This window comes from Bos mutus, chromosome 13 (genome assembly GCF_027580195.1).
Source record: "Bos mutus isolate GX-2022 chromosome 13, NWIPB_WYAK_1.1, whole genome shotgun sequence".
Lineage (NCBI taxonomy): Eukaryota > Metazoa > Chordata > Mammalia > Artiodactyla > Bovidae > Bos > Bos mutus.
The window spans coordinates 61,250,732-61,816,272 of NC_091629.1; the positions used below are offsets into that span (position 1 = coordinate 61,250,732).

General features: G+C 45.4%; 1 protein-coding gene, 2 long non-coding RNA genes and 1 pseudogene across 18 annotated transcripts; 3 read left to right on the forward strand and 1 right to left on the reverse strand.

Moving 5' to 3' along the window:
• Positions 1-142,841: 142,841 nt before the first annotated feature.
• Positions 142,842-149,944, forward strand: LOC138990467 (uncharacterized). 2 transcript variants are annotated; one of them, XR_011466614.1, is made up of 3 exons: positions 142,842-145,101; positions 148,054-148,132; positions 149,034-149,944. It is a non-coding gene; the product is annotated as an uncharacterized lncRNA (long non-coding RNA). The 2 variants fall into 2 exon arrangements; XR_011466615.1 differs by having other exon boundaries at positions 142,842-143,662.
• Positions 149,945-165,052: 15,108 nt separating this feature from the next.
• LOC138990469 (uncharacterized) lies at positions 165,053-188,605 on the reverse strand. The gene is made up of 3 exons (XR_011466616.1): positions 188,501-188,605; positions 182,115-182,272; positions 165,053-165,159 (listed from the first exon to the last, which is right to left on the reverse strand). It is a non-coding gene; the product is annotated as an uncharacterized lncRNA (long non-coding RNA).
• SVIL (supervillin) lies at positions 187,751-443,739 on the forward strand. 15 transcript variants are annotated; one of them, XM_070381838.1, is made up of 43 exons: positions 187,751-187,880; positions 188,205-188,356; positions 227,938-228,036; positions 253,574-253,674; positions 333,403-333,460; positions 340,421-340,512; positions 350,461-350,518; positions 350,633-350,784; positions 353,862-354,537; positions 367,164-367,244; positions 369,330-370,199; positions 370,573-370,731; positions 371,422-371,456; positions 372,120-372,181; positions 372,423-372,562; positions 373,824-373,919; positions 376,064-376,307; positions 376,747-377,323; positions 378,280-378,505; positions 391,429-391,558; positions 395,381-395,428; positions 396,192-396,269; positions 405,717-405,864; positions 410,169-410,258; positions 410,344-410,430; positions 411,703-411,880; positions 414,485-414,657; positions 416,693-416,848; positions 418,055-418,191; positions 419,258-419,405; positions 419,527-419,672; positions 421,764-421,939; positions 424,421-424,565; positions 424,875-425,151; positions 430,949-431,100; positions 433,364-433,469; positions 434,047-434,254; positions 434,984-435,117; positions 437,966-438,121; positions 439,591-439,734; positions 441,072-441,196; positions 442,505-442,660; positions 442,761-443,739. In XM_070381838.1, the coding sequence occupies exons 7-43, from the start codon at positions 350,511-350,513 to the stop codon at positions 442,845-442,847; spliced, it is 6,711 nt and encodes a 2,236-aa protein (XP_070237939.1). In that variant the 5' UTR covers positions 187,751-187,880; positions 188,205-188,356; positions 227,938-228,036; positions 253,574-253,674; positions 333,403-333,460; positions 340,421-340,512; positions 350,461-350,510; the 3' UTR covers positions 442,848-443,739. The 15 variants fall into 15 exon arrangements, with proteins under 15 accessions (XP_070237939.1, XP_070237937.1, XP_070237941.1 ...); XM_070381836.1 differs by lacking the exon at positions 187,751-187,880 and having other exon boundaries at positions 188,063-188,356; XM_070381839.1 differs by lacking the exons at positions 187,751-187,880; positions 188,205-188,356 and adding an exon at positions 189,242-189,290.
• A 42,944-nt stretch (positions 443,740-486,683) lies between these two features.
• Positions 486,684-486,768, forward strand: LOC138990564 (U2 spliceosomal RNA; annotated as a pseudogene).
• Positions 486,769-565,541: the final 78,773 nt, after the last annotated feature.

Genomic DNA, 565,541 nt, shown 5'->3' on the forward strand with positions numbered 1-565,541 from the left:
GTAGTTCCATATTTTTATATTACACATCGAAATACTATTTTACTGGGTTAAATATAACACATTACTAAATTTCATCTCTTCTCCTTTTTGAAAGTGCTATTGGGGAATTGGAAGTCACTGACAAATTCTCAGGTGGTTCAGTGGTAAAGAATCCACCTGCTGATGCAGGAGATGCGGGTTCCATCCCTCGGTCCGGAAGATCCCCTGGAGAAGGAAACGATAACCCGCTCCGGTGTTCTTGCCTGGGAAATCTCACGGACAGAGGAGCCAGGCGGGCTACATCCATAGGCTGCATCCGGGCTGGGTGCCTCCGACGCCTTTGCAATGCTGCCCCCTGCTGGCCAGTTCGTGGAAATGCCCAGCCAGGTCTCAAGCGCTGAGATGCCTGGTTTTGTCGTCAGAACGTGTTACTGCTGTGTACATCGTGTGCATGTGTATGGGTGATGGTGCGTGTGCACAAACCAGCGCTTGTTTTAATACTTCTCAGCTGACAGTGGTCCTCAGCGTCGCTCTCCTCCCATTTTCCGAGCAGCAGTTGTTGGGTCCAAATATTCTTGAACAGTAAGGAAATAGTTCCTGTTTACAAACTGGGGGTCCCCACGCACCACAGGAGCCTTGTGCAGCGCTGATCTCTGGCCAACACAAAATTATTCCTGAATAGCGGTACTCTGCGGGCCACCGGAAGTCTTAAGTAGGAAATTCTCCTTCAAGTCTATTGTAGTCCACATGTTCCCTGCTATGGCAAGGAACGGGAGAGGGGAGCAGGGCGCCCCGTTGGATCCTCCACTGGAGAGACAAACAAGAACACTGATAATTCACTAGTTGGATTTTCAAATAAAATGGTAGAAGCATTTTTTATAAAAAGGGAGAAGGGACTTCCCTGGTGGTTCAGTGGTTAAGACTGTGCTTCCAATGCAGGGAGCGTGGGTTCCCTCCGTGGTGGGGGAATTAAGATCCTGTATGCTGCCTGGTGTGGCCAAAAAAATATATTACTTAATGAATTAAAATAATTTTTTAAGAAAAGAAAAAATAAGGCATGATGTCTGATGGCTGAGATTCCTGAGTTTTGATCCCCAAAACATGTGGTACAAATGTTCATGTGTTGGGAACACATGTAAACAGGTGACTGAGTGTCCTTACCACCCTGAATGTAGGCTCATCTGAGCATGCCACATGGAGAGCACAGTGGGGCTCCAGTCACTGAGAGGCTTAAAATCCCTCCCTTCTTATTAAATCCCATTTTTTTCAGGTCTCAGCTCTGTGCCAGGTGGTGGCCAGCTAACCTGATAAGCTGGTGGATTGATGCTTTGCTCCTTTCTGTGTTCCAGTTCTGCAGTTCCACTTGGCCTTCTGGATGGATACGGTGATCTACCTGTTCACTCATTCAACACATACCTCCTGCCAAATACATAGTCAGTCAGTCCCCAGGCCAGAGATTCTCAGTGTCTTCTGAGATGAAGAGACAGAGATGGAGAGACAGAGACAGGGGCAGACAGAGAATTTCAGTGCACTGAGCAGTTTCTAAGTAGAAGAGTAGTGAAAGTGAAAATCAGTCAGTCTTGTCCGACTCTTTGCGACCCCATGGACTACACAGTCCATGGAATTCTCCAGGCCAGAATACTGGAGTGGGTAGCCTTTCCCTTCTCTAGGGGATCTTCCCAACCCAGGGATTGAATCCAGGTCTCCTGCTTTGCAGGTGAATTCTTTACCAGCTGAGCCACAAGGGAAGAAGAGAAGAGATATCTCTAAATAAATGGATTTGGAATCAGGGAAGATAACACAATTCATTGCTTGACTAGGCCTATGGAGACTTCCCAGAGGAGGAAAGAGTTTGGGATGCATTTTGAACAGTGAACAAGTGATCTCTAGGGGCAGCAGTGGGGAAAGAACCTCACACAGGAGGGTATAGTGTACAGCAAAGCACCCAGCATGCGAGGTATTGCCTCATAGCCGGGTGGGAATTTCAGGTCCCCCAAAGTGAAGCAGGACATCTGGCATTCTTCAACTCTGGACTTTTCTAGAAGACTTCTTCCAACTCTTGCCACCTCGGTGATGCATGTCCCTCCCACTGCAATTGCCTCGGGATCCGTGTGGGGTCAGTTTGTGAGAGATGTAGACTTTTATGAGTTACGTGCTTGAAGTTGTCCCAGATGGGGACAGTTGTCCCTGAACAGATTCACCTGGTCAGTCCAGATGTGAGTAAGACACCTGAGAGGTCTGCCTTGGCCGGTTCTTTATTAATAAGCATAGATGCACAAAGGAAAATGACAAGACCCATTTTGGGGGGATCCCGTGAGGGATGGGAAGGGATTCGTCTCTCTCGGTTCCTTTCGGTTCCTGATTTAAGGTGAATAACGTGTTAATCACCCCCTTGCTGCCTCACTAGCGCATAAGAATGAAATATTCCCCCAGCACGCAGTTCTTCCTACACAAATGCTGGCCAGGGCTTTCTCTCCCCCTGGATAGCTATTTGCTGCCTTACACATGTGCAGCTGAACTTTCCTTCTCCCTTTCCATTCTGCTTAGTAAGCAGACTCTAAATAACGACACCTGCATCCTATTCAGTCTGCAACGTGAGCCAAAGGGGAGAGAAGCTGGTGTGTGAGGGTCCGAGGGCAGCGAGGGCTGGGGCAGCAGGGCCTCACTTCCTCTGTTTCCTATCAAAGAAGGCAATGGGGAGGTTTCGGAGTCAGGATCGCAGGTCGATAGATGGTGATGCTTCTTGTTTATTGATCATCACGCACATATTCAACCCACAGCCCACGGATGGTCAGCCTGTTGGTGGTCCCTGTTTCCCTGCCACTTCCCTTTTATTGGAACAAAAATTTAACTCTTTGCTAAGACCCTAATAAGGCGGACATTGGAACAAACACTGTTTTTGTCCCCAGTGATTTAGCACTTTGAACATTTCCATCCTGAAAGCATTTATACACACTTAGGAAGAAGTCAGCTCTTCTGAAATCAACACAGTACTAATTTGAAAATAGAATCATCAACACAGACACCAAATACTTCTGCCATCATCTTTAGTGGACACAGGCTCCTTGTGTGCATACAAACATTGGCCAGATACCACGGCGGCCTCATTTCTGGTATTTCAGAGTGCTGCTGTTGGGAGCTTCTTGACAGAAGAGTTGATGTCACCATCCACATTACCCTGATCGTATTTGTTTCTCTATGAATGGACATTTAGGTCACATTTTCCGTCCGCGTCTCCTGCCGGCTGTGAGCAGTGACATCTCAGACGCACTTGCCTGCTGACTCACCGCCTGGGGTCATGACACCCATCTGGCTGTGCCTAGTGTTTTCCACACACCTCATTTATTTTCCACCTTTCCAGGTGGTTAGCACATAGAAGCCTGGAAGTCAAAATACTATCCATCGGTAGATGAATGGATAAGCGAAATGTGATATAGACATACGATGGAATATTTTTCAGCCTTCAAAAGAAAGGAATTCTGACACATGCTATAACCTGGATGAACTTGAAGACATTATGCTAAGTGAAATAAGGTGGTCACAAAAGACACACATTGCTTGATTTCTTTGATATGATGTACCTAAGTATTCTAGTCAAATTCATGGTCAAGGCAGAACGGTGGTTGCCGGCGGGTGGGGGAGAGTGTGTTGAGCAGGTGCAGATTTCAGTTGGAGATGATGAAAAAGTTCTGAAGGTGGATGGTAGCAATGGTTGCATGATAATGTGAATGTACTTAATGCCAGAGTACTGTACGCTTAGGGATGGTTAAAATGGCACTTCCCTGGCAGTCCAGTGGTTACAAATCTGCCTGCTAATGCAGGGGACACAGGTTTGATCCCTGGTCCAGGAAGATTCCATGGGCTGCAGAGGAGCTGAGTCTGTGCCCCACAACGACTGAACCTGCACTCTAGAGTCTGTGAGCTGCAACTCCCGAAGCCCAAGAGCCTAGAGCCTGCGCTCTGCAACAAATCAGCACAATGAGAAGCCTGCACACCACGGTGAGGAGTAGCCCCACTTTCCACAACTAGAGAAAGGCTGCACCCAGCAATGAAGACCCAGTGCAACCAAAAATAAACTGATACATTTAAAAATGGTAAATTCTATAATATTTATATTGTCACAATAGAAAAGTACTGTCATGGGAGAAATCGATGTTACAGATAGACTATCCTATCACTTTGAAAATTTCTATGTTAAAATTCCTTTTTTTTTTTAATACCCCACTGTATCTGTAGATTTACAGATCTGTAATTTTACCTGTAAATTTATCTGTAGATTTACCACTCTGTTTTTTAATGGTGAGAGTGGCTCTCTCTGAACCCTCTGTGTAATCTTTTCCCTTGAGTGTTCTAAGAAGCAAGCTTCTCTCTTCTATGCACCATTGTATATTTAACTTGCCTGTAAGGTGATGGGGTAGCTTTCCTAAGCCCTCCTGGCTGTTTCTCTCTTGAGTTTATTACCACTCCCTCCTCAGGAACTCTGAAGAAAAGCGTTCCAACCTGTCTGGCCCGAAGCAACCTGGCCTGGCGCCCACCCCCGCTGGGCCTGTGCGTCTGAAGCTGTGGAATCCGGTTCACTCAGGGGCTGTTGAACAACTTGAGCAGCCCTGCTGAGGGTGAGTGATGGGTTTTATTGTGATGTGGGTATTTACAGTATGGTCTTAGATGGGAGGCACCTCTTGGATGTTTTCTCTGATGAAGACCGCTCCTGGAATAGAATGTCATAGTCACTGCCGGAAGTGACTGGATTTTGTTGTTTGTTTGTTTAAAGTTTTCTGCTTTGTATTGGTAATAATTGTTATTTTCTAAATTGGAGAATAGTTGATTTACATTATATTAGTTTCAGGTATACAGCAGAGTGATTGTTTATACATATTTTTCAGATTCTTTTCCATTATAGGTTATTAGAAGGTACTGAATATAGTTCCCTGTGTTGTACAGTAGGTCCTTGCTGCTTGTCTACTTTATATGTAAGTGTGTATACGTTAATCCTGAACTCCTAATTTGTTCCACCCCCACTTTCCGTTCCCTTCTGGTACCATAAGTTTATTTTCTGTGTTTGGAGTCTATTTCTGTTTTTTAAATAGATTCATCATATTTTGATTCCACATGTAAGTGATTTCATAAACATTTATCTTTGTCTTTCTCAGGATAATAATCTCTGGGTCCATCCATGTGGCTGCAAATGGTGTTAGTTCATTCTTTTTTTATGGTTGAGTAATAGTCCATTGTGAGGAGGGCATGGCAACCCACTCCAGTATTTTTGCCTGGAGAATCCCATGGACAGGAGAGTTTGGTGGGCTACAGTCCATGGGGTCGCAAAGAGACAAACATGACTGAAGCGACTTAGACAAGCACAATAGTCCATTGTATATATGTCCCACATCTTCTTTATGGTAATAATTTGTTGATGTCCTTAGCATTCCCTCATAGTTTAGTTGGTAAAGAATCTGCCTGCAATGCAGGAGACCTGGGTTCAATCCCTGGGTTGGGAAGATCCCCTGGAAAAGGGAAAGATTACCCACTCCAGTATTCTGGCCTGAAGAATTCCATGGACTATGGAGTCCATGGGGTCGCAAAGAGTCGGACACGAAGGAGCGACTCTCACTTAGCATTATTAGGTGCTTTGATTAGCTTACTCGATTCTCATAACTTAAATAGGCGGACTGGGACAAGTAACTTTCTCTTGGTGGGAGATGAGGGAAATAGAGCCAGAGGGGTCAAGTGATGTGCTTGAAGGCCGTGTTCTCACGTGTGAGCAAATTTCAGGAAGGCTTGTTAAGACAGTTTTCTGGATCCCTTCCTGAAGCTTCTGATCCAATAGGTCAGTGGTGGGGCCTGAGAACTGGCATGCTCACAGGCTCCCGTGGGGATGGTGATGCTGCTGGGCCCACCCATCAGGCTCACACTTTGAGAAGCACCAGCCTGAGGTCACAGAGCCGCAGAACCAAGCCTCCTGGGCAGAACGACGCTCCGTGTCCTTCTGCTCCCGGTCCTGTCTACCAGCCTATGACACTGTGCATAGCAGGGGTGGGGTCGAGCCATAGAACTGACCGCACAAATCCTTCCCCAAACAGTGTCATTATTTCACAACCAGTTACCCTACCAGTTATCGACCAACCTAGCAGCCCCTGGAAGGCAGGAGTCACGTCGTCCATCCCTCTTCCTGGAATCTCCCAGGACACCAAACCACACCTGGCTATTATGAACGTGTAACAAACGAGTAATGGACATGACTATCCTGATAGGACTAACCCACCTCAACCTCTCCTGATTCCTGAGGTCCACTGATTGATGCCCGGGAAGAGCGACTAGCCAGGCCTTTCTTCCACCCCTTCACCTGCTGGACTGTCCTCTATCAGTGACCCAGCTTGCACGTGAGGCATCAGGCTTTCTCCTGCCTGCAACACAGAAGACTCCGTACCTAGAAACAGAATCTAGAGCAAAGTGCTAGACACCCACCACCCTCCTTCTAGTGAACCAGATCCAGGATGTTCCATATATCAGCATCCCTGTGGGATCGCTCCCTGTCACTGGGCAGCGGGGCAGCCACTGGGCCATGGCCCTGAGCCCCACATCTGTGCGGCCATAGCCACCGGACGACGTGGACGGGCGTGCAGTGCTCCCAGGCACACACACACACACACACACACACAACTTACTTGTTCAGTCTTCTGCTCCTATACATACCCTTGACATGACACAAATCATTTTGCCTTCTGTTGTTTTAACTCCCTGAAAGAGTCAATGTCAGTTTTCTGGCAAACACAGATGCATGTGTATACATACATCTGTGTGTGTCTGAGTATCTGTATGTGAGTGTCTCTATGTGAATGTGAGTGTGTGTGTGAGGCTGTGTGTGTCTTGTGTGTGAGTGTGAGTGTGTGTGAGGGTGTATGAAAGTGTGTGAGTATATGAGGGTGTGTGTCTTGTGTGTGAGTGTGTGTGTGTCTTATGTGTGAGTGTGTGTGAGTGTGTGAGGGTATGGGATCGTGTGAGTGTATGTGAAGTGTGTATGAGTGTGAGCATATGTGAGAGTGTGTGTGTGTGTGTTGTGTGTGAGTGTATGAGTGGGTGTGTGCATGTGTGCCTGTGTCTGTGAGAGTGAGTGAGCATGTATTACAGATGAGGAATACCCCCGGGAATCCCAGGGATCTGACTGAAGGAGGCTCTTCTTCGGTCTCAAGTCTGGGTTCTTTCCATCCAGGCTGTGAGGTCTGCGGGTTCCCCCCAGCCTGGCCCGCAGGCCTCTGAGGCTGCGTTTCTAGATTGATGGGGTGCCGTTTAAACTTTCCTAGGCCCTGCCAATAACAGTTGGACGCTCTCTGGTTTACGGTTCTGGCAAATGTCGACAAAACAAAACACAGCGGAACTCCATTCCCGAGGCCTCCAAAGAGAGGCGATGAGGGGGTTTCTGAACGTTCGCTCAGCCGTCCGAGTTGTGTCTAAAGGTCACACTTCAGAGAAAAGTGAGGACTCGGGCTGGTGCCCAGCACAGGGATGCGCGTGCCCTAGAGTAGAGCAATGCACTTGGACGTGTGGGTGCGAGTCTGTGCAGCTCCCGCCAAGCCATCTAGGACTCTGAGGCAAAAGGAAAATTCAGCAATGATGATTCTGTCTTTATGTAAAATTTTGGTCATTTGTTCACCGTGGATTCTTTCTCTAGTTTTTATTTTGATGATGCCGCATTAGTTGGAGTGTTTTGTTGTCGCCTTAAAGTTTGCGCCTGAGATGGTTGCCTCACTCCCTCACCCAATGCTGGCTTTGAGTTTGTGTTCGATTCTAAGACAGCCACAAGCCTGGAAGCTTGGGTCACTACAGAGCTCTGGGAGATGATGGGTGATAATGTGGTGGGTAGATAATCCCTCATGTCTGTACCAGCTTCATTTATGCTGCGCTTTGTCCCCGCAGGGCCCTACTGATGCCTCTTCTCACTCTATAAGCTCCTGGAGCGTGGATGTTATCTGATTTACTCACTGTCTTCTCCAGAACAAGGATGGTCCCTAGTACCCTGTAGCTATTCAATAAATACTTGTTGAAACAACCTCTGAGGTTAGTGCTGTCGTTATCCTCATTTTACAATGGAGAAACTAAAGGTTTTTTTTTAATTTGTTTTATTTTTCAGTCATGCCACACAGAATATGAGATCTTAGTTCCCCAACCAGGGATCCAATTTGTGTCCCTTGCATTGGAAGTGTGGGGTCTTAATCACTGGACCACCAGGGAAGTCCCTGGGGCCAATGTCTTAACTATATTTTTATTTATTCTGTAAAATGAGAAGACATAGAATTTTAACTAGAGTATGCACCTACCTGCTTGCTCAGTCATTTCTCTTTGTGACAGTTTGGACTGTAGCCCACCAGGCTCCTCTGTCCATGGGTTTCTCCAGGCAAGAATACTGGAGTGGGTTGTCATTCCATCCTCTAGGAGATCTTTCTGACCTAGGGATCGAAGCCACGTCTCCCACGTCCCCTGCAGGATTCTTTATCTACTGAGCCATCAGAGAAGCTCATGACTTAACCTTAGCCATCAGGTCTCCTTGTACCCAGGAAGACTGGCGATTGCCTTCACCTCAAGGGCAGAAGTGAGAGAGGAGCCCGAAGCTCTCAGAACTGGCAGAGCCAGAGAGAAAGGGTTAAGAAGTGTAGCTTTCATCAACAGGAAGCATAAAGATCTGAACAGAGGTAGGCAAACTTTTCTGTAAATCAGGGAGTATTTTAAGCTGTGCTGGACATGTGGTCTCTGTTAGAGTTAGTCAACTTGCCAGGCAAAAGCAGCCATAAACAATATGGAAACAAGTGGGCGTGGCCGTGGGCCAATAAAACCTTATTTACAAAAGTAGCAGAGGGCCGGTCTTGGCCCACAGATGGACTGGTTTGCCAGCTCTTGATCTGGAATGCCGTTTCCCTTAATGAGGTTATGTTAATTTATCTATGTATTTCCAAACCAAATATACAGACCGATAACAGTCATGATGATGTTTGACAGCTAAAAAACATTTATAATTGATGGAGAACATATGCAAAAGCTCTCTGTGGGGCCTGTGGAACTGACATCCATCCAGTCCCCGCCATCTCGTCCAACACCCCCTTACCAAGCCCATCCTCTCTCACTGAATGGCCATGGGGAGTCCTACTTGGACATCGCTCCCTCCACCCTGGCTCTGTGCCACAGAAGCCAGGGTCACCTTTAAAAATCAGGAGGAGGAAGATACAACCCTCCTCCTTGAAACCTTTGGACGGGGACTTCCCTGGCAGTCCAGTGGTCAAGACTCCATGCTGCCAATGAAGAGGGTACAGGTTTGATTCCTAGTCGGAGAGTTAAGGTCCCACATGCCACATGGTGTGGCCAAAATAAAAGAAAAAAAAAGTATATGTCTCCACTAATGTAAGTACGGGGCTTTCCAGATAATGCTAGTGATAAAGAACCCGTGTACCAATGCAGGAGACCTCTGACATGAGGGTTCCATCCTTGGGTCAGGAAGATCCCCTGGAGTAGGAAATGGCAACCCATTCCAGTATGTTCTTGCCTGGGAAATCTCGTGGACAGAGAAGGCTGGTGGGCCACAGTTCACAGGATTGCAAAGAGCTGGACATAGCTGAGGTGACTTTGTACAACGTAAGTACAGTCATTGTCATAAATGGTTGATGGATGGATACATTTTAAAAAAGGTAATGGATGGACTTCCCTGGTGATCCAGTGGTTAAGAATCCATGCTTCCATTGCGGGAGCACAGGTTCAATCTCTGGTAAAGGAACAAAGATCCTGCATGCCAAAACAAAACGCTTTGATGACTTGTCACTGCTTTGGGGATTAAAACCCAAGCCTGCCCCAAGACTCCCAAAACACTGCAAGCCTTGGTCCAGCCTCTCTTCCCTCTCCACTGCCTCCTCGCTCCTGGGATTCTAGCCACACTGTCCTTTTCAAAAGTCCCCTGGCTCACTGGCTTCCGCCGAGGAACCAGTGTCTCTTCTTGGAATTTCCCCCCATGCCACCTCTCTTTTCTCTGTTGATTTCCCAGCATCTACCTCAAACATTGTCTTAGTAGAGCCTTTCCTGACTCCCAGATGAGGTCAAGACTTCCTGCTCATTCAGTTCCCTAGAGTTTTCATCCACAAGTATGCATTTCATCCATACATTAGTGCTCATTCCTGGGTCGAATGCTTTCTCCTCTTAGACCAGAAACTTCATGAGGGCCATGACAACACTGTCTTATTCAAGCCATGGCCCCGGCACCCAGCAGAGAACCCGGTCCAGAGTGGGTACTCAGGAAATACTTCATTAAGACACGTGGAAGCAAATCCAGGCATGATGTACCCAATGTGTGTGTATATATATATTTACAGGTTTATATAGATATATGTATTTATATATATTTACAGGTTCACACACTATATCAATATTTAAAATAGATAACCAACAAGGACTTACTGTATAGCATAGGAAACTCTGCTCAATATTCTGTAATAACCAAAACTGAAAAAGAATTTGAAAACAAATAGACTTATGTACACGTATAACTGAATAATTTTGCTGAACACCTGAAACGGTGAACCTGTCAATCCCAAACTCCCTAACTATCCCTCACCCCTCCCACACACAGAACCACTATTATGACCTTGGATTCAGACTGTGGGGCCACCTTGGCCCAAAGGGACTGGAGAGAGGTAGAGACCATGGCACGAGCTGAAATGTCTCCCCTCTTTTGAGTGTGAGGTGGACATTGGGACCCTTGTGGGGAATGTATCGGCTGGCCTTCACTGGTTCTAGGACCATGACCACACAAGGCTGGAGGAGTGGGATTTGATGAAAAAAAAAGCCCAACTTTCTTTCTGCCACTGAATTGTCAGCTTCCACTGTCCAGAAGAAACCAGCCCCCCAGGGTAGAATTGCAGGCTTCCTTTTAGGTTCCAGGGGGACACTTAACAAAGCCTAGTGGGTGGAGGGCTGTCTCTTTGATCTCTGTCCCATCCATTCTTCTTAAAATCACATACCCAGAACCTCCCGCCAATTTCTGATCTTTTGTTCCAACTCAACTAGTGAACAGTCATAAATTGCTTGAAGATAAAAGCGCCACATCAGTGCACCATGATACCATTATTATTTTAACAAGTGGGGTCTGCACATGTCTCCTTGACATATGAGCTGTTCAAAATATTTGTCTTGTTTTTCAATTCAGCTGCATGGGAAAAGGACTTGCATCATCCCTTGTGTATACTCCCACATCTACCCTACGTGGAGTGAGCATTGTTTTCATAAAAATGTTTGCCTTTTCCCCAACAAAAGAAATTGATGCTTCTCACGGGGACACCACTCCGTTAGTCAAAACTCCAGTAATTATTTTCAGAGGCACATACTTTTAAAATGTCTAATTTATTGCAATGCTTACAAATGCCAATAAAATGTATAAGACTATGACATTCATAAGGCAAATGAAGTTCAGGTCACACTGAAAAAAGTTTGGTGCACAGTGAGAAGAAATACATATGTGAACGTAATAATGGGCTCATAAACGAACATCAGGATGGATTCCACTCAGAGAGGAGAAACAGAATAAAGCGTTTTATGCTCTAGATCTCTCTTTTTTTTTTGGCTGTGCTGAGTCTTTGTTGCTACACTTAGGCTTCAGTAGTTGTGGTACATGGAAGTAGTTGCTCCACGGTACGTGGAGTCTTTCCAGACCAAGAATTGAACCTGTGTCCCCCGCATTGGCAGGTGGATTCCTATCCACTGTACCACCAGGAAAGTCCCTCTAGATTCACTATTTTTTAAAAAAATGTTGGCTGCACTGGGTCTTTGTTGCTTTTGCGTAAGTTTTCTCCAGCTGTGGCCAGCAGCGCTGCTCTTCTCTGCGGCGCACAGGCTCTCATTACGGTGGTTTCTCTTGTTGTGGAGTACAGTCTCTAGGGCACAAGGGCTATAGTAGTTGCAGCATATAGGCTCCGTAGCTGCAGCTCTCGGCTCTAGAGCACAGGCTCGGTAGTTGTGGTACACGGACTTAGCTGCACTGAGGCATATGCGATCTTCCCAGACCAGGGATTGAATCTGTGTCCCCTGAATTGGCGGGCAAACTCTCATTCACTGTGTCACTAGGGAAGTCCTCTAGATCCACTCTTAATGGCTATTTTCTACCCAGGCTCCAAAGATCTTTCTCAAGGAATTTCTCTGGAAGCATATCTGACTATGTCATGGCACATTGCTTTGGCCACCTTTGCTAACGCCTTTGCAAGCCTCATCAATATCTAATCTTTCCATTTGCTCAGCCACACTGGCAGATCACCTATCAGGCACTAGGACTGGCCTGTGGGCTAACAGCTAGGACTGAGCAGAAAATGAGGAGGGCTGTTCAAGAGGGTTGAAGAAGGGCCACTGGATGGGGCTTGGAAACAAAGAGTCAGTTCACAAAATGTAGACCTTATAACAGATACCTGGGAGCATTTGTCACACCTGCCACAGGTTATAGGCTTTGTCACCTGGTCTCCACTCCAAGCCTGAGCATGAAATTCTGTCCAGCCCGGTTTCTCTCTCAGCTGTGATGGAGGGGTCCACAGTGTGGTCTGACGGCCATACCTCAGGGAACTTATACTCTGCGGAGGGAACAGATCCATCCTATGGGAAGAATCAGACCCTTACCAGCAGCCAGAACTTCTCCTGCCTTGGGCTGAAATCCTGAAGTTTCTGGCTGGAACCATTTTCCTGATTCCTGCTTCTTTCAAAGGTGTCCTCAAAAGTGAGTCTGACTTTCCACAAACCTGGCTCTCTGCAGTTAGTCAGGGGCCCTGATCCGACTCTATCAACTGCCCTTGAACCCCAGAAATCCCACTGATACTAACCCCGCCACAGCCCTCCTCTGGGCTCCACAGGCACCACTGCCTGCCCCCTCCCTGGGATCTGCCCACTGCCTTGTAGCATCTTTGGCATTGCTTGGTCTGTATTGTAAATAAACTTTCCACCAATGCCTTGTTTTCTTGTTTAATTAGTACAGAGCAGGGAAGGAGCAGTCCAATTAGATTGACCTCTAGGAGTTCCTATCCCAGGATGTCTGCGAGGGACAGCCCAGCACTCCCAGTCAGCCAGCACCCCACTGGGCTCGGTTTCTCTGCCATATGGCAGACCAGACACATTCTGGAAGAGTTTACCACCCCCAGGAGACAAGAATATGTTCCAGAACTCTCCCTCCCATACCCTCTCGGGGAGATCGGCTCCACTCATAGCAAAATAAATGAAAGCACTCAAAGGTCTTTGATGTCTCGAAAGAGCAAGGAGTCCCTGGCTGTCACAAGGGTGTCCTGTCCCTCCCCACATCCCTCATGTGCAACATGGGCTGAAAACTGGGGTCCTTATTTCAGGACGGGGGCATCTGTGTTCACCATTTGAGTTGTGACATTCCCAGGGCCAGGGAGCAATCAGAAACTTCCCGCCCCAGGACCAAAGGAGCGCTTTGCTTTATTGATGAGTTCCAGAAAGTGCCAACCTCGCCCTGGGCATGACTTCACCTTCAACGTGCCCCCCATTATTCAGCCCACAGGTGGATTCCCCCAGGCCTGTGACTCTGGACTGTCTGCTGCGGACGGCATTCGCAGCTGTGGCACCACCAATATTGCCTTCTGTATTCATCCTTCCAGAATCTGTTTGGTTATCGCTGTGACTTTGCTGGCAGTTTTGAACACAGGATGGGAAATCTATAACAGCCTCAGGCTGAGTCAAGCAATCAGCAAACAGCTGAGTACCACCCTCCTCCCACCCCTGCTGAGTTCCTTTCCCAGGAAGGAGCCACACACACAGACCTCCATCCATCTCTAATTGATGACACAATAAAAGCTGCTCTTCTGTAGAAATAGAATAGGGCATAAATCATCCTGCTGGGACAAAAATGAAATAGAGATCCAGAATTTAAAAATAGCAACTGCACGTTTGCACATTCAGTCATCATCTGATAAGGGGTTCTTCCCACCCCGCAGCATCTCTGAAAGCATCCCCTTGTGCCCAGGGAGGGGTTGTTGGAGAACCCAGAAGGTGGAAGGAAGTCACTGTTGGTGGGATCCCTAGGGTGAGCCGGACACACAACCCTTGAGGTCTCCATGCTTGATCTTCCCACAAGCGGACTAGGAGACGGTCCTAATGTGACAAACTGGGAAACTGAGGTCAAGAGAAATCAGAACTTGGCCCAAGGTCACATGACAGACAAGTGATGCACGTGGAATTCTAACTGGAATCGAACTTGGGGTTCCCTTCCCCCATCACAAGGCAGAAGTGAGACAGGGAGGCTGTGGGAGATGCAGCAAGAGCAGAGAGGGGCTGAGAGGGGAGCAGAGAAGAATGGGCAGGACCAGCAGGGTCTGACGGGGCGGTGGGAGCTCCAGCAACAGGATCTGCGACCCTTATACTTTCTGTTTATTTGCATTTAATATTTTTAACTGTGTAATATACACATAACATAAAATTTACCGCTTAGGTCCTTTTAAGTTCTGTTTCCTTAAGTACACTGACATTGTTGTGTGACCATCACTCTCATCCATCTCCAGAAAGTTTTTCTCTTGCAAAACTGAAACCCTATATCAATTAAGGGCTTCCTGGGTGGCGCTAGTGGTGAAGAACACGCCTGCCAATGCAGGAGACATAAAAGACACGGGTTTGATCCCTGGGTCAGGAAGATCCCCTGGAGAAAGAGATGGCAACTCACTCCAGTATTCTTGCCTGGAAATTCTCATGGACAGAGGAGGCTGGCGGGCTACAGTCCATGGGGTCGCAAAGAGTCGGACATGACTGAAGTGACTTAGCATACATACTAATTAAACAATAACTCCTCATTCCTTTTTGCTCTCAGTCCCTGTGATCAACCATGCTACTTTTTGTCTGTATGACCACTCTAAGGGGATCCTTATATTTATTGAGGAAAATGTAAGTTCAGTTCAGTTCAGTTCAGTTGCTCAGTCATGTCCGACTCTTTGAGACCCCATGGACTGCAGCATGCCAGGCCTCCCTATCCATCACCAGCTCCCGGAGCTTGTTCAAACTCATGTCCATTGAGTCAGTGATGCCATCCAACCATCTCATCCTCTGTCATCCCCTTCTCCTCCTGCCTTCAATCTTTCCCAGCATCAGGGTCTTTTCCAATGAGTCAGTTCTTTGCATCAGTTGACCAAAGTATTGGCGTTTCAGCTTTAGCATCAGTCCTTCCAATGAATATTCAGGACTGATCTCCTTTAGGATGGACTTGTTGGATCTCCTTGTTGTCCAAGAGACTCTCAAGAGTCCTCTCCAACACCACAGCTCAAAAGCATCAATTCTTCAGTGCTCAGCTTTCTTTATAGTCCAACTCTCACATCCATACATGACTACTGAAAAAACCATAGCTTTGACTAGACGGACATTTGTTGGCAAAGTAATGTCTCTGCTTTTTAATATGCTGTTAGGTTGGTGATAACTTTTCTTCCAAGAAGCAAGGGTCTTTTAATTTCATGGCTGCAGTCACCATCTGCAGTGACTTTGGAGCCCCCCAAAATAAAGTCTGTCACTGTTTCCATTGTTTCCCCATCTATTTGCCATGGAGTGATGGAACCAGATGCCATGATCTTAGTTTTCTAAATGTTGTTTCAAGCCAATTTTTTCACTCTCCTCTTTCACTTTCATCAAGTTCTTTGCTTTCTGCCATAAGGGTGGTGTCATCTGCATATCTGAGGTTATTGATATTTCTTTTGGCAATCTTGATTCTAGCTTGTGCTTCATCCAGTCCAGCATTTCTCATGATATACTCTGTATATAAGTCTGTAAATGCACCCCCAAATTTGGAAGCATCCTCTCTGCTATGGCAACATGCGAATTACGATGCACAGAGATGGACTTTATATCCCTTCTCCTCCCATGGTGCCTAATAGACGCCTTTGCATACAGCAGATACTTAAGAAATATTTGTGAATGTCTTTGTTGGGTTCAGGATAACCAGCACTCTTTCCTTTGCCTCCCATGTCACTGCACCCCCACCGCATTATCAGTGTGCTCACTATGCTACAGCTGTGTCCAAATTTCCTGCTCATTTTACACCAGTAACATCTGGGAAGAAAACGTCCCTTGGAACAAGCTTCTGGAACCTTCTCTGAGGGTGCTATTTCTGAGAAGCGTCTCCAGGGTGCTTCCAGCAAGGACTCTAGAGCCCTCCAGAAGGAGTGCATTGCTCACAATCAGATCATTCATTCTTCTGCTGTCTTTTCTCTCTTTCAAAGGTTTTCCTTACCTAGACTGTTCACCTCCTATAAGATCTACCGCAGGGACACTCACAAGAAAGAGTCAAGCAAACACAAAGTGAGAAAGGATGGTCTTTTTGGCAAGGATGAAGACAAGAGGCATCCCCCTGGGGTCAGATTTGGGTCCCTGATGGGCTGCAGCCCTGGCCTGCTTAGAGGGCGCAGTGTCAGCCCTGGGATAGGAGGATTCCAGAGAAGCGTCTTAGTGCCGGAGAGAGGGGCAGAGCGGCCACACTGTGGAGCGGATGAAAAGAAATAAAGCCACTAGATGTAACTGGTGGGATCGTGCCAGAAGTCCCAAGGTTTCCAAAGAAACATTTCCAGTTGGAACCGAGTTTTCCTCTCCCCAGCCATGCCCGGGGATTACGCCTAAGCACCTGTTCATCTCCAGACTTAGCTGGAAAGGCTAGCAGGGGAGGTTACAGCCCCCCACCCCACCCCCACCCCGACCCCACTTTGTGCCTGGAGATTTCTCTGAAGCCCCATCCTGGAAGCTGGAGGAAGGGAGGGCTGAGGGGAGGGGAGGAAGGAAACTTAAAGGAAAGAAACTGGATGAAAGAGGAAGGGGAGCTCTTGTCTTCCAGATGCGCGACTTATAGTATGCAGCCTGCTTTCCACGGGTGGGAGCAACGGAGGAGCCGGGGGAGCGCCCAGCAGTGGAACCCCAATCTAGGGCCTGCCAGAATCTGAGCGACTTCTAAGGCCAGGCCTGTGTAAGATGCTGGAAGGGGGCCCAGATGAAAAGCTACTTAAAGTGTTATAACTATGGGGTTTGTGGGGTTTTGTTAGTTTGTTTTCTATTTTATTTTTTCAGTTTAAGATGTGATTCCAGCTCCAAAGGAGCGTCGTTGAAGTCTGTTGAGGAGGACAACACGGATGAGGAAGAAGCTGGAGTGAAGCATCTGAACCGGGTGTGACCAGGTTCTGCGGCTGCGGTGCACAGCGTGTGAATCAGGGGGTCATGGTGGGGCAAGCGGTGTGATCACCCGAAGGGCTCATCGGAGGATTCCCCACCTCTCCGACTAAGGTATCAGTATTCTCTCCGCAGCAGGTGATTGATAGGTCCCTGTCCAATTGGAATTTGAGTTTTGCTAGATAACGTGAAGGAGGGCGGACTCCAGCAGGCAGAGGCTGGACGGGAGCAGAGTCCGAGTGCTCCGAGGGGTGGGGGTTGGGCATTGAGGCTGGTCACTTTTCCGCGTCGGAGGAGGCATCTCAGTGCAGAATTCAGAAGGCTCACGTGGTACAACCAACTGGGCCAACCAACAACCTCAAGACTCAGAGCTTTCCCAAGAGGTAGGAGGACCCCAGACGTAAGGGACTGTTTCCAGATTCTCACGGAGGCAGCAAAATGTGCTGCCTCCAAAATATCCCTTTGGCATATGGATTACTTTGAGCTGAAACCAGTCAAGGCCCAGAAGACTCAGGAAGACCTTTGTCCCCCTTAGCCTCCTAAAGACTGTAGACAGAGGCCCTGATCCAGGAGGGAAGCATCAATCACCAGAAGTAATCACAGCTGGATCCAGGTGTGTAGCTGGGAGGAGCCCACCGAAGTCTGTTCTTAAATTCCTCCCTGTGTCCCGTTGTATCTACCTGGCTCAGCAAACATTTATTTACCAAACATTTGCTTTTATGTCTGCCTGTCAGTTGCCCCCTCTCCCTTGGTATCCATATATTTTGTATATGGATACAATACAATAATTTACCCATATTATTGTCCATAATAATACAAGCAAGACGCCTTTTAATGAACGCACGACGACACACCTAACCATCTGATACTTTTCCAAAAATGTTTACTTCTTATATTTAATAATTATTTTAATCAAAGCTTATAACAATGTGTTAATATTTGTTTTGATCACATGTGGATTATTATTAAGATGATAACTAAACCCAGAGGAAATAATTTTTAAATTTCCACTTTTGTTCATATTTCTGTAACCAAGTATGATGGGCAGTCAATGAAAGATTTTCAATCACAAAAATATCTTTTCTTGGCATAAAATCCTGTGTGGAAGAGGAATGGAAATACAATTTAAAGATAATAAATTTCCAATACCCAAAGAAGGGAATTTGTTGTATTTTTTAAATGGATGATGGGCTTCCCTTGTGGTTCAGCTGGTAAAGAATTCGCCTGCAATGCAGGAGACCTAGGATCGATCCCTGGGTTGGGACGATCCCCTGGAGAAGAGAAAGGCTACCCACTCCAGTGTTCTGGCCTGGAGAATTCCATGGACTGTATAGTCCATGCGATCTCAAAGAGTCAGACGTGACTGAGCAACTTTTGCATTAAATGATGATAGTGGACATAAGACAACTATAGTGTTTCCCTTCTGTTAGATACATTTTAAAGGGGGATGAACCGCTTTATTTTAAAATGCTGATATTTGCATTATGTGGGAAATTCTACCTCACATATTTAAACTTAATGAAGAGAGAAATTCAGCTGTCAACTTAAAAATGTGGATGGAAGAACATAGGTTTTTGGAAAAATTTTAGAGTATAGGTTAGCAAAAAGATTGGAAGACAAAAAAATTTAGGGTTATGGGGACTGAGGTGCCATTGAGCGGAATGGTATTAAGAAAAATTCCCAGGATTTTAATGTTAACTTAATATCTATTTCTGCACACTGCACATGCTCTCCCAAAACAAGATGAGCCCCTCACTTCTGTTTATTTTTCCCAACTTTTTGTTCTCTTCATATTCTTTGGTGTTCAGGCTGGGGTGGAGATGAGGACATTAACTGGGCTCTGATAAATTCAACAATGATTGAGTATAAATATATGTATACATTTACATATTCATACCATATGCTATGACTATAACATATGCATATTATAATATAAATTTCTAAATTTATATTTAGAAATTATTTATAATACTTATGTATTATAATTATAAAATATAACTTTAATCATTTAATTTATTATAACAATTATAATGATAATTTATTATGATTATATATTTATTATTACTATTATCTTTTTGTAATTTATTCTAATTATAAATATATAATTATAATTATCATATGAAAAACAAGTTTTTGGCTGTCTCCTCTAGAAATATATTTTCTAATCTTGACTATCCTGAAAGAAATTGTGGCATATATTCTACCATTGCCTGGTGTTTCAGGAATTTGTTGGGTTGGCGACACTCACTGAGTGGAGTGTAATATGAGACCGGGGCTGGATGGCCTGCCCATACCCTGCTTGTGTGTTAAAGAAAGTGGACAAAGACTTGTAAATCTGGAGGTTCTGGTGTCTCCTTGGCCACCACACACCATCCCTAGGATGCCAGGAAAGGGAAGAGACAGGGAGGCCTGAGGGACACAGCCCGAGGCCCATGCAGCCTGCTAGCCCTGCAGCAGTGCCCTATTTGTCACGGGAGAGCGGCCACAGCTGCTGGCCCAGGACTTGTCTGCACCCATTGAGGGCAGGAGATACAGCCATGGTCTACACTGGGCTCTGATTGCCCCCAACACACAGTCACAGCCTGATTAACTCATTAACTCATTGACCACGGGATTTTTGCAGAAACTAACGCTCTTGGCTGGCAGTTTTTCTTTTGGCCAGCCAAAAATTAATTCTATTATTTTGCTAACACTTTGTGGATTATGACATTCAATAGGCAACACCTGACACACCTGTATAGTCTTCTAATTTTCGTGAAATATTTATTATCAGTTTATTCTTCTGTAGAAACAAAGGAGCGTCCTCCAGCACTGTGAGTTTCATGTTCACTTTCCGAATCAGCATGGATCACTAAGGTTTTTTGTCTTTTTGTTGGTCCGATATTCACATCATCTAAATCAGAATTATATTCTGAAGAACTATCTTCTGCTGCTGCTGCTGCTAAGTCGCTTCAGTCGTGTCCAACTCTGTGCGACCCCATAGACGGCAGCCCACCAGGCTCCCCTATCCCTGGGATTCTCCAGGCAAGAACACTGGAGTGGGTTGCCATTTCCTTCTCCAATGCATGAAAGTGGAAAGTGAAAGTGAAGTCGCTCAGTTGTGTCCAACTCTTAGTGACCCCATGTACCGCAGCCTACCAGGCTCCTCCATCCTTGGGATTTTCCAGGCAAGAGTGCTGGAGTGGGGTGCCAATGCCTTCTCCGAACTATCTTCTGAGATCCTTCTATATCTTCTGAGACCCTTCTATATATATCACTCAGACACTTAGAGAAAGTATCTGCATAAAATTCACGGAAAAATTCTTCTTCAATCAAAATTTTGCAGTGTGTCATTTTTGAAAATTTTAGTTTTATAATATACACAAGGTGGAAACAAAAACCTAATGGAGCAAAGTGTGAAGATAACAAAAATCATTAAGCTGTATAATGAACCCTTGATCAATTTTAAGCTCTTAATAGCTTCCCACAGTGATGCTAATTGTTATCACTCTCTAAAAATGTATTGATAGGTCTCCAGTCAATAATGTCCAGGTCACAAAAGACGTATTAATACAACTCTGGTCAATAATTAATAACCCTGGAAACCAAGGGCTATGGAGGCAAGGCTTTGTCCCTGCACAGCAAACACGCTGAAAATCAGGGATCAGAAATTCCCACATAGTTACAAACAAGGACCCACAGTATAGCACAGGGAACTCTGCTCAAAGTTTTGTGGCCACCTAGATGGGAGGGGAGTTTGGGGGACGATGGATACATGCATATGGATGGCCGAGTCCCTTTGCTGTCCACCTGAAACTATCACAACGTTGTTAATTGGTCATACTCCAATATACAATAAGATTTTTTTTTTTTTCTAAAAAAAAAAGAAGCTCCCACACTCTCATCTTTTCACATTTTATAGGCTCATGTTTTTACTGTACTGCTGGGCTGGCAGCCAACTTACTTTGTACTCATCACCTTTCAATATATTCATCTGTGAACAGAACTCAGTAACAGATAGCATCAGGCCCACGTTTCTAAGAGAAAGAAGGGAAAGAAAAGGAAATCATGTTACATACCAAGCAGGGCAAATTGCTGACAGAATTTCAAAAGCAGAGACATTACTTTGCGAACAAAGTTCCGTCTAGTCAAGTCTATGGTTTTTCCTGTGGTCATGTATGGATGTGAGAGTTGGACTGTGAAGAAGGCTGAGCACCAAAGAATTGATGCTTTTAAACTGTGGTGTTGGAGAAGACTCTTGAGAGTCCCTTGGACTGCAAGGAGATCCAACCAGTCCATTCTGAAGGAGATCAGCCCTGGGATTTCTTTGGAAGGAATGATGCTAAAGCTGAAACTCCAGTACTTTGGCCACCTCATGCGAAGAGTTGACTCATTGGCAAAGACTCTGATGCTGGGAGGGATTGGGGGCAGGAGGAGAAGGGGACGACAGAAGATAAGATGGCTGGATGGCATCACTGACTCGATGGACGTGAGTCTGAGTGAACTCCGGGAGTTGGTGATGGACAGGGAGGCCTGGCATGCTGCAATTCATGGGGTCACAAAGAGTCGGACACAACTGAGCGACTGAACTGAACTGAAACCTAAGAGAATAGAGTTCTGTGCTCCAGAAGACGAACCAACAAAACCCGTAGAACCTTGGCTTACTTATCTCTACAATGGAAAGAATATTCCTCCTTAAGCCCTCAGGGGTGAAATATGTAACACATTCATAGCTTGGGGAGTTTTCCTGATGGCTCAGATGATAAAGAATCCACCTGCCAATGCAGGAGATGCAGATTTGATCACTGGGTCAGGAAAATCCCCTGGAGAAGGAAATGGCAACCCACTCCAGTAATCTTGCCTGGAGAATCCCATCGACAGAGGAGCCTAGCAGGCTACAGTCCATGGAGTCACAAAGAGTCAGACACGACTTAGAGAATGATCAACAACAAGGGGAAGGATGTTGCTCCCTAATCCTGGATAAAATCTGTAACAATTTTATAGCTTGGGGATGAATTAGAAAGAAATTTGGAGAGTTTAGAAGTAGTATTAAGATATAGTGAAGTATTTCCACTAAAATCAATCTTGCACAGAGCTTTCAAATATCTTGAGCTATGGTGACTCTATTTCATGTTAAAAGTGGGTAACAACCCCTCTCAAATTCTTCTCCCACCTATTCTAACTCCTCCCCCCTTATTGTTGCTCTATATCTGAGAGAATAATTCTGGGAATTTACCCACCAAAAATATGTTTAAATTCCCCCTCTTTCCCTTCACTCAGCTTCCTAAGACAGTAGGTGTCTAGTACTGCCTCCTACCCAAGTGAATCTAATTTTTTATTCTTCTGGCAACTGAAAACACAAAAGAACGCATGACCTAAAAGTTGAGAATTACGCTTTGTTTGGGGACCTTACTGAGGACTAAAGCCCAGGAAGGCAGCCTCTGAGATCGCTCTGAGGGACTTGTTCCAAAGAGGTTTAAGGGGAGAATCTGGTTCTATAGGAGTTTTTGCTGAAATAAAAAAGGTAGTTGAACATCAAAAGATCACTGCTAATCACACATACACACACACACACACACACACACACACACACACACACACAATAGACTTCTTAAGTTGATTTCAATGCTTTTCTGTGTATGGAAAGAGGCAAGAGTCTGGGCTCACTGAGATTATTCCTTTAATAAGCATCTTAACTATCAGGGCCAGTATCTTATTCTTCTCCATCCTGAATCCCCCTCCATCCTGAATCCCCTGCACCTTCAGAGCAGCTGTGGTGGCTGATGGCTTTTGGGCTGCAGCATCCTTTGTTTACTGACATGGCAGGTGACCCTCTCTGTCCACACTTCCTAGAAGGGTCCTGATCTTTATAAAGCCCTGGGCCAGAGGAGAGCATTGCTGACCACCTTTACTGGCCAGGATTTCTGCATATCACAGGGAGCTCTCCTGGCCTTTCCCACATAGGGTTAAGGTGACCTCCCAGGCATACTCTCGTTTTCCTGGTGAAGAGTCACGGAGCTTCATGGGCTTCCATTGGACAGAAGCCTGGTCTATATTTGGACTGAGTAGTTTTCATCCTGGGGGCGCTGGTGGGGGTTATAGGAGTTTGTCTCATCATGTTATAGGCAGTCCCCAAACCACCAGGAGGGTGGAATATCAAACCCCAAAACTGATCCCGGCTTGGCTCAGTTGCTCTGCAGAATTGAGAAGGTCCTGTCACTGAAATTTCACAAGAAAAGGAACCATAGATCAGATTGAGTGTATCATCTTGGGCACATTTATCTTAAACTGGACACAAACCCAATACCTCAGCCAAGTTTTTCTGTGCAATCACGATGTTTCACAGGAAGAAAAAAATAAAAATACATTTTGTGAGTGGGGCAAAGGCCTAATAGTATGGTTTCTGATAAAGGTCAAAGGTCTGGGACACATTTTGGTGAAATCAGCTGAAGTGCTTAGCTTGAACCCAGAGCTAGCTGAGGTTTCAGATTTCACAAAGAAGCTTTTGTTACAAGCTGTTCAGAAGTTGGTCTTCATAGCCCAAGGGCTGTGTCTTGAAAATGCTTAAAACCACAGGGAACATTTTCCACATGAATCATCATCTGTCTGGGAAGTAAGAGGACTCAGGCAAATGCACCTCCATTTTTCTTTGGGTCACTTGGACAATTCAGATAACAATGCACAGTGATCACAGTCCACATTTTTTCAGATCTAAAGATGAATTTGTCATTTGAATGGGCTTGAGACTGGAAGTGAATTTTGTGAAGGTATGTGAAAAGGGGGCTGATGGGCGCTAACAGACCTGGGACACATTTTCTAAGTGATTTTTCCAAGATTCTCTCATCACATATTCAAATTCTACTTGGATAAGAGATATTGAATTCCTCTCCCTGTTGGTTCCTGGAGGGTTGATCCCTGGGTCAGGAAGATCCCCTGGAGAAGGGATGGGCTACCCACTCCAGTATTCTTGGGCTTCCTTTGTGGCTCAGATGGTAAAGAACCCGCCTGAAATGCGGGAGACCTGGGTTCAACCCCTGGGTTAGGAAGATCCCCTGGAGGAGGGCATAGCCACCCACTCCAGTATTCTTGCCTGGAGAATCCCATGGACTGAGGTGCCTAGTGGGCTATAGTCCATGGGGTCACAAAGAGTTGTACACAACTGAGCAACTTTCACTTTCACTTTGGTACCTGGATTCGTTCTGCAAGAACCAAAGGGAGAAGCTCATTTGCCCAGGAGAACCTCTCAGACTGAGAATCAGAACAGTCAGGGGCAAAGAATTGTAAACAGACACTGTGACTGGAAGGCCCACTCTTTTTCAAAGTATTTGTTTTATTTTTGACTGCACTGGATCTTTGTTGCTGCGCTCAGCTTTCTTTAATTGCCTCAAGCTGGGGCTACTCTTTGTTGCCGTGCAGGCTTCTCTGTGGTGGCTTCTCTCGTGGTGGAACACAGGCTCTAGGAACCATGGGCTTCAGTAGCTGTGGGGCACGGGCTTTACTGCTCTGCGACATGTGGGATCTTGCTTTGGGACCAACCCGTGTCCCCTGCATCGAAAGGTGATTTCTTAACCACTCAGTTCAGTTTAGTTCAGTCGCTCAGTCGTGTCCGACTCTTTGCGACCCCTTGAACCACAGCACGCCAGGCCTCCCTGTCCATCACCAACTCCCGCGGTCCACCCAAACCCATGTCCATTGAGGTGGTGATGCCATCCAACCATCTATCTCATCCTCTGTCGTCCCCTTCTCCTCCTGCCCTCAATCTTTCCCGGCATCAGGGTAACCACTCAACCACCAGGGAAGTCCGGAAGGCCCATTCTTGAAGCCATATTGTGGCTGGTGGAATTATGTTCCTCACACCTCATCAAAGTCAGACCAACCCCAGTGGCCACCCAGATCCAGCCTGGTGTTCACAGAGCTCACCTGGGATGGTTTCCATTTGGCCCAACCCAAGAAACCTAAAACAGTAGTTCTGTACTTGGAATTCCCCATGTGGAGACAGCTGCTGTCTTCCAAATGGAGAGGAATCCGCACACAGAAACCCCACTAGTAACAGCCTGGGGTAACAGCTGGACTCAATTCACCTTTCTGCTAGGACAAAACGAATTCCCAGGCATGTCCAGAATATGAGCACCGTTGGAGGACTAGGTATCCTTTCTTTTTTTACATTATATTTTATCTATTTTTATTAAGATCTGATTGATACATAACATTATATTAGTTTCAGGCATAGAACATAATGACTCCATATTTGTATATATTGTGATGATCACTATAATAAATCTATTTAGCATCTCTCTTCACACACAGTTACAAATCTTTTTTTATTTTCTTGTGGTGAGAGCTTTTAAGAACCATTCCCTTAGCAACTTCCAAATATAGAAAACAGTATGATTAACTGCAGTCATCCCACAGTACATTGCATCCCCTGGACTTACTTATTTTATAACTGGAAGTTTGTACCTTTTTATTCCCTTCACCCATTTTGCCCCCATAGCTCCCCCACCCCTGCCTCTGGCAACCACCAATCTGTTCCATGTATCTATGAGCTTGTTTTTATGCTTTTTATTATTATTTATTATTATCATTATTACTGCTTTTGTTGTTACTTAGATTCCATGTGTAAGTGAGATCATATGGAATTTGTCTTTCTCTGTCTGACTTATCTCACTTAGCACAATGCCCTCAAGGTCCATCCATGTTGCAAAAGTCAGGGTTTCCTTTTTCATGACTGAGTAATATTCCATAATATATATTTTATATATATATATATATGCTTCATTTTTTCCATTCATTTGTACATCACTGAACATTTAGGATCTTTTATAAGCTCAGACATTTTTGAAAATAGCTCTATATGTAGCAACAGACACTTTAAAATGTGATTTTTTTTTCCCATATGCCCAATAAAATGGATTTTTTTTATAACTGTGCCTCTCAGCCAGGGCTGGGGAATTTAAAGAAGTGCCAGGAGCAGCTAGGAAAGACCTCCTGCTAGAGGTCTGAGAGAAGCCTAATGATTTGGAGGTCTTTCAAAAAGAATTTAAAATGGTTACAAAGCTGCAGACCATCAAACAGAAGGGTGGACATGGTACAATAAGTAGTAAAATAAGGCGAATGGAAACCAAAACCCAACGGTTGCAGGAGAAAGATTATCGCACTGAAGGCATCAATTGATCCTCTATGTATCTGTTAGGGAGAGACCACTGGGCAGACGCCAAGATTTCTCACAACCGGTGCAAAGAGGAACCTACTATCAGTTCCATTAAGGCACTAGGCCTACAAGTGAGGCTTGGCTCATCATCTGAGGACGAGCACGATTATTTGGGCAGGAAGAGAGGGTGGCGGGGGGAGAGCAACATGCAGCCCCAGGGGCTTGGAGGGAGGGAGACCCATTACCCCCATTTGCCCAGGAGCCAGGGGTTTCCCAAGATAAGGTTTTTCAATGCGAAAGCCAGGAAAGCTTGGGCAAACCCAGAGGGGTTGGTCCCCACTCCACCATAGCAGGAAGCACTCTGCCTAACCTTAACCAGAACCGGAACCAGAACTGCCTCTGGTCCTCACGTTTATTCCCAGACCACAGCCGCAGGTGGGAGCAGCTTCCATAGCCTCTGACCTTGGGGTTCTGGCAAGTCATTGTCCTGGTGTTTGTAAAACACAGTTGAAACCAGAGGATGCGGGAGACGGGAAGGACAGCAGAGGACAGGGGAATGCTCTCTTGGGGAACCCCAGCAGCGGTTGCAGACTTGACTTTTCTTAGCCTGAAGCTGCAGGAGAAGGAAGCAGTGAGGGCAAGCTGTCCCTCAAGAGTCCCAGGAATCCCGGGCACAGGTCACCTCCTTCAAATAGGCCTGGTGAGTCATGCCGGATGCCTCCTGGGCACGGATGAGGTGGCAACAGCTGGCATCCCAACTCTGCAGGCAGCCTGCAGGGCAGGAGCCAGCCTCCTGTCTCTGGCCAGCTTGTCTTGCCTCCACCAGCCTTGGAGATTCCTGGTCATAGGAAAATTCCTTAGAATGCTGGTTAGCAGGGAAAACTCAGGCTGTGGAACCCCAGACTCAGTAAGGCAGCTTCCGTGGTGGCCTTTGACCTAGTGTTGCAGGTAATGAGCTTTTCCCCATAGAAGAGGACTGCCCCCCACCCCACCCCCACCCCCCCATTTCATAACCAGTGCTTTGACATAACTATCCCTGTGCTGGAACATTCTGTCCTGTGCCAACAGACTCCCTCATCTCAGCACGGTGACTTTCGCTTCACAGAGGAACTTTGCTGCCCTATTCTAGGACTACGACATAATTCTACCCACTCCTACAGAGTCATCCTTCTTGGAAGGTTGACAGTCACTAAGGCTTCCCCAGCAAAACAATGCTGCATCTGGGTTTGCCCAAATTTTCATGCTTTTAGCACAGAAAAATGTTTTTTTTTAATTTTTTTTTAGGTTGTGCTGGGTTTTTCTTGCTGCACATGGGCTTTTTCTAGTTTTGGTGAGAGGCTTCTCATCTTGTTGCAGAGTACACGCTCTAGGGCATGCCAGCTTCAGTAGTAGTGGCACACAGGATTAGTTGCCCCAAGATGTGTGGGGTCTTCTGGGGCCAGGGATTGAACCCATGTCCCCTGCATGGCCAGGCAGATTCTTAACCACTGGACCACCAGGGAAGTCCAAGATTTTTCTATTTCTGACCCTCAAAGGGGTCCCCAGTCTTCCTTCCCCGACACTGATAAGGAGGCTAGAGGATCATGCTCCACCTTTCCTGGTTCGTTTCTTCCTGCATCTATCCAATGAAGAGGAACTAAAGAGCCTCTTGATGAAGGTGAAAGAGGAGAGTGAAAAAACTGGCCTAAAACTCAACATTCAAAAAACAAAGATCATGGCATCCGATCCCATCACTTGGTGGCAAATAGATGGGGCAAAAATGGAAATGGTGATGAACTTTATTTTCTTGGCTCCAAAATCCCCGCCGATGGTGACTGCAGCCGTGCAATTAAAAGACGCTTGCTCCTTAGAAGAAAAGATATGACAAACCTAGACAATGTATTAAAAAGCAGAGACATTACTTTGCCGACAAAGGTCCACCTAGTCAAGGCTATGCTTTTTCTAAATGTACAGATGTGAGAAAGTGATAGTCACTCAGTCGTGTCTATAGAAGGCTGAGCACTGAAGAATTGATGCTTTTGAACTGTGGTACTGGAGAAGACTCTTGAGAGTCCCTTGAACTGCAAGGACATCAAACCAGTCAATCCTAAAGGAAATCAACCCTGAATATTCATTGGAAGGACTGATGCTGAAGCTGAAGCTCCAATACTTTGGCCACCTGATGTGAAGAGCTGACTCTCTTGAAAAAGACCCTGATGCTGGGAAAGATTGAAGGCAGGAGGAGAAAGGGATGACAGAGGATGAACTGACTGGATGGCATCACCAAGTCAATGGACATGAGTTTGAGCAAATTCTGGGAGATAGTGAAGGACAGGAAAGCTTGGCATGCTGCAGTCCATGGGATCTCAAAGATTCAGACATGACTGAGCAACTGAACAACAACAAATCCATCAAAGAGAATTTGCTGGACGTCCTTAGAGAAGGTGAGGGCTTCCCTAGTAGCTCAGCTGGTAAAGAATCTGCCAACAATGCAGGAGACCTGGGTTCAATCTCTAGGTCGGAAAGATCCTCTACAGAAGGGAGAGGCTAGCCACTCCAGTATTCTGGCCTGGAGAATTCCATGGACAGAGAAGCCTGGCAGGCTCCTCCATGGGGTTGCAAAGAGCTGGATTCGACCGAGCAACTTTCACTTTCACTTTTAGAGGTGAAAGACTTCCCAGCACTGTGGCACACACCTGAGGCTGTGAGATAGACTGCAGTGAATCTGTTTTTAAAAATAGTTCTGGGGGCTTTTGATATATAAGTTCTTTATTTTGGAGGGAAGTAAACGATAGTTAATTTACAGTACATAAGCTCTTTAAAAACAAAAATTTAGACTTAACAGTTTTCTCAAAATAAACCACTTGCCAAATTAAGAAATATGTATTTTGGGGTTGTCTTCAAATATCTGATTGTGTCCCATATCAACATCTCCATGCATTTTTCTTCATAAGAGCTTTAATCTGAGTATTTTCCACAATGTGCCCTTGACACAAGAGATAATTCACCATCTCTTAGGAGAGAAAGAAAAGCAGTCACAGCGGCTGTGATGGGCACTATGACAGACAGCTGGCTGGGGACTCAGAGCGTGGCACAGTCCTGGCTGAGCACAGAGGGGCATAGATGGGAGGCTCCTCAGAAAATGAAAACATATCATATTTTAATGCATATATATGGGATCTAGAAAAATAGTATTGATGAATCTATTTGCAGGGAAGGAATGGAGATGCTGACATAGAGAACAGACTTGTGCACACATTGGGGAAGGAGACAGTGGGCCAAGGGGAGACAGTAGCGTAGCCATGTACATACTATCATGGGTAAAATAAAGATGGCCAGTGAGATGTTGCTGTATAACAGGGAGCCCAGCCAGGCGCTCTGCGATGACCAGAGGGGTGGGTTGGGAAGAGCGGAGACAGGCTCAACAGGGAGGGGATATATGTATACTTATGGCTGATTTGTGTATTGTATGACAGAAACCATCAACTCATTGTAAAGCAATTTTCTTCCAATTAAAAAATAAAACAAACAAAGAAAATGAAGGCTGGAAACCATCTCAGAGGATGAGTGAAGTTGATTACTATCAGGGTGGGGAGACCTGTTGAAACAGGTGGTTTGTGCTTCAGACACACGATTGCAGAGATAATACAAGGCTAGATCTTACAGGGCCTCATGTGCCAGGTTGAGGAACTCTGGCTTCATCTTGTGTGCTTTGGGGATTTGTTGTAAAGGATTTCAAATAGGAAAGTGACATGATCGAATTTGTATCTGGAGTCTCTTAAACAAAGGGCTGGAGAGAGGAGTCTAGAGGCAAAGAGATCAGCTAAGAGCCTTGGCAGTGGTCCAGACGAGAGGTGAAGAGGGATGGGAGTAAGGGGAGTCGTGGGAGTGGAGAGAAGACAGCAAAATTCTCTCTACTTAGGAGGTGAAACTACCAGGATTTCATGAATATTGGATATTGGAGGTGCCAAGGCACGAACATCAAGAGAAACATCCTGCTAAGAAAAGGCAGCCTACCTGAAGCACGTGTCAGACTCTGTCGGGCAGTAACTCCTGGGAAAAGATATACTTTCTAAGAAATTAAAGGTAATTTGTCAAGTGTCTGGAGGGGAAGAGTGCTTCGTGAGGTTGGAGGGGGAGGGGTGGAGGGGACCTGACAGGTAGGTGGGGGCAGGGTTGGGAACAGAGGGCTTCCGTGTTCAGACGGAAATGTTGTTGGGGGTTCTTTGCGTATGGGATGAAGAGGCCCTACGGGGGTTCAGAACACACTCAAGTTCAAACGCAAACCAAGATAATCCTGGGCCACCTCTCCACCGAGCACTGACCGGCATAGTTTGCTGGAGAAGCAAACTATACTAGAGTCACTCCAGAAAATTCTGTCCCGACCCTGTGGGTTTCCTTCCAAGGAGAGAAGGTAGGAGGTGGGATCTAGCAAGTCCAGGGATAAAAGGAGCACACAGAAGTGTGCTGGTCACAGCTTGGGCGTCACCAAGGCAATGTCACCAACCTACCTATGGGCAAGGAGAGTGGTTCTCTCGGACCAACATCCCCGGCTCACTGGAAAACTTGCTTCATGGAAACGGTTCCATGATAGCCTGATGTGCCACTGGAGTGGTTTAGCAAAAAAAGCACCTATAGCTGTGTGTCTGCTGCTTGTATGGACGCTGGGTCAGAAACACCCTCCACCTCCCACTGTCTTTTTCCACTACTCTCTTTTTTATTATTCTTTTTAAACTTTAGAAAAAATTTTCACTGTACCTCATGGCTTGCGGAATCTGAGTTCCCTGACCAGGAATCAAATCTGGGCCCACAGCCCTGAAAGCACTGAGTTTTAACTACTGGACCCCCAAGGAATTCCCTTCATTACTTCTTTTATAGCCAGGTTTGGCACCATGATAGAAGCCCTCTTAACCGGGCTCCCCCTAAAACTGCTAGATAAGCCGTAATCTCCCCTTTTCAGGAAAACACACTGACTAAAGTTCCTCATCCATGAGGCCTACAGGCTGGTTTGCCTTGGGGTTCTCAGGCTAACTCCAGGCCTGGCCCAGGTAGGCGGATCCAGGAAGGAGAGGGTATCCACCCACCAAGGGATCAGAGAGACAGGACAAGCTGGAGCCCTCTTGTGTGGGAGCCAATTAAACACAGCAGACATTATCGCAGCCTGTGAGACACTGGCCAGTGCCTGGCCAGACTCTGAAGACTTACAGGTGTGAGACCATGCCTGCCTTGTAGAGGCTGAACCCAAGGCTTACAATCCAGACTCTTCTAGAGGCTGAGCAGGGATTGAGCCAAGCTGAGAGGGCAAGTATGGTGGTGGATGCTGGGGGACCCCTGCTCTGATCAAGTGTCCCTAAGTGGCCGGGCTGTCTCACAGGCCAGCAGTACAAGAGCCCAGGGCCCTGTGCTCAGAAGGGCCCACATTTGGGTTTTAAGGCTCTTCCTAGAATGATTTTGATTATGAAATTTTAGCTTGGAATTTGTGTTTTGTAAATGAAGCCGGATGGGACACAGGAGTAGAGGTTCCGGGAGGCCTCAGCCCATGGGGGGCTGTTGGTCACTGGCTCCCCAGCCATCCCTCGGCTCCCCAGGACCAACCAGGTGCCCCCTCAGGGCCCCTGCCAGGCCACTTCTGCTGGTGCTCATCCTGGGGGGGAACCAAGGCACATCGGCAGGGGAGTGGCATCCAGCGTTCTTCCACCTTCACTGGCCACCTGTGGGGTCCTGAGTGTGGGCACCAGGAGGGGGGGTGTCTCCCAGAGGACTCAGCCTCGATCTTATCTGCCCTGAGTTGGCAGTGCCATAGCACAGATGAGACTAAAAGCTCCTCCCTAAATTAAAATAGTTTCAATAAGAGTGGTCCTATACATATTTTTCAGTGTGTCTGGAAATTATCTAGTAAATGAGCACGTGAAATTGACAGGATGTTCTGGGTGTCTTCTTCCCATTGAGGCCAAGTTCCTATTTAGAAGTTTCTCAATGATAACTTCCTGAAGCTTTGACATCGATGCTATTTTGAGGACTTCTCCACTCTGTCTCACCCAGAAGACTGGCCCCGGACACCTCACCCTGCTGCTTCTCTTTCAAAAAAGGATCTCTGTCCCAGCAACCAAATCAGAAACATTTAGTCCACTGACAGAGGAATGGATAAAGAAGATATGGTACATGTATACAGTGGAATCTGCCTGCAATGTAGGAGACCCTGGTTCAATCCCTGGATCTGGAAGATCCCCTGGAGAAGGAAATGGCAACCCACTCCAGTATTCTTGCCTGGAGAATTCCATAGACAGAGGAACCTGGTGGGCCACAGTCCATGGGGTCACAAAGAGTAGGACACAACTGAGCGACTAAGCATGCATGCATGCATGTACTGATGACTATAGTTCAGCAGTGCTTTATTTAAAACAAGAAAGTTTGGTGGGTAGATACACAGTTGGACAGATATGGCTTAAAGCAAGTACGGGAAAACATTCATTGTATTGATAGAATCAAGGTGGTAGGTGTCCATTAAAAGATCCTTTCTCTCTTGCAGTATGTTTGGACATTTCCATAGTTAAATATTAGTGGGACAAGCCATGTTTGAGCAAAGCAGAAACAAACAGGCATCCTCATCATTCAGAACCCTTTGGACATTGGAGAGTGGCAAAGACGCAGGGCTGGCATCGGGGCATCCCATGGACCATGTTATGATACCCAGGGAAATTTCTATAGCAACGACAGACAGAAAGACTGCTAGAAACAAAAGACAATTTCCTGTGCCAGCTTTGGGGGAGACAAAACAAACACCTGAAAAAAAAAGGCAGTGAGAAAAGCACAAACGTACCCCCCACCCCACATGTGATTAGCCCACGTTATCAGCGGAGACAAGCCATGTTAAAGAAAGATAGACGCCAGGCCAGCTCTGCAGGCTAATCTCTCAGAGAATTAAAGCTTCATTAACTTGTTTTTGGCATTTCTCAGGAAGAATCCACAAGTTCTGAACTGTGACCGTTTGTATATTATTTCTTCTTATCGAAAAAAAAAAAAAAAAACAACACACAGTTTGCCCACACCGACAGTGATTGGTGGATAGTGAAGACCTAATGCTGTTTGGAATTTATCACTTATTGGCAATTTCCTGCCTTTTTCACTCCCTCAAGTCCATCCCTACAGGCACTTAGGCTAGAAACCCCCTTTTCTTACCCCACTCCCACCCACGATGCTCCCTTTTTCTCCTCTTCCCTTGCTTTTTGAAGGGATCAGTGGCGAAAGGAGGGGTTGCTAGGAAGCACCTACTTTCTCCTCTCCAATTCTCCTGCTTGGGCTTGTTGCTTCCCAGGAATAGGGAGATGACTACTACATCCTGAGGTGGGACTGTTCTGGGTGTCATACTTGATGATGGAATCTCAGGAAGGGAAGGAGAGGACAGAGGATCCTCAGGAGCCTCAGAGCCTTTCCCAGAGCGAAAGCAAATTTCCTGTACTACGTGTGTGATGTTCTGGGGAGGACTGAAGACAGATAAGGACCCAGAGGGCCAGAAACTTCGGGCACTTGCCGCTTCCCTAGCGCTTCCCTTGGGCAAAGGCCCTCTGCCCAGAATCCTAACACTGTGGTCTAGTTTGTAATTTTGGGAAACCACCCCTTTCCAACATTCATCCTCAAGCCTCAGAAAATTCCCTACAATTCCAGTGTACAGATTGAAAACAGCATGGAATTCAGAGCTGGAAAAACCTAGACTCCAGTCTCCATGCTCCCTTCTGTCTGGGTGTTAAGACCTTAGGAAGGGACTGTTTCTGGAGGCACTGTGTCTAGCGCCCCAGGCCCCATGGACAGGATCACTGTGAGGCTCCAGAAGGCCTGTGGTGTGAAAACTCCTGACATATCGCTGTGCACACTGAATGTCTGGAGTCTGAGAGTGGGGATGATGGTGCAAAGGGGAGGAGATGAAGGCATTTCCCATTCAGAAGCAGGTGTCCGGGGACAAAGCTCTGCTCAGTCACCCAGCACTGGCAAGGCCGCTGTGTGATCAAGCAGGCTGGGGCTGCATGAGGGGCGGGGGTTAAACTCAGCATCTGTGCAGACAGTGGTTAGAAGAACACGCATTTCATCTCACAGGGTCTGTGGGTCAGAAGTCCAGACACGGCAAATCTGGGACCTCCTCTTGTGGTGTGCCCAAGCTGAAACTGAGGGTTCCACAGGGGCCATGAACTCTTCCGGGGCTCAGGGTCACCTTCTCGGGTCACTGGTTGTCAGCAGAATCATTCCTTATAGGAGGAGGAGGAGGTCCTGTTTTCTTTTTACTTATTTATATATTTTTACTGAAGAAGAGTGGATCTGCAATGTTGTGTTAGTTTCAAACATGCAGCAAAGTGATTCAGTTATACATGTATATTATCTTTCAGAATGTTTTCCCTTATAGATTATTAAAAGATATCGAGTAGAGTTCCTTGTGGTATACAATAGGTCATTATTTTTTATCTATTTTTCATATAATAGTGTGTATCTGTTAATTCCAAACTCATAATTTATCATTCCCCTCTTTCCCCTTTGGTAAAGTTTGCTTTCTGTGTCTGTGGGTCTATTTCTGTTTTGTAAATAAATTCACATTTTTAAAGATTTTACATATGTGTCTATTTCTGAGACATGTGGCATCATCAGATACAGAGGAATCAAAAACTGGATGCAAGTATTGTGCCAGCTGACAGAAAAGTTCTTCTTTGAAGACCTCCTTAGCAAGAGATTAGCACTGACACACATATACCCTACTATATTTAAAATGCTTCCCTGGTGGCTCAGTTGGAAGAGAATCCGCCTGCAGTGAAGGAGACCTGGGTTCGATCTCTGGGTCAGGAACATCCCTGAAGGAGGAAATGGCTACCCACTCCTGTACTGTTACCTGGAGAATCCCACGGACAGAGGACCCTGGCAGGTCCATGGGGTCGTAAGAGTCAGACATGACTTAGTGTCTAAACCACCACCACCACCATGTATAAAATAGATAACCAACAAGAGCCTACTGTATAGCACAGGGAACTCTGCTCAATACTCTCTAATGATCTATATGGGAAAAGAATCCAAAACAAGAGTGGATACATGTTATATATAACTGAGTCACTTTGCTGTACACCTGCAGCTAACACAACACTGTAAATCAACTACACTCCAATAAAAATTAAAAAAAAAAAAGAGAGACAGACAGACTCCTGCTACCCTGAGGCCCTATTACATGAATTGGTACTTATAGCCGGCAGGACAGACTCTGTTTCACCAAAAGCTTCCAGCTGGAGCGTTGTCTTTTTGTAACCTCAGTGATGTCAGGGAAAATGATTCATGGGTTCACAGATAAGAGAGGAAGAGACAAAGCCAGACAGTGAACTGTTCATGCCTCTTCCTAAAGCCGAGAAAACCTCAGTCTGGGGTTGGACGTCTCCAAAGACCAAGGTACAAATCAGGCTGGTTCTCCCAGTGCCAGGGGACAACAGAGGCAGGGAGCAGAAGTCCAGGCTGGTGGTGAGGTTGCCAGGTACGTGCTCATTCCTTCTGAACACCAGTGCTTTCCTGCCCTTGGGGATCTTTGCAATGTCACGTTGGGCTGTTCAAAGTCCTTTCTGGTCCACTTTCTGGTAGGGTTACTTGGAGCAAAACCACTCCCTGGCAGCTATTTGTTGCATGCTGGGCTCTGGGGGAACTCAGGCATAAACCTGTGAAAAATGAAACAGCACGACCCAATGCCAGGAAGACAAAGGAAGACATAGCATTGTTCACCATGATTAATTGCCAGATGGTCAAAATAAAAACCTCCCTGGAGTTCAGAAGCAGCAGCAATTGCCTCACACTCGGTGCTGAGTCAGAGGTTGACTTGATGAAAATTTTTAGCCTGGATTCAATCCAAACTTTTTTTTTTTTTTTCTTCTTCTCTCACTACCTTCCATTTCCCCTCCCCTCCAGAACTTCTGGGTGTTTGGAAGTAAAGGTGTTTTCTAAGCAAAGTGTTAAGAAGAAGTGTCAGTCTAAACAGGCTTCCAAAGAACAGCAAGAAAGCACCACAAGGTAGCAGTGTCCTAGAGCAATCCAGGGTTTTCACTTGATGGAGTGACTTAGTTTCAGCATGAGAAATACAGAAAAGTCATAGAGTGTGCCTTTCCTCTCATGAGTAACTTCTGTGCAGGTAGAAACAAAATGCTCCATCAACCCCTGTTTGATGGGAGCAAAGCTTGAATCCAGCAAAGTTGCTAGGTTTGACCTAAACTAAGACTCAGAAAAACTCCTTTCAAAAGTATTTACTGATCCTCTATGTAAAACAAGGCAGACGTGAACTTACCTTCCAAGAATTTACAGTTTATCTGCAAACAGAGAAATAACAGCACAGTGTGTTTGGGTTACCTATTGCTGTGTCAAATACCATCATAAAACTCTTTGGCTAAAAATTTAAAAAGCAAAAATGATGCTTTGTTTCTCAAAAGTCTGTGGGTGGATTGGGCTCAGCTGGCAGTTCTTCTGCTTCATATCCTGAAACAGTTGCATTCAGCTGGAAGCCTGGCAGGGAGAGAGGTGGAAGGTCCAAGGTGGCCATCATCCCACCAGGGTCTCACATGTTTCAGTAGCCAAGCCTGGATTTCTTGAAGGTGTGGTGACTGGCTTCCAAGGAGAAGGGTTCTAAGGAAACAAGCCCCAGGATACAGGTCCTAGCAATTATCTGTATCACTGATTAATGTCCTGGTAGTTGAAGCAAGTCACACGATCACTCCCACAGTCGGTGTGGGAGGGGTCATGTAAATTAACGCAAATAGGAGGTATGTTTCCTCTGGGGGTCACCAATGCAGTCATCCTCCATGTAGTCTAGTAAATAGTAGGAAAGCAGTAAGGAGAACACCAGAGGGGCAACAAACCTCAGAGTTAAAGGTCAAGGTGGCTTCCTGGAGGAAGAGACCTTAACTGAAAGGAGAAGGATCAGGAGGCATGCCAAAGACATCTATTGTTTTATCCTTATTTCTCAGAAACCTACTCATAAGGTTTGTGTTAAGTATACTATGCATATAGTCATTTGTTTTTATTTTGCAAGAATGAATCAAGTGTCAGGAGACATAGGCATAGCACACTTTTCACAGGGCCACAGCTGCCAGCAAGACCAACTCAATTTCCATCACGTCTCTCCTATTCACTCTGGGCCCATTTCCCAGCGATTTGACCCTGTCTTTGGATTCTATTGTAAGAATCTCTCAGAAGTAAGCTCTCACAGAAAAACCCAAATGAGCTTTTTACCCAATGTCAGCATTTCCTGCTCTCACTTTCCACTCGGTAGCAGTGGATGCCTCCAGAGCAGAAATGTTCCTATGTTGATTGTTAAGCCTTAATTCTTTTAAGATTATTATTTCCTGATTCCTCGGCTGCTTTTTCTTGGAACTCTGAACATTTTCCCAAGAATGGTGGAGAAGGCATTCTTGCCCAGGGGAACACTTGAATTGTGGCTGAAACAAAGAGCATGAACGGGAGAGGCAGGCAGAGTGGAGCAGAAGGGGAGAAGTCGTGCAAGCAGGGTCTCATCTCATGAGCCCTTCTGAATTAGAGCTTTATCCTAAAGGAAATAGGAAATCACTGAAAAGTCTGAAGAAGGGGAATGACACAATCAGAATTTCATTTTGGAAAGATCTCCAAGGCAGAGGTGTGGACAATGGACTGGAGGCAGGGAAGTCTACTAGAAAGCTGAAGAAATGGTGCCAGAGGTTGACAAGAATGTTGTGAACTTGGTAGGGGTCACAGGGATGGGACAGGAAGGAACCAGGAATCCGGAAAGACCAGTCTTCATGATTGACTGGATGTGGGACGTGGGGGTCACCTAAAGTTTGTAGTCAGCCTCTGGTCTCATGCCTGATGATCTGTCCAGGAAGATACCCCAGACTCTGAATGTATATGGACAGCAGAGATAAACAGTTTCTTCTTATAGCCCGCCAAACACCTCCCCCAGTTATTTCCTTTTGTAGAGGCTCACCTTCTTGCCTTACACAGTGTCTGTCTTAACCTTGGAGTTTCCTAAACAAAAGTCATCTTTAAAATTATTATTTTCCACCACAATCCTTAAGCATCTCCCAGAAACAACTCTGTTCCATCATTGCTATGTCAGGTTCAAATGGTGCTTTTATCTCATTTTCCAGACAGGAGCAAGCCAAGAGAAATTTCAGAATGAAAATCCAGGATACAGAAAGCAATAAAGAAGGTGCTTTTTCCATAGAACCACTGCTGGTCTGTATGCCTGTTCGGTGTTTCTGAAAATGGCACCAACTCTGCTTGGCTGATGCAGCCCCGTGGCTTCCGTTCTGTGGCTTAGAGCATGGTGGCTGGTGTGATGGGCTGGGACAGTGATGAACACATTCATGAACTCTGCCCTCTGCAGGGAGACGGTTCTCCATGGTCCCTCACATCTCTGTACCTCTTGCCAGCACAGGCACTATTCTTTTCAAGGATGTTTGTATGGAAAATAGCTTGGGAAAAAAGAGATAGGATCTCCTTTTTGAGAAAAAGGAAGTTTGTACTATGTCATGTAATAAAGATGACTCCCTCCAAGGCCAAGGTCAGGTTTGCTGGCAGCCCATGATAAATGATCGGGGTTGCTTAAGCACAGAATTCCTGAGCTGTGATGCCAGCCCTGTGTGTGCAGCGTCAACCTGAACTTGACAGACGAGGGGAGCTGATGGAGGAGCCTGAAGCTCACACTGCCCCCTGAGCTGCTTCATCGCGTGTTCTGACCCAGGAGTCTCATGTCTTCTGCCAGCATCCATGCAGTTGCGACAGGTGAGCCAGTGAGCTTGTGAGAAGGGTAAAAAAACACTCCAATCCTTCAGTTTCTGAAACTCCCACAGAGCTGACATTCTGATGGAAGAAGAAAAAAACATGTAAACAAGCAAAGCAATCATGATTCTCAGAATGACCAGAGAGAAACAGATCAGAGACTAAAACAGACAACACAGTTCATGGTGAGGGTACCACAGTAGGGATGGCCTCTTGGGAGTGGGACCATTCCAAGCATCTAAGGGAGAACTTAGGCAAAACTCATCATGAGGCAGGAGCCCAAGGACCCCAGGCAGTGGAAATTGCACATACACCCTGAGGCCTGTTTGAGGAACAGGAAAAAGACCGATGGGGCTGCGGGATGGTAAATGAGGGAAACCAGTACCCTGAGACGCAGGGAGAAGGGAGCACAGCAAGAGCAGCACGAATTCTAGCATGTTATAGGTTTTGGACATTTCTTAAGACTTTCAAGCAGGGAGTGAACTGGACTGCTTTTTTTTAATTCAACAATGTTTATACATCTACTAGCTGCAAGTCTGGGCCCTGGAGATGCTGCAAGGAACCAACCATATATGGAGTTAATATTCTAATTGGGGGTGGGGGGTGGGGAGGACATGATAAGTAAAATGCAGAGGCGTTAGGTGGTGGGGAGTGCTACGGAGGGGCTGGGGGTGGGGGAGCCTAGGTGAGAGCTCAGACAGGTGGCTCGGGGCCCCACTGAGAGGGAGACATTTGAACCTGACCTGAGGAGGGGGCGGAAGGCAGCCGTGGGGGTATCTGTGGGGGGCCTCCAGGTGGGCGGGGACACAGCGAGCAAGCGCACAGATCCTGGGGTGCGGCACATCCGACGTTTGAGGGTCTAGAATGGGGTGAGGGCTTCCAGGTGGCTCAGTGGTAAAGAACCCGCCTGCCAATGAAGGAGACATGGCTTCGATCCCTGGGTTGGGAAGATCCCCTGGAGAAGGAAATGGCGACCCACTCCAGTACTCTTGATTGGAGAATCCCCATGGACAGAGGAGCCTGGTGGGTCGAAAAGAGTCAGACATGACTTAGCAACAAAACAACAAAAGAATGGCGTGGGCCAGGGGGCTCCCTGTGGATATGCTCAGAGAAGCCCCAGGGCAATGTTTTGTGGCCGATATGAGGACTTGGGCATTGACTCTGAAGGACAAGAGCCCTGTTAGGACTCCATCTTTGAAAATGAAAAAGGTAGAAACTGGGAGAAAACAAGAACAATTAGGGAACATCACCGTCAGCGGCATTCTGAGATTCTTAGAGAGTTAAGGAGAATTTAAGACAGAGTCTGTTCCTGTTTCAATGTTCTGCAATACTTCACCATTTTCCCTTCAAGAGTGATGGTATAAAGACCAGAAAAATCCCTGTCTGTCGGCGCTCAGGCAAACGGGAACCGCCCCCTGCTGGCCGATGGCGGTAACGCAGGCCAGGCATTTCTCTTGAGGAAGGTACCCCGCTCAGTAGGGGCTTCCCTCATAGCTCAGTACCTAAAGAATTTGCCTGCAATGCAGGAGATCAGGGTTCAATCTTTGGGTCGGGAAGAACCCCTGGAGAAGGAAATGGCAACCCACTCCAGTGTTCTTGCCTGGAGAATCCCCATGGACAGAGGAACCTGGCGGGCTACAGTCCACGGGGTCACAAGAGTTGGACAAGACTTAGCGACCAAACCACCAGTGCCTGGGAGGCGGAGGGATTCTATTCCTCTCCATCTGATTCCTACCCCAGAGACCATCAGATCTACAGGGCAAGTCCAGACAATCGTCTTGGACAATAGACTCTAGGCAGCACCTCTCACTGGTTTCCCTACAGATTAACTGGGGATCCGGGGTTGATCCCTAGATGCCCCTCCTGCAAGGAGGGCACGAGGGAGTCTTCCCAGGGCAGCTCTGGCACCGGAAGCCCTAGTGGGGAGCCCAGACCTGAAGCCCAGGAGAGTACCCCCTTCCCTCAGGGTTTCAGTCATCCATTCAGGACAGGGTCCTCAGGAGGAGGAAGGGACCATGTCCAGGCTGGATGACCTGACTCTGATACTTCTTGTCCCTGCTCCAATTAGCCCAGGAATATCTGCTCACTGACTGTTCTCCCCAACTCCCGCATTGCCATTCTGGGTTCGGTTAAAGGGCAAAGGTCTCCTTTCCTGGGCTTTGCCCAGAGTTGGAGTCACTGGACATCTTACAACATGTGTCCCCACTGGCCAGCTCAGCTTGTGTCACTGTGGGCCATGTCCCTGGGCCCACGTGGCTCTGCCCTGGCCTGCTGTGGCCTGCATGGGCACACACCCAGGGAGGGATGTCATCTGTGTGTCATCTGTGGTTGTGCTGTGTCCATATGTGAGTTCAGGAACACCCGTGCCAGGGCTGGGGCATGTTCCCGCCAAATCCACATGTTGAAACTCTGATCTCTATTGTGACTGTGTAAGGAGACATGACCTTTAAGGCAGTGATGAAGACTGAATGAGGTCATAACGGTGGGTGGGGCCGTAACCCAGTAAGGCTGGTGTTCTCTTAGAGGCAAGGTGGAAAGGGGAGGTAGCTACACAGGGAAAAGTTTGTGAGAGAACAGCGAGGAGGAGGCTGTCTGCAAGCCCAGTAGGGAGCCAGCTGCAGACACCAGACCAACAGACACCAAACCTGCCAACACCTTGATCTTGGATGTCCAGCCTGCAGAAACTGAGCAAAGAAATGTCTGTGGTTCAAGTCTCCAGACTCCAAAAGACTCTGGCGTCTTTTGTTACGGCAGATGGAGCAGACTTAACACAGTCACGTGTGTGTCAGGATGTCGAACTATGGGAAGCAAGGGAGACAGTCTGTTATGAGACATTCTCACTCAGAGTGGGGCAGAGAGGCTGGGATGGAAGGAGAAGCAGGAAACAGGACAGGAACAAAGACTGTCCGATGTCAGGGCCCCCAGTACCTCCATCCTATGGGTTGCATCCTGCTTCCTTTTTGTAATTGTCATCAGGGGCGTGCAGCAGGGCCCAGTGACCCTCTGTGGCCTGCCGTTTACCAAGAGAACACTCCTCCAGGTCGGAGCTTTCACAGTTCACTCGCCTGCAGTTGGAGGTCTTCCCTACCCCCCCGGCCCTGGGTAAGCTTTTATGGTGGAGCACATGCTTTCCTGATGGAGTTGAACATGATGGCATCCTGGGCAGGCCTGTCTTAAGCCAGTACTAGGCATAAATATCTCCCTGCATTGTTTAGCCATTGCACAGATACAAGTGCCCCTTAAAAACAGCAGTGCTGTGCTTGAAATTTTCAAGAGAAGACATGTTGGTGTGTGTGTGTGTCTACCACGCCCCCTTCTATCTTTCCAAGATACATAATTAGAGCTTTCCGAAGGGAAAGGGAGAGGAAAATGGCTAACACAGACCCATGCCCACACGTGCCCCCTCACCTCTTCGGAGTGATGCCCCCCCCAACCCCAGCCCAGAGACAGCACTTTAGCAAGAATACACCTTCTCTAAGCCACTGATGTTGAAGCTGAAACTCCAATATTTTGGCCACCTGATGAGAAGAGCTGACTCATTGGAAAAGACCCTGATGCTGGGAAAGATTGAAGGCAGGAGGAGAAGGGGATGACAGAGGATGAGATGGTTGGATGGCATCACCGACTCAATGGACATGAGTTTGAGTAAACTCCGGGGAGTTGGTGATGGACAGGGAGGCCTGGCGTGCTGCAGTCCATGGGATCGCAAAGAGTCAGACACGACTGAGCGACTGAACTGAACTGAAGCCACAAGGATGCAGCCATAGAGGAATTTGTCTGCAAATAAATGTGTAGACTTAAAACTCAGCCTTCCTGATTGAAATTGGTTGCAAAAAGTTACACTGGGTCAGAGAGAGGAAGTGGAAGAGATTTCACTAACGACCAGAAATGCTTTTCAAAGGCAAACTCTCTCCCCTCAAAGCCATGCAGCCCTACCTTCTTGGAAGTGAACAGTGCTGGAAGCTGGAGGAGGGTCGACATCCCATACCCCAACATCACACACACACACACACACACACACACACACACTGCACCACAGGCCTGATTCAGTGTGTAGCCAGCACCACCACAAGGGTGCGGCCTCAATACGAAAGAGGCCCCCCAGCACTCTGACCCTTGTTATCAAAAATAGTGGTTCTTGGATGCGACAGCTGGGATGGTTGGAATTGTTACAAGAAATTCCTAGCAGGCCGGGCACTTCTAGGGGAGCCTGTGAGTTGAGATGGGGACAGATGGAGGGCAAGAAAAATGTTTAAAGAACGCTGTTACTCCCAGCTATCAGCTCCAAGTTCTAAACTGAGAAAACTGCTGCTTGCCTCAGAGAAAAGAGAAGGCCATCCGTGAACCCCATGTCCAGAAGGGGGTTGGCATCTCCCCTGCGAGGACCTTGAGACCTTTGTACAAATCCAGCTCCCTCATTTCCAGAGCCGTCAGTGGTGAGGCCCCTGCTCTCAGATGCAGTTTTGTTGATACCACCAGTGGTGCCAAAGCCAGCTGTTTCTGTCTGCATCCGTCATGCAAACATTGTACCTAAGGGTCAAGGTCAAGGTCAATTCCTGTACCTTTTCTGCTGAGGTTTTTGCCTTTTCCTCTCCCTCCTCGTTACTTCTCACTGCCTCCTGTCTCTTTGTCCCTTCTGTTTCCTAAGCCAAGAGTCAGTTACTGGGCACTTCCGGGGTTAAGTGTACAGACACTGTCATCCGATCATCACAACCACCCTGAAGAAGGAAAGAGAAAGAAAATAATGTGGGTACAGAGAAGTGCCTACCTGGACCGAGGCTGCACAGCTAATGTATGTCAAGGTCGAGAATGGAGCCCTGTGAAGGCTGGCCTTATGTCCCTTGCTCCTCTAAGCCTGCACGGCTCCACACAGCATTTCCAGGCTGGCCGGGGGCACCAGGACAGAGCAGGGATGGCTCTGGTAGAGTGTCCTATAGAGCCCGTGAGTCCCAGGCAGGGCTGTGCTGCCCAATTGCCAAACCTCACCTCGTGGACTCCAAGCCACTCCTGCCGCCCGGGCCCGGCACGGGGATTCCCGGTGTGGGAATCCACTGCAGGACCCTGCTTTCCTAGGGACTTAATGCTCAAAACCACTGTTAAGGGGAAAGTCAGTTCACACTGACTGAAACCGCCCACCCTGGCCAGGCACCATAGTCATCATTCGTGTGAGTTATTTGACAACAGAAAGTCCTGGTAAAGAACACGGAACCAGTGAGCCACCACCAACCAAAAGAGTTTAGTAAAGGTCGAAAGGAGATGCCATGGGGCCCACTACCTCCCAGAATCCTGGTTGGAATCCATCTTGGCTGAGCAATGAGTCCATCACCAGAAAGAACCCTGAGTCAGAGTGATTGGCCACAGGCAATTTGAAAACTAATCCCATCACCATAAGACCCAAGACCGAGATCCATGTAGCAGAGCAGTCCTCACCCTCCTGCTCTTGGCCCGGTGGCCCCTTCCCAAAGAAGCCTCTTGCTTTGTCAACGCATGTGTCTCCTTGGACAATACATTTCCGAGTGTTAGACAAGAGTCCCCCTTTCAAGCCCTGGAATGGGTCTCCCTTGCTGCAACACCACCATCAACTTCAAGGTTTTGGTGAAATGAACCATAATTACTCCTACAGAAAGAGCAGGGACCCAAACCCAGTCACAAAGGTGAAAGCGGCCCCAGAGAGAAGGAAATGGTGACTTCTAACAAGATCAGACAGAAAGCCGACTCTGCATGTTTTATAAAAAGCTCAGCAGAAACCGCCCGCTCTCAGATGGGAAGAAAGGCCTGGAGCCAGCCCACGTTTGGGACACACCAGTCACCTCCTCCCCGTTCCCTCCCTCTACACCCTGGTCCCTCCCGCTGCTGGAGGGTCACAGTCCCTGCTCACAGAGGCCAGCAGCTGCCCTGGCCAGCGAGGGCCCGTCACTGAGGATTAGCCAAGATGGCGCTCCTGTGACACTGGTCAGAGCCCAGGGCCACATGGGAGATGGAATCCAGGTCAAGGCTGAGGCCTGAGCAGAGTTGACGGTTGAATCTTTGTATTGAGCACTGATTCTCAAATGTACCCAAATTCTTGAGCGTTCAGCTCCCAAAGCACACAGTCTCCCCAGACCAACTCTGATGCGTAGACTTCTTTCATCCTCAGTTTACTCCCTAATCTTGCCCACCATCTTCTAAGTCAGTGGAAAATGATTTGGGAAACTTCCCTAAGTAGCTCAGAGAGGAACCACCCCGAGGAGGAAAGTCCAGTGAATTGTGAGGTTCGGGTCACCAGCAGGTCCAACAGGAGACACAGGGATTTTCTCTGATCAGGCTGTAGTTTAGTTTAGTGTGGAGCTCTATACCAAGCTCACGGAACAAAACTGTCCAGACTTAACCAAGCCCCATAGCAACTCTTGCTATGAGCTCCTGATCTAAACCAACTAGCTCCCTGACCCCATATCAGGTAAAATACCCACCCTATTGGGCTTCCCTGGTGGCTCAGACTGTAAAGAATCTGCTTGCGATGCAGGACACCTGGGTTTGATCCTTGGGTTGGGAAGAGCTCCTGGAGAAGGTAATGGCAACCCACTCCAGTATTCTTGCCTGGGAAATCCCATGGACAGAGGAGCCTGGCAGGCCACGCTCTGTAGGTCAGATGCAACTTAGTGACTGCTGCTGCTGCTGCTGCTGCTGCTGCTGCTAAGTCGCTTCAGTTGTGTCAGACTCTGTACGACCCCATAGACAGCAGCCCACCAGGCTCCCCCATCCCTGGGATTCTCCAGGCAAGAACACTGGAGTGGGTAGCCATTTCCTTCTCCAATGCATGAAAGTGAAAAGTGAAAGTGAAGTCGCTCAGTCGTATCCGACTTTTAGTGACCCCATGGACTGCAGCCCACCAGGCTCCTCCATCTGTGGGATTTTCCAGGCAAGAGTACTGGAGTGGGGTGCCATTGCCTTCTAAACAACAACAAAACCACCCTATTACCCACCCTGTAGTGTCCTAACTAATCACTTAACGCCACCCTTCCAGTAGGAATTTTCTCTGTCTTGAGGCTATAAAAATTGGCTTCTTCTTGTTCAGTCTCTAAGTCATGTCTCTTTGTGACACCATGAACTGTAGCACACCAGGCTTCCTTGTCCTTCACTATCCATCTCCTGGAATTTGCTCAGACTCATATCCACTGAGTCAGTGATGCCATCCATCCATCTCATCCTCTGTCACCCGCTTCTCCTCCTGCCCTCAATCTTTCCCAGAATCAGGGTCTTTTCCAGTGAGTCCGCTTGTCCCATCTACTAGCCTGCAAAAGACGTTGGCTCTCCCTTGAGCCCGCCCACGGTTCTAACAGTGTCTCTCACTCTAACTCTGTTCTCCTCTCATTCTGCCTCAGGTCTTGAAATTCTTTTCCAACCTAGGCACAGACCACTACAGTTAAGACTTGGTGTGGCTACAGCTCAGAAAGTTAAAGATTCAAACCAAAAGCCGTGCATGGACCAAAACAGGTCTCTCATCTCCTAGCCGGTCAAGCTTGGAAAAGATAATGGTAACTGAAAGATCCAGAGCTGGCAGCCTCAAGGTTCTGGAGGAGGAAAGGGAAGAGAGAGACTTGTGTGTGAGGCTGGGAGGGAGGCAGAGGGTGTAACAGGGAGAAGCCAGTTGTGACTCCATGTTGAATCTGCTTCTTTGACTTTACCCTTGCTTTATGTTGCTTTTACTATTATAATCATACATAGTGGCCTGCCTCAGGGAACCTTGCCCCTCTTATTGTTGTTCTGTCACCAAGTTGCGAGGGACTCTTTATGAGCCTATGCACACCAGGCTTCCCTGTCCTTCACTATCTCCCGGGGTTTGCTCAAACTCAAGTCCATTGACTCAGTGATGCCATCCAACCACCGTCTCATCCTCTGTCACCCCCTTCTCCTCTTGCCCTCCATTTTTTCCAACATCAGAACCTTTTCCAATGAGTCGGCTCACTCTTCTGAGTGTTAAACCAAAGTGGCTTTGTTCAGTTCTTAGGGGACAATCTTGACCCTGCCCACCTGTGAACGGCTGCAGAAAAAAAGAAACGAACACATTCCCTCCTATTTTGCAAGACCAGTGGTCTTATTTACGTTACTTCCTCATCTCCTCTCTCTCTCTGTGCTATAAAAGAACCCGGCATCCAGACCCCGATAAGACAGATTTTTTGGAGACACTAGTCTGCCATCTTCCTGGCCTGCCAGCTTTCTGAATTGAGTCATATTTCTGGCCTCCACACCTCGTCTCTTGGTTTACTGGCCTGTCATGTGGTGAGCAGAGTGAGGTTGCTCTCAGTAACAGGGGCAGGAAGGGTGGGGAGCAGAGAGGAGGGGAGGAGAAAGAGAAGGGAGAGGAAGAGGAAGGAAGAGGAGGAAGAAGAAGGGGGAGGAGAGATGGGAGGAAGGGAGAGGAGGAGGAGGAAAGAGGGGAGGAGGGATAGGAGAGGAAGCAGAGGCTGATTTGTGCCCTTGAACCCAGGGCTTCCATGTTCCAATAGGAGTGCATTCCCAGGCCAGCAAAAGGCCTGAAGCTCTGAGGCAGGTGGGGACCGTTTGCAGGATCAGAACCTGGATGCTGTTTGCGCAGGTGACCCGCTCCCTCCCTAGCCCACCGCCAGGCCAATGTGCTCATCAGCTGGCTGGAGGAGTCACTCTGTGGAAAGGGGCAGCTTGTCCTTTTGGGGTTTTGCTCGGATTTCTTGGGCAGGGAATCTAGATGTCAAATTTAATGAGCGTCTTTCTGGCTCACCAAGAATGAAAAACATGATTGTGGGTGAGGAGGAAGCTAATCAAAGCAAATAAACCCATTGCTTTAGGAAAAGTCTCAGCTGTGGGACGGTCCACTCTACAGGTGAGGACAAGCTGGCTTACTGAACATGCACACTGAGGTCCAATCAGATGTGGTGGGGTCCCCGTGGCTGTGGCTGATTCAGACGCTTTACAATGACCTGGCACAGCTGGTTTGCTGCAATGTGGTGACCTGGCTTGAGCAGCACCAGGACTGGCTTTCCTGGGGCCTCCAATAGTGCTATTGACACTTCACATGCAGTTTGGAATACGTGATAGGAATGTAAAGCTTTCTGAAAATGGAAAGTTACTCGCTCAGTCATGTCTACTCTTCCTGACCCCATGGACTGTAGCCTGCCAGGCTCCTCTATCCATGGAATTCTCCAGGTGAGAATATTGGAGTGGGTTACCATTCCCTTCTCCAGGGGATCTTCCCGAACCCAGGAATTGAACCTGGGTCTCCTGCATTGCAGGTAGATTCTTTACCGTTTGAGCCACTGGGGAAGCCCCATCGCTGACTTCAATGGACATGAGTTTGAACAAACTCCTGGAGATAATGAAGGACAAGGAAGCCTGGCTTGCTTCAGTCCATGGGGGTCTCAAAGAGTTGGACAGGACTTAGCGAGTGAATAACAACAACACAAAGTTCTCTGGGTAATGAAAGAAAGCCTTAAGAACAATTACTGTAAAACAGTGATGTGAAGGTTGATATCACAAAGTTATTATGGAAAAAATAATCAAAAACTTCACTGCTTCCTTTCCAAGGCTTTAACTAAGACCAGAAATGAAACAGACTCCCTGTGACTTCAGCCTCCAGAGGGTAAACTTGGCCAACCTGTTGAGCAAATGGCACGCGGTTGCTGTGTGCCTTTGGCTGGTGTGACTGGGCAAGTGTCAGAGAAATACGATACTTGTTCCCGCGATGCAAGGACTTCGGCACTTGAATCAGGACAGATCTGGGCGAACCAGGATGGTGCATCACTCTGGGTCTATTACACCTCCAGGCTCAAGCCAGGCCATCTAATGAACTCCTGCTGGCTTGTCAAGGCTAGGATCTGCCCCCCCACCGAGAAGCTCCACGGTGCTCTGATCTGTCAAAGTGCCATCCTGGTTTGTAGCACTCCAGGCACGCTGACCTCTTGCGATCAGCTCTTCTGGGGACATCCATGAACTACAGCAACAGTGTCACCTGGGAGCTTATTAGAAATGAAGGATCCCAGCCTCAGCCCTTAAATCTGTGCCTTAACAAGGTCCCCAGGGGGTTGGTACCAAGTTTGAGATTCTGTCCCAATTCTCCAGTTGGTTTGAGAGGCGGACTTATACCAACCAGGGTACAAACAGTCCCGCAGAATGAGGGTCTTCTGGCCACACCAGGCACAGTGCGGGCACTCGGAGGCCTTAGCTGCTGGGACTGAATGGGAGTCCCCAGAATGGGTGTGGGGGTCACCTCGGCCTCTCCTTCACATCCTGTTTCCAGTTGCTCCAGAAGGAGTGCATAGACCAAAGAACACAGACAACAATGCAGTGAGTGCTGCATATCTGGTTAAGAAGTGTGAACATTATCACGCTTCTTGGTGACTTTGCATCTAAGCTCCTCCCTCTGTAAGGCGAGGTCCCCTACCTGAGTCTTGGTGGGAGATAGGTGATGCAAAATTCACACTTTCCTTCATGGCTCAAACTGTGAGTAGTGAGGCCCCCCGAGAATGGCACGTCCTCAGGTGTCAACTAAGAGTGTGGGCCTGTGACCTTGGCCTCACCCTTCAGATACTCTCCAAGCTGGACCAGCCAACCACCATAGCTGGAAGCAGAGGTCCATGAAGAAGATTCCAGGGGCAGAGAAGGAGTGACTACAATTCTAGCCAGGAGGACAGAAGCCTAAATCCTAGACCAGCAGGAGAGATGGTGGGTCTCGCCCTGGGCTGGTCCATGATGAGCTGATTCTGGAGGGCAGTGAGATCTCTGAATCTGATTCTCAGATTTCCTGATTCTTACAGCTTCTCAGTGTACTTTTGGTGAATCCCATTTCTGCTCTCATGGTTCCTTTTAAGAGCACTGACTTAGAAAAGATAGACGTTAATTTGTGAAGGTCAGAACCTCACTGTCCAGATAAAGAGGGCAGCTGGTATCCAGGAGGCAGAAGAAACCAGGGGATTCATGGTGACTCATTAGCACCCGAGTGTGACATCAAAAAATTCTGTTTTCTGCTTTTCCACTGCATCCTCTGAGTGTGGACCAATCGGGGGTTTGATTACACTGGAAGACATTCAGGCCAGTCCCAGCGACCCACGGAATGCTGTACACATTGTACTTTTTAACACAGGAAAAGAGAGAGCCATCGGTATTTCTTTTCACTTTGGAAACGCCTGGATCTGGCACCCAGAATGCAGTCAATCCATCACAAATATGTACCGAACACCAGCCATATGGAGACTTGGCTAAAACTTTACCCAGTCTGCTTGGCGGAGAAGATGTGAGCCTAGACTCACATCGGCCCACAACTGGAATCAGTTAGGCTGATTTGTAGTCTGCTTTAGAAAATTCTGAAAAATTCAATGTCTTCGTAAACCTTCCGTTCACCCTGCAGGGCTTTTTACCCACTTCTTTTTGGGAGACATGAGAAAGAAAAGGAAATAACTAGTGTCCTCTAAAGGGCTTATTCATTGCGACCAGAGCTTCATTGTTAAAAACAAAACAAAAAAAAAAAAAAAAATGATCCCCTATGGTCCAGGAATCAGTTATGATGAACTTTTCTGGTGGAAACCTGCATCTCATTGGCTAGAGGTGTCTTATTTGTAAAATCCACAGCAGGGAACTCCCTCCGGGAGCACTGAACGGTGTTGTTTCTGAGCTTGGCCTGTAGGCAATAATGGTATAGTGACCAGGGTGACAGGTTTCTCACCTGAGGATCTTACAGAGTGATTAGAGTGACAGAGAACAGAGACACTTCAGGGGACTAAGGTACGGGCAGGAGGAATCAGGAAAGGCTCCATTTGAAAAATTATGTCTGAGGGAGGTGCTAAGGGAGGCACAGGTTTTGACTGGTGATGGGAAGCATGGGGAAAAGCATTTTAAGATCCCCTGGAGGAGGCCATGGCAACCTACTCCAGTATTCTTGCCTGGAGAATTCCATGGACAGAGAAGCCTGGTGGTCTATCATCCATAGGATCGCAAAGACATGGAGACATGACTGAAGTGACTTAGCACCCACGCATAATGTGGGAGTAGAGGGAAGAGTGTGGAGTCTTGGGGAGCAGAAACTGGTCCAGCTCAGTTGAGATAGAGACTGTGTAAAAGGACAGCTCAGGAGAGCAAGTAGAAGGGTAGATTTGCATCAAAGGTCCTTCAATGCTGTGTCAAAGGGCTTGGAAGAGATTCTCAGTATAATGGGGAGCCTTGAAGCCTTTGGGGAGGGATGCATCAGTCAAGATGGGCTCAGTTCTGAGCAACTACTAAACCCCAATGGCTTAAGACCACGCTGGACTCGCCATATACCACTAAACCCTGATGATGGAAGACTACAAGCTGGATTTGCCATGTATGTTAGTTACATTCATGGGGCAGCTACAGGCTGCACTGCACACTGTCCTTACACTGCCCTTACCCCAGGACTCAGGCTGATGGTGTTGCCACTGTCTGGGGCACACTGGTCACTGTGCGAGAAGGAAGAGAAAAGCTCTGGAGGGTCTCTCATCCCAGCAATGGAGGGCTCCTCCCGGAAGTGACCCTGCCCCTTCCAACAATGCTTCCAACAAGTATGCCTTCTCCCTGCTGCTGAGAAGCGGAGGCTGTAAGTGCTTTAGGGGAGGTACTCATGATCAGGTTGTGGGCAAGTCCCAGCCAGATTCTCGGATGACCGTTTTCATGTGGGGTGTAGAATGGGATGGATTTAAAGGATAGCTGCCTTCTTGAAGGTACTGCAACCTCAGGGTGAAAAAGAATTACCTGCTTAAGTAGGACTCAAGAGATGGGCACAAATGGACAAAATGTTACAGAAAAGTGCTTGTAGACTGGCCCATCATCTGGATGCAGGGATGAGGGGCAGAGAAGACTTGAAGACATCCCCCAATCTCCAGTCTGGAAGGCTCAGGATGGCAGTGCCATGAGTTGGAACAGGGAATATTGGGATAGGAGGATTCATCCTTTGGGATGAAGTTGAGGCACCAATGAAGGAAAAAATGGTGGTTTTACCTGTTTCATTGTGCACAGCAAAAGCAAAATAGAACCCATTCAATCGGCAAACAACCTGTGAGCACCAGCTTCTCACCTCAGCAGATTTGACGATTCATTATCAAACATTCCTGGAAAATAAGTCATCTACAGCTTCCTTGGCAAGTAAAATTTTTTTTTCAGATGACTGAAACATTTGCTCATTTTGACTGTTTTGAATGGAAAATGTCCTCGCCATGTGAGAGACTGCCTGGTTTGTTACCAGCTCCATTTAAAACAACTGTCGTGTTTGCCCTCTATCATCCCCACATAAGTCCTGATGCTTTGGTAATGGAAGGTACTTGGACTGAAGGAAGGAATTGAGCCTTTCATTCCAACTCGATGATGCTGTTATGACACCCACTATGTCCTCCTGATGCTTTAAGACGTAGCCAAACAAGCACAGTGCAGACATGCAATCTGCATTGCTGGTCCCGCCCTCTGCTGCCCGCCTGGGTGATCGTGTATGTTTCCAGGAGACTCTCCCTGTGATAACACCCCTGCCCATCTCATTTGAATACAGACAGTAGATTGAGAACAGAAGAACTTGTCTTTTGAGAAAAGCCATGAGCTTCAGTGCCAGGAGGTAGTGAGAGCAGCTGGCAGCTTCACCGAGCAGGTAGACAGACTGAGTGCCCCCTGCTTGAGTTCACTCACAAGAGGCTTTAAGACTATCTCCATTTGGTCCCCACCCTCAGGGTGGGTGAGACTGTGATACCAACTTGCACAGGCAGAAATGGAGCTTCGTGAAGTCCCATGGGACCTTAGTGAGGTCCCACTTAGGATTAATAAGTGACAGGATCAGGATTCAAGCCTAGGCGTGAACTCCTAAACCCGTCCTTTGCAATACGTTTTAGTGATTCCTGGAGATCTTTCTGTTTTCCCTTTTCTCTCTCTTCTTCTTCCTCCTCCTTTATCTTTTTCTTTCTTACTTATTCTCTCTTCTTCTCTTTTGTTTTCAGTTATTTTGACATTCAAGGTTTTATTCCAGAGACACAAACTTTTCAGAAGCCTGACCTTCAGATATATTGTTTCTGTGTAATTTTATAGTTTAAAACTTGCTTCAAGACTTGGGGCATGAGATACACTGTAAGAACCAGAGAAGAGAATTGCTAACTCAGTGATCAATCACGTGTAATAAAATGTTCACGGCTCTTTCATTCCCAGCACCATCTGTGCATTCTCATTGCCCATCACATTAGCCTTTGGAGCCCTGTATCCTGTCTCGATTGGTTTCTAGGATTGTACCATTTGTGCTGTTCCTGGAATGCCCTGCCCTCACAACCTCACCATCAGAAATTCTATTTAGTCTTCAGGACACAATTCTAGTGACAGCTTCTTCAACATGTCTTCCTAAGCTCTAGCTACAACGAGCAGCATCCTTGTGCCCCCTCTGCTCCCTGACTGGATCTCCCCAATGGGTCTTTTCTTTGTTCTTCTTCTAGGAGCTTGTGGCCGTGTGTTTTTACCCCTCTAAATCATGCCTGAGAGTCAAAAGCAAAATCCCAAACCTTTCCTGCTTCTAGAAGGGTGTTAGTCCCCCTGAAGTCTTCCTATGGGAAGAGACTATGTCTTTTAGCAAAATCATGCATAAAATCCAACACAAACAATGAGGAATTTTATTCACTCTTGCTCTCTGGTGCCACTGCCAGTAGGAAACACTGCTAACAACATATGCCTGCATGTGCTCAGTTGCTTCAGTCGTGTCCAACTCTTTGTGACCCCATGGACTGTAGCCCACCAGGCTCCTCTGTCCATGGAATTTTCCAGGCAAGGATACTGGAGTGGGTTGCCATGTCTTAATCCAGTAACACAAGCCTTGGGATGTGCTAAATGAAGCTGCATGTCTGCATCCTGTTCATGCTACAGCAGGCAAACGTGGCATGACATTTTGATTCTTCTCAGTAAGCTTCAAGATGTTTTCTAGGTCAAATTAATAAGCCTTCAAAATGCATTTCACTGGGACTTTATGAGGCTTGCTTTAATCTAATACAATAGTCAACGCAAGTGACTTTTTAGTGTATTTGCTCGAGACTATGACCTACACCAGAAATTACAGGAAAGGTCAGCAAATTAAATTGGTGGCTGTACTTAAAGGTTTGTGGGATGTTGCCTGAGAAATCTCATAGTAATGGTGCCAGTGTTTTCATGGCTCCCAGTGAGTATGGGAAAGGTCAGCTAGCAGACCTTGTGAAAGTAATCTTCACTTTTCCTTTTCACGAATGACCTATTCAACAATATGGAATAAAACTTTAAATAAAACTCAATAAAACTTTCCACAGTTAGTTGTGTGTTATTTACTTAATGAATTCAAATATTTATAGAATGCTTACTATGCACCAGATAGCTCTAGGCACTTGGGACATAGTAGTCGCTAGAGTCGGACACAACTGAGCGACTTCACTTTCACTTCTCACTTTCGTGCATTGGAGAAGGAAATGGCAACCCACTCCAGTGTTCTTGCCTGGAGAATCCCAGGGACGGGGGAGCCTGGTGGGCTGCCGTCTATGGGTCACACAGAGTCGGACACGACTGAAGCGACTTAGCAGCAGCAGCAGCATATAAATTACACAAACCCCCTGCTTTGTGGAGCTCTTTTGAAAGGATCCAGCTTGCCTGCTGGCTCAAACAGTAGACAATCTGCCTGCAATATGGGAGACTCCAGGTTCAATCCCTGGGTTGGAAAGATCCCCTGGAGAAGGGATTGGCAGCTCACTCCAGTATTCTTGCCTGGAGAATTCCATGGACAGAGAAGCCTGGCAGGCTACAGTCCATGGTGTCACAAAGAGTCAGACATGACTGAGCAACTAACACTTTCACTTTGGAAAGATCAACTAAGCACTGGTGGGCCTGTTCATATTTCCGGATTTGGATTTTACGGTGCTCATTTTATTGAGGATAGACTGAAGCTCCAGCAGAATAGAAAGCTGAATAAAGATCAAATAGTCAGACACTCCATGCTCCCAATGCAGGGGGCCTGTGCAGGAGGCCCGGGTTCAATCACTGGTTAGGGAACCTGATCCCCCATGCCGCAACTAAAGATCCATTATGCCAAATATACAAATGTGTTTTTTTTTAAAGATCAAATAGCCAATCAGCAGACAAGTCTGAATGTACATCAGTTATTTTGGTTGCAATTCTTGCTTCTGCTAGATTTACATTTCCCAAGTGGTGTTCTTGACTGCCATCCTGGTGGTAAGTGTTTCCTAAAAATTAAAATTTGGTACTCCAATGTGTTTGGGAAATTCTTTTTTGATCACAGGTTGGGTTCTCCTAGAAGGAGCTGCTGAGATGCTCTTTTGCATGGAAGCCAGTTCTGAAGGCATGCATTTAGGATCGACACTTGAGAAAGAGAAGGGCTGTGCTGGAAGCAGGATCAGACAGAGAGAGGAGAGCTGACTAAGGGGCGGCCTCAGCTGGGGTGGCAGGGATTCTGAAGATGAAATGAGCCTGTAAATCTGTCTTGGGGTTGGGGGGGTGGGAGATAGCCAGGCATTTACATCCCTAGGCCAATCAGTGTTTGGCTGTGGTCTATTCCCGGAAGGAAGCATGACCTTGGATAAGGTAGCTAAACTCAGTGGAGCCAATCGCCTAGGGTGGCCAACAGCTGAGGGGTGGCCCCCACGGGCACTATCAGCAGCTGGAATGAGTCCTCTTCCAAAGGGGCATTAGGGAGGCACAGCACAGCATCCACCACCAGACTATGGTATCTGTAAGCACAAGACGAGCCAAAGCACAGCGGTTTCTTCTGCTGCTGCTGACGTTAAGCCTCTAATGAGCAAATCTACACTGTGAATCTTCAAGAGGGAAATATACTCTGCAAACTTTTCTAAGCTTATCTAAGTTCAAAGTCCTCTTGGGGATCCATATTTATTCACGTCCTCTAAAAAATATACCTCAGATGTTTGTGTACCAGAAATCATAGCGCAACTGGACAAGAACAGAGAGAGAGAGAGAGGCAAGAAGTAACAGGATACAAAATTGACTCAAAATGGATCATAGATCTAAAGCTGTAAACTCTCACAAGAAAGCATTCTAAGTGTAAATTTTTGGGTTCTTGGCTTAGGCCATGGTTTTTTTGTTTTTGTTTTTGTTTTTTAGATATAATACCATAAGCACATGTGACAAAAGGAAAATAAATAAATTGGACTTCATTAACATTTTTTGTTTTTGTCCTTCATGGAACACAATAAGGAAAGTAAAACAGCAACCTTCAGAATGAGAGAACATATTTATTTGCAAATCCTATAGGTAATAGACTTATAACCAGAATGTATGAGGAACTATTACAACCCAACAATAAAACAGCAAATCACTCAACCTTTAAACATTTTTCCAAAAAAAGTTTACAAGTGGCCAATAAGCACATGAAATATTCCCCCACGGAAACGTAAATCAAAACCACAATTAGGTACCACTTCATTCCCACTTGGATGACAAAGTAAAAAAGACAGATAATAAGAAGTGTAGTGAGGATGTGGAAAAATTTGAACCCTCATACATTTTTGGTGGGAATATAAAATGATGCATCTATTTTGGAAAATAACTTGGCAGTTCCTCAAAAGTTTAAACATAGAGTTACCACATGACTCAGCAATTTCACCCCTCGATGGATACCCAAGAGAACCAAAACATATGTCCACACAAGAACATCTACACAAACATAGCAGCATTTTAATAGTAGCCTCAAAGTGGAAATACTCCAAATGTCTATGAACTGATAAATAGATAACCAAAATGGGTACTATTATTTGGCTATAAAAAAGAATGATGTAATGACACATGCTATAATATGGATAAACTTTGAAAACATCATGCTTAATGAAAGATATCAGACACAAAAGCCATATACTGTAGGATCCCATTTGCACAAAATGTCCAGAACAGGAAAATCCATAGAGACATAGAGTAGATTTAGTTCAGTTCACTTCAGTCGCTCAGTCGTGTCCGACTCTTTGTGACCCCATGAATTGCAGCACGCCAGGCCTCCCTGTCCATCACCAACTCCCAGAGTTCACTCAGACTCACGTCCATCGAGTCAGCGATGCCATCCAGCCATCTTATCCTCTGTCGTCCCCTTCTCCTCCTGCCCCCAATCCCTCCCAGCATCAGAGTCTTTGCCAATGAGTCAACTCTTCACATAAGGTGGCCAAAGTACTGGAGTTTCAGCTTTAGCATCATTCCTTCCAAAGAAATCCCAGGGCTGATCTCCTTCAGAATGGACTGGTTGGATCTCCTTGCAGTCCAAGGGACTCTCAAGAGTCTTCTCCAACACCACAGTTCAAAAGCATCAATTCTTCTGCGCTCAGCCTTCTTCACAGTCCAACTCTCACATCCATACATGACCACAGGAACAACCATAGCCTTGACTAGACGGATCTTTGTTGGCAAAGTAATGTCTCTGCTGTTGAATATGCTATCTAGGTTGGTCATAACTTTCCTTCCAAGGAGTAAGCGTCTTTTAATTTCATGGCTGCAGTCACCATCTGAAGTGATTTTGGAGCCTGCAAAATAAAGTCTGACACTGTTTCCACTGTTTCCCCATCTATTTCCCATGAAGTGATGGGACCAGATGCCATGATCTTCGTTTTCTGAATGTTGAGCTTTAAGCCAATTTTTTTTCACTCTCCACTTTCACTTTCATCAAGAGGCTTTTGAGTTCCTCTTCACTTTCTGCCATAAGGGTGGTGTCATCTGCATATCTGAGGTTATTGATATTTCTCCCGGCAATCTTGATTCCAGCTTGTGTTAGTGATTACCAAAGGAAGTAGTGACAAATGACTAATACTTGTGGGATTGCGTTTGGGGACAATGAAAATATTCTAAAATTAGATGATGGTGGTAGTTGTACAGTTCTGTGAATGTACAAAAAAGTTCACTGAATGGTACTTAAAATGGTGAAGGGCATGGTGTATGATGATATATGATATGATGATATATGTAGGGGCATATAAAGGAGGGCCATGGGCTTTGTCTGTGGACACCAAGGAACCTTGTCAGAGCTCTTTTGCAAGTGAAAAACATCTCAAACTATATTAAGAAAAATTTTAAAGGGGGGAAGGAGACGTGTTTTGACCAGCATAACTTGGAAACTGAGAGCTGGTGTTTGCTTCAGTCTCACATCTGAGAAGACAAAATGGTACCCCGCAACCACAGACTCTCCCCAGGTGGTGCTTAGCAGGCCTGGCAGAGAGATAGATGCTCTTTTCCAAAATCCTTACAGCCATCAGAAGGAAGAATTTGATTGGTGCTGCTTGGGACACTGATTACTCCTGAACCAATCACTGGATGCAAGAGGGCTAGGGTATTCTAATTGGCTGTCCTAGGTCATATGCCTATCCCTGCGGGGTGAGTGTATGGGGCGGGGGAGCCTTAGAGATTTACAGGCTCCCAGTGGAGCTAGATGTAAAGGAAGAATGAATTTGCAGATGAAACATATATAGAATAAATGCAAAGGAAGAGATTTAGTAGAAGGATTAGTCTGATGCCTTTTTTCTTTTACCTGTACTTTTTAGTGTCATTTCCACTTCCAATTAGATAGGATTAATAACATAGAACTAACAGTAATCTAATGGTGCTACAAGAATTTTATCTTCTCCAGTGAAAGTTAAGCAATCATATTTTAATGGACAATTATTGGTATAAAGAATTACTACAGACTCCAGTTCAAGACTTAAGCCTTACTCAGAATTTCCTCCCTTCTAGGTATTTTGGTCTAAATATGGATTCCATGATCCTTTCACTGCCTTTCTTGCATAATCCCCTCCTTGACCATCAAAGAAATTAGGCACCTTTCCCCCACATATCTGCTCTTTTGCATCTCAGTGGATAGAATTACAGTTCTCCCAGTTGCCCAAGGCAGAAACTTGAAATCATCTTTAACTCCTTCCTTGACATCCTGTCATCAATTACTGGAGAAATTGCCTCTTAACTGCCTTAAACTTTGTCTTTCCCTTCTGTTTCCAAAGGCAATGCAATGATTTACCTCTTTATGGTTTCCCACCTGGTTGACTGTAATAACCCCTCCTGGGTCTCCAACCTCTGCCTTTTCATTCCACTCTTCAGACTGTGGCCACAGTGAACTTCCAAAAATGCAAATATGCCCACACCTGCCCTCAAGATATAACCCAGTATCAATTACCTTGGATGTATATTCCCAAGTTTTCTGTACTAGTAATGTCACCCTGACCTCTGGTTTGTAGATTAAAATGTTTCCAGCCCCCGTCTCGCAGCTACGGAAACTCAGTGACCCCATTTCTCTTTATCTTAGAAAGTTGGCTCGGGCCTGGATCCAACCTCACTTTGATGTATCTGTTTCTTGTTTGGTCTGAATGCCTTCAATCTAATTGTAGAGTATATGAAATTGGAAGTTTGCTTTTTATTGCTTGTTTTTTATTTTATGTATGTGTTTTTTTTGAAATTAGAAGTTTTTACTGACTCACCAAGTTATAGTAAATAGCAGTTTCCAAGTGAGAACTTACAGAAAGAATTAACCAGTGACCAGTGTGCATGGGTAGGTGTGTCTGACTCTGTGACCCCATGTACTGTAGCCTGCCAGGCTCCTCTGTCCATGGAATTTTCCAGGCAAGAATATTGGAGGGGGTTGCCGTTTCCTTTTCCAGGGGATCTTCCCAGCCTAGGGATCAAAACTGCATCTCTTGCATTGGCAAGTAAATTCTTTACAACTGCGCCACCTGGAGAATTAACCAAAAAACTGGTCAAACTCTCAAGTTCCAGCTCTCATTTCGAGGCTATAAAATAAGTCAAAAGTAGATTCAGGGAAGCCCTTCTTTACCATCTGAGCCACCAGGAAAACCCAAAATTTTGAGGCAACCAACTAAGTCAAAAGTAGATTCAAAGAAGGATTTGTCAAAACAATTTCTTTGGAGACAACTGTGCTAGAAGACCTCCCTGCAAAGCATGATAGGTAGGGGATGAGCCCCCATCACCTGCAGAGAACAGGTGGCTCCCCAGAGATTTCAACAGTGTCCCTGGATTTGGGGGTGGAGGGCACAGTAGACTAGGCTGATGTCTGACTGTCTATTGAGAATCTAGACAAGAGAGAAGACAGACTGGCTAGCTTTTGACGGCAAGTCAGAACAGAGGCGGAGGCTCTGGGATCAGCCTGCGTGTCTGGAGTTTGTGGGGACAGATAGAATGAGAGGCTCTCTTTGGACTTGATGTGGGCAAGACCAGAAGAAACTCAGTGACGTCAGCTTAGGACAAGTTGCCAAACTCTCATTTTCATGGCTGCAGAAGGAGTAAATGATCCAGTGAACCAGAGGAACATCCACCCAGGTGTGAGATTTCTGGAGTGGGCACAGCGGGATGAGAAACAGGGTCTCCAAACAACCCTCACAAGGACCCCATAGGATAAAGAGCTTTCAACAGCTGCCAACCTTCAGGAAGCCCCAAACCATGTCATGACAGTGTCAGTTACATAAAATCCCCTTACTCCCATGACCTGTCCTCTGCACTCCTACCCCTGAGTCTGCACCAGTCCCAGAAAGACAAAAGCTAGGGCAGAAAGACCAAAGAATCCTTTTTCTAAGAGGCTGGAAAGGAATTGCAACTTGGCATGAAATTGGAAGTTTCTAATGTTATATGGGTTTGGCGATTGAGAAGGGGGACTGTATTTTACAACTTAAAATGACTGGAGGAATTTTATTATTTAAGAAGAATTTTTTTAAAAGTCACAAGACCAGCTCAAATTTTAATCCAACAACAAGAAAATAACTTACCCTACTGAATACACCTTAAAATTGTGTTGTGGCTATATACCAAAATCCTACTTGGTTAATGTATGGGTTTATATAGTATGCCAGTTATATAATCCTTCTCACTGGACTCTGCCCTTAGACCAGAAGTTGGCAGCCTTTCCTCTGTGGAAGATCGACTAAGATATACCTTAGACTTTTTGAGCCCTGAAATCTCTGATACAACTACTAAACTGCTGTTAAGACTGCAAAAGCAGCCACAGACAATCCTTCAGTGAACAGTATGGCTGTTTCTAACAAAATTTTATTTACAAAAGCAAATGGTTGAGTTTATGGGTCAGAGCTTGGGAATCCCTGCCCCATACTGTAGGCATTTTGAGGGCAGGAGCTCTGTTGGGCTATTATTGTTTCTGAAATGCTCTGTACACTGTAGATAATAGTGACCAGATGAACAAAATAGACTTAGCGTCTCTGTTACTCATAAGGCAGATCTGATTCAACTCAACAAACCCCTTTAGTTATCTTTTCATAAAATCCCAAGAGAAAAGAGCTGGTGGCATCCTTAGGGAGAAGAAGCAGAACTCAAAGACATTCGATTGCAGTCAAAAGAAACTTTTTATGAAGGTGACCCCATAGTACCTCGGAGCAGCTCGGAGCAGGTAATCTTATATAGGTTACAAAGAAGGCATAGGCTAGTGCATTGAATTCTCTGCATGGTCTTGTAACTCAGTCCCTAAGAGCTTCCCATTGGACATGCCTTATCTTCTTTATTTAAGACTGACCTGGACTTCTCTGGTGGTCCAGTGGTTAAGAATCTGTCTGCCAATGCAGGGGACACAGGTTTGATTCCTGGTCCGGGAAGATTTCACATGCTGGTGCAGGGTGGGCAACTAAGCTCGTGGGCCACAACTCCTGAAGACCACGTGCCCTAAAGCCCATGCTCTGCAACAAGAGAAGCCACCACAATAAGAAGCCTGCACATCGCAACTAGAGAGTAGCCGCCTCTCGCTGCAACTAGAGAAAGTTCAAGCAGCAATGAAGACCCAGCACAGCCATAAATTAATTAGTTATTTAATTATTTAAAAAAGATTGGCCTGGCATGGTATCCTGTACATAGGGGACAGCAATAAATGGAACATAAATAAAGTAAGGGCAACTCTTTATAAACAGCCAAAGTGATACACAGAAATGCATATATGATCAAAGACAGCTCTTTACTGAGAAGATGCTGCTCATTAGAAGGTGTGATAGAGGAAGAACTTGGGGTCCAGTGAATGGAAAAGAGCCTCACCTGGTGCCCCAGAGATAGTTTCATCATTTGAAGGCTTATTGTGAATTTATTTTAGTCCAGCTGTGAAAGTATGGCATTTTGTTAATGATGTATATTTTTATTAAGATATTTTTCATTGACTATGTTCATTGCACAGACAGTATTGATATTGAGCTGCTGAGGTCTCTGGGCTGTATAGAAATGCTAGGTCTGTGCTTGAACTGCTGCTGCTGCTGCTGCTAAGTCACTTCAGTCATGTCTGACTCTGTGCGACCCCATAGACAGCAGCCCACCAGGCTCCCCTGTCCCTGGGATTCTCCAGGCAAGAACACTGGAGTGGGTTGCCATTTCCTTCTCCAATGCATGAAAGTGAAAAGTGAAAGGGAAGTCACTCAGTCGTGTCCGACTCTTCGCGACCCCATGGACTGCAGCCTACCAGGCTTCTCCGTCCATGGGATTTTCCAGGCAAGAGTACTGGAGTGGGGTGCCATCACCTTCTCCAGTGCTTGAACTGGTCAGATCCAATTAAATTAATTGAATACTCATTATATTCGAGACATTATACTAGATACAGCCACATGTGGCATCTGGGTAGGGAATATGGCACAGTGTCTGGGTACACAGTCACTTACTAGCTGTGAGACCCTGAGTGAACTACTTGACCTCTCTGTGCCTCAGTCTTAGAGACAGGGATTTGTAAATGAAGAAAAATAGTTTCTGCATTAGAGGGCGTTGTGAGGATTAAATGACAGAATAGGTGTTAAGTCCTTAACTTACTTTGAGTTAAATCCTTACATAGGTGCCAGGCACATAGTGGTTTGGTTTTAGTTGCTAAGTCGTGTCTGACTCTTGCGACGCCATGGACTGTAGCCCATCAGGCTCCTCTGTCCATGGAATTCTCCAGGCAAGAATACTGGAGTGTGTTGCCATTTCCTCCTCCAGGGGATCTTCCTGACCCAGGAATCGAACCCAGGTCTCCTGCACTACAGGCAGATGATTTACTCACTGAGCTATGAGGGAAGCCCCAGGCACATAGTAAGTTATCATTAACTATTCTTGTCATCTTATTGAACTGATCCTTTCAGCATTGCGTGATATGAGTGATGACCTCATCTTACCAAAGAGGAAGCTGAAATTCAAACAGTGACTTTCCCTTGGTGACAAGGAGCCCAGGTGTGAAAGACAACTGGGTTAAGTTCGTTACACAAGGAAACCTCAAGGAGGACGGGATCAAATACGTAATACCTGCATCACTAGCTTTGGTTCCAAATTTGCTTTAGAAAGAAATCTATTCCCTACACTGAACCACTCCCATCTACTATAAAGTTAAAATTATGTTTACAAGAGCCTCCAAATAGAAGTCCCATAGAAGTGTTAGATTTTTCTCAATAACAAAAGAATCTATTTTTCAAAAATAGCATTGCTTTGTTAGGAAGTATAATAATAAAAGTTGTCTTTTGGGGTTGTGTCCCTGGCTGCTATTCAAAGTCAAGCTCACTATCCTTTCATTGTTGTTTTCATTAGGTCAGGAAAGACCTGAAATTTGGCTCAGAAAATTTCCTTAATTTGTAAGAAGAAATAATTCCCTGGAAGTCCAGTTGTTAAGACCAAAGAGGAAAAACAAAGCTCTAACAAGAAATGACCAGCCTTGAAACCACGGGGTTTTCAGAATTAAATTTATGTCACATCCTTTCTTGGTCATTCTCTGGCTGTATCTGCCAAAAGTAACAAAATTTTTTGCTCCAGGCAAAAATCATTCTAGGTAGTGACACTGATAATACTTCCCCATGCAGAGCCTCATAGAGGCATCTGGACTGAGCTCAAAGGCAAGGATGTGCTGAATCAATCCTCCAGGGAGGGAGGGTTCTTAAAAGACTTTCAGACAGAGGAACAGTCACTCTCTGACCTCTGAACAGCTTTTTCTGGTAATTTCCAGAACATGTGCTTCCAGAAACATGCTTTCCCTTTGTTTCATCCTTATCAAAAAGCACTTATCCAACACCCATTCACCTCTGGGAAAGCAGCAAAGATGCAGGGAGAGAAATCGTACATATAGAACTTAGTCTAAGATGAAAACATATGGAGAAAAGATACATGGACAGGAAGAAATATTATGTCAATACACAGCCAGACATAAATTACAGTATGTCCACCATATTTATCTAAACTCTCTTTCTTTAAGCTTCAGTTTCTCTTTATAATCAAGGGAGTCAGGGCTTCCACTGATCTCTAACATTCTGTGAGTTAAGAATGAGTGAGTTCAGACATCGATGCAAGCTACATAAATCCCAGTATATTCAGTCCTGGCAGATAAGGGAAATCTATAACCTTCATAGCTTATGGAAAAGGCAAGGCTGCCTAAACTGTCAGAATGATGGGGAAAGAGATGGCTTCAGAACCTAAAGGAAGAGGCAATCCACCCAAGTGTTGATGAACAGCTGAATGGATAAACAAAGCATGGCCATATATGGAATATTACTCAGAGAGGAAGTAAATTCTGACACATGCTAGAGCATGAATAAACCTTGAGGACATTATGCCCAGTGAAATAAGCCTATCACAAAGGGACAAATATTGTATGATGCCACTTATATGAGGCACCTGGTCTAGCCAAATTCAGAAACACAGAAAGTAGGGTGGTGGGCACGAGGGACTGGGGTGGTGGGTAGGAAGAGCTGTTGTTTAACGAGTACAGAATTCCTGTTTGGAATGAAGAAAAAGCTCTGAAGATGGATGGCAATGATGGTTGCATCATATTGTGAATGCACTTGATACCATGGAATTATGCACTTAAAGTGGTTAATGTGGTAATTTTTTATGTGACGTATATTTTACCACAGAAAAGAAGAGTTTCCCCAGAGAGCCATTAAATGATGAAACATTTAAGAACAATATCAATAATCCTTTTTTAAAAAACTCACACAATTAAATTTCCTTCATCTGTTCATTCAGTTCTCTTAACTAATTCTTGTTCCACTGGCTCATGAGTCAGGAAACTGCTTTTGCAGTTATTTGCTTTTGGAAGGGAGAGAGCTGGGAAACCTGACTTTTGGTCTGATACAAGTAATCAGAGTGGTCTAAGAGATGCCATCTTTATAAAACTCCCAAATCTGTACACATGAGTGTATCTGTCAAGTATCAATAGTTTAGGGTAACTGCTGTAAGCCTTTCCATTTAGGCTTTGAGACTATCCTTTATTAAAGATCCAGTTGCTAACCTGGATATTATAGAAAATTCCAGCAAATATGAGGAGAAAGCAAAAACCACCTGCTGAGAAAAGTCTCTGAATAGTGATGGTTCATTTATTACACTTCAGTTCAGTTCAGTCCCTCAGTCGTGTCTGACCCCATGGACTGCAGCACACCAGGCCTCCCTGTTCATCACCAACTCCCAGAGTTTACTCAAACTCATGCCCATTGAGTCAGTGATGCCATCCAATCATCTCATCCTCTGTCATCCCCTTCTCCTTCCGCCTTCAATCTCTCCCAGCATCAGAGTCTTTTCAAATAAGTCAGCTCTTCACATCAGGTGGCCAAAGTATTGGAGTTTCAACTTCAACATCAGTCCTTCCAATGAACACTCAGGACTGATCTCCTTTATGATGGACTGGTTGTATATCTTTGCAGGCCAAGGGACTCTCAAGAGCCTTCTCCAACATCACAGTTCAAAAGCATCAATTCTTTGGCGCTCAGCTTTCTTCATAGTCCAACTTTCATATCCATATATGACTACTATAAAAACTATAGCCTTAACTAGACAGAACTTTGTTGGCAAAGTAACGTCTCTGCTTTTTAATATGTTGTCTAGGTTGATCATAACTTTCCTTTCAAGGAGCAAGTGTCTTAATTTCATGGCTGCAGTCACCATCTGAAGTGATTTTGGAGCCCCCTAAAAAATAAAGTCTGACACTGTTTCCACTGTTTCCCCATCTATTTCCCATGAAGTGATGGGACCAGATGCCATGATCTTAGTTTTCTGAATGTTGAGCTTTAAGCCAACTTTTTCACTCCTCTCTTTCACTTTCATCAAGAGGCTTTTCAGTTCTTCTTCGCTTTCCATCATAAGGGTGGTGTCATCTGCATATCTGAGGTTATTGATATTTCTCCCGGCAATCTTGATTCCAGCTTATGGTTCTTCCAGCCCAGCGTTTCTCATGATGTACTCTACATATAAGCTAAATAAGCAGGGTGACAATATACAGCCTTGACATACTCTTTTTCCTATTTGGAACCAGTCTGTTGTTCCATGTCCAGTTCTAACTGTTGCTTCCTGACCTGCATACAGGTTTCTCAAGAGGCAGGTCAGGTGGTCTGGTATTCCCATCTCTTTGAGAATTTTCCACAGTTTATTGTGATCCACAGTCAAAGGCTTTAGCATAGTTAATAAAGCAGAAATAGATGTTTTTCTGGATTTCTCTTGCTTTTTCGATGATCCAGTGGATGTTGGCAATTTGATCTCTGGTTCCTCTGCCTTTTCTAAAACCAGCTTGAATATCTGGAAGTTCACGGTTCATGTATTGCTGAAGCCTGGCTTGGAGAATTTTGAGCATTACTTTACTAGCATGTGAGATGAGTGTGATTATGCAGTAGTTTGCGCATTCTTTGGCATTGCCTTTCTTTGGGACTGGCATGAAAACTGACCTTTTCCAGTCCTGTGGCCACTGCTGAGTTTTCCAAATTTGCTGGCATATTGAGTGCAGCACTTTCACAGCATTCTTTCATCTCTTATTACCCTTACTAATTATAGTAACCTCATTGGTCCACAGAGCTTTGGTTGGTGGTTACCTTTAAGGGAAGAATATGTTACAGACAGTGAGGGCACCGGCAGACCTGCAGGAGTTCCTTCAAACATAAAATCTCTGAAATATATTTGTATTAATAACATACTACCTCTAGAAAATTAACAGGACCTCCCTGGCCATCCAGTGGTTAAGATACTGTACTTCTACTGCAAGGGGCACATGTTCCATCCCTGGCACAGGAACAAAGATCCTGCATGCTGCATTGTGATGCTAAAAAATAGCGGGGGGGGAAGTAAAGATCTCAAATCAACAATCTAACTTTCCACCTTAAGAAACTAGAAGAAGAAAGTAATCCTAAAATAAGTAGGAGAAAGGAAATAAAGAACTAAATCAATAAGATGGAAAAAAATAGAGAAATGTGAATGAAACAAAAATTGGTTTACTTTTGTAGTCAGATGATCGCAGAAAAGAAAGAAAAAATTTCTTAAAAATTAACTTGGGAAACCAGAGTTCTCTTTTAATTTGACAGTATTCCTGTGTTGCTCTTGCTATCGTGCTGACCTATTTAAGAAATAGCGTACAGACAAACCCAATTATTTCTATCATCCCTCTTTACATAAGATGAAAGGAGAGTGCTAGTGCTAAGTCATGTTTAGTGTGTCTAACTCTTTGCAACCTCACGGACTGTAGCTCGTCAGGCTCCTCTGTCCATGCGATTCTCCAGGCAAGAATACTGGAGTGGGTTGCCATTTCCTTCTCCAAGGGATCTTCTCAACCCAGGGACTGAACTCACATCTCTTACATCTCCTGCATTGGCAGGCTGGTTTTACCACTACAGCTACCTGGGAAGCTAAGATGAAAGATGCTAAGAAGTTAAGATGAAGGCTAAGATGGAAGATGAAAGAATAAACCTTTGTCATTGCCCAAGGACCTTCAGGGAAATAGCATACATAATTTAGAGGTTTATTAAACACCTAAATTTAAAATCTATCTTGAAAAGGAAAAAAATATTAAATAGTTGATTGAGGTGGACAAAATTTAATTTTTAATTTATGTTTTAAAGTTACTTGAGATTTTGAAAGGCTCATAACTACCTACAATGTGATGTCTTGAATATTTATAAGTTGAAATGACAATATGAGATTTTAAAATATATTGAGAAGATAACACAACTGTTAGGAACCTTAGTTTTTTCAGATATGAGGAACTTTTAAATTGTAGAAATAATCAAGACATAAAAATTTAGCACAAAGCACCAAAGTTATTTCTAACATATGGCATCTCTGTTGCCTGGGAAAATGATTATAAAGGTAAGAAAAATATTTTGCTACTGCTTACAATGAGCAGATGAAATATTCTAAGGCCTACATTCTTATTTTAACAGAAGAGAAGCCATATTCTAGTTTTACATGGATCTCTTGCCAGAAAAGGAATCACCAAACTTTAAAATTATTTTATGGATAAATTCATCAGAACCAAGGAAAGCTGGGCAGATTTTAACAGTAACACACTACTTTTCTTTTCTTGTTTTTAGATTTGTCATTTCAAGGTCTTGTAACCCAAGGCACATGACCCAGGGCAGGGGTGGGCTTTAACTGTGGACCCCTCCTTCACCCTGGGTCCACCTACATCTCAGGAATCAACTTGTCCCCTTGGGGTCTCAGAATCCCAGAGCACCCTACACGAACCTCAAGACATCTTGAAAATGGATCCAGATTTATTCAATCTGCCTTTCTGATTTGGGGGAAAGCCTGAGATATAATTAGGGGCAATGTTTGTGTCTTTCTTTCAAAGTCTGAAAAACCTAGAGTCCAGAGGGCTCTTCATTGCTTGTTCTGGCTTAGCAGGGAGCACAGAGGTAAGTGTAAGGGAAAGAGACTCCTTTCTGGCCTCCCCGCCTGGCACCCCCAGCTTCTAAGGGCGATGTTCACCAGCTCCCACCATTTCTGCACCTTCAGTTCTGGGCAGCATGGCAGGTCAAGCGCTAATGACCCAGGCAGCCAAACGAATCCAGGGGCCCTGGCCCTCCCTTGCTAGTCATCCCTCCAGGAGGGGCAGCCAGAGAGCCATAGAGCTGCTGGCTCCTCCCAAAGAAAGGACCTGAAAGGACCAGGGCTTGAGTCTTGGCTCCAGCATCTCCTGCTTAAGGGAATGTCAGCTACTTACTCAACTTACTTCCTCCAGAGGATGAGTAACATTAGGGCACATCATATAGTTCATGGAGTTTTCCCGTGGAACCAAGGAGATTTACATAACCTTGTAAACAGTAAAACATCAGCTAAACAATAGCTTGTTACCACATGTGGTAATAATACAGTGTGTGTGTGCTAAGTCGCTTCAGTCGTGTCCGACTCTTTGCAACCCCATGGACTGCAGCCCACCAGGCTCCTCTGTCCATGAAATTCTCCAGGCAAGAACACTGGAGTGGGTTGCCATGCCCTTCTCCAGGGGATATAGTAAATAGTCGTAGTCATATGTTAGGCATATCGTTAATATACATCACCCTAATAACACCTGTCCTGGGAACACCTGTCATCCTAACATATTTTTCAGCCAGTCCCCAGTCTCCCCAAGGGCTGCCTTATTTTAACCTCATTGAGTTGGATCCTATTCTCCCATATCTCTTGCCCAAGCAAGACATGCTTTATTCTCGAGGGTTTCTAACCCTCTCTGTTACACCTTTTCCCAAAGATTCCCCCACAGACCGCTGCCTTCAACTGCAGCATCCTGACCATTGAGGTAGATATTCTTACTTACCCCACCTTGTCTCTCCCCCGCCCTGCAGCCAGGGCCACACGGAGCCTCTGTGGGGGCCTCCACCCCCACGCCTGGGCTCCTCCCCATCATCCCAATTTCTACCAGAATCTACCAGAATTCTACCCAAAATCTGACCCTGCACAAGATTTCTTTCCATGCACTGGCTGCTGGCTTGAAGCCCTCTCAGCTCCCAGGCTGAGGCAGAGACCTTCATCTTTCCGCTGCCCACAGTGGAAAGCACTTGGTCCAGGCACCTCGCAAAGACAAGCATGGAGAGACCTCCTTGTCCAAAACTCAGCAGAAGAGCCAAGGGGGACCGGCTGGAGCTGAAGGACTCAAGCTGGATCAAGTCTACAAGTCTCTCCAGCATCAGCTTCTTTGGAGAGAAAAATCGCCATCTGCCAAGAAGTTCAGGCCCAGGGGCTCCTTGGTGGCCCTGGACACCGCCCAGAATAGCCCCTCTCCTTGATAAACAGGGTGAGGTTAATCATCCCACTATAGGCAAAGGAAGAACATGCATGTCTCATTGGCATAGGAAGGGAAATCCCCCTCACCTCTGAGCCCAGTTTGGGAATTTCACTCTCACCTGGGGACCTGGGTTTTTTTCCTTCAATTTAATTCTTCACCTCAGCAGCCAACCATGTGCTGGCTCTGTGCTAGACACTCTGCTAGGTCCCAGGAGAGGCAAGGATGCAAGAAAATTGCCCCCTGGAGGGCACATGCCTTCTCAGTTTTGTGCTCTGTAACAGAGATTCTGGGAGCTGTCTTGGTTGTTGGGGGGAAACCAAAGCCAATTCAGACCACCAACGGCCATTGTCCCCACATGCTGTGACCTCATGACCAAAGGGTAAGTTTGCAATGAGTAGCGGTCTGCTGATAACCATGGGAGGGGACAGAGATGATTCACTGTGAAGTTACAAGAGCTTAACCCGCAGAGTCTCTGCCGTGTACAAGTCCCTTTTTAGGCCCAGCCCCATGGATGCTATGGGACTATGGTCCTTATTTCTGAATTAAATAAGCGTTGGCCCCACAAATCCTGGATCTACCCTTCGGTGGTGGTAGGGGATGGGGATGTTGAGAGGCACACGCCTCTCCATTTAGGTCCCACTCCTCGAAAGCTTGCTGGACCAGAAGATGCTCCTGAACATAGAAAGAAGCTAGTCCTGAGCTTGATGTAACATGGTAGACTCGCTATGTCCAGCTCTAGGCCTGGTCCGTTTGCAGAGAATACGGTTTCCTGGCATGTGCTGGAGTTCCCAGATCTGAACCTCTTAAGATGCCCCAGGGCAGCCACATGCACTGTAGGACAACTGAAAACTCTGCTGCTCGATGATGCCCAGGTCCCACCTGGCCAGTAGGCCCAGCCAGGGGACGGGCCAACCTCATCTTCAGGAAAACTCTAGTGAACAGTATGAGTTCCTCTGGCCTTCCCAGATGGTTATTCTATGTGTATATCCCCTCCCTCAACTTTTTTTCGTGACATCAAATGTCACTTATCATGGGGCCTCCACATCAAGGCAAGTGAGAGATAGACATAAGGAATGAGCCATCTTCCCTGGGTTTGTGTCCTGCAGCTTCAAAGTTGAAATGCTTCCTTGTCTCAGGAATGTCAGAACGCTCTAGAATTCCCTTTAAATGTCTCAAAAACCCCCATTCCCCTCCTTACTGCTTCTGAGATAAAATGCAGTCCCTGCCCAGCACATTGGATAAGAAAATCCCACGGAAGGCTTCGTGGCTGTAATTCACTTGTGCTTCTTCCCATCCCCTTGGGAATAAAAATGAAAAGGAGCATCTGTTAGAGTTTGACAGAACCACCTCACTGGGAGCATGGTATGAGTCCCGTGGATGGAGGAACGGGGCCAGGGTGGAACGGCTGCCCTATTTTATAACAGGAGGAAGCCCCAGTAAAAAGACAGCCTTTGAAAAAGGACCCCCGGGGCCAGACCGGTTCGGTGGGAAACAGATGTGCCTGTGACCCAAGGAGGGGCTCTGTGTCTTTCCCCGCCTCCGCCCCTTCCAGCTGCACAGCCCCAGGCTGGCCGTGGTCACGGCCAGCCCAGCGTGGAGCCGGAGCCTCAGGCTTGCTTGGGAATAGAGTTGCATTTTCAGCTTTCAGATATGGCTGGGCGATCAGAAGTCCCCCGTACTCACAACACTAATAAGTGTTCCCAATTAAAACATCAAGTTTAAACAGGGAGAGCAGGAGGGACCTTAGATCCAGTCCTTGAGGGAACAGTTGGGAGAAAGTCTTTAAACTGTGTCGTCTTCGGCCTCGGAGAAAAGGAACTGATTATTACTTTCTCTCTTTATCATTGAAGTCCTCTCGCTACAGAAGAGTGAAAATCTTTCACACGGGACTTCTCCCCACACCCATCTGCCTCCCGGTCCCTACTTAACTGGACAGAGGGTCACACTGGGCCCTCGCCCACCCTCCCCTGAGGACACTGAGAGGTGCTGGCTTCCTCCCAAGCCCGTTCTCTCGCACCGTGTGCCCAGAGGTCACCATACAGGCCGGCCAACGCTGGTCCCTCCTGGCAGCTGCGTCCACATCGGAAAGTCTTCCTCCTCTGGTTCATGTTGTCTTTATGACAGACTGTGTTTTGGTAGGAATGTTGACACTCTCCTAATTTTTGAGATGGATCCCAAGTCCCCATTCTGTCGCAAATCCCTTAGACCACCTTTGTGCTGATTCAGTTCGCACCTGACTCACTGTAGGTCTGGTTGATGGAGGCCGACCAGCTGGTTTAATGCTCACAGCCGACCTCCATCAGAGGGGGAGGTGATCTGAGCCCCTAAAGGGGCTGATGTCTCAGCCAGGTCTGTCCCGCTCCAGAGGCAGAGCTCTAACCACTGCCCTACACTCCGCCTGCTCAGCGATCCTCACCTCCCAGCCCCTCAGAAGGAACAGAATGGTTGGGAGATGATCGTAAAACGTGAATGCTGGCCATGACCTCTGTGCTCTCAGACCAGCGCCATCCTCATTACACAATGAGAAAGAGTGAGCACCAAACAGTTTTGTTCAAGGTCAGCCAACTTATTAATGGAAGACAGAAAGATCCTGTGGAAATCAGACAACTTTGTCCTCTTTGTGATGGCCCTGGGCAACGATTTTATGAGGAAGATGTTGGAAACTAGGACTGAATGTGGGGCTGAGATTTGTACGTGGATTGAATTTCTCCATTCTCCTCAATTCGCCCATGTGGTGGAAACCCAGGGAGCTGTGTCTAAGCTCCTTCTACAAATAAGGGATCCTGCACCAAAGGCGAGGAAGGTGGGACACGGCTCTCATTTACCCTGGTGGCTCTTCACGTATTGTCTCCTATAACCCTGCTTTACCTGTCCCACCTGGGGTGGCTCCTAACTGGAGATTCAGATGGTAATTCACAATGTCTGGCCTCATCATTGATGTCTGGGTTACCCCAGAGCACAGGGAAACGTAGCCAGAAATCAAAGCCGTGTGGTGTGACCAGCAAAAGCCTGGACCTTCCCGCGTCCCCATTCCACCATCCTCTGATGGAGCTTGTCTTCTGCAAAGCTGACACCTCACAGCAGGGCTGCTCAGAGGAGAAGTGCATTGGGTCTACAAGCAGTTTGAGTCACCTCCCTAACCTCGATACGGTGTCTGGGGGAGAATCCAGACTTGTCTCTTTCCACTGCTGGTCTCAGGCGGTTCATGCCTGAAGGTCAAACCCAAATCCATCCTACCCTGATCCCTGGACCCTCTGCTGGGGATACATCCATGGTGTGGGTCCCCTTCCTCCTCCTGCCATTCTCTCTGAATTGCTCTGGCCTTCAGCCCGAGCTAGCTGAAAACTTTATTTTGTTTATTTGTTTATTCATTTATCTTTATTTTCTGTTGGTTCTTTTCTTTTTGGCAGCTCCCATCACCCCTCCTAATATGGAACTCTTTGAGGACCAGCGCCTGGCACAGCTCACACCTGGCATGTCTCCCCCCCAGCACAGCCCAGAGAGGTCTTCAGGGCCATCCATCGAAGACAACAAAGCCATCTGTGCCATGGCTCCTGGGTCTTGAAAGAGGAAGCCGGTGACACAGGTTTTTAATGAGGCTGTCTGTCACTAGAACATTGGCACTTTCAGGGCAAAGAATGCTTTTTATAGATGAAGAGGTGCTGCTTGGGGGCTGAGGAATGGGGGCCCGGGCAACCGCAGATTAGGAAATGCTTCTTCTCTACCTCAACCCCATGTCCTGAATTTGTTCTTGTTGTTACTGCCCGTGTGGAGGGGCAGAGCCTTTACTGTCTGAGCAGAAGCTTCTCCCAGTGGCTTCTGACTGCAACACACAGATGGAGTGGGCCTGTCGGGCAAGGCTTCTGGTTCCTCTGATGAGCAGTGTGAAAGTGAAAGTGTTAGTCGTTTAGTCATGTCCAACTCTCTGCGACCCCATGGACTGTAGTCCCCGGCTCCTCTGTCCATGGGATTCTCCAGGCAAGAATATTGGAATGGGTTGCCATTTTCTTCTCCAGGGAATCTTTCCAACCCAGGTATCAAACCCAAGTCTCTTTTGTCCCTGCATTGGCAGGAGGTTCTTTACCACTAGTGCCTAGGAAGCATGTTTCTCTAGAAGACATTTCATAAAAAGTCCTCTTTGGAACAAGCCATTTCCAAAAACACAGGCAGCTGCACAAAATTGCTGAGTGTTTCTGTCCTGAGACCCAAGGGGATGTCAGGCTGGGGGTGGGTGTGCTGAGAGAAGGGGTCAGGGCAGGAGGTAGCCTCAGGCAGAGAAGGAAGGAAGGAACTGGGGATGCTCCCCATTCAGTAGACAAAGCCACTGTGGCTTGTGGTGTGCAGTGAGCCCGGCATGATGTTAGGCCACACTGGAACTACCGATGCCTGCAGAATGAGTAAGAAGCAGGGCTTCTTTAAGAATTCATATGGGGAGAGACACTTATGACCGAGCATGGTCAAGGTTGGGAGAACTTGTGTAATGTCTACAAGGATAGAAAACTAAGTACAAGGGGGGGTGTGTGTGTGTCTGTGTCTGTGTGTGTGTGCATGAGTCTGTGTGGGTGTTTGGGGCTGCATCCCAGGATCAGAAGATGGCATGAAATGTACAAGAAAAAATAAATGCCCTGTGTTTGGAGGTATAGGTGCTGTTAGAACGTTTAATCAGCTGGGGACAGAGGTGTAACTAATAGCAGCTACTGCTTAGTCCCTCAGTCATGTCCGATTCTGCAACCCCATGGACTATAGCCCGCCAGGCTCCTCTGTCCATAGGATTCTCCAAGCAAAAAATACTGGAGTGGGTTGCCATTTCATTCTCCAGACGAGTAGGCAGTAGCAGAGAGGACTCAAAAGACAGAATGTTTTACATTGTGGGGCCTTGATTGCTGAGCAAGGGAGTTTGGTTTTTCTCCAAAAATCAAGGGAGAACCACAGGGGGGTTTGGCACATGGATGGAATGACAGGATAGGTGTTCTGGAGAGCTGACCCAGATGGAGAGGCCAGGGTCTGAAGACAGAGGGTTAGGGGGCGGCTGTCATGATTCAGGTGGGACTCTGGGAGCACCCTGCACTGCTGGTCAGAAGAACACCCAGCAGGGGACAAGGCAGGTATTTTGGAGGGAGGATCAGTCTCAGAGAGGCACTTCCTAACCTGGACCACGTGTTCATTACCCTGCCTAGCTGAGTGCACCACCCCCACCGGATGAACTGTAAAAAACTTTTGACAAAGTGTTGCTACTCTTCCATCCAAATCCTGCCAGCTTCCCCAGGGCCGGGCATAGAAAGCTCAAACTCTTTGACTCGCCTTCAAGACCTGTACCAGTGATTTTCTCAATTTTTATACAAAGCAGCAGGACTCTTTCTTTAAAGGCGATATTATGAAACCAAGAGGTAAAACAAACAAAACTCAGTTAGAATCTGTACAGGCTTAGCACATTCCCCCACGGCAGTCAGCCCAGCCCTTATGTGTTTTAGTCCCTGATCCTTCAGTCACCCTGCCCTGTCCCTATCCTCCCCACCCCTACGGAGTCTCTGAGATCCTCCAAGAAACCCTAGGGCCTCGAGGAGCACAGCTGGAGCGCACTTCCCTAACTGCGTCTGTTTCTGTCTGCCTTTTCTCCAGCTGTTCATTGTGTCCATCAGAGGTCCTGACCTTCTGCCCTAAATGTACCTGGGACCTTGGGAAGCTGCTGCTGCTGCTTATCTCACTCTAACATGAGGTCCTTCCTTCATAGTCTTTCACTTGTTTCCAAACTTCACCAGGCCCAGCGTATGCCTATCCTCTGCCACCATCATCACCACCATCACCACCGCCTTCATCACCATCATTATCACCACCATCTTCATCATTACCAACAGCATCAGCACCACCATCTTCATCATTACCAACAGCATCAGCACCATTATCATCACCGCCACCTTTGTCATCACCGTCATCACCATCTTCACCATCACCATCATCACTATCACCATCACTACATCATCACCATCATCATCCCATCGTCCAAAAAGCTTACTGAACACTTACTATATCTGTCTAATAAACATATCCTCTCACTTCATCCTCATATCAACATACACAGGTAGGTATTATTATTTCCCTCTCTTTGCAAACCAAAACTAAAGTATAACAGACATAGAAAATGAACTTCTGATTGCCAAAGGGGAAAGAGGGAGGGGGAGGAATAAATCATGGATTTGAGATGAACAGATACACAGTTCAGTTCAGTCGCTCAGTCGTGTCTGACTCCTCGCGACCCCATGAATTGCAGCACGCCAGGCCTCCCTGTCCATCACCAACTCCCAGAGTTCACTCAAACTCACGTCCATCGAGTCAGCGATGCCATCCAGCCATCTTATCCTCTGTCGTCCCCTTCTCCTCCTGCCCTCAATCCCTCCCAGCATCAGAGTCTTTTCCAATGAGTCTACTCTTCGCATGAGGAGGCCAAAGTACTGGAGTTTCAGCTTTCGCATCATTCCTTCCAAAGAACACCCAGGACTGACCTCGTTTAGAATGGACTGGTTAGATCTCCTTGCAGTCCAAGGGACTCTCAAGAGCTTTCTGCAACACCACAATTCAAAAGCATCAATTCTTTGGCCCTCAGCTTTCTTCACAGTCCAACTCTCACATCCATACATGACTGCTGGAAAAACCATAGCCTTGACTAGTGTTGGCAAAGTAATGTCTCTGCTTTTGAATATGCTATATAGGTTGGTCATAACTTTCCTTCCAAGGAGTAAGCGTCTTTTAATTTCATTGCTGCAATCACCATCTACAGTGATTTTGGAGCCCCCCAAAATAAAGTCTGACACTGTTTCCACTGTTTCCCAATCTATTTTCCATGAAGTGATGGAACCAGATGCCATGATCTTCGTTTTCTGAATGTTGAGCTTTAAGCCAACTTTTTCACTCTCCTCTTTCACTTTCTTCAAGAGGCTTTTTAGTTCCTCTTCACTTCCTGCCATAAGGGTGGTGTCATCTGCATATCTGAGGTTATTGATATTTCTTCCGGCAATCTTGATTCCAGCTTGTGCTTCTTCCAGCCCAGTGTTTCTCATGATGTACTCTGCATATAAGTTAAATAAGCAGGGTGACAATATACAGCCTTGATGGACTCCTTTTCCTATTTGGAACCAGTCTGTTGTACCATGTCCAGTTCTAACTGTTGCTGCCTGATCTGCATATAGGTTTCTCAAGAGGCAGGTCAGATGGTCTGGTATTCCCACCTCTTTCAGAATTTTCCACAGTTTATTGTGATCCACACAGTCAAAGGCTTTGGCATAGTCAATAAAGCAGAAATAGATGTTTTTCTGGAACTCTCTTGCTTTTTCCATGATCCAGCAGATGTTGGCAATTTGATCTCTGGTTCCTCTGCCTTTTCTAAAACCAGCTTGAACATCTGGAAGTTCACAGTTCACATATTGCTGAAGCCTGGCTTGGAGAATTTTGAGCATTACTTTACTAGCGTGTGAGATGAGTGCAATTGTGCAGTAGTTTGAGCATTCTTTGGCATTGCCTTTCTTTGGGATTGGAATGAAAACTGACCTTTTCCAGTCCTGTGGCCACTCCTGAATTTTCCAAATTTGCTGGCTTATTGAGTGCAGCAATTTCACAGCATCATCTTTCAGGATTTGAAGTAGCTCAACTGGAATTCCATCACCTCCACTAGCTTTGTTCATAGTGATGCTTTCTAAGGCCCACTTGACTTCACATTCCAAGATGTCTGGCTCTAGGTCAGTGATCACACCATCGTGATTATCTGGGTCGTGAAGATATTTTTTGTACAGTTATTCTGTGTGTTCTTGCCACCTCTTCTTAATATCTTCTGCTTCTGTTAGGTCCATACCATTTCTGTCCTTTATCGAGCCCATCTTTGCATGAAATGTTCCCTTGGTATCTCTAATTTTCTTGAAGAGATCTCTAGTCTTTCCCATTCTGTTGTTTTCCTCTATTTCTTTGCATCGATCTCTGAGGAAGGCTTTCTTATCTCTTCTTGCTATTCTTTGGAACTCTGCATTCAGATGTTTATATCTTTCCTTTTCTCCTTTGCTTTTCGCTTCTCTTCTTTTCACAGCTATTTGTAAGGCCTCCCCAGACAGACATTTTGCTTTTTTGCAAACAGATACACACCGCTATGTAAAAAAACAGATAAACAACAAGGACCTACTGTATAACACAGGAAACTATACTGGCACAAGGAACTAATAACCTATAATAGAAAAGAATCTGAAGAAGAATATATATATAATATATATAACCAAGTAACTTTGCTATCGCTATATACCTAAAACAATAAAAATCAACTATACTTCAATTTTTAAAATGGGAACATTGTCACCTGCCCAAACCCTGCTAAAGTATAAAGAGATTAAGTAACATGCTCAAGGTCACCCAGCTAGAAAGCAGCTGAGGCAAGACTGAAACCTGACTATCCAACACAAAAGCTCCCATTCTCAACAGGTACTATCTACAACCTCCCCAAACACATGCATGCAGATTGTTTGATGGGTTAATTCACTGAGTACAAGTGATGAAAGAGAAAAATCATTCAATCATTCAGCAAATGTATACTGAGTTCCTACTATGTGCCTAGCACTGTGCCAGACTCCTGGGAGGTGATGGTGAAAAAGATGGGAATGACCTCTGCTCCGCTTGGAGCTCAAAGTCTGGAAAGGAGTTAACAACGACCATTGATTCAGAGATGAAATGATGGTGCCCCTGGGAGAGAATTCAGGAGACGTTAACTTGGAAGATGATCTTGGCAGGTGGTCTGCTGAGTTTCAGGTGCCAGAGTAAAGCAAATGAACAAATGAAATTGTTCAGAAGGTGATGGAGCTGCTGGCTGGGAGCTCAGAGATGCAGTGTGGGAGGTGCGGACCTAGCAATGACATAAATAACATTGACAGTTCAAGATAGGAGCCTCAGCCAAGATTAACATAGAGAAAATGAAGTCTAGAGATGGGTGCCAAGCTGTGGAGGATGATCCAGAATGGATGGACACCCTCCTGAGAAGGAATGATCACAGTGTATCAAAGAGGCCAGAGACTGAGGCAGCTTGAAGGGGAAGGTGGTGCCAGGTAACAAAGCCGAAGGGCTCAGGCAGAATGGCAAACAAGAGCTCAAAGTTCTTTCCATTTGATCTAAAGGAAGGTTTTTTTTTTCTTTGCTGATTTCTAAGAGCACAGCTTCCATAGAGGGGTGAGGGTAAATGACAACTTATAGGGGACTCAAGGAGGAAAATGATGATGAGAAAAAGGTAATAGCCACTTGCTGAATACATCCCAGGTTTCCAGGTGGCTCAGATGGAAAGAATCTGAGTGTCAGTGCAGGAGATGCGGGTTTGATCCCTGAGGTGGAAAGATCCCCTGGGGAAGAAAATGGTGACCCACTCCAGTTTTCTTGCCTAGGAAATCCCATGGACAGAGGAGCCTGGGGGGCTACAGTCCATGGGGTCACAAAGAGTCAGACATGACTCACAAAGAGTGACTAAAACAACAACAAAATTCACCCCACATTGAAAAGTTGGCATGGAAATCAGGTAGTACAGGCAGTTCAAGGAATAAAATGCTGAACAAAATCAGTTTTACTCATTATGTGACCTGACCCAATTATGAATATGTTTGAAGAGGACTGTCATTGGATTTAAAATAGAACTGTTTAAAACCATGCCAAGTTAAATGGGACCCCCAGAGTTGTCCAACCCAAATGAATGGTGGTCTCTGCTCTCTAGTTTCTGTTTCAGATCAGGTCCAGACTTCGTTTAGTTCAGCAGATTCTTTTTCCTTTTATAACTAAAATTTTAAAAATAAAAGAAACCATCTAGTTAATCCACCCCTCCCCCTCAATGTATTTTTCCTTGGGGAAACATTTACATTCTTATGACCCCAAATGCTAAGCCAATAAAAGCAGAGGCAGAAACCATTCTTCATTGTTATCAGCCAAAAAAAAAGCAGAAGAAAATGAAAGGCTCAAAAGAATTGTGGCATTTCGGGGGGAGAAAAATGACTTTTTGGTCTTTGTATTTTTATCTTCTCTGCCATCATAATTTAGATAGACAAAGAACAGCCTGGCAATAGGCCTCATCCATAAGCCAAATAGCTCGTTCCCCAGAAGATTTGGAAAAGTGTTGGGGCATCTTCATAAAAGCTCTGCAGGCTCAGGCTGGGACCGTGGGAGACCCTGGGAGTGAGCTGTTCCTGTCGAAAGACATTGTTAGATCCAACACCAGTATTTGCCTATTTGGGAGTCATAAAGATGCAATCTTCCTAGAATGCTCATCATATACTGATCTTTGTTGCAATTCAGGCTCAGACACCAAAGGATTGAGTGCAGCAGAAAGAACCAAGGAGTGACAGCCTAGCCTCAGGTCACGGGCACTCTGTGGAGAGGTTGAGGCAACCAAGGTCATTTTGGCTTGTAAAAGAGGAAACGGAGAAAAGATACGGGTCACGTGAGTCCAGTCGCTGTTAGCTCTTTCTGTTAAGAACAAAACAAGAAGGCGTGGTTTAAACTCCCACACAAAGGCTGCAGTTGGAGATTAGGAAAGAATTTCTGACCAATTGGTTCGTAAACATTGCTCAGGGCTGTGGAGATGACTTGGTTCAGATTCAGCAGCCTCCTCTGTGACCCTGAGCAACTTTCTTACCCTCTCTGTGCCCCAGTTTCCTCCCAAGTGGCAACTAAGTAGCAAGTAACTGTTGTAAGTTGTTCATGGGTTAATCCAGGTAAAAATTCATCATAAACACTCCACAGGTGTCAGCTCTCACAGTCTTTGCTTGGTCATCATTCTTTTACCCGAGCGACACTCATCTCAATCCACAAGGTCAGATGTGAAAGAAGCATAACTTTACATTTTTTAAATTTTGTTTATTTTTAATTTCGGATCCACTAGGTCTTTGTCGTGGCATACAGGCTTCCTCTAGTTGCAGAGTACAGGCTCTGGAGCGTGCAGGTTCAGTAGTTGTGGTATGCGGGCTTAGTTGCCCTGTGGCTTGTGGGATTTCAGTTTCTTGATCAAGGATTGAATCCGCATCCCCTGCATTGGAAGGTGGATTCTTTACCACTGTACCACCAGGGAAGTCCCAACACTATTTTTCTCAAATAAGGGGATGACAGAAGATGAGATGGTTGGATGGCATCACTGATTCAGTGGACATGGGTTCGAACAAACTCTGGGAGAAGGAGAGGGAAGCCTGGCGTGCTGCAGTCCATGGGGTTGCAAAGAGTCGGACACAACTGAGCAACTGAACTAAGCTGAAATTCACCATCTATTTCAAGCCTCCATTTGGAAGAAGATGCATCTGGGGTGATTCAGCATCGCCTCCTTTCCTTGGGGGCAGGGCTGACTTCCACGCGGCCGAGGTGCTTGGGGGACGGGCTGGTGCACATTCCCTGGAGATTCAGGTGTGGTCTGAGGTCTCAGTTTACACAGGTAGCTGTCACACCCTCAGGCCCAGATCTCTTCCAGCTTCTACCACAGTGTGTGTGGGGACAGACGTCTGTAGGGAGGCTCTCGTATGGCTCCTTTCTGCTTAGTAAGCTCATTCTCTCCCCAGAGTTGGGCCCAAGAAAGGTGAGACCCAGGACCACCGCCCCCCTGCTCCCTCCACTGCTGACTGACTCCCCCAGACCTGTTCTCTCTCTTCCTCAGGCCTTGAGAGGGCAGAGTATGAGACCCACCTTGCCTGTGACCTAAACCTTCATGTACATGACTTACTCCCTGACTCGCTGCTCTCCTCTGAGGACAGACAGGGACTGAGGCTTCGGTTAGTTCACAGTATTATCCCACCGGGCTTCCCTGGTAGCTCAGCTGGTAAAGAATCTGCCTGCAATGCAGGAGACCTGAGTTCGATCCCTGGGTTGGGAAGATCTCCTGGAGAAGGGAAAGGCTACCCACCCCGGTATTCTGGCCTGGAGAACTCCATGGACTGTATAGTCCATAGGGTCACAAAGAGTCAGACACAACTGAGCAACTTTCACTTTCACTTCACTTTCACTTCTCATTATCCCACCGCTGCCTGTAGACTTTAGTCTCTCTATCCCCAACGGAAGACTCCTGGTGTGGGCTTCTCGACACTTCTCTTACATAACGGCCATCTGTCTGTACAGAGTCACTGAAAGACCCTCCTGTGAAAACTTGTGGCCCCTCTCAGAGCCCTTCTCCAAGGGTCAGCACCTACCATCACCATCCCAAGAGGGCACCTCATGGCACTGACCACGGGCAGACACAGTAACACGTCACTTTCTGTATGGCACATGGCGTAAGGTGGGCTGAAAGCTCAGTTAATTTCATTCCATTTCTAGATCTAAATATAGAAAATAATGCAGTAAAAGACAAAAATAAAGGGTAAAACTGTTGCAAAAAGAAAATAAGATGAATGAGGAATAAGTCACCCCAACTGGTTGTGGGACAGCCACTGGAGAAGACCCACTTTTCCAGAAACCAGGATCCCAGGGTCTGCCCAGTCCTGAAACTCCCCCCAGGGTCCTCAGGAGGAAAACACAGCATAACACGGAGAATTAGGCCTCGGTGATACCCGTGTGTGCATGAGTGTGTGCTCAGTTGTGTCTGACTCTTTGCAACCCCATGGACCGGAGCCCCCCGGTCTCCTCTGTCTTTGGGATTATCCCAGCAAGAATACTGGAGTGGGTTGCGGTTTCCTCCTCCAGGGGATCTTTTCCACCCAGGGATCGGACCCTACATCTCCTGCAGCTCCTGCATTGGCAGGACGGTTCTTTACCTTCGTGCTACCTGGGAAGCCCTCAATGATACCTGTACAGGAAATCATACATGTTTCCCAGGGCTCCTCATACCTCCTGGCTGTGGACCCAGAACATCTTGACAAAGGAAATCTCCATGAAAATATTAATAATTCTATAGGGGCCAGGACTATGCAGTACACACACACACCTCTACTGTTTAAATAAACAATAAGCAGGCTAAATAAACCTAATTAAAGTTTAGTAGGTTTAAGAGAGGTGAACACACTGTATATCACTTGGACTGTCCTTACTGCATTGTTCTTACTGGTTACCAGGAAGTTCAGGTTAGGGCAACCCACCAGTCCATTTCCTGGGACTGAGGGCTTTCAGTGTGAAAACTAATACAGTCAGGGAAGACGGGCAGTTGGCCATTCTGCTCCAGAAGAACCCTTCCTGCCTGGTGCTTTAACTATAGCCATCCTGCCTTGCTGTTTAAGTGCAAACTTTTAAAAGTTGATGATCATAGGTGGGGCTGACACCTTCTGAGTAAACCTAAGGAACTAGCAGGAAGTAGAGAGTGGCCAGACCTCTCCCAAGGGACTGATGGTTGGATGATGGATGGTGGATGGATGAATGGATGGATGCATGGGTAGAAGGATGGATGCATGGGTAGAAGGATGGACGATGGATGGTGGAGGGATGGATGCTGGATGGTGGCTGGGTGAATGAGTGGGTGGTGGATGGTCAAATGAAGTCATTAAGCCTAGTAACTGATCAGACACCTCTTTTAAGTAAATATGGCATCAATATTCAAAATTTACATTCTTAACATGAGTTGTGGGTCTTAACATTCTTCTGTTTCAAAATGAAGTGGAGGAGGATCCATTAGGAGGATAACAGTCTCTGAGCTGAGTAAGAACTCAGCCTCTAGTGTATTACACTTTCCTTGGAAAAGGAACATCCCCCATCAGAACTCATTTAAATCTCTGTGGAATGGAAATAAATAAGTATGTGTCTCCAAAATGAATTCATCTCAGAAGAGTTCCTTGAGAATCTTGGATGCAAACTGCTCCTTCAGAGCCAAGATTAACACATAACTTACATAAAAGTGAAAAGAATATTTCCAGTTACCCCTGAAGAAACAGATTACTATATTGAGTCAACAAGCAGTTATCTTAAAACCTCCAAAGAATTAGAGGAGTTCTCCTTAAGTTTTACTCTTTATTTGAGAGACCAGTTTGAGGGCTTCCCTGGTGGCTTAGATGGTAAAGAATCTGCTTGTAATGCAGGAGACCTGGGTTTGATCCCTGGGTCAGGAAGATGCCCTGGAGAAGGGAATGGCAACCCACTCCAGTATTCTTGCTTGGAAAATTCCATGGACAGGGGAGCCTGGTAGGCTACAGTCCATGGGATAGCAAAGAGTTGGACATGACTGAGCGACTAACATTTTCTTTGAAGGTAGCCAGATCTGTGGCTTTGGTGGAGCAATCACCAAACCTCAGTGACAGCCCTGTTTTCTATCTCTGGAATATTCTTTTGACCACCAAACATTTTCTTTAATTAAAGCAGTTTGTGTGCCTAACTCTTGTTTCTAACTCTTTGTGACCCTATAGACCAGGCCCCTCTGTCCATGGGATTCTACAGGCAAGAATACTGGAGTGGGTTGCCATTTCCTTCTCCAGGGGATCTTCCCAGACCAGGGACTGAACCCACGTCTCTTGCATCTCCTGCATTGACACGCCAGTTCTTTACCAATAGCGCCACCTGGGAAGCCCGCCTTACTCTTAGCAGACTCCAATAAAGACTTCCCAGACACAGAAGGAAAATTTGATGTGTCTAGGTCTCCCTCATATCTCAGTTGGTAAAGAATCTGTCTGCAATGCGGGAGACCCCAGTTTGATTTCTAGGTTGGGAAGATCTGCTGGAGAAGGGATAGGCTACCCACTCCAGTATTCTTGGGCTTCCCTTGTGGCTCAGCTGATAAAGAATCCACCTGCAATGAGGGAGACCTGAGTTCAATCCCTGGGTTGGGAAGATCCCCTGGAGAAGGGAAAGGCTACCCACTCCAGTATACTGGCCTGGAGAATTCCATGGACTATATAGTCCGTGGGGTCACAAGGAGTTGGACACGACTGAGTGACTTTAAAAAAAAAGAGAGAATCAAGGGTGACCAAGTACTTACTCTGCCCAAAACTAGCTCACATGCCCCAGAAGACCATTCTCTTTAAAAACTTACCCTTGGTGAGATTTTCAAAGAGAACTTGCTTTTAACTGATTTTGTTTTGGAGATAACGATCAAGTTTTGTTTTCTTTTTAATAATTGTGCAAAGTATAGGTTCATGGATGTTGCTAGTATTTTCCACTGGTTTGGAATAGAAATGTGCCTCTGTGTGTTTAATTCTTTCACCTCCGTTTTAGTTAGCTCGTGTTCTGGAGAATACTGCAAGGGGAATAGCACTGGGAAGAAGACTGGGTTATTATTTGAGGTCTATTATCTAGAGTCACAAAGGCCTGTGCCCATCACTGAATGTTTCTCAGCCTCAGCCTGCCTGACCTGCAAAACAGAGCTAGTGCTATCACCCTCCCATCACAGACCTTGTCATCGTCACCGGAACTAGTAGCAAGCTATAGCCACAATTAGCATAGTTAAGTAACAAACAGGAAGCGTCATTCTTTTAAGTGGAAGAAATCAGGACAAAAGCAAACTTGCATTATATCAACGTGGCTTTGAACCTACATGTTAGATTGTAACCTAGCTTCACATACTTACCCAAGATAAAATCATCTGATAATATCAGTGAAGCAAACAACAAAATAATTTGCCATGATGTAAATACAAAAAAATGAATTTCTATTACCGGGACTGGATTAGCTTACATGCCCTATACTTAGGTCTTTTGGTTTTATCACTAAAAAGCTACCTTAAAAAATTAAGCCTTGGGGACTTCCCTGGGAGTCCAGTGTTAGGACTCTGAGCTCCCATTGCAGTGGGCCTGGGTTTGATTCCTGATCAGGGAGCTAGATCCTGTAAGCCGCAATTAAGAATTTACATGCTGCAACTAAAGATCCCTCATGCCATAACAAAGACTGAAAATCCTACATGTCGCAACTAAAACCTGGTGCAGCCAAATAAATATATTTTAAAACAAAGAATGGACTTCCCTGCTGGCCCAGTGGTTAAGAATCTGTCTGGCAATGCAGGGGACACAGGTTCAACCCCTGGTCCAGGAAGATTCCACATGCCTTGGACCAACAAAGCCTGTGCACCGCAACTACTGAAGCCCATGCAGCCTAGAGCAACGAGAGAAGTCACCGCAATCAGAAACCCTAGCAGTGCAACTGGAGAGTAGCCTCCATTCACCACAAGTAGAGAAAGCCCTCATACAGCAATAAAGACCTAGCACAGCCAAAAATAAATAAAAATATAAATGCATTAAAAAGTTTTAAAAATGAAGCCCTTACTCACTCAGAGAATCTGTAGAAGGAGTAGGTTGGCATCACAGTGTTGTTAGGGGAAGCACACTGATTGAAACTGCCCACCCTGGCCAGGTACCATAGCAACCATTTGCATTAGTTGTTTTACGACAGGAGATCCTGATAAGGAACACGGAACTAATAAGCCACCAGCAACCGGAAGAGTTCGGGAAAGGTCTAAAGGAGACACCGCGTGTCCGTCCACTTCCCAGAATCCCCCTCGCTAGCATCCATCTTGGCTGAGTGATGCGTGCACCACCAGGAAAGACTCGGAATTAGAATGATTGGCCAAAGACCACCCGGAAACTAATCCCATCACCATAAAACCCGAGACTGCAAGCCACGTGGCAGAGCAGTTCTCCTGGGTTTCCTTACCCTACTGCTCTCCACCCGGGTGCCCTTTCCCAATAAAATCTCTTGCTTTGTCAGCACATGTGTCTCTCGGACAATTCATTTCCGAGTGTTAGACAAGAGCCCAGTTTCGGGCCCTGGAAGGGGTCCGTCTTCCTGCAACAGTGTCACTGGGTAGAGGGGGCATTTTTAAGGTGTCATGGACACCCTTTTCTCAATTTCAGTTCTTTACAAAACACAGGGAAAACATTTATGAGGGTGGAGGGACTGGGGCTTATGGCAGTTGCCATTTCCAAGACTCTTTAAGCTTTAACTCCATCCATCCTCTTCCTCCTGTAAATATAATTCTGCCCAGAGATGGCTGTGTAAACTGCTAGGAGCAAGGATGCTCTGAGAACCGTTAGATTTACTTCCCTGGTTCTAGTATATCAGACTCTGCAGCCTGGCCTTTTAAAAAGTATTCTGAGTGTCCTAAGCATTATTTAGAGGCTCAGACACCAGCCAGATGAGCCCTGACCTCTGTCCTCATTTTCACGGCTGGAGAGGCAGCCCCCAGCGCCTTCTTCAACTGCCTCTTGTCACTCAAGGGTGCATTTTTAAAAGTTCTTCCCAGGGAGCCTCGAAGCAGTTCAGCCCATTCATTTCCAATTTCTCTTGTTCCAGCTAAGAGGGGAGGGTTTAGGAATCAAAACACTTAAGAGGATCACAAAGAGCTGGACACGACTTAGCAACAACACAAGAGGAGTCTGCAGAAGTGAGAAAAGAAAGTCTTAGAGGGGACGAGATCTCTGAGTTTAGACACTAAGGGCACTGAATTCCTCTGGGAAAGGAATTAGATGTATTTGGCATGACATCAGAGAGCAGAGCTGGGACCACTGGGCTGAATCATGTGGAAGCAGATTTCAGCTCAGTATGGTGAAGAACAACTTTCAGAACCAGCATGGGCTGCCTCGTGAGGGAGAGAGTTCCCCAGCACTGAAGGTATGCCAACTGAGATGCTCTGATCCCTTATCAAGAGGGGATTTGCTTGGTTTAAGGGCTGAACCTAAGGGCCTCTGAGGTCCTTTCAGTTGGAGATACCAGGATTCCAAGTTGATCCATGAGTTTTCTCAGACCTGGGCATTCCCCCACGTTTCTGGGCCCTACCTCCCCCTTCAGACTTTGCAGAAAGCCTGGAGGAAGAACATTTCACATTCCCCAGTAACATTCGCCCCACCCAGGTGAAAAGGTGAGGGTGTCAGACACGCACCTGTGAGATGAGGCTCTTGCTACTGTCGCTCGGGGCAGAAGTAGGAAGGCAATAAACTTTGTGATTAGCATTCCCTCGTTCTCCCCTGAAGCCCACTGCTCTTACAAAACCGTCTTCCGCTTTTTTTTTTTTTCTCTTAAAACAAAGGGGTTGTTGAGTTCATCACATCCTTCCCAAGAGTAATAAAGACTAAAACAGCCTGGGACACAGAAGGTGCCTAATACATCTTTTTTAAAAGAATAGATGAATACAATTTTTTTTAATTGGAGGATAATTGTTCTACAATGTTGTTTGGTTTCTGCCATACAACAAAGTGAATCAGTCATAATTATATATATCTTTCCCCTCTCTGTTGAGCCTCCCTCCACCCTCCCATCTCACCTCTCTAAGTCGTTACAGAGTGCCAGGCTGGGCTCCCTGTGTTATATATAATAGCAGCTTCCCACTAGCCATCTATTTTACATATGGTAGTGCATATATGTCGATGCTACTGTCTCAATTCATCCTACCCTCTCCTTCCACCACTGTGTCCACAAGTTCATTCTCTGCATTTGAAAAGCAAGAGTGTATACAATAGTTGACACAAAAGCGCGTGTGCTCAGATGCCCGATTCTCTTACATCTCCTACATTGTCAGGCAGGTTCTTTACCACTAGGGCCACCTAGGAAGCCCCAAGCATTATATATTCTTCTTATTCATTCAACAAATGTGTTGTTTATCCAGAGCCGGATTCAATGCAATCTTCTGCATTTTCTTTACAGCTGCCCCTGCCCTGGGAATCTAGCTGCCACTCTCCTCATGACTCATCTGACCTTAGCTGTGGGCTCTAGTCAAGGGCGGGGGGCGGGGGGGCGGTCTGCGGAGTTAACAAAACAGAGAACTATCCAATCTGTCCTGAAAACAGCTGAATTTAACAACAAAGGAGAATATTCTTTTCTGAAGGCAGTTAAGCAACTGTTCCAGCAAATACCAATTAGTAAGGAAGGTCCACGTGCAGGTCCACATACATTTCTAGATTATCCTGGCTGTACTCCTAGTTCAAATAGGTGGGTTATAAGACCATTTTTGCTGCTTCTCAGGGGCGTGACCTGGGCTTCCCAGATGGTGCTAGTGGTAAAGAGCCCACCTGCCAATGCAGGAAACATAAAGAGACATGGGTTCGATCCCTGGGTCGGGAAGATCCCCTCGAGGATGGCATGGCAACTCACTCCAGAATTCTTGCCTGGAGAATCCCATGGACAGAGGAGCCTGGTAGGCCATAGGGTTGCAAAGAGTCGGACATGACTGAAGCAACTTAGCACACACACAGGGGCATGACCTGGTCCAAGTCACAACTTTGAAAAAGCCCTATGTCCTCATGCAAACATCTCAAGTCCTCTCCCCACTTCAACAATCTTTGAAGGAGATCCTTCCCCTTGCTTGGAATGTTTGATATTAAATTCAGTGCACCATACAAGAAACTTCCATGGTATGATTTAAAAAAAAACAAGCTGTAATTTATGGAGTGCCTCTCATTCCAATTTGGAATAATATTCCACAGTACTTTATAGCATTTACTGTTCCCCAAAAGCACGGGAGATAGATCTTCTTATCCTCATTCATGGGGAAGGGAATAGATTCAAAGAAAAATATCGAGTCTATGATGACATGGTCGGCACTTGGCACAGCTGACTTGAACTCGACCTGATTTCAAGTCCTTGTTCCCAAAGTGCCTCATTCCGAAGTGCTGCTGGTTGTTGAAACAGGACTGATTCTTCAAGGACAAACTATTCATTCAGACTTTTTCATATTTCTCCTCTTTCTTATTCTCCTACTTATATTTATTTAGTTGGGCAGCTATTTGCTATGTCCGGTCTTAGTTGCCGCATGTGAGATGTTTCATTCGTTTTGACGTGTGGACTCTCTAGTTGTGGCACACAGGTTCTGGAACCCAAGGGCTCAGTAGTCGTGGCACCCTCGCTCAGTTACTCTGCCACATGTGGGATCTAGCTCCCAGACCAGGGATCAAACCTGCATCTCCTGCTTTGTAAGGCAGATTCTTAACCACTGGACCACCTGGGAAGTCCCTTCTCCTTCTTAACAACAGTTTTTACCTCAACCCCTCCACCAGAGGTTTCGTGGGGATGGGAAAAACCATACACTATTAGTAATTTTCTAGAGTCCTTACAGTAAACCACATCATCCTGTGCTACTAAGGTCAAAATAAATGTATCCCCAACTCATCTTTCTTTAGCTGGTTCCCCCAAATGTCCCAGACTGCCCCAACCTTAGTCAAGAGGAGAGAAAGTGTGGATGAAAGGAGATGGCAGTTTTACCAGATTACAGCTGAAAGACTGCACTTTTTAAAGTTTATAAAATATATGAAGATGTAAACATGTTGCAAAGTCCCCTCCCAGGGCTTTGGAAGGGCCACTGAAATGAGGGGCACCTAAACTGTACCTTCAACAGCTGCAGATAAATGCACCTCCAGCCCCACGTTGCTCAGTAGTATTTTCAAATGAGATTTAGGCTCATTTACATCTGGCTACAGGTGCATTCATCTTTTAAATGGAAATAATGACTGTGATTAAATATGGCCATATTTTTCTATTATTATTATCATACATGATGGATTTCCATTCTTACCTTAAAACAGAGTTCTTTGAGTCTAATTATTTCCATCCATCATGCAAACACAGAACTTCAGAGCTGGAAAGACACAGAACTCCTTTAATCTACAAGCCTGGATTTTCAGAGACGAGAAAACTGACACCCAGGCAAATCTAGAAAGACAGGTGCTTGTCTGTAGTAGAGTCATGAGAACGGACTTGGCCAGACTTGCGAGTGTTTACTCTGCCCTGGGGAGGGAGAAGGACAAGCATGTTTGCCATTCCCAGCAAACTGTGCTCTAACTGGGGAATCTGTATGTACTTAATGCAAGATCGTATCTTATAAGAGTGAAATTGTCAGAGGTAAGAAGTGTGATCAGAGGTAAGAAGTGTGATCCCAGCATATTCAACACCAAAGTTTAAAACGAAAAGTTCCTAACAACCTTACTTACCAATATGAGGCTCCCACCAGCCAACCTATCCTGAACCAAGGACCTCTTAGTTCTGCGGAGAAGCCCACTGGGGGCTGAGAATTATACGGTTTGAAGAAACTTCCAAAGGCCCTCCCTTTTTATCCCAAGATTATTGTTTTGGGCCAGACGCCCTATAAAACTTTACTGCAACAGGCAGGGATGGTGTGTTCTATAAAATACATATGTGTGTATGTATGCATGTGTGATATAAGTGGGACAGAGTAACTTGTTTCTGAGAATAGAAATACAAAATAGTTGAGTTAATCCTAGGAGGAAAATGATCAACCCAATATAGTTACTTTTCAAATTAACTGCATCATCTAAAATAAAATTTTAGTTCCAGTGTTTGAAGAAATCTTCATAAAGTCAGTAACTCTAGATGATACTCCATGTCAATATCCAAGTGCAAGTGATTTACTGTTCTGCTCATGGTCTTAGGTGAGGAGTCATGTACAGACGACCTCTAGGAGACTATGGAGGGGGACAAAGGAGAGCCGGGGTAGGGACCCTCCCTTCAGACTCCAGGTTTTCAGACTTTTCTTCTTTTGAAAGCCATCGACCTTTCTCTAAATGAAGTGGTACAATAAACTCAATAGGTAACATGAAGAGGGAAGCTGTTGTAGTTCAAGCCAGGATGAAGGCTCTGTCCCCATCTCCCCCTATAAACCCTATAAACATGGACATACAGACACCCCCCACCCCAACCTCCCCATGTTCTGGACTGTATGACACCTCTGAATCCCAGGAACCCTTGAAGCAAGGATTTTTTAAACCTAGTTGCTGAGCACTGCAGATAAATACAAGTGATGGAGCTGAAGGAATCCGATAGCCTCTACTGGAAATCACAGCCATGGCCACAGAGGGGAGTAAGATTTTTGCAAAAGCTTAGACTGGGAAATATCAAACAGGCTGGAGCAGTGCTGTCTAATGGAACATTTACAAATGTCAATAGAACATTTTGGAAATGTTCTGTGTCCATTAACCACAAGCCATGTTTGGCTACTGAGCCTTTGCTGTATGGCTGGAGGACTGGGAACTTTATTTTTTTATATTATGTAGATTTAATTAACTGAAATGTAAATTTATCAAGCCACATGTGGCTGGTGGCTACCGTTAATATATTGGACAATGCAGTTCTACAGCATTCCTCTTCTGCTGGTAAAAATACATGCACAGACTCTGCAACAACACAGGCGTCTATACTTCCTGTGGAAACATCTAAGGGAGCAGATCCTCCATTCTTCTGCTTTTTTCTTTATTCCACACAAAGGAAGTCTCAGATGAGAACATTTTCCTGCTAGATTTCTACTGTTGCTGAAACAAATAACTACTGGCAGAGTGGCTTCCAACAACGCGAGTGAATTCTCTTCCATTTCTAGAGGCCGGAAGTCCACAAGGAATCTCCCTGGGCTTAAATCAAAGTGTTGGCAGGATTGCGTTTTTCTGGAGGCTCTAGGCAAGAATCTGTTTTCTTGACTTTTCCAAGTTCTAGAGGTCGCCCACAGTCCTTGGCTTGTGGCCACAGTCCTTGACTATCTCTCTGTCTTCAAAGTCAGCAGTGGACCATCTTCAAATATCTCGCTGACTCTGCTGCCATCAGCACGTCCCATCTCTGATTCTCTCTGACTCTCTCTCTCCTTCCTCCTACTTGTGAGGATCCTTGTAATTACTTGGTCCCATCTGGACAAGCTGAGATAATCTCCTGCCTCAAGAGTCTTAATTTAATCACAACCACAAACTCCTTCTTGCCGTGTTAAGTGACATGTTCACAGGCTCCTAGGATGTGGGCATCTCTGGGTAGGGGGCATTATCCTGACTATTGCATCTTTCTTGTGGATTATGTTGAAGTAAGGCCAGGACCTTTGTGTCAAATTCATGAAAGCCCAGGTTCTAGAAAGTAGCCCTGGTGGATAATGCTTCAGCCCAGACACCCACAAGTGAGCTGAGGTTTTCTCAGCGTTCTTTGGTCTACTCTGGTGGCTCTCCAACTTTTGCCAGCTTCACCATCATCCAGAGAGCTTGTTGAAATAGATTGTTGAACTTGGACCCCAGAGACACAGCAGATTTGGGCAGTACAAGAATTTGCATTTCTCAGTCACATAAAATATTTTTTTAATTTGTATTTATTTGTGTATTTTTGGCTGCCCTGGGTGTTTGTTGCAGCAGGTGCACTCAGTAGCTGTGGCACGCAGGCTTAGTTGCCCTGTGGCATGGGGGATCTTCCCAGACCAGGGATCAAACCAGCGTCCCCTGCACTGGCAAGCAGATTCCTAAACACTGTCCACTAGGAAAGCCCTCAGATAAGATATTTTAACATATACCCACAAATTCTTTGACACTCCTCCCTGCAAATGGTAGACTGGATTTAGTGACTTGCTTCTAACTGTATTTGATGGACATAATGGTGTGTGATTTTAAGACGAGATATTAGAAGGCACAGTTCTATTTTCGAATAGAACGGTCTTCTTTCTGTTTCTGTGTCTGTCTCTGTGTGTTTCAGTTCATACGCACTGGGGAGACCAACCTCCATGTCTTGAGGACATTCCAGCAGCAGCCTAGGGAGGAGACAAAACCTGCCACCAACACCCAGCCCTGGGAGTCGGCCACCTTGGAAGGTTTGCTCCAGCCCCAGTCAAGCCTTCAGATGACTGTAGCTCTGGGTAACACCTTGTCTACATCCTCATGAGAGCTCCTAAGCCAAGATCTCTGAGATGTCACTCCTACATCCTGAGCCACAGAAACTGTACAAAATAATATTTGTTGGTGTTTAAAGCCCCCAAATTGGGGGCAAGTTGTTATGTACCACAGATAACTAATACATCAGAAGATGTTGATGCCTCTGATCTGAAGATCACCTTTTGGGAACCACTGGTCCAGACCGGATGTTGTGGAAGGCACAGGCTTTCTCCTGCCTGCACCAATAGGTACACAGATCTAGGCGATTGTCACACTCTCAGGTTTATACAGACTGCTTATTCACTTTCTCTTGTCTGCAGACACTTCCAGTCTCCACCAGTCGCTCTTTCATGGAAGTATTTTTACCAGGAAGAATAACACCAACACATCAGAGGGTAGCTGGACTCCAGAAGTTCATTTCTGTCTCCTCAGCCATAAAATTTCGTCTTCACGTGGGTGAAGAACCAGACAGGTTTAGGGAGAAGAGGAGATGATTCCAAGACTAGACCATCATTCTTTCTCACGCTCTTTTCAGTCTGGAGGTGAATAAGATCAAGAAAAAGAACCATCCCCCACCCCGCCAAAAAAAAAAAAAAAATCAGAGCTCTTGACAAGAGAGGGAAAACTAGCCCTGGGAGCCTGGAGAGCAAGGGGCTTCCAACCGTTAAATAATGAGAAACTGAAAGTTCCCTGACTCTGTCAGGGGCCAACGCCTGAGCCAGCTGTGGAGGAAACGGCGAGTTTACATTATCTGGGATGTCAGTGAGAGCCAAGTGGACACACACTTCCTGTCTGCCTCTCCCTGAAGATTAGCAAACCCTTCAGCAAAGATGCTTCTCCAGGGGTTGCATGGGCTATTTAGTTTCCCAATGGGCAGATGTGGGCCAAGAAAGGAAATAACAGCTCCAAGAGCAAGGGAGGAGAAGTGGTCGTGAAGACAGACAGGCACATGGAAAGGATGTGGAGACCAGGAATGGACTGATGCTGGTCGGCTAGGTGGGCTGTCTCTGGTCCAGGCACTGCCGGGCAAGCCAGCCAAGGAGACTCGCGTCCATGGTCCCTGCTCCATTTGATGGGGTTTCTCTGGCTTTCCCATTTATTTTATAGGCACTTAAAATATGACATATGATTCCATTTATATGAAACTTTGGGAAAGGCAAAACTAATAGAGAATGACAGGAAGCGGAAAAGTGGTTGCCTCAGGCCAGCCTTGTGGGGAGAGAGGACTACAAAGGGCCATGTGGGGCTTTGGAAGGAGACCGAAATGTTCAGCATTTTTATTGTAATAGTGGTTACAGGGGTGTATACGTTTGTCAAAATTTATTGAAATGTATGCTCAGAATGGGTACATTTTATTGTATATAAGTTATGTCTCAATAATGTTGATCTTTAAAAACAAAAGTGCAACATATGGGGTGTCCTCTAATGGGGTTGTCCATGGCTGGTTTGTCAAAACAAGAGCTATTAACATCTGGTAAGAGAGGAGGGATTCAACCATTTAGATTAGACTAGGCTCAAAGGATGGGATTGTAACAAATGTATACAAATTGTAGGAAGCAGATCTCTACTCAATGTATTCACATCCGTCCTTTGTTTAACACAGTTTTATTGAAACCACTGTGTGACAAGGTTTTGACCCTCAGATATGCATGAATGACTTAGCTTCTCTATTGCTCAAATTGATTTTTGTTCAAAAAGTCAATTTTGCAGAGAATGGAGGGAGTATCAATCAATTTGAGGTTTCCTCATTTCCCCCGCACATTGGTGTCTGTGTTCTAGTAGGTTCTGTCAGTGCCAAGGCACTGAGGGGACATCTAGATTTCAAGCTGGGCATCTCTTGCAATAGAGATGCCCACAATAGAGATGTCCTCCTCCTTCCCACTCTTGACCCTTGGTCATGACCCCTCCCACAGGGCTGCAGAACTGGTCCTCACTGCAGTCCTCGTGACCTCCGTGGCCCCCTGCGCCACCCCTGAGCCACATTGATGGGCAACATCGTGGCCCCTCTGCTACTTCTGTGCTGCGGTGGGGCTGGGGGAGACCACACAGAGGTCTCTCTGTCAGTCTGTCCCTGGCCCATCTGCCTGAACACAGGACAAAGGCACACTGTGTACAGTGGGGCTGCCTCCAGGAGTCTACCTGGTAGACCACAGGTCCCCTCCACTCTTGGGTCCCCAACCCAGCCTGAAATTAGCACTTCAGCGTTAGCATAGTGGTAAAGTACTGCTCAAAATTCCCCAAGCCAGGCTTCAGCAATACGTGAACAGTGAACTTCCAGATGTTCAAGCTGGTTTTAGAAAAGGCAGAGGAACCAGAGATCAAATTGCCAACATCCGCTGGATCATGGAAAAAGCAAGAGAGTTCCAGAAAAACATCTATTTCTGCTTTATTAACTATGCCAAAGCCTTTGACTGCATGGATCACAATAAACTGTGGAAAATTCTGAAAGAGATAGGAATACCAGACCACCTGACTTGCCTCTTGAGAAACCTATATGCAGGTCAGGCAACAACAGTTAGAACTGGACATGGTACAACAGACTGGTTCCAAATAGGAAAAGGAGTATGTCAAGGCTGTATATTGTCACCCTGCTTATTTAACTTATATGCAGAGTACATCATGAGAAATGCTGGGCTGGATGAAGCACAAGCTGGAATCAAGATTGCCGGGAGAAATATCAATAACCTCAGATATGCAGATTGACACCACCCTTATGGCAGAAAGTGAAGAGGAACTAAAAAGAACTAAGATCATGGCATCTGGTCCTGTCGCTTCATGGGAAATAGATGGGGAAACAGTGGAAACAGTGTCAGACTTTATTTTTTGGGGCTCCAAAATCACTGCAGATGATGATTGCAGCCATGAAATTTAAAGACGCTACTCCTTGGAGGAAAAGTTATGACCAACCTAGATAGCATATTGAAACGCAGAGACATTATTTTGCCAACAAAGGTCTGTCTAGTCAAGGCTATGGTTTTTCCAGTGGTCATGTATGGATGTGAGAGTTGGACTGTGAAGAAAGCTGAGCGCCAAAGAATAGATGCTTTTAAACTCTGGTGTTGGAGAAGACTCTTTTTTTTAAACTTTATTGATCTTTATTGAAATTTTAAGTTCTTATACACAATACAATTGTTACAAATGATAACATAAAAATCATTTTATTATAAGTAACATAATTGCTGTATCAATTTATATAAAAACAAATCAAAACCACTACAATATTGTAAAGTAACTAGCCTCCAGTTAAAATAAATAAATTAAAAAGAAAAAGAAATTACAAAGCCTCAACAGCTAGGGAGAAATCTATAGTAGTAGAAGACTACAATAGTAGAATAGTAATATAATAAAAAGATTGTAATTGTGATCCATTCTGAGAAACAGTGCATGAAAAAAGAAAGTAAAAAGAAAATTACAATCTCATACAGAATGCATGTGTCTTCAACAAAATGTGCTTGTTGAAATTCAATTTATATAATATATGTTTCCATATACAATGCAGGTCAAATATTACCAGTGTGGTACCACTGTGTATGTGAAAGTGAAGTTGCTCAGTCGTGTCCGACTCTTTGCGACCCCATGAAGCCCTACCAGGGTCCCTGACTGCAAGGAGATCCAACCAGTCCATTCTAAAGGAGATCAGTCCTGGGTGTTCTTTGGAAGGAATGATGCTAAAGCTGAAACTCCAGTACTTTGGCCACCTCATGCGAAGAGCTGACTCATTGGAAAAGACTCTGATGCTGGGAGGGATTGGGGGCAGGAGGAGAAGGGGACGACAGAGGATGAGACGGCTGGATGGCATCACTGACTCGATGGACGTGAGTTTGAGTGAACTCTGGGAGTTGGTAATGGACAAGGAGGCCTGGTGTGCTGCGATTCATGGGGTCGCAAAGAGTCGGACACGACTGAGCGACTGAACTGAACTGAACTGAACTCTGGATATAGACTCCCTGGGCTCAAAACCTCACTCTGCCAGTTGCTAGCTGCACAACCTGGGCAGATGTTGTTAACAGATTCACTGCTGATAAAGTTAGTGGTAGTGATTGGATTACAATTCAGGTCTTCTTAGTCCTAGTCAGGTTCTTTCTCCAAAAAAAGCACATAGTTCTGTCTTGATGAAATCAAAGAAAACTCGTTTTTGTGTTTTTTGTGGGTTTTTTTGGCCAAAAATGATGGGATGGTTTATTTTATGTATCAATGTGGCATGGTTTATTGAGGATCTTATTTTATCAACAGCCTGTGTGCCACCATGCAAACATTTCCTTCAGCTGTATCAGCAGAAGAGACATTGAGATCTATCAGCTTTAAAACAACAAAACAAGTGGGAGCCAAGGAAACATCAGGGAGAGGAGATGGGTTTCCTCTTTGGCCCACAGAAGTGGACTCGTTAAATCCTAGAAGCACCTGTGGATGCTGTTCGCTCATTAGCCTCAGCATCCATCTGCATCATTTTACTCTGTCTATATCACGTTACTCTTCTGTGCCCAGATTAATCTGGGACCTCTTGTTACACGGTTGATTCTAACCAGATTCTCACTGAAAATGGGGAATGTAGGATTACAGTAATTAGCCTGGTCCTTCAGGAAGGCTATTTCCTGCATGACATATCAATGTCTTCATTTTATTACTCAATCAGGGGAAGTGGGAGCCTTGGATACATGATCCCAAGAAGCTTTAACTCTCCACTGGCTTTTATAACCAGCTCTCCTGCCAGGTGTTGGCAAAGAAACCTCATTAGTTCTTAATTCCAAGATTTGAGAAGCACAGGTGAGCTACTCATGTTATCAGTAGTTCTTGAGCATCTAGGCAGCCCTGAGAGGCAGGCGAGGGCAGGACAGGTGGGCTGGGGAGCACGTCCACACGCTGTGGAGGCCAGCCTGTGGGATGATTGGGAGGGAGACCTTCCAGACAGCCTGGATGGTGGTACAAGCCGTTCGTGCTCCACCAAGAACCTCCTCCGAGCTGAAAGCTGCCCCACCTTGGCTGCCTAGCAGTGCTACTGAGAGCCCAAGAGAGTCACGCCCTGAGGACTACATTTCAAACCCATTCCTGGCAGGATAGCTCCTGGCGGAAAGCAGCTCTAAATTTAGATCTCCGAGTGACAGTTTCAGAAACAATGTCCTTACTTGACACAAAATAAGCAGAGCATCAGGAGAGAGGAGCCAGCTCTCTCCTGCTGTCTGTCTGTACCCACCTGGGACGTCTGTCCCACATGTCTGTGCAGCTGGCGCTCATTGTAGGCTCGGCTCTTTGGAAGAGGAAGGGGAGGCTCAAAGAGGGAGACAGTTGGTCCCGCTTTAAGAAACTCTCAGTCCAATGGCAGTGGGTACTTTTCACGCTCCCAATCTGGCTTCACGATCACAGAGGTGGCCAAATGTGCTGAAAGGCTGCACCGTGGGGCAGGGTGGAAGGTAACACTGAGGGAGGGAGAGTGGACCAGATCAGACGTGCGTAGGGGGCAAAGAGTGCGCAGGACAGAAGCTTGATGGGGGCGATGAGCATCGTCCATGGGGGTCACAGAGTCAGACATGACCAAGCAACGGGAACGACAACCACGTGAGCACTGCACCTACAGTTCTATGGTCCTTCGTCTTCTTGTCTCACCTGACAATGCCCCTGACAGCTGTGAGTGTTATCTCCCTTCTCCCCATGAGCACACTGAGACCAGTGAGGTTAAGTGGGTGGTTCCAGGTCACACAGCCAGTTCGGGGCAGCACTGGGCTGGGTCATAGAAGTCAGGAGAGCAGAGAGCCCACTACAGGGAGGCTAGGAGGAAGAGTGTGGTCTGCTCCCCCAGAACAGGCGGCCTGCTGGGTCCAAGAAGCAAGAGTGCTCAGAGTGGGTGAAGGCAGCCCTCTGGGCATCAGCCCAGGGGAGGTGGGCACCGTGGCTGCTGACTTAGGGACAGCCAGCCACTTTCTTCCCAGACAGGAGGGCCTGCTGGCCCGATGGGCAGCATAGGTCACACCCACACCTGACGGTGTCACGTCCGGCGGAGGCGCTCCACGGATGGACACAGCACCCCTGGCAACCACACAGAGGGTCAAGGGCACAATCCCTAAGGCCACGAGGGATGAACGCAGGCAGATAAATGCCCGCAGAGGGCCGTCCTCCTTGCGGAGCGCTGGCCACGCTGCAGACATCACCCCAACCACTACCGGTGGATCATCTGGCGAATCCTCAGAGCATCCCTTACCACCCCCTTTAACAGATGAGGAGGGGTGCTCTGTGAGGACCTAGGGGGTGGAATGGGGGGAGCAGGAGGGAGGCTCAAGAGGGAGGGCATTCAGTTCAGCTCAGTTCAGTCACTTAGTCGTGTCTGAGTATTTGCAACCCCATGAACCGCAGCACGCCAGGCCTCTGTGTCCATCACCAACTCTCAGAGTTTACCCAAACTCATGTCCATTGAGTCGGTGATGCCATCTAACCATCTCATCTTCTGTCATCCCCTTCTCCTCCTGGGTCTTTTCCATCAGGGTCTTTTCCAATGAGTCAGCTCTTCGCATCAGTTGGCCAAAGTACTGGAGTTTCAGCTTCAACATCAGTTCTTCCAATGAACACCCAGGACTGATTTCCTTTAGGATGGACTGGTTGGATCTCCTTCCAGTCCAAGGAACTCTCAAGAGTCTTCAACACCACAGTTCAAAAGCATCAATTCTTCTGCGCTCAGCCTTTTTATAGTCCAACTCTCACATCCATACATGACCACTGGAAAAACCATAGCCTTGACTAGACGGACCTTTGTTGACAACAAAACTAATACAATTATGTAAAGTTTAAAAAAAAAAATAATGTCTCTGCTTTTTAATATGCTGTCTAGGTTGGTCATAACTTTCCTTCCGAGGAGTAAGCATCTTTTAATTTCATGGCTGCAGTCACCATCTGCAGTGCTTTTGGAGCCCAGAAAAATAAAGTCAGCTACTGTTTCCACTGTTTCTCCATCAATTTGCCATGAAGTGACGGGACCAGATGCCATGAACTTAGTTTTCTGAATGTTGAGCTTTAAGCCAACTTTTTCGCTCTCCTCTTTCACTTTCATCAAGAGGCTCTTTAGTTCTTCACTTTCTGCCATAAGGGTGGTGTCATCTGCATATCTGAGGTTATTGATATATATAGCTGATTCATGCTGTTGTACAGCAGAAGCTAACACAACATTGTCAAGTAATTATCCTCCAATTTAAAAAATCCTGTGATAAACCAGTATGGAAAAGAATATTTTTTTTAAAAAGAATATGTGTGTGTGTGTGTATATATATATATATATACACACAACTGAATTACTTTGCTGTACAGCAGAAATAACATTGTAAATCAAATATGCATGTGTTGTCTCTTCAGTTGTGTCCAACTCTTTGTGACCCCATGGATCATAACCTGCCAGGCTCCTCTGTCCATGGGATTCTCCAGGCATGAATACTGGGATAGGTTGCCATTTTCCCCTCCAGGGGAATCTTCCCGACCCAGGGATCAAACCCGGGTCTCATGTCTCCTGCATTGGCAGGTAGGTTCTTTACCACTAGCACCACCTGAGAAGCCCCCCCAAAAACTATACTTCAGTAAAAATTTAAAGATAAATAACCAAAACAATACAAAACAAAAGCAGACAAGGAAACGGCTGTGCCCTTGAACCTGTCTAAAGAGAGAACTGAGCCAGCAGAGAGGTAAAGGGTCTGGACCCAGGTGTCTGAGACCAACACCCAGGCTCTGATCTCTGCACCCTAAATCCCACCCTGTCTCCTGTGGGTAACACATCCCTGCGGAGAGCTTGATACCTGTGAATGAGCATCAGAAGGGAAGATCCCCGAGGGCAAGAATTGGTGTCTGTTTTGCTCACAGACGTAGCCCATCTTTTCCAACAGCTCTGAGCTCGTGGTAGACGTTTAAGAAACATTTGTTGAGTGAAGTAAAGAGCCAGAAAACTGCCCTGAGATGTGAAGGCTGACTTGGCCCAGAGACTCGCTCCCAGGCGTGGGTCTTACCGCTTGAGATTCGGGTTTTTTCCTTAATGAGACCAACTAGGAAAGTCCCTCGTGGATGCGACTTTACACACAGGTGACCGCCACAGCTCACCCTCAGCTTGTCCCTCCCTCGTACCAGAAGAAGCTGGGGAGGTGGGTGGCGACTGATTGGCCCCTGGAAGCTGCTAACCCGAGGCGGGCGTTTCAGGTGCCCCCATCACCTTCGGTCACTTCACTCAACCTCCAATCACTTCACTCAACCTCCAATAATACAATCTCTCCTTTCACAAGACCAAGGACTCACCACGTGTCAGAGATCTCACATCTCCTTGTGAACAGTAAGAATGTCAGTGCTGCGTCCCCAGGTCATAAAAGTCCCACACTCTCCAGGGTGGGCTTGGGACACCACCCCTTTCTTGCTCAGGCACGTCCCAGGGACAGCAAGTGTCCAGCTGGCTGGAAATCACAGAGAGGCAGCGAGCGCTTCTCCCACGCTGGCGCTTCCCCAGCACCACACAGTCCGTCAAGTGAGTTTGTTTTGCTCTCCAGATAAATGAGGAGCCAAAGGGTGTTTTTCTAACTGCGAATTCTTGGCATTTTTTCAGACTCCTAAATAACCAGAGTGAACGCTGCCAGTCTTCTCTGGCGCTGCTCAGGACTGTTTAATGAGCAATAGAATCACGGATTGAGGGGCCTCTGTAGTCACTTCCGAAGTCACCTGATGCATGGGGTACTCCAAGTTTTCTAGGGAACGAAATCCTTCTTTCAAGTACAGACTTGCCTTGAAGTCCAGCATGGTAATATTCTATTCTATTGTGTTATGTTATATACATATCATAAACATAAACACATTATAACATATCACATGCTACGTGACATGAAAAAAAACTAGCAGGGCTATGGATAAAGTCAGGTGGCAGCTGGCCCCCACGCCTCAAGCCCTCTTTTACTTTCCAACCAGCATAGTTCCAGAAACGTAAGTCTCCTTTAGCCCCTCTCTGCAATGATGGCAAAGGGCCTGAGAAGGGAAGTTGTGGTGGTTGTTATTATTCTTGTTCAGTTGCTATGTCGCATCCAACTCTTTGCAACCCTATGGACCTCAGCACACCAGGCTCCTCTGTCCTTCACTCTCTCCTAGAATTTGCTCAAATTCATGTCCATTGAGTCAGTGATCCTATCTAATCATCTCATCCTCTGCTGTCCCCTTCTTTTGCCTTCAATCTTTCCCAGCATCAAGGTCCTTTCCAAAGAGTTGGCTCTTTGCATCAAGTGGCCAAAGTATTCAGCATCACTATTTCCAATGAAATCAGGATTGACTTCCTTCAGGATTGACTGGTTTGATCTCCTTGCAGTTCAAGGGACACTCAAGGGTCTTCTCCAGGACCACAATTGGAAAGCATCAATTTCTTCGGCACTCAGCCTTCTTTATGATCCAACTCTCACCTCCGTACATGACTAATGGAAAAACCATAGCTTTGACTCAGCCAAAGTCCCACAGCAACGAGCTAGTGACTTGCTGAGGCTGCTCCCGGCTCAGGATTCAGCATCTCTCCATAGACCAGTGCCAGCCCACACTTGCTTCCTCACCAGTCAGGAAGGAAGGACTTGCAAGCCCAGGACAAGTCTGCAGAGAGAAGGCCATGCCTGGTCTCTAAGGCCCTGGGCAGGTTGTGGACAATTCCCCTGGGTGACTTATTCAGTGTGCAGCTGATGATAAAGGTGATAAAGTTCAGTTTAACATAAAACCTGAACTCAGGCCTGGTCAACCCTCCATCCTCCTTGAGACAGGAGACATCTAGCTCTCGCTGGCCTGAACCTCCTGCCTCAAAATGTGCCCTTTACTGGCAAGAGAACAGGCAAACACCAACCAAACGTCCCTTACATGCTTTTATTTACGGAAGCAGGCCAGAGACAGGCCTGGCAGGAATGACATGCTGGTGGGCGTGGCCTCAGATGGACAGTATTCCCTTTTGGGGGCTCACCGAGGCCCCAGGATGTGACTCCATGGCTATGATCTCGAAGCTTCCTCCAGCTCCAGCATGTGAACAGCCTGGAAGAAACAGGAGATCACGCTTCCCCTCACCAGATGTCAGAGTCCTTTCCTGAATTACCTCCCACAAGACAAGGAAAGGCCTGTGACCGCGGCCGCAGCCGGGCCATCGAGGCACCGGTGAGAAGAAACGCTCTAACACCCGCGCGGCAGAGATGCCTCCCAGCCCCAGACACCCTGCTTCAAGAGTCCTTTATTCTCTCTCCCTTCTCAGTTACCTTTCTCTGCAGCTCCGAATGCTTTAGAAAAGCTTCTGTGTACAACTGGAGCCCTGGCATTTTTTTCTTATCTCTCTTCCCCGTCTGCCCGGTCTCAAGGGAGAAGTTGGTGCCAGAGGCTGAAATGGGACGCTCCTCACCCTGACCCTCCCCCTCCCCCCAGGCACTCTCTCCCTCCCTCCCACATCCTCCTCCTCCCCTTCCTCCTGCATCCTCCCGTCCCTCCTGCACCCCTCTGCCTCCCAAACCCTTCACCCCAACTCAGGGGACTGTCACATGGAAAGCCCTTGGCTGGAACACTCCTTGGTGCTCAGAAATCCTAAACACTGTGGCCTGCGCAGAGCCTGCCAGAGAGAACAGGGAGTCCTCTGGCCAGACTGTGAGCAGGCAAGATGGAAGAGGCCTTATTAGGTCATCCAGCCCACGAACAGGGTGCGCTGCCTGGAGCCTTCTGCTACCCAGCCCCCGAGAATGGAGCTTCTGACCTGGACATCTGCATCCTTCTGCCCCCAGCCCCCACCCCCCAACCCCCTACTCCTCGGAGGAATGTGCCCCCCTCCTTCAAAGACCAACCAGCCTTTCTCGGGCTGCACCCATTCCCTCTAAACCTGGGTAGGAAGCCGGGCAACGACCTCTTCCCCAGACCTGGTGGTGTTGGTTCCTTGCTACTACCCCTTCACCCCTTTCTTTACCCACACACTTGGCACCTCTTACCACTCCATGTCACTTCCTTATTTGTTCTCGTTGCTTGTCAGCTGCTTCCTTGTACTAAAATGTGAGCTCCTTGAGGAAGGGATGGGCTCCTGGCTCAGGCATTAGCACAAGTGCAATTATCATACATATTCACTGAACGTGTTCCTTACCCACAAAGATAAGCCTCAAGCATATATGCCCCATTTCTTTCCCTCAACCATCTCTACCAATAAAGCCACTTTCTGTTCATGTGCCGAGAAGGAGGAAGTCATCCCATGCCTGTCACTTCCCTGACTGTTCTGATTGGAGGATCACAGTCCCTGCGTGACAAGAAAATGTCAGCAACCTGAGGGCGTGACTTCCAGCCTGGCCTGGCCTCCCACCCTGACCCAGGTGCCCTGAACCACCACCTCTCAGACTGCCCCCAAGAAAGAATCTTACCAACTCTGCTTCATAAGACTTGACATTAATATTTTGTCTCCTAGAGCTGTTTGTTGTCAAAGGGATAGACATCTGCTGGTAAAATGCTAACACCTATAAGAGGCCGGCATTTGGACAACTGGGCAGCCTGAATATTCAGTCCTGGAGCTCCACAAACCTCTAGCATGGGGCCTATTCTTTAAATGTGTGTTTTCTGATTATAGAAACAATACATGTTTATAAAAAAAACTTTGTTATAAAACTATGTTTTTTTTAAAAATTGAAAGAATCTGCCAGCTCACTATTCACACACTGTACATACATTTTAACAATTTTCTTCCTCTCCCTTTAGCCCAACAATTTTTCTAATTTTCTCCTTTAGAAAAAGAAATTTTTTTCAGTCCATCTTTCCCATTTATACAACTAACAGCTAATTCCTGATTTCCCAAAGAATCACAAAAGAACTTATTTTGGCTGAGTAGTATGACAGATGGACCAAGTTCCTCTGTGGCGTAGAATCGGCATGAAATCCATTTTTTCTTTTTTTTGGACTGAACACACTTTGGGGCCAGGCTCCCATTAAAATGTGGAACTCAGGCAACTACATGTAATTTCAAGGATGACAGACGACGTCCTTCTCAAATGAGAATTCCTTCACTACCCATTGGCTAATATCTACATTTCCATTTTGAGAACCATATCCTTGAACCCCAAACTCTATCTACAGCTGATAGAACTGAAATCCCAGAAAAATGAAGTGGCTTTAAAGGCTTTGCATATATATCCAGGGAAGGGAGAAGATACTCACCAATCACCATGAGTGTGAAAGGGTCTTTCCTAAACACCAAAGGATAGAAGGAAGGCGAGGAAATTCAAGGACATAGAAACCTAAAAGGATGGGCGGGAATGAGAACACAACCAAAAAAGTGAATATGGAAGAGTGGAAAGACTGGAAACACCAAAAATCAACTCTGTTTTTCCCCTTCTGGATTATTTATTATATATTATATAATATTATTATATATATATTATTTATTATAATATTATTATTTATTTATATTTAAAGAGAACATACCAGATAATCTACCTCCAGTGCAGGTGCTAGTTAATTGTGTGATGACAGTATGTAAGATGAAGGGATTAGACCAGGATCAATTGGGTTTTTTGGTCTTAATATACATCAAATTATCTAGTGGTTAGATAATACAGATGCCTTGGCCCTATCATTAGAAAGTCTTATTCAAGTGGTTTACAGCACAGGCATTGGTAGTGTTGCCAGAAAAAATGTCACCTGCCACCTCTGAAAACAAAGGAAAACGTGTCCATCAAGCCAGCAACCACTGTAGCCCTTCCTGCAAACTGTGCACCCTGAGGAGATTCAGGATGGGAAAGAACAGGCTACTGGCTCTAGTTAAGACACTTATCAAAGGAGTGATTTCAATGAGCCCAGATTCTCGCATCTTTCCACACAAAGAAAAATGCTTAATTTCTTAACCAGTGACGTCTGGTTTTTTTCTATTAACAGTCATCTTTTGATGTTCCAACTACTGGTCCTTGTTACAAACCTCTTACACATTCTGGTTCCTCCCCTACCTCTTCTGTTGGTCTCTCTTCCTGAGAGGCAGTATCCCAGGCAGGCTTAAGTTCTCGGAAAGTCCGCCAAATAAAACATAATTCTCAACTTTCAGGTTGTGTTTTTTTCTTTTTTTTCCAGTCAACAATAGGTTTAGGGCTTCCCTGGTAGCTAAGCTGGTAAAGAATCCACCTGCAATGCAGGAGACCCCAGTTCGATTCTGGGGTCCAGAAGATTCCCTGGGGAAGGGATAGGTTACCCACTCCAGTATTCTTGGGCTTTGCTGGTGGCCTAGATGGTGAAGAATCTGCCCGCAACGCAGAAGATATGGGTTCAATCCCTGGGTCAGGAAGAGCTCCTGGAGAAGGAAATGGCAACCCACTCCAGTATTCTTGCCTGAAGAATCCCATGGACAAAGGAGCCTGGCAGGCTCCAGTCTATGGGGTCCCAAAGAGTCGGACACAACTGAGTGTCTTCACTTTCATAGGTAGTTTGTGGTTTTCTTTTCAAAGCTCCACAGCAGATCCTACTATGCAACAAAGTTATTTCTTAAGACCCTTTTCTGATACAAATTCATACTCTGTACATGTGGAAGCCAAGGGTCCTTGCATTTCCACCACCAGGAGAGTTTCCCCGTCTGCACACAGACCCTCTGGCTCCCACATACCCACCCGCACACGGAGGATCTTCACGCACACGGCATACAGGCTGCCTCGGGGCCACACCACAAGACAACTTCCAATAATAACACACGCTATCATCATCCTCTCTTCTTTCACCCAAGGGTTTCATTAAGAAGGTGGAGCAAGGGCTCCCCTCCAGTCATGGGGCAAATTCTTAACTGGCCTTTTGAAAAGCTTTTTAGTGCATGTCCCAGTGGGTACTTATCAAAATGGTGCCCATCAGGTAAAACATTCCATATTCATCTCTGAAGTTGTTTCTTTTCTCAGACTGTTAGAAATTCTTAAAATATTAAAAAGTCATTTTATTTTTTACTATTTTCTTTTTTCTTTCAGCCTCACCATGTGGCATGCAGGATCTTAGTTTCCAGACTAGGGATCTAACCAATGCCCCTTGTAGAGGAAGTGCAGAGTCTTAACCAATGGACCCCCAATATAAGTCCTTATATATATATCTTTTAAGATTTATTTCTTTGTTTATTTTGTTTATTTTCTTCTTGGCTATCCTGGGTCTTCACTGCTGTGCAAGGGCTTTCTCTAGTTGCAGTGAGTGGGCGGTGTGGGGGGCTCCTCTTCATGGTGGTATGCCGGCTTCTCACTGCAGTGGGTTCTCTTGTTGCAGAGCACAGGCTCCAGGGCTCGGAGACCTCAGCAGTTGTGGCACGCGGGGTCAGCAATTGTAACGCACCCGCTTAGCTGCTCTGCAGCATGTGGAATCTTTCCAGACCGGGGATCAAACCCATATCCCCCGCACCGGCAGGCAGATTATTAACCACTTGACCACCAAGTCATTTTTAAATGCAAAAAAAAAAAAAAAAAACAGAAAAACAGTGTGGAGGGGAAAGTCAATGCAATCCTAACTGACTGTGTTGCCAAGCATCATACACCCACTTGGATGTGCTAACATCAGGTAATGAAGATGAGAGGTCATCTTCCTCTCAGGCTGGAAACAGAGATGGCAGCAAGAATGAAATCTACTGATTTGCTGATAAACTCTGAGAATTTTCTGTAGCTTGTATCTACCAGAGCCATCATGACACACATATATGTACACACACATTAAGGAAAATGATTCGTGTACTCAGCAAAGTCAGCCTCATCAGTATTGGGGAAACTTTTTCTCCATCTCTACAGGCTCAGAAATACCCAAGAGCTTTCTTAAGTTTATGTAAATTTATATAGCCTCCTGTTGTCTCAGAAGGTGTCCATTTCACCATCATTAGTGTCTCAGCCTGAGGACACACACTCATTTGTGTTGTTGTTGTTTTTCTTCCCATCACTTAAGCACAACTCCACTGGCAGACTCCCACTAATGACCTAAACCCCATCTGACTTTCATCAGATGTGCTCTTTGCAGGACAAAGAAAACCAAGTTGAACTTTTAGAAGGTCAGCACAGATATATCTTTGCAGGTGTCCCTTGGTGGACATGAAAAATAATAGACGTGCAATTTCCAGAAAATAGCATACTTTTATAGCTGCTGTGAGTTTTCTAGAGGAACGAATGTAAGGAGTCAACCCCCAGACCACCTCAGTGTCTCACCAGCTATAAATAGGAGACCTTAAACAGTGCAGATGAATATGAAAGAATCACAATCCAGGAAAAATGAATCAGGACTCGGGGCTTTCTGCACACCTGACCATATGGAAAGTGAGTTAATTTTACTCAAATTGCATTCCAGTCAAATGAGAGATTGTTGTTGCCAATGTGAAAAGCCAGAACTTCAGTCTGGCTACAACAAAGCTATTGATTTATTACCAACCTTCAAAACTAAGGGGAAAAGTAATCTGATTCTAGGACCAGAGCCATCCTCTGGTTACTGTAGGGGCAGGAGACAGCTGCTTTCATGGTCCAAATTGATGAGCATTGCAGCTGCCACAGTGCTTGGAATTTCCACCATGAAGGATCCCACATTTTCTTCAGATATTGTATCTCCCTGGATTCCAAAAGTCTTCTCTGTAATATCCCTAGGTGGGTATTTCCAGGGCTGGGAGTTAACTATGATATTAGACGTTCATTTTGGAAAAGTCTTCCATGTGTTGAGTCGAAGCTCTTCCTGTACCTTTCATTCATTAATTTTAATCTTGCCCCTCTGGAGTATCATAGAATAAATCTATTACTCCTTTCCCATGATGGCCCTCCATATATTAGAGGACAGCTAGCAAGTCTCCTATAAGCCTTCTTGTTTCACACTCAAACCCTTGAGCTTCTTCAACCGGTTCTTGATGATGGGATTTCCAGAGTCATCATCACTTGAACCACTTCTCTCTGGACCTGATCATTAAAACAGGAAGCCCAAACACTGGGGAGGTACAGTCCTCAAGTGCCTCATTGATGTATATGCTTTCTTACTCTCAATGCATTCTAAGGTCTGGTTAATATTTGAGGGTAACTCTATTGTGGCTTCATAAAGGGTTCTCAATAACTAAAAGCCTATCCTGTTTCTTCACATGAATTCTTATTAAGCCAGATCTCTCAGACCTAAACTTAGGGGTATATAACATGTATATCATAGACAACATTTATTTCCATTAAACTTTGTTCCTTTGTTGTTACGTTCTGCTGAGATCCTCTTGAGTCCTGATTCTTCTGTTCTGATGTCAGTGATCCCCTCTGGCTTCATGTCATGGGTTAAGTTATAAGAGCACCTTTGGCCTCCTGATCAGTTGTTGTTCAGTTACGAAGTCATGTCTGACTCTTTGACCCCCATGGACTGCAGCACACTAGACTTCCCTGTCCTTCACTATCCTGGAGTTTACTCAAACTCATGTCCATTTAGTCAGTGATGCCATCCAACCATCTCATCCTCTGTTACCCGCTTCTCCTTCTGCCCTCAGTCTTTCCCAGCATCAGGGTCTTTTCCAATGAGTCAGCTGTTCACATCGGGTGGCCAAAGTATTAGAGCTTCAGCTTTAGCATCAGTCCTTCCAAAATCCTGATCAGAGTTGACAGTGAAAATGAGGAACACAAACAGAGGGATTGGAGGTGACTTCAGGTGAGGAGTTATCATTCACCTTCAGGCACAGGAATCTGGAGCCGGGTGTGACTGTACCTGCGGTCACCTGATCCCTTCTCCGTATCTCACTCACATGAGGTACCAGGAGGGAGTTTTACAGATTCCCAGCTGAATACAAGCATAGCAAGTCCCCACATACAAACTTCAAGTTTCAAACTTTCAAGGATGCGAATGTGCCCCTGTAATTCAGCTGTTGTCCCATCCTACTGTACTTTTCAAGGAACTGTACTTAAGATTAAAGCACTTTAAAGATGTTTTATTGTTTGTTTTTAATGTATTATTTGTGTAAAAAGTATTATAAGCATATTACAGTACAGTATTATAGCCAATTGCGTGGTTGGGTTTCTAGGCTAACATTATTGGACTTATGAATGAATTGGACTTAGGAACATGCTCTTGAAATGGAACTTATTTGCATGTTCAGTTCAGTTCAGTTGCTCAGTCGTGTCCGACTCTTTGCAGTCCCATGGACTGCAGCACGCCAGGCCTCCCTGTCCATGGCCAACTGCCAGAGTTTACTCAAACTCATGTCCATTGAGTCAGTGATGCCATCCAACCATCTCATCCTCTGTCATCCCCTTCTCTTCCCACCTTCAGTCTTTCCCAGCATCAGGGTCTTTTCCAATGAGTCAGCTGTTCACATTAGGTGGCCAAAGTATTGGAGTTTCAGCTTCAGCATCATTCCTTCCAATGAATATTCAGGACTGATTTCCTTTAGGATGGACTGATTGGATCTCCTTGCAGTCCAAGGGACTCTCAAGAGTCTTCTGCAACACCACAGTTCAAAAGCATCAATTCTTCGGCATTCAGCTTTCTTTACAGTCCAACTCTCACATCCATGCATGTTAGGGGACTTACTATTTAAGAAGCAATGTTTTTGCTTCCCTCATCAGCTTTTCCCTGTCGCTGGCTTTGATTTTCTCAGAGCTTTCTTGCTTTTCACATTGGACAAGTAAATAAGATTTTATGCACTGCCACTTCTGGAGAAGGATCGGCCTCGCTGCCCCCAGTGCCCAGAGCTGGTGGTCCTATGCATGCCATTGCAAAGTGGCTGGAAGGGCCATCCTGCATGGCAATTTTCCTGAACCCTCAGCTCCATCTAGGCCTTCCTGATGTCACCCCTGCCAGGCTCTGCCACCCTGGGCTGCTCTTCTTGGTTCTGGAATCTCTTTCATTCCCTTGTTCTCTTTTTTAAAAAAAAAAAAATCATTTACTTATTTATTGGCTGTGCTGGGTCTTTGCTGCTACGGGGCCTTTTCTCTAGTTGCAGCCAGTGGGAGCTATTCTCTAGTTGCGGTGTGCTGCTTTCTCATTACTATGACTTCTCCTGTTGTGGAGTTTGGGCTCTAGAGTGTGTAGGCTGAGAAGTTGTGGCACATGAACGTGCTTAGTCACTCCACAGCATGCAGGGTCTTCCCTGACCGGGGATCGAACCATGTCTCCTGCAGTGGCAGCCAGATTCTTATACACTAGACCAAAAGAAAAGTCCCCTGTTCCCTTTTGAGCCTTGGGATCCTCAGAGAATTCACCATGCAGCAACACTGCTTCTTTGACTGTGCCGCTCACCTCGGATTATGTCACCTCCTGGAGAGCCTTTCTGATCAAAATCACCGCTGACCCAGGTGAAGAATCAGCCTCACTCAGAGTGAGGTCAGGCTTCCCAGGTGACTTAGTGGTAAAAGAATCCGCCTGCCAACGCACGAGCTGTGGGAGATGCAGTTTCCATCCCTGGGTCAGGAAGATTCTCCTGGAGAGGAAATAGCAACCCACTCTAGTATTCTTGCCTGGAGAATTCCAGGGACAGAGGAGCCTGGCATGTTACAGTCCATGGGGTCGCAGAGAGTAGGGCGGGACTGAGCAGGAGCAGGAGAGTGAGGTCTGGCTTTTGCCCTGGCTAATGGGTGGGGGGAAGAGGGGGAGGGGTGGTATGTCTGAGTCTCTGGAATGTCCTGCCTAAAAAGAGAATCTGCTTTTGCCTGGAGGTTAAAAGGCACTGCCAAGAAGGACAATATGATTTACACTGGAGACTTGGGACACACTAAATCAGTTCCAACCCCCAGAGATGTTAGCCCCAGACTCCAAGAGGGGCTGGAGACTAGAGATCAGCCATGTTGGTAATACCGATGGAAACTTAATCAAAACCATGCAGCTGAAGGCTTCCCTAGTTGGCAGTGCCCTGTGCCTACCCCCACAGCCAGAGCCAGGTAATGCTGACCAAGACCCTGACGCCCTGGCAAGAGGCAGGAAACAGAATAAAGTCCAGGGTCATGGCCACCATATTCCAGCCTCCAATTCCAAAGGGGAGAGAATTCTGAATTTGAACCTTGGCCTTCGAGATGGTTATGAGGGTTTTTTTTTTTTTCAAATCAGTCAGACAGAATGTACTTTCTTGAATTTCAGTTCAGTTCAGTCGCTCAGTCGTGTCTGACTCTTTGCGACCCCATGAATAGCAGCACGCCAGGCCTCCCTGTCCATCACCAACTCCCGGAGTTTACTCAAACTCATGTCCATCGAGTCAGTGATGCTATCCAGCCATCTCATCCTCTGTTGTCCCCTTTTCCTCCTGCCCTCAATCCCTTCCAGCATCAGAGTTTTTTCCAATGAGTCAACTCTTCACATCAAGTGGCCAAAGTACTGGAGTTTCAGCTTTAGCATCAGTCCTTCCAAAGAACACCCAGGGCTGATCTCCTTTAGAATGGACTGGTTGGATCTCCTTGCAGTCCAAGGGACTCTCTAGAGTCTTCTCAACACCACAGTTCAACAGCATCAATTCTTCAGCGCTCAGCTTTCTTCACAATCCAACTCTCACATCCATACATGACCACTGGAAAAACCATAGCCTTGACTAGACGGACCTTTGTTGGCAAAGTAATGTCTCTGCTTTTGAATATGCTATCTAGGTTGGTCATAACTTTCCTTTCAAGGAGTAGCGTCTTTTAATTTCATGGCTGCAATCACCATCTGCAGTGATCTTGGAGCCCCCAAAAATAAAGTCTGACACTTTTCCCACTGCTTCTCCATCTATTTCCCATGAAGTGATGGGACCAGATGCCATGATCTTAGTTTTCTGAATGTTGAGCTTTAAGCCAACTTTTTCACTCTCCACTTTCACTTTCATCAAGAGGCTTTTTAGTTCTTCTTCACTTTCTGCCATAAGGGTGGTGTCATCCGTATTTCTCGAATTTAATAGTTTGTTAATCGGGTGTATTGGTGTATTGCCTTTGTGTAGAGACAGATGGTATGCGTCTCTGCACTCTTGCCCCGGGCTCTGCAATGTGAGAAGCCGTAGATCGTCGATGGTCAAAACTTCGCTTCTCCAGACTCCTTCCTGATGAACGCATCTAAGAGATGATGCTCAAGGGTAACCAAGCCTCACGTCGGCCACCAGCTCCAAGACGGAACCAAGCAGCAGAGGTCTTCCCACTGCCCCAGCGGACCCTGTGCCCTTGCTCCCCGGCCAGATCGGGCCGGATCAGGCCGGATTGACCCGGTTCTGCAGCCGCTGAGTAGTTTTCTTGTCCCCTGATTTATGTCTGTCTGCGCTTGCCGCCCCTCGCCGTCCCAGCTCCCCCGCCCAACCCCACTCCGGCCCTAGCGCACCCAGTCATCCTACAGCCAGACTCTGAGGTGGGGGGACCTGCACCCTCACGTGACCGAGGTGATGCTTCAGGAGAAGTTCAGCCCTTCTGGGCCCATCCTCTCCATCCGGGTCTGCGGACTCCCTGTGTGTTACCTTCCAGCAGCCACAAGGTGAGAGCTGGGCCTGCTGGTGGGGCTGGGAGGAAGCGAGAAGGCGGGTCACCCCGTCCCCACCCCTACCCGCACCTTTCCCCTCCCCTACCCACACCCTTCTCCTCCCCTCCCCACACCCTTCCCCTCCCCTCCCCACTTGTCGACCTCCTTCCCCCTTTCCGTGTCCCCACCCCTCTTCACTCCCTCCCGCCACCTTACCACCCCCTCATCTCCCCACCCCCGTACCCTGGCCCAGCGCTGCCAGCAGCCTCAGCACACACACCCCCTACACCCCGCCGCCACACACCTCCGCTTTCCCGGTTGCAACCGGTTCTCAAACTTTAGAGTGATGACGCACGGGGAGTAGGGTGAGAGTGGGTTCTCCCAGGCCCTCCCGCCAGTAGCAGTGGGATTCTGGGGCGTGGAGCCCAGGTATCAGGTGGAGATGCTCCCACAGCCCCCGGGTTGGGGTGGAGGGGTGGTCTTGCGGGCACCCCATGAAGCGTGGGGAGAAAGTGCGTTACTGTGCTCGGAGCATAGCCCCCCCCACAACCTTGTAACCTCAGGGGCTTGAGCCTCTTCCTGCTACTGGCCCGCTTGCCAGGGGGAAAGCCACGGGGACTTAACATAAAATTAATATGCATCACCGAGTCAATGGACGAGTTTGAGTAAACTCCGGGAGTTGGCGATGGACAGGGAGGCCTGGCGTGCTGCAGTCCATGGGATTGCAAAGAGTCAGATAGGACTGAGTGATTGAACTGAAGTGAACTGAGTATGGTGAAAAAACAGAAGGAAAAAAACCAGTCCATTACGTCTACATTCTCTCTGAAAGTCTTGAAATGTATGTAGCAGGATGTTAAAATGCAATTCGTCTCATTTCTGCGGAGGCGCCCAAAGGCTGAGGATGAAACCATAATTACAGAGCGTCCCAACATCGCGGAGTGAGGGGTGAGCCTCCGATAGGTGCCCACGGTGGCCTAACCTGGACCAAAAAAACCCAGAGGAATAAAATGACTGTTTTATTTTACCCCCCAATTGTCGGTCAGGGCCCCAGCTGGGATCCCCAAACTGTCAGGGAAGGGGCAGGGAGGGGCCGAGATGGCTTGACAGTCGCTGTGTGACTGGGGCCTGGGTTTTCCTGGAGGTTTGGCTCCTCAGCACTGCTGCGTGGCCTCTCCCACGGCTAGCTTGAGTTTCCTCATAGCATGGTAGGCGGAGAGTGGGCCTTCTTACCAGTCTGCTGAACTCCCGCCCCACCTCAAGATGCCAGGCCTAAAGGCAAGGCTCAGCACTGGGACAGCATCCCTTCTGCCACGTTCAGTGGGCCAAGGTGCATCGCAGGACAAGGCAGGCTGGAGGGGGCAGGGCAGGAAGAGATTCCACTTTCCTGATGAGTTTGAGCAGGATGCATGTACCGGGAGCAAAGGAAGTGGTGGTGATGATTTGCAACATCTACAGGTGCCGGACTTGCAAAGAAGGGGTCCGAAGACATTTTGCAGCCCTGAACTCTGTACCCAGCCAAGGATTTACATTGTTTGAGGTTAGATATTAGAGAGTGTCTTTGGAGAGAGTTGTTGGATGGCCGAGGCACTTTTCTTACCCTCTCTCCTTCACCTTAAGCCTAGTGAGAAAGGCTTCAGGGAAACATTCTGGTCTGATTTATTTTCCCAGCACTGCTTTCAGCACTCCCCTAAAGTACAAGTCCTGGTGTTCACCCACCAGCTGCAGACACCTTAGTTAAGAAGCACCAGCCTTTGGTATACCATATACTTCGCAGCAATAGTCACAACAGCCAAAGGTAGAAACAACCCAAATGTCCACTGATGGACGAATGGATAAACAAAATGTGAAATATACACACAGTGGAGTATTACTCAGCCCTAAAAAGGAAATCAATTCTGACACATGCTGCAGCATGGATGAACCCAGAAGACATTAGGCTGAGTGAAATAAGGCAGAAATGGAAGGACACGTATGATGATTCCACTGATAATGAGGTACCCACAACAGTCAGATTCCCAGAAACAGACAAAGAGCGGTGATTTCCAAGGGCTGAGGTGATGAGGGGAGGAGGGTGATGGAGAGTTAATGTTTAGTGGAAACAGACTTTCAGTTGGGGAAGATGAAAAGTTCTGGAGATGGACGGTGGTGTGGTGATGGTGACTGTGAATATACTTCATGCCACAGAACTATACACTTAAAGATGGCTAAAATGGTAAATGTTATGGTCATATATTTTATCACAGTTTAAAGAAGCAGCACTGGCCCTTGCTGGGAGGGATATCTGTACTCTCTGCCCATCACTGCTGCTGCTGCTGCTAAGTCGCTTCAGTCGTGTCTGACTCTGTGCGACCCCATAGACGGCAGCCCATCAGGCTCCCCCGTCCCTGGGATTCTCCAGGCAAGAACACTGGAGTGGGTTGCCATTTCCTTCTCCAATGCATGAAAGTGAAAGTGAAGTCGCTCAGTCGTGTCCGACTCTTAGGGACCCCATGAACTGCAGCCTACCAGACTCCTCCATCCATGGGATTTTCCAGGCAAGAGTACTGGGGTGGGGTGCCATTGCCTTCTCCGCTGCCCATCACTAGGACATTTCTAATCAAGGGAGAAGGATGGTAAACAGTGTCTTCGTTCTGAATCAGTTTTGTGATCTGTGTTGTAGAACCACTGGCCTCATTTATCATGAGCTACATAGCCTGGTGTCAAGGGGATTGAGGTCCTCCATCAGCTCACTGAGTGGGAGGAGTTGAGGAAGGGAGACTGAGGTCACTGAGTGGGAGGGAGTTGAGGAGGGGAGACTGAGGAAGGTGCTGACCTGGCTGATGTAAGGGGCTGGTCATGGGAGAAGAGGTCATCAACTGAAGTCACAGAATCAGAAAGAACAAAACCAGCTACGAGGCAGGTCTTGCCCCCAAGGGGGTCTGTATTGGTCAGCTTTTGCACAGAACGTGCTGTATCACAAACAGTCCCCAAATTCAATGCTTAGAAGCATTTCCTTTTCCTGTTTCTGGGTCTGCAGTTTGGCTGGGTTTAGGTCAGTTTCTTGTGTATTTCATTCTGGAGCCAGAGTACAAGAGAGCAAGCCAAGCCCCAGACACATCACATTCCCCCGCCCCTACCCCTGCCTCACATCCTACCAGCCAAACAAGTCAGATGCTCAAACCCAATATAATGGGATGGGGACGACTGGTATGCCGACTTCATGAACGTACTGTAAATGCACGTGGTGAGAGAATGGAGCAGTGGTTAAGTGAGACAGAGACAGTGAAGATACAGGACCATCCAAGCAACCATAGGCCACAAACTGCAAGACAGACAAGACCTAACAACAAGACCTTTAAGGCTGAGCCAGTTAAAGATGTGAGAGCATGAGCTCATGGTATGAAGGGCTAAAAGGGTTTCACAGCTTGAGTGGACCATGCTAGGATCCACAGATGAGCTGCACCAGCCGCAGAGCTAAGTCGGATCCAAGGGCTGCTGAGAATGAAGACTCAGACAATGTACCTTGTTTATTACTAGCAAAGTAGGAAACAGGTATGCAGCCTGCATGGTGTGAGACGGGGTCTCAGCAGCCTATGTGGAGAGCTGCCCACAGATCAGAGGAGCCCAGAGCTTGTGCTTGACCTTGGAGGTTATTGAGGTTGGGCACTGGGGAGCTAGGCCCAGCCCACAAAGCCTTATTTGTGCAATATAAATTTCCCACTGGGCCTCAGCTCTATGCTGTGCTTTCATTTCTTGGTACACACTGGGGCCATGGGTCCAACTCATGTTATGAGGGGAGTTGCAAAGAGCCAAGGGGACACTCACGCCCATTGCCCACAGGAGTGACTGCACACTGTGCTTCCTGGAAGGGAGAGAAGCCTGAGAGGGAAAAGGCCAGGGCCCTGGATCCATCTGGATCGAGTGGGCACTGACCTGTGTGCCTCCATGTTCTGTGCCGGGTTCTTACATGACACTGACACTCCCTTGCCTTGTATCCCCACCAGCCTGCTGGAATCTCACTCCTTGGTGCAGAGATGTTTATTTATTTATTTTTTAAGCTCCAATTGCAACATCATTCTACCCCTTCCATTCCCAGTTACCCCTTTCTTCCTTCCTTTTCCAGTGCTAGGTGAACTTGCTGAGCCCATCAGGTGGCAGGTGGGTGGAAGCACCATCCTGCATGTGAGGTGCTGGGCTGGCAGGTCCCACACAGACAGGAGTGGCCACCCAGGTCTGCTGGATGCAGGCCCTCCCAGACCCTTGTACCCCCAGCCCATCAGCATGTGAGCTCTCGGATCCCAGGGCCGAAAGGAGGGAAGAAACTCAGGCTCTGCAGAGTTGGCTCCAGGGACTGCAGGTTCTGGGGGCTGGAGACTCAGCAGGTGGATGGAGACCATGGAGTCCCAAGTTTGGAGCTGCGTGTCGTGAAGTCAGGTCAGACCCCCTTTGTGAGGGAGGGGGACAAAGGAGAGAAAGGACCACCCTCACCCAGGCCCAGTCACCCCATCGCTCCCTACCTGCCTCCCAACCCTGGGGATGTGGAAGGCCCCTTCTTGAGTGCTGTGCTGCCCTAGTACTCCAGTCCTCAGACCAGACACTTTACCCTGGAGGCTGACGGGCAGCAGAGAGTGTTCTGAGAGCTGTATCTGGAGCCCAGAGGAAGGAGCAGGGTGCGACGCTAGCTTCTCCGGAGCACTGACCCTCACCGTCACCCTTTCCGGACAGCCTCTCTCCAGCCAGTGGTGGCTTTAAACATGGCTCCTGATTCATTGACGCCCTCCCATTGAACCTGGGCCACTGGTGCTGCCTCTACCCACAGTGCCCAGCGGGAGTGAGGCCAGGAAGCTGCCTGAGGACATAAGGCAGGCAGTGCCATCCACCTCCCAGGGCTCCTCCACTGGGCTGCAGTCCCACTGAACTCGGCCCTCCAGCCATCCCTACCCTGTGCCAGACATGAGTGACCATGACCAAGCCATCTCAGAAGACATCCCCCTGCCCCCACTGGCCAGCCCCCAGCCTGTCAAATCAGCCCCTGCCGCCCCAGGCCCTGTGGAGCAGGGACTCGCCAGCCCTGCTGGGCCTGCCTGGGTCCTCCTGTCTGTCTGACAGCTTCAGTAACCAAAACACCATCTCGGAGTCTGCGGATTAACAGAGAGCTTTGCTGATTGAGTGAGTGTTCAGCAACAAGAACAGTACTGCGTAGTGACTAGCCAAGTGTCCTGCTCGGGCCCTCGGCAGGACACGACTCCCAGGTGGGCCAAGCCCAGTTCCCAGCCAGCTTCGCTTGTGTGTTCTGGGTTTTCCTTTCACGAGAGTATTCATTTCTTGGGTCCTTCCAGGCTTCTGTGAAGGCAGCCAGCCCTGGAACAGAGGTGCTGTGCTTAGTCACTCAGTTGTGTCTGACTCTTTGTGACCCCATGGACTGTAGCCCGCCAGGCTCCTCTGTCCATGGGGATTCTCCAGGCAAGAACACTGGAGTGGGTTGTCATTTCCTCCTCTAGGGGATCTTCCCCACCCAGGGATCGAACCCATGTCTCCTACATTGCAGGCGGATTCTTTACTTTCAGAGCCACCAGGGAAGCCCTTGGGGGTGGGGAGTGGAGGCCAATTCCTCTTTGTCACTGTCACTTCCTAGAGCTGCCAGGAGATGAGGGGACAGGCAGCGCTTCCTGCCCCTGGGAAATGAATCGCTGCCGACGTCAGTTTTTAAAGGTGTGGGGAGAGGGGGACGGAAAACGGCAACCACGGGGAAATTTACAGGACAACTCCTGGATTCACCTCGAAATTCAAGTCCTTTATGGAACCAGGAACAATGTTACTGCTGGTTGTTCTTTCCTATAGGAGGGGGGATATAGCCAGCCTCAGGAGTGATGGTGCCTGTAGGCATTTGGTTTGCAGCTTGAATTGATTATCTGTACAACACACAGCCTCGAGCGCCTCAGAGTGTGTGTGAAGGAGCCTGAACGCCTTCTACTGGGCTCTCCCTGTCAGGGACACCCCATTTGCCAGATGTGTGACTCCTCAGGACAGACTGTATTTTCCTCTTGAGTTGGGGTGTCCACACAGTTATAGCGCAGCTCAGGGCTTGGGCTTTGAGTCTTTGATTACAAGCAATAGAGACTCCAGCTTGCATGCTAAGTCACTCAGTCTTGTCCAACTCTCTGCAACCCTATGGGCTGTAGCCCGCCAGGCTCCTCTGTCCGTGGGATTCTCCAGGCAAGAATACTGAAGTGGGTTGCCATTTTTTCCTCCAGGGGATCTTCCCCACCCAGGGATGGAAAGACTCCAGCTTAGTTAACAATAAAGGGAATTCACAGGGAGGAATGGAACCTAGAACTTGGGGCCAGTCTAACCCGTTAAAGATAATTAGAAATGACGATGTAGGTAACATGCAAACTCTGCTCAACACCTCATAATACAAGTGGTCCCTGTTTCCAAGGAAGGATCCAGGGACCTGCAAAATGGGGCAGAAGTCTGGACCTTTTTTATAGGATAAGGATTAGTTTCCATTGGCTGTCATGGCACCCAGGGCAGGAGTGACTCCATCTTGGGACTAGAAATGTATTTCAATCAACTGAAGTACAGTTGGCTCTCAGTCAGTGCCAGTTCTGCATTTGCAAATTCAATCAACTGTGGATTGAAAATATTTGGGGGAGAAATTCCAGAAAGTTCCAGACAGCAAAACTTGAATTTGCTGCACTCAGGCAACTGTTTACACAGCACTGACATTGTATTAGGTTTTGTAAGTCATCTAGAGAAGATTTAAAGTTTACGGGAAGCTGTGCATAGGTTATGTGTAAATGCTGCACCATTTTATGTGAGGGACTTGAGCATCCTCAGAGTTTGGTATCCATGGGGGTCCTAGAACCAGTGCCTGGGGGATACCAAGGCTGACTGCAGTGCCGCTCAAAGAAGTGAACTCCAGTGGCTTCTGCCTTTTCACCTCTGCCCCTCCCTTCTCCCTCCTCTGCACAAGGGAAGATTGTGATTCAAATTCCAGAGGTGCTCCTGGGTTCTGAGGAGTTTGGTCTAGCTTGTGTCAAATGCCTGTCTCTTAACTGGAGGAGGGCATAGCGCCACGAATAACAATTTCCCCTGATCCACCTCGCAGGAGAGGAGTAATTCCATTCTCCCTCCACAAAACTGGGATGGTGTTACTGAAGAAGATGAATGGGTGCTGGCTTTCCTGCTCCTGCAAGGGTCTGTAGCCCTGGAAGATGCTACTCTGACCTCCTTGAGAAATGCTCCCACTAAGGGGGACGGATGCCCAAGAGAACAGACGGGGGGCTTCTCGCTGGGCCACGGGTGGTCCAGCTGGAAGAAAACTTCGAGCACAGGGAAGGCTGGAATTGCATTCTATTTATTATTTTCTGGGCTCGTCTTCATAAGGCATTTTTGCCTGAGCCACAGGCTTCATAGCAAAGGCAATAAAAGTGGGGCAAATGCTGATGTAATGTAACAATGTTGGGATGATGATGTCATCTGCGGTAAACAAGAATAGCTATTGAGTCATAAATAATCTTTTTATGGCGATCTTGAATAGGTCTGATACCAGATGCACAGTACATAACACTCACTTTATGGAAATACCTTTCCTTTGAAAAGAAGGGAAAACGGTCAGTAATATATAAAGGTCCTTGTGTGCTGCTCACATGGGCTTTATTTTGTGCTTTCTGTGTGATTTGTTTAATGATTCTTCAGTCACCTAAATAGAACAGGCCCCGCTATGCACTCCCTGGTTTTGTGTTAGTGAAAACGTGGGCCGGATGCCCAAATCTGAACTGAGTCTGAGTCACCTAGTCTCTGAATGAAGTGTGTCGCCTCCAAAATCCAGTTTCCTTTCTTAGACCTGTGATGTTGAAGAGAGCTAGAATTTTCTGTCACTGCACATCTTGGGCTTTTTGTCTTTTAGATTTTGAAGGCAGAATCTAACCAACTTTGGTTCACGCCACTGTCTAAGCAGGCTAAGACCTCCACAGTCCCCTCCAGAAGTGAGTCCTCCTCACCCTGTTCCTCGATGTCCCCATGCAAGGTAGCCACCCTCCCCAAGTCTGTTCATGAGGCCCTTGCTTTCCCTGTTTACACATTGTTACATCATTGATACATATTCTAGGAAAATATGCTTTATTTGTTGTTTTTAACTCTATACAATTAAACTGGTTGGGAGCTAGGGCAACATTCATTATAGTATTCTTTATTCCTTTTTGAATGTCTTCAATATTTGATACATCTTAAGATGGAAAACAAAATTTGCAGATTCTTTTTAAATTGTTTTTTAAAATGTGTCTGTGATCCATGAAAGAGAAATGTCAGCTTTGAAAGTTAATGTTCACGAATATCTGGGGACAAACTTTTTTTTTTTTTTTAAGATGGCATCATGTGGGGAAAATTTGGCTCATTGTAAAATCAGGATTTCTTAGAAAATCTGTATAAACTCTAATGGCCAGTGTAGGAAGAGCCCCCTATAAAAAAAGCAGGTTTGTCTTCCACAAAATAAATGATCTGGCAATAGAGAACCCACATCACTGTTTTGTTACCTGAGTGTTTCTCCCATTTCTGCTTTTTCCCCTCTTCTCATCCCTCCCCCATCACCATTCCCTCCCCTCCCCAATTCAGTCCTCCTCTGAAGCCAAGTTCTTCTGGGGGAAGCGCACACCCAAGATGCGCATTTATGCTGCAGTGGGGGGGACTCAGCCTGCTTCTCCTCCAAGGAACTCTTGCACTTTGACAAAGAACTACTGCTGGGAACTTCATGCACGTGGCCATGATTTTCAAGGACCTGAATGTGAAGGCAGGAGGGGAGGACCTCTGAATACCTGGGAGTTAGGGAGTTAGGGGGATAGAGGTATTTAGGTTTAAAAAAAATCATCATGATACCCCCAGTCCTCTCCCACATCTCCACCAAGAATTCTGGTGCCAATAAAGAGAACGAATATTTACTGGCACCGGCAATGGGGCAAGGCACAGAAGTAGGTGCTCTGTGGATCTTTCCTCATTTAACCAACAGACTTTTGTAGCAGGCATTGCTCTTTCCATATTACTACTGAAGAAGTTGAGACTTAAAAAGGACAACTCAGTTGCCCAGTCTCACCACTTGTCAGCAAGGGGCGGCACCTGCCGCATCCTCCCAGCACACCTGCCTCCTCACCTGCAGCCACTCCCACCCAGAGGCCACGTGGAACGCACCTTGCAAGTGCAGACGGAGAGACTGCCTCTTGCTTCTGATGGGAATCACATTCTCAGCAGCTGAGGCATTGCCAGGGGGCAATAGCATCTCTGCTTTGCTCTCCAGAGAACTCTTACATTCAGTTTTTACCAGTTATCAAGATGCTCCCGGCAGATGAGTGAGGGAGAGAAGAGTAACAAGCTACGTTTTTAGCAGCTGAAGTTGATAGCTGCCCGGCCCACGAATCTATATTGGCCGGACCTGGAGCCATGGACTAATTCTGTGAGGAAGTAGCTAGAAGAACTTGCTTCAGGAACGTTTCCTCTGTTTCAATAGTATTTTAGTTCTTTATCAAATTCCAACTTTATCCGATGGCCTTGGCCATGGTGAAAATGGGATTATGTTTATCTCTGCTATTTCAGACGGACTGGCAGGAGTCCCTTCAATAAAATCAAGATGGCAGAGAGGCTGTCTTTTTGGACTCTTCATCCTGACCCGAAGTCAAGTAGAGGCCAGCTCAGCTCACTCCTGCCTGCTCCCAATAAAGATAGTGAGAAAGACAGGAGGTAGGGCCGGGGTGGTGATGGAGGGATGGAACAGGGGAGGGAGGAGGAGGAAAAGGGGGAGGAGGAGGGAAAAGGGGAGGGGGAGAAGCCAGCTGCTTCCTAGCTCTTCAATTGATGGACCAAGTGAAGCCCCTTCCTCCCTGTGGAGAGTGGGAATCGCTCCCCGCCCTGTGCCCCCACAGTGGACAGCAGCTGGGCCTTGCTCCGGAAGCTGGACTGGCTCTGGCCAAGGGCAGCCTGCATCAGCACTCTTCTGGAAAGCAGCAAGGGGCTCACAACCCGGACTCGGGCTTGGAATTGGGACTTGTTTTCCACTCCTCCCTGCCAGGGCCCCTCCATCATAATCCTGGACACCCCTGCAGAGTCCACCCGCCTGTCTGTGAAGAGCTGGCTGGCGGAGGCCGATTTCATGGGGCTCTGAGAGCGTGGGCCAGCAGAAAGCAGGGCAAGAGCTGCAGCCGTCCTTGTTGCTGGCAGCTGAGCTGGGCTCTGAACTGCTTCCCAGATGGAAAACACGCCACTGCCGGGCAGCTTCATAAGACCACCAGCTTGGCTTCAGGTGCAGGCTGTGGAGGGTAAACAGCCAGCTCGCTTCACTCACCCCAAGAGGAGGCCTTCTTGCTGTAATCCTGACCATCCCAGGAGGAGGGGCGGGGGGCTGGAACCAGCACAGCTAAAGCGGAAATAGAGGAGCAGCCACATCATGGGAACACAGATATTTTATCCTTGATTTTTAAAAAGTTGCTCTGCAAACTCTCCTCTTGCTGGCAAAAGTTTGCACTTATGCAAAGCTACCTCTTCTAGTCTGTGCTCCAGCAAAATCTCTAAAGTCTTATAATTAAGTACCAGAGAGGTAGAGAACATTAAACCAAGAGATTTAAAAACCAGCAACCAAATGCTTTCCCTGTGAAGCAGGCAAATTGCTGGGGATCATGTCCAAATGCACATCTGTTTCAGCAGGTCTTGGGGGTGCCCAAGATGATGCTGCATCCCTAATGAGCTCCCAGGTGGGGTGATGCTACCTCAGCTCACACCTTGAGCAAGAGTCTCACGTATGATGGTTTTGAACATAGATTATTTTAGGAGTCACAAATGGTAAGATACTTGTACACCAATATCCTTTTATTCCTTCAACATTAAGTTTTATTGAGATAAAATTGATGTACAGCCATGTATTCATTTCAGGTGGCCCGCATAGTGATTTGACTTCCATATATTATGAAATGATGATCACAATAAGTTTATTGAACATCCATCATCTCACATAGACACAGAAAATAAAAAGGGAAATAGTTTTTTTCTTGTGACGAGAAACTTTGGAACAACTTGCAAGAATACCATGTGACAGTGTTAACTATAGCCATCACAGCCAGTGTTCACAGAGTGTATGCGATGTGGCTTCTGTGCTAAGCACAGGGCAAATCGCTGACCTGAATGTAGACCTCAAGGCATCCAAAGTTCTCTGTGAACCCTACAACAAATTGACCTTGACTGTTTGGTGTAATAAGCTCTCCGTTCACAGTGGGTCCAGCAGGTGGTGTTAGCCTCGCTGCTCCAGCAAAACAGTAGAAAGAACCTGTGTTATCATCATTGAATCCATGGCTCAACAGGAAGTGCTGACTGAGGCTGCCTGAATTTGGAGGGGTGCTGGGCACTGTACCAGGTACAGAATACCCGTCAGGTGGGGTCCCACCGTCCACAGGTGATACAGCTGTAATCTGTGCAAAGTGGCACTCAGCTATGCAACTGTGGTAGTAGGGAGTCAGTAGAAAGAGAGCAGAAAGAGGAGGGGGGCGGAGAGGGAAAATGGTAAAGACTGACGAAGACAAAAAACAGGAACTGTTGAGTTCCCAAGGAGCTGTCTTCATTATATAACATTTTGCTTCTTTTTATATGACTATAAAAATAATACATATTTAGTGTAAGGTAACTCAAAAAATGAAATACAGAAAATAAAGGTGAACACGTGCCCAAATCCCACACCCCACAGAAGAAGACTGTGTGTGCTGCTCTGTACCTTTTATCTTCACAAATCAGTACTCGTGAGGCTAAATAGAATCATCGTTTATGCCTTGTGCTCCCACTCACCTCCTGCTTTTCTTTCTCCCCCTTTATCAGAACTCCTCTAAAGGGTTGCCTGTCTCCTGTCTGCCCTGCCCACTGCAGTCAGGCTCGGCCCCATTTCCTGCACTCTGCATCCTGAGTCGCCATCTGACCAGATACTCCACCTCACTGCTCATCTTGCTCAGCCTCATCTGACAGAACCCATCTCTGCCTCTTCACATCCTCTCTTCATTTGCCATGTGGGTCATCACTTTCCACATTGTTCACCTGTCTCACCAGCAGCTCTTTCTGGGTCTCTCTGCTGAATCTCGGAGAAGGCAATGGCACCCCACTCCGGTACTCTTGCCTGGAAAATCCCATGGACGGAGGAACCTGATGGGCTGTAGTCCACGGGGTCACTAAGGGTCGGACACGACTGAGCGACTTCCCTTTCACTTTTCACTTTCATGAATTGGAGAAGGAAATGGCAACCCACTCCAGTGTTCTTGCCTGGAGAATCCCAGGGACGGGGAGCCTGGTGGGCTGCCGTCTATGGGGTCGCATAGAGTTGGACACGACTGGAGCGACTTAGCAGCAGCTGCTGCATCTTCCTCCTCTCTCCTAACTGCTGCATCGTGGAGTGGCGCAGGCTTCCTTCCTAGCCCACGTTGCTTCCTCTCCATGTTCATAGCCTTAATCCCCTGATTTTAAAAACTGTGTTATTATGCCTCCTAAATTCACTTCTCTAGTCCCAATTTCTCCCTGAAATTCAGACCTACAATAGTCATTTAACTATCCTCTCTATTCAGATGCCTAACAGATATCTCAGATGTTGTATGGGCCAGATTAGGGTCACCATGGATTGTTGTTCAGCTTGAGCACCGCCAAAGGCAGCCAGCCAAGAAACCCCATTGGGCATCCAGCCCATGTCTGGTCTCCGAAGCTCTGAGCACCAGTGTGGGCTCCAGCTGCTCTGCAGAGGAGTTACCTTCCATGGGAGTGCCTGTCTGATTCTCTGAGCTGCCGTATAGGTTCGCTAACGTTGTGGCCAAAATATATCTTTTGATTTCTCCCCACCTCTAACCTGCTACTTTTAATATATGTCATCATTCAATTGGAAAAAGGTGGAGGAGGTTGCTGAAGAGGGAAGGGAAGGAAAGGAAAAGAAACCCAGCCTGCTGATCTCTTTGCCATATCCAGTTGAATTCCCAAATGTATCCTGAATCTGACCTCTTGTCCCCCCTCTTCTGCTCCAGTAAAGGTCTGAGCCCCTATAATCTCTGGGCTACAGCAAAGCCTCCCAGCTGACTTCCTGGCCACTACCCCTGTCCTCTGCACAGACAGAAGCTAAGACAAGAGTATTCTGTTAGCACTTACCTGCTTAAATAGCACCATCATCATGACTCCACCAGAATCAAACCAAACCCTGTGCTGCGGATGACAGTTCTCCCACTTACTCCCCCACCCGGGCACCCAGGGTTTCCCTGAGCTGAGGCCGCACTGGTCTCCTCCCGACTCGCGGATGCCAGCTCCCTGCTGCCTCGGGGCTTTTGCGCTTGCCATTCCTTCTTCCAACTCATCACACAGCCACCTCTTTTTCAGTATTCAAGTCCAGAGTATATGTTACCTTCTCAGAAAGTTCCTTCCTTAACCAAAATGGCTAAAAGAGTGCTCCCTTCCTCTCCGTCACTTTCTGTCACACTTCTCTAATCTGTCTTCTTTACTGCGTCTCTCAGCTCCTGAGATTACCACATCCACCTCTCAGCTTCCTTGTTGCCCACCTATCCCCCTGTCTCCCATCAAGTCCATTTTAGAAGTCCAGGGCCTCTCAGCCTTGCACCTGCACCTCCCCTCCCCGGGGCTGAGCACAGGCTGGCTTGCAGCAGGCTCTTGGCGAGTTGACTGACTACATGGACTGATGTGAGAGAAAGATGTTGCAAGCTGAAAAGATCACAGGTAGACAGGAAAGGGGAAAAAAAGAGCGAGAACTAAGAGACGAAGGGAAGGAGGAAGATGGAAGATGGACTATAGACTGAGAGGAAAATCTGCCCGTGTATAGCAGGACCAGGAGAGAAAAAGCATGGGCAGAGAAAACGGGGTTGATCTTTGGCATCAGAGTAAAATGCTGCGTAGCTGGTGCCGACCCCCCTGCGGAGGCCTTGTGTACAGGGCTAGGGCTCCCAAGCGCCCCCTGCAGGAGGCAGTCTCACGTACACGCGGGAAACAAGCATTAGCAGGGATACGCGGCCACTAGTGCTTAAATTCGGAGAAGGCAATGGCAACCCACTCCAATACTCTTGCCTGGAAAATCCCATGGATGGAGGAGCTAGGTAGGCTGCAGTTCGTGGGGTCGCTACGAGTCAGACACGACTGAGCGACTTCACTTTCACTTTTCACTTTTATGCATTGGAGAAGGAAATGGCAACCCACTCCAGTGTTCTTGCCTGGAGAATCCCAGGGACAGGGGAGCCTGGTGGGCTGCCATCTATGGGGTTGCACAGAGTCGGACACGACTGAAGCAACTTTAGCAGCAGCAGCAGCAGTGCTTAAATTCTGCCCCCAGCCAGGTGAGGACCCAAAACGAGCTCAGTGGGGGAAAAAAGCAAGGCTGTTAAGAGCTTAGTTTATGTTGGGCCTCACACGCTTACCCCACTGACATTCCAAGGGAGTTTGAAACAAGCCTCTGTTTCTGCTTCCTTCCACATTACCCCCAGGGTCCCTGAATTGTGTGGAAGCTTTGTGAATAGAACTGGGTTGCAGTCTTGCTTGAAGAAAAAGAAAGGTCCAGAAGTCCAGCCATGAAATCAGCATTCCAGCAGTTTTCTCAGCTTCTTTTTTAGAATTTACTTATTTTTTAATTGAAGGGTAATTGCTTTACAAAATTGTGTTGGTTTCTGCCAAACATCAGCATGAATCAGCCATAGGTATATTTATGGCCCCTCTCTCTTGAACCTCCCTCCCCATCCCACCCCTCTTGGTTATTACAGAGCCTTGGTTTGAGTTCCCTGAGTCATACAGCAAATTCCCATTGGCTATTTATAAGTTTCCCTGTTGCTCTCTCCATACATCCCACCCTCTCATTCCTTCTCATCACCTCCATGTTTGTTTGTCTGTATCTCCACTGCTTCTTACCATGTCTTCTCATAAGTTGAGGAGTGGAGGCTTCCACCAGCTGAATGTGTATCTTCAGTTCAGTTCAGTTCAGTCGCTCAGTCTCAGTCGTGTCCGACTCTTTGTGACCCCATCAATTGCAGCATGCCAGGCCTCCCTGTCCATCACCAACTCCCAGAGTTCACCCAAACTCATGTCCATCGAGTCAGTGATGCCATCCAGCCATCTCATCCTCTCTCGTCCCCTTCTCCTCCTGCCCCCAATCCCTCCCAGCATCAGGGTCTTTTCCAATGAGTCAACTCTTCGCATGAGGTGGCCAAAGTACTGGAGTTTCAGCTTCAGCATTGCTAGTGTTAGTAATTCACTATTAACCTACTCAGGAGAAGAAGGGGACAACAGAGGATGAGATAGTTGGATGGCATCGCTGATGCTATGGACATGAGTTTGAGCAAGCTCTGGGAGTTGGTGATGGACAGGGAAGCCTGGCATGCTGCAGTCCATGGGGTCGCAAAGAGTTGGACACGACTGAGTGACTGAACTGAACTGAACCTACTCATCGTGGCCACTGCTCAACATGTGGGTTGTTTTGGTGGTGGTGGGGATCTTAAAAGGGATGGAGAGGATGACGAGTCCAAGTAGTAGAAACAGATCCTGGACCAAGTGCTCAAAATCTGCTCTACTCCTTTCCCCACTGAGAGCTTTCAGGGTGCTGCTTCTCCCTGGACTTGGGGGGCCCCAGTGGCATCAGGATCACAAGTCAGCACACCCCCAGACTTATCTCAGAGCCTCCTCAGACTTGTTTCTGGGCCCTCAGGAGACAGACTGGCACGGCAGGCAGAAAATGACATCAACAAGCGAGTCATTCAGGGGGCACCCTGCCAACTTCCTGTCTGTTTAAAATATCGGAGCTTTGTCTGAACATGGGATTTTGCAAAGCCCACCTGGACAAACTCTCAGAGATTCCCCCTACCAGTCTCGTCCACGTGTCAGCCATGAGTTTTATTTCCCCACATTTCTTCTGGGAACACCAGGATGCTGGGTTCCTTTGAGTCGGATGTGAAATCGTGCAGGACCCAGTTAGCTGAATGTTGAAACGAAGTAGACACAAGCCCTAACCTTGTATGGTCTTAAGCGAGAGAAATGACTTGCAGAACACTGAGCAGCGACGGCCCATATAAAACTTATTTTGATGGCAGAGACTCAAGCAGGCTGCGCAGGAGGCCACACAGTTTACAAAGGAGAGGTCTGCTAATTGCACAGCGGGGCTCAGCAGATGGCACGCAGCCCAGAGCATAAATTTAGCTGGGTTCCCCCTGCTCTGTCTCCACGAGTTCCAGACGCAGAGTGGAAGATTCTTTCCACCCCTACGCAAAGTCAAGGAGAAGAGATCGATGTTGCATTTCTCTGAAAGATAACCCGCTGTTCCAAGGGAGGGCCTGGTGGTTAAACAAGACATTTCTCTCTCCTTACCCACCTAGAGTGACCATGCCATGTCTCTGAAGGGCTCTGCTATGGATTCCTAGTTGCCAGTATTTCAGGAACTCAATTGGCAATTCATTTATTGATGTTTATAATTTGTACAAAGTTTTCCTTGCTCAAGTTCAAGGGAATTTGGCATGGACGTTCCCTTGTTCATTCATCGAATCAGCTCATTTGTCTTTCTAAAGGGCAGTGTCCTCCTTCTCTTCCATCACAGGGTCCTGGCGGATGTGGGCCTGACTAGATCTGTCTCTGGCACCTGTCCCTGCCCCCATTCTCCACTGATGGTTTGGTATATTCAGCTGATCTCAGTCAGGGATCCCCTTCCTCCCTCTCGGCTCCCCAGGAGTCCTGCTGGAAGCTGTGCTCCCTCTTTGCAAGAGGGTGATGCTCCCAGAGAAAGGGGGCAGTCCCCCAGGGATATATGTTCAGGCAAGAGCTGGTGCCACCTCGTGTCTTGGTCCCTTCCCCCTGGTCTCACCAGTCCATTGATCTCCAGGGTCCCCTTCGCTGGTAACTCCAAATCTCTCCCTGGTTAGATTATGTGTTGGTTTACATCTCACTGTGTCTGTCACTTCTCAGACTCACAGCTGCATCAGGAAAAACTAAGAAAAAAATTATTTACTCATTTGAAATGCAGTGAGGCTTTCTGAGGGGCCCACAGAAGTGCCATCTATTCCAGACCTTTGGAATGAAGTTGAGTTGTGTGTGGGAGGCTTTGGGGAGTGGTGGTGTAGGAAGAGATGACATCTGTCATGCCCAGGCTCGTGGACATAAGAGACCTGCATTTTGTGTTGTAGAATATAATCAGTAGATCCATTAGGAAGCAGCAGGGCTCTTTGGGGGAGGGACTACTTCCAAGTCTAGGCAGGAAATAGACAAGAGGAGCCAAGATGTGTTGTAACGAAGGAAGCAGAGACGATGATGGGTCGTGTGAAAGGATGTAGGAGCCAAAGTGAACCATCTCCCTGTGACTAAAGATGGAGAAATGAAAGAATAAAGAGAATTAGTAAATGCAATTGATTGAAACACATGAAGCTCATAAAAAGTCATGAATCCATTATCATCATCATCATCACTTAAGAGAGAGACTCTTATCCCCACCAAAAAAAAACAAGCAACCAAACGAACAAATAAACACAACCTTCGGACACCACTGTAATTAAGTAGGGCACCAAATCCTTACTCTGAAAATGAACCTTAAGAAAAGAAAGAATTAAGCTTCTATCCAGCCCTTTTTTATGAACTATATTTGAGGGTAAAAATAGTCCCCACTGATGAGGGGAAATCACCTTCTGGAAAGAATCCAAGGAATGGGAAAAAGTCATGAATTTGTAAAAACAGTCTTTTGCAGCCTCTAATGAAATGATTGATGAAGCCACACTTGCCAATGAATGATCCGCTCATGGAGGGCTGGGGAGGGATCTGACAAAGGACCACTCAGGCTGTCAGCCCGACCCTGCTTCTTGGTTAAGCATCCCACTCTGCAACAGGGGCAACAGGACCCCGTGCACTTGCAGACGGACGCACCATGGAGAGAACTAGGGGACACAACCATCTGATTTGTCATAACTTTTAATGGAGTATAATCTGTAAAAGCAGGGAATTACCATGCTGTACCTGAAACTAACATTGTAAATCAGCTATGCTGTGTATGTGCTCAGTTGCTTCAATCACGTCCAACTGTTTGCGACCCCATAGACTATAACCTACTAGGCTCCTCTGTCCATGGGATTCTCCAGGCGAGACTACTGGAGTGGGGTTGCCATACCCTTCTCCAGGGGATCTTCCCAACCCAGGGATCAAACCCAGGTCTTCTTTATTGCAGGCAAATTCTTTACCATCTGAGCCACCAGGAAAGCCCAAATCAACTATACTTCAGTTAAAAAAACATACAGTACTATCCCACAAACAAAATGAAAACAGCTCACAAATAATACAATTATGGCTGACCAAGCAATTTATGGAGAAGTAAGTTCAGATGATAGGACGTATGTTGTATGATAAACGACATCATTAGTAATCCAAGAAACAAAATAAATAAATCAGCAAAAGTCTTTATAAAAATAATAACCAATAGCTATTTGTAGACCTAATTTGGATATACTTATAACAAGTCAGCTTGAAATACAGATTTTTGACAGTTGAGCGAATGTAATCACAGAATGGGAATAAGAGGGTAATGGGCTGTAATCATGTTTTGTTTTTGTTTTTTTAAAGGTTCATATTTTTTAGAGCTACATCCAGATGGCAGTGGGGAAATGATACCAAGTCTTTGTATAGGGAGTCCATTCCATTATGATCTCTGCTTTTGAGTATGTTTGACATTTTCATGATGTAAAAAATTTAAAAATGAGGTTTTCAGTGAATCTAAACCTTACCATGAGAGCCTTTCATGAACGCCTCTCCTGGGCTTCTCTCCTGGGTCTGAATTTGTTGTTCCTGCAGGAGTTTCCCAGCCTGAGTATCTCAGAGTGGACACGGGCAGCAAAGGGAGGGCTCATGAAAGGGGTGTGCCCACAGGGGTCCCTGGGGGAGGGCATTCCAGAGATAGCAGCACCCATGCAACCCAAGAACTCCTGCCCTTCCTGACCCTTTCTGAGAGCCCCAAAACATTTCTTTCAGCATTATGTTCAATTTGGGGTCAGATTTGAGAGGCCCAAAAAAACAGAGTATACATTTTGCTTTAAATATTAAATGAGAGGTGGTTGGTGTCTAGTTCTCAGCCTTTCTTCTATGAATTCTAGTGCTGAAGACCACCTAGTCATCAAAATTATAGCGAAGAGCCAGAATTCTAGAATATCACCATGATGGTGCTTACTGGACAGGTTTAGAGAGCCCTTTTTATGACTTTGCAGGCATCAGTTCAGTTCAGATCAGTTGCTCAGTCGTGTCCGACTCTGAATCACAGCACGCCAGGCCTCCCTGTCCCTCACCAACTCCCGGAGTTCACTCAGACTCACATCCATCGAGTCAGTGATGCCATCCAGCCATCTCATCCTCTGTCGTCCCCTTTTCCTCCTGCCCTCAGTTCCTCCCAGCATCAGAGTCTTTTCCAATGAGTCAACTCTTCGCATGAGGTGGCCAAAGTACTGGAGTTTCAGCTTTAGCATCATTCCTTCCAAAGAACACCCAGGGCTGATCTCCTTCAGAATGGACTGGTTGGATCTCCTTGCAGTCCAAGGGACTCTCAAGAGTCTTCTCCAACACCACAGTTCAAAAGCATCAATTCTTCGGTGCTCAGCTTTCTTCACAGTCCAACTCTCACATCCATACATGACCACTGGAAAAACCACAGCCTTGACTAGACGGACCTTTGTTGGCAAAGTAATATCTCTGCTTTTGAATATGCTATATAGGTTGGTCATAACTTTCCTTCCAAGGAGTAGGCGTCTTTTAATTTCAGTAAGTGTTAAAAAAAAATATTCTTACAGAGCCACACCAGTGCTGGGAGGACAGGAAACTGGGAGAGTCTGAAGGGATGCCCTGTAGAGCTGGAGCCCCCTGTCTCAGGGCATCCTCACCTCTCATTCTCCTGCTGAGCTGCGACATTGCCTGTGGGGCCCTGGGGCTGGATGTGAGACCTACTTACTGTCCAGCATCTACTCCAGCCACGGTGGGGGTGGGGTTCACTTCCGACTTCCCAGGAGTTCCCCACGGTCAGGGCTTGTTCTGGCTGGTGAATGTGAGCAGAGAAGACATGTGTCACCTCTGGGGAGAAGCATTTAAGAGGTGGTGCCAGGCTCTCCAGGTCCACTTTCCTCTGGTACAAATGCAGCCACCAGAGAGGACACCACCCACCCAATGGCATCGTGGACGAGGGAGAAACCCCAGCCCACCCCCATCTCTCTCTCTCACAAGCTGCTAAGGTTTGGAGGGTTTTGTTACTGCAGTGTGACTTACCTGACACTTCATCTAATACAGAGTACGGAAATGGGGTGGACACTGGTCTTTTCAAAACATCCTATGTTTGTTTACTTTGCATGTTATGTTTTATTACCATAATAATTAGGATAAATTAGGTAGGGTTTACTATGCTAAGTATACCTATTACTTAGGTTACCTATTATCCTATTTCTGTCTCGCCTATTCCAGTCTCACCACAAGCTATGTGTAAGGTCTACCATTATTACTGAGGAGCTTACAGGCAGTGTAGTGGTAAAGAATCCACCTGCCAATGCAGGAGACCTAAGAGATGGAAGTTTGATCCCTGGGTCAGGAAGATCCCCTGGAGGAGGAAATAACAACGCGCCCCAGTATTCTTCACTGGAGAATCCCATGGACAGAGGAGCCTGGGGGCTACAGTCCATGGGGTCACAAAGAGTCTGACACAACTGAGTGACTGAACACATCGTTATCATCTCCATTTCGTATCTGAGACAGGCAGAGGCCCGGAGAAGTTAGGAAGTTTGCCCGAGGACGCACAGCAGGTCTAAGGCAAAGCCAGGACTAAACCTAGGCAGCTCAGTTAGAGGACAGCTCTTAACTAGAACCCTATCTTTTCACTGGGTGAGCGTCCCATCTCTACATTTGCAGGAGTTCTATTCCTGCTCACACTGGTTTATTAAGTACTCTTGTTTTTTGTTTTTGTAAAAAAAACTATTTCAGAGAGTAGTTCAATAAAACAATAACCTTGAGGCCAAGGCCTTGAGGTTTACAAACTGCTTCCCTGTAGGGTGTATAACAACAGTACTTTTGTCCAAGAACAAAAACTCCTCACAAATTGCTCTGTTTATTAGAGGAAAACTTGCCTCAGAGATCACTTCTCACTGGATAAACAGTCACGCTGAAGCCTCCGCAGGTTTCCCAGAGGTTTCTGTCAGCGGCAGGCTCTGGAGGTAGCTCTCCCCCAAGAAGCGGACTCTGCATGGGAAAAACTAGCCTCAGCTCAACCCCAGATCCACACGGTCCTTCCTGCTTCCCGTCGTCTTGGGGCTACGTCTTCTGAGCCTCTGTGTGTCTGGTACTTCTCTGAGTGATTCACACGTGTTGATCCTGACAGGAACCCTGTGAGGTAGGCACTGTTATTAGTCGGTACTCCACCGACGGGGAAACTGAGGCACAGAGCAGTTAAGTTTCTTTCCCAAGGCCACACAGCAGGACCAAGGAATGACCAAGCAGCCTGGTCCAGATCCAGGGCTCCACATCATGACAGCATCACACCTCATCCCTGGCTTATGTCCAGGGACTGCCCCTCAACTTGAGGCTGCCTGGAATAAATTGTTGGGCAGCACACACGCCGCTTCAGAAACTCCCCCCAACCCTCTTCCTTCCCAAGTTCTCCCCTGGGCTTTCTCTCCTGGGTCTGAATCTGTTGTTCCTGCCGGAGTGTCCCAGCCTGAGTATCTCAGAGTGGACACGGGCAGCAAAGGGAGGGCTCATGAATGGGGTGTGCCCACATGGGCCCCTGGGGGAGGGCATTCCCTGGAGAGAGCAGCACCCATGAATCCCTGCCCTTCCTGACCCTTTCTGAGAGCCCCAAAATGTTTCTTTCAGCATTATGAAATTTGGGGTCAGATTTGAGAGGCCCAAAGGACCAGAGTATAAACAACTTCTCCGAACGTCATGGGATGGCCATGGCCCAAGGAAATTTGCAGGAAAGTGATTTTTTTCCCCCTTGCCTCTCATATATTGGTGCACTGCTGAACTCAGATTAAACTTAGTAGCACGGACCTGCGTGTGTGCTCAGTCGCTCAGTCGTTCTGATTCTTTGCAACACCATGGACTGTAGCCCACCAGGCTCCTCTATCCATGGGATTATCCCAGCAAGAATACTGGAATGGGTTGCCATTTCCTACTCCAGGAGACCTTCCCGACCCAGAGATCAAACCCATGGCTCCTGCATTGGCACTGGGCCAGCCCCAACCTGTGACAGGTAGGATACGGGAAATAGGTATACACGCCAAGGTCATGCTTGCTACAATGACAGTCAGCTGAGCCTGGCATGGAGGCCTCACCTGTCAAAGCAAAGGTTGCTCTGGACAACTGCCCAGCCATGCTGGACCATCCTGGTGGTGGTCCTCCCATCCTTGCCTGGGAGAAAGTAGCAAGAAGCTTAACAAGGGTAAATTTCCTTCATTCCAGCATCCTTTCTGGCTCCAGCTCTGACAGCCGAGCTGCTTCAGTCACAGCTGCCTTTGGGTCATTCTTGCTTTAGTGCCCCCTGGACTGGGTCGTTCTGCCCCCTGAGTCCTGGAATCTAAACAGGACTGCTAGTTTGCAGAATGTACTAGGGGTGGCGTTGAGGGTGTTTGAGGAGGGTGCTGTGTGTCTCAAATGAAGCTGTCTGCTTCCTATATCTTTGACTTCCAAGTATTTACTGACTTATTACATACCTGTGGGGTTATGCTGGACCTTGGAACCTTCAGGAGAGAAGCTCTGGAGCACAGACCATTGCTGGAGCTGGAATCACTAGGGTCTTTATATAATTTGATGTGCTCAGATGCTCAGTCTTGTCTGTGTCTGTCGTTAAAGAGGTTCTTCTGTGAGACACAATCCGCCGGTCACAGGTCATGAGAAGATATGAGTGTCCTTCACTCACTGATGCCCACGTCATCATTGTTCATGGTCAAGGGTCAAATTCCTACCAAGTGTCTGGTAATCTCTCCAGACAGACCCCAGGAAGCCGCTAATGAAGAGATGCTCTGAGAGTCTGAATCTGTCACCACATCCAGGCAACACACATAAATGGACAAGTCCTGAGGCTCCTTCCAGGAAGAACCTCCTCAGTCAGCCCACTGTCCCCTCCTCCCTTTCCTTCCTGCCCCCCATCCTGACCTCTTCTTTATCTCCTTCTCTCATCTTTCCATTCTACCAGAAGGAAGACCGGTCAAAGACTGGTTCATTTGTTTACGCACAGTCTTGTTCTAGAAAGGCTCCTTGAAAGAGTGCAGAAAACACAGCAAGGTGGTATCTGTGTCAAGTAGGACAGCGAGAGAAGGAAAAGCAGTGGCTGTCAAAACCTGAGGCCCGGAGACGAGACAGAGAGACTTGCTCAAGCCCAGCGGAGCTGCGCGGCCCTTGGTTCCGCCCCCACATGTCGGTGTTCTCTCTGCAGATCCGGCCCTCCCCTCCCTGACTGTGTCATCTGCCAGTGTCACAACTGTCAATCCCATTCGTGAGCAGATGAGTCTACAGCAGAGGCTCTTCCCGTTATCTGGAAGCCCAGTGAGGGATGTCATTAAGGGCAGCGATGCACCCGTGAAAAGGTTACACTCCTCGCATCCCCCTGCAGCCATGGTGTTAAGCTCCAGAGAATGAGATGGACAGAAGACCATGTAGCCTCACCTTCCCCTACTCTTCCTGTTCTCAGACTGTGGAATTCATGAGGAGAGCGCCCTGGTTCATGCTGGACCATGACATGGCCTTGGGGACAGCAACCACATGCTGGGGACAATAAAGAAAAGACAGAAAGACAGGTGTCGGGTCCTTGATGAGGAGCGCATTCCCTGTATCAGCCCTGAGGGGCCTACCTCCAGATTACCACCAGCTGGGCAAGGAATACGCCTCTTCTGTTGAAGCTACTGATATTCAGGATTTCTGGTCTGTGTGCTCAGTTGTGTCTCATTCTTTGCAACCCCATGGACAACAGCGCACCAGACTCCTGTGTCCATGGGATTTCCCAGGCAAGGATACTGAAGTGTGTTGTCATTTCCTCCTCCGGGGAGTCTTCCTGACCCAGGGATCGAATTCACATCTCTTGTGTCTCCTGCATTAGCAGGCAGAGTCTTTACCACTGAGCTACCTGGGAAACATTCTGTTATAGGAAGCCATGCCGATTTCTTTTTTTTTTTTTTTTGGCTATGCTACATGGCTTGCAGGATCTTAGTTCCTGACCAAGGATTGAACCCAGACCATAGCAGTGAAACCACAGAGTGCTAACCACTGGACCACCAGGGCAGTCCTGCCATATCTAATTCTAAGTCTGTCTCTCAAATCTTTGTGTCTAGCTATGCTCATTTCATCTGCATATCTGACATTTCTTCTTGAATGGTAAATAAGCATCTCAAACTGAAAAAGACCCAAACAGAACTCTTGACGTTTTTCTCATCTGTTTTTCATGCTCGAGGGCCTTGCAGAGACTTCTTGATCTGAAGTTAGTACCACCAAAGGCTCACTGACTTAGGATGAAAACCAGGGAGTCATCCTCAATTCCTGTTTACTTCCCTCTCCCACATCAGCAAAATTTACGGGCTCTACCTCCGAAGTAGACCCTGGGTCCCACCACTGCTCACCACTTGCCCAGCTCTCACCATCATAGACACTGACATCTTTTCTGTGGAATCTCATAAAAGTATCTCACCCACTGATTCCACTCCTCCTCCAACAGTGCTTCCTCCAGAACAGCCGGAAAACATACATCAGATCACATCACTCATCTGCTCAAAGCTTCTTGTTCCCACTGCAGTCACCCCACTCATCATGAGCTGGACTCCTTGACATCCTTGCCTTTTCCACCCTAACATCCTCAACCCACCAATAAATAGGCTGGGAACACTCCTCAGTAATCTTCCCAGGCTACCCCTACCTGAACTTATCCTCTCAAAAGCTTGCAGGGCAGGGTGGCCATGCTGGGGGTGGGGACATGCATATACAGAAGTCATAGTACACACATAAGTTTTCTTGTATTTTATTGTAAAATTTCAAGGAGATTTTGCAGTCAGTGCTATAATACATTGAACCACTGGGCAGATGGGTGACCAGCAAGAAGCTATGCTTTCTCTCAGCTCGGGGAACCTGGAGCCTGGCCACCTGTGAGGTCACATTGCACATCACCTGGGGACCCTCTCCTGCCTTTGTTCTGACTTTGGGCTAGTTTATCAAAGTTCACCGCTCTCCCTGCACCTGAAGTATGCAGAGATCGCTTTGGGGGTCAACCCCCTCAGAATTGTTGCTTGGCCTGGGAAGGTCAGATGCTCCCACAGATCAGCAGGAGAATACAGATATGTTTATGAATGTTAAAAACATGATGAGTGGTCAAAAGTCAATGAAATTAGCTAAGTACGGCCAAATTTGCAAGCTCTGCAGCAGGATGAAACAGCAAATCTTTCACTGATAGAGGGTTGTCATTAAAGCAAGGAACTGAAGCCCATGGAGAAGTGATTTGCTTGCCACCACCCCCTGCTCCACGAACGTGTTCTCCACGCCACCCCCGGCAGACACCTCAGTCCCCCCAGCTCCTCCTGAAGCTGGTCCCACCCGCAGCACTGTGTCCTCCCTCTTATAGGCCTTCTACCCAAAAGCCGGTCTGGGGCTCTAATGAGAGGGGAAGGGACCAATCAGTCTCTTTTTCAAAAAAAAATTTTAACTGAAAAACATATATGAATGAGTACAATAACGGCAGGGGGGAATCTAACTGTTAAACAGGATGCGCAATGAAAAGTAAATTTCAGAGTGGAATCATTCAGAGCATAGATTTCAGGCAAACTGCCTCGGTTCAAACCCAACTCCTCCCCTGCCAGTCTGGTTGACTGTAGGCAAGTAACAGAAACTGTGTGCCTCAGTTTCCTTGTCTATAAAATGGGAACCCTAATATCTGTCTAGAGAACTGTTGTGAGGATGGTTGTTGTTGTTGTTCAGCCTCTTAAGTCATGTCTGACTCATTGCAACTCCATGGACTGCAGTATGCCAGGCTTCCTGTCCTACACTATTTCCCAGAGTTTGCTCAAATTAATGTCCATTGAGTCGATGATGCCATCCAACCATCTCATCCTCTGTCGCCCCCTTCTTCTATTATCATGCTCAATCTTTCCCATCATCAGGGTCTTTTCCAGTGAGTTCTGACTCTTCACATTAAGTGGCCAAAGTATTGGAGCTTCAGGTTTGGTATCCGTCCTTCCAGTGAATATTCAGGGTTGATTTCCTTTAGGATCGACTGGTTTGATCTCCTTGCAGTCCAAGGGACTCTCTGTGAGGATTAAGTTTGTTAATTCATGTAAAGTGCATAGGTAGGTGCCAGCATACATAAGCCCTGTCTAGAGAGAGGTGATATTATTGTTGTGATTGTTTCAATTTCCTTAGACTTTGAGGGAACCAAAGGTGACAGCTTTTCATGTATCTTTCTGGGCATTGTTTATGCGGACATAAGTACATTTCCTTTTTACATGGAAAGTAACAGGCTAACACACTCTTTTACAAAGAAGCTCATATGTGTTTCTGCCTCGTTCCTTTCATACAAATATTCCTTATGTGACCAGTTCCTACTGATGGACATTTAGGTTATTCTTCTGTTACGTAGTCACAAAGACTAAGGTAATACAACCTTTTACATGACTTAATGTGTATTTGTGAGTGTATCTAGAGAATAAATCCCTTACAGTTGAATTGCTGGAACCCAGGCTATACACATTTTATACTTTGAAAGGTATAGCTGAATTGTCCTGTAGTCCAGCAGTCCCCAATCTTTTTTGGCATCAGGGACCAATTTCATGGAAGACAATTTTTCCATGAACCCACATCTGGTGGGTGGGGCTCCTTCCCACATCTGGAGTGGTTGGATGGTTTCAGGTGGTTCTCAAAAGTAACATGCAACCTAGATCCCTGCCATGAGCAGTTCACAGTGGGGTCCATGCTCCTATGAGAATCGAATGAAGCCACTGATCTGACAGGAGGCGGAGCTTAGGTGGTAATGCAAAGGATGGGGAGTGGCTGTAAATACAGATGAAGCTTCACTTGTTCACCCACCAGTCTGTGGCCCAAGGGTTGGGGCCACTGCTCTAGTCCATTCTCCAGAGGGATCCTGACAGCATGCTTCCCACACCTGGTGGGCGGGGCTTCTCTCCCTGTCTTACCTGGAGCAGGTATCTCACTTCTTCTGCCCTTTTGTACAATATTCACTTCCAACCCTTTCGTGGTGTTAAGCTTCCAGTATTCGGGTCTAGTATGAAAATTCCTTATCTCTCTTGCATCATTCCCTTGTGATTTAATGGTGTGTTTTTTTGGCTATTTTCTATGATTTCTAAAGCTCAGAGAGTACATCATCTTTTTTTACAGATGGGTCCTTAGTCCTTTTAGGGGAGGGAGGAGCATCATTTGAGTTAGGGTTCCAAACTAACTATAAAAGTCATTTTTTTAAAAATCCAGGTGCTCTCCTGTTACCGGCCTTACTTCCAGACTCCCTACTGTCCATTTCCTGCCACTGAGCAGCTCACACACTTATACATTAGATTCATTGTCTGGCATCTTCTTTATCAGAGAATGCTCCCCAGCGTTGGAATTTTCCTGACCAGCGGTTTCCTTCAGAGTCATGGTCACCAAGAGGACTTTCTGGGTCTTTAGGACCAGGCATCTGGAAGCCTGGACCAAGGGCCCCACTCAGCCAGCATCTGAGATCTCCTTCAGGTCCTTAAGAAGCCTCAGTTTCCCCATCTGAAAAAGTAGGGCAAGACCATCAGTCCCAGCCAGGACCAAAACTCTGTGATTTTCGTATGCTCTTCCAGATGGCTTCTATCTGCCAGTAATGTTTGTAACTGTTCTTCCTCCAAAAATGTCCTTCTTTCCAGAAAGACATACAGAAACAATTAACAGAATATTTTAAATACACATTAGATTTGATCATTTATTCCCCTCAAGGACTTTATCTTTTGAAGTAAATAGGAGGTAAATCGAAGGGCCAGAGAGGTAGCTTCTACCTGAAAACAGTGATGACGAATTCCGACCTAAATTATAAGGCCACCTGTGAGGGTGGAGTGCTTCCAGGGAGTGATGAGCTCAAGCTGGGGTCTACAAGGCAATTTTACTCTGGAGCCTCCTTTTACATGACTTGAAGTGGTAAAATTAGAATTGCTGAAAAGAAATTTAAATCCTTTAAAAAAAAAAAAAAAAAAAGAAAGGAACCCGTCATTGTTTAAACATTTCTTCTGTGGTTTAGTATAAGTTTCCAAGATTTGTATCTGTAGATTGTGGAAAACGCCTTTCTCATGCTCAGAAATCTCCTTACCTCGTACCCTGTAGACCTATAAAGCATTTTCAACTAATTGGACAAAGAGAAAACAAAGACATAATAAAGAAAATGAGTTTGTGTTCATGGACTGGTGGAAGCAACTTTTTTCTTGGTACTCAGTGGAAAGAATCATCAGTGATACTAATACATTAGAGTAGTTTTGTTTAATGCAAACTGTACCACCTCAAGAGGGAAATAACATTTGGAGATGGATTTCCCATGGAACAAAATATCATTTAATGTTATATTAACAAGTCTCTTTTCCTAGAAAAGAGACTTGAATATGAAAAGCTATGAATATGTTCCCGGCTTGACCTTTTACTTGCTTTATGTTCCTGAAGTAATTTCTTTATTTCTCACTGTCTACCATTTTCAGCCTCATTGTTTACTTCTGTGGATAAGATCCAGAAAATTGGGTGTATCTCCTGATAGCTGGATAGAGATCTCCCTTTTACTCATTTCATGTTAAAGCTTTCCCTGAAAGTAGTTGTTCGTTTATTCAGTTACCTAATAAATACTTAAGTATGTTAGCACCAGCAAAGCCCTCAGCACTGAGGAATGTTTTCGAGGGAAGGAACTGTCCTTACCTTCCAAGGATTTATGATCTAAATTTTGCCCTGGGAAGACATATGAATCCAAAGTTACCAAGTCATGTAATTCAATCCCGCAAATATTTATTGAAAGTCCACCATGTGCTAGACACTGGGAATACAAAAATAAATAAGATGCAGTGGAAGTCCCAGTTCACTGGAGAAACAGACCAGGGCAAGCAGGCAGTTGTGCTTCAGGAGCTCAGATCTGCAGCATAGAGATGTGCACATTGTGGAGACGAAGTGGAGAAACGTAGAAGAGGAATGTGGATTCATCTGCCTGGAGAGACCGGAAAAGTCTTCCTAGAAGGGGTCACCCTGTTCAAGATCAAGTCTGATCAGGAATTTGCCAGATAGACTTGGTGATGGATTGGTTACCGGGCAAAAGAAGTGGGGCAGGGAGGGAGCGTGGTCCATTGGGAGAAGGCGCGAGTAACTCCTCACGTGTGGAGCTTGGATGCAGGTGGATGGCACAGTATGGTGAGTCCCGGCAGGGTGGCCAGGGCAGCTTACGCCAGGCCAGGTGCTTCTCGCCAAAGGGATTGATTTTATCTCATAGTCTAGGTGATTGGAGCCACTGAAGAATGTAAGCAGAGTTGTTATATGATAAGATCATTAAAAGAGATGTCTCTGAGTGGACAGCCTGGACAGCCATTGCCTGTTGGAGTTCAAGTTGAAGCCCCACAGCCTGCCGGCTGTGTGTCCTGACGGAAGTGACCCAAGCTTCTTGGGCCTAGGTTTCCTCGCCTGTAAACATGAAGACAAAAGGTGTAAAGGGGATGCAGCAGTGAAGACAGGAAGTGCTTGGGGAGGGGTCCAGCATGCAGTCGGTGTTCCTTAGGTGCCTCCCACTGTCATCATCATGGTTTCTGTTGTCTGTCATTTTAGACTTTTATCACAAAGCAAGTGTCATTTGAGCTGGATCTCCCCCCAGAGAAGAAGAACCCGTCTTTTCTCTTCAGGCTTTTGATGAAACAGTCACTGCCAGGGCCAGGGGTGAGTCTAGCCCTCCTACAGCATCCACTGTGTTCTGCGAACCAGTGCTGTCAGCAGGGAAATGTGGTTCTCAAGTGGGGTTCCTGGAGGAACATCACCTCCTGTTTGCCACGCTGAGTCTTCACCAAAACCAGAGTCGTGAAGGGTGGATCCAAGAAGAACCCTGTACAACTCACAGGCTCCTTCCTGTGGTCCCACTGCTGCTGCTGCTGCTGCTAAGTCGCTCCAGTCGTGTCCAACTCTGTGCGACCCCATAGACGGCAGCCCAACAGGCTCCCCCGTCCCTGGGATTCTCCAGGCAAGAACACTGGAGTGGGTTGCCATTTCCTTCTCCAGTGCATGAAAGTGAAAAGTGAAAATGAAGTCGCTCAGTCGTGTCAGACTCCTAGCGACCCCATGGACTGCAGCCCACCAGGCTCCTCTGTGCATGGGATTTTCCAGGCAAGAGTACTGGAGTGGGGTGCCATTGCCTTCTCTGGTGGTCCCACTAGCAAGTGCTTAATCTCAAAACTGTAGCTGGAACGCAGGGGTTCTTGGTGCCTGGATCAGCTTTCCCTGTCACTCCATGATAGCAGGATCTCAGAGGCCCTAGCCTCACAGGGCAGATTCTTAACCACTGGACCACCAGGGAAGCCCCAGCTGTCTCTTTTAAAGAAAGGAAAAAACAAGCATCTTTCACCTAGAATCTTCAGATCCAGAGTCTCCCGCAAATCCTCCCAGTAGCCCCTCTGCAGACTTCCCTGTAGCACTGCTCTCAGGGGCTTTTCTCTCTCTTTGTCCTCAGCCACTCCTCATCTCTTCTGCTGCAGGCCTTCCCCCTGAGAGTTGTCCCTGGAGAGTTCCTCCAGCCCCGTCACAAAGCCCCAGCCCCAACCAGGGGACGCAGGTCTGGACATCTATCTCCTCCCACGTTCCCTGTGTAAGGCAGGAGGGGAAGGGGTGAATTTACAGCCTAGAACCTCCCCTGGTTTTCACATGTCTCAACAGTGACACTGGCTTTTTCCTTCTCCTCCAGAAAGACTTTTGACAATAGCGCTCCCATATATTAGCAGCAGACCTGGCCCTGGTTTTATTGTCGATCTGAGTTCTGTTTGTACTGGGGCAAATTCCATTCTCCATTTAGTCTGGGACAAACCAGAGATGGAGTGCACCCTAAGCATAACAAGAAGCCGCTCTCAGGAGGCAAGAGACCGAGTTCCAGGCCTCTGGCCAAATGAAATTCAATCTTTGCTACCACCACCTCCAGACTATGCCTCACTCATTAACTAGTTATTCTATTCAGCTTCAAAATGGTAAAAAAAAAAAAAAAAAAAGAAGAAGAAGGCAGAGTTGGAAGCCAAGCCCTAACTTGAGGCAGCTTTGTGATGACAGTCAAGCCCCCCCATGTTTGGCCAGGAATGATGCAGTCAGGGCCATGCCCAAGAGCACTGCATTTTTTGGTAAGATGTAGAAATGATTGAATAATAGATCAACATCATTATCACAAAGCATATAAATAGATGTTTTGCTTGCTGTCTGACTTTGCATGCATTGAGAACTTGAACTACACTGCGTGGCTAATTCTGTCTGAGAGTGTGGACGGCCTTATTAGGAAAAGGTGGTGCTTTGTTGTGAAGGGCCGTTTCAAAGGAACACAGACATCTCCCTCCCTCCCTCCCTCCCTCCTGGGAGAACTGTGTTAAGTGAAAAGGACTTTCTGTAGTGAGTAGATTCTAACAATCCAGCGCAAGAGTAGAGAGTAGAGACACCACGTATTTTGTGGTCTCAGAACCAGGCCCTGGTTTGAAATAATTAATACGATCTATATGACATTTCCTTTTATCAGCCCAGGCTGATAATTCCAGCAGCCTTGGGTGTTCTTTACATTTTGTTGGCTTAATTTCAAAGCTGACCTCATCCTTTGAAGATGGTGCATTAAGCCTAGAGCAGTGTCTACAGCTACCTGTGAGAAAGATACTTTAACAAAGAAGACTTTTTTCTAGGATAGTCAAACCCAGTAAAAACAAACACACACACACACACACACACACACAAAATCCTATTTCTATCTCTCGAATACGCAAGGCTTACTTTAAAAAAACATCTATGTGAGTGTATTTCAGATTTTGAAACAATCACCCACCTAAAGAAAGTTAACAAGTAGAATACAAATAATTTGTTCCCCTTAGATTATTTGAGAGTAAGTTTCTAATCTGACGCCCTGTCCCCCATGAATAGAAACAAGGACGTTTTCCTCCATAACCATTGTACAACTGTGCAACCAGGAAATTTACAGTAGTGTGCCACTGCTACCCAGTCCTCAGACCTATTGAAGTTTCACACTTATCCTAATTTTTTTTTTAATAGCAAAGAAGCCAGTTTGCAATCACATGTTACTTTCTGTCATCATGTCTCTTTGGTCTCCTTCCATCTGGAACATTCCCTAGGCTTTCCTTGAGTCTCATGACTTGACATCTTTGAAGATGACAGGCCAGATAGTTTATAGAATGGCTCTCAGTCTGTTTTGCCTGATGTTCTCTCATGATGAAATTCGGGTTCTGTGTATTTGGCAAGAGCATCACCAAAGTGATGCTGTGTCTTTCTCAATGCCTCCGATCAGTGGTCGATTTCAGTTTGTCTTGTTACTGGAGACCTTCACTTTGATCCCTTGATGAGGTGATGTCTTTCAGGCCCTTTTTTTCTTCTTTGCAGTCAGTAAGTATTTTAAGGGGACTGACTTCAAAACTGAGGACATATTTTTATATTTAACAAAGAGTCAGTATTTTAACTCAGCTAACATTTGGAGACAAAATCTGATAGAAAAAAGGCAAAACAACTCTCCCAAAGTAGGGTCCCACTGGAGAGGACCCTGGAAGAAGGACACAGGGGTGTTTGCCAAGAAACTCCTGAAAGTGGTCAACTGTAAAATCCCTGGAGGTGAATAGCACAGAGGTTTTTGCAGAGGGATGAATTGTTGGAAAACTTCCATGTCATTTTCTCATTTTTAGTTTCCACTTGGACTAGTGGTGCAAGACAAGGCACTTCGCTTTGATAGTGTAGTATGACTTTTTGCTTAGATTTATCCGGTTCTTAATTCACAATGGCCTTCCAGGAGTCAGGAATTAGACTTGAAGCACATTCAGAGGATGCCTGAATTCACAGGGCCACAGAATTGATGAATTTTCTAGCCAAGAATAACACTATTGAGTTCTTTGTGGGACATATTTTTACTAGGAAGCCGCTAGACATTGAATAAAATGGAGCAGCCTGGACGTGGTAGCTAGTGGGACAATTTTAATGCCCTGTCCCATAGAGTATCCTAGATAAAAGTAATGCTAACATTATTTTCAATTCAAAAAATAAGGTGAATGGGTGTTGAGGGACTAGCGCTTCAGCCCTACAGCCAATTCCTGAAGCCACATTTCCTGACACCCAGCCCTTGGGGAAGAGCATGCCCGCAGAAGTCAGAGACTGGAGACCCTCCCTCTCAACACCAGCGTGAGATGATATTATTAAGGAATGATTATTAATGTAACAGTATACACACACACACACACAAAGCTTATGGTCAAAATCATATCATACCTAGAATTTGCTTTAAAATACTTTTAACAATAATAACAAAAGAAGATGGAGAGGGCAAAAGATACAATAAGATTGGGGGAAATATTGATAATTATTGAGCCCAGTGGGTATAAGGGAGTTTGCTACATGTTTCTCTTTACCTCTGTGTATTTTTGAAATTCAACTTTAAAATTATCTTAAAGATACTGATACTTGGGACTGTATCACTGCAGACTAAATAGATTAGAATCCTGGTTGAGGAAGGAGGATAAACCCCCTAAGGGTCAAAGTTTTTCACCTGTCCCCTGCCCTCCCCCGCACCCCGCATGGTTCTAACATTGCTGCCATGGTTGAGAACCACTAGGTTATTAGGCAACACCTTTAATTCTATGCTGGTGGCTCAGTGGTAAAGAATCTGCCTGCAATGCAGGAGATGTGGGAGATGCGGGTTTGATCTCTGGGTCAGAAAGATCCCCTGGAAGAGAAAATGGCAACCCACTCCAGTATCCTGGAAAAATCCCATGTACAGAGGAGTCTGGCAGGCTACAGTCTATGGGGTTGCAAAGAGTCGGACAAAACTGAGTGACTCAGCACATTAATTCTACCAGAATGGTTAATCCCTGATGGCTAATGATGTTGAATATCTTTCCATGTATTTATTTTCCATCCGTGTATGCTCTTTGGTAAAATATCTCTTTGTATTTTTTGCCCATTTTCTAATTCAGTTTTTTGTTTGAAACTGCTAAGTTTTGAGAGTTCTCTCTGTATGTTCTAGATATGAGGCCTTTGTTGGATATGTGGTCTGCAAATATTTTTTCCACAGAGCTTGTTTTTTCTTCCTCTTGCAGTGTCTCAAAGAACAAAAGAATCTATTGTTAAAGTCTAGCTCATCCACTTTCTTATCTTTTGTGGATCATGCTTTGACTGGTAAGTCTGTGGACTCTTTGCCCCGCCCTAGATCCCAAAGATTTCTCCTATGTTTTTGAAAAGATTTTAAAATTCCCATGTTTAATAAAATTCAGTTTTATGCTTTACACTTAAGTCCATTATCTTTCTGGAGTCGATTTTTTTTTTTTTTTTAAGCTCAAGACTTAGGTTGAGGTTCATCTTTTTTACTTCCAGATGCCCCATGTTTCTAGCACGATTCGTCAAAAAGTTTATCTTTCCCCTATTGACCACTAGTTGTTGCATCTTTATAAAAAATCAACTGGAGAACTTCCCTGTCGGTCCAGTGGTGAAGACGCCGCCCTTCCAGTACAAGGATGCAGGAGGCTCGGATTTAATCCCTGGTTAGGGAACTAAGATCCCACATGCTGCGTGGCAGCATAAATTCTATTTATTTATTTATAAATAAATACAAACAAACACATACACACATATACATACATTACACAAAATAAATATATAAGCAATATTAAGAAAAAACCAGCTGGGCATATTTCTGTGAGCCTATCTCTGGGCTTTCTGCTCTATTCCACTGATCTATGTGTTTATACTGACACCACTGCCTTGATTACTGACCCTACACAGTAAGTCTTGAAACCACATATACTGATTCCTTTTACTTTATTCTTCTTTTTCGAAATTACTTTTAGCTATTCTATTCTCTTTGCCTTTCCATATAAATTTTAGAATAATCTTGTTTATATCTACAAAAAAATCTTTCTGGGCTTTTGATAGGAAAAAAGCAAGGCTTTTTTGGCACTCTGCAACGTCCTTTGGTTCCAGGACCTGCTGAGGATGGAATCTTGGCCCCATGACCCAGTTCCCATTTCGCCGTTGGTTGTTGTTGTTGTTATTTGAAAATGTCCTTTTCTCTGTTCTAAAGCTTCCTGCCTCCCAGACACATGTCAACATCAGGAGTGACACCGCCGTGCAGCTGGGAAGCCCATGAAGCTGATGACTCAGGATGATGGAAATAAACACACTTTGTAGCGGCCGGTGTCCCCAGTCACAGGCGGCGCTCACCCCCCCACCCGCGCCCACTGCCCCGCCTTCACCCTGTCCTATGCCTTCTTCCTTTCGTGCTTCTCCAGGATCCTTTCCTATCCTCTCGTGCAGCCTGATGTATCCGTCACTCTGGCTTCTGTCTGTATTAATGAATATCAGCTGTCTGGGAGAAGCTTTCCAACAGTTGTCTTGTTCAAAAAGAACCAGAGGAGGCATACAAGGAACACAATATACAGACAGATCTGGGGACCCTGACCCGGAGACAGGATCTGGGGTCACTGAAGCATCACCTGGGAGGCTTCCAGCTTGGCCGTCCTTCCTGTCCAAGGGGAGGTTAGTAGGAATGTTATCTCCCATCCCTCTTCTGGATGCTCTTCTCAGATCCAGAGAACACAGGGAGCCCCTCCCAGCTCCAACAGGCAACGTGAGCCTCCACGAGCCCCCGCAGGCAGATGGCTGCAGAGAGGCCGTGCAGTGGGGGTTGTGTGTTCTGTCTCCAGCACAACATTTGGGTTGATTCTGGGAAAAGATCTAAACAAGTCTCCCAAAGAACAAAGACTTGCAGCTGCAGTGTCTTACCTACTGAGAGGCACACCAGCTGGATCTTGCCTCTGAGCCTGTGTGACTGCTTCCCACTTGCGTTTCTCGGGCTTGGGAGCTCTGGTGGGGAGTGCGTTGGGCTGTGAGGTCAGAGGAACCCATCTATGGTGCCCTTCCATATGGCCATGTGACCTTGGGCCAATCACTTTTGTCTTTGTGAGTAAAATAAATGGGGTACCTATTCTACAATTGTTTATTAAATGATATGAAAGAATTATTTAAAATTTTGGGGGATGTGATCATGGCATCATGAAAATAATGTTATCTGGGAGCTGATTTAGAATACTCTAATACAAAAGAAACAGGAAGGGAGTAAAGACAAATGAAACAGGATTGGCAAAGTGTTGATAGTTGTTGAAGGAGGGGTCTGGGTTTGAGGTGGCTGTTACAGTCTACTTTCTGCTTTTGTGTTTGAAATTTTCTATAATCAAAAATTAAGAGTCATGGCATTTCACATTCTAGTAGCACCAACAAGATGGTGGCTAGAAATACCCTTTGGAAATGGAGTCTTGCTATGGAAGAGCTTATCTCCACACTGCTTTTCTCTGACAGGATAATTGGGTGAGGGCACTCCTCTCTCACTGGTTGAACTTGGCTGTAAGAACTGCTACACGTCTAGGCAGTGAACCAATAAAGAAACCCACGCTCACCACCCCCGCCACCAGCTCTCCAAGTGGAAGGAAGGTCAGCAGCCTCTTAAAGGGCAGAAGTTGGACTTCGTGGTCCTTCTCAGGCTGGTTCCCGTGGCCTCTCTCTGTCATGTGTGGTGGTTGTCCACCACAGGTTCATGGCTGCCTGTCACTTCCTCTTGGATCTTGTGCCTCCTGGCCTTGGGGGAGACTTTCCAGTTTCCTCCTCTCCTGTGTTCTGCTTGCTCTGGTCCTCAGATTCAAGAGAGGTTGAGGAGACTGACAAGGAAGATACTCGGACGCAGAGAGTTGAGTCAGGTCAATGGCAGGGGTCAAGGCCAGGTCACCTGCGTGGGGCAGTGGTCCCCAGACTGCCATCAGGCAATGAGCAGGTTGGCCCGTGTCACTGGTCCTGAGCTCTGGACCTGCTGGGTGCTATTTCAACAAAGATGACAGAGGTGAATCCTCTGTTCCAAGGAACTCGTGTCTGGTAATGGAGAAAGTTAGAAAAACAGATGGTTACAGAACAAATTACATTCCAGGCATAGACATTTGGAGACAGAATAAACAGGGTTTTAGACAAGATGCTCCAATGTGGCATCTGGGTGTTTGGATGGTGGGCAGGGGTGGGAGTAGCTGTGTAGCGACCAGGGCAGCTTACCAGAAACATTGACTCCTGAACTCATTGTTGAAAGGTCAGCAAGTGGTGGGAAGAAGGAATTACATCAAACATGCGTCACAGCTCAGATATGAGGGGCGCCTCGACAGAGAGACACAGTTCCTCCTCCCACCTTTCTGCAGCCCTCCTTGTTGAAGAGTTCTGCAACCAAACCCCAGATCCCCACTTCTGACAACAAGAGCCCTAACTCATGTGCTTCATACATGAGACTTATAACAAGAGGTTGTTAGCAAGTGACTGGTGGTTGCAGAACCACAAAAGGGCTCAGGTAGGTTTCCAGAAAGAACCAGTGATTTTTTTTTCATGCTGGTCAGGACAGAACTAGGTGGCCCTTGGACCATACCATCCATCCAGGCTGAAGGCTATTTTTAGACATTGTAGGCTCTTTGTGTTACTCTCTTGCACTAACAGGAAACCCTGTTTGTGTTCTGGATCCAAGTTAGTGCCCGTCACTCCTATTTCCTGTGTTTATTTTGGATGATGGACACTTGTTATAATTATCTTTCTTTTAGTGTAGAGTCTATTAACTTATCCACATTAGTAATGTTTGTTCATTATTGATAAGCTTGGTAAAAGACAAATAGAACAGAATTATTAAAAATATCAGCAGTTAATACCAAAGGATAGTCCTTCTCTAAAGAGCCACAAGCATTTTGAACTTGCTTGTGGTCAAGCTTGGAGACACAGCATGCTCTCATGTAGATATCTCTACTTCCTGTTCCCGAGAGCTCTATCCTTGGATTTCCTTTCTTTCTATCTATGCCCAACCAGAGTGGTCTCTAGATGAGACCTCTAGATGAGACCTCTTCCACCTTCGTCTCTGGCAGTGTCTCCCAGTGCTAGGTCCTTAGCTTTCCCCTTGCTCCTGAGTTCCATACCTGTCTGTCCAACCCATATTGGACATCACTCAAATGTTCCATGGGTGCCCTAAATGTGTATGTACCACTTCAAACTTGTCCCATCTCTTATGCTGTCCAGTACCAGCTACTCGGCCCCAGTGGTAGAACCCTGGGAATCATGCTAGGCCGCTCCCAGCTGCAGCTGACTCCCCTCTCCACCACCTTCCATTTCTTCTGCTGTCCACACACTTCAGAAAGGGGCAACTTCCCCCCAGGCCATTGGTATCTCTTATATCCACTTTCTGCCACTCTTCTCTCATCTCTTGATCCAGCATGGCCACTGCTTCCAAGCAATTCCTTAAAAACAATCTCTGTCACCCCTTTGCTTTAAATAAACCCATTGGCTTTCCACTGCTTCAGGACACAGCCAAATTCTTGATCCAGGTGCAAGGGCTTTCACACTCAGGCCCCAGTCCATCTTTCTGTCCTTACCTTGACCTCTTGTCCATGAGACGAACAGCTCTGCTCTTTCTGACCCTCTATTCCTTTATTGATTCCTCTCCCCAAGTCCTCTTAGTTTTCCTCTCAGTTTTATCATTATAAGAAAAAATTACATTAGACAATTCCCAGGGCTCCTGCCTATTTCATCCTTTCATGTGTTCTTAAGTTCAACAGATATTTCCTGAGCATCTCCTGGGTGGCAGGCATAGTTCTAGGCAGCAGGGATACAGCAGATACCAGGAATGAAAACCCCTGCCCTGTGGAGCTCAGGGCAAAGACAAAAAACAAGCAGAAAGAGCAGCAAGCAATGGACTGTGATGAGCTCTGTGTAGATAGATGAAGCAAAGGAGACAGAGAGAGAATGAAGGAGATGAGGAGACATGGTTATTTCTCCCCCTTTCACGGTGCAGGGACAGGTGGGATTTTCCTGTCTGTATTAGTTTCCTGGGTTAAGGGAGAAGAGGAACAAGAAACAGCTGGTGGAGCATTGGCACGGGGCTCTGGTGAGGCTCTGTGTGTTTTGCCTCCTTCAGATTGGCCGCCATCTGTTACACCATCAGCCCCTTTGGGAGGCAGTTAGGAAAGAGGGTTTGTGGTGGTCAGAAGCTGATTTATTATTTTTTTTACGTGTGTCCACGCCATGTGACACATAGGATCTCAGCTCTGAGACCAGGGATCAAACCCACACCCCAAGCAGTGGAAGCCTGGAACTCCCAGAGAAATCCCAGAAGTTGACTTTTTAATCGCGTCAATTTGTACTCCAAACAGGGGTAAAATGTCTTACGTAACCATGGCTAATTGAGACCAATAATTTATTGAGCCTAGCGCTGTGTTGTATATATATGATCTTTTTTAATCTTCACAACAGACTTACAAGATAGGTCTTATTATTCCCAGTAATAGACGAGAAAAAACCCCTGAGGCTCAGGTAAGAGTCCATGCTATCACTCCCAACAATGAATGTACAAGCATCAAGGAATCGCCATGACTGTTAGTATACAGACGGGCTACACGTGTAGAGTGAGTCTTCAAAGGAAGCACTTACAGTTCTAAGCATCTGTTGATTTTATATTCTTAAAATGAAATTGAGATGTTTCTACAACACTTATTTCCAGCTTAAAACAGTTCAAAGAAGTGTTTATAAGAACCCTGCTTTTTTTCTGGATTCTTATTTAATTGGTGACTTTCCCACTTTTTTGAAGTATTTGTTTGCTTAAAGATTTTAAAGTTTTTTTTAAAATTTCTAATGTAAACATGGTTAAACAAAGTGTAAGACTCTGAAGAACTGTTAACACTAATGAAATAGGAGAGGCGCTCTAAGACAGAGCCCCAAAACAGCAGAGGACACTGAAGAATGAGAAGAAGCATCAGGAATAGGCAAGAAAAAATGGGGTAGGGCTCATCACAGACGCGTTCCAGGTGTAAACATCCTAGGCAATGTATCTAGATTGAATTATGGTACAAGACAGTTATAGGTGGGGATGAAGCTTGTATATCATGCATTATCATGTGTAGGTATGAAATGATTTAATATCCTCTAAAAAAAATCACCTGCCAGGAAAAGCCCTGGCATGGGGAATATGGGTTTTAAATGTGAGTCCGCAGCATGAAACCTTAAGAACAGAGATGAACAAGTTGCAAACATTACCTCGAAGTCGTTGTGATGGGACGGTTTTACCCAAGCCTGCTTTGGGAACACCCACAAGAGGGCTTTATACACCAAGAAACAAAAGCTACAACAATCATAATATAGCCAATATTTTATTAATATTGTAATCCTCAATGGAGTCTAGCCTTTAAAAAGGGAATCCCTATGTTGTACACCTGTAACTTATACAATATTGTATATCAACTATACACAATAAAAGAAAACAAAAATGAGAAATCATGCTCAAGTTCCCAGCACTGGCTTCGTATCAAAGACATCATTATGGTCCTTGGATTTATTCTCTTTTTTTCTTTGTCAATTTTTATGTTGTATTGGAGTATAGTTGATTTACAATGTTGTGTTAGTTTCAGAGGTACAGCTAAGTGATTCAGTTATATATATATATATGTATTTTTCAGATTCTTTTCCCATATAGGTTATTATAGATTATTGTGTAGTGTTCTCTCTGCTGTACAATAGGTCCTTTTTGTTTATCTATTTAATATATAGTTGTATGTGTATGTTAATCTCAAACCTCTAATTGATCCCTCCCCACAACACACACACACGTCTTTCCCCTTTGGTAACCATAGGTTTGTTTTCTAAGTCTATGAGTCTGCTTCTGTTTTGTAAAGAAGTATCCTTGTATCATTTTTTAGGCATATAAGTGATATCATATGATATTTGTCTGTCTTTGTCTAACATACTTCACTTAATATGATAATCTGTAGGGCTATCAATGTTACTGCAAATGGCATTATTTCTTTATTTTTATGGCTGAGTAATATTCTATTGTATACATGTACCACATCTTCTTTACCTTCCTCTGTCAGGGGACATTTAGGTTGCTTCCATAACTTGGCTATTGTAAATACTGCTGGTCGCAAAGAGTCAGACACGACTGAGTGACTGATCTGATCTGATGAAGATTAGGATGCATGTATCTTTTCAAAGTATGCTTTTCTCTGGATATATGCTCAGGAGTAGGATTGCAAGATCAGATGGTAACTCTATTTTTAGTTTTTTAGGGAACCTCCATACTGCTCTCCATAGTGGCTGAACCAAATTCCATTCCTGCCAACAGTGTAGGAAGATGCCTTTTTTTCCACATTCTCTCCAGCATTTGTTATTTGTGGACTTTCTGATGATGGCCACTCTGTTGTGAGGTGGTACCTTATCATATTTTTGGTTTGCACTTTGACTGTGTGGATCACAATAAACTGTGGAAAATTCTGAAAGAGATGGGAATACCAGACCACCTGACCTGCCTCTTGAGAAACCTATATATAGGTCAGGAAGCAACAGTTAGAACTGCACGTGGAACAACAGACTGGTTCCAAATAGGAAAAGGAGTATGTCAAGGCTGTATATTGTCACCCAGCTTATTTAACTTATATGCAGAGTACATCATGAGAAACGCTGGCCTGGAAGAAGCACAAGCTGGAATCAAGATTGCTGGGAGAAATATCAATAACCTCAGATATGCAGATGACACCACCCTTATGGCAGAAAGTGAAGAGGAACTAAAAAGCCTCTTGATGAAAGTGAAAGTGGAGAGTGAAAAAGTTGGCTTAAAGCTCAACATTCGGAAAACGAAGATCATGGCATCTGGTCCTATCACTTCATGGGAAATAGATGGGGAAACAGTGGAAACAGTGTCAGACTTTATTTTTCAGGGCTCCAAAATCACTGCAGATGGTGACTGCAGCCATGAAATTAAAAGACGCTTACTCCTTGGAAGAAAAGTTATGACCAAACTAGATAGCATACTCAACAGCAGAGACATTACTTTGCCAACAAAGGTCTGTCTAGTCAAGGCTATGGTTTTTCCTGTGGTCATGTATGGATGTGAGAGTTGGACTGTGAAGAAAGCTGAGCACTGAAGAATTGATGTTTTTGTACTGTGGTGTTGGAGAAGACTCTTGAGAATCCCTTGGACTGCAAGGAGATCCAACCAGTCCATTCTGAAGGAGATCAGCCCTGGGATTTCTTTGGAAGGAATGATGCTAAAGCTGAAACTCCAGTACTTTGGCCACCTCATGCGAAGAGTTGACTCATTGGAAAAGACTCTGATGCTGGGAGGGATTGGGGGCAGGAGGAGAAGGGGACAATAGAGGATGAGATGGCTGGATGGCATCACCGACTCGATGGACGTGAGTCTGAGTGAACTTTGGGAGTTGGTGATGGACAGGGAGGCCTGGTGTGCTGCGATTCATGGGGTCACAAAGAGTCGGATTCGACTGAGCGACTGAACTGAACTGAATAATTAATGATTTTGAGTATCTTTTTGTGTGTGTGTTGGCCATCTGTATGTATGTTCTTTCAATATTTCATCAGAGAAAAGGTGACTTTATTGTGCTTGTGTGCTCAGTCACTTCAGTCGTGTCCAACTCTTTGCAATCCCATGAACTGCAGCCCATCAGGTTCCTCTGTCCATGGAATTTTTCAGGCAAGAATACTGGAGTGGGTTGCCATGCCCTCCTCCAGGGGATCTTCCTGAGGAATGGAACCCACATCTACATTTCCTGTATTGCAGGCAGATTCTTTAACCACCGAGCCACTGTGGAAGCCCTGCAGTGAAATACATGAATGTAAATTAGGAGCATTAACACTTCATCAATACCTGCTTGTCCACCCTCCACTCATGTAGAGTCACCAGAATTTTCTGTCTTCCTTTGACCAGGATGCCTTGAATGTTGGGGTGACATCTGTGGGACTGAAGTCAGGAGTCCTCTGCTACTGAGTCTATTTTCAGTGTGTCTGCTGTGTCCCTTCCTAGTTAAATTTAGTCATCCTAATTGAATCGTCTCTCACCTCCACAATTCAGATAACTGGCAAGATCAGTTCACTTCTAAACGTTTTTAAGTGTTTTTTTTTTTTTGGTAGGAATATTCCTGTTACAGGAAAAAAAAAAACAGATTATCCAACCTCTAAGCTTTCTCATTTTCACTACCTACACAGTCATTTTTTTTTTAAGTTTAATTTTGCAAAGAAGAAAGCATTCTAGATGAAAGCATTCAAAGTGATTTAAAATAAAGCATTAACTTCACAGAGAAAGGGATCTTGTGTTAGCACTATTAAACATTTTTTTAAAACCTGAAAGCACCATAATACCTGGAGGTGTTTGCTGAGTCGTCTCAGCCTGAGGGCTGACAAGGTGGCACAAGTGACCCATAGCCCATCTTGTGGGTGCCCTGGTTACACCTCCCTTGTAGTATAAATGCTCCGCCTCCACTTGTCAGCATCTGTATCTCTGCCTGAGAGTTTATCCAACAGCTGGAGACCATTCTGTCCTCCCACAAAGCAGGCTGGGAATTCTGGAAACATAAGAACCCTGGGAGCCTCTCTCAACAGAACACTGACAGAAGCTGGTGTACAAATATCCCAGCTCCCTTGCCCCTTGGAAGCAATATAATATATATAAGCTTCCCAGGTGGTGTAGTGGTAAAGAATCTGCCTGCAATGCAGGAGACGCAAGAGACATGGGTTCAATTGCTGGGTTGGGAAGATTCCCTGAAGTAGGAAATGGCAACGCACTCCAGTATTCGTGCCTGGAAAATTCCATGGACAGAGGAGCCTGGGGGGTTATAGTCCATGGGATCGCAAAGAGTGGGACATGACTTAGCACTGAGAATGCACAACTGTAGTTAGAAAGTACGTGAAGCACTTTAAAGAAAATTTACAGCAATTCTGATTTTTAAAAGTCTGGATTGCGTTGGTCGGTTGTCACCCAAAGGTTCAGATCCAGTCCAGTTTGTCAGTTGACTGTTGACAGATGTTAGGATGTTTGCTGATTCAACAGGGATTCATTTGGGAGCTTTGGTTTCTGATGGAAAGTGAGACACGGGATGATGAAATTTATGGTGAGAACCTCATTCCTGTCATGAGGTTTTAATCAAATAGCATTTTAAAAATATAAAATGAAGGCTTCCCTGTTGGTCCGGTGGTTAAGAGTCCACCTTGCAATGCAAGAGACATGAGTTCAATCCCTGGTCTGGGAGGATCCTATATGCCGTGGAGCAACTACAGGCTCATGCACCACAACTGCTAAGCCCGTGAGTCCTGGAGCCCACACTCCATGACAAGAGAAGCCACTACAATAAAAAGTCAGCATACCACAACTCAAGAGTAGCCCCCACTCACCACAACAAGAGAAAGCCGAAGTGTAACCTTGAAGACCCTGCACGGCAAAAAATAAGTAAATAAAAATATTTTAATTAAAAAAAATATAAAATGATTTACATATACATCATCATCATGAAATATGTGACACAGTTGTTTTCTGATGCAGAGTAAATCTTTTAAATTTTATTATAAAGTATCAGCAACATAAGAAGGTATCAGAAATGTAGGGCGAGGAACATATTTGATCATGATCATCCCTCTTCTGATCTTTTAGACACTATTTTACCTTTTGTTTTTTTGACATCATTCTGATTGAAGGTGCTAACACCTTAACGCCCTTCATCTATCTGGTTATTCTGTGCATCAAGGCCCTTCTGCCCAGGCATCTTCATTATCCAATCATGTCCTTCCTGTTTGGAATTAAAGTGCATTTCATTTCATGAAATTGTGTTAGTAGCAGATGCTAGGTTTTTTATTAATATTTGTTCCTTTAATGAAAACTAAAAGTTGCCATTCTTTTACACGTTGTTGTTATTGTTCAGTCACTAAGTCGTGACTGACTCTTTGAGACCCCATGGACTGCAGCACACCAGATTTCCCTGTCCTTCACTATCTCCCAGAGTTTGCTCAGATTCATGTCCTTTGACATGGTGGTGCTATCTTACCATTTCATCCCCTGCCTCCCTCTTCTCTTCCTGCCCTCAATCTTTCCCAGCGTCAGTCTTTTCCAATGAGCTGGCTCTTCCCATCAGGTGGCCAAAGTACTAGAACTTCAGCATCAGTCCTTCCGGTGAATATTCAGAGTTGATTTCCTTTAGGATTGACTGGTTTGATCTCCTTGCAGTCCAAGGGACTCTGAAGAGTCTTCTCCAGCACTACAATTCAAAACCATCAATTCTTAGGCACTCAGGCTTCCTTATGGTCTGACTCTCACATCTGTACATGACTACTGGGAAAAACATACCTTTGACTATATGGGTCTTTGTTGGAAAGGTGATATATCTCTGCTTTTTAACATGTTGTCTAGGTTTGTCATTCTTTCCTTCCAAGGAACAAGCATCTTTTCATTTCATGGCTGCAGTCACCGACCACAGTGATTTTGGAGCCCAGGAAAATAAAGTCTGTCACTGTTTCCACTTTCCCCCTTCTATTTGCCATTCTGTTCCATACTCTGTTCTTCTACTTGTAAATGTCCAGTTTTCCCAGCACCACTTATTAAGGAGACTGTCGTTTCTCCACTGTATATTCTTGCCTCCTTTGTTGTAGGTTAATTGACCATAGATGTGTGGGTTTATTTCTGGGCTTTCTCTACGGTTCCATTAATCTATGAGTCTATTTTTGTGCCAGTTTCATACTCTAGCTTTGTAGTATTATATGAAGTCAGGGAGCCTGATTCCTCCAGCTCTGTTTTGTTTTGTTTTTTCCCTCAAGATTGCTGTGGCCAATCCTCTCATGTCTTTCTTTATTTTTTAACAAATATCTTATTGGATGTTAACATCTAGGCATCATAGTTTTGGCTTTCTTCTTCAACTAGTGTCTTGGATGTTGGTTTTCACTGCTGTCAACCTGTTTGGCTGTCCATATCCAGCTAAGTTTCATTAGTTTTGTGATAAGCAAGCTTCCTACAGCTGGTTAAAGATTTATCTGCTGGTGAGAGACAAGGTGTGCATTCCTGTCACTCAGAATGATGTGCCACTCGTCAAGGAAGATATCTACCTTCAAGGTTCAATGATTTGAATGATTCTGCTAAAAGGCCTTCTTACCCTAAAGCTTGCTCTACTGCCTATGCCCACCAGAAGAGCTATTAGAGAGTTCTTTCCTTGGGTTAAATTATTCTGGCTTGTGGAGTCCAAGCATAAGATACAAGAGCAACATAGTGTTCAATTATATCTTAAAAATTTGATATTACCTTGTACTCTGAGCAGTCCCATGCTCTGAATAAATAGCACCTGCTGTCTAACTCTTACACAATCCTATCTTCTGCATGGTGATGTAGAAAGCTAGCCTTGTTGTCCAATCCACTGAGGGTGGATGGAGAGTGTGTTCTGTAAAGGGAAACATGTCTCCTTCATAGGATGGTGGCCTTCAGAGCCCTGGGGCCTGGAGAGGCTACTGACTCCTCAGAGGTGTCCTCTTGGTCTGGCCTTCAGGGCTGGGCTGCCCACAGTGAGATAGCTCTCTACTGAAGAACAGAAGCTGTGGTACATATATGCAATGAAATACTACTCAGCCATAAAAAAGAATACATTTCAATCAGTTCTAATGAGGTAGATGAACCTAGAGCCTATTGCACAGAGTCAAGTAAGTCAGAAAGAGAAAAACAAATGTCATATATTAACACATGTATATGGAATTCTAGAAGGTACTGATGAATCTGTTTGCAGAGCAGCAGTGGAGACACAGACATAGGGAACAAATTTATGGACAAGGTGGGTGAGAAGAGGCAAAGGGTGTGGGATGTATAGAGACAGTAACATGGAAACATATACATTGCTGCTGCTGCTGCTAAGTCACTTCAGTCGTGTCCAACTCTGTGCGACCCCATAGACAGCAGCCCACCAGGCTCCTCTGTCCCTGGGATTCTCCAGGCAAGAATACTAGAGTGGATTGCCATTTCCTTCATATACATTACCATACATGAAATAGTTAGCCAATGGGAATTTGTTGTGTGACTCTGGGAACTCAAACCAGGGCTCTGTAATAACCTAGACGGGTGAGAGGTGGGGGGAAGATTCAAGAGGGAGGGGACATATGTACACCTATAGCTAATTCATGTTGACGTATGACAGAAATCAAACCAATATTGTAAACCAATCATCAATCAATTAAAAATAACTAAATATACATGTAAAAAAAAGAACAGACATGGTATCAAGGGCCTCCTCTCTTCCCAAAGGAAGATGCTTGCCCGGGCTTTGGCTGAGTCATTCTACAAAAGCTGCCCAAAATAGCTGCCAGCCCCTAGATCCACAAATTCTCCTTTCCCCCTCTACTTCTCATTTTGTAAGTTTTCAAACCTAGAGAAAATTTGGGGAAAAGTAGTACAATGAACATCCATGCTCCCTCCTCCTAGATTCAACTTGGAGGAACTTTCCTGGGACCACCCTCATCTAGATTTAGTGTGTGTATTAGTTGCTAAATCGTGTCCAGCTTTTTGCAACCCCATGGATTGTAGCCCGCCAGGCTCCTCTGATCATGGAATTCTCCAGGCAAGAATACTGAAGTGGGCTGCCATTCCCTTCTCCAGGGGATCATCCCAACCCAGGGATCAAACCTGGGTTTTTGCATGCAGGCAGATTCTTTACCAGCTGAGCCACCTGGGAATTTAATAATTCCCTTATTTGCCATGTTTACTCTCTCAGTCTTTTATTTTATTTTTTTTAGTATGTTTAGACTTGTTGCTTTATTCTCAAATTTGGTTATCAGCTGTAAATTATTGCCATCATTAGCCTTCTCCCTAAAAGCATGTGCTTTATATGTACCTTGATGTCTCCGTCTTTTTTTTTTTCTGGCCCTGACATGCAACATGCAGAATCTTAGTTCCCTGACAAGGAATTGAACCTGTGCCCCCTGCGGTGGAAGCATAGAGTCTCAACCACTGGACCACCAGGGAAGTCCCTCTCTCACTGAGTTTCCTAACTGGGAAATTATCTGTGTGCATCATAATGCTTTACTCCTTATTATTCATAATTTGCAGACATCCCTGAGAATAAGAACATTCTCCTGGTAACCACAAAGCCATTTTCATGCCCAGAAAAATCATCAATAATTCTATAGTGCCACCTGAGAACCAGCCCAATACTTCATTATCTCCAATTGTCTCTAAATGTCTTTTATGATTGTTCTCCTTTACTTTTCTGAACAAGGATCTAATTAAGGTTGCACCTTGCTTTGGGGTTCTGTGTCTCTTTTCTTCTAAGCCAGTCTCTCATTTTTTCCCCTGTAATGTTGATTTTGAAGATTCCAGGCCAGTTTTCCTGCAGCATGTTTCATCTTCAGAAAAGAACCAGTGTGTTCAACTCAGAGTAGTTTAACTTCATTGTACCCTCTGTTTCCTGTGAACTGTAAATTAGGTCTAAGGCATCAGCACTCCTTAACCTTCAATGGTATTGAACCTGTTCTCTCTGTAAAAATAGCCTCCCTCAGTCATGTTCCCAGATTTGCGTAACTCTTTTGAATTTATGATTTGTTATTTAACCAGCACACGCCTGGTAGTTATCTCTTTGTCAATCACTGCCTCTGGGAGCGGGTTAACTCTGCACCAGATGGAAGGTATTCCAGCAGAAATAACCAGCCTTGAGGCTGAGGGACACACAGATTGCTGTTTAGCATCCTTGATCTTTGCCTGCCCCTCACCTCGCCCCCCCCTTGGCATGAATGCAATTAACGTCTGGGGTATGAAAGCAAAGAGAAAGAGTAGATCTTAGAGAAAGTTCTTTCCAACTCTTAATCTCTTTCAACCTGGTCCTGACTGTGAGCAGGGCGTTTTCCCCCTACTCAGTTCCCACATCTGGACACTGTCTCCTCTCAGCCCCTGCAGGAGCATAGCTGTCCTGAGTCCACAACCACACTTGCTGGGAGACTTAGGGGAAACGGCAGCTGTGTGCAAAGTGCAGAACTCTGCGACACTGCCCAGCTGAGCCTGACAGCCCTCCCTCATGATCCTGCTGCTGACAGTTTGAGTCTTAACATGAAGAGTAGGCAAGGCAATAAACCAGAGAAAGTGGGTCCAGAAAGGACAGAGAAGAGAAATGATTTCTGATGAATCCTGGACTTACTAGTTCTCTGCTACTCAAATCTGAAAACGGAATATAGGCTTTTCATTTCAGGAGAGTCTGGGTCTCACAGGCTAGTTGCAATAACAACAGCCAGCAATTATGGAAGTGGTACTTTAGGCCAAGTACTCTTCTCGTTAAAAGCCCATGAGTTAAGTATGATGAGCTTCTGTAAATAAATCTGAGGCACCGAGAAGTTAAGTAACTTCCTCGAGGCCCCACAGTAATTAGTGGGAGGAGTTAAGATCCAAACCCCAGCACATGGGATTCATGACCTAGCACTGTGTGCCCGGCGACTTTTCCATGTGGCCCAAGAAAAGCATCTGGAAGGAAGAGGCGGCCCCTCGGCTGCTCTGGGTCCAGAATCTGCCCAGGAGTGAGGACGCACCCATTCTCTACCTGACCTGATGGGCCACGTTCAAACTGTCCAGCTACAGCTGGAAGCATGTGGGCGAGCAAGTTGGTTGTGCAGCAATCCTTGTCACAAAGGCAGAAGGCGTGGCCTCCAAAGATGACCAGGGGAGGTGGGGAGCAGCTGGGGATCTGTGTGCAGATGGACAGACGCCCTTCCTGGATCTGCTCTTCCCATACCTGCAGTGACACCCAATAGGGTCACTACGGGGCAGGTGCGGTGAGATCAAGAAGACCAGCCGAGGTAATCCGTGCCTGACATGTGAAACTCTATAAACAGCTGCCCCACCGCCAGCTCCCCAAAAGTGAAAACAAAGGGCTGCTTTAGGAGTGAGTTCATCCGACGAGCCTGGTCTGCTCAGGTGCCCAGACAGGTCAGTGCCAGACTGCAGAGCAGTCCGGCCATCAGCAACAGTGTGATCAGCGGCCTTGCAGGTAGGCTGGAAAACTACAGAGTTGGAATCATGTCTGGACGTCAGCATCAGTGTTTCATCAACACACTCATTTATAAATAAACCATCTCCAACTGTACCTTTGTTGGATTTTCTCAAAAGCTACCTGCTTCTTGAAAATATCTGGAAAGCAGACATCATTAGGCCAAGGGACACTAAACACGGCTGGCCCGAAGTCGCTCTTTCTGCAGTTGTAAATCACTCAGCACATCATTTGCCATCTTTTTGCTAAATGATTGAAATGGAGACACTTACGGGAGAACTGCAAATTGAAACCAAAAAAGACACTTTTTTTTGTTGTTGTTCCATATGTGTTGGCAAAGATTCAAAAGTTTTATAAAACCTAGGATAGGTGAGGGTTAGGGAAGTTCCCTTCATTGATTGATGGTCAAATATAAAGATCTCTAAGGAGGCTATGGTAATATCTATAAAAATATTTTATGTACAAACCCTTGAATTGGCAAGTCTACTTTTAGGAATTTACCCTACAGACATATTGGGGCAGGTGTACAAAAATATATGAATAAATATTCATTGCAATATTGTAATATTTTTAAAAATCTGAAAATAATAATAACAAATATCCATGAATAGGCGACTGGTATATGAAGCACATCTACAGAAAGAATGCTATTGTTGTTGTTTAGTCGCTGTTGTGTCTGACTCTTTTGCAACCCCATGGACTGGAGCCTGCCAAGTTCCTCTATCCATGGGAACAAGTTCCTCTTGTCCAGGCAAGAATACTGGAGTGGGTTACTGTTTCCTTCTCCAGGGGATCTTCCCAACCCAGGGATCAAATTTGCAGCTCCTGCATTGGCAGGTGGGTTCTTTACCACCGAGTCACCAGGGAAGCACATAGAAAGAATACTGTGTAGCTACTGAAAATAATAAAGTAAATCTGTATGTGTTGAAATAAGCATGCCAATATGTATTAAATATATAATCAATAATCTTTCAAAAAGCATGTCATAATATTGTATACAAATATTAAAATGTGTTTTTTCAATGTGTATGAATGGAAAACTCTGGAAGAATATATAAGAAATTGTTCATAATGTTTATCTTTAGACATAAGAGGAAAACTTTTATTTTCATCTTTTAAATCCTTCTTATCTATTTGAAGTTTTTTAATGAGCATGTGCTGCATTTATCTTTTTTTTTTCTTTTTAATTCATATGTAATTGTTACAACTTTTTAAAGAAGAAGGTGACTGGAGCACCATTTATTGTTTTTACAAACCGGCTTCTGTTTTTTAGAACTAGTGACGCTGAAAATTCCTGGATCATTTGGAATTTTCGTGCTTCTCTTTTCTACAGAGCATGCAAATCACAAATGCTTCCCAAGGCTGAAAAAAAAAAAAAAAGGAAAGAAACATAAACCATGTTATCCAAAAGGACCTGCTTTCCTATCATCCCTTTCTTATAATTTTCATGGAATTTCCACGTGTTGAGTGAATCTGAGTCAGTGGAGGTGGAGGCCTGGGCTGGGAGGTCTCCCTGTTCCCTTCCTCTGACTGAGACTCAGACGAGAGGCCTCACTCATTCCCTAAGGGTCAGCCGTGCCTCCTGGGGACCTGCACGCTGCCAGCCTGAAGAAGAACAGGTTCACAGCTGACTTGGTCTGATATAGCAGAGGCTGGGGGTTCTCCCGCTTTCCCTTTGTGAGTCAGCATTTGCCCTCTGGTGTGGCCTGGATCCACAGGACTCAGTATGGAATGTGACAGTGTGGTTCTGACACACTGGAGAAGTTTGTGCTACGGTTTCTTCAGCAACAACTTTGTCAGGAGAAAACATCTTTGTAGTAAACTTTGCATTTCAAAAATTGTTCTCCACAAACTACTATACATAAAATAGATAAACAAGGTCCCACTGTGTCGTGCAGGGAACTATATTCAATATCCTGTAATAAACCATAATGAAAAATAATGTGGAAAAGAATATATACATATATGGGTATATATAACTGAATCACACACACAAAAATGTTCCCTGGTTAACTAGTGTCTATGTCAGTGTGATAACAATCATTTTGCCATATATACGGATATTAAACCATTATGTTGTACACCTGAGCTAGTATATGTCAGTTATATCTTTTTATCAGCATTGAATTTTATTCAAAGTATTTATGACCAATTCTTTTCTTTTCTTTTTTAAACTTTTTATTTTGTATTAGAGTATAGCCAATTAACAGTGTTGTGGTAGTTTCAGGTGGATAGCAAATGGACTTGAAGAAGGCGATGGCACCCCACTCCAGTACTCTTGCCTGGAAAATCCCATGCACGGAGGAGCCTGATAGGCCGCACTCCATGGGATCGCGAAGAGTCGGACACAACTGAGCAAATTCCCTTTTACTTTTCATTTTCATGCATTGGAGAAGGAAATGGCAACCCACTCCAGTGTTCTTGCCTGGAGAATCCCAGGGACGGGGGAGCCTGGTGGGCTGCCGTCTATGGGGTCGCACAGAGTTAGACACGACTGAAGCGACTTAGAAGCAGCAGCAGCAGCAGCAAATGGACTCAGCCATACATATACATGTATCCATTCTCCCCCAAGCTCCTCTTCCACCCTGGCTGCCACATAACATTGAGTGGAATTCCATGTGCTATACAGTAGGTCCTTATTGATTATTCATTTTGAATAGAGCAGTGTGTACATACCCATCAAACTCCCTAACTATCCCTTCCCCCATCGTTCTTCCAGCAACCATAAATTCATTCTCTAAGTCTGTGAGTCTCTGTTTTGTAAGTAACTTCATTTGTGTATCATTTCTTTTTGGATTCCACATTAAAGGAAAAAATAAAATGAAACAAAAGTGTCCTCTGGTTACCACTGAAAGTATTTTATTTCTGAGATGGTGGAAAAAGAATGTTGTCTTTTCAGAGGATTTAAAATAGTAGTAATAAGTGGTAAGTGTTCTATAGTACTTACATAAATAATATTTCCCAGGTGATTTTCCAATTCAAGAGCAGAGCCATTTGGTAAAGTGAGATGGTGTTGCCAGTGACTCCCAGCCAGGAAGGGGCTTGCGTGCCTTTGGAAAAGCTCCTCTTCTGGTTCCAGCAACTTTCTTATTCACTTTCCACTCTGTCCACCTCCACTCCCACCCCACTCCCACCCCCAGCTGTGGAGTGAATGCTGGGGAATCAGAATTGACATGGGCTTGGGGAAAGTGAGTCCCCCATCTTGGAATTCCTTCCCCTCCATGACCCTCCAGTCTCATGTGAAAACCACTGACAGAATAACCCACTGTAGGTCTTGGTGTCCTGTCCTGACTCCCCCCACCCCCGCCAACCCCTCATTCAATATCAAAGAATGTTTCTTTCCCTAGACACAGAGAGTCCATACTACATTTCTAAGCTCACAGAGCTCTTCTTGACCCGTCTGCCAACAGTAATTGAATCTTTTTTGTCCTGTTGGCCCAATAGGTGGGATGTGGATCTCAAATACCCCATCTGAAAGTCTGCTTTCTTAGACCATTTCTGGTGCCAGTCCACAGAGGCAGGTTCCCTGGGGAGCTGACTCAGAGATGGACGTCAGCAGGTCAGCATGCAGAATGTTTATCAGGGAGTGATCTCAGATTCTCACTGAGGGTGGAGGGATAAAGCAGTTTTGAGCTTCTAAGGCATGGGTAGTGTTCAATTTTTTAAGTTGAGTGATAGGTATTTGGGGGTTCATTTTATTAATATTCTTTATACATTCATTTTACATATGCTATTTCAAATGAATGTTATATTTTACAATTTTAAAGCTTTTTTTTGTTGTTGTTCTTAAGAGTGATGGACCACACAGCCTGATAAAATGCTCTAACACTTGAATTCCTGGCATTTCTGAAATATTCCCTTAGGCCACCATTTATTCTCAGAACACTTTGACATCTTTATGTATCAAACGGTAACTGTTATAACATTTACTTCATATGTTCATGGTAAGGATTAAAGGATTATGCCTGTAAAGTGGATTAAATAGTGTCTGTCTACAATTCACATTCACCTGGAACCTCAGCATGTTAACTTATTTGGAAATTCAACCTTGGCAGATGTGCTCAATGACAATGATGTCATATTAGGGTAGGGTGGGCCCTCAATCCATCTCCTCTTCCTTATAAGAGAAGGAGAGAACATACAGATATACACACTCAAGCAAGGAAGAAGGCCACGCGTCAGAGGCAGAAACTGGACTGAAGCAACCACAAGCCAAGGAACGCCAAGGACTGCCAGCAAGTGTCAGAAGCTCAACAGGCGAAGCAGAGTTCTCCCCTAGAGCCCTCAGAAGGAGCACGGCCCTGCCAATACCTTGATATTGGACTTCCGACCTCCTGAACCAAAAGAGAATATATTTCTGTGGTTCCAGCCACCCCTTTTCTGGCGCTTTGTTCAGGTAGCCACAGGAGACCGATCCATTATGCAAATGCTTAGCTGGGGACTTCCCTGGTGGTCCAGTGGTTAAGAATCTGCCTGCCAATGCAGAGGACGCGAGTTCTGTCCCTGGTCTGGGAGGATTCTACATGCCAGGGAGCAACTAAGCCCATGCAGCACGACCACTGAGCCTGTGCTCCACAACAAGAGAAGCCACCGCAGTGAGAAGCCCACTCGCATCAACTGGAGAAAAGCCCTCACTTGCTGCAACTAGAGAAAGCCCATGCACAGCAATGACGACCAAAATAAACAAATTTTTTAAATTGCTTAGCTGGTCCTTGGCACAGAGAAACCACTCACTGAAAATTAGCCATTAGGTACATTCAAACATCTGTGCCAGTGGTTTGACTTGAAACCTTCTCCTTGGCTGCATCGGCCTGCGGGGCGCTTCACGAAGCACTTACACGCAGTCTACTTTTGTATTACTCTTGTGCGAGCGACTCTATTATTTCTGGGCTGCAAGCTCCAGGAGACGGAAACTAAGCCTTATGCAGCTTTTGTGTCTCTTACAGCACCAAGCACCATGATAGTAAAGATTTGAGTGCTTTCTATGGGTTGGAAGCAGTGCTAGGTGTGGGAGTCATAGAAGGCTAGCTGCCCTCTTGGATGTTTTTGTGGTGAGTGGGTCAGACAGTGGAGTCCCCATGGGACTCTGCGATAATTGCCCCAGCAGAGACAGGTGAAGACGGGAGCGAGGAGGGATCACACTCACTTTTCAGCTGAGGCTGAAGTGTTACAAGGTAAGGCGGGTTTGGGGGTGAAGCTAGGGCTGGGTTCCCAGGAATCTGCAAAGACCACTTTGTGATGGCTTGGCAGGCAAAGCCAAGGAGTGTGAGTTCTATCCTTGGAGACAAGGGGCAATCATGTGGCAGCCTGAATGGAAGGGGGCTTTGCGGGAGAACGGATACATGTATATGTGTATCTGAGTCCTTCTGCTGTTCACCTGAAACCATCACAACACTGTTTGTTAATTGGCTATACTCCAATACAAAATTAAAAGTTAAAAAAAGATTAAGCAGCAATCAAAACTGTATTCATTTTCAGGTTCTTTTCCATTTAGCTTATTGCAGAAATACAAATGGTCATAAGAGACTACTAGGAGCAACTATATAGCAATAAAATGGACAACTTGGAAGAAATGGACAGATTCTTAGAAAAGTATAACTTCCTTAAACTGAACCAGGAAGAAATAGAAAATTTGAACAGACCAATCACAAGCATGGAAATTGGAACTGGAATAAAAAATCTTCCAACAAACAAAAGCCCAGGACCAGATGGTTTCACAGCTTATAACAAAATTAAGCAGAGTTCCCTGTGCAATACAGTAGGTTCTTGTTGGTTATCTGTTTTATATAAGTGCACACAGCTGAAGCTAGCACAACATTGTTAATCAACTCTACTCCAATATAAAGCAAAAATTAAGGGAAATAAATAAGAGGAAGAAAAGTGTATTCTCCTTTCAATAGGCTGGTTGTTGGGCAAATGATCAACTGCCATTCCCTGGAGGAAGCCTTCACTGAAGTCTCAATATGACAGGTGTTGTGCCGGTGGTTGGTGGCTGCCGGCTCATTGGGGGCCATCGCATCCTTTCCTGGGTCCTTGAGGTCCTCTGAAATCAGAAGGGAAGTCCTGAACCTCCTCATGCACCACAACACCGTGATGTTGAATTACAGAATCAGTGAAAGCAAAGGGGGTCATGTGGTCCATTTCTGTGAACTTTGAGAAGACTCGGGCCTTGCGTGAAAAGTTGGGTGGCTGAGTGTGAGCTGCTCCACATGATGGGAGTCCTGGAAAGGTGCAGGAGGGAAATATGGAGCTGATGGAATAGGGCAGCAGAGCTGGGAAGAGGAGGCGAGGTCCTCCAACGAGGGCTGGAACAGAACTCCCAGCTCCTCCTGTGACTCAGCACGTACAAAGGGTCTCCAGGGGGCCACAAGCACCAGCCAGGTTGCACTCGAAGCCTGTGAGCAGCTCTGAGGATTAGCGTCTTCCAGAAGGTGAGTGCATTTTGCAGACTGGGGTTTCCGGGGAATTCTGACTCTGTCTGTCTATATATAGCCTTCTTCCAACTTGATATTTGGGTAGCATAGTATCTTCTATTCTCTAAATGTTTTTTCTTTCAAATCAACTTGCTTTTGCTTTTAATTCAGTAAAACACACCTACTTCAAAATTTGCATTTTGATGGGTTCTGACAAGTTTGTACACCCAGGTAACAACCAGTAAGATACAGTCAAGATAGAGATCATGGGCTTTATCCCAGAAAATTCCCTTGTACTGCTTCTCACTCAATCCTTCCAGCTCCAGGCAACCGCTGATCTGCTTTCTGTCACTATAGATTAGATCTGTCTTTTCTGGAATTTTATATAAATGAAATCATACAGGACATATTCTTTGCTGTGTCAGGCTGTTTTTTCTCAGCATAATGTTTCCAAGAACCGTCCATGGCACTGTGTAGAGTGTGCTCTTCTGCGTGTATGGTTGACTAGCGTTTTATTGTGTGACTAGACTGCCATTTGTTGATCTGTTCACCTATGGATGAAATTAGCGTTGTTTGCACTTTGGGGCTGTTATGAATTAGACTTCTCTGAACAGTTGTCTACACATCTTTCTGTGGACATATGTTTTCATTTCTCTTGGGTAAATATTAGGAGTAGGATTTCTGGGTGGACCCTTTAAAGTGTGTCTTTAGAAGAAACTGCCAACGTGCTTTCCGCAGTGGTTGCAGAGTTTTGTTTTCCCACTGGCAATGTATGAGTTCCATGGCTCTATGTCTTTGCCAACACTGGCTGTGGACTTGCTGTGTTTCTTTAATTTTAGACATTCTAGTGCGTGTGGTGTGGTTTCTTGTGTGCTCTTCATTTGCATTTCTCTGTCAATACTGACATTTAGCATCTTCTCATGCAATAATCCGGAGAAGGCAATGGCACCCCACTCCAGTACTCTTGCCTGGAAAATCCCATGGATGGAGGAGCCTAGAAGGCTGCAGGCCATGGGGTCGCTGAGGGTTGGACACGACTGAGTGACTTCACTTTCACTTTTCACTTTCATGCATTGGAGAAGGAAATGGCAACCCACTCCAGTGTTCTTGCCTGGAGAATCCCAGGGACAGGGGAGCCTGGTGGGCTGCCGTCTATGGGGTCGCACAGAGTCGGACACGACTGAAGTGACTTAGCAGCAGTAGCATGCAATAATCGGCCATTCTTGTATTAAATTGCTCTTCAAATTTTTTTTTATCTTTTTTTATTGAATTGTTTATTATTAAGTTCTAAGAGTTCTTAAATATTTTGATACAAAGATTTTATTGTTTGTTCTGTAAATACATGTCTATGACTATATGACCAGCACACTGAAAACACTATCATTTCCCCATTAAATTGCCTTTGCATCTTTGTCCAAAATTAATTGTGTATGTGTGGGTCTATTTATGGGGATTCTACTCTGTTTCTTCCATCTGTGTGTCTTTTCACACACCAATACTACATTATCTTGATTTCTATAGCTTTATGGTAAGTCTTGAAATTAGGTAGTGCTGTCAGTTCTCTGTATCCCCCAATTTTACGAAATGCAGATTGAAAATATTCCTTAAAAAATAAATAAATTAACAACTCCAGAATGCTCCAAAAAGCAAAACTTGAATTTGCTGGGCATAGGTAATTATTTACAAAAGGCTTTCTTGGTGGCTCAGTTGGTAAAGAATTGGCCTGCAATGCAAGAAACTTCCTGCAATGCAGGGGACATGGATTTGATCCCTGGGTCAGGAAGATCCCCTGGAGAAGGAAATGGCAACCCACTCCAGTATTCTTGCCAGGGAAACCCCATGCACAGAGGAGCCTGGCAGGCTACAGTGCATGGGGTTGCAAAGAGTTGGACATGACTTAGCAACTAAACCACCACCACCACCACCATCAAGTAATTATTTACATAGCATTTACATCGTATTAGATATTGTAAGTAGCATGTGCATGCATGCTAAGTTGCTTTAGTCGTGTCTGACCCTTTGCGACCTTATGGACTATAGCCCGCCAGGCTCCTTTGACCATGGGATTTTCCAGGCATGAATAATGAAGTGGGTTGCCATGCCCTTCTCCAGGGGATCTTCCTGACCCAGGGATTGAACTGGGCTCCTGGCTTCTGTGGCTCCTGCATTGCAGGCAGATTCTTTACTGCTGAACATAGAGATGAGTTAAGGTATATGGGAGGATGTGCATAGATTATATGCATTACATGCATAGATTACACCACTTTATAGAAGGGACTTGAGCCTTCATGGATTTTGATATCCTTGGGGCATCCTGGAACCAAGGACCCCTGAGAGACAACTGTTTAGGTCCTCAAACTTTGCTCTTTTTTTTCGAAACTGTTTTAGCTACTTTTAGAGATCTTTTTCACCTCTATATAAATTTTAGAATCAGTTTGTCAATTTACATATTTTTAAAAGCAGCTGGAATTTTTACTGAGAGTGCAACCAATTCTGTAGATCGGTTTGGAAAGAACCAGCATGAAAACAATAGCTTTCAATGCAGGAACATAACATGTTGCTCCATTTAGGTCTCCTTCATTTCTCTCCGAAACACTGTGTAATTTTCATTTTTCAGGTGTTGTGCCTATTTTGTTAAGTTTGTCCCTAAGTATTTCATGGTTTTTGATGCTCCTCTAAGTGGTACTAATTATACCACTAGATGCTAGTTTAATAAATACTTTAATGTGACTTTCTGCTAAAATTATCCTTTTTTTTAAAGTTATTAATGAAAGCACTGGGCAAAGGGTGAATGCTCTCTGGAAGAACTTGGTAAACTGCTGGAAGAAATTAATGAAAAATGTGTATAATTTTGAAATACTGCCTAAGAAACAGTTCTTTTCCTAAGAACAAAGGCTCAGACAGAAGCTAGCTAAGATCATGGAGGACCAGCAAGGTATTTTAGTCAACTGAGAGATCCAAATTCAGTTAGTCTGAGTCTGGAAAGAGGAATTCAGGGATTTTGAACCATGGTCCACAAAACTAGGGGAAGAGGGAAGAAAGAAATTCTTCCTTTAAGCAACTTGCACTTCCCTGGGCAGTTTCTCTGAATCACTGTACATTCTGATTAGCAATCATGAGATGGATAGCCTCCCTCTGAATTCCCTCTCATTACCAGGTTAACTTGGACCGGGTTATTGATGGACGACAGTGTACCTCTCTGTATAGGGAAAACAGTTCTAATGATATAGGATCATTTGGAATATGACTGCTTCCTGTGGGGCCCTTTGGAACCGATACTTCTGCCACAGTGCTATTGTTTCACAATTTACAACTGGTTCTAATGCAAATCTTCAATTCATCATTAAAATGGAGATGCCCCTAAGTCAGTCTTTACCCAGCAGTTTACAGAAGAACCAACAAGTAATTTTTTGAAAGAACCGTCAGAAATAGACTGTACCTTAGGGTTTGGGGACTTTTGATAGGAGGGGCACTTCAGAAAGCTTCGCAGGAGGTTCAGTGGTAAAGAATCCACCTGTCAGTGGAAGAGACATAGGAGACATGGGTTTGATCCCTGGGTCGGGAAGATCCCCTGGAGTAGGGCATGGCAACCGACTCCAGTAGTCTGGCCTAAAAAATCCCATGGACAGAGGAGCCTGGTGGGCTACAGTCCATGGGATCACAGAGTCAGACACAACTGAGCAACTGAGTATGCACGTATTGCAGAAAAGGAGAAGGAGGAGAACTCTGTAGCATTCATGCACTATGGGTAAAGTTCAGAATATAGCCCAATTAGGGAAAAGAGCAAAGAAAGTCCAGTTGGAGAACTGAAAGCACAGTGCCTCCTCCGCACTTGCAGAGCCCAGGTAGTTGACTAGCAGCCACTTCCTGTTAGCTGGACCTGTGGGGCTGGCTGTGTCTACCAGTTAAAGAAACAGAGGAATATTCATGCAGATTGTGCAAAGATTCCTCTGCACCAGCCTGTGTGCTCCCTCTGGTGAACAGCTTCTCTGTTCCTTTAGTCAGGCAAGCCAGACGTGGATACTCATTCTGGACACCCACGTCCTGGTCCTTTTCCACGCCACGTCACTCTATGATTTTATTTCCTAAATGTCTCAAGAATCTCATCATGTTCATCCATTCAGGCTGTCATCACCCTGGACCAAGCTTGCAGCATCATCTCTCCTGCTCTCTTGCAATGTCCTGTTTCTGATCTCCCCACATGTTCCAGCCTGCCTCGAACTCATTTTCCTCACGGCAGCCAGGCTGATGGCTGGAAAATGCCAATCTGATTCCTCTTTATGGGGCTTTCAACCACTCAATGTTTTCCTTTCCTCTTGGAGTGAAGACTGAAATCTCCAACACTGCCTACAAATCCCTGTGCTGGCTCAAGCTGCCACCTCGCCAGCCTCTTGTCACTTTCTATGTTTCAGCTGACTCATTTTTTTTTCCTTTAACTCATTATTTCTTTAGCTGCTCATTTTGAAATAATTTCAGACATGCAAAACGTTGCAAAACTAGTGCAAAGATTTTTCATATGTGCTTCACTCAGCTTCCCTAAATGTGAACAACTTACGTAACCAGAGTATAATGATCAAAACCAGAAAATTAACATTAATGTTGTTGGCTGAATAAAATACACAACCTAAAAGTTGAGAATTATGTTTTATTAGGTGGACTTATGGAGGACTTAAGTGTGGGATACAGCCTCTCAGATACTCTGAAGGACTGTTCCAGGGAGACCAGGGAGGAGTCAGGGCATATAGGAGGTTTTGCTGCAAAACCCAGGTAATTGAACATCAAAATATTACTGCTGATTAAAGAAAAACAGACATCTTAAATGAATGAAGTTAGTGCTTTTCTATGTATGGGAAGATACAAGAGTCTGAGCTTATGGAAATGATTCCTTTCATCTGAGTCGTAACTGTCTAGGGCACTATCCCCTTTCTCGCCATCCCGAGTGCCCTCAGGGTACCCCGTGAAGGGAGGCTGCAGTGGCTGCTGGCTCGGTGGCTGCAACATCCTTTCTTTACTGATACAGCAAGAGACACTTTTGTCCACAACAAGCAAAGCTACTAACTAATCTACAGACCTTACTTGAATTTCAACAGTAGGTTCAGGATTGGGTAATCACTGCTCACTGCCTAGGGGTACCACATCTTCTTGGTCTCCAGTCTGAAGCTGTTCCTCATTCTTCCTGTGTGGTTCATGACCTTGACAATCTTGAAGAACACAGCCCAGTTATCTAGTAGCTTGAGTCTCAGTTTGGGTTTGTCTGCTTTTCTCTCACATTTAAACCCAGGTTACACATAATTTGGGAAGAATATCACAGAAGAGATGTTGTGTCCCTTCTCAGTGTATTGCATCAGGAGGTACACAATACTCATGTCTCATCATGGGGATGTTAACTTTGAGTCCTTGGTTAAAATGGTGTCTGCATCATAAAGTTACTCTTTACTGGAGGGATGGGGAGAAGAGAGATTTTGAATCTATATAAGTATGAGGTTTCTCATCATAGTTTTATCTGCCAATTTTATCACCAATTGATGATTCAGGCATGCAGTGATTATTACTGTTGTGTTCTTCAAATGGTGATTTTCTATGTCCATTATCCTTTTACATTTATTAATTGGAATCCTATTGTAAAAAATAGCTTTTCTTCTCATTTACTTATTTATTAACTTGTTGATTATCACTAGCCTGGTGGATACTTGTTTTATTCTATGATATAATCTATTGCTGTCATTATATATTTCATTGTTCGAATGGTCCCAGATTTGGGACTTGCCCTTTTCAATGCCCTAAAAGTAGCAAGGATCCATCTGGCACCAGACCTTTGGACATTCTTCTCTCTCAGCCTGGAATAATCTTCTAAGCTTCCCTTGCCACCCCTGTTTCATCCCCAACTTCTTTGTATAGTTGCTGCTGCTAAGTCACTTCAGTCATGTCCGACTCTGTGCGACCCAATAGATGGCAGCCCACCAGGCTCCCCCATCCCTGGGATTCTACAGGCAAGAACACTGGAGTGGGTTGCCATTTCCTTCTCCAATGCACGAAAGTGAAAAGTGAAAGTGAAGTCGCTCAGTCATGTCCGACTCTTAGCGACCCCATGGACTGCAGCCCACCAGGCTCCTCTGTGCATGGGATTTTCCAGGCAAGAGTACTGGAGTGGGGTGCCATCGCCTTCTAAATCCCTTTAAATAAAGCCTTGAGGTTTCAGCTCCAATGTCGCATCTTCAGGGAAGTCTTTCTTGAGCCTCCCAAAATTGGGTAAGGCTCCTATTATAAGCTTTCACAACACTATTTACTATTTCTTCACAACACTTAACATATTTCAAAGTCAAACCATTCCTGAGTGAACATTTCTAAGGGCAGGGACTGTATCTGTTCTAGCTTAACATATTAGTAACTATTTGGGAAATTATTCAGGTTGAATTAATGAATAAATGAACTTAATACCAGAAAATAAATGGATTGAGGTCTTGCAGAAATACCATAGTGATAATTCATTTTTACTCTTAGGAGGTTCCCCCCAGCACATCTCACAGGTTCAGGTAATCTATGATGGACAGACAGATTGACACAATGGAGACTCATTTATAAAATTAACCATTGAAGTCTGACTCAGTCATTTGGATGGAACTAAAAATTATTTTCTGGATGGTCTCAATTCTATGCAGTTGTCTTATTTTGTCCTTTGTTTTTTGCAATGATAAACATACATTTGCACCCTTATCTCTGACATGTTATAACTCCATAGTGTCTATAAGGAATTACTTAGACTTTTGACACTGAATCGTGGGGAGAAATGTGTAGCTGGGAGTAAAGAATTCTGCAAAATCCATTGTTCTTTGAACCCTGGTTGTCTGTAATAAGTTTTCATCATTTGGGACATAGCAGGTGACATATAAGTCAGATGTTAAACTTATACCAAACCCTTAGAATCAATTCCACACTCTGTTCAAATCAAATTCTCACTGAGCGATTTCACTTTCAATTTGGAACTTGGAATGCCAAGGTTTTCTGATATTTGAAGACAGAACGCAGGGGCTCTAAGAGCAGATCTTCCATCAGACAGTTTGAGAATGATATTCCTGGGTAGCATTCTGGTTTATTTTCACAAACTGGTTGCTTATATTCTCAGGTGGATGTGAAGATTCTAGAGAACATTCTCCTAATAGAGAAGAGCAACATGAGCACGTCTGTAACCCAGCCTGAGGGCTGTACCTGATCTTGGGATTTTTAATCATCCAAGTTTACCCTGTTTAAGAAAGGATTATAAGGGATATTACTAGGAAAAAGATCAATTTCTCTGAGAGAATTCCTGAGATAAGAAAGGTTTCCCTTTAACTTCTCTCCATATGCTTAATTTGGAATGTTACTTATCCATAAATGACCACATGTGTCAGGAATTATGAAGAATTTGAGATTTACACTACTGGCAAGCTAGAAAGTTAGCCTGCCACAGTCTTATAAGTGCTGCCAGGAGACATGAGACTCCTGGGCCAGAGACAAAGACTGCCTGTGTTACCCATAGCAATAGCAGTAACTGGCATATCAGAATTTTTTGCATCAATGTATCAATTCCCATAAATGATGATAGCTACACACGCAGTACATTGCATTACAGGAGAGGAACCCTGTACTTAAGGAGCCCAACTCTTTTATAATGGCATTAAGCATGGCTGCTTTGCTGTGGAGGAAGATGTTTTCTTTGTTTTATTGGAAAGGAAGTATAATTGCCTTTGCTTCAGAGAAAGACACTACCTCTACTTTTCAAGGGGGTAGGCAAAGTTGCTCTTTGCTCTGGGGGAGGCATTATCTCTAGCCTCCAAACTGTTTGCTACACAAACGTCCTTGACAAGGTATTTGGAACAAAAAGTGCTCAGTACATTGATCACAAGATGTGCAGAAGTACAAGAGAACCATGGAGAATTTTATTCCAGGGGCCTATTTTCCCCTTTCTCCTCTTACTGAAGTCCCAGTATTCATGGGACCTGGGTATACACCTGAGTGTTCCTGATCTCTTTCTGAAGACTCCTGTTCACAGGCGCTGGTACTCACTCATTCTCTACTCCACATTTGTCTGTTGGGTAGACAAGCAACCCATGCATAGATACATCCTTAGACAAGTGCCAATTGGTACAAATGCCTAGGAGTGAAGACATCTTGGGGGCTTGGGTAGATGGACAGAGACCCCACCACCCCTGATTCTTCCTATCCATTGAAGTTAGCGACACTGTGTTATCACATGCCTGGGAGGCAGGAAACACTCAGTAAATATAAGCTATTATGTAATGAATAGGAGAAACACACCAGGTTTTGGCTTGACTAACAAATTCTCTCCAAGTATTGAACTGTGTTGGTTTTTTTTTTCCTTTATCTTGACACTTGTCCTTTGCAGGGGCCTGAAGGCTCTGCTCCTCTGCACTATCCTCACTCCCGGATAAGGTTGATGGGGCAGCCATTGTCTGGACCATTCCTGGTTCTGGGGGGCAGCAGAAAGGACTGCCTGGAGAAACTAGAGCAGGCAGTAACATGCTCTGGCCCAGACGACACACACACACACTTCAGTTCACAGCTCACTGGCCAGATCTGGTGTCACAGGCGGTCAAGAAGGTCAACAGTGTCGTGTGCCAGAAGGCAGAGAGACAGCATACTGAGAGAAAGCATAATGATTACCACAGCTTTATTATTTAAAATTATAATAAATACATACCCTATGGCAGAGGACACCGTAACCATCTGCTCAGCAGCCTTCCCATCCCTTTTTTTGGTTTTGTCCAGGTCTCTCCCCTCCCCCCATAGTCATGGGGCCTCAAGGGGAATGTGACTGATGTCCTCCACACCAGGGTGGCCTGATTGGTCAAGGGGGGCTCTGCATCTCTTGCTGGTGACTGATTTATGAAAGAGCACATGTAATTGGGGCCAATGGCATACAAACTAAGGCTTCGAGTATCTGGGGGCTCAGGGGAAAGTCATTTCTCCGTCTTCTTCAAGAGCTTCCAGGAGTGACTTTTGCTTTCTTCTCATGGATACTGTCAAGCACAGACATGAGGTCTGCAAACAGCTGCAGCATCTTGTTGCCCCCAGCCTGAGGATGAAGCATGCAAAAAGAGCCCACAGGGAAACAGATTTAAAGCCCCCAAACTGAGCGAATCCTAAAACACTCTGCATATCCCACAATGGAGTGTCATTCTTTAAACTAACAGGAAAAGAACTGTCTATTACTTTTAGCTGAAAGCAGCCTAACCAATACTCTCTGACTATTAACTAGAGAAATGAAGGGTGGTGGTGGGTAGGGGAGGGGAGAGTCTAGATAACTGGCACCATGGATGGGTGGGGTGGCAAGAACCCAGTAGCAGCAGCAATCAGAAGGTGAGCATGATGCCTAAGGTCCACCACCCAGCCTGGCCATGACCCCCCCACCAAAACCCAGCCATGGGCCCTGGCAAAACAGACAGGTCCCTGGCCAGCTCTGCAGCTGTTGCCTTAATCTCTTAGGAAGATCTATTACACTGTCTGGAAGAAAACACTATTCTTAAGACCAGTGATTAACCCCAGATTTTGATCTTCGGCACAGATTTCCTGCTGGTTCTCTTTGAGCCCCCTTGAGGGATGTGCCCCTGGGATTTAACCACAATTTCCAGGACCGGGTCATAAGACAGTCGTGTCACTTGACCGTGAGCCCTCTGGTTGTGCCCGCCGAGCACAAGACTGTGTCCAAGCCTGGTAGGCAAGGCCCTATGATCTCCATCAGGTCGGGTGACCCGCTTGCATGGATCCGTTGCACTTTCTGTCCCAGCTGAGCAAGCCTCTTGGCTTGCATCTTCTGGAGTTGGGTTTCTTTAAGCTTTTTCTTACATCATCTTCTCCAAAGCAGATCAGGTTAGAGTCTGGGGCACATCTCAGATTTACATCCTCACCAGGAAAGGGCTCTGCAGGCCTCTGACTGCGTGGCTAGTCTTTTATTTCCTGTGTTGTTCTAGTTCAAGGCAAAGGGGAGGATTACTTATTTTTCATCCTGTCATATGAAATAAAGCCCTGGTTTAGAGTTCTGCAAGATTTGATAAGGAGCATCAAAGGCCTGTTTTTAATAAACTGGGGGGAGGGGTGATTAAAAAAAAAATGTCTGCTCTCTGCAGTGGCTCCGTGATACAACAAAGGCATGAAGATCCCAACTCCTGGAAGGAAGGAGTCTTATCTCCATCACCAGCAACATGAGGCTGTTTCCTGCCTCGCCAGGAATATAACTGGAGGGAAAGGGCTTAAATTAAGGCATATGGGCTCGGGGTGAGATTGAATTTATAAGGAGTTCAGGATAAAGCAGCACAGATGGGTGTTGGGGAGTGGTAGGTCCATCGCTATTGGACAAGCACCAGTGTGGGGGGTGGACGAGCTCAGGGTTCGTTGTGAAGCAATCAGCTCTCATCGCCCAGTGGAAGCAGGACCCATTGCTAGACCCATGATACAGGAGGGGGGATGGTATTTGCAAGGCCACCGAGGTGGTTTTGTGCTGGTAGAAGAATGAAGCTAATAATTCATGTGTGATACTCTTGACATGCTAATAGAATGTTTCCCTGGGGTATTCTTTGTTTCTTCACCGGGTAATTTCTATGCATCTGTCATGACTTAACCCCTTGTGGGTCCCCCCTCCGGCAGCTCTGTCTTTATGTCTTGTGTCTCTGCTTGGATCCAAGCACCAAGGCACCATTCCTGAGCTTAGCCCCTCGTGTGTCTAGAAGTCAGAGGTTGTAGAGATCAGCTTTGAGAGGCACACTGAGGGTCTCAGCAGATGACAGGGCACAAAGTGTCATCAAACAACCCTAGGGATCTTGGGTGTTACTCCAGAAAGGAAACCCAGGGTAAAGTAAATTTCCATCTAGTCAGGGCAGTAGAATCAGCCCTCAAGGGGTACCACCTATTGGGAAAGGCAATATATAAATATAATTTGAGGGACTTTCCTGGTGGTCCAGTGGTTAATAATCCACCTACCAATGCAGGGGACACAGGTTTGAACTCTGGTCTGGGAAGATTCCACATGCCATGGGGTAACTGAGCCCATGCACTGCACCTACTGAGCCCGTGCTCCACACCAAGAGAAGCCCCTGAAATGAGAAGCCCACACACTGCAACCAGAGAAAACCCTCGCACAGCAGTGAAGACTCGGTGTTTTTAAATTAAACAAACAAACAAACAAACAAACAAACAAACTCAGGCATCGTCAGACTCTACCTGTTGGTGATGACAAATAGTAACTGTTTCCTTTGTTACTGCAAGTACAGAGATGCTGGCCTTATGATTTCTCCTGAGGTCCTGCACAGGGCCTGAGGAGCTGAAACATTTGTTGCAACAAACAAGTGAAATGCTTGAGATGATGCCTAGATGGGGCCATCCTAGCATCCAGACTACTGACAACATTGACAAGACCCAAAGTGGTTCTCGGGCAAAGAAGTGATGAACTAAGAGAAGGGTGAAGTTTTCATGTATAATAACTAAGAAAAATAGTCACCGTTTATTAACAACTTACCATCCTGGAGGGATTATCCTAAATTTTATTTTTCTCATTTAAATTTCTGGGTCACATAATATGTGCATTTAAAAAAACCCGAGGTATAGTTCATTTAAAATAGTATGTTAGTTTCAGGTGTGCAGCAAAGTGATTCAGTTATATATTTTTTCAGATTATTTTCCCTTATAGGTTATTTGAAGTTGTTGAATATAATTCCCTATTGCTTATCTACTTTATGTACAGTAGTTTGTCTCTATAATCCCATACGCTTAATTTACCCCATTTGATAACCATATGGTTGTTTTCTATGTCTGTGAGTCTGTTTCTGTTTTGTATATAGATTCATTTGTATTTTTTTTTTTAGATTTTACATATAAATGATTTCATATAGTATTTGCTTTTGTCTGACTTACCTCACTCGGTATGATAATCTCCTGGTCCATCCATGTTGCTGACCATGTCATCATTTCATTCTTTTATGGGCTTCCCAGGTGGTACCTTGGTAAAGAATCTGCCTGCCAGCGCAGGAGACACAACAGACGTGGGTTCAATCCCTGGGTCAGAAGATCCCCTGGAGTAGGAAATGGAAACCCACTCCAGTATTCTTGCCTGGAAAACTCCACGAATAGAGGAGCCTGGCAGGCTATATAGTCCATGGGGTCACAAAGAGTTGGACATGACTGAGCGGCTGAGAACACATATATACAATATCTTCTTTATCCATTTATCTGCTGATGGACTCTTATGTTGACATATCTTGACTATTGTCAGTAGTGCTACTATGAACATTGGGTGTATGTATCTTTTCAAATTAGAGATTTTGTCTTTTCTGAATATAAACCCAGGAGTGGGGTTGCAGGATCATATGGTAACTTTATGTTTAGTTTTTTAAGGAACCTCCATACTGTTCGCCATAAGGCTGTACCAATTTACATTTCCACCAACAGTGTAGGAGGGTTCCCTTTTCTCCACACCCTCTCCAGCATTTGTTGCTTTTAGACATTTTGATGATAGCCATTCTGACCAGTGTGAGGTGATAACTTATTGTGGTTTTGATTTGCATTTTTCTGATAACTAGTGATGCTGAGCATCTTTTGTGTGCCTGTTGGCTATCTGTACATCTTCCTTGGAGAGATGTCTATTTAGGTCTTCTGCCTATGTTTTTATCGGGTTATTTAGTTTTTTTTAATTTTTATATTGAGTTGTGTAAGCTGTTTGTATATTTTGGATATTAACCCCTTATCAATCACACTGTCTAAATTTTTTATAAAAGTTTTCAGAAGGGAGTATTCTTGTTACCCACAACTTATAGCTAAGGAAACTGAGGAACAGAGAGGTTAAAAGTAATTCAAAGGTAACACAGCTTTGAATCCAAGCAGGTTGGCTCTGCAACTCTCAGAGGATGGAGAAGCAGGTAAATACAGTGATGAACTAGAAAATGGACTATTTTGAAGGAAATTAGCAACTTCTGTTAAACTAGTTCTGCCCCATCTATATTTTCAGTTTTTATTAGTAATTTTAGTTATCAATAACTAAACAACATTTTATTTTAGTTACCAATACTCCTATTGGCACCCAAACCACCAGTAATTTTCAAGAAATTAAAGAAGAGTTTATTACTTATAAAATTACACAGAATAAGGAGTGGAGGGTGATATGTGAACAAAGAATCTTCTCTGTATTTAGGGGAAAAGTTCAACTAACACCCATCTAGTTAGTGTAGATGGTTGAGACTTGGCCAGTGTTATAAATAATATCAAAGAATATTTCAGTCCCCAGGAATTTTTTGAAACCACATTTTTTTCCAACACATCCTGGGGTGTGTGTGTGTTTTAAAAAGCTGAAAGAAGAATCTGGAACCCATTTTAAAGTTTTGTTAAAACTCATGCTTGCTACAGTGTGATTTCTTTCAGATTTTGTCCATCTTTCAAATCTAAAATATAATTCTATAATATTTGTGGCTAACTGTATTTCTATTGAGAAGCAAGAGAATAGAGATTGTCCTCTAGAATTTCTTTTTCATTACAGTTTTGGCTATCTCTGGTCCAGTCTATTTGTTTCTCTTTTTAAAAATCTTATCTCACTACCATATGATTTCACTCATATATGGAATATAAAAAAACAAACAAAACAAGTAGACAAATCAAACAAAAACAAACATGTAGATACAGACAACAGAGAGGAAGGGGTAAGAGGGATCAGCTGTACGATGATTGATGGAAACTAAATTTTTGGTGGTGAGCATGCAGATCAGTTCAGTTCAGTTCAGTAGCTCAGTCGTGTCCTACTCTTTGCGACCCCATGAATCGCAGGGTAGATCAAAACAGAAACAGAAAGTTGTGCACATAAAACATACAATGTTATAAACTAAGGTTACCTCAATCAGAAATCTAAAAAAAATTTTAAGATTAACAACCTTCCCCAAATCTTGTCTACATCCTGCTGGCCCAAGTATTTATTCTTTTCATCTGTTCAGATCAGAATGACTTAAGCAATGAAAAAACATAGAAGCAATAATGTGTATTCTTTATTTACACAGCAACCTTCTTTTACAGATTCTAAACTTTAGGGAGTGAGAACACTGTCTTCTAAATGTTTGTGGGCTGGATCTAGGTTCCTCAGTAAAAGGCATTTAATATGGATGGAAATATTTGGCAGAACTCTCAAGGTTATAGTTTTATCAGGGCCACTTGTTACTTCTCCCTGTTACATAATCCTATCGCATTTTGGCCCTTCTCTCCATGGACTTTCCAGACGAGTCAGCTACCAGAGATGAGAAAAATTCGACTTTTCATCTGAATTCATTGCTTTGAGCACTTACATCTCCCATTCTAACCCAGGGAAATTGGTATTTTTATTTCAGCAAAGGTTAACTTCATAACATTTGATCTTGGAACATTTGTGATGAAAACCAGGTTAAGAAATCCCATGTCACAGCACCTCCTGCTCATGTCTGGAAACCTCGGGGCCAGGTCTGGCCACAACCCAGGCCTCTCTCCTCTGCTCCGAGTCACTGATCTCATTTCTCATGACTCCTTGACAGAGTCCAGCCAAGAGAACTTCCCACACATATCTCCACACACAGACCAGTCAATCATAGCATTAATGTGGCACCTAATGTGTGCAGAAAGAGCCCTATGTTTTACTTTCCACTGGCCAATTGCTGGATTAAAAACCTGGCTCAGAATTTCCTTCCAGAAAATGTCCTTTGCTTTATGACTCCCCTTTCCATTGTCTCTATAAATATGTGTCGTCCGGTGAGCCCAACTCCAGCCCTGCTAAGATAATTAGCATTTAACTAAGACCTACAGGGAGGGATAAATTGGATGACACAATAACCCTGTACACACACACACACACACACACAACTCACAATTATAGTTAACAAAAATTTCATGAAAACAATACTAACTCTTACTAGACAGGATACGCTCAAGTATTTTTAAATTCGAATTCTGTTTCATTTTTTAAAAATTCTCATCTTTATGCACAAAATTGATTTCGAGACCAGCAGCTTGAAAATCCCTGAGGTACCCTGGGTATTTAGCATAGAAGTTAATTAGAGATTCTAGAGAATGAACCTATAATTCAAGCAGGAAGTTCACAAATATTGTCAGAGAAAGTGAAGCTTTCTCCAAATAAAATACTTGCTAACAGATGCCAAGTTTGACTAAATCCTCTGAATTTCTAAGAATTAATTCATTCCTGAAGGCAAACTTTTATTTTTGAGCATCCAGTCCAGTCTAGACTTAAGCGTACAAAAATGGATAGATAGGGTTCTTGCCGTCCAGAACCTCATGGTTTAACAGAGGATGCAGAAGACCCAGGACTCTTGGTCAGTGTCCTAAGTTCTGTGATGTGCCCTGGGGTGCTCCCTAATTCAGGACGGAGTGGGTGCACTTCCTAGACCTGGTGACTCTCTAGCGGAGGCTAAAGGAGGAGTGACACTGTCCCCGTAGACTGAGAGAGTCATAGGTGCTTGTGTTTCTAGAGTAGGGGCCCTCTCGAGTCTGCAGGCATTGTGAGCGAGTGGTCCCTATGACTCCAGTGAAGGGCACTGATAAGGAGATGGTCAGAGATGAGCCTTCAGAAGGAAGTGAACAAAGATGCTTGAATTTTCTCCTGAAACCTAAAGGTAACCCACTAACAGGATAAAGAGGTTTCTGGTTTTGAAAGATCCCTAAAAGAGCAGTGTGGATGATGCTGGCCAAGAAGCAGGTTGGGGCAGCCGGTCTAGTAAGGGGGTGAGTGCAGAAACCCAGAGAAGAGAGCGTAGAAAGGATCCTACTGGGCTGATAGTGGTGGGAATGGAAAAGCAGGGAGCCCTCTGTGAGGCATCAAGGACACAGTGGCCAGTGGCTTAAAGCAGGTCCAGTCTCGGATGGGCATCTGTGCTAACCACTTGGCAGGAGGATGTGGGTGGGGAGACAAAGTTTTGGGAAGGGAGTTCAGTGCTGGATATGCCCAGTTTGGAGTGCCCAGACTGATTTTAATAGCCACTTGCATATGGTGATTAGGGAGCAGTCTAGCCTGGTGTTAGATGAAGCCTCAGGCAAAGATCAAACCAGCAGAAGATTGGAAATAAGGCTCAGAGAAGGCCCCAGATTCAGGGTTATTACTGATTTGCTAGAGATCAGCTGGCTCTGGTGAGCCTGGGATCTGCACAAGTTGCCTTGTCTTTGCTCTTCCAGTTTTTCCTAGCTTAAATGCCACCAGAGAGCTGGAGAAGTGGAGAGTCTTTATTGTATTTATCCAACACAGTCCCTCCTTCAGGAGACTTCTGGAGATGGCACAGGTGCCAGGCAGAGGGTATAGCTCCAACAATGGCAGAATGAAGAAGGTAAGGGTGATTCTCTACTCAGTCATTAACAAACTATAAAGGGCTGGTTCTGAAATGCCTGGTGGGCAGGGGGTTCCAAATTGCTCATAGATTCTGCTATATCCCTTTGACACACTGGAGTGTTGTACTGATTGTATTTCTGAGGACCCTGAGCTAAGAGGGCTATTTCATTATTGGGCCTTGAGTCCTTCCAGCTTTGAATGACTGCACTTGAGTCCACATGCACATCAGCTCCAGGGGAGGGCAGAGGGATGAGGAGGGAGGAGGGGAGGCTGAAGCTCAAGCTCTGTTCTAGGGTGTTAGGGGCAGTGAAGCTCACTGTTGTTATGGACTGAGTTGTGGTCCCCCACCCCTTGCCAAATTCATCTGCTGAAGTGCTAACTCCCAGCATTTCAGCGTGTGACTGTGTTTGCAGGCAGGGTCTATAAAGAGGTAACTTACTTAAAATGAGGTCTCATGGGTGGACTGTCAGCTACTATGACTGGTGTCTTTAACAGAGATTAGGACACAGACAGACACAGGTAGAAAAAAGACCATGCCAAGCACAGAGAAGACCGCTACCCTCAAACCGAGTAGAGAGCCCTCAGGAGAAACCAATCTTCCTGACACCTGATCTTGGATTTCCAGCCTCCAGATCTGTGAAAAGATTAGTTTCTGTGGTCCAGGCCACATGGCCTGTGGTAGTTACTAGGCAGCCCTAGAAAACTATCAATAACACACTCACCTTTCATTCTCCTGATGGGGGCTGCTGTGCATAACTTGGTGTTATGGTGTTCCTCCTACTCAAGAGGGAAAGAGTCTAACACTCAGAGGAAAAGCAGCAGGGGCTGGATGGAAATCACATGCCAACGCAAGCTAGTGAAACAGACGAATAGCAAGTGTGGATTTCACAAACCTAAATTTACCTACTGCTTTACAGATTACCAACTACTCCACGAACTTTATTAACTCGTTTAATCTTCGCAACTGCCTCAGCATCACCTGGGAACTTGTTAGAAAAGCCAAGTTCTCCGCCCTGGCAGATGTAAAGCATCGGAAAATGGGGCGGGGCTTCGCGACAAGTGTTTCAACAAATCTCAGGTGGAGGTGGGCGGAGGATTCTGAGCAGCGAAAGTTAAGTATGAGAACCACTTGGGTTGGCGGGCGGAGAAAGGAAAGGTCTTTCGTCTAGACCCGCAGGTCGGAGGGTGAAGTGACTTTCACAGTTGTGACTGGAGGGGCCAGAACGGTCTCCTTGACAGCCGGCCCGGAGCGCCTGTGACTACAAGGTTCGCACACCTTGTTGGGTTTTATCCCTGGATCGACTGGACACTCGGAGTTCCAGTTCCTGGTCTCTAAGGTCAGTGACGCCCCTCCGGCCTCAGAGAGGCAGCAGGTCTGGAGCCCCGGGAGCGCGGCTAGCCCTGGGGCCCGGAGCCGCCGGACGCGTGCGCGCGCGCGCGTTCCCCGGCAGGAGCGGGTGCGCGCCAAGGGGGTGGGTCGCCCAGGCCCGGCTGGCCTGGCGCGCGGTCCGAGCCACTCAGAGCGCCCGGCGGCCGACACCCGGGGGCCCTACAATTAATACCCGGCGCCCGCCCGCCGCTCCGGGACTCGCGCGCCCGCTCTCGGGGAAGGAGGCGCTCGCTGGGCCCTGACCCTCTTCGCAACTCGTCTGCTCTTGCAGCTGTGGCGACGGAGCTCCGGACAGACCCTCTTGAGCCCCTCGCCGAGAGCCAGCTCGCGCAAGGACCAGTGTTCCACGCCCCCGCCACCCTCGTCACCGCGGGGAACTCTGCGCCGGCGGCCGGCAGGCAGGTGGGCGAGCGCGCCGGCTAGGTGAGTGCGGGAAGTCCGGGCGCGCGGGTGAACCCGCTGGGCAGGGGACGCGGACCCTCGCGCGTGGGTGCCCTCTCGGCTCCTCCTGGCCCCTCTCCAAAGTTGTACCCAGTATCTGGGGTAGGGGGGGACGGATAGGCTCACCTGCTGGAAGTGTTTACTCGGGCGAAAGAGCGAGTCATTGGCCAGGCCACTCCCCCCTGGCTGGACACGCCGGCCGACCTCGGGGTCCCCCGGGACTGCGACTGTCCCTGAAGCTGCCCCAAGCGTCTTCCGAGTCCTAGAACTCAGGGATGTGCTAAGGCCACTACCCTCTCCTCCGACCCTTTTAATTCGGGCAGAAGAGGGCTACTGAGAATCAAGACCCAAACTTTGTTTGACACAGTAAAACTGACTTTCCAGGGCTTTTTAAAACTCGTCTTGCGCACGCGGTTAATGGTGGGTTCCTGAGGACGCCTCCGGGGAGCAGGGCTGGACCGGCCGGGCCGCGAGTGGGGCGCGCAGTGGCCCCGGGGCACAGGGACAGCCCTGGTCCTCTTGGGCCGGGGTCGGGCCCAGCTCGCGCATAACGGCCCGGGACAGTCCGGGCGCGCTGGCTCCTACTCTCGTGGGTGGCCGCGGTGGGAGGCGCGGGAGTCCCTGCGCTCGGCCGGGCTCCATGTTCCCGACCCGCTCCGGCCCGGGGAAGCTCTGGCCGGTGGCCCGGCAGAGGGCGCCCGCTCTCGATCGCCGCGCCGGCCGAAGGAGGGAGGGCACTCGAGTGAGGCTCCAGGTGAGGAGCTGTGAATCATCCCGGGAGGGGGACCCGGTCCTCGTTCTGGGAAAGCAGCCAGGGAGTGGCCGCGGCGCTGTCGAGAGTCCGGGCTGCCCAGCGGCTGTTGGGCCGGGAGCGGCAGCTGTGCCCCGGGAAGTCTGGGGGAAGCTCGGAAAGAAGGTGAGGAGCGTCCCTCTGCGCGGTGGCCGAGGGCAGGGATCAGCCGCGCAGAGCTCCGGCGGGCAGACACTAGGACGCGCCGTGGCGCGCCCTCCCCCGGGGGCTGGAGGTGAGGTTAGTTAGATTTGGGCTTGGGGCGGTGCTGCAGGGGGAGGCCGATCCCCGGACCGCCGCGATGGGGCGCTCCCGGGAGCGGGGGCCCGCGGGGTCCCGGAGCAACAACAAAGGCGCGGCGCGGCAGCCTCTCCCACCCACTTCCGTCCCCGGCGCGCCCGGGCGCGCGCCGCCCCGCGGCACCGGCCGGCTCAGGCTTCCCCTCCGCGGAGTTTCTGGAAGTTAGCGAGGCGGCCCGTTAGGCGGGGAGGAGGGGAGAGGAAGGGGCGGCCCGGGGAGGGACAAGCGTGTGCCCAGAACTGCGACACTGCTGGCCTCCCTGTCTCACCGCCTGGGCGGAGGGCGAGGGCAGCAGCTGTCCCCGGGCGCCTTCCTCGGGGTCCCTGGGTCGCGCCCCAGCGGTGGGAAGTGCCGGCGCCGCGCGCCCTGCCAGCCCGCCGGGCCACGCCCCTCCGCGCAGGCTCCCGGAAGGGAGGGGTTTAGTCCTGGGGTGACAGCGGCCGCCTCCCGGTACCCTGAGGGGAGCTCCAGAAGGCGGTAATTGCATTACTGTGAGGCAGCGACCCGGCGGCTCCAGTTCAGGCGGCAATCTGGGTCAGGTGCGAGGTTAAGCGCTTCTGGCGTCGGCATTACAGCTCCGGTGCAGTCCTGACGGTTTGTTGTAATTGGAAGTTCCGCCGAGGGGAGAGGACGGCGGTGAGAAAGAGGAGAGCTCCTGTCCTCCTCCGAGGTTGTGGTCACTGCGTGCAAACCCCAGACTTAGGCACAAGCCTGTCCTTGGGATGGCAGGGGCAGCATCTATCTCCCTGTGCGACAGACGCTTCCCGAGAGTAGGACGCCAGAGGAGGTGCTGCCCAGGAGAAACCCGGGGCGCTCCGCTCTGGTGTGAAACCGAATCCCGCCGTAATCTATGGATAGATTTCATGTTTTCTTATCTGCCGCCACTCCCTTCTGAAGTAGGGAAAGGCCTTCTGTACGAGACTCTTATGTCCACTTAGGAAGGATCGTCACCGTTCACTTTTAAGCCTCCCGCAGAAAGATGACTTCTACCGTAAAGATAGGGAAACGGGTTCAAAGAGGTCTCCAGCACCGAGAGTCTGTCTCGCTCCAAAGAGTACCGTTCGTTTCCTAGTCATAGTTCCTACGCCAAAGGCTGCCCCTCGAGAGGCGTGGATCGGTGATTGCAGAGTCAGTGGTACAAGCTCTAAGCCTGGGTTCGGTTTGATGGTGTTAGTTATTAGGATTAGATTGACTTCACCTGTGGCTGACTTTTGTGTGGCTCAGGGCCTCCCCTAAACCAAGTTTATTTATTTAGGCCACGGAGAGCAACTTGCAGGATCTCAGTTCCCCAACCAGGGATTTAACCCAGGCCCATGGGTTCTGGCAGTGAAAGCCAGAACCCTAACCATTAGGCTACCAGGGAACTCCCCCAACTCTTAGTTTAAAGCTTAAGGTATATGAAGACAACTAAACTGCTTAGAGTCATCTGACAGCACCAGAGAGAGGCAGAAACAGCTGCGGTTTGCCTCTGCAGGCGTCTTTTTAGGCAGGTGGGCCTAGGCTTAGGAGTTCTGTCTAGGAAGCTCGCAGCTCCGTTGGCCTTCCTGCAGGAAAAGGGCTGCATTTCCTACCCCATCTAAGCTCTTGACATTGCTGCCATGTGTGTTTAAAATGAAGTCTGCCTTGGAAATGCACCAACCTTCATTAATTAAAGTCATAACTAGTAGGTTATGACTTTGAAATTCCTGTTAGGCATCTGAGATCATCACATCTTTAAGCCTTATTGAACTCCAGTTTATGATATGAGACGGTGGTGTTGTCTTGAGTGTACTGAAAGTGTGTTGTCTTAGAGAAAAATGTTGTTTGAAACCCTGGAATGACATTCCTGACTCAGAATATCCTAGGGCACTGCCAGTTGTGCAGACAGCGAGGCATGATGATTAAGGGCCGGCTACCTCTGCTGCCTCCACGTCTATTGGTGTGTAATGCTGGGGCTTCCCAGGTGGCACAAGGGTAAAGAATCCACCTGCCCAAGCAGGAGACGTGGGTTTGATCCCTGGGTTTGGAAGATCTCCTGGAGAAGGAAATAGCAACCCACTCCAGTATTCTTGGCTGGGAAATCCCATGAGCAGAGGAGCCTCAAGGGCCACAGTCAAGAGAGTCCGGCTCTACTTCGCAACTAAACACCACCACAATCATAGCATTGCCTGGTTTCAAGCTGCAAGGGTTAAATGTGATCATTTGTATAAGGCACTTAGTAGCACAGATCCTAACACATAGTAGCCGCTCAACAAGTGTTAACTAATAATGAGGTTTGAGAACAGAATCTTCTCTTCCCTTGTGTGGAGAGGTACAATAGTTGAGAGTTAACTTGATCTTCTTCATTCATACAGCAAGGTAATGCACTTAGATATTCTTTTTTGTCAGCAAGTGTTACGTGTGTGTCTGTCTTGGGGGTGGGGGTGGTAATGATGGAAAACTTTGTCTAGTCGCCCAAAGAATTTACAAGGAGCTCTGGAACCGCCTGGTTTTCCTCCTCGTGTTACCACTGTGTAATTTTGTGGCCAATGTTCCAGCTATTCCTCTTTCTTTTTAAATTCAAAGCCAGTATCCCGTGGCCAAGAGGACAGGACTTAAAAAAAAAAAAAAAAAGCCCTCAAAACCACCAAACAAGCTGGAGAAAAGGAAGCAGGTCTTCTCTTTGTGCCTTCACTAGCCATTGACAACGCTAAAGAAAATTTCTATGTCTGTGAAAATTGTGCTGGCCTGATCCGAGCAAGCGGGAAAATAGAATACTTTCTGGAATATACTTGGAAAATTGAACATTTTCTGGAGTCTGTTTAAAGATGAGCCACAGAATTGATCAGGGAGGGAGGAGAGTTTTAAACATTTTAAAACTGTTTGCTCAAATATGGTCAACTGTATATGATGCCCAAATTGCCAAACTAACATTTGGAAGGTGGCAGAGAGGGATCTGGTTACGTCCAGTTAAGCTACACAATGAGTGAACATCCAGGATAACTATTTCATATGGTAAAAAAAAAACCCCAAAACTTGGAAGATTTTCGATTTAGCCAAGTGGAGAAATAGTTATTTTTAAGTGTACTATGTCAAGTTGTTGATGAAAGCCTCCTGAACATTGCTGCTTCCTAGTTCTTGATTTTTGCATTTATCTTTTAAATAAGCATCCTGGGTGAAGGACTGGAGACCTTATAACATTATTAAATGCCACCCAATAGTGAAAGTTGTTACCAAGAAGGGCATGGAGTGGAGTCCAGGGTGGGATTGCCCTTGAAAGCCGTACATGGATTTTTCCATTTGGGTGTGAATGAGCTGCGTGTCTATAACCAGGGGATGGCGTGCAAAGGGTTAGCAGCAAGGTTTCTCCCCTTTTGTGCATCTCGCTTCATTTGTAGCTACTTGTTGAGTTTCCAGGGCGGAAGAAAGAAGCAGCTGCGGGGCATGCGCCAGACCTGCGCTGGGCTGTCGCTTCCATTGTGGGGAAGATGAACAGGCAGCCTTATTTTGGATCACATAGCAGCTTGTTCAAAAGCATCTTGCATTCCCCAGCTGCTCCACAACTTCTTCGCGTATGGGAGAGAACTTGCCAGCTGCTGGGGCAACTGTGCTTACATTTGCTGCTTTTGTGCAGAAACCCAGGAAGGTAAAAATCCATAGACGCCTTTGTTAAACTGTAGCCATTGTAAAGAGTCTTGTTTGTTTCTGTTATGTCAATGTTATTCCAGATAGAGGGTCTCAGGGGAGAAAAGGAAATGTCAGAATTAACATTCCCCCCTCCCCATACCTTTTTTTTTTTGAGGATGACCACCATGTATATAGATTTTCCCTCCTGAAAACCTAGGCTGCTTTTGTATTTCGGTAACTAACAAAGAAACAGGTCGCATGGTAAAACTAAGTGGGTTTTTTTATTTTTTAAGTTGCCATATTCATCAGGGTTAATCATATATATTCTTCTGTTGCGTGAAATATATAAAAGTTACAATGTATGTCCTGACTGTGCGCTTTTGTTTTCTGAAGATTTAGGGTATTTTGCATTTGTTAGAGCCAGTCTGTGCTTTGCCCACACCCCTTATCTTATCCTTGAGAAAACTGGAGTTTCCAAGAAGTTGTTACTTACCCAAGATGACTTAGCTCTTTGGTTTACTTCAGTGCATCTTAGGTTGAGTGTTTACATGCAAGCCGGCCTGGAGAACCTGAAGATGAAAAAGGGCTTGGGTCTAGCCGTGGATGGACTCCCAGGTCAGAAACAACAGACAGAAACAAGTACAATGTGAGGGCTGTAATAGAGGCAGCGTGTGTGTGTGTGTGTGTGTGTGTGTGTGTGTGTGTGTGAAGGTGCCTCTTCAGAGAGCTTTCTGTGTAATCCTGTTGGTGGTGTCACCATGTCTGCTCAAATAAAGCCAAGGAGGAGGGTGTGAGGCCAGGAAGATGGGAGAGGCTTGATAAGGTTGATCAAATATTGAGTTCATATCCTAACAAGAGAAGGCTTTGCATGTGCCTGTAGACACACCTGTCTCTACTGGAGCCCCCCAGTTCCCTGACTCCTGCCCAGCACTCAAAAGCACGTGCTGTGCTTAGTTGCTCAGTTGTGTCTGACTCTCTGCAATCCTGTGGACTGTAGCCCACCAGGCTCCTCTGTCCCTGGGGATTCTCCAGGCAAGGATACTGGAGTGGGTTGCCATGCCCTCCTCTAGGGGATCTTCCCAACCCAGGGATGGAACCCAGGTCTGCTGCATTGCAGAAAGATTCTTTATTGTCTGAGCCACCAGGGAACCCCAAGAATACTGGAGTGGGTAGCCTATCCCTTCTCCAGCGGATCTTCCCGACCCAGGAATCACACCAGGGTCTCCTGCGTTGCAGGCAGGCAGATTCTTTACCAACTGAGCTACCAAGGAAGCCCACTTAAAAGCCTCTTGCCTCCTAATTCCTGTGAATGGAGGTGAACGAATGACCTCTAGCAGCTACAAGCATAAATCCAGTGCTTTATAGGAATTGAGTCAGCTTCAGTCCCTTTGTTCTAGGAGAGATTTTAAAATAAACTCTGATCACTTGTGATCACTCTAAATCAACTTCAGTCATATCTAATTCTGTGACCCTGTGGACTGTAGCCCACCAGGCTCCTCTGTCCATGGGATTCTCCAGGCAAGAATACTGGAGTGGGTTGCCATGCCCTCCTCATGAATAAAACCCTCTGATTCTGATGCTCATCTTTGTGCCGGCACCCACTGTGGCTTCAACTCTCCCAGCGACCCATTAATTGCCAAGTTAGACCCACAGTTCTAAGCCCTTTAATCTCCTTCAGGGCTCCATTGACACACCCACACATCTTTTATTTCATTTCTTTTGCACAGGAATTTTAGATTTTTGACAGCATCTCAGCTTTCAGTTGGTTTTGCTGCCATTTCATTTTGAGACCCTGAAGAACTGTGTTTGGGTCTCTGAGCTGATGACCTGGTGTGGCAGGAAGGGGGAGGCCTCAAGGGTGTGGGGTGTATTTTACGAAAGAGGAAACCGGCTCTGCCTTTGAGAACTTTGCCTGGGCTAGGATTAGAATAATAAGAGGCTGCCTCAAAGATCCGTGCCCTTGCTGATCAAGTCTTGAAAGGATCAACTTGTTTGAAACTAAAGGACAAGTCCTCACCTTCTGGAGACTTCATTGTGTGTCTTTTGTCTGCATGGTCCTCACTGGGTTCTTTCTCTGGAATAATTCTTTTCCTTATTACACTTCTCTGCACGTTATAAATGTCCACTTACCATGTTCTGTTTTCAAGTCTTGGCTCTTGAGGGCAGTTGCCAACTTCTGTTTTGTTCCTTTATTTCCTAATTGAATTATAGTAGACTTACAATGTTGTGTTAGTTGCAGGTATAAAAGGAGCAAGTGATTCAGTTATACACACACGTATATAAATCTATTGTTTTTCAGCTTCTTTTCCGTTAGCAGTTATTATAAGATATTGAGTGGAGTTCCCTGTACTGTAACAGTAGGCCCTTGTTGGATGTCTATTTTAAATATAGTGGTGTGTATCTGCTGATCCTAAACTCCTGATTTATCTGCCCCCCTTTCCACTTTTGGTAACCATAAGTTTGTCGTCTTTATCTGTATGTCTATTTCTGTTTTGTAAATAAGTACAGTTGTATCTTTTTTTTTTTTTTAGATTCCACATATGAATAATATCACATGGTATTAGTCTTTCTCTTTCTGACTTAGTATGATCACCTCTAGGTCCGTCAAGCTTTCTAACACGGGCATCCCTCCTCCCTGTCCTGAATGAGCACACACGTGCATGCCTGCGCGCGCACAGAGGCCCAGCGTGGCTAGTGGACGTGTCACTCTTCTTCAGCTAGCCCCGCTCCTTTCAGAAGGTGATTTCACGTTAACTGCATCTCAGAGTGTTTCATCCCCGTTCAGTGCTCTGGATGCAATAGCTGCTTCCCTGTAGGAGGAAGAAGGTGATGAGCTTTGAGGGTGCAGCCATGAGGGGCCACTTTTTGGCTCAAGACTGCCCCACGCCGGTGAGTTCCTTGTGCGGACACAGTTTTGCTCCCATATGCCTCCTAACAGCACCCCACACCCCAAGCTTTGGCTGCCTTCTCCTTAAAAGACCTTTTTCCTTTTCTCTCTGATGCGCTGCCCTCCTCCTGGTCTGTGGCCGTCACCCAGCCCCTCCCACAGCCGCTGGTTTCAGGTGTCTTAGGGACACTTTGCCTGGAATGCCCTTATCTCCATCTGTCATTGGTGTTTAATTGCTCCCCCACTGTGCAGCCTGCCCTTTGACATGGGGTGAGTTCTCCCCCATCCTCGCTGCTTGCTTCTGCTGGCTTTTCCTCCTCTGGCTGATGGCCGATCCTTGGCTCATCCTGCGGCCCTGTTTCGGCCCCTCTGTGTGTGCACTTTCCCAGGCCTCCCAGGGCATGGCTTTGTTTCTGTCCTGCGTTTTCCTTCTCACTTCCTGTGCTTCCCACCCCACCCTTTTTTTTTTTTTTTACCTTCTTGATTTTTATTTGTTGGGATGTAGTTGACATACCAGCTTCAGGTGTACAACATAACGATTCAATATTTGTGTTACGAAATGACCACAATAAATCTAGTCAACATCCATCACCACGCATAATGACACATTTCTTGTGTTCAGCACTGTTGAAATTTACTCTCTTAGCCTCTTTCAACTAATCCTTCCTCCCCTTCTGTGATGGTGCTTCCTGAGAAATAGATTCTTTCTCATTTGTTTGTTTTAACCCACACTTCACAGGCCCTGCTGCCTTTATCGTCAGCCAGTCCTGTTTGACCGTCATTTGCATTGGGGATAATCATGACATATGTTATATGCACTATTACAGTTTTTATTTTGAGGCTTGTAACTAAAATGATTCTTGGAATGGAACCTTGGAAACACCAGTCTTGAAACTGGTCTGGTGAGGGCATTTGAAAGACTTGAACTTCGGGGGAAAGGTTTTGAGGTTTATTTTGGCTTCCCTTTCCCATGGCAGCACCTTGGAAGTCACTGAAACATGAACTTGTGTTTTGATAACTTTTTCCTTGAAAATGGACATTGTACATACACAGAACAGAATTAATGTTTGCTTTTTTTTTCCCCCACTTCAAATTATACTTTTGAAAGACCTTTAAAGGAAGTTGAGTTTGTGCTGGGTGGCCAGTCTGTTTCTGTGTAAATCCTGAAAGATTGGTCATCTTGAGTCTGTGCTGTTCCAGAGGGTCATGTTGGGTACTTCCTAGCTATGATCCTGCATCTGTGAAAATACACAGGAGAGGAGGTCCGGAGAGATCCTTCACAGATTCACCCCGATTTGGGACTCTTTATTTTTCTCTCCAAAGCTTCGGTCACAAAGAGGCATCCTCAGGGTCAGGATGGAGCAGGCTGGCTGTTGGGAGGCAGTGGAACAGGATGCCTTGGAACAGGGCTGCAGGAGGAGTTTCTGGGGTTCGGCTCCTGCTCAGTGGTGATCCCCATGAATTCTGGAGCCCTCGCATCTTGCTCTCCACTTTTTTTTTTTAATTCTGCAAAACAAAGGGAAAGGATGCTTCTCTATGCCAAAATGAAGTTTGCGTATAGATCTTCCTAATTAAAAAGGAGCCCAGTTTTCTTGCCCTGGTAGACAGGGGAGCCTGCTTAAAGCATTGGGATAGGAGCTTACATTCCTACAGACTCATCCAGAGCAAAGGATCTTTGTTTCAGCCATGCTCTTTAATTGGTGTCCAGCGGCATCTCAATGTGGTTACCAGGTTCAGTTCACTTAATCTAGTTATCCATCTATATTAACATCTGGGGAAAGGCTTTTTAAATTGGGATTATGTAGAAACGAGATGTGAAATCATCAAGTGGACTGTTCATTCACTGACTTGGTCAGCAAATACCTGTTAACCGCATACGTGTGTGCACGTGTGTGTGTGGGCTTGGTGTTGAGACTATAGAGTCAATCCTGACCTCATGGGGCTTACAATTGGAGATGGGTCTGCCAGCACAGAAGCACAGGAACATGTTGTGGGAGGGATGTGAGTACACTCCGGGTGTAACGGGGCACACAGGATGCACTGGTGGGGGCGGTGATGCTGTTGATTACAGCAGTATGGAAGATTGGGACTGTGTATCGGGCTCTTTGCTGAGGCTTGAAATGCAGTGCAACTTTTCATCAGCACCGTCTCTGAGCTGAAGCCTTCACAGGCTAAGTACCCCAAATGAGGCAAGACAGTAAGTAGTAGAGTCTGGGTGTGAACTCGGATCCCAAGCCATCAACTTTATTTAATCAAGGAGACAACCATATCAGTGTCTTGTAGGTTGGCTTTTCCTTCTGTGGCCATCTGCACCACTGCATATAATGAAGGAAGAAGGAAGCCTGGAGAGTGGTGTGCCTACAGGATGTCCGGTGGGGTGCAGACGACCCCCGCTGTCCTCTAAGGGATGTATGGTGGGGATGTAGTCCAGACAGTGATTCTGAGTCTGTAATTACACATTTTCTCGGAGTGTCCTTTATACTCAGTGTTTTGCCAACTGTGTTTCTAAAGAGGCTTTCTTATCCCTGTGCCAAGCTCTGCAGAAACTAGCTGCCAGGCTTATTGTCACTCTGGAGGGACTGTCCTCCACAGCGAGCAGCCTCTTTTCCTGGTGCTGTGTGTCACAGCCAGCAGCCTCTAGTGTCTGCCTTGCTGTTTTCAGCGGTTTCTGGGGGAGGAAAGAGGTTCTATTTCAGGCCTGTTGGAGGGAAGAGGGACTTCCCCATCTGTTGGAGGCGATCTGTGTGCCTGAAGCCGCTCTCAGAAGTCTCATCTTCACATCCAGTGTGGTGTAGGCAACACTGCTCTTATCTTGAATGCTTTTCAAGGATCAAACGTTGGTATTTCTGATAAAAGCCCGGTTGTGATTTAAGAATACTGGCTAGCAGGTTGGCAAAACCTACTATTTTTGGAGAAAAGTAGAGGCTTGAAAGGAGAGCTGGGCCTGCTTTCTGTCAGAGGGAGTCTGTGCGGACCCAGGGCAGCCTTCTCAGGATGAATCACTCTCGGGCTTAAGAAGAAACTGACAAGGATGATCTGCCCCAGGTCTGTGTCTCTGTTTCAGACATGGCCCTTGATAGCCGGGTAAGTAGAAAGGTAGTCCTCTGTTCCTGAATTGTGTGCTGTGAGGAGGAAATTCCATGCTTGAAAACTTGAAGGGAAACAGGCTTTTTTTGTGAAAAGCTGTATTTTTAGTCTATTGGATTGTAAGTCCAAAAGCTCTAAGAATAAGGCTAATAACATCCTGTTACACCCGAAGTGTACTCTCATCTCCCCCATAACATGTTCTTGTGCTTCTGTGCACTACATTCCTAGAAAAATTGATAGATTGTGAACCCAAATATAGAGAGAACTTACTTCAAGTAGTGTTAGACTATTTCCTTCCCATTCCTCATAATGAATTTGATGTAAGACTTTTAAATAAGATATATGTGTATGATATGTAGATATATATTTGCATATATATATATGTTTATATTCTTATTCTGACCCCAGAATTATCCAATTATCTGTTGAAAAACAATCATCATCATAAAGTTCTGATGTTGAATTTCCAGGAAAAAGAAAAGCATATTAGATGCATGACAGGAAAATTACACAGTAGAAAAATGTTTCACTTGATTATTTATATAAACCCAACATCTGTGTGTTTTTTAAAAAAACTTCCTCATCACTTTTTAAAAAAACTAAAAGCCTTTCATCACATGGCTTTTTTTTTTTTTTTCCTATACTTGGTTCTCCCAGAGTTGGAAGAAAGCACAAGTTAGTTACAGCAGGCAGTGAAAGCACTTTATTATTTTTTTTCCATGAACAAATTAGTTCCATCCCTAATGTCTAGGCTTCTTGGGGCGGGTGGGGAACTTAAAGAAAACTGCAGATTTATTGTAGAAAACTTTTCCCTTTCATTTTGAGCACAGACACTAGTTCTAGCTACAAGTAGTAGCATCCTTTATCGGATGGTAGAGCTACTAATATCTGTGCCTGCATGCTAAGTCACTTCAGTCGTGTCTGACTCTGTGCAGCCCTATGGACTATGGCCCACCAGGCTCCTCCCTCCACGGGATTCTCCAGGCAAGAATACTGGAGTGGGTTGCCATGCCCTCCTCCAGGGGATCTTCCCGACCCAGGGATTGAACCTGTGTCTCTTATATCTCTTGCATTGCAGGCGGGTTCTTTACCACTAGCACCACCTGGGAAGCTAACATTTACAGGCCCACATATATTTTTTGCTCCACATACATGAAATCCATGAGATCCTACATATGCGGATCTGCAATAGGTTGAATTCCCTGATGCGGAGCCCGTGGGCGAAGAGGGCCAACTCTTTATTGGCCCGTTGCTTCCATTTTCTACTCCATCCCTTCCCACGTCAGCTAAAAGTCCCCTTCACAAAGTTAAGCGCTGTGTTTGCATAGTGTTAGTCACTTGGTCGTGTCCGACTCTTTGTGACCCCAAGGACTGTAGCTCGTCAGGCTCCTCCCTCCACGGGATTCTCCAGGCAAGCATACTGGAGTGGGTTGCCATTTCCTTCTCCAGGGGATCTTCCCAGCCCAGGGATTGAACCTGGATCTCCCGCATTGCAGGCAAACTCTTACTGACTGAGCCGCTGTGTTTGCATAGTCATCACCCAAACCTTTTTCTCCTCCATGCTTTTTGTTCTCTTTGGTTGCCAGCTCCACACGGCTTGCTGAGAGTTAACCCCAGAACCGAGAATGGCTTTTCGGCTTTATCTGCTGTCACACTTCCCAGTGCTTTCCCCATTGTTTTCGATTCCAGAGAGAACTGGGGACAGTTGATGAGCTGTGGAGGAGTTGCCCCCATTGTGTTTAGGCTTACGAATTAGTTATCGCCACTCAGCGTAGGTGAATACAAGGATACCTGTGGATTTAATATTTTTTAAGCTTCTGTATCGATAGAGGCAATTTAACAGATGAATTCTTGAGAGAATTATTCTCCAGATGGGTTTCCTACTATTATTACCATTATTCTCGAAAGTATCATTCATCATCTGGTAGGACAAACAGCTCTTGCTAAGAGTAATGCCTTCTTCAGTGAATATTGAAAGTTGCCATTAAAGTGCTATGCATATGACTTCTCATGAATAATCATTTACATTTAGGAGATTTCAAGCTTATATGAGTGTTTTTATGTGGAGAACACATTCACATCACTAATGCCACTGAATCACACCACCTGAAGTAGGTAGTGTTATTCCCATTTCACAGAAGAGCAGTATGGAAGCTCACAGGGGTGGAGAGCTGGGCAGAATCACTTATGTAGCGGGTGACAGGATTGCGATTTAAACCTAGGGCTTCTGACTGCAAGGTACATCGACCTTCCAGTGCACTGAGCCAATAAATAAATGGTACTAATGTCATACTGCCATACTGTGAGGCTTCCCAAGTGGTGCTAGTGGTAAAGAACCCTGCTGCTAATGCAGGAGACTTAAAGGACATGGGTTCGATCCCTGGGTAGGGAAGATCCCCTGGGGGAGGGCATGGCTACCCACTCCAGTATTCTTGCTTGGAGAATCCCATGGACAGAGGAGCCTGGTGGGCTACAGTCCATAGGGTTGCAAAGAGTTGGTCACAACTAAAGCAGCTTAGCACACACACTCTCTTAGCATGCACACAAGTCCATGCTGGTTTGGAGAACAGGATTCAAGTATTTGTCTGCTTTTTGCTGAAGATGTTGACTGTCCCAGATCTGTGTCTAACTCAGTGAAAGACTGTTTCTGTTCTGCTGCTGTTTTAATGTGTATATCTTCCAATCGCTATTCCCACTGTTTTCTTTCTTCTTTTTTCTTCCTCCTTCCCTCCCTCCCCTTTCATTCTGTCCTACCTTCCTTTCTTTTTCTTTACTTTCTATAGATTTACTGAGGTATAATGTTACCACTGTTTCTTAACTTTCTAACAGGGTTTTGGGGGAAAGTTTGGCCCAGTGTTAAGCCAAAATTTATTAATTTCTTGGGCTTTATGTAATACAGTCTTAGAAAAGTTACTCAAACTTTTTTCTTATTACTGCATTTCCTTTTACTTGTGGAGAAATCTCTTCAGTGGTAATTTGGGAAGTTTTTGAGCAAATAAGTCTAAAAAGGAGAAGAGTAGTGACTTGATATTTGACAGTTTTTACCCCCTAGTTATCTCTTGATTTTCATATTAATAGAAGGAACCAATGACCATGATCATTGAAAATAATATCTTGTACTTAAGTAATTTTTTTATAGTTTCGCACGCATCTCATTTAATTTTTTATTTTTAAATTTTATTTATTTATGGCTGTGCTGGGTCTTCATTGCTGTACAGACTTTTTTCTAGTTGTGATATACAGGCTTCTCACTGCAGTGGCTTCTCTTCTTGCAGAGCACGTGCTCTAGACACTAGGGCCTCCATAGTCGTGGTACATGGGCTTAGCTGCTCTGTGGCGTGTGAAATCTTCCCAGGCCAGGGACTGAACCCATGTCTCCTGCTTTGGCAGGTGGATTCTCAATCACTGGCCCGCCAGAGAAGTCCTCCTTTAATTCCTTTTTGCACTCTCTACAATGAACTTGGCTTGTCTTTTCTTTTCTATTAATAGATGAGGAAATTTAGGCTCACAAAGAAAAATGTGCTACTCAAGATCATAAAAGAAGCAGGTTCTAGGGTCTGGCCTGGATTCTGTGTCTTCTGACTCTTAGCCCCGTTTTTTCATTCTTGATGTGATTAGGTCAATAACAAGTGATATTTTCCAATGGGATTTGAAAAAAATACTTAAAATATCACCATTTTTATACACTTGCCACAATTTTAAAAGTTTGTTATAAAGCTGTTCAACTTCTTCCTTTCTTTTTTAATCCCTTATGAGATGGAAGGCAACAGCTGTTAGAAAAATGTCAATGACCACTATAAATAAAGTAAAGCTCTTCATTGAGGGTGAGAAGGGAAAGTATTGGCTGAATTCAGTGGTGTGTCAGGATTTTCAGTGATTAGAATAAAGATACTGGCATGTTTTGCCATTGAAGATCTTGCCTTTTCCCATCCTTTGATTAAGATTTCCAAGCATATGTGCTAGAAAGGTAATCTCTAAACATGAAATGTTTATTGACTGTGGGAAAGGAATTAATGTTTGTTGATTCTGATGTAGGCTGTGTGCTAGGCATTGTCTGTACTTTACAATAGCTCTTACATAGTCCCATAGATGAGTACCTGAAGTCTCAAGAAATTCAAATGTAAGTGGGGAGCCAGTGTTCTTTCTAGGTCTATATGAGTAAAATCCAGATTCTTTGGACATTACCATCTCTAAATTCTGTGGTCGCTTTTTTAAAAGATTAACTTTCCTAAAAATACTTTCTTCTCTAAACTCCTGGTTAGCCTGGAAGCCAGACAAAAGTATTCAAGCATTCCTTGGAGATATTTTGGATTTGATTCCAGACCTGTGCCATAAAACATGTATTGCAATAAAGTGAGTCACATAAATTTTTTGGTTTCCTCATCCATGTAAAAGTTTTGTTTACAATATAATGTAGTCTATTAGGTGTGCAATAACACTTTGTCTAAAATAAGTACATACCTTAATTAAAAAATACTTCCCTGGTAGTCCAGTGGTTGAGACTCTGCACATTCACTTCAGAGGGCACAGGTTCAATCCTTGGTTAGGGAACCTGAGATCCCACATGCCATGTGGCATAGCCAAAAAAAAAAAAAAAATTTCTTGTTAAAACATTCTAACCATCATCTGAAACTTCAGAAAATTATAGTAGTAACCTCCACTGATCACAGGGCACCAAACAAATATAATTATGAAAAAGTTTGTAATATTGCAAGGATTACCTAAACAGCACAGAGATGTGAAGTGACCAAATGCTACTGGAAACTGGTTCCAATAGACTCAATCAATGCACGGTTACACTTTCATGGATGTTGTTGTTCAGTCACTAAGTCATATCCAGCTCTTACAACCCCATGGACTGCAGCACACCAGGCTTCCCTATCCTTCACCATCTCCTGGAGTTTGCTCCAGTTCATGTCCATTGAGTCGGTGATGCCATCCAGCATCTCATCCTCTATCGTCTCCTTCTCCTCCTGCCTTCTGTCTTTCCCAGAATCAGGGTCTTTTTCCAATGAGTCGGCTGTTTGCATCAGGTGGCCAAAGAATTGGAGCTTCAGCTTCAGTCCTTCCAATGAATATTCAGGGTTGATTTCTAACCTGAATATTAGGATTAGGATTGACTGATTTTGATCTCCTTGCAGGATCGATGCAAGGTTGCTGCTTATGTGGATATTGATTTGTAAAGAACCCAGTATCTATTAAGTGCAGTAAAGCAATGTGTGATAAAATGAAGTATGCCTATACCAGTTATGATGATATCAATAAGAAGCCAAAAGAAAAATTTGCTATAAGTTCACCTGAATATGGACTGTCTAGGGTGGAAGACAGGGTAGGGTCATGAGTAGGGTAGAAGAGTACCTCTCAACCTTAATGTGCAAATGAATCACCTGGGGCTCTTGTTCAAATCTTTTCTACATTTATTGATTTCCTATCTAATATCAAGAGAGCAAGAAATCTGTGACTATTCTTATGAATTGGCCTTCTTGCAGCTGTATCAGTTTTTGTTTCATATGTTTGGCATAGTTGTTAAGTTGAATAGATGTTTAGGATTGTTATGTCCTGTTGATGAACTGGATATTTTTCATTATGAAGTGGCTTCCTTCATATACAGCAGATGATAATTTTTACTTTGAAATCTTTGTCTATTAGCCTGGTATATCTTTTTCCATCCTTTTTCTTTAAACCTATCTGTGTCTTTATATTAAAGTGCATTTCTTGTAGGTAGTATGGATTTTGGATCTTGCTTTTATTTTTCCAGTTTGACAATATCTTTTAATTGGTGTTTTCACACTAAGACCATTTACATTTAATGTAATTACTGCTATCATTAATTTGAAGTATGTAATTTTCCTGTTTTTTTTTTTTTCATTTATCCTGTCTTTTATTCTCTTGTCCTGTTTTTCTGCTTTCTCTTGGATTATTTGAGCATTTTTTTATGATTCCATTTTCTCTCTTTTGATGGATTATTAGCTCTATCTGTGCTTAGTTATGTTAGTGGTTGCTTTAGGGTGTATAGTATACATCTTTAATCCTCTACCCTTAAGTGATGTTATTACTACTTTGTGCTAAATTGCTTCAGTTGTGTCCAATTCTTTGTGACCCTGTGGACTGTAGCCCACTGGGCTCCTCTGTCCGAGGGATTCTCCAGGCAAGAATACCAGAGTGGGTTGCCATGCCCTCCTCTAAGGGATCTTCCTGACTCTTACATTTCCTGTATTGGAAGGTGGGTTCTTTACCACTAACACCACCTGGGAACTAATTGTCTACCCTTAAGTGATATTATTACTACTTTACCTGTATTATAAGAACTTTACAGGGACTTGACTGGCAGTCCAATGGTTAAGACTCCACACTTCATTGTAGGAAGTGTGGGTTGGATCCCTGGTTGGGAAACTAAGATCCCAATGTGGCGGGGTGTGGCCAGAAACAGAAAAAGAAAAGAAACTTACCGTGGTATACTTCCATTTTGGTCCTTGTATTACTTTACTTTCATATATGTAATTAACTCCACATAATTTTATTATTTTAGAAATCATTTCTCTTTTAAAAAGATTTAAATAATAAGAAAAGAGTCATACATTTACTTAGGTAATTGCTATTTCTAGTGTTCTTCATTCCTTTACGTATATCCATATTTCTACCTGATAGCATTTTCCTTCTGATTAAAAGGCCTTCCTTTAACGTTTTTGTTATGCAGGACTGCTGCTGATGAGTTCTTTCCATTATGTATCTGATAATGTCCTTATTTGCTGTCATTTTTGAAGCGTTTCTGAGGGTACAAAATTCTAGATTGACATTTTTTTCCTTTCATTTCTTTAAAGATGTTGCTTCACCGACTTGTCACTTACATTATTTTCAACATAAAATCTGATGTCATCTTATCTTTATTCTTCTATGTTGTGTTCTTCTCCCCCTGATTGCTTTTATGATTCTTTTCTTTATCACTAGTTTTGAGCAATTTATGATGTGCCTTAGTAAAATTTCTTGTGCTTGGGGTTAGTTGAGCTCCTTGTTTCTTTGGGCTTATGTTTTTCTTAGACTTGGAATATTTTCAATCATTATTTTTTCAAATATTATTTTCTGCATCTCCTCTGCCATGAGGGCCTAAATTTCATGTAAATCAGAATGCTTGAACTGTCTCTACAGCTCATTCATGCTTTGTTCATTTTTTTTTAACTTTTTTTTCTCATTTTACATGTTTCTATTGCTGTGTCTTCAAATTGACTAATCTTTTCTTTTGCAGTGTCTATTCTACCATTAATCATATCCAGTGTATTTTTCATCTCACACAATGTAAATTTTTTATCTCTATGAATTTGATTTGTATTTTATATAGTCATATCTCTATTTAAAATCTTGAATCTCTATCCTTGTCTGGTAATTCTAATATCTGTCTTAATTCTGGGTCAGTTTCAGTTGTTTGATATTTCCCCTCATGTGTTGGATTTTCTTGCTTCTTTGCATGCCTAGCATTTTTTAAAATTGGATTCCAGACTTTGTTATTTTCACCTTTTTTGGATTCTGGATATTTTTGTGTAACTATAAATATTCTTGAGCTTCTTTTGGGACCGTAGCTAAATTGGGACAAGTGATTCTTATGTATCTTACTTTCGAGGCTTGGTAGGTGTGAGTGGACAGTGCTCAGTCTTGGGCTACTATTTCCCACTAAAGAGGCAAGATCTTCCTGAGTACTTAATGCCCCTGATTTATGAGGTCTTCCAGTCTGTCTTGGAAACAGGGACCATTTGGCCCTGTGAGAACCCTGGGCAGTGATACCTCTAATACTCTCTGGTAGTTTTTTCCCCAGCCACAGATAGTTTGCCCCCATGCCCACACCGTTCAGTTCTCAGCTGAATACCCCAGTGACTTTGTGCAGATATCTGGAGTTTTCTGTCTGTACAGCTTTCTTCTCTTGTAGTAACAACTCTAGCTGCCTTGGTCTCCTTAAACTCTTAGCTCTGTATCTTCAACTCAAAATCTCCTGGGGTTTTCTTGGTTTCTCTTTCTCTGTGACTTGGCCAGGAAATCTCTTAAGGCAATAAGCTGGAATAGTCTCACCTTATTAGCTTCCTATTGTCTTGTCCCCTGAAAACCATTACTTCCTATATCATATGTTTTGTGTGCCTTATTTTCCTTTTATTCCTTCCCTTCCCCCACCCTCCCCCCCTTTTTTTTTTTGCAGGGGCAAGGGATGTTTTTCTTTATTTTTGGTTGTCTCAGGCAAAGGCTTAAATCCATTTCCTCTTATTTCATATTGGCCCAACTAGAGACTTTCAATAAAATTCTGATTCTGTTCAGTAGGTTTCAGCTGGGTCCTCAAACTTTGCATTTCTAAGAAATTTCCAGATGATATTGATGCTCCTGGAAAAAACACTGCTTTGAGTAGCCAGAGTCTCCAGCTATTCAGTTGAATGGGTCATGTATATAATTTTAAAATTCTGATAGTAACATTGAAAAAATTAAAAAGAAAAACAGGTGAAGTTGACTTTAATAATATATTTTCTTTAACCCAGGCTTCCCAAAATGTTGTCATTTCTACTTATAAACAATATAAAAATATTAATGAGATTTCTTTATTTTATTCTAATTCTTGAAATATGTATATGTTAACACTATAGCATAATTAGGTTCAGATACTATATCTTCATCTGAAATACTTGGCTCTGTGTTTAGATTTATTAAAATTTGTAGTTGAAAAAGTAGATTTGTGTAACCAAGTTTCAAACATATATGTTTTCCAATAACTGAATCTACTGTCAAAAATACTTTTCTTTTAATATATGCCATTCAAATTGATAAAACTTGTTTATCTTTTTAGAACTGATTTTTTGGAAACAGAAACTTGTCAGTTTTAAAGTCTATTCAAATTATGTGAATTTGTTAACTCTCATGCCAACTCAGAATTACTAACATCAAAATCAAAGGGATATTGTAAAAATTGAAAACCAATGCTAAATTTAACTTATCAATATCAATAAAGTATCATTCAAATTTTCTTGTATGTTGGAGGCAATTTATGTAATACTTTTGGTTTCAATAAAATCTTCTGCATATCAATCCAGGTTATGAAAATGTATGACCATTATTTTTCACTTATGAAAAGTATCAATTTTGATATATATTCTCACACTTTCTATGTAGGTCATAAATAATCTTTTCCTCTCCATGGAGCTTTAAACTTAGTTTGTTCATATGCAGTGTGATATCTATGAGAAAATATATCATGCTGCAGTTTTTTAATCTTTATTATTTGTTTACAGAAAACCATGAACTGTTTAACTATACAGCAAATCTTTTGTAAAACTCTTCCATGACTCAATCAAAGATCACTGGAAGAGAATACATAATCATTAAATTCATTGTCGTGTATTTGTTTCAGCAGTTCTTTAAACTGGTGGTAATTCATAGCATTTATATGCCTATACCAAACAATTTTAACAATATCCATGGTGGTTTTTGTAGGCTGTGCTTTGGAAAGCCAGCTGAAAATTATTATCATACAGTAGAATGAAGTACTAAGAGAAATACCAGTCTCTTACTATAAAAATCTAGTAAGTCTCTATTTTTGACCCAGCATAGCAAGAGTACTCTGTCATGATAGAAACATCATGATAGAAACCTTTTGTTTTCATATCTAGCTGAAATCCTTCTTTGCAGATGTAAAAGATTCAAAAGTATCTTCACATGAGTTCAATTTTCTCAGTCAATGCATTGGCAACATTTCTTCATGAATTTCAAAGTCTTTGGAGACAAAATATACCCAAAGTCCTGACTGAGTGGTGTCTCTGATACTGCATAATTCATCTAAAGCTAATTACTTGTGTTTTTCAAATTTTAAATTTATCTTTTATATTGCTAGAAATAACAAAGGGGGAATTGTCTGGTTGCTAATTAAAAGCCACTGTTTCAACACTGTCTTTTTACCTTTTCCTCATAATTTTCTAATAACACTTCCATAAATAATTTATTTTACCATCTCTCCATCTAAAAATGTTCCTTTATTTTTGTTTTTATTCAATAATCCAAGATGTTTTATACCTGGGCATAGTTACAAACTCAAATTTTGCTAAAAGTCATTAAATTTTTTTCTTGGTCATTTAATTATGATTTGGCTGATTCCTTTGTTACTGTTGAAAGGACGCTGAGCAGCAAATGTACTGCCTTTGCTAAAATTGTCTCTTAGTATTGTCTGCTTTATTATCTTTATTTTTTAAATGCAATAAATAACTTTTTCAATTTGTTCTGTGACAGCAAATTGCAGTTGTCTTTATTTTTATTTTTTAATTGCAGTATAGTTGATTTACAATATTGTGTTAGTTTCTAGTGCACAGCAAAGTGATTCAGCCATATTCATATTCTTTTCCAGATTATTTTCCATGATAGGTTATTGCAAGGTATTGAATGTACGTCCTTGAGCTATATAGTAGGAACTTGTTATTTATTTTATATATAGTAGTGTGTATCTGTTAGTCCCACCCTCCTAACTTATCCCCCTGCTCTTTCCCCTTTGGTAACCATAAGTTTGTCTTCTATGTCCGTGAGTCTGTTTCTGTCTTATAAATAAGTTCATTTGTGTCATAGTTTAGATTTCACATATAAGTGATGTCATATGGTAATTGTCCTTCTCACTTATTTCACATGGTATCATCATCTCTAGGTCCATCATGTTGCTTCAAGTGGCATTATAACCAGCAAGGACCTACTGTATAGCACGTGGAACTCTGTTCAACATTATGTGGCAGCCTGGATGGGAGGGGGTTTGGGGAAGAGTGGATACATGTCTATGTTTGGCTGAGTCCCTTCACTATTCTCTTGAGACCATCACAACATTGTTTGTTAATCGGCTATACACCCATACAAAATAAAAAGTTTTTTAAAGAAAAGCTCTCATGCTCCTCCCCTGTTCACCTTCCCTCAAAAAAGGAACACTCTGATGCTTTTCCAGTGTCTTCAGGAAAACTGGAGACTTGATCTGAACTACAGACTGTGCCTCTGTGTTGGGTGTTCAGACTCATAAGCACATTAGAAAATCAGTTCCTTTAAGCCAGCAGTTTCTAAGCTCTGTGAACATGGACCGTCTCCCACTTTGTGGAGGATTACCCTTAAACATATTAGAGCATCTTGTAGCTCATAGTTTGGGGAACATTGGGCTAACTAGATCAAGGGTCTGCAAAGTACAGCCTGCAGGCCACATTGGGCTTGCCACCTATTTGTGTAAAGTTTTATTGGCACACAGTCACAGTTGCTGATTTACAGATGTCTGTTGGGACAGACAGGGGCAGAGTTGTGCATTTGCTGGAGACCCGTATGGCTCACAATGCCTAAAATATTTACCATCTGGTTATTTACAGAAAAAGTTTGCTAACTTCTACACAAACCTCGAAGTGATTCATGAACATGGTTTAAAAAAGTCAGATGGTAGAGAAACACTAATAACAAAAAACAAGAGTCTTATTTTCCAGAGGCAATGCAATTTTGATGGTTCCTGTTAATTATTTTAGTGGTTATTGCTTCTATAACCAATAATACATTTACTCAGCTATCTTGGATGTATCTGTCGTGAGTTTTATCTACTGACACTGCTGTGATCGAGGGAGCCCACACATGCACACAGAGGCAGGCATAACTCAGTTTTGCCGCTATATGAATTCCTCTGTAAATTACCTTTGCAATGTAACATTTAATATTCACAAATCTCTATACCTTGTTCCATCTACTTCCTACCTCTTAAGTGCTGCATTTTGTGAGATGAGGATCCTAAGCACCCTACCCTTTCCTCTGCCTCTCTTTTCCCCTTGTCTTTAAACTTTTCCCTGTGTTGTCTTTACCTTTGCAGTGTTGAGGTGTTGATAATGTTCTCTAGCTGGCAGTAAGTATTTCCTAAGCTTTGTCCATAGATTGAGTTTGAAGATTAATATAAATAACCTTTGGCAGAGCAAGTAGTGCTATGATTACACATCCTTCCTATGGTTCTAATATTGCAACTATAGAAATGCTTGAAGGAGAAAATTTCTAATGTCATTTACATATGAGTTCATTCTGTTAAATTCCACCTGTCACTGAAAATCATGGCACATTTGGACTATGTCTTTCTTGTATTTTGTTTGTGGCCTATATTTTTCCTTGAGTTTTTATTGGTCTTTTTATTTATTGAGGAAAGACTCAGGTTTCCTTTCCTGTACCCTTCCCACCCTCTAGCTTCTAACTCATTTGTCCATTGTTTGGAATCAATGCCTTTTTCTAGAAGATGTCCTATGTAGCCCACTCTCTGAAGTTCTCATCGCTTCCTAGCCCTGCACCTACTCAGTTCAGTTCATTCACTCAGTCGTGTCCGACTCTTTGTGACCCCATGAATCACAGCATGCCAGGCCTCCATGTCCATCACCAACTCCTGGACTTCACTCAAACTCATGTCCATCGAGTCGGTGATGCCATCCAGCCATCTCATCCTCTGTCGTCCCCTTCTCCTCCTGCCCCCAATCCCTCCCAGCATCAGAGTCTTTTCCAATGAGTCAACTCTTCGCATGAGGTGGCCAAAGTACTGTAGTTTCAGCTTTAGCATCATTCTTTCCAAAGAACACCCAGGACTGATCTCCTTTAGAATGGACTGGTTGGATCTCCTTGCAGTCCAAGGGACTCTCAAGAGTCTCCTCCAACACCACAGTTCAAAAACATCAATTCTTCGGCACTCAGCTTTCTTCACAGTCCAACTCTCATATCCATACATGACCACTGGAAAAACCATAGGTTTGACTAGATGGACCTTTGTTGGCAAAGTAATGTCTCTGCTTTTTAATATGCTATCTAGGTTGGTCATAACTTTCCTTCCAAGGAGTAAGCGTCTTTTAATTTCATGGCTGCAGTCACCATCTGCAGTGATTTTGGAGCCTCAAAAAATAAAGTCTGACACTGTTTCCACTGTTTCCCCATCTATTTCCCATGAAGTGATGGGACCAGTTGCCATGATCTTCGTTTTCTGAATGTTGAGCTTTAAGCCAACTTTTTCACTCTCCTCTTTCACTTTCTTCAAGAGACTTTTTAGTTCCTCTTCACTTTCTGCCATAAGGGTGGTGTCATCTGCATATCTGAGGTTATTGATATTTCTCCCGGCAATCTTGATTCCAGCTTGTGCTTCTTCCAGCCCAACGTTTCTCATGATGTACTCTGCATAGAAATTAAATAAGCAGGGTGACAATATACAGCCTTGACGTACTCCTTTTCCTATTTGGAATCAGTCTGTTGTTCCATGTCCAGTTCTAACTGTTGCTTCCTGACCTACATATAGGTTTCTCAAGAGGCAAGTCAGGTGGTCTGGTATTCCTATCTCTTTCAGAATTTTCCACAGTTTATTGTGATCCACACAGTCAAAGGCTTTGGCATAGTCAATAAAGCAGAAATAGATGTTTTACTGAAACTCTCTTGCTTTTTCCATGATCCAGCAGATGTTGGCAATTTGGTCTCTGGTTCCTCTGCCTTTTCTAAAACCAGCTTGAACATCAGGAAGTTCACAGTTCACATATTGCTGAAGCCTGGCTTGGAGAATTTTAAGCATTACTTTACTAGCGTGTGAGATGAGTGCAATTGTGCGGTAGTTTGAGCATTCTTTGGCATTGCCTTTCTTAGGGATTGGAATGAAACTGACCTTTTCCAGTCCTGTGGCCACTGCTGAGTTTTCCAAATTTGCTGGCATATTGAGTGCAGCACTTTCACAGCATCATCTTTCAGGATTTGGAATAGCTCAACTGGAATTCCATCACCTCCACTAGCTTTGTTCGTAGTGATGCTTTCTAAGGCCCACTTGACTTCACATTCCAGGGTGTCTGGCTCTAGGTGAGTGATCACATGATCATGATTATCTGGATCGTGAAGCTCTTTTTTGTACAGTTCTCCTGTGTATTCTTGCCACCTCTTCTTAATATCTTCTGCTTCTGTTAGGTCCATACCATTTCTGTCCTTTATTGAGCCCATCTTTGCATGAAATGTTCCCTTGGTATCTCTAATTTTCTTGAAGAGATCTATAAACTGTCACATATTATTGTTCTTAGGCAACTATGGGCTATTTTCTTTCATTTCTTTATGATTTTGTTTATAGAGGCTTCATATGTTTACAGGTTAAGTTATAGTGTAAGAGTTTGGTAGATTATGTCAGCTAGCATATTTATTCATTTTCTCGAGGGATGCTGTGTTATTCATTAATCAGGCCTTGTGTGAAGGTGTTAGTCGCTTAATCATGTCCAACTCTTTTGCTACTCTATGGACTGTAGCCCGCCATGCTCCTCTGTCCATGGAATTCTCCAGGCCAGAATACTGAAGTAGGTAGCCATTCCCTTCTCCAGAGGATCTTCCTGACCCAGGGATTGAACCTGGCTCTCCTACATTGGCAGGTGGATTCTTACTGTCTGAGCCACCAAGGAAGCCCTAATCGGACCTTGGTTAGTTACAGTGCAGTAGGCCTGTTACAGCTGTAATGGTCTCTAGAGGTGGAGGGAAAGCAATGGGTGTAAAATTAATAAGTTTTGAGTTCTCATTCAAACTTCTGTGTGTGTTATTTAGTCAACAAATGCAGTCTGAGACACAACCAGAGCAGATTGCAGATAAGCTGTAAGTTTTCGAGTTTGGTATGGTGATTTTCTGTTAAATTGTGTCTCCTTTATTTCTATTTTAATCCTAATGTGTGGTAAGAATTATATCTAAGAATTAAATTAAACCTATAAGATTTAAGAAAGCATACCCTTACAGTAGAACAAAAAATAAAGTGCAGATTTCCAGTTATATCTTGAATTCGATAATGTTGGGAGAGTCTTTGCCTAAAATGGAACAGAACTCTAGTTTTTTTGTAAAGGGAAAGGCACCCAGAATGTGTTAGGTCAAACTTAGAAGTTTACGTGTTTGGCTGTGAGAATTTATAGATTTTGGAGGTTTTTTTGGCATTGTCACATGGCTGAATAGGGATCAAACCCACACCCGCTACAGTGGGAGCTCAGTCTTAACCACTGGACCACCAGGGAAGTCCCCAGTGATTATTCTTTTAAAATTAGATTTTCACAGGAGAGGGGTTGGGAGGAATTGGGCAATTGGGATTGATACATGTATAACATTGATACTGTGTATAAAATAGATAACTTATCAGAAGACACTGTATAGCACAGGGAACCCTACTCAAAGCTCTTTGGTGAGCTGAATGGGAAGGAGATCCAAAAGGGAGGAGATGTATGTGTATGTATGGCTGATTCACTTTGCTGTACAACAGAAACTAACATTGTAAAGCAACTATTCTCCAATAAAATTTTTAGAAAAGAAGAAATGAGCTTTGGTCATGAAAAAATAAGTAAATAAGATTAGATTTTTCATCTAATAACAAACGATCACACTGTATCTGTTTCCTGTTGGTGCTGTAACAAATTACCACTGGCTTAAAGGCTTCATTCAACAAGACAGATTTATTCTTTTATAGTCCCAGAGGTCAGAAGTCCAATGAGTTTTACAGGGATAAAATCGAGTATTAGCAGGGCCAGTTCCTCCTGGAGACTTCTCCCAAGGGGATTCTGTTTCCTCGTCTTTTTCGGCATCTAGTGTCTGCTGGCATTCCTTGGCTCATCCCTGCATTCCTTCCCCCATTTGAAAGTACGTCACTCCAGTCTGCATCCATCCTCCTGTTGGCTTTTCTTCTGTAGTTACTGTCCCTCCGCCTCTTCCTTTAAGGACGCTCACTGGTGATTACCTTGGGCCTATCCAGATAAGACAGGATAATTTCCCCATGTTAGGTGACCTTCACAGCTTCCAGGGCTTAAGACCTGAGTTTTTTTGGGGGGTGCTGGAGGAGCATTGTTCAGTTTACCATAGACACAGTTTCCCTTCTGACCATGAATATTCCTGCAGCCTACGTTACCTTTGACTGCACTGCAGATCTTTTGGGGGAAGCTGCAATTTAAAGGGAAAATAACCCTCTCCCCATATTTTCCTTTACCAACATTCAGGGAGAAAGAACTTCTCACACTCCATGGTTTCTCTTTCATGCATTCAAGGAATGATTGTGAAGCCCTCATTCCTACTCTCCTGATATTTCAGAAGGTATTAACGTATTTAAAATTGGCACCACATTGACATGGTTTCAACAGAACCACTGCAAGCATCTCAGTTTAGGTATAAAACCAGTGTATAAGTAAGGGGTAGTTTTTTTTTTAATTTTATTTTTAATTGGAGGATAATTACTTTACAATATTGGGATAGTTTCTGCCATATATCAAAATAAATCAGCCACGGGCATACCCATGTCCCCTCCCTCTTAAACCTCCCTCCTCATCCCACCTAAGTGAGGTGTAGTTTTTAAAGATGTCTTCCTTAAATACATTAAAAATTAAAGTAGCACCTCCTTTAAGACTGCTGAGAGGTATCTGCTCGTGTCTCTGGTCTTGGAGGCTTGAGTCACTGTGTTATCTTTGATGATGGAGAGAATGAATCGGTTACCTGAATGAACAGGGAGGGGAGGGGTGCAGTCCTCTTTCGTCTTCCAATTTTTTTTTTTTTTTTTTTGGCTGCACTGGGTCTTGGTTGCAGCGCATAGGCTTCTCTTACTGTGATATGGGCTTAGTTGCCACAGGGCATGTGGGATCTTGGTTCCCCAAGGGACTGAACCCATGTCCCCTGCATTGGCAGGCATATTCTTAACCACTGGACCACCAGGGAAGTCCTGGGTCAGTCCTAATTGTTCGAGTTTGAGCTTATGTTCTGTTCATGTAACTAACCTCGCTCATTTCCACCCACCTGTCTCCCACCCTCGCGGGTGATGTGGGTCCATTTGATTGTGCTGGCAAGGACTTGGTGCTTTGTATGTATGTGTTTTTCCCAAGTCACCTGGCTTGGGAGAAGAGAAGTGGCAGTAGTTGCCCAAGTTCTGGGTACCAGGCACTGTGTCAGGGGGGCTGACATGACCCCACTGGCAGTGGCTGTGACCATTTTCTGTGAGTAAAAGGAGGGAACAGGAGTTAACCCTGAGGTCTGCCTGTCTCCTCTGCCCCTGTAGGTGATGACCTGTTCCCACAAACTTCTGCTATGACTTAGGACAGCTTTTCTGATTCCTCTGCGTTTGATCTTGGCAATGGGATTGGCCATCCTGGCACATGCATCCTGGTGGTGTTCACTGGTCACACACACCCTTTCTCTGTGCAGGTGCTATGTGAGGTATAAAGGGGTGCAAGGAACAGTCTGGCCCTGCTCTCCTGGAGCTTTCAGCCTAGAAGGGGAGACAGATGTGAGCAGTGGACCAAGAAATCCAGGCTTAGAAATGTGCTAGGTGCTCAAAAGGATGCTGTGAGGAAAATGGGACTGGGGGTGGCAGGGAGAAACCTACTTTACACTGGTGGTCAGGGAAGGTTTCTTGGAAGAGGTACCATTTGAACCAAAATCTGAAATCTTAGGAGGAGTTGGGCCATGAAGAGCATTGCGCACACCACCTGTATGTGCAAGAGCCCTGTGTGTATATGTTCACTGTACATGTGGAACTTCAGTGCACTTTTGTTCATAGATCTTCTTCCCTCCGCTTACTGCAGGCCCTCCAGGACAGTGTCAGGGCCTTTGTCAATGTCCCTCCAAAGCTGAGCATTTTGTGGGTAAATGATTGAGCCCCCAGAGTAATATTATCCCATTGTTGCATCTTCTATCCTGGCTTTGTTATCGGAAATTTGTGTCCCAAATAAAAGTGAACAATAGTTCATTTTTCTGTTTCACCAGCAAATGGCTTTTCTTGGCTTTGGGTGGAGGGCACAATTGGGATTGATTAATAACATAAGAAATTAAATTTTAGACGGTATTTTGGTGAACAAATAATTGAGAACTAACTCAACATGAGGGCCTGTGTTAGATGCTTCAGAGATTTTTTTTTTTAAGTGAGAAAATAACTCCTGCTAGTGAGGCAGTCATGGTATAAACATTTCGAAAGTGTTGTAAACCATTTTCTGTCACCATTTAGTGCATATTCAGTTACTAAGTGAACATACGCATACACACTTGTGAAGTGCTATGGGTTTACAAAGTGGCGTGAGCTCTGTGGACAGCAAAACTTAACAGAAAATCATGGATTTGGTTGAGAGAAGAGTGGTTGCAATTTGGGCATGAAAGGCTGGGGAGCCCAGCTCTCAGAAGCAGGAAACAACGGGAACTTCCACGCTGGTAAAAAAACTATTCAGGCTGTTATGACAGAACATCATAGACTGTGGGCTTAAATAACAGACATGTTTCTTGCAGTCCTGCAGACTGGAAGTCGAAGGTCAAGGTGCTGGCACACCCAGTGTCTGATGAGGACCCACTTCCAGGCTCATAGACAGCTGACTGTCTTTTCCTGGTGTCCTCACTTGGTGGAAGGGTCCAGAAAGCTCTCTGGGGGTCTCTCTCTTTTTCAATTATGAAAATATGATAACACTTTTACAGAATACTTGGAAAATACAGAACAAAGTTACATATAGTTTCACTGTATATTACAATTATGTTTTTAGGTAGAGAAATTAAGATTTTTAGTTGGAGTTTCAATATCAAACTCTCAAAAATTAATAGAATGAATAGACAGAAAAGTAGAAGGGTATGGTAGACCTGAAAAGCATTATGAACCAATTCAATATAATTAAAATTTATACAATTTTCATACAACAGCAGGAGACAAATTCTATTCAAGTTCTCTGCACAGGGCACAAATCCCATCCATGAGGGCTCCACCCTCATGACCTACTCACCTCTCGAACCACTAACACTTTCACATTGGGGATTAGGTTTCATGAATTGTGGGAGACAGTGTGTTCAGCCTAAAGCAAGAAGCACACAGATGAAGAATACATCTGACAGTTACTTCCTGGGGAGCCTCAGCCCTTTCTGCTAATTGGATCATTTTTTGGGGTTGCTGAGGCATCCTAGGTGGGATGGGAAGCATCTCATGTTGCAGGGCTCTGTTATTTGCGGACAGATCAGGGTTTGCCCACCAATGCTTCCCTCTACCCCTCTGAGGCACAGACATCTGGACCCTTCTCCTAGTAGAGGTCGCCTGCCCAGGGCCATGTGCCCACCCAGTGGCCCCACCCTGGGGTCTTTGTTCTGAGCTCAGAGCCCCAGTGGGTGCTGGAGCATTTGGATGACTGGTTGACAGAGGGGCCTGTGTTCTCTCCTCCTGCCCTTTCCCTGCTCCACTTGTCATGAATGGAGGGCACATGAGTGGAGAACAGGAATGCATTTGGAATGGAAGATGCGATTTTCAAGAGAGGGGTGGTTTCTGACAACAGGTGGCGTTGATGGCTGAGGGCTGACAGTTCACTATCGGCAGAGCCAGCCTGTGCAGGGGACGTGCTCAGTCTCTGGTATTTGACCCTGAACTGACCCGAGTTACTTTCAAATCCAGTGTTAGGAACTTAAAGACAGAACCCAGAGAAATTTAAAAAGACTGATGAAAAGTCATGCAAGTTGGGGAAGAATCCTGGGTCTATTTTAAAGTTAGATTTTTTTCCCTTTGTTCTCTCTCTTTTTTTTTTTGGCAAAAAAAAAAAAACAACTGTGCTCTTTCCTGTATTAAAAATAAATTTCTAGATTATTTCACATTACCCCTAAGCCTACATTGGGCCCCTTCATATTGGGGAGTTATCTTGGTTGAGATCCTAAGATCCAAGTTTGGAATTTTTTTGCTTTTGCCCTTTTTAAAAAAAAAAAAAAAAACAGTGAAGTGAAAGGAAATAGGGTTTATCCATTTAATGAGTATTTATTTGTTAGGCAGCCTGTCAAATTCCTTAGAATGTGTGTCAGGAAGCAAGATCAGGACGACTCCATCTCTGCTCCTCCAGAGTTTGGGCTCTTGCAGAAGGGCAGACGTGCAGAAAACAAGGTGTCAGCAGCCGGCTGTGAGTTGAAGGTTCGCACCAGGAACGGGAGCCATCCGGAGCCAGGGAACGGGTCTGATGATCAGATTGTCCACAGACAGCACGTTTGAAAGTCATGAGAGATCACAAAGGTCTGTGAGCTGTGTCAGTTTAGGGATTTCTTTTCACTGTCACCATAAGATAACTTGGACTGATGCCTGGGAGGGTGGCCTTATTTATGAAGTGGAATATGTTCATTGATTATTCCTACCCCATCTGATGAACCTCATCAACTTGTGGTCTGAGCTAACATCCTGATTCTGGCTGTAGCTTCCCTCAGGGTCCAGGGAGTGAGCGATGAGGGGAGTGAAGAAGCTCGAGTCTGCAGTGGGCATCTGCTCCATGGAGTCCCATCCAGGAGTACACCTCCTGCGAAATCAAATGGGGAGGTCAGTGTGTCTGTCTTGGTCTCCACAGGAGGATGTTGGCTCTGATTCCCCTAGACGTCTGAGTGCTGCAGGAAGGTGGAACATGTCTGCTTGTGCTGTTGGGTATGGAGTTTTTTTTTCTTTCAGGAGCTTATCCTCCCATCCAAGTAATAACGAGGCTTGATGCTGCTTAGCTTACAAGATTGGGCACATTCAAGGTGGGATGGCTGTAGACAGTTTATTTTTTTTTTAATTTATTTATTTTTTAATTGAAGGATAATTGCTTTACAGAATTTTGTTGTTTTCTGTCAAACCTCAACATGAATCAACCATAGGTATACATATATCCCCTCCCTTTTGAACCTTTCTCAATGGAACATTTATTCCAAAAGTAGCCCCTAAACTATGCTTTATAGATGTCTCTATGAGGCTTTAACCTGGGACAGTTCCCTAGGAAATACTATGTTTAAATATTATATTTAAAGATGCTACCACATCCTGACAGAATTCTTTTAAAAATATTTCACATGATCCTTCAAATTTATTGGAAGGTCACAGTATGTTAAAAGTAACTCGGAGCCTTATAATTATAAGGCTTATTTAATTAAAAGGTTTCAGCATCCAGTTAGAACAGTTTTCTGCCAAACATAAGTGACTGTTTGAATGTATTTGTGAACAATTATTTTCTGTTGGAATGGAGAATCTTTTTGGGTGGGAGATGGCTACTGAGTATATTATTGCATGCATGCTAAGTCTAAAGAACTAAAGAGCCTCTTGATGAAAGTGAAAGAGGAGAGTGAAAAAGTTGGCTTAAAACTCAATTCAGAAAACTAAGATCATGGCATCTGGTCCCATCACTTCATGGCAAATAGATGGGGAAACAATGGAAACACTGAGAGACTTTATTTATTTGGGCTCTAAAATCACTGCAGATGGTGACTGCAGCCATGAAATTAAAAGACACTTGCTCCTTGAAAGAAAAGCTATGACCAACCTAGACAGCATATTAAAAAGCAGAGACATTACTTCGCTAATAAAGGTCCGTCTAGTTAAAGCTATGATTTTTCCAGTAGTCATGTATGGATGTGAGAGTTGGACAATAAAGAAAGCTGAGCGCAGAAGAATTGATGCTTTTGAACTGTGGTCTTAGAGAAGACTTGAGAGTCCCTTGCAAGGAGATCCAACCAGTCAATCCTAAAGGAAATCAGTCCTGAATATTAATTGGAAGGATTGATGCTGAAGCTGAAACTCCAATCTCTTGGCCACCTGATGCGAAGAACTGACTCACTGGAAAAGACCCTGATGCTGGGAAAGATTGAAGGCGGGAGGAGAAGGGAAAGATAGAGGATGAGATGGTTGGATGGCATCACTGACTCGATGGACATGAGTTTGAGCAAGCTCTGGGAGTTGGCGATGGACAGGGAAGCCTGGTGTGTTGCAGCACATGGGGTTGCAAAGAGTTGGGCACAACTGAGCAACTGAACTGGTAAGTCGCTTCAGTCGCGTCTGACTCTTTGCGACCCTGTGGACCGTCCCACCAGGCTCCTTGTCCATGGGGTTCTCCAGACAAGAATACTGGAGTAGGTTGCCGTGCCCTCCTCCAGGAGATCTTCCTGACCCAGGGATCGAACTTGTGTCTCTTATGTCTCCTGCATTGGCAGGTGGGTTCTTTACAACTAAGCCCACCTGGGAAGCCCAGGTATATTATTATAAGATTTTTCTCTTTCCTATAAAAAGCTACAGTTTTACATTTCCTGAGGAAAGTTGGGTGTTGCCCATCTTCCCATCCCCCAACTCAAACTAGCTTAAGCAAAACATCAAATTTGTTGACTTATAAACTAGAGCAATCCAAGAGTAAAGCTGGCTTCAGACAGGGCTCAAGTGTCCTCTCGGGGTTGGGCCTGAAAGATAGCCACTGGCAGTTCTTACAGCTTTGACCCAAAAAGAAAGAAGAAAGACCCTCTTTCTTCTAGTGCTGCTCAATCAAGTCTTATGAAAGGAATCTTTTTGGCCTGGATCACGTGCCCATGGCTGTGCCCAGAGGGGTGAACTGCCATTGCAGGGTCCATCCTTGGATTGAGGGGTGGAGGCAGTGACAGTGGGAGGGAGGAGGAGTTGCCAAATGAAGGTAAGGGTCCATGGCACACCCACACTTGTGCTAGTAGGGCCTGCTGTTGCTAGTGGCACCTGGTGGTGGAGGGATGGAGGATGGAGAGGAGGAAGATGGCAGTCCCGTGGCACCTGCTGTTTGTTAGAACCTTGAGGTTATTGGCTCAATTGCAATTCTTCTCCAACTGGCTTTTATGTAAGTACCTGGCTAGCCAAGGATAAACTCATGATTGGGAGTGAGAGCAGGAGAGGGAAACAGCCAAATGCTGTCTTCCATAGATAATGAAATCGTACGCCTTTCTTCACTGTTTTATAAGATATGGGAAAGGATTCATGGAAGGGGGTTCCCAGAACTCTTCCTGTGACATTTCCAGGCTCCTGTTGGTAGAAAGATTTTTGTAGGTGTGTCTTCTTGGTGAGAGGGTACCCCTGGGGTCACCTGGTAAGTTAGAGAGTTTGGGCAAAATATTCATCCGAGGGCTTTCTCAGCAAAAAAAAGAAAAAAAAAAAAGGCCAGTAGTGATCTTTGTTTTACTGTGGGAGTCTCCTTTCCACATAAATGAAGTTAGAGCCTCAGCGTTCCCTCAAGGACCATCTTCATCCACCTCCCAAGTTTCCCTTTGATTTCAGCAATTTTGTCTTTATGCAGTGAACAGTCTCTGTCTTGGTCAAGCATCTGCTAAAGAAGCTGACATTTTGAGTCTCTCTTTTTAATTTTTTTATTTAAACATTTTATTTTCTATGGGTGTATAGGCAATTAACAATACTGTGATAGTTTCAGGTGAACAGTGAGGGGGTTCAACCTTTCATATACATGTATCCATTCATCCCCAAACTCCCCTCCCATCCAGGCTGCCCCATAATTTTGAGCAGAGTTCATGTGCTATACAGTAGGTCCCTGTTGGTTATCCATTTTAAATATAGCAGTGTGCACCTTTCCATCCCAAACTCTCTTACTATCCCTTCCCCACATCCTTACCTGAGGCAACCATAAGTTTGTGAATCTCTCTTTATTTTAGGTCAATTAATTTTCCTTGATCTACGTTTTTACTGTTTATTGTGTCCTCTTTTTCTTCAAAAAGGGAAAAAAAATATCCATTCTGCCCTGAATTTGGAAATCTCTCATCGTCTTTGCTTGGTCAGTCAGACTTCATCACTGTGTAAACTTTGAAAATCACTTTTCAGCTCCTTATTTGTCCAAAGGGAGGGTTTTGAGCCCAAACCACTGTTGAGTTGGTTTGGTTTCTTTTCTAGCATTTTCACCAGCCCATGTACCCAGAGGAAGCAGTATAGCAGATGCCCTTGACCCCAGGCACACCAAGGCCTGGACTCGAACCACCTTTCTTCTCCTGCCTGGAGAGCTGGCCCCATCCGGCTTCCCACCCCTTATTTCAAGCCCCAGCAACACCACTCACTCAAACACTGAGCAAATCTGGCTGAAAAAAACCCTCTTTGTCAGTTCAGCCTTTAGCCTATCCAAAGCTATCATTAAAGCCATAGCAGTTGTTCAGTTATTAAAATCCGTTCTTGTATTCAACTCTCAGACAGAATCCAGCCCGTTGACCAGTTGTTCACATCTGTCTTGAGTGCATTCAGATCCATGGTTTTATGGTGTCATTTGATGATGGTGCTTTTTCCAGCCGGGCTGGCTCCTGGTGGCTTAAACAGTGCAGCCAAATGGGCACCGAACCTCCCCACCTTGTCTCCTGTAAACGAAACTCTTGAACGTGATTTTGTGTTCAAAGCACCATGCTACACACTGGACACTTAAAACTGTAAGACACTTATGATTTTGTTCCTGTATCCATTTTACAGATGAATAAAGAGGTTGGTGAGGTGAGGAAACCTGACCCAGTTAGAAAGCATTTTAAGGCCATCTGTGGGATTCCTGAGCCCACCTGGGATCCCTGCTTAGACAGCAAGGGGATGCTCCCTCCCTCATGGCTACAAAATGCCAATCCATTGGGGGAGGGATAGCCATGTTTATTATCAGTTTTATGATGTCATCTCTTTGTGCTGATAGGAAGTCTAGTGGTACATTTCCTTTTAAAGGCAGTTTTAACATTGACAGACACTTGCTTCTAAATCAGCTGGCCAAAAGTAAGGAGCCCAGCCCATGATTTCTTGTTTCCTGTAGTTTGATCCGTCTTGCCTGCACCAACACTTCCTTTTTAGAGCAAACAACGGAACCTCTCCCCTGAGGTGGGCAGAAACTTACCTGAGTCATTGGAGCAGGGATTCCCCTGGTCCTTGAATTTCCGTTTGCTCTCTGATTCCCCTCCAGGAAGGAGACCAGAGCGGAGGGCTTGTCTGGTTCACTTAGCCTGAGGCTCAAATATTTGGGAGGGTGATTTTGAGCGTTTTCTTCTTATTGTTCTTAGACCACAGTGGTGAAATCACTCAGGCATCTACATGGTATTCCCCACCTTTGTTCTTCAGTCTCTGGTGGCCATAGGAGCTGGTGGCTTTGCTGTTCTACTGGAAGGAAACGTTAGTCACATCTTAATCCTGAGTCATACATTTATCCTCATTTGGGAAAGAAGGAAATTTGACAGCAAGGCTGAGTCAATAATTTTGGTCCTGACCTTTGAGAGAGATTGGTAAACAAACTGAATCACAAATTGTTTATTATTTTGGTCACAGAAGCTAGAAAGTTCCCAAGAAGTGAATCTTTCAAATCTGTATAGTATCCCACATACTTTAAGCTCTATCTGTCATCAATTATTTAGATGATTAGTACTGCTACAGATTTGGAAAATAAATATCTTTCTATTATAGAACATTACAGTTTTATTTAATGGAAAAAAAAAAAAAAACAACGGTTCTCTTACTTTTCTTATTCTCCTAGAAGAAAATGTTCCACTGAATAATTTATGCTTTTAAAATGAAGCCTTGTGTTTTCATGATACCAGAGGCCCTTTCATTATCTAAGTGAATGTTAAGCAGCCCTGAATGTCAACCATTTTCATGTAATAAACATTTTGAACCTAGGACAACTCGGGCAACTTGATTGTCCTCAGGTGAAGTTCAGACTGAATTACACAGAAGTACAAATAATTGCAGATAATAGAACTAATCACAGTATGCAAATTAGCCATGATAAGAATCTTATGAAAGTTTTTCATGGTTATGTTCACGTAAAATAGGTTGTAAAATTTAATTATGTCATTCAGGATGGTAAACATATTATAGTTTCACACTTTTTAAAAGAATTGAGACAAATGGTTATTTGTAATTTTGTAATCTTGTTATTTTGTATAAAATGCATGATTTTTTAAGACAGAGGGACCAACTAAAAACGCACTGTGCCCTGATATTTCAGATCTAAAGTGCCTCCTTCTAAAATGTATGCTTGGCTTGAAATGACATAAAACCCTCCATGTTACTGATTTATACTTTAAAAAATTTTTTCTGAAGATTCTACAGCAGGTCCTTGTTATCTGGGGATAATTAGAACCAGGAAAAAGCCATTTTAATTGAATCAACTTAAGCAGGGACCAGAATGTCATAATACAGTTTTTAAAAGCTTTGGGGCATTATCTGGCCAAAAACTCTGAATATCACGAAAATAGTATTTTTAGTTTAGACTTCACAAAATGTAGATGATCATTTTGACCTTGGCTAACTCTTAGAATGAGCAATGCTAAAAATCAAGTATTAATTGTTTGGAGAGGAATACACTTTTAGACAAACTTGTAATTGTGTATCATGGTACTTTATAAATCCCATTTGACATTGACATCACATCTTTAAGATGGTCAGTTTTACAGAAATACTTGAGATCCTAGCCATTTTCCTCTGGGCCTTTTATATTGTTGACTATCAAACTCCTCCTGGGTTGAAATCCCTACCTTGTCACCCATTTAAAATGTTTCTCTTAAATGACTGTGGCTCATCCGCCTGCTCAGTCCCCATTTGCCACTGTTTAACCTGTCATTGCTGAAGTTCTCTAATATTTTGATTAACCTCATGAAATTCTGTATTTGGAGGGCAAGATTTGCAATTAGGAAAGATGCTGATGATGAGCAGGGATGGGATTTTGAGTGGGAATTCAAGTCACTTGATGGTTGATTGTTAGGAAATATTGTAGAGTTTTGAAGGCACGTTTCCCTAAAAAAAGCTCCTCACCATGTGGGGATCTGGACAGTGAGCATTCAGGTAACCGGGGCCCCCCTACTTCTTTGCCTGAGTCCATTGCAGTGCGCTCTGGAGACGAGGAGGCAGATTCATGTGTGGGCCAGGCGCTGGTCCTGCCAGGAAGTAGGTTTATGACCATGAATAAGTCATTTAACTTCTTTTGGACTAATTTTCTAATCTACAAAATGAAAGGATTGAGCTCAAGCCCCTTCTGATGACAAGATTCTGTAATTCTGAAGTGTTGGATATTTTCAGGCTGGTGAGAGTTTTAACACTCAGTTTTCATAGAATCCTAGAACTTAATAATCATCAAGAACCAGCTCCTTCTTTCAGTTTAATTGTACCATATAGCTTGCTTACTAAGTCACTTCAGTTGTGTCCAACTCTCTGCAACCCTGCCAGGCGCCTCTGTCCATGGGATTCTCCAGGCAAGAATACTGGAGTGGGTTCCTCCTCCAGGGCATCTTCCCGACCTAGGGATCGAACCTATGTCTCTTAAGTCTCCTGCATTGGCATACAGATTCTTTACCACTAAGTATCTATATATAATATAAGATGTAAAATATATATCTGTAGATAATTATTTCCATAGCTATGGATCACATATGGATATATGTGATCATTTATTTGGTAAAATTGTAATCAGCACCTTGGAACAGTTTTAAATCTGCTCTTTTCAGTCATGTTATCCTTATGCATTTGCCTATATATTGTCATCTTTTTTCTTTCTTTCTCTTTATTTACTTTTTGGCCTCACCAAGTGCCTTATGGGATCTTTGCTCCTTGACCAGGGATTGAACCCTGGCCCTTGGTGGTGAGATCATAGAGTCCTGACCATCAGGGAGTTCCTTTATATTGTAATTTTAACATGTTTCTCTTTTTCACATTAATCTGTTCTAATGACTACCACTAATAATAATAATAATCCATAAGTACATTTTCTAAAAATTTTTAGTTTTAACTTTTTATTTTGTATTGGAATGTAGCCAGTTGACAATGTTGTGGTGATTTCAGGTGCACAGCAGAGTGACTCAGCCATCCTTAGACATGTATCCATTCTCCCCCAAACCCCCCAAGTACACGTGGTGGTGGTGGTGGTTTAGACGCTAAGGCATGTCTGACTCTTGCGCTGTAGCCTGCCAGGCTCCTCTATGGGATTCTCCAGGCAAGAATACTGGAGTGGGTTGCCATACCCTCCTCCAGGGGATCTTACCAACCCAAGAATTGAACCTGGGTCTCCTGCATTGCAGGCAGGTTCTTTACCGAAGTACATGTGTTATGATACATTATACTTCAATATACCCTGCCCAGTATATCCTGGCAACAGAGCATCTCTATACTTTAGAATTTGGGGGGGAAGTTTTGGGGTCATGTTACCATAGGCATCTCTGTAGGTAGACAGTTTTGTAAAAAGAGCTTCCCACCCCCCTAGGGCGGTCTGTGTACTGCAGTACTTAAACGCCTTTAGCCACTGCTGTAAACAGGAAGAAACATACTAAAGCAAAGGTCTGGCTAAGAGAAGCAGGGGGAGTGGCAAGGAAAGCTGGAAGGATATTCCTTTTGCTGCTGCCAGCAGGGCAAATCAAGATCCCGGGAGTCTGGCATAAATAAAGGAAGTTGGGAAGGACACAGAAAGGGGTTTCTGGATGCATTTTCGGAGCACTGCACCGCATATTCAGTTAACCCGGAGGGCTTGGTGACCTTTGGCTTCTGAAGTTGCACTGAGCCTGGTGCAGAGAACAAAGCCACCAGACCTCACCAGCCTCCAGGAGCAGAAGTGCTCACGGGAGTGAGGCAGCCACAGGCCAAATGAGCAAATCCTGCATGGTTAAAAACAGCAGCACTTTTTAATTCAAGATCTGGGAGATTGTCAAAGCATCCTGGGGGGATAAGAGTTTGTTCATCCGTTAAAATTTCATCTGCTGCCTCCTACAAGATGAAGGGAGCATAATTGACACTCTTCCGTCCCCTCTGGCCATGTCTGCTTTAGTCTCTGGTTGCTCTGGGTCTCCTGCATATGTGGGTGAATGGCTTGCAATGCTTTTTGACATAACTTGCTAAGGTTTCCCTTTATTGAGAAAGAAAGGGAACTCTGTGTTGCAGAAATGGGGGGGTAACTTGGTTGTTTACAGTAGCTGATGGCACATGTTTCAAGTTAAGCCAGGTTAAGCAAGGCAGTTTTTAGCCGTGATGGGCATGACCAAGTAGAAAAAAAAAATACTGTTACAGAAATTTTATGTCAGTTTCACTTCCCCTTGTTGGAGGCCTTATGGAAATGAGGGGTAGTGATAAAGTCTGGTGAAGTCCACTGTTCTCAGAGAATTTATTTCATCTCATTTATGTATTCCTCAGCTTTAGAAGTCACATCCTATAGTTTAACAAAAAAAAAAATTTTTTTTTTTTTCCAGATTCTAGCTACATCAGAAACTGGTCATTTTCTAAAACTAAAGGAGAAAACTAGGAAGGGGTGATGAATTCTTTCTGAGTTTCGAGTTACAAAATAAAACGTAAGTATTGATGATTTCACAATGTGTTTACAATACTGTTGAGACCAGCTGAAAAAGCAGCAAATAACCAAGAGTTTTGGATATTTGCTCTCACAAAAAATAACATGTACACTTCTGATTTACTTATGGGATTTTAAAAGAGAAGCAAAACTTAGCATATTCTTTTAAAATAAGCTTTCCAGGTAGATACACCAGAGGGTTAAGGTGAGACCCAGCTGAATAGTTTATTTTTTTCATAGACTGCATCCCTGGGCACGTTTCCCAGGCTTGGTCTGTATAATATCCCCTGATTTAGAGAGAGATGTGAGAATTTCCAATATCAAAGTTGGAGAAAGACAGCTAAAGAGTAGGGATTTACTTTAATCACACATAAATTGGATGAAACTTAATCACCAGTGGCTGCCTTAGGTCTTTCCCCAGGTCTAACTCACTTAAGCCCCATGACAGCTGCTAGCCCTACCTGGACACGCCCAGATCTCTTTGGCTGGACCCCAGGAACAGCACCCTCTCAGCCCCCTCATCCTAAAGCTGGTCATCCTCTCCAGGCCAGGGGTAGTCCTCGCGGGGTGCCCTTCTTCCCATTTCCCAGGACTTACAGCCAAAACCGAGGACCGTCATTAGTCCTCAGGACTGCCATTAAGACCACCAAACTTATTGTTTCCTCAAAAGGCTGTCTTTCCAAATCTCTTGGCAATATTTTGTCATTACGGACAGTCACAGTTCCTCTTTTCCACTTCTCAGTGTATCCATTGATTTTCCTCCTCTCCTTCAAATTGCTCTGCTTAATGACTGGATTCATGGCTAAAAGGAAATCACTTTTAAATTCATATCGATCTACTTTTTGTTTTTTAAAAAGCCAAATCGATCTCAGGGCCCATAGGCTGAGGATATAAAAAAAAATTAGAATTTTTGAAACCTCTGACTGTCTAATGAACAGGCTACCCTGCCTGGAGGAGCATCTCTGTTGATGGAAGCGTTTCTATAGAAACTGCACACCTGTCTGACAAGGATTCTCCAAAAGAGGAGCCTGGCTGAATTTGGAACAAAGTTTTCTAGGTTCCAGCCAAAAGGAATTATGCAGTTTCTCAGTTGATGGCCCAAAGGAAGCAAAGTTGTGTGTGTGTTTAATTCACACATTTTAAAAAATTAAGCCAACAGATTCAACTAGATTATTGCACATCTACTGAAAGGTGACTCTCTGATTCTCGAGTATATTTCCAGAAAAGCTGTTCAGGGAGAGAGACTCTGTGGGCATTTTTCTGTGTGATGTGGGCTGCAATGGATGCAGGGTGGGATCCCAGAGGGCTCTTGACAGCAGGCGGGCATAGACAAAGCACACACTGAATCAGGGTGATTGACCATTGGGATCAACAGAGGGGGACAGTGATGAAAGCTGATAGTAAACTGTCTGAAGTGGGTATGTAGGTTTTGCTGGGCCGTGAGGGAGATTATATGAGTTGATTATACATCTGACTGTAATGAGGGTCTGAACATGACTTTTGAACCCCATCTGCCCTGCCACCCTTGAACCCCTAGTGTCTGCCTCCTGCTCCTGTAGCCCCATTGACCTGTCCTTGGAGGTGATGGAGGAGTAGTCCTTAATACATGAAAGAAAGCACAGTAGGGTCGTCTTTCCTGAAAACTTCTATATATATTTGAGCCTCTGAAGGCATATTTATTTGTGTTTTAACGAAGTCATGCTCCTGTTTCCTCCTCGAGCCTCCCTTATTCCAGCAAGAAGTGTTTTCTCCTCCTCCATTCTGCACGAGCATTGCTGGGCCCTTGTCTCGTGCCATTGCTCTGGTTCCTTTCACATTAATTATGTGGAAAGAGGCATTTCCTCACTTACTACTAGACTGTTAACTCCAGGAGGCAAAGGATTTCTTTCTGTTTTGTTTGCTACTTGACGTCAAGCGCCTGGAACAGTGTCTGGTATGTGGAAGGTGCGTGATGAACGTTTACTGGGGTAAATGAGGTGGCGAATGCATCTTTCTGACCCAGATTCCTTAGGCTCAGGACCCGTCCCTTCATCCATGAACTTCTTGCTGGACTGACACAGTGGCTGGTCTACTCACTGACCATTGGTCTGTGGGGTGTGATCACCCACGCCTGGTCCCCTCAGAGGGCCTGGGGAGGGGGTGTGCGGTATTGTCACCACCTTGGAGACCTTAGGTTAAACTGTCAGCTATTGAAGGCATTTCCTGGGTGCTTACAGGTGTGACATGGAAGGGAGGCAGCCGCCACGGGGCAGCTCTGGTGTAAATGGTGGGACCAGCCCCTCCTAGGAAGCATCTCTGATGGATGGGCCATGGCTGGTGGAGGCAGGAAGGGCGTGTGCTGGTTGTCACGACTGAGTCTTCCCCTCTGGTCGGGTCTAAGAGGAAGCCTGTGGTTAAGTCACGTGGCGGCAGAGTATCTGTCCCTGACAGGAAGGTTAAGGTGGCCCAGACTAAGCCCTGCCTCTGTTTAAATAAAGGAGGACAGACAGAGGCTGCATTGCAAGGCGTGGGATGTGATTTGCAGCAGATAAGGAGTCAGGCTGATGGAAAGTCAAATCTAATTCGGATGATCTAATACCATCTTTGAGTGGTTGCCCTGAGGGTCAATTCTGGTTGGTTATGGCTTTTACTTCCCTGCCACCCAACCCCACAATCACAAGGAGGAGAGCGGGAAGCTCTCAAGAGGTTCTTGCTCAGAACCTCTGTGCTAAGAGAGTTTATCTGGAAAGGACATTGTAGGTACAAGACTTAGGCTGTAAGACACAGTAAGAGTTGCCTTCTGGTCAGCTGATGAGTAACTTTGAGATGATCATGAGATATTAATATCGTAAAACTGGATTTTTGCTCCTGTCCTCCCCTGCCCGCTTCTCTTTCTTCTTCTTGTTCATCATCATCATCGTCATCTCCTTGTCCACACACACACACACACACACACACACACCTGGCCCCCCCCGGCTGACACTTGAGAAACTGTCAAGCCTTTCCCTGTCAGGCTCTGTGCAGAGGTGGCTGGAGTCTCTCTCGTCATCACCAAGTATTTATGAAGCTCTCACTCGGTGTCACGTAATTGCTGCCAACTTCTCCTCCTCCTCTGCTTTGTGCGCCCTGAGCCTTGCTCTCCAGTTGCTCCATGCTCTCCTATTCCTTTCCCCCAGGGTCATCCCTTCCCAGCCTCCCTTACCAAGCCTAGTCCCTGCCCCACCTCCACCTCCTGGAAGCCCACCTGGTTGCAGCCCTGCAGAGCCCCTGCTGCCCTTACCTCCGGCCCCAGGAAAGCAAGCCCGGCAGGTGATGCCAGTCACACCGGGGGAATCCGCAGCCTGAGCTGTAACCACCTTGTGTCTCCTTCCCCTTGCCCCTCTCGCACTGGGCTCCATCACCCTCCCAGGATACACAGGGCACTTGTGATAACCTGACCCTTTGGCTGTGACCCCAGAGCTGACGTCTAGTCTCAGTATAGTCAGCTCCTCTGATGCAGCCCTCCAGCCCCACCCAGTGGTTCCATGTCAACCCATGTGAGGGGTGATGGCACCACTTGGGAAGCCTTCACAGAAGGACCTAGACTCACGAGAGAAATGGAAACATTCCTGTAGTTTTCACGTCTTGTGCCTAGAAGTGTTACTTGGAGGGAAAATACATCTTTTTGGCATCTGGGTTCATGGGCTGGGGGTAGCTGCTGAGCTGAGTTGGAGATGGAGAATGTGTGGAACAGAACGGTGGGCGTCCAGGACACTCAGAGTGGGTGTGTGTGCTGTGCTCAGTCGTGTCTGACTCTCTGTGTCCCCATGGACTGTAGCCCACCAGGCTCCTCTGTCCATGGGACTTTCCAGGCAAGAATACTGGAGTGGGTTGCCATTTCCTACTCCAGGGATCTTCCTGATCTATCCAGGCATCGAACTCATGTCTCTTGTGTCTCCTACATTGGCAGGCAGATCCTTTACCTCTGTGGCACCTGGGAAGCTTTCACAGAGGAAGTCAAAATGATTCAGTCTCTTCCCTAAGTTTCCATTTTTTTATTAGAGATTTTAAAAATGATTAAATAGCAGTTTTCAATACCCAGTTGATCAAGGTATTTTAGAAACCTTTGATTTGAAAAGTTCTAAGGTGAATGATCTTTGGTTTGGTGGACAGTTGGCTTCTGATGACCTGGGGTGAACTCTTGTATAAGTGAGTAGGGCTCGTTCTCAAGAGATGCTTCCAGTACCCAAGGATCGTAACCAAGTGCCAGTAGGAGAAGAGACTTAGAAAATACGCTCCATGCAGCCACATGGGTGTTGCATCATAGCAGATGCTAGCTGAACAGGAGCCCTAGTTGTGGCCAAAGGCCGTTGTCAAAAACAGAAGGGTTGGCTCTAATCTCCCTCACCAGGATCCAGCTCAGTGTTCCATAACCAGCTGCTCTGGTCCCCGAAGATGACATCTCAGGGCCCAGGGTCACCCTCCCTGCCCTGCCAGAGCCGGGCCCACCTGGCTCTTCTCTCTACTTACTTTAGACAAGAGGAAATCTCTATGAGACTCTGAGTGTAGTCTCAGAAACATGTCTTATTTTATTGTCATGGCCCAAGACTACTTAGTAATTCCTTAGGACTGGAGGTAAGCTGACTGTACTATTTCCTAAGTATCTGTATTTAACAAGTTAAATAGTCTTTGCTCTCAATGAGTTTATATCATACATACACACACACACACATGCCTACCCTTATTATTTGAACTTTGATGATATGTGTGTTTCTGTAACACAGATAGTAACACAACAACAGGATGGAGATGAATAAATCTTTACTATAATAAATCTTTGTGTAACACTAGGGCAGGGCTGTTTTATCCATCATGAGAATAGAAGGATGGAGGAAAAGGCATGGTTTTCCCTTCACCTGGAGGGGGAACAAATGGAGGAAAAATTAGTTTTATTCTTAGAAGAGTTGAAGGCATGAATAGAACATGGTTTGATGAATAAGAAATGGCAACCATGGTGGGACTGGTTGGGGAAAGGAGGTGGTGTGCCTCTGGGAGGCGTCAGGGGACTGCGTGGATAGGAGTAACATTCTAGTAAATTGGAGGGCTGGTTTCTAGGGGTCCTGGTATTTCAGGTTCTACCCTGGGTCATGGCTGTGACCTAGGCTTATTGAACTGCTTGCTACAAAGTTATGTGTGGTAGGGAGAATCATGACTCCCCAAAGAATCATGGTTCATATCCTAATTCGCAGAGACTATGGATATATTAGGTTACATGGCAAATAGGAAGGTCTTATCTGGCCTTGAAATGGGGAAGTTATCCTGATGGTCCAGGTGGGTCCTACGTAATCACAAGGGTCCTCTGACGTGAAGGAGATGCAGGAGAGTCAGTGTAAGAGTGATGCCGTGGGATGAAGTCTTTGGAGGAGGGGCCACAGGTCAAGGAAAGCAGGGGCCTCTAGAAGCTGAAAAGGCCAGGAAATAGATTCGCCCCTGAAGCTGCCAGAGGGGATGCAGCCATGCTGACACTTCAATTTTCAGGCCAGTGAGACCCAATTCAGACTTCTAACCTCTAGGGCTGTAAGATAATAAAGTTATTTTAAGCCACCAAGTATGTAGTAATTTGTTACAGCACTGATGGAAAACAATCCAGTATGAAAACCTGCCTCTACTGTGGAGATGTGAGACTCCCTTAGTTATTTATGAAACTTAATACAATGGAAAATTTATGAAAGATAAATAACTTGAAGAATCTTGTCAAAATGAATTGTAAGATCTCTCTAAGATAATCTGTTTCAGTAAAGTGAGGGCAAGAACTTTATTTCCTCACTATTATACCCTCACTGCCTAATTCATTTTTATAATTCATTTTTTAAGTGAATGAAACTCTTCATTTAAGTCCATGAAAAAACAAGAGAACGATCTTTTCAAAGAAATTATTTTATGCAAAAGTGTGTCACTATGATTAGAAATCTTAAATTCAGACTCTCTTTATAGACCAAGAATATTATACTTTACATTATCACTCAAAGATAAGAGGTTTGGTTAGAGGATTTAATTTCTTTTAAGTTGTTGGGTGTAAGCAGGAATCATTTTTGTTTTCTTGGGTTCTAGGAACGTCTTTGTACCTATGCATGGTTTGAGTGTTAACTTGCCCTTTGTCTTATCAATAAAACTACTGTAATATGTAGCAAGCTGTAACCTTAAATCCATGATACCGCCCCCCCCACTCCGCCCCCAAAAAAGTGCTCATTATTTGTGAAATTTAGTTTAGGAAACCTGATACTATAATACTTGTCTATTATAAATGATCTTTGCATGGACTGTTAGAATTACAAATATTTCTAGTGTAGATTTGCTATTTCTTGGCTCACTTATTCTTTGAGAAAAATCTTGGCTAGGATTTGGCTATGTGCCAGGCCATGGGAAAACAAAGGTAACTGAGATATAGCACTTTGCAGAGAAAGCCACCTTCTCAATGGGAAGAAAAAGAAGTCTGTAGATAATGAAAAGATGAAATAGCCAATACTGAAATAATTCCCAGTGTCAAGAGTAGTAAACTTTCAACTCTGCAAGGAGAATACAGCAGAGAGGAAGAGACTAGAGGACCAGAAGGAGCCTGGCAACTAGAAGGGACAAGTATTAATTGCCTACTGAATCCTGGCATTTTTACACATAATTTTATCATTTTACTTTGCAAAATCACACAGAGTGGAAATAATAATCACTGTCTTCTGAGTCACTGATTTTAAAGCAGAGATGGGCAGACTTTTCTGTGAAGGGCTAGATAGTAAATATTATCTATGGGGCTATGTGAAAATACAGGCTATGGAGGCCATACTGTCTCTGTCACATCTATTCAACTCAACTGTTGAGGCAGGAAAACAGCCACATAGACTGTGGAAACAAGTGAGCACGTCTGTGTTCCAGTAAAATTTTATTGACAACAATCGACAGTGGACCAGATCTGGCCCAGGGGTTGCAGTTCGCTAAACCCTATTCTCAAACAGCCATGATAGCTACCATTTCATTTTAGAATATTTCTGGAGAGGGAGATTATAGGTTTCATTAGCTTTACAAGTGGGTTGGTGACAGTTTCAAAATGAATTATAGAATCTCACCAAGAAATAATGGCAGACTGGATTAATAATGGAGGTTCAGACAGACCCAGTTTTCGGACATTTCACATCATCCTGGTTAATATTTAACAGGCCTCTGAGAATCCAGATATAATCCATCTTTAGGTCATTATATGATGAGTCCAAAGAGAAAACCACACTAATTCAGTCTTGGCACAGGATATGACGCTGCGTAGGCATGTGTGTGTGTTAGCTCTGAGATTTTTAAAATCATGGATATAAAGAAGATTTGTCTGGAACCATTGGGAAGAAATGAGGTAAATATCTGAACGGATGACCTGGGAGAAGCCTAGAGTGTAAAGTCTCAATACCACTGTCTTCTGGAAAAAGGCAGAAACATCTGGTTAGTGTAACAATGAGGGGTGATGTGAAAGGAAACACCATGTCCAGATTGGAAAAGCAGAATACATCTTGACATCTTAAAGCAACAAGCCAGAAAAAAAAAAACAAACTGTCTTTAATAGCTGATAGTGTGGGAAAAGTCACTAAATTCAGAGATTGAGTTTCTTAATTTGGTTTCTTAATCCTTTAGAGCAAAACAGTGAATTTTTCTTTCCAAGAGTATATCTAAGTGTATCTCTTAAGATACAGAGTAGTAGGAAAACACCTGGAAAACCATTACAGGACTTTAAAAAAATGTGACACCGGGAAGCTGTTTAGGTCACCTGTCCTAGCCCTAACGTGACTGAAAGGAAATTTTTCTCTTGGCTGATGAGAGAGAGCTTGGACGAATTTGGTTACATTGGGGAGCTTATTTCTTTTGAGTAAAATTTTCAAAAATCAAAAGCACACAAAGTTTATAAGATGGTTTCAAGTGTAGATGGTTCCAACTGGATTGAAACATTTTTTCACCAACAGGAATCAATTAAAAGGATGTTGTCTCCAGAGGTCCCCATGCTTGGCACCCACAAGTGTGTTTTGATCTGGTTCCCCATCCGGCTCTGTACTGTTGCTCTTAAGATTGACTTGGAAGAAAGAGGGAGGAAAAGATGGAAAATAAGGGAGTTGATATCTTCCTGGAAGACACTGTAGATGTCAGCAGACTGAATTATTCCAACCAAAACAATGTAAGCTTTTCCTTATGCTTTGAATCCTGGGCACGAATCTTATCTTGGACGAGACAGATGTGATTCTGGGGACGTGCACCGCGTCCTGAGCTTTGGTGACTTTTCTGCTTGTCACTTTGACAGGAATCAGACACCCTACCGCTCTGCATTTGTGTACTGTTTCTAGCCTCTTTCTAAGTTCAGTGGAACTTCATAAAACTCAAGAAATCTTAGGACAGCTTGAAGAAAATAATCTGTAAAGTAGATCAGTGTTTTAATGTGGATTATAGCCAACAAAGAGCCTTTATGTTGAAGGCTTTAATGCATAAGCTAATTAAAGAGTCTTACAAGTTGACTTTTCTTTCCCAACAGACAAAGCCTTTTTTTAAAAAGTTAATTAATTGGACTTTCCTGGTGATCCAGTGGTTAAGAATCTGTCTTGCAGTGCCAGAGACACTGGTTTGATCCCTGGTCCTGGAAGATCTCACATGCCAGGGGGCAACTAGGCCCATCCACCACAGTTACTGAGCCCATGCTCAGGAGTCCTGGAGCCGCAACTACTCAGCCCACGTTTAGCAACCACTGAACCCCATGCACCTGAGCTCCGCAACAAGAGAAAAGCCACCATGATGAGAAGCCCGAGCACCCCAACCAGAGAGGAGCCCCTGCTTCTCTCCACAACTAGAGAAAGCCCATACACAGCAATGAGACCCCAGAACAGCCAAAAATAAACAAGTAAATAAATAAATATTTTTAAAGTTAATTAATTTGGTTGCACTGGATCTTCATTGCTGTGTGCAGGCTCTTATTTGTGGCAGGTGGGATCTAGTTTCCTGACCAGTTCCCTGCATTGGGTGCCCAGAATCTTAATCACTGGACCACCAAGGAAGTCCCCAGACAAAGCCTTTTTGCAATGTAAATGTGGTAAGGAATATTCATACTCTACAGTCTTGCTGGCATTCTTTTCTTTTAGCAAGGGTTAAATAAGGGGGATCTTCAAAGCCTTGGTGCTATATTATAGAGAGCTTTGAAGTTTTTATTAGCTTCCCTGGAATCACTGTTCCCTGGAAAGTTCACTAATGGAATACATAGTTTCTTACACAAATCCATTTCCTAGCTGTATAGAGTAAATTACCTAGTCAGTGGGGATTCCATGGCAAGATAAAGTTAATACCTAAACTGGTCCCGAGTCAGCTATTCCCATTGTAAAGCTTTTGCAGTCATAAGGTACAATGTTATTTGGGTTAAATTAACATTTCTGTATCTTAACTCACCTCTTGAACTTCCTGAAAGCAGCATAATATGCCTTTCCCAGCCAATCAGATGACAGCTCTTATATATGGAGCTAACCTCTTCCAGCTTAGTGGGCGGTGCCAGCCTGCACTCAGTGCCCCTTCTCATCTCTGCATCTCCACCTGTGTCACCACCCTGTCTGGAGCAGACTGTCTCTGCCTTCTTGGTGGTGGTGGCCTCCTATCAAGTTCTCTGCTGCTTCTTTCCCTCTTCCCCATCTACCTAAACCCCGAGGTCTATTTTCCTTGGAGCAGCTAGACTGATTCTTTAAATCAAGATCATTCGTGCCCTCCTGCAAACCCTACAGTGGCTTCTCGTACCTACAGTGGCTTCTCATACCTCCGAATCAAGTCCCAAGTCCTTCTTTGGCACAGGCCTGTGATCTGTGCTCAGCTTTCCCTGTCCTGCATTTCCTGCTGGCTTCCCAGGCAACTCCCTGTCCCTCCCTCTGCTCCAGCCACACAGGCCACCTTGCTTGTCATGCACCCATTCAAAACTTGAAACTTCACACTTCCCTGCTCCTGAACCCCCCTCCCTCCACATACCCTGCAGCTTTCTGGCCGGTTCTTCCAGGTTTCTGCTCAAAGAAAACCGCCTGAGACCCGACCACTTTATCTAAATGAAAAAACCCCATCCTCTTACCTGGCTTTTCCTTCCTTCCTTCTCTTACTAATGGACATTCAGCTTATTATTGATTGATTGCTTGGTTTAAATGTTCATTCATTTATTTATAGTTCATCTATCCCTCCCAAGAGAATGTAAACTCCATAAAGACAAGGACTTACAATGATATACATGTATCTTTCATGCCTCACATACATAGGCAATCAAGAGGTATCTGCTGGGTGTTGAATGAAGGAAAGAACCAGAGTCATTCACATTGTCTTTGGTTTGCATATATAGACCAAGTCACAGAGCAGTTTATGTTGTTCAAAATGCCAATGATGTTTTTTATTTTCCTGCCTTAATAAAGTTTTCAGTCCAATAGCCAGAGTTTATCTTAGATTTAGCTCTTGCCTAAAGATCTTAGCAGTGACCTTGGTCAGTCTCCAGTGTAGGGTTCAACATGTGAACACAGGTACCATATGGACATGAGGACCTGGACTTCCTGGTGATGTAATGGTTTTGTGGTGGCCATCCGTGTCCATGGACAGAGCTGCTGGAATCTTACTTGCCTTGTTAGTGATTAGCAGGCACGTATATAGCACAAGGAAAAAGAGCCAATAGGCATGTCTATTCTTAGTACAGTAGAGTTCCCATAATTATCTAAGCACTCAGAGGTTACTTTAAGAAATTTTGTAAGACTAATGGAGCTTTTTCTCCTACCAATGAGCTACTCATCATCTTCCTATAAATATTATATGAGAAGAAATCAGGGGTGGGAGTTAATAGAGGAAGTTGGATACATGGTCTGTAGAACCTTGTAGAAGATCCTAAGAGCCCCATTCCACGAGATAATTTTGTTGGCATAATTGCTTTGGGCTGCTTCTAAAGAGTCAGATGTATCAATGCGTAATTTACATTCAGTAAAATTCACTTTTTTAAAAAGCATATGGCTGTGCATTTTGATAAGTGCATACAGATACAGTTTTGTAACCACCATAATCAAAATATAAGTTTTCGTCCTTGCAAAATGTTCCTTGGAATGTGCTCCACTGTAATTGCTCAGCCCTGACCCCTGGAAATCACTGATGTGTTTTCTATCCTTATGGTTTTGCCTTTTCTATAATGCCCTGTAAATGGAATCATGCAGTCTGTCTCTGTTTGAGAGGCACCGATATGTTATTGGTAGTTTGTTCCTTATTACTGCAAAGTATTCCTGTGTGAATATAGTTTCTCTTCTCCCTTCAATTCTGTGTTCCAGTCTCTTCTACTTGGACTTTTAATTACCTTTTATGTAATATTTCAAACCTTCCCTGTTGCCTGAGTTCCTTTTTTCCTTCTCTGCACCAGTGCAGTGTCTGTACCCAGCAGTTCTAAGTACATATCTGTTTGGTTGATCCCTGGGGGCAGTGATGGCAATTGGGGTACTTCTGTGCATGTGTAGCAGGCTCATGTGGCATATGTACAAGGTGAGTGAGCCCTACCCCAGGGCTGAGGTAGAGATTCCTATTATTTCTCTCCTGGCAGCAAGGCATTACCTGCCAGACATAGAATATAAAGAAGGCTGAACACTGAAGAATTGATACTTTCAAACTGTGATGTTGGAGAAGACTCTTGAGAGTCCCTTGGACTGTACAGAGATCAAACCAGTCAATCCTAAAGGAAATCAACCCTGAATATTCATTGGAAGGACTGATGCTGAAGCTCCAATACTTTGGCCATCTGATGCGAAGAACTGACTCATTGGAAACAACTCTGATACTGGGAAAGATTGAAGGCAAGAGGAGAAGGGGACTACAGAGGATGAGATGGTTGGATGGCATCACCAACTCAATGGACATGAGTTTGAACAAATTCCAGGAGATTTGATGGACAGGGAAGGCTGGCTTGCTGCAAACCATGGGGTTGCAAAGAGTCAGACATGACTGAGTGACTGAACAGTGGGATATAAAACTGGATTTGAGCTGTCACAGCAGTGAAGATCCATCTTACCATGAGGGGGGAAGTCAGACCAAATCTGTGGTTTTTATAAGATATATAGATATAGCTTGGAGACACCAGCCGTGAAAAGTGCAGAATCTTGTCCAAAGGCTTTCCTATCTCTTAAAGCTTTTGCGTTGTTTTTTTAATCACTGGTAAGCTTGGCATAGTGGTTAAGAGAGAGAGATCTGGAGACAGACTCTGCTATTAACCACCTATGTGACCTTGGGAACCTTTCAACGCCCTAGTTTCTTCATCTGTAGAATGGGGATAAAAATAGCAGCGAGGAGTGATGATAAATGGTTGATTTGTACATGGTGCTTAGAACAGCACCTGGCAGATATTGAGCTGTACAGGACCATTAGTCACTGCTCTTACTGTTATTAACTAACTTTATCCCCGGTACTCATCTGAAAATGTGTACTTTACATGCATTTGTGACACTTTTCATGGATGTCAGCTTCTAGATACCTGTTCAAAGAAAGATTATGATTCAGTTAATGGGGGTTTGGGAATAAGATAAAATAGGAGTTTGGGATTAGCAGATACACACTACTATATATAAAAGCAATAAACAACAAGGACCTACTGTGTAGCACAGGGAATTATATTCAATATCTTGTAATAACCTGTAATAGAAAAGAATCTGCAAAAGAAAATATATATACATACACATATATATGTAAATTGTGAAAATTTATAATACACATGCATACACACATATATATGTGTGTGTGTATGTATCAGATTGGATCAGTCGCTCAGTCGTGTCCGACTCTTTGCGACCCCACGAATCGCAGCATGCCAGGCCTCCCTGTCCATCACCAACTCCCGGAGTTCACTCAGACTCACATCCATTGAGTAAGTGATGCCATCCAGCCATCTCATCCTCTGTCGTCCCCTTCTCCTCCTGCCCCCAATCCCTCCCAGCATCAGAGTCTTTTCCAATGAGTCAACTCTTTGCATGAGGTGGCCAAAGTACTGGAGTTTCAGCTTTAGCATCATTCCTTCCAAAGAAATCCCAGGGCTGATCTCCTTCAGAATGGACTGGTTGGATCTCCTTGCAGTCCAAGGGACTCTCAAGAGTCTTCTCCAACACCACAGTTCAAAAGCATCAATTCTTTGGCGCTCAGCCTTCTTCACAGTCCAACTCTCATATCCATATGTGACCATAGGAAAAACCATAGCCTTGACTAGATGAACCTTTGTTGGCAAAGTAATGTCTCTGCTTTTGAATATGCTGTCTAGGTTGGTCATAACTTTCCTTCCAAGGAGTAAGCATCTTTTAATTTCATGGCTGCAGTCACCATCTGCAGTGATTTTGGAGCCCAGAAAAATAAAGTCTGACACTGTTTCCATTGTTTCCCCATCTATTTCCCATGAAGTGATGGGACCGGATGCCATGATCTTCGTTTTCTGAATGTTGAGCTTTAAGCCAACTTTTTCACTCTCCACTTTCACCTTCATCAAGAGGCTTTGTAGTTCCTCTTCACTTTCTGCCATAAGGGTGGTGTCATCTGCATATCTGAGGTTATTGATATTTCTCCCGGCAATCTTGATTCCAGCTTGTGCTTCTTCCAGCCCAGCGTTTCTCGTGATGTACTCTGCATATAAGTTAAATAAGTAGGGTGACAATATACAGCCTTGATGTACTCCTTTTCCTATTTGGAACCAGTCTGTTGTTCCATGTCCAGTTCTAACTGTTGCGTCCTGACCTGCATACAGATTTCTCAAGAGGCAGGTCAGGTGTGTATGTATATATGTGTATGTGTGTGTATACACACATATATATATATTCTAACACAACTCTGTGGGCTTCCCAGGTGGTGCAGAGGTAAAGAATCCACCTGCCAATGTAGGAGACTCAGGTTTGATCCCTGGGTCGGGAAGATCCCCTAGAGTAGGAAATGGCAACCCACTCCAGTATTCTTGCCTGGAAAACTCCATGGACAGAGGAGCCTGGCAGGCTATAGTCCACGGACTCTCGAAGAGTTGGATGCGACTAAGCACACACAACTAACAGCAACTAACACAAATATGTAAATTAAAAGAAAAAAAAAAAGCAGTTAACAGTGAGCAAGAGAGTTTGTGGCATTACCTGGGGTAATGTCTAGTGGCCAATCATCCCCAGAGGTGTGTATTTATCCTCAGTATGTTGACTTGGGTCATGTTTAGTGACCTCAGTTCTCTGGTATCACTTGCTTATTTCTCCTACTTTTGGAAGCTTGGGGTGGGGGGAGGTGTGACTTCTGAGTGTTGCTGTTCCCTCCATCAGAATGTCCCTGCGTCCTACATGTGAAGGAACACCAATCTACCAGTTTGTTCACTAACTCAGGGCTGGAAGTTTGGGCACAAGATTTTCAGTCATTTCTCTCTCTCTTCCTAATTACTTTACTGCCATCTACTACAATGATGGTTTCTTCTAGCACTACTTAGAAACTTTTTCCTGATGTTGCTTTATCAGGCCACCTCTCTGTATTTTAAAGCAGGTGTTCAGTAAGTTGCCTCTGTGTTTGGGGCAACCACTTCAAGGCTACAGCAGCTGGTCCCAAGGACCAGTGGGTGAGCACACAGCTGGCAAGCAGACCCAGCCAGCCTGCCCACACCAGCACCCCCCTCAACGCCCCCCTTTAACACAGCTCTGCTTCTCTCTTGCCCTTCAGAAATACCACAAAGGCTGGAGGAATTCACAGGCAGACCTCGCTTTATTGCATTTCACAGATACTGTGCTTTTTACAAACCAAAGGTTTGTGGCAACCCTGTGTTAAGCAAGTCTATGGGTGCCTTTGTTTCCAACAGCATTTGCTCACTTCCTGTCTCTGTCACGTTTGGTAATTCCCACAATATTTCAGACGTTTTCGTTATTCTATTCGTTATGGTGATCTGTGATCAGTGGTCTTAGGTGTTACTCCTGTGACGAGCTGAAGGCTCAAATGATGGTTAACATTTTTTAGCAAGAAAGTATTTTTTAGTTAAAGTATGTACACTTTTTTCAACCTAATGCTATTGCACACTTTATAGACTAGAGTGTAATGTAAATATAACTTTTACGTGGACTGGGAAAGCAAAACCTCGTGTAGCTCACTGTATTGTAATGTTCGCTGTGTTACAGTGGGCTGTGTGTTGTTCTGAGCATCGTCTTCAGGCTGAATCATGGCTCACAGGTGCACTACTCTGAATGCCGCTAAGTGCTGTGACTTAGAAGATAAAGACCTGTGAGACACGCTGCTAAATTCACAGCAGCCTTTCACCATCACTTACTATACACAACTGCTGGTGTGGGGCGGATCAGAGGCAATATTGGTGTTGTAAAGGGTTGGTGTTGCTCATACTTGAAGCTCTTGAGACCCATGTCTGTAGCAGACACCCAGGAGGTAAGAGAGAGGAGGAGAGGGTGGCCCGGGGTCCACCAGGGCCCATTGCCTCCTTACCTACCATGAGAGCTGATGGGCACATATGCCCAATGGTGTACATCAGCCCCTAGTGTCTATTTTTCTTATCAAATACTATTTGTTTTTATATTGTTCATTTAGGAAAAAAAAGAGTAAGGCCTATCATAGTCATCTTACTTTCATGAAAACATGCACATGTAAAGCAAAGACTGATAGAAAGTATCTGCCCTCACTAGTTGGTGAATCTCAAAGGTCTGTGGCATCCAGGAGACTGAAGAGGGGTCATGACATGGTGGTTGCTTAGAACCCACTGCTGTGCTGGGGAGACCCCACGTGCCTTCCACAGAGCCTGTGATCCCAGAAAGGGTCTTAGCTCTGTTTTTGCTGTGGCAGCTGCACATCTAGGGTCCCTCCTCTAGCTGCCTGGAAAGGGTGCTCATGTCGGGGTTTCAGGTGTGTTCAGGTTTAAGGGCACTTGGAGAATGTCAGACCTTTTGCGGTACACTTTGGAATGTTGAAATGTTGCATCCTGTTTTGCAACTTGGCATATTGTATGTTTTGTCATTATACTTACAAACATAGATATGTATGTGTATGTGATATATGTGTGTATATTTATACATGTGTATATATATCCATCTATACATGTGTGTATGTGTGTGTTTGTTTCATTCAGAAATATTAAGGTGGCTCTTACTATATGTCTTAAGGCCGTTGTAACAGAATTCCATAGACTAAGTGCCTTAAACAACAAACCATTTATTTCTCATAGTTCTAGAGGCGTTGAAGTCCAAGATCTAGTAGCCAGCAGATTGAGTTCCAAGTGAGGGCTCCCTTCCTGGTTTGCAGACAGACACCTTCTTGCTATGTTCTCACATGGAGAGGAGCAGAGAGAGAAAGGGTCTCCCTGTCTTTTCTGTAAGGACACAGATACCATCATGAGGGTCCCACCTTCATAACCTAATCACCCCAAAGGCCCCACCTCCAAATACCATCGCATTGGAGATTAGCATTTCAACAGATTGATTTTGGTGAACACATAGCTCTGTATTTGGATGCTGTGTGTGTGTATGTGTGTGTGTTCAGTTATGTCCAACTGTTTATCATACTCATGAGCACATATATCTATCAAACAGCAAGCTGAGTTTTTTTTTCAGAGTTTGTTTGCACATTTTGTGGTTGCTCTTAGGCAAGTAGTAGGAGACACTAAAGAATTTGAAAAAAATTATATACGAGAGAACTTAAAATTGAGAATTGGCCCATTAACTTAATGTTTCTACTTGCAGTTGTGGGCGATATGTACATCTTTTGAATTGTGAGGCAGAACACCTCCCAGGATTTTATAGGAGCCTATTTGGAAATGCACGAGGACTGGGCCTTTTAGGAACCTGTGCTGTAGTGAGATACATGGGAAGCCCACTGGTGGCAGCGGAAAGCCCACAAAGTGGGAAGGTGTCCCCAAGGGCAGAGGGGAGGTGGCCTTTCTGGGTGTCACTAGGGAGGGTTGTGTGCTTATTTTAGCTCGCTCTCCTTCATGTGTCCCCACGTCAGCTGCTATTTTGACTGTGGACATCTTCCTGCAGCTGGTTGTGTGCTGGCTGCCAGACGCCCTCCCAGGAGAGCGAGCTGCCCTGTGCTCACTGGTTCCCATCCGTCAATCCACATCCATTCGAGCAATGAACTGTGGCTGTGAAATGCTACAAACATACAGGATTAAAGGCCTCTTGTAACAACGCTCAGTCCATTTTCGAGAAAAAAAATACAACATTCTCTTGGTTAAGAGAAGTAGAGGGAAAAAGGTTGGCACATTCAAATTGTACCTCAAAATGCGTTTAATATAGCCTCATTTAGTGAAAGCAACCAACATTTACTTAGTCCAAAAAAATCCAGTATTTAGGAAAATACTCAGTGCTCTATGGATGTTATCCTAATGTGTAAATATACTACAAGCATAATGGTTCAGGATCACAAAATCTCTGATAAATTACTTGACACATAAAATGGACCATTGTTGGCACTCTAAAAATGGTCTATGATTTATTCTTTATGCAAGCTTTCTGTACCCTGCCTCACCTCCATATTACAATGAAGCCAGGCAGCCTTGATGTCCTGAGAGTGGTCCCATGCGCTTTCTAAAGGTGGTGGGGGTGCCGGTGGTCTCTGAAGGAAGTCCCTCCCGCTCAGCATCTTTGCGGCCCCACCTCCCTCCTGTGGCACCTCCCCTTGTTGTCATTTCTCCCCTGCCTCCAACCTCAGCTTCTGCACATGCCACTGCGGTCACTTACTAATGGTTTTTCCATCAACTTGTGAGCTCCTGAAATTGATGCTAACAGAATGTCACCTTGGCTTGGCCACCGGTATCTGGAGGCTGATGAAATGGAGCTGTCCCCACACTGTCACAGACCCACAGAGATGTATGTCAGTTATCATGGGGCCTGTCAGTAGATACCTTCTATTAATAGGAATGTGATTTTGCTGACTTGGAGATGGTTTTTTTATTTTTTATATTTTAAAATTTTTATTTTTAAATTTTTTGGCCATGCTGGGTCTTGGTGAACACGGGCTTGTCCAGTTGTGACGTGGCATGTGGGATCTTAGTTCCCTGACCAGAAGTTGAACCCGTGTCCTCTGCATTGGAAGGAGGGTTCTTAACCACTGGACCGCCAGGGAAGTCCTAAGATACTTATTTTTTATAAATGTTCAAATAAGTAAAATGATTATTTTAAAGTTATTACCATTACTACTATTGCTGTAGCTAATCTAACCCATGATGGTTGAGAATGACACATAAAGGTCATGGTGGTTTCGTCACTACGTCATATCCAACTCTTTTCGACCCCACAGACTGTAGCCTGCCAGGCTCCTCTGTCCATGGGATTTCCCAGGGAAGCATACTGGAGTGGGTTGCCATTTTTTTCTCCAGGGGATCTTCCCAACCCAGGGAGTGATCCTGTGTGGCAGGCAGATTCTTTACCACTGAGCCACCAGGGAAGCCCCCTGAACCATAGTAGTTGTTTGTAATCAGGTCTTTAGCATGAACTGAGCAAGAAAGGTCCCTAAGACAGGAGGGCAGCAGCCAGGGGAGCCTCACAGGAGGTGGGGGCCTCTGAACTGAATTCAGGAAAGTGTCTTGAGGTTTGTTTGGTTGCTGGGGTGGAGGTAGGGGAGGAAGTACCCAGTGCTCTGGGAAAATGTCAAGATCCTCCTTTCCCTGCTCTCAGCATCCAGGGAGAGAAAGAGTAAGTAGCCAGAGAGAAAGTTGGATCTGGGGAAGCCTCATCTCTCGGGTCTGTAAGGGGGACTCTTGGATGCCCAGTGAGGGGCAAGGCTCTGCTAAATGCCCTGGACCCAGAGGCACCTGACTCTGTGCTCCTTAGGTAGGCACCACTGGCCCTCCATGTCCACGGGTTCTGCATCCCTGGATTCAACCAACTGCAGATCAAAGATATTGGGGAAAAGAAATTCCAGAAAGTTCTAAAAAGCAAAACTTGAATTTGGTGCATACTGGCAACTATTTACAAAGCATTTACATTTTATTAGGTATTATAAATCTTCTAGAAAGGATTTAAAATATATGAGAGGATATGCATAGATTATATTTAAATGCTAAACCAAACTTTTCTGTTTTCTAAATTAAAAAATTTTAATTGCAGTATAGTTGATTTACAAGGTTGTGCTAATTTCTGCTGTATAGCAGAGTGATTCAGATATACATATATACATTCTTTTTTAGATATTCTTTTCCATTATGGCTTATCATAGAATATTGAATATGGCTCTCTGTGTTGTACAGAAGGACCTTGTTGTTTATCCATTCTATAAGTAATAGCCTACATCTGCTAACCCCAACTTCCCACTCCATCCCTTCCCTAACCTCCCTCTTGGCAACTACCACTTTGTTCCCTATGTCTGAGACTGTTTCTATTTCCTAGATAAGTTCTTTGGGCTATATTCTAGGTTTCACATATAAGTAATATATAGTATTTCTCTTTGTCTGATGTACTTCACTTAGTATGATGAACTGTAGGTTCATCCATGTTACTGCAAATGGCATTACTTCATTCTTTTTTATGGTTGAGTAGTATTCTATTGTATGTATGTACCACATCTATTACCACACTACGTTCTATAAGGCATTTGAACATCCATGGGTATTGTTATCCAAGGGGATCAGAACCAATCCCCTTCAAATACCAAAGGATGACTGTAACATGTGACCACAACCCACTGAAATATCCCTTTCCTATGGGCACCTCCACTGTACCTCTTGTTAAACCCAAGTCTTTTGAAGCCTTCAGATAAAAGTCTGCCTTTCTCTGCCATAGTCTCCCCTCCAGTTGCAACTGGTCTAGAATTACTGACAAAATCTTGTCAGAGTTTTTGCATAGAGATAATCATCTGCAAGTTCAGTGACAGTTTATTTTCCACCAGTAAGAAATGCTTTAGAAGGATGGAAAGAGTGTTGGAGAGACTGGACAAGCCCCCTGGGTCTGACCTTGAGTTTGGGTGCCTCTTCCTGCTGCAATGAAACCGTATTGATTTTCCCAGTGTCCCCTTCTCCTTTGAAATTCTTTCTGCTTTTATATAGGCTTGACTAGTTTAATTAAACTTCAACGTGTCACTTAGTCTGGATCCTGGCCTGACTGTGGATTTGCTCTTTTTTTTTCCCCAAGTTATCATGAGTGCATTGAAACCGATATATTGTTTTGTTTTCCTCCTGATGCTATATTCTGAAGTTTTATTATCTTGTGACTGAGGTTTTCCCTTTGTCTTTGGACAAACCAGATTCTGAGATTGAAAGCATCTCAGGTACAGGCCCTTCAGTCTCCTTCTTGGTCCTTGGGCTCACCATCTCCACTGGAAGTTTACTTCTTTCTTGCACCCTGATGTGGAGACCCAAGGGGGTCCCTCTGTACATGCACGTTTGAGAACCCTGGCTCTAGAGGGTCCCAGAAGATGTGGACCATGGACAGAGGGACGAGGTTGTCCTCTCCTGCCCTTGCCTCTTGGCTTCTTTTGGTTTTCTTGGCCTTGTTTTCTTTTTGAAATGTTTTTGTTTTCCTTTCTTTGTAGGGTCTCCTTCCTAAAGCAGGTCCTTCCTCCCTAGTGTAGTCCATAGAGGAGGAGGCTCAGGAGATGAGAGGCTTTTGTTGGTCTAGCCCAGTTCCCAAGGCTCCAGGGCTTTTTAGTAATAAACAGATTTGTGGGGGAGGAAGGAAGGAAAATTTTTTTTGGCGGGGGGAGCACAAAAAACAGCCCTCTAAAACCCAGGGGTTGGGCTGTGTTTACCACAGCCGTCTTTGTGGCCTCAGATCAAGAGTTCACGGCTGTCTGAAACTCCCCAGCAGGGGTGACAGTGTTTCTTGCTTTGTGGGAACTTCGCATGGTAGAGGCCCCTTTGCCCCCTCGTCCCCACAAGGCTCATTTCCTTGTAAGTTGCCTCTGCCGGGGCTTCTGCAGATAAACTCCATTCTCCCTACATGAGAGGGAGGCTCTGACACCAAGCCTCCCAACATGCTTCCAGAGACTGGATCCTGACACCAGCTGTGTCCTTTAGGATGCTGGCGTGTCGTTGGCTGCTGTCCAGTTCAGGGCCGCCTGTGCTTGAGGGAACCGTTTTCCAAGATGATGCTTTCAAAAAGTGATACAAGGGCGGCGTCCCTGGGGGCCCAGTGATAAAAAGTCCACAGGCCAAGGCAGGAGACACAGGACTGATCCCTGATCTGGGAGGATGCCACATGCCTCGAAGCAGCTAAGCCCATGAGCCATAACTGCTGAGCCTGTGCTCTGGAGCCTGGGAGCCCACATGTCGCAACTGCCAGAGCCCATGGACCCTGGATTCTGTGCTCCACAGTGAGAGAAGCAACCATGATAAGAAGCCCACACACCACAACTGGAGAGTAGCTCCTGCTTGCTGCAACAAAGACCCAGCATAGCCACTTAAAAAAAGAAAGATGACACAAGCAAGCACTGCCTGGACATGAGGAGAATAGAGGAAGAGGCGCCTATTTCACCCTGAAAATCACAGGCTTCCCAAAGGCCCTCTGTCTGAACCACTAACGAACGAGCCATTAGCCAGCTAACAGACCTAGGGCTTTCCTCTCCGGCCCTGCTTGTTTCTGGGACCCTTCTCGCAGGCTGAGTCATCGGAATGCCACATGGGCAGCCAGCCTTTTGAGGGTGAGGAAGTGTATTTCCAGGCAAGTCATCCTGTACACTAATAACTAGCAACAAGGAGAACCACCCAGGAAAGTGTAGCTTCCCTCTGTCCTACTCTGTTGCTTTTCCAGTGCGGGTGGGGTTTTCCCTCTTTCCCCAGCCTTTGAAGGAAAATGAATGTTGAAGAATTTCTCTGCATGCAGTCAATGGCACAGACCAAGTTCTAGGCAGTCCCTCAGTCCAGATGCCTGAGATGCGTTACCCTGGTCTCAGCTTCTTCACCAGACTCCCTCTTTCTCTAAGGACCTGGGCCTTAGTCAGTTCCCTCTGGTTGCACATGTTTGACTTTTTCATAAGTTCCAACCCATCCTCCTCTGTCTTCCTTTGTTACAAGGCTTCTGTCCCGGAGCCCCCTTATTTGGGTCTGTTGTAAATGTGTGTTGTAAAAAGGACTCATGTTTACTCAAGATCGCTCTGCCTTTTTTTTTCCTAGAAAGGAAAGTTGCTGTCATCAGAAAAGCCAGCAACCTGGGGCAAAGGTAGAGTCAGGTCCTTAGGCCAACTCTGGAGATTCTGCTCAGCCATGACAGTTTTAAAGGGCGAAAGGGGAAAGAATCTCAATGACTCATCCAAAAGGAGGGTGGGCTCTGTGTCCTTCTCCACTGTGCCACTGTGTGCACACTGGCTGTGTGTTACTACACTACCCAAGTGATCTGCCTGCAGCCTTGCTAAGGGAGCTGTTGGAGCTAGAGAGCTAATCATTTCTTAACTACTTAATTTTAATGCTTATGCTTTAGTCTAGGAAAAAGAATCAACAGGTTAGACAAGGCAGGCGTGGGGTAACTCAGTGGTAAAGAATCTGCTTGCCAGTGCAGGTGTTGTGGGTTTGATCCCTGGTCTAGGAATATCCCCTGGAGTAGGAAATGGCAACCCACTCCAGTATTCTTGCCTGGAGAATCCCATGGACAGAGGAGCCTGGCAGGCTACAGTCTATGAGGTTGCTAAGAGTCTGACATGATTGAGCACACATGTGAGGGGCCTATTCAGGAAAGCATAAGTCAGGAGTTACGTTAGCTTGCCTGGTGATCTCATTCCTATAATTAGATTCTTTTAAGGTGAGAGGGGAACGGAAATGGGCCAACAGGAAAGGGGCAAAAGAGCCGCTTTCACAACCTGCCTCAAACCAGAATTCTTGGACCATGCTCTCCGGCAGGTGGCCTGTGGGCCCTGCTCTCTGCTCAGGTTCTTGTCTGTGGGAGTGGTGTCCATGCCTTCTGGATTTAGGGCACCAGATTAGGGGAGCACTTATAGAGACAGGTGTCCTGAATAAAGTGGCACTGGCAAGCATGCTTCCTCTTGACACAGCGGTTCCAGGTGAATCTGTACAGGTAGAAAATAAGCTACGGGCTTCTCAGCTGATGTTGACAGAGCAGTGGGCATTCTTCTTCTGGGGGCTGAACTGCCCATGTAACCTGTCCTCGGGACCTAGTTTTTCCTTATGGTGCTTGGTGTTCATGCAGACATTGAGAAGCTCCATCCTGGGCCAGGCTACCTGGATGGCAGCCGCCCATACCAGAAGGCACCGCAGCTGCGTTGTCTTCCAGGCCATGCTTGTGCCTGAGAGAAGAGTTGTGGTCAGAGGAGCAAGGAATGTGAGAATGCGGGAGGAGACAGCTCGGCTTTTGGACCAAATGTCAGATTTCATCATGAGAGAAAAATCAGAGCTTTGCACATAGAAACAGTTTTATTCACCAAGTTTAAGATAGAGGAGGAAGATGTATTTTTGTCTTGTTTTTGCTTTTCTTTTTAAAAAGTTTTATTTATTTTATTGAAGAATAGTTGATTTGCAAGGTTGTAGTAGTTTCAGGTATACGGCCAAGTTGTTCATATACATGTGTATATATATGTGTGTGTGTGTGTGTGTGTGTATACACGTATGCATGTATATGTATTCTTTTTCAAATTCTTTTCCCTTATAAGTTATTACCAGATACTGAGAATAGTTCCCTGTGCCATACAGTTAGGTGGTCTTGATTATCTATTTTATGTATAGTGGTGTGTATATGTTAATCCCAAGCTCCTAATTTATCCCTCCCCCCAACCTTTCACCTTTGATAACCATAAGTTTGTTTTCAACATCTATGGGTATATTGTAAACAAGTTCACCAGCATCATTTTTTAGATTCTACATGTAAGTGTTATCATATGGTATTTGTCTTCCACTTTATAACTGAGTTCACTTAGTATGATAATCTCTAGGTCCATCCATGTTTTAGCGTACTGTGGGTTAGCAAGCAGGGGTGGTAGGAGCACAGATAAAGGTTAAGTTGTGAACTCTCCCCCCCAAAAAAGAGTAGAAATTTATGCTTGTGAGACACAAGTGACCAGTGCTAAGTTATATGAAAGATCGTGGAAGTACTGATATAATGCAAAAGACTTCAGCCTCGAAGGAAGTGGGTCTCAGAGGAAAACACTTAGGTAGATGGGAGAATGCACGTTATTCTAAGTACAGTGTGGAGAAGGCAAGGTGACAGGACAAGGAGGGAAGCCAACTAGCCAGATAGACAAGGTTATGCGAGAAGTAAAGAGGAATGGGTAAGATGAATTCTTGGAAACTGCAAACAGTTTGGCCCTTAAAGGGCTTCAGGGTAGGAGCAGCATGTTTGAAAAGATTAGTCAGGTAGTATTAATGACTTTTAAAAAGAAAAGAATGAAAAAACATGAAGGTTTGGTGCTACATAGAAAGTTAGTGCAGGAACCCACTGATAAAAGAGATGGAACAGAAAGAAGTGGAAAGGAGAATGGCATTGAAACATGTATAATATAATATATGAAACGAGTCGCCAGTCCAGGTTCGATGCACGATACTGGATGCTTGGGGCTGGTGCAGTGGGACGACCCAGAGGGATGGTATGAGGAGGGAGGAGGGTTCAGGATGGGGAACACATGTATACCTGTGGTGGATTCATTTCGATATATGGCAAAACCAATACAATATTGTAAAGTTAAAAAATAAAATTAAAGAAAAAAAGAGAGAAAAGGATCCTACCTCAGAGAAACACAAGTTTCTGAAGAGAGAGGACAAAGACAAAGAGAAGTAGTTTAATGGTTAAAAGAAAAAATTTGTTGTAGTTTGGATTCTAATCTGGCTTTGGCATTTAAAACCAGATGAATTATGTTGGGCCAGCTATTTCGCATCTCTCTGCCTAGATTCCTTGTCTGCAAAATGGGGATAAGAATAGTATCATGCAAGGTAATTGTGAAGGACTTTTAAAGTGCTTTACATGTATTAGGGCTTTACCAACCTGATAGCTCGGTTGGTAAAGAATCTGCCTGCAATGCAGGAGACCCTGGTTTGATCCCTGGGTTGGGAAGATCCCCTGGGGAAGGGAAAGGCTACCCACTCCAGTATTCTGGCCTGGAGAATTCCACAGACTGTATAGCCCATGGGGTCACAAAGAGTCGGGTACTGCTTAGCGACTTTACTCACTTTACCATCCATGTTGCTGCCACGTGTCATTATTTCATTCTTTTTATAGCTGAGTAGTGTTCCACTGTATATTACCACATCTTCTTTATCCGTTCATCTGTCAATGGACGCTTAGGTTGTTTCTATGTCCTGACTATCATAAATAGTGCTGCTATGAACATCAGGATTCACGTATCTTTTCCAATTAGAGTTTTCTCCAGATATATGCCCAGGAGTGGCATCACTGGATTGTATGGTAGCTCTCTAAAGAATGTATTTTTAATTGAGTATTTTTAATAAGAGCTTTAAAAAGATACTCTAACCACTGCCTATAATTTGTAATCACCACTGTAGATGAATAATTGAAAGGAGAAAAGCTCTTTAGAAGCAGAAAATGAATCACAGCCGTGTACTTTGCCTTGCTCATACATGTGGTTCTTAGGTTGTTGGCTGTTTTCTTTCTTAGATTTCAGAGTAGAAACTTTTCTTGCTCCTTTTGCAGGAAGACTTCGAGTAGATGAGCTGGAAGACTGGGAGAGCTGAGACAGGAAGATTTTGAGGTCATTCTCCATCTGAAGCTATGATTTAAACATCAGCATTACGGTCAGTATTTAGAGAGAAATAGAACCATTCTGAGGTTATATACACATCATTGGTTTTGCCTGAAATTCTGAGAATATGGTAAAGGACGTTGTGAGGGGTGAGTTTGTTTCAATCACATTCAACAAAGCAGAGCTCTGAGAAAAGTAAAGGTATCTCAGTGATAAGTTGTGGGACCACGAACATCCAGGGGGAGAACCATTCTGACACAGTAGCCGTGTGTTCCAGTGTGTAAAAGAAAAGCCAAGTTTAATATATTGGAGTTTCCTTTTTGAACTGGGCTGTGGACATGACAAAGCTTTTATGGACTCTGAGTTAGACTTTTAGTGTGTGTGTATTCTTTTTTTTTTTAAGTCTTTATTTTTTTAAGTCTTTATTGAATTAGTTGCAATATTGCTTCCGTTTAATGGTTTGTTTCTTTGGCCTTGAGGCATGTGGATCTTAGCTGCCCAGCCAGGGTTTGAACCTGCACCCCCTGCGTTGGAAGGCAAAGTCCCAACCACTGGACCACCAGGAAAGTCCAGGAAAGTCCCTGAGTTAAGACTCTTTAGAGGAAGGTGGGGCCAGGCATTGCAAGGGCAACAGAAGCATCTTTCTGGGGACTGTGCTGTCTGTCCTGTTGCTCTGGGGCAGGATTTCTCAAAATGTGTTCCATAGAACACACTTCTCTAAGCTATTAACGCACTGAGAACAGGGCCATGAAGATGGGTCTGTGCTACAGTGAGTTTGAAAAACATTCAATAACCTTCCTTCCTAAAGAGTCTCAGAAATGGTTGAGTCTTGTGACTCTCCACGGGCGTGTGGTTGGCAAGGCTCACCGGAGTCCCGTGGAGCTCTTACACGGCATCCTAAGTCCAATGTTTATGTGTTCATTAAGTATGTATTAACACCTGCCACGTCCATGTTAGATGCTAAAAATACAGCAGTAAATGAGATCAGCAGGGCTCGTGTATAGGTAGCAAGATAAGAAGTAAATAAGAGCAATTATTTTTTTCCTCTTTTTAAAAAATTTTTTTAATTGGAGTATAGTTGCTTTACAATGTTGTGTTCATTTCTGCTGTGCAGCAAAGTGAATCAGTTATATGTATACATATATTCCCTCTTTTTTGGATTTCCTTCCCATTTAGGTCATCATAGAACATTAAGTAGAGCTCCCTGGGCTATATAGTAGGTTCTCCTTAGTTACCTATTTTATATATAGTATAAATATAATAGTGTATATATGCCGGTCCCAGTCTCCCGATTCATTCCACCACTCCTTCCCCCCTTGGTGTCTGTACATTTGTTCCCTACATCTGTGTCTCTATTTCTGCTTTGCAAATGGGTTCATCTGTACCATTTTTTAGATTCCACACATATGTGTTAATATAGCAGATGTTTAAGAGAATGGTCTCAGGAGTGAGGGGCCTGGGTTTGAATCCTAAGTACGCCACTTAGAAACCGCATGACCTTGAACAAGACACTTAACCTCTCTTTCAATGTTGACATCTATAAAATGGTGATAATAGTATCTACCTAGTGAGGTTGTTGTGAGGATTAAAATGATGAGTCCGTGCTGGCAAATACTAAACCTTATGCAAGTGTGATCACAATGAAGGATAATGGCTGAGTGTGTTGAAAGTTGTGTGACACGTGTCTGGGGAGGAGGCGGTGGTGGAGTGGGGACTTGGAATAGGGCGGTCCAGCTCTGCCTTGAAGCAGAGACCTCTAAAGAGGAGCAGCATTGAGCCGTGGAGACGGTACAGGGAGCGAACACAGAGGGAACACAGCTGCACACGGGCCTGTCTCATGCACAGGGAGAAGGGGATGAGGCAGAGGGTGAGAAGGTTAGATAGCATTACGGATTCAGTGGACACGAATTTGGGCAAACTCCAGGAGACAGTGGAGGACAGAGGAGCCCGCCTGGCATGCTGCAGTCTACGGGACCGCAAAGAGTCAGACACGACTTAGCAAACGAACAACAACAACAACGACAGTGGTCTCATGCAGAGAAATCTGGACATGTGTTGTGCATACTAATTTGGTTCACAAATTCTAACACCTCTTTAAGATTAAATAAACAACAACAAACTAGACTCAAAGCAGACTTCTTCAACCTAAAAAGAGCACCTGTGAGAACCCCACAGCTAACTTCATACTTAATTGTAAAGGACTGAAATCTTTCCACCTGAGATCTAGATCAGCTTCAGAAAAGTGGGATGCAAGAGCATTATGTCTAATGGAACAATGTAGATGCCTTAATTTTAAAATGCTTTATTGCTAAAAAATACCATCATCGAAGCCTTTAGCAAGTCATTATCATTTTGCAATAGTAACATTAAAGGTCACTGATCACAGATCACAATAACAAATGTAATAATGAAAAAGTTGAGATACTGCAAGAATTACCAAAATGTGGCACAGAGACATTGTGAGCAAATGGGGTTGGAAAAATGGTTCTGATAGACTTGCTCAACAAAGGGTTGCCACAAACCTTCACTTAGCATTAAAAAAAAAAAAACACAGTATCTGCAAAGTGCAGAAAAGTAAAGCACAATAGAACAAGATGTGCCTGTACTTAGGAATAAATGTAATTAAAGAAATATAAAACATGCTCATAAAGCTACAAAATATTGAACAAAATTTAAAGTCCCAAATAAATGGAAAAAATTCCCATGTCCACAGATCAGAAGACTTGCTATTATTAAAACAACAATTCTCCCTAAATTGATCTATAGATTCAGTGCTGCTGCTGCTGCTGCTAAGTCGCCTCAGTCGTGTCCGACTCTGTGGGACCCTATACACGGCAGCCCACCAGGCTCCCCTGTCCCTGGGATTCTCCAGGCAAGAACACTGGAGTGGGTTGCCATTTCCTTCTCCAGTGCATGAAAGTGAAAAGTGAAAGTGAAGTTGCTCAGTCGCGTACGACTCAGCGACCCCATGCAGCCCACCAGGCTCCTCCGTCCATGGGATTTTCCAGGCAACAGTACTAGAGTGGGGTGCCAATGCAGTCTCTATCAAAATCTCAGATGAATTCTTGCAGAAATCAACAAACTGATCCTAAAATTCACAGAGAAATTTAAGAGACCCAGAATAGCTAAAGCAATCTTGAAAAAAAAGCAGAATTAGAAGACTCACCCTTCCTGATTTCAAGACTTAATACAAAGCTGCAGTACTCAAGACAGTGGTTCTGGCATAAGGATAGACATATTAATTTTTGGAATAGAATTGATAGACTAGAAATAAACTCCTACATTTATGGTAATTTATTTTTGACAGTCATGCCAAGACAATTCATTGGCAGATAGTGTCTTCAACAAATAGTCTAGGACAACTGAATATCAACACACAATAGAATGAAGTTGGATTCTACCTTACACTGTGTATAAAAATTATCTCAAAATGAATCAAATTTTTACATGTAAGACCTAAAACTACATCCTTCTTAGAAGACAAGAGGAATGTTAATCTTCATGACCTTGGGCTAGGCAATTAATTTTTTAAGACATAACACCAAAAGATAAGTGACAAAAGGAAAATGGGTAAGTTGGATTTCAACCAAATTAAAAACTTTGGGGATTAAAAGACACTTCGAGAGTGAAGAAACCTACCGAATGAGAGAAAATACTTGCAAATCATATAACCTAACGACATACTTGTATCTAGAATATATAAGAACTCTTAACAATTCAAGAATAAAAAGATAACCTACTTCAAAAATGGGCAACTATCTGAAACAGGCAAAGATATATAAATGGCCAATAAGCACATGAAAAAACTTTCAATATCACCAGCCATCTCAGAAATATAAATTGAAACCAAAAGGAGATACTGCTTCCTACCCTCTATGAAAGATGGAAAGTAACAAGTGTTGGTGAGGACATGGAGAAATTAGAACTCTCATACATGGCTGGTAGGAATGCAGAATCTTTCCCAAGCAGCTGCTTTGGAAAGCAGTTTGGCAGTTCCTAACATAGTTAAACATAGATTTTACCTTATGACCCAGCATATCCACTCCTAGGTATATGCCCAATAGAAATGAAAGCATATTTCTATATAAAAACATAGTGTTATTTTTAAAATTTTATTGAACTTTAGTTGATTTATAGTGTTTGGTTAATTTCTTCTATAAAGCAAGAAGATTTAGTTATATATACTTTTTTATATTCTTTTCCATTATGGTTTATCACAAGATATTAAATATAGTTCCCTGTGCTATACAGTAGGACCCTATTGTTTGTCCATCCTATATATAATAGTTTGCATCTTATAGCAGTATTATACACAAGTGCCAAAGAATGAAAATAATCCAAATGTCCATTAACTGATGAACAAACAAAATGTTGTTTATTCATATGATAGGATGCTATTTGATTATAAAGAGGAATGGAGTACTGATACATCCTATGACAAAGATGAATATTGCAAATATACTCACTGAAAGAAACCAGACACAAATGACTGTGTATTATGTGATTCCATATATATGAAGTTTCCAGAACAGGCAAATCTATAGAGACATAAAATAGATTAATGGCCGCTCAAGACTGGATTATTGTAGGGGAAATTGAGAGTGACTGCTGATGGGTATGTGGTTTCCTTTGGGGGTGATGAAAATGTCTAAAACTGATTTGATAATGGTTGTACAGCTCCACGAATATACTAAAAACCATTGACTAGTACACTTTAAACTGGTGAATTGTATGGTGTGTGAATTATATATCAATAAAGCTGTTGTGTATAAGAAAAAATGTTTCCTGGAGGTACAGCTGTCAACACTGGTGATAGCTGAGATTTGGGGAGTGAGGACTAGGAGGGCAGAAAGCATGACTCCCAAATCCTGGCAGCTTCTGAGGAGAGGAAAGACTGGGGGAAGGAGGGTTTTCTTTGTTTTTCTTTTTGGGTTTGTTTGTTCATGAGGAAGGCCAGCTTTGAGACTTGAGATTTCTGTTGTGGACATATAAAGTGAGGTGCCTGTCGAATATCCCAAAGAGGTATTAAGTAGATGGTTGAACATGATGCCAGAACTCTGAGGAGCAACTCTGACTACAGATGGGATTTAGGTAACAGGTAAGTTCATCTGAAAGGATGACAACACAAAGAGTCTGTTAATGAGGCTCAGGGTGGGATGGGGTAGAGGAGAGGCAGCCAGCCAGGGAGGCAGGAAGTGGGAGGGGGCGGGGTCCTTGAGCCCAGGTGACCAGGATGATGGTAGTTCAGAGCTGGGGACCCCAGACCAGAGTGGATTGAGAAGGTGTGTGCAGAAAAGCAGTGAGGCAGCTGTTTCTAGAAATTCTGATGAGCCACACTCTGGGGGAAATTGCTCCTGGATCATTTCCTGCTTGGCTGAAACACCGAGTGCTGGTCGGGTTTGAGGTCATCTCTTCCATGGGGCAAACTCTTATGGGTGTAATTCCTGTATCTGAGACACTGCCCGTTGTAGGTAGAGGTGACGCAGGAGGGTGGTGCTGGGCTGGAGTCCAGAGAAGGGTCCTCAGACTTTGTACTCTTTGTCCTCTGATGATTTTGATTTTCTTTTATTATTTTGATTGGGAGAAAGCTGAGAGAAGGATTTTACTGACATAATTTTTTTTGAAGTTTAGGTTGAATTGTTTAAAAGATTTTTTATTTGAGCTGGAGAAGGTGTGGAGAAAAGGGAACCCCTCCATCACTGTTCGTGGGAATGTAAATCAGTACAGTCACTTTGAAAAGCAGTGTGAAAGTTCCTTAAAAAACTAAAAATAGAGAAACTGAGCAACAACAAGAGCTACTAGATGATTGAACACTCCAATTTCTGGGCATATATCTGGAAAAGACAAAAACTCTCCTGTGAAAAGATACATGCATCCCGTTGTTCATAGCAGCACTACTTACAATTTGCCAAGACATGAAAGCAACCTAAAAGGTCATCGACAGATGAATGGATAAAGAAGATGTGGTCCATATATACAACAGAATAGTATTCTGCCATAAAAGAAGGAAATATTGCTATTTGTAGCAACATGGATGGCCCTAGAGAATATCATATTAAGTGAAGTAAGTCAGAGAAAGACAAATATCACTTATGATATGATATCACTTATATGTGGAATCTAAAAAAATGATACAAAGGAACTTATTTGCAAAGAGAAATAGACTCACAGACAAAGAAAACAAACTTATGGTTACCAAAGGGGAAAAGTGGGTTGGATAAATTGTGAATTAGAGATTAACAGGTACAAACTACTATATATAAAAGAGATAACCAACAAGGCTCTGCTGTATAGCACAGGAAACGATATTCAATATCTTAAAATAACCTATAATGGAAAAGAATCTGAAAAAGAATAGATATATGTATATGCATAAGTGAATCACTTTGCTGTAACGAGAAACTAACCTAACATGGTAAATCAACTGTACTTCAATAAAAAATTAAGAAAGTTAAAAACAAATAATCTTCATTTGAAATCAGATTAAAAAGAAAAGACATCCTACAAGCTTTTGTTAATAGAGGCCATGTAGGTCTTTTTAGAGCAAAGTCCTGGCTGTGCCTACATCACTGCGTCACAGCTCTTCAGACATGAGTAGATCCCAACTTTGGGGCTCCCAAGACTACAGCCGATCCTGAAGTGAGGTGGGGGGGACAGGGTGGATTTTCTCAAAAGGTGCACCTAGGAACGCCTGAGTTTGGTGCAGTTTCATAAGCCTATTTATAGGAATGCCACAGGGGCAGCTGGACTTTTGAGGGTGAAGAATGAGTGCATTTCCAGGCAGGTCATCCTTGTACACAAATCACTAGCAGCTAGAAAGCCTCAAAGGTGTATGAACTGTGGGCCTTACCATTTGCATCAGTGCATTCTTTCCCCAGTGCTGCTTTATTCATTTAGATTGTGTGAAAGCAACTGTTTAAGACACATGGTCCTTCAAGTAACAACCTTCTCTTGAGAACTTGGACTATTCCTTAGGCTGTTAAGCACTTTGGATATTTTGGGCAAACATCACGTCTTGAGACCATGATTAAAGACTGTGCATTTTGGATGAGCCCAAGTGGTGTTTGTTTTCTCTTTTACAAGGAGTGTGTGTGTGTGTGCGCGCGTGCGTGCGTGTGTGCGCAGCCCTGCACACTTTGGTAAGTCGGATTTTTAAAGTTGTATCTGACTTCTCTCAGCTCACATTTCTGCCTTTTCTTATATGGAATGTAAGTGGCTGATCATAAAACCTTAGTTTTAAAACCCAGTGTTTCCTAACTGGCTTGGCATGATATGGGAAAACACACTGGTTTTTCAAGCTCTGCTAAAAGCCTTCTTTAAGGATTTTTTCCTTGTATGTGTGGTTTGAAAACTTATTTTGATGTGGTTATTGTTGTTTGGTTGTATTTCCTTGTGCATGTAGAGGGCGTGCAGTTTAGGGATTTTGAGGGAAGAAAATCAGGGTTACTTTCATGAAAACAATCTTCTTCTGAAAGAAACATCTTTGTTCTCAAGCACAGATCCACAGGGTTTTTATTTATTTATTTATTTTTAAATTTTATTTTATTTTTAAACTTTACATAATTGTATTAGTTTTTAATTATTATGAGAAATCACTATCAGGAGTTTGCCCTACTTGAGGAAATCACCAGTTTCAAAGAAACCATGAGTCCAGAATCTGTTTTTTTTTTCAGCTGTCCTCTGCCCTGGGTTTAGAGATCTCTACTAACTTCCACTTATGGGACAATTAGAGTCTGGTTATCTGGAAGGAATCATTTGAACCTTAACCTGTCATTTTGCCTACAAGGCCAGGCCAGAGGGCACTGTTGATTATCCTGATCTTAAAAGAGCGAGAGAAGATGGTCAGAAGAGAAAGTCTTGGTGTGCTCTGCTACCGCGGCCCCTGAGAACAGTCTGCCCTGGTCCCCCATCATGCTCAGGTCTCAAGGTTAGTGTCCAGGCATCTTGTAATCATTTGCAGGGGATCAGACTGCATTTAGCAGGTGCTACGGACAGCATTTCAGATCCATCCATGGAGGAAAACTGATTCCATTTTCTCTGTGCAAGGGTGGGTCTGTGCAAATAACTTTGTTTCTCAAAATCGTCTTGTTTGCCTTGGGCTGCAGCCAGACCTCTCATGTGAGTGGTGTGTGCTGTGTCACAGACCTCAGCCCGGGAGCCTGAACTTTGCTTTGTCCATCAGATCGAGGCGGTGGGGTGTGTATGAAGCCGGTGGCTGGCCCTTGGGAGACTCCAGGGGGCCCAAAAAAAACCCAAAAAGGATGTTCATGAACCTGTGTAGACAGAACCTTTGGGCAGATTTCTCTGAGGTTTGGGACTCTAGGTAACAGGAAGAGAGGAGAAGCCAGGTAAGCACTTTAGGATTTTCTGAGATTACTCCATTTGGCTGCATTTAGAAGCCTCGTTAGCATTTCACAGGCTGGTAGGGGCCTTGTGCTCTTTTCTTGGTGGGGTTGGGGTGTGTGGGTATGTTTGTGTATGTTTGGTGAGGGGAGTGGTCTCTGCTTTTTGAATGTTGATAATGTACTTAGGTTCGGGCATTTTAGCTAACAAGGCCACTAGTTTGACTGTTTAAGTAAAAACTAGGGTTCTTAAAAAAAAAAAAAAAACTGCTGTCCTACTACCAAAAACCTAGTACTGTCTGGCTTTCTCTGTAGGAAAAATAAACAAGTCCGTAAAAATCCTTCAGGCATCATTCTTTGTGATCTTTTATTCAAACCAACTTATGATGAATGTCTTATTTCAAATAAAACTTACCATCAAGCAGGAAACAGTAACTGTGGAAGAATATAAATACACTTTTGGACCAGGACTACCTTACCTGGTCCCAGATACACACAAACATACACAGAGACACATACACACAGAGACAGACACACACACATGCCCTCATAGACACACACAGAGACAAAGACACGCATGTACACAGACATATCTACACCCTACTTGTAGTCTGATTTAAAAACAGTAGGTAGCAAGCGTCTTGAAGGGCAAACAGAAGGTACAATATAATCAAGTAAGCGGTTGAATCGAAATTGGAACAAGTCTGGACTTTTCACTTTCATTTGGATACTATTACTAACTCTCTCTGCCGGGTTTAGGCTTTTCAAACATTCTTTGGCCCTGGGAGGGAGTTGTATAACCATAAAACTGGAGAATCCTGGCCCTAGAATAAATGTTCCTTTAAAAACCCCAAGGACAGAAAATTGAACACAGCTGTGTAAGAGAAAAAGTAGGGGGGAGGGAAAGAAAGTGGAGGGATGGTTCAGGGCTGCGGGCGCCCTGACCAAGGTTCCCAGGGTGTTGGGGCTGCGGTTTCTGGGTGGAAGCTGGGAGCTCCAGTGTTCTTTCTGAAAGTTTCAGGACAAGGTCAGGACCTTCCTTCAGCGAGGTAGGTTCCTGTGACGTGGTGCAGAGTGCATCCTGGTTGGTGGCTTGTCTTGTCCTGGGCATAGTCTTTTGTTTTCCCTGGAGACCATTGGGGTTTCCGGTCACTTGCTGAGAAGCCATTATTCTGCAAACCTCCCAGTTTCTACTTAAAATTAAACCTCAGAGCCTAAGCAGTTGACACTGGAATTAGAAGATAAGACGAGAGTTTTGAGCCACAGGTTGCAGCTGCTCTGGCCCCTCAGTCACAGAATTTTCCAAACAACGATGAGACTTCCAGCGTGTGCCCTTGGGATGAACACCATGCTGTCGCCTCTGATGTTTGCTGGGTGGGTCTGCTTGTTTGGTTTGTAGACCCCAGGAAGCCATGGCTGTGGACCCCAGCCTCTGTGCAGCCTGGGATTAATCACTTAGCTCTTTGTCAGACCGTGTAATGATGATTCATGCGTCTTCCTCTACAAGATTAGATTACTGTAATTTTCATATCCTGGACTTCCCACTGGGGATTTGAATTAATACTTGTTGGTATAGAAAGCAGGATCGTGTTTCTAGGGAGAAAAAGGCCAAGCTTGCCCACTTGGCCATCAGCAGAAAATATTTAGGGAGGGCCCAGTTAGGAGTGTGACTCGGGAAAGCAATCCTATCTTCAGGGCTCACCATGCAATTAGCTTACAAAAAGGCCTGCAGACCAGGCCTCCCGGTGCAGGGAGTCCAGGTGCCATGGATTTGCATAAGTGATGCTAAAAGATCAGAATGCACTGAGGCCTTTGCCAGGAAGCCCTGCAGGGAAATCAGGCCTCATCTAATAAGGAAACTCTTCCCCAAAGATTTTGGAATGTGGAGAGGAGGTGAACTAATTCAGACTTGTGAAACTGTCTTGCTGAAACGAGCAGGACTGTAATCACAGACTAGAGACTGTGGGTGGAGCAGTGAGGGGTAACGAAAAAGCTTTTTTACTTTATAAAAACTCTGGTACTTTCCCTGTAAAATAGACATTATTCATCCCTTTCCTCCAACAAACATTTATTGAGCTTTTACTGTGTCTTGAAAGTGAAAGTCACTCAGTTACATCCAACTCTTTGTGACCCCATGGACTAGTCCATGGAATTCTCCAGGCCAGAATACTGGAGTAGGTAGCCTTTCCCTTTTCCAGGGGATCTTCCCAACCTAGGGATTGAACCCAGGTCTCCCGCATTGCAGGAGGATTCTTTACTAGCCAGGCACTGTTTTTTCATACTGTCCATGGGGTTCTCAAGGCAAGAATACTGAAGTGGTTTGCCATTCAGTTGGTGATGGACAGAGAAGCCTGGTGCGTTGCAGTCCATGGGGGTCACAAAGAGTCGGACCTGACTGAGTGACTGGAGTGAGTGAGGCACTGTTCTGGGGTACCAGAAATGAAATCGTCTACACAGCAGACAAAAATCTCTGTCCTGGTGGAATTCACATTCCCAGGGCACCGAGGTGGGAATGTGGGTCATGCTAAGGACTTGGGAGAACCTGGAAGAATTCCTAAATAAGCATCATCCTTTGAGGATGTATCTGCCAACATGTTTCTCCTCTCCTCGCTCTGATACGGTGTGTGCATTCCATCCCACAGATGAGGTTACCAGACATTTCTAGTAGAGCCTCCAAAGGGAGTTTTCCCCATGCATGCTACTAAGGAGTCCACGCTGGTATAACAAGTCCAGCAGATGACTTTGGGGTCTTTGAGGGGATCGTCTGCTCTAGACCAAGTCCCTATTTGAGGGAGCTGAAGTGTGATCCAGGGTTTTTATCTTTATTTCCTGTCTTGCTGTCTCATAAATACTTCTCACTCCTGAACGCCTGGTGCTGACCCACTTGATCTGTCCTTGGATCCCTTTCCACCATCTGTATTACACTATTTTCTTTCTCATAATTCTTTCCGGTTTTCTCTGGTGACTATGAGACAGTGCTTTGCCTCAGAGTCACAGAATCTCAGGTTTTTAGAACCAAACCGGACCTTGGGGTCAACCTAGACCAGCAATTCTCTGGCCTCTGGACTGAGACCAAGTTGTCACCTGAGGCTGTGAAATGAGAACGATCAGAAAGTGAATTCTCTTTCAGAACTTAATCAGTGGATCTCCATATTGTTTCCTTATTTTCTTTTCTTGAAACTTTTCAGTTTTTATCATCGTCCACCTACCCCAGAAATTCCTCCTCCTGAACTCGCATGCACCCCAAGCCCCGCCCAGCCCTGCCCCCACGTTGCCTGCGTGGTTGGCCCCAACCCCGCACCCTGTTCTCCCACGCTTAGACATCCGGACAGCGCCCTCCTCCTCAGCGCTGTCACCCCAGCCCCCAAATCACCCGTGTCTGCGTTCCCCTTAGGGTAGGAAGTCTCCACCGCTTGTGCTGCCAGGATCTCCAGTGGGAGCCACAGACACACTTGAAGCTACAATGCGTAGTGGTTCAGCTTTATAGAATTATTGTGCTGTGGTTCTGCTTTATTACAGGTTTATTAGGCTTCTGTGGGTTGGCCCAAGTGTGCAGCCATCACTTAGAGTTGTGTTTCTGGAGGAGAAGGAGAAGGATCCTGCGACGGAAACCCAGCAGTGGGCAGAGCGCACGACTGTGCCCCCTCCTGGGCTGCGTGGGGTTTGGGGTGTGCAGAGGCCGGGGGACGTGGTTCAGAGCCAGCAGCCCTGGTGCTGTGTGTCCTCGGTGCGTCTCTGGGGTCTGGGTGTTGCTCCCGGTTCTCCTCTGTAACCTGGTGCAGAGATGGACTCTTAAACGGCACCCCCAGGAGGACCACAGGGACTTCGTGTTTCATGCAGAAATCAGGGCTGTCCATTCTCTCCTGTTGTTCGGAGTCAGCCAAGGAAACCGGCCCCTGCCCCCACCGCCGCCCCGTTTTTTGATTTTTGATTTTGTATTGGAATATAGCCGATTAACAACGTTGTGATTGTTTCAGGTGAACAGCGAAGGGACTCAGCCGTACAAACACATGTATCCATTCTTCCCCAAACTCCCATCCAGGCTGCCCCATAACATTGAGCACACTTCCCTGTGCTGTACTGTAGGTTCTTGTTGGTTATCTGTTTTAAATATGCTGTGTGTTCATGTCCATCCCAAACTCCCTAACTCTCCCTTTCCCACATCCCTCCCACTGGCAACCATAAGTTTGTTCTCTAAGTCTGTGAGTCTCTTTCTGTTTTGTCAGTAAGTTCATCTGTTTACTTCTTTTTAGACTTCACATATAAGGGATGTCATACGATATTTCTCAAGGAACCCCTTTTGGTGCTACGCTTTGTGATGTCAGCCCCTCATGGAAAGGAAAGAGCCTCTGGGTCTTCTCCCATGTGCAAGCGCCTCCCTGCACTGCTGTATCACATCCCTCTGAGCCAGTGTCCCCACTTGAGAAGCCACCTCTGCATTTCTGCCACGTGATGAATAGACAGCAATCCCATACGTTTAAATCTATAGCAGCCGAAATAGAGTAGGTCACACTCTGTACATCTCTGATTACTCTCAAGACTCTGAATGCGGTGTCCAGGAATGCAATGCTGGTCCAGCCCTGTGAGAGGCTGTGTGCCCGCAGCCAGGACTCATAAAACATGGGCCAGGCCTCCCCCTCTCCCAGCAAACTCACATTTCATCTGGACCTTGAGCCCAGCAGTTCTGCTCCTGCTGTGCATTGCTCCACACCCATAGTTCTTGAAGCCGCAGCCTGGGAGAGAGGGCTTGGCTTGCTCATCTGGTGTTCCAAGCCAGTGACCTACACATGACCTTGGAGCTCGAAATATTGTCCTCCAAACCAGTGAAGCTCTCTCTAAGCTTTGAGAGGGAGAGAGAGACAGACAGACATTGATTGATTGATTTAGACTAACTGGGAGAGGGTGCTTTATTGGTTGAAAAATACTGTTAACCAAAAAAAAAAAAAACCCTTTTTGCTTTTTTAAAATCTACCCACAGTAAAATTTATTTGTCCATGGTCCAGGCAGCCCAAGCTCAGAGTCATGGGGGTGTATTAGTGTAGGTGTTAAGAGATGACGAGGTACGTTTTAGTCTTTACTCACAGATGTTGAAATCCCAAGTTTATGGAGAAAAAGAAAGTGATTCCACGAGTCTGGTTCCCAAGTTATATGAAGAAAAAGAAAGTAATTCCAAGGCTGGTCCCATCATAGCAGAAATGAGGACAGACTTCAGACCCTGGTGCTTAGTGTTTTCAGCCCCTGGAAAGGAGCAGCTTAAGCAAATGCTTCTCTTGATTGCTCAAGTTCATCGCCATTTAGAAAGCAGAATTTTGCCGAAGGCAGGAGCAGTCAGGCGGAGAACTTTGTTTTGCTTTCTGCGCACTGACAGTTCTGGCTGAAATTCTGAGGTCCTCCTCTCTTCAGAAATAGGTGCTTCATGGAGGGAAAACTGGACAGTGAGGCTCCTACCCAAAAGCCTGTGAGCTGGCTCCACCTACTTTGTTCCTGCCTATAAAGTGAGGAGCCACTTTGTCCCTCTTGTCAGTTTCTAACTCCAGAGGGGTAGTCAGTGTCGATTGGTTACTCCTGGAAAAAAAAGAGGGGCACGTTGCTGAATTAAAATTAGAAAGAGACCTAAAGGCATGTCACAGACATTTATTATGTGTAGGGAGTGACGGACATTGCTGAATTCCATGGATGCAGAGACAGATGGGGCCCCTGCCCTTTGGACACGAACAGTCTAGAGGCTGGAATTCACAGAGCACGTTAGGAAGGGCTCATCGAGAAGTACAGTCAGCTGAGCCTTGAAGGATAATGAGGGATTTTCTAAGTGACAAGGAAGGGAAGGCATTCTGAGACCAGCCTGGATCCAGCAGCCTCAGTCAGTGTGGTTTCTGGTGGTCACCTGTGGGGTGGACGGGTGCTGGGACGTACGACTGAAGAGGTGGGAGGGGGCGAGTCACAGTAGGGACTTTGGAATTACCCACCAGGCCAGCCAGTCTCAACCCCGTTTGTCACCAGCACACGGATGTTGTATGCACGTGTCACAGGATGCTGGATGTATCCAAATGTGAAGTTGGTCATAAAATGAGACGTGGCAGTCCTTTCAAATCACACAGCTATCAGCCACACATCCATCAAAGTAAGTCACCGCAGATCTTGGTCCATGAGATCATCTCTGTTGTTGCTGTTCAGTCGCTCAGTTGTGTCTGACTCTTTGTGACCCCATGGACTGCAGCGTGCCAGGCTTCCCTGTCCTTCACTATCTCCCGAGTTTGCTCAAACTCATGTTCCTTGAGTTGGTGATGCCATCCAACCATCTCGTCCTCTGTTACTCCCTTTTCCTCTTGCCCTCAATCTTTCCCAGCATCAGGGTCTTTTTCCAATGAGTAGGCTCTTTGCCATCAGGTGGCCAAAGGATTGGATCAGCATCAGTCCTTCCAGTGAATATTCAGGGTTGATTTCCTTTAGGATTGACTGGTTTGATCTCTGTGCAGTCCAGGGGACTCTCAAGAGTCTTCTTGTGAGTCAAGTGCAATTGCCCCAGGATTCGTGTGTAACCTGATCCCTTTCCCCTCCTCCTGATGAATATCTACAGGAGGGTGAAAGTGAGTCTTTTGTCGGGACACGCTTACATTTACTCTTCAAGAACCGCTAATTCACAGAACTTGTCACATGAGCCTCCATCCAGGAGAAGTAAGGAGAAGTAACTGGCTGCCCAGGGAGACACTACGAGCCAAGTCCATGATGAGAACTGCTGGTGAGCGAGTTGGGAGATTTCCCCTAAGAGTGATGCAGTCAGTCAGGCTGCTTAAAACACATTCTGGAAGGAGTGAAGAGGATGAGTTTGAGGAGGGAAACGCAGCTGGAGGCTCTTGCAGTAGTTCTGACAAGAGGCAGTTGAGAGAAGGGATGAGGAAGTAGAAGCAGGGAGGAAGGCTGAGCTCCTGGCCGCAGGATGTGGTCCTGGCTGGAAGGGATGGTCCGGTGCTGAGGCTGTGATAGCCAGGAAAGCAGGAGCCAGGGTCATGATGGGAGGGGAGGAGCATAGCCTCATTTGTCTCCTGTCTCATATCCTGGTTTTCTGAACTCCAGGATATCAGCGCCATCTGGAATTCTGCTGAGGGGGATACAGAACTCACTCTGGGAGAAACAGAGATTTGGTGGCTGTGGAAATGGGCAGAGGATGTCAGACGCCGTATGGAGGCCAGGTCCAGCAGGAGGGCCCATGGTTGGGGGAGCAGTTCCTGGGATGTGGAGGGAGCTGGAATCCCATTGTAAACCTGATGGGGGAGGGACTGGGGTTGGGTAGGGGAGGAGACAGTGGTTGTGGAAGATGAGTGATGAGGAAGGGAGAAATAAGGTGTGCACTGGCTTGAAGGTAGAGGTGGGTTGGAGGAACTTGGGGGGCTGGAGATGAGAGAGGGAGGAGCATGGATATTCCTGGGCTCGGGCAGCCCTCGTTCAATGAACTGAAGACAAGCTGCTGCTTATACCTGCATTACGTGGCTTCCCCAGAGCTGATCCTTTCTAACACACAAGTCCAGCACAAGTTAGTTTGGCTCTCAGGAGGGTCATTCAGGGCGTTTGGATCTAAGTTTCACGTTCCGGCATCTGAGAGGATAAAGAGCACTGAAGGACCCTCAGACGTCCTGTCCCACCATGCATAAGGCTAGATTTTGATCTTGTCCTTTTATTTTCAAGAATGATACCTCCAAGACTATAGAATTCTTGACTCTAAAAACCTATTTTCTGTGTTTGTAGTGGGATGAAGTTTGACATGGCCGGGTCACCTCCTTCTCTGAAGAGTTTTCTTGTTTGTCCATGGTTGATCAGGTTTTGAAAATCATGTTGAGCAATGGATTGAACTGCTGAAAATGAAGGGGAGGGATCCTGTTGTTTATTAGATAGGCCCCAGGAATTAGAGATGCTCTTTTCAGTATCCAGACAACCTGCCATATGAACATGCTCAGTTGGAAAGCAATGCTTTCCATTTCTTCTGTATGAAATATTTTACCTAGGGCTATGACTTTCCATCTTGTAAGGGAAAAGAAACATTTCCAATTTGAATTTCTTAGGGTGGCATTGATGACAGGCAAATCCACTTAGATTTACTCAGAGTACAATTATGGTCAGTGACCCAGTTATAAATGGGTTGCATTTGGAAGTTTCATTTGAAGTAGGTTTTTAGAAAATGTGTAGACTTTTAATTTTGAGATAATAGATTCAGATGTGCTTATAAGAATTACTACAGAGAGCGAGAGCGAGCGCTGTGTACTTTTGACCCATTCTCCCCCAGTGGTAACATCTGGCAAAACTGTAAAGAAAATAAGATCATCACCAGGGTAGTGGGTTTGATGCAGTTGGTAGGACAGGGGAAGAACTGTTCATGCTGTCCTCACAGCCCTGTCACCGAGCCCTAGCCTCTGCTACATCCTCCATGTCTGCACAGTTAGCTTTCAGGGAATGTTGTAGAAATACAACCATACAGCGTCCAAACTCTGGGGATCAGCATTCTTTCACTCAGCACAATTCCCTGGATATTCTTCCAGGTTGCTGCAGATATCAGTAGATTGTTCCATTTTATTTCTGAGCAGTCTTCCATGGTATGGCCACACCAAATTTTTATTTAGCTGTTCATCCATCAAAGACATCCGGCTCGTTTCCAGGTTTTGTCTATTGTGAATAAAGCTACGACGAACATTTGTATTCAGGATTTTTATGAAAATAAGTTTCCATTTCTCTGGAATAGATGTTCAGGAGTGCAGTTGCCGGGCCATATGGCAGTTTGGTCTGGCAGCTTTAGTTTTCGAAGAAACTGCCAAACTGTTTCGCAGAGTAGCTGCGCCATTTTATATCCCCACCAGCGATGTGTGGTCGAGTTTCTCCTTGCCAGCGCTTGGTGTAGTCAGTTTTTTTTTTTAATGTTTGCCATTCTAATAGGTGTGTAGGAATATCTCATTGTTTTAATTTGCATTTCTTGAATGGCTAATGGCGTTGCACATCTTTTCGTGTTCAACGTGAACTTTGCCATCTGTCTTTCATCTTCTTGGTGAAATGCCTCACTGTACCTTTTGCCCATTTTCTAATTGGACTGATTGGGGTTTTTTCTTTTCTTTTCTTTTCTTTTTTTTGCTGTTGATTTTGAGAGTTCTTCCTGTGTTCTCCTTTTTCAGATATGTAACCACAAATATTTTCTCCCATTCCCTAGCATGTCTTTTCATCCTTTTAATGTGATCTTCTGAAAAAGCAGAAGTTTTGCATTTTGATGAATGTAATTCATCAGTTTTCACTTTTATGAGTTGTGTTTTTTTTAAAACTTTGGTTTATATCCTTTTTACAAATTTTATTTATTTTCATTCTGGCTGCTCTGGGTCTTTGTTTCTGCACGCGGGCTTTCTCTAGTTGCAGTGAGCCGGAGCTGCTCTCTGGCTGTGGTGCTTGGGCTTCCCATGTGCTGGCTTCTCTTGTTGCAGAGCATGGGCTCCAGAGCGTGGGCTCAGTAGTTGTGGCATGTGGTACTGGACCAGGGATGAAACCTGTGATTCTTAACCACTGGACCACCAGGGAGGTCCAGGTCTAAGACACTGAGTGTTTTTTGTGTTGAGAACAAGAACTCATCTAGATCCTGAAGATTTTCTCCTGTTTTTTTTTTTTTTTTTTTTTACCCCTAATGCTTCACTTTGGCCAATTTTTATATAAGGTGTGAGGATTAGATGTAAGAGGTTTTTTTGTTTGTTTATTTTGCTCTATGTCTGTCCATTTGCTCCAGAACCATTTATTGAAATGGTGTCTTGTGTCAAAAATTAGGTATATTTGGGTGGTCTATTTCAGGATTCTTTATTCTAATCCATTATTATAGCTTTTTAGTAAGGCTTAATATGGGATAGATTACTCTCACTTAATTCTTTTTTTTCAAGATTGTTTTAGCTACACTAAGGCCTGGCTCTCTTCCTATAAATTTTAGAATAGGCCTATCTTTTTCTAACAAAAATTCTCCCTGGCATGTTGATAGGAATTGCATTAAATCTAGAGATCATTTTAGGGGAGAACTGACTACTTTACTATGTTGACTCTTCCAACCCATGAACAGAGTGTATGTGTATTTGTTTATTTAGGTCTCCTTGGTTGTATTTTATCAGCATTTAAAATTTTTCAGCATACAGAATCTGTATATGTTAAGTTTGTATCAAAATATTTTTTGTCATGATTGTAAAAGCATTGTTTTAATTTTGGTTTCCACATGTTCATTATTATTATAAAATAGTTTCCATAGAATGTAGTTTCTCTTAAGACCAATGTCATGTAGTCATAGTTTTTAGCCCACAAAAGCCAGATTAAAAGTCATGCTAAAGCTTATATAATGAAGTTACTAGTAAGAATTATAGACTACCATATGGTTATTATAATTCTAGTATTAAATAATAGCAAATGAGAAATTATTATCAAATATCTTGGAGAGGTCTAAGTCTAGTTCTTATATTAATTTATAAAATGTGATGTTCGCTTTTCTTCATGGGTGTATCATTAAATCTGCTGCCATGTATGTCAGTTCTGATACTGTCATAGTTTGGGAGAGAAATGTGTATGACAAGAGTTTCCTAATTTCAGGATGCAGTCAAAAAAAAAAAAGTATTTAAACACATTGCACAGGTAGAATTAACTGGACTTTGAACTAAGATAAAAAGCATGTATAAAAGATGCACTTGAGAAGAATTAATCTATTAGACTCCAATGCATTAAGCTAGGCCAATTCTGTTGCAGCAGGGAACAATAACCTCAGAGGCTCCAAAAGTTAGATGTTTATTTTGTGGGAGTGAATATGTTTTGGGAAAAAAGCCTGCATCGTTGTGGTAGTAGTGATTCATTGTCTCCTCTTTTCTTAAAAGAAAGACCTCAGTAGTTAATTATTTCACCTAAGTTTTTGTTTTTACCCTGCTTGCTCCAGAAGGAGTTTAAAGCAGCATTTATAAATGTATAAAACAAAGTCAAATAAAATTAAAAAGGGTAAAAAGCAAAATTGGTTGAAAGGAAAATAAAGTGAGGCCCCATGGGGATGGAGATTAGGAAGGAGGAGTCATGCTGTGAAGTTTTGTTTGTCATCTTGAGGTAATTAAAAAATTTGGTTTGGACAAAGCGTCTTTAACCCTTGTGCAAAACAGTCACGAAGCCGGTGTTTAATCATTACAGCTGCCCAGGGTATCTGCCTTCTTCCCTGACCACAGGACTGTCTGTTTAGAAAGAGGCATTGTCCTGCAGGGTTAATGACTAACCGGAATTCAGGTCCTGCTCTGGGAGCCTCTGCTGACGGGTGCAGCTGGAGGGTCAGAGAACTAGCAGCCAGGTGCCTGCCCCTGAGCAGCACAGAATTCTGAGTTCTATGCTTTATGCTGAAGTTAGAATGAACAATTAAGACATTCTGTTAATCTTCCCAATGGCAAGGACACCCACAGTTGTAAGTATTTTTATAAGCAAGGTTATAATATTAGTTTGAATACCTAAAAAAACATAAATAGCCTTTTAAGAAGTGGTTGTGCTCAACAGTTCTTTTTTTTTTCGCCCCTTGGTTAAGTTTCTTCTGGTCTTTGAGTGAGCTGAAAAACCTGAGCTCCATCTGAAGCGAGATCCATCCATCCATGGTCTTTGGTTTTAAGACAAAACATTTGTATTGTTTTAGAGAAATTACTTCCAGGGCAATTCTTTCTTCTGATGACTCATTTTCTATCGGAAATTTCTCTTTTTGGAAGTGGGGAGAAACCCACAGATGTCCGCACCACTTGTAAACTTGTAGAGAGACGTGTGCCTTTATGGCATACTGTTTATACATGTATGTGTATGTTACTTTCTGAATGTTGGTGTCTGAGCTTTATCCGTGGTTATGTGTTCTTTTATAATCCGAAGACTAGCATTTGAAAACCATTTGCCTCTTCAGTTCTGTATGGTTGTAGCCTGTTGAGGAGATGGCTGTTGCATTTTTAGTTTCTCTGTAAAACAAGCTGGAAGACACTGTGACAGTTCTCATTGCTCTTGAGGTTGCCACTGGCCAGGCCTGCTGCAACAGCTGATGGGCCCCTCTGAGTTTCAGGAGCTATTTCTGGTAGATGAGCTGAGATCAAGGCTCTCCCAGTTCAGGCCATAAAAGGCCCGTCCCGTGTGGAATTGCTCCACTGCTTCTGACAGCGTCCTCAGAGGCTGAAGTGTCCTCAGGTTTTACTTGGATTTACCCAGGAATGGATGGCCACACCAAGGCCAGATTGCGGAAGTTCAGCGTCAAGGACAGCAGGGGACCGACAGCTTCAAAAAGAAGACACTTGTTGATAATACTTTGGCGATCTTTTTTCAGAGAAACTTTTGGGATGTAGCCTTCACCTGTTTTATTGCATTTGGCACCCAAACGCCATTTGGAAAGCACCGTTCTAAATTTATCCTCTTCTGAATCATCACTTCTGATAGATGCCGTTGCCTTGTTTGCGTTGTGGTGTTTGATTTTGTACAGTGTTCCTTGGGCTAACTTTTGGTATTTTGCTTTTTGTTTAGAATTTGAAAGTAGCATTCTTTGAAAGGAGACGCACAGAGAATACTTGAGGACAACCAAAGCCGAATTAGAGGATATACGTGTTTTATTTTTTTTAATTAGAAAAATAAGGAATTACAGTGTGATTTTTTTCCCCCCTTTAACTTAGAGGAACAAGGATTGTACAGAAATTTGAAGTAAGTGAAAACCCTTCCTATAAATCTAAATGCAGTTGCTTTTTTTTTTTTTAAGTATCATTTGTCTGAGCATGCTTCCGAAGGATTTGTAGATGTCAAACACTGGAATGTTCCTGCCAGTATGTGCTAGTTGTTGCATACTTTTGTAGGTACCCTTGGGCATGTTTTTTGGTTTCGGAATGATTGGGTTTTTTTTTTTTTTTTTAAGAGCAAAATAACTAACTTTATGGTGACAGAAAGGTTGATACTAACAATTCAGCCTACAGTCTAGAAGGTACTCCTATAGAAACGTTAACCACTTTAAGCCTTGGAATTATTAGCATATTCACAATACACAGTACTTCAATCATTGTATCACATGTATGGAGGTGGAGTTCAGAAGGTCAGGTTTTACTTCTTTCCTATTATTAATCCACGTGGAAATATTAGGTTGGCCAAAAAGTTCGGGTTTTTCCGTAACATGGAAAAACCCAAACGAACTTTGTGGCCAACCCAATATAAATCATCAGTGTTCCTTTTGTATGGTCTTTGTGTTGAGGGTTCTTTACCTTGGTACTCTGATTCTTTATGTTTAATTTACAGAACTTCTGATGTTTCAGAAGTTTTTATTTATTTAAAAAAAAATTCTCACTCTAGTTTCTAGGTTTGGGGCTGTATTTCATTTTTTTTGTTTTCCAAGAAAATAATGCCATATCATTCTTGTAAAGCTCTAGAGACAACTGTGGTCTGTTTGTAATTTAGCTTGGTGATTTGCTTGTGCTGAAAAAAAAAGGATGGTTTCTTTTTTTGTTTTCATTTCTTTATTTTAAAGATGGTTTCTTTATACTGTATCAGATGGACCAGTAGGGGCAGTAATTATTTTTATCAGGTAGAAAAACAGAATATTTATAGAGATGAGCCTCATCGGTGAATACTGCCATGGTTCTCAATCAGACTGAATGCCACAACCCTGGCGGCTTTTGGAAATGCTTGGGGGTGATTCTGGTTTTCATAATAACTGTGGCTGGCGTTTGAGGGGATGTGGCTACAACTGTAAATGCCCCTAATGGGGGACAGTCCCACTGGTAAGGTAAAGCATGGCCCTGGCCAAAATGCTGGCGGTATCCCTGCTGAGGAAAACTGCAGGGTCTCGGTGATCCTCCCGATCCCAGGGCGAAGCAGCATAAACTAGGTGCACTGGGGCTGCCTCTCTGTTCACCAGCCCAGGAGAGTTCTTGGGAAGCCAAGTAGTGGGTGTCCTGCCAGGAGTAATCATCCTTGTCTGTCCTCTGAGAAGGTGACACAGGTGGGCACAGAGAGGCGGTGTGCACATCTTGTTTCCTCCTGGACAATTTTCATCATCCCCCAAGGAAATGCTAACTCTGGAGCCACAAGGATACTATTCAAAGCAGCATTCAGTCAAAGCGCCCAGCTTATGGCTCTTGTACTCAGTGCACACAGATAGCTCTGCTGGTACTTTTAGGACATCTTGTTTCTTGGTAGCCACTTTAAGATTTTTGAATTTCCATTCGGAATGAAAAGCTTTGTCAACACCTAAGGTCATTTACAGCTTTACAGTTCAGAAACTGTATCCAAAGAAGATATCTGTTGGCCAAGAGAGCAGCAGTGTTCAGGGTCAGAGGCTGCATGGAAAGCTGTGGGAGCGACCACCGCATGCAGCTCTTCGTTGCCAGGAGTATTAATACACTAGTCTGGGGGCTGCCCTGTGACCAGGCGAATTCCCTGATCTGGAACTTTCCTCCAGTCTTTAACTCTGAGCTGGAAGCTGCATGCTCACTCTCCCTATAGGTCACCAAGACAGCTGAGTCAGTCTCTGAAAGGATGCTTCTGCCCACACCTCCTGAACCTCCCTGCCCCTGCCCCTTACCTGGATGATGGCATCACCCTTTTGCCCCATGTTCTCCGCTGTCCTATCCATCCTCAGAATGACCTTGCTAAAGCAAGAGGAGTGAGTGAGTGAAAGTCGCTCAGTCATGTCCGACTCTTTGCGACTCCATGGACTGTAGCTTGCCAGGCTCCTCTGTCCATGGAATTCTCCAGGCGAGATTACTGGAGTGGATAGCCGTTCCCTTCTCCAGGGGATCTTCCCAACCCAGGGATCGAACTCAGGTCTCCCATGTTGCAGGCAGATTCTTTACCATCTGAGCCACCAGGGAAGCCAAACCAAGAGGAAAGCAAAAACCAAACTTTGCATAGTTTCCCACTGATTAAAGCCCAGCTCCTCAGCCTCCTCTTCAGGGTCTTTCATGCCATTCTTTTTGCTGGGACCCCTCCCTGAAATATTCTGCCTTCCCCTGCTTGCCAGGGAAGTGATCTCAAAGGAGATTTTCCCAGAAGCCTCCTCTTACGTTCTGCCTCTGGGTTCTGGGGCCTTGACTTAAGCCTGTGCTTTATCCCATGGGGCCCTGACACCGTGACCTGGGGCCCCCTTCCTCTGTAGGGGGTGTTCAATGAGGCACCTGGGTCCCAGCACCCACTGCACAGTGGCTGTTCCGCAGATGTGAGCTGCTTGAATGCCTTGAAATTACCTGTGGATTCTTCATATCAGAATTTAGCTGCACAACGTACTCTTGCTATTGCTATTATTCACGACAGAAGTGGGTGTTCTGTGTTCTTTTTTTTCCCCCCATATCTAATAATGCAAGCAGAAAGACTTGTCCTCCTATTACAAGCCTGCTGGGGTTTCTGTATATGCTCTTTTGCCAACACAGGAAATTAAGGTGCGTGCGATGAAATCAGCCACTTCATTATTGGAGTTTTGCCGAAAATGAAGAAACTCATCTCGTGGTGTGATTTGATTTAGGTGCTTTTCCTGATCATTAAACTTCATCCCTAGGGTGAAGCATCTCAGGGTGGTTTGCACTGCTGGCCTCCAAAGGAGGGGTACAGCAGCTGGATGTGGGTTCAAAAGGATCTCTGTCCCACTTTTTCACGGCCATGCACTGATGCAGGAGGTTTTGAAAGAGGGGTGTATTTCACCTCGTTACTTGCTTATTCTCTTCTGAAAGTTGATCCTTTAATCCTAAGCAAGTTCATAACCCATTTCTAACCGGCTTTTGTGTACACAGAGTCGAAGAAAGCACTTTCCTGTTTGCTGTGGGTCATTGGCCCATGTCCCAGCCCTGGGTTCATGTCAGCACGTGTGTGTTGAGGGTTTCATCTCAATATTGCATACCTGGGTACAGATCGCCCGATTGAATGCGTGTTCCCCATCTTAGTGAACTCATTCCCTACAGGAGCTCAGATGTAGACAGAACAGAGCTGTTATCCAAGGCGGCTGGAAGGGATGAACAAAAATAATATTACTGTTTGCCAGCCTTAAGGCCATGCTTTTTCCTTACATGACCTCACTTAAGTTTTCCCAGGGCCCCTGAGACATAATACTATCATTATCTCCGTTCTACAGAGGAGGAGAACTGAGGCATAGGGCCTAAGGGCACGTATTGTGGGGTCAAGGTAGAACTGGATTGGAACCCAGATCTATCTCACGTCAATGCCTGTCATCGTAAGCACCGCTTTAAGCCAGCACATCTCAAACTTGACTGAGCATCACCTGCACTCTTGTTAACGTGCAGGTTGTGATTGGGTAGGTCTAGGTGGGGGAGAGCAGAGAAGGCAATGGCACCCCACTCCAGTACTCTTGCCTGGAAAATCCCATGGACGGAGGAACCTGGTGGGCTACAGTCCACGGGGTCGCTAGGAGTCGGACACGTTTGAGCAACTTCACTTTCACTTTTCACTTTCATGCATTGGAGAAGGAAATGGCAACCCACTCCAGTGTTCTTGCCTGGAGAATCCCAGGGACAGAGGAGCCTGGTGGGCTGCCATCTATGGGGTCGCACAGAGTCGGACACAACTGAAGCGACTTAGCAGCAGCAGCAGGTGGGGGAGAGTGTCAGCAAGCCAGCACCCAGGTGATGCTCACATCTCTGATCTGAGGACCGACTTTGAGTAGCATGGTTGTAAACGCCTCTCAAGATGGAAGCAACCAGCTCAGGGGACTTGAAGGAGCCCGGGAAAAAGTGATTCAGTTCCTTGTGCCTTTCACACCCTCCCTTCTATGCTTTGCCTGCGTTGTTGCCACTGTTTCTCTTATTTCCAATGTCTGTCTGCCTTTCTCCTGGCTCCTCCTCCAGTCCTGCATCCTAAATAAAGCTCATCCTGACCCCAAGCTCTCCCTCTCTGGCCTACCACCCATCCCTCCACGCCCACGACTCCCAGGAGCTCCTTCTCCCTCCCAGACTGCTCCATCTCCCGGGTGCTCTGACCTCGCTGAGCTTTCCTTCTGAGCATCTCTGTGTCAGGATGCCACCTTGGATGTAGTACGGTTGTGAGGCTCTGGCCCCTGCTCTGGGCATCCCTGGATGGCTGTGTGCTTGGGTCATCCTCTTGCCTTTGTTTTCTGAATCATTTTCACAGCTCATCTTCTGAGGGTCCGCATTAAGATAAAAATTCTTGTGCTGCTGGTTATACATTGAATTAATTGTACAACCTGTCCATTTCAGATGGAATATATTCATTTGGATTTCAGAGCTTATTGGCTTGCTTCATTAGAGTTTATGTCCTATATCACCTGTATTGTTAGAATTATGCATAAGAAAGAAAAATTAGTTTCTCACTCAAAAGGCTTTTATAAATAATGTACCTATAATTTGGAACTGGTGTTTTTCATTTATTTTTTATTGAAGCAGCATTGGTTTATAATATTTTATGTTTCATGTGTACATTATTTTTCAACTTCTGTGTACCCTACAGCATGCTCACCACCAAAAATTTTGTTTTCATCCTTCAGCATACCTATTTAATCCTGCCCGCTCCTCTACATCTGGTAACCACTACTCTGTTCTTCGTATCTTTGTACCTATGTGTTTGCTTTTGTTTGGTTTGTTCATTTAGTTAGTTTTTTTATTCTCCACATACGAGTGAAATCATATGGTATTTTTCTCTATCAGACCTATTTCACTAAGTGTAATACCCTCAAGGACCACCTGTGTCATCGCATATGGCAAGATTTCATTCTTTCATGGCTGAGTAGTAGTATCTAGTGTGTTTTGCATATTGCATTTTTTCCCTTCATTCATTGATGGGCATTTAGGTTGCTTCCCTATCTTGGCTACCATGAATAATGCCAGAATGAACAGAAGGGTACATATTTCTTTTCTAATTAGTGTTTTCATATTTTTTAGATAAATACCCAGAAGTGTGATTCCTGGATCATTTGGTAAATCTTCTTACTTTTTGAGGAATCTCCATACTGCTTTGCATGGTGGTTGCACCAGTTCACATTCCCATCCAGTACATGAGGTGTTTTGGTTATAAGAGGTCTCTTGTTTCTTTCCAGACTCTCAATAATGTTCTGAGTATGGAAAGTAGACAGAAATCTTAGGTTCAGATATATATGGTCACTAAACAGGAAAATAGTATGGATATTCTTATATTTTTAAGACTTCAAATAGTTTAAATATTTCAAGGCATGGTTTTTTCACAATTCTGAAATTCTGTATCTGATTTTACCACATTTAGCCAAAATTTTAAAATAGACACACACTGTATTTGCACACACGTTACACGCTCAACAATGAACAAGCCACTCCAGCTGAAACTCAAACAGGAAAGCAATTGATTTTCAGTAGTAGCTTAAAATGTGTTGAATTAAGAAATCACTTATAAGAGAAAAAATAACTTCTGAAAGTTTTAGTCCTGTTTTTGTGTACAGATTTTCTTAGAGAGTTTCTTAAATTGAAGGTGACATTTCAGCTTACCATGTGCTAGGATGGTCACCAGATTTCAGCTATATTCATTTAATTCTGCAATTCCTCTATTCCTTTAACAGTATGACAAAACCAAAAGACAGAGGACGTTCAAGTGTCTACCATTTGTTGACAGTATTGTGTTGGATACCTAATGCAGCTCATGACTATAGGTTTGAACAAGATTAGGGCTTCCCTGGTGGCTCAGACTTTAAAGAATCTGCCTGCAATACAGGAGACCTGGGTTCAATCTCTGGGTTGGGAAGGTCCCCTGGAGGAGGGCATGTCAACCCACTCCAGTGTTCTTGCCTGGATAATTCCCATGGACAGAGTAGCCTGGCGGGCTACAGTCTATGGGGTCGCAAAGATTCGGACATAACAGTGACTAAGCACAGCACACAGAAGAAGAAAAAAATGGGGCAAGCCACTAAAAGGTAGACAGCTCTGCAAATTATGCTCATGGTCTTAATTTCCACCAGATGTTCATTTCAGGCACACACACATAATCCTTTGGCTTTACGATTTCATACATTTTTGATCGAACACGTTGAATATTTTACAGTTCCGTGACTGGATGACTGTTGCCGTGATGCGGGGGACCAGGGTGAGCAAGCCTCCTGTGAAGCCTGTTCCCCAGCACAGAAGCCTCCCAGGGAGATGGAATCTATTTATTTGGATTGGTATCCGTTCTTCCCTCCCGAGACTTCAGAGAGCTTGCAGGCAGCTCACAGTTCTTAAATATTTAAATATTCCAAAGTGAGCTGCAGGATGAAGGTGCAAGGGGAATAAAAGTGTATGGGGGGGAATATTGTGAAATCTATGACAGCAAACAGGCTGCTTGCTCTCCCCACCCTCGGGCTCCATCCCAGAGCTCTCAGGAAGCATTTTCCCTGCTCTGAGTGGAGAAGGAAAATCTCCCATAAACATTGAAGGTGTGTGACCCTGAGGAGTGCTAGGGGCAATGGCAGAATTAGGTAGGGGCAGCCCTGATGTTGATTAATAACCAGCTGTGTGACCTTGGGTATGTTCTTAACCTTGCTGGGCTTCATTTATTCAAATGAGCACCAGATTGGAGGATTTCTAAACCCCTTCTAATTATTTGGATTCTATATAGTGGAGGTGATGGAATTCCAGTTGAGCTATTTCAAATCCTGAAAGATGATGCTGTGAAAGTGCTGCACTCAATATGCCAGCAAATTTGGAAAACTCAGCAGTGGCCACAGGACTAGAAAAGGTCCGTTTTCATTCCAATCCCAAAGAAAGACAATGCCAAAGAATGTTCAAACTACTTCACAATTGCACTCATCTCACACACTAGTAAAGTAATGCTTAAAATTCTCCAAGCCAGGCTTCAGCAATACATGAACCGTGAACTTCCAGATGTTCAAGCTGGTTTTAGAAAAGGCAGAGGAACCAGAGATCAAATTGCCAACATCCGCTGGATCATGGAAAAAGCAAGAGAGTTCCAGAAAAACATCTATTTCTGCTTTATTGACTATGCCAAAGCCTTTGACTGTGGATCACAATAAACTGTGGAAAATTCTCAAAGAGATGGGAATACCAGACCACCTGACCTGCCTCTTGAGAAATCTGTATGCAGGTCAGGCAGCAACAGTTAGAACTGGACATGGAACAACAGACTGGTTCCAAATAGGAAAAGGAGTACGTCAAGGCTGTATATTGTCACCCTACTTATTTAACTTATATGCAGAGTACATCATGAGAAATGCTGGGCTAGAGGAAGCACAAGCTGGAATCAAGATTGCCGGGAAAAATATCAATAACCTCAGATATGCAGATGACACCACCCTTATGGCAGAAAGTGAAGAAGAACTAAAGAGCCTCTTGATGAAAGTGAAAGAGGAGAGGGGAAAAGTTGGCTTAAAGTTTAACGTTCAGAAAACGAAGATCATGGCATCTGGTCCCATCACTTCATGGGAAATAGATGGGGAAACAGTGGAAATAGTGTCAGACTTTATTTTTGGGAGCTCCAAAATCACTGCAGATGATGATTGCAGCCATGAAATTAAAAGACACTTACTCCTTGAAAGGAAAGTTATGACCAACCTAGACAGCATATTATAAAGCAGAGACATCACTTTGCCAACAAAGGTTCGTCTAGTCAAGGCTATGGTTTTTCCAGTAGTCATGTATGGATGTGAGAGTTGGACTATAAAGAAAGCTGAGTGCTGAAGAACTGATGTTTTAGAACTGTGGTGTTGGAGAAGACTCTTGAGAGTCCCTTAGACTGCAAGGAGGTCCAACCAGTCCATCCTAAAGGAGATCAGTCCTGGGTGTTCATTGGAAGGACTGATGTTGAAGCTGAAAGTCCAATACTTTGGCCACCTGATGCGAAGAGCTGACTCATTTGAAAAGACCCTGATGCAGGGTCTTTGAAGGCAGGAGGAGAAGGGGACAACAGAGGATGAGATGGTTGGATGGCATCATTGACTCAATGGACATGGGTTTGGTGGACTCCAGAAGTTGGTGGTGGACAAGGAGGCCTGGCATGCTGCAGTTCATGGGGTCACAAAGAGTCGGACACAACTGAGCGACTGAACTGAACTGAATCCTAAGATTTCAGAGCTTGAAAATATGCCAGCCTTCCCTGGAAAGGAAACCCTGTGTCTAGAAGGTGGTGGTGCAAGATTTGGAAGAGCAGCAGAGGGTGAGAAATGTCTTGAGGGAGAATCCATATGCATTTAAAGGATTTTCTCCCTGTATTTGCTTCTCCTGAAATGTGCAGCCAATTTCTTCCTTCTCCATTGATCTGATCACCATTCTCTGTCTTCAGTCCCTTTTTCTGGAATTTTCTACTTTTTTTTTTTTTTTTTTTTTTTTTTTTTTTCAGGTTAAGCTCTGGTCGTTTCTCTTGGGTTCATTTAAATACTAAAATTGGCTTTTCTCTAGCTTGATGTAGTCTTACCTTCTTTAGGGCGTTACGTTTCTCCTGATGTGAGACTCCAGAATGGTCACCATGCCAAGTCTGGGAGGTGTGCCTGAGACCCAGTGTTCCTGGTCACAAATGGAGTAGGCGGGGCACTTTGTCTATTAGCAGTTGTTTTCCAAGCACTTACTATGTGCCAGGAACTGGTACAGGTATTGGGAAAAGGATAGTGAAAAAACAAAATCCCCACCCTCATGGACCTTAGGTTCTAATGGACTCATCGTACTCAAGTTCCCTGAAGCTTTTCATCTTCAACCCTACATGTGTCCTTAAATATTTAAAAGATAGAATTTAAAACACTTTGTTCCTAGCCCAAAGGGGATGCTTTTTAGGTTTATTATCTGCCTACTGTTTGCATTTTCTGCAGTTCTCTCTTCCCGTAGGATTTATACTGTTAAAAAGTTCATAAGCTTTTTAAAAACTCTTGTTCTGTTAGGCAAGTATGGCTCCTCTTTCTCTCTACTTTAAAAAAAAAATTATTTATTTATTTGGCTGCATCAAGTAAGTCTTAGTTGCAGGATCTTGACTGCATCATGCGGGATCTTTCCTTGCCACTCATGGACTCTCGAGTTGTGGCAAGCAGGCTCAGTTGCTCTGAGGCATGTGGGATCTTAGTTCCTCGACCAGGGATTGAACCTCATACCCTGCATGGCAAGGTGGATTCTTAACTGCTGGACCTCCAGGGAAGTCCCTCTCTCTACTTTTTTTTTAACCTGTTTTCTTTCCAGTGTCCTAAAGGACTATCTATAAAATATTGGTTCATTGCCGAGACAAAGGTATACATTGATATCATTCAACCAGGATGTTCTAGAAATAAGTCATTGAATAGGCTTTACTTCTTACTTTCAGACTTTGTGTTTCTTGAATCTTTTTAGTAAATTTAGAAAAAAATTAAAAATAAAAGTCATTTTACTTGAAGACTTTGAAGTGAGTTTAGATAGAGCTTGGGCATCACAGATGAACTGTTGTGTAAGAATTTTAGTGTCTGACAATAGAAGCTTTGGAACCTGTAATCTCACTTTCTGTGCATTTTCCGTTCTAAGATTATTCATCTGGTCACCTCTACCATCAGGCAAAGCTGACTGTGTTACAAAGTAGTGCATAAGCTGCCTTTCTGTCCACATTGTATGTGAGCACTGTTTTTACACTACGTTTTGCACAAATTGTAAAGCACATTCTTATTTCATAGGGTTGTAAGCATTTCAACATTTGTGCTTCACAAGATAATTGTATCATTAAAAGTAAATTATCACATAGGGCTTCCCAGGTGGCACAGTGGTAAAGAATCTACCTGCCAATGCAGGAGGAATAAGAGATGTGGGTTCGATCCCTGGGTCAAGAAGATCCCCTGGAGAAGGAAATGGAAACCCGCTCCAGTATTCTTGCCTGGAAAATTTCATGGACAGAGGAGCCTGGTGGGCTATAGTCCGTGGGGTCGTAAAGAGTAGGACGCAACTGAGCACATGCACACACACAGAAATTATAGCATATTCAGTAGCTCCAGATAAAAGTGATAATCAGATGGTAAATGGATGCTCTAAGACTGGAGGAGGACAAATTACCTTGGTATTTGAACCGAGAGAGTTTTCAGAGCTCATCTTTATGCAGAGCGTCTCTGTGGCTGATATGAAACTGATGATGATTTTTATCATTAATGAGCTTAAAGTAAAAGAAAAAATAAGACTTATAGGTAGATAACTTAGGACAGGGAGTCAAAATTGTCATTACAGGCAAGTAGTGTTTCTGATGATGATCATGGTTTTCTTGCACAGATGTTTTTGAACAGGTGCATTAGCAGGCTTTAGGAGGTTAGAATATCTCCCCAAAAGTATAGGAAAAATGTTTCTTTTTTTTGAAAGTTCATTTCGTAGAGGAGATGAGTCATTGTCTGCAGCATTTTTCTTAGAGGGACTGGACTCCTAAAAAGTGAAGAACAAATGAAGACTTTAGAGACACTAAAGTCTTGTTCTGATTATTTGCATAAAAATGAAGTTCTCAGAAGTGACCCACCTGCAGCCCCTGACACAAGGTGAGGGCAGCCGGTAAGTCTGGGTCATCACAGTCCAGGAGAACTTTCTGTATTGATACAAATGTTCTCCATTGGGAGTTGTTTTATAGGGCAGCTGCTAAGCATAGATGTCTATTGGGCCCTTAAAAAATATGGCATGTGCAACTGAGGAACTGAACTTCCAACCTGAATTAGTTTGACTAGTTTAGATGGCAACAGGCCTATGTGTTGGACAGCACAGGTCTGGGAAGTGGATCTGTGCTTTGTGCACGTGCTAAGACCGTTTGGAGAATCTCAGGGCATCTTTGTGATGCAAAAGAAACTGAAGCTTCTGTCTCAGAGGAGACTTTTCTGTGGATTCCCCATCCCTCCCAGATTGAGCCACTGAACCAGATTGAAGTCGCTCGGTCGTGTCTGACTCTTTACGGCCCCATGGACTGTAGCCTACTCGGCTCCTCTGTCCATGGGATTTTCTAGGCAATAGTACTGGAGTGGATTGCCATTACCTTCTCCAGCGGATCTTCCCAACCCAAGGATCGAACCCGGGTCTCCCGCGTTGTAGACAGACGCTTTACTGTCTGAGCCACCAGGGAAATCCACCAGTGCACTAATCCACTCTCCTGGTACAAGCACACGCATACCCACACACAGGGTATGGTGTTACAGGTTCTTTGTGGCCCTGAAAACATCAAATGTTCATTTGCATATTTTGAATTATGTATCCAAAGAGAGGCGCTCTGCAGTCTCACCATCACTAGCGTCATTAACACTGAACCTTCAGGCTAACACCTTAAGCATCACTTGATTCATGCTTGATGTGGATAGAATCACTATGAATCCAGCACCAAAGTGATCTCGGGGACAGAGGGCTGTAATCTAATACCATGCCAGCATGTTCTCTGGATGCTTCCTGGCTCTTTCCTCAGTCTGCGTTTTGGCTTGAGATCATGGAGTTTTGTGAGAAATTACTGTTATAGGGGTTTGGGGTTTGTGTTTGCCTTTAACTTTTCTACAAACCCCAAAGCTGTCCTTTGGGAGCCGGGGCCATGCTGTGTGCTGTGGGGAACTCTTCTGTGATGAGGGCTCGTGTGAGATCTTGGACTTACCCTGTGGACCATGCCACCACTTGGCATTCATCCCAGTCTCTTTGGGGTACCAACCTGGCTACTGACAGTACTGTGTATTTTCTCCCAAATGTCTACATCCTGTGAACCTCTGACAGTTGAGAACATGGATAGGAAGGCAAGAACGGAGGCTACCCTGTGAACCTGCCTGTCACCCAGCCTTCCACCTAAAACCCAGGTGTCGACCTACTGCATCTCTAGGGGTCTTTGTGCTCTCAAGCTGGTGGGTGGGTGGGTGCATGCGTGGGTGTGTGTATAGCAAATGAGGATGGGAACTCTTGAAAAACATAGGCAGGAAATTGAGGGCAGAAGGATGCGTTAGGAAGGAGAAGGACCAGCCACATCCGAGATTGTGGCCCTCAGCCCTGCCCATGAGCCCACAGCCCAGAGAGCTGGTGTGATGGCCTTTGGACTCCTGATGAACCCTTCCCTCTGCACCCCGTGCTCCAGCCACAGTGGCAGCCTCTGTTCCAGGCACCAACGGCCTCCCCATTCTGCCTTTTGCATCCTCTTCTCTATCTGGAATGCCTCCCCACCAACCCACCCAGCTCTCCAGCCCAGAGTGCTGGCCACCTTACCTGAGAAGCTCTTCTCAGGACGAGATGAGCCTCCTCTCACTCTGCCCCCAGCCCCTGGCTCATCTGAACAGCTCAGAGCAAACGCCAGTGTCCTTGGGTGTAGACTAACCCAGGGGTCGGATAAATCTGCACTGCATTTCTTTACAATGAAAATCCGAACAGACTGGAGTGATTTTTTTCTCCCTACAAGGGCAACAAGTCATACTACCAGTTTCTTAGAAGAATGTAGTCATTATTATTAAATACCCAGACTGAAGAGGTCGGGGTGGTTCCCACTGCCCCTGTTTAACCCTTGTGTCCAGTGTGGGTGAATGCATGGATTTAATTGGATCGGGTGACTATATATCAGAAACAATTCAGCTGAGCTGTTGCGCTGATTGGATGTTTTTAAAATAACCAACTCAGGTGACCACCCAAGTCACCACCTGACCTTCTTTGGTTTGTCCAAGGAGTGGGTAAGCATTTAGGGACAATATAAGGAGAGTCAGCCTCCTCCTGGGCCTACTCTTTCCTGCTCCCTCCTTCCTTCCCTTCCCTTCTCTGCCTCCTTCCTTCCTTTTCTTTCTTTTTCTCCTTCCTTCCCCTCTCCCTTCTTTCCTTCCTTTCTTCCTCTTTCCTTTTCATCTTCTTTCTATTTTATTTCTACTTTTCCATATTTCTTTTTCTCTTGCTGCCTCTTCTTCATTTTCAGCTTAGCAATCAAGATAGAGCAACCCAGCCATGGATACCTGTAAGTTTTCCTGATTTGAATGAGTGCCTTGATCATTTTTAGAACCTGTATATGACATCTGTTTACATAGACATAAACTCTCCCTTTTCACAGCTCTTCTGGTTTTTGTAACACTGTTACTGCGGTCTTTTAAAATTTATTATATTCTGAAACATGGAATCTGATGGTTAGGCATCGTGATATTATTCTGTGGACAGAGATTTCTCATTAGAGTGAACTGATGAACTTCCCTTTCCTGTTATCTGTGTTTATAGATGTATGTGTCTGTGTGGATGTGTATGAATAAAGCCAAACAATATCTACTTACATTTTTGAGAGTGTAGTTTGCCACTGATATGGAGGAGGCAGGGAGTCCATGACATTTCTAGTTTAATTTTAGTAGCGCAAAAATTAAAATCAAACCTCAGCTCCTGCTTTGGTGTTTGTTAACTCAAATTTAAAATTAGAAATGTGGTAATTATTTGGCCGTTCCGACTTTCTAAGGGAAACCTTATCATATTGTATGTGTGCGTGTGCTGGCCTTTAAAAATAGACATTGCCATGAGAGATGGGCCTCACTGTCTATACCGCCGTCTAACTGCCAGCTGATGCCTGTGAGTCGGTGGGCTTTGGAAGCAGTGGTGAGCTGGTGACTCTTCCAAGGAGCCTTAAATACCACCTTTGGCTGCATTCACTTCATCTTTAGACAAAGCTCTTTTGTTTTAAAAGCTAACTGCCTAAGAGTAAACACACTTGACCCTGGTCGTAAACATTTGTCATACATCTGGATAGTCTTAGCTTTCACGGACCAAATCATTTTGGCAGAAGAGTCATTAAAGTGTGACAGCCCAACAAATTATCCCAAATTCCTCATTCTCCTTACAGACTGTGACCCACCATCCACATGAAGATATTTCTTCTCTGGTATTGAAAAGTCCCCTTTGATTCATGTCCTTAAGATGATAATGTATATAAAAGAACTTAAACATGGGTGATTGAGAAAAAAAACACACGTATCTATGGTTTTGTGTGCAGTGCTTTCTGTCAGCCTTCTGAGGAGGGAATTCAAAGGACCATTCATTTCAGTTTCTGTTTATTTTTTTAAATTAATTTTTATTGGATCACAGTTGATTTACAATGTTGAGTTAGTTTCTGCTGTATAGCGAAGTGAATGAGTTATACATATACATACATCCACTCCTTTTTAGAGTCTTTTCTCATATAGGTCATTACAGAGTATTGAGTAGAGTTTCCTGTGCTATAGAGTAGGTCTTTATTAGCTATCTATTTTCTATGTAGTTGTAGCAGTAGTGTTAGTCACTCAGTTGTGTCCGACTCTCTGGGACCCCAGGAACTGTAGCCCGCCAGGTTCCTGGAATTTTCCAGGCAAGATAGTGGAGTGGGTACCCATTCCCTTCTCCGGGGGATCTCCTGCATTGCAGGATTCTTTACCGTCTGAGCCACCAGGGAAGCGACATATACACACTACTATATATAGTATGAAAGTGTGTATATGTCAAACCTGACCTCCCAGTTCGCCCTTGGTAACCGTATGTTTGTTTTGTACATCTGTGTCTCTAGCATTTCCATTTAGATTCCAGAGGCTGTATGATCATCTTTCCACTGGGGGGATTCTGTCCACTGTGACGGCTGTCATCCTCGGCTGCTTAGGCCTGGATCTTGAGTTGCCACTTTTAGTACAAATCCTGCCCCTCCCCCCACAGGCTTCTGGAGCCTTCGAGCACGTGGTGACCACACAGAGCATCTGCTGCCAGGCCACGCCTGTAACCGGGAAGTGGAGGGGCAGCCGAGGGTCCAGGGCTGCCCGGACCAGTGCCTCCGGATGGTCACACATGAGTGATGAAGCCCAGGGTTTTGTGAGCGGGTTTGGTTATAGGGTCCAGGCCTGTGCCAGGCATCATGGGTCTTTGTAAGAGGCCGGGTTGTTGGGGCTGGGGTCTGACCCAGCTTTGACTTGGCTTGGCTTGGCTTCCTGTAGCCACTAATGTTAAAAAAAAAAAAAAAAAGAAACAAAACTCTGCCCAAGGCCCCCAAAAGGCCCCTGCTCCACAACAGAGCCTGGCCTTGTCAGGGTGCTGTCAGCAGCCCATAGCTGTCAGAAAAGACAGTGTTTTCCTTTCTGTGACCTTATAGACATAAAGCAAAACTTACATGTGACGAACTCTGCCATAAACCCCCACTCCCTTGCGATCATGTGCTAAGGTCTTGAATCTTCTTCTAAGCAGGGGGCAGCTGTTGGGTTTGAGGCTTATTCTAGAGCTTTCTGTAAAATCAGATTTATTCAATAGTCTCGCATCCTAAAGAGAGCTGGATTAGCCATCCCCACCCTTGATAACAGCCCGCTCCCCTCATGCTCATGTGAGCCCCTTGGTGGTCGTCTCAGGTCTCCATGTAGGCTGCATCCACAGTCGTCATATTGTGTGTTTTCAGGTTTCAGGGACAACTTTATATGGCCCATGACATATACTGTGTGTTAAGACTTGAAAACCTCTTTCTATCTTGGCCAGATTATGCAATATTCAAGTAGGAATCAGTCTTCTAAATCAGATATTCCCCATCTGCTATCCAGTTGGGCCTGCTCAGGCCATTTTTCATCCTTCATGCCATGGAGAGCCACATAAACACTGATTTGAAAGAAGTCTCATATCTATTGGGTCCCAGAGCCCACAGGCAAAAAGTGTACTGTGCACCTTGGAGTTCACCCAGAAACCCCACGTCATGGTCATATGGGAGGATCCCTTCAGGAGAGCTTCAAAAAGCATTTACTTTCAGATTGGAGACTTTTTAGTTAATTGCACAGAATTTCTTTTTTTTTTTTTTTAATTGAAGTATAGTTGAGTTATAATGTTGTGTTAATTTCTTCTGCACAACAAAATGATCCAGTTATGTGTATATGTGTGCATATTCAGTCGTGTCTGACTCTTTGCCACCCTCTTGACTGTAGCCCACCAGGCTCTTCTGTCCATGGGATTCTCCAGGCCAGAACACTGCAGAGGGTTGTGATGCTTTCCTCTAGGGGATCTTCCAGACTCACAGATTGAACCCACCTCCCTTAGGTCCCTGCAATAGCAGATAGGTTCTTTACCACTCCAGTACCACTTAGGAAGCCCAACATATATACACATGCCATGCACCGCGTGGCATGCAGGATCTTAGCTCCCTGACCAGGGATTGAACCCTCACTCCCTACAGTGGAAGCATGGAGTCCTAACCACTGGAACCACCAGGAAAGTCGCTATACATTTTTTAAAAATATTCTTTTCCTTTATGGTTTATCATTAGATATTGAATATAGTTCCCTAATAGGACAAAATTCTTTGTAAAATTTATTTATTTTTAATTGAAGGATAATTTTTTTACAGTATTGCATTGATTTCTACCAAACATCAACAAGAATCAGTCATTGGTTTACCCATGTCCCCAGGACAGAGTTTCTTAATGTGAATTTGCTTATCCTGTAGTTGACTTTGATTTAAACAGACAGCAGCATGGAGAACAGCATACGTATGTATGCACACGTGTAAACACACACCCCCTTGGCACATGACAGAAGATTCTAAGAGCCAACCAGCACCCTGGCCTCTGTGTAGACCACACAGAAGGATAGCATTACTGGGTGCACTTTGGCTGCCCTCTGTACTGTCATTTTTAGGATTTTACTAACATATTATTTGAAGTTTAAAATAAAATCAGTTGTTCTTAAGAGAAACACATGACCTGCCATGCACTTTACATAAAAAAATATCAATGCAGTACAGTAAATCCGCCATACACTTTGCATAAAAAATATCAATGCAGTACAGTAAATCCCAACGTCAGATTAACAAGTTAGCTATGTGAGATTTTGTGTACCTGAGATCTGCCTTGTAGATCGATTTATTGTAGATTTTTGTTTGATTTTAGAACATCATGCATATTTATTGTCCTAATTGCCTGAACTCCAAGGTCAGAACAGGTTTACCTCTTTTTGTCTTAAGGCTACAAACACAGTTTCCTCAAATAGTGAAATTCTAATAAACCAACAAACTGCTTGTTGAAAGAACCTTGAGTGGATCAAGATTTAAACAAAGACTGAATTTGGTCTTATTTAGAAGAGGTATGATATGTTGTTGCAAATTGTGGAGGGCAACTATCCACTTCAATTTAAACTTGGTGAAAGGAATAAGAAGAAATCAGTGTGGAGGTTTGTTTGAAGTATGGTGAACTCTTAATTATCCTGAAAATTGAGTATTTCCAAGTGGCAGATATTTCTAAGTGTATCTAAACAGGTTTGGAAAATGGTTTGATACTTATAGTCGATATTGGTATGTCTGGTATTTAGGTCTCCTAACTGTTATTGCAGGTGTTCAGTAAATACCTGTGTGGTGGTGAAACTGATGAATGGGACACACACAGACACACATGCACGCAGACACACACACACACACACGCTGAAAGCATTTGATGTCCTTATCTGCTGAGCTCCAGTGAAATTTCTCTTTTTAACACTTCTTACTCATTCAAGTCTTTTCCAGAAGGAAGGTAATTACGTGTTTTTGTTTTAAACAGTTCTGTTTTTATACTGCTGGTGGACAAGTGAGGAATAATCAGTTTTAACTTTTAAATGAAATGAGTAATTAAGTCCAGAAGGTACTGCTGATAAAATTGGAATCCTATCTGTCATTTAATCGAGTGCCATGTTAACTTTGCTTTGCATGTTGCTGGGGGAAGGAAATATGCTAGACAATACACTCTTAAATTTTTTTTAATGATTGAGAGAATTAGGATCATTTAAAAAGGTTGAAAGACCAGGTGACCAATGTCTAGAAAATTGTTTAATTAAACCTAAAGTAAACAAGCTAAGATTATTGTGATGTGGTACTTTTTAAGAATAGCAATTTAGAAATTGGTATGTTCCTTAAACAGTGTAGATGCTGTTGTTTACCTTGAAAGGTTTGCTTGTGTGATTCACTTATTTGAAAGTTCAGACCTATTGTGTGACTACAGCCTCTCTGTGTGACCCCTGGGGCCAGACTGTTGTTTGTTGTTCTTCTTGAGTTGCTCGATTGTATCTGACACTCTTGTGGCCCCATGGACTGTAGCCCACCAGGCTCCTCTGTCCATGGGATTCCCCAAGCAAGAATACTGGAGTGAGTTGCTATTTCCTCTTCCAGGGGATCTTCTCAACCCAGGGATCAAACCTGCATTTCCTACATTGGCAGGCAGATACTTTACCACTCAGCCACCTGGGAAGCCTCACATTCTAACACTCTTAGTTATTAATGGGCATCTCTCAGTATTTGAGGCGGTTGGTTCCAGGACCCACCACGGGTACTAAAATCCCCAGAAACTCAGGTCCCATAGGTGGCCCTCCTATGGGATGCTGATCCACTGTTCAGCATCCGTGGAACCAACCAACTGCAGATCATATAGTGCTGTATTTATTGCAAAACATCTACTTACAAGTGAACCCATGCAGTTTAAAGCCATGTTGTTCACGGGTCACCCATACTTGTATTAGCATGGGAAGTAATTCAACCTGTCTCCTGTCCTCATCTGTAAAATGGAGACAGTGATGTACCTGGCATGTTGAGTTGTTAAAAGACACTTAAAGTGGCACTTGCCACATGGCCATGTTTATTGAGAGAGTACTATTATTAATCTTCATTAGGGCAAAGATGACTCGTAAGTTTCAGTTTTAGCCTTAAACTGTAAGGACTTCTTTTTTAAAACAGTTTATTAAAGTATAGTTGATTTACAGTATTGTGTTAATTTCTGCTGTACAGCAAAGTGATTCAGTTATATGCATTCTTTTTCATATTTTTTTCCATTATGGCTTATCATCGGATATTGAATATAGCTCCCTGTGCTATGCAGTAGGACCTTGTTGTTTATCTATCTTACGTATAATATCTTACCTCTGCTAACCTCCGCCTCCTACTCCATCCGTCCTCCTTTCCACTCCCTTGGCAATCACAGGTCTGCTCTCTCAGTCGGTTTCTCTTTGTGGATAGGTTCATTTGCACCATATTTTAGATTCCACGTATAAGTGATATCATACGGTATTTGTCTTTCTCTGACTTGACTTCACGTAGTGTGATAATCTCTAGTTGCATCCATGTTGCTGCAGATGGCATGATTTTGTTCTTTTTTATGGCTGAGTTGCATTGCCTTGTGGCTCCCCAGGTGGCTCAGTGGTAAAGAATCTGCCTGCAGTGCAGGAGACGCTGGTTTGATCCCTGGGTCAGGAAGATCCCCTGGAGGAGACAATGGCACCCCACTCCAGTATTCTTGCCTGGGAAATCCCATGGAGAGGGGAGTCCATAGGATTCTAAAGAGTCAGACACGACTGACTGAGCACAGCAGAATTCCACTGTGCATGTACCACATCTTCTTCATTCATCTGTCAGTGGGCGTTGAGGTTGTTTCCACGTCTCGGCTCTTGTGAGTAGTGCTGCTATGAACATAGGGGAACGTGCCCCTATCTTTTTGAATTAGAGTTTTGTCTAGAAGTGGGATTGCTGGATCAGGTGCCAACTTTATTTTTGAGGAACTCCCATACTGTTTTCCATAGTGGCTACATCGATTTACATTGTAAGGAATTTTTATTTTTCATCTCAAATGTTATTGCAATGATTTTTGTAATCTTGGCTTTAAAAGTAGACAGTTTGAGCATATGATTCCTTGGAATCTAGGGAAATTAATGTGTTATTTTAGTTACAGTAATAGAAAATGACTACTTCTGAGGCCTGAGCAGTCATTCCAAAACCAGTTTCCTGAAGAGGTGGTGCTCAATATATTAGATTTAACCAGGCTTCTTTAGCTGGTTCACACCCAGAAAGCCTTGGTCATAACTCATGTACATCCTACCAGGAGAAAGGAAAACTTTCCTGCTTATGTTTTGGGTGGGGTTTTGGAACTTATATGTAAGATGATTATCTGGATTTTATTACCCATTGGTGGGTTCCTTTTATTAAAATAAAAATAAAAGAAGAGAATATTCTTTTGGTTCAGATGTGAAATTGTAGCAAATACCTACATATTTATTCATCAGAGGAAATTTGGGATGAATTGAAATGAAATATTTCAGCTAGACTTGGATCAGCGTCAGATTGAACAGGTCATAGTTAATTTAAAAAGGCGATAGTTTTCTAAAACTGAATGATCATGGCATCACCAACTCATGGGCATGAGTTTGAGCAAACTCTGGGAGATGGTGCAGGACAAGGAAGCCTGGCGTGTTGTGGTCCATGGTGTCACAAAGAGTCGGACACGACTGAGCGATTGAACAGCAACAGCATTCAAATCACTTGGTGAAGTTTTTGAAAAATACAGTTTGCTGGGCCCCACCGCAGGCTGTTTACACGTAATTGAGGGTTGGGGCTGGAATCCTCCCCCAGGCGGTATGATGCGAGCACGGTGGGTGGCCCTGCCCCTGGCCTTCTGTCTCTCCCCGTGCAGCGTCTTGGCCCAGTGCCATCTGTCACTGGCGTGTGAATGGACACACCTGCAGTGGGGCCTTCAGAACATTGTTCTAATCAGCTGTACACTCAGGAAAAGCACACTCACTCAAGGGTCAAAGGCTATTTTGAAAATTGAGTTTTCCTTCGCTAACCTTTTGTGTTTGTTTTTTTCCCCCCAACTATGTAACATCTCGTAGAAAAATCATATTTAAAATCCAAGCAAACACAGGATGTCCTCATCTTATTTTTACCAAATCTAAGTCTAGGGCAGTTCCTTTGAATTACAAATTATTTGTTGAACTACAGTGTACATGGACAGAGCATACACGGGGAACAGCATGACACCCAGACCCTGAGCCCTCTAGCAGAGAATTGTCTATCAGTTTGTGAGGGATTCGACCATAATTCAGCTCACGAAGGAGCTACCGCCAACTCCAATCACTGCCTTCATGTATGATGTAAAGAACACTCAGTCATTCTTTTCGCTGATGTCATTACCAGCACAAGAGAAGCTCAGGGTAAAGGAACAGCAGGATGCTCTAAGAAGCTTCCCCGAGAATAACTAGAACAAGGGGATGTATTTCTATCAGCCATTAAGAATCAGTAGCCAGAGCTCTATTGTCCCTGGGTCTTCAGAGTCCCTGGAACTTTGCTCTGGTGACCCCACTGCCCCTGCAGCACACACCTGCTGCCCGAATCCAAGCAGATCCTCTTCTTGCTCATAATAGGAAGGGCTGAAAATTGATATTTTCTGAGATAGTGAAGGAGGTGAGTCCTGCCAACCAACACCTGAGCCTTCCCTAGGGCAGGTATAGAATATTTCCAGAGAAAATTTTGCTGACAAAGCTCACACCCTTTCCTCCCGCTAACTTCTAGAGTCAATGTCCGTGGCATGATACCTGTTCCCCTTTGTTGTTTCTAATATCCGTAAGTGACCTTGAACCCTAGGCTACCTCAAGTGCTAGAGTCCCAGGGAGCCAGCCATTGCCAGCCACCTTAAAGGAGTCACTCTGATCGTGGTGACTAGTCATTTTCTGAGGAGTTTCCCAGTCTCTGAGATACTCCTGTTCCTCTCTTCTAAGACGCTACAGGGCTGGGACCTGGTGCCTTGTAGATCTGACAGTCACCAGTCCTACCTTCCAGGTAGCCCTTGAACTCAAGGACTTCTGTACCTTTGGTCTTGGCTTGGTTCCCGTTCCTCTCTGGAATATCCCAGGATGTCATAAAATGTCAAGTAATTTTTTTTTTTTAAATCTTTACCAAGGGCTGGCATTCGATCTGTCCTATATGAGAGGGACACACCTGCCAGAGCTAAAAAGAGGCTCTTATCACATCCTACCTGGCACGGGGGCAGTTGGGGATGAGTAACCACTTGACATGGGCTGGCAGTTCCTCCTGACTGTGGTTCCTAGCAGCTCTGCCTGCCTCAGTGTCCAGCCTTTACATTTAAAACAGATAAAGCCTTAAGACTCCATGTCCCAGTACAGGGGCCCTGGGTTTGATTCCTGGTCAGGCAACTAGATCCCATATTCTGCAACTGAGAATTTGCATGCTGCAACTAAGACCTGGCATAGCCAAATAAATGAAATTAAAAAAAAAAATAAATGAAACAGGTAAAGCATTTAAGAAGAAGGGCTCCTGGGTGCTTTGAGACATTAAAATAAATGAGAAGGAGCAATGTACAGGACATATTGGGCTTCCCTGATAGTTCGGTTGGTAAAAAATCCACCTGCAATGCAGGAGATCCTGGTTCAATTCCTGGGTCGGGAAGATCCCCTGGAGAAGGGATAGGCTACCCACTCCAGTATTCTTGGGCTTCCCTTGTGGCTCATCTGGTAAAGAATCTGCTTGCAATGTGGGAGACTTGGGTTCGATCCCTGAGTTGGGAAGATCCCCTGGAAAAGGGAAAGGCTACTCTGGTATTCTGGCCTGGAGAATTCCATGGGCTGTATAGTCCATGGGGTCGCAAAGAGTTGGACAAGACTGAGCAATTTTCACTTTCACTTTCAATATACGGGAGATAATAAATAAATTTCCTTCTCAGTAAACAAAAGTACACCAAGCGTTACAGTCAGAGGGATTCATGCAGGGTGGGAGGAGACGGCTGGATGGTGGACTGTCAGCAGTGCAAACACATGGATGAGGATGGAGAACCATCATGCCCCTTGGGCACAGAGTGGGTGTTCTATAAGTGTGATTTATCCCCAAAGGCAAAAGCTCACTAGTCCATATTCAAACAGCCGTGTAGAGTAGAGATCAGATATGTAGGACAAATGTGAGATCGCTGATTGCTTCATGCACAAATGAAGCTTGGAAGTGTTTTATGAGCAAGCAGCACTTTGAACACTTCAGGGCCTCCCTAGGAAGCTTGGAAGTCATAGGTGGGCACACAGAAGATGGCAATTTGATGGGGGGTGTGCTGAGGTTGAAGAACAGGAGTCTGGGGAGACTTCACAGATGGAAAGGAGGGAGGGTTTTGATAAGTGGAAAGATGAGAGTTGGTGGAAGGAAGGAGGAAGAAAGGTGGAAAGGAGTGGTCATCGATTGGACCAAGGAGGGCCGTGAATTTCAAGATAGTTGGGGTGTGTTTACTGCCCACAGAATTCTTGGGTATCTTGACAGGGCAGATGCTGACGACTGCAGGAGGGATGGGGTGGATGAGGTGCTACTGAAGTCGGGGAGGCTGTGGGATTGGACGAGTCTCAAAGTGTGGTGACGATGATGCAGCAGAGAGAGGAAGGAAGGGATCAGAGTGGGGCACGGGAGGAATGTACCAGTTCGAGCGATTGATTGGGTACCAAGGTCAGCAGGGATGGAGGAGACGCATGGGGCCACTGCCTCAAGTGCATGGGGAGCCACAGAGTATGCATGAGAAAAGGGTGAGGGGTGCCCCAACGTCACAGTGATGAGCTTGCTGCATTTTCCCTATTGCTTCTGGAGGGAGATCAGCAGAAAAGCCTGCAGAGTCCCGTGTCCTGAGCGAGAAGGATTTGGCTGTAGAGGTGGCTGCCGGCTCCCCATGGTGGGAAACAGCAGGCAGGTGGGAGGCAGGAGGTTGAGTCTGCTGCCCCAAATGACTGCCGTGTCTGGTCCTGTGCAGAGACCGCCAAGGGCCTTTTATAAGCTTCCCTGGGAATCTGGAAGAGTGATCAGGCAGGTGCCTGTCTTGCAGCACAGTTAATCACAGAGTAAATTGTTAGTTGCAGATTAGAGATAGTTTAGCTTCTGTAAAAGCTCAACAGGAGATAAGGTATCTCATGGGTCCCAGAGCTGCTATTTTGCATCTTCTCCTCACCCTAGATCCTCAGGTCTTTGAGCCCTGCCCCTGAATGGGGCAAGAGTAAGGATGGGAAGGCTTTGACCTGAGTTGAATTGCTTCCAGCTCTGCTTCAGGCCTACAGTCTGGTTGTCATGCACAGGTGAACCTCGGCCTCTGAGCATCTTCCGAGGCAGTGAGCAGGACCTTGACTGCTAAAGGCTGTACCTCCAATGACCCCTGCAAGCACTTCAGAGGAACAGAAGCCCACGTTGACTGAGACAGCAAAGTGGATTAAGTGCTAGGAATAACTTGGCATGGAATATGTAGAATCTACATGTATAAAATAGTGGAATATGCCTAAAGGATACAAAAAGAATTTGAAAAAAAAGTGGGAGGGCATGCATTGTGTTCTAGAATAAGAAAATTCAAGATTGTGAATATAGCAATTCTTCATAAATTAATTTATTAAATTTAACTTATTCCCAATAAATACCAACTCTTAAAAAAAAGGTAGGCAAGTGGATTCTCAGTTCACATAGGTATATAAACAAGAGCTATCACTTATTAAACACACTGTGGAATTAAAAGGTATTACTGGCATAAAGGGCTTCCCTGGTGGCTCAGACGTTAAAGAATCCGCCTGTAATACAGGAAACCCAGCTTTGATCCCTGGGTTGGGAAGATCCCCTGGAGGAGGAAATGTCAACCCACTGAAGTATTCTTGCCTTGAGAATCCTATGGACAGGAGTTCATGGGGTTGCAAAGAGTCGGACACACCTGAGCTTCTAACATACACGCTGGCATAGAATAAAACAGAACAGTGCAACAGATTAGAGAACCAGAAATAGTCCCCAAAATATATGGGGATAAATTTTTTAAATGAGGGGAAAAAGCATTTAAAATCAGTAGGGGAAAATGGATCATTAAATGGATGCTAAGACAACTGGGTAACCACATGAAAAAAATAACAAATAAATTTATTTCTTTAAATAAATTGTACCATACATCAGGATACATTTCCAAGAGATCTCATATTTACAGATGAACAAGTCAACTGTGTAAAGACATTTTTGAGAGTTATTGGAGAGTTGATCAAGTATCAAAGGACATCATATGCATTATTAAATTTGTTACATATGGTAATATCATGATGGCTATGCAAGAAAATGTTCATAATGTTTTGAAATGCTTACTGAAGCATGTAAATAGGGGTGAAATCACTTGAAATCTTGGGTTTGCTTTAAAATAATGTTATGGAGAGAGAGAGATAAGAGAAGCAAGTGGGACAAAATTTTGATAATTGTCAAAACTAGTGGTGAGTGTAGGGGGTTCACCGTAGCTTTGTCTCTACTTTGCATAGGTTTATATTTTTTCAAATCAAAAACAGTGCCATAATAAAACAATTTTTAATGTATTTTATTGAAATGTAGTTTATTTACAATGTTATGTTAATTTCTGCTGTACGGCAAAGTGATTCATGTGATTTATTTATACATATATATATATTCTTTTTCATTATGGTTTATTATAAGATATTGAATCTAGTTCCCTGTACTATGCAGTAGGACCTTGTTGCTTATCCATTCTAGAAATACTAGTTTGCATCTGCTGATCCCTGTCCCATCTCCCCTTTCCCTTGGCAACCACAAGTCTGTTCTCTATGTCTGTGAGTCTATTTCTGTTTCATAGATAGTTCATTTGTGTCCTATTTTAGATTCCACCTACAAGTGATATCATATGGTATTTGTTTTTCTCTCTGACTTACTTCATTTAGTATGATAATCTCTGGGTCTGTCCATATTGCTGCAAAGGGCAGTATTTCATTCTTTGTTATTACTGAGTAATATTCTATTGTATATACCATATCTTCTGTATCCATTCATCTGTCAGTGGACACTTAGGTTGCTTCCTTGTCTTGGTTATTGTAAGTGCTGCTGTAAACATGGGGGTACATGTATCTTTTTGGATTAGAGGTCTTGTCTAGGTATATGCCCAGGAGTGGGATTGCTGGATCATGTAGTAGCTCTAGTTTTAGTTTTCTGAGGAATCTCTAATACTGTTCTCTATAGTGGGTATACCAATTTACATTCCTACCAACAGTGTAGGAAAGTTCCCTTTTCTCCACACCCTCTCCAGCATTTGTTATTTGTAGACTTTTTAATGATGGCCATTCGGACCAGTGTAAGGTGGTACCTCTTTGTGGTTTTGATTTGCATTTCTCTAATGATTAGCAATGATGAGCATCTTTTCAAAAACGTATAATGTCTTAATAGCTCTAGATTTTGCAGATTTTTCCCAACTGCTTACAATCCAGAGGCCATGAAATAAAAGATTGATTTTAAAAAACCAACTGAATTCTAAAAACAATAACAACACTTTTGAACTGGGAAACAAAAACATCAAAGAGAGGGGAAAAATTAGGGAAACTATTCTCAACTCTTATCACAGATATATGGCTAATAATATGTTAACATGTAAATTTCTAAAAATCAAAAAAAAAAAGCAAAACACACTGTAAAAATATCAGCAATGCATCTACATGGATACACACCAAAAAAGAAAGAAAAATTAAATTTGAATCTAAAGCATATGAAAAGATGCTCAACCTCTTTCACTCAGTAATAAAAGTGTACCATGACTGTGAAACCTCAGAGAAGCAAAGATTTAGAATTTGATCACAAGCTCTGATGGTAAGGCTGTAGGGAGAATTGCTGATGGAAATATAAAATGATACAATGTTGGGGAGGACCAACTTGGCAGTTTCCATCAGATTTCCTTCACATACACTTGCATTCCTGATTATATATTATAGTTTTGTGGTAAATAGCAAAATATTAGAAACTATGGTGCCCATCAATAAGGGACTCATTAAGTAAGTTATGGGTTGCTATGTAACAAATGAGGAAGCTGTGTGCCTTTATGGAAAGATCTTCACAATGCATCTCTAAGGATACTTTACATCTGGGTATAAAAGGGAAAAGAAGCATTTATTTGTATTTGCTTGCATGCATAAAGTCTGTAAGGACAAACCAGAAACTAGTAACTGTGAACCGTCTCCTACTTTTTAGCTCTATTTGAATCACATAAATCCAGAAATTAGAAACATAAGCCGGATTTGAAAAGACTGCACTGTAGACTTAGTCCAGAGTCACCTTTACAGACCAAGTTCTGGCTTTCTGTATGACATCTATTAGCAGTATAATTTTATATAAATTGAATAAAAATCCAAAAATAACAGGTCATTTGAAAACATACACCTCAGGTGCCCATTAAATGTGCTTTTCAATATATGTTTTGTTCAGAATGCGTTCAGTTGGACCAACCCTGGATGGGTACTTCAATTAAGTAAGATATCGTGACTGTTCCGAGAGGAAGAATGCTCCCTTTGCCCACTGCTATATCATTTCATCACCTGCCTCCTGGTCCAGGCAGCTGCTCTATTAAATATGAATGCCACATATGTTTCAAAACTACAGGTGAAGAAATTTGATGAACTATCTGGCCGTAAATTATGTCATGATTCTCGGGAGTTTTTTTCCCCCACCTGGAGCCAGAGCTCTTTTACTAGGGTTGAGACATCAAGCATTTACTTGCTGAATGCCCTTTCATTTTTGTTTTAAAAGCTGCCAATTAGCACCTATTTTATTGACTTCACACCACACCCAACAGAACTCCTTCTCCGAAAGGCATAAATGACAGTTTTCTGGTCTTTCCAGAAACAAAATTGCTAACTTCTCTCCTCCTCTCTGTTTACTTTTTTCTTTGTAAGGAAGAAGGGGTTAGAAATATTTTTCACGTTTTCATGCTGTGTATGGGCTAAGAGACTAAGCGAGAAAGGCAAGGTGGGTGGGGATCCTTCTCAGTTATTCCTTCACCTGGGACCAAAGGCCATTCATTCATGTCAGCAACTCTGTCCTGCTCAGCACTTGTGTTAAGTCCAAAGAAAGGCGCATCCAAGGAGGAGCAAGAAGGTACTCTGAGCAGACTTCAGGAGTCCAACCCTTAAGACATCCCTCCTTATCATCTTAATGGGAATGAAAATATTAAAAAAAATTTTTTTGGGGTATCTCACCCCTCTTTCTTCTTAAAATTAGATTTAGTCATCTTTCAGACTTGACATTTCACATCTTTCAACATTGTAATACGAAGCCAGGAAAACTGCAGTATACATAGTCTCACAGATGTATAGGTTTTTCTGTAGAAGGCATGACCCCACATTTATGTTATATTCACAAATGGAAGCACTTGCATCTTTTTTTCTTCCAAAAATCATTCTGGTGAACACTTAAGCTGCCCCAGCCATTTTATGGACACATGCAGCCCCCCTGGGCTGGTGGAGCTGGGAGGTAGAGACGAGGCAAGCCAGGGCAGTGATGTCGGAAGATCAGGTCTCGGGTGCTTCAGGAGTTCTCCTTGTTGGTAGGTTGTTGCAAAATAACCGAAACTATGTTGGCATGGATGGCATTTCTTCTGTAGGTGTTTAGTATTGCTAAGAGCTCCATACATTGTTAAAAGCAGAAAGGTTGGAATGGAATCTGTTAACCTAGGATCCCATCTGTTGAAACAATTAGAACAGTATAAAGCAAACCGGATAATATTGATTCAAGCAGGCATTACTGCATAGATTTCTTAAGGTAGAAAGGAGTCTGTGTGTGCGCATGTGTGCCAGGAAAGAGTTCAGGAAGAGAAGAATCAGATGAAGAGGAAAGGGAGGGAGAGGGATATACAAGGGCAGTGGTGATGCCTCTGGGTACGGTATCTGAGGAGCCTGCACTGAGCTGAGTGCTCTGTTCTGGATGTGAGCGTCCTGCATCCTTAGAAAAACCTTTTGGCTTCCATCATTGGTGGTGGTAATTGACCCATGAGTCCCATAGCTAGGAAAGGGCAGAGCTGGGGTTTGAACGCCTGTCTGTCTGAAGAACCCAGGCCCTTAAGCTCCGGGCTGCCCTTTGCATGAAGTGTCACCTCTGGTACATTACTGGTCACCACTGCCTCTTTCTGAGAAATACGTTACAATGCAGTTCTCCCTAATAATGGTTTAGAAGCATCCTTTCAGAAATTGAGAACAGCCCATCTTGATCTTTCGAATCACTTTTTGCTCCAATTTTGGGCTTTGGGAAATCTGATGTGCGCATTTTTTAAAATCATGACATGTGGCGTTTTGGAAACAAAGTGAACAAATAAACCTCTAGGAGGGATTTTTTTTTTTTTAATGCCTTTGCTCTGGGAACTTACACGGGTATTGTGGTGACAAACTTACATAATTGTAGTAACATGTTTCTGAGATACAGAGGATGAAAACCGCAACAAAATATGAACCTTTCAAGTCAGCACATGAGTAACATATATTAATGACAGAGAGAAATGGAGCTGGGAAAAAGAATTTTAAAGAAAGAGCACAGTAGATATCAAGGGTGTGCCTGTGTCCTGTGGTTATAGTATATGTGATTTCTAGAATGAATTCCTTACCATCTGAGTGTTAGAAATAAACCAGAAGCTGATCGTAATATGTATTGATGTACTTTGGGTTAGCTGGTCCTTCTAATTATAATCTCCTTTAAAAGGGCTCTCATAGCATAGACCCAGAGAGTGGGCTATGTCAGTTCAACAGTGGGGTTTTATTATTTTTCTACACGGTAGTGTATATGTCAATCCTAATCTCTCAGTTCGTCCCACCTTCCTCTTCACCCCCCACACCATGTCCACAAGTCTATGACTGCACCTCTATTGCTACCCTGCAAATAGGTTTATCAGTACCATTTTTTGGATTCCATATATATGCATTAATATATAATATTTGTTTTTCTCTTCTGACTTACTTTACTCTGTATAACAGGCTCCAGGTTCATCCATCTCACTAGAGCGGACTCAAATTTGTTCCTTTTTAGGGCTAATATTCCATTGTGTATATGTCCCACAATTTCTTTATCCATTCATCTGTGGATAGACATCTAGGTTGAGTCCCTGTCCTGGCTATTGTAAATAGTGCTGCAATGAACATTGGGGTATGTATGTCTCTTTGAATTATGGTCTTCTCAGTGTTTATGCCCAGTCGTGGGATTGCTGGGTCATATGGTAGTTTTATTTCTAGTTTTTTAAGGAATCCCCATACTGTTCTCCAAGGTGGCTGTAGCAACAGCAGGAGTTTAGTTAGGATGACCTGGAATTGTTTCATTCCCTCCTTTCCCTGGTTCACTGGGAGCTCATGTGGTTGTGTTTTTATCATAATTCTACTCTGTAATGTTTGAGTTAGGGTCCTTTATGCTATCAAGTTCTGGGACTGATGAAATTCAAATCGCGTATTTTGTAATAATGTTTGTTTTGATGCATCACCATGCAACAAACTTTGCTATAAAAATGATGCTGGTGTTTCGAAACAGAACCAGAGCTCTTACAGTTTCCATGTTGCGGCTGCCATCCTTGGAGCCAGCCTGTGCACACCTCCATCAGACGAGCCACTTCAGGTAACTGAGGTTCTGGCCCTGGGCTGCACCCCAAGTCACCTGGGGTGCTTTACTACATCCCCAAGCCTGGGTTCCATCTAGGGATTTTTATGCCATCAGTCTGTGTGTGGCTTGGGCAGTTTTAAGTCCCACTGGGAAAGTCTACCCCCTCAGCTCCAGTGGAGAGACTAAACCAGAGGATTTCCAAAGCCAGGTCTAACCCTAAAGGTCACCCAACATCAGGGGCCCAGATGCACGTGATTGCTGCTTTCCTATTTCTCCCCTGTGTCATGTATAACTAATGTCCAGAGTTCTGTGACAGTTCTCAGAGAGCCTTGTAAGAACCTCCTCTGGCCCCAAGCGCTAACAGTGGAGCATCTTTTCTGCCACTTGTAGTGGCGTGTTCTCCGTTCATTCATGGGCTACATGTTAATGACATCCTAATCCTGCCTCCATCAGAAGAGCTAACCACACACAAGAGGTGGTTATGAACAATACCCGACTCAAGCTCTATACTTGCTGAACAACTTGCGCATTTCCTGTAAATCACTTTCGCCCCATGGCCTTGGATCTTGGCTCTCATGAGAAAAGCAATTCTTGTCCATGTGACATGCTGGGATTTAATTTTGTGATTCTTGCTTCCCACTGGAGGGCTGCAAAAACAGGTGTTTGGTTTTTGTTTTTTTAAAGAAAGACTACAAAAAAATAAAAATAAAAGCAAGACAAAGATTTTTGGGAGTCAGAACTTGTTCTGAATTTTCCGGGCAAGACCGAAAAACAGCTGTTTATCCTGTGAGTTTGCCTGAGGGTCAAAGTCAGGCTTCAAAGTGAAGCCCTTTCCTCAGTGTCAGACCCTCACTGTCAGCCTGAGAACCACCCCTGACTTGCTCAAACTAGTTACTGCGGAGATGAAGTATTCCTGCTGTACAGCACTTTTTTTTTTTCCTTTGCCAAATCAGCATGATCAAGTATTTCTAAAGCTAAACAGAATGACATATTGGCTTGCAAGGATTATCCACGCCCGCGCATCAATAAAGAAAGAAAGAGAAGCTGCTGGGAGGGAGTAGGGTGAGGCTATTTTGTGCTCTGAAAGATGCCCCAAGGCAGCTGTAGATAGTATTGTTTTTGTTCAGCTTTGGCTGGGCTGGTGTGTTACATTATTAGCTCATGTTCCAAGTCTGTCACCAGAAGAATGTAGTGAGAATCTTGTTTCCATCTTTTGTTTCTCACTTCTGCCCCTTCCTTAACCAGAGCCTAGCATCTACACAGCCATGATCGCCAAGACTTGAAAACAGCAGTTTTGAATAAAACCTATCAGGCTCTCCACATGATTCATAAGAAAAAATGGTTGGTGCTGATTCCACTTGCCCCAGACACGCATTTGCAGGCTCTTTTTCCCTCTCACCCCAAAGGTAGTTACTGTTCAGTTTTAGAACCTGTGGGGCCATCCTTTCTGGAGTATCTCCAAGTCTCCACTGAAGCTGGAGCTGGGAGAGAGAGAGCACCAGCCATGATGGCATGCTTGACTTTGTAATTCATCTTGGTCACCTCTGCCTAGTAAAGCTCAAGCTGCACGACTTCACCGTGATCCAGTGGTTAGGACTTCACCTTCCAGTGCAGGGGGTACAGGTTCGATCCCTGGTTGGGAAGCTAAGATCCCACATGCCTGACGACCAAAAAACCAAAACATGTAACAGAAGCAATGTTGTAACAAATTCAACAAGACTTTAAAAATGGTCTACATCGAAAAGAAAAGGAAAAAGGTCAAGCTGGAATCCAGGGACCACAAAGCCCTTTCCCATCCACAACCATCTTTCTTCATCTCTCACTAAACACTGTATTTTAAACCTGTCTGGAGGTCAGTTTTGTCATCTGTGAAATGGGGACCGGGGTACTTGCCATTGTGGCAGCAGGATCACAGGAAGGCAGGTGGAGTAAGGCACTTTGTAAATTAGAAAGCGCTCCACAGTGTCCAGTTGGGGGCAGTGAAGATGAAATGGGACGTCGAAAGCTCCGTGTCTGCAGTTAAAGGCTGCATCCGTGGAAAGTGATGGGGTTAGTCATCTATGCTCAGTGCTGGGTGGGGACTTGCTTTCCAGATACAAGGAGGTGCGGAAGGATGTGGGAGAGGATGAGGTGACCCCCTCTGGACCCTCTGTGGGCCGGACCCCAATACCTCTTTAGCTGAGGCTTCATTTCTTAGGCCCTTTGAGGCCTCTGTGGTTGGTGGCTGCCTGAAATGCTCCCGCTGTGAACTCTGCATCCGGAGGGTGGTGGGGAGGAATTTTCAAAGACAGATGACAGATGGGTGTACCCAGCACAACCCAGCTTCTCCTGGAGACCCCAAGAAGAAGGGTCACGTGGCACAGCCTGTGTTCTCAGATATCAGACCCGCTGCCTGACCCATGGCTATAAAGACATGGCAGCTAACCCTGCAGACGGCACTCTGGACCCTTCCCTGACCATGGCCTTCCCAGAGATGAGTCCATAGGCTATGGGACAGTAAGGCAGGAAAGACATCCCCTTTGGCCCACATGGCCCCTGATCCTAGTCGGTGGTGAAGGGGTCCCAGGAGGTCCCTGCAGGGAGAGGCAGGTGGGAGCCCTGGGTTCTGGTCCCTCATCCGTGCACCTGGACTGGGAGCCGTCCGTGGAGGGTGAGGCAGGATGGTTTGCATCCAGGGGGCACTTGAGGAACCAGGGTGTGACGGTGGGACATAGAACCAGCCCATCTGGGTAGAAACAGGGAAGAAGCACCGAAATCCCAAACAAGGACCACCTCTAGCCTTCTCCCCTGTGCCATATGTATTTTTGTCTTGAATAGCAAGTTTAAGAGGTTGGCCCACCCAAAACATGTTTTGTTCTGTTTTTACATTGCTGGTGGTTTTTTCTCCCCCCAGTCGAGAAACTCATCAGTAGGACAAATGGGGATTTGCTCTCTCTGCCATGTAACCAGATGGCTCTGGCCCATGTGTTCTGACTTAAGCATCCTTTGTAAGTGACCTCCTTTGTCGGTGCTGTGAGGGCCCTGGGCATGCAAGGGGTGAACCCAGCATCGTTCCCCACTGGCCCCTTTGCGCCTACTCTGCTCCACCCAGGGCCCCTGCCTGGGTGTGCCTCTGAGGCCGGGGTGGCGAATTTTACTTCACTGCTCCCAGGGCAGCGGTGCCAACCTCAGTCTTCAGCCCTGGAAACACGGAGAGGGGGCTTCTAGGGGCCCTGTCTGCAAGAGTCCACAAGAAGGGGCCAGATCCAGCTTGAACTCTCGCATCCCAGGTAGCAAATGTCAGGGAACAAAAACAGACCTTAGGAGATGCTAAGGTATCCTCCACCACCTGACTGGCTCCTCCTCCCGCCTCCCTGAGTGAAGTGAACTCGCTCAGTCATGTCCGACTCTTTGTGACCCTATGGACTGTAGCCTACCAGGCTTCCCCGTCCATGGGATTTTCTAGGCAAGAGTACTGGAGTGGGTTGCCATTTCCTTCTCCAGGGGATCTTCCCAACCCAGGGATCGAACCTGGGTCTCCCGCATTGTAGGCAGACGCTTTACTATCTGAGCCACCAGGGAAGCTTAACCTTACAGAAGCTTCTCAGAATCTACTCAACAGAGGCTGGGGGATCAGACCACCAAGCTGTTTTGAATTTTGTGTATATTACGAATCAAAGGGCTTCTTGAATCCTCAAGTATGGAATTTGGAGTCAGTGTCTGTAACAAGATTTTTTTTTTTTTTTTTAAACCTATAGAATTTGTATATTGAGTGTAGCTTAATATGTGGATAGTATTAAAATATTCTTAATTTGACACATTGCCCAAGATGTTATATTGCTACTTTGGGAAGTTCCATAAAGTATCATTCTTACTGCAGTGGTCTTACTGCAGAGATGGTTTCAGGATGATTAAGTGCATTACATTTATGGTGTACTTCTTCCTATTATCATTACATTGTGATATATAATGAAATATTTATACAACTCACCATAATGCAGAATCATATCAGTAGGCATTAGCCTTTCATAAGAAGCACACAACCTAGATTCCTTGAATGTGATATTCACAGTAGGGTTTGAGCTCCTTTGAGAATCTCATGCCGATGATCTGACAGGAGACGGAGCTCGGGTGGTAATGTGAGCGATGGGGAGCGGCTGTAAATACAGATAAAGCTTTGCTAACTCACCTCCTATGGTTCCTAACAGGACACAAACCAGTATCTAACAGGACATAAATCAGTTTGTGGCCCTAGGGGTTGGGGACCCCTGCCTTAGAGGGTTTGGGCTGCAGGTAAAAAGCACTGAATTCCTGCATGTGATCAAGGAAGCAGGGGAGTCAGAGTAGCAGGCATCTGGCCTATTTAGGTTTTGATAACCAGCCTGATCAGGTTATCAAAACAGGGAGGCCTGGCATGCTGTGGTTCATGGGATCACAAAGAGTCAGACACGACTGAGTGACTGAACTGAACTGAACCAGCCTGATCAGAGGCTAGTGAAGACAGCCTGGTTTCTGAGAACCTGAGTCTGATGGAGAGTTAGCCAGGCCACCATGGATGGGTTCCCTTGGCCTGGAATCTTCCTGGAGGGCAGATGGAGCGTGAGATAAACCCCTCAGGTTCCCAATTGAAATACTTTGGGAATTTCAGGGACAGAGGCCTATATTCCTCATGGGGAGGTTTCAGGACTAGCTTCAGGCCCTTAATGGTTTACTTCCAACTGCCATTGGCTCCCTGCAGAGCGTGCAAGGGACCAGGGGACAATTTGTGCCTGGTTTATACTTTTAAAATGGCGTGAAATTTTTATAAGATGTTGCATCATAGTACAGTTTTAGTTTAAAATTACAGAACCTGTCCTTTTTCACAAGTGCCCTCTAACTATACAAACATTAGGTGTGATCAAAAACTCTAAATATACCACAGAGATTACAGCCACAATCTGCCAGGTATATTTAAGCCTGAATCACCATATTGATAACTTTCAACATGACCTTGAATATCTAAAGGTCTGGTTTTACTTAAAATTTCGGTTTAACAGATTAATCATTTAGAACTTCAGAGACTTTTTGCTTTTGAGGCAGATACCATATTTGCAGCTACCCCTTACATAAAATCCCTAAAAAACAAGGTAGGATCTAAAGTGAGTGGAATGGAGATTAACCTAGGCCTTGGCCATGAAAGAAATCTGTAGGGAAAATATTTGAAGTTTGTTTGGATTTCCATTATAATAGTCACACAGACTTTGCTTGAAAATCAACTTGGCTATTTTTCCCAAGATAACATTTTACCCAACAAGGCTACTTTGTAATCTTAACTGTGGTTGTCTCTGTTTGTTTGGATCACATGTTACGTCTTTCAAACTACCCCCTTCCTACATGACTCTCAGAGATGTGACTGTGGGCCCCTTGACGTTTCAGTCTCCATCCTCACCCTTAACTGGAAGAATCTTGGTGGCAAGAAGCTGAGGGTTAGGGCTAGTTAGGTAGGATTTTAAAGAGAAATGAGAACCTCCCTGTAGTCCGCTTTTGTGAGAGTTTATGCTCTCTCTCCTGAATATTCATTGGAAGGACTGGTGCTGAAGCTGAAGTTCCAATACTTTGGCCACCTGATATGAAGAGCTGACTCATTGGGACAGACCCTGATGCTGGGAAAGATTGAGGGCAAGAGGAGAAGAGGGCAACAGAGGATGAGATGGTTGGATGGCATCACTGACTCAGTGGACATGAGTTTGAGCAAACTCTGGGAGATAGTGAAGGACAGGGAAGTCTGGTGTGCTGCAGTCCATGGGGGTCGCAGGAGTCGGACATGACTTAGTGACTGAACAACACAGTGCTTGTAAGGGACTCTCTTGATTCTTGTGAAATATTCAAGTGGCTTTATTTTCTTTTTAGAAGATATGTAATAGGTTCAAAAATAGACTATGGGTGTCTGTGACACTGAGGCGATTGAAAACCTTAGCATTGTTTCCAAGAAGCCTCTTAACATGCCTGAGCATTAGAGTCCCATACCTAGAACTAGGATGCAGGAGCAGGGATGGGTGGTAGAGATGGGTACCCTGCACATCCTTCCTTTGAGCCCAGGACTGACGTCAGCATCCACCCACAGGGCACCTGGGTTCCCCCGTGTGTGGCTGGGTGAGACCCCTTGTCAGCGTGGGGCTTCACACAGCTAAGACCCGGGTGCCAGTCTGGCATCAAGGCGCTCCCTACTGCCCTGGCTTGTCCCGTGGCACTCACGTTCTAAGGACTCGCACGTGTAGCACCATTCATCCTGACACTGCCAGTTTGAAAAAAAGAGGAGTGATGGAAGAAATAAACACAATATCGTCTGCAGCTTTGGAATTTATGATTGTGGGCCCCTTGACGTTTCAGTCTCCATCATGGAATTTATGATCAGATGTGAGAATCTGAGCAAAATGTTCCCCGCATTGTAATGTTTATCTACAAAAAAATAGGATTGTGGTAGATTATTGCACTGAACCTATTACTTTTTTATGAGATGGCCTCAACTTTATAACTCCCAATATTTTATTTTATAATATGGTTGACTGAAAACAGCAAAAGTCCTTTTATTTAGCTGAGAATGAGACCTTGTTAGTTTGGATTCATGGGTCCTTTATAGCCCACAGTCATTTTGTTAGCAGGTACTTATTGAGGGTACAGACAGAAAAGTTCCAGGCCTGGCTGGGACAAAGGGAAATAAAGGCAGGTGGGAATGACAGTCTAGGAGCTGAGCCAGTAATACAAAACCAGTAGCATTCAGAACAGTTGATATTTATGCTACATAACCATGCATTTCATGGGTATTAAAATAAAAGCCATTGGGTGCATGGAATGTTATGTCAGACCTTTTGTTTTATTTATTTTTATTTTTAAAACTTTTAAAATAACATTTATTTCTTAAAAGTTAACATCTGTATAATAGGAAACCAAAAAACACAAAAAAAAAAAAAAAGTGTTCCATAATCACAAGCAGTTTAGTTGTTCATTGCTAGAAGTGGAATATCCTCACTAAATCTATCTCCCCAACCCCAGAACAGGAATTGGTCTATAGGGTACTCAGTATATATATGTGGCATAATTGAATGAAATAATTTGCTAACATTTAAGCTCTTACATGGAGAAGGAAATGGCAACCCACTCCAGTATCCTTGCCTGGAAAATCCCATGGACAGAATAACCTGGCAGGCTGCATTCCATAGGGTCGAAAAGAGTTAGGCACGACTGAGTGATTTTCACTTTCAAGCTCTTACATAGCCTAGAGATATCAAAGTCACCATAAACTAAATTGTCTTGACTTGGGGCTTTTCACAGAGAACTGTTGGTAAAAATATTGACTTGAGAAAGTGCATCAACTCCTTTCCGCCACTAGAGGGCAACATAGTGCAGTAAAGAAATCTACTTTTAAAGACTATTTTAAAAAACAGGTTAGTACTTAGAGCTAATACTTGTTGATAACTGTGACTAAGTCAAGTCAGTATTGCAGGAGGAGGCTTAAAGCTACATCAGCATATTTTAAGCTGGACACAGGGTAAGCATGTGCCCAGGTTAAAAATACATCCATAAAAATAGTCTGTTAATATGCTTAAAAATAAAGTACCATATAAAAAGGTAGCAAATGAAGATTTAGTGCTTAATCACTTTAAAGTCCCCTCCTGTCACCCAATCAAATTGCATATATGGTCTAATAGCAAAAAAAGATGTCATGTATATATTAAAGAGAATATTCTTTCCTCTTCTCAACAGGGAAAGATCTGATTTTAAAAAATCCATCATCTGCTGATGTGAATGGTACAGTAGTCATTTCATGGGGGGAACGCAGTGGTTCTAGTTTTGTTAAGTGGCTGTTGACTAAATATATGCCGTCAAAACCGAGTGTCAGTTGCTCATCTAATATAGTCAAGTCTATGAATAGATCTCTTGTGTGGAAACCTGTTGAACAGCCCAGCTTAAGATAGAAATGCCCGTGGGAGAGGAGGTCAGGCAATATCTCCATTGTTAACTGGGAGGGTCACGGGGACTGAGAGAGAGGGATTTTCTTTTATTACAATATTATATTTTATTAGCATAAACCTGAATTTGGCTCAGTGGTCATGGCTGATTATTTGAGAAACTTATTCTTTTTTTGTTTTCTATCTTCAGTTTGTCTTTCCAACCATCTTGAGGTTTGGCCTTCTAACCATTTACAGGTAGATCCAGGCCACCCCAGCCTTTAGCTGCAGTGTCCTCCCCTCGAGGAGTCTTAGTGGACAGAGCTTATGGCCCATAGCTAAGGCCCCTCACCTTTTTCCTTTCCATGGCCTCGTCCCTGGTGGGAGCACAAATTTGGAATCAAAGAGCCACAGAGCTGGCAATGGAAGAAGGGAGCTCTCTGCTGGGCTCTTTCATGGGGCCTTAAATAATGGGAATTTAGCTGCTTAGGAGTAAAATAATTGCAAAAACCAAGCAGTTCGGGGTTGTCAGCTTGGGCTGTCTCCGCTTTCCAAGGGTTGATGGGGGTCCTAGAGCAGCTCTCCGCCTCCTCCAGAGTCTGGCCCCACCTGGGTCCTCTCCTGCTTTGCTGACTTTAGAGACTGTAAAGGAGAGAGAAAGCCAACCCCTTCAGAGTCAAGGTTGCGAGGAGAGTAGAGGGACAGATGGGGCTGATCACCCTCTTATTTATCTTTTTATTGGAGTGTAGTTGCCTTACAATGTTGTACTAGTGTCTGCTATACAGCGAAGTGAATCAATTATATGTATACAGACGTGCTGTGCTTAGTCGCTCAGTTGTGTTCGACTCTTTGTGACCCCATGGACTGTAGCCCTCCAGGCTCTTCTGTCCATGGGGATTCTCCAGGCAAGAATACTAGAGTGGGTTGCCATGCCTTCCTCCAGGGGGTCTTCCCAACCCAAGGATCGAACCCAGGTCTCCCTCATTGCAGGCAGATTCTTTAGTCTGAGCCACCAGGGAAGCCCAAGAATACTGGAGTGTGTAACCTTTCCCTTTCTCCGGGGGAACTTCCCAACCCAGGAATCGAACTGCGGTCTCCTGCATTGCAGGCGGATTCTTTACCAGCGGAGCTACCAGGGAAGCCCATGTAAGGGGGTATACATATAACCCCTCTTTTTTGGATTTCCTTCCCGTTTAGGTCACCACAGAGCATTGAGTTGCCTGTGCTGTTCAGTAGGTTCTCATTAGTTGCCTGTTTTTACATAGCGGTGTGGCTATGTCAGTCCCAATCTCCCCATTCATCCCACCCCCAGCTCCCCCTCCACTCTATGTGTCCATACATTTGTTATCTATTTCTGCTTTGCAAATAAGTTCTTGATGGTCCTTTTTAAAACTCTGCTTTCCAAGGCTGCTCCCAAGCTTTCGGCCTAAAGTATCCCCCTTCTCTCCCTCTTGCTCTTTGCCAGGGAATATCTAGACAGGAATTCCCTAATATCTCTATTAGGAAATTCCCTGGAGACTGAATAGGTAAACACTGGATTCATGGAAACCAAAACTTGATCTAATGTTTACATCCCCAGCCTTAGCATAGAGGAGGCCTTTGGTTTTCATGACTCTGGTTTCAGCCCCTGCAGACTTCTGAGAAGCATAGAATGACTGCCCTGTTTTCACTGGGGCTCTGAGATACTCAGAAGGAGCCCCAAGTTCACAGGGAAAACTTCACATTGGACATTAGCACCGGGGGGGAGGGGTGGAAGGATGAGGCTGTTGGGTTAGTTTCTTTTGCTATAATCCATCAGCATCGTGGCTGTATATGTAGTTTCATATGTGAACTTGTTGGGAGGAGGGGGCATCCTCAGGGTTTGCTGTTTCCTGCTCCTTATCTCGCATCACCAGTCAACGGGCAAAACTCGAAGTTCTGGTAGCATTGGAAGCTCTGCTGAGACACATAGATTTGGGTGACCCAGGGGATGGAACGCCTTCTGAAGGACAGAGACCGATGGCTAGAAGCAAAAGGAAATTGGTGGCACGGATGGCCATGCTGCCATTCATCACCGTATACACAGCCTCTTCCTTGTATGTATGAGTCCAAGGAGCCCAGGTCAAAACAGAAATGGAAATAACGGGTGTTGGTATTCAGGCGTGGTTTGGCTGACAGCTCGGCCTCCTTATTTGAAAATACAGAAGTTGATTTTCTGGAATGCTAAGCATTGTCCCTGCACCTGACCCACTGACTCCCTTTTAAGGACCCAGGACATGCAATCTATTTGTAGACAGTCGGCAGCTATTTTTGAAGTCAGAACGTCTGGGGGAGTCAGGAAGTGTGCCAAATAGGTTGCTCCAAAGCCTGGTGGTGTGTGTTCTCTGATGGAGCCTAGAAGGGCCTGGGGGAGGCAGAGGCAATGAAGTTTCTCGCTTGCACAGCCTCCCAGGCCTGAGGCAACAGCTGAAGATCAGTTCCTTTAACCCAAAAAGCCAATCCTGAGCCTGGCAGGCTCCAGCAGCCTTGGGTTCTATTATTATGTAAATGCCCCAACTGTGCAGGCTTTTAAGAGCTTTGGCAAAGGGTAACCCTTTTTCTGCCAAAAGGTAGGCGGTGGCTTTGCTTGCCAGCCCAGGGTTTGTACGGGGAGCAGTAGGTGACCTACAAGCCAGCCAGCCTGACCACTTGCACATGGCCTTATTAGGCAGACAGGCAGGCCAGGGAGGCTGGCACCTGGGGACAGGCCAGCAGAGCGGGTGGCAGTGGGCTTGCGTCCTGTAAGGAGCCCAAACCCTGGAGACATGGCCTAGAACCGCTCAATTAATTCTGTCGCAGTGATGCCAGAATAGGCATTCTCCTTGGCAGACACACTTTATGGTGGGGTCGGAAAGTAGGAGGTGACTTCAAGGACAGGGGGGCACAGCTCCTTTTCCTAGAGCTCCACTTACTGTGTAGCGTGTCCTGTCAAGTCCTGTGGCAGGACTCATTCTACAAAATATGGGCTTAGCCCGGAAATGTTTAATGCTTTCCTTTTAGTTCAGGATGTTTTGGAGAGTCAGAATCTTGATCTCATTTTATAGTCAAGTCTTTCTAGGGGTGAGGTCATGCTTGGGGAACTGTCATGGGGCAGCAAGTCCTGGGGGCAGGGGATCTGGTTTGAAGGCTGTTGTGGGTGGGCCTGGGACCAGGCACTCCCATTGCTCCCTGAAAAATGCAGGTTCGACTGAACAAGCTCTTAAGTGACCTGTCCGTGTGAATTTCTCTTCCATAAATGGCACTCCTTACATCCGCTTCGTTCTCTTCAATAATACAGTCTAATGAGCGTGGGTGGATGGCAACCACAGCTCAGCTTCCAGGGATGTCAAACTTGATTGAATCTTTTAGGTTGAATCCATCATCTTCCTCTCTGTCTCTCTCTCTCTGTCTCTCTCTGTCTCTCTCTCTCTCTCTCTCTCTCTCTCTCTCTCTCTCTCGTGTATGTGTGTGTGTGTGTGTTCCCCCAAAATTTGAGGCAGTAGCTAGAAACTAGGGAAGAGAGTACTTTTCTATACTGAAATTTTTGTTCAGATGTTGCAAGTTCTTGAACTTAAACAGCTCGTGAACCCAAGCTGTGCAGAAGGCAGTGAGCAGGGGCGGGGGTGGAGAAGGAGCTGGAATTGGTGATGTGTGGGTTCAAGTTCATGTCTCTGGTCTAAATGGCTTCCTCCTCCTGTCTGTACCTGGTGCAGACACTGGGCAGCCTCCCTGTGAACAGCCTCCCTGTTCTAGGGCAGTCTCCCTAGAACTACAGCAGCTGTTCTACCCGCCCTGTCCCCTCACTCACGTGATTCCTTCCAGAAATCTTGTGGTAGCAAAGCTCCCCGGCTGCCTCTGTGAACAGGGGCGCTCCTGCTGCTGGAGTCAGGGCTAGTTTGACCTTGTTGTTGTTGTGTAGTCACTAAGTCGTGTCCAACTCTGCAACCCCATGGACTGTAGCTCACCAGGCTCCTTTGTTCATGGAATTCCCCAGACAAGAATACAGGAATTGCCATGCTCTATTCCAGGGGATCTTTCCAACCCAGGGATCAAACCTGTGTCTCCTGCATTGTCAGGCGGATTCGTTACCACTGAGCCACTAGAGTTGACCTTTAATTGACCTACTTCTGCTGCTTGTCATTCAGGGAAGGGGTGAATTGACTTTTCCCATCCTATTAAAGAAATCTTTATTTCTTTTCCTGTTTAAAGTGTCTGTTTCCATCTCTGTGAATTGCTTAGCTGATTGGCCTCCCAGGGCATGAACTTTGGCTTTGACATATGGCTTTGACTTGTTCTTAATACATAAACCTCTGACCTCTACAAAAAGGAACCTGTTAGCTTGGTGCCAAGCTTTGCTGGGATGTTCTAAGGCCCTGGGACTTGAGGCAAAAAGCTCATTGGCCAGGGAGAAAATGATTGCATTTCACATTTTAAAGAGAAGAGAATGAACTGTGTCCAGTATGAGGAGGAACAGAGAAGTCTCTCTTTATGCCTCACAGAGATGTCAGGAGAGGGGAAGTCACTTCTTGTTAGAACATACTCAAGCTCTGAGTTAGACGCCGCAAAAGTTTACTACATGTAAATTTCAAGACCGTTGCTTGAATCTTTGATGTCCTAGTTATCTTGAATGTAGGAGTTAGAATTCTAGCAGGTGGGCAATTGAGTTTTCCCATCTGATTTTAAAATCTGTGTATATAGATTTAATGATAAAGAGTCTTTGCTTTTAAGGAACAGCCACTGTTTTGGGAAAGTGAGAGTGCTGACTTTTTCAAAGGGCAGGAAAGTGACTTAATCACTGAGTCTAATGAGTTATACAACTTTAATCGACTTTGTTTGACTATTTTTTAATCACTTAAATGTGTGATTAGCTATAGTGGAACAGCAATAATTATTTGACTCCCAAATCAGTATGAATGTAAAAAGACAAAAAGACTCTTTACCATCTGAGTCATCAAAAAGACAAATGGTAATGTACATTTGTCTGGGACACTGCCATTTACATGCTTATTTTTATGTGTTGTCACAGTTGAAATGCTTCAGCTCTTGGCATCGGGTGATTTGAAGGCAAAATGAGGAAGGAGGGGGCTGTACGTTTTCTGTTCTAGGGACTGAGCAGGGCAGGAACTATGTACCGTTTGCTTCCGTTTTACTTGGGCTCTTGATTCATCTGAAGCTCCTGAAACTTTCTCCCAGTAGACCCCGGAAGAATGTATCATACTTGGGAAGATGAATACATGTGCCTGATGAGAGTACTGAAAGAAGAAGGGAAACCTTCAAGGAGTCAAGGAAAACAGGTGGAAAGGACCATGTGCAAACATCCGCCCTTGGTGTATCTGGTGATCTCCTCGTCCAGACCATGAATGTGTTCACAGTACTGATGCCCTGGTCCCTGACCTCTAGTTGTTGCTCAGTGAATCCTGTGTAAGAACAAGAGATGGGTCCAGAGATGCAGAGAATGTTCTTCAGGAGACAGGAAAGGTTCGGGCCAGCAGGGGGTCAGGGGAAACCTTTGACATTTGTCGTTTGTATGTAGGGTTCAGGTCACTGGCTAAGCATCTATTGGAAGGGTTCTGCAGGTAATGAAGAAGTGTCAACCTCCACTTTCCATCTTAGTCTCAATCCTGGAGTCCCCTGGGACTTACCTCTGTGTCGCCGGCTTCAGGTGGCTGGGACACGAAGGCTGGCTGGTCACACCTAATGGAGACCAAGCCCCACCAGTGCTGTGGGCAGCCAGGTGAGGGAGGGATTGAAGTCACCAGGTTCTTTATACGAAAAAGGTGGTATGTATAGGTTTTCAAATTTCACTGTCTATGGTTCAACCTCTGAACCTCTGTCCCAGTTCAGAGGTTGAAGCTCTAAGAGGCACACAAGCCGCATATTAGGAGATGTCAGGTGATTCTCTCTGTTCCTAAGAGAGCATTTGCTCCCTCGACACCTGCAGAGCAAGCAGCACGATGCAGTTCAGCTTGGTGTCCGGGTGTGAAAGGGACCCTGACATATCTTTTTTGCTTGGCTTCAGTGACAGCTCCTGTGTTTCTTTGCAGCACACAAATCCCGCACCCTGCTGTCTGGGAAGCTCTCCATTGCCCTCCCCCCCACCTCTTAATGGCCTGGTCAGGCCCCTCTCAACTCCTGGATGGGACCCCATTTAAGCTCACCCCTCCTATAAGCATCGTTCTCATCCCATTTCTCATGCTTTCATCCCCTCTTCCTCCTGCCCCATCTAACTCTATCCTCATCGGTCTTACCTTCTAGAAGCTTTGCTTCACCGTACTCATCCCTCTGATCTACTTTCCTGCTTCTTCCTGGTCTCATATTGCAAATCGTGCAGACCAATGGTTTTCGAACTTCAGACCATCTCACAATCACCTGGGGTGGGGGCACTTTCTTCTTCTTTTTTTAAATTTTATTTATGTTTGGCTGTGCTGGGTCTCTGCTGCTGCACAAGTTTCTCTCTTAGTTGCAGTGAGCAGGGGCTACTCTCTAGTCACGGTGCTCGGGCTTCTCATTGCAGTGGCTTCTCTTGTTGCAAAGCATGGGCCCTGGGGCGCGCGGGCTTCAGTGGGCTCAGAAGTTGTAGCTCCCGAGCTCTAGAGCACAGGCGCAGGAGTTGTGGAACACGCGCTTGGTTGCTCCGTGGCATGTGGGATCTTCCCGGATCAGGAATCAAACCCCTGGCCCCTGCATTGGCAGGCAGATTCTTTACCACTGAGCCAGGGAGGCCCGGGAACTTTCATTTTTAGCAAGCACCCATGGGGCACCCATGCTTAATATCAGATAGGAAACTGACTCAGAAGGGTAAGTGTATCCTTAGTCATTTCTGTGAGCAGAGCAGAATATGTCTTTGACTTCTTTGTCATAACCTTCTTTCACCATTCACTGGGGATCAGGATCTGCTTTCTGGGTGACTCTTGTACAAGGAGAGCCCACCAGGAACAGTCAATGGTCAATGACAAGCCTCCTCCCCCCAGTCAACCAGCAAATGTGTTGGGAACCCGTTTTGAGACTGTAGATAAGGTCTCCTGGGTATCGGGTAACATGACCTTAGGGAAACAGGAGAGGTGTGGGGAATGCAGGTTGCTGCACTTTTCTTGGGTTCTCATGATGGAGTGTCATTGTGGAGGTGGCTGTGGTGGTTGTTTTCATTAAGATGCCTTTCTGAGGACAAGGGAGCCCAGAAATTCCTTTACTCAGAGCTCTTTCCTTCAAATCACTTCAGTATAGCTCTGAGTAGTTAGGGTCTATCAGGTGTCAACATTGACTTTACCTGTTTATTTGTCTGCCATTTGGATTTGAGACTCTTAAAAAAATTCTCCTGCCTGATGATTTAGTATTCCCTAATTTTCTGTTTGTTTGAAAACTGTATTGTGAGTGTCGAGTGACGCGTTCTCTGGCCTTTCTGGATCACTGTTCTGTGTCAGGCCCCCTTCCCTTGGACAAGGGGTCCCCCTTAGTGAGGGGAGAGTTGGGTCCCTGCAGCTCTGAAGAAAAAGTGTCTGCACCTCATGATGATCTAAGAGACAGATTCTGATCTTATACAATAAACACCTAGGTGTCTGTCTGTCACATCACTGCGTAAGGACCCTTTGTGTGTAGGTGCCCTGACAGATCAGAAGCATCCTTGATATCTCCCTAACCTGGGTCAACATCTATCTTTGATCCCCTGCCCCTCAGGGGAGCTGTGCCCTGGATGCCCTACACCTGCCTACATTTTGTATCTGTCTGTGCTTTACCTACGGTGTACATTTCTTTAATTGTAGTAAAATATATATATAATTTAATACTTTCAACTATTTTTAAGAGCACAGTTCAGTGGCATTGAGTACATTTCACATTGTCATATAGACATCACCACCACCACCTCCAGGGCTTTTTCATTCCCCAGCTAGATCTATCCCATTAAATACCAGCTCCCCGAGTCTCCTGCCCCTAGTTCCTGGTAACCACTCTCCACTCTCTGTCTCTGTGAATCTGACTCTTCTGCTCACCTCTTCTCTGTGGAATCTTACAAGGTTTGACCTTTTATGACTCTCTTGTTTCAGTGAACGTAAGGTCTTTGAAGTTGGTCTATGACATGTTCATAACGTGTGTCAAAATCCCATTTTTCAAGGCTGAATAATATTCCACCTTATGTATCTTTCAGTGTATATCTTAAACATGAAGCTCACCTTTATTTTTTCTTCCTCTGAGAAACTGTTGACTATCCTCTCTTCCTCTAAGCTATCTGGATTGTTTTGCCCGAGATTCATTAGCAATAGATTCAAAATCAGCAAGAAATTCAAATGATTAAATTCTCACAACAAATGTTAATATTCCTTGTTTGAACATTTAATATAAAGCATTAGTAAGTCATTTGAGTGATCAAAATAAGCCTTTTCATTATTATTTTTTTTTTTTTTTTGGCCACACGGTGTGGCATGTGGGAACCCTGACTAGGGATCAAACCTATGTCCCCTGCACTGGAAGCATGGAGTCGTAACCACTGGAAGTCCCATAAAAAATGAATTCTTGAATATAGCAAGACTGACATGTTTCATTCTACCCATCTGATAAAGAAATATCTGTGAGTCATAATATTTCTTATTTTTGAAAGTACTTTTAAGCCTTTTCATCTCTGCCTGCATGGCCTGTTTTAAATTATTTTACATAATCACACAACGCCAGATTTTATTTGCAGACTTGCCCTAAATATTACCGCTAACTAAAAATCACCAAGTGTTTCACAATGCCGGTAAAATGAGGAACCTGGAACGTGCAAATAGCCAGTATGTGATAAAAGGAAACGAAACAGTTGGGACGGCTTCCCAGATGAAGGGATTGCCCTGTGGATGGGGATTCTGCCCCCAAATTAAGAGTCTGAACACGCAAATAAAATCCACCAAAGAAAATGGGAATACCATTTACAGCTGCTGCTAGCATACAAAACACTCCTTTCGAAGGCTGTAAAAATATATCTTGTACTTTGGAATGTCAGCCCAGCCATCAACTATAGTAGCTTATGGTAGATTTCATTAAAACCATCCCGTGGCACTTTGTAATTTTAGAAATGCACTACTAACTCACTATAGTGTGTGTCCCAACAGTTGTTAGTCATCATTTCACACTGCCCTGTACTGCCTTGAATTTCAGCTCATTTTCCTGTCCACCGGGGCTGCCCCAGTTGCTGTTCACACAATAGGGAATTCAGGATGACATCATACAGTGGTGCGCCCGGTATCTGCATCTCTTTTCAGCACGTAGATGCCCACCCCACACAGAGTAATTAACACTCTCCCTTGTTCAGAGTGCCTCCACATCATTTTCTCACCCAGTCACATCCCTGCCTCCTTATTTCTCTCCTGATTTTGCTGTAGGTGTGAATGGCTGGTTTTGCCTTTAGAGAGCTATTTTAAGGGGTCAGCCTAGGTTTGAGTGTTTCTCCCAGACCACACCGTATCTCTGTCTTCTCACCTGCAGATGGGGATACCAGTAGTAGCATCTCCTGGAGCAGAAATGTTAACTCCACGAGAGTTAACGCCCGCAGAGCACTTAGCATTGCACCCACCCCACCGTGCTGTCAGCGAGGGTCCAGGTCTAACTGGCTTCTTCCCATTATCACACCAAGTGTGGTAGGAAATGGCTAGTTGCTGGTTGGGGTATTTGACTCTTTCCCTTTTTGTTGGTTTTGTTTCCATTTCCTCCACCCAGAGGACAGCTGCCCCTTGTCCTGCAGGGGTGCATGACTGGCATCAGCCAGAACTGCCCCAGCCGTGATCAGGCCGCACACTCCCTGAGGGTTTATCAACTTGATCCTTTATCATCTGATGCCTCATCATTTGACCTTGGCAACATAGAAGATGGTACTTCTTATCTGGATGCTTGGCGATAATGTCCACAGCTGTACGACAAAGTTTATCTCCCTGGTTTTTCCCATTGAGCAATGTCCCTGGAGAATCTTTGACTTTTTCTTCCTGTTTCTCCCTACACACACATATTCATGCTCCCCGTCATTGCCTCACATTTTAGGAAAGACAAGATGACTCTAGAAGGAGTCTCAAAGGAGAGAGTGGTCCAGCCATCCCCAACCTTTGTGGCACCAGGGACCAGTTTCACGAAAGACAGTTTTTCCACAGACTTGGTGGGGGTGGGGAGGGGGGGATGATTTGGGGATAATTCAAATGCATTTCATTTATTGTGCACTTTATTTCTATTATTACATCAGCTCCACCTCAGATCATCAGGCATTAGATCCTGGAGGCTGGGGAACTCCTTTTCTAAGCCACCTAGTTAAGAACTGAAGTTGGCTGGGAATGGGACCGAATCTAAGACTGGGGATGAACCATAGTGATTCCATTGCTTGTCTGCTTTCTTGCTTCATTCATTCATTCAACCAGTCATTCATGCATTCATCTGATATTCACAGGTCCTTGTTTTAAGCTAGAGATGTGCCTAGAAGTGTCTAGGTGTTCTCCCTCAAGTTTACATAATCCTTTAGCCAGGAGACAATGATGGTTTTCAAGCCAGAAAAGTTTAATTGGCAGAAGAGAAGTCCCAAGGGAGATGGAATTAATAAGGGGCTTTCAAGGGTGGATTCAGTGCTGGTTGTGGTAGTAGGGCGGGGAATAGGGACCAAATGTGGAATGAGGACCACATTTCCTCAGTGGTCAGGGCCCACCTGGAGTCAAGTTTGAGAAAGCCTCAAGTATTGCATGTTATTGAGGATGTTGGCGAATCTCTGTCAGCTCTCCTATTTATAGCCAAGAAACGAATAAAGTAGGCTTAAAAGAAACGGGCAATTTGATCTTACGCACAGGCCCGTAGGCACACTTTCAATCGTGATTTGTTCCTGAATCTTTAGGCCAATTCTAAGCCTTGGGATTTCAGAAGGACCTATTACCTTCATCTTTTTTCTTAATGATTTTTAAATTCTTTTTATTTTTTAATTGGAGTATAGTTGCTTTACAATGTTGTCTTAGCTTCTGCTATACAATGAAGTGAATCAACCACATTTATACATACATCCCCTCCCACTTGAGCCTCCCGCCTGCCCCATCCCACCCCTCTAGGTCATCACAGAGCACCAAGCTGAGCTCCCTGTGCTCTGCAGCAGCTGCCCACTAGCATCTGTTTTACACATGTGACTACTGTAGCCCACCAGGCTTCTCCGTCCATGGGATTCTCCAGGGAAAAATACTGGAGCGGGTTGCCATTCCCTTCTCCAGGGGATCTTCCCGATCCAGGGATCGAACCCGGGTCTCCCGCATTGCAGGCAGACGCTTTAACCTCTGAGCCACCAGGGAAGCCCCGTCTTACACATAGTAGTGTATATACGTCAATGATGCTCTCTCACTTTGTCCCACCCTCTCCTTCCCCCACTGTGTGTTCTCTCCGTCTGTGTGTCTATTCCTGCCCCACAAATAGGTTTATCAGTACCATTTTTCTAGATTCCATACTATATGCATAAATATATGATATTTGTTTTTCTTATTACCTTCGTCTTTATTTGTACATAATTGTTTTGGTAGTTATAGAAGTCATTCATGCCTATTGTGGAAACTTTGAAAATGAGGGGAAATATGGAGAGACTTACCTATGAGTTGGGAGATAATTAACGTTTGGGGCTCTGTGTTGACTTTCTGATAAGGTGTGTGTGTGTTTCTCTAACGTAATATATCATGAAAAATTTTCAGATCACCAGTGGAGTTGCAAACATGGTTTTCTTGTAATCTGTTTACCTGTTCTTCTCCATGTCCCTCTGTGCGGGCTGGGTCAAGTTTTGCACGTTTATAAACACAACTGTGGTAAACGGCCTTGTACTTGTTCACTGTAATTTCACTAAGTGCATCTCCAGAAGTAGAGTTCCTGAGTCATTGTTTTACACGCTCCCCAAAGTCGCTGATAACATCCTCAGCTTGTGCTTCTGCCATGAGTTAAGGGCGTGGGGAAGCGGGAGGAGGAATCAGAGTACTCAGTTGCTTGCTTTCTCTGTGACACTCACCCCTACCAGGCACACTGACTTCTGTCTTTGCCTTGGGTCTCAGCTATGCCCTAATTGCTCATGTCTGGAGTCAGCCCTGGTCTTGAGGAATGTCTGTGGCACCAAAACCAGACCAGGAAATCATATGAGATAAGCAACCAACAGCTGGTGTGCTCCCCCTCTTGGGGTCAGATTGGTCTTTTTGCCAATTAAGGCAACATGGGCTCTCGCGCTGGGAGACACTGTGACCTCAATCCAGGAGTTTAGGGCAGTGGCCCCTGTCGTTTTGTGCCCAGGCCAACGTGGGAGCTGTCCTGGGAGGAGTAAGAGGAGGTAGGTTTCCAGTCTGGCACTGCTACACCGTAAGCTGTGTGATCCTGAGAGAGTTGTTCAACATTTTGCAAAAAGAAAGGCAGGTGTGGGAGTGTAATTGGTGCAGCCACTGTGAAGAACAGTATGGAGACTCCTCAGAAAACTAAAAATAGAGCTACTATATGATCCTGCCATCCCACTCCTACACATACACCCAGACAAAACTGTAATTCAAAAGGATACATGCACCCCCATGTTCATAACAGCACTATTCACAATAGCCAAGATATGGAAACAACCTAATGTCCACCAACAGATGAATGGATAAAGAAGAGGTTTATAGAGAAGATAGAGGTTTATAGAGGTTTATAAATAAGAATAGGTGACATATGTGTGTATACATATATATATATATATATATGATGGATATTAACTCAGCCATAAGAAAGAATGAAATAATGCCATTTGCAGCAACATGGCTGGACCTAGAGACTATCATACCGAGTGAAGTAATTCAAAAAAAGAAAGACAAATACCATATGATATCACTTATAGGTAGAATCTAAACTATGGCAGAAATGAACTTATCTATGAAACAGACAGACTCACAGAGAGAAAGAACAGACTTGTGGTTACCAAGTGGTGGGGAAGAAAGGATTGGGAGTTTGGGGTTCAGTTCAGTCGCTCAGTCATGTCTGACTCTTTGAGACCCCATGAATCACAGCACTCCAGGCCTCCCTGTCCATCACCAGCTCCCTGAGTTCACTCAGACTCACGTCCATCGAGTCGGTGATGCCATCCAGCTATCTCATCCTCTGTCGTCCCCTTCTCCTCTTGCCCCCAATCCCTCCCAGCATCAGAGTCTTTTCCAATGAGTCAACTCTTCACGTGAGGTGGCCAAAATATTGGAGTTTCAGCTTCAGCATCATTCCTTCCAATGCATATTCAGGACTAATTTCCTTTAGGATCGAATGGTTTGATCTCCTTGCAGTCCAACAGACTCTCAAGAGTCTTTTTCAACAGCACAGTTCAAAAGCGTCAATTCTTTAGCACTGAGCTTCCTTTGTAGTCCAACTCTCACATCCATATATGACCACTGGAAAAACCTTAGCTTTGACTAGATGGACCTTTGTTGGCAAAGTAATGTCTCTGCTTTTTAATATGCTGTCTAGGTTGGCCATAGCTTTTCTTCCAAGGAGCAAGCATCTTTTAATTTCATGGTTGCAATCACCATCTGCAGTGATTTTGGAGCCCAAGAAAATAAAGTTTCTCACTGTTTCCATTGTTTGCCCAGCTATTTACTATGTAGTGATAGGACCATGGCTTAGTGATGGGATGCCATAATCTTAGTTGTCTGAATATTGAGTTTTAAGCCAACTTTTTCACTCTCCTCTTTCAAGAGGAGTGATGGGATGCCATAATCTTAGTTGTCTGAATATTGAGTTTTAAGCCAACTTTTTCACTCTCCTCATTCATCAAGAGGCTCTTTATTTATTCTTCACTTTCTGCCGTAAGGGTGGTATCATCTGTATATCTGAGGTTATTGATATTTCTCCCACAATCTTGATTCCAGTTTGTGCTTCATCCAGCCCGGCATTTTGCATGATGTATCCTGCGTGTAAGTTAAATAAGCAGGGATACAATATACAGCCTTGATGTACTATTTCCCATTTTGGTACCAGTCTGTTGTTCCATGTTTGGTTCTAACTGTTGCCTCTTGACCTGCATACAGATTTCTCAGGAGGCAGGTAAGGTGGTCTGGTATTCCCATCTGTTGAAGAATTTTCCACAATCTTGTGATCCATACAGTCAAAGGCTTTGGCGTAGTCAATAAAGCAGAAGTAGATGTTTCTCTGGAACTCTCTTCCTTTTTCAATGATCCATGGATGTTGGAAATTTGATCTCTGGTTCCTCTGCCTTTTCTAAATCCAGCTTGAACATCTGGAAGTTCTCAGTTCACATACTGTTGACGCCCGGCTTGGAGAATTTTGAGCATTAGTTTACTAGCGTGTAAGATGAGTGCAATTGTGCGGTAGTTTGAGCATTCTTTGGCATTGCCTTTCTTTGGGATTGGAATGAAAACTGACCTTTTCCAGTCCCCTGGCCACTGCTGAGTTTTCCAAATTTGCTGGTGTATTGAGTGCAACACTTGAACAGCATCATCTTTTAGTATTTGAAGGAGCTCAACTGGAATTCCATCACGTCCACTAACTTTGTTCGTAGTGATGCTTCCTAAGGCCCACTTGACTTCACATTCCAGGATGTCTGGCTGTAGGTCAGTGATCACACCATCATGATTATCTTGGTCTTGAAGATCTTTTTTGTACAGTTCTTCTGTGTATTCTTGCCACCTCTTCTTGATATCTTCTGCTTCTGTTAGGTCCATACCATTTCTGTCCTTTATTGAGCCCATCTTTGCATGAAATGTTCCCTTGGTATCTCTAATTTTCTTGAAGAGATCTCTAGACTTCCCATTCTATTATTTTCCTCTATTTCTTTGCACTGATCACTGAGGAAGGCTTTCTTATCTCTCCTTGCTATTTTTTGAAACTCTACATTCAAATGGGTATATCTCTCCTTTTCTCCTTTGCCTTTCACTTCTCTTCTATTAACAGCTATTTATAAGGCTTCCTTAGACAACCATTTTGCCTTTTTTCATGTCTTTCCCTTGGGGATGGTCTTGATCCCTGCCTCCTGTACAATGTCACGAACCTCCGTCCACAGTTCTTCAGGCACTCTATCAGATCTAACCCCTTGAATCTGTTTGTCACTTCCACTGTATAATCAAAAGGGATTTAATTTATGTCCAATTGTTGGAAAGTAAATGAAAAAGAAACACGACTACTTTCTATTGATATAAAATGTATATTTCTTTGTAGTCTTGTTTTTCAAATACTTTTTAAAAAAACATCTTGGCGCTCTCCCCCCTTCAGTTCTCTCTTTTCTGTACGATTTGTTTACCTGGTGTGTTGGGCCTTAGTTGCGGCGTACAGGATCTTTGCGGCGCACGGGATCTTTGCGGCGCTGCGGATCTTTCCTTTGGTGCGCAGTTTCAGTAGTTGTGACACACGGGCTCAGTTGGTCCATGGCTTCTGGAATCTTAGTTCTCCGACTGGGGATCAAACGCACGTCCCCTGCCTTGCAGGACAAATTCTTAACCACTGGGCTACCAGGGAAGTCCCCGTCATAGTCTTTGTTTGTTTCATGTGAATGGGGTATTTAAATAGGAGGTTAAGTTGAATGTGAATGGGGTGGATGGGGTACTTAAATAGTAGGTTAAATTGCATATCCATAGTTTAATAAAGACTTCTTTTTTTTTTTTTTCTTATAGCTATGAAGCCCTATTTAAATTTGTTTGCTTTGTTTCATAATTGTTGGGTGAGGCAAGTCATTGTAGGAAGATCCATGACCAACTTAAAGAGGATATCCACATTCATTATTTTTGGCCACACACTGTGGCTTCTAGGGTCTTAGTTCCCTAACCAGGGAGCAAACCCGGGTTTCGTGGCAGTGAAAGCCTAAGTTCTAACCACTTAGCAACCAGGGAATTCCCTCCAAATTCTTTTTATTCTGGGAATTCCTTGACAGTTCAGTCCTTAGGACTCCATGTTCTTACTACAGTAGGCCCTGGTTAGATCCCTGGTGAGGAAATTAAGATCCCGGAAGTCAAGGGGCACAGCCCCCTGTCCCTAAAATTTTTTTATTCTGTACTGGAATTGTATTTTAAGATTTTTAACTAAAATTATCCCATCATAATAATTCAAAAGAAGCATTGAGAGTCCCTTAGGATGAGGATTCTGTAAGAAGAATAGTTTTCAGGAATGTAAATATTATGTTTTATAAACTAAATTTTTGCAGAGGATTATTTATAAACACAAACTGTATTCCATCCTATCTAATTATTCACTTTCAGAATCAGTTGCTTCTACAATTTCCTCCACTTCCTCTTTTTCCAGCAGCTCCTTTGCCTTCTGGTTCCTCATTCACTTCAGTTCAATCACTCAGTCGTGTGCAACTCTTTGTGACCCCATGAATCGCAGCACGCCAGGCCTCCCTGTCCATCACCAACTCCCAGAGTTCACTCAGACTCACGTCCATCGAGTCAGTGATGCCATCCAGCCATCTCATCCTCTGTCGTCCCCTTCTCATCCCTCCCAGCATCAGTCTCTTTTCCAATGAGTCAGCTCTTCACATGAGGTGGCCAAAGTACTGGAGTTTCAGCTTTAGCATCATTCCTTCCAAAGAAATCCCAGGGCTGATCTCCTTCAGAATGGACTGGTTGGATCTCCTTACAGTCCAAAGGACTCTCAAGAGTCTTCTCCAACACCACAGTTCAAAAGCATCAATTCTTTGGCGCTCAGCCTTCTTCACAGTCCAACTCTCACATCCATACATGACTACTGGAAAAACCATAGCCTTGACTAGATGGACCTTTGTTGGCAAAGTAATGTCTCTGCTTTTGAGTATGCTATCTAGGTTGGTCATAACTCTCCTTCCAAGGAGTAAGTGTCTTTTAATTTCATGGCTGCAATCACCATCTGCAGTGATTTTGGAGCCCCCCAAAATAAAGTCTGACACTGTTTCAACTGTTTCCCCATCTGTTTCCCATGAAGTGATGGGACCAGATGCCATGATCTTCGTTTTCTGAATGTTGAGCTTTAAGCCAACTTTTTCATTCTCCTCTTTCACTTTCTTCAAGAGGCTTTTTAGTTCCTCTTCACTTTCTGCCATAAGGGTGGTATCATCTGCATATCTGAGGTTATTGATATTTCTCCCGGCAATCTTGACTCCAGCTTGTGCTTCTTCCAGCCCAGCGTTTCTCATGATGTACTCTGCATAGAAGTTAAATAAGCAGGGTGTCAATATACAGCCTTGACGTACTCCTTTTCCTATTTGGAACCAGTCTGTTGTTCCATGTCCAGTTCTAACTGTTGCTTCCTGACCTGCATACAGATTTCTCAAGAGGCAGGTCAGGTGGTCTGGTATTCCCATCTCTTTCAGAATTTTCCAGTTTATTGTGATCCACACAGTCAAAGGCTTTGGCATAGTCAATAAAGCAGAAATAGATGTTTTTCTGGAACTCTCTTGCTTATTAGGCACTAAAAATAAATGAGCTATCAAGCCATGAAGACATGGAGCATCCATAAATGCATGTGCATGCTAAGTTGCTTCAGTTGTGTCCGACTCTGTGCGACCCCATGGACTGTAGCCCACCAGGCTCTTGTGTCCATGGGATTCTCCAGGCAAGAACACTGGAGTAGGTTGCCATGCCATCCTGCAGGGGATGTGCCTGACCCAGGGAGGGAACCCGCATCTCTTATGTCTCTTGCATTGACAGGTTCTTTACCACTAGCGCCTCCCTAGGAATACCCCTTAAATGCATACTGTGTACTAAGCAAAAGCAGCCAATCTGAAAAGACTCCATACTGCATGATTCCGACTATATGACATTCTGGAAAAGGCAAAACTATGAAGACATAAAAACATCAGCAGTTGCCGAGGGAGGGGAGAGGGAGGGAGATAAACAAGCTGAGCACAGAGGCTTTTGAGGGCAAAAGTACTCTGTATGATAGTAGAGTGATGGATACGTGTCGTGGTGTATTCACAACCACAGAATGGACAGTACCAAGCGTGAACTCAGAGGGTAGACTCTGGTGGTTATGGTGAATTGTAGGTTAAATCGTAGGTTCATCCTTGGTAACTAACAAATGTAGCATGTGGCGGGGGATGTTGGTGGTGGGGGATGTTGATGGCATGAGAGGCTGTGTATGGGGTAGGGCGTACATGAGAACTCTGTACCTTCTCTCAATTTTGTAGTAAACCTAAACCTGTTGGAAAAAAAAAAATGTCTTTAAGAAAGTAAGAAAAACAGCGTGAGTAGAAAAAGTAGTATTATACTTAGGAGCTTCTGTCTCAAATTAAAATTTTTGAACCTCTAGTAATATCTGCTTTTTCTGTTCCCACAATTTCACTCATATGTTGTTCATCAACCTTAACTCTTAACTCGGGGGTTTTGGCTCCCTGTTCAATCAAGTGTTTCATTGAACTTAGCCAAAGCCAGACTCTGAGCAGCCTGGGAATAGTTCAGAGGCTCTCCTTCGTCCCGGTACATGGAGCATCTCTGGATGGTTTTGGTTTTGTTTGTTTGTTTGCTTTTAGGGCAGGGAGGAGCTGTCCTGCCTCTCCTGATGGTGGTTAGGTTTACAACGTCGTCTCCTTAGCCGACGCAAGAGCTGTGGTTCAGCCATGGCTCGGAAGTGTAACCTCATAAATGTCCCATCACTGGAATCCAGTCTATTTCAGCATCCACAGGCCTAATTTCTGCTTGTAATCTGATTACGGGGTCTGAGCTCTTCTAGCCTGCAGTGTCTCGCTTTGCGTTTACTCTACTCTCAAGGACACCAGTGCCTGACTGCCTTGCGCTGTGAAAAGCTCAACCCAATTTTGCTCAGACGGGCCGCAAGCCGTGGCTGCTTGAGAATTAGCTGTAGAGCAGGCTCTGTCCCCGAACTTGATGTGTGCAGCCATGTTCAGAAGCCCAGGGATTCCCAGCTACCTGGGCACTTTCAAGTTCTCTGAGAAACAAGGTAAGGCGAGAGAAATGGAAAATGCCCTCAAGTGTCTGTTTAATAGCATCATGAATGTCTTGCATCTTCCATTTTACCCTGGATGCCCCGTTATACTAGTCTGTGGTTTTCTCAAAGGATGCTTTAAATATCTCATTGACTTTATAAATTAGCTTATCTTAGGATCGTTGAGAAAGGTGGCTTTTTTTTTCCTGTTGTACGTTAAAGAAATTGCTAAACCACTAAAGCCTTTATGAAGGAAACATTGCAGATTATATTGGAATGCTCAAACTTTGGATTAAGTTCTGGATGTGCTGTACTTTAACTGAAGTATTTTTCTAAACCAAATGTTGTATCTACTAAATTTTTTCCAGTAGGCAGTGGTGTGTGTTTGTCTTTTTATGAAATCTTCATGGGAGGCTGTTTGGAACAAAAAATGTTGTCTTCTTAGTGGCTTCCTTTTGAGCCCAGAGGAAAAGATGTACTTTCAATTTAACTACTAAAGTGGCATCTCACATTAGGTTCACAGATTGAGCTAAAAAGAAATCTTTAGGTTATCTTGAATATCACATTGAAAATTTGGCCATTGTCTATGAAAGTATTTTCCAGTCCAAATGCACGACTGGGAAGAGATTTGGACAACTGAGGCGTCACATTTAGGAATTTGCTTCTGCAATATTTGATAGCTTTTTGAACCAAGTTCTCTTTTTCTAAGCACATAACAAGGATATTTGTGTCATTAGCCAAAAAGCCTAGATGTTTAATTGGCATTATATCTTTGTATTGTGTTTCTCTAGTTGGTCCGAATTTCCAAATTCCAGGATTCGGAATGTATTTGATAGGTAATGACATGTCAGCATCTGGTATATCTTGTACGTCCTTTTCCTCAAGCTCTGCCCCTAAATATTAAGCAGTAAAAGGCTCTTCCATAGGGGAAGAAATTTCTGTAAGTGGTCTAATTGTGGTTTTCTGGGTGGACAAACAGTTGCTATGCCAAAAGCTGTAAAACAGATTACTTACCCAAAGCCGGTTATAAATTTGCCTGTGCCTGGTTTTCATTAACCAGTTCACTCGGATGTGTGTTTTTGCTGGATGTGATTGTTACCAGCTGTCTTTATGTAATATATGTCTTGTCTTCAAAAATAAATAAGTGAATTTGAGGTGTCATTATCATTTAGATTTTAATGAAGTCAATAAAAACACAGCTGAAGTGTCCCCTCCACTGTTCATCAACCCCTCATGCACCCCAACTCCTGCTGTGCCTTCTTTAAAAGCATCAAACATATCAGGCAGTGATGATTTTAAACCTTTCTGGTTACCTGGACCAAAATTGTTTAATTTTTTTCTCCTTTTTTGCCCCTGAGGATAATAGCTATGTTTTTCAGTATTTAATTGCTTTGGAGTTTTTCTTGTAACCATAGAGAATTTAAATGGTAGTATTGAACTATGTCAGAATTCTTTTTTAACCCATGAAGTATCTTGGCTACTATTAACCAAACACAAAACAAAACAATTCCTAAGTAAAATGCATGTGGTGGGGTTTGATGCTTAAAGGTGTTTGTATTTTCTATATTCATATTTCTGGTTCACAGTTTCCTTTTTCTTAAATGGTCTCAAAGGGAGCGTGAAGAATTTTTTTCCCCATTGGAGTTTATCTATTTATTTTTTTGGTTTTAAGTTACTGTGTGGGTATTTCATTCTTACATTATTTCTTTCCCCTTAGATTTGAACAAGAAAAACTTAAGCCTCGTTGGATTCCCGTGTCAAAGAAAAGTTCCAAGGTAAAGAAGTCTTTGCTCAAGAAATCTTAAGTTTCAAAGATTTGTAGGAGCTTTAGAAATTATTCTCCTAAATTTCTAATCCTTGAGTTTTAAATGTTTTAAAAAAAAATATTTTCTCTCCAGAGTTTAACTTATTAAAACATGTGAAGCAGGCTGACTTAGCAGTGCACTCAGCCAGCAAAGATGCTTTTTGTACTGGCACTAGTGGTAAAGAATCCCCATGCCAATGCGGGAGACACAAGAGGTATGGGTTCGATCCCTGGGTCAGTAAGATCCCCTGATGTGGGAAATGGCAACCCACTCCAGTATTCTTGCCTGGACAATTCCATGGACAGAGGAGCCTGGCAGACTACAGTCCATAGGGCTGCAAAGAGCCAGACTGAACACACACATGGGAACTATTTGCAAAATGGCCTATTGGTATCTCTGTAATTGCAAACTTGTAAAGGGCTTTTCTTTACAAGTTCGTTTCTTTCTTATATCTGCCTCTAAGGATATGATACCTTTTTTGCAATCTATCCTTTTAGTAAGGGAGCTTTTGGCTTGTTGTTGTTCTTTTTTTTTTTTTTAATTGAAGTATATTTAATTTACAATGTTGTACCAATCTCTGCTATACAGCACAGTGAATCAGTTATCCACATATATGCTTTTAGTTTTTTAAGAAAGGATCTAGTCTTGTTCTTCCTCCCTCTTTCCCTTCCTTCTGACCCATTCTTCTCCCCTTACTTCTCTCCCTCCACCCATCCACCCACTCACCTGTCCAGGTAAGTTCAAGTTGCCTGGTCTCTTAACCTTTCTGCCCTTCAATTCCATTGGCTGCAGGATATTATGGGTACCTATTTGATGTACCTGATATGCTAAAATTCCGTGGTACATACATCAATGAGGTGAGATAATAGAAAAATTAAACTTTGTGCCTAATAAGGTAGCTATATTTCCGATGTAGCCTCACAGATGGCTGTCCCTAACAGGTTTTGAGATTTTCAAGTGGAGACACAAAATGATGGTCTCTGAACACACAGAGATGTGGATTTCAGCATCCACTTTATTATGCAGGAAGGCTACAACCCAGATCTACCCTTCATTCCACTTAGATGCTTTTGTTCCTAATGTATGACATAAGACATTGTTTCTTTATTTTAAAAGTTTGCATCTCAAAACATTGGGATAAGCTGTTGTGTCAGCAGTGCCCTAGTCAAGCAAGCCTGGCTCTGCATTTGAGAATGTTAGATTTGACCTTCTGAACACAATGGATGGGGTAAACTTTGATGAATCTCATCCAGATCTTATTAATAGTATAAGGTAAACCAGAGCAGTGAGGAGGCATGGTCATCAGTAAGGCTGTCTTATTTGACTCATGAAACCTTACTCTTCTAGTACTCGATACAATCTCCCTTATTTCTCATCTTTGCTTTCTTTTTAATAGAAGCTAAGGCTTGTGTCTTAATTTGTTCACTCTCATAGACTGAGTGGCTTATAAAATTTATTTTATAAGTGGCTAGAAATTTATTTCTCATACCTGGAGGCTAGAAGTCTGAGGTCAGGGTGCACTGTCACGGGGTGACGACCCTCCTCCAGGTTGCCCACTGCCCTGTGTCTTGCATCCTGTCTTGTTGGAACGGGCACCAGTCTCATTCATGAAGGCTCCACTCTCATGACCTAATCACTTTCCAGAAGCCCCACCTCCTAATATCTTCACCCTTGAGGGTCAGGATTTCAACCTATGAATTCCGGGAAACACAAACATTCAGATCATAGCAACTTTGTTTTGAATACATCACTAGCAGGTTGGTTTAGCTGTTGTAGACTTAATAGGTGACTAAGAGCAGGGACTTGATGGACATGAGTTTGGGTAAACTCTGGGAGTTGGTGATGGACAGGGAGGCCTGGCTTGCTGCGATTCATGGGTTGCTAAGAGTCGGACACAACTGAGCATCTGAACTGAACTGAAGAGCAGGGGAAAAAAAAGAGGAGACAGAAAGTGCTGCTTTTTCAAGGGAAAGTATGAAGTATGAGCGCAGGTCAGTCAATTCAAGGAGAGAGACTCAGAGGGACACAGCGGTTCTGAAACAGTGGTGGTATTTCATGTACGCCTATTAAAACAGTGGCCCCCGGGCTCTGGCCCTAAATATAAAATGGGCTGGAAATACAAGTACCTGCCTCCTTCAGAGAAATCTAGTTACCCAGACACCAGACTTGGGGACATGAGGTAACGGATTACATCTCCCTTGTTTGTTTGTTTGTTTTTTCTTTTGGCCTTGTGGGATCTTAGTTCCCTGACCAGGGATCAAACCCATATCCCCTGCATTGGGAGCATGAAGTCTTAACCACTGGACCACCAGGGATGTTCCCTCCCCTGTCTTGTAACTAAACTTCAGTAGAAGAGTTATTTATCGGGAAGCCCTTCACGGTATGGAACAGAATGTTCCTTATTAGGACATCCCATTTTTTAAAAAAGATAGAAGATAATAACCGCAGGATAGGCTGCTCTCACTTTATTTATTTATTTATTTTTTTGCTCTCACTTTAATAAAATGTCCTTTTATTGTCTTGCTGGGCATTTAAGTAGGTTAATGGGACATGTTAAAAAAAATTATCATGGAAGCATGAAGGGCAATCTTTTCTTGGATCACTGAAGCAGAGGAAAGAGCTAGAAGTATGAAAGAATTAGTCATGAAGAAGGGAGCTCCATTTCAGAGGAGACGAAAAACATATTAAAGGTGTTTCTTCATATTGTTGTTGTTGTTGAATTACTAAGTCATGTCCAACTCTTTGTGACCCCCATGGACTATAGCCCTCCAGGCTCCTCTGTCCATGGAATTTCCTAGGCAAGAATACTGGAGTGGGTTGCCACTTCTCCAGGGGATCTTCCCCACCCAGGAATTGAACCCATGTCTCCTGCATTGATAAACAGATTCTTTACAACTAAGCCACCAGGAAAGCCCCATTGTATTCATATTAGAAGCTTTAAAAATTTTAATTCCCCAAAATGAAGACTGTTGCATATACTTTAGTTATATGGAGAGACAGTTTCATGGTGTAATAGAGGATCCCACCTTTTACTGGAGCTGTGGCAACCCACCAAGGCCCAGAGAGGTGGTCTGGGCAGAGACCCCCTAATCCACATGTAGCTGATAATGAGGAGGGACACAGTCCGGCATCCAGGGCTTGGGCTCCCCCAGTGATGCTGCTTTGGGTGCCTTTGATTCAGAGAATGAAAGGAGAGTGGCGCTAGGGCTGTGGGGGAGGACATTTGTAAGTGTTTAACCAGCCATTAGATGAGCAAGTGAGTTGCTCATTCGTGACTGGTCCAGATTGCTTCACCAGTGCGTCCTGCCTGCATTTTCACTGCTGACTGGTGCCCTCACGTGTCAGAAGTCCAGGATAGAGGCGTGACTTGTCTCAGTCTGGTTTCGTATTGATTTGGGGAAACTTGCATCCGTCACAACTCTTGTGACAATTCCAAGTCAGAGTCCTTGGTTCCAGCCCATCTTCCTTATTCTTCCTATGGCTCATCTACTTCCTCATTGGTTAGTAGTCATTGGTTACTAGACATTGTTGGTTGGTAGTCATCTTTGGTTAGTAGTCATTGGTTAGCAGTCAGAGGTTAGTAGTTACTTGGAGGAAATTGGAGAGAGAGGTATTAACAGCAAGAAAGAAGTATAAAGGTGGCCATGTGGATTCCAGTAAGAAAATTTTACCTTGAGGATGGAGACCTGAAAAATACTTTATAAACATGCAAGCATACACATATTTTCATACATACGGGCAAGGTAGGCAAAGGTAATGAGCGATGTTTTCCCAATTATATGTTATTTTAAAGAGAAGAGAAGGAGAGGAAGGAAGGGAGGAAGGGATGATGTTATTAAATACATGCTCTTCTAATGAGTCTCAGTATTTGTCATGTTCTTTGCCCCATCATATCCACAGTGTGTAAAGTGTATACATAAAATACTTCAGGAGACTTCCCTGGTGGTCTGGTGGTTTAGACTTCACCTTCCAGGGCAGGGGCTGTGGGTTCAATCCCTGGTTGGGTAACTAAGATCCCACATGCTGTGGGGTCAAAAAAGACAAACCAGAACAAAACAAAAGCAGTGTTGCGAAGCCTTTAAAAATGGTCCACATCAAAAATATAAAATCTTAAAAAAAAATACTTCAGAGTAGTTGTCGTAAATATTTGAAATATTTTATTAGAGCCAATTCATTCACTGTACATTTATTGATTTTTAAAAGTATTTTTTTTTAAATCAGCAAGTTAAAATGAGACACTTGTAATATGTTCCATAAATAGGAAAACAGGGTCACATCAGAGAATAAACAGAGGTACATAGTGTAGATTTGGTGCTAGTAGGTGGACACGGGGTCACAGCATTATTCCTTAAGGAGATGACCTTAAACTGAGGCCCAGACCAGGAGCAAGACTAGCCAGGATGGAAGGCAGCTGGAGAAAGAGACTTGAGGAGGAAACAGCATTCACAGTCAGCCATGGGAAGAGGCAGGAGAGATTTCCCTAACGTGCTATGGTTTTCATGGTTTCTGACCACCCGTGAGAGGCTGTCGTGCCCATCAATGCAGACACATCTGTAGTTTGTTTCAAGAAAGGAAATGCGTGTGAAGCCAGGGGTGTAGGGTGATGGATTGTGAACCCCACTCTGTGCAAGTTCAGTAAAATGTTTAACAAGAGGGTAGTTTTTTAGTCTTCCTTAAGCAGCTTCATTGAGCTTTTTGATGAGCAGATAAAAGGGGGAAAATAGAAACACAGATGTTCAGTTTTGAAAATAGGAGATAATATTTGTGCTCCAGTGGTCTGGAGCTGAATACTTCAGGGTTTGCATCATTCCTTGTAATATAGAATTTTCTTCCTGAGATTTTTGTTTCCCAAAGAAAGTACAGAACTTGTTGGAATGTTTCAAGTGGTTAAATAGTCAATTAAAATATTGATAGCATGTCACTCCTTAAGTAGGGTGCCATTCTGCAGTTGTTTAATGTTTTAAGTTTAGATTACATCATACCTCTATGATGGTATGATGTAATCATATGAAAAAACACTGAGAACCGTCACTGGATTCTCCCTATTGAGAAGTCAGTGCTTATTCCAAGTTTTTGACCTGAGCAGGGGGTGTCAGGATTTTCAAGCCACCTGGAGTGTGGTTTTCAAAGCCTACTTATTCTCAAGACTTTTTATTAACTGATAAGAATATATGGCACTGCTGTTCACGAGTATAAGCATTCCACATTTATAAGCAGTAACTAAGGGTTTCTGATAAGCTTGGTTCTAGGAAGATGGGATGGCAATATTTTGGAGTATACAGACAATCCTTGAAATTTAATTTGTATCTAGGATCTAAGTGATTGGTACGCCCCCTTCATAGCTCCGGCAGCGCTTCCTCAGTCTCCCCTTGGGCCTCTGTGGACACACCCCTGCAGGGCGGAGCCACAGACGGGACCATCCATGGGAAAGGTCAGGCTGGTGCTGGGTTTGTTTACGGGTTTATCACCACCTCTCTGGAGGTGATCATGTTGTTGGGGAAGATGAGTTTCCTGTTTCCCTAGGTTTGTTCTCTTCCTTTGAGGCCGCAGCTCTGGTCTTGCCCACTCCAGGAGCATTCCCCTGGAGGCCTTGAACTTGTGGGCTCCAAGTCCTGGGCCAGGTGCGTGCGCACAGTGTCAGAGCAGAAGGAGATTTGCACGTTGCATACTGTTCTTGCCGCGTGTGTGTCCTTGGCCAAAGCATTGGGCAGTTTCCTGATCTGTAAGCCGAAGACAACAGTGGTCCCAGGGGTGTGTTTGCACACACACACATACACACGCACCCTGGTGAGTGTGCCCATGTTCCTTCCAACTTAGAGATTGCTGAGTCCTGTGGGAGCTTGAAGAGCAGCAGTGGGGGGAGTATTTACACCACCAGCAGGTATAAGAAACGGGTGCTTTGGGAGGCTGGGAATGGTGGGCAGAGCAAGGAGCTGGTTGGTAAGCCTGTACCAACACCGCATACAGGGCCTTATTTCCCCAACCAGGGATTGAACCCTCACCCCCTGCATTGGAAAGGCAGAATCTTAACCACTGGGCCACCAGGGAAGTCCCATTTCTTTTTTTTCCCCTGGACAAATTTTCATGAACCTTTCACACCTCTTCTCCATTCTTTGATTTTTGTTTGATTGAAGATGTTTGTTACTTTAGTTTCAACAGCGGAAGACAGCGTGTAGATCACCTACACAAGTCACTGATTTTCTGAGGAAGACTGTAGCACAGAGAAGTCGAGTGATTAGTTCAAGTTTGCACAGCTACTGGTGGCCCTTGAAGAGGTTGTCAGTCTGAACAGAGGCATCCATCTCCTAGTGCAGTGATGTTTTTACCACCAGAGGCCACACATACCCTCACATCCCTCCCACCCCCTGCCACCTATGCTGATGTAATTATTTAGTTGCACCCAAAAATCATATTAATATAACCATGAATAATTGAAAAAAAGCTACCTATTAACTCCCCCAAATAAACTATTTTACTTATAATCTATACACACATGTTTAACTATGTACAGTAGTAACATAATTTTTTATGTTCTGTGATATCTCAGTTCATATCAGATACCTGGGTTTAAAAGGACTTTAAACATTTTCTTTTATTTTTTTAATTATTTTTTAAATTTTATTTTATTTTTTAACTTTACAATATTGTATTGGTTTTGCCATATATCAACATGAATCCGCCACAGGTATACATGTGTCCCCCATCCTGAACCCTCCTCCCTCCTCCCTCCCCATACCATCCCTCTGGGTCTTCCCAGTGCACCAGCCCCAAGCATCCAGTATCGTGCATAGAACCTGGACTGGTGATTCATTTCATATATGATATTATACATGTTTCAATGCCATTCTCCCAAATCATCCCACCCTCTCCCTCTCCCACAGAGTCCAAAAGACTGTTCTATAAACATTTTCTTAATGGAATCATTTTTAGCTTTCAGAAAGAGTTCTTGCTTGAAGACAAAGAACAGCTTGATAACCACAAAAGAAGGATCGATGCTCAGCTTTTAGCTGCCCTTCCTAAAGGTAAGACTTCTAGATGGTCGACCAGTATCTAGAGTGTGTAAATGTATTATCTAATTTTCCTGGAGAACTCTTTCCCTAATCTCCAGCTTGGTTCTCCTCTGTGCCCCTTTCTGCCTCATCAAGAAAGCAACCTTAATTAAATAACCTCTTTTGTCACAGTTTTATTTTTTAAATTCTTCTTTATTGGTATATTGTGGTTTTACAGTGTTGCGTTAGTTTCTACTGTACAGCAAAGTGAATCAGCTCTACACAGATCCACTCTCTTTTGGATTCCCTTCCCATTTAGATCATCACAGAGCACTGAGTAGAGTTCCTTGAGCTATACCGTAGGTTCTTACTAGTTAGGAATCAGTCCTGAGTGTTCATTGGAAGGACTGGTGCTGAAGCTGAAACTCCAATACTTTGGCTACCTGATGCAAAGAACTGACTCATTGGAAAAGAACCTGATGCTGGGAAAGATTGAAAGCAGGAGGAGAAGGGGACAATGGAGGATGAGATGGTTGGATGGCATCACTGACTCAATGGACATGAGTTTGAGTGAACTCCAGGACTTGGTGATGGACAGGGAGGCCTGGCGTGCTGCAGTCCATGGGGTCGCAAAGAGTCAGACATGACTGAGCAACTGAACTGACTGAACTGAGTGTATATATGTCAATCCCAATCCCCCAATTCATCCCACTCCACCTTTCTGCCCGTGGTGTCCATATACTTGTTCTCTATGCCTGTGTCTCTTATTTCTGCTTTGCAGGGAAGATGATCTACACCATTTTTTATAGATTCCACATATACAATATTAGTATACAATATTTCTTTTTCTCTTTTTGACTTCACTCTGTCTCTAGGTCCATCCACATCTCTACAAATGATCCGATTTCTTTTTATGGCTGAATAATATTCCATAGTACATAAGTACCACATCTTTATCCATTCCTCTGTAGATGGACTTCACCTTACCATGAGTCCCTTCCTTTCATTTTAGGCATCCTCAAGTTTTTGCTGCAGGCTGGCACCGAGGATAAGAGAGCAGTCCTAGAATCAGCCTCACCTCATCTCTCTCTTACTTTTCACCTTCTCCAAGGGTGATGAGTTCTGCTTACTTGCCTGTTTCTTTCCTGTCCACCCCCTCCCACTGCTTCCAGCTCCCTGAGGCTTTCCAGTGCTAGGATATCTTTCAGCTCCTGACTGGGCAACACACTGAGCAAGCAGTGTAAAGTGCATCTTAAACGTCTCTCTTCTTATCCAATCACATCTGTGAATTCACACTTTGGTTAAGATGTACATGCAGTCAAATATTCGCATCAGCTACCAGCCCTCTACCTCTAGTATTGCACGTGGAATAATACGAGCATTACCTGATGTTTGTTTCTACCAACTGTAACACTAACTCAGGGGAGTACCAGCTCACAAACTGGGTTTATCCCAAATGAGCTGTGTAAACCTTGCTTCAGAAGAAACAGCTTTTCCAGCAATCCCACTCCTATACCCAGAAAACATATAGTTCTCTAATTTGAAAAGATACATGGCGCACCAACATTCAAAGTTGCACTATTTACAACAGCCAAGACATGGCAGCAGTCTAAATGTCCATCAGCAGAGGAATGGATTTAAAAAAAAAGAGAGAAAAAGATAAATACCATATATCACTCACACATGGAATCTGAAAAAATTATACAAATGAACTTACAAAACAGAAACAGACTCAGACCTAGAAAACAAACTTATGGCAATCAAAGAGAAAGCTGGGGAGGGATAAATTAGGAGTTGGGGATTCATTAATAATTAATTATAATTAATCCTATCAATTATAAGATTTTATACTGTATATCAGAGAAGGCAATGGCACCCCACTCCAGTACTCTTGCCTGGAAAATCCCATGGACGGAGGAGCCTGGTAGGCTGCAGTCCATGGGGTCACTAAGAGTCGTACGCGACTGAGCAACTTCACTTTCACTTTTCACTTTCATGCACTGGAGAAGGAAATGGCAACCCACTCCAGTGTTCTTGCCTGGAGAATCCCAGGGATGGGGCAGCCTAGCGGGCTGCCGTCTATGGGGTCGCACAGAGTCGGACACGACTGAAGCAACTTAGCAGCAGCAGCATACTGTATATAAAAGTGACAAACAACAAGGACCTACTGTTTAGCATAGAAAACTGTATTCAATATCTCATAATAACCTATAATGGGAAAGAATCTGAGCATGTATATATGTGTGTGTGTGTATATATATATACAGACATACATATATAAAACTGAATCATTTTGCTACACTCCTGGAATATTGGAAATCAACTATATTTCAATAAAAATAAATTAAAAAAAGAAATATTTCTGGTGGAAGATCAGGGGTTTTCTTCTATCCTGAAAAAAAAAAACAACATAAAAACCAAAAATAGCAGCAGTAAATCATGATATCAAGCCCAGACGAAATTAGACCAGAAAAAATATTCTCTTAACAGAAACAAAATCAATTTTAAAAGTCCCACTGACAAATTTACATGCATCCGCAGGAACTGAACCAGTCGTACTCCTGGACACAGGTTTATGAGGATGGATGCTTGAAGGAGGACCCCAGGGATTTGAGTCACCTGGTGGTGACAACTTCAAGAAGGGACATTTTTCAATTTTTAAGTTTAACAAAACTGTCAACTGAAACAGAGTCTTGTTCTGTTTTGCTCCAGCGGTCCAAAATAAGAAGAATGTGTAGAATTACAAGAAGGCAGGTGAGATTTCATATGAGGAAGAAAATTCTGATAGTTCATGGTACCTGGAAATGAAAGGCACTGCGTTGTGATCTCATTAACTGTTCAAGTCAAGGGTAGGACACCTATGAGCCGGGTTCCCACCTGGAACCCCAGGTGTGAAATGGAAAAGTCCTTCCAATTTGTAAGACTCTTTCAGAAGACAGACTCAATTTAATCTGAGTGAAACTGAAAGGGTTAGCCGCTCAGTCATGTCCGACTCTTTGCAACCGCATGGACTATAGCTCACCAGGCTCCTCTGTCTGTGGGATTCTCTAGGCAAGAATACTGGAGTGGGTAGTAGCTATTCCCTTCTCCAGGGGATCTTCCTGACCCAGGGATCAAACCCAAGTCTTCTGCATTCCAGGCTGATTCTTTATCATTTGAGCCACCAAGGAAGCCCGAGCCAAATGTAAAAATCTATGAAGGTGATCAAAACAAAGAGCAAGAATGAACAAACTGATATCAGCAGCAGTTTAGATTTGACTGATTATGGAAAGTTACAGAAAGCTAAAGTTTTCCTCTTCTCTTTGTCCCCCCTTTCCTTCTCTTAGTGAATAATAAATAAGAAGATCAAAAAAATTAAGAACAATGTCAGATGCTAGATTCCTCAAAGCTCAATGACTCAGAGCTCTACATATAACAATTTTAAAATGTATAAACTTATTAACCAGTTTTACTAGACATTATCATAATTGGTCATTAAAAATCATGATTTTCCCTAATCAAAGATGATTATGTACTCACCAGATTTATGTTTCTAAATTAACAAGGTTTTTCAAACATACTTCTTAAGCATTAGTATCCCTCCTTCCCTGAATTTCATCTTAATTCCCATAGATTTATTTCATAGTCTTTACTCTTTATGAATTTGGGCAGATACATTTGGAAAGACCGCAGGTATTACCTGAAGTCTTTTTATTTCTCCACCTTAACAGATGTATTCAGTATTCTGTCAGTTCTTGGTAATAGCAAGTTAAAAATAGGAATTGATTATGAGTTTTAATGTCATGGAGTTTCATGTTGGTTTATAAGTTTACAGAAGCTTCTTCCTGTTCATTTAGTGATGGGATTTATGCTTCTGTGAAATTGAGCTTTTAAATGGTCTTTGATTTTTCTCTAAGGAACTTCCTTTACCCATGTATCATGAACAAGTAATCAAGGGATTAAAACCCTTTACCAGTGTAAAGCTTATCCTATTAAAATAGATTTTCCATTTAGGAGTTATGAAATGGACAAAATATATGATTCTACTTTTTTTTTAACAGCTTCATTGAGATATAATTCGTATGCTATACAATTATCCATTTTAAGTAGACAGTTTGGTGGCTTTTGGTAGCTTCACAGAGTCGTGCATTGATCAGCAGAGTCAATTTTAGAACATTTTCATTATCCCCCCAAAAACCCTTCTGATAGCCATCACACCTCCCCCTCTTTCCTCTAGGTTTGTAATGATTTTATTTTATAAGCTGCTGGTCTTTGTATTAGTGGCTGCCATCCAAGTGTAAAAGTTAAAGTGGATTACTCCTGGGGAAGAAAGATCAGCATACAGAATATTCTGGACCTGGCCCGTGGTATCAAATGCAGGCAGGGGGAGAGCTGTTCTTGGCAGTCCCCCCACTACTTATATTTCTTTGGAAGATTCTACTGTATTCAGACTTGGGGGACTGAAATCAACAATAACTTTACCAGAAAGCCTGTTCTCAGAGCTAATTGAAGAAACCATGCTTCCCAAGAAAAGCACCTAACAGACCAAATTACCCTGCGTATTGCTATTATACGTTATTACAAAATATATGAGGCAAATTAAATAGTTTTATAAAGTATTATAGCCCCTGATGTCAAATCCTCTTAAATTGCCTTACTTGGAAAATGACCAATGCAAGTCCCGTCAGAAATTGCTGAAGAAATAGAGTCATAGAACTCATATTTCTTAGACAAGGACAGCAGACTAAAATCACAGGGATTTTAGCAAGGGATAATTTAGTGTACATACAAGTCTCAGTGCACTTGAAAATTTATTGCAACAGAAGTTAGACCAGCTGTGCTAGTTTCTATCTGGATTTATGATGACGAATATTGCTATTTTCTGAACCATGTATTAGTTTTATACATATGACACAGCATACCATCAATTGAATTATGGCATTTGAGTCTAATTTTTCAAAATCCCTTGTTTTTAGGAAAGAGACACTGAAGGATTTAGAGTTAAAAGGAGCATCAGGCTGCAACTTACTCTTGAATGGTTCAGAAAAATTAATATGTGAATATGAGAATGTGTGTGCATTCGTGCTCACAGTGCTCAGTTGCTCAGTCGCATCCGACTCTTTGAAACCCCATGGACTGTAGCCCACCAGGCCCCTCTGTTCATGGGATTTTCCAGGCAAGAATACTGGAGTGGGTTGCCATGCCCTTCTCCAGGGGGTCTTCTCAACCCAGGGTTCCAACTCATCTCCTGCATTGATGGGCAGGTTCTTTACCACCTGGGAAGTGCTATATCCATGTGTATATACACATAAATATATGCATATTTTCATATATATTTACATGTAAATATACATATGGAGATAGAAAAGGGGGGTAAGAATAAGTATAGTAACAAATGTTTACAAATGGAAAATGTCTTAATTTTTCTCTGAGACTGAAATTATATAAAAATTTTAAAGGAAGGAAACCTTCTTTTGGGAGATCATAAATAAGAATAAACTATGTTCAGGGCCGGCAGTCAGAAGATGGAGCAGTGACAGAGCAGTCTGTGGACTCTGTACAAAAGACATGAAGTGACCACGTGTTTCCCCAGTAGGGGCGACTTCCATGCTTTCTTACTAGCTTTTTATTTTTACAGTGCTTTAGAATATACCTGACCAAAATTCAGTGGGGGTGGGGAGTACTACAAGTGCTCATCTGAAGTTTTTTTTCCTTTGGAATTGCATTCACAGTTCAAATAAAACATCATTCAGTGCAACTAGAGATTATCATACTAAGTGAAGTAAGTCAGAAAGAGAAAGAGAAGAATACCATGTGATACAACTTGTACATGGAATCTTAAATGTGGCACAAATGAGCTAACCTATGAAACAGCAACCGATTCACGAACATAGAAAACAGACTTCTGATTACCAAGTGGGAGGAGGTGAAGCGGAGGGAAGGACTGGGCTTTGGGGATTCGGTTCAGTTCAGTTCAGTCACTCAGTCGTGTCCAACTCTTTGCGACCCCATGAATCGCAGCACGCCAGGCCTCCCTGTCCATCACCAACTCCCGGGGTTCACTCAGACTCACGTCCATCGAGTCAGTGATGCCATCCAGCCATCTCATCCTCTGTCATCCCCTTCTCCTCCTGCCCCCAATCCCTCCCAGCATCAGAGTCTTTTCCAATGAGTCAACTCTTCGCATCAGGTGGCCAAAGTACTGGAGTTTCAGCTTTAGCATCATTCCTTCCAAAGAAATCCCAGGGCTGATCTCCTTCAGAATGGACTGGTTGGATCTCCTTGCAGTCCAAGGGACTCTCAACAGTCTTCTCCAACACCACAGTTCAAAAGCATCAATTCTTTGGCACTTAGCCTTCTTCACAGTCCAACTCTCACATCCACACATGACCACAGGAAAAACCATAGCCTTGACTAGACGGACCTTTGTTGGCAAAGTAATGTCTCTGCTTTTGAATATGCTATCTAGATTGGTCATGACTTTCCTTCCAAGGACTAAGCGTCTTTTAATTTCATGGCTGCAGTCACCATCTGCAGTGATTTTGGAGCCCAAAAAAGTAAAGTCTGACACTGTTTCCACTGTTTCCCCACTTTGGGGATTGCTGCTGCTGCTGCTAAGTCGCTTCAGTCGTGTCCGATTCTGTGTGACCCCATAGACGACAGCCCATCGGGCTCCCCCGTCCCTGGGATTCTCCAGGCAAGAACACTGGAGTGGGTTGCCATTTCCTTCTCCAATGCATGAAAGTGAAAAGTGAAAGTGCAGTCGCTCAGTCGTGTCCGACTCTTAGCAACCTCATGGACTGCAGCCTACCAGGCTCCTCCGTCCATGGGATTTTCCAGGCAAGAGTACTGGAGTGGGTTGCCATTGCAGATGCAAACTGCTATATATAGGATGGATAAACAACAAGGTCCTACTGTATAGCACAGGGAACTGTATTCAATATCCTGTGATTATAATAGAAAAGGATATAAAAAAGAATATATGTATATGTTTGCTGTACAGCAGACATTAACACAGCCTTGTGTATCAACTATATGTAAATAAAAAATTTTTTTAAACCAGCAAAATGAAAGAAACAAAATAACAACCGAACATACATAGACAAATAAAAAGTCATTCTCTTTTACACAACCTAAGTGTTATCTGTGGAATAGATATACTATAGTAATTATGTTATATGTGTGTCAACTCCCCATGAGTTGACCTTTCCTTCCGGATTATGGGAAATAATGTCAAGATGGAGCGTGTTGCTTATCTTTTTCACTGTACTGCTGGATTTTCTTTAAATGTTTTCAGGTGCACAACTTCTATAGAAAATGTTCAAGTTTTAATGAGATAAAAATGATTTTCAGTCGCAAATGAGGACCAGAAAAGTCAACTTAATTTTTCAGAGTGGACATCGTGTGCCTCTCCGAATGCATCGCATTCTTATTTTTTATGCTTGTTCGGGCTTACTTCATTCAGATGGTTTATAAACAGCAGAAGTTTATTGCTCACTGTTCTGGGGACTAGAAGTCCAGGATCAGGGCAACAGCATGGTCAGGTTCTGGCGAGTGCCCTCTTGCTAGTTGCAGACTGCCAACTTCTCATGGCATCCTCACGTGGTGGATGGGGCGCAGGAGCTCTGTGAAAAAGTGGTGAAAGTGTCAGTTGCTCAGTCGTGTCCAACTCTTTGCACCCCCATGTACTATAGCCCACTAGGCTCCTCTGTCCATGGAATTCTCCAGGCAAGAATACTGGAGTGGGTCGCCATTTACTTCTCCAGGGAATCTTCCCAACCCAGGGATTGAATCCCGGTCTCCTGCATCACAGGTAGATTCTTTACTGTCTGAGCCACCGGGGAAGCCCTTGGGAGCTCTGTGGGGCTTCTTTGTTAAAGGGCCAGTCCCATTCATGAGCACGGGGCCTGATCCCTCCCTAAAGCCCCACCTCCTAATCCCATCACTTTGGGGGTTAGAATTTTAACATATGAATTGGTAAGGGGGATACACACATTTGGCTTCCCAGGTAGTTCAGTGGTAAAGAATCCGCCTGTCAAGGCAGGAACCAGGCTTCCATCCGTGGGTTGGGAAGGTCCCCTGGAGAGGAAAATGGCAGCCCACTCCAGTATTCTTGCCTGGGAAACCCCATGGACAGAGGAGCCTTACAGGCTATATAGTCTATGGGGTTGCAAAGAGTCGGACACGACTGAGAGTGCACACACACTTTCAGACTGTAATCTACCTAGTTGAAATAATTCAGGAGAAAAGGCAACATGTCGTTGTACCACTCAGACTCTCTTCATACGCTCCATTTCTCAGTTATGGGTTTGGGGCACAGATTTAAGACAAACCTCCCAGAGTCCTTGGAATTTGGTGTCAACTGTTTCTGGAGCAGTTTTATGAAAAATAGAGCTCTGTTTTCCACTTTGGGTTTTAAATAATTCATTGGTACTTATCCTTGAAAATATCTCCAGAATCTGTGCTACCAGCCATGAAAGTTTTATCACCACCATCTCGTGAGAGCTCGTTTGTTAACTGGGAAGCAGTGATAGGCCACACTTCCTCCAAAGGCAGGAGGTACCATTGTCACTGGATTGTGGTCTTCTACTTGTGAGCATTTGCTCTTAGCTACTCCCGGGAAGGCCACTGGTGACAGAGATACCTGTGAAGCCAACTATCCTTGTTAAAATGTCAGTCCAGCCCACTGTTAAGGTAGCTGTCATTTAAAAATAAATTAATAAATAAAAACATGACTGGTATCTCTGAACACAATCAAAGGACAATTTAAAAGTCATGGTTTTGACTCCTAAAAAGAACCACTTAGGGAATTTCCTGGCAGTCCTGTGGTTAGGACTCCATGCTTTCAATGCTAAGGGCATAGGTTCAATCCCTGATCAGGGAACTAAGATCATGCAAGCCACGAAATGTGGCCAAAAATAAAAATAGCCACTTTAAAAAATGGAAATTGAAGTTCCAATTTTCAAGTGGAAATTGAAGCAGTTGCAATTTAAATCCCAAGCGTTTATATCCCTTCTTCTGAGCTTCTGCTTTGACTCAGCCTTGCAGATGTTTCATGGGCCCCGGGCCTATCACCACTCCTTTCTTCCTGGGACATCAGCAGGAAAAGCTCAGAGGAGCCCTTGTGAATTCATGGGATTGAGGAGGAGGCAAGAAGAATTTCTCTACCAAATTTGGCCATTTCCACAGAAACCTGTGGCCTCTCAATAAAAATATCCTTGTGGTCAGTGTTATATGAGACCCTCCCAAGATCAGCAAAATGTTTGTCTGATCATCCATTGTTGCCCAGGGGAGTGAGGGTCATCACCTTTCTACCATCCGCCTACATTCCAGCAAGGAAACATGTTAACATTTCCTCCCAGTGAAAGCTTGGAAGGGGAGGCACAGGAACTAGGTTAATCTAAACTGTATTGGAGAAGGTGTACCACATTATGTAACCTTAGAAACCCGAGCAGGAAGGAGGTTGCAAATCTTCACAGGTTCAGTGATGGGACGCCAGACTGCTGTGAGCTTCTGCATGGTATAACCTGCTGGTGGCCATGGCACTCACAGTCCTCCAGTCTCTACTTTTGCAAATGTTTGACGTTTTGCAGGATGGAAAGTTTAAAATACTATATAAAACTAAAAACCAGATAGTGAGCTTTCTGCTGACTAGAGAAAAACCTAAAGAGAAACTGGTGAGGCCTCCCCTGGTTCTCCTGGGTGAAATAAGCTCACTTCTTTTTTCCATCTCTTGTTCTCATGGTATTACTTCTTAGACCAACCTGTGACACGTACGTGTGAGTGTGTATTTGTGTCTATGTCTGCGTACATACCTACTCATTTGGCACCTACCTCCCCTGTTATTACACAGTCTGCAAGAACTATGTCCGTTTTGTACATCACTGCTGCAAGGGAGCCATAAACAGAGTTCCAAAGATAGATGTGTGAATGAATGAATAAAATGAATGCATGACAACTAAATACCGGATCATCTTTTTCTTCTTTTTTGTCTTCTTTTAGTTGCAGAATTAAGAAAAATCTTTGAACCAAAGAGGAAAGAATTTTTAGAAATGAAAAGGTAAGATGTTCATTGTACTTAATGAAGAGGGAGAAGAATTTGCTGAGCAGTAACCAGTGTTCGTGGAGAAACCGATGCCCCTGACTCACTGCCTCTGTTTGGTGTCTCGTGCAGAAAAGAAAGAATTGCCCGGCGCTTAGAAGGAATTGAAACCGACACGCAGCCCATCCTCTTGCAGAGCTGCACGGGCTTGGTGACTCATCGCCTGCTGGAGGAGGACACACCCAGATACATGCGTGCCACAGACCCGGCCAGCCCGCACATTGGTGAGCTTGTGGCCCGCAGGCCTCTCATCAACCTTTAAAAAAAAAAAATTTTTTTAACTTTATTTATTTATAGCTGTGCTGGGTCTACGTGGCTTCTCAGGTTCTCCCTACTTGTGGTGAGCGGGGGCCACTCTAGTTTCTGTGGGCAGGCTTCTCTTTGCAGTGGCTTCTGTTGTTGTGGAGCACAGGCTCAAGGCGTGAAGGCTCAGTAGTTGTGGCACATGGACTTAGTTGCCCCACAGCATGTAGAATCTTAGTGCCTGGACCAGGGATCGAACCCATGTCCCCTGTACTGGCAGGCTGGTTCTCAACCACTGGACCACCAGGAATTCCCTATCATCAGCATTTTCTATCCAGCACTCCTGGAAAAGGAGATGTTGCAACAAGTGAACTGTGCAGGTTGTAATGTTTTTTAAGCTATGTGTTTGTGAAAACCAGCAGCAACACCCACGTCAGCTCCCCCGTGCCTCCCAGGTGTGGTCCCTGGTGTCACGACAAGAAAGGACCCCACTGTTGAGTAATTGATGACCAGTCATTTCTCCCCCACCCCAGCCTGGGCCCCACCAGGGGCAGGTCCTGGCTCTTTCTCTCCATCTCCTCAGGGCCCCAGCTGTCAGAGATCCTCAGGTTTGTTTGGGAAAGGGCTGAATAAGACAGCCATCTCTTATATATAATGGATTTAAACAGAATGCCCTGATGCCCGGCACAGGGCCAAGCTGCCCGCAGCAGGGAACTTGATGGGCAAAGCTGGACCTCATGCTCAGGGGTCTCACTCTGTGTTTATGCAACAAATATCTTCTTTAAATTATTTGAACAGGTGTAATTTTAAATGTATCATATATTTATTTCTTGTTAAATAGCATGTCAAACGTGACTTAGTTTTTCTGTGGTTTCTCAGATGTCGGTATGAGCATCAGATATCACACATGACCTTAGGAGAGGATGGCATATATGGGGCTACTCTTCCCGTCTGCAGCCCAGGTTCTGCTGCTCTGTGCTACTGCTTTTAATAGCCAGCGTCTTCTAGTTTCTTCTTCAGAGGGAGTTGCTAGTCTCCTTTCATAATGTGATCAGTTTGCTTGTCTCTACAGTTTCTGGTTTTCTATGGCCAGAAAACTAGAGAACTAAGATTTTTTTTTTTCTCATTACACACATGATGAATCAAGAACAGCCAGAGTACCATAATATATGGCCACAAATAAATCCTATTGTATATAAAATGTATCATATGATCATGTAAGCATCATGTTGGTCAGGAAGAAGTATTTAACAAACTTGTCTTGGGAAAAATGGGATGGCAGTGGGGAGAGACAATATCCGATCCTCACTTCCTACTCAACACAAAAATAAGATTCAGCGACTCACATCATTAATTATAAGAGAATAATTAAGAATATGGAAGCAAAAATGAATATTTAGGTCCAGTTGAATGGAAATGGACTTCCAAAACACAGAAATAGTGGTAGAAATCACCAGTGACCAGGTCAGTTGATTTGACTACATAATGAACATCTGTGTTTCAAAGACAATCTTCAACAGACTTCACAAAAAATTAAATTTGGAAATATTCATGAAAAATATAAAGAACTCATATACCTATAAAATTTTACATAAATTGATTAAAATGATACTATGAATCAAAAGAATATAGAGCAACAAGTTTGACCAGATATTCTAGAGGAGAAAAAGATAATAAAATGGCTACTAAATAACTGAAAAATGCATGTATCCTCTTTTTCCTGGTAATCTAGGGCAATTTTTAATTTTTTGGAGAAACATCACATCATAACAAACATTTTTAGAAATATGGAACTATTTATATAAATCCAAAATAGCGGTGTAAAATGAAGTACAACAGATACAGATAGATAATAAATTATATGATTACTTGATATTCTCATTTATAGTTTTATATATTACAAGTATGCTTTCTTATCTTTATTTTTTATTTACATATAGCTGATTTACAGTGTTGAGGTAATTTCTGCTGTACAGCAAAGTGATTCATTTATACATATATACACATTCTTTTTCATATTTTCAAAGGTGATTTTTTTTTAATTAGCAGTGTTTGTGAGAGAACATAAATTTCAGGTTTCATTGTAAACTGATGCAAACTTTATAGAAATTAATTTGACAATATAGCAAGTATCTTAAAATGAGGTACCTACTGATAAAGCAATTCTACTTTTACACAACTATCTTTTGTAATTGTAATCAGAAAATAAGATGGATTAAAAGTTAGAATCAACTTAAATGCCTATAAATATGAGATGACTTAAACTGATTCTAAAATGCCTGTTGGATAGAATAGTATAAAGTCTTAAAAAATGATATCTTCAAAATAAGATTTGCAAGCAGGGAAATGTTTTATGTAGAACATTAGGTTATATAAATATGAGTTATATAGAAAACAATCATTGACTAGAAAGAGTATATAGGAAAGTTTAGCAAATTATGCATTTATTTATTACTGATGATTATAGATTAGTGATTATTGGTGACTTGGGGGCTAACTTTCCTGTGTTTTCATTGTAGATCTTTTCTACATCACACATGCATAGTGTAATTGGAAAAAGCCACTTCTGTTAACAGAGAGGACCACTGCTACCTGGCGGATATTGACATGGCCCATTATTATTATAGTTACTATCAGATGCTGAGAAACCACACTCTGTCACTTGTCAAATTACAGCAGTTCAAATATCTGTTATCCTTTCTAGAGGACTCTGAACACATCCTCTGGCCTCACACATGAAATATTAAACTCAAAAGCAGAAAAGTAGATGAATAAGGGGAAATGACACTGAGCAGCAGTGAAGGCTGTCAAGGTTGAGCTTTAAGCCGAGGCCATGCCTGACATGGCTTATGCGGTGGTGCACAGAGCATCTCAGCCCTTAATGTATTTCCCTGCAGACCTCAGATTTCTTCAGCCTCCCAGGTAAATCATTGTAGGCAACCTCAAGGAGGTGAGAAATTTGTTCTTCACAGCCTGGCCACTCAGTGTATTGTGTACATAGCAGAGTAGAATAAATGTATGTCTTTGATTGAATTCTGTATATATGATCTTCTTGTAGGTCGATCAAATGAAGAAGAAGAAACTTCAGATTCTTCACTAGAAAAGCAGACTCGATCCAAACAGTGCACAGAAACCTCAGGCATCCATGCTGACTCGCCCTACAGTTCAGGCATCATGGACACCCAGAGCCTCGAGTCCAAAGCCGAAAGAATCGCCAGGTACAAAGCAGAGAGAAGACGGCAGCTGGCAGAAAAGTATGGGCTCACCCTGGATCCGGAAGCAGACTCTGAAACTCCATCTCGATACAGCAGGTCCAGAAAGGACCCCGAGGCTGCGGAGAAAAGGGGGGTAAGAAGCGAGCGATCGGCTGAGTCCAGCAGAGACTCCGGCTCATCCTACTCCAGGACTGAGCTCTCGGGGCTCAGGACCTGCGTGGCTGAGTCCAAGGACTATGGCCTGCACCGGAGTGACGGTGTTTCCGACACAGAGGTGCTGCTCAATGCAGAAAACCAAAGACGCGGTCAAGAGCCCAGTGCCACCGGGCTGGCCCGAGACCTGCCCCTTGCAGGGGAGGTCTCCTCTTCCTTCTCATTCTCCGGGCGAGACTCTGCCCTCGGTGAAGTGCCAAGGTCCCCAAAGGCAGTGCACAGCCTGCCCAGTCCATCGCCTGGGCAGCCGGCCTCCCCAAGCCACTCCACCAGTGACCTGCCACTCCCTGCGGAGGCTCGAGCCAGGTAAGTGTTGACCCACCGTCACCTACATCCCCTCTGCTGCTTCTGTGTCTGAGATTTGGGGTCCTCAGTGCTCTGCAAAGTTCTGGGCTAACTATAGAAATAATGATATTGATGATTTTTTTTTCATTTTCACAATGTCAACACAGGTTCTACCAAAGCAGAAAGCTTCCCAGTCTTAAATTTATCAATTTAGTTCTTGGTATGTTCTTTTTTAAAAGAAGAAACTGAACAGGTGTTATGGCGACACATTTTCAAGATCTTTCTTCTATTTCTCATCTGCCTTTAACAAGTGTCTTTTCCTTCATTTTCCTGTGATCATACCCAAGACTTTGGAGCCATTGTTTCTGTTGCTGTCATTTAAAGTAACAAAGCAGAAGGGCGCCACTAACCAATTTTCACTGGGTCTCAGTTTAGGTTATGTGAAGTATGCCCAGTAAACACCGAATATGACTATAACATATGTTACATAAGTATATCAGCATGCTAAGGATACTGCTGTGTATCAAAGCACCTCATTGAAAAGATCTACCAGTAGGAGAAATTGCTGCGTCACAGAGTCAGCGAATGGAAAATCAGAGAATGGATAAAATCAGAAAGTCAGATGCCTGAAGAGAATATATGTTTCTCTCGCAATTTAAATATCTAAGTTTAAATTTGAGTTCAGTTTAGATATTTAAATCTAAAAAGTGTGCTGAACAATTAGGATGCAAATTACATAAATCTCCTACTTCATGGTTTAGGCTTATTGTCTAGGCAGACTCCTAAATGTATTTTTTCAGTTCAAATAAACATTAGGTTTGCAGGTGAATTCAGGGGGATAAGAACCTGAGATCAGGCAAATTTATTCTAGAAAAAAAAAAAAGAAAAGAAAACATGATGGAAAATACTGCTGTTTATTCCACATTGGGACAAAGTAAATATGGCCATCTTCACGTGGCAGTCTTACATCTAAAACAGACTATTTCAGTTATTGAAGTGTATTGACTCCAAGACTGGCCGCTACTGGCTTGACCACCTACACTAGAATATTTAGTGATACTAGCTTCTAAGAGAGGAGAAGGTAATGGCAACCCACTCCAGTACTCTTGCCTGGAAAATCCCATGGATGGAGGAGCCTGGTAGGCTGCAGTCCATCGGGTCGCTAAGAGTCAGACATGACAGATCGACTTCACTCTCACTTTTCACTTTCCTGCATTAGAGAAAGAAATGGCAACCCACTCCAGTATTCTTGCCTGGAGAATCCCAGGGACGGGGGAACCTGGTGGGGTCCCACAGAGTCGCACAGAGTCGGACATGACTGAAGTGACTTAGCAGCAGCAGCAGCAGCTTCTAAGAGAATTCAATAGTATGGATCCTGATTGTATTTTGAGGGCCTTTGTTCATCCTTCAGACTAAACTGCTCAAAGTTTAGGGACTTACTGTCTCGTATTTTGAAACATATGTTATAGTCATATTCTTTTGTTGTGGGAAATTTGCATTTCGTAGTAGAAACAATGTTCTTGGGTTAGTTATACTCTATCAAAGCAAACTCTTGGCGAGCTATGTAAGCAGGACAAAGGAACCTAACATCACAAATTAGAAAGAAAGTTCGAGTTGTGTGGGTTACATGGTTTAAAAAATAACAAGGAATCCAATTTTTGATTGCCATATCATGAAAACTGTTTATCATCGCGGTGTCTGGGTTAACCATCTACATCACATATCATCAGTTCTCAACAAGATTTTTGAAGCAGTTATAATAATAAAAACTGTGCAGAGTACTCCAGGTAAAATGATAGGATACATGATAGTTCTGTATGAGTAAAAATCTCAATATTCAAATATATATATCACTTAAAACCTTAAGAGCCCACTTCCTTCTAGGTTTTGTTGTTTTTTAAGTTTTTGGCTGCGCTAGGTCTTCATTGCTGTGTGTGGGATTTCTCTAGCTGCGGAGAGTGGGGGCTGCTCTCTAGTTGAGGTGCTCAGTCTTCCCCGTGCAGAGCACGGGCTGCAGGGCTCATGGGCTCAGTAGTTGTGGTGCACGGGCTGCAGACCCTACGGCACATGGAATCTTCCTGGACCAGGGATCAAACCTACGTCCCCTGTAATGGCAGGCGAGTCTTAACTACTGGCCCACCAGGGAAGTCCCCTCCTGGTTATTTGACGAGGCATGTTACCTGGGAGTGTTCATACACCTCGCCTCTGCTTGACAGTGCCTTTCTTTCACAGAAGAAAGGCTTAAAGGAACTAAGAAATTGTAAAGGAGTTTGCAAGGAAGCACATGCCTTGTTTTTTGAATCCACTCAAGACATACAAATTTGCAGGCCAAGAAACACAAATCATTTCATATAGAAAAGGAAAAAACCAGAGATGTGTTTACATTAAAAAGCAAGGAAAGTAATGTGTGACAGGTATGATGTTAAAATAGCATTGGGATTTAGTCCACACTGACTTCATTTGTTCAGCTTTTAAAGATGGATTTAAGTGGATTAACATTCTGCTGGTAGTCCTTTCTCTAGAGCCAGGAAATTCAGGTGTCAGGGAGTCATTGTTGTCTGACTTCCATTCCGGGAGAAGAGAGCCAAAAAATACTTTGTGAATTAAAACAACAAAGAACTCTTGGTGACCCAGTAACTGTAGTGAAAATAAGATGGTATCTGACCTGGAAATATGTGACAGAGAAGTTTAGAAGGTTAAGAAATGACCAGAAAAATATCTACAAATGGCAAAACAATTGAATAGCATACTGGATTTGTCCTATCACTGAAATGGAATCTTTTTCTCACTGTTATGCTTTACTCTTTCATCCCTGTGAAGCTCTGAATTAGGCGGTTTTGGGATTATTTATCTCTGAATTGTCACTCCTGCTCCATCAATTCATTTTGTGCTCGCTAGGAAGAGGCTGTTGTTTGTTTCATTAATTAAATTGGAATACATCACTCATGAAAATAGCATCCAAACACTTTACACAGTGTCCTAAAAATTCAAATGTGAGCCAGATATTGAATGCATATTTTTTTATATGTTCTCATATATGCTAATGCAAATATATGTACAAACAGAATAATCATTAGTTCTTGTACTATACTGTTTTTAAACATTATAAGGTCAGTAACAGTTTTTAGGGCAATATTTAGCTGAGTGATTAGTTTATTTTAATAGCTCAGTTGGTAAAGAATCCACCTACAATGCAGGGGACTCCAGTTCAATTCCTGGGTTGGGAAGATCCCCTGGAGAAGAGGTAGACTACCCACTCCAGTATTCTTGGGCTTCCCTGGTAGCTCAGCTGGTAAAGAATCTGCCTGCAATGCAGGAGACCTGGGTTTGATCCCTGGGTTGGGAAGATCCCCTGGAGAAGAGAAAGGCTACCCACTCCAGTATTCTGGCCTAGAGAACTTCATGGACTGTATAGTCCATGGGGTCGCAAAGAGTTGGACACGACTGAGTGACTTTCACTTTCACAATTTATGTGATAGAGAAGATATGTATGTATGTGTATGTATGTATGCGTGTTACATGTGTGTGTATGTATGATAGTAACAGAGTCTTTAGTTCAGAAATCCTGTCAGTTGTCCAGAAATTCATATGAAAATATTGTTCTTTAGCAAACTAAGAACATACATAGTAACAGAACAGTATGTGTGAGTGTGTGTATATATATATACACATATATTTTTACATATTTATCTCTATATATGCTATATTGGTAATAGAGAATAAATCACATGCCAACCACCATTCCCTTGTCCTACCAAATTCTGTAAATTTGGAATTTCAAGAATTGTGTTTTCCAAATAGATGGTATAGCTGAAATGAACCATTCTTTGTTAATTTGGCCACTGTGAATTTTAGAATAAAATTCCAAGGTATTGGGAGCCTCTGTGTTATTCAAAATTTTAAAGTCTGAACTCCATTAAAAATCTTAAATCCAAAGCTCTTGTCAGTTTGCTATTTGGTGCATCTCTTAATGTCACAAACAATAAAGTGCACCATCTGGGTTAATTTTGTGAGTGCAGAAACCCCGCCCCCCCCACCAAGTCCCACACCTGCCCTTCTCCTGAGCATGTGTATTTCCCTACAGGAACTGGAAAGAAGAGAAGCACACCTAATTTTCTAGTGGTGATCTGCTCTAGAGAACTCTGGGGTTTTATTGTTACTATTATTCTCCTGGGATCCCCACCACTCCTTTTCCCACTTAGCGAACTATCATTCATGCCAGAAGACTGATGGTGGGGGTTTCACGCAGCGCTGACGCTGACCTTTGATCGGGGGTGGCTGCCATTGGTGAATGATGGTTTGAACGGGGCTTCCTCAGAGCTGTGCCCTGGCCGCACAGTGGGCCACGGCCCCCTCCAGAATGAACCATTTCTGCAGCACTGTGACATGCAGACTCTGGCCATCCAGGAAGGAAGCAGGGTTATGATGCAGTCCTACCCTTTCTTTTTTTTATTTTTCTGTTTTAATTCAAAACTGTTTTGTTTTGGGAATTCCCTGATGGTTCAATGGTTAGGATTCTGTTCTTTCACTGCCGGGAGCCAGGGTTCAATCCCTGGTCAGGGAACTAAGAGCCCACAAGCCGTGTGCTGCAGCCAAAATAAACAAATAAAAGGTTTTGTTTTGTTTTAAATTTTACTGAAGTATAGTTAACTTCTGCTGTACACTGAAGTCTTTTTCATGTTCTTTTCCATTACGGTTTATCAAGGATATTGAATAGTTCCCTGTGCTGTACTGCAGGACCTTGTTGCTTATCCATCCTGTATATAATCATCTGCATCTGCTAATCCCAAACTGCCAATCCATCTCTCCCCTACCTTTCCTCCTTGACAACCGCAAGTGTGTTCTCTGTGTCTGTGAGTCTCTTCCTGTTTCATAGATACGTTTATTTCTGTCGTATTTTAGATTCCACGTATGAGTGGTGCCTTATGGTATTTGTATGGTATGGTATTATGATGCACTTCACTTAGTATTATAATCTCTCTAGGTCCATCCTGTTGCTGCGAATGGCGATATTCATCATTTTTTAAGGTTGAGGAATATTCCATTGTGTATGTACACATCACAGCTTCTTTATCCATCATCTGTCGATGGGCACTTAGGCTGTTTCCATGTCTCGACTATAGTGAATAGTTGTGCTATGAATATTAGGGTGCACGTGGCTTCTCAAGAGTTTTTATCCTTTATTTCTGATCGTTTGCGCATCTCCCAGTGAGAGGTTTGCATCTAAAAACTGTCTCCAGAGCCTGGAGCTCATTGTTTTAGTTAATTGGCGAGATGCTGAGTGAGGCAACTGCCTCTTGACCATTGGCATTCCTGGGTCAGCTTCTGTCTCTGCCACGGCGGGAAGTTTCCTAACACAGAGTCTACACTGGGCCAGAATGTCGTGGGAACAGAGATCTCTGAGGATCTACTCTCTAAAGAGACTGCTGGATACTTCTCACGTGTGTGTTTGTATTGGCACAGGATTGCTTTCACCTTCCTGTCTCCCCAGACATCACTCTTGTCTTGTTCTTCTAGCTTTGGTCTGTTTTTACGGTTAATTCATTGCCTTTTTTTTTTCCTTCATTTTATTCTATTTTCACTGTCAAATGTCCATTTCTATCCACTGAACAAAATAAGATGATGTCACCGAAAATACTAGCTGGTATGTCCTAAAAATTCAAATGTCTGATAGATTTTAAAATACAGTATTTTGCCTGTGTGCTTGTGGCTTTGCACATTCATACACTCATGTGAATGTGCAAAGCAATCATTAGCAGTTTTTCCAAACAAGCAACTTTCAGCAAATAAACTGTTAATTTGAATGAGATGCTGGTGTTAATAGCTATTCTTCTTAAGCTGAATCATGTTTTATAATTAGGAGCTGTTACATAATTAGAGCTAGACACCCACAGGGTGAAACCAATTTTACTGTGCTGGATTTGACTTCATTTTGGTGGCAGAAATCACTTTTTCACCCATTAACTCTTAGGGGTTGTGAGGAGTCAAAGCATGTCATTTTATTAGATACTTAGGGATGCAAACCCAGAGCAACTCCTTTCCATGACAACTTAGGGTGAGTTCTTATTTCCTGGTGATATAATTCTCCAGTTGCCATGTCATAAAAAAAAAAAGTTCTCTTACACTCAAGGTCACCATCTCTTTCACAGGTAACCCTATAGCCCTCTCCTGGGGAGGTAGCCACTGCCCAATAGAGAACTGGCTCACCCCAGGACCCCACAGAATAGATAGTGTTAAAGAATGTTAAATTCTTAAAATCAGAAATAAGCTGGGAGGTTATTTAGTTTAAAACTCTATTTTATACATGAAAAGCCCTGAAGATGAAAGACTTTAAGTAACTGGATTAGGACCATATAGCTGAGTCCATGATCTGGTCAGTCATTCAAGGTCTCTGAATTCATCAGAGTTCTTTCCATGACACGTTGCTCTTGTTATTAATGTCAGTTCTATTTTCCATCATAGTAGAAAAAAGAGGTAGCTGTTTTTGCCCTTTGAAGGCTAGAAACTTTAGGATATAAGATTGGGGATATTATAGAAAACATTTATGTGGATTTACATAAGGTATTTAAAAACCTCATCCCCATAAACAAAATGAAAACTTGTAGTCAGGGTGGGGGAAAACTCAAACTCAGTAGGCATCTGTCCATCCACCCAAACCTGAGAGGTCTTGATTTATGGGTTAATTTCAGCTCTGAAGTAGTTTAGCTATTCATTCAAGAAAGCTATCTTGTGCCAGGCACTGTGTTTCAGGGTGGGCATGTTATTTTTAAGTGTGTGAGTTAACCACAACACAGTCAGGTAAATAAGATTATAGAGCCCAAAGTTGGGTGCCATGGGAATACCAAGATAAGTTGTTCATCTTTCCTCCTTGAAGAAGTGGCCGTAGTTGAACTAAGTCCTTAAGGATGTGGTGAGTTTGCTAGACATGGAGAGGTGGCTGCTCCAGGTGACCTAGAAGGAAGGGGATGGGATGAGTTGAGATAGTCAGGTGGTGACCAACCATGGGGCAACTTATGACAAGGAGTTTGGCCTTCTCCTGGTGGACAGTACAATGGGAAGTGCCCAAAGGATTTGACAGCAAGCATGCTTGGTTATGTACTTCAGAAAGAATACTCTGGAAGAGTGTGGGGGATTTGGCTGAAGGAGAATTGGTTCCAGTCAGGGAGACCACTAAAGAGGTGGTTGCAGTTACCTACACATGAGGTGATGAAGTCTTGGTTCCACATTGGCCTTGGTTCTTAACTTGGTCCTGTTTGGCATTTCATTAGGTGATCTGGGAGATACTAATTTCTGAAGGAGGGATTGTAAATAAATTTGATGGTAGGAAAAAAAAGAAAAGGAAGAGGGGGAGGGATTGAGAGAGAAGAGATTAGAGGGGATGGGGGAAAGAGAGAAAGAAGGAAGAGACTACGGGAGCATGGAGGCAAGAGAGCGCCTATACCTGGAATAATGGTAGGAAGCTAACAAGATGAAATTTAACAAAGTCAGTCCTATATTTAGAAGGGGGAAAAAAAATCAGTGTATAAATTCAGGATTGGAGAAACTTGATTTAATAGCAGTTCGTGTGAAGCAGACCTAGGAGTTTTAGTTGACAATAAGCTCTTTATATGACTGCCAAGATGGCTATTCCAATCTGGGAGGACATTAATGAATGTGAATTGTCAATGACACAGGTAGCGCTAGTCCGCTTGTGTTCTCCAGCGGTCAGGTCACATCTGGGGGTCTCATTCTCACTGAGCTCTTGACCGATAAGAATACTTTCAGAGAGTCACCTTTGCATCTTCCCTTTCCAAGTTTGTATACCTTTCTCCCTGTCTTAATAGAAACCAGAGTCATTTTTGGAGTCTCTTACATATTCTGTGCTGCTGGACTCCCAAACCAGTCTGTTCTCTGTATCAGATTGTCCTTTTCCCAGTATGGTTATAAAGCTGAAACTTGACTTGCCACAGGGAGCCCTAAGTTTATCTGCCAAAAGGGGGAAAGGGGAGAAAGACCTCATGTACCAAATGAGGTGCCTCAAATGCAGCTTCACCTATGCTTCATGTCTCAGGAAGAGGGACATCTAGATGCCCAGTATCCTACAACAAAGCTGACACACCCAGATAAGGATGTTAGCAGTTTTGTCAGGATTTCCCCAAATACGGCGCCATGAATCTGATATTAAGCCAATCCATAAGATTGATAAGGATGATCTCAGTGATAGCATTACTTTTGTAAAAGTCTTGCAGGAAGAATAGATACAGCATCTCAGTCATTTTCCCAACTCCTTCCCTTCATCTAACACATACCAAGGGCCTCCATCAGTTATTTCTGAGCGAATGTTCTGCTGTTTTCCATGTCTTCATGAAGTGTCAAAAAACGATAGCAGTGCTGCTTAAAATAGCCAGTCTGCAAACTCAGTATCAGCCCTCAACATATAAAGGACTTGCAAGGAATGTAGGCCATGGGTCTTTACCTTCCTCAAGAAAGTTGTGATGGGAAGAAGGGGTCACTGACCTACACAGCAGGCTCAGAGACCATTGTTTACATTCTGGTCCAAGCCTTTAATCTCACTGTGGACCAGTGACCCCAATCAGCAGAGTATACTTGGAGCAGCCCTTGTTTGTACTTCAGGGCTCTTTCCACTTTGTCTGGGCTTGGAATCCTTGTACGTGGTCTTGAGTCCATGTGCTTATAAATACATTCAGCTGTGAGTGGGGATTGTGAAACATGAACCAAAAAGTCGCTGGCTGCTCTGGGGGACTTTCGAACTCAAGTCTCCAGCCCCAAAAGGCTGATTCTAGGCTGGTCCCACAACCAAGGCAGTCAAGTTCCTACCTTACTTTGGTTACTTCATTAGAAGTCAAGTAGGAGACACGGATCCCCTTTGAAGATCCCTCCAATCCCTTCCCCAGACTCAGCTGTTCCCTCTGACTCTCTGGTCCATTTGCACGTACCTTTCACTCTTTTTCAGCCAACCTTGCAGCATTTAGGCCTTCAGCGCTGAGATTAGCCCTGAGGGAAACTGGGATAAAGTTTATCCCATGTTTATCTTGCTCCTGCCCCAAAAAAGTTCTTCCTGGGTGGCTCAGATGGTAAAGCATCTGCTTACAATGCGGGAGACCTGAGTTCGATCCCTGGGTCGGGAAGACCCTCTGGAGAAGGAAATGGCAACCCAATCCAGTACTGTTGCCTGGAAAATCCCCTGGATGGAGGAGCCTGATAGGCTATAGTCCGTGGCATCGCAGAGTCGGACACGACTGAGTGACTTCACTTTGCCCCCAAAAGACTCTATTTCTACATTTTGATTACTCAGAAAGTCTTTACTCCATGATCCAACAGTGAGGCTTTTTAAAAAAATTTATTGAAATAGAGTTGATTTATAGTGTTGTGTTAATTTCTGCTATAAAACTGGTTCAGTTATACACACACACACACACATTCTTCTTCATATTCTTTTTCATTATGGTTTATCTCAGGATATTGAATATAGTTCCCTGTGCTGTATAGTAGGACCTTGTTGTTTATCCACTCTCTATATATAATAGTTTGCTTTTGCTGATGCCAAACTCCCAATCCTTCCCTCCCCCACCTCCCTGTTGGCAACCGCAAGTCTCTTCTCTGTCCCAGCGGTGATATATGTTTAAATTGAGACATAATTTACATCAGGATGCACACAGTATTTTAAGGACGCAGGCCAGTGAGTTTGGGAAATGTATAACCATTCCCCCTGTCGAGAGAGAGAGAAGGTTTCCATCACTGCTGTATCTCTGGCCACCAGCGTTGATTCTTGACTTTGCAAGGGCCTCACTTAGCTCTCACAGGCTGGTAGTATCATCTATTGAACTCATTATGTTCATATGAAATTAATCCTTCCCACTGTTAATTTTTTAGCCAAGTCTTAATTATTAAAAATAGTGAAGCATAATGTTAAGGGACATAAAACAACATTATCCATGCAAGATTTAAAAAATGCGAAAGAACCCAGGGTTTCATTGCCACTATCCAGATGTGATCTCTTTATTTTTTTCATGTTTTAAAATGCTCACCTACTGTTATTACATCTTAAAAAAACAGTACCTGCTGGGCCCCAGAAATACATTTTGTACTTGCATGAAATGATGTAGCTTTTCACCTGAGTCTGGGCCTCTCTTGGGCACCCTGCAGGCTCCCATGGTGGGAAGCTCGGTCCCTAACTTCCATTATGTTCCACACTTTGGGGTGCCCGTGAATTTCCCAGATCAGTGCTGCGCTTTTTTTTTTTTTCCCGGTTGTGTCAGGTCTTAGTTGTGGCACTTGGTATCTTCATCGCCTCATTCAGAATCTTTCTTTGCAGTGCAGGGACTCTCTAGATGTGTCGCCAGGGCCCCAGAGCACACAGGCTCAGCAGTTACAGCACATGGGCTTAGTTGCTCCATGGCATATGGGATCTTAGTTCCCTTGCATTGCAAGGCTGATTCTTAACCACTGGACCACCAGGGTAGTCCCAGTGCTGTACTTCAGTTCATCATTTTAGGACCCAAGGCATGGTTCTAATCAAACACAAGAGATTGGCACAGACATGGAGAACAGATTTGTGGTTGCCAAGGAGCGGGAGGAAGGGAAGAGAAGAACCAGGAGTTTGGAGTTAAAAGATACAAACTACTATATGTAGAGAATGAGTCAACAGCCAAGTCCTACTATATAACACAGGGAACTATATTCAATGTCCCATGATAAACTATAATGGAAAAGAATATGGAAAAGAATATATATGTGTATAACTGAGTCACTTTGCTGTACAGCAGAAATTAATCCAACATGATAAATCATCTATACTTCAAGGAAAAAATAAAAAACTTAAAGGAAGAGATTGAGGTTGCTATTTGATATGAAATGCTTAGGGAAGTGTCTCTAATAGTTGAGCAGAGACCTATGTAATGAAAGGCAGCCAGCCCATGTAGCTATGGGGGTGGACGAGTCCAGGGAGAAAGAGTTTAGTGAATATCTATTATTTTGTATAGATAAAAAATCAAAGATATAGAAAAAAAATTTTTTTGCTTGTAATGAGAACTCATATATATCATACAGCACTGTTAATTGTATTTGCCATGTCATACATTACATCCCTAGAACCTGTTTACTTGTAACTGGCCTGATAATTTTTTAGGGTTCTATTGACCAAGTTTTATTCTGATTAATGAAGATTATATTCAGAAAGTTGTATGGTATATGTCACAGTTTGCAACGCATTCTATTGTACAAAAAGCATCTGGGCCTTAAAATAACTGTGAGGTAGGCATATGAGTTATTAACTGATGATTTTCAAAAGCAAGTATCCATTGCGCTCACTCTATCCCAAGCTATACTGATTGCCTCCTTTCTAAACTGCAGACAATATGCAGAACTATTCCTATGTTTAAATAAATGCTGAGAAATTAGATCCTTTATCATTGGAAATAAAAATGTCTTTCCATAATCTGAGTTTTTTATTTGCCATGGGCTCAATGGCTGTAATACTAGAGACCAGAAAGGTGGGTCATAGATTAGGGTGTAGACAGACTGGAGAACAGGGATCCATGCCTAAGTGTGACAGATTGCAGTGGTCACAGCGGAATGCACAGTAGTGATGGCCAACAGGTTCTTGCCTGGGAGTTTGAAACAAAACCCAAATTAAAATGATTTTTAGAAACTAAGAGAATTTCGTTTTAATTATTATTCTGTGCTTTGGGAAATGTCTTTGATCTGTGTTTCCAGTCTGGTATCACAGGTAGGCTGGTAAGATTTTGAGCTGGTAAACATTTTAACTAGCGTGTAGAGTTCCCATGCTTCTTTTTCTGTTTTGTAACAGCATGCAGGTCAATGATTTGGGTAGTCCTCCTGTGTCTTGCTTAATATACTGATGGCAAGATTTTGCTTGCCACTGATTTTTTGGTAAGATATCTTCAACCTGACATTACGACTTTGTCATATTCAACCTTGCATTATATTTGATTGTGTGTTGAAGAATGAGTGTGTCAATCCTGTGTTATCTTGCCCAACACAATGTTAGTTTTTGATGGCTGGCGTGATGCCTAATTTACCTTGGCTACTTCTCAGGCCCCAGCTCAGTGTTTTGTACATAGTCAGAACTCAATAAACATTTATCAAATGGACTTGTATTAGTACTTGGTAACTGTTGGTTGCATTATTCAGTGATAAATGTAAAAGAAAAATGTAGACTAGCAATTAATTCCAATTATGGAATTTCTTTTTTTATTCATATGTATTGTTTTGCATGGACACTATTTTTATATTTGGCTATTTACCAATGTACCTTTACAGAACTTACAGATGATAATTTGTATTTTTAATTCAACCTCCTACAAGAGAATTGTCTGGTATTTACAGGCAGAATATGACTGTAGCAGACTCTTGATATTTCCAAATGATCCCACAAAACACTTTATTTGGTGGCTTCAGATGTATTTGTTCTATCTTGATATCTGTAATAAATGAACATCTTGGACATTCCGTGCACCAAATAGAAACCCCATGGCAAAACATGCTTAGATATTTTCAAAAGCCAGCATTATTCCTTACTTAAGAAAAGTCAGCCTTGAGGGTTTTAAATGATGATAATGACATCTGTGTATGTGTTGACGTTTTCATAGGCTTTACCTGAAGTTTTGTTTTTTTGTACAAAATAGTACCGGGAAACCCAAACATGAGTGGTTTCTCCAGAAAGATTCCGAAGGGGACACACCTTCACTTATCAACTGGCCATCCAGGTATCTCCCAAGCTGTCAGCTTGTGTTTAGTGCGTGTGTCCCTGTCCCGCACATCACCGAAACTAACTCGCCTTTGCCCTCTTTTTGGTGGCAGGGCTTTTGAAAATAACGTGTTCAAAAGGGGGCTGCTGGAAGTTGCTTTCTAATCATTCCTTTTTCTCCTTCTACTGCCCTAATGGCTGCTCATACTGTTCCCCTTTGCTTCTCTTTTGAAAAATCTTTTGACTCCACCTCTGGCTTTTCTCTTTTCTCACCACTCACATGCTGCCAGGAGGGAGCGTTAGTGAGCACATAACCAGCGTCTCTGGGCTGCTCCCTTAAGTCAGGCTAACCTACCCAGGGTCCCATCTTATCATCAGCTCCCCTGTCCTGGCCTTCCAGCCTCCTCCTTTCCATGTTGGCTGTCTCTCAACCAGTTGTTAATTTCCACAGCTACGTATAGGGCATCTGGATTTCAAAGCAGACAAAACCCCATCTAGCTTCATTTTTAAGGTTGGGGGCAGGGAGAGACAGAAGGAGTTAAGAATGAGTAAGTCATTGGCAGGACAAAGCACCCATATATTGAGTTTCTAACAGTCACTTTGTTCTTGGCTGAGGACAACATTCAGATTGTCTCCCATGACAAGGACACATTCCGCAGGAGAACTTGAACAGATTAACAAAGCTTATAAATATGAAAACCTCCAACACTCGCTAGTCTCGGGGAAAAATAACAACTCAGAATGCTTTTCTCTTCCCCTGAATGGTTCACAGTAACTGCCTTTTATGTGTGTCTTTGACTTTTCTTTAATGAAATATACATATCCTGCATCTTATGTTGAAAGACACGTAGGTGTTTATTTCAAATTTAGTAGAATGCCTTTGTCATCTAAGGAAAAATTCCCTTCTAGAAAATGAATATCGCAAGCAATTATTTTTGCTGACTAATCTTAAGCAAATAAAGGTTTTACGTTCATTCCCCTGAGAAATCACTTCTCCCACTTCAAAAGCATCCTTTATTTTTTAAAGATTATCCCCAGTCCACAGTCCATTCATAAGCAGTTTGAATGGTTTGTCCTTCCTCACTATGTGGTATTAAAAAAAAAAAAAAAGTAAAAACAACTAGTTTGCACTGTTGAATGTTTACCCTTTGCTAAGTGCTAAACTGCATACTTGGCAAGCATCACATTACATCTTGTTACTATCATTTCCATTTGAAAGATGAAGCAGCTGAGGCAGGTAGGTTATCTGAGACCACACAGCTCAAACTGGCTGACTGAAGCTTTGAAAAGAGGTCTCCTGGGCCCCTCAGCCAGAGGTCTTGGCTACTTTGCTTCCACAGTAATAAGAAAAGGTTGGTAGCTTTTCCAGTGGATTTCAGTTTTGCTCTCGGCTATTTAAATAGCTCTAGAAACAACCAGAGCCCTCTCTTTTTGGATTAGTTTTTAACGGATGGCCTAATGACCATTCCAGTGGGGAGAACATGTTCAGTGCATTCTTTCAACAAAAATCTTTTTTTCCCTGGCATCCCTCTTAGCGCTGGAGTTGCTGGAAGTGATGATGTCTTAACTGGTCATGTGTTTTCTGAATGAATGAATGTTGTCTGCATGGCATGGAAAAATTTGTGACTCTTAAATGCTTGAAAAAGGGTAATCATTTGCTGTATCTTGAGCTCAATAAAAAATAACCATCATCATGAATGCTATGACATTTATAGGAGACAATGCAATTACATTTGGTCTTTAGGCTTATATATGCCTGGAAACCACCCCCACCCCAGTCCATATACTGGGCCTGTCCATGTGCCCAGCCTCAGTGCACCCTCATGCATACCAGTGGTGCATAATAATGAATTTTCCTGGGCTTCTGAGTATTCATTTAGTCGGAAGGCATCCATTCTCTCCCAGGATAGCATCTGGCCCCTCCTAGCTTTACAGAAGGAAGAGCGAGTTTGTAAACTCAACACAAACTCCTTCCTCTGGCAAGGCGAGCGGGACCCCAAGATGCTTATCCAGTCTCCAGGCATCTCCGGTCTGCACACAAATGCTCTCTTCCCCCAGAGCCATTACCACAGTTGGCAACTTAAATCCTTTTTCTTTCTTAAAGAGTTAAAGTTAGAGAAAAATTGGTGCGAGAGGAGAGCGCTCGCAGCAGCCCTGAACTTACCTCCGAGTCCTTAACTCAGAGGAGACACCAGACGGCACCAGGCCATTACCTGGCCTTTCAGTCAGAGAACTCGGCCTTCGATAGGGTCTCGGGCAAGGTGGCCAGCTCCGCAAGACAGCCCATCCGCGGCTACGTCCAGCCAGCAGAGCCTGTCCACACCATCACGCTGGTGACCTCAGACACCCCAGAAAGCATCTCCGAGGGCAGCTGGGTGGGCCCAGCCCCCCAGACTGTCACAAAGCCTCCCCCCTCAAAGGTTCTAGAAGGTGAAAGAAGAGACACCCCAGTTCTCCATATTTGCGAATCCAAAGCAGAAGATGTGCTCTTCTCTGATGCTCTGGAGAAAACCAGGAAGACCCTTGCAGTTTTGGAGGATCGTGGGTCTGGAAGAAGCCAGGAAGTCCCCCCTGGAACTGAGGACTTGAGTCAGCCCGCTGTTGGCATAGTTACCGCGGAACCTCAGAAGGAATCAGAAAGCCTGGCCCACCCGCCTATGGCTCAGCAGCAGCCCACCGAGAGGATGGGCAGGAGTGAGATGGTCATGTATGTTCAGAGCGAGGCTGTGTCCCAAGGTCACAGGAAGGAGGTGCCCACGAGGAAACACAGGGTCCTCACCCGCTCCCTGTCCGACTACACGGGCCCTCCACAGCTCCAGGCTCTGAAGGCCAAGGCCCCCGCTCCCAAGCGAGATGCCGAGTCACAGACGTCCAAGGCCGAGTTGGAACTGGGCCTGCTGGACACGAAGGTCTCGGTCGCCCAGCTCCGCAATGCGTTCCTGGAGTCAGCCAGGGCCAGCAGGAAACCTGAGCTGTAGGTGATGTCCACGTGTCCCCTCAATGTGTCACTTGCACGTCCTTGGCAGAGTTATTCACCTTCCGACTTGTGTGGCATCCTGCCTTGAATCTTACCAGCTTAGCTCACCAGTGTGTGTAGGGCAGACCATCCAGGACATGGCTCCACGACTACCATTCTGCTTGTGCCTACTAACGGGGCTGGGGCGGAGGGTGGGAGGTGCCTCTAGAGTATCGGGACTCTGGAATGTTCCACCTCCCGACATGCATGGTAGAGGCATGTGGTGGGATTTGCACTGTCCATGCCTTGACTCACCAGGGTACATAAACCTTTGCTTTCTTCCCTCTCTGTCTCTCCCTTCTGTGTACCTCCTCCCCACCAACTCTAAAAGCCATTCTCGGGTTGAGGGGTCAAGCGAAGGCCCTGGTGTGGAGCGGGAGAGAGGGTCCCGGAAACCGAGGCGCTATTTTTCTCCTGGTGAAAATAGAAAGACTTCCGAGAGATTTAGAACTCAACCCATAACCTCGGCAGAACGAAAGGAATCGGATAGGTAGGCATGTGTCTGTCAAGTTCCCTGGTCGAGAAACTTATAAGAAATCCTATAGAAATTTCTACCCCAGGGATGGTTCTGATGCTGTTTCAATGGGATGTAATGACTCCATAATTCTTCCATCCAAGCTATAAGTGATGTTTGTTTGGCTGGTATAAATGTGTCTTTAAAGAATGTTGACCATGATGCCAATATCAGCATACCGTTTTAAATTGCATTCAGATGGTAAGAAATGAGAAACGTTAAACATTTGATGTTTTTAAATTTTTATGCCCTTAAGTTAGAATCCGGATTGTCCGCTAAATTATATGGTGAAAATGACTAAGGGGGTTCATATTCAGTTTATCAATGTCTTATCTGCATGTTGTATGTGAGTGAGTTTTTATCATATGCTAACACAGAGAAATGAAAGCGTCTGTCTAAAAGACGATTGTCCGTCGTGTTTAATAAGTCCCCCTTGGTCCTGGTTTATCTCCACAAGGTGAAGCACCTGGCCGGGCTGTGAGCACACATACCCCACAGTGTCTGTAATAGTTGCCCATGCGTAGTCACTACTAGAGTTGCTACCAGGAGGATGTTCTTTAAGAGGCTTTAATTGAATTTTTATTTTCACTTTTAATGTGATCCTTGGATCTTCCACTCCAATCAGCTAATTGTTTGTTATTGTTTTTTCACTCATGTCTTTCCTAGGTCAACTTCAAATTCAGAAATGCCAGCTGCCGAGGGCAAGTATCTGTCTTTTTCTTCTTAATCATCTCACCCCAGATTAGATTTAGATGAGATTTTTTGCTTTTGAAAAGAATGAGATTATGGAACAATTACTTTCTTTTCAGCAGATTTTCTTCCTGTGAATATAATAAAACCTGTTGAGGTTTTCACAAGAACTTTCTTTAGTTTTGAGAGAGAGAGCTGTGATATTAACCATTTATTAAAACCATTGATTTGAATCAAAGAAGCAGGTTTTTCATGTTACTTTCTTGTTACTATTTAATAATAAACAAGAGAAATTCCTTCCTTAAAATCTCTTCTTAATTCCATAGTATCTATTCTTAAGTCCAATATGATAGTAGAAAATTATTGCCTGGACAAAAATTTTGTTTGGTGAATTGCAATGGGAATTAGTACATTTTCACTGAGCAGAAGAATAGCCTTCCTCACCCAGAGGAAAATATTGCCTCTTGTTATTTTTGGGCTTCCCTTGTGGCTCAAACGATAAAGAATCTGCCTGCAACGCGGGAGACCTGGGCTTGATCCCTGGATTGGGACGATCTCCTTTAGCATATTGATTCTTTTATTCAGAAGATTTCCAAGTCCACCTTGGAAAACTTTTCAAAGACTTTCCCTACGTCTTCTAATGATGTTCAGTCTTTATTTGTGACTCTTCCCAGATGAAGAAAAGGTCGATGAGCGAGCGAGGCTGAGCGTCGCTGCTAAGAGGCTGCTCTTCAGGGTAAGATGTGCTGAAAGGTCATCAGGGTAAGCCAGCCTGCAGCCTGCTCTGGCTCTGGGTTCTGGTGTGATCTCTCCTCCCATGTGGCTGCTGTGTGTGCTGCTAATGGCGATGCTGCCTCCTGGGGCGGTGGTGGGGGGCTCTCCTGTAGACCCTGCAGGGTCTACAGAGTAGCCACATTCTGCCGCCCCAGCTTCCTTTCCTCCAGTTGTTCAGGCTTCTACACTGTTTCCCATCCTAGGAGATGGAGAAGTCGTTTGACGAGAAGAGCGTCCCAAAGCGCCGCTCCCGCAATGCGGCCGTGGAGCAGAGGCTGCGGCGCCTCCAGGACCGGTCCCACACGCAGCCCGTCACCACCGAGGAGGTGGTCATTGCAGCCACGTAAGTCCCTCCAGGGCCTCTGGGCCTTGGCTGGAAGGCCTTCTTTGTAAAGAGAAATTTAAAGACTTTTAAAACGAAGCGATCTGAAGATGGTTCAGTTAGAAGCCACCAAAAAGTAGGTGTTTGGGTGTCTGGTGTCCAAGGGGAGTTTTCTTTTTATTTTTTTGCCTGGTTTCTTTTTTAATCCATTTACAATGGAAAATTTAAAATACAAGAGTAGACGGGTTAATGTTCTGAGCCCCCATGTCCTCATCACCCAAGAGCCAAGAACCCCAAGCCCATCTCATCTCGCTCTACCCGTTTCCTGCTGTAGTTATGTTCAAGCAAACCCTATATATCGTTTCCTCCATAAATATTTTAGTCTGTATCTCAAAACAGACTAAAGGTACAGAAGGATTCTCTTGGCTTTTAAATTATCATGTTTTTTTTTTTTTAATTCCATGGAAGTCTCCAAATGGTGGGAAGTAGGTTTTGAGCCGTGTTTTCCCATGTGTTCAGTATGAATTTCCCAAAGTAATTCATCCAGGGATCATTGCTTCCATTAAGTGAAAACTTTTATTAGTTTTTTAAAAAAATAGTTTCTCCTGCTGGACATACACGTGCACACACCCTTCCTGAAAAAATGAAGTTCATATCATTTAGAGCATGAACAGCCCACATGTGAAGCTGCACTTAACTCAGCCGCCTGCACTTCCAGTTTGTGGATAAGTACATCTTCTATTCACTGGGAACTCTTGGCAAATCAAAAAATAATAATACTGTTTGGTTATTGTAAAATAAGAAACAACTAACCCTAGGAGCAAAACAGTAAATATAAGCAAAAGTTACCCACTTGTCAGACTCTCTGAACGTACTTTGATGTGCTTATAGATGATATGAGGACCATGATTTTTCTAAAAAAGAGCTTAGGACAACTTAGTAAAACAGAGACATAATCTACTGCTTTGCTGGTGGTTAATATATTAGCTTCTTTTTAATTTTTTTTTTTTAAACTGGGACACTTATTCTAAATATTCTAAATCCTTTCCAAGCTCGAAAAATCTGTTCCTGTTCCACTGACTTTGGGTCGTCTCTGTCTCTTATTTCCTCAGTGTGTAATTGCTTTTCAAGTTCTTTTGTGATTTTCCCAAATAAACAAGCGAACAGTTTTGTTCCAGTATGTTTTGACATAATGTTTCTGAATTGAAAACTACGCTCTCCTTAATGCTTCTTTTCTTCTCTCTCCTTATGAATGTTCCACCTTTGGCAATTGCTTTTAAAGTGAACCTACCCCCGCTTCGTGCTCAGTGGCCACCCACCCTGTAATGACAAGACATCCTAGCCCCACTGTAGCTAAGAGTCCCGTGCAGCCTGCCAGGTACTGGACAGAAGTTGCTGCATGTCGCACTGAGAGCAGAGGTGCATCTTCCGATCTTGAATGTCTGTCGTTTGTCTGACAAACAAGTCAGCGCAAGGAGTTGTCCCAGCGAAGCGTGTGGCATCTTGCCGTCTCACACCGGGGGACTTCACGTAGGCCTGCATATGCCGGCATTTCATCCACCTGCTTTCTCTCTGTCCTGGGACTCAACCCCAACTAACCCACTCATCCATTTGTTTTCTTTCTGTTTTACATAACCCTGATCATCCCTAAAAAATTTCGTTTTTCATCTAAAATACTAGCACTTAATAAAGATTAACAGAAAAATAGGACGTTAACCTGAATGTTGAAAGTCTTATCATGCTTAAACACTTCTAGACATGAATACATGCTTACAAACAACCTTACCTGTTTTCTAATGGATAGACAATGCCGTTATATTTGAGGATCCAGACAATAACAACTTATAGTGTCTGAACTTAGATGCTTTACTGTTATGTTTTAAGTTGTGGTGTTTTAAAGTGATGTCCTTAAGGCAGGTAAATATCCCCTCTATTTCACTGTTACAGGCCAAAACACAAAGGCTAAAGCAGGATTAAAACGAGTAAGATGACAGTTCAGAAAGAAAGCTGGCATTGTCGAGATGTGGGCTGTCTTTGGGAAAACAGGTTTCCAGCACACCTAGTTCTTCCCTGTGCTCAGTTATGTACGACTCTTTGTGACCCCATGGACTGTAGCCCACCAGGCTCCTCTCTCCATGGAATTTTCCAGGCAAGAATACTGGAGCGGGCTGCCATTTCCTTCTCCAGGGGATCTTCCCCACCCAGGGATTGGACCCACATCTCTTGCGTCTCCTGAATTGGTGTCTTTACAACTAGAGCCACCTGGGAAGCCCAGTTCTTCTCTGGACCTCAGGAAAGATGCCAAGACTCAGGTCCCCTTACTCCCACCTCACTGTGCCCTGGAAAACTGACACCCCTCTCTTGTCTGGGACAACTTGTAAAGCACTAGTTAATCGGAGTCAAGGCAGAATATATTCTTCTCCTGGACTTGAGAATTGGATGTGCCTGTGGCAGAAGGTACATTGTCTTAGACTTTCCAAGATTCACGAGACCAGGTAACTGGAAGCCTTCTCCTCTTGGAGGGATTTATCAGCACCAAAATGTCCTTCACCTTTCAAGTTACCAGGAATTTCAGATTTTTAGTACCTTTTAGGAAACAGATGGAAACCTACAAGAGAAAATCCTAGGTTAAAAGAGGAGAATGATCTTTACAGTGAAACTATTTGTGTGTAGTAAGTGAACATCAAAACCCTGTGTCGTAGTTAATGCTTTTGATAGAATAACTGTATTATTTCCTAACTGTTTAAAATGCAGGGGCTTCCCTGGTGGTCCAGTGGTTAAGACTTTGCCTTCCAATGGAGAGGGTGGAGGTTAGATCCCTGGTGAGGGAGCTAAGATCCCAGAGAGCTAAGATATATGCAATTCTGCCCGTTCCTACGAAAAAGAAAAATAAACAACAGAAGCAATATTGTAACAAATTTAATGAAGCCTTTTAGAATGGTCCACATTAAAAAAAAAATTAAAAAAATGTAAAGACCACCTTCTGAACCACACATTTAGATAATGTCTAAATAGGCTGTGTGGAGAAGGAAATGGCAACCCACTCAAGTATTCTTGCCTGGAGAATCTTAGGGACAGAAGAGCCTGGTGGGCTGCCATCTATGGGGTCGCACAGAGTCGGACATGGCTGAAGCAACTTAGCAGCAGCAGCAGCAAATAGGCCATAGGCAAGGTCTGAGGACTCCTCCTAGCTGTATTTATTGTTGATACTAGCAATACAGCTCCTCTCTCCAAGATAAGGTATACCTAAGCCTTAATTTGTTTAATTCTGTAATTAGGAAACTCAATGTTTAGAAATAATCCAGAGCTGAAAATCTGTGTGACATTGACCATGCAAGGGCCCTCAGCCTAGAGTGTTCACTCTCTTATTAATAGCTGACCAACTGCCCATACCTGTCTTAAATCTAGATAGGGGAAAATAAGCCCCTTTTCCAGTGACACTTTGAAGAAAGTTAACAGACAGACTTAGGGGTGGGCTTCTGTTTCTCTCCCTACGTGGGGCTGACGTCTCCCCGCTTTCAGATTGCAGGCGTCTGCTCACCAAAAGGCACTAGCCAGAGACCAGACAAACGAGAGCAAAGATTCTGCTGAGCAGGGAGAACCTGACTCCTCCACTCTGAGCTTAGCGGAGAAGCTGGCCTTGTTTAACAAACTATCCCAGCCGGTCTCAAAAGCCATTTCAACACGGAACAGATTAGACATGAGACAGAGGAGGATGAATGCTCGTTATCAAACCCAGCCGGTCACGCTTGGAGAAGTGGAACAGGTGGGTGCCCTGCAATCCAGCTCCAAGGTTGCACGTGTGTCCTGAAAATATGGGAGCATGCTGTCCCACGGGGGTTAATGATATGATTAAGGGGCTCTACTTGTACTCTGTGTTACCTGTCGCTACTTGGTCATAACTTCATTCTTAAGGAGGATAATCATGCCAAGGATGTTTCTCTTCTCTTGTTCACATTATGGCTGAAATCATCTGAAGTTGAGTCCATTGAGGGGAGAAAAACAGAATGCACAACCTGCCTTTCACCCAGATGATTGGATTATCGAGACGCATTTGTGCAACTACATCTAGGTTTGGTTTCTCACCAACAGAAGCAGGAAAACTGCCCCAAATGTAGTGCCTCCATCCATGTCAGTCCATCCACGGGGATTTACCCAAGCGATGTTTTTAAATCAGCTTTTATTTTTGAACTGTCTCCTCCCAGGTGCAGAGTGGCAAGCTCATGGCTTTCTCTCCCACCATTAACACTTCCGTGTCCACCGTGGCATCTACCGTCCCCCCCATGTATGCAGGAAATCTTCGGACAAAGCCACTTCCAGATGACAGCTTTGGTGCCACTGAGCAGAAGTTTGCTTCTTCGCTAGAAAACTCCGACTCCCCAGTTAGAAGCATCCTGAAATCCCAAGGCTGGCAGCCCTCGGTCGAGGGTGCTGGGAGCAAAGCAATGTTGAGAGAATTTGAAGAGACAGAACGCAAGGGAGGCTTGACAGGTGGAGATGGCGGGGTTACAAAGTATGGGTCCTTCGAGGAAGCAGAGCTGTCCTACCCCGTCCTCAGCAGAGTCCGGGAGGGAGACAACCATAAAGAGGCCATCTATGCCCTTCCGAGGAAAGGAAGCCTGGAGCTCGCCCATCCTCCCATCGCCCAGCTTGGTGATGAGCTGAAGGAATTTTCCACCCCAAAGAGCACCATGCAGGCAAGCCCAGACTGGAAGGAGAGGCAGCTCTTTGAAGAGAAGGTGGACTTGGAGAATGTCACAAAGAGGAAGTTTTCGCTGAAAGGTAACTTACTACTGCTCTTTCTTTTCTGCTGGATGGGTTGCATGTGTTTGGGATTGTTTTTAACTGAATTGTGAAGGCAGTTGACAGCTGAGTGTTAAGCGTTAAATGAAAGTCTGGTGTGAATGGTACCCTTCCCGGACTTTTCTTCCTCTTAAACTTGACCTGTTCAGAGGACTCATGAATATGTCTGCCATAAAAGTACCTGAAGTGTTTTAATACATCTTCATAAGGGTTTTGGATGGCTTGGTCATGTTAACTAAACTGCTAGCTCTTTTGGCTCCTTTTAGAAATTGATGACCTCACAAGACTTTTCTGGCAATCCAATGGTTAAGTCTCTGAGCTTCCAATGCAGGGGTGATCCTGATCGAGGAACTAAGATCCCACGTGCCTTGCAGCATGACCAAAAAAAAAAAAAATTAAAAATATAAAAATAAGAAAAATTAAATTGAGGACCTCAAAGGTCCCGGGCTGGAAAAGTACAGGGAATAGGGCAGGAACCCAGTCTCTGGAGTTTCAGGTTCTCTTTCTAGATCCTTCTTGTGCAGATTAGCAAGCCGTGCGGCACAGGACTGTAATTCTCTCTCTGCATTTCCATAAAATGATAGTGTGTCAGTTATGAGTGGCTTTAGTTGGGGAGTACTGTACATGTGAAATGTCAAAGTATTGTTTAGGAGGCGTGGAGACATTCTGCAGTGTCGTCCAAACCAACTTCCTGTGTCTGGCACGTAGGAGAAGACCAATTGTCACAGAACAAGTTGCTGGGTGGGGTCATCCGCTGGGAAGTTTGGTTTTCTCAGGGACGAGCGTGCCCCAGATTTGCATAAACCCCAGGGGATTGGGTAACCTGCCACGTGCCCACGGATTGAACTCTTAAGTGCGGGATCATCCGGGGGTGAAGGGCTTGAAGAATGTTTGCCCGGGGGAGTAAGTGCTGACAGGGCTCCTTTCCTTCCCAGCCTCGGAGTTCGGGGAACCCACTTCTGAGCAGACCGGCGCGGCTGCTGGGAAACTGGCTGCTCCGACTGCAACCCCGGTGTCCTGGAAGCCGCAGGATCCCTCCGAACAGCCTCAGGAGAAGCGGTATCAGAGCCCGTGTGCGATGTTTGCTGCTGGAGAGATCAAAGCCCCGGCGGTGGAGGGCAGCCTCGACTCCCCCAGCAAAACCATGTCCATTAAAGAAAGGTAATGAGATTTCATGACCGAGAAGGAATTCCGTTGGGGTGGGATGGCAGTTTACAGCTTGCTTTCAGACAAAGATCCGAGGAACAGGCAATGGGAGAAAATCATGAAGCCAACTACACAAGGGAATGTGCTGTTCTTCCAGGAAGTTTGAAAGCTAACCACGTTCATTCTGGTGTCTGGACTGATAAAGCTGGGAGGTGCTGGTTCAAAACTCTATGAGGAAGCAAACAGACTTTCGCCTGCTTCTTTGGTTGCTGCTTCTGTTTTCTTTTCTTTTTTTTTTTAAATACTAAATTCACTGACCAGCCAGGGATTTCAGATGGTGGCTCTTTTCCTTTCAGGTTTGCATGGCTTGAAATTGAATGCATAGCTGCTTGTGACTATCTATCGATGGAAAATATGTGTGGAGGGATTGGAGATAAATTCAGATTTAGGACACAAATCCTTGGGATTTGAATCAAAGTTTTGTTTATGTTACGAAAAGTAAAATGGATGACTTCTGCAGTGCATTTAGACACTTCATATCAGGTAATAGCTGTGAAGACTGTATCTGAGGATTAAATAACACCAAAACCTCATTTCATTCAAGAGAGTGATGGAGGGTTGAGAGGAGATTGAGCGTCCCTTGGACTGCAAGGAGATCCAACCAGTCCATTCTGAAGGAGATCAGCCCTGGGATTTCTTTGGAGGGAATGATGCTAAAGCTGAAACTCCAGTACTTTGGCCACCTCATGTGAAGAGTTGACTCATTGGAAAAGACTCTGATGCTGGGAGGGATTGAGGGCAGGAGGAGAAGGGGACGACAGAGGATGAGATGGCTGGATGGCATCACTGACTCGATGGACGTGGGTCTGGGTGAACTCTGGGAGTTGGTGATGGGCAGGGAGGCCTGGCGTGCTGCAATTCATGGGGTCACAAAGAGTCGGACACGACTGAGCGACTGAACTGAACTGAACTGAAAGAGGGCAGGTACTAAGAATCAGAGTTAAATATTTGGGGTGTTTTCCTTGTTAGCCTTTAGTAAAGATGTAAGTGACCGGAGGACTGGGTGAAGAAGCTTCTCCTCAATTTCCTAGTTTGACTGGCAGAAGTATGGCTCCACCCACTTGGATCCCCACCCCCCCTCCCTTAGCACCTCCACCTTTTAGAAGTTTTCTTCCTCTGAACTGGACTGGCAACTCTGATTTCTCTAAGTACATTTCCAACTAGTTGAGACAATGTAATAAACCACAGTGAAAACTCTTCATTCATTTTTTTCAAGTCAAACCTTGGAATAATATTCACAAAATGTTAGATAGATGGAGACTTTTTCAACCAACAAGTTAATGAGAATGCTAAAGCTTATTTTCTTTCACCTTTGCTTATTTAAAATTCACAGTACAGAATACTTAGAAGACTGAGGAGGCTTGGATGTTGGGGTGAGCTAACTAGAAGGTGTTTGGCCTATTCTGGCATGAAGTCCTCCTCCACAGAAACCCAGCTCACAGAGGGCTTGATCCAGAGTCCTTACTATGTCTTTATTGAAGTATAGTTGATTTGCAATGTTGTTGTGAGTTATAGGTGTACCGCAGAGTGATTTGGTTCTTTTCCACTTTAGGTTATTATGGGATGTTGCTATATACCGTGGGTCCTTGTTGTTTATCGATTGATATTTTATATATGGTAGTGTATATATGTTAATCTCATACTCCTCATTTATCCATCTCCCTGCTTTTCCATTTGGTTACCGTAAGTTTTGTTTTTTATTTCTATGAGTATGTTTCTGTTTCATAAATAAGTTCATTTGTATTATTTTTTAGCTTCGGCATGTAAGCGATATCATACAGTATTTGCCTTTTTCTGTCTGACGTACTTCACTTAGGATGATCATCTCTAGGTCCATCCGTGTTGCGGCAAATGCCAATATTTCACTGCGTTTTATGGCTGAGTAGTACCCCATTGTATGTGGACCACATCTTCCTTACCCATTCCTCTGCTGATGGGCTTTTACATTGTTTCCATGTCTTGGCTACTGTGAATGGTGCTGCTATGAACACTGCGGGGCATGGCTTTTGTAGGCTGGGTTTTCTCCAGTTACATGCCCAGGAGTGGGACGCTGGATCAGGTTTTTGAGGAACCTCCCTACTGTTCTCCATAGTGGCTGCACAAACTTACATTCCCATCAACAGTGTAGGAGGGTACCCTTTTCTCTGCACCGTCCAAAGACCCAACTATTGATAACTGATTAGGTAAAAGAATGAAGTATCGTTTAAGGAAATTAATGATAAATATCACTTAATACACAAGTTCTGATCTTTGACACACCAGAAAACGTTCTTGGGGTAAAATTCCAGTAGAAGATACCAATATACTCCCTTCTCTCAAAGGCTTTGGAAAGAGATTTCCCGTCTTGGGGTGTATTCTGTCTGTCAGGATGTCTAATGAAGTTTTGTGTCTAACTGCTATGCAGTCCTTCTTGGCTCACTTGCCTGTGCTTAGCAAATTTTAGTTTCTTTTTTTTCTGAAAGCAGTTCTAATTCTACTGTAAAATTCTAAATAAAAAAAAATGTGAGATGCTGTAAAGGTGCAGCTTCCTAACCCAGGCTTTGTGGATGTCTGAGGAGTTGGAGGGTGGCTGTAAGGTTGCTATTAGCTGCCCGGAAGGGGGATGAAAACCAACTAGCTGTGTACACATGGACGTTCTGGCCGGCGAGAGACAGTCCTTCCCACAGACCCAAGGGGCTCCTGGCCACAGTCTGTCCAGACCCATGATCGTGAGAATGCTTCTTAAATATTCAGCTATTCAGTTTCCTTGACAAACTGCACATTTAAAAAGGAAAGAGGGACACTTGATTTAGCATCTACGTTGGTAATAGACTATGCCAAGACAAAATATACGGCCAGAGATCTTTCCCCCTTACCTCAATGGTACTTTTATTTGCACTTTGCTAAAATAGCAGAGCTACATATTTCTTTACGATCCACACAATAGCTTTTCCCCAAGAAGTGGAGGGACATTGCTCCTTCCTCCTGTTAAATAATTATGAGGCTTGACCATTTAAAATAAGAATGCTCCTCATATAATATTTATTTGGGCTTTGCTTTTTTTGAGGTGACAAATAAAGTAGACCTTTTAAACCTTATTCTAATTCCTCCGATCACCTGCTTCACCATAGGAGAGGTTGAATTCCAGGGGCCCTGGGGCCACGTGGTGAATAGGGCCAACCCTAAGAGGGGCCGGGCTTAGTCTCTCTCCCTCCGTACATGAGGCAAGGCTGCTGTGTTTTAGTAGCAAACATGTTCTCCCTGGAAGACAGAAATTCTAACTAGACAACAGTGCTAGGAAGAATCCATCCTCTTCCTGTACTAATTTTCTCAGTTCGTGTGTTCCTGACATCACTTGTTTCGAATTTCACTTTCAGGGTTCAGACTCTTGGAGACCAGACTTTGGACTTTGCCAGTTTCCTTCATCATTTCTTCTAAACAACTACAGCCTGAGGATGTAGTTCGGTCTTCCTTGATCTTGTGGGTCTGTCTCTTTCCTGCTCAGGACTTGAGCATCATTTGTTTTTGTTTTTGTTTCTTTAAAGCTGGTGGTATGGACTGGCAAATTGTCTGGACTCAAAGATTTTCTTGGAATTGACTATTTTTTCTCTTAGTAATTTTATTTATTTAGTTTTTACTATGCTGAGTCTTCTTTGTAGCATGGGCTTTTATCTAATTGCATTGAGCAGGCACTGCTCTCTAGTTCGGGTGCCCGGACTTCTCATTGCGACAGCCTCTCTTGTTGCAAAGCATGGGCTTTAGGGCATGCGGGCTTCAGAAGTTGAGGCCCTTGGGCTCAGTAGTTGCAGTTCCTGGGGTCTAGAGCACAGGCTCAGTAGTTGTGGCACACAGGCTTAGTTGCTCTGTGGCATGTGGGGTCTTTCTGGATCAGGGATCAAACTCGTGTCTCCTGCATTGGCAGGTGGATTCTTTACCACGGAGCCAGCAGGGAAACCCAGGACTTGAGCATCTTAAGTCCTCTCTCCCGAGGACCACAGAGGTGCCTCCCTCTTGTGTTTCTCTTGTGTGACATCACAGAGTGCTGAAGATGGCCCTTCGAAGGAGCCAATATATCCGTGTTTCATAGACATAAACTAAGACTTAGAAAAGCGTAGCAACTGAGAAATTAGAGGAACTCTTCCACACATTCCTCTTCTTTTACAATATATGTGTTGCTCAAGAAAACATATCTGTAAGTTCCTTTTCTTTCTTCATCTTTCCGACATGTAGAATGTCAAGTTTGGATCATAACTAGCCTAAAGTTGAGGATATATTTTGCTTTCCCCATCGAATTGATAGCATCACTGTTTCATAACAGCCTACATGGTTTGGGTTTCAGTTCAGTTCAGTCGCTCAGTCGTGTCCAACTCTTCGCAACCCCATGAACCGCAGCACGCCAGGCCTCCCTGTCCATCACCAACTGCCGGAGTCCACCCAAACCCATGTCCATTGAGTCGGTGATGCCATCCAACCATCTCATCCTGTCGTCCCCTCCTCCTCCTGCCTTCAATCTTTCCCAGCATCAGGGTCTTTTCAAATGAGTCAGCTCTTCGCATCAGGTGGCCAAAGTATTGGGTTTAAGTTGTCCCTAATGGGGGACTTCTTTGAAAACCATTGTAAATCAGATACATTTTGTGTTGCTTAAGGATAAAATCTTTGATACCTCTTTAAAAGTAGATTAGGCTTTTAGAAATCTTATTTCCACAGTTACTGAAACACCTGTATCTGTGCTTTCACTTTGGGGTGGAGAAGATGACTAAAAAGAGCAAAAGATCCAATCTTCCACTCGGATGTTGATGGAGCTTAAGGATGTATTGAACTCCCAGGAATGTTGAAGAGGCCACCCGTGCCTCTGGTGAGCCTGCGACTCCTGCCTTCTAAGGCCCCGGCGGGGGTCCCCTGTGTTCCCTCTGAGTCCCACCATCCACGCAGCCAGACTGGAGGTTCTTACTTTGCAGCCTCAGAGTTCAGCCACTAGAGGGCCCCAGGTTCATGTAAGAGCTTGGGGCAGGCATGCGTTTTTTCCTTTGCTGCCTCCTTTTCTGATCTTTGATTTGTCCTCATTTAAAAGATCTATTAGTACACTCCTCCAGCCTATAAATCAGCCACAACCCAAGATCTGGTCTAAGGACTAGTCTACACTCTTTTCAGCCACGTCTGTGTGGTACCTGTGATTCTCTGAAATGACGGGACATTTTTAAAGGAGGAAGAAAAAACTGTACAGCAGCTTAGAGGCACACGATCTGCCCGGCCCACACTTGACTCCATGCTGACTGCTGTGAACCTGCAGAACTTGTTCCAATCAAGTCAAGCTCTCAGACCAGTGCTGCTGAAATGTCCTGCCTTGGGCTAGTATTGCCTGCTGGGAACACATGGGCTATGGCCGGAGGGAGAACCACTTCCCCAGTGGCCGGACAGATACCCATGTGGTGGCCCTGGGCTCGGTCTCGGGGTAAATAACAAGGGACTACTCACTGGTAGTAGCGAACTAAGCAGTAGTAAACTAAGCAGATGCCCAGTTCTCAACATCCCAGCCCTGCAAATAGCACTTGGACTTGGCGGATGCTAAAAGCACTGACTGTTTGAATTGCCTAGGCAGTAATTTATGGCATGTGGGCTTCCCGGGTGGCGCTAGTGGTAAAGAACTCCCCTGCCAATGCAGGAGACCCAAGAGACACAGGTTCGATCCCTGGGTTGGGAAGATCCCCTAGAGAAGGGCATGGCAACCCACTCCAGTATTCTTGCCTGGAGAATCCCATGGACAGGGGAGCCTGGCAGGCTACAGTCCATGGTGTTGCAAAGAGTCGGACATGACTGAAGTGACAGCACACACCCATGTAGGACCAGATGCTCAGCTCCCCAGCCCTCTGCAGTGCATAGTGGGTCTGCAGGGAGTCAGGAGGGTTGTGAGACTGCAGGAGAGAAGGCGTTTGGAAAGGTCCCCCCACCTTCCTGAGCTTGTTCAACACTAAGTAGGAAATCAAGAGGGCCGGGAATAATACATGTGTGTTTCAGTGGGTGTTCAAGTTTTCTGTTACCTGCACTCTGCAGGCTTGGGCTGGATTCAGGCCATGTGGGCTCAAGTGAAGCTCAGTTTCTTCCATATTATTTTGGCTACTCTGTAGTCTTTGGAAGTGAGACTTTCTATGGTCATCCTGAGAATGACCCTGCCAGCACATCCAGAAGCAAGATTTCAGGTTCTTGGAAGGGACGAATTCTTTGAAGGCCATCCCAGCAAGGGAAAAAAAAAATGTATATATATATATACATACATACAATGCAGTTTCTAACACATGCGAGTGAAAATATGCCTGGTGAGCTCACATACAAGTAGTGAAGCCATGCCCTAGGATGGGAGGCAGGATATGCCCGGGATGGAACCATAGCTCCCTGCCCCTGTGACATGCAGGGTGACCTGAGTGGTGACATCCTTGGCCTGTGCGTGCATCCTTGCCTCATTCAGGATAACGATATCTGGGCTCTTAGAGGTCATGGGGCATATTAGCAGAATACATGGTGGACCATAGAGTGATGAAAGAGCCACGCTTTGCCTTTTTCTAAATCAGTTCTCCATTCCCAAAGCAGCCACTAAGGTAAGCAGCAAGAGAAACCACCACAGTGCGAAGTCCATGCACTGCAGCTAGAGAGTAGCCCCCATTCCCCGCAACAGGAGAAAGCCCTCACACAGCAACAGAGACCCCACACAACCAAGAATAAATTTATTAGTTAAAAAAGAAAAGACTATAACCAGGAAGAGCCAGCTAGAAGAGATGCACAGTGCAAGGTGTGAGGAAAGGGTATGATTCTTTAGATGATGTTGCCATTGCTTCAGATTTTGGAATCTTATTTTGAGAATGTCTTTAAAGACCTAGAGTAGATCATAAACCCAACTTCTGAGGCTGCATTTTTTAATTTCTCTGAAATCACTTGGACTCTAATCTGATTCGAAAGGTAAGGTAGCCAAGATGAATAATGACTCGTGGGTCAAGGGTGAAGTCAGAGAGCTGGTTCTGAGCTGTAAGGAGAATATCAGTGAAGCCAATGTCTGTGTTCACAAGATGATGAATTAGAAATACATCTTTGTGTGGGCGTGAAAGTGCTGGCATGCTTATTTTTTGGAAGTCTTCTTTATAGACACTTTGAAGGCTCTACTGCAGCATGCACATGCTCTTGATTTCGTTTCATGATTTGATTTTACTCAATTATTTTTCCTATTAGAAGAAAACTGACTCATTTCAGAATAATTGGAGGAAAGATCAATCTTAGTCCGTATATAGTCTGACCTCCAGATGGAAACCCTTAAGGGGATTTAGAATCTCTTTTCAAGTACATGAACTAGCGCTTGTAGAAGGCAGAGCACTGTCAAGCGTCACAGATGATAGAATCTGGGGCTGAATGAGAGCATGTAGGGCACAAAGAGTCGGACACGACTGAGGGACTCAGCACAGCACAGCACGGGGCCTGACTTAGATACAAGATTCTGACTCTGACTTCCAAGTGGATTCCATCCCCCACCACCACTGAGTAGTTGTCTGATACCAGCTGGGTGTCCTACAATTCCACCCAATTCTGACGCTGTCTATGCAGAGATAGGATCAGACCAGAGGGTAAGGGCTTGGGTCCTGCAAGACAGTCCCTCCGCCCGTCTTCAGACACCTGTTGTAAGTCCAGGCCCTTATCTATGCTCCCAGCCCATTACCCAGATAGAGACTGGAGGTTCCAACATCCTTCTCCTTGGATTCAATCACTTACTAGAGGGGCTCACAGAACTCAGAGAAATATTCTAATTTACTAGACCTCAAGTGTTTATAGAAGAATGTAGGACTTCCCTGGTGGTACCATGGATAAGAATCTCCCTGCCAATGCAGGGGACACGATCCCTGATCCAGGAAGATCCCACATGCTATAAAGCAGCTAAGCCCCTGCACACGACAGCTGAGCCTGAGCTCTAGGGCCCAGGAGCCATGACTGCTGAGCCTGTGGGCTGCAACTGTTGGAGCCCGCATGCCTAGAGCCTGTGCTCTGCAACAGGAGAAACCACTGCAGTGAGAAGCCCACGCACCTCTCTGCAACCAGAGAAAGCCCCCAAGCAGCAACAAAGACCCAGCTCAGCCAAAAATAACTTTTTAAAAAACAATATAAGGAACAGCCAGCTAGAAGAGATGGACAGTGCAAGGTGTGAAGAAAGGGTGTGGAGTTTCATGCTCTCCCTGGGTGTGCTACCCTCCCCAAACCTCCACGTGTCCACCAAACCAAGAACTCTTGGAACCTTGTCCTTGTGGCCTTTTTGTGGAGGCTTTATTACATAGACATGATTGAGTTGAGCCACCATTGGCCAGTGACTTAATTACTCTCCAGCCCTTTTCTCCTTCCTGGAGGTCAGGGGGTGGGACTAAAACTTCTAACCATCTAATCACATGTCTGGTTCTCCCAGCAACACATCCCCATATACATGTTTCTAAAGGTCATCTCATTCACATAAGTTGACACATTTATCACTCTCATCATTTAGGAAATTCCAAGTTGTGGGAGCTCTGTACCTGCAAAGAGGACAATAACCAAGTGTGTATTATAAATCACAATATCACAGATGAGTGATTGTTTCATAGAGTAGACGTTTGGGTCTTATCTGCAGTCACATAGAGAGAAAGGAAAGGAAGGAAGAAGAGGAAGAGGTTGGATGAGGGGAAAGGTCCAGAGTTTGAAGCTCTTGCTCCCTTTGGAAAGTCTTCCTGGCTTACCTTCCTTATTTGACCAAACAAATAGGCAAGTATACAATATGGTTATACATGAATTTATAGATGTACATGGGCTTATATTTACTGTAAAACTTGTTTTCTTATTTGCTTAACTAAACTTTTATTGTACAGTGTGATATACCTCTCCTTCAGTTTTTTTTTAAAAAAATTTATTGGCATATAGTTGCATTGGAAAAGACCCTTATGCCGGGAAAGATTGAGGGCAGAAGGAGATGGGGGGAACAGATGGTTGGATGACATCACTGACTTAATGGACATGAATTTAAGCAAACTCTGGGAGATAGTGAAGGACAGGGAAGCCTGGTGCTGCAGCCCATGGGGTCACAGAGAGTCAGACATGACTTAGAGTAAAACAACACAGTTGCTTTATGATGTTGTATTACTTTCTGCTATACACCAAAGTGAATCAGCTATACATATACCCATAGTTCAGTTCAGTCGCTCAGTCATATCCGACTCTTTGCGACCCCATGAATCGCAGCACGCCAGGCCTCCCTGTCCATCACCAACTCCCAGAGTTCACTCAGACTCACGTCCATCGAGTCAGCAATGCCATCCAGCCATCTCATCCTCTTTCGTCCCCTTCTCCTCCTGCCCCCAATCCCTCCCAGCATCAGAGTCTTTTCCAATGAGTCAACTCTTCACATGAGGTGGCCAAAGTACTGGAGTTTCAGCTTTAGCATCATTCCTTCCAAAGAACACCAGGGCTGATCTCCTTCAGAATGGACTGGTTGGATCTCCTTGCAGTCCAAGGGACTCTCAACAGTCTTCTCCAACACCACAGTTCAAAAGCATCAATTCTTCGGTGCTGAGCCTTCTTCACAGTCCAACTCTCACATCCATACCTGACCACAGGAAAAACAACCATAGCCTTGACTAGACGGACCTTTGTTGGCAAAGTAATGTCTCTGCTTTTGAATATGCTATCTAGGTTGGTCATAACTTTCCTTCCAAGGAGTAAGTGTCTTTTAATTTCATGGCTGCAGTCACCATCTGCAGTGATTTTGGAGCTCCCAAAAATAGTCTGACACTGTTTCCACTGTTTCCCCATCTATTTCCCATGAAGTGATGGGACCGGATGCCATGATCTTCGTTTTCTGAATGTTGAGCTTTAAGCCAACTTTCACTCTCCACTTTCACTTTCATCAAGAGGCTTTTGAGTTCCTCTTCACTTTATGCCATAAGGGTGGTGTCATCTGCATATCTGAGGTGATTGATATTTCTCCTGGCAATCTTGATTCCAGCTTGTGTTTCTTCCAGTCCAGTGTTTCTCATGATGTACTCTGCATATAAGTTAAATAAGCAGAGTGACAATATACAGCCTTGACATACTCCTTTTCCTATTTGGAACCATTCTGTTGTTCCATGTCCAGTTCTAACTGTTGCTTCCTGACCTGCATACAGATTTCTCAAGAGGCAGATCCGGTGGTCTGGTATTCCCATCTCTTTCAGAATTTTCCACAGTTTATTGTGATCCACACAGTCAAAGGCTTTGGCATAGTCAATAAAGCAGAAATAGATGTTTTTCTGGAACTCTCTTGCTTTTTCCATGATCCAGCGGATGTTGGCAATTTGATCTCTGGTTCCTCTTCCTTTTCTAAAACCAGCTTGAACATCAGGAAGTTCACGGTTCACGTATTGCTGAAGCCTGGCTTGGACAATTTTGAGCATTACTTTACTAGCATGTGAGATGAGTGCAATTGTGCAGTAGTTTGAGCATTCTTTGGCATTGCCTTTCTTTGGGATTGGAATGAAAACTGACCTTTTCCAGTCCTGTGGCCACTGCTGAGTTTTCCAAATTTGCTGGCATATTGAGTGCAGCACTTTCACAGCATCATCTTTCAGGATTTGAAATAGCTCAACTGGAATTCCATCACCTCCACTAGCTTTGTTCGTAGTGATGCTTTCTAAGGCCCACTTGACTTCACATTCCAGGATATCTGGCTCTAGGTCAGTGATCACACCATCGTGATTATCTGGGTCATGAAGATCTTTTTTGTACAGTTCTTCTGTGTATCTTGCCATCTGTTCTTAATATCTTCTGCTTCTGTTAGGTCCATACCATTTCTGTCCTTTATCGAGCCCATCTTTGCATGAAATATTCCCTTGGTATCTCTAATTTTCTTGAAGAGATCTCTAGTCTTTCCCATTCTGTTGTTTTCCTCTATTTCTTTGCATTGATCGCTGAAGAAGGCTTTCTTATATCTTCTTTCTATTCTTTGGAACTCTGCATTCAGATGCTTATATCTTTCCTTTTCTCCTTTGCTTTTTGCTTCTCTTCTTTTCACAGCTATTTGTAAGGCCTCCCCAGACAACCATTTTGCTTTTTTGCATTTCTTTTCCATGGGGATGGTCTTGATCCCTGTCTCCTGTACAATGTCACGAACCTCATTCCATAGTTCATCAGGCACTCTGTCTGTCGGATCTAGGCCCTTAAATCTATTTCTCACTTCCACTGTATAATCATAAGGGATTTGATTTAGGTCATACCTGAATGGTCTAGTGGTTTTCCCTACTTTCCCCTCTTTATTGGGTTTCCTTCCCATTTAGGTCACCGCAGAGCATTTAGTAGAGCTCCTTGTGCTCTACAGTTGGTTCTCATTAGTTATCTATTTTATACATAATATCAATAGTATATACATGTCAATCCCAATCTCCCAGTTCACCCCTCACCCCTGTTCCCCCTTGGTATCCATACATTGGTTCTCTACATCTGTCTCTATTTCTGCTCTGTAAATAAGATCATCTATACCAGTTTTTCAGATTCCACATGTATGTGTTAATATGCGATATTTATTTTTCTCATTCTAATTCACTTCACTCTGTGTGACAGACTCTAGGCTCACCCACATCACTACAAATGACCCAATCCATTCCTTTTAATGGCTGAGTTATATTCCATTGTATGTATGTACCACATCTTCCTTATCCATTCCTCTGTTGATGGACATTTAGGTTATCTCCATGAGGAGTATGATATGTTTCATCCCATCTCCAATTCCATTATTTAATGGAGTCAGGGCACTTGGTCAAAGGGCCCTTAGAGACCATCTAGTTCAGTGTCCATTGTGACCAGTAAGGAAGGGACTTGACAGGACTTAACAGCCAAAATAGGGCTTATATGTTGCGTAAAAATACACTCTTCATGGACATGTATTAATGAAATGTTTAAAAGACCCAGCCCAGCAGACCCAGCTGCAAGGGAAAGGGTCCAGTCATTTTCCCCCGTAATCTTTAAATTGTTTGAGCACCAGCTCAAATGAGTTTAATGATCGCCACTTTTGTGCCTTTTATCTTTCCTGTGTTTGTCCAACTTAAATGTCCAAGACTGAAACAGCCTTGTGTTCATGAGGATAACCTTTCACAAATTTTCACATCCAAGCAGCTTTTTATCAAGTGATACCATAGTTGACCTAAAGTAGGTTAGATAAAGACCTCAGTTAATTAGATTCTTTTTTTGTATATAGCTATCTCCTGAGGAAAGTTGGAGTGATCATTTTAAAAATGGGTTTCTAGAGAAGTTTCTGTATTAAGAAGGCAGATTGGAAAGACCAAGTTCATTTGGAAGAAAATAGCGTGACTTAGAATTCAAGAACAGAAACATTCTTAAACATCAGCTTTTACCTGTAATTATAAACGTATGATATCCAGAGATTGTCTATATTCTGTTGCTTTAAATTGTTAAACTCATTTCTGCTATACTTTCTGCAAATAAGTACCATCCACCTTCGGCATTACCTGTTAATTCCTCATGTGACCAGAAGGGGTCACCAGAAGACATTTTTCTCTGGGGACATTTATTTTTATTTTCCTTTGTGTCCTCAGCCCAAAAGCAAGGCAAAAACAGAGATATTCTTTTGGTAAAATGATGTTCCATCTTTTATCTGGGAAGTCAGGCTTCAGATTTGCTTTTCCATCAAACTTTCAAACCTTTGGGACCATCTTAGAAAATATAATACTCTACATAGTATAATTATATTAGTTTTCTAGACATACTTTCTTCCAAATAAATGCCATTCAGAAAGATTCAAATTAGGCAGCTATGGTCATTTCTTACTTATGGCTAACTTGCTTAAATTGTGGTTCTTTTCCAAGGAAGGATTGGTGCTGAAGTCTTTGGTTGGCATGTCTTCTTCTTAGATTAGCACTGTTGAAGAAGAGCGGTGAGGAAGACTGGAGAAACAGACTCAACAGAAAGCAGGAATACGGCAAAGCCTCCATCACCAGCAGCCTGCACATCCAAGAGACGGAGCAGTCACTCAAGAAGAAGGTAACGTTGTCTGTGCTCAGAAAAAGCATTCTAACTAACATCCCGCTTGGATGTGCATCCACCGGGCAAGCATGCATGGCTTAACTAGTTAGCACCCTGGCACGCATCAGCTCTCTCTTGCCACTAGGGCCCACACCTAAAGTCTGCCCACAGCAGCTTCAGTTAATCACCAGCTGAGGTCTTGAGACGCCCTAGAAGTGGGAACAGTGCCACATACCTAATGCATCAGCAGGCAGGTTCCTATACTTGGAAGTGTGCACTTTTATCTGTTTCAAATCTTCTAAAATGCAGTCTGATTTTACAGTGTTATTAAACCCTTTTATATCTATATACCTATATCTGTAGAGGCGTACTGCAGTCCATGGGGTTGCAGAGTCCGACACAACTGAGCAACTGAACTGAACCAAACTGATATCTATATTATATAGCTATAGATATAGATGTGTGTGTGTGTGTATATATATTTTGATCACACTACATAGTATGCAGGATATTAATTCTCTGACAACCAGGGATTGAACCCATGTCCCCTGCAGTGGAAGCATGGAATCCTTAACACTGGACTGCCAGGAAGTCACCTTATTAAAGCCTTTAGAATGAAAACCTCATTGACTGCTAACCGTTTATTGGTTGCATATAGAATATGGGTTTGAATGTCCTAGGCCTAGATTTAAAACATGCATATACAAGAGGACACAACTGTGGTCGGTGAGGACATGTCACAGAAGTCATGTTCCATGATGATCAGGTAAGCCTTTCACTGAGAAAGTATAGCAAAGTATGTTACAAGTTTCAAGAAAATTCAGTAACACACTGTTGTCGATCTGGGCAAGCATTTCTTATGCAAATGTACCAATGAGTTGTTAAATGACTAGTCATAATGACCAGCTTTTGACCAGTCAGTGCACACTTTCAAAGTGAACAGTGATTTCCTGCTGCCTGGGCCTGTGATGGCAAATGCACCTGCTGGCTGGGGGCAGTGTGGGCGCTGTGCCACACCACTGGCCAACTGCTAGGATCACAGGTCTTCAAACAAAAAGGAAAAATGCTTCCAACCAGATGATCACCTAGACCCCTTCCAGCTCTAAAACAATGTAATAAGCCTCTGTGGAAGAGAGAAGTGATGAACACGACCTTGATGCACTCAGAAACGTACATAAGAAGGTGGTATGTCCACGGGGCCATGAAGACAGAGTTCTGACACTATTTCCTATGGCTCTTCTGTGTTTTCCTAGGTTAAATTGGAACAGCAATTTGAATTCTCTCTTTTGAGTCAGACATGACTTCAAAGATAATCACTAAAGACAGTTAACGCTCAGCCATTTGCAAATCTCTCAAATATGACTGGATATTAAAGAGCCTACATAGGAAATCTGTATTTCCAGAATGAGATCCAGAAGTGTAAGAAAACTAGGTCCCTCCAGTGATTGACTGCCATTGCCCACAAACTTTATGTAAAAGTTTGATTTGAAAGTATTGGTTCCAAGGTAACTTTAGGTCTTAACTCTTGGTCATGTTGAAAGAGGCAAAGAAATTTCCCCAAGCAGGTACCCCATGGCATGGTAAAAAGGATGGCTACAAAGTACAAAGCCAGGTAGATTTCTTACAAATAGTAGAATCAATTTCAACACTTTGCACCACTTAGGGGACAGGGATCAACAGAAGCTGGGTAGACCAGAAGGCTCAGAATAGTAGATGTGATCAGAACAGCCTTAACATTAGACAGAGATTCTCAGGAGGCAAGAGATGGGAGAAAGTGACTGCAGTTGCCCCTGGGGTGGTAAACCCTGCCCACAGCAGCCGTGGCTTGAGTGGGAAGTGCTGTCCTGGGCTCAGGGGTTCTGCACCAGCAGTGAACTCATCGCTCTCCTACTCCTAACCTAGTTCACTTTGGCCCAAGACAATAAGCTCTTTGAAGTTGAAATAAGCCCATCTATTTTGGGCTTCTGTAGCAGGCATTGGGAAATCGTGGGTTCTCTTGAGGTCATGTGGTTTTCCCATGGTCTCTGAAGTGCCCTCGGTTTCGTGTCTTCCCAAGGGCGGGCTGTGTATTTCAGCCACACCTTAGCCATGCTCATATGTGGTAGAAGAGCTGCCTTGAACGTGATCTGCCTTAAGACAGTCCCAGGGGCAGCTGGAAGGCAGACAGGGGAGCTTGAGACATGGCCAAGGTTTGCTGAGTATCTGAATGCTTCTCTGCAAAAGGAAGGGCATTCATGACATGTGCTCCAGGCAGTTAGGATCTTGCTGCCTGGGCTGCAGCCAGACTTGCTAGGGGCACAAGCTCTGGAACCTTCCATCTTTTCCTCCAAGGGAAAAGGGACTGGATTTACTGTCAGGTCATCACTTCCTGCACAGTTTCTGAATTCATTGAAGGCACATATTCGTGGTTACCAAACATTTTACAGTTTGGCCTCCTCGAGCTTTTATTGTGTATGCTAAGCAGGGTCCCACGGGTTACAGCCTGTGGAAAAGCAAAGGAGGCAGGAAATGGAGATGGGCCTTTATATAAATCACTTCCCCTGTGAAAATCTGCACCATCCAATAAAAATATAATGTGAACCCATGAGTAATTAGAGATTGTTGTATAACCACATTAAAAAAGATGTGAGGGATGCCTTGAAAATCTTAAATTGTTTTTCTTTCTGTTGAAGGGTTTGTCCCAAAACAAAACAAAATTTTGGTGCTCTAACTGGCATCTCATTTGGGGTCCTGTAAGGTTAAAAAAAATGTATTCTTTGGGTCCATAAATCAATTTGGGGAATAAGTTAGTGTTTTCCTTTCCCTACAAAAAGATCAATCATGCCTCAAGAGACAATGTAACTTAACATCACTTCCTTACTTTCCAAACTTATCCCCCTAAAATTAGGATGGATGGTTTGTAACTTAAGAGTGCTATTTACCTTGCTGCCCCTGTCATTTCCTACAACAAATAGCTTGGGTTCTTTCTCTTGCTGTCCCTTTTTCCTTCCTCTTGCGCCTGGTTTAGTCTAGGACAATGCTAACCTGACTTATACATCTTTGCTTTTGTAGCATATAGAATTAGTTTAAAAGATCGTAAAGACCATAGTTTGTAGGTTTGGCTGGGCTCACAGCTCCAGGAACACGATCCTTTCAGAGCCACTCATCCCACCCAAGAGGGAGAGAAATGAAACAAAGCAAAGTTTGAAAGAAAAGGGATTTGGCAGAAGTCTCTTTGTTTCACCTAAATTGCAGTTATGTATTTTCCCCAAATCATTATTTAAAATTCCAACCCCATTTTGGCCTGTTCTTTGATATTTAGGCAGAGACAGTGACTCCCAGGCCCTTTGATCAAAATAACCATCCAAAGTTGTAGGCGTTTTCCGGAAGTCAGAACCTTTTATAGAGTTTGTGGTTACAAACCCCAATCTGTGTCTGAGCCACAGGTTAGGATTTGATACCTGGCTGTGCTTCCATCAAAGTGTCAAGTCAGTGAATCAAGCTAAGCTCTGTGCTATCCTCAGAACAAGTCCTTGAAAATTCTAGGCAGGTCAGTCTGCCACATTTGTGTTCTAATTGCCTGTGCCGTTGAAATTCCAAATTACGATTCAAGAGCATGCGGTCAGTTGAAGGACAAAGGGTAGGAGGGTGAAGAGGGCTATTGGTCTGACCCCCAGATTACAGATAATCACCCCTCGGATGGGGGATGAGCTCACTTGTTGTTTGTGCCACCCGACTGTGTGGGCATGTGCATGCTTCTCCTGGAACCCAGCACAGAGTTCTGGAAAATGCTTGTGACACCGTAATCTGACCCTACTCTTCCGACACTCTGCAACGTCTCCTATTTGTTTTAACCTGTAGGAAGAAGGAGGATTTACAGATGATAATGACATTTCTAATCTGCTTTGGGTAAGCCTGATTCTAACACAGGTCTCCTCACCACGTGTAGCTCTCATCCTAGACGGTTCCCCTGGGTACCCCTCTCTGCTTGGTTTTCTTAGCCCGAGGGGAGATGTCACCTCAATCTGGCATGGAAAGCTATCCTGTTTCCCGCCCTTTCTTTAAATTTTATTTTTAATTGGAGGATAATTGCTTTGCAATATTGGGTTGGTTTCTGCCATACAACGACAGGAATCAGCTGTAAGTATACGTATGTCCCCTCCCTCTTGAGCCTCCCTCCCACCCTACCTCCCCATCCCACCCCTCCAGGTCATCACAGAGCACTGGGTTGAGCTCCCTGTGTTATACAGCAGCCTCCCATTAGCTATCTCACGCCCATCAGAGTGGCCATCATCAAAACATCGTGAAATTTTGTTTCAATCATGGAGAAAACGTGAAAGGCTTTAAAAAAGAGTTTATATTCAGTGTTAAAATGGTCCACGAATGTCAGGGATCCCCTGTCTGAATATCTTCTGTAAATTGCAGTCATCTTACCAATAACTCAGGTACTGCACAGAACTGATTTGGTTATACTTACTGTGCTTGTGTGGGAATTTCTATTAGCAGGCTAAAATAAAACAAGTAGGAAGGACTCTCCTGGGAAGAGAATTGAAATTGCAATGAGTAAATTAACTTTCTGTGAGAGAAAGCCTTGTTTTTGTCCTTCCCCTCCTCCACCCAGCTCTGGTAAATCATCTTTTTTCATCTCTAATCCTCTTGCTTTGCTCTATAGGAACCTGTATACGCTTCTACTTATTCTCCTGCTCTACCTGCTGCTCATAAATACCTGTCTTTTGTATCTATTAATCAGGTGAGGAAAAGCCTACATGTATTAAGCCTCATTGCAATTTCTGAGTGGCAGGGAGAAACTTACTTCATTTGGGAAAGTAACTCCTTTGCTGCATTTCTGTGTGTGCGTGCGTGTGTGTGTTTGTGTGTGTGTATGTGTGTGTGTGTGTGTAAATGTAGTTACTTCATATATTTCGGGTCAGTCACCCGGAGGGCATAGCAACCCACTCCAGTCTCACCTGGAGAATCCCATGGACAGAGGAGCCTGGCAGGCTACAGTCTGTGGTCACAAAAAGTCAGACGCAGTTGAGCACCCACACACATCGCAACCTTGGCTCAGACCTCTAGGGAGACTTATGGTATTAATTCATCTCATAGTCATGAAACTGGTTGAAGAGGAAAGTTTCCCCTCTAATCTATGTTGTGGGTTGGGGTTTTTTTAACTTTTCATTTTATATTAGCGTATAGCTGATTAACAATGTTGGATAGCTTCAGGTGCATAACAGAGCGACTCACCCATACATGTATATGTATCCATTCTCCCCCAAACCCCCTCCCATTCAGACTACCACATAATCCCCTAAGTTAATATTCTAAAATGAGTCCAGAGCCCAAGAAGGAGCCCAGGGTGTTCCTGGCTCCAGTTCAGGAGGCAGATTATCTTGCTTACCTTGATCAAGTAGGAGGAGGTGGTGGAAGCACTCGGGGGTGTGGAAGAGACAAGGTGGAAGCCGTGGTCCTGATGCAAGCTGGCTGCTGTGGCGCTGTTGGCATGGAAACCACAGCCCTGCTTCCCCACCTTCCACCTTGCTGCATCCTGTCTGAGCTCTACCAGAAGGGAGACCTAGCCTGGGCTGAGGAATTCTGTTAGTGCCTAATATGCAATGATGTTTAAAGCTAGAAATACCGACAATTGGGTTTTTTTTCCCCTTGGAATGTCCCTGGGGTCAAAATTGTTAGAAAAAGTGGGGGCATCCCCTTTGCTGCGACGAGCCCCTTCGTCTGTGGGACCTGGCTGGTCACTCCGGTCTTAGGGCCTCTGTCTCCTCAGCTCGGGGACCATGGCCGGTCAGGTGGCCTCTAAGGTCATGACCGTTCTGTCCCTTTAGGACTAGTGGTGACAGACTGGTCTTTGAGGGAGAGGTGCAGGATTTCAGCCAGAGGGAGGGTCTGCAGGGTCCTCCTGCTTCATCTGGCATTTTCATAAAGGGAAACGCCCCATTTCTTCTCCCGAAGGAGGCCTTTCTTGCTCTTGCCTTAACTCCTTTCCTCTGAAGTTAGGAGTAAAGGTCTATAGCAACCTAGCCCTGCATAACCAGCTGGTGTCCACTTCAAAAACGAGGATAAACTCTGGAGCAAACCTGCTGTTCTGTCACTAAGGGGGAAATAAGTCGATGTTAAACTTTTTTTTTTCGTATTTATTTGTTTATTTGGCTGTCTCAGGTCTTAGTTGCGTCATGCAGGATCTTTCATTGAGGTCCAGGGACTTTCATTGTGGCACACAGACTTCGTTGCTCTGCACACAGATTCTCTTGTGACTTGCGGGCTTGTGGGATCTTAGTTCCCTGACTAGAGATCAAACCCACATCCCTGCATTGCAAGGCAAGTTCTTAACCACTAGGCCACCAGGGAAGTCATGTTAATGTTAAACTTTAAAAGAAAAGATACATTATTAAAGTCTTTCATTTTACATTTTTTTTTTTTAACATTCCTTTCCATGATGGTGCATCACAAGGCATTGAGAATAGTTCCCTGTGTTACAGTAGATCTGTGTTGTTTATCTGTCCTGTATATACTAGTTTGTATCTGCTAATCCCACACTCCCAGTCCTTCCCTCCACCACCCTTATTGAAATCTTTAAATATAAACTGTTTCCATGCTGGCTCAGCAGTAAAGAATCTGCCTGCAGAGCAGGAGCCTCGGGTTTGATCCCTGGATGGGGAAGATCCCCTGGAGGAGGGCATGGCAACCCACTCCAGTATTCTTGCCTGGGGTAGCAAAGAGTCAGACAGGACTGAGCAACTTTCACTTTCATTTTTGTCTGGAGAATCCCCTTGACAGAAGAGCCTGGCGATCTACAGTCCATAGAGTCACAAAGAGTTGGACACGACTGAAGTGACTTGGAATGCACACTCACGCATACTTATATAATACATATGTTATATGTATATGTAGTATACTTTTTTATAGACTTGATTTTTTTAGAGTAGTTTGAGGTTCACAGCAAAATTAAGCAGCAAGTGTAGAGATTTCCCTCACACCTCCTGCCTCCCCCTACCCCGCCCACAGCCTCCCCCACGGTCAGCATCCCCCACTAGATGGCATATGTGTTTCAGTTGACAAGCTGTTATCCCTCAGTGTCCATGGTTTATAGTTGGGTTCACTCTTGGTACTGTATGTGCTAAGATTTTGACAAGTGTGTAATGACACGTATCCTACCCTAAAACCCCTCTGTGGCTGCCTGCTCATCCCTCCCTCTTCTTCTCCTTCCCTCCCAGGAAACTTATCTCTTTAACTATAGTTTTTGTCTTTTCCAGAATCTCCAACAGATGGAATCATGCAAGGTGTAGCCTTTTCAGATTGGCTTCTTGCATTCAGTAATATGCATTTAAGGTTCCCCTATGTATTTTCATGCCTTGATGGTTCATTTCTTTTTACCACTGAATAATAGTCCTTGTCTGCCTGGACCAGTTTATTTATCCATTTGCTTACTGAAGGTCATCTTGGTTGCTTCCAAGCTTTTGGCAGTTATGAGTAAAGCTATTATAAACATCCATTGCGGGTTTTTGTGTGGACATAATTTTTCAACTTGTTTGGATATCAAAGAGCTGAATTATATGGTAAGAGTAAGCTTGGTTTTGTAAGGAACTGCCAAACTACCTTTGAAAGTGGCTGGACCATTTTGCATTCCTACCAGCAACGAATAAGTGTTGCTGTTGCCCCACATCCTCGCCAGCATTTGGCGGCATCAGTGCTTTGAACTTTGTCCATTCTGATAGGTGCAGAGAAGTGCCTTGACGTATTTTCTTCCCCCGCGTGCCTCAGGGCTTTAGCAAAGTAAGATTTCCTTTTGTTCCCTCCCTTTCATCTTGCTATTCTCTAGTTGCTAAGTCATGTCCAACTCTTCAACTGCATGGACTGTAATCCACCAGGCTCTGCTGTCCATGGGATTCTCCCAGAAAGAATACTGGAATGGGTTGCCATTTCCTTCTCCAGGGGATCTTCCCAACCCAGGGACCAAACCTGTGTCTCCTGCTTGGCAGGCAGATTCTTTGCCACTGAGCCCCGTGGGAAGCCCTCCTTTCATCTTGGTTGCTGGTAAATGATGACAAGACCAAATTATGGTCACTTTGAAATCCAAACCTAGTTGAAATCTTTCTCCATGTTTTGTCCAGGTCACTTGAGGCTCTGGGCCCTGGTGACGGATAGAAATCACTTAAGGAGGTGGCAAAGCTAAATTTCCTTAACAGTGCACAGGGTTTGAAAGGTGACAGCATTTTTGAAAACTGAGAATGCTGATTTGTTGCTGTACTTTATTTCTTTCACTGAACACATGCTTTTATGGTTTCTTCCTGTGATGTAGTTTCACTCAAGGTGAGTAAGATAAAATTTTAAAAGCCAGATCACAATATTTTCTATCTACAAAGCTCTCCGCTTGTAGAAGAATCTTACCCTTAGAGCTACGCTAATCCTAGTCACACATTAGTTCTCTCTCTGTGTATCACCTCCTGTGTCAGAAACACTTAATGAAATGTGATTTCTGAGGTGTACGGAGACAAACCCATAAGTAACAACATGGTGACCTGAAAACGTTCTTCTCTATTGACCCTTTGCAGAGTTCCCTAAAGTCTCTGTTCGTCCCTAAGACCCAACTTTCTTCCCAGCTGTTTCACTGCGTTCCCTCCCTCCCTCCCTCTGCCCTTACCCCTCCTCTTTCTGCACCGTGTTCATGAGATCTATGTTTAGAAGAGTAAAGGCTAGAAGGGGTAAGGCTTCTATTCCTGTTCTGCCCCAACTCCCTCACTCTTCCAGCAAATCCTAAATCTCATCAGTTAGACCTAGAAAAACCGGAAAAATGACACAGTGCTTACTCGACTATGAATTATGCCCTTCTCTAAATGAGGGAAGAAAAAACTTTGAAGGGAAAAGCAAGATAAGAGAATCATGATGTCAAAAGCTAAAAAAAAAAAAAAGTACATTGGGAAAGAGGTCCATGTTACCTGTTTACACATTTTGAGTTCTAAAATTTAATAGCAACTTGTGATACATTGGGGTCGCAAAGAGTCGGACACGACTGAGCGACTGATCTGATCTGTGATACATTTTATTCATTTCTACAGTGAGTAAATAAACCATATGCGTATACCTTATTATATATATCCCCACTCCAGTACTCTTGCCTGGCAAATCCCATGGGCGGAGGAGCCTGGTAGGCTGCAGTCCATGGGGTCGCAGAGAGTCGGACACGACTGAGCGACTTCACTTCACTCTTCACTTTCCTGCATTGGAGAAGGAAATGGCAACCCACTCCAGTGTTCTTGCCTGGAGAATCCCAGGGACGGGGGAGCCTGGTGGGCTGCCGTCTATGGGGTCTCGCAGAGTTGAACATGACTGAAGCGACTCAGCAGCAGCAGCATTATATATATATGATATACATACACACATATATGATATATATACAAGATATATATATTATATATAAGGTATATATATCATATATACATACGTATATGTGTGTGTGTGTATACTTATTGTTACATTATAGAGCCATTTAAGGTCAGATAAGGGGAATTAGGGGGCTTTTGAGTAACCCAACTAAGTGGCAAAATTAAGGTGAAACTTCTAGAGAAGCAAAAACTTATGTTTAGTAACATCATCTAGAGGCACATTAAAAGCGTGCTCCCTAACATAGATTTGGCAAACTTCTGGACACTTTAAATCCTGGAATATCTGTGTATCCCAGGGCCCACATCCATCACCTTCTTCCAGGAGCTGCAGGAGAATCCAAAACGGAATTGCTGATTTGGGGACACTGTTTTTCTGAGTCATTAACCACCCCTCCCACCACACCCAGGACTTGGGAGATTCTACTGAGTTCACCATATAAATGGTAAAGTCTGGGTGTTTGGAAAAGAAAACTTTCTTGGCATTTTATATATTTTTAAAAATATTTTAAGGCAAGTATCATAGTTTTGATTAAAATTCACTCCTGAAACTTAATTTTTCAAGAAAACTTATCTTCTTTTTCAAAATTTGATGAGGTTTTCCTAGTAAGTCCATCTAGTTTATGAGGGCATGCGACTCAGAGAATTACTTGGAACCAGGGTCATCTTACCAATCATGAGTAGGAAAGTTAAGGAAAGGGGTTTTTAATTTGATAATTTTTTATTTTGATAAAAATTTAACTTATAGAAATGTTGTCATAATAGCCAGGATACTCTCATATACCCTTGAACAGACCCACCGATTGCTGGCATTTGTTCCTCCCCCACCCCCCTAATCCCCCATCCCCGCTGCCATCGTTCGCCTTCACTTTTTTCTCCTGGATTGAATGATTGATTGATTGATTGATTGGGCTGTTGTAACAGAACACCATAAACTAGGTAACTTATAAACAAAAGAAATGTAATCCTCTCAGTTCTAGAGGGTAAGAATTCCAAGATCAGGGTGCTGGCAGAGTCAGAGTCTGGTGGGGTCCACCTCCCAGTTCTTAGAGCCCTGTCTGCTCACCGTGTCCTTGTGCAGCTGAAGGGGTGAGGGAGCTCTCCGGGGCCCCTTTTATCAGGGCACTAATCGCATTCTTGAGGGCTCTAGCCTCATGGCCTAATCACCACCCAAACCCCACCTCCTAAAGTATCACATTAGGGATTCAGATCAGATCAGATCAGATCAGTCGCTCAGTCGTGTCCGACTCTTTGCGACCCCATGAATCGCAGCATGCCAGGCCTCCCTGTCCATCACCAACTCCCGGAGTTCACTCAGACTCACGTCCATCGAGTCAGCGATGCCATCCAGCCATCTCATCCTCTGTCGTCCCCTTCTCCTGCTGCCCCCAATCCCTCCCAGCATCAGAGCCTTTTCCAATGAGTCAACTCTTCGCATGAGGTGGCCAAAGTACTGGAGTTTCAGCTTTAGCATCATTCCTTCCAAAGAACACCAGGGCTGATCTTCTTCAGAATGGACTGGTTGGATCTCCTTGCAGTCCAAGGGACCCTCAAGAGTCTTCTCCAACACCACAGTTCAAAAGCATCAATTCTTCAGCGCTCAGTCTTCTTCACAGTCCAACTCTCACATCCATACATGACCACAGGAAAAACCATAGCCTTGACTAGACGGACCTTTGTTGGCAAAGTAATGTCTCTGCTTTTCAATATGTTATCTAGGTTGGTCATAACTTTCCTTCCAAGGAGTTAGCATCTTTTAATTTCATGGCTGCAGTCACCATCTGCAGTGATTTTGGAGCCCAGAAAAATAAAGTCTGACACTGTTTCCACTGTTTCCCCATCTATTTCCCATGAAGTGATGGGACCGGATGCCATGATCTTTGTTTTCTAAATGTTGAGCTTTAAGCCAACTTTTTCACTCTCCACTTTCACTTTCCTCAAGAGGCTTTTGAGTTCCTCTTCACTTTCTGCCATAAGGGTGGTGTCATCTGCATATCTGAGGTTATTGATATTTCTCCCAGCAATCTTGATTCCAGCTTGTGTTTCTTCCAGTCCAGCATTTCTCATGATGTACTCTGCATAGAAGTTAAATAAGCAGGGTGACAATATACAGCCTTGACGTACTCCTTTTCCTATTTGGAACCATTCTGTTGTTCCATGTCCAGTTCTAACTGTTGCTTCCTGACCTGCATACAGATTTCTCAAGAGGCAGATCCGGTGGTCTGGTATTCCCATCTCTTTGAGAATTTTCCACAGTTTATTGTGATCCACACAGTCAAAGGCTTTGGCATAGTCAATAAAGCAGAAATAGATGTTTTTCTGGAACTCTCTTGCTTTTTCCATGATCCAGCAGATGTTGGCAATTTGATCTCTGGTTCCTCTTCCTTTTCTAAAACCAGCTTGAACATTAGGAAGTTCATGGTTCACATATTGCTGAAGCCTGGCTTGGAAAATTTTGAGCATTACTTTACTAGCGTGTGAGATGAGTGCAATTGTGCGGTAGTTTGAGCATTCTTTGGCATTGCCTTTCTTTGGGATTGGAATGCAAACTGAGCTTTTCCAGTCCTGTGGCCACTGCTGAGTTTTCCAGATTAGGTTTCACTATGTGAACTGGTGGGGAGCAGGGGACACAGAGCCTTAGACTGTAGCACACTCCCATAACCTCAAGAGGAGGAAATTTTATATTGATACATTGTTTATCTAATCCATAGACTATATCCCAACTGTGTTCATTTTCTCCCAAATAATACCCATTTTAGCCCCTACTCCATCCCATCAAAGATCCAACCAGGATCATATGTTACATTTAGTCACCATGTCTCTTTAGGAGATGGTTTTTAGCCTAGTTTAATTGCCAGTGATCTCAAAATCAGTCCTGACTGTGACTGCTCTGTAGGAGAGTTCTGTGAAAGGAAGATGTATAGGTACAGTGATGGAAAAATCCATGTCCATGGCTTAAGCTGAATCTTACCAGTGCAGACTTGGTTTTTATGTGGCTGGAAAGGAAGGAGAGCCTCCCCGCACCCCCACCCCCGCCCCATTACCCTGCAACTCTCTGTCCTCCCAGAGCCTTAAAGAGAGTAAGGGTGCTGACCTCTGTCATCTTCCTGAGTGAATCTGGAGGTGTTTCCTATTGGTCAGTTAAGGGATGCTAATTTGCCATCGTGGGATGGACAGCAGTGGAGAATAAAAGCATCACCAAGTCCCCAGGGATGAATTTCCCCCTCAGGGCTCCTTGATCCTCCCACTGTGTCTGTGGAAAACCTGAGGATCATTATGATCTATGTGGACTTCTTATCTAAGAAAGAACTCCGTGCACGGGAAGAGGAGCTTGGGGAGACCACATAGTAGTAAGGAGAGCTCACCTGTGGTTTGAAAGCAGATGCTCCACCAGAAAGGGCCTCCTCGGACCTCAGAAGATACTGTGGTTAAAGCGCAAGCACAAACCGGCGTCATCACCATCCTTAGGACCCCTTTCCTAGGAAGGACCTGGAGGCAGAAGTGCTTTCTGCTCTTTGGCAATGCTTTTCTTTCCTTAACATTGGCTCCCATGGCAGCTTCCCTCCTGACCTCCCCGACCCCTCCCACCCACTGTCCCCCACTCCCTGCCTGGTGCCCTGCCCCCAACCCCAAAGAGATTTTGTCATGAAAGGAGGGATGGGCAAAGGAGGAGGGAACAGAAACTCTCGGGCCAACACTGGAGGACCTTCCCCAGTTGTCAGCCTGCGAACAGCCGCTCATCTCCTCAGGCCACGCCTCCACCTCCTTCCTGCCCATCCCCGTCCTCCTCAGTCTCCCTCGAGAATCCTCCAGCTTCTGCCTTTTAGACCAAATAAGACTAAATAATGTCACCAAGGGCTTAGACGCTAAAGAAGCAACTGTCTCCAAAACCCCAATGAGAAACATTTGTAAGCCTTTTCTATGTAGAAATGTTATTATACATGTAGGTTATGTCTATAGCACAGCTCAGCCTCAATGTCAGATATTCTGTGACTTAAAAGCCATCTTTGTGGGCTTACTTTGGTTGCCTAACTGCCCATATAAAATAGTTGCTGTAGGAAAAAGCACGTGAGTTCCAGAAAACCTCCTAATAACTCACCTTCCTCCTAATCAGCTTTCTCTACTTTATGGTTGACTTGCCTGGAAAATCCCATGGACGGAGGAGCCTGGTAGGCTGCAGTCCTGGTGTCGCTAAGAGTCGGGGACAACTGAGAGACTTCATTTTCACTTTTCACTTTCATGCATTGGAGAAGGAAATGGCAACCCACTCCAGTATTCTTGCTTGGAGAATCCCAGGGACAGAGGAGCCTGGTGGGCTGCCGTCTATGGGGTCGCACAGAGTCGGACACGACTGAAGTGACTTAGCAGCAGCAGCATGTAGATAAAAATCTTTGGTAGGTAAGATTTTCTCAACAAACTGTGTTCTTTGAGCATGATGAACAAAGATTCCTAGTCAACTGAGTTTAGATAAGTGAAACAGAGCAACTTGAAAACTCTGTAAGATTCATGGCAGGAAGACGGTCTCTCTCTTCCTGTTTCTTTTTACAAAGCATCATTTTGATATTCTGGTGTTCCAAGCAAACAAGTGAAAAGCCAAGTTCTAACCTGAAGGTCTAGGGTTGGTGGTGGTGATCTGTAACCCAAGCTGGAATAAGGAAGCCAGACCTATTTCAGGTAGAACAGCTGTGGACATTAGGGGCGGTGCAGGACGACTCTTTGCTTTCCAGCTCATGAAATGCTCATGCTAACGTTCATGCCTCTGTGACTTCCTCTCCTGTTTTCTCCCTGGTACACGCTGCAAACAGCGGGTCACAGAAAGTCGAGAGAGCCAGATGACTATTGAAGAGAGAAAGCATCTCATCACCGTGAGAGAGGACGCCTGGAAGACCAGGGGCAAAGGAGCAGCCAACGACTCTACCCAGTTTACTGTGGCCGGCAGGATGGTGAAGCGAGGTCAGAGTGTGTGTGTGTGTGTGTGTGTGAGAGTGTGAGTGTGAGTGTGGACCTGTGTGTGAGCTCCATCACCCACAGAGGGGAGGGTGGCATAGATAGCTCACTTTAAAAAACCAAGCCTTGGTCTTTTCTGGTTTTCACTCTTAACTGAAGCTGTGTACACATTTTGTGAGCCACTCCAACTGAAAATCTTCCTATGACGGCATCATCTTCAACGTGACGCATGATTCAGTTAGTCATATTTCAGAACAGTCATTTGGAAATGCCCAGGCATCAAAGCAGTTTTGCAGATCTGCTATCAAACTTTTAGCCCTTTCCTGTAATTGCTTGGAAATTATTTCCATTTTCTTGCCATCTGGCAATCAGTTCACTCAAATAAGCCTTTCTCAGTGCAGAAGTTCGTCGTCTTCCTTTTAGGGTAATTCCCAGGTCTCTTTCCATCAACCCAGAGTTCCCTGGCTACAAAGCCCTGTTTCCAGAGATGTTTTATTGGATGTCTAAAAGATGTATCCATTTCCAGGAAAGTGAGGTTTCCCTTAAGACAGGTCACTTCTCTGCAGCTGAGCTCTTGAAACTGATTTTCAGTGGGAATCCAAAGATTTGTAAAACTGACGAACCAGTCAGAAAGCTCTGCAGCTCCACAGCCTGTTGGAAATGGTTAAAATCGGGGATCCCTTTGTCACGTGCATGCACATACCTTCATTTTCTAAGCTATTGTTTGAGTAAATTTCTCAATTTAGTAATGAAGGTTTTCTCGATCAATAGAATTAACTTATATTGTCATCTGCTTCATAGGTTTGCAGTTCGCTTTTCTCAATACCTTTCAGGATCCTCAGTCATAGGTGGAGCCTACATCATTGTAGGCTCAGCATAAGTATTTGCAGAAGGAAGGAAGGGAGGGAGAGGAAACTCTTGAACTGAGATTAACCCAAATATTGGTGGAAGAATCCTTTCTAACAAATTTATTCTTAACTAATATTGGAATTTAGGGAAGCCCTGATGGCTCAGTGGTAAAGAATCCGCCTGCCAATGCAGGAGACACAGGTTCAGTCCCTGGGTTGGGAAGATCCCCTGGAGAAGGAAATGGCAACCCACTCCAGTATTCTTGCCTGGGAAATCCCATGGACAGAGGAGCCTGAGGGGCTACAGTCCATGGAGTCACAAAAGAGTCGGACATGACTTAGCGATTAAACAATAACAGTCTTGGAATTATCAAAGGATAACAGGGTAATTTACTCTCAGAATGAGGTGGCATTTGAGGATTTTTGTCATCAAGTCACAGAACTATCTCCTTTGCATGACCCCCATCCCTATGTTAACAAAAGCAGATTCTTCAGGCCCACAATGAGAACTTGAGCCATAGCTCAGATCTTCCAGCTTCTAGCCTGGACTTTTATCCTGATGACCTTTTACTTGGGTTTCATTTTTTGTCTTTCATCTTAAAAATCATAATGTATTTGAAGCCTGGTCCTTCCTCCCGGATACCACTGTCCCTGTCCATGGGGACATCAGAGGAAGTAGCCTTGATCCTAGGCAGTTATGGAAAACAGAATCAGGGACATTCCTCCTCCCTTAGAGGATGAGTTTCCTTTCACATGTTCTTGAATAAATCAGGGACCTTTATTTAACAGGTGCTTTATGACTCTGCTCGAGAAATAATTTTGTTGTACTTTCAATCTAATGAAAAATCAGCAGCCTGCTTTTCTGGTGTTTGTTATCACCTGCACAGCCGTGTGTTTCACTGAGTCATTGGCTCTTTTGGATTTGCAGAGGTGGAACATCCAATTCACTACACTTGCCAAAGAATGAAATTGTCCCCACACTGCAGCCACCAAGACTTTCTGTCTCATCAGATGACAGTGTAGCAGTGAGTGGCCAAGAGGCCTCTGTAGCCTGATTTTCATTCTCTCACCCCAGGAGCTGTTTTCTCCCCTCACCTCATTAGGGCTGTCCCCCGTTTTGTATTCGTAGAGTCCACAGATCAGTGAGTACTCCATAGATTTCTGTGGTATTCTAGATTTCTCCTGGAAGGAAGATATTCAGAGTATGCCTTTGAAGAAGAGAGAGCTGAGGGACTTCCCTGGTAGTTCAGTGGTTAGGGCTCTGTGCTTCCAATGCGGAGGAGAGGGGCACGGGCTTGACTGCTGGTCAGGGAACTAAGATCCTACATGCTGTGCAGTACAGCCAAGAAATTAAATAAATACTATTTTTAAAAGATGTAAAATGTTCTTGAAGAGAACAGGTGACTGGTTATTGTCCATAGAATTCATTGAAAGGAGCTATGGGGAGTGATTTAACAGTGTGAAACTTAAATCTATATGCCTGCCCCCATCACAGACAAGCCCTGTCTCTAGCTGGAAAGAGCGGGTGCACCTTTAAGAGCTCACGGGTGCAGCCGCCTGAATGGGCAGCAGGGGGCACCCTAACTGGACAAAGGGCTGGTGTCAAGCCTGTTTATTGGCTTCAGAGTGAATAACCTCTGTGCTAATGTTATGTCCCCATGTCTCTTACACATCATTTTAGCAGGTAATGAGCTACTGTCTCAGCCTTTGATACCAAATTTTACTTATTTTTAATATCTTTCAAGAAAATTGACTTTCACTCAGATATAAACTCTTTGCAGATCTTGTAATTAAAGATTTTTTTTTTTAACGTTATTGACATCAGTAAGGAACTATATGTACATGTTGAGAAGTACTTCTGGAAAGTGTTAGTCACTCAGTTGTGTCTAACTCTTTGCAGCCCCATGAACTGCAGCCCACTAGGCTCCTCTGTCCATGGGATTCCCCAGGCAAGAATATTGGAGTGGGTAGCCATTCCCTTCTCCAGGGGATCTTCCCAACCCAGTGGTTCTCCTGCATTACAGGCAGACTCTTTAACCGTCTGAGCTACCAGAGAAGCTTCTGAAATGTCACCTAAAATTTCAGTTGTAAACTGCATTTCAGTATTTTTCCTTCCAAGTTTTATGGTGTAACAAACATCTTCCTCTCCAACTCACACAAGGGAGGAGCAGATCCATTCATTTGGTTTTTTGTCCTGTAAGTGATCATGACTTACACATTCTCGGGATGTGGTTCTCAGATGTGGTCTCTCGGATGCAATAACGTAGCAATGTCACCTAACGGTTTCACTTTTAATACAATGGATACAGAGAATGTTAACATCTCATTTTGTTCTTTGTATGTGTACCAATTACCCGTCCTGCCCCCCTTGCAAATCCCTTCTAAGTTTAGGAAAAAATACTCATCTATGTCTTTATTCAGTTTTCTGGTCTACTAAGATGCCGTCTTCATGCTGGAATGTTTGTCTTCCCTTTCTATGTGTCTCTTATCATTTCTCTGCTTAGAGAGTCCCCATCCAGCTCCTCGAAAGATGCAGGTGAAAGCATGTCCCTAGCTCCCAGCCACACCCAAGACTAGTATGACTTTCCAACATCCATACCTGTGTAAACTGTTACTCTTGTGTCTTTCTTACAAAGCCTAGCACTCTCTGGGTAATTGCCCAGTAGATCACACTCTGATGATGCCCCCAAAGGTCAGACTGTCCCCACGTCCCCTCAGCCAGGAAGATGACTCCAGGGCTGGGGAACTCGCTGGCCAGCGTGACAAACCGGGTCTCTGTTTCCTCTGGAGAGATGTTACAGAAACAACCAGCCGTCCACCTTCTTGAGTTCTGCAGCCACAAATCCAACCAACCACAATCCCAAAAAAATTTTTTTTAATTCTATAAAATTCCAGAAAAGCAAAACTTGAATTTTCTACAACAACTCTTTACAAAGCATTTACATCTTCTTCGGTATTAGGAGTCATGTAGAGATGATTTAGAGGATATGGGAGGATGTGTGTAGATATGCCAATATGCCATTTAATATAAAGGACTTGAGCATCCACGTGGATGTTGGTACCCACAGGAGGTCCTGGGACCAGTCCCTTGTAGATACCAAGGGAACAACTGTATGCGTTCTCTTCAGCTACCTCCAGTGCCTGAAAGGCCTTCAGAAGTCAATATTCTCTTTCTTCAAGGACATTCCGATCGCCACCTGCACTCTCTTATCCCATCTGCATGTTAGGGATGTGTCTTCATTGTTCAGTGTGGAATGGCAGACTGGCAGCTACTGCAGGCCTTAGAAACAATAAAACCTTGTCTATGTGGGCAGTTTTCCTGTAAGTGTGCGTGTCCCATGTCTGTCTGTAAATTCTGTAAACTGTTAGGTCTCTGTTGGGGCTCCTGGTGCTCCCTTGGGGTCCTGGGAATTTCCAGAAGTGATCCTGAGATGCTCAGTTGCTCCTTTGTTTTTCCTGCAGGTCTGGCGTCCCCCACTGCCATCACCCCGGTAGCATCCCCTGTTTCCAGCAAAGCAAGGGGCACTACACCAGTTTCCAGACCCCTGGAAGGTGAGTCGCGAGGCCCTGCCGTGGAAGGGGTCTGCGGTCAGAAGAGCCCTCAGTGCTTCTCTCACTGTGTTTCCTCCTTGCCCAGATATCGAAGCCAGACCAGACATGCAGTTAGAGTCGGACCTCAAGCTGGACAGGCTGGAAACCTTCCTAAGAAGGCTCAACAACAAAGGTACATGCCAGGAGCCACAGAGAAGCTGTGGTTCACGTGTGTGTGGCTGGTGTGGCTCAAGTTTCAGTGAGTAGCTCAGAAAATCTAAAAATACCTACCCCACTTGCAGAATCTCTGAATCCCAACATGGTTTGCTTTTTCTCCTCAGCTAAATTGTCTTCTATTATGACTCAACCATTGCGTACTTTGAGCATTATCTCATGTTATAATTTAAAAGTTAATTTATTGGTCAACACTGATTAGATTACTAAGCTCTGATTCACTAGATAATGTATTCAGTAGGTGGCTCCCAATAGCACATTTGTGCCTGGATCTAAACTCTTGGGATGTCATCCAGTCAGGATTGTAGACTCAGTACTTTTGCTTTTAACCGTGAAAGTAGATTATGACATGAAATCAACGTGGTCTGATTGTATATGTCATTTTCCAATAAGGTAGCAGCTGCTATTATATCTGATTGTCACAAATAGTTTCCAGAAGAAAATTCTAGTGAATAAATAAAGATTTCAATACAAAAGACTATGAAGTATATAAAATTAAAGAATAACATGCAGAAGTAGCCTCATCTCTTAAGAAAAATGTCCAGTACTTAAAACTTATCTGTTACTAAGCACCTACTATTGACAATGACCCCTATAGGTTGAAAATAATACAAACAACCACTTTAAACTAAAAATATAAAAGTGTCATATAATAACCAAGCTGGCAAGGCAAAGAATACAAACAATTCAGTTTATTACCTGTGTGTAACGGGTATCTAACCCAGAGGCCAGCAGACTAATCCAGCTCCCCACCTGTATTTGTAAATAAAGTTTTATTGGAACATAGTCATGCCCATCTGTTAGCTTATTGGTAATAGTTAATTTTGTGCTATAGCCACAGCTTCATGCAAGTTGCAACACAAGTCAAATAGCCTCCCACGCAAAGCCTATAATATCTACTACATGGCCCTTTGCAGAAAAAGATTTTACCAAACCTTGATCTAGAACAAAGCTGAGGCTAGTTCTGTCTCCAAGAGCATAAAGAACAGGTTCAGAAATTGTCAGTGGCTTCAGCCTCCATCTCCTACCACTCCCAGCGCAGGTTTTGTTCAGTCCTTTCCTGAGAAGACAGCCAATGCCCGAGAAGCGTCTGCAGAATCTGGGAGCGCTGTCGCGTTTGCTCCACTCCTGGCCTTAGCGGGAAGAAAATAATGTTTAACCAAGTGAAGCAGAGTTGAAGTCATGTTTTTTACACACACCTCGGGTCATTGATTTGCTTGTTTGTTGATAGTTGGTGGGATGCAAGAAACAGTCCTCACTGTCACTGGGAAATCGGTGAAAGAGGTGATGAAGCCGGACGATGATGAAACCTTTGCCAAGTTTTACCGCAGCGTGGACTCCTCTCTACCGAGAAGCCCCGTAGAGCTGGACGAGGATTTCGATGTCATTTTTGATCCTTATGCCCCCAAGTAAGTTATTTCAATTCCCATCATTCACCCCTGGAGAATGGATCCCTTCACCGGCCTCTGAATAGCACTTTATTCTCTCACCGTTATCACCTTCTGCAATAGAATAGCCAGACTGACACTGACCAGGGTCCTTGGCCTTTCCCAATCAATAGAAATTAATCTGAGGCCAGACAGAAAATGCAGGCAAGGCTTTATTGGGGCCCCTGCTGCAGCAGGAGGAAGGAAGAACAAGTGACAGGTGCCCTTGCTGGCTCCCCGAGGTGGGGTGAGCTTGTTCCTTGTATGGGGTAAGGGAAGGGGTATGTCCAGGGTTCAAACCAGGAGGGTGGGTGGCTTAGGTGGTTTACCCACCCCTTTGGTGGTGTTGAGTGCAGGAGGCATGTGCAGTGCCCAGGTTTTGCTCCCAGCTCTTCAGACGTGGCAGTTGGGTTTTTTCGGTCTTTTTGTATCTTTTTGTTCATAATTTGCCCCAGTTGCACATGCATGAAGTTATTTTTAGTCCCTTATAGTGTCTTCGTATTTTGTTGCTGGAGGAGATACTTGTCCAGCTGTCATCACTACAGCAAAAGTTCTCAAGTCCCAGGTCCCAGCTTGTCTCAAAATCACTATTCTCTAGAACTAGACACTGGAGTAGATGGAGCTTGCATGCCCAGGACAGACGTCCTCTGCCAGAAAGCCTTGCATCCACACCACGTGCCTGGGCCACGTGATGGGTTTTTCACGTCACTCGACTATTGCTTTCAGACTTCATGAACACTGGTTAACCAACATTTTTATGCCTTCTTTCATTTGATGTGTCGAATTCTTACTCAACTTTGAAAACTATTTGGATCACCCAGGCTCCGATGAATACAGCTAACTAGAAAATCAATGAAATTTGCCACCAGTGATAAGATCAATAGATCCGAGGGTTTTATCAGTGCTGTCTCAGGTCCCTCTTCACACAGAAATTTGGCTACACCACTAAAGAAAAGTGTTCATGGTGTTAGAATTCCTTTGATCTCAAGTGCTGCAAAGAAAGGCAAATCCAACCAACTTCAGCAGAAGAGAAATGTGGAGGGATTTACAGGTTCACTCCTTGAGAAGTTGCAGGTGTGACCTCAGGTTCGGGGGGCTCAGAATAAGGTCTCTCTCGTGCCAGCTTCCCTCTGTCCTTCCCTCTCAGGCTGTCACCACATTAGATGGTCACCCCTTACTCCAGCTTTATAGCCCAGCTGTGTGGCCACTCCCGTTCAGGCAGCCACCCTGCCCAGCAGTCCTAGGAGGAGCTCTGGCTTGATTTTCCCGGATCTGCACGCAGCCCTGCAGCCATCATTGCAGCCAAGGGGATGGAAGATGCTGATAGGCTAGTGGTGGTCTCTGGATACCCCCCCCTCCGCCAGCTCCGGAGCTGGGATAGAGGGTGGGGCGTGGAGGGAGGCAGTCCCCACAAAGGCAAATCCAGGACCACCTACCAGAAGCAGGGAGAGCGTGCTGGGTGGGCTTACCCCACAGCCATCCACCACATTTATCTGCTTCCCACCAATTTGTGAGAGAGCCTGTCTCTTCCAGAAGTCTGCAAGGTCATCATAAGTGTTTCCTTAAGCTGTTCCTGATACCCATTCTGCATTTTTCAATGTGTTCAGTTTTTTTGTTTTCAATTTGCTGTCTTAAGAAAATGAACAATTTGCCACTCCCCACCTTTAATATTCTGGGTATTATTTTCATACATGGTTATCGGACTATTTCTCAATCTCCTCCTCATCCAAATGTCATTGTTTAAATTGTTACATACAATTTGAACATTGATATGTCGTGTTGAACACATACACACATGATAATGTTATGTATGAAAGAGGACCTCCGGGGACAGAGATCCATGCACTTGGATGTTAAAAGCAGCTAGAGTCTGCTGGGAACTCTGGGACAGAGTGTACCCCCATCTTCATGTCTGGTGTTTGGCCCCAGAGAGGTGTGTGTGTGTGAGAGAGAGAGAGACAGGGTCATAGTTTGGGGGCCTCTTTTTATTTCTATATACTCTTCAAAATAGTGCTTATTTTCCAAAGACGGGCAGTGGGTTGGGAGGAGAATAGTGATGGGAGAATTGGGGGAGGAAACTGCAAAACTGGCATGGAGAGGAAGCTGAGTCTGCAGGAAGGAGGGTTAAATCGAGAAGCAGTGACTGACTAGTCTCCGAGGGCTTGCTAGAGAGCCCAGAGAAGGAAAGGCGGTTCTTTTCCAACAGGAAGTGATCAGGATGCTGTGTAGGGGGCAGGGTCGGGGGCGGTGATGATATCAGGGAAGGACTTCCACCCATCAGCGCTGACCAGGAGTGGGGCGGGCTGCACCAGAGGCGCTAACCGTTCCTCTAGGTGAAGTCCCAGGGGCATGGTGAGAGCAAGGCTCCTAGGATTGGCTGGGATCTTGACCCAAATGGGCTTCAACCTTCCAAGATCCTCTGACTCCATCGGTGGAGTGGCGGGAGGAGGAGGAGGCGCTGTAAGATTTATAATGCAATGGAGAAATAAAACTGTGGAGCTGGGTGCTCCAGGCCAGAGACCTGCAAGCCCCTGAGCGTGGGTGAGACTGCAGCCCTGGCCACAGCAGCTCTGCTCTGCCCCATAGGTTGACATCCTCGGTGGCTGAGCACAAGCGTGCCGTGCGGCCCAAGCGCCGGGTCCAGGCTTCCAAAAACCCCCTGAAGATGCTGGCCGCGAGGGAAGATCTCCTGCAGGAGTACACTGAGCAGAGACTGAACGTGGCCTTCGTGGAGTCGAAGCGGATGAAAGTCGAAAAGTGTGAGTGTGGGGCCCACCCCCAGCTGTGTGCTCGGGAACTGGGGGAGCAGGTGACTCCATCTCTTATTTTCCTGCCCTGCAAAGGCCAGCCACGGTGCCGAGACACTCACGAGAGACAAATAAGCGCGTTTGCACACACGCATGCACACCTGCAGAAAGCCTGCTTAGAAGGTGAAGGCTTCTCACAGAAACTCTTAAGTGTGGCCCATCTGTTCACTTAAAGTGAAAGTGTTAAGTCACTCAGTCACGACTCTTTGCGACCCCATCGGCTGGAGCCCACAAGGCTCCTCTGTCCATGGGGATTCTCCAGGCAAGAATACTGGAGTGGGGAGCCATTCCCTTCTCCAGGGGATCTTCTCGACCAAGGATCAAACCCAGGTCTCCTGCATTGCAGGCAGATTCTTTACTGTCTGAGCCACCAGAGAAGCCCTCTATTCATTTAAGTCTTTTTGAGTTTTCTTTCCAGAGGCTGGAGGAAAGGGAGGTTGGGCTTTGTAATTTAGTCCATTTCCAAACTTGGCAGTTCTCCACCCCGTTTGATTCTAGAGGAAATTTGATCTCTCATGGGCAAGTGTCCCACATCCCTGCTTTGCCTAATCCTAGGTTTTATGCTGTTAATTAAAGTACAAGCCAGTGCTTTTCACTTTGCTTTGGAGAGGACCTCGGGCTCCTTGAAGTTGGGATGTGGGCTGAGAGGAGTGGTGGGAGGGGGCAGAAGGGGTAGGCCATGATGCAAGTGAGGAGCGGTCCCCAGGCTCTGTTTCCACTCCGGGCTCAGCCGTCAGCTCTCCTTTGCCCAGCCACATGGGGGTCCAGCTCTGAAACAGCGGTTGTCCTGGTGGGGCTAGTGGCATGCATAATCTTGCGAGTCTGAATATTCTTGCTATCATTTTTGTTTTCCTATAGCACTCATAAACCTACTTACCAAAGTTGTTTTTTGTTTTTAGAAATAGAATATTTAGATGAGGTGGTTGAGTCTTTTCATTATAATTATTTTACTGAATAAGTATACTTCAAATTCTGAGCCATATGAATTGTGAAGTGGTGTTATATGTCTTCAGTGTTAGAACTTCATCCCAGCGAAGTAATTTTCCAAGTTTCTCTCTAGCACGCATGGGAGAAGGCAATGGCACCCCACTCCAGCACTCTTGCCTGGAAAATCCCATGGACAGGGGAGCCTGGTAGGCTGCAGTCCATGAGGTCGCTAAGAGTCGGACATGACTGAGCGATTTCATTTTCACTTTTCACTTTCATGCACTGGAGAAGGAAATGGCAACCCACTCCAGTGTTCTTGCCTGGAGAATCCCAGGGACGGGGGAGCCTGGTGGGCTGCCGTCTATGGGGTCGCACAGAGTCGGACATGACTGAAGCGACTTAGCAGCAGCAGCAGCATGCACATATTTTTTAAAACAAAGAACTGGAGAAATAAAGATTTATTGGCAAAGATTCTGTGTACTTTAATTCTGCCTCCACTTTTCAGAGGCATATGTACATTTGTTGGTTCACACAGAGAACCTAGCGTCTTATTACAATCTTAAATCTGAGAGGAAAGGATCCCAAGAGATCATCTAGTTGTTCACTCTGCCTCCAGGAACAGATGAGAACTAAACCAAGCCTTACAGAGTGCCTGCTTTTCTGCATATAAAGACTTTGGATGGAAGATATCCAACCGTCCCCCTCAGGAAAGCATTTCAACATCTGAACCCTATTAGGAATTATAACGGCTTTAGTGGAATTGCAGCAAATGAGTTCAGCTCCTAATCTTATACTGAGGTGGTTGGTCCACACTCATTTCTTATCTGTCTGCATGGATGGGTTGACACCTGTCAACAAGCATTTATATTTTCAATCCTGTGTTTAATTCCTAACACAGAGCTTCACAGAGCTCATCAGACGAGAGTATGTTTTCCCCATCAGGACTAGCTTGAAAAGAAAAAAGCAGTGATTGTTATGCATGATCACAGAGTATGAACCTTGTCTTTTCTCCCGAATGTCTTACTGCCCTGTGCTCTCTTTCATCCTTCAATCCTCCCAGTGTCCGCCAACTCCAGCTTCTCAGAAGTCACCCTGGCGGGGTTAGCCAGCAAAGAAAACTTTAGCAACGTCAGCCTGCGGAGCGTCAACCTGACGGAACAGAACTCCAACAACAGCGCAGTGCCCTACAAGAAGCTGATGCTGCTGCAGGTTAAAGGTATTGAGAGCCGAGAAGATGACACGTGACCCCGGGTTTTGTCTGGAGGCCTGAGTTCCCCCCACTTGCCTGACGGGGAGGGAACACATGCTCTGGAGAGCCCACCGGGCACTACCACATCTAACCCCAGCTTTGCAAAATCCCACGAGGTAGGAAGCATTTGGCTCCTGAGCTTGGTGACGGGCCCCAGGTCCCCACAGCTGCTGAGCAGCAGAGCTGACTGTGACCCTGGTCCACCTGATCCCAGAATCCTAGCTCTTGCTGCTGCGCCCCTTCCCGTGACCCTGGCCACACACTGCCTGTGGTCACCAGATGCCCCCGCGGCCATCAGAGTGTTCGCCCCACTCTGTCGTCCTCACTGAGGTCAGCAGGAGTCAGGGAGCCAGAGGGAGAGATGGGCTCTTGGAGAAGGGAGCGAGGGAGTGCAGAGAGGTGGCCAACACCCTCCCTCCCCTCCTCTTTAACGAGGAGCCTTCCCCTGCAACCAGAGGGCTCTGGGCTGCCCTGCAGTATTAGCTGCCCCCCAGCAACACTGCTGTAGATTCAGGCTCAAGACAAGGAGGGCGTATCCTCTGCTTCGCTGGTGGTTTCCAGTTTGTGTCTGCACGGCCACTGTCCTTTGTAGCACATTTAAAAGACCAGTGGCAAGTGCAGACCCCCGCCTCCGTTCCCATGTTGTAGCGTCAGGGCGGCACTACTGGTGTGACTATGGGAAGATGGAAACCATTTAGGAGAAGGTGTTGGAAGCTGCACAAGGCAAGGCTTCCCTCTAAGCTGGTTCCTCTATAGACTCAGGGTTTCCGAGAACCAAGAGGTTCTCTGAAGGGCGTTCTGATCGCCCGGCCCACAGCGGCTGTGAAGTGTAGGAGGTGGGCTGAGTGGAGAGAGACCAGGAGAGGAGCAGGAGAGGGGAAACAGGGAGTTTGCCAGCATCCCTGGGGAGGGAGCCTTAGTGGATCCACGTGCTGTAAGAGGACACCGCTAGTGGTCCTGGCAGTGACTCCTGGGACATGCCACCAGGGAAAGTCATCCACGAGGCTATGACCTACGCCCCCCGGGTCACGGGAGCTCAGCTGAGCAGAGACTGGTCAGGAGGCAGAGTCAGGAGCAGGGTTGCTCTGGATGTGAGGTGCATCCCGGCGGGTCCTGCTGGGACTGGGGCCAGGGCTCCTCTTGGGGAGACCGTGACCTCTGCCCCGTGTTCAGGAAGAAGACACGTGCAGACGCGGCTGGTGGAGCCTCGCGCCCCCTCCCTCAACAGCGGGGACTGCTTCCTCCTGCTCTCGCCCCATCACTGCTTCCTGTGGGTCGGAGAGTTCGCCAACGTGATCGAGAAGGCGAAGGTCAGTGTGTAAGCAATGAGAGTAGCTTGGTTCTGCGTCTCCTTTAGACACAGACAGGACATTCTTCCAGTGGCCAGACCCCTAGAAAGCTTCTCAAAGCCTCAGTGTCTCATTCAAGTGAGAGGGGATAGTCTTCTTTCTTTTCCGGAATGTCTCTGCAACAAGCCTCTCATTAAGTGCTTCAGGGAGATGTTTTCAAAGGAATCTGACCTATGCCCCAGGTTTTAAGTCCTGGTTCATCGTTTGTAGAGGAAGAAACTTTCTCTACATCACTTCTAAGTTGTTTATCCCGGGTGCTAATGAAGTTCCTTCTCTGATATACTGAGTGAGATTTTAATGGGAAAAGACCAGGACATGGGAATTTTTTTCTTATTGACTTACTGATTTTTAATTGACTTATAGTTGATTTACAATGTTAATTTCTGATTTACAGGGTTAATTTCTGCTGTAGAGCAAAGTGGTTCTGTTATACATACATTCTTTTTCATACTGTTTTTCTTCCCAGGAGGTTGAGTACAGTCCCTGTGCTCTACAATAGAACCTCAGTCTTTATCCACCCTGTATATGCTAGTGGCGTCTCTAATCCTAAACTCCTACTCCATCTCTCTCCCACCTCTCCTCCCCCTTGGCAACCACAAGGCTGCTCTCTATGTCTGTGAGTCTTTCTGTTTCATCGATAGCTTCATTTGTGTCATATTTTAGACTCCACATATGACATCATATGGTATTTGTCCTTCTCTGACTTCACTTAGTATGATCATCCATGTTGCTGCAAACTTTGCTTTTTTTTATGGCTGATTAGTAGAATGGGTGTTTTTAAAAGCATCATGGATGATCTGTTGAATTTAAGACCTGTTGCTCTAAAGAATGCATTCCCTCTAGTCCTTTAGTTACATTTCCTTGACTTTGTAGACAACCCCCAACCAGTGGTGCCCCTGGCCCCTGTGGTCACGAGGTTTTCCTTTCAGACGTGCACCATTTCTCTTCTCTGATTTCAGCCTTAGCCCATCCACCACCTGGCCTTGGACTTGTCTGCCCAGATAACTGTGCTCCTCTCTCTGTTTAGGCCTCAGAACTTGCGAGTTTAATTCAGACCAAGAGGGAACTTGGTTGTAGAGCAACTTACATCCAGACTGTTGAAGAAGGAATTAATACACACACACATGCAGCCAAAGACTTCTGGAAGCTTCTGGGCGGCCAAGCCAGTTACCAATGTAAGAGTTTACTGTATCTCAGAGAAGAAGACTGGCTACTTCTCCTCTCCTCCTTCCTTCTTCCAAACCAGCCGCTCTCCAGTGGAAAACATAACACCCCCTTACTGTTCTTATCCCAAAGCCGCCGGAGACCCAAAGGAGGATGAGCTCTATGAAACGGCCATAATAGAGACCAACTGCATTTACCGTCTGATGGATGACAAACTCGTTCCTGATGATGACTACTGGGGGAAGATCCCAAAGTGCTCCCTCCTGCAATCAAAAGAGGTATGGCGAGGGCTCCGCCTTGGCCCTGGGCTGCCCAGGAAAACAGACAAAAGTGCCCAACAGACACTAGCCAGGGTTAGTGCACATCACAGACTAGAGATATCTTGTTTGGGGTTTTTTGGCTGCACCTTGAAGCATGTGAGATCTTAAGTTCCCCAACCGGGAAACGAACCCACAGCCCCTGCAGTAGAAGAATAGCATTCTTAACCACTGGACTACCAGGGAAGTCCCCAGAAACATCTTTTTAAAGGCTCCCAATTTGTGACTTCAAATCATTGCTGCCATCTTAGATGCTAATTGTTTATTCACTAAGCTGTGTCTGACTCTTTGCGACCCCATGGACTGTAGCCCACCAGGCTTCTCTGTCCATGGGATTTCCCAGGCAAGAATACTGGATCGGGTTGCCGTTTCCTCCTCCGGAGGATCTTCCCAACCCAGGGATTGAACCCATGTCTCTTAAGTGTCCTGCACTGGCAGGCAGATTCTTTACCACTGCGCCTCCTGGTGCTAATACAGAGTTACAATGTTGTTCCCAGGAGGCGTGGGACAGTGAAGGCTTTTCTGTTTGGGGCCAAACATAAATATGACTCAGGCCTGTCTTTTGATTTTTGTATAAACATTAAACATCTTTCAGTCCTTGAGTTTCAGGAATCATAGGTGTATATATAATTTTTAGGTTTGCCAAGTAAACCCATGAATTTTTATCTCACATAAGTAAAGATTTATTAAATATAAATAATAAATATTGTTTTTTCTGACAAGTATTAAATATATTAAATATTTAATTTAATTTTATATTTAATATTTTATATATGTTTGTGGCCTTCCCCAGTGGCTCAGTAGTAAAAGAATCCACCTGCCATGCAGGAGCCACAGGAGACGTGGGTTCACTCCCTGGGTCAGGAAGATCCCCTAGAAGGGGGCATGGCAACCCACGCCAGTATTCTTGTTGGAGAATCCCATGGACCTAGGAGCCTGGCGGCTGCAGTCCAGGTCACAGAGAATCAAGCGTGACTGAAGCAAATGAGTACACGTGCATACGTGTGTTTGTGTGTATGTGTACAAATGTTTGTGTGTGTGTGAGAGAGAGTATATGCAGAACCAGTAAGTATTCTGAATGTTGAGAAGAAAGTGGAAGACACAATGGGACTTTAAATTTCATTGGGTAGAAAAGTATTAGAATGTCATCCAAAGCTAAATTGATTGTCTGATGTGAATGGGCATTTAAAGGGAGAAACAGTCACAGAAAAAGAAGTAATCAGGAATAATTTTAATGATAAGGTGAAATTGAGTCTAGTTTGCTTAGTAACTTAGTTTGCTTAGTAGTAATAATTCTATTCTTAAGTAGAATTCCCAACACAGGGATCGAACCCAGGTCTCCCGCATTGCAGGTGGATTCTTTACCAGCTGAGCCACCAGGGAAGCCCAAGAATACTAGAGTGGGTAGCCTATCCCTTCTCCGGGGGATCTTCCTGATCTAAGAATTGAATCGGGGTCTCCTGCATTGCAGGCAGATTCTTTACCAACTGAGTTTTCAGGGAAGGTTGGAAATGAAGACAGGAATTATTCTAGGAAGAACAAGCAACAGGCATGGAAATAAGAAATAGCATTGTGTTCTTGTATTCATTCAACAAACCCTGGTGAGCCCAACTGCAAATATAAGTACAGGTTTGTCTCTGCCCTTGAGGGTCTCGGAATTGTACAGGGCGGAGTCCTGTACAATCACTGGGTCCTCAGTGCCACGTGAGGTTGCCTGTATAAGTTAAATGAGTGAATGACAAGGGAAGGGAGAGAGTAAGGGGGACGGAGGAAGACGTGCTTAAATAGCTCTTATGCCTCAGAAGTGCTACATGGCCTGAGCCTTCAGAGGAGGGGTTAACTTGGGCACTTAGGTCAACAAGACAGAAATCACACCCACGGAATGAAGGCTGGCTTGGCAGGATGGCACTAGCTGCCAGGTCTCTTTGTGTCTGTACTGAATGCTCCATTAGGATTTAAATCATCGCCTGTCTGGCTCACTGTCACTAGAGACTCTGGTTCAACTAGAACTTGTCCTTGGAGTTAACAGATTTTTCTGTGCCATTTCCCCAGGTACTGGTGTTTGATTTTGGGAGTGAAGTTTACGTGTGGCATGGAAAAGAAGTCACATTAGCACAACGGAAAATCGCCTTTCAGCTGGCAAAGCACTTGTGGAATGGAACCTTTGACTACGAGAATTGTGACATCAACCCGCTGGATCCTGGGGAATGCAATCCCCTCATTCCCAGGTACTGCCGGGCCCTTGGCCACCTCCCCCCACCGCAGTGATTAACCATCACCTTTCTTGGGTTTTACTTTCCATAAATGATCACAATGCAGTACCTTGATTATTCACAAAAGGAACGGCGCTTTAGCTTTTCCCTAACAAATACAGAAGTACGGATGGAGAGGTCGTCTGGATGGTGTTCCTGTTGTATTTCATTTCTTAAGGTAAATCGGTGCCACCTGCAGCGTTCAGGTGCTGCTGTGCCAGATGAATAGCAGTTGTTTAAGCAAATGCCTTGCTCATCGGAAAAGCTTGCCAAGTCCTGGAATCCAGCCATGGATCTGTGGAAACCATGCCTCTGTCTGGTTTCATACCTCCCCAGCATAGCCCTTGAATTCCAGGATCCACTATTTGTTTAGATGAGGTTTTTGCCCTTTTAGGGGGAGGGAGGATGTGGTATTGAAGTAATGATTGTAGTTATTTCCTACAGTCTACTGGACTTTTCAAAGTCATCTTGGAGAAGCGGCCAAAGATGCACAAAACTCTCAGAAAGATGATCTTGAGGAAAAAATTCTTAGATCCAAAGGATCAGTGTTTTTTATTTCATAACTACCAGGAAAAAGAAGTGCCTTTAAATTATGCATCCCACATAATACATTAGAAATTGATGTAAATGGCACATTGAAACTGCTTTTTAATGTCTTCCATTGAATTTATATACAGATTTCAACTAACCTACCTAGTTTCCTGTTTTAAAATCCAAATCTTGATTTTATTATTGTCATTATAGAAAAAATCCAAAATGATGTCAGTGTAGGTGAAAAGTTTTCAAATCCTTTTTAAGCACATTTAACAAAATTAGTACTGAAACAACTAGTTTTTTTAAGAACTAAAGCTAAGACTAAAAGGAATATTTTACTTGCTATAGTAAAAGAAAAAAATACCAAAGCATAAAATCTGTCTGATAGACAATTTGGTCATGACGTCATCTGAGATCTGAAAATACAGAGGAGTGGGCATCCCGCCTGCTGGCTCTCAGCACCTCTGAGACCAGAAGCTCTGGGGGAGCTCTGGAAAAAATGCATTTGGTGGGCCCAGCCCAGGAGATGTGCTTTTGATTCAGGTGGGTGGGGCTCATGTGTCAGCATGTCTTAAAAGCTCCCCAGGGATTTTAAGGTGCAGCCAAAGTAGAGCACTCAGCCCTTCTTAACAGACAGGAGACCAAAACCACTGAGGAGTCATGGCTTCACCCAGCTCAGACCCACGAGTCAGGACAGAGAGGAGGGTCACCAGCTTCACGCCCTCACACTGCAGATGCTGCTGGCCGTGCTCCCTGGCTTCACAGTATCCAAGATGAATGTCTAAGCTGAGACCAAAGTGCTCGTTCTGTAAGCACCTCAGCAAGTCTGCAGAGTGGAATTTATATAAAAGACAGTCACTCAGCTATTTTCTGCTAAGGACCATAGTCTTCAAGGTAGTCCTGAATTTTCCACAGTTGCTGATACTTGGTTCCTGAAGTCCCACCAGAGTCTGCAATGGAAGTGTTTGTATGAAGTGCCTCATCCTTTTGGGTCCCTTTGAAAACAGGCAGCCCCTTGCTCTGCCTTAGCTGTGATGCCAGAAACTGTGGTCTGGACCAAATAGGACATGATGAAGCATGGGCCACCCCAGGGCCCAGGAAGCACTGCCCGTCCATCTGAGGGACCCAGTTCACAAGCCAAGGCTGATTAGGAAGGATGAGAAACACCTTCACCTTATCCTTACGGCTCACCCTCTTCTGCACGTCTTTTCTCAGCTCTCCCTATTTCTAAGTTAGCTGTGTTCCAAGCTCAGTGCCGGATTCTGAGATCCCGAGACAGTACAGACCTCCTGACCGGGCTGGGCGGCTTCCTTTCTCTTTTCATTGTGTTCTGCTCAGCTGCTTCCCATCCAGTGACCTAGACATAAATGTGCACAAATTCACTCTATGATCTATGAGGGTATGTTCATTTAGGGAACAGAGGAGAATTTTTCCTGGAGACTGGCAGTCTCCATTGTGACATGACTTAAGAGAACTCAGGGTGAACGCAGATCCCTCCCTCTATTCACGGACTTGAAGGAAACATGCTGAGGCTCTCTGGATGGCCGTGGGCAGAATAAAGCAGGCGAGAGCGACACGCCTGCGACTCCGGCCTTCGCTGAACTCCCAGACTAGCCCGTTGCTCTCCGGGACCCCGACGTGAGGATTTGCTAGAATGCAAGTCCAGTCCTGAGGTGGATCACGTCACATTCAGGCACATCAACTCCAGGGAAACAAAACCATGCAAGGTTTCAGGCTAAAGTAAGAAAATGTCATTTATCAGGTCACATCAGTGAAAACAAACCATCCATTCTGTATACTGTTTACGTATTTGGTTTTCTCACTAGCCACGTGTGCTGGGTTTGGACTTCTTAATTTCAACGTGACTTATTTAATCTTGGTTCTTTTCCCATCCACTCCTCCCACCCCACCCCCACCCTGCAGGAAAGGACAGGGGCGGCCCGACTGGGCAATATTTGGGAGACTTACAGAACACAACGAGACGATCTTGTTCAAAGAGAAATTCCTTGATTGGACGGAACTGAAGAGACCTAACGAGAAGAACGCCAGCGAACTCGCGCAGCACAAGGTATGCAGGATGATTAAGCCCCAAACCTCAGAGCTCGGTTTGAGTCCATGCCAAAGGGGCTTGGATGCTAAAAGCCCTCCTGGGGTTTGCTAGTAGAACAGCAAACCAGTTTCCAGCTACATTCTGACTCCAGGAGGTGAAAATAGCTGTGTTTCCACCTCCAGGTTTATAGGTGTCGCATTCAGAGTCATGGTGTGTGTCCTCTAAATGCACCCTTTCCTGAAATGCACTGGACAGCCTGAACGCCATCCTCTGAGGCTGTCCCATCACCAGAGGCAGCTGAGCCAGCATGTCTGCGTTCCCTCCTAGGACGATGCCCGGGCAGAGGTCAAGCCTTACGACGTGACACGGATGGTGCCGGTGCCCCAGACAACAGCCGGCACCGTGCTGGATGGGGTCAACGTGGGCCGAGGCTACGGGCTGGTGGAAGGGGACGACCGGAGGCAGTTCGAGATCGCCAGCATCTCAGTGGACGTCTGGCACATCCTGGAGTTCGACTACAGCAGGCTCCCCAAGCAGAGCATCGGGCAGTTCCACGAAGGCGATGCCTACGTGGTCAAGTGGAAGTTCATCGTGAGCACTGCAGGTCAGTGAGCACTTCTGTATCCTCCTAGCCCCACCATGGCCATCGTGGCCGCTGGATCCAGACTGAGTGCGTGTCTGCCCCCAGCCGCCAGTGCAGGGGCCAGTCTAGTCATTCCTCATGATGAACCTTGGGAATAGATTCCTAACACCCCAGCTTGGCTAGCATCCCTGGTGCTTCCCTCTAGTCTCCTGGCATGGTAAGGTTTCCCGGCCGCCCTCCCCTGCCCCATCCCCGAAGGTCTTCTAGAAAAGCAATGATTTGCCTCTGCATGACCTTAGTATTTACCCCGTGATTGGATGCTTTAAATGGAAGGAACACACGGCTGATGGTACAGCACTGAAACCAAATGGTGTCGTCACAGTCAATCCGTGCACAGAAAGATTTATTCAGACTGAAAGAAGTATTTCCTCTAAGGCTGAGAGTCCTAACAGTGCTCTATGTACCTGGCAGGGTAAATACATGGTCCCACCTCCCATGGACCCCACAGTGCTGTGCTCTTCACATGGCAAAAGAGCAAAACTCTGCATGGTGTGATTTGCACTAGGGGCAGTGAGGGCGGAGAGCGGTGGACTGGGGAGAAATCATCCCTTTTTCTTGCCAAGAAGCTGCCACAAGTCAAGTGATCCAGTGTCCCTCATTCCTACGCGTTTAGAGACAGTTTATGTCACAACTTGGTGATTCCAAGTTTCACTTGCCAAGGGAGTTTAGTCACCTCCTCCTGGCCCCCTTGCCGTCCGGGTATGGCTGCCCCACGGGGCACAGGGTGGAGGCCACTGGTGGCTTTCAAACACTGACTTAGAACCATTTGGTTTTACCTAATTTATCCACTATACATCCATTAATCAACAGGTGGCATTTACTGAGCACCTGCTCTATAAAGAGGACACTTTTAAAATTTATTATTGAAGTATAGTTGATCAACAGTGCTGCATTAATTTCTGCTGTACAGCAGAATGATTCAAATATATATACATACACATATATCCTTTTTCATGATTTTCCATTATGGTTCATCCCAGGATATTAAATACAGTCCTGTGCTGTACAGTAGGACCTTGTGTATCCTTCCTGGATTACTAGTTTGTCTTTGTTAATCTCAAACTCCCAGTCTACCCCTCCCCGATGTCCCCTCCCGCTTTGGCAACCGCCAGTCTGTTCTTTATGAGTCTTGTTTCTGTTTTGTAGACAAGGTTGTGTGTGTTGTATTTTAGATTCCAGATACAAGTGATATCATACAGCATTTGTCTTTTTCTTACTTAGTATGATAATCTCTCCATCTGTGTTGCTCAAATGGCATTATCTCATTCTTTTTTCTGGCTGAGAAATATTTCATTGTGTGTGTGTGTTTACACCACATCTTCTTTACCTATCCATTTGTCCACGGACATTTAGGTAGCTTTCGTGTCTTGGCTATTGTAAATTGTGCTTCTATGAACATATGGATGCATATATCTTTTTCAATTATATTAACAGTTTTTTCCTGGATATATGCCCAGGAATGGAACTGCTGGATCACATGGTAATTCTTGTTTTAGTTTTCTGAGGAACCTCCATCCTGTTATCCACAGTGGTTGCACCAACTTACATTCTCACCAACAGTATAGGAGGGGGTTCCCTTTTCTCCATACCCTCTCCAGCATTTATTTGTAGATTTTAAAATGATGGTCATTCTGAATGGTAAGAGGTGATACTTCACTGTGGTTTTGATTTGCATTTCTCTAATAATTAATGATGTTGAGCATCTTTTCAACTGCCTACTAGCCATCTTTATGTCTTCTTTGGAAAAACGTCTATTTAGATCTTCTGCCCATTTTTCAATTGGGCTGTTTTCTGTTGTTGAGTTGTATGAGCTATTGTGTAGTTGAGAGATTAAGCCCTTGTCAGTTACATCATTTGTCAGTATTTTCTCCCATCCCATAGGCTGTCTTTTCCTTTGGTTCCTTGTTTCCTTGGCTGTAAGTCTGATTAGGTCCCATTTGTTTTTGCTTTGATTTCTGTTGCCTCGGGAGACTGACATAAGAAAACACTGGTGTAATTTCTGTCATAGGATGTTTTGCCCATGTTCTCTCCTAGGAGTTTTATGGTATCAGGTCTTATATTTAAGGAATAAGAGACTTTTTTAGGGACTGCGTGACTGGACAGTCACAGGACATAGGACTGGACACTCAAGACCCCTTTTCTCCCCAAGAAGGCCTCCCAGCTTGGAGGAAAGGCCCTAGACCCAGGGACCCTACAGCCTGGGTCTGAATCCTCTCAGGAGCCACTAGCTGTGCAAGTTGGGGAAATTTACATAACCTGTCTGAGCCTCGGTTTACTCGCCTGGCACATGGAGATTATAATACCCTGCTTGCCAGGGTCCTAGGATCGGGTATGTGGGATGTTTAGCATGTAGAGGTGCAGATATCATCACTGCTGACCTTTTCAGCATAGCTCCTGCATTGAACTGGAAGATGAGATACCATGGGTCCACCCCAATGACAGCAGTTCCCAGAGGGTCTCTGTTGTGGGTTTAAACTCTGGGGTGAATTGCCAAGTTGGACACTGAGTACTCATCTGTGCTGCCTGGCAGTTGAGACAATCAGCAGGAGTTTAGTGGGATAAGACCTACTAACCTTTGATGTTGTGGACGTGGGACCAATAAGGAGCAACTTTCAAGAGCACCCGCTGTCCTCAGCCTTAAAAGTAGAGGAAGGGAAGGGGCTTGCTGTTTTACAAAACCAGACGGGGGAGCTACTGTCTGAAATTTACTTGTCTCCTTTTCTTAAAAAAATAATGGTCAGTGAATGGATGACTAAGTCTATATGAAAATGAATTTAAAAAACAGATCTCAGATTTCTGAGAGGCCCCTAAGAAATGCTGATGTGACCTGGGCAAATACTTTGTGTTTCTCCCCAGTGAACACAAGGTACATGTCACAGCCAGACCCTGCGGCAGGCACCTTTATGGACAAAGTGACAGCTTTGATGAAGCCCAGCTGCGGAGGATTAAGGGAGGCCAGGTAGCGTTCAGATTCCAGGCCATCCCTCTGGGAGCAGAAAAGCACAGCCTAACAGCATTTGCAGCTGCTCTGTGGTCATCACAGAAGCCCTGGCCCCTTGTGACAGCTGGTCCAGTCCCCACATCACTCAGACCCACAGGGGCTGCCCCTGCAAAGGGGACTGAATTCAAGGTGCCCTTCTGGGCAGGCCCAGCAGAAAGCACCTCCTGGTGATACAGCACTGTCGCCCTCTTGGCTGACTCTGGGACGTCTGCTCCTTGGGACGTGAACTGTGACCAGGGAGACCAGAGGCCCCAGTGGTCAGTGTCCTGCCCCAGATGCCACCTCAGGTGCTGCAGGATGTGGCTCAAGTCCCCACAGGGTCAGGGAACAGGCAGCTTGGGGTACCCAGTGATGCTGGGTCAGGGGGCCCCATGCAGGAGTCAAGTTCCTATTGTAGGAGGCTGGCTGCAAGACCACGTGCTGAGCAGTTCACGTGGCTGAACAGCCACCACCTGTTTTTTGTTACTTCTAAACGCAACTCCTGATAATGACCTTCCTCTCTGAAGTAGGTGGATGGCAGCATGCAGCGACATGTTACATTCAGCCTCGGTCAGGGCTGCAAAGATGACAGTCCAGAAGTTCTTAATATAGAGCTTAACTAATACAGCTTAACCTTTGCTAAAACTAAAAATCAATACATGCATCAAAAAGTAAGTTGTACACAGGATTAAATTCGGGGTATGCTGAAGAAAATCGCAAGGAAAATTTGTGAAAACTTTTATGGAATATTTTTAAGGGAATATAGTCCTATTTTAGGTATATGTAGGCAAGCCCATTTTGGAATGTTAGGGTGCACAACACTGATTATTTAATTATGAAAATATATTTAACAGACTGGTAACAAATTCTAAGACGTGTAAACTGCTGTGATAACTTTTAAGCATCTCTCTCCCTAGTAGTAGTCTAACTGATGTGACTAATTTTCACTGCTTTGAAGAGTGTGGGATTGCTAAACAAAGATAACTTCTGGTCCTACTTAAATTCGCAAAACTTTCAACGAGTGGCTTCCAAAGTAATTGTGGACATGTAACATCTATTCAGGGGGTGGTTTCTATTTGCTTGGTGCACCTAGAAGTACACAGATTTGACGATTTCAGGTTCACAGTAGAAGGTGCTAAGGCCTGCGCTTGGTCAGAATCCTTTAAGAATTATCATAATCATTTATGAAAGCTGTTTGAGTACTTTGATAAAAAGACCAGAAGAAATCACATAAATATGGCCCCTGATCACTCAGAAACTTGAAATAACTGAGCTTTCTTCTTACCTTCAAACCTTAAGACAACTGTGATTTTGTCAATGAGATTAGGGTTGAGAAAAATTGAGATCATACAGAACCAGAGTCCGATTATTATTTTTGGTATTTTTGTTTTTAAATATTTTATTGGCGTTTTATAGTTGCTTTACAATGTCGTGTTAGTTTCTGCCGTGCGCAAGGTGAATTACCTGTGTGTGTACATCTATGTATATCCCATCTTTTTAAAACTTCCTTCCCATATAGGTCACCGCAGAGCACTGTGTAGAGTTCCCTGTGCTATACAGTAGGTTCTCATTAATTACCTATTTTATACACATTACAATATAAACGTCAATCCCAACCCATCCAACCCACCCCCGCCCCTTTCCCCTTTGGTGTGCACGTTTATTCTTCCTGATTTTTAACATATACGGGTATCACAGGCACCTGCATCCTCCCTGGGTTGATCCCACCCGGACCACCCGGGCACGAGTGGAGATCTTAGTCTCCTGACGTCACTCAGCCTAGAACGCTCTGCCTCTTGGTCACGGTCATTCAGGCCTCTCTTATGCACCTCCTCCCAAAGGCCTTCCCCACCAGGCACTCCAGCAGCGCTCAGCCTGCCCCTGTCACATCCCCCGTCTTCTCCTCTCAGTAGTGACACCCTCTGAAGTCACCTTGCTCATCATCATTGCCCTAGCACACAGTAGGTGGTCAGGAAATATTTACTGAACACATGAGGGAGTCTGGAGACAGATCTCTTCCTAAAGGTAAAGGTTTGGGGTCTGAACTCCTGTCTGAAGTGACTGCTCACCCAGATCACTGTCCGTGACTGTCCCTCAGTGGGGTCTGCCTTCCATGTGCTGCTGTGGTCTCTCCAGTGCCTGCGAGGTCCTGGCAGTGAGACTAATCCAGCCCTTCATCCTGGCTGCAGCCCTGGTGGCAGTCATCACTTAAATCCCGTTATTTTGTGAAAGTGATAGGTCCGCAATTCGTCTCTCCCATTTCTGACATAACTTGGAGACTTCAAAGTTTTTTTCCTGAAGTCTTAGCAGATGACATTTCTTTGTGCTTAAAGCTGGCCCAACTGTTGTTTGCAGTATCTTTTCTCCACCAGCGGATCGTCTGCCAACGGTTGGTGAAACACGGAAATTGTGCTTGTGTCATCAGGCACCCCAGGCCTGCTCTGGCGTCCGCACTTTTCTGTTACACACACCTGGATGGCCTACTATCTCCCCAGATGATAGATGTTTATCTTGGGGTATCAGGAGGGCCTGGAGATCATTTTCCTCCAGTTTGGAGGCTTGGGGTCCATTAGCTGGAAGAAAGGTGGTTTCTCTCCCTTCCAGTGGCCAACCAAGATCGACATTCCCTCCATTGTAAATGATTTATCCCCAGCCCTGCACCCCAGGGTTGCGCCTCTACTGTTTGTCCTCAGAGTCTGGAGGCCTGAGCTGCACACTGGCTCTTCTTGCGGTTTATCCCCTGCCCACCCCACGCTCTGCTGTTCTTTGTGTTTGCAGTGGGAAGCCGGCAGAAGGGGGAGCACTCGGTCAGGGTGGCTGGCAAAGAGAAATGTGTCTACTTCTTCTGGCAAGGCCGCCAGTCGACCGTGAGTGAGAAGGGCACATCAGCTCTGATGACAGTGGAGCTGGACGAGGAAAGGGGGGCCCAGGTAAGTCCTGGAGGCAGACGTGCTGCAAACAAGGTAAAGGAGGGCGCCTGGCTTGTTTCCCTAAGGACCTGATTCTAATGAACAAAGGACAGCATTGTCCAAAGCCTCCTTAGTCTTGATCCGGCTTCTCTGTATTTCAGGCTCCGTCTCCTCTTTCATCACCTCCTGGCCAGGAAGGCAGACCTCTTATAATATGGTCTTAAATGGCAACCCACTCCAGTGTTCTTGCCAGGAGAATCCCAGGGACGGTGGAGCCTGGTGGGCTGCCGTCTATGGGGTCACACAGAGTCGGACATGACTGAAGCGACTTAGCAGCAGCAGCAGCAAAGTTTATCTGCAAATAATAAATCTACAAAATTAAGTTTAAAGAGCCCATAAGCGTTAAGTTTTCACTTAACTGATCATCAAGGAATTGTAAATAGGACAAAGATGCCACTTTCCACTCCTAAAATGGCAGAAGTGTTTTAAAAGAATGGATCCAGGGCTGGTGAGGATTCAGGAGGATGCGTGCCCATGCCTGTCTCTGCTGCAAAGTGTAAATTGAAACAGCCACCCTGAAAGGCAGCTTTGGCTTAAGAACCTTAAAGTGCTCACACACTTTGATCAGTTATTCCACTTACACAAATCCATCCTCAGGAAATATCAGAGATGTATGTAAAGACTGAGTCTTCCCATGGCAGCCTGGGTGATTTTCCTAGGACCCTTCAGATCATGCCCTGCCCTCTGTTCTCCGTCACACCCAGACCACCCAGGGTCAGTCCTGCACCCTCCAACCTCGCTTGTCTTGTACGCCTGTTCAGGCCACTCCCACCTTTTTATGGCTCCCCCTTTCTGCCCACTGCAGGGCTTTTGCAGGGATCTCCCCGGCCTGGCACTCCCCTGGGTTTCCGTCTGGATGTCACCTCCTTATGCTTTCTCCACCTTCTCTGTCCCTTTGCTTTATTTTTCCACAGCACTTACCCCAACGTAAAGGGACGGTCACTGTTTACTTATTCTCTGTCTTCCTCTCTAAGCATGAAAGAAACTGTGTCTATCCTGGTCTTACCTACCCCATAACCCCAGAGCCTGTGTGATGCCTGGCAGGTACCAATGCCCAAAGTCAAAGGTTTTGAAAGCATTCCTTTTTAACGTTTGGATTATCTAACCTTGGGTCCCTTCCTTTATTATGGGTTATTAAGAGTTGATTCTGGCGTTTTGGAGATCTTAGCATCCTTTTACTGTCTTGGATGAATAGTTAAGAAAAACATCAGGAAAGAGAGCAGAGGTATTTTCTCCAGAAACAGATCCACAAGCACTCAGCCTTCAGGTTCCTAAGAACCAACCCTCTTCCCTAAAAGTATTTAATGCATATTTTTTACTGTGGACTATATTTTCCACATAATAGCTGTTTGTCACTGAAAGCTAATTTATTCCTCATAGTGGATCATTTCAACTGCTTTTTTGAGGGGGCAGGTAGAGGCCATAAGCAAATGTTTTATCGTACCTTGGAAATCATCCTTAGGGTTTTGAGTCTTAATCCAATTGGAGCATTTCATTTTCTATCAATCCAGTGGGTGAAAAATCACTGAAGAAACAGAAACCACTCGCACAAAATGGCCCTTGATGATGCACAATAGGTCCTGAGGTTGGTAACTTACAGTGAGAAACACTCCTGCCTTTCAATGCTGCCCAACTGCCAGGCTCTGTTCAAGTTTCCTGTTTAAGGGAAAATGTCTTTGGCAAAGTGAGTCAGCTGACTCAAGCCCCGGTTCCTGTTACTATGTTGCATCCCACACTGATGGGTTGACAGACGCAGTGACTGAGGTGCCCTGGGTGACAGGCCCTCTGAGGGGACGAGAGGCTGCAAAAGAGAGAGTTCTTTTCCCCAGAAACACTGAGTCAGTGGCTGGTCATTCTAACTGCTGAGACGTTTTATTAGAAACATGTTTAAATTAATCACATTATATCCCTACTGCAGAATATCAGAATTCATGCTTTAAAGGACATGTGATGATAGAAAAACACTAGGTGAAGAAAATCAAGGTATAAAAGCAACATAAAACAGCAATCCTACTTGGAAACATATACACCTGAAAAATACTTTGTATGATAGGAAAGCTGTACTCTAGAACTGTAATAGTGTTCTCTATAAATCACGGTATTATCACTGGCTTTTATTTGTCCTTCTCAATATTTCTCAGATTTTCTACCCGGGCATGTGTTACCTGTACGACCACAGCACCGGCCCGTGACTTATCACTCTGTCATGTGTTTCAATCGGAAGGTCCAGGTCCTGCAGGGCAAGGAGCCCCCCTGTTTCCTGCAGTGCTTCCAGGGGGGGATGGTGGTCCACTCCGGGAGACGGGAGGAGGAGGAAGAGAACACACAGAGTGAGTCACTCTTACTCTTGGAATTCGCTTCTGTTTTTCCTTCGGGGAAGGTATTTTTACAGGGGTGGCGGTTTGGAGTAAGTCTCTCTTTATGTAGCTGAAGGCAAATTTATAAGTTTGCCTTATAAATCAGCTTTATGGGGCGCCCACACCCCTCCCCCTCCTTCTGTGGAGTTGCCTTCAGAATCCAGCTTTGCATGCAGAAGGCCACAAGTTGACCTTAAACTGGATCCTGGAGGGAAAAAAAAAATCAGTGACTTTATCTTTTAAATTATGAGATTTCTGTTGAGGAACATCTTTAAAAAAAAAATCATCACAGCTTTCAAGCTTCTTAAAATATGCCTGGTTACAACTTACCTAGGTCTTTATAAATTTTGTGAAACTGGTTTTTCTGCATTGCGAACTTTTGGCAACCTGTTTCTGAGTCCACAAAGGTTTGTTTTCTGGACCTGAGTTAGAAACCGGCCTCGCCTCCACCTGCCCCTCCAGACACAGGAAGGAGTGGGGCTTGGGCTGCCTGGCAGGGTCCCCTCCCTGCTCAGTCGCCTCCTAACTGTGCCACTGGCGCCCCCTGCAGGTGAGTGGCGGCTGTACTGTGTGCGCGGAGAGGTGCCTGTGGAGGGGAACTTGCTGGAGGTGGCCTGTCACTGCAGCAGCCTCAGGTCTAGGACGTCCATGGTTGTCCTTAACGTCCACAAAGCCCTCATCTACCTGTGGCATGGATGCAAAGCCCAGGCCCACACGAAGGAGGTCGGACGGACTGCAGCCAATAAAATCAAGGACCAGTGAGTGCCGTGTGTGTGAGCACCTCTCCCTGAGCGAGGGCCTCCAGGGTACAGGCTGAGGATCCCAAGAACCCCGTGGATGCCCCCATATGTCCAGCATGACTCAGCGTGGGGAGGTCCCCATGAGGTCAGGGGCCCTGAAGGTCTAAGTTCATGACACACATTCAGCCCAAACCTCCCCTTGAGGGTTGTCCCCACTTTCTGAGGATTTACCTGCTTCCGTAAAAGGCAGAAGACCCCTTCAGAGGTGTGATTTGGCTCTTGAATTATCAGCCTGGGTTCTTGGTTATTTAAAAGAGAACAAATTTCAAACATCATTTAGGGGATCAGAGCTGGTTTTGTCAGAGGTGTGGAAGGTTTGCAAACACTCAGCTAGAGAGAGCTGGGACACACCCACTGTGTCAGACTGTCAGGTGCCCCCTCCTTGGGGACAAGGGTGTCCGGGAGACAGCCGCCCAAGGGCATTACCAGAGTCCCCAGGGCAGGCGCAATGGATACTGGGTTCCCTTCCTTTTCCAGGCAGGTGCCCACGACCCAGAGACAGCACACTAGACAGCCCCAGGTGAGAACCCACTCATATACTACAGAACAGGCTGTCATTCATTATAAGGACCGTTTTAGTTGGAAAGCAGGAAAGATGCTGAGCCAATCTGTAGATGTAGTCTGGAATAATTTTGTCCTGCCCACAGTTCCAGGCCTGATAAAAACTATTGGCCTCTCTCCATGCAGATGTCCCCTGGAGGCCGGGCTGCACAGTAGCAGCAAAGTGACAATTCATGAGTGTGATGAAGGCTCAGAGCCCCTGGGGTTCTGGGACGCTCTGGGGAGGAGAGACCGGAAAGCCTACGACTGCATGCTTCAAGGTAAGCCTACAACCGGCACCTCCGAGCACCAGCTTCCTCAGTATCTAAATATTTATGCACACGTGCTCCACACAACACACGAGGAGTCCAAGGCCGGGTCTTCTCGGGCCAACAACCCAATAAGAAGACTAAATAACATTTATCACTAGTTATGATGCCAAGTAGATACTGTGTGTGTCAGGGCAGAGTTGTTCATAGAGAATGCTTCTGCCAGGAAGTGTTGCACAGAGCTCCAAAGAGGACAGGGCACTTCCTGGAGCCTTGGATGTGTAGCCGTGACTTGCAGAGAAGGGAAGGAGGGAGAAGCATTCCAGGAAACCAGATGGGCACAGCATGAGCCTCTGGGATGAGGTGTTTTTGGTTTAGCCAGTGCCCAGGGTGCAGAGAAATAGTGGTGGTTTAGTCACCAAGTTGCATCTGACTCTTTGCAACCCTCTGTCAGGGGGTTTTTCCAGGCAAGAATACTTGAGTGGGTTGCTGTTTCCTCCTCCAGGGGATCTTTCCAGCCCAGAGATCAAACCCATGGTTCCTGCAGTGGCAGGCGGGTTCTCTACCACTGAGCCACCTGGGAAGTTGTCCTGGGAAACTGGGGTTTAAATGAGAGTGGGTCGGTCTTGTCTTTGAATACACGAAATTTACAGGTTGACATACATACAGAACAACATAAGAAAAGCGAACAATTACTAAGCAGTTTAGGCTGAGCTAGGCCCTGGCTAACCACCGGCTACATGTTCCCTCACCCCATGCTCACAGCCCAACCTAGAAGCTGCCCTGGTTCACCAGCAGGGAAGCTGAGGCCTGGGAGCTTAACAATCTCAGCCCAGGTTGGACAACAGTGGGATGTCCTTGTGACCACACTGTACTGCCTCTTGAGTTTTACAAACTTTTCCGGAAGTTCTTAAAATATAGTTGATCCTTGAACAACATAGAGGTTAGGGGCTAAGCTCCACCCCTCCCCCCCCCCCCACACAGTTGAAAATCCATATATAACTTGTTATTTGGCTCTGTCAGGGCTTGGCTGCCCCATGGCCTGTGGGATCTTGGTTCCCCAACTGTGTCCCCTGCATTGCAAGGCAGAGTCTTAACCCCTGGGCCACCAGGCAAGTCCCTACATATAACCTGTCACTCCCCCCAAACTTCACTACTCATACCCAACTGTTGACTGAAAGGCTTACCAAGAACACAGAGTTAACACCTAGTCTGTAGGTTGTATGTATTATATAATTCTTAAAAAAAGTGAATGTAATGAAAATTATAAGGGATGGAAATTACATTTACTATAGGATACTATAAATTTCTGTTTATGAGATGAATCATTTGTCAGTACCTACATCAATATTGTCTTAGTGGATACAAAATACTCTAGATGTTATATGTATTACTAATACTAGACATCAAAAATTAAAAGATATTGTGAAACAAATTTGTATTTATTTACAGATATTGGGTTGGACAAAAAGTTTGTTTAGGTTTTTCCATGTGTTATGAAAATCTTGAATGAACTCTTTGGCCAACCCAATATAATGAATGATTCATGCACTGATAACAAAAAAAGCAATAATATGATTACTTTATATCGCCTAGTGTCACTGATACAGCTGCTTCTCAGCACCCCAGCTGATACACTAATGAATGGTTATAACGCTTTTATGGCATGCAGCCTTTCAGTCACAATAGTCGTAATAAACTATTGAAAAGCACTGTTACATTTTTATAAAAATCACCTACCCCTAAAGATAACTGATACACAACTTCTCCAGTTACAAGAGACATGCAGACTGCATAGTAATTCTTTGAAAAAAGTTATAGAACAGTAAGAAAACTTAAATTAAATATCACTCACCTTATGCCTATGTAAAGGTAGGTATCTACATAGATCTGATGCATTCATGACATACCTAAATTTTATTACTTTTTTCAATATTTCTAGGCTATGCAATTTGTCTGCAGGTTTTTCAAGTTGTCACAAATCTCCAAAAGATTTTTCCAATGTATCTATTGAAAAAATTTATGATGAACCATTTCCCAAAGCCTATGTTAATATTTATAGAGTTATGACTGCAGGTATTTTATGAGTATATATGCCACTCTCTACTTAATAGCTGGAGAACTGAGTTGTTTCAAATTTTTCTCTAAAGTTGTGAATAGTTTTCAAAAGAATTATCTGCATTTGTTTCTAGTTAAGGTAAATTCCTATACCTGGAACAACTGTGGTGAAGTTATTATAAAGTCTTACAGTAACATCTGCAAGCGTCCCCAGAACACTGGCACCAAATTCCATTCTTACCATTGATTGTAGCCCACCTCACCAGCAGTTTACAAATGTGTACATTTCACAGCACAGTCACATGCTTGGTTTATTACTTTTCCTCACTGATGGTAGAAATTATGATCAAACACTGTTATAACTTAATGTTTTAAATTAGAAGTACTGTTAAATGCTGTCTATATGTATTTCTTAGCCACATATACTTCTGTCTGGGTGAATATTTTATTTGTGCCTTTAGCACATTTTTAGATATTTATTATTATTACATTTCTTTATATCCTGCTAAAGATATGAACAGGTTTCCATATTTCCCATTTTGTCACTTGTCTTTTCATTTTGTTTGGTTGAGGGTGCTTTCTAATGCAGTGTAATTTTTCATTTTTATGTTGTTAATGCATAAATCTCTTCCTGAATTACTTCTTATGCAGTTATGATTAAAAAGGCCTTGCCCACCTCCAAGTTCAGATGAATTGTACCCCTTTTTACACTCGTGCTTTGATCACTTCATGTCTTACATTAATTCTCCAGTCCACCTGGAATTTATTTGTCTTTAGCTTTTTGTTCTCTTTTCTTTCAAAGATCCTGGAAATTTTAACTTCACACCCCGCCTGTTCATCCTCAGCAGCTCCTCTGGTGACTTCTCAGCCACAGAGTTCATGTATCCCGCCCGAGACCCCTCTGTGGTCAACTCTATGCCCTTCCTGCAGGAAGACCTATACAGCGCCCCACAGCCAGGTACGGCCCACAGAAGGGGGGAGTCGTGCTGAGCCAGCAGAAGGCTCACCTTCTAAGAAGTCTTTTTACTTTGCATCTAGTAAGCAGTTTTTATCTGCCAAGTACACTTTCTTATATTATCGCTCATGTAATCCTCATACCTCCCCATAACCAAAGGAAGATGACCTCAATCACGTATTATAGTATAAAAAACTGACCCTCGGATACTCAACTCACCCAAACTCATCAGTTAAGAATAGGTTGAGTGCAACTATGTCAGGCATCAGTCTCTGCTGTTCTCTCAGCTTTCCCTCCATCTTCCTGATTCATGTTCTCATATGGCTGCCCTTGCTCCAGCCATCATGTTTCTGTTCAAAAGAGAAAAAAAAAGAGTGGGGGAAACTGCAATGATAGCCAAGTCTCTCCCTTTTATTGGGTAAAGCAAAAGCTTTCCCTGAAACCCTCAGCTGCAAGGGAACCTTGCCAGAGTAGTAGGAGCAGGGGTTGGGAGCATCTTTGGGGTGAACCCCAGAGTGGTGTCTACAATTCCAGGCTGCAGAGCAGGGCCAAGGCTCTCTCCTGTGCCTCCGGATCCCAAGGTCAGGGCTGTTTCCACATGACCTCCACCACAAGACAGAGCCTCTGTGCTGTTGTGGTTGGGACAGTCACCAGGGACTGGGCTGCAGACAGTCGTGTCTGAGGTCAGCTGTCCCAGCCTTGGGGCGTCTCCGCTCTCACATTACAAGAGCCTGGAGTGGCATCAGGAACCTCATGGACCCTGGCCACCCCGTCGCCACCTGAAAAGCTTGCCTGGTATACACGGTCATACTAGGGAAATATTAGCTAGTGTCTTATAAAGGGCTGCCACCCACCTCTTCATCCTAAGGCTCAGGTTGGGTCTTCAGCCTCCACTGGGCTTTTCAGTCATGTGGTTATCACAGAACCCAGAGATGAGAGCCAGGAAAAGACTCTGGTGAGCTGAGCCCGCGGGTGTGAGAGGCCTTGGCGACGTCAAAGAAGGGTCAGGCTAATGGTTTGCTGGAGAGAAGAGGATCTCCGCCCGCCCATTCCTCCCTAAAGGAACCGTGGACTCAGGTGGCCTGCTTAGCAGGTCAAGCATGGGCAGGGCAAGCGCGACGTGCTCCCCAGTGTTTAACATGCTCTTGGGGGTCAGTGGTGCTGACAGCCCCTCGGGGGTCACGTGTCTCATCTATCCCAATCTTGGCACCTGGCCAGGACCCAGAGAGCCACTGCGGAGTTGGGAGAGGCAGGAAATTAAGAGGAGAGGAGGAAAGAGCCTACCTCGTCAATGCCAGCTCTGCCTCAGGCTTTGCCTGATTTGTCCCTCGAAAGCCACGTCACCAGGGGGACCCTCCCTGTGGCCCTGAGTTTACCTGCCAAGGGGCTTCTCCCACTGACCATAGTGGCAGGGAGGGAGGCACCGGTTAGGCTTGGGGAAGAGTCCCTGACTGTCTGCTCTGCCCTCGCAGCACTTTTCCTTGTCGACAATCACCACGAGGTGTACCTCTGGCAAGGCTGGTGGCCCATCGAGAACAAGATCACAGGCTCCGCGCGCATCCGCTGGGCCTCGGACCGGAAGAGCGCCATGGAGACAGTGCTGCAGTACTGCCGAGGTGAGGCCCCCAGCAGTGGGCACCCTCCATCAGACACCCTGATGGCTTTCTGCAGACTCACTTAGAGACCCGGGCCAGGCCTCCCTTTCTGTGGGTGGCACTAGCCTGGGGAAAAAACTGCAGTCAGCCATGAAACCGACTTTTTTTTCCCCTGGAACTTTTTGAGGCTTATTACTTTTGAAATTAATACATTCTAAGCTGCCAACATGAATCAGATTTCTCTTTAAATTGAAGTCGAGTAAATGTACAATATTATATGTTACAGGTGTATGATACAATGATTCATGATGTTTAAAGGTTATACTCCATGTATAGTTATTATAAAACATCAACTATACTCCCCATGTTATACAATGTATCCTGGTAGCAGATTTTATACCTAATGGTTTATACTGCTTAATCCACTACCCCTTATATTGCCCCTCCCCATCTCAACAAACTAGGGAATATCTCTTCTATTGGACTGGCCAAAAAGTTCTTTTGGGTTTTTACATAACATCTTATGGAAAAACCCAAATGAACTTCTTGGCCAACCTGATACTATAAGGCCATCTATTATTAACCTGTCACCCTCGAGATGAACAGCTGAGTTGTGGGATGGTAGCCTGGTTAAAACCCTCCTGCACTCAGGGTTAATCATGCTGAGGGACCCTGTCAGGGAGTAGAGAGTGCCCCCAAATGGGCTGGAAGGCCGACGGCAACCTTTCTGTCATTATTAGTGTTACATCTGCAAAGAAAGGTGTGCAGTCCATTCGTGGCTTCTCTATTATACCATCCACCTGAAACTGTTGGTCTTTTATATAAAATGAAGATGCCAGTAATTAATTTGTCTTAATTTTTAAGACCTCATTGATTAGTATTACTGAGTATGTACAGTCTATTTTCTCGAGAAACTCTTTCATAATAAAATACTAAATTTCCCACCAAACATTTAAGCTAAAGCCGCTTCTAAACTGCTGTCATTAGCTGGTTAATTCCCACTGAGCTTGATGCTGGGTCAGGAAGTCGGAGGAATATTTGACGGGTGAGTCCAGGAGGAGGAAAAGGAGCCCCCAGACACCACAGAGAGAGCCTGTCTTTCCTCCCATCCAGGGAGGGTTCTGTTAGGGTCAGGAACCTTAAAGTCAGGGCACTTCCAGGCAACTGTATGCATACCTATATGCATGAAGTTAAACATCTTATGTAAACATCCTCCAGGCGGGGTTGCCAACTACTCAACTTACGTTTTAAGCCTGAAGTCAAGAGATGCAAACAAAAGATTTCAGGGGAAATCAGAGAAAGACAGGGCCTTCAGGGCCACGCCAGGTCTGTGATGTCTGCCTTCTGTGTGACCGCAGGGAAAAACCTGAAGAAGCCGCCCCCCAAGTCTTACCTCATCCACGCTGGCCTGGAACCCCTGACCTTCACCAACATGTTCCCCAGCTGGGAGCACAGAGAAGACATTGCAGAGATCACGGAGATGGTGAGCACCCCTCCTCCCCGGTCCAGGGGCTCCCTGCCTTTCAGGCTGTAGGGTGGCTTCCCCTGGGGACAAAAGGCCAACTGCGTTTTCACGTGAAAATGCGATTCCTTGTTCACGTGTTGACCAGTCTACACAGAATCAGCGTAGGGAGAAGAGAAGCCTAAGGAGAAGTCAATGAAAATAACTGGGTAACTTTCTACACACCATGCTCAGGTCCAAACAAAAGCAAAGGTGAACTTAATTACTTTGAAGACAACACACAAATAAAAGCAGCCATCTCTTCTACCTGTTAAAGATCCATTGCCTCTTTAAGTCCATATAAAGCACCACAGAACAACCCCGTCTCAGACCTCAACCTTGGGTTCAAGGAGACATAGAATAACTCCATGATGAGTTCACCTGCTCAGGTAACACAGGGAGTGAAGGTGGTGTGAGCCTGTCCTGATGCAGGATGGTTCGACTCCTCTTTCCTGCCATCCTTTATCTCCATGAGGCATTTATCATAACCTCTATTCACCAAAACACATTATTAGCCAACATGTTATCCTTCCCAGCTGCACCGAGAAGAGGAAGCTTACCGCAGCTCTGTAGAATTTCTTAATGTATGGGTTTTGAACACTGCTCACAACAGCAGCCCCAAGGAAGTTTTTTATTTGGTGGGAGATGACGTGGGGATATTTGATAGGAGGTCTGGATAACTTTAAACAAACTGCAAAAGTGTGCTGCTGCTTGACCACAGAGAGGGCCTGCTTGATCTCCGCTGCTGATCCTAAGCTCTCTGGAGCCCGGTGGACTTTATCTTCACAGGTGGGGTCTCAGGCTGCCTGGGAGCCAACAGGCATGGTGAGGTGTCTCTGTGCACAATGGATGTGTGACCCAGGACACCTCGAAGCTCTCTAGGTTCAAGGACATCAATCAGTGCCATCCTGTGCACTCCATTCAGCCCCAGCACATTCTAGATGGATTTTCTTACCTTCTTTTTCTACTGAGGATTAGGATATGGGATCTGAGGTATAGAGGGGAGGGTGATTCTTTTTAAGGTTAATAGCTTTTATATATTTGTAAGCACATTCCATTATTTGCATGCTTCTGATGTCTCAGCTTCACATGTAATCATCTTCTTGATAATTCACTCATGTGATAGGCCCTAAACTATTTTGTTGATGTATATGAAAACCCATGGAAGGGTGAGATGGCATCTCAGGCTAGGGTGGGGTGGGGTGGGGATGGGCCAGGTGATATACACAGCACGTGATGAAATATGTGCAGACATGGAGGTCCCCCTCTTGGCTCCCTCTTCTTCTCCAGGACACGGAAGTTTCAAATCAGATCACCCTAGTGGAGGATGTCTTAGCCAAACTGTGTAAGACCATTTACCCACTGGCCGACCTCCTAGCCAGGCCACTCCCTGAGGGAGTTGACCCTCTGAAGCTGGAGATCTATCTCACCGACGAGGACTTCGAGGTAAGCGTTTCTTCTGGGTGGGACTGCATTTGAGTGTCGCGCATGGCTTGTCAGAGGGTCCGTTCACTCAGCCGCTGGGCATTTCTTTCTCTCCTCCCAGTTTGCACTAGACATGACCCGAGACGAGTACAATGCACTGCCCGCTTGGAAGCAGGTGAACCTGAAGAAAGCGAAAGGTCTGTTCTGAGTCAGGAGATGCTGGAGGAACCTGGGTGGTCACTTTCAATACTGATGGACCAGGAAAATGGATGTTTTAGTGGGGGAGCCTGGTATTTTTAAATATGTTTTTTCATCTGCATTTTTAAAACCTGAAGTGACCAGCTCTCCTGCTTGTTTGGGAGTTGTGTATTTTGTAAATGTTCCAGAGAACTCTCTGGGAACATGCTTTCCACACGTCAGCAGGTGATGTTCGTGAGGTATCCGTGGCCCTACACGCACTTATGCAGCAGGTCCTCAGTGGCGGCCACGGCACCGCCCTCCCGCTCCAGCTCAGCGTTGCCTATTTTTTTTGAAGCAGTTCTCTTTATAAAGTGTTATTTTGATAGTTTGTGGATTCTAAAATATATATATATTTATATAAACACCATATAAATCAAATATGTATTTAACAAACCAATATGTATTCATTCACTTTTAAGATTTTTTTTTTTTGGTGTCAAAATAATATTAAAAGGCAGTTGCCTCTGTTGAGTTAGTTCTGCCACCTGTGTGTACTTTCACCCACGTTCAGAAGCGTCTCCTTTGGTGTGAAGTCTGACTCGTTCTGAGTGCTGCTTCCGGTGCTAAGATGAACAAAGGCTCTTAAGAATCTGTGCGAATCCACCTTTCTACCTTAATATCGCCCCCAAATGTATAGTGCCTTGTTTTATGTACAGTTTATATACAGAAAAGTTTGCTCTGCATTTTTTGACGATGGTTTGGAACAGTATCTACAATTTTACTCTAAAATAGTAGAAATTTCAAAAAAAAAAAAAAAAACCAACTCTATTTCTAATACCTGTTGTAAACATTATACATGTCATTTGGTGACGGAGGAATCCAAAATAAAAGCTTCAGAATAAACACAACTATGAACTGGGTCACATTGAGTTCCTATCTGTAAACATTTGTTTGTAAATGTTAACCTTGTACCACTATTTCACCATTCAGTATTAACTGCTGTAACTTTTAATGCAGCTCAGGGCAAGATGGAATACAAGGTCATACAACCAGACAGATATTCAGCCCATAAAATGAGTTGAAGACATATTTTTTCAAGTCATAATTCAACAGAAGCTCTTTATCTTTAACTATAGCTGTGTATCAAATTCAAGAGCTCAATGCCTTTTTAAAAATACTGCATATATAAGGTAGGTAGAAAAACATTAAAAACTCACCAGCTTTTATGTTCTAAAATCCAGGGTCCAAGGGAAAAGAATCTGAAAAAGAATGTATGTGTAATTTAATCACTTTGTTGTGGACCTGAAACTACAACAACACTGTAAATTAACTGCAATAAACAAACCCCAAATCCATGGTTTTGAACAAAGACCACATACCCCGATATGAGTTGTTACCACCACCCCCACTTTGGTCTTATTAATAGTTCATGTATCGATTCCGTGATTTCTTCAAACTCCATCACTGACCATATGAGCCCCCTGTCCCCCAAGACTGCACTAGGTCAGGGGTCTGTACCTGCTCCTGGCCCCACCACTTGACGACTGTGTGACACTGGGCCGTCACAGAACTGTCCCACCTCCACCTCCTCTTCAAATCAGCACTGCAACTGCCCACCTCCTACGACTGATTTTTACCAAGGCCATTCAGTGTTACTGTCATGGAGGGGGACTTAGGAAAGCAAGAGAGTTAAAATTAAGGAACGTGGTCACACATCTAGAAATGACAGGTTCAACCCAGGAAGCCCTTCCAAAGAGAAAACATGGAAAAGCCAAGGGAAGGAGGAGCAGAGAAGAAGCCCTTTGGGTGGAGAGCCTGCTGTAGGTGTGATGGACAATAGAGTCATCAGCAATACCCATTACCCTAGATTTTCCCAAATTCTCTAAAACTGTTTATACCCACGTGTACTAAGCACTGTCCCCAGCACTGTGTCTGCCTCTCACCTCATTATAAACGGGGCACCCGTCTTGGTTTCACATTTGCTTTTTGCCTCTTTTCCTGAGTTGTTTCCCCAAATCTCTCTCCAGTCTGCAGAACTAGATCCTCCTCTCTCATGTGGTTTTGTGATAGCAGGACATGACCTTTGCGTCCTGGGAAGGGACCCTGCCTGAACACATGACGTGCTAAGTCTCAACACCTCAGCCAGCTGCGCTGCACCCCTCCTCCAGAGCCACATTCCCAGGTGAACCATCTGGGGAACTTTTATTAAAAACAGCTGGTGTTTTCTTCATTTGCTGCTTTTGAACTAAAGAACTTTAACACAGGGGAACGGATGTCTGGGTGGAGACAAGATGTCATGAGTGTCCTGAGGCTGTGGGGGAACTGCAGTAGTACAAGCGGGCCCCAGAGGTGAGGAACCCTCACCCCGATGTGTTCTTCCTGGGCTGTGTCAGGGTCAGAAAGGCCGCTCAGGAGCCCCTCTTCGTTCTCTCCTTATTCCAGCCCCTCCTGTGCCTGAGCTCCATTCTTGTAAAAGGGGATGCATTCCAGAAACAGCTTGAGAATCTGTTTTGGTCCTTCACTTCTTTCTTTTCTTCTGATTATAACGTAACACCCTGTCTACACAGTGACTTGTATATGAATGATCACGGCAGCATCATTCATAATAACCCAAACCTGCAAACAACCCATCGGTCCATTGACTAAGAAATGGATAAACAAAATGTGGTAGATTCACACAATGGAATACTATCCAACAGGAAAGGTAACAAGATACTGATCAACACTCCAATACACCTGGACCTCAGAAATGCCATTTAAGAACTGAGAGTCTGGGATTAGCAGATGCAACATAGGAATAAACAGCAAGTTCCTATAGCACAAGAAACTATATTCAACATCCTGTGATAAACCAAACTGAATATGTGTGTTAATAACTGAGTCACTTTACTGTACAGCACAAATTAACAAAAATACAACTCACAGAATGGGAGAAAATATTTGCAAATGAAGCAACTGATGAGGGATTAATCTCCAAAATATACAAAGAGCTCATGCAGCTCTATGTCAGAAAAACAAACAACCCAATCAAAAAATGGCAGGAGATCTAAACATACATTTCTCTAAAGAAGACACAGAGATGGCCAAAAGCACAGGAAAGGATGTCCAACATCACTAATGATCAGAGAAAAGCAAATAAAAACCAGACTGAGGTACCACTGCAGACTGGTCAGAATGGTCACCATCAAAAAGTCTACAAACAATAAATGTTAGAGGGGCGGTGGAGAAAAGGAAACCGGTTTAGACCGCTGATGGGAATCCAAGTTGGTACAGCAAAGACAGAAAACAGTATGGAGGTTCCTTAAAAAACTAGTTGCCATGTGAACCAGCAATCCCACTCCTAGGCATATATCCAGATAAAGCCATAATCTGGAAAGACACAGGCACCCCAATGTTCATTGCAGCACGGTTTACAATAGCCAAGATGTGGAAAAAAGCCTAAATATCCATCAACAGAGGCATAGATATAAAGATGTGGTATAATACATACAGTGGAGGACCACTCAGCCATAAAAAAGAATGAAATAGTGCCATTTGCAGCAACATGGATGGATCTAAAAGATTGTCACACTGTAAGCCAGGCAGAGAAAGAGAATACCATATATCACTCTGCTGCTACTGCTGCTAAGTCACTTTAGTCGTGTCCGACTCTGTGCGACCCCACAGACGGTGGCCCACCAGGCTCCCCCATCCCTGGGATTCTCCAGGCAAGAACACTGGAGTGGGTTGCCATTTCCTTCTCCAATGCATGAAAGTGAAAAGTGAAAGTGAAGTCGCTCAGTCGTGTCGGACTCTTCGAGACACCATGGACTGCAGCCTACCAGGCTCCTCCATCCATGGGATTTTCCAGGCAAGAGTACCGGAGTGGGGTGCCATTGCCTTCTCCTCTAATTTTTTTTAAATGATACAAATAAACACATACAAAACAGAAATGGACTTACAAATATCTAAAACACACACGGCTGCCAAAGGGAAAAATGAGATGGAGGGTAAAAGCCGGAGTTTGGCGTTTGCAGACACAAACTACCAAATATGAAATAAAGAACAAGGACCCACTGCACAGCACAAGGAACTCTACTCAGTATTCTGTGATAACCTATATGGGAAAATAATCTGCAAAAAGAATGAAAATGTGTATATGTGTAACTGGATCACGCTGCTGTACACCTGAAACTAACACAAACTGTGAATCAACTATATTCCAGTGAAACATAAATAAAGGGGAGGAAAAAAAAGAAACATCATTCAGTGAAGGAAGCCAGACACAAAAGGCCATATAAACTGTTCAATTTCATGTATTTGGAATTTCCAGGGAAGACAAATCCATTCAGACAGACGGGTGGCAGATAGAGATGGGAGTAAAGACTGACTGTGGATAAGCATGAGGGAACTTTAGGGGTGACACTTTCTGAAAGTATAGACTTTCTAAAACTGGATTGTGGTGGTGGCTGCACAGCTCTGTAAAAGCACTAAAACTTGAGTGAAGTGTACACTTACACAGGTGTGTTATTATACCACAAGAAAGCTACTTTAAAAATAAAGTAACACCAATCTATGTGAAAAATGCAAATATTATAAGGATATATAATTTAGAGACTGAAAGTCATAGCTGTTCTTTCTGTTAAAAGAAATAATCATTCATGACACCTGTGAAGACAGTAAGCAGGGATTTCCCCAGTGGTCCGGTGGTTAGGACCCAGTGCTTCCACTGTGGAGGGCACGGGTTCAATCCCTGGTCAAAGAACTAAGATCCCATGAGCCTCACGGCACAGCCAAAAATAAAAAAGATGTTATTTAGGACAATCACGACAGGTGTAGGGGCCACTGCTGAAGGGGAGAGACTGGACTGAACTCCAAAGACACAAGGAAGAGTGAGGATGTATAGCAAAGAAGCAGGTGGAGGTGGGGGTCACTGGATAGAGAACCACTAAGAGGAAAAACCAGGGTAAAAGGGCAGTTCTGGCCAAACTGACCTAAGAGGACTCAGGGCAGATCAGGGTGACCAGACACTACCTGGGGGACGGTGGAGGGTGAGGAGTCCGACAGGTCACGAGGGTGATGAGACATCGAGGGAGGGGGTCTGGCTAAACCTTGATCTAGCTACACATGGGCCTGTCTCTGAGGCCACACCCAAGGACAGACTCAGAGGAGACTGACTACAGCTTGGTCAAGGGCAGCGTCTTTGTCACCACTTCCATATTCTATACAATTACTTCAACAGTTTGATTTATAATCTTCTAGATCTTTCTCTACACCAACTAACATTGAGATGTATGCTGTTTTTCTTTCTTAAGAGGAAAACTGCATTTGTTTTTTGGCATGTTAATTCTCCCATTAACAGCAGGGCTCAGACGCTAGCCCCTGGATGCTGATGCTGGTGTGTATGAGGTTCTGTGGTCACGTAGGGCTCAGTGTGAGGGTCCAGAGCAGCAGCCGTGGGGACCCAGCCCCTCCAAACCCCACCACCACTCAACACTCCTACAGAGGGTGGGCAGCATCCAGCCAGGGCCCAGAGAGGGAGGATGTGGGGACTGATTTCACAGGTCTTTTTTAACCTCTTGTTTTGTTTTGGGGTAGAGCCAGTTAACAGTGTTGTGATAGTTTCAGGTGGACAGGAAAGGACTCAGCCATGCATGCACATGTATCCATTCTTTTCCAAACTCCCCTCCCATCCAGGCTTCCACATAAAATTGGGCAGAGTTCCATGTGCTATAAAGAAGGACCTTGCTGGTTATCCATTTTAAATACAGCAGTGTGTACGTGTCCATCCCGAGTTTCCTAACTAACTTTCCCCCATCTTTTCCCCTGGTAACCATAAGCTCCTTCTCTAAGGCTCACAGGCCTCTCTTGATCTCAGATCCAGAGGAAGGACCCGAAGCCTCAAAACAGGCCTTTGTGGAAAGCAGATCAACAGTGTAGTGAGTGGCCAGGAAGGTCATGGGACCATAACAAGCCAAAGTCAAGGTAATGATTCATATGCAAATAAACTGAAAACTGAAAGAATGGAATACTGAATATACTGGAACAGTATCTGATCCAAAGAAAAACCCCTACTTTAGTTCCTCCTTTACTCATACAAACTAACTGCAGGAGTGTGATCAAGATGGCGTAGTAGAAGGATGTGAAGCCTTACTTCTCTCAGAGATACATCAAAAACTTCTTCTGCGTGTGGAGCAAGTCCCATAGAATACCTACTGGATGCTGCTGGAAGACCTCAGACTGCCGGAAGAGCAATAAAATCTCCACGTAAGCAAGTAGGAAAAAAGAAAATGAGAAAGGGATCAGGACGGGACCTGAGCCCCAGGAGGGGGCTATGAGAGAGGAAAGGTTCCTTGCTCTGGGAAGCCCCCTCGCCAGCAGGGAGGTTGGCCAGGACGGAGGGGAGCTTCAGAGCCTCAGAAGAGAACTGCAGCAGCCAGAGCAGAGGGGAAGCTGCACAGGCAGTCAGTGCTGCCGCCCTGCACGCCCCAGCCTGAGACATGCACCCACAGGTGCAGGATGGGGATGGGAGCTGGAACTCAGGCTTCAGACATCAGACCAGGGAGAGGACTGGGGATGGCCATGCAAAAACAGCCTAGGCTGGCTGGAATCTGACTGCAAGCACAACTGAGGGTGTGCGTGGAGGAAGTCCCAGCTGCCTTAGAGGCCAGGCGTCATTGTTTGAGGGGTGCATGAGGGAAGAGGCGGGACCCAAATTCCTTCCCTGTGCTCGTGCTCACAGAGGGCAGGACACCACCTGCACTGGCTCCAGGTCTGGGTGCAAGCCACCGTCACCCACCTTCCTTGCAGACTCCAGGGTAGTCCCGAGCCACACCACCCCCATCACATGTTCAGGGCACACCTGAGCCACCACCCCTGCCAAGAACCCTAGCACCAGGCACCAGCCACCACATCTGCACACCCCTATCAAGCAGATAATGACCAAAACACACTGAGGAAGGAGGGAACAAGCATCAATACTAAAAAAAAGCCCTTAAACCCACACAAGCTCCTTAGGGTCACCCCCACATATCAATAGTCCTCCAAGACCACAGTAGGTAACTGCTTCCCCTAAACTCACAGAGTGAGAGAAATGTAAGTAAAATTAAGAAGCAAAGGAGCCACTCCCAGATAATAGATCAAGAGAATTCCCCTGAAAGAACAATGAAACAGACCTCTTTATTCTAATAGACACTGATTTCCAAAAGGAGATAATGAAAATACTGAAGGAATTAAGAAAGGCTATCAACAGAAATGCAAAGTACTTTAAAAAGGAACTAAAAAATACAGAGAGAAACCAAGAAAAATTAGCAAACTCATTTGCAGAGAGAAAAGCTGAGCTAAAAGCAATAAACAGCAGAATGGATAACACAGAAGAAAGAATAAATGGTCTGGATGATAGAATAATGGAAATTACCAATTGGTAATTGGGATAGCAGTTACAATTGGGATATTCCAATTGGGATAGCAGACAGAAAGCCAAATTAAAATAAATAAAAGCAATACGAGACCTATGTGATAACAAAAGCCAGCCAATCAATGTGTAACATGGATTCCAGAAAAGGAAGAATAAGAAAAGGGGATTGAAAATGTATTTGAAGAAATTATGGCTGAAAACTTCCCAAACCTAACAAAGAAGAGATATTCATGTACAGAATGCACAGAGGGTTCCCAAACAAGCTAAACTCAAACAGACCACACCAAGACATATTATTATAAAAATGACAAAACTTAAAGACAGGGTTCCAAAGGCAGCAAGAGAAAAACAGAGAGTTCATTACAAGGGAACCCCATATGGCTATCAGCTGGTTTCTCTACTGAAATTCTGATGGCCAGAAGGGAGTGGCAAGATATATTCAAATTCCTGAAAGAGAAAAATCCATAATATAGGATACTCTACACAGTAATATTACCATTTAGAATAAAGGAAAAATCAAAAAATTTTCTTGGAGAAGCAAAAACTAAAAGAATAAAACAATACTTAACCAGTAATCTGAAGGAAATATTGAAAGGTCTCCCTAAATAGTAAGAATCTACAGGAAAGAGAAAATCACAATTGGAAAACAAATCACCTTAAATAAAGCCAATACACAAATTAAAACAAACAAACAAAATTTCTGTGAAACTGATGATAACCACAACAAACAGCAAAAAGATGAACAGGAAGGTGTAGAAAAGGACATCAAAATCATAAAATATGAGAGAGAAGAGAAGAAAATGTAGATTTTTTTTTCCTAGAATGTCTTTGAGCCTATATGACTATAAATCTAAGGCAAGCAGACATAGGAAGGTGTTCACATACTTGAAAAATAGGGTAGCCACAAATCAAAAACATAAAATAGATTCACAAAAATCAAAAAGAAAAAAACATAAGTATAATATAAGAAAGGAGGCTTCCCTGGTGTCTCAGACGGTAAAGAATCTTCTGCAATACAGGAGACCGGGGTTTGAGCCCCGAGTAGGGAAGATCCCATGGAGAAGGGAATGGTTACCCACTCCAATGTTTTTGCCTGGAGAATCCCATGGACAGAGGAGCCTGGCCGGCTACAGTTCATGGGGTTGCAAAGATGTCAGACACAACTGAATGACTAAGCACACACATAATAAAAAAGAAAATCATCAAACCACAACAAGAAAAACAAAAAGAAAATGACAAGGAAGAAATATAAAATGAATGGGAAAACAAGATTCAAAATGGTAATAAATACATATCGATCAGTAATTACCATAAATGTCAATGGACTGAATGCTCCAATAAAAACACACAGAATGACAGGTTGGATTAAAAAAAACAAGAGCCAACAATATGCTGCCTGTAAGAGGCTTGCTTTAGGGCAAAGGACACACATAGATGGAAAATGAAGGGATAGAAAAAGATATTTATTTCATGCAAACAAAAATGACAAGAAAGCTGGGGTCACAATATTCATATCAGATAAAATACTTTGTTTTACAAAGGCCATAAAGAAAGATAAAGTGAAATCACTCAGTTGTGTCCGACTCTTTGAGACCCCATGGACTGTAGCCTATCAGGCTCCTCCGTCCATGGGATTTTCGAGGCAAGAGTGCTGGAGTGGATTGCCATTTCCTTCTCCAGGGGATCTTCCCAACCCAGGAATCGAACCCGGGTCTCCCGCATTGCAGGCAGACGCTTTACCGTCTGAGCCACCAGGGAAACGGGTCAAAGAAAGATAAAGGACACTGTATAATGATAAAAGCATCAATACATGAGGAGGATTTTACACCTGTTTACATACGTAACACCTAATATGTGTATGTGTGCTCAGCTGCTCAGTCATGTCTGACTCTCTGTGATCCCATGGGCTCCTCCGTCCATGGAATTTTCCAGGCAAGAATACTGGAGTGGGCTGCCATTTCCTACTCCAAAGGATCTTCCTGACCCAGGGATCAAACCCCAGTCTCTTGCATCTACTGCATTGGCAGGCAGAGTCTTTACCACTGTGCCACCTGGGAAACACTAATATAGGAGCACCTAATACATAAAACAAACAGAGACGGAAAAGGAGAAACTGATGGGAATGCAATAAAAGCAGGAGACTTCAACACCCTACTCACATCAATAGACAGATATTCTAGACAGAGAATCAGTAAAGCAACAGAGATCCTAAATGATACAATAGAATAGACTTAATTGACACTTTCAGGACACAACAGCAAAAACCAGAATATATATATATGTTCAAGTACACATGGAACAGTCTCTAGGACTGACTGCATCAGTCAGTTCAGTCGCTCAGTCGTGTCTGACTCTTTGCGACCCCATGAATCGCAGCACGCCAGGCCTACCTGTCCATCACCAACTCCCAAAGTTCACCCAGACCCACATCCATCGAGTCAGTGATGCCATCCAGCCATCTCATCCTCTGTTGTCCCCTTCTCCTGCTGCCCCCAATCCCTCCCAGCATCAGAGTCTTTTCCAATGAGTCAACTCTTCGCATGAGGTGGCCAAAGTACTGGAGTTTCAGCTTTAGCATCATTCCTTCCAAAGAAATTCCAGGGCTGATCTCCTTCAGAATGGAATGGTTGGATCTCCTTGCAGTCCAAGGGACTCTCAAGAGTTTTCTCCAACACCATAATTCAAAAGTATCAATTCTTTGGCGCTCAGCTTTGTTCACAGTCCAACTCTCACATCCATACATGACCACTGGAAAAACCATAGCCTTGACTAGACAGACCTTTGTTGGCAAAGTAATGTCTCTGCTTTTGAATATGCTATCTAGGTTGGTTATAACTTTCCTTCCAAGGAGTAAGCGTCTTTTAATTTCATGGCTGCAACTACCATCTGCAGTGATTTTGGAGCCCCCCAAAATAAAAGTCTGACACTGTTTCCACTGTTTCCCCATCTATTTCCCATGAAGTGATGGGACCAGATGCCATGATCTTCGTTTTCTGAATGTTGAGCTTTAAGCCAACTTTTTCACTCTCTTCTTTCACTTTCATCAAGAGGCTTTTTAGTTCGTCTTCACTTTCTGCCGTAAGGGTGGTGTCATCTGCATATCTGAGGTTATTGATATTTCTCCTGGCAATCTTGATTCCAGCTTGTGTTTCTTCCAGTCCAGCGTTTCTCATGATGTACTCTGCATAGAAGTTAAATAAGCAGGGTGACAATATACAGCCTTGACGTACTCCTTTTCCTATTTGGAACCAGTCTGTTGTTCCATGTCCAGTTCTAACTGTTGCTCCCTGACCTGCATATAGGTTTCTCAAGAGGCAGGTCAGGTGGTCTGGTATTCCCATCTCTTTCAGAATTTTCCACAGTTTATTGTGATCCACACAAAGGCTTTGGCATAGTCAATAAAGCAGAAATAGATGTTTTTCTGGAACTCTTTTGCTTTTTCGATGATCCAGCGGATAGGACTGACCACATACTAGGGCACAAAACAAGCCTCAACAAATGTAAGAATACAGAAATTATCTCAAGCACCCTATTATCTCAAGCACCCTACTGACCACAACAGCATGAAATTAGAAACCAGCCACAGGAAGAGAAATGGGGGGGGGGAAGAATTTAAGGAATATGTGCTGAGAACTATAAAACATCAAAAAGGAAACGGAAAAGAATTCAGAGAAATGGAAGGATATCTCATGCTCTGAGATTGGAAGAACTAGTATTGTCAAAACGGCCATACTACCCAAAGCAATCTATAGATTTAATGAGATCCCTATCACACTGTTGGTGTCGGTTTAGTTGCTAAGTTGTGTCCTACTCTTGCAACCCCCTGGACTGTAGCCTGCCAGGCTCCTTCATCCATGAGATTCTTCAGGCAAGAATACTGACCCGTGACATTTTTCACAGAATTAGAATAAAATAATAAAATTCACACAGAACCATAAAAGACTCAGAATTGCCAAAGTAATCCTGAAGAAAAAGAACAAAAGCAGGGGCATAACACTCTCAGATTTCAGACAACAATACAAAACTACAGTCATCAAAAGAGTATGGTTTTACCACACAAAAACAGGCATACACACGAAACCAGGAACACACACTCTTCAGTTCAAAATGGCTTAGACTTAAATGTAAAACATGACACCACAAAATTCCTAGAAGAGATCAAAGGCTAAACATTCTCTAACATAAATCATACCAATGTTTTCTCAGGTCAGTCTCCCAAAGCAACAGAAATAAAAACAAGAATAAACAAATAGGACCTAATCAAATTGACAAGCTTTTTCACAGTAAAGGAATCATAAACAAAATGAAAATACAACTTATAGAAAGGGAGAAAATAGTTGCAAACAATGAGACAGACAAGGGCTTAATTTCTAAGATGTACAAACAGCTCATACAACAAAAAATAAACACCCCAATAAAAAAAAGGGCAGAGGGCCCAAATGGAGAAATGGAGACATTTCTCCAAAGAATAAATACAGATGGCCAATAGGCACATATAAAGATGCTTGACATCACTAATTATTAGGGAAATGTAAGTCAAAACAACAATGAGGTACCACCTCACACTGGTCAGAATGGCCATCACTGCAAAGTCTACAAAAACCAAATACTGGAGAAGGTGTGGCGAGAAGGGAATCCTCCTGCACTGTTGGTGGGAATGAAATTTCGTGCAGTCTCTGTGGAAAACCATGTGGAGGTTCCCCAAAAAACTAAAAGTAAGAGTTACACCATATGATCCAGCAATCTTACTTCTGGGCATATATTAGGAACAGATGAAAATTCTAATTAGACAGGATACATGCACTCCAATGTTCATAACAGTACTATTTACAACAGTCAAGACATGAAAGCAACTTAAGTGTCCATCAACAGATGAATGGATAAAGAAGATGTGATGCATATGTATGATGAAATACTACTAAGCCATTAAAAAGAATGAAATGCCATTTGCAGCAACATTGATACAACTAGAGTTTATCATATTAAGTGAAGTTAGAGAATGATAAATACCATACAGTATCACTATGCTGCTGCTGCTAAGTCACTTCAGTCAGGTCTGACTCTGTGCAACCCCACAGACAGCAGCCCACCAGGCTTCCTCGTCCCTGGGATTCTCCAGGCAAGAACACTGGAGTGGGTTGCCATTTCCTTCTCCAATGCATGAAAGTGAAAAGTGAAAGTGAAGTCGCTCAGTCGTGTTATAGGTGGACTCTAAAATATGATACAAATGAATTTATCTATCAAACAGAAACAGACTCACAGACATAGAGAACAAACTGGCGGTTGCTAAGGAGAGTGTTGGGGAGGGATGGAGGGGGAGGCTGGGGTTAGCAGATGCAAACTATTATATATAGAATGAATAAATAACAAGGTCCTTCTTTCTGTACAACACAGAGAACTACATTCAATACCCTATGATAAACCACAGTGGAAAAGAATATGAAAAAATGTGTGTATATATATGTATATAATTACTGAATCACTTGCCTGTACAGCAGAAATTGACACAGTGCTGTAAATTAACTATACTTCAATTAAAAATATTGATTATAAATTAAGTGAAAAATAAATGAATAAAAAGTAAATGCACATCTCAAGCACTTGCTCAGAGAAAGAGGATTCCCCAGACTACCTTCAATAGACATCCCCAAAGAGTTAGATAAGAGAGACAGATTTGCACGGGGAAAACATGAGAGGCTTTCTGTTTCTAGAATCAGTAGCAGGGATTTGCCATGGGCGTCCAGCTTGTATGGAAATACCCCCACGGGTTTCACTATTTGAACGCACAGGCCATCATGTAGGTCCTTGAAGATCAATAAGGAAGAAAGACTCGCAGAGCAGCACCCCTCGTTTCTAACAATGAACTGGTCCTCTGCAGAGTTCTTTATGTCATGCTGCTGGGATTGAAAAGAAAGCTGCAGAAGCAGAATGGAACTCAAGCTGAAAGTAAGGGAAGGCGGTCTCCAAAATATCCTCACCCTAACATTTCACCCCAGCCTTGCCAGAGTCCTGGGACATGTCCCTGACTGACACGTGGAACTCTGGAAGTTACTTTAAGGATAGACTGGAACTGACGTATGTTATCTGGAAACTGACATAAATTGCCTGTTATTAGATCTTGCTTCTGACTTTGCCATGTGAACACCACTTTAGCATCTGCCCTGAAATGGCTGTAATGGGATGTGTCGTCCCCAGAAAGGTAAAGGAATCCCCACCAACAGCCAAACAAGGACACCTGAGCTCACATGGAAGCAAAGAAAAATAAAATGGGACTTTTAGATGAGTAATTCCTGCACATGAAGGACGCGAGCAACTAACGAACATGTCTGGGGAAGACGTTGTCAGTGTCGGAGCCCCTCCTAGGAGGCATTATACAGTTGGCACCTACTTCTCTTCCACCTGCCCTCCTTCGCCTCCTCCATCACCACCTTCAGGGTTCCTTCTCCTATGAACACCTGCACTTCACGAATAGCCATTCTTGTTTTTAAATCAGGAATCACAAAGAACACAGAGCATCATTTGCCAATGATGACATCTCAAGTCCATGTGGGACAGACTTTTTTCTGGTTGTTGGGTGGAGTCTTTCCACCTACCAGAGGGGCAACTGCATCATCTGCTCCAGTGCATTTCTGTGTTGTCCACGCAGACCTGTCACAGCATTGGTCCATATTCATTCCTGCACATAGGCTTACTAATTCATTCATTCAGGCATTTATGGAGTATTTGCAAAGTGTCAGGCTCAACAGAGAACACAAACAGGAGATGCTAAGCTGTTGATCCCACAAGGAGCTTGCATTGCAGATGACAATTCATTGAAAAGTATAAACAGGACTTCCCTGGTGGTCCAGTGGTAAAGAATCCACCTGCCAACGCAGGGGAACACAGGTTCAATCCCTGCTCCAGGAAGATTCCATGTGCTATGGGGCAACTAAGCCCCTGTGCCTTAACTGAGCCTGCACTCCAGAGCCTGTGCTCTACCAGAGAAGCCACTGCAGTGAGAAGCCTGTGCTCCGCAACTCGAGAGTAGCCCCTACTCACCACAGAAAGCCCATGTGCAGCAACAAAGACCCACTATAGCCAAATTATCTTAAAAAGAAGATGTGTTTTTAAAAAGTATAAATAAAAACGCAATAGGAGTCTGTTATGGACTGAACTGTGCTGTGTGCCCCTCCCTCTCAAAAAAAATAAATAAATAAATAAATAAATAAATAAAGGCTGGAATCCTAACTCCCAATTCCTCACAATGTGACGTTATCTGGAGAAAGTCCATCGGTCATGAGCTCATGAGGGTGAACCCAATGCTAGTGCGACTAGGGTCCATATATGAAGAGGACACTTGGCCACAGAGACAGACACATTCAGAGGGTAGACAGTATGAAGTCACAGGGAGGAGGCTGCTGTCCACAAAACAAGGAGAGAGGCCACAGAAGAACCAACCCTGCTGACACCTCAACCGTGGACTTTCAGCCTCTGAAACAGTGAGACCGTCAGTTTCTGTTATCCAAGATCCCCCAGTCTGTGGTTCTTTGTTACAGCAGCTTTAGGAAACTGATCCAGAGGGAAAAGGCAGAACTTCTGGCTGGAGGGAGAGGGGAAGGAAGAATCAGGAGGCAGTGTCATGTGGATTCAGACAGACTGACCCAGAAGGACTGGTGGGATTTCTCACTGCAACTGAGCATCAGCCCATCAGGGACCTGCTTCAAAGCATAAGATTTAGAAAAGAGAAGATGGGCGGGGGCGGTGGTGGGGGGGAGGGCAGGCGGGCAGGGCTTGCAGGTCTCCCAGCTCTGGCACGTGCAGGGTGCAGGAATGGCAATGAGGAATTCCTGACTAAAGTGGAGGTACTATGAAGGGAGAGCAAAGCTGGGAGTGGACAGGCTGAGTGGCCCTGGGCAAAGGTCACGTTCAGGTGTGAGGGCAACTCCTCTGGCCTCTTGGACGCACTGGGTCCCATGAGCAGCTTCCCTTTCTCCCTGTGACTCAATGTGCTTGTTTTAAGGGCTCTCTACTCTCAGTTTACCTTCCTGCACCATCTTGTACCTTTAATTCAAATGATTAAAGGTGCTGACCCTAGTAAATGCCTTTCTGATCTTGTTTTCTTATAAATACATTTCTAAAATCTTCAGCAGACCAGCGTCCAGGGGAGGTGCTAGCCCAGGGTTTTCTCAGCAGCAGTGCTGTTTTTGCATATGCCCAGAGCCAGTGTCGGTTTCATCTTAGAAGCTACGCAAGAAGGCAAGAAATGATTCTGCTGCACTGAAAATATTCAATGATTCTGAATCTTGCACTTACGCGGACATTTTAAATGTTGAGCGCTTTTAAAATTTTGGCCCTTTAAATTTTTTTTTAACAGCCTTGGTATTAAGCATGCTGTAGAAAGAATCCAAGCACTCAGAACTTTAGGGATTTGACAAAGCTCATTAGGGTAGAGACTGTACCCAGATGAGGTTGTCTGTGCTCCATCCAGGAATCTATCATATCTGATTATTACGGAATAATCAGATGAATGAAAGCCCATGATTGTCTCCCCCATTAGAAGGGACTTGGGAAAGGATGGGAGACTTGTCACACGGGAGCCCTGAGCCAGCTTTCTCCACACAATTCTATCCTGTCTTGGGAAGCAGCCCTGTGGGGTGCCTGCTACCCCCATGTACAGAGATGGCCTTTGGAAGTCAAGGTCTTTACCTGTCCTCCCACTGCTCATAGAAGTGGAGGTTGAATCCAATCTTGTCTCATTCTATTTCCTCTTGCTGCTTCCCACCACCCACCCCCCCAGCCAAAAGAAAGTGAGTACTGGTTCTCTCCATCTCAGACCCAATGTTTGGCTCTTACAACTTTTAAAAAGTACCCAATACAGAATGTTAACTGGTGCAGCCACTTTGGAAAACAGTATGGAGATTCCTCAAAATAGTAAAAACAGAGCTACTGTATGATACAGCAATCCCACTCCTGGGCCCATAATTAGAAAAGATACATGCATGTTCACTGCAGCACTATTTACAACAGCCAAGACACAGAAACAACCTGAGTGTCCACCAGCAGATGAATGGATAGAGAAAACATGGCACATACACACAATGGAGTATTTCTCAGCCATAAGAAAGAGTGAAATAAGGCTATCTGTAGCAACACAGATGGACGTAGAGATTATCATACTAAGCAAACTAAGTCAGATAAACACAAATATAATATGATATCACATATGTGGAATCTAAAAAATGATACAAATGAACTTACTGTCAAAACAGAAACAGATTCCCAGACATAGAAAACAGAGTCATGGTTACCAAAGGGGAAGGGAGAGGGGGAATAAATTAGGAGTTTGAGACTAACAAATACACAATGCTGTACAAAAAATAAACAAGGCCCTAAGTGTATAGCACAGGGAACTATATCCTGTGGTAAACCATAATGGAACAAGAATATGAAAAAGAATACACACACACACACACACAAACACACACACATATATGACGGAATATATGTATAACTGAACCATTTTGCTGTATACCAGAAGCTAAAAGCAAAGGAGAAAAGGAAAGATATACCCATCTGAATGCAGAGTTCCAAAGAATAGCAAGGAGAGATAAAAGAGCCTTCCTAAGTGACCAATGCAAAGAAATAGAGGAAAAGAATAAAATGGGAAAGACTAGAGATCTCTTCAAGAAAACAGATGCCAAGGGAACATTTCATGCAAAGATGGGCAATAAAGGACAGAGATGGTACAGACCTAACAGAAAAAGAAGATATTAAGAAGAGGTGGCAAGAATACACAGAGAGAGTGAGTGAAGTCTCTCAGTCGTGTCCGACTCTGTGACCCGGTGGACTGTAGCCTACCAGGCTTCTCCGACCATGGGAATCTCCAGGCAAGAATACTGGAGTGGGTCACCATTTCCTTCTCCAGGGGATCTTCCTGACCCAGGGATCGAACCCGGGTCTCCCACATTGGAGGCAGACGCTTTAACCTCTGAGCCACCAGGGAAGCCCCAGAATACACAGAAGAACTGTATAAAAAGGATGTTCATGACCCAGATAATCACGATGGTGTGATCACTCACTTAGAGGAAGACATCTTGGAATGCTAAGTCAAGTGGGCCTTAGGAAGCATCACTACGAGCAAGGCTAGTGGTGGTGATGGAATTCCAGTTGAGCTATTTCAAATTCTAAAAGATGATGCTGTGAAAGTGCTGCACTCAATATGCCAGCAAATTTGGAAAACTCAGCAGTGACCACAGGACTGGAAAAGGTCAGTTTTCAGTCCAATCCCAAAGAAAGGCAATGCCAAAGAATGCTCAAACTACCACACAATTGCACTCATCTCACACACAGTAAAGTAATGCTCAAAATTCTCCAAGACAAGTTTCAACAGTATGTGAATTAAGAACTTCTAGATGTTCAAGCTGGTTTTAGAAAAGGCAGAGGAACCAGAGATCAAATTGCCAACATCCGTTGGATCATAGAAAAAGCAAGAGAGTTCCATAAAAACATCTACTTCTGCTTTACTGATTATGCCAAAGCCTTTGACTGTGTAGATCACAGCAAACTGGAAAATTCTTAACGAGATAGGAATACCAGACCACCTTACCTGCCTCCTGAGAAATCTGTACTCAGGTCAAGAAGCAACAGTTAGAACCTGACATGGAACAACGGACTGGTTCCCAATTAGGAAAGAGTACATCAAGGCTGTATATGGTCACCCTGATTATTTAACTTATATGCAGAGTACATCATGAGAAATGCCGGGCTGGATGAAGCACAAGTTGGAATCAAGATTGCCAGGAGAAGTATCAATAACCTCAGATACACAGATGACACCACCCTTATGGCAGAAAGCAAAGAAGAACTTGATGAAGGTGAAAGTAAAGAGTGAAAAAGTTGGCTTAAAGCTCAACATTCAAAAAACGAAGATCATGGCATCCGGTCCCATCACTTCATGGGAAATAGATGGGGAAACAATGGAAATTGTGAGAGACTTTCTTTTCTTGGGCTCCAAAATCACTGCAGATGGTGACTGCAGCCATGAAATTAAAGGACACTTGCTCCTTGGAAGAAAAGCTATGACCAACCTAGACAGCATATTAAAAAGCAGAGACATTACTTTGCTGACAAAGGTCCGTCTAGTCAAAGCTATGGTTTTTCCAATAGTCATGTATAGATGTGAGAGTTGGACTATAAAGAAAGCTGAGAGCCGAAGAATTGATGCTTTTGATCTGTGGTGTTGGATAAGACTCTTGAGAGTCCCTTGGACTGCAAGGAGATCAAACCAGTCAAACCTAGAGGAGATCAACTCTGAATATTCACTGGAAGGACTGATGCTGAAGCTCAAACTCCAATACCTTCGCCACCTGATACAAAGAACTGACTCCTTAGAAAAGACCCTAATGCTGGGGAAGATTGAAGGCAGGAAGCGAAAGGGATGACAGAGGATGAGATGGTTGGATAGCATCATCAAGTCGATGGACATGAGTTTGAGCAAGCTCCAGGTGTTGGTGATGGACAGGGAAGCCTGGCTTGCTGCAGTCCATAGGGTCGCAAAGAGTCAGACACAACTGAGCGACTGAACTGACTGAATCAATAAAATACATTTTTTAAAAAGTGCCCAGTTCACCCACCTGTCCCCCATAACCACTGTCTTCTATGTCAGAGGCTAAGACACCACAAAGGGCTGCCAGCACGGCAAACACAGCACACCAGGCAGGAGGGGGCGACACAGGGCAAGGAGCACAGGCCCTGGGCTCTCAGACGCCTGCCCCTGCCCTGCCCCTATGGCTGCTGAGCTTGAGCAGGTTCCTCCACCTCTCTGTTCCCCTGCTTCATCCACACCTAACAGATGGGGCTGCTGCTGGCATCAGCTGCCCCAGATAAGGCTATACGAAATAACAGACTGGGTGCAGGCACATGCTGCCACAGAGCAGTTATTTAATAACATAGGAAGGCTGCCATGTTGAAAACCCTTGGCCCATCTCAGCCAGGCCACTCGATGGTTGACTGGGAAGTGAGACAGGGAGCCTACCAATGAGTGGGCAGCTTCAGACACTCAGGCTTCCTGGGTGCACAGACTGGGAGGCTGGAGCTGTGAGCCAGCTGCCCATTCCAGAACTTAGCAGGTGACCTGGTTCCCTGGCCCATTTCCAACGTGGCCCTCAGGTGTAGGCTTAGCTTTTAGGTGTCTTAGAAATCCAGAGCTGCATCTCTGCCAGCTTCACCTTTACCGTCTGTGTGCCTCCAGTGAGTGGAAGGTAGATGGAAACAGGCCAGTCATCCTCGAGGGTAATTCAGGCGGGTCCTCCTGTTCCAGGTGGGCCCCGCCAGGCAGAGCCCCAGATGCTCAGACAGCTGTCTGAGAATCCTTTCCAGAAGTGATTGGAGCACAGCGGGCTCCAACCCTGCCTCGGCTGGCGGCTGAGTGGTGGGAGAGCAGGAGGTGCCCTCCCTCTGCTGACTCCCAGCTGCAGAGGGTTTTGCCTCCCTTCACTCCAGGATGCCCATGGCCAAGTCCCCACCAGGAATTCTGGGGTATGGGGCTCCCCAGGGTGACCACAGTCAGGGTCTCTTGCTTGATGTTCTGCCATGTAGCAGGACGGGAAGGAGATGCTGAATCACCCTACCTTCTATGAGACACGCCACCTGGGGAGTAACTCAGAACTGGAGAACAAATGGAGGTTTCTCGTCCGTGTGCACATGGAGACGGTACTATCCTCAGAGGGAGCCCCGCGTGCCCTGGAGACCCCAGTCGGGAGGAGAGGCTGAGCCAGGCTTCACCTGGGGTCTTCGTACAACCAGGCCGAATGACTGTGACAAGCCTGTCATCTCCATCAGCCCCCTCCGCCCAGGCACCTCCAAACAGGCACACAGCCTAAGGGTGAGAACAGCACTTGCTACGCAAACACAGCTTCTAGACAAGTCCCCCAAAAGGCACTCCCAAACACAGCGCATCCAGGGTAGAAAGTGCTCCCCTTCCTCTGGGGTAAGACCTCATTCCCGCCAGCCAATCAAGCCTGAAATTTCCTCCTTAACACTAATGTTAACCCAGGGGTGATCAGGCCAAGATATCTGCTGTCCTCTGGAAGATTTATATCAACTTTGAAATAATGTGTCAACTATACTCCTCCAACTGAAAAGCCAGAACTCAGAGCCTGGACCAGACTGGGATAGAAATAGGCAAATGACAAGAAAAAACGTGGGCCTCTGGCTCAGGGTCCACAGCGGGAAGCGAAGCGCGGTGGGGCCAGCAGGTGGCGCTGTTGCTCACTGCGCACACGGAGGCGCCAGCCCGCCTCGCCCACCTCTGCCCTGAGTCACCATCCCTAAAGCAGCGCCGCCAGTGGCCAGTGCTCGGCACGGGAGTCGGGGCAAGACCACCTGAGGACCCTAGCTGACCCTGAGCGACCCCATCTCTACTGGTTAATTTGCTTCCAACACAAAGAACTTAAATCCGGTGACCTGAAGGGAGGGGTTCCCATTCTGCTGAGCTTCCTCTCCATCCCCCGCTGCCCCGGCTCCGGCTCTGGGAACCTTCCCAGAAGCAAACCCACCACCCGGTGAGGCCAGCGCTGTGGCGAGAAACTACGCAACTAAATCAAACTGCCCCAAATCGGGGATTCTGTGGGCCAAGGATCCTCATCTCTTAGCATCTGCCCCCTGTGCACATTTTCCCTGTGGCTTCTGTAAACCCCTTGGCTAGGTCTGCCGTCCAGGGAAGGAAGAGGCTACCTTTCTTAGAAGCAACTGGTTAATGTCAGGAACCCTCTCTGCGGATGAAAAGCACTAAATTCTATTTATCAAATATTTAATTAGCCATGCTTGGGGAAGGGGGAGGTGAGTCATAATCTATTCAACTTGCTGAATAACCAGAGAAAATGCAGAATCAGAAAAATCATCTTAAACACAGGCTTTCATAGACTTTGTACCTGTCAGGGCCATGAGAGGATATTTCCTAACTGGCACTCAGATTCCTCCCTGCCTGCAGGACTCTGAAGACACAGGCTCCCTCCCCCCTCAGCCCAGGGCCCAGAGGCTGCATTCAGGGCGGGGCTGTGGGGAGGGCCTGGGGTCAGGATGTCCCGCATCCCTCCCTGGAGCTCCTACCGATCCTGAGAGGTCACAGCACCTCTTCTCCTCTGGGCAGTGTTCCCATGTCCTCTCTGTCACACGCCTGTCCCTTTCTGCCCTGGCCTGGACTCTGGGAGGAGAAATGAGGTTGTGTGGGAGACACAGGCACTTTGAAATGAATGACACCAAACCCTCAGAGCTGAAGGGGACCCAGAGGCCTTTCAACTGAAGCAACAGGGCCCAGTTTGCATCCAACCAGGGCGCCACTCTAACCAAGACCACAATGTTACACTTTCACACACAAGTGCATTCTTTCTGCAAATACGCACTGAGCACTTGCCGTTGGTGTAAGTGCTGCTAGGTATCCACGTGACAAGACAGTTGACTGTCTTTGACTTTCTCTCGAAGAGTCATTTTCCAAAAGTTACAAACAAAACCATGATGTGGACACATGGCGACCACAGTGACATTTTGGACCTCGAGGAAGCAAGCACCAAGACAGGGCTGGATATGTAAGACATCTGCGGGGGTGAGAAAAAAGGACAGGGAACAGGAGGCAGTGGGGAGGGCGTGACAATAATGGAGGCCCGACAGCTGGGGAGGGACGAGGAGGGGGAATGAGGAAGAAAGGGTCAGAGACCTCAGGCAGCTCTGAGAATGGACTGGCCAGCCCCTGGGTAGCCCCAGGGCAGAGGCTGCCCTTTTGAAGATGTGGGCAGATATGGCCAGGCCCCAGCACCCCGCTGGGCTGGGTCACTGGCCAGTCCTGACTGTGGCACCGTACCCTGAAGATGCTCTGGCCACACTCCTCCAAGCAGTCCCCCTTTAAAGGTCACGGAGCAGCACGCATCCACAATCCCCAGAGCATGGCAAAGACATTTAAATTATCAGATGGAAGGCAACAGCAACCCACTCCAGTACTCTTGCCTGGAAAACCCCATGGACGGAGGGGCCTGGTGGGCTGCCGTCTATGGGGTCGCACAGAGTCGGACACGACTGAAGTGACTTAGCAGCACCAGCAATGACACAATAATAGGCTGGCAACATCAGTTCAGAAGAGGCCAGGAGAGGAAATAGGCATACACAGACAGATACATGTTTATGTACATAAACACAGAGAGAGGGGGTCGGTGGGGAGAGGAGTGAGGGAATCAAACTTCAAAATTACATTCAGACAGATTGGGAGTTTGGAACTGACATGTACACACTATTGTACTTAAAGGAGATAACCTCAGGACTTCCCTAGTGGCCCAGTGGTTAAGAATCCACCCTGCAATTCAGGGGACACAGGTTTGATTCCTGGCTGGGGAATTAAGATTCCCCATGTCTCGGGACAACTAAGCCCGTGTATGCCACAACTACTGAGCCCAAGTGTTCTGGGGCCTGTGTGCCACAACTAGGACCTGACCCAGCCAAATAAATGTAGATAGATAATTTAGATAATAAATTTGGAAAGATAATCAGGATTTCCCTGGTGGTCCAGAGGCTAAGACCCCACGCTCCCAATGCAGGGGCCTCGGGTTCCATCTGGGAACCATTAATAGATCCTACATGCTGCAACTAAGACCCAGTGCAGCCAAATAAATATGTCTTTAAAAGTAGATAACCAACAAGGACCTACAGTTAAAAAAAAAAAAAAAAGCATTCAGAACTGTTTTTATTACCTTGTGGGTTCATGGTCCACAAGGTAATAAAATGGTTACCATTTAACATATATCCACTGCTGCTGCTGCTAAGTCACTTCAACTGTATATAAAATAGATAACCAATGAGGAAATGGCAACCCACTCCAGTATTTTTGCCTAGAGAATCCCATGGACAGAGGAACCTGGTGGGCTACAGTCCATAGGGTCGCAAAAAGTCAGACACGACTGAGCGACTGATAATATGCTAAGGACCTACTGAATAGCACAGGGAACTCTACTCAGTACTTTGCAATAACCTACATGGGAAAAGAATTTGAAAAAAAAATACATATATATGTACAACTGAATCACTCTGCTGTACACCTGAAACTAAATACAGCATTGTGAATCAACTATATGTAAGTGAAAGTCACTCAGTAGTGTCTGACTCTTTGCAACCCCTTGGACTGTAGCCTGTCAGTCTCCTCTGTCCATGGAATTCTCCAGGCAAGAATACTGGAGTAGGTGGCTGTTCTCTTCTGCAGGGGATGTTCCCGACCCAGGTATTGAACCAGGTCTCTCGAGTTGCAGGCGGATTCTTTACCACCAGGGAACCACCAGGGAAGCCCTCCAATACAAAATATAAATACATAAATAAATAAAACACCTAACATTTGCAGTTATTCTTGTCGACTGGTCAGAAGTCATTTTCTCTTCTACGGGACAAAAATCATTTGCAATTTATCCATTTCCTGAAACGTAACGTGTAACTTTGGCATCTGGGCCCGATCAGTAATGAGTCAGAAGAAAGCATTCCCTGGAGAGCCAAGCACTACAGGTAGGCTCCGTGGGTCATGCCCCAGCTGTGATTAGGCAAGGCGTCATTTCTGTGCCTTACTTTCAAGTTTTGGATAGTTAACACCTCCTCAGGGAGCTTCCATTCTAGCAGGACAAAGACACAATAAACAGGCAGCTAAAATACTAGGTGATAAATGTGACACCAGGTAATCAGCCCATGTTGCCACCTGAATTCAGACTAGGGTTGGGGCACAAGCACCTCCCAGGAAATGGCCCTGACTTGAGCGGAAGGATGGAGAGGGAGCCCAGTGCAGGGAGGGAGGGAGGGGACATAGGGAGGAGGAAGCAGGAGGAGCGGGCACCAGCCCTTGAGGGCGACCTTCTCAGATATGCAGGTAATTCCAGAGGGTGGGGATGGTCCTGGGAAGACAGGCTGGAATCTGGGACCCTTTGCTGCAGGGCTTACACCTGGACAAACATCGCCTGAGCAACAAAATACAAAGAAACTATAAGGGACTAAGAATAACTGCACATGTGTGCAGCAGGACAATTATGGATAAGATTTGGGAGAATGGCATTGAAACATGTATAATATTATGTATGAAACGAGTCGCCAGTCCAGGTTCGATGCATGATACTGGATGCTTGGGACTGGTGCACTGGGATGACCCAGAGGGAGGGAGGAGGGAGGAGGGTTCAGGATGGAGAACACAGGTATACCTGTGGCAGATTCATTTCGATATTTGGCAAAACTAATACAATATTGTAAAGTTTAAAAATAAAATAAAATTAATAAAAAAAGATCAAAAACCCAGCTGCTGCTTCTGAAGAGCTGGGAGCATAAACAAGGTATGGGGGGGGGGCGGGAAGCAGAGCGCTCTGCACGCACCCTGCACTCACCACCACGTAAGAGGGGGCAAACCATCTGAGCCACGCCTTCAGGCTGAGCCTGGGACACACCCCACCTCACCACCCTAAGGACCCACTCATCACCTTGCAGAGCAAGCACAGGGACCCACTGTTTGTTCTCGCTTCCCCTGCTGCAGTAGGGCCCCAATAAAGCCTTGCCTGAATTTCTCAGGCCTCTGATCAATTTCTACTGACTAAAGAGGCCAAGAACCCTGATCAGTTCCTGGGATCAGGTCAACAGTGACACTGGCCAGGACAGCAGGTAAAATAATGATTGTCTTGTGCACATGCTCAGGAATTGGGATTTTTATCCTGAATGCAATAAGGAGCTACTTTAGGATTTGAAAATGAGAAAAGGAGCACTATCTTTGTTGATCAAGATCACCCTAGCTGAAGCAGGGACAGTGGAATGGAGGGAGCTAGAGCTAGAATCTGTGGACGGGCCCTGAGGCTGCTGCTATCATCTAGGTAGGACATGATGGTGTCCAAACTGGCATGGTGACCACTGGGGAACCAAGGAGATCACAGGGCACATACCCAGGCTATGGGGACACTAGAGCGCCTGACCCTCCATCCATGCACTTTACCTGTTAGCCACAAATCGGTCATCTGAACAGGGAATGCCAGGGCCAAGAAAGAGACCCTGGGGGCATCAGAGCTGTGGAGTCAGTGCGCCCAGGCTCAAAACCTGTCTGACACCTTCATTCAGTCAATAAATCTTTGCTGAGCACCAATGTGTCAGGCCCTGGCTGGACTCCAGAGATAAGGAAGAGTATGGAACCAATGCTCTCAGAGAGCCTACAAACTGGGGGTGGGAGGGGAGCAGGCAATAAACACAAAGGGAGCTAGTTTAACTGCACTGCACTTCCTGCATCTGTGGTTTGCCTTGCCACTAATTTCAGAAAGTTTTTGTCATTATTACATCAAGTATTTGTTACGCTCAACCCTCCATCTGGTATGCCCATCCTGTGTGTGCGTTACATCTTTTATAACCGTCTCCATTCTTGGATGTTCTAGATTAAAAAAAAAAAAAAAAGCTGTTTGGGAAGTTTCTACTGATGTATCTTCAAGTGCATCACTTCTTTTCTCGGCTGTACTGAGTGTATTGATGAACTCATCAAAGGCATTTCTCATTCCAATTTTGTTTTTTTTCTTCCTAGCATTTCCTTTTGTATCCTCATCTCTCTGCTTACATTCCCATCTGTTTTTGCACGTGGTCTACTTTTTCCATTAACAAATTAATCACAGTTAAATTCCCCGAATGATCATTTTTAATATCTGTACTGTATTTCAGTCTGCTTTTGATGCATCCTTTTTCTCGACAGTCTTTGTTTGGTTTGTGGTGGGACTCATGATCTTTTTGTTAAAAGCTGTACTGTGTAGCAGAAACTGAGGAAACAGGTCTCTTCTGCAAGGGTTTATGATCCTCTGGTTAGGAGCTGGCTTTGTTTCCTTTTTTTGTAGCTATGAGTGCCAGAGACCTTAAATCCCTCAGGTGCCCCTGGGTGTGGTTTGTCTCCACTCTAGATTCTGGGCTTTCCTGCACCCTTCTTCTAAGGGGTGGTCTGTGTCTTACTGCTCACTCAGCTGCACCCCATCCTTATTATGGGGAGCCCTGCTGGTATTTAAAAGTGGAGGGAAGGCAGAGAACACTGTCATCTTCTAATTAAATCTCAGGTCTACAGTGGGGGTGTGCCTCTTGTCTGTGATCTTCACAAACATCTCTTTTTGGGCAGTGAGACAGAAGGACCAGGGGGAGAGATGCTCTTCCTGGGACAAGGTGGAGCCTGTCCCCTGGGCTCTGATATATTTCACAAGGACCACACCACTCTTCCTTCACCTTGGCCAGAGCCCTGGATCTTAGACCCCACCATGACAACCGGGTGGGGTTCCTGGAGGTAAAGCTCAAAGAAGTGTGGGGTCCCCTTAAGACTGCACATCCTAGGAATTGGGTGCTCTCACAATTGAGCACACTCAGCCTCCAAAAATTCATCAAAATGACCACTAACACATCTCTACCAGTGTATGGGTCCAGGAGTTTCAGGTCTTGGCTGGGACCCTGGATTCTCACAGATTTCAGGGCTGTAGTTTGCCTGGCAACCTCAGTTCTCTAATGGGTCCCCCCCAAAAGTTGCTAATTTGCAGTTTTGCCAGCTTTTTCTTATCATAAGGATGGAAGTGAGAACATCCAACCTCTTTACCCATCAGAGGTAAAGTTAGTAAATAATTTACTTTTAGGTAGTGACATGTGCTGGAGAATTGACTGGGGAGATGGGGACCAGTTACTGCAGGTCACAGAAGCCTGTCTGTGGAAGAGCCATGAAGTGCTGGGAGGAACCAGCTTCACGAAGATCCAGGAGAGGATGCTCAGGCATCAGGACTGGCAAGTGTAACTTCTTGGAACAGAACGGCCCTAGTGGCCAGAGCACAGGAAGGGGCAGAGAGGAGGAGAAGGGAGACTGGGCCAATGTCCTGGATGAGTATGGGCAGAGCTGCAGCCATTAGGCAAGGAAGTGATGTGATGTGACTCGTGTGCAAATGACCCTTCTGGCTAAAAAGCCCGTCTGTCCAGGTTTGCCAGGACAGTACTGGTTTCTGCTTCTTTCCTGGCATAATTCGTCATAGTGCCTCCTTTTGTTTTAAAAAGAGTCCTAGTTTATGACATCACACGATTCCCCTTGACTCTGGCTACAGGGAGGAGGCATGGACACGGCCATGGTGGAAGCTGAGGGGTCCACTGGAAATGAATACAATGAAGATGAGCCATGGGGAATGCAGTGCTGGACAGGGTGGTGGCTGGGGAGCTGGGGACTGACACCCCTGGAATGTGTGGTAAAGACGGAGCCAGGAACAAGACGCGGGGGCAGGAAAGAGGAATCAGGGACTCCGCAATCATGAGTCGCCCTCTCACCCCTATCATCCCATCTCATAAATTCCATCTCGAGAGACTCTCAAGTCTGGTTGTTTTGCTCCCGTTCTCACACCCATCCTGTGGATTCAAGAGCCCCCTTGTGCTCCCACGAGCACTTGACATCGTCCCTCTTGACGGCGACACAACCTCAGGTCCTGCAGCATATGTCAAGAGCAGAGCCTACCTCATATGGGTCAGAATGGCCATCAATAACATGTCTACAAATAACAATGCTAGAGAGGGTGTGGGCAAAAGGGAACCCTCCTACACTGCTGGTGGGAACGTAAGCTGGTGCAGCCACTATGGAGAACAACATGGAGGTTCCTTAAAAAACTAAAAATCGAGCTGTCATACGATTCTGCAGTCCCATTCCATTCCCGGGCATATATCCAGACAACACTATAATTCAAAAAGATATACACAACCCTAAGTTCATTGCACAATTTCTCACAATAGCCAAGACATGGAAACAACCTAAATGTCCATCAACAGGTGAATGGATAAAGATACGGTACATATTAATATATACAATGGAATCCTACTCAGCCATAAAAAAGAATGAACTAATGCCATCTGCAGCAACATGGATGCTACTAGAGATTATCACACTGAGTGAAGTCAAAGACAAATACGATATCACTTTTACGTAGATATTAAAAAAATGAATTTATCTATGAAACAGAAACAGACTCACAGACAGAGAACAGACTGATGACTGCCAAAGGGGAGCAGTGAGAGGGAGGGATGGGTTGAGAGTCTGAGGTTAGCAAATGCAAACTATTATATATAAGATGGACAAACAAGGCCCTACTATATAGCACAGGGAACTATATTCAGTAACCTATGATAAACCATAATGGAAAAGAATATGAAAAAGAAAATGCATAAAACTGAATCACTCTGCTGTACAGGAAAAATTCACATTGTAAATCAACTATACCGCAATTAAAAAACACCTTGGTAATCACCACCCTCGCCACTTCCCACACAGGACACCCTATGATTCCTTCAACACCCTTCCATCCTTTGGGTCGGTGAGGCCATCTGCCCAAGGTTCCCTACCATTTCTGCTAACTCAGATTTCCCCGCCTTTTATGGAACTTATACGGCACCCCCTCAGTGGGGCCCTCCAGCCAGCTGTCCTCTCCCTTCTTTGAATACCCAAGACCCTCGAATTTCTCTTTCAAGACCCTTACATAGTGCATCTTATAAATCAGTTGTGTATTTCTCTTCAGTCCTCAACTAATTTGTAAATTTTTGAGGGGAAGAGTGATGTTTTCCCATCTTCCATCCTGCAGAAAGCTTGGCACATCACAGATAGCTCCTCATGGTGTTGGGTGTGGCAGGCTGTATGAACAGCCGCTGCTGTGGTTGGTTGGACCCTGGCACATGCAGCCCTTGATGCACAATGTAGCCAACCACGTATGAAACTCCTCATGGGCTCCTCCCTCTGACTCATGAGGGGCAGAGGGGCCCAGGCTTGGCCCCAGTTTCAGGTCCAGAGTCTGACCCTTTGACTGAAGTCCCTGATGTACTAGCTGTGTGCTCTGGGCAACTCACTGAACCTCTCTATTGTCTTGGGTTTCTTATCTGCAAAGCATAGGCAGTAACAGCACCTGACCAGGGATGCTGGGAAGATCCCACAAGATAAAGCAGGTAAGATGCTTAGCAGAGAGTCCGGTATGTAGGACATACTCCTTATCAGCCACGTGACTGATGGTGTTGAGCCCTGGAGAAGGTCACGACTGCAGACACTGATGAGCTGTGATCATTTTATTACGTATTTTACTTTTTTTTTTTTTTAACTGGGAAAACTCAAGACCGGAGGGATGAATGGGGCCTGCCGTAGGAGTGTAAAAGGGCACCCCTCCTTTGAAGAGCGATTTACCAAGAACCTTGAACCACCAGTCATTTCCCATCTGGGGAGTCTAGATTCTGGAAGTTCACAGAAATACAGAAAAAGCTTACTCTGAAAATGTTAACCCCAGAATTATGAATAACAGCAGAAAACTAGAATTGAACAAATATTATCTAAGGAAATACTTAAGAAAATTCTGGTGTGATATCAAGCAAAGTATATGCAGTAACAAAGAGCATATTTACAAAGATCTCTGAATAACTGAGGGAAATGTTTAAGGGTGAGAAAAGCAGACTACACAAACTGTTGACCAAGTGAACACGTGTGTGTGTGTGTGAACACGTGTGTGTGTGTTAGTCAATCAGTCATGTCCGACTCTTTGCAACCCCATGGACTGTAGCCTGCCAGGCTCCTCTGTCCATGAGGTTCTCCAAGCAAGAATACTGGAGTGGGTTGCCATTCCCTTCTCCAGAGGATCTTTCCAACCCAGGGGTCGAACTCAGGTCTCCTGCACTGCAGGCAGATTCATAATTATGTAAAAAAGCATGTGCATGAAGAAGTGTGTATAATATGGTGGTGCTGGTTTAGTCGCTAAGTCATGTCCAACTCTTTGCAACCCCAGGGACTGTAGCCCATCAGGCTCCTCTGTCCATGGGCTTTTCCAGGCAAGAATACTGGAGTGGTTGCCATTTCCCTCTCCAGGGGATCTTCCCAACTCAGGGATCAACCCCAGGTCTCCTACATTGCAGTCCGATTCTTTACTAAGACACCATAGCAAACTGTTAATACTGGGTTACCTCCAAGTGATGAGATAATGAACAGTTTTCATTTTCCGACAGTTTCTAAAATGAGAATATACTGTTCTTCAAATCAGAAAGAAAAATTGTGCTATTTTTAAAGATGTGTGATGCTTGCTGGGTGCCTGTGCCAGTGCTGCCAGCAGGGACACCCCAGCCATGGCTCCTGAATCAGGCTCATTCGTCTTCTGAACCTCAACGATGTCCCCTAAGAGACGGTGATGTGGATCTTCACCTGTCTGAAGGCAGGGGGCCAGGTCAAGCATGATCTGAGAGGCTTTTCCAGCCCTGATGGCGTGGCAGAGGCCGCCATGGTGAGATCCTTTCTTTTCTCAGTGAGATGGGTGGTTAGGACCAGGCTGACCAGAGTGACAAGGAGGGTAGAGCCCATGTGCCTCTCCACATCACCATGCCAAGTAGGTGATGGCAGAGGACCACTTGGGGCTGCAGCTGCCCAAGCAGGCAGGAATCTCAGGAAGAGGAGGGAGCTGGCTGTTCTTTCCTCTCCTGGGGCAGTGGCCCTGCCAGCCCTCCTTCACCTCAAGGCCCCCACTGCTGGCCTCAGGGTTTCTCAGGGATGTCTGTGGTCCCCAGGACCTAAGACACCTGAGGTGCCCAGGGCCCTGCAAGGAGAACCCCATGTCCTTCCTGCCCAGCTTCTCCCCTGGGAACTGGAGGAAGACCACAGCTTCTGTTCTGAAAACTCAAGTCTGGGGACTCAGGAGCTGGAGTGGGAATACGGAACTCGCTCTGGCGGTTTCTCCCTGGAAACAGCAGCCCAGGAACTGACTTTTCATCATGGGACCCTGCATGGGGCTGAAGTGAGGAATGTTCTTCCCAAGTTGTAGGTCGGCCTGGGACGAGCCAGGAATCACACTGGGCGGATGCAAGCACAGATCAATTCATCCGACGGCCCAGAAGGTGCCTATGGATCCACTGGCCCATGTCACACTGATACCCCACTGTTCACTGGCTATGAGAGGGGGAGAATTCCTTAATCACTCTAAGGGCCAGTTTCCCCATTTATACAATAAGAACCCCAATGGCCCCCACCCCACAGGGACACCCTGAGGATTAGATGAGAAAACACGTGGAAAATGCTTTCTTTGGTGCCTGGCGCAGAGCAAGGGCTCAAGAAGGGGCTAATTCTTTTATGAAGCTCTTCCTGGACTCAGCATCACTGAGGGCAGGGAGTGGGATTCCAGAGATTAAAGCACATTCCTGCTTCCCTGGTGAGGGAGGACCCTCCCCAGGAAACAGTTAAACAGCTAAGCAGTGGGTGATTCAGTGCAAAAACACTGGGAGGCAGCAAGGCTATTTATAATAGCGTTGGGCTGGAGGCGGCCATCCGCCCAGTCGTCCTGCAATGACTAAGCAAAGCCTGGAACCTTGCGACCTGCTGGGCGCTGAGGAGTCGCTGGAGATGCCCGGCGAGCCGCTGATGTCCATACAAGGAGAGGGGCCTCCAGAATAATCATTTCCTAAGGAGGTCACAAGATGGCGTGTGCATACCATTTGCCGTGATGGGTAAACAGACGCCAAGTCCCCCATGGAGGTCAAGAGGGACTTGGAGGGGTAGAAGCAGTCTAAAGTGTGATGCTCATCAGGTACTTTTTTCTCCCAACTACTTAGGTCTGGGGTGTTCTGAACTGTAATGGGGCACGCAGGACCATCAGGGGAGTTGGGGGAGGGAGGGGGAGGCTGAGAAAGGGTTCACAGAGAGGAGGGAGGTTCAACAGATGTGGACACATCTGTGGGTTTAAATATAGGAGCAGAGTTGCCCTAAGGGCACAGCTTGGCTGCCCCTCCCCCACCAGTCTCTTTGGCCAAAGAAAGTGAGTCAAGAGCTCTGATGGGCAGTAGGAAAAGTGAGCAGGGGACAGCCCTGGGTAGCCACCCTTCTCCACGGGGGCCAAGCTGTTTGTGTGCAGAGCTTTACAGCTTTCTACACCAGCTGGTGGACTCACTACCACATTCTCCCCGAGTCCAGCCCTGATACCTCCACAAGGTGGGGGAATAGGGGCCTAATGTGGGAGGGGTTCCTGATGGGCTGTGTCTCAAGAAGAGGGGCCCCTGCCAGGGCTGGAAAGTTTAATTCATGAAGATGCCTGCTGCTGCTGCTGCTAAGTTGCGTCAGTCATGTCCGACTCTGTGCGATCCCATAGACAGCAGCCCACCAGGCTCTGCTGTCCCTGGGATTCTCCAGGCAAGAACACTGGAGTGGTTTGCCATTTCCTTCTCCAATGCATGAAAGTGAAAAGGGAAAGTGAAATTGCTCGGTCGTGTCCGACTCTTCGCGACCCCATGGACTGTAGCCCACCAGGCTCCTCCATTCATGGGATTTTCCAGGCAAGAGTACTGGAATGGGGTGACATCGCCTTCTCCAATGAAGATGCCTATGAGCCTCCAAATAGGGTCCCAGAGACACCAGAAGAGCTTGGAAGTAGCTGAGGAAAATTCCCCTCCGTCCTGCCAGACCAGCGAAGGCTGCAAACCATGAACAGGGTTTCTGTGGCCTGTCTGGGCTCTCAGCTCCCTAGTTTAAGTTTATGGGTAAGTCAGCCGACTGTGGCATGGGTCTGGCCAGCCTCCAGGGATCAGCTCTTGGGTCTGGTTTCTGTCCCCAGCCTGAACCTGGAGGCATACAGAACAGACACTGGGGTCCACCAGATGTGTGTCTGGATCCTGCCTCTGACGCTTAACTGTGACCTTGAGCAAGTTTTCAAATGTGTGTGAGCCTCAGGTTACTCATCTGTAAAATGGGGGCTAGTTATGCCTCCCAGCGGTATCTGAGGCTTGGCCATAATGTGGGTAAGATTCCCCAGATGAGAAACTCAATGAGTGCTGAGTATCAGCCTCTTCCTGCTGCTGCACGTGCCTGTGATGGAAGAGACCCCACGTTTGTGAGACAGTCACACACCAGAGACACACACCGGAAGCATGAACAGGCCTCCTTCCCACCCCACACCCCACCCCTGCTCCTGTGTCCTCAGCTGCTTGGGTTTGGGGGTCTCCTGACCCTGCTGCCCTGGTTGGAGGTGGTTCTAGCATCAGAGATGAGTGCCCCCTGCCAGCAGGTAAGGGTGGTGCTCAGGGCAGGTTGGGAGACAGGCAGCAGCTGCTGCAGAAGCTTGAAGTGAAGTGAAAGTCACTCAGTAGTGTCCGACTCTTTGCGACCCCATGGAATACAGTCCATGGAATTCTCCAGGCCAGAATACTGGAGAGGGTAGCTATTTCCTTCTCTGGGGGATCTTCCCAACCTAGGGATCGAACCCAGGTCTCCCACATTGCAGGTGGCTTCTTTACCAGCTGAGCGATCAGGGAAGCCCACTGTGGAATCTTAGCTGCAGAAGGTTCTAGAATTCCCAGGGAGTGCCCCTACCCTACTCCAGGGTGGACCAGCCCCCTGTATATAAGAAGAAATAGGCGTTTCCTTGTCCCTGGCTCCTGATTCAGAGCCTCTCAAAGCCTTGGAATCTCTGGCGATAGGGGGATAGGACTCCTATCCCCCTATTCTTTGGTCTTTGGGAACATCTCTTGGAATTTCCTGGGTGACGAGAGAACTTTTTGTCCTAATGGGATAAATCCTGGTGGGCCCCTAGATAACTCAAATTGGAGGAAGTTGCCAGAGACCAAACCACGATTAGAAGCTAGGAACTTTCAGCCGCAAACCCCAGCCTCTGGGGAGGAGAGAGGGACTGGGGACTGAGTTACTGATCAATCATGTCTACATGATGAAGGCTCCATAAAAATCCCAGTGGCACGGAGTTCAGGTTGGTGGACACATCCATGTGCCAGGAGGGTGGTACACCCCAAGAGCACCCTTCCGGCCTTGCCCTGCGTATCTCCCCATCTGGATGTTCATACGTATCCTTTGTGACATCCCTTATAATAAACTGGTAAATGTAAGCACAGTGTGCTCCTGAGTTCTGGGAGATATTCTAGCAAATTATCAAGGGAATCCCTGACTTAGAGTCAGTCAGTCAACAGTAGGGGATGCCCAGGACCTGTAACTGGCGTCTGAAGTGGGGGCAGCCTTGGGAAAAACAGCCCATAACCTGGAGTTTTGCCCTCATTCTGGGTCATTAGTGTCAGAGTTGAGCTGAAGTGCTCAACAACCAAATGTGCTGGGAGACTCAGAGAACTGGTTCTGGCATTGGAAGTCACCCCACTATCTCAACTTTCAAAGTGACAGGGAGACCCTCCCCCCATCATAGTGAGGGAAACATCAGGAGGACAGTCTCATGAATGCCCCAGGGAGGGGCCTTTGAGAAGCTCCTGAAGGCATGCAGAGAGACCTCCATCCCATATCAGAAGAGCCAGACCCAACCAGACACAAAATGAAAAGACAACCTACAGAATGTCAGAAAATATTTGCAAACAATGTGACTGACAAGGGCTTAACTTTCAAAATATACAAACAGCTCATACAGCACAATATCAAAAAAACAAACCCACTCAAAAAATGGGCAGAAGACCATGGGCAGTTTTCCAAAGACATACAGATGACCAGTAGGTACACGACAAGATGCTCAACATCACTAATTATTAGAGAAATACAAATCAAAACTGCAATGAGGTACCACCTCACACCAGTCAGAATGACCATCATTAAAAACTCAACATTCAAACACTAAGATCATGGCATTTGATCCCATCACTTCATGGCAAACAGATAGGGGGAAAGTGGAAAAAGTGACAGGTTTTCTTTTCTTGGGCTCCAAAACCACTGTAGATGGTAACTGCAACCAGGAAATTAAAACATGCTTGCTCCTTGAAAGAAAAGTTATGACAAACCTAGACGGCATGTTAAAAAGCAGAGACACCATTCTACCTACGAAGGTCCCTGTAGTGAAAGTTACGCTTTTTCCAGTAGGGATTCCCTTGTGGCTCAGGCGGTAAAGCGTCTGCCTGCGATAAGAGACCGGGTTCAATCCCTGGGTCAGGAAGATCCCCTGGAGAAGGAAATGGAAACCCCTCCATACTCTTGCCTGGAAAATTCCATGGACGGAGGGGACTGGCAGGCTACAGTCCATGGGGTGGCAAAGAGTTGGACACGACTGAGCGATTTCACTTTCCAGTAGTCATGTAAGGATGTGGCAGACCATAAACAAGGTTGAGTGCTGAAAATTGATGCTTTCAAATCATGGTGCTGGAGAAGACTCTTGAGAGTCCCCTGGACAGCAAGGAGACCTAATCAGTCAATCTGAAAGGAAATTAACCCTCAATATTCACTGGAAGGACTGTTGCTGAAGCTGAAGCTCCAGGACTTACGTCACCTGGTGCAAAGAGCTGACTCACTGGAAAGGACCCTGATGTTGGCAAAGATTGAGGGCAAGAGGAAAAAGGGGTGACAGAGGATGAGGTGGTTGGCATCACAGACACAATGGACATGAGTCTGAGCAAACTCCAGGAGATAGTGAAGGACAGGGAAGCCTGGTTTGCTACAGTCCATGGGGTCGCAAAGAGTTGGACACGATTGAACAACAAAAAAGTCTACAGATGGTAGATGCTTTAGAGGGTGTGGAGAAAAGGAAACCCTCCTACACTGTTGGTGGGAATATAAATCGGTGCAGCCACTATGGAAAAAAGTATGGAGGGTCCTTAAAAAATTAAAGTCACTATATGATCCAGCAATCCAACTCCTGGTATATATCCAGAAAAGAAAAAAACACACATTTGAAAAGATACGTACTGTTAGCTGTGGATGTGTTGTATATGGCCTTTCTTATGTTGACGTAGGTTTTCTCTATGCCCACTTTCTCAAGTGTTTTAATCATAAAGTGGTATTGGATTTTGTCAAAAGCTTTTTCTGAGTCTACTGAGATAATCATACGGTTCTTATTCTTCACTGTGTTAATGTGGTGTATTATACTGACTGATAAATCCTACTTAGAATGGTGCATGATCCTTTTAAGGTGTCATTAGATTTGGTTTGCTAGTATCTTGTTGAGGAATTTTGTGACTATGTCCATCAGTGATACTGGCCTGTAATCTTCTTTTTGTGGTATCTTTGTCTGGTGTTGGTATCAGGGTGATAGTAACCTCAGAGAAAGGAGTGTTCTTCCTCTGCAAATTTTCGTATGAGTTTGAGAAGGATGGTTATTACACCTCTTCACTGAAAGTTTGATAGAATTCCCCTATGAAGCCATCTGGTCCTAGACTTTTGTTTGTTGGAAATTTTAAAATCACAGTTACGATTTCAGTACTTGTGATTGGTCTGTTCATATTTTCTATTCCTTCCTGGTTCATCCCTGGAAGATTGTGCCTTTCCAAGAATTTGTGCATTTCTTCCAAGTTGTCCATTTTATTGGCATATAGTTGTTTGTAGTAGTCTTTTACGATCCTTCATATTTCTGTGGAGTCAACTATAACTTCTCCTTTTTCATTTCTAATTTTATTGATTTGAGCCCTCTCCCTTTTTTTTTCTTAATGAGTCTGGCTAAGGGTTTGTCAATTTTGTTTATCTTTTCAAAGAGCCAGCTTTTAGATTCATTGATCTTTTCTGTTATTTTCTTCACCTCTATTTCATTTATTTCTGCTCTGATCATTAAATTTTCTTTTCCTGTACTAACTTTGAGTTTTGTTTGTTCTTTCTCTAGTTGCTTTAGGTGTAAACTTAGGTTGTTTATTTGAGAATTTTGTAAAATGTTTCCTGAGGTAAGGTTGTATTGCTATAAACTTCCCTCCTAGAACTGCTTTCCTTGTGCCTAAAGGTTTTAGACTGTCACATCTTCATTTTCATTTGTCTCCAGGTATTTATTTCTGCTTTGATATCTTTGGTGATGCACTGGTTGTTTAGTAACATGTTATTTAGCCTTCACATATTTGTGTTTATCACAGTTTTTCTTTGTAGTTGATTTTCTAATCTCATAGCACTGTGTTTGGTAAAGGTGCTTGACATGATTTCAATTTTCTTAAATTTAATGAGGTTTGCTCTATGGCCCAGCATGTGATCTATCCTAGACAATGTTCCATGTGCATTTGAAAAGAATGTGCATTCTGCTCCTTTCAGATAGAATGTTCTATAAATATCAATATAAGACAACCAAGAGCTAACATCATATTCAACAATGAAAAGCTGAAAGCATTTCCTCTAAGATCAGGAACAAGGATGTTCACTAGTGTCACTTTTATTCAACATACTTTTGGAAATCCTAGACACAGCAATAAGAGAAGAAAAAGAATCCAAATTGGAAAGGAAGAAGTAAAAATGTCACTGTCTGCAGATGACATGATACTATACACAGAAAATCTTAAAGATGCTACCAGAAAACTACTTGAGCTCATCACTGAATTCAGTAAGATTGCACGATACAAAATTAATACACAGAAATCTCCTGCGCTTCCACACACTAACAATGAAAGACTGGAAACAGAAATTAAGGAAACAATCCCATCTCCCATCATATCAAAAATAATAAAATACCTAGGAATAAATCTACCTAAGGAGGCAAACGACCTGCACTCTGAAAACTGTAAGACACTGATGAAATAAATTAAAGATGACACAAACAGATAGAAAGATATGCTGTGCTCTTGGACTGGAGAAATAAATGTTGTCAAAATGACTATACTATCCAAGTCAATCTACAGATCCAATACTATCTCTATCAAATTACCAATGGCATTTTTCATAGAACTAGAATAAAAAGCTATTAAATTTGTATGGAAACACAGAAGACCTCAAATAGCCAAAGCAATCCTGAGAAAAGAAAAATGGAGCAGGAGGACTCAGGCTCCCTGACATCAGACTATACTACAAAGCCACAGTAATCAAAACAGTATGGTACTGGCACAAAAAACAGAAATACAGACCAATGGAACAGGACAGAAAGCCCAGAGATAAACCCACACACCTGTGGTCAAGTAATCTACAACAAAGGAGGCAAGAATATACAATGGAGAAAAGACAGTCTCTTCAATAAGTGGTGCTGGGAAAACCAGACACCTACATGTGAAAGAATGAAACAATATACACAGAAATAAACTCAAAATGGGTTAAAGACCTAAAGGTAATACCAGAAACTATAAAATTCTTAGAGGAAAATGTAGGCAGAACTCTCTTTGACATAAATTGAAGCAGTTATCTTTTTGAATCCACCTCCCAGAGTAATAGTGAAGGACAGGGAAGCCTGGTGTGCTGCGGTCCATGAGATCACAAAGAGTCAGACATGACTGAGCAACTGAACAACAACCCAGAGTAATGAAAATAAACAAATAGGATCTAATTAAACTTAAAAGTGTTTCACAGCAAAGGAGACCATAAACAAAATGAAAAGACAACCCACAGAATACAGAACGTATTCGCAAATAAAGCAATCAACAGGGATTAATCTCCAAGATATACAAATATCTCATGCAGCTCAGTATCAAAAAAACAAAGATGGGTGAAAGATCTAAGTAGATATTTCTCCAAAGAAGACATACCCTAAGGCCAAAAAAAAAAAAAAAAGAAAATATGCTCAACATCACTAATTATTAGAGAAATACAAATGGAAGCTACAAAGAAGTATCTCCTCACATTGGTCAGAATGGCCCTCACCAAAACATCTACAAATAATAAATGTGAAGAAAGGGTGTGGATAAAAGGGAACCCTCATACACTATTGGTGGCAATGTAGATTAGTACAACCATTACATAGACAAGTATGGAAGTTCCTTAAAAAACTAAAAACAGCACTAACATATGATCCAGCAATCCCATTCCTGGGCATATGTTCAGAGAAAAACTGTAATTCAAGAAGATACATGCACCCCCTATGTTCATAGCAGCACTATTCACAATACTCAAGACACAGACTCTTAAATGTCCACTTAGATTGACAGAGGAATGGATAAAGAAGATATGGTGTATATATATACACAATGGAATCCTACTCAACCATAAAGAATAAACAATGCCATTTACAGCAACATGTGCCTAAAGATGATCATCCTAAGGGAAGCAAATCAGACAAAGACAAATATATGGTATCACCTACATGTGGAGTCTAAAAAAAAAAATGATAGATGAACTTGTTTACAAAACAGAAACGGACTCACAGACATATAGAAAACATAGTTACCAAAAGGGGAAGGAGGGGAGGAATAAATTAGGAGTTTGGGGTTAACATATACATACTATCAACAAGGATTTACTGTATAGCACAGGAAACTGTATTCAATATCTTGTAACTACCCAGAACAGAAAAGAATCTTAAAAGTGTGTGTGTGTGTATATACATATATACACAAAAAACTGAAACTCACAACTGAAACTAACACAACATTGTAAATCATATATATACATAAAACTGAAATTCATACCTGAAACTAACACAATATTGTAAATCAATCATATTTTAAAAATAAACAAAATCGGAAGAAACAAGCCCATCTTTCCCTTGGAGCCAGGCTCACTAGGGCATTTCAGGGAGTCTGAGAAGTGAGAATGCTTCTCAATTGTTTTCCTAAAACTTTACTTCCTAATTCATCAATATTTCTTGTTCTAAAGATTCTAGATTATGTGAATGGTATGCTATTATTTCATGTTTTCAAAGGAAATATTACCTTTCATCTCATTTTTTCTTTTTTCTCCAACTTTTTATTTTATATTGGAGTGCTGTTGACTAACAATGACTAACAATGTTGTGTTTCAGGTGTACAACAAAGTGATTCAGTTATACATACACATGTTATCTATTCTTTTTCCAATTCTTTTCCCAATTAGGTTGTTACAGAATATTGAGAACAGTTCCCTGTGCTATACAGTAGGTCCTTGTTGGTTATTTTAAATATAGCAGTGTGTACATGTCAATCCCCAAATCCCTAACTATCCCTTCCCCCACCCTTACCCTCTGGCAATTTTAAGATTGTTCTCTAAGTTTATAAGTCTGTTTCTTTAACACCACTTTGAACATAGTCTTTCAAGAGGAGTTCTAGTTTCTTCTTGGCTTTTTCAAGAGATGCCAGCAAGATTCCAGCATCTCAGAGCTTGTCACTCTGAGCAGCCACCCTGGCACCTGATGCAACCATTAAGGAAAGGATACAAGGGACAAAAAACAAGGAGAGATCTTCAAGCCCCGCACTGCCCCGTATCTTCTCTAGTCTCCTCCCTGTGCACCCATCTCAAAGCCTTTCCCCATTTGACATCCCCTCCAATTATCTCAGATACCTCAAACCCAAACTGTCCAAAAGCAAGCTCATGGTTTCCTCCCAGCCCCAGATGCCAACACCCACTGACCCCCACCCTTAAAGTTCCACATAAGTGAATGGCATCCAACTCCATTATTGAAGTGACACAACCAGAAAACTGTCATCCTTATCATTTCCTTCATCCTCACCACCCACACCAACCCATCAGCCAGTGCCGACCATTTCACCTCCAAAGTATCTCTAAACCTACTCACTGTGGACCACCTCCTTGGTGGCCACGACAGTCCAGGCTGCCTTTATCTCTCGCCAGTCAACCACGGTGGCTGCCTCTTAGGATCTAGTCAGATTCTCTTCCAATCTGATGCCCCACGCCACATCTACAATGATCTTTTCAAAATGCATGGCTGCAATCAGCTCTCCCTATCTGAAGCCCTCCAAGGGCTCCTAGGGTCTTAAGACAAAACCCAGTTCTCTAAAGGGAGCCTACTACACTGTTGGTAGGAATATGAACTGGTACAGGCACTATGGAGAACAGTATTGGAGGTACCTCAAAACAAAGAGAGCTACCATATGATTCAGCAATCCTACTCCTGGGCATATATCTGGACAAAACTATAATTAGAAGACACACACCCCTATGTTCATAGAAGCACTATTTACAACAGGCAAGATGTGAAAATAACTTAAATATCTATTGTCAGATGAATGGATAAAGATGTGAAACATGTACACAATGGAATATTCAGTTCAGTTCAGTCGCTCAGTCGTGTCCGACTCTTTGGGACCCCATGAATCGCAGCACGCCAGGCCTCCCTATCCATCACCAACTCCCGGAGTTTACTCAAACTCATGTCCATTGAGTCAGTGATACCATCCAGCCATCTCATCCTCTGTCGTCCCCTTCTCCTCCTGCCCCCAATCCCTCCCAGCATCAGGGTCTTTTCAAATGAGTCAACTCTTCACATGAAGTGGCCAAAGTATTGGAGTTTCAGCTTCAGCATCAGTCCTTCCAATGAACACCCAGGACTAATCTCCTTTAGGATGGACTGGTTGGATCTCCTTGCAGTCCAAGGGACCCTCAAGAGTCTTCTCCAACACCACAGTTCAAAAGCATCAATTCTTCGGCGCTCAGCTTTCTTCACAGTCCAACTCTCACATCCACACATGACTACTGGAAAAACCATAGCCTTGACTAGACGGACCTTTGTTGGCAAAGTAACGTCTCTGCTTTTTAAGATGCTATCTAGGTTGGTCATAGCTTTCCTTCCAAGGAGTAAGCATCTTTTAATTTCATGGCTGCAATCACCATCTGCAGTGATTTTGGAGCCCCCCAAAATAAAGTCTGACACTGTTTCCACTATTTCCCCATCTATTTCCCATGAAGTGATGGGACCAGATGTCATGATCTTAGTTTTCTGAATGTTGAGCTTTACTCAGTCATAAAAAAGGAAAATAATGCCATTTGCAGCAACATGGATGCAACTAGAGATTATCACACCAAGTGAAGAAAGCAGAAAGACAGAGATCATATGATACCACTTATAAGTGGAATATGACACAAATGAACCTATCTCTGAAGCAGAAACAGACTCACAGACACAGAGAACAGATCTGTGGTTACAGGGCGGGAGGGCAGGTAGGTGAGAGAAGGGGATAGGAGAGAGATGAATTGGAGCTTGGGGTTAGCAGATGCAAACTATGATATATAGGATGGATTAACAACAAAGTCCTACTGTATAGCACAGGGCACTATATTCAATATTCTGTTATAAATCAAAATGGAAAAAAACATTTAAAAATGTATATATAACTGAATCAGTTGGCTAGAGAGCAGAAATTAACACAATACTGTAATGAACAACACTTCAATTAAAACAATAAAAAACAATTCTCTGATAAGCCTCCCAGGACCCTAGTCAGATGCCCTTGTTCTCTGTGCTCTGCCCACCCTGGCTTCTGCATCCCCTACCAGGTCTGGTGGCTCTAACACAGGCCTTTGCATATACTGTTCCCCACGTCCAGAAGGATCAAAGTCCAGCACAACTGGCCCTTCATCCAGCCATCCCATGCATGGCCTCCGGGTCTCTGTTCAAGGATCCTTTCACTGAAAACGTTCCCTGGCTGCTCAGACTAAGTGTGACATTTATAACAGACTCCCCCTTCAGTCTTATTCTTTTCCTTCCCCAGAATATGCATCTCAGTTTACAACTTCCAATCAGTCATGTGACTGCTGGATTGACTTCTCTGATCACTACTGTATCCCAGCCCCTTTTCACACTGCCCAGCAAACAGAAGGAGGTTCTTAACAGATATCAACTGAATGAATGAGTGAGTTGAGATATAGAGTCTGACTCATCTTTTGATATTCCAAGATCTATGGTCTCCCCAAAATAGGCCAAGGCCACAAGTTCTACATGTCTACAGAGATGGGCAATTACCAGAGGGATGGGGTATTGGAGCGCCAGGACGACGAACAGGCAAGTCATCACACAAACGTGCAGTTATGCAAAGCCACTCTCCAGAGGAGATGGCGCGGGTGGGGAGGGGAGTCAGGGCCAAAGGCTGTGAGCATCACCCCAATTCTCCTTGGGGAGTAAACCTCTGATTTCAGAATGGCTCCTGCAGTGGCTCTGAAGAGTGGTGAGGGTGTTGTTGGTGATCAGAGTCAGAAAGGGCCCCATGGTTATTGCTTTGGAGGAATTCTCAGGGAAAACTAAAAGAAATTCAAGTTCAGCATTGGGTCAAACCCATGTGACATTTTTTCTTGTTTCACTGCCAACAGCACCACTATTCAGAAATATAAAAATGAATCTTGAGTGCAGGAGGGCATAAGACAGTTACACATCCCCCTAAATAAGCCCCCCAGCCCACAGTTCTAAGGAGCTGAGCCCCCAATACCATGAGAAGAGGAAGTGGATGTTTATTAAGACACAGAGAACAAAGTGGAGCACCTACAGCTGCCTTATGCTGGGCTGACCAGTCCTTGTGCCTCAACAAAGCAGGAGCTCACAGCCTGGACAACGGCCGGCACAAGTGGGTGAACTCTGGCCAGCACATGTGCACACAGACTGTGAAGGACAAAGTGGGTGGTGGTCTGGCTGGTCCTAGACAAGGCCGATCATGCCCACTCTCCCAGTCATGGCTTCCATCTGGGGAAACCTGAAGGTTTAGGGCTGGGTCTCATGGCACCATGATGGTAAATGAATGGACCTCACCAACTCCAGTTCCCCAGCCCAGGCTCCTCTCTTATTGGTTCTGTGGGCACCAGACCCCCTTGAGCAGAGGGAGCATAACAGGTCTTGACTTCACTGCTCCATTTTACATGAACAGGCAACTTAATGTTACCAGGAATCTAAGCTATGTTATGGGTTTAGCTATACTATTGCTTCTCAGCCTTTTAGCTAAGATCAAGTGTGGTATCTGTTCTCAATGAAACTATGAGCCATGCTGTGTAGGGCCACCCAAAACAGACAGGTCATGGTGGAGAGTTCTAATAAAACATGGTCAACTGGAGCACAAGCTGGAATCAAGATTGCCAGGTGAAATATCAATAACCTCAGATATGCAGATGGCATCACCTTTATGGCAGAAAAAGAACTAAAGAGCCTCTTGATGAAAGTGAAAGAGGAGAGTGAAGAAGTTAGCTTAAAAGTCAACATTCAGAAAACTAAGATGATGGCATCTGGTCCCATCACTTCATGGGAAATAGATGTAGTGACAGTGACAGGGAGTGGCAAACCACTTCCGTATTCTTGCCTTGAGAACCCCAGGAACAGTATGAAAGGCATGCTGCAGTCCATGGGGTCGGTCACAAAGAGTCTGACACAAGTGAGTGACTGAACTGAATGGGCTAAGGTGACCATCATCTTTCCAACTTATGGTGAATTTCAAACCGAAATGTACCCAGTACACATCTTACATCTTCTTTCCAAGGTGAGGTATCATACATGATATTCTTTAGAAAATTCCGTGTGTTCAAAAACTGGCCCTGGTTCTTCCTTTTCCACTTCTCTTCAAGACGATCTGATTATAAACGGAACTGCCAAGAAGCCCCCTGACACCCCCTGGTGATAAATAGAACTTTACTGTATAATAATCTTTATCGAATAATACAATAGAATATAGTAAACCATACCAATTCTCACAATATTCGTAAGAATTCTGCTAGCTGGAGAATGTGCTTCAACAGTCACAGGAATTTCTTCTCTGATAACAATATAATGCATAACATATATATAACACATAGTGATAGTGAGAGTGAAGTCGCTCAGTCGTGTTCAACTCTTTGTGACCCCATGGACAGCAGCCAACCAATCTCCTCCATCCATGGGATTTTCTAGGCAAGAATACTGGAGTGGGTTGCCATTTCCTTCTCCAGAAGATCTTCCTGACCCAGGGATCGAACCCAGGTCTCCCGCATTGTAGGCAGACGCTTTACCATCTGAGCCACCAAGGAAGGCCATATAATGCATAACATAAATATAATGATAACAAATACAGAATATTCAGAAACACGCAGAGAAGAAAACTTGACACCCATTCACTCCCACCTACAGAGATAATCGCTGTTAATATTTTGGCAATTCTTCTCCCCCACGCTAAGTAATGTATCCTTTTTTATATGAAACTGAGGTCATATGAGATATGCTTTTTTTTTTGGTGACTCTCTGCACTGAACATCAGATCAACCACATTTCACAACACAGTTGCCATGGCTGTTTGCCCCAAAACTCACTTAGCCAACCTCCTTACACTGGACATTTGGGCACACAAGGGATGATCTATTAAGTAACCCTCCACTGACTCTTCCTGAGAATAAGTTCCTGGAAGTGAAACGGCTGGGTCAGAGCACCCAGGTTTGGATACTTGTGGCCAAACTTTCTTTCCCAAGTTTACTGTGTACCTTCCCGAGTAGCGTGTATGGCCGGCCGTCTGTGTTCCCCAGACCAGTGACTGGTGGTTTCTTCTTGGCTTTTCCATTTTAAATGCAATGTGCTGTGTTGAATACAGCAAAATTCATCTCTGGAATTCATCTCCATCCTGGGGAACCTAGATACACAAAAGACAGCGCTTCTGAAATGACCAAGGAAACATGAGACATGCCTAAATGTGAACTGAAAGCTGAAACAGGTTTTGCAAACTAAATGATTAAACGATGCTATTTTTCTGATGAAGTATGAATGAAAACTTTGGGCCTGGCCCTGCCCACCTGTTTAAAATAATCTATTAGTGACAATGTTTCCATGGCTTGTCACTCTGTCCACCCAGTTGTTGGTGGCCTAGACTCTAGAGGGATATCATCCAAGCTTTACATCTCCCAGTGCTCATTCTGGGTCCGCCAGTCTTGCAGCTCTACCTGGCTTCCCCAAGCTGGAGAAGGAGGTACCCATCTCAGGCCTTCTGGGCAGAGCAGGGTAGACTCTGCCATGCATCAAGGTGAAGCTCCCTTCTGGGCATGTCTGCCGCCTCCACAGACTGACTTGCTGGATACAGGAAGACACCGGTGACTCATCTTCCTCTGGAAGGCGGGCAGGACCATGGCATTCTCTGAAGGTGAAGGTGCCTCATTTAAAATTCACCAAAATCCCCAGCGTCTCCAACAGCTCCTTCCGTCTGGGAAGTGGTACAAGATTTGTCACGTTTGGCGACTCACCTTTGGCCACAGCAAGTTCCAGCTCGGGAATTTAATCATCGTATTGAACAACTAATTTCTAAATTGGGCTTGTGATCAAGACTGTTTTATAGGAATATTAATTGTTTGAAGTGTACAGCCAGAAAATACACGACAACCTAGATTTTATGGCTTGTTCTAGATGATGGTGACACATTACTGAGACATGCATCTGCTCCCTAACAACATAAATTGGATGTTGTTTATAATAATGCAGCTGGAGCAGTAACACTTTATCATAAGAGCTGCTGCCCCCATGGAAAATCATTACTCAGCGTACACTTGATAAATTGGTCATCATTCCTGGGCAGAAGAGGTGATGGGACCTGTTTTATTTACGGCAATATGTTATCTTATTAGGCTGATTTTTTTTTCTTACCAGAATGATTATGTTACTTCTTGTGTGCTACTCAGAGAATTTTATTAATGTCTTGAATCTTATGGGCATTAATGCCGGAAGCAGGAGTAACCATTCTTAATCTCAGGATTATTTTTAGGGGAGAACCTGGGAAAGAGATTTTCACTGACAGATTTAATCTCTTACTTCCCAAATGGAAAAACAAAGAAGAAATGATGATGATGACAAGTAAATTGGTTCCCCCAAAGTTGGCCAGGGCACAACAGGTGAGCCACACTGACTGGATCTGCTCTTTATTTTTTTGCCCTTTAAACATAAGACGACAGTGGTTGACTGTGGTTCAGTAGATTGTGTGAGGCCGGGCCTGCCATGCTCCTAGACTTGTGTCCCCAAGGGAGCCTGGCCACTTCTCCCCGGTGACTAAGAGAGAACAGAGTTGTGCTGTGCCCACCATGCTGCTACCACAAGGCAAACTGCCCCAGACCCTGGTCACCAGTGCCCTGGGCCAGCGGCATGTGTACCAGTCCAGTGACAGGGGCTCAATGTCCTTGCACATGGCAGCTGGGCCAGGCACTGGCTGTGAGTGGCCACTACTCACTAGGTTGCAGGCTCCCTGGAGCCCCTAAGACTCTTCCCAGCTTCTAGCAGCTTCAAAGTTTTCGCACAACAGTCTCTCCTGACTCACCAGTGTCGTGCACATCGGATTCATCTTTGGGGGCTGACTGAGTCTCAGAGGTGAGCCTGTGGGAGGCAGGGGTGCAGATGGGGTTACAGACAAAGAATCATAATCATGTTTGCACAGGGTCTGGCCATTTTTGAATGCTTTTACAAACGCTGTCTCAAGGTGATTTGACCAGGGATTTGAGTCTGTTGTTTCGTCACTCCATCGTCTCTCTTTGTGACCCAGGACTGTACTCCACCAGGCTCCTCTGTCCATGGGATTTCCCAGGCAAGAATATGGAGTGGGTTGTCATTTCCTTCTCCAGAGGATCTTTCTGACCCAGGTATCGAACTGGTGTCTCCTGCACTGGCAGGCAGGTTCTTTACCACTGAGCCACCAGGGAAGCCTGGGGATTTAAGTAGGGGCTGGGAGATCCAGCTCCACTGCACCCTCAGGCTGGCTCACTCCTAGCAGCTCCAATAGCCCACGTCTTCTGGAAAGTAGGGTTCATGCTAGCCCCACGCAGTGGGCTTCCATGAGGATCCAGGGGGGTAACCCACACAAGCACATGCCGATGCTGGCAGTTACTGTGCACTGTCCCCCCTTCAGAGAATGAACAACTGCAGGGGAGCAGACACAGCAGGATGCGAAGGGCACTGACCTTCCATCTGCTTCCGCTTAGGTCATCCCAGGTGATTTTTCACAACCCTCCTCTTTCACGGGTGAGGAGACACAGGCTGGGTTCTCAGTGGTCATCACTGTTCAGGGTGGACGCTCCCCTGCTGGGGGGGGGCGGGGGGCTGCCCTGTTCCCCAGGGGGAGGTTCAGTAGGGGCCCTGGCCTCCACCCAGCAGAGTCCAGAGGTACTCTCCCAAGTGTGACAACCAAGAAATCTTCGATGCTGTCAAATGTACTCTGGAGGGGACGTTACCCCAAAGTTGAGACTCCCTGAAGCAGAGTACCTTGTCGAAGGCTGATAAGAACAGAGCCAGGGCCAGAGTCTAGTCTTAGAGGCACAGGGGTTCATTAAAACAGAGTTGAGATGAGGTTCCAATCACATGGGGACAGATGGATACAGAGTCTTCAAGGCAACTGGAACAGAGGGAAGGCCCTGTGAGGAATGGCCACTGAGGTAACCAGAGCAAAGGCCTAGAGGGAGGCCACACAGGTGACAGAGGGGCTACAGAGGGAGGGGACACCACAAAGGCCTCAGCGAGCCCCCAGAGGAGGTTGGACCTGGGAAGAAGTCAGGCCCAGGAGCCAGGTGGGGCAGGTCCCTGCGGGTTGGAGCTGGAGGGGCCTGCAGGCCCGGCCAGAGTGAGGACATAGGCCTGGAACAACAGGCCCCCATGACCTACAGGAGGGCCTTCTCCAGCGATGGCCTCATCCTGACAACTGCCCTGTCACTGCTGACCATAGACAAGCTGGATTGTGAGAGAAAGAAGCTACATACACAAATGTGGGTATAGAGGTGGGCCTGGCTCCTGCAGGTGGTCAGCAACCCTGAGCCTCACTCTGCTCAGAGATGGCAGCGGCTGACGTGGTGCTCTGCTCAGAGTTGACACCAACCAGTCACCTGTCCCCAGCCCCCCATGGACAGCAAGCCAGGGCTTGTGACAGGCCTCTCTCTGTCTCAGGTTGGAGGGGGGCAGGGTCTCACAGAGGTATCTACTTTCCTCGCCATCTGGGGAGTCAGGATTTCCTGCGCCAAGTGACAAATGCTCACGCCTCTCACACTCCTACTCCTCAGGAAATCCGGCCCAAGAGGCAACAGAAAAAAAAAAAAACAACCCTGTGTGGGTCATCAGTCTATTTTTATTCTGCATGGCCTGCCTCCACCGCTGTCCACCAGACAGAACTTCAACCAGACGGGTGTTCAGGAAGATGCTAGAAATGTCTAGCCTGCAGATGCCGATGGGCTGTTAACAGAGGTCAGGCTGTGGAAACAGGCAGCCTGCTGGGAGGTCCCAGGCTGAACGACTTTAGAGAGAAATTGGTGACCAGGCCCGTGGGCTGTAAGATCACAGGCCTTTTTACTTTGTAGTATCTCGGTAGAGCAGGGCTTTCTCCCCCAGAGTGACACAGCGCTCCCTGACTCATTCAGAGAATCACTCTCACATTTACTCAGAAAGTTGTATGGCTGCTAGGAGCGGGGCTCCAGGTCCCACACTGGATCTCAGGGCGAAGAAGAAGAAAACTGACCTAGAACGATCAAGCCCACTGTAGCATCATGGGAAGCTGTGCCCTGTGTTATGGGCAGATGGCCCACCTCAGCGACAATGATCTAAACTTACAAACACACACACACACGGCTGCTGGCTCAGCTCAAGGAAGCAGATGTCCCCAGTTAAGCATGACTAGCTGGACCAATTCTGTCCTCCTTTCCCATCACTGGTTATTGCAGGAGCCAAGACAGATGCCTGTTAGCCCTGGACTGGCTTCCCTGGTATAAGCCCCGCCAGCCACCCCTCCAGAGGCCTCTCAGGAGGTGCCATGGAGCCCAGCCGCCGGCAGAGGGGGCCCCAGGCTACCGGGAACCAGGGCTGCAGCAAAGAAAGCAGTGGGGAAAGTACAGAGCTGCCTAGAGCACGCCAGGGATGAGGCTGATCAGAAAACTATTTGGCTCCGTCCCCACTTGCCAACTGACAGAGGCTTGTGTCCACGATGAAGTCACAGACAATGGAGAGTGTCTGGCAGTGAACAGAGAGGACAAAACCAGAGGAAGGAAACTACAGGCTGAGAGGGCACGGGGCCAGGCATACCAGCAATGCCAAGGCCCACGGAGCTGAAGTCGGCCTTTGGGAGCCCCTGCTGGGGTCTCGTCATTGTATTGGGTTGCCCGCTGGTCATCCTGCGCTGGAATCATGTACTGAGGAAGGGGGGCAGGGGAAGGGGTCCAGGCGCGGTGGCCAGGCAGCTGATGGGCACCCCCCACGACTTCACCCAGGCTGGGTGATGGCCTGCTGCAGTGAGGGAGCTAGAGCCACTTGGCCGCTGCAGGGGGACCGTGGAGGCAAGGCTGAGACCTCCTGCTCCAGGGAGCAGTCTTTCAATGGCTGAGAGCCTCTGAGACGTGACAGTTTGAGAAAATGCAATGTGACCGCAGCACAGCGCCTGTACTATCCAGCCCTGGAGAGCAGCCTGCAACTTACCCTTGAGTCTGGAGCCGGCACCCAGAGGAACAGCAGGACAAGAAGTGATGTGATAGACTCCACTGAGCAAGACGCCTGCCCATCCGCTCACCAAACAGTAAAGCGGCCCAACCCAGCAGGGGCCCTGCCTGGACAGAAAATAGCCACCAGCAGCCCTGAACACAGGACACCTATGAGGAAGGGGGCCTGGCACACCCAGCTTTGTGTCCCCTCCTTCCAGAGGGTCTGGGGGTCTGCACTTTCCTCAGCAGCAGAGGGTGATGTCTGGCAACCTGTAGTCACAACATGCCCAGGTCTGGTTTTGCCAGGTGGACCTGGAGCCTCCACTACTGTAGAGCACAAATTAGCTGCCTTGGTCAAGTTCCCACCCCTGCAGGATGGCACCCAGTCACCACAGGCCAGGCCCTTTTCACCCTAAGTAACATGTAGATAATAATCACTTATTCACCCATTGTAGAAATAAGCCGAGGCCCATAAGGAATCAGAGCTCAGGCAGCAGTCTGATTTGAAATTCAATATTCTCTACCTCTCCCCTCTGTCACCTATCAGAGCTGCTGTGGGAGGAGCCCTGCAGGCTTACCTTGTAGCCTTCTGGGCCTCATGACGTGGGCACCATCTTTCTTGCTGGCATTTAGGTGCTGTGGGCGCTCCCACAGGCCCCATCTCCAGGCCTCCCCAGGGACCAGTCCCCTCCCTGCAGCCGTGGGCCTGTCTCTTTCATCTGTTTCCAAGCCGGCCTGAGTGCAATTTCCCACCTGCTTCTCCACTGCCTTATATATCATCCGGGCTATTTAAATAAATCTGGGCTGTCTCTTGGGGTGTTTATAAGCAAATGAAAGCCAGGTCTACGGGAAAGCGTATTAGTTATCCTCGTGTCTTTATCATATCTACCCCTTTAAAGACCGTTTTGCCATTTGCTCTCTGTGCCTCCCAGGACATAATTGCAAAAATCATCCTCCTCTTTTCTCTTTCTCCTGCTCCTCAGAACCCAGGGGGCTCCTGTCGTGCAGGAAACCAGTCTATAAACCCTTGAGAGCGCACGGTTCCTGGGGAACTTGCCCTTCACAGGATATAAGACCGTGCAACTAGGACAAACGGTACCATTGCAAGAAGGAGGATGGCACGGAGCCCTGTCCTGAGGCCCGACTGTCACAGAACCTATAACATTCTGGAAGCCTCCGTTGTGGGCCCACTGGCAATGCCCGCCCACCGTCCTCTCTTCTCCCTGCTGGGCGTGCAGACACTGCTGGCCTCCCTGCTTCCTTGCCCCCAGCCTGCAGCCAGAAGATGGGGTTTCTTCCCCTGCCTTCTCCTCAGTCTAGTCTCCCGAGGACTGCCTTCCCTCAGAACGCTGATGCTGATCCCCCAAGATTCCAAATACCAGTTTATAAAAGGCCCCACGCTTGTGAGAAAACATCCCTGCCCCCAAGTCCACAAGCCAGTACCCTACCGGGGCCTCAGCTGTTTCCTCTCAAACCCTAGGCACCTCACCGTCCTCCCCTGGGGCTCTGGAGGGAGGCTTGCAGGGTCTTGCGGCTAGTCCCACAGCCGAGGTGCTATTAAACAGGAGATCTCTGAGCTCCCGAGCTGAGGCAGGGGTCCCCAGGGGAGAAGTGGGCTGGCGAGGAGAGGGGCAGAGAGGGGAGAATTGTGTTTCCGATTTGTGCAGCCTCTAGGCCTCTGGGTGCCAAACACTGGCAACCCACTGGAAAATACCAAGGTTACTGACATCTCTGTGACTTCACCACGAACCCGACACATACGTACCTGGTGGGGCTATTCGCAGGGAAACTTCCCGTGAGAGTACAACTGGAGAAGACTTTGAACACACAGTAAAAAACTATGGCCGGGCTCCTCCACCACACCAGGACCCGGATGAGGCGTTCTCTCGTGTGCGCATGTGCAGGGTGACCACGTGACTGACGGATGCTGGTGTTGATTGGCTGGATGGAAACAGAGTGCGGTCCGCGTGGAGCTCGGCGTTGCCTCAGCTGCTGGACCTGACTGTCCTTTCGTAGTCTGGCTACCAGTTGGCTCCTGTGGTTGAGCCTCTGAAGACGGACACGAGAAACATGCAGCCCGTAGTGAGGGGGAAGTTAGAAGTTGACTTGTTTTCTGGCCTCTGCTAACACCTCTGGCCGGGCCCCTGCCGCATCCACCGCCTCCCTGCGTCCAATTGAAGGAGGACACTTAGCTTACTGGGGACCTGAAGGTGCCCCCATGAGGTAGGGGAGTGTCACCTCTCCAGTCCTAGATTCCCACGTTTGTTTTATTTCATTACTTCAGGAGAGGGTGATGAGGGTCGGGGTTTTGTTTTCCAAAACCCAAAGACAAAAAGGTGTCGTGTGGGGCTGGAATACGGGGACCCCAGCAGGCCCTCCAGGAACAATAAACAAGGGCCGTTTGAGCTCCTTTTCCTTTGTCCGAGCTGCTGGGTTCGCTTGAAACAATTTGTTGCCCAAATTGGCCTCCTCGCCCACACACGCTCCCCAACTTCCTTGAAAGACATAGAGGAAAGGTTTAAAAAAAAAAAAAAACTTGGAAAAATTAGTGCTTTGGGTCCAGGAAATCCCAACTCCTGGAACCAATGGGTTAATGTGGAGGCCACTGATAAGTCCCAGCTGTTGCAGCCGTTCCAGCTGGAGGCTGTGGAATTGGGGCTGGAACGGGCAAAAGGATCGAGTCTCCTGCTCTTTTAATTTTTGTTCCTGCTTCCCCATGGGCCGATGCTAAACTTCCGTTAGCTCCCTGCCTCAGCTTGGCCTGGCTCGCGTAAAGTTATGTTCCAAACAAAAAAGTGGGAGAACATTTCGTGTGAAGAAGGTGTGGGGCAGAGGGAGTTGGCCCCCATCTGATGGAGACCGAGTTTCCACTTTGGGCTGGGCCAGGCCTGACGCCCCAGGCTTGTACAGAATGAATCACAGCTGTGCGGTTGCTGGTTGGTCCCTCCCCTCCCACCACCCGGGCATCCGGGAAGCAGGCAGAGGGGAACAGGTGGGCTGAGGCCAGCTGCAGACTCTGCCCCCACACCCCCACCACCGAGCGCCTAGCCACATCCAAGAGCAAACATCGGAAGAAGAGACATCGTGGAGTATTCCAAGGTGCTGAGACCCAACCAGGCTTCAGAGTCCCTCCTGTCATTAATTTCTTAGCCTCAGGCCAGACCCAGCATGGACCAGCTTAAGTTCTTGCAAGGAGGGGCAGACCCTGGTGTCAGCCCAGCCTACTTCTTTAAGGCTCTCTCTGGGCATGCCATTCTTCTTAAGTTGGAATGCCACTTTATATAAAATAGATAAGCAATAAGGATTTACTGTATGGCACAGAGAATTATATTCAATATTTTATAATCTGTAATGAACAATCGATATGTATAACTGAATCACTTTGTTGTACACCTGAAACTAACACAATATTGTAAATCAACTATAGTTTCAATTTAAAAAAATATTGGGTGGGGTGAGAGGGAGGTCCAAGAGGGAGGGGGCATATGTATACCTGTGGCTGATTCACTTCATTGTACACTAGAAGCTAATGTAACATTGTAAAGCAATCATACCCCAATTAAAAAAAAAAAAGTGTCGAAGGTCCCTTTCAGGTTGGGGGACCAGACCCTTTCTTGCTATTGATAAGGCTAAATCTGACTGTGATTATTTTTCAGGGCTTTTCTCATAAATTTTTAGAGATAAATGTTGGATTTAGTGTTCTGTTGAGTCTTTACTGAGTGGTTATTTTCAAATAATTAGAAATTGACCAAACATAATTCCCGCAGTTCTGAGCTCATGGTTTATAAACACTGTGTACAAACATTACGAACATCACAAACAGTGTTCATAGGTGTTTATTTGATTTTGGGGTGAGGGGGGTTGTCAATTCCTTCCTGTAGCCATCCAGAGGTCGACATGGTCCTGAAAAAAAGGCACTTTGGTTTAATATTCAGGTAGAGGGGCAGGGTTCCCTAAGGCAGGCCATTATGTATGAATAGTATCCTTTGAGTGAACAAATGCAGCTCTGAATTGGTCACTCAGAAGCCACTGTGTAGCAGGAAGGGCTAAGAGTTTCCAACTTGATCCACAGGTCCAGGCCATTCATGACTCCACTTTGAGGAGGAATGTAAGTTAGAAGAAGTTTCCATCCCAAATTAGGGTGGATGAGTCCAGGTAATCAAACACATCCCTTGCTCCATCACTGATCTGAGGCACTGATGGGCTTGAGGGTTACAACTGGGAGATGGTTACTCTCCAGCCTTCAAGAGAGGGTCAAGGATCCTACCTCTGATCCTGCTGTTTCCTAAAAAAAACAAACACGGCTCTTTGGTGGCTGATCTTGCCTGTGCAAGGAGGATTTTAGAATTTCAAGAAAGAATTTCCCAGGCAGAGCTCTGACATACAGACAGCTAATGAAATAATATATCATTCATTCAGTCCACATATTCATTAAATATGTGCTGCTTGTCTGGCAGTGTTCTAGCCAGTGGCACCACACTGATGGATGGACTGATAGCCTCCCTGCCTTCCTGGAGCTGATTGTCTAACAGACAAGACAGTGCCAAGTGGGACAATGCCGAGTCTAAGGGAAATAGGGAGGGGCCTGGACTATTATCTGGCCAAGGGCAGAGCCATTTGATTGCTCAGTGGTGGGATTTTGAACCACAATGAGAAAAGAGCTAAATGATGACCTGGCATCTCAGGAATCAAGTGCTCGTGCAGGGCAGGGCTTGGGGGACAGGGCTGGGTCTGCCTAGAGTGGTGTTCAGGGTTTCCAGCATTCTAGGATGAGGTGGCTGCTTACAATGGAACTGGATAGCTGGACAAGAAGACGGGTCACTTGCTTTGGACTGAAGTTCTGAACTTAATTCTCAAGGGAGTGAGGCACAGATTGAGACACACGAGAAACTGGTGGCAGTTTTGTGGCTCCACTGTGACAAGGGCTGGTGGTAATATTACAGGAAAAGCAAATTATGACCCCATGTTGGATCAGTTTCTTCTACTTTAACCTTTGCTTCCCATTGCTTTTGTTCACTCAAAGGATACTACCCATACATAATGGTGTGCCTTGGGGAACCCTGCCCTCTACCTGAATATTAAACCAAAGTGCCTTTTTTTTTAGGACCATGTCCACCTGTAGATGGCTACAGGAAGGAATTGACACAGCCCCTCCCCAAAGCTGGCCATTCTAGGAGATATTTGCAGGATTAATGGCCTTTTTACTTTATTTCCTTATGACACCACCCCCACCACCTCTGTGGTATAAAAGAACCTGGCATCCAGACCCCGATAAGATGGTTATTTTGAGATATTAGTCTGCCATCTTCTGTCAGCTGGCTGTCTGCATAAAGTCATATATTCTTTGCCTCAACACCTTGTCTCTGATTTTATTGACCTGTCATGCAGCGAGCAGAGCAAGCTTAGACTCACTCACAGTAAGTCAGCAGCAGCAAAGGACCAAGTCCTCAGATGTGACCTCCCACCCCCCACCCCCCACCAGTTCCCTTGTTTCCAGGTTCTCAATGCTTCCTGCAGATTCTGTGAGCTATTGCCTAACTTTCCATGAAACTTCAGTTTCTGGGCTTGAAATTCAGATCCCTAATTGGTACAGAGATTGTATATCCCGTTAAATGCTCCACACATTTATAAAGACTTAAGGGCATGTAGCAACTGGCCCCATCAAGGGGGTGAGCAAGGAAAACGTTATACCATTTGCTGTAGCCTTTATGGGCAACTGTCTCTGGGGCTGGCCTCACTTCAGGCTGAAGTTTCGGTTACACATCTCCTGTGGGCCTAAGTTTTAGCACACCCTTTGGTGGACAGAAATGTAGCTGGCCATACCTCTCTTCAAATGCCACGTATTCCAGTGAGGAAAACTGATTTATATAACATGAAACCCTGAAGTCACTGCACGGCCAAGTGGGAGGCACCAGGATGTGGACCTTCTTTTTAAACTCAAGAATATGGTCCTCCCACCACTTCTTTGTGTGTATTATTTCAGGACTGCTCCTTTATGTGTATATTTTTATGTAGAAGGGACCTTGTATGTGTCAACACTTAGATTCTCAGATCTGACAAGAATTAGAATTCATTTACTCAAAAAATAACTTACTCCATCTAGCTGCATTTTATATGCATGTGAGTCATCTCCCTTCTGGAAGAAGGTGGGTATAAATAAATAAAATTTAAAAAATTTATTTTTAAAATTTCAGCATGGCTTCGTTCACTTTCAGAATTCAGAGAACTGTGCTGGGCCTTAAGAGGCTGGGGAGTTGGACGGGGTTGGGGGAGGCACAGAGGAGCAGAACATGGTCCCACTATGGGAGTCTGGCATAGACTTCAAGCAATGCCCAATGCAGAAAAGAACTGTGGGCAGTAATGGCCAGTAGGGCAGGACTTTAGAAGGGGAGAGTGCTGGGGTGACCACTGGTTGACTAGGGATGCTAAAGTGAGATGCATGAGGAACCATTTAAAGATCTCCTACCTGCCTAAGAGGCCATGTCAATGCTGAATGGCCCCTACTGACCCCCCAGGCCCCTCGGTCAGTACCTGGAAGTCCCTTCTCCTGTCACCACAGTCTCAAGACCCATCTGAGAGCAGTGCAAATGAGTTAACAAAAGCAGGAGACAGGAGTTTGAAGAGATGGATGGTTCCTCACCCCCAGGAGCCACACAGAGCAGAGTATTTGGACGCTTTGAAGGACACAATGGCCCTCACTCTGTACACCCCTTCCGTGGCCCAAGCAGCCCCAGGGAGAGGAAGCTATGGGGAAGGATGAGTCTGTAAGTCCCTGCAGCCCTGTAAGGGTCAGGCCTTGGATCCAAGACCCAGAAGGTGGTAGAGTGTCCTCTATGACACTGACGAAGGGGCAGAGTCAGAGCCAAGCCCATGCGGGCAGCTGGTGGAGAGGGAGGCCCAAGACACAGTTTCTCCCCAATCAAACCAACTAACCAAGTTTCTCTCTCATCTTTATATACATATATATACACAAGTACATACATACATATATAAAATTTACTTTATTTTTGACTATTCTGGGTCTTCATTGCTGCACAGACTTTTCTGTAGTTGCAGAGAGCTGGGGCTACTCTTTAGTCATGGTAGCCTGTGTAGCATAGGCTTCCCATTGCGGTGGCTTCTCTTGTTGTGGAACACGGGCTCTAGGCACATGGGCTTCAGTAGTTGCAGCTCATGGGCTCAGCAGTTGTGGTGCCTGGGCTTAGCTGCCCCATGGCAGGTGAAATCCTCCCAGACCAGGAATCAAACCTGTGTCCCCTGCATTGGTAGGTGGATTTTGAACCATTGGACCACTGGGGAGGTCTCATTTCTCTCTCATCTTAAGGAGGCCCCTCACCTAGCATGAGCCCCAGTTCAGGGCTGCAAGACACTTTGCTGGAATAGAATCCTTACCACAACCACTTTAACTGGCCTGAGGTGGAGTTACAATCAGAAACTGCCTCAAAGTCTTGTACTTGGCCTTCAAAGCTTAAGGTGGTAGCTTTGCACTATATGGACTCATATTGCATGCATGCATGCTAAGTCGCTTCAGTTGTGTCCCACTCTTTGTGACCCCATGGACTGTAGCCCGTCAGGCTTCTCTGTCCATGGGGATTCTCCAGGCAAGAATACTGGAGTGGGTTGCCATGCCCTCCTCCAGGGGATCTTCCCAACTAAGGGATTGAACTTGCGTCTCTTGGGTCTCCTGCTTTGGCAGGAGGTTCTTTACCGTTAATGCCACCTGGGAAGCCCCATGGACAAAAAAAAAAAAACCACTAAAAAGTGATTTTTTTCTTTGTAACTGGAGGTGAGGAGGAAACTTTCACCCCATTATGATACAGCTGTCCTTTCACGCCATCAGCAAGGTTTCCTCATGCCTCCAGCCAACACAAACGCAGTCTGGTTTGGCTGATTTTGCTGACTGGCCTCCGGCTCACCCACGACATCCTGAGGAGCCTGTGGGCGCCCAGACACACCTCAGGAAAGAAAGGGTTGTGGAAAAGTGGTTTCCAGCTCTGCTCCTGACTTTTCTCAGATTCAGCGCTCCTCAGCAAAAGGACTTTCCCAGAAGTTCCAAAGGGTTGATGGGAGGTTTGATTTTGTTTTTGCCATCTGAGCCATCAAGGAAGCCCAAGGAAAAGAAAAATCCATTCGAGTGAAAGCAGAAATCCCAACTTCCTGACACACGAGAACCAGTACAGTGACAAGCACTTTCTTACAGGTGTGACATACCCAGAACCAGAGTTGTTAAAGGTCCAGAGTGGGTGTAATTGGCCTGGTGGACATTTTTCTTAGCTCTGCACAAGCCCCCATGCCTGTTCCTCGTTGCATAAACTTGCTCGTGAATTAAGGTCTTGAAATTAAAATATATAGATCCCAAAGGGCAACTTTCAAATTACCTGGTTGGAGTGTAACAGCACTACTGGTTTTCAACAAGCGCAGCTGAGGCTGCTCATGGCTAACCCTGTTACTGGTGTGGCTCAGGCCCGTAAACGGCGGGGCACAGTGAGATGCCTTTAGCCGAGAACTCAAGTCCCCTGACTGTTGTTAATGAGCACTGCTTATAGGCCACAGACAACATGAGAAGGGAACTCACTGAAAACTCTACAAAGACTGTTAATAATCTATTATTGCAAAAGTTCATGATGTGTGTGTGTTTAAACTCGGAAGGTTCCCTAACTTTCTGGCAGTAAAGTTTTCTTGCAAGTCATACCTGAAAAATCACTTCTTGTAGAAGTATCAGTTCATTTCAGTCTCTAAGTCTTGTCCTACTCTTTGCGACCCCATGGACCTCAGCATGCCAGGCTTCCCTGCCCATCACTAACTCTGGTGGATGTATCCATCGATACAAAAACAGTTCTACGAAATACATATTTGGCTGGAGAGATCCTAAAAGATTAGCTATGTGCTGATGAGATTTAAGCATAGAATAACAGATCTGAGTTGGGGTCTAGAGGGGAGGGAGGTCCAGAAGAACATGTTGGGGGCGGGGCGTTGGTCATCTCACTTGACTCCCCGCCTGGATAAGACTGAGCAGCTGAGGGTGGTGCTGGGCCCTCAGGTCAGCTCAGGGACGGACACAGGTGGAGGTGCTCTATGTGGGCCACCAGGCTTCTGAAAGGAAGGTGTGCAGGGCCAGCAGCCCCACCTTCACAGGTGTCATGAGCCTGCTTTCCAGAGAGAATTCAGAAAGATACAGAGAGAGGGCTTCTTCCTGAAATGTTCTGGCCTCAGTGGTGAAAGAGGCACCTTTCCCTGGACACTAAACCTCCATGTGTCACAGAGACAAAGCACCTATAGAAGAATGGGCTACACCGAGAACCAAGTCTCCAGAGTTACATCTGAAGAAAGTTCACGTCTGAACACGATTTCCCAAGTCATACTTTCCCTTAAGATAATGGGGCATTTGGATGGAAAGGGAGACAGAGAAGAAAACTGCTTGGACTGAATTGCGGGGAGAGCTAAGACCATTATGGACGATCCACGAAGCCTTCCAAACTTTTAAGTGGACTGGCTGGGTAAGAGGACAGCTCGAAATAGGATTAAACATCTCCAGTTAAAAATGAATACTAAATTTGTTTTAAAAGTTGAACTTAAAGCATAAAGAAGACTGGATTTTCTAGTTTTCTAGTTTTAATAAATCAAGTACTCCTTTGCTAATACAGCCCAGCTGAGTCATGCAGGTCCCATGGCCCAGCTCTGTCCACTGGGAGCTGATTGGCTTCCTTTCCGCTCCAGGCCAGACCCCATGACCAGTTCCAGAGGCCGGAGTAGGATAGTTTTCATATAAATGAGCCCCAACTGAGCCCAAGCAGTGCTCCCCAGAAAGTGCTCAGCTGGAGGCCAGGACCTAACCAGAGGTGGAGAGGATGCCACGTCCACAGCCCTGCCCCAGGAGAAGCCACAGCCCAGAGCTGGCCCCCTGCACCCCCCTTGCGGTGCCTGCCCCCTGCACCTCCTGCCAGGGCCCTGGAGCTGATTAGCGGGAGGGAGTGATTTACCATCAGACCACCGCAGAGGCAGGTGGGGTAGAGAAAGCAGCGGGCAGAGACAAATAAGTCTCCATTTTCACTCTGCAAAGGCGGCACTTAGGCGAAATGAGGGGGATTTTTTTTTTTTTTTTTTTTTTTTTTTTTAGCCTTCTTTGAAATGAAAACCTGGGAGGAGGGCCGAACTCCAGCCTTTTTGTTGGCAGAGGGAAGGCCTGTGGCTGCCCTTCTGTTCCCACCCCTACAATTAGCAGGGAGGCCGCCCTGCTTCCTGAAACAAGATCTGCAGTCCACCCCGGCTCCGGGCGGACCTGCTGCCCACCATGGCCGGGTCGGAGGGACAGGACAGGATGACCCACTGAGGCAGGGAGTGAGAGACATGGGGGGAGGGCAGGGGAGGGGGCGAGGCGCTGGCTCAGTCCCCACCTAGAAGGTCCACACAGCTCTGCTCCTGCAACCCAGCAGTCCAGAGAGAGCAGTCCAGGCTGGGGTCCCTGGGTGCCACTGGAAGGCTGGTGAGACCAGTGCAAGGGTGAGCTACGGGCATGGGCTCCCGGCCAGCCCAGGGGAGGTGCGGGGAGCCATCCCCCACCACCAGGGGTCCTGCGCAGCAGCCTGGACCATTTGTTCCCTCTTGTCATGGGATCCACACATAATTTGGAGTAGAAACAAGTGTTTTCAAATGCATGGCCCCCTCCTCCCCAGACTTGGCCCATCACCCTAGTGGGTGTTTTAGACGATAACGCACTGGGATGCCCACCACGGGGGCCAGCTCCTGCCCCGTCTGCTTGGCATGTCCACCACCACCCGCACCTATAATGATGGACATCGGGAGAGACCACAGTGCTGACATCTGCTCCTGAAGTTTGGTCTTAAGTGCTTTCTCAGAAATGCGAGACTACCTGGATAATCTTTTGGAAAATGTTTGACATTTCTAGAGAAGGGCATTTGCTCATTTAGGAAAAAATTAGGAAGAGAAAATAAGGCCTGGACTTAGGTCTTACATGCCCCAGCCGTCCGCTCTGGAACTGGCCCCTACCTCCCACTTCCCCCAGACCCCCAGCTTGTCCCTGTCTGCAGCACCTCAGGCCCCAGGTGCCCTGTTCCTACAACAGGAAGCACAGGGATGACTTAGCAACTGGGTGTCTGACAGCTGCAGCCTTTGTCCCCAAAGGAACCTAGTCAGGCCCTCAATCTGGCACACTCCACTTGACTTTATTATGACCTAACTGCAAAGTGAAAAGAAAGGGCAACCCACTCTAGTGTTCTTGCCTGGAGAATCCCAGGGACAGGAGCCTGGTGGGCTGCCGTCTATGGGGTCGCACAGAGTCGGACATGACTGAAGCGACTTAGCAGCAGCAGCAGCAACTGCAGAAGAGCAGTAAAACTCTTAGCAGTTTAAGTCGAGGCAGTTATGATTGCGTGCAACTGAATCCATTCAGTTCAGTTATTCCCAGGGAGAGCCTAGATAGCAAACACCAAGTTTCTGGCATATGTGGCGCAGAGAGAGGGGACTTCTGGGAGGGAAGTCAAACACGCCTGTGGGGACTCACTCTTGCATCCATTCATCCTGCTCTGCAGTGGGACTCACGTGGGCCTTGACCTTGGAGGTTGGTTTAACCATCGTTTTTAAACCGCTTGTTGGGAGACAGAGCTAAGCTTGACTTTCAGAAGAACAGCTGAGTGTAAAAAATTAGATGTGATCACAGAGCTACAAGGAAAATGTAAGGGGAGCATGTGGAGAGATGGAAGCTGGTTCCACAGGGCCACCCTGTCTCTGGGCTAGCTACCTCCTCGGGGGACAGTGACCTCCCACAGGAAAGAACTCAGGATGCGCCTCCAGGGAGCTGGGAAACCCACTTTTTTCTAAGTCAAGTAACTTCTCACCAGCTGTCAGGAGTGCTGCATCCCACCACGGGCTCCTCGTCCCCCGCCCCCCCGCCACCTCGGTCCTTCCACGTGTGACCTCTGAGAGGGTCACGCAGACCATGACATGGTGTCACCTGCCCCAGCGAGGGGCACCCTCCGTGTCCCCAGTGGAAGCTGCAAACAGTCAAGGTGGCCTGGAATCTGGTCTCTTCTGTTTACTTCTCTCTCAGCCCCACCCCCACCCCCACCCCCATGTAATGATGTCGTCCATTTATCACCCCTCAGAGTCCACTGTGGGTTTTCTAGAACTGATGTGCTGACCCCCAAGGACCAACCTGCCATGTTTTCACTTGCATTTCAGCTGGACTCGAAAGTCACCTCCAATAAACACCCTTCACATCCACCTAGTTTTGTGATGCAGACCCACAGCATGACCATCGAAAAACTTGACCCACCACAGACTGCCCTCTGGCATGAATCACTTACATTCATTCCTCATGCAGAATGCATCCCCCCGAAAGTCTCTCCCCATCACAGCTCAGCACAGGCTTGCGGCCCCCAGTGCATTTCCTAAGCAACCCCAAGTATACTGGGGCATTTCTTTGGAAACAGCAACTCAAGCCTGGTTCTTCTTGTTCTGAAAACCTGTGAGCCAAAGGAGTACTGTGACACACCCACTCAACAAACAACATGATATCCGGGTAGAAAAGTTCCATGTAACACCCTCCATCCAAAGCCTGTATCAGTAACTGGTCAACAGTGATTTGGAAATCGAGCCAGGCACAGGTCTCCGGTTCCCTGATTAGAGCCAGGTCCTGCTCCTGGGGGCTCCCAGTGGCTCTCAGTAAGGAACTGTTGAGGGCAATGTCCTTAAAATTCTTAAAGCCCTACTCCTAATATTTTGGCCACCTGATTCAAAGAGTCGACTCACTGGAAAAGACCGTGATGCTGGGAAAGACGGAGGGCAGAAGGAGAAGGAGGCAACAGAGGATGAGATGGCTGGGTGGCGTAATCCACTCAATGGACATGAGTTTGAGCAAACTCCAGGAGACAGTGGAGGACAGAGAAGCCCGGCGTGCTGCAGTCCAGGGGGTCGCAAAAAGTCGGACACGACTAAGCAACTGAACAACGATAATCTAACTAAGAAAGTCTGTAAACCTGCCTCTAGAAGGCTAATAGACTTCTAAAAATCTATATATCCTTACATCTTTCTAAGGTCTGGAAAGAAGTCTTAGAACCACACTTTGGGATGGTCACCCTGGAGCCGTGCTGCACAAACAGTGCCCTGGATTTGATCTTTGTCCTGAAGCCATTTCTTATCATGAGTCACTTTTGCTGGGAGACACAGACACACCCAGAAAGGCCCAGCTCCTTTATATTTTACCTTAATCCATCAGTCTCTTAAGGTAGTTTATCATAGGCAGCTGGAAGAAGACAGTGGTATGTTCCATCTTTCACCTGGAGTATCCTCAACCAGACTCTTGAGTTCATTGAGTATCCTGTCTATTTTCCATGTTACTAAGGGTGATGATGTTGCTAAACTCAGCCTCCAAATAACATTTTCCTCATTGTCTGTCCTCCAAGCTCTCATCAAGTCTCTTTGAGGTCCTTCTGGCTTTTATTAACAATCTTCTCAAGGCCTTCCCAGCTTTGCCCAATGCTTCAACCCAGCCAAGCACATGTGTTAGGTTTTTGTGATGGCAGGAACCCACTTCCCGGTATCAAATTTTGTTCTGGTTATATATGGCTGCATAACAAATTACCCACAAACTTAGGGGTTTAAAACAACAATCATTTTTATTGTTTCTCACAATTTTGTGGATCCGAAACTTGTTTTTTCCTCCACTGGGTCAGTGGGTGACATTCAGCTGGTGAGTGGGCTGGTCTACAGGGGCCACACGGCTAGCATGTTGGTGGGGATGATGGGATGGCCAGGATCAACAGAGACTGTTAGCCACAGTCCTACACAGGGCCTCTCCAGCATGGCACGCAGGAGGGTCAGTTCCATCACCTGAGAGCTCATTCTCCCAGAGAATATTCCTAGAGACTGTAAGCTTTCCGGTTTCTTCAGACATGGGTTTGGAAACTGGCACAATATCACTACTACCACTTTGTAGAGGACACAGTAGTTCATTCAAGGGAAGGAGACAAAACCCCCACTTCTCAGTGGGACAACTGTCACGGAATTTATGGCCATTTTTAGTCTTCCATATTCCTTCTCCATCTCTTCCTTCTTTCTGTTTCCTGGAGTGACATGTGAAGGCTGGAGCTGCAGCAGCCATCTTGGGCTATGAGAATTTGTTGGGAGTGAAAGGCATATACTGCAGATCAACCAGCTAGAAGCAGTTTGGATCCTTGACTCAAAAGAAAACCATCCAATCCTTAACTGTCTACCCCTCAATTTTTAAAATGTGAGAAAAAAAAATTGACCGCTCTTAAGTCATCATTATTTGGGGCTTTTCTGCCGCTTGCAGCCTAACCGTAGTTTGGGGTATAATGTATTCTCTGGTAGCTGAGGTGCAGATTGAGGAGACTGTTTTGTTCCCCAGCCATCCATCTTGTACCTCATAGACAGAGTTTCCTGAAGCATCACTATACGAGGACTGACAACACCTCCCCTACAATGCCTTCCACTGCAAGAGCCCTGGACTCGCATTCTGATCTCATCACTTCCTTCAAAACAAATTTTCTATCATATTAAATTCTTCCATTCAAGGCCCTGACCCATCTCTCCAGTTGGACCTGCCCCCTCTCCTTCATGTCCACCAGTGAATGTGGACGCACCATGTTGACCTGTGCCTGCCCCCATCCTCCACACACCTTCTCCCAAATCCTACCATGGTTTTATGACAGAGCTCAAATTGCTTCTGGGTGAAGAATATCCAGATCTCCACGAAAGGGCTTTCTCCTTCCCTCTGCTGCCTTTCACAAGAGGGTTTACATAGTCCTAACCCATCATTCGACCCCACCTGCCATGGTCCACAGGGGTTTCGTTGCTTTTACTCACCACATGTTCACATCTCAAGGTGAGCTGGTCAAGGCAGTCTTGTTCTCACAAGGCCACGCACCCAGCAAAAGCAAAGCCAAGGTTGGTCAGGATGGAAACAAAAATGCAGCCCGCCAAGCCAGCCCCTTTGGCCCATTGCCCACTTCCTGGCACAGGCGCCCCCATTCCAAACTCTTTCCCTTAATTTCTAGACTCTCCTTGGTGTGAATCCCTCAGAGGACCCCCTGTGCCACTGTTAACCCTGAGGACAGAGCCCCAGGCCCCTCCTGCTGGGCTGGCCAAGTGTCCTGTGCAGTCCCAGCTCTGTTCTGCCCCTGGACCAGCGCTGAGGCTTAGGGAAGACATCCTGGCTGCTTTTGCTCCATATCTGTGCCCAACAATTGGGGAACAAAGATCAGGGTGGATACAAACATAGAAAATGAGAATTTCTCAGGCTTTGCCTTGGTCACCTGGGAGGAAAACCCAAGGTGCCCCTCACCCAATGTCCTACAAGACCACCCCCCTGCAGTCCCCATCTGCAGAGAACTAGGACATCAGAGGCCCCAGGAGTCAGGAAAGTGGCTGAAAATGTCCAAGAGTCAGACTGGAAACTTGGACTGAACTTGGCGTTGCTTTCCCTGAGCGCTGGAGAGCTGATGAACTGAACTGATACCCGGTGAGATTCCATTTAACGAGTTGTTTGGCAAGGGCTACTTCTGAAATTAATTATCAATCGTTTCTCATTATTCTTAGATGGCATTTCTTAAATCACAAGGCTTGAGGGAACATGTGTGTTGGGGGATGGGTTCTCCCTCGGCTGCTCAGAGGAGTATCTGTGCAGAGGCCTGGGCAAGGCTGGGCACTGCATCTCCGGGCCGGGGCCCCAGTCTCTATCATAACCCAGTCCCCATTTCATCTAATATACCTGAAAATCCAGCACCCCCAAGGCATGCCTCACCTGGGGCAGGGGTGTGCCCGGTGTGCCCTTTTGCACAATCATGAGGAGGGGCTCGGGAAGGAAGAACAGGTGCTGATGTGGGGACCTGCCCCATCCTACCGCTGGCCTTAGCACACTTGGTCCAGGGGGAGGGCAGGGCCCTGGCTGCTGTTCCTGCCTCCTCAGGGCCCAGTGGGCCTGCAGATACTTGAGACAGTGCTAGAAACACACTCAGGCGTGGGAATCTGGCCAAACATGGGAGTGACAGGAGCCCAGGCCAGCGCCTCTGTCCCTGTCCTTCCCTGTGTGTCCAGGGGAGGAACCAAGTTGAGAGGGTCTCCCACCAGCATCCACCACCTTGCCGGGCTCACTGGAGTATCCCCCCCCCTCACCCACATGCTCCTCATAAAATTCACCACCCCTCCCCTGCCCTGGGGCCTTTCTCCATGGACCAGAAACACCTTCCCTCCTGCACCTGCCCTGGACGGGTGTGGCAGCCTGCTTCCCAGTTCCTGTGGCCCCAGCATCAAGCAGGGTGCCTAGAACATGGGAGATGCTGCACAAAGTCCATTCTAATGACGGACGCTCCCAGATCTGCCTTAATGAGTCTTAGCATCAACCAGCGGGGTACTGGGGTGCTAGCACCCCCTCCACCCTGGGGCTGTCACAGGTGAGAATATGGACAGATGGGGAGAGGACTGTCCCCACGCAGGTGGCTGTTCTTTCTCACCACCCACCGGCCACCCTGTGGGCCCTGAGTCACTAGGGCATTCATTGCTCTGCTCTTGTTCACCAAAGCTGCTCATGAGGCCAGACAGGGGCCAGGACTGAAAGGTTTGACCCCAGGCCAGGCACTGACTCCCCCAGTCACTTTGGAAAAGAATTTTCCTTTGATACAGGGAATGTGAAACTTAATGGAGAACTTTGCAGAATCTCACTAGTCGGAAAAAGTCCTGAAATTCTTTTCATGAACATTTCATGTCAGCATGTGAGCAAATGTTTGGCTGCAGGGCCGTCAGAGGGTTCATCCCCAGTGGATGACCCTGAGACAAATGATCACGCAAAGGACTATTGAGCAAACATCTAAATGAACGAGATGCTGTGGTCTGCAGGACCTTGACAGAGACAGGATGCATGAGGACCTGGTGACCTCGGGGTGTGCAGAGCTGGGGCCTCGTCGCCCCTACAGTGAGCCCTGACCTCCTTAGGGCCCACCTGGCTGTCTTCTAGAAGATGGCCTGATGCCAGTGAAATAGTGACTTTGAAAGGGGGCTTCCACCCAGAGCCAGAGCAGGCGGGGTCAGGACCCCACCGGGCCTGGAAGCGGCCTTCCACATGGCACCAGGGGCGACGGGAGACCTGTCAGAGTGGACCAGGTGGGGGACGTGCACTGCCACTTGGTCTCAACCAGAAGAGGCTCAGGGAGGCCCCACCAAGGGGGCCTGACTCAGGCCGCCACTGGTGCAGGAGCTCTTGCAGCGTGTCCACCGGCACCCCGTCATCCAAGCAGCACATACACACTCTGACTCACACAGTGATTATGCTCACCCCAGAGGAGACAGGAACAGACTCAAGCAAGACTTTCTGGCATCTTTGCCCCTTCAGAGCTAAATCAGAACCCCTAATCTCCTGCTGTCGAGGACCAATGTCCCTGGAGTTTGTTCATCTGTAACCTTTTGGCCTCCTCCTGTGCCCTTCCCACATTACAGGATCAGGGTCTCAGAATCTATCTATGGTTTTGTGCTGACTTTTTTTTAATGTCAGATATTTATTGAAGAATTTTACTTTAATTGAGGATATATTGATTCCCACCCCCCCCCACCCCCAGTGGTTTACACTTAAAAGATGAGACAGAACAACAGAGTGAATGAGAGTGGGTGTTGGCCTCAAACATTAGACTGGCCTGGGGTCAGTTCTGTCCATGTGACCTTGGATAGTCATGTCACCGCTTTGGCCCAGTTTCCACATCTGCAAAAGGAGGGCTAGGCAGGCCACCTCGTAGGTACCCTCCAGGCTCGAGTCCAGCGGCGCTCCCAAGCGTGGCACTGGCTCTAGCACCTCCTGCCGGTGGGCAAGTAAACTGCTCCTTCCTCCTCCTCCAAGGAACCTTGGTGAGTTTTGAAGTTCGGTGTTCGGTCATCCCTAAAGGCCAGCTGTTGTGGCAGAAAGGAGCAAGGAGACATCAGCTGGGGATCCTAGAGAGATGGTATCTCGGGAGAAATACCTTTTAAACTGCCTGTGGCCTGCCCACAGCCAGAGCTCAGCCCAGTCTGAGCAGCTTCACAGAGCAGTGTGCGTGCTGGGTTAGAACTTGGAGCCATCTACTAGACACACACTGGAGGGTGAACCCGGGGCTTGAAATGGTTGGGAACCCCAACCACAAATTGGGGTGTTCGGGTTTAGCACAAACTCCAGGCATCCATCTCTAGGAGTAGATTGGCCATTTGGCACAGAGATGCGAGCCTAGGTCCTGCCAGAACTCAGCACCGAGATTACCTCATGCTCTGAAAGTGAGTCTTCCACGTGGGATGGAAGGACCCCCTCTGGGTTCTGAGTCTGAGTCCATTTCCCCGCGAATCGTCTGCAGGGCTCTTGTTATGGCAGCTTCTAGCTCTGTCCTTGCCTTTCATGTCTCCGAGATGGTGTTGATGGATACTCAGCAAGGTTCTAACCACTGTGCAGGACATCTGTGCTCCAGCTGCTGTGGCCCACAGAGATTTTTGCAATAGTTGGGGGATGACTGGCTGGCATGATACATGCAGTACTAACAGGACTGCATCCTGCTAGTCAGGAGGCCCCTGGATCAGCAGACATTTCAGGGTTTTTAAGGCTGTCGTGGAGTATGGTTCTAGGGAGCTGTGTTGCTTATGTGGGATATGTAAGTCTCAATTGGAAACATTTGTTTATAAACATCAGCAAGGAGAGCTTTGTCTACATAGACCCTCCCACTGCCCCCACAAAATAACCTAAGAATTATGCTAGCACAGTGCCTGGGGTCACAGAGCAAGTTTCTGGAATATTCTAGAACCAAGTAACAACCAAATTGCCAATGGTTTAGCCAGGCTCCTGGGCTAGAAAACGAAAGCAGGTCTTTCATGTTAAAGGATTTTCAAGGCTACAAAGAAAGTGGAGTGAGTGAAAGTGAAGTCGCTCAGTCGTGTCCGACTCTTCGCAACCCCATGGACTGCAGCCTACCAGGCTCCTCCGCCCATGGGATTTTCCAGGCAAGAGTACTGGAGTGGGGTGCCACAAAGGAAGAAGGGATGTTAATGCTGAGCCATCCTTCACCAGCAATGTTAGCACATCACAGCAGTTGTGATGCTAAAAGCCTTAAAATGTTTAGATAAAGAATAAATACCTTCTGTGTACGAGGTGTCTCTGGGTTTCCAGAACACTCCACCCACTGGATTTTCCTATTGGACGTAAGGAGTCCTCACAAGCAGCACCTCTGGGCTGGGGCGAACTCCCTGGAGCTGCATCCATGTCTGAGGCTCTTGCAACCCCATCTTCCTCCCTGTCTCCTTTCCCAGGTGTCAGACTTGCATGCTGGTCTGAAGGCTCTCCTGGCCTCCCCGTGACCCCTTGCCCCTTTACCTTCACAGGTCCCACCCCCGATCCGCCCCCAGGAGCCTTTTAACTCCATCTCTCCTCTGCTTCCCAGAGAACCTGGCCCAAGAGCATGCACAGAGCAGTCCATCCTGTATCCAGCCTGGAGGAGTGGGGATGGGCCAGATCAGTTGGGTGGGGAGGGGCACTCGGGAGCTGATCTATGGATGGATAAGTCTTGGCTGTGCTCTGTCTGAGGGGCTTTATTAGACAGTTGGATGAGGTCCTAATTACCCCTGGACCCGGGGCAAGTGCTGCCTTTCCCACGAAGCCGTCTTGCACGTTGCCCTCAGGATGAACAGTGGGTGCCAGTGAGCGGGCGCGTAGCACAGGCCGTGGTGCTCACCACGCCGTAACTGTCCCTGGTACTCAGTCTTCAGAACAATCCCACTTAGAGAACCAGAAGCTGGACTCCGGGTCCCTGTGCAGCGTCAAGCCGCTAAACCAGGCAGTAGACGTTCCGGGACCTTCCTGGGCTCGTCTGAGCGCTGGTAAGCGTCCCCTTTCAGGGACAGCCCCGGTACCCTCAGCCACAGACAAGCTGGAGACGGAAGCTGAGTGTGGCCGCAGGACCTGGGAGGGCAGTGACCTGCAGGGCCCGTGTCCTCCAACCTGGGAGGAGGGCCCCTCCCCCACCACTCCACGGCTGCCCGGGCACTGCTTGCTGCGGCAAAAATGAATTTTTCTTCTCTTTTGAGCACCACAGGGCACCCATTCTGAGCGCCAAGCGATGCCCTGAAGCCACTGGGAAGCTAACAGGCAGGAGCCTGAGAGGTTTGGCGCCATCCTCCCCCGGAAGAAAGCTGGCTTGTTCAGGAGCACAAAGGCTGGGCGATGGGCGGGTGACGGGCTGTGAATGCTAATGGGCCAGGAACTGGGAGCCCCCCCTTTCCAGGGAAGGGCCCTGGGCCTGGGCCGGATGCTCCCAGCAGCAGAGGGACTGCCCTCTCCCGGCCCCTCCCCCAGCGCAGGTCGCCTGTGCCCATCACGTGGGGACCCGGGTGAGCAGCTGTTACAGGCAGCGCAGCGTCTAAACATCCGTGCAAACTTGGACCAACAGGTCCTGCCGAAATGTGCTAACCATCTGCTTTTCCTTAGCTGTTTTTGAGCAAATTGTGTTTATTATGTTAATTTATTTTACTGTCAACAACACCGAATGACACAGTTGCCGATAAACAGCATCATTATGTATCTCATTCTGGCACCTTACCAGAACTTTTTTTTTCCCTAATGCAACAGGGAAAAATATTACATATTGAAATGTTGATCTATTTAAAAGTGAGTCCTGGAAGGCAACTCATGAGGGGTCAGGAAAGGTCTTCTCTGGGGGAGGCACCCTCTCAGGGAGGGGTGGGGGGACCAGGACTCACACTTGGCCAGAAAAGGGGGATCTCTCAGAAGCTGCAGGACTGAGAAAGGCTTTTATGCATCTGATTTTTCTCCCCTAAACTTCCCTCCAAAACTCCTCCAATTTTTTAGGTGGTCAGGTAAGGGGGCCAGAAAGAGTCCGGAAGATTTGCCATGTGAGCACATTTGTGACTCACTGGGAATCACCCTAAAACCAAAACAGCCAGGCCGGGGCTGGACCTTTTATTAATTAGGATCATTTCACAGGTGATGCTAGTGGTAAAGAACCTGTTTGCCAACGTAGGAGACAAAAGAGATGTGGGTTCGATCCCTGGATCTCCAGGAAGATCCCCTGGAGAAGGAAATGGCAACCTACTCCAGTATTCTTGCCTGGAGAATCCCATGGACAGAGGAGCCTGATGGGCTACAGTCCATGCGGTGGCAGAGAGTTGGGCACAAATGAAGCAACTTAGCACACACACCCCCGTGTAGAGACCAATAAAGTCCATACTTCCAGAGAAAGGGGAGAGAAAGAGGAGTGCTGGGTGGGGGACAGAGGAGCCAGAAGATACATTTCAGGATGGTTGGGGGTCAGGACATTGGCCTGGGATGGACTGGTCCCCCCAGCCGAGTGAATCCTGACCCTGCAGAACCTGAAGGCGATTCATGCTGCTCCAGCAGTTCTCCAATTAGGCAATAAGCAACAGGGGGCAAATGCAGCTTCCTGGGAGGAAAACAGTTCAGTGCCTCGGACAGAGACCAGAGCTGTGTGCTGCCACAGAAAGGAACAGGGTTCCTTTCATTCGGCTCACAGGCCTGCAGGAGACTCTGTCTGCACACCCCGATCCGGGCTGGCTTCGCTGCGTAACGGAGGGCTGCTTTGCCTGCCGACCCTCAGAAGCGGAGAGAAATTCCCAGGTGGGATTTTCTCAGCACAAATGACCCGCCTGATCAAGGGATCTGGTAGCCAGGTGGCTTCTGGGTATCCTTGCAAATATTTGGTTTCAGAGAAGGGGTCACGTTACAACGGTTTAATATTTGGAGGCTGAAAGGGCTGCAGCAATAAGCTGTGTCCCCTTCTTGTCCCCCAGCCGCCAGCAGACAGCCCATAAAAACGTGGGGCTCATGTTCACACAGAGGGCTGCTGGTTTTATGGGCTGGGGGAGAGGGGCGGGAGAGGACGGTCATGGGCAGGCTGCCTGAGAGTCTCAATTAAATGGGTGTCAGCTGCTAGGGACACGGCAATCAGGAGGGGAACACCTGAGTCCTGGGAGCCTGACGTTGTGTGAGGGCCCCCTGCTCAGCCACAAAATGCCCACAGACCTGTCCTTACCCTGCCTCCCAGGGCCAACATCTCCCCACCAGCTGGTCCCACCACACGATGGCCCCTGTGCTTGAAGGATGGCCCCAGTGCTAGCTCCTGCCTTCCCCAACTCAGAGTGGACCCCCAGCCTCTTCGCTTTCTCCCCTCTGTAGAAGCCCACTCATCCTTGGGAAAAGGTAACACATTGGTTCACTCTAAAATAGGTGCCTGGGGATTCCCTGGTGGCTCAGTGGTAAAGAATCCACCTGCTAATGCAGGAGACACAAGTTTGATCCCTGGTCTTCGATCCCTGGTCATGAAGATCCCCTAGAGGAGGGCATGGCAACCCACTCCAGTGTTCTTGCCTGGAGAATCCCATGGACAGAGGAGCCTGTGGGCTACAGTCCACAGGGTCGCGAAGAGTCAGACAGGCCTGAGGTGACCGAGCACGCACTGGGAAGATCCCACATCCCGCAGGGAAACTGAGCCTCATGCGCCACAACTATTGAGCCTGGGCTCTGGATCCCAGGAGCCACAACTACTGAGCACAAGCACCGCAGTTACTGAAGCCTGTGCACGCTGGATCCTGTCCTCCTCAAGGAGAAGCCACTGCAATGAAAAGCCAGAGCACCGCAACTAGAGAGTAGCCCCCAACTTACCATAACTAAAGAAAAGCCAGCATAGCAACGAAGACCCAGCACAGCCAAGGATAAATAAATAAATAAATAATAAAAAATAATAAAGAATAAAATTAAATAGCTGCTTAAGTCGCATCTCTTCAAGGGCAGTTCCCATTTAATTGAGGGCTCAGCCTGAAATCAAAGGAATGGGTCTGTTATTGAGGAGTGTTTCAGGAAATGACAGGAAAGGACAAACTCCTGTCCCCTGCATTTTAAGCTCCTTCAGAAAAGAGGAAAGGAGTTGGGGACCCCGTCAATTCCCCGTGGCGGCTGCTCTGTAGCCCGGAATCCACTCTGCACCCTTACTCTCTTAAGGTGGGTTGTTCAGCGTCCCGGAAAACAAATCGCTTGGGGACGGACGCTGGGCACCAGGTGGCGCTGTTGCCCAGGGCCGTCTAGTTGCCCTCCGGGCGGGGAGGATGGGGAACGCCGGGGGAGAGAGGGTGACCGCGGAGTGAGGTCTTGGAGGTCTGGGGTGCTGCCAGTCTGGAGTGCCTAACTCAGTAGTAACTGGAGGGCGGCGTTTAAAGAATGAAGCGCGAATTCTTCCATGCCATCCTCAATCCCCATTATAAAGCCCAGCGATTCTCCAATTGCTGGGGTGAGGGGTTGGGGCCAGGTCAAAGACTTCGAATTGTGGTCGGCGGGGGCGGTGGGGCAGGACACCGCTCTTTTCGGGTTCTGGCAGAGGGGTCCCAGGACGTTCACTGGGCAGTACGTGCCATCTTTCCAGGATAGGCGCCGAGTCCACCGCTCCCAGAGCGGATCGCAGCGGGTCCCGCGGCGCCCCCGCCCCTACCTTGGTCTGGAAAAAGCCAGAGCATCCCTTGGCGCTGGGCTTTCTTCACGTAAAGTGATTACCACGTGTCAGAAAGAAACTGCTGCTTTTCTGTATAACCACAGACCACTTCGGAGAAGAGGGACTTAGGATCAAAAAGGAAAACTGTTTCAAAACAAAATACTGCAAGCTGGCGCTTTTTGCCCCCTTTTTTTTTTTTTTTTTTTAAGGAGGGAGGATTAAAAAACAAACAAACAAAAAAGTAAGTCGGCATCTTCTCACAACTGCAGCTGATTTCCTGTGTAAACGAAAACCATGTGATATTCCATAAAGGCTTCCAGCTTTAAATGACAGGAAATGAAAACCATCACGGAAAAGGAAAGCTGCGGAGTCAATTCCCAGCGCAGATATCATTACGGCGACAGATCAGGGGGATGGCTGCTAATGGGGGCCGGGCGCCGGGGACAGTGACTCCCCCCGCTCCCACCCCCGCAAATGTTTCTTCTGCAGGAGCAATGGGGCGGCGGCGATCACACCCCGGCGCTGCGCCCGGCAACTGGGCTTTCAATTAGGGACCGAGCTGGGGAAAGCAGCCCTTTCTTTCTGCTTGCCTCACCCGGGTCAGGTCACGACCCCTCCACCGCGTTCAATCTGCGGTGCCATCCATATGCATGAAGGCTAATTAACTCTGAAAGGCCCGGCTGGCTGGGCCCTCCCAGCCGCGCAGGGGTGCGGCGGGTAGGGGTGGGTGGGGAGGGCGCGGGCCGCGTCGGTCTCTCCCCCCACCCCCGCCCAGGCCCGGCCTCTTCAGCTGCTCCCGCGCCGGCCGAGTGCGCACGTGTGCTCGGGGAGCGCGCGTCTTCGCGGCGCCGGGACCTGAGGGGCCCGGGAATTAGCCGCGTCATTTGTCGCCAGCCTAGCAACACGTGCTGATTTATCCCGATGGCTCCCGCCTGGCCCTGCGCCCCGGGCCCCAAGTGTGAAAGGGATGCTCATTCTAAAGGGAGTTTCAGGTTCCGGCCACAAGGCTTCTAGCCCCAAGGCTGGCTGCCGGTGGGAGGGAGCGTGGGTAAGTCCCTCCCACCTCTCTGGGTTTCTTGCCTTTGCTCTGCTCTGACGTGATGCTGCTGGGCTGGAAAATCAGTCAGGCACTTTTCACTGATGATAAATCCCTAGAGATCTAGCCAGCTGCCATATTTTCCCTAGCTCTGAATATTTTTAGGTTTCCCAGTTCATGACAAGCCAGGAGGTACCTTGGTTTCCATGAGGTGGCAATCTGCGGGGTGATATTTTCTACTTCCTTCGGCATCAGTTAAGACTCAAGTGTAGATTTTACAGACTAGCTTGAACTAGTTTAAGCAAACTAGAGAATATATGACGGATACAGGGTTTGTTCCTGGACCCACAATCTAGGATGTGCCAGACTCAGAAAGTTCCTAGTTTCTCCTTCTCTCACCTTTTCTTCTCTATTTCTGCTGCTTTTTGTTCGTGAACTGGCTTCCTCTCGACCTGTTTCTCAGTCTACCTGGCAAAGAGGGTCCCACTCAACAGGTGAGCTCAGGGCAGACCAGGTGAGACTGCATGTCCTGGTTTCAGGCACAAGTCTTGGATTGGCCCACCTTCGATCACCGTGCCTGGTCCTGGCCCAATCAGCTGTGAGGAGTTAGTCACATGATACAAACATGGCTGCCAAGGGTCCATTCCTGGAGGTCGGGACTACTTAAGGGGTGGGAGAGACCAGACATGCCAAAGGGCATGTACTTCCCTGTCACCTTCTGTCACATGTGACCTGCTTATTTAACTTATATGTAGAGTACATCATGCAAAATGCTGGGCTGGATGAAGCACAAGCTGCAATCAAGATTGCCAGGAGAAATATCAATAACCTCAGATATGCAGGTGACACCACCCTTATGGCAGAAAGCAAAGAGGAACCAAAGAGCCGCTTGATGAAAGTGAGAGTGAAAAAGCTGGCTTAAAGCTCAACATTCAAAAAACGAAGTTCATGGTGTTGGATCCCATCACTTCATGGCAAATTGATGGAGAAACAATGGAAACAGTGATAGACTTTCTTTTCTTGGGTTCCAAAATCACTGTGGATGGTGACTGCAGCCATGAAATTAAAAGACGACTTGCTCCTTGGAAGAAAAGCAATGACAAACTTAGACAACTTATTAACAAACACAGTCATTACTTTGCTTACAAAGATCCATATAGTCAAAGTTATGGTTTTTCCAGTAGTTGTGTATGGATGTGAGAACTGGGCAATAAAAGCGACTGAGCACTGAGTAATTGATGCTTTTGAACTGTGGTGTTGGAGAAGACTCTTGAGAGTCCCTTGGACAGCAAGGAGATCAAACCAGTCAATCCTAAAGGAAATCAACCCTGAATATTCATTGGAAGGACTGGTGCTGAAGCTCCAATACTTTGGCCACCTGATGCCAAGAGCTAACTCATTGGAAAAGATCCTGATGCTAGGAAAGATTGAAGGCAGGAGGAGAAGGGGATGACAGAGGAAGAGATGGTTGGATGGCATCACTGACTCAATGGACATGAGTTGGAGCAGACTCCTGGAGATGATGAAGGACAGGGAAGCCTGGCTTGCTGCAGTCCAAGGGGTTGCGAAGAGTCAGACACTACTGAGCAACTGAACAAATGTACTTATCTAATTCCGAGCCAGATTTTAACCAGGTGCAGGGTAATTTCCTCAGAGATGGCTCTATGGGCACCTGTCCCACAGCTAGCTTTACCTTATAATAAAGAGGAGGGCAGGATTCCTTATACAGAATCCAGAGGTGCCAGGGAGAACATGCCTGCCTTCTCTCAGCATCACTCAGTGAGTTAGGAGTGAAGTCACAGACTCCACCAAGACCACGAGGAGGTGAAGCCAGCTTTCTTAGGAAGAGGTCTGTGGCCTGGGTCTGAGGAAGGGTGGGGATTGGGGGGGTGGTGAGGAGGGAGGGGGGAATGCATCCTGTTCTGAGGGAACCAGAACTTACCTGCACATGTGACTGCCTCTCACATCAAACCTCTTGAGGGCAGATCAGGTTGGGAAGTGAAACTCAGAGCTCTTGGACATAAAGAGTAAAATCTTCCTTGACTAGTTCAGCAGAAATTGGATTTATTAAGTGTATTAATAGGGATGAGTTAACCCTATCTCCACACCCAAATCAAAGTGGCTTAACACAATAAGAGGCTCATTTCACAGCACAGTCAGGGGGGACTCAAGGGCTCAGGCTCCTTTTTTCCTCCTGGCTCCACCACTTTCCAGGGACTTGTGTCTTCCACTGCATCCTCTACCCTTCCTGGGAGGTAAGAGCATGGAGGATTGCACTGGGAGAAGTGGAGGGGGATTAGGGGCCAGGCATGGAAGCCCATCTCTTCTGTCCCCATTAGTCACAACATAGTCATGTGACCATGCAGCAAAGCCAGGAAGGCTGGGAAAGGTAGTCCAGCAGCCCAGCTCCATGGATGCCCAAGGATGAAGAGAAAATGGGTCTGGTGAGCATCTAGCCATTCTCTTGGGTGATGTTAGAACATGCAGAGTCACAGGCAGGTGGGGTAAGAGCGGAGGCTCTTACAGGAGCATTCCAGGAGCATTCCCAAACCCCAGCCTCAGACTCCATGAACAGACTGTGGTGGCCTCTGCACTCAGAGCCACTAATTCCAGATGCCTGCTTCGTTGCATACACCACCTCTACTCACACTAATGAAACTTCCAGTCCCAGGGTTGACCTTTCAGTGTCTGGGAAACAGCTCCCACCACTGCAAGCCAGATGTCTCTGCCGTCACTCCAAACACTTTTTTCTTAAATACTTTCCTAAGTATTTAGGTCCTAGGCAGAAACTCCTTCCTCATCTGCTCACCCCCTTCTTTTCACCCCAGGCTACTCATTCCTAAATTCAGATCTTGAATGGGAGCATCTCAAGGGTCAAGATTTGATCCTTCCTTCCCACAGGGAGGGCTAGGAATTTGCGTTCAGACTTTTATTCTGGGAAGGCAGGACTAGAGAGCTTTTCTGTAAGGAGGATATAGACAGTCATAAACAAGACGGATTTTCACCATCGGGGTGAGTGGGAGGAGGAGCCTTCTGGCAACCGTGGCTCTGGCTGGACCTAGATCACATAGTATTGGGAGGAATTAGATATTATCATCTATCAATTCCAAAAGCAGAAAGGCCAAATGGCAGGAACACAGGTTCTTAGAGCTGGGAGGAATGTTAGAGGTTACCTGTCTTGTCTAGTCTTCAGTTTAACACTGAATCCCTCTCCCAAGCTGTCTTTGATCACCAGCCTCACTGAAATCTTCATAGTGCTGGGTGACTCAGTACTGCCCTACAGGATAGCCTTTTGGATTACTTTTTGTTCCTAGAAGGTTTTGTTGGTTTGTTTTTTTTTTTTAAAGAGAAGCAGAAATCTGACTTTCTATAATTTCCACCAGTGGCTCCAGTTCTGCACAGGAAGCCTCATGGGGCAAATCTGTCCTGCACGCATATGACAATTTTTATGCTCCAACTTCCTGTCCTTTAAAAAACAAAACAAAACAAAAAAACCCTCCAGGCTGAACAGCCCTCCTCTCCACTCTGTTCCCCATTTGGTGATCTGCTCAAGAGACTTGTGGGCAGAAGGTCAGGAGGACATATCCCCCAAAGGCAGTGTTCTACATGTCTCTGCTTTTTACAACTGTCCCAGAGAGGTGCACACACTTTGCAGTTTGACTAATGGGAAAACCAAGGGGCTGAGCAATTGCGTAATAGAAATCCAGGGTCCAGATCAATCCAGGGACCAGTCCCCAGCTCCACCACTGACCCTTCCACGAGGTCCTATCCTCCCTGGGTTCATCCAGGGGCTGCCTCTCTGTGTGATGGCCCTGTGCCTGTGCAGGCCTGAGGAGGTCTGGCCTAGAGACGCTCTGCTGGGCCCCACTGTGGGGGCTGTCACTGTAGTTACTGCAAACAGTAAAAAGCATAGACATAAAAACAAGTCCTCCTGTAACAGCCTCTAACAACATTCCCCTGAATGTGTAGTGTGATGACTTAAAAAAAAAAAAAACCTCAGTTACTCTGAAATTTTCTTTTTGGAAAAAGAAAAACATTACTGTTTTCTTTCTGAAACCACTGTCTGTCACCTCCGATGCCCTTGGCCTAATGGGTGCCCCCAAGGAAGGAAGGCACCTGTTATTAGTGGGATCGCTGGTGATTGTATAGAGCTGCTCTGGGAATGATGCCTTAATAGACAGACATAGCAGCAAAGTTCAAATGTGGATGTGTCACAGGCTGCCTCGACCATCCAGACCCTGGACTCCAGTTATGGTTAATGCCCCCAATCCTGGATCTTTTGCTGTATCCATCTATCTTCCCACTGTTTTCATGATTATAAAGGAAATGGATGTTTATTGTAAAATATCTGGAAAATACAGGCATATACATATATTAAAAAATTAAAGTGGTCAGGAATAACTGCGGCTAATAATTTAGTGCCTTTTGTCTGGGTTTTTACACATATATGTATAATGAGTTTAATGTCATGCTATAGATCCAGTTTTGTAGCCTCTTTTCTCATTTAATGTTGAATGGTGAGCATTTTGCCATATGGGTTTGTTGAGAACAGGGCTTTAAGGCTGAATCACATGCCTTCTTTCACTGGCTTGTTCCTAAGTCAGGAAAGATGAAATGTGCCAGTCTGTGAAGACATAATTGTCACCAAGACAGCCAGCCGGCCCTCAGGGGTCTCCTTACCTGGTGGGGGAGGCGGAAGTGGGGAGCCGGTCATTGGCAAGGTGTGATCACTGGGGAAAGGGACGATGCATACCCTACACATCCCAGGGGTCCACAGTGGGCAGGGGGTGGTGAAGCCTCTCTGAGGAAGTCCTAACAGGTGAATTCAAGAAGTGCCCAGCCTCCTAAGGGAGGAGGGAAAGATGACAGAACTTGGCTGTGGACTGGACATGAGGAAGGAACAAAGGATGATGCTAAGGTCCTTGGCTTAGATGCCAGGTGGTCCTGGGGCTGACCTCCTGGTGTGGGAGCTCCAGGCTGTCTCCATTTTTCCCTCTCGTGCTGCTTATCATGCTGCAGGGAACATGATAAACACAAGTCTGTGGGCGCCTCTCTACTGTGTCCTAGGGATTATGGAGTTCCTGTGTCATGCGGTGGGATGGGTTTTCAGGATCTGATGTGGATTAACTTTACCTTCCAGAGATGGAGCCCTACCAGCAGGGGTGAGGGGCTCAGGCCGTGGCCCCTCAACAGCAGCTGTAGCAGTCAGGGTGGTGACATCAGTGGGTGCGTGTGGTCCCCCCATGTGGCAGGCTCTGTTCCCAGCACCTCATGTGTTTTTACTTATTAAATCCTCACACCCGTGCTCTGAGGTCAGTGCTGTCAGGCCTTCGTCCCAGGGGAGCTGAAGGGAGCACCAAGGGTCACTGGCTTGCCCGCTGTCCCCAAGGATGTGAGCAGGGAGCTGACACCTGATGCCAGAGCCTGTGCTCTCCACACCAGAGCAGGACTTTGTTTAATGTGGCCGATTTCTTATTTTTTTAAATTATATTTCTTTGAACACTAGTCCAGCTGAGTATTTTAATCCTTTTGCTTTTCTGTCATGGTTTTGGACGTGGATATTGTGTGTGTGCATGTGTGGTGAGGTGTGTGGGGTGCCTGCTGTGCTGTGTCATGTGGAGCGTGTGTATCTGCATGTGTGTGGAATATACATGAGTGTCTGCATCTGTGTGGAATGTGTAGTGTGGTGTGTGCTTGTGTGTGTGTATATAGTGTGGTGTGTCTGTGGAGTGTATGTGGGGTGGGTGTATGTGTATGGTGTGGTTCGTGTGTATGGAGTGTGTGTGTATAGTGTGGGGTCTTTGGGGGGTTGTGGAGTGTGTGTGTGTAATGTATGTATGATATGTGGTCTGGGTGGTGTGTGTGTGGAGTGTGTGTGGACTGTGTATATAGTGTGTGTAGTGTATGTGTCTGTATAGTGTGTGTGTGGGGTTGTGGAGTGCATGTGTATAATGTGTGTGTGAAATACATGTGGTCTGAGTGGAGTGTGTGTGGTGTGTGTATAGTGTTTGCGTGTGTGTGGAGTGTATGTGTGTGTATAGTGTGTGGGGGGTTGTGGAGTATATGTGTACAATGTATCATATGTGGTCTGGGTGGAGTGTGTGTGGAGTGTGTTCATATGTGTGGGGTGTATGTGTGTATAGTGTGTGTGGGGGTTGTGGAGTGCCTGTGTAGAATGTGTGATATGTGGTCTGGGTGGTATGTGTGTGTGGGGGGGCATTGTGGAGTGTGTGTATAAAGTGTGTGGCGTGTGTGTGTGTGTATGGTTTTTTACGGGGGGTGGTTGTGGAGTACATGTGTATAATGTGTTATATGTGGTCAGGGTGGAGTGTGTGTGTGGGTTGTGGAGTGTGTATAATGTGCGTGTGGAATAATGATCTGGGTGGTATGTGTGTGGAGTGTGTGTACAGTGTGCGCCTGTGTGTGGTGTGTGTGTGTGTGTGTATGTGTGTGTGTGGGGTTGTGGAGTGCTTGTGTAGAATGTGTGATAGGTGGTTGGGGTGTGTGTGTGTGTGTGTGTGTGTGTGTGTGTGTGTGTGGGGTTGTGGAGTGCCTGTGTAGGATGTGTGATACGTGGTCTGGGTGGAGTGTGTGTGTGTATCATGTGTGTACAGCGTGGGGTGTGTGTGTGCACTGTGTGCACGGCCCCTCTGTGTGCATGAGGCCTGGGGTTCTGAGCCCTGTCAGTCAGTGGAACCGTGTGGAGTGACACTGGGGGGTGGCTCCTTCTGGGTGAAGCCAGCGGGGCAGCAGAGTGTTGCGGCTCTGTCCCCGGTCAGGTCGGCACCGCAGTCAGGGTCAGGGCGCATGGTGGCTCTTGCTTGCTCCATGGCTACACCTGTGGGAATGTTGCAGGAGCATGCGACCGTGAGACCTGAAGGAGGCCGGGCCTGGCCGGGTCGGGGGCCTTCCCTGTGTGTCCCTGGCAGTGAGAGGGTCTGAGAACGCCCCTCGACGAGCCCTGGAGCCTCTGTCCTAACTTTCTGTTCCCTCCCTGCCCCACCAGTCTCCCCCAGGGCCTTGCCCGGCCCTCCATCTGGCATCCTCTTTTTCTACGTGCAGGCTCTGTGAGGCTTGGCAGGTAGGAGGCTTCCCTGGGACTGAAGGCTTTGCATCTAGCTTGAACCCCAGCAAGCACAGCAGAGGAGAGAAAGCAGTAAGCACAGTCCCCCCTCCGCCTCCTTATCCATGGCTTCACTTTCCGAGGCTTTAGTTACCCGTAGTTCAAAAATATTAAATGGGAAATTCCAGAAGTAAACAAGCCCCATGTTTTAAATGGCATGCCATCCTGAGGAGTGTGATATAGCCTCTCTGATGTTGCTCTGATCTACAATCAGAATCTTTTATTCATGAAATTGTGAAGGAAGATAAAATTCATGCTAGTTTTGTTGTTGCACTTCAAACTGTCACACCTCCTAAGAATATGGGTTCTCTTGTCCCATTTGGAGGGCAACAGTGGGTGATAAGTGCTTCATTAAGATGAAAAAGGCATGAAATTTGTACAATAAGATGTTTTGAGAGTGTGAGAGAGCTCACATTCAGCTGATTTTTAGTACAACGTATTGTATTCTTGCCTGGAGAATCCCATGGACAGAGGAGCCTGGTGGGCTACAGTCCCAAGAGTCAGACACGACTGAAGAGACTTAGCACACATGCGCGCATTGTTATGATCATTCTATTTTATTTCCAGTTGTGGTTGTTAACCTGTGCGTAATTTATACACTAAACTGCATCGTAGATGTGTAAGTACTATAGGAAAAAGCCAAGTATACCTGGGGTTCAGCACTATCCATGGTTTCAGGCATCCACTGGGGGTCTTGGACTGTATCCTCGTAGATGAATCTGCTGCTGCTGCTGCTAAGTCGCTTCAGTCGTGTCCGACTCTGTGCAACCCCATAGACGGCAGCCCACCAGGCTCCACCGTCCCTGGGATTCTCCAGGCAAGAACACTGGAGTGGGTTGCCATTTCCTTCTCCACCGTAGATGAAGGGGGACCAGTATAAAACCTACATTCTTAGAAGGCATCCTTGTTCCATCTGGGACCCCAGAAAGCCTGAGTGAGCCCCTTTGCACCAATATGGCCTCTAGGAATGTCCCTTCCCAAGTGGCGACTTCTAAGGGGTCAAGGGAGGCAGGTCCAGGGAGAGAGGAGCTGCTTCTAGTGGCCCCGGGGACATCCCAGGAGCCATCCTGCCCGTGGAAGGTCTTGGTCTCCTTCACCTCAGCTGGGAGGGTGGGGTGAGGAGGGAAGCCCAGACCAGAACAGGAAGTACAGTTGTAAGTGGAGTGAATCTTTTTATTTTACCAGAACCAGATGTATAAAAGTACCGCAAAAAAAGAGAAGCCAAAGGTTAACAAAACAGACTACTACCATCAGGAACGATGAAGTTTTATGGCCATGCCTGTCAAGGGCGTGGTTTATGAGGTACAACTCTGGGCTGGACATTGTGGGCAGGACAGGAGGGCAGGGGCGCCCGCCCTCTGGGTGAGTGGGCAGCCCCCCATGTGAGTCCAGGGCTGAGGCAGCTCCGGGGAACCCTTGGGCACCTGGGTGTCCCGCCTGGGCTCTCTGCAGGTTGAAGTGCATTTGTGCCTCCGATTCTCTGCCTGCCATCAGCCCTGTCTCATCTGTGACCTCGGTCCTGCTGTTGTCTAAGTGCCCAGGTAGTGTGACCTTCACCAGCACTCAGCCACACACCCTCAGACTGGCCCGTGTTAAGACCTGGATGTGCTTACCTTGGTGTGTGACCCCGCACACAAGCCACACATCATCATCCTCTCCTCTTCTCCAACCATCACCCCACCCTGCCCCCCGCAACCAAGGACTCCCAACCACTCCCTTCTTCCCAGTAAAAGCTGGTGGCACTTCTATGGCCCCCAGGTGCCCCTCTGGCTCTGCCCCGGCCCCTTCTCCACCAGGTCAGCTGGTTCCCACTGCAACCTTTGTGCTGGCTCTTCCTCTCCCTGGAAAGCATCTCCAGATGTCCACACATTTCCCCCAGAGTCTCTGTCCAAATGTCACCTGTCAACCGGTGGAGCCCACAGTACAAGGGGAAGGTGGTCTTCCAGCAGCTGGGCCAAAGATGCTGAGAAGATTCCTGCTTCAAGGGAGCCCTCGTGGCCTTGGATCCTGAGGACAGGATTGCAGCAAAACCTGCAAGGGCCCTAGAGGGCTAGGGTGAGCTTCCTGAATCACTTATGAAGTGGGTGCCTCACACCTGAACCCTTGGAGTCACAGGTGGTCTTCCTAGTGTAAAATGTGTAAAAATGTGTAAATATGTGATGCTTTGTTTCCTGTAGTGTTATTTCATTTCAAAGCAAAGGAAAGCGCAGGACACTCTGGCCCATGGTGCCAACAACTTGGCACAGAATCCAGCAAGGCTGGAAGGTGGGGTGCTGATGGTCAGAGCCCAGTCTAGCCCATCCAGAGAGATGGGAGACGTGGTGCTGGGTGTCCCCACTCACCCACCCCTGGGACTGCAGCTCCTTATATCTCACAGATTCCAGAATGAGCTATGGGTGGGGGTTGTTTTAGAGCCAAGCAGGGATTCTTATAGCAGGTTTTCTTATTTAAGAATTTGCAAGCTGCGTTTTACTGTCTACCTTGAGCCTCCCCCAGCACCATTAGCTAGCCAGCCCCTGGTCCCCTGGGAGTTCCCATGGGTACCTGTGGTCTCTCTCAGGCAGGCCTGCGGGGCAGAGGGAGGCTGGATGATTCACACCTGCTGAGTGCAAAGCCTTGTGGTGGGGAGGGGCTGAGGTGCAGGCTGGAGGGAAGCCCGGAGATCACTGGGTACACAGCTCTGTTCTCAAGCCAGCAGGAGGCACATCCCTCCAGAGCCTTCTCCCCATGGCCCTGCTTTCCTCTGCCGGACCTTCCCAGACAAATGAGGACTTTCCCCACAACCTGAGCCGGGCTGGTGGTGATGCTGTTCATTTAATGTATCGCTGGACACAGAGCCTGCATGGGCTGACTGAACATATTCTAATAACTTAGGGGGGAAAATCCATATTGCAAATCACTGTACTCTGGCTTTACAAGAACTATTTATTCCACGAACCGCAGAGCGTTCATCATTCTCATTCTCCTTGGAGCACATGAAACGGCGCACAGATAAATTAGGGAATCCCTCCCTAGCCCCTTAGCTATGAAAAAAAGAAAGGAGAGAATGCAAACACACAAGAATCCTGGAAAACAGCTGATCCAGGCAGTGGCTTTGGTCTCTACATCTGAATACTCATCACAGTTGGTAACATTAAGCCGTGGTCCCCCTCCCTGGGCCAGAGAAGAGAGTCATCTGTCACCCAGATGCAGAAGGTCTCTGTGCAGCCTCAGGGGGCTCAGGCCTTGGCTGGGAGTGGGGAGATGACAGGGAAGGCAGAATAGAGGGGTTTCTGTTGGCAGGGACAGTCCTCAATAATGCAAGAGTGTAAACTGAATGTCTCCTGGAAATTCAGGTGACAGGGTAATTACCTGCCTCTAGAAACAGCAGGCACCCATGTGGCTCAGATGGTAAAGAATATGCCTACAACGCAGGAGACCCAGGTTCAATCCCTGGATTGGGACGATCCCCTGGAGAAAGGAACGACTACCCACTCCAGTATTCTTGGTTGGACAGAGGAGTCTGGCGGGCTACAGTCCATAGAGTCACAAAGAGTCAGACATAACTGAACAACTAACACACTAACAGACACAGGGGAGAGGGGACCCAGCTTGCCTGCCTCTTCTGTGCCTAGCAGTGTGCTCATCAGCAGGTTTAACTGTGATCGGATAAGCTTCATGGTGATCTCACTTTTCAGTTTAAGGTCCCAGAAGCCACGGGAGATTTAGTAATTGACAAGAAAATGGCAGGTCCATTCCCTGGTGGTGCAGTAGATATGAATCTGCCTGCCAACGTACGAGACATGGGTTCGAACCCTGGTCCTGGAAGATTCCACATGCCCTGAGCAATTAAGCCCATGCAGCACAACTATTGAGCGTGTGCTCTAGAGTCCGGGAGCCACGACTGTTGAGTCCTTGAGCCGCAACTACTGAAGCCTGTGTGCCCTAGAGCCTGTACTCTGCAACGAGAGAAGCCACTGACAAGAGAAGACTGCATAACCACCGCAACCAAAAATAGCCCCCACTCACTGGCCACTAAAGAAAGCCCGCACAAAGCGCTGAAGACCCAGCACAGCCAAAAGTAAATAAATAAATAATTTTTTTAAAAAGAGAAAAGAAAATGGCAGGTCGGAATCCCAGTGCTCTGACCCCAGACCCACTTTCCGGTGCCCGCCCACTACATGCTGTGGGGGAGGGGGAGGGCGCTGAGAGTTCAGGATGGAGACACAGCATCAAGGGAGGAGGGAGATAAGGAGATCCTCGCAAAGACAGGATACCTGGGACATCACCTTCCTAGTGATGGGGGCCGTACTCCACAAGAAGCCAACACCCCAGGCTGGCACACACCTGCCATGAGCACCAATTACATCCTGTCATGACTTTATCTCTCAGCCCCTCTGGAGCGGGGAGGGGAGACAGAGGCCAGAGGAGACACTTTGAACCACTGTTCCTGGGGGTCTGAAAGAAGGGTGACTAAAGAAACTCCTGAAATCCATAAAGACACTTTTTTCTCTGCATTTAGGGATATTCTTGAATGTTCCTCAAAGGCCAGGACAGAAGTGCCCTTGTTTAAAATTCGTAACTCACCACTTGTTCATTTCAATCATACCATCTCCAAAAACAAAGGATTTTCGTTAGTACCTAAACGTGAATTAAAATTCATTAAAATTTAATTCACTATAAATAAATAAAAAATAAAATTCATTAAAATTTAAACCTGAAAACAGTATTTTTCTGAGTATTATGGACTGTGCCATGAATAATAGAACAACTTCTTTTAGCTCCTTGGCATTTCAACACATTGAGTCCAGACAGTCAGGTAAAACCATATCTGCTTGTTCTCCTAATTTTGTTGTTATTTTACATCAGATGGCAATGGTTTCCATTTGAAAGGTTTTATTTTTCCTGAAAGTAGAAAGAACCTGAGAAAATTAACAGGGTAGTTTGTAACAAGGCCTGCTCTGGTGTTTCCCACATAGACATTTCAACTTCTCTGCCTCAAGGACAAAGGTTGGTGATCCTGTAGAGAGACAGCTCTGTCCTCTTACAGCCTCTTGGATGGGGACTCCCCCCACCCCAGGACTGTTTTCCAGCCGCCAAACCAAGTGGCATAGAATCAACATTTCTACATTTCCCTCCATGCTGCCATCTTGGTCTGGAATCCCATAAAGGATCCTTTAAAGCAAGTTAACAGTCTCTCCCTTCTCTCATCCACACAGATGCCAGCACCATATTTCCCAAACATGGTCACAGCAGAGTATTTTTCACTCAGTCCCACCGTCAATTTGTTGTTGGTGTTCAGTAACTAAGTTGTTTCTGACTCTTTGCAACCTCATGGACTGCAGCACACCAAGCTTCTCTGTCTTTCACTATTTCCCAGAGTTTGCCCAAGTTCATCCATTGTATTGGTGATGCCATCCAACCATTTCATCCTCTGTTGCCCCCTTCTCCTCGTGCCCTCAATCCTTCCCAGCATCAGGGTTGTTTCCAAAGAGTTGGCTCTTTGCATCAGGTGCCCAGAGTATTGGAGCTTCAGTAGCAGTCCTTCCAATGAGTATTCAAGGTTGATTTCCTTTAGAATTCGCTGGCTTGATCTTGCAATCCAAGAGACTCTCAAGAGTCTTCTTCAGCATCACAGATCAAAAGCATCAGTTTTTTGGTGCTCAGCCTTCTTTATGGTCCAACTCTCATATCCATACATGACTACTGGGAAAACCATAGCTTTGACTGTATGGACCTTTGTCAGCAAATTATAGACCATTATCTATAGAAGGCCCTATATACACTGTTGGTGGGAGTGTAAACCGGTGCAGCCATTATGAAGATGATGGAGGTTCCTTAAAAAACTAAAAACACAGCGACTACATGACCCAGCAATCCCACTGCTGGGCATATACCCACAGAAAATCGTAATTCCAAAATATACATGTACCCCAATGAAAGTTCGTTGCAGCACTATTTATAATAGCCAAAATATGGAAGCAACCTAAATGTCCATCAACAGAGGAATGGATAAAAAAGATGTGGTACATATATATTAATACAATGGAATATTACTCAGCCATAAAAAGGAATAAAATTGTGCCATTTGAAGAGACATGAATGGACATAGAGACTGTCATACAGAGTGAAGTAAGTCAGAAAAACAAATACTGTATATTAACACATAAATGTGGAATCTAGAAAAAAGGTACAGATGAACCTATTTGCAAAGAAGAAATAGAGAAACAGATGTAGAGAATAAACAAATGGACATAGGGTGAATTGGGAGATTGCGACTGACATATATACACTATTGATACTATATATGAAATAGATAACTAATGAGAACCTACAGTATATATAGCACAAGGAACTCTACTCCATGTTCTGTAGTGACTTAAAAGGGAAGGGAATCTGAAAAAGAAGGGATATATGTGCACGTATAGCTGATTCACTTTGCTGTACAGGAGAAACGAACACAGGATTGTAAAGCAACTATACTCCATAATTTTTTTTTTTTAAAGGAAAGTCCTGTAGCCTTCCCACTCCAGTGTTCTTGCCTGGAGAATCCCGGGGATGGGGGAGCCTGGTGGGCTGCCGTCTCTGGGGTCACACAGAGTGGGACACGACTGAAGTGACTTAGCAGCAGCAGCAGCAGCTGTAGCCTTCAAGATCCTCTTAGCATAGGGAGGCATGAACACGCCTCTCTCTGTCAAACCAACCAGGCATTGTCACGCCATGTGCTGCATTTATGTTGATCCTTCAGCTTAGAATGTTTTCTTTGGTTAAAACAATCATCCTCAAGGACTTCCCTGGTGGTCCAGTGGGTAGGAATCTGCCTGCCAAGCAGGGGACACAGGTTCAGTCTCTGGTCGGGGAAGATCCCACATGTCACAGAGCAACCAAGAGCCTACACCACAACCACGGAGCCCACACACTGATGTGCTGTGTGTCTAGAGCCGGTGCTCGGCAACAAGAGGAGCCACTGCAGTGAGAAGCCCGTGCACCACAGCTAGAGAGTAGCCCCCTCTCCCCACAGCGAGAGAAAAGCTTGCGCAGAAATGAAGGCTCAGTGCAGCCAAAAATAAATAAATACAATTATTTAAAAAAATCATACTCGAGACCTAAATGAGACTGGACCTCCCAATTCTAGCTGGAATGGACCACACATTCCTCTTTGATCTCACAATATCTAGTGCCTCCATTACAGCGTGTGTTTCACTTTGCTTTTTGTACTGTTCAGATTCCTTTGGCTGCAATATACACTTCTTAATGGCAGACATCTTCTCTTTACATCCTGTGGATCCTGATTGGGTGTTTCTGTGCACAAGTCATGGAACTTGACCTTATGAGATTCGCATTTAATAAGGCATGGACCTTTAAGAAGTGTGAAGTCCATATTTTCAACATGTGTGCTGGGAAGAGATCCAATATCTTAAGTATAACAAGAGCTCTGACAAATCAATAAGAAAAGACTGAGTATCCCTACAGGAAATGAAGGTAATTTCAGACATTGCTGGTGACAGTATTCATCTCCAGCACTTTTCTGGAGGGTATTTTGACAATACGCATTTAAAATACGTATAAACTTTGGCTTAGTAATTCCACACTAAGTAGCTTCCCCTAAGGAAGCAATTAGGACCTGCACCAAGATTGAATACCATTGTACTTAACATCATTATGTTAGAAATAGGGTGATTTATAATATTAAAAGCTGGAAACAGCACATCCATAGAATGGAACTTTTTGCAGAAATAAAAATTATTTTTTCAAAAAGTATTTAATACACAGAAAAATATCTAGGATAAAATGTTTTCAAAAAGTATTTAATACACAGAAAAAATCTAGGATAAAATGTAAAAAAAAAAAAAAAAGATACACACAAAAACCTGTTCCAACACTAGAATGTATCTCTAAGAAGAGGTATTTTAGGTTTTTCGAATTTTGTTTCTTAAAATTTTCAACAGTGATTATATGTCTACTTTAAAAGCAGAAAAAAAATTTTTTTTGAAAGAATATTAAGTATAAAAGGAGAGATGAGGCAAATACAGAAAGAGCCAGGACTGGGGTTCAGCCAATATACACCAATATGTAGCTGTAACAGCTAGAGGCCATTTGATTCATTGGGACCCTGTGTACTGGTCATTAAAGATATTTAGCATTGGACTTCTCTGGTTCTCCAGTGGTTAAGAATCCGCCTGCCAATGCAGGGGGCATGGGTTCAATCCCTGGTCTGGGAAGATTCCACATGCCTCGGGGCAACTAAGCCTGCATGCCTCAACTATTAGTGAAGCCTGCTTGCTCCAGAGCCTGTGCTTCTGCAATGAGGAGCCCAAGCACTACAACCAAAGAGCAGCCCCTGCTCGCCACAACTAGAGAAAGCCCATGCAAAGCAATGAAGACCCGGCACAGTCGAAAATAAATAAAATAAATTAAAAAAATGTATACTTAGTGTCATCCATGCAAACAACCATGGTCAAAGGCAGAAAATGATACATTTCTTAAAGCCCTGACAAAGTACACTTAAAATGACATTCAGTGAAAAGAATTGCTTGCCCTAAAACCGTTGAGAAAGGAAAGGAAATAGACCATCATCTGCTAGAGACTTTTGGAATCACTGAGCTTAAAAGCTGGAAAGAATCTTAAAGACAAGCAATGCCGCAGCTGGAGAAAATGTGGTTCAGAAGTACTTACTCACTCTCTCAAGGTCCAAGACGTAGGGTGGGGTGATAGGTTGAATTGTGTCCCTCCCACCCCTCCCCTCAGAATCTGTAAGGTGAAGTCCTACTCCCTCAGTTCCACAGAACATGACCTTCTTTGGAAATAATGTCATTGTAGGTGTAATTGGTTAAATGAATACTCCAGTATTCTTGCCTGGGAAAGCCCATGGACAGAGAAGCCCGGCCGGTTACAGTTCACGGGGTCACAAAGAGTTGGACACAACCGAAATGACTAAATGACAACAGATGAGGTCATGAGGGTGGCCTTAATCCTATATGGCTGGTTTCCTTAAAAAGGGGACATCTGGGCCCAGACCTGTACACATGGAGAATGCCATGCAGACACAAAGGCAGAGATGGAGGTGATGCTGCTCTAAACCAAAGATCGTAGCTGAGGATTAGCCAAAGATTGCCAGCAAACTGCCAGAAAAATAGAGCGTCCTCTCTCTCAGCCCTCCACAGAGCCAGCCCTGCAGGCACGCTGATTTTGGCCCCAGCATCTGGAGCTACGAGGTGATACCTTTCTGTTGTTCTCTGTTACGGCAGCCCTTGCCCCTACTCTAGATGAGAAGCAGAGCCAGAACCCGGGTGTGCTGGCTCCCAGTCCAGGACTGAGGCCTTGGAACACATGTCTCGTAGAAGCTTCCATAGTTAGCAAACTTCTGGACTCTCTCCGCACAGAAGGGTCTGTGATCTTCACGGACAGAACTAGCTTTAGCTTTGAATCCCAAGCAAATCTGAGATCAGGACTCAGGCTTGAATTGAAGGGTTGTGAGCCGCTTACATCTCCAGTTAACAGCTGTGGGTGGAAATGGGTCCTGAAGACCCCTGACCTGTGTGTGAGGTGGGACAGGATGGTGGCCTTAAAGGATCATGTTGTGCTGGAGTGAATTTCTTTCTATTAAGACCAAAATGGCAACTCTGTGACCAGCACCTTCATTTCAGGCATTTTGCTGTTCTTATATGCCTCCTCCAGGTCCAGATGTCTGAGGCCAGAATGCCAGGTCTGTGACTGCCAATGCAATCCAGATTATGCATTTGTTAAACTGTATTTGTTTTGTATACTTTTTTGCTTTTGTATACATTTTTTCAATTGTGTAGTTGATTTACAATGTTAATTTTTTCTATACAGCAAAGTGATTCAGTCATACAGGTATATATTCTTTTCCATTGTTGTTTGTCACAGGAGATCAGATACAGTCCACTGAGCTATTCAGCAGGACTTTGTTGCTTACCCATCTTGCATACAATAGTTTGCATCTGCTAATCCCAGCCTTCCACTCTTTCCCTCCCCACACCCTTCCCCCTTGGCAACCACAACTGTGAGACTGTTTTTGTTTTGTAGACATGTTGATCTGTGTTGTATTTTAGATTTCACACATTATGTATTGAATCCTCTTAACACCAGGGCAAAGAAAGGAGCTGCGGGGGATGGGCATCTGGTTTGCTGGAGCTCGCCCTGAGTAGGAAATAAGACACACTCCTGGGGTGATAGGCAACAGTGATCCACTGTGGGTGGGATCCCCCCACCCATGAAACACAGGAAAGGGGAGGCCCATCCACAGAGGCCTCCCTGCCTTGTCTGTGCTCCATGGTCAAAACCACCCCAGTCTCGGAAGCAACTGGAAACTCTGAAGGTCAGGGTCGTGATGAGGTTTGTGTCTATGGCTCACTCTGGGATGTGAAGTCTTTTGGACGAAACAAAACAAAGGCAGCAAGGAAGCTGCTAGGAACCAGTTTCTTTAACTCAGAGTTAGACAGGAAAACAAGAAACAAGTAAGGCCCTGAACTTCCGGTTTTCAACTCCTGCGCTGACCTTGGCCAGCTCCATCCTGACCCAGGCTGGACTCCCAGAGCCCCCAGTCTAGGCCCAGCCCTGCTTGAGTCATCCAGAGAACCAGCCTCCCAGGGCCCTGCCAGGACTCCAGCCAACTGTTCTATGACCCACAGAACCTTGGAGAATGGAGTATTTTCACAAAGCAGTTTTCAATCCAAACAACATACTCTTCTGGAAACCATTGCCTCAAGCTACAGGAGGCAAAAGAAAAAAAAAAAAAAAAAAAAGAAAAGAACAACCTGCAAATTAAAGCTCATAATACATTGTGTACATAGTTTGTGGTTTTATAGTCACTTTAATCTTTTTCCCCCGAAATGCCTCCAAAGATTTGTGCATCAGCTGAGCCAACGCACAGTTGCACTTCTAAGCAACGAGCTTGTGAAACTAGACTCTGGACCATGTCGCTCGCAGCCTTCTAACATCTCCAAGAGCAGAAGGTGACATGACATATTGAAACAGGTCCAAGTAACCATTCCTGTGTTGTGTGTCAATAGCCGCTTTGTTAAAGTTCCAGGATGATACATCAGCCCGGCTGAAGGTTTGTTTGCCTTCCTTTCTCCAACCCACAGGTTGGCACTGTGTGGCCCCATCATCCTGGCGGGGCTCTGCATCCATCCAGGGTCCCCAGAACTAAGTCTGAAGATGCACTGGCACAGGGGGATGGCTGTGATGGGACAGACCCAGGGGAGCCCCCATTCTCAGCGCCCTGCGTCTCCCTGCCAGACAGATTTCTGGACCCTAGCATCCGTGGACCCCTCCGACGTCAGGCCTAGGGCTACACTGCCCCTGATGGGGAAGCACTATTCTGCTCTATTCGTCAAAGTCTCCATTTCAAACCAAGAACTACAAACACAACACTGTAAATCACCTATACATCAATAAAATTTAAAAACTGAAAAAAGCAGGGAATTAGATTCAATAACCAATGACACACCACCACAATGAAAAAGAATATGAGAAAGAATATATCCATGTATTACTGAATCACTTCGCTGTACAGGAGGAACTAACACAACACTGTAAATCGATTTTACTTCAATAAAACTTTAAAAAAATAAAAGAAGTTGTATCTCCAGGCCTGGCCTTTGTTCCCTCTGTTTCCTGTGGAACCCTGGGACCCAGGGGCCAGGATAGTCTAGCAAAAGAAGCTGTCAGACAAGAAGGAGTACAGTTAATCTAATTATAATACTTAGCATCTTAATCTAATATAAGACTGTTCACATTTCAACGGGTGTGAAAACATGACATGTATTGGACGGAATCTGTTCTCACCATAGTGAGTACCTCTGGCCTGGGAGTCTGATGCCCTGGGTTTGGGCATGACTGGTCAGCTCACCATCCTCCTGGCCCTGGGCAGCCGTGGGGATGTGGGAGATGGGTGGTCATTCAGCATGGTAGAAGCACCTGTCTGCATTCCCCATCATTCCGGTCTCCCCCAATGGCAGGTCCCAAGTGCTATTTTCCTGCATTTCCCACCCTGAGAGGCACGTGGGTTTTGGCTTTTCCTGCTCATCTGAGCAGACACACAGCACAGTCACGCCCAGGAATGGATTCCAGTGGGGCGGCATCACCTCTAGTGCTGCCTGAGTCAAGCCTGGGAGAAACTGAAAATGGGTATTTGCCGAGGGGCCTTCCTCACCCTCGGGAGGGTCTCAGAGGCAGACAGCGGCCCCAGTGGCCAGCAGGATGAATGAGGCAGAGGACAGCAGCCACAGAGCCAGTAGACAGTCCAGGTGGAGGGCGTGGCTCTCCTCCTCCCCACCTTCTGCATCTGGACCCCGTCCACCTCCTCACCTTGGAATCAAGGATCTGCCCCCAGAGGGGCCCAGGTTAAACACACATTTGGGAGATGGGAGGGATGGGCTAGTAAAGAACCCACCTGCCAATGCAGGAGATGCGAGAAATGAGAGTTTGATCTCTGGGTTGGGAAGATCCCCTGAAGAAGGAAATGGCAACCCACTCCAATATTCTTCCCTGGACAAATCCTCTGAACCAGGGAGCCTGGTGGGCTACAGTCCATGGGGTCATAAGTTGTCGGACATGACTGAGTGAGCATGCACACACAGGGATGGACACCATGACACCCATGAAAACCTTAGAGCAGACGTATTTGCTGGCAAAGAGGAGCCTGAGACAGGGCTGGGGCAGAGGAAGGGGCAGCGCCAGGGGACACTTCCGAGGCCCCCAGCAGGACACAGGCCTGGGGAGACAGGCAGCTCCTGCCCCAGGCCAACCCCAGGTCCAGCGTAGGGAAGGGGGCATTGAAAGGCTACAATGTTTGATTCCCTGGAGTGTGAGCTGTGACCCTCAGGGACAGCCCCACCAGCACTGACCATGCCAAGCTTGCCCTGGCCTTTGGGCACCCAGTGTCTTGGAAGCCACAAGGCCAGGCCCTGATCGTCAACAGACCCTCGGACCACCTGGTACCACACAGACCTGGCTCCAGGCACCCACAGACACCCACCATCCCAGTCCCACATCTGCACCTGGAGCAACAGCTGGGGACGCTGGGTCAGCGAGGCCGCCCCGCGGTCCTCCTGGTTGCAGGTGGCCACGTGGCTCTCTGCCCTCCACAGCACGTGTCCACAAACCATGGGGAGGAAGGGCGGAATTGCAAATGGGGTGAAGAGGAGGAACTCTCTGGCAGGAAGGGTAACCTGCCAGGGCCCAGGAAAGTCTTTTCTCGAGGGGAGGGGTGTTGGATGCTGCAACAAGGAGAAGCAGTGTGACGAGAATGCAAGGAAGACACAGACCTGGAGGACCAGGGGATTCTGAGGGCCGGCAGGACCGAGGCCACGCTGCGGTGACGTGAGGAGGGCAGGGAGGAACCGTCCCAGCATCAGGAGTCCAGAGACCTGCCAAGGGACCCCACATCCCTGGTGAGAGATACCTCCCGCCCGCCTGGGGACATTAGAGGAGCCCTAATGCGCGCGCGAGACACACACACATATATATATATATATATATACACACACACACACACACAGGAGCTCTGACACGCAGTGTGTCCCATCCCCTGCACGTGCACACTCACACACATGATGCCTCTTCCCCCTGAGGGGCAGAGAGCAGGCCCAGGCAGTAGCTATGTTCTGAGGACACTGTGGTTTTTGTGACATTTTATACTGTAACCTCCACAAATGATACCACTCTCCCCTTTAGTGAAGCGGTAGTTAATTTCCTTATAAACCAATTTATCCAAGTAAAAATGTGTGTCCACTTAAGGAACAAAGATGGAGTAAATAGCAAACTATAGCATGTGGTGCGTGGAAACAGCAAAACCAATCAAGACAGTACCTGCCGGTGTGAGGATGTGGTGGCAGGAAGGAAGGTCCTCGGAGGAGTGGATTCGGCCAAGGCACTGGAGGAGGAGGGGAGAGGCCAGATGGCTTGGTCCTCAGAGGCCACGGCTCAGGCCCCATGCACTCACGGCTTCTCGTGACATGAAGTGAAGTCATACAAATATCCATGTGGTGGTCCCATGTCCTGTCCTCTAGTCTCCGGGGGCGCCGGTCAGGATAGTGCCGGCCCCTGGGCCCATTCATGGATGACCTGGCTTGGTGAATTCCCTCTGGGACCTCCAGCTCTTTGGGAATCAGCAGAAGAAAAGAAACGCAAACATTTGTTAAGTTACATCCCACTCCAGTACTCTTGCCTGGAAAATCCCATGGATGGAGGAGCCTGGTAGGCTGCAGTCCATGAGGTCACTAAGAGTCGGACACGACTGAGCGACTTCACTTTCACTTTTCACTTTCATGCATTGGAGAAGGAAATGTCAACTCACTCCAGTATTCTTGCCTGGAGAATCCCAGGGACGGGGGATCCTGGTGGGCTGCCGTCTACGGGGTCGCACAGAGTCGGACACGACTGAAGCGACCTAGCAGCAGCAGCACAAGCAGCCTGATCCAGGTCCCTCCCTGATGTGGAGAAGCAACGCGGGAAGATGGGAGGGAGAACCCAGCTTGGGGTGACGCTGGGCAGACGCCAGCAGAACCCGGTCCAGGCCTGCCTTCCTCGGGCCTCCCTGACCCCTGTCGTGAGGAAAACACGATACAGGTGTGGGGGGTGCAAACGAGCATGCGCGGTTAGCAAGGGGCCCGTGTTCCCAGCAATTGGGGTGAGAATCTCGGGCTCTGGGGTCTGACGCTGAACCCTATCTCCCTCAGTTTGCCGGGAGAGCCCTGTAACAGGCGGTTGCTCGTTGTCCCTCGTGGGGTTCCGGCTTCCCCCCTCCCCACCGATAGAAGAAAATGAGTTACACCAACAGGGGCCTGATGGGGTCTTGCTCTGATTAACCAGTCTGGGAGGCAGGAATTAACTCACAACCAGACCCGAGCTAAAGCTGGACTTTACTGGAATCCACATGATGTTGGCTGGTCTTCCCATGGTGTCTGCTGTCTTCTTTTCAGACTCTTCCTTTCAGCCCTCAGTTTGGGAGTGGTTTCTTAGGAACATGAATAGCGGAGGAGAGGATACAGGGTTGCTTCTGGAGCAATCCCAAGCCTGGCCCCAGGGTCCTGACTGCAGGTTCCCGAGTCCAACCCTCCACGCGCAGGCCAGACTCTCAGGCTCTCAGCACCACAGGTGCCCAGAATTTCCAAACTGAACATACCTGGCATGTGTTAGTTACATGACTGTGCTTTAACAAGGGCGGACCTCGGGAGGGGTGCAGACCAACCCTCCCATCTGACCTGGACACAGATGGCTCAGGATGGAAGCGCTGGGGGTGTGAATGAAGAAGGGCCTTGGCTTTGGTGTCTGGCTGGATTGAATTCCAGCTCCTTCTCTCTCTCTTTGTACCCTCATCAGCATCACCACCTCCCACGGAAAGTACTCCATGGACCATGGGGCCAGCTGTGGCAGCTTTGTTTCTGATGTTCCCACTGGTTCAGGAAAGGGAATCGCTGATATATTTCCAGATTTTCAGAACTTTTTGGAACTGGGGGTCTATAAATGCAGATGAGGGCTTCCCTGGTGGCTCAGTGGTAAAGAATCCACCTGCCAATGCAGGAGACTTGGGTTTGATCCCTGGATTGGGAAGATGTCCTGGTGAAGGAAATGGCAACCCATTCCAGTATTCTTGCCTGGAGAATCCCATGGACAGAGGAGCAGAGCGGGCAACAGTCCATGGGGTCACAAAGGGTTGGATGTGACTGAGTGATGGAACAGCAACAGATGCAGGTGAAGAATCAGCAATGTTATATGAACAATTACAGAAAAGCCCATTTTCATCCCCAGATCACGAAACTGGCAGCAACAGAATTTCCTACTTATTCAGCTCTCCAAGGGCTGGGAGCCGCTAACAGCTTTGCCTACAAGACCCCTAGTGCTCCCACCTTCGGGCCGTGTGGTCCCCTCATTTTACAGACAGCTGAGGCTGAGAACCATTGGTCATCTCACTAGGTCCCCTGCTGGGAAGGATGGAGACCAGATATGGGGGTGGACACACAGGAAGCCAGAAGCTTGGAGAACTTGGCCCCACAAGCCCAGTTGACAAGGGATCAGGGAGGTTCCGCTTGGAGAACAGAGGCATGAATGGAGGTGGTTTCCCAGCATCCTTGATGGGAAAATGGGGGTGAGGTTCTCTTCACTTGAAATCCCTTTGGAAGAAGTGGGCTCAGTGCACACTTGGGGAGGGACTGTAGTCTTTGTGACAATGGGTTGTTCCCCCTAGAACATACATGAGGGACGTTTGCATTCTCCCTTCTGGAAGTGTAGACCCAGTGAGGCGGCAGCTACCAGGGGAGGCCTGGCAGGGACGCTCAGCATCCTGGCCCCACCTGAAGCCTACGCAGCCAGAAACAGGATTCTGGAGGAGAAGGACAAGTTAGCCTTCTTGGTCTCTAGCTCAGGGTGGCTGGCAGAAAGAGCGACTAGAGAGCTCACCACTGCTGGGTGGTGGGCACTGGAAGGGGTGGGGGGTACACGGGGGTGCCGCCGTGTAGAGGAGGAGCTGTTTCGTGGGCTCGGGCTGCTGTTTTCAGGTGTGTGGGTTTGTCCAGTTACAGTCACCGGGAAGCATAGCATGGGCACATCCTTCCTGAGGTGGAGATGCAGCCAGGTAGCCCGGCATTCAAAGCTCAGCTCCACCACCAGCCAGTCACACGGCCCTGGACAAGTGAGGGCCCCTCCTCGCTTTTCTCATCTGTAAAGTGGGCACAGCCAGCCCTGCCTTCCTCCAGGGTTGCTGCAAACGCAGGGCCCATCTCTAGTTAGTTCCTGATCAACAGCAGGTACCATGGGATGTGGTGCTTAATGGATTTGGAAACCTTATCTCTTTTTTTAATCTTCATCCCATGAGTGGATGGATATCAGTGAACCCATTTTACAGATGGGGAAACAGGAAAATAACCTGTCTCTGAGCTAATCTCAAGCTCATTCCACTGCATCACAAGCCTTTTTCCCCTTTGCTTCCTTTTTTGGTTAGATCCAACCAGCACCTATAAACCCCCTTGCCAGGCCTCCCCTTTTCACTCAGGACAGGTCTCAGCGTCCCTTTTTCTGCTACTGGGCACCCGTTGCTCCAGGCTCATCCAACCTCTTTTAATTGAGCCGGAGAGGGCCTCACCACTTAGCTCCTGCCCAGCTCTTATTAACGCAATTAAAATGCATTCCATGGCTCCAGGGTGTAAATGTGTTCCTGCAGCAGGTGATTGTCTATGCAAAGAGGCATTTATAGTAAAAATAGTCTAATAAGTGGCTTAGAGGCTTACAGCAGAGTGGAAGACTAGCTTTCATCATTTGAGGCGGTTTTTTATAGGGCAAATGGTGATGACTGTCCCATCCCTGTGAACACGCTGGCATCAAACCAAGGAAGCAAAAGTCCAGTGATGAGGTCCCTGAAGGAGGGGAGGGCAGCTCAACGTTCTGCTCATAGGAGAGAGTTAGATTCTGACTGTCATGAGGAAGGGCAGCCTGCTTCCCTCCTCATGGCAGTGCCCACATCAGAATCCCAAGCTCCCAGATTCCAGATAAAGGCCCTCAGCCATTGGGGCAGGCCCCGCAGCTCACCCTGGGTGGCAGAAAGGCAGAGGTCAGAGGGTGGATCACCTTGAACTTCACCCACCTGCTTGTTCCGTCTGGAATTCTCTGCCTGCACAACGAAGGCCTGTCGGCCACCAGAGGTCCCCAGATGAAATCCTGCCAATCAAGAGCTTTGCTGATGCCTTAGCATTTCTGGGGTGACCTATCCCTGTGTCAGTTTTCCAGAACGCTTCTATTTTTTTCCCCCTCTCTTGTTTATAAGACCAAATCCTTGGACTGAGACCAAGTGGTTCACGGTGCCAAGAAACCAGAGAGGCTGCAGAGGCTCTGAGCACGATGCAGAAAGCCTCCCTGGGGCCAGCACTGCCCTTCAGAGGGGCTGCTGGGGGTAGGGGGACCCTGTGTGCACTCAGGCCCTGGCTGCACCCCCAAGCCTGGTAGGGCTCACAGCTCAAGTGCTTAAAAACCACTGTCTGGGGTATAGGTCTAGAGCCTACTGGCTCAGAAGGGAAAACCCTGACCAGCTGCCTAGGGAATTCTAGGTGCTTCCTGCCTATCAATCATGTGATAGGTATTAATACCATCCTTGTCCATACCATCATCATCATGGATACCATCAGTACCCCATCATCCTCGCCACCATCACCATCTGGGCACTAGCACCATCCTCACCACCATCGTCATCAAGGTATCACCATCGTTATCATTGGCACCATCACCATCCTCATCATCTGGGTACCATCAGACCCATCATTATATTCCATCCCTCACCCTTTGACCCTGGGGGGATAAACAGGACAGAAGCTTAATTAACCTGCCCGAGTTCACCCAAGAGGGATGGAAGTGTTGGGTTCAAGCCCCAGAATCCCGGTTCACATTCTCTACTCTTAGCCATTTCTCTCTCTTTTTTCTCCTGCTTCTTGCCAGGCCGCCCTCACTTCTTTCCTTGCCATTTCTGTGAGGGGAGGGGTACACATCAGATTTTGCAGAAGAGAAACCTCAAGCCGATGACATGACTATCTTGGATTATCCTACTTAGGGTGGTTGCTGGGTTGGGAGACGAACATTTCCAGACAAATTTTCAAGAAGCCTCATCCAGATATTCAGAGTGATCCAACAGAGGAAGAAATCTTCAGGAGTATATCTCTCAGACCTACCTCTTCAATTTGAGGGCTTTCTAGGTGGCGCTACTGGTAAAGAACCCACCTGCTGATGCAGGAGACATAAGAGATGCCAGTTTGATCCCTGGGTGGGGAAGATCCCCAGGTGGAGGGCATGGCATCCCACTCCAGTACTCTGGCCTGGAGAGTCCCATGGACAGAGGAGCCATGCACAGATTCCGTAGGGGTGGAGTAGAAATGCAGCCGTGGATGGGGCAGGTCTGGGTGGGCCCAGAAGCTGCACTCCGAGGCAACCAGGTGATGAGAAATTTCCTGTCTGAGGCCTGCCTTCTGAGCACCGAGGCCAGAGACCACAAGTGACTGACGGGATTCCTGGGGTTTCCTGAGGCTGCCTCGGAGGCTGGCCTGGGGGGTGCAAGAAGGGGTTTTGGATAAGATTTCCCTTGAAAAGGAGACTTTTTTTGTGCTTTGAGAAAAGGTTTGAAAACCACAGCCCTAAATATAATATCCCATACAATTGGAGACACTTATTAGAGTATGTGGCAAGAAATTTCTCTCCCAAAGCTCTTTTTTCTTAAATATACTTCACTGACTCAGAGGAATTAGTGGCCATATTTGGACAACTGGCCTCACAATGACCTCCCTGCTACCTAACAGAAAAATGGAAAATGTTGAAGGTGTTCTACTTAGAAATAATTCTATTTACATAGCCTCTGTGGTATCCATCTCTCTCTCATGGATGCTTAGAGGAATTCTTGCTTCTGGAATTCATCAGCTTCAGCTGTTGACTTCCATTTGAGGCCAGAAATTTATTTTTTCCCCTGTGGTTAAGTTTCTTATGGGAGAGAGGGGGAGAAGAAAAGCTTCTAACTAGTAATTATCAAAAATTGTTATAGTCCCTGAAATATCAATCTGTCCCAAATTTTGAGAGCTTGCCACCAGACTGGAGGAAATGAGATGTGGGGGAATCAAGCTGGACCTCAATAGAATCCAGGGTTCTCCATCCCCTCTGGATGTTGTCTGCCAGGAAAGGATTCTGTGATCATATAAGATGGCCAAATGCTGGCCTGAACAAACTCCTCAAATCTAGGATTCCTTGGAGTCCTTCATAAGCTAACACAGTACAACACTGTTGCCCCAGTTGCCCTGATCACAGAGCCTGCTTCTCCCAGACCATCTCAAGGAACACTAGCATTCCATGGACCCCTACTTCTGGGATCAGCCTCAGAGAGCCCCAGCTCTGGAGCATCTAATAATCCCCCCAAACTGAGTGGACATCTTTTCCTGTGGTCCGATTCCCTCTGCCAGACACCAAGGCCTCTCACCTTTGGAATTACAATTCTAGGAAGGTCCTGAGGGGGACCCTGGGTGGCCCCAGGAGGGTGATGACTTAGGCAGAAGCCAAATGCGGCTGGTGCAAGGCTGGGACCCAGGTTTCATTCTCCTTTTTGTTTCTGGGGTGGCCTGCAGGGGAAATCAGTGTGCCGCCTTGTTTTATGTGGAGTCCCCTTCAGCTGCCCCAGAGCCTCACTTACTCATGTCTCAAACAGGGTTCTTTGACCATTTAAGGACTCTCCCAGTTCTGGCAGTGAAAAGTGCCTGCATTTTTTTTTTAAACCAATGGGTTTTTTTTTTTTTTAATATGAAAACATGTATTTAGGCATAAAAATTCAATACCCAATCAGAAACCACTATTCTATCAATAATGACATTATTATCCCCTTGAAGAACACAGAAGTTAAGTTATTAAGGAATGCCATGAAGAACTAGCTCTTTAAAGTCCTGGTCAATTTACTGTGTTGAGAAAGATGACATTTATTTGGCTCTGGCCACAGTGCCATCGGGTTTACTTTCTTTGTTCCCAAGTGTGATGAGGGTCCATTCAAGGCAACCTGGGTGACCTTGGTGTTGCCCAGACAAGCATTTTTAATTTCAGTCTTATGTTTTTTACATTTATTTGAAAAAACATGAATTAGAACCTCAAATCTATGCCTTCCTGCACGTTTGTGCTTCGATGGAGTTTCACGCAGGTGGTCCCAGGGGCTTGGGTAAAGGCTTGGCTGTTGAAATCTATAAGGTGGGAGCAGAAATTACAATTGTGAGACGATGGTAGTTATAGACACCCAGGAAGAGTCAAGGATCCCCCCAAGGCAGAATGTCCCTCGATTCTGTGAGGCAGCTGCTCCCTGGAGCCAGGGACGTGTGGCTGTGGGGCTAGGCATACATTCTGGACCCCTGAATCCCCTCCAGCCAGCAACCGAGGGGGGCGAGGCGCAAAGAAGCCCGCCTGGTTTTCAGAACAACAGCAGTGAACGCGTGTTCCCTGAGTCTTCAGACTTCCCGTGTCAAGGACTGTGTCTCTCCCGCCAAGTCTGATGGTCCCCAGAAGTGACAGATGCCTGAAGACATGTAGGGAAGTCTGCAGATGAAAAGAAAATGCCAGAATGGGGACAATTTTCTGCCTGTCCAGCTGTCTTACGATGCCCTGGCTTCTGTCCCTTTGGATTCCAAACCCTGGATTTCATTCACTGGCTGAGTTATCTTAATTCATCCTGCTCCCGGGACACCTGGTTCAAAGTGTAAGAGAGAGCAACTTCAGTCGCTCGATAGAAGTCCTCATTTGATGCCTTAGCTCTGCAGTTTGACATGACCCAGGCTTTGGCATGCATGGTGGCCAGGCTTAAATAATGCAGAACTTTCTATTTTCTGACTGCAGCTCCAACCTAGCGCAGGCAAGAGGGCTCTGCCCACTTGTCATGCTCCTATGGGGTTAATAATAGTCCCTGGGATTTCATGAGGGCTCAGTGTGTCAGGTACTATTCTAAGAACTTGCCACTTATAACTCATCTAACCCCAAGAGTGAGGGATGATTATTACTCCCATTTCATTGATGAGAAGAGTGAGGCCTGACTGAGAGGTGAAGGAAACTCAGAACTGGGCTCTTGAACCTGGGTCACTCACCATTCCCACCCCAGGGAAGAGGTTCAGAACCTAAAGCCTTTCTAGTCTCATAATCACAAAAACAAAAGCCAACATCAGACATGTGGACGTCCACAGTCAGGAATTCTCAGCGTGGGTTGAGGTAACCAGAGTTTACTCTAGAACAATGTGGGAATTGAAGAATCTAGACGAATCTCCAGGGGCCTGGTGGAGAAACGTGACTTCATGCCTCAGGAAACTGGACCTGGGAATGTAGCCCAAACTCCCAGCCACCAGTGAGGAGAGGATGGGTGGGTGGAAGAATCTTCTGGAATCTTCATCCCCATGGTGTCTGGCCCAGGAAAGAAATCGGGTTCGGAGGTTTGCTGGGAAGCCCGTTTGACTGGCTGCTTAAGAACCCCAGCTTGTAGCAGGGCCATTCTGCATAGAGCTGCTGCTGCCACCTGTGGGGACCATCTGCCTGCGTGCCTGGAGCCCCGGCCGGATGGGGCTGCGCTGGGCACCGCTGTCTGGTTGGCAGCTTTGGGGGTCGTGTGGGTCAGTGTGCAGCGTCCCGCCCACCCGGGTCCCTTGGGACATTCAGTGACAGGCCATCACTGCTGCCCTTGACCTGGAAGAAGCCCGGCAGACAAGACCAAGTGGGCTGGGGACCCATCTCCCAGGGCCCGAGGAGCTGGGAGACCCCTTTCTGCAGCCTTGAACAGAGACTTCTCTGGACACTGGAAGATAAAGGGAGTCTAACCCTGTCTGTTTCCAGGTTCCTCTGGCTTCTTTTAGCCATGTCCACTCCTCTGTGAGCTCAGCCTTCTGGGAGCTTGAAAACCATCTCTGTCCTGTGAAGTCCAACCTCTGTCTGTTCTAGACTCCTGCCCACCCAACACTGTCACATGGGTATTTAATGTGTGTCTCATATCACCCCAATCACCACCACAAAATGCCACACCCCCTTGATTGGTGCCAAGCCTATCTGCCTACCCCCCAGGCTGATGCCCTGGACGTTGTCCCTGATTTCTTCCTTTCTTCCACTCATCACATCCAGTCTACCATGAATTGGCATCTAGATCAGGAGCCTCCTCCTGCTGGGATTGCTGCTGTGGGGCCTGCCCTTGCTTCCCGCTCCACAGATCCAGCCCTCACCCTGTGCATCCCCTCCCGCCTCCCCAGAGCCCCACCTGGCTCAGAGCTCAGGACCCCAGCTGGCCTGCTGCACCCCTGGCCTCGTGTCCTACACTCTCCCCTCCTCCACCTAGCCCATGGGGCTTCTACCTCAGGGCCATTGTCCCTCCACTGGGCGTGCACTTCCCAGGTACCCGAGAGACTGTTTCCTCCAAGTCCATGCTTTAATGGCCACCTTCACGGTCACGCTTATAATGACTATGCCATGTCTGCTCCCTCTTGCCTGATTCCTCTTTCTCTGTAGCACTTTCCCTTCTAATAAACTACATGGTTTCCTTCTCTGCCTTCATCATCTGCCTGATTCCCTGGGAGGAGGAGCAAGGATGATCACCCATCCAGTCAGTCACTCTCCACGTGGGCACCTAACGCCTGCCACCAAGTAAATGCTGATGCAAGTTCGTCACCTGAAAACCCTGCCTATCCTGGGCGTTATAGAGAAGTGCACTCTTCAAACCCAGGGGCCTCTTAAGATGCTGCTTCACAGTTTTCAAACTAGATCACAGGTCCCCAGGAAGCTCACCTCTCTACCTTGTCCCAGCTTCATGGATCTCAGTCATCGGGGGCCGGGGTGGGGGGACAGGGCGAAGGACCACCATCTGGGGGAATCTGAGTGGTGATGTGAGGACTGTCTCCTCTTCTGGCTGGAACCCCAGGGAAGCCTCCTGAGAAACAGTCAGGTGAAGGGGCAGCTGGAGGCTTGCCCACTGCAGGCTGGGACAGGGACTTCAGATGGCAGGTGGGAAGCATTGAGCTCAGAGGAGGGGGGGCCCCGGTATCAGGTGTGTCTCCCCACCAGACTGTGAGAACCCCCCCAGGGTGGGGGTACATCTTCTCTGCCCAGGGGCTGGCTCAGAAGCTGGCACAGCAGGTATTGGTTAGATGCTGGTCAGGAGAGCAGGCACTCACCCCCTGGCCCTGGGTACTCTCCCTCATTTGCATGTTTCCAGCCTGAGCAGCCCCTCTGCAGGAAGTGTGTGATTGGAGGGTGCATACCCCAGATTTTGCTTTGTGGTTGGTTTCTTGGATCCACCATTCTCTCAGTCCCCACAAGGTCAGGCAGCTGTGTTTGCTGCCAGAACGCTGCAAAGTGGTTTCATTCCCACCAGCCCTGGTTAACACGTGGAGCACACCCTGGAAACCAGAAAAACAGTGGAGCCCTTCCTGGTTCCCCAAAGAAAGAATTAAAGTGCTGCAGGCAATCTGGAGAAGGGACAGGCGCTTGGCCGCTCAGACCAAGCAGAGTCGTGTCACCACGCCCTTCCCCTGCTCCTGTAAGAAGATGGGATAGAAGGGGCGGCCTGTGTCCATCTCCCTGTGCTCATCTCTGGATGATGGGGAGCTGGGTGCACTCTCCCACTCCCATGGGCACATCTCTGCTCACAGCTCTCTTGCAGCTTTTCCTCTCCCCAGAGGAGGGGAGAGGCCATGGAGGGGGAAGCACCCAATATGCAGGCGTGGGGCTTAGAGCCCAAGACACTTTCCATCAGTGTGCTGGGCACCGTTACAGAGGACCAAACCCGTGACCATCTGGTGTCCTGGAAACTGGGAACCCCAGCTGCCCAGCCCTTCCCAGCCTTTCAGGTTTCCTTATTCATGCTCCCCAAGTGGCAATCCCCCCCCCCAACAAAGAAACCCGCACACCAGGAAGAGCTGTCCCCAGTTTGGAGTCCCAGAGCCCCCCAGAGCGGTGACATATGGCTCCGTTTCGTCCGACAGCTACTTAGTTTGGGCAGCACTGGAAAACTCCGCTCCACAGTGAGTAAGGAAGTTGGAAAGAATGTCGGTCTTCACTGGGATTTCATATGACAGGTTTCTGGCTCTAAGCTTGGGTAAGATTAACTCTTCATTCTTAGGAAAGGAAAAAAAAAAACACTAACTCTCCGAAATAACGGTTTAGTGGAAAAATGTGCCGCTTTGAAAGTATCACTGGCAGTCCGATTTGCACGTCCCTTTCCCAGGGCTGCATATTTTCTGTGTCTGATGATATGTTTGTTACACCTCCTCTCAGCCAGGGATGCATACAGTAAATCGTCGGCTCGAAGCATGTAATCTCTTAACCATAAGGCTCTGACATCTGTTGGCCAGTTGCTGGATGGCGGGATCATTAACATGCCTTCTAATTTTACTCTTTGAATTTAACATAAAAAGTTTTAATGAGTGTATGTAATTCATACTTTCCAACTTCAGAGACTCCTGAAAGAGAAACCTATGCTTTTATAACCCAAGTCTCTGAAGTAGACGGTTGTGTTTTTAAATCCTATTTCCTCCCCCACCCTCACTACACAGATGCAGTATACAACAGATCCATTGGACATTACCTCCCTGCCCCAAATATGCGTTCCAATATTTGTCCAGATTTTGGTGAAGAGCCCCTTTCAACTTCATGCTCACACACATGTCAGATGTCTTCATTCTTCATTTGGAGATTATGCTTTCATCCACCTATTAAAAAACAAATTGCAAATTGGCATCAGAATGATGACCCTTGAGTCATGTTGGGAGAATTCAAAGCAAGTTTTAAAACTTGATTTCAACCTCCTGCCTGTTTTTACTGAAATGAGCTGGAGTTGGTAATGGTTTGACTCCATTCTTCCCCTCTCCCCCTTCCCTGGCCATGTTCTCAGTCTTCAGCCTAGAAAGCAACTGATTTTGATTAAATGCCTTTTTGGATTGATCTTTTTACTCAGAGTCTTGCCTCTATGAATATATTTGGGGATATTTTTTAGGAACCCACTTCAAGAAGCCAGAGCAAACAGAAATGTTCAACCCAGGAACATATGTGATGGAGAAAGCATTCCTTGAACCATTACTCGCTAGGGCTGTGTTTATCATTAACCAACTCCTGGAGAATTTCAAGAGGAATTCCCAGATGAGCATTTGCCTCCTGTTTGGGGTCTTCTGTATTCAAAGTAGGATGAGGCTTTTAAAGCAAAAGGCCCAGAACTAACTTGGTTAGTGTGGCTTATTAACTCCTGCCGCAAGGTCTGCAGATGGTCTACAGACACCCGACCCTCTTTGCCAAGTGCATTTTATCTGCCCCCGCCCAGAGCGGGACGCCAATGATGGATGGCCGGAGTTAAGGAGCAAAGTCTCTTTGTTTGTTATGGGAAATTAAGGGGACAGCTTCCTTTTGATTCCAAGTTCACCCAAGTTCAGAGGCAATATTGCATCACCACATTTTGTGTGGAGAGCGAGGTCTCAAATGAGTGATGTAGTCTCAAATGCACGGGGCTACTGAACTTGACCCAAGTCAAGATAAGTTTCCTCTATCCCTCAGTAGATAGTACTGGGCTCTGCTTTATGCCAGGCACCTTCCAGGACACAGAAGTGAAGTCAAATAAATGGGCTGCTTTCTGGGCACTTATATTCTAGCATGAGGAGAAAAATGAGAAGCAAGCAAATAATTTGACTGTGGCAGTAAAATTTTTTCTATCAAAGAGCCGAAGAAAATTTCCTAGATTCTTTGGGTGACTAGCGATTTACTATTTTTCGAGAATTCTTGGGAAATTTTGCCTGTAAAACATCTTTCAAAAGCTAGGGGGCGGTGTGGTGGCTGGTGAAGAGGCAGAGGCTGCAGCTGTGGGTTGGGCGGCGCTGGAGAGAAATATGGAGGAAATCTCGTCCAAGGACATCAGATGGAAATGACGATGCAGGTTACAGTCAAGGCAGGAGTGGGAGGGGCTGCCACCACCAGCTTTGGGCGTCAAAAGGTCTCTAAAGAAGATGGAGGGAGAGAAGAAGATGGGGACAGTGACACGGGAAAGGGGGAGGGGAGGGGCAGGTGGGAACCAACTTGGGCTGTGGAGTAGAGTCCTCCCCAACAGATAGGGCTGGTTTCCGCCCTCGTCCATCAGAGGGATAAAGCTTGGCTCCCCTGTGCTGAGTTTTCAGGTGATGCGGTCCATTTCAGCTTGTTCCCCTTCTAGGCTCTTCCCTTTATCCCTGTCCTGCTATGGGACAGGTTTCCTCCTGGAGAGTCCTGTGTCCAAACGAGCATAAACAGTGTGGGGGTTGCTACCGTGTGTGTTTCAGTGGAATATTATCCACTGGAATAACGTGAATACCTACAAAGCCCATGCAAAACGAGGCGGCACATCGATTGCTCCAGTGCTCTGCCCTACGAAATGTATTGTACTAAGCAGCATCCTTGGAACAATTCCGCCCCCCGCCTCCCTTTTTTCCCCCCACAGCTGCGGGGCATGCATGTGGGATCTCAGTTCCCCAACCGGGGATGGAACCCATGCTCCCTGCAGTGGAAGCGCAGAGTCTTAACCCCTGGACTACCAAGGAAGTAAGTCCTACAATTTACACTTTTAGTTGAGCACAGATTTGATGCCGCTGTGTCTGCTGCTGGCGCCTCCTCTGCTGCTCTGATTGGCTCTGAGGGGAGGAGAGGGGCCGGCCTGGGGGTGGGTGCATAGGCGGCCTGGGCTTCGCCCTGCACGGTGGCTCCTTGCTGTCCTGCGGCCTGGTCCACTTCTCAGGGGGTTAAGCGGGGCTTCCCTATAGCGGGATGGGCGGGGGTGGGGGTGGGGTGGGGTGGGGAGGAGGCTCACACAGGACTGTCTGGGGACTAGCCCAGCCTTGCCAGCCCCAACATCCCCATATCCCACCAGCTTCCAGGTGGGAGAGCAGGATCCTCACTCGGAACACCCACCACACTTGCTGACTTCCTCCGGGGCCGGGGGTGGGGGTTGGGGGGTGGGGTGGGGAGGATGTCATTGATGGGGAGGGGATGGGCACAGAGAGGAGAGCGAAAACAAAGGGAAGGATGGTCTTGCTCCCACAGGCATCACAGCTCCATCCTGTCAGAGTCCATCTCGTCAGCTTGTCTTCAGCCCTCGGCCCCTGGCACTGGGAGCCCCATCCACGCAGCTCCCCTGAAGCCTGACACTGGGCCTGTGAAGCCTCTCTGCTTCCTCAGTGGTGCCACCTCCAAGCCACCCACAGGCCCGGGAACCAGCTGAGCCACCACCACCCCGCAGCAGGTCTGCCCCAGAGCAGGGCTCCATGATAAGAGATTCTGGTCCCAGGGGAGGGCGCTGGGAAAGATTTCCTGAGTTCCAGTGGCCTTGGAAAAAAAAAAACAAACCTGATAAATATTTCAGTCGGAGAGAAAAAGGATCTGACTGATAAGTTTGGTTCGGGCTGGAGCCAGCCCCAGAGAGGAGGCATCTCAGGCCTAGCCCCAGCTCCCAGGCCCCCACAGCCAGGCCCTGTCTCCAGGCGGGGGCTGTCAGTCCCACCCGGGGCCCTGGGAGAATCAGAGACGCCACAGCTGTGGCCACGCTCATAAAAAAAAGATTCATGGAATCAGGGCCTCCTCCCCTCCATCCTCCAAACCCCACCCAGGGCCTTCCAACTGGAGTCTCCCTGCTTAGGCAAGATGAAATCCTCACATGTGAAATCTGTCCTACGTGCAAGGATCCAAGTAAAGTTGGGTGACTGTGTTACCGGGACAGACACCTGACTTTGTGTGTCCAGCACGTGTGTGTTCCTGGGTGCTTTGAGGAGATTCTCTACTCACCCCTTACGATTATACAGTGGAAGTGGCAAAGAGATTCAAGGGATTAGATCTGATAGACAGAGTGCCTGAAGAACTATGGATGGAGGTTTGTGACACTGTACAGGAGACAGGGATCAAGACCATCCCCAAGAAAAAGAGATGCAAAAGGCAAAATGATTGTCTGATGAGGCCTTAAAATAGCTGAGAAAAGAGAAGCTAAAGGCAAAGGAGAAAAGGAAAGAAATACTTATTTGAATGCAGAGTTCCAAAGAATAGCAAGGAGAGATAAGAAAGCCTTCCTCAGTGATCAATGCAAAGAAATAGAGGAAAACAATAGAATGGGAAAGACTGGAGATCTCTTCAAGAAAATTAGAGATACCAAGGGAATATTTCATGCAAAGATGGGTACAATAAAGGACAGAAATGGTATGGACCTAACAGAAGCAGAAGATATTAAGAAGAGGTGGCAAGAATACACAGAACAATACAAAAAAGATCTTCACGACCCAGATAACCATGATGGTTTGATCACTCACCTAGAGCCAGACATCCTGGAATGCAAAGTCAAGTGCGCTTTAGGAAGCATCACTATGAACAAAGCTAGTGGAGGTGATGGAATTCCAATTGGGCTATTTCAAATCCTAAAACATGATGCTGTGAAAGTGCTGCACTCATTATGCCAGCAAATCTGGAAAACTCAGCAGTGGCCACAGGACTGGAAAAGGTCCGTTTTCACTCCAATCCCAAAGAAGGGCAATGCCAAAGAATGCTCAAACTACCGCACAATTGCACTCATCTCACATGCTAGCAAAGAAATGCTCAAAATTATCCAAGCCAGGCTTCAACAGTATATGAACCATGAACTTCCAGATGTTCAAGCTGGATTTAGAAAAGGCAGAGGAACCAGAGATCAAATTGCCAACATCCGCTGGATCACTGAAAAAGCAAGAGAGTTCCAGAAAAACATCTATTTCTGCTTTATTGACTATGCCAAAGCCTTTGACTGTGTGGATCACAACAAACTGTGGAAAATTCTGAAAGAGATGGGAATATCAGACCACCTGACCTGCCTCCTGAGAAACCTGTATGCAGGTCAGGAAGAAATAGTTAGAACTAGACATGGAATAACAGACTGGTTCCAAATCAGGAAAGGAGTACGTCAAGGCTGTATATTGTCACCTGCTTATTTAACTTCTATGCAGAGTACATCATGAGAAACGCTGGGCTGGATGAAGCACAAGCTGGAATCAAGATTCCCAGGAGAAATATCAATAACCTCAAATATGCAGATGATACCACCCTTATGAACGTGGCAGAAAGTGAAGAAGAACTGAAGAGCCTCTTGATGAATGTGAAAGAGGAGAGTGAAAATGTTGGCTTAAAACTCAACTTTCAGAAAACTATGATCATGGCATCTGGTCCCATCACTTCATGGCAAATAGATGGGGAAACAATGGAAACAGTGAGAGACCATTTTTTTGGGCTCCAAAATCACTGCAGATGGTGACTGCAGCCATGAAATTAAGACAGTTACTCCTTGGAAGAAAAGCTATGACCAACCTAGACAGCATATTAAAAAGCAGAGACATTACCAACAAAGGTCCGTCTAGTCAAACCTATGGCTTTTCCAGTAGTCATGTATGGATGTGAGAGTTGGACTATAAAGAAAGCTGATCACCAAAGAATTGATGCTTTTGAACTGTGGTGTTGGAAAAGACTCTTGAGAGTCCCTTGGACTGCCAGGAGATCCAACCAGTCAATTGCAAAGGAAATCAGTCCTGAATATTCATTGGAAGGACTGATGTTGAAGCTGAAACTCCAATACTTTGGCCACCTGATGGGAAGAACTGACTCATTGGAAGAGACTCTGATGCTAGGAAAGATTGAAGGCAGGAGGGGAAGGGGATGACAGAGGATGAGATGGTTGGATGGCATCACCGACATGATGGACATGAGTTTGAGTAGGCTCCAGGAGTTGGTGATGGACAGGGAAGCCTGGCATACTGCAGTCCATGGGGTCACAAAGAGCTGGATATGACTGAGCTACTGAACTGAACTACTCACTCCATCCTGTCCCAGACCCAGAGCAGGCATGCGATCAGGGACAGTAGCCCAAAGCCACAGCCGAGACCCGGGATCCTCCCCAGCACTTCTGCTGGCCTCCTAGGAAGCTGCTGCACGCAGCTGTGAGTTCTAAGCCTTGGTTCAAATGCCACATGTGCTGTTTGGAGAATAAACACTGGTTCCCCAACCAGAGGGGAACCAGTGACAGAGCCCTGATAACATCACTCGGGGGACTTTCCTGGTGGTCCAGTGGCTAAGACTCCATGCTCCTAATGCAGGGGGCCTGGATTTGATCCCTGGTCAGGGGACTAGTACCACATGCCCCAACTGAGAGTCCTCAGGCCGAAGGAGCCCTATGCCTACACGAAGACCTGGCACAGCCAAATGAATTTTAAAAAGTCACTCAGGCATCTGGAGGCAGTTGCCTGAACTTTCCAGTTGGGTGAGGCGTCCCCTCCCCTAACTCTCCTCCAGTCTGATTTGAGTTTCTGTCACTGGCATCCTGTGTGGTGAAGAGCAAGCTGATCATCAGGAACAGGCAAAAGATGCTGATCCCTTAAATGATGCCCAAAGAGGCAGTTTGGAAGAAGTGTGATAAACAGCCATCCGTCTTTCCTTTGGAGGACTTCCCAGGTAAAGAACCTGCCTGTCAATGCAGGAGATGCAGGTTTGATCCCTGGATTGGGAAGATCCCCTGGATGAGGAAATGGCAACCCACTCCAGTATTCTTGGCTGGGAACTCCCGTGGACAGAGGAGCCTGGTGGGCTACAGTCCATGGGGTCACAGAGTTGGATATGACTGGGCACCCAAGCATCCTTGCTTTGAAGGAACTCATCGTCTGTGGCACCAATACATAACCCCAGCCAGCAGAAGGGAAGAAATGCCAGGTCTCCAGAGCACCTGCCCCAGGGCTGGGCTTCCCGTCCCCCCCATAAATCTCTCATTGAGGTAGAATCAGCCCATCCTTAAGGCAGATGAAGTGAAGGTGTGGGAATGAAAGCTACCTCCTGGTTCACACTAACATTGAGAGGCAGAGGCAGAGTCCAAACTTGGATCTGTCTGCCCCCACCCCACCCTGGAGTTTTCAAATGCACCATTCAGCTTCACAGAGGCAGCAAGGTCCAGAGCAAGGGGAGATGGACTGTCTCTCTAGAGAGGCTGGGGAAGGCCTGGAATCACAGAGCAGAGACTTCCTTCCTCCAGCCTCCTCCTCTGCGTCATCTCTCACCTCTGGAGTCAGGATGTTGTGATCAAAGAAGGTTCTGCTCCCACCTGGCCCTGGAACATACTGATGGACGCTGCTACACAGGTGAGACACAAAAGAGATTTTAGGAATCATCCTTCCCACAGTCAGGAAGAAGGAAAGGCATAGCCTGGGTGCCCCAAGCCCAGGAGGAGGGATGGAGGCTGGGCTGCCAGATGGGGGGCAGAGTGGAATGGGTGGACTGGGTTGCTGATAACTCACCTCAGGGTGCTGGCCCAGGTGAATCCGGGTGATTTCTAAAACGATGCAGGAATGCAGCCAGGGGAGGGGCTGAGTTTGCAACTTTGACAAATGGCCCTAGAGGACTATGGATTTTCCCATAATAAATTTCACACACACACACACACACACACACACACACACACTCAGACTCATATCATGGAATGGCCATTGTCCTGGTGGATCACAGCTCCAGCTGGGTGCTAAAATGTGCTGGGTGCTTTTAATGGGCTCTCAACTGTGTTTTGTAGGCACTGGCAGTGGAGGGAGGCCCCCAGTTAGGATGGCACTGTCCACTTAGGAGCCACGAGCACAAGAGAGAACCTGGAGCCCCAGGTAGAGCACACAAGGATGCCAGCAGCATCCCTCAGCAGAGACAATGTGGGCTGCTCCCTTGGTAGACAGGTGCCACCCAGCATGGGGAGCTGCGGCCCCATGAAGGTGGCTCATGGGTAAACTGCCTGACTTCTGGGCAGCCTCTCCTAAATGCCAACTAACAATGAAAAATAGATATGCAGAACTCCATCAGCACCTTTAGCCATTATACATCACTCACCTTTAGAATGCAATTAAGAAAATTCTGAAGCTTTCCTCCTGGGTTCTGTTTAAATATTCCAGGGATAGTTTTCTGTGACATCAGTACAACATTTGGCCTGATGTTCCACATAGAGAGTCCGAACTGAAGAGAAAAAGTCCATGCTGGAAAAGATTTTTGATCTGTGTTCATTATTTTCTAAGGGAGACCCTCCCCTTGAAGGGTCATCTTTGGTGATATTTCTGAAATGACCTGGCACAGTATTTCCACCAGCTCTTACCTTCGGTATTAATTCCAGTACCAGCCATTCCTATCTGAAATGTCTTTTATAATTATGTAATTACACACCTCATTTATCCAATTGTTAAGCCCAGAGACTGATTAAATATTAACAACTGCTTGGTTCTCGTGGCGTCATTAGTTGGAACACAACCCTGCAATCTCAGGTAACATGCGACGGTAATTATCCTTCACATCCATGCACAGCTGAAAACCCAGAGCAGTTAATCCAGATAAGGGTACCCAGTAGAAAATGCATTGCCTTTAAATCCTGTTTTATCTCCACCATCTCCAGCAAGCTGCACTTCAGCCCAGCTCAGGGTGTTTCAGCGTAAACCTGCCAGTTGCTGGGGGCTGGCTGGGAGTAGGGAGGAGGTGCAGGCATAACAAACAGATCAATCCCCACAGATCTGGCCCTCTCCAGTCATAAATCCGACTGGGCTTCGGAGGTTCTAATGGGATTTTCCCCTGAAGCACTAAGATGGAGATTTGGTTTAGCTTGTTTAGTTCAGTCACTCAGTCGTGTCCAGCTCTTTGCAACCCCATGGACTGCAGCACGCCAGGCCTTCACCATCTCCTGGAGCTTGCACAAACTCATGTTCATCGTGTTGGTGATGCCATCCAACCGTCTCATCCTCTGTTGTTCCCTTCTCCTTCTGCCTTCAATCTTGCCCAGCATCAGGGTCTTTTCCAATTAGTCAGTTCTGCACATCAGGTGGCCAAAGTATTGGAGCTTCAGCTTCAGCATCAGTCCTTCCAATGAATATTCAGGACTGATTTCCTTTGCGATTGACTAGTTGGATTTCTTTTCAGTCCAAGGGACTCTCAAGAGTCTTTTACAACACCACAGTTCAAAACCATCAATTCTTCAGCGCTCAGCCTTCTTTATGGTCCAACTCTTACATCCATACATGACTACTGGAAAAGCCATAGCTTTGACTGACAGACCTTTGTTGGCAAGGTAATGTCTGTGCTTTTTATTATGCTGTCTAGGTTGGTCATAGCTTTCCTTCCAAGGAGCAAGTGTCTTTTAATTGCTACAGTCACCATCTGTAGTGATTTTGGAGTCCAAGAAAATAAAGCCTGTCACTGTTTTCACTGTTTCCCCACCTATTTGCCATGAAGTTTAGCTTGAGCATCGCTTATTTCAGAAAACAGTGCTGAGGGCTTCCCTGGTGGTCCAGTGGTTAAGAATCTGTCTGCCAATGCAGGGGTCACACGTTTGATCCCTGGCCCAGGAAGATCCCACATACCACGGGGCAACTAAGCCTGTGTGCCACAACTACTGAGCCCTCACCTTAGAGCCTGTGCTCTGCAACAACAGAAGCCACAGCAATCAGAAACACATGTGCCACAGCTAAAGGGCAGCCCCGCTCTCTGCAACTAGAGAAAGCCCATGCACACACAGCAACGAAGACCCAGCACAGCCAAAAAATAATTTAGACAAGAAAAGGGAAACCGTGCTGAATCCGGCAGGGGCCTGGGGGCCAGAAGCAGCAGGAGGCTGGGTCCTGAGCCCCGCCTGGACAGCCCCTTATAAAGGGTCCTTCTGCACTGGTGTCCTTCCAAACTGGCCTTTCCCTTTGGGCCTTCCCAACCCTCTCTGTTGGAGACCCTCAGCTTCTCCACTCACTTTCCACACTCCTCCATGTCCTCTGACCCCTTCCACCCCTCTCCCTTGCCCACAGTGCTCCACAGAGCTTTTGCCCTGTGGTACCCAGGGCTGCCAGCTGACTGGGGCCAGCTTAACAAGAACCTCGGGTATTGGGTTCAACCAGCTCTCCAGGATGCGGGAGCCCAGAGTCGCTTCCTTTTCGAAGATGCCTCAGTCTGGGGACGAAATCAGCCTTGCCTTCCCTCGTGTCCAGGGCAGCCTGGTTGGCCCCTAGACCTCTCCTGACCTCCCTTTCAGGATGGCCCCCTGACTCGTGCCCTCCTGGTGGATGGCAATGGTCCATGTCCTCCCCTGGGCTGTTAGGTGCTCCTGTGGTCTCTGTTCAGACCCCAGAGCAGGGCTGCTAGACATTCTGGAATGTTCCAACACCTCCGCTCACACACGAGGGAGGACAGCGTGGGCTGTCCAGCTCCAGGCCTGTCCAGGCGGGCTCTGTTCAGCACAGGAGGCTGCAGCCATCTCCCTTCTGACCCCGGGGTGGTGGTGGTGCCTCCCTCTGGAAGTGAGCGCCTCGGAAGCATTGTCACTTCCAGTGTAACACCCCCCTGTAAACACCAAGGATGATGGGCAGCCGTGCTCTGCTTGGCTAATAAAGGACCAGCATGAATGAGAAAGGATGAGCTAATTATTGCTCCAAGAAAATGAAAATGTTAGTCACTCTGTCATGTCCGACTCTTTGTGACCCCACAGACAGTAGCCACTGAACTTGGGGGAATTGTACAGAGGGATTTGGGCTCATCTTTTTTTTTTTTTTAATAAATTTATTTATTTTTGACTGTGCTGGGTCTTCGCTGCTGATCAGGTTTTTCTCTAGTTGCAGTGAGCAGGGACTGCTCTCTAGTTGAGGTGCGCAGGCTTCTCATTGCAGTGGCTTCTCTTGCTGCAGAGCACGGGCTCTGCAAGTGGGCTTCAGTAGTTGCCGCGCTTGGGCTCTAGAGCACAGGTTCAGTCGTTGTGGTGCACGGGCTCAGTTCTTCAAGGCAGCTTTCCGGACCAGGGATTGAACTGGAGTCTCATGCATTGGCAGGTGGATTCTTTACTACCAGGGAAGCCCCTGGGCTCATCTTAAAGATATATTAATACTTGGACAGCAGGAGAAACAAGAAGGGGCAGGTTGTGCAGAGTTGATGCTGATGAGCCAACCCCATGTGGGGTGGGGGTACTGGGTGTCAGAACTGGCAAGGGGCTCAGAGTCCCGCAGGCTTCATCGTAATGGCCTGGCCCCCCTGGTCCTCACCTCTGACGCTGTGAACCTAATGTTCCATGGCTTTACAAATTAAGAGAGGTAAAGAGGTTGGCATCTATATTGTGTGCCAGAGACTTCCCACTTTAAGTTAGGGAGGAAAGTGCAAAAAACAATCACCCTTTTTTTTTGTTTGTTTGTTTGTTGGCTGCTTCACGTGGCATGGGGGATCTCAGTTCCCTGACCAGGGATTGAAGCTGCATCCTGAGCAGAACTGAAGGAGTCCTAACCATTGGACAACCAGGGAATTCCCCAATCTCCTTCTTAAAAACAATATTCTTTGCAGAAAATCGGGGGTTTGCATTTATTGCCCAGTAGAGCAAAGCTGTTTAAATCCTCCAAAGCAAACAGACTGGCAACCATCCTCCAGAGAAGAGAAGGCAGTTTTCTTTTGACAACTCATTTGCTTGATCTTAATTAGCCCCGAGGTTTTCATTTGTTGGTGGGTGTTTATTTAATACCAAAGTCAGGGGTAAAGTCTGCAGAGCAGTATTACCGAATGTTCGACTCTCTGGAGGAGAAACTCAAGGCATGAGCGTGGTTTCTATATGTTTGGGGTGTCGTTAAAACTAACTTTAAAAATAAGGAGACATGATCAGTGGCCCCTGCTTGCTAATTTCTTACTTGACAGCTTATCTAAGGATTTGCTCCTGCAGTCAGTCAGCCCGAAGGCAAATTCTGTGGGAAGCCTTTTTCCCCTTCTGACATTTCAGTACAGTGGTTTCATTTTCTGCTCCATGATGTCCCAGCTACCTACCTCTTTGTGACCATCAAAGCCCGCGGTCAGGCTCCTAACCAGGTCCAGGAAGCCCCAATGCTGAGTCAGCACTGTGCCTAGCACCTCGCACAGTGGCCCTGCCTGTGTGGATTTATCGTTTTTATCATTTATCATTTATCTTCTCTATCATGAGACTGTTCCCAGGGAATGCTTTTTCATGGTTGGCAGTAGGAAGGCAGAGCCCGAGACACCTGACAAGCCTGCTTGAGCCATGACTGAAAAAGCGCTTTGTCTTATGGCTACAGTGGGGAAGAGGCAAGAGTGTAACTGGGTCTGACTTCAGGATTCAGATCACAGTTTTCCCTGGAGGTGTGCATGGCAGGAAACAACATTACCCAATCCAGGGCCCTTCTAAATGCTGAAATTAATCAAGTTCCAGAACCATTTGCAACGGGAGAGCGTATGAGAGCATTCGAACATTTAATTACAATATTCTGTAATTGTCAAATCACCAGTGACATTACATAACGCTCTTGGTGACCAGTTACATGATGTATTTCTGTGTGAGGAGGCAGCGATGCTCAGCAAAGATGATGTCATCGCAGGCACCTTTTCTGCTCCTTCATCTTTCCCCAGAGGGGCCAATTCATACAGATAATTTGACTTGATTGTTTTTAATTACATTGTAAACATTTCAAAAAAATTCGAGGATGAAGGTGAACACAAGTCAGTTGGTAATAAAAATGCAAGTTCCAATTCTTCTTGGATGACAGACAAAATGAGTTTAATACATTTGTGCTCTGTGGAAAACAGGGAACATTAAAATTGCAAGCAACTGAATTTAATTAGCAGACCTTGTTCAAAACAGCCTGGAGAACCGGAGGGCCGGGAACTCGCCCTATCCACTCACGGCAGACCTGGGAGAGCATCCCGGTTCATGGTTGAAGTGAATTTGGTGGGGAAACAATGTGAACTAGCCCCTGGGTTTTTCCATCCAGCCTGACCTGGCAAGCAGATCTACTCAGAGCTTCAGCTGCTGATGCTTCCAATCCCTCACCTTACATAAGCCCTTCATTCATCAGAAAGATAGAAAAGTAGAGAAAATACATTCCGTGTTGAAAGATGGACTGCTGACTGCATTGCTTTCAAATGCAAGTAACTCCCAATGGTGAAGTTCAATTCCGACCTTCCCTCCACTAATAAATCATACTTGGCCGTGGTCAGTGGGGCTGTGCCCTGCTCTCCTCCCCGGAAGAAGTCAGTCCCTGGGAGAAACTGGTCCTGGGCTGACTTTTGAGTTGGTGATGCTTCCTGCTTCAGGAAGGGAATGTACGTTTTATCAAAGAGGGGGCCTTGGCTGTCGTGTTGTGTTTTCTGCTTAGCAAGGTCATCCCTTCTACAGCCCCAGAAACACACAGTGTGGTTCACACATTTAACTGCTTCAGACTGTCTGCAGTGGGAACCCTGTGGTCACCTGTGCTGTGGACTCTCTTTTCCTCCATTTCAGTTCAGTTCAGTTCAGTCGCTCAGTCGTGTCCTACTCTTTGCGACCCCATGAATCGCAGCACGCCAGGCCTCCCTGTCCATCACCAACTCCCGGAGTTCACTCAGACTCACATCCATCGAGTCAGTGATGCCATCCAGCCATCTCATCCTCTGTCATCCCCTTCTCCTCCTGCCCCCAATCCCTCCCAGCATCAAAGTCTTTTCCAACGAGTCAACTCTTCCTCCATTTAACTAGTCGCTAATCAAGTTCCATGAAAGAAACAGCACCTTGAACTCAAGCAGCACAACTTACCTAGAAAACCAGAATTTTCAGCAGGTTTCCTCAACCCCATAGCGGGATGATTCCATGAAGACATTCAGTGGAGTTTCAACATGCCTGCATTTCACTTACCAGAAGTGACCCTCCGGCGCTCCTGGAGCCAGAACAGGTGATCCAGTGAGAGCTGAACTGCTTAAGTGTTCATTCTATTCTGGAAACCAACACTGTCCCCACTTTATCCTGGGAATGTGTAGGTTGAATGTTTCCTTTTAAATCTCATTCTTCAGCCTCCCCTTAATTAAAATTACTACGAATGTGCATTTTGCATACGTTTTGTACAAGTGTTACCTTGTCTCTTGAACTCTGTGTAAATCACTTGATAGCACTATATTTGCAAAACTCAGCAAAGTGGGCTTCTTGCGGGTACAGGAGGTTTGACAGTTGAGGATTTTAGCCTTCCTTCCTTAGGAGGTAAGAACTTGTGGACAAAGAATGTTGGCTGCCATTCCAGTAAACAAGGAATACTGCCCATTGTCAAGCCATCAGCTGCTGCAGCCGCCCCTGGTGAGGCGAACTTGGGATGCAGAAAACCAGATACTGGCCCTTGACAGTGAAGATGCACATGAATGATTCCAGTGAGCCCAGACTCTTGCACCTTCCCATACACAGAAAGGCAGTAAAATCATCCTTAACCTGAGATGTCTGTTCTTGTAAGTCATCTTTTAATGTTTGACTATGTTTTCTTCTTCAACAAAACCAGCTATATATCTGCCCTTCCCTCTCTGGAACAGTCCCTCAGAGTGATCTGAAAGGCTGATCGCTGGGCTAGAGTCTTTAGTTAAGACCTGTGAAGAAAACATAACTGGCAACTTTCAGGTTGTGCTTTTTTTTTTCATCAACAAACTCACCCATGAAGATGGGACTCCACTCCATGCCCATTTGTATGAATCACAAGATAAGGGGGGGAAATGGGCTTGGGAACAGGAAGGGGGCAGCTCCTGCTGGTGTCTTGGGGATGTTGGGGCATAAGAATGAGGGCTCGGCAGGCAGGGGGTGATAGCGAGCCTGGGATGGGTGACCCCCTAGACTGCAAGTCCAGGTGCTGAGGGCTCACCCGGAAGTGGTGAAGTGGGGCACAGAGCTCACAGGAGGCTGGGAGGCTGAGCCAGGGTGGCCCCCAGCACCTCTCCATGCGCTTGACTTGAGGGCGGGCAGAAAAGAGACTAAACAAAGAACAGACCGTCCCTGAAAGCAATCAAAGGCTACCTCCCAGTTTGGGACCCAGTAAAAAACTATGTCCCTGTTTGAGGAGGAGGGCTCAGCCTCTCGCGGCTGGCTTGGGAGCACAGCTGGGGCCTCTGAGGGGACAGCCCCACCTCCAGCGACCACGTGTGAGTGGCTACAGGAACCACGGGGCAGATGGAGAGGTGAGACCAGCAGAGTAGAATGGGGGCAGGGTGCTTCTCACAGAGGAGAGAACAGGACTGGGAGCCAGGAGAGGCCCAGCTTCGAGGTGGGCTCTCAGAGCCAGGCGGAGTTGTCTCCACCTGCATTCCCTGGATGGTACGTCTTCAGAATGGCTTGGCCATAAAGCCGTGGTTTTATGATTAAATGCTCATTTAAAAGGGGGGGAATAATACAGCCCATGCAGTATTGGTGGGGGCAGGATTTTCTACATGCTTCAGATTTTTCAGTGGTTGCTAATGTTACTTTAATGGTCTTCTAGAAGAGTTGTCCATTTAAGACATTTTCTCGAAGATGTTGTTGAATCTGACGTACTATCGGGATGATGTAAGAGCTTGCTGCTGGCTCTCTGGGCACCCATGTCAGGCTGTACTTAGTAGGAGGTTGGTAGCCCTCAGCTAACAATTGGCTGCAAGTTGGACCGTAGGACTTCCCAGTGTGAAAAGTTTATTTTATTATTATTATTCTTGGCCTCAACATGCAGCATGTGGGATCTTAGTTCCCCAACCAGGGATGGAACCCAAGCCATGCCCCCTACAGTGGAAGGGCACAGTCTTAACCACTGGACTGCCAGGGAAGTTGCCCATGTGAAAGGCTTAATTCAAACCTCACAGTGGAGCAGAGCAGACGAACATGGTCCATGCAAATCACACCTCCAGCCGGCAGGCGTAGAAAGAGAGCCGTTAGCCTGTTTTCCTGAAATTCAGTCAGACAGGCTCACTTCAGGAGAAGCAGCTCTTTCATCTACCTCCTCTATCAGCCTCGCCACCAACTGAAATTCAGTGGTTTTTTTCCCCCACTAAGTTAAAAGACTATTAATGCCTGAGTATGCTTAAGTCTGGCTGAGCCTATTTTAAGTTCCTTGTTACGGCAGAAGGCCTTTTGCTATTTCTGAATTGGCTGCTTCTGATGGCCCTGCAGCCCCAAACTCTCTGTTGTCACCAGCAGAGAGCAAACCTTGGGTCAAGACAGCGTGGTTTCCTACTACTGTCTCAACCCTTGAGCGAATCGCTCAGCTTGGGGGCCCAGAGATTTCCCTCCTGGGACTGTCAACCGGGAGGCAATGAATTTTGTGATAGGGAAATTTTCCCATTTGCAACTGGGCTAAAATCCCCAATGAATTCCCCTGAACTCAGAAAAAGCACAAGTTTGTTGTCAAACTGGCATGAGCTGGCCGTCTTCTTGCCCAATAATAAAGGCCCTCAGAGTTATAACAATTATTACTGAGGTTTTTATTTTCCATCTGTGATGATCAAGATGTTTGAGGTA

Coding starts and splice junctions, on each gene's coding strand:
- SVIL (XM_070381832.1), top strand. Junction 418,192..419,257: donor ACGTGATCGAGAAGGCGAAG/GTCAGTGTGTAA, acceptor CTCTCTGTTTAG/GCCTCAGAACTTGCGAGTTT. Junction 434,255..434,983: donor GCCAATAAAATCAAGGACCA/GTGAGTGCCGTG, acceptor CTCTCCATGCAG/ATGTCCCCTGGAGGCCGGGC.